A 576716-nucleotide genomic window follows, 5' to 3' on the forward strand; every position below is an offset into this window, starting at 1 on the left:
TGTTTTGAGAGTTATGGTCACTGCAATCATTATTTATTGTCTGCTATATAATCTGCAAGAGCCTGCTTTACAGTTTGCACACGCAAACACCATGCTGAACATTGATGACTCATTGGTAAAGAAGATGCAGAGCGTGTCAACAAGGAAACTATTGCAGGCAGTGAAAGCCCTGGAGTTGGGAATGTTCAATGCAATCACTTTCTGATTAAGTAAAGTACTTTGTTGGCCTATAAGTCTCAATATCACAAAAACTGTTGTGCCAAGAATCTAAATGGAACGCTATGCCCAATTATTTAAACAATTGTTTTGATAAAGTCAATAATGTAGAATTTAATGAGCACCAAATTAGTTATTAAGTAGCTAAAAAAATACCTGCCAGCAAGTTCAACAGATTCCAAGCCAGTTATACAATTAAATTAATTTAGACTCTTATAGCTCCACACAATTTAAAACTGCTAAGAGTACCTTAAAGTAAAAATTTGATCATCAAAATTGCTGAGTCCCTTTGTAGATTTAATTTTGATTGTTTATGTTCCTTTTATTAATCTTCTTAAGTTGTCAGTACTTTGTCCATTCAAGTAAATTGTAATAGAAGCTTGAGGCAGAATTTTACCAAAAATCAGCTAAGTGTCTCTTTCAGGGAGGATTTGTCTTTGTAAACACGAGTGTGTTTTCTCACTCAATTCTACACTGTCCACCTCATGATATAGGCACCATATCTATATGGCATAACACTTGTGCTATCATGTGCTCACTAATGACAAACATACTTGCCCCCACTAGGCCTCTGCAGGATTTCCAATACTGACATCATATTTAAAGCTCAGCTGTGCACCAGATCTAGCTCTGCCAGCCAGGAACTGTCATTTACACTATCCATATGGGAGTGAAATGAAAAAGAAAATGCTGCTGAAGGCATAGAGATAGCACAGATGATATTTCATTGCAAATAGAAGCTCACATTCATAAATGTGTTGCTATATTAAATTATCAACTGTCTGATCAACAGTCATTTTAACTACAGCTACAAGAACAAGCGACACATGCTACCTGACCTGAGAGGTATGCAATGTTAGAAATCTGTCTAAGTGAGTGGTGTTCTTATCCTAACACCCAGTGTGGCATAACATCTTGTCATTGTTCAATGTGTGAATATTGTATGATTCAATTCATTGAAAATGTTTGTTTTTGCTGTCAGTCAATAAAAGTTAAGGAAAAAAAATTAAAAACTGCATTTTGGGTTCTGATTGATAAAGCTGGTTCTGATAGATGTGAGCTGTGTGCAATGATCATTTATTTATTGTAAATTTATTGTTGCTGAAAAGGAAAGGAGCCCTTGTACTCCTGATTGATCTTTGTGCAGTTTCCTGATTGAATTGCCACAAATCCCTGAACTTGTTGCACTGGATGTGCTGTATTGACCATTGTCCAGACTTGAGACTGCATTGGTATTTAACTCCTGATTGTTACTAATCCTTACTGTTCCTAAGGGTAGACTAAACATTCCCAATTCCCTGGACTGACAAAATCCTGAATGACAAAATCTCCCTAGACTTGACTGAGATTACACTCCTTAGACTTTGGGAAATTGCCATTTGGTTGAAGCACATGTAGTGTGTTTGCCATGTAAGCTACTGGCACATATTGTAGATGTGACATTGATATTGCAAGGTGACAGCCAGCAATGTGTCCACCCCTTGGCTGATCACCATGTTAAGTTGCCTGGCTTTTTAGTCTATGCTAACTGGCAAGATAACACAGAAGTACTGAGAGCTTTCAAGCTATGAATGAGGCTGCAAAGAGCGAAAAGGCAAAGCAAGGCAAGCCACCATTGCTGCATCCAAATAGAAACAAAGTGAATGAATACTGGGAAAACAAGTAAAAGTACACCTTGCTCTGATGCATGAGAAGGGTGCCTATCCCTGCATGCAAAGTGGCCTGGTGGTAACAATGCAATACACGGCGTGCTCCAAAGTGCAAAGTTTTTTGAAGTGTAGAACTGAGTTGTGTATTGGTTGGACATGTGCCATGATGATGTGGTGAGGTTGGTGTGTGTCTGATGCCAGCCTTTTTGGATGAAGTTGCTGCCCATGGAGCAAACGCTTAGACTTTGGCCACAGCTGTCCATGGTGGAGACTTGGAGGAACAAGCAGTGAGCTGGAGCTACGAGGTACCCACTCCAACTTTAAAGTCAGGAATGAAACTGCACATAAATGAGGTGAGATTAGGGATTAATGAATTGCAAAAAATGCTAATACACTTCTTACCACATTTTAGCGAGATTCTCATCTCACTGTTCAAACGTTCAGTGTAAAATTGAACCTTCTCTTGGTGCCAAATATCTAATATGTCCAATCTAGGCAAATTTTCTCAATGGGTTCACCATTGTCCATGACATTCAAGGGCTGGGAAAATTTAGGTCTTAATAACATGATATTTTGGGCATAATATTGTTAGGCTTCAGCTCTGTGGGATGGTGTCCCAGCTGGAAGTTTCTCCTTACAAGACAGTTGGGGAAAATCTTAGAAAAAGCAAGGTTTACATGAAGCTCCAATGAAATATTCACATTATGTTTATACAACAGATAACATTGTCCAGGCTATTTTCACAGTGATTAAATGCAAGAAAACATTTTAAATTAAGAAGGAATTAATAGTAAATCCCCACAAAATTAGATTCACATGAATATTCTTAAAGCATCATAGCCAAATAGAATGAATCCAGAAGCACTGAAAGAGATGACAGAAGTAGTAAGGGAGCTCTGGTAATTTTTTTTTTGCTTTTCCTCAAACGTATCAGAAGATTACTCACTTTTCAGTAAAAAAAGTATGATTAATTAATCATAGACTTGCTTTCTTGACAGTTATTGAAAAAATTGAAATAAAACAAAACAATACAATTGTAGTTAATTGAATTAAGAATAATAATATTGAGGACAGTTTATTTGCAACAAATTTACTGGCATGATTTTACCATGATGGGCACCATATCTTGATTTTTGTGAACCAGTTCTTATTGTGCCTTATGTTGACAGATGCAATGAAATACCTTGGGATAAAATAGAAAGTTGTGAATTGAATACCAATTGGCTATATTTTAGGCATTGGCTAAACCTAGAAGTTAACTTTGAGGTGTTACAAATGAAACATGTCAATTCAGTTCTTAGAAACATCTGCAGCTTTACAGAAAATATTGCAAGTAGAATATATAAGTTCCAAAAAGCAGCAATTAGGCTGGTCATGGTATTTACATCCAAAATGGTGAGGTTTCATTGATTCCACAGAATCCTCAGGGAGGTGAGTGCAGATTACAAAGTTGAATATGCAGACGAACATTTGTGCTTTGCAATGCACCGTAGTTGTAATGAAGAAAAATATCCAGATAATTGAAGTTGGTCTGACAATTATTGCAAATTTCACTATATGTAAACTTATTTAAATCTATTCCATTCTGTATTTGTGTTTTCTTTTCATCCACTTTGAGATTCCCTCATTTGAAGTGGATGCAGGGATGAACCGTAAGATTAGGTTATTAAAATGCAGTGGCCTTCTTTAATTTTTGGAAATTTTTTTTAGTTCGTTACATTTGTTAGGTGCAAGTTAAGATAGACAGATGTGTCCTCAGCTGGTACCTGGTTCTGCTAAGATCTTATTCAGGGAGATATTCTGCCACAATTGTTCTTGTAATGTTAGCCTATGACCTTACTAGTATTAAGTGGTGAGGAATTAACCACCAGTAAGTTGTGAGCAGAAGAGACATGTACTTGAGTAACAAGAAGTAATTTATTACATATTAACTAATGTGACAGATTATATTAACTTTTGACTGATAAACTATATCACACTTGGTAAGTGACATTTGTCGCTCCTAAAAGACACCAGGCTAACCCATCTTACATGGTTAGGGTTAGGATTAGTCTAGTTAGTACAATATGGATTAAATTAAATAATTGAAACAACTATAAATAGACAACTAGAGATGAAAGGCTCCTCCAAGAGACTGTTATTTATATTTCTTTACATGTAAGCTACAAAAAGATCAGAGTTAATCCTTTCAGGCCAATTGTTTTACACATTATTCTTATTTAAACTATATACCATGTAATTAGCAAGGTAATCCCTTCTCCTCTCATGCCCACTTGGATAAATGACACTTGTATTTTAAGAAACCTACTCTTACAAGTCAAGACGTTCATTCTTGTGTCTATTTCAAAGAAAGGATGAGAATAAATGGGTGGCAGCCAGTAACCAATGGGGTACTGCAGGGATCAATCCAGTTATGAGGAAACTGAATTTAATATTTCCACATTTGAAGGTAACCCAAAGCTGGGTGGGATGGTTAACTGTGAGTAGGACACATAGATTCTTCAGTGTGATTTGAACAAGCTGAATGAGTGGCAAATACATGGCAATTGAAGCATGATGTGGGTTTCATCAAAACATTTGAATGCTCTTTGCATTGGTTTGTTTTGTAATTATCGGGAAGGTTCATACCTTATGAAGTTGATAGGTTCTGATGGTCTTTTTCAGCATGGGCCTTCTCTTTCCCAGATGTTTCTGTGATATTAGCTTCGAACAAAATATGGATAGTCCTTTCCAATGTGAGATCTTCCTTGAATTGTAAAAGATCTGACAGAGATGAATCAGAAATTCTGATGACAATTTTTTTTTCTAATTAGATGCAATGATACATTTTCCCAAAATTTAATTAATAAATACAGACTACATCATCATAGTCTGATGCTTCTAAATCATGTCAAATATTAACATTTTCTTTAACTTTTTGCCTGTAAATAATGTGGTGTGCCATTGGTTCCACAGAATAAAGCCGTTAGCTTGTTCTGATTGTGATTTGGTGCCTAAGCCTGAAGAACCTCTGCATCTCATTAACAGTTTCAGCCTTGGCGACCAATTTAATTTCCTGTTTGGAGTATTTGTAACCTTGACTTGTGGCACGATAATTTTGTTTAACTAAAATGGCTTACTTCAAATTCTCAAATGATTTTTAGAATTCTTTAAATTCTGCTATATCTTTTGTCCTTTATGTTTGTGTTGTGGTTTCAGAATTTTGATTGAATTTGTAACTCAGTTTTGCTTGCCAGCAAATTTAGAGGGGCCTGCTCGTAGTCCCTTAAAATTTAATGAGTTGTTAATTGAATATAAATTGAAAGTTTCTCTCTTCAATTATTTTTTGATTTTTTAATGAATTTTAATTCATTTAAATGTTAAAAATTTTTGAATTTTAAAGATATTTTTATAATAAACATTTTGAGATTGTTTTTAATACTAACTCATCACTTTAAAATCTAGAATGGGGTGGGGGGAGGTTAGCTCAAACTTGCCCTTCATTTTGGTCATTCATCTGCTCTCTGCAAAAATATGTATGATCTGTGCCATTTCTGCTTTTTACCAATTAATTTGCATCATTTTTAACTGACGGAAACTGTGCCACAGAATTACTGTGCACATCAATTTTCAGTCCTACATTATTCTCTTGTAAATGAGTAAATGATTGCTTTTAATAAAGTCTTCTCCCATTAACTTTTACACCCTAATAGAATGAATTATATTGCAAGTTTAGCAAATTTCTTAAAAGTAAAGATATTTAACAATTTTCCTGCAGCTTAAAACAAATGAATGTGCAAATTAGGGGCTGGCACTGGCCATTCAAACCTGTAAGACTCCTCCACCATTCTGATGTAACTTCAAAACTACGCTCCCTCCTACCCTTCACTCAACAATAATCTATTTACCTCTGTCTTAAAAATATTTAGGGATGTGATTTCTGTAACCTTTTCAGGAAGAAAATTTCTTATGAATCTCTGAGAAATGAAAATTAATCTCATTTGTTTTTAATGGCTGATCTTTAAACAGTGACCCCTAGATTAAATAAGGCAACCAATACTGTGCACTGAAATCTGGATGCAGTCACACCGGTGTCTTATGTAACTGAAGCCAACCTCGCTACTTTAGTGTTTGCATCCCACAATGATAACATTCTATTAGTTTTCCTAATTACTTGCTATGTCTGCATGTTTAACTTTTATGATTCATGCACAAAGACACCCAGAATCCTCTGCACCTTGGAACTCTACAATCCATCACAATTCAGATAATATGCTGCATCTTATTCTTCCTGCCAAAATGGACAATTCTAGATATTTATACCATTTGCCACATTTTTGCCCATTCACTTAATCTATCAGTATCTTTTTGTAACTTCTTTACTTTCCTGCCTGTCTTTGTGTCACTAGCAATTTAGCAACCAAGCTTTTGATTCCTTCTTCTAAATAATTTATATCATGATAAACAATTGAGGTCCCAGCACTGATTCCTATGGCACACCACTAGCTTCATCTCAGCAACCTGAAAAAGTCCCTTTATTCCTCACCCTTTGTTTCCTGGTAGACAGTCAATTTTCTATCCATACCAACACTCTACCCCTTACTTCAAGCTGTCGTATTCGAGATTAAAAGCAGAAATAGCACACAGATTTTAAATTGTGAAGCCCGGTCTCTTTAATAAATAAGTGAACTTTGTTTTTACCGGTACCTTATCAACCTGCATTCATAATAACCTGAAAAAAATTATATACCTCAAATCAGCCATCTACCACAATGTTTGAGTATTTATGCTGTAAGGTATAGCAGTGATGTATATAGACCCTGCATTATGTTACTGCAACTTACTGTGTGTTTTTGCATTGAGTTTAGGAGGCGTGTTGATGTTTTTATATAGATTTTTTGAAAGATGTTAATGTCTGAAAGCTTCACTTGGTCACGGCTTATTGCGGTTACACGTACTTCTTGATTATCTAGGATATTTGAATAACTGGCACACTTCTGGTCTCATAGGTGGCATTTAGAAAAAGGGTTCATTGATTCTTAAGCGTCTATCATCTTTTTGGCTCAGGTTGATGCCATAAATGTAAATATTTTCACCCTTCCTCTGAAAGTCGGACCTTCATTTAGGGAGTCTGATTTTGTCTGCTTTTTGCCCTGTTTGCAGCCTGGATTTTCTCCTTCCAGCTTTAGTTAGATTCCTTCTAATTGGAATATGTTTCTTTTTCCAGACTTTGTTTGATTTAAGATGATACTGGAAGCCTTGCTTCTGCGGCAGCTTTTCTAGCTCTAATCTATCAGCTGCTCGTAGCTGCTCTGCTGCTTCTGGAGCTGTGATGTGGAGGAGCCGGCGTCGGGCTGGGGTGGATGAAGTCAGAAATCACACGACACCGAGTTATAGTCCAGCAGATTTATTTGAAAACAAACGCCTTCAGAGCCTCAAACCTTCTTCAGGTGTTAGTGAGAGCATAGTATCAGACACAGAATTCGTAAGTAAAAGATCAAAAGTTCACACAATTGATGAGGATGTACTGAACAAACCCAAGATGCTGTTAAATCATTAATCAGTTGGAATGTTTTAATTGATTAATATGTATATGGAAATGAGCTGAATTCCAGAGGTGAGGTGAGAGCAATAGCCCTTGATATCAAGACTGCATTTAACTGAGTGTGGCATCAAGGAGCTCTGGCAAAACTGGAATCAATGGATATCTGAGCAAATACTCCAGGGGTTGGAGTCATACCTGACACATAGGAAGATGGTCATGGTTGTGGGAGATCAATCATCTCAGCTCCAGGACACCTCTACAGGAGTTCCTCAGGGTAGTGTCCGAGGCCTAACCATTTTCAGCTGCTTCATCAATGACCTTCCCTCCATCATAAGGTCAGAAGTGGGGATGTTCGCAGATGATTGCACAATGTTCAGTATTATTCCTGACTCCTCAGATACTGAAGCAGTCCATGTTCACATGCAACAAGATCTAGACAATATCCAGGCTTGGGCTGACAGTGGCAAGTGACATTCACACCACACAAATGCCAGGTAATGACCATCACCAATAAGAGACAATCTAACCATCACTGAATCCCCCACTATCAACATGCTGCAGTTATCATTGACCAGAATCTCAACTGGATTCACACTCTCTCCCTAAACCCACTACCCCCACACACCCTCTCTCTCTCCCCCCTCACACACACATATGCACACGCAGACTTTCTACGCCCACCCCCGAAACACTGTCTCCCCTCCTCACTCACACACACTCTCTCCCCCGTCACACACACACTTTCTTTCCCCCCTCACTCTCTCTCTCTCTCACACACACACACACACACACGCGCGCACGCACGAATGTATGAGGTGAATTTGTATTTGTAGATACATTTTATTTTGTCCAGAAAGCAAAAAAATTATAGACAGTCAGTTAATATGGCATTTTATAAATTCTAACTTCACAAATAAAACCAGTCTGATTCCAAACCAAAACACAAACAGATTCTAAACAACATCTCACACCTAATAAGCATTGTCAGACTTAAAACATCACCTCTTCTTTACACTGATAAAACGTTTAGTTCTCCCAGGACCGTCACTTGAAAGGAATTCAGGGATTTACATATACATATTAATCAATTAAAAACTTCTAAGTGATTAAAGATTTAACTGTATCTTAAGTTTGCTTAGCACATCGTCATCAATGATGTGAACCTTTGGTCTCTTAGCTATAACTTCTGGGTCTGACACTACTCTCTCACAAACACTCGAAGAAGGGCTGAGGCTCCGAAACCTTTTACTTTCAAATAAACCTGTTGCACTATAAAAAATAAAAACCAAAAGAACTGTGGATACTGTAAATCAGGACCAAATGTTCTGAGGACAGGTCACCGGACCCGAAACATTAACTCTGTTGTTTCCTTCACAGATGCTGCCAGACCTGCTGAGCTTTTCCAGCAACTTTGTTCTTGTACTATAACCAGGTATCGTGTGATTTCTGGCTTCAGGAGGTGACTGGGTCTGTGCTGCTTTTTAAAATTTGCTCAATGCTTAAAGAGAGACTCACTTCTCCATAGGATTTTTTTTCTTCTTTCTTCCTTTTGGGTAGCAATGGATTATTGCACTGCCATGAGATATTGGGAACTGCAGATGCTGGAGAATCCAAGATAACAAAGTGTGGAGCTGGTTGAACACAGCAGGCCAAACAGCATGTTAAGAGCACAAAAGCTGACTTTTCGGACCTAGACTCTTCTGTTGATTCTGTCAGTCTAGAAGAAGCTCACGCTACATTGCTACCATGTTGCAAGAGATGTCCTCAGTTTGTCGGCTTGTTCTGCTGGATTTCTGCTGGGTAGATATGCTACCACCAATTCTTCTTTTAAAAATAGTCTATGGGCTTACTAGTATTAAGTGGTAAAATATTATCCACTAGTAAGCCTTTGTCAGAAAAGGTAGGCACTGAGTTACGGAAGTAATTTACTATGTACTAATTAAGATAACTGATTACATTAGTTTAAAGCTGGTTAATTATGTTATATTGTGGAAGATACATTGTTATTTCCTAAGAGATACCAAGCTCACCGAAGTTACCTGGTTATTGAGATAAATGTAAGGCTAGCAGATTGGAACGACCACAACAGGTGACTAGCTCCTCCCAGAAACTGTCATACATCACTCAGTGGACAGACTTATACAAAGGTTTCAGTTAGAGCGTATATAATTCAGTGTCAGAAATAAGTCAACTCAGTTACTTTAGTTGAAAAAAAGAAATTTGTTTTGTTATAAAGAAAATCTTACTCAGGCAAAAATGCAAGAAACATTAGAAGGTTTAAATTGTGTAAATCTGGCCTGAAACTGAAGTCACTTTACACATTGGTGGGGTCAATTATGGCTGTTTAAATTCTATTTTTCTGGAGATAGTAGTGTAGATTGCATCTTCTCCTTTCAGAACACTCCACTTGCACAGATGAGGTCCTACAGTGGATTTTCAACAAACCAACTTTAATGAGATGTGCTTCACATTTTAGATTGCATAATTGTGCAGCAAAGTGCTTTGGTTGCATTTTTATTGGTGGAGTACATTTTTGTTGCGAGTTCGACCTGACATTTTGCATTACAAGATTCATATGCAAAATAGTTTCTTAAAAACGTCTTCTATTCAGATGCTATTTGACTGGTAGCCTCCGACATACTACTACACCTGTCAGAAGATCTGAAGTTGTGGCATGTCATCATTGCCTACCTTGTGTCAATCTCACACGATTGTTGTATCACATTTGCAACCACTCTTGATATTGATCAGTCAACTGTGCTTAGGCCAATGCTTTTTCTGTTCCCTTCCACTTTTCTTTCTAAACGAGATCTCTGTAACTTTTCAGCACTGATCAAAATGGCCAATATACTGACATTTTCTTGTCTGGACATTGTTCTTTCATTTCTTTTTTGTTCTTGAAATTTCAAGCATCTCTTCATTTGCCTTGGAGTCTGTATATGGATTTTTTTTCTGCATGTGTGATAGCATCCTCATTTCTAAGACTTTTTTTTCCAATAGATCTTGACTCATTGTCCAGGGTTCTAAGGCATACAGGGAAGTGGATAAAATATAGCATCTTATGAGACTTTCCCTTGTTACAAACTTGAATTTTCTTGCTGTTAACACATTCTTCATCTTCTCAAAATTACTTCTGGCTGTTGCTATCCTCTTAATTTCTGCATCATGTCTGCCATATTCTGGTGTCATTTGGCCAAATAGGCAAATTCATTAACTTGTTCCAATGTGACACCATCCACTTCCAACTTCATTTAAGTTCTTTCTAAAGTATTTCTTCTAACTACCATTGCTTTTGTCTTCTAATTGTTTATAAACCATATTCTAAATTTTTGCAGGATACTACAAGTTTGCTATATTCTTGCCTCCAGTTCTTTTTTTCCCATGGATGTGCATCTAATTATCTGTTCTGTGTACTGAATGATGATTTTGCTGGTAATACTTGCTGTACTGCTGTCCTCATTTGTAATGTGTGTCATTGTCCTTCAAGTCTGATATTCATTATAATGGACCAGTGCGAACTCTGAAAATCTTTACTGTCAATGTCACATTTAGCCACACATCTATTGACTGTTGGTGATTAATTCAATCAAAAGCTTTTCATACTCTTTGAAATGACTGAAAAGTGACAGTATAGAAGCTTCTAACGATGTTCCTCAGATCGGGAATGAGTCCTTGAGCGAACTAGAAAAGCAAATTGTGTATAGCTTATGCATTATTTGTGCAATTACCTTTACCCAAGGCTGATATATTCTGTTCCATGATATAGAGGATCTTGCTTCAACATCTCAGTTTGCTGAGAATGCGAAATGTGTTGATGTTGAATACTAGAAAGTAAAGGTAATTTTTTTAAAAAATTAAGCAATGAAGGATTTTTCATTTGTTTGGATTGCTGGCACTGATCTCAGATAAATAACTGCTGAGTATGCCGTGGAACTGGTGTATCCTGATTACATTGCTGACTCCAAACAGCACTCTTCAAATTTCAGTTCATAACAATGGTCAAAAAAATGCATGAGCCAGCTGCTCTGTATTACACTTAATGTTGAAAGTATTCAAAATTAAACAAGTCATCCAAAGATCCAGTCATGCTTCAGGTTTTGCATTGATGAATCTTATTCAGGCAAGCAGAGGAAGCCTTGGGAATAATTCACCAAATATTGACAATGTAAGGAAAGGATTGCAAAAGCTAATAGCATATTGGGAATATAAAAACAAAGTTGCTGGAAAAGCTCAGCAGGTCGGGCAGGTCTCTGAGCTGTTCCAGCAACTTTGTTTTTGTTCCTGATTTATAGCATCCACAGTTCTTTTGCTTTTTATATTGGGAAGATAAGTGGGTTAATAGAGTGCAAATGGAGGATTACTTATGATACAAAACTCGATGCAACCATCAATAGGTATACAGCTGGAAACCCCACTGCACTATCTCTGATGGGCAACACTTCAATTTGCCAATGAACTGAATCGTTGAGACAAACATTTGGAGGGAGTCAGGGGAGAGTTGATCATGGTGCACATGGAGATCAGGCCATTGAGCAGGAGAGAGAAGGGAAGGAAAACAAGGTTACAATTAGCAGAAGAGGGGCAAAATATTTGCTTAAGGGGCAAGAGGAGTATGATAAAATGTAATGGATTTATAACCCCTAAGGATTAGTAGGTGTGGGTGGGAGGGAAATGAACAAATCTAAATTTAAAGCCCAATCCCAACCCGCGCAATTCCGGTTTTAATGGAGGTGGCTCTGAGCAGCCTGCCAATTCACTCTCAAGAGTTGAGTCAGTCACTGAGATATTTCACAAGGCTGTGTGCCTTCACTTTCACAAAACTTGTTTTTTCATTTTTAACTCATGGTATTCAGATTTTCTAAGGCTCAGGAAACCCAACATGGAAAAGAACACAAGAGGACATTGATCATTAAGGTGAGTATATCTAATAACCTTGTCTGTTGAAATAACTGCAAGAGGGTTGGTATCTCGTTGCCATGTCACACTTTATTTACAAGTGCACAATACACAGATTCTGACTAGCTAGCACACAGCCAGCCCCTAAATAGTGAGAATCTCTGAGATTTCTGTTTGTATCTATCAGATACATGAGGGACATTTAAGTGACTCTTGGACAGGCACATGGATGATAGTAAAATGTAGGGTATGCAGGATAGTTTGATCTTAGAATAGGATAATAGGTCAGCACAACATCATGGGCTAAAGGGCCTGTACTGTGCTGTGCTATGTTATATGTTCTTATATCTGTCAGCCTGGGCTCCCTGATTGGCCTTGGTTAACAACCCCAAACAGGGAACTCCTACTCAATGAAATCCACCTGGACCCCATTCTAAACACATCTGTGAAACTTAACGAGCAGAAATGTTTCTCCTGGCCCACCAAATAATCCTTTTTATACACCTTACAACTTTTCAATCTCTTCTTCTAACCCTCTACCTCCAGCGTGCAGCTACCATGGTTTACAAGTGCTCACTACTCCTACAACGTCTGCATTTCACACCTCAAACTGAGCCAAAACAATCAACCTGTGATCCCCTTCAGATCTGAACTTCATTGCTCAGTTTATTTCCCACTCAAAAGGTAGGCAGATCATTAGACTAATTGATTGATAGAGGGCAATTTGGAGGAAGAAATCTTAAAGCATCATCTGTAACACATTTTAGTGGAACGCCTGGAAAATTTGTAATTCAGATTCAATCTGGATATACTTCGCTCTTGCGCTCATTTAACAAATGTTTATCCAACTGATTCCTGGAATGACACCTCTGAAGTATGAACGGAGAATAGATGAGTTTGGACAATATTTATTGAAGTTGAGAAGAAAGAGGGAAATCTCATGAAACCTTATAAAAATATAACAGTTCTAGACAGTATCAATGGATGTTCCTCATGACTACAGAGTCCAGAACCCGGGGGGGTGGGGGGGGGGGGGAGGTGGGTGGTGGGGTGAGGGTGGAGCAAGCACAGTCTAAGGATTCAAGGCAGGCCATTTATAACTAAGTTGATGTGCAATTTCTTCATCCAGACAGTGGTGAGCCTGTGGAATTGTCTTTCATAGAAGTGGTTGAGGTGAGCCCTGCCAAGTCTTCACCATCCCCCCAGACCTCCCCATTACTGAAGATGAATGGTCAGTCCTCAGTGAAGGGCTCACCTTTGTCCCCCTCCACCACACATCAATGAATACCAGTCATGCATGGATGTTGAGCTGTTTTTCTGCCCCCTCCGCCTCCATGCCTACTTCTTTAACTGTCCCGCTACTGACCCCTTCTCTCACCTCCAATGCACCCCTTCCTCCTGGACACCACTCCAAGGCCTCCTACCATCCCTCGACCTCTTCATTTTCAACTGCGTCGTGACATCAATCGCCTCAAACTCTCCACCCCTCTCATCCACTCCAACCTCTCCCTTGCAGAACGTGCAGACCTCCGCTCCAATCCTAACCTCACCATAAAACCTGCAGACAAAGGAGGTGCAGTTGTAATATGGCGCACTGACCTCTACATTGCCGAGGCCAGACGTCAGCTCTCTGACACCTCCTCCGATCGCCCCCTTGATCATGACCCCACCCCTGAACACCAAGCCATCATCTCCCAAACCATCCGCAACTTCATCACTTCAGGTGACCTCCCACCCACAGACTCCAACCTCATGGTTCCCAAACTCTACATCGCCTGCTCCTATCTCCTTCCCAAAATCCACAAACCTGACTGTCCTGGTCGACCCATTGTCTCCGCCTGCTCCTGCCCCACCGAACACATCTCCACTTACCTGGACATTTTCTCCCCTGTAGTCCAGGAACTCCCTACCTACTTCTGTGACACCACCCACGCCCTCCACCTCCTCCAGATCTTCCAATTCCCCGGTCCCCAAAACCTCATTTTCACCATGGGCGTCCAGTCCCTAACCACCTGCATTCCCCATACAGAGGGCCTAAAGGACCTCCGCTTCTTCTGGTCCCGCAGGCCCGACCAGTCCCCCTCCACCGAAACCCTCATCCGCTTAGCCAAACTTATCCTCACCCTCAACAATTTCTCTTTCAATTCCTCCGACTTCCTACGGACGAAGGGGGTGGCCATGGGTACCCGCATAGGCCCAAGCTATGCCTGCCTCTTTATAGGTTACGTGGAACAGTCCCTCTTCCGTACCTACACTGGCCCTAATCCCCACCTCTTCCTCCGTTATATTGATGACTGTATTAATACCGCCTCTTGCTCCCCAGAGGGGCTCGAACAGTTCATCCACTTCACCAACACCTTCCACCCCAACCTTAAAGTTCACCTGGGCCAGCTCTAATACATTTCTCTCCTCTCTGGACCTCTCTGTCTCCATCTCCGGCAACAACCTCGAAACAGATGTCCATTTCAAGCCCACCAACTCCCACAGCTACCTAGAATACACCTCCTCCCACCATTGTTCCTGCAAAAATGCCATCCCCTGTTCCCAATTCCTTCACCTCCACTGCATCTATTCCCAGGATGAGGCATTCCACTTCCATACATCTCAGATGTCCTTGTTTTTCAAAGACTTCAACTCCCCCCCGACCCCCACAGTGATCAAGAATGCCCATGACCGTGTCTCCCGCATTTCCCACAACTCATCCCTCACACCTGCTCCCTGCAATAATAAAAAGAAACAAAACAGAAACCCCCTCGTCCTCACGTACGACCCCACCAACCTCCAGATCCAAAGCATCATCCTCCGACAATTCCGCCATCTGCAATCCGACCCCATTACCAAAGACATTTTGCCCTTCCCACCCTTATCTACTTTCCGGAGGGACCACTCTCTCTGTGACTCCCTTGTCTGCTCCACATTCCCCTCCAGTGCCAACACACCCAGCACTTTTCTCTGCAAACGCAGGAAGCGCTACACCTGCCCCTACACCCCCTCCCCACCCCCATCCCAGGCCCCAAGACGACATTCCCCATCAAGCAGATGTTCACCTGCGCATCCCCTACATCGGGGAAACCAAGCGGAGGCTTGGGGACTGCTTTGCAGAACACCTACACTCGGTTCGCAATAAACAACTGCACCTCCCAGTCGCAAACCATTTCAAGTCCCCCTCCCATTCTGCAGATGGCGTGTCCATCCTGGGCCTCCTGCATTGCCACAATAATACTACCCAAAGGTTGCAGGAACAGCAACTCATATTCCGCTTGGGAACCCTGCAGCTAAATGGCATCAATGAGGACTTCACAAGCTTCAAAATCTCCCCTTCCCCCTACACATCTCAAAACCAGCCCAGCTTGTCCCCACCTCCCTAACCTGTCCTCCCACCTATCCCCTCCTCCCACCTCAAGCCCCACCCCCAAGTCCTACCTACCAATGTCATCCCGCTCCCTTGACCTGTCCATCCTCCCCGGACTGACCTATTCCTTCCCTACCTCCCCACCGACACTCACCTTTACTGGCTCCATCCCTGTCTTTTTGACCTGAGTGTCTCCTCTCCACCTACCTTCTCCTCTATTCATCTTCTATCCACTTTCCCCTCTCTCCCTATTTATTTCAGAACCTCCTCCCCCTCCACCATTTCTGAAGAAGGGCCTAGGCCCAAAACATCAGCTTTCCTGCTCCTCTGATGCTGCTTGGCCTGCTGTGTTCATCCAGCTCTACACCTTGTTATCTGAGGTGAAAATATTCAATGTTTTCAAGAAGATATATAATTTTTAAATGATCGATGTATATGGGGTGAAAGCAAGAGCAGAGCACTGAGTTGAATGGTCAGCCACAAGAATGTGAATGGTGCAGGAGGTTTGAAGGAATAAATGGCCTGCTCCTTTCTTTCTATGTTTCTATTATAATAACAATATTATTATTCAAGACTGTAGTCACATTTCACTTAGTTTCATAAACAGTTGTCAGAAAAGGAGAAAAATGCAAAGGGAAAGTAATCAAGAGGAGATGGCTTCAAAAATGAGTTGGACACTTCTTGCTTCTCCACACGACACCACTCTGACCTGAACCCCAGAAAATAACCTACTCACCCTGCAACTGGGGTGGGTACAAGCCCATTGTAATAATATTGAGGAGGTGGACAAATATCTTGATCCCAGCTGGTAGAATGCACCGTCTTTTGTAGTAACTGAAAAAGCCCCACTCATACACCAGCATGGCCTGCAGCTGTGCCCCTGTACAGTTTCCACCAATATAGCGACATGGCAAACTTTTTGAGGCTCCTACACAATTCAACCCATCCTCCCAGTGCTCCATGCCCTTCTAGGTTACTCCAGGTAACTTCCCATATTGCCAATATTCCCTCATGTCCTAATCCTAGCATGGAGATCCAGCTCCTTCCCATTATCTACACCCTGGTACATCTTCATTAGTTCAACCTTTATGCCCTAAAGTTCTTTTCCAAAACCATTCCTCCTCTCCACTTTTTTTCCCTCATTAAGGTGCTTATTAAAATCTTTCTTTGACAAGGCTATTAGTCACCTGCTTTATTGTCTCCTTCTATGAATTGATAAATGATAAATATTTACAAAGATTCAGATCATGTCAAAGTTTGGTGTGAGCAGGTCTACCCATTCAAACGTAAGGTGATAAATTTGTTTCGTACTTCTGCTATCAGTAAAAAAAAACATAAAAAGAAGACCCAATTCTGCTTCAGAGTTGTACAAATTCTCCCAGTACAACAACACACCTCATTGGGTACAAATAAAAGAACTGTCTGGTTCTAAAAATACAAGCAATAGTTTGCCAAGTGTTTTCTTACACCAATAATCTGCATTTTAAAGCAAAGTGATTTTCTTCTTTAAATTCAGAAACAGATTAGGATGCAAATCATGTTGCCATAGTTTCAGCAGCTATGTGGAGATCTCATGAAGATTTTACACTGTCTTCAATGCAATGCTAACACAGATGTGGCACTGGCTTTGCAAGAAGGGGAAATTGAAAGGAGAAATAAAATTGAAAAACTAAATAATAAAGCCTTTCACCACGCATTTTTGTCACAACAAAGAAATTGATCTGCTTCAGTGTATTCTACAATTGACACTAGTTCCTGGATTGGAAATATTTAGCTCTCCATTCATGCCCACGCCAGTCACCATGGTAATACAGATTTTTTAAAAAAATGTCAGTTGACCAGAGTGTGAGTGGTTTTTAAATGGATGTCTCACTTTATTGTCAAATGTTTTATTTGCTGATTATCAGATGAATAAAGAACTGATAAACAGGATTGGCTAGATTATTCCATTCTGTTGAAATGGAAGAGAGAACAATTAGAAAAATTGGCTGGTATTAGACACTTATTACTGCTATCACTTGTCAGCTATTAGGAATTATTTACTCACAAGCAACTAAGTGAATGTACGTTTTAATTGAACTTACTCACTCAAATATTCAATATACAAATATCCTAAATTGTGTGCAAATTAGTACAGATACAAAATAACAAAACCATCTGTCAACTTTAACTGACGTATATGTCTGTATATAAACATATGGGTTGAAATTTCTCTTTAGTTATTTTAAGAGAAAAGCCTGGTCAAGTCAGATACAAAAAGTAAATCCACATCTCTGCAGTTGGAAAAAAAAACATTGCATTTTACACCTTATTTCAAATGTCTGCTTCATGGCTTTAGAATCCAAAATGGATACCTGCAATTATATCTCTTTATTGCTTGGGGGAAAATAACACAATACGGTCTGCGTTTATTGATGCATTCTGGGTCACTGGGTAAGTTATTTAATTAGATATCGTCCAAAGAATAATATTCACAGAAAACTTCAATTACTAGCCTGAAAAAGCCTGAACTTGTGTGATCTCAGAAGCTAAGTAGACTCAGTCCTGGTTCGTACCTGGATAGGAGACTTCCTGGGAATACCAGCTGCAGTAGGGTTTTAGGGTGGCACCAAGGCTCAGTGGTTAGCATTGCTACCTCACAGCTCCAGGGACTCAGTTTCAATTGAGTGACTGGCTGTCTGTGGAGTTTGCATATTCTCCCCATGTCTTCATGGGTTTCCTCCAGGTACTCTGGTTTCCTCCCACAATCTAAAGATGTGCAGGCTAGGTGGATTGGCCATGCTAAATTGCCCTCAGAGTACAGAGATGTGTAGATTAGGTGGGTTATAGCACTGGTTCTAGGTGGGATTCTGTGAAGGTCGTTGTGGACTTGTTGGGCTGAAGGGCCTGTTTCCACACTGTAGGGATTCTATGAACAACAACAAGACTAAAGATGACTAACAGCTTCAATGACATAGCACCTGTGTCAAAAGTGTTCCTCAAAAAAAATCACATGATATGAAAATATATAATTGCACTGAAATTGGTTTGGTATAAGTGGCACAGAAGTTTGGATCAGTAAATAGAACATAGAACATAGAATATTACAGCACAGTACAGTCCCTTTGTCCCTCGATGTTGTGCCGACCTGTCATACCGATCTCAAGCCCATCTAACCTACGCTATTCCATGTACATCCATATGCTTGTCCAATGACGACTTAAATGTACCCAAAGTTGGCAAATCTACTACCGTTGCAGGCAAAGCGTTCCATTCCCTTACTACTCTCTGAGTAAAGAAACCACCTCTGACATCTGTCCTATATCTTTCACCCCTCAATTTAAAGCTATACCCCCTGGTGTTCGTTGTCACTATCCTAGGAAAAAGGCTCTCCCTATCCACCCTATCTAACCCTCAAGTTACTTGAAAGTCTCAGGCAACGTTACAGACAAGCTGGTAGCTCACAGTTGCAGAGGAACTAATGTACACAATTTTAGTCAAGTTTGCTGCAGCATGAACTTCTTGTTGTTGCTGGTCATGTGGTGGCATTGTAGTCCTTGGCTTATTTGCATTCTTAGCTTGTAACATTATAATGAAACATCTGCTTTTCTTCCTCCCACCCCACCCTCAAAATAAAATTGCAGAAACTCGGAGTAAAATATAGGTATGCATTAACGAGTCACAAATCTATTGACAAAAATTGCAAAATTTATGTGTTTAAGAAACTAGTGTCTATATAACATGCCGGTGATCTGCCAATTCTGTACATCACCTGATGATGCAGTCTTCCAGAGATATAGATTCACACTTGATTGTTTTTGGCATGTATGGGCTTTGGTCTCTTGCTTAGGCATTTTGACTGCTGTAATGATGGCTTTTCACACCTTTATCATCCAAATGTATCTTGGTGTGCTCAGTTCTCTGAGTTGGCTTCTCCCTAATATTGCTTCATTAGGCATTGTGACTTTGTAGGATCTCTGCTCACTGCATTCTTTGGATACCTCTGTGGGTAGCTAGGTTCCTTGGTAGCAAGACTGTGACTTCTTTGCTGCATGTGCACATTATAAATTTCTGCACCTGCATGCCAGTCTTGCACTATCTTTAGTTTCCCTTGCTTTTCAAGATGTTTGTCCTATACTTCTGAGAATATTGAAGGTGTTGGTTTGGCAGGGTTTTCCTAACTTGCATTCCAAACATGATATCAGCTGGCGGTAAGCTCAATTCCAGAAGCATAGATCTTATGTGCTTCTATATTGTCATCCTGCACTCATGATAAGTGCTTGAACAATGTAAACCATTTGCTCAGTGAGACCGCTGGATCTGGGATAACGTGGTGTGGTCGTCACATGGTTTATGCACCATTTGACACATGTCTCTAATGCTGCCTGCATGACGCAGCCATTGTCAGCAATAATATCTTCTGGTGTGCTAAATAGACTTAATTTTGTTTAGCACTTCCATGCTTTGAGTATAATAATTGGGACATCAAGTTGAAGTTGTACAGGATATTGGTAACGCCTCTTCTGGAGTGCTGTGGGCAGTTCCGGTCACCCTGCTATAGGACAGATATTATTAAATTGGTGAGGATTCAGAAAAGATTCACTAGGACGTTGCTAGGAATGGAGAGTTTGAGTGACAAAAATGGGCTGGGACTTTTTTCACCGGAGCATTGGAGGTTGTGCGGTGACTTAGAGATTTATATAATCATGAGGGGCGTAGATAAGGGGAATAGTAAGGGTCATTTCCCTCAGCTGGTGAGTTCCCCTAGGGGACATATTTTTAAGATGAGAGGAGAAAGTTTTACAGAGGACACGGGGGAGCAACTTCTTTAACAGAGAGTGGTTCATGTATAGAATGAACGGCCAGAGGAAATGGTGGATGCAGGTACAGTTATAATATTTAAAAGACATTTGGATAAGTCCATGAATAGGCAAGGTTTGGAGGGATATTAACCAAATGCAGGCACGTGGGACTAGTTTAGTTTGGGAACATGATCCTCATGGACTTGTTGGACTGAAGAGTCTGCTTCCGTGCTGTATGACTCTATGACTATGACTCTACGTGATTTGATCATTACTGGTCAATATTTGTTGTGCCTAATTGTCCTTGAATTGAGTGGCTTTCTCAGCCACTTCAGAAAGTAATTAAGAGGCACTCACATAGCTGTGGCAGCAGAGTCATATGTACCCAGACCAGATAAGAACAGCAGACTTCTTTCCCAAAACAGCATGAGTGAACTGAATAGGTTTTTATGACAATTAATGTTAGTTTGACTCAGTCTAGCTTTACGTTCAGATTTATTAAGCTGCTGTGGTGCAGTCTGCTTTCCCATGCCACTAGAGTACTAGTCAGTGCCTCTGGAATACTAATCCCATCACAATCCCACTAAATCAACATCCCCCTCTACTGTTGCATTCTTTGGACAGAAACTTTTCAGTCCAAGTGCCACAGGCTATCGCAAAATGTACGGCAGAATCAGATGCAAGGACTGGTGAAACCCATTTCAACATCAAGATCAGAGATAATGGGAACTGCAGATGCTGGAGAATTCCAAGATAATAAAATGTGAGGCTGGATGATCACAGCAGGCCAAGCAGCATCTCAGGAGCACAAAAGCTGATGTTTCGGGCCTAGACCCTTCATCAGAGAGGGGGATAGGGAGAGGGAACTGGAATAAATAGGGAGAGGGGGAGGTGGACCGAAGATAGAGAGTACAAGAGAGTTGCAATGGGAGAGAGATTCCCTGAGGTTGGTCCGGTGGGAGGAGGGTAACTTCTTCAGGTTAGGCATCCCTGGAAGGGGCTTCGCAGTGAGGTTAAAATAGTATCAGAGATAATAGGAACTGCAGATGCTGGAGAATTCCAAGATAATAAAATGTGAGGCTGGATGAACACAGCAGGCCGAGCAGCATCTCAGGAGCACAAAAGCTGACGTTTCGGGCCTAGGCCCTTCATCAGAGAGGGGGATGGGGAGAGGGAACTGGAATAAATAGGGAGAGAGGGGGAGGAGGACCGAAGATGGAAAGTACAAGAGAGTTGCAATGGGAGAGAGATTCCCTGAGGTTGGTCCAGAGGGAGGAGGGTAACTTCTTCAGGTTAGGCATCCCTGGAAGAGGCTTCGCAGTGAGGTTAAAATAGTATCAGAGATAATGGGAACTGCAGACGCTGGAGAATTCTACGATAATCAACATCAAGATCATCTCACTTGATGAGATTCTCCCTGGGCAATTGCAAGATGCTGAATGATGGGAATTAATACTAGTTAAACACACCTCACTAATATTTAGCTTCCCATCTTACCGATCTCAGTAAACAAGTCGGACATGAGGAAAACGCAACAAGGAACCCACAGCAAGCACCTGGTGGGTTCAGCTCGCCACTTGCTCCGTACAGTCTCAATGGTGCCCACAATCAAATTACAGTCCAGAGCATAATCAATGGGCATATGAAGAATGCATCCTCCTGCATGGACATTAGCATCTGATACGTCAGAACCCATCATTATCACCTTGGTACAGTCTTGAATTACAATGTGCACCAACAACTAACATTGAAATGCTATAGCAGGGGCTCTTTGTGACAAGAGACAGGGGCCCAAATCACAGAATGGACTAGGCTGCATCTCACAGTGTTCGCGTGCTCTGTTAGCACTTGCTGATTTGGCACTTACTGACATGTTCATAGCATCCCTGTCTTGCCTTGCCATGCTGTGCCAATGAGCTTGGTCACAAAACCAGGCAGCTTGCCTTGCTAGACAGCAGCCCTCACTCTAAAGACAGCATGTCTTGCTGTGTGGCACTTTGCTACATCAACCTCACATCTGCACCATTTACTAGCAGCCTATGCAGCAACCTTTCTTTTTACACAGGTGAACTTAGATCAAATTAACATTATATGCTTTATCTATTCAAGCTATTGGATCCTGACCCAGGCAGTGTTGAAGATGGATGAAACTCCCAAGAATGGAAGACCCATAGAGATGTCTTGCATTTCCTTTTAACGTTCTGGTACCATGCGTACCAAATATTTCATGAAAAGCATAGCCATTAAAAAAAAAGAACTCTTAAGGAAAGCTGTACCATATGTGTGGCAGAAGGTCCATTGACACATGTTAAAAAGGTTCAAACTAGCATTGTCAGCAGATACTTGTATCCTACAGTACTGCAACCCAGGAAGAAAGACCATTCTAGAAGTTAGTGCATTTCAGAAAGGACTAGGAATGTGCATTAGACAACAGAGCATACCAATGTCATCTGGATCGAAAAGTCTGCCATATGCACTATTCCAATGTAGAGTGGGAAGCCCTTGGTATTTAGTATCACAAAATTCCAAACATAATTATTCTGCAAGGATTTCTTTGCATGAACCAATCACGAACCATTGGAAATGATTTGACACAAACCACAGAAAAGTGTGTCACTTAGACCATAATGATTTCCTGTAAAAGTATAAAGATAAAACATCAACATCTGCTACAAAGCCAGAACCAAAATGGTTGACGAAGTTACCTCTGCAACTTCACAGATATCTTTTCAGGTGAAGTGGAATATCTTTCAACTTTTGTAAATATAAGCACTAAACAAAGATTTCCACTTACAACAAATCCTTTGTTACAATTCTTCCGTGAACTTTAAGCCCAATTATCTGATTTCCCTTTCTCTTTCAAGGTTGAACTTTTAAAATTCCATTTCTGTTCCATTGCTCTTGCTTTTCCTTCCTCTTCTTATTCCAATGCAAGCTTTCTTACTTCCAACTTTCTTTCAATTTCTTTTCTCTCATTCTTGACCCTTTCCATGTCATTTATCTTCTCTTTTTCATTCAATTTTTTTTTCATCTTTCAGTTCTAAATATTTGAAAAGCACTTTGACTATAGAATCCTCATGAGATTGTGCTTTTATATTTACTTGCAATTCATCTGCTAGCCTTAATCAAGATTTCAAATCAAAGTGCTAAATCTCCATGTGGCAGAGAAGGGTGGAAATAAACCGGCATAGTAGGGTATGGTAAAGGGAGGCACAGTGGTCAGGAGGTGCAGATGTTACTTGATCACCATGTGGAATTTGGTGCTGATAGTCTTTTCCATAAACTCTGTTCCTTGCCAGCATTTGTCATTCTTTAGATGTGAAATGCAAGCTGAAAATGGCCTGGGCAAAGACCTTGATAGGGAGAGTCTTACTTACTGTTACTTTGAGTGAAAGCATGGGATCCACATCTGCTGGACACTAGGATATTGAAGGGGCAAAATCAAACTGTTAAAAACTCACACCACATTTCATTTGCAATCATTTCTTCATTAATTTTTAATGCGTGCAGGATGGACGTGTCTATGTTTCAAATGCTGGTCAAGGGCAAATTGCACAATGCCACTTGAATTTCCAAATTTCTGATTGTCTTCTCAGTAATGTGGAGAATGCTGACCAAAAGAGCCCTATTAGTCATCAATTTTCATGAATGCTCAGGAGGAGGGGGCAATGCTTCGTCATATGTCATGTAATTATAATGATGGATTCTACTGAACACAAAGTAAAGTTGAATAATTGATGCGGGTCTTGGATGGGAAAAGGATCAAAGTGCGGCAGGCACTGCCTTTTTGTTATAATCTGTTGTTTCCTCAGCCTTCACCAGGTTGGTGCATGTGATGAAACTAGGGCTGTGGTTGAGCAGGCGATAGGACTGCTAAAGATAAGGGTCCACTGCCCTTCACTTTTTGACGGACCTCTACTACGATCATAGAACATAGAATATAGAACAGTACAGCACAGTACAGCCCATTCGGCCCATGATGTTGTGCCGAACTTTTACCCTAAACCTAAGGTCTATCTAACCCCCACCCCTACCTTATACTATCATCCATATGCCAATCTAATAGTCGCTTAAATGCCCCTAATGAGGCAGACTCCACTACCCTCTCCGGCAATGCATTCCACACCCCTACCACTCTCTGAGTAAAGAACCTACTTCTGACTTCTTCCCTATACGTACCTCCACTCACTTTAAAACTATGCCCCCTCATAATAGTACCTCCACCCTAGGAAAAAGTCTCTGGCTGTCCACTCTATCTATACCTCTGATCATTTTGTACACCTCTATCAAGTCACCTGTCATCCTTCATCATTCTAAATAGAAAAGCCCTAGCTCTCTCAAACTTTCCTTGTAAGACCTTCCGTCCATTCCAGGCACAAGCTTGGTAAATCTCCTCTGCACCTTTTCCAACACTTCCACAACTTTCCTGTAATGAGGCGTCCAGAACTGGACAATCAGGACAGAAGGTACTACATCATCCTGGCATGCTGTGCTCTGTGTAATTGGAGCTGACAATGAGGTGATGTGATAGATACTTTGGAATTGGGAGAATGGAAGCAGTCTTCTAACGAGGAGGTTGAGGATATTGTGCATGAGAGCTGCATTGTGTCCTACAAGCCAGACATGACCTGATTGACACCTAATTCCAAGAGATGAGACCTGCGAGCAGCTATCATCATAGAGTGTAATATAGTCATTGGTCATGATGCCAGTACCTGGTTTGCATTGTGGGGATGAACTATTTGTTTGTGTATGTTTACTTCTGCTGACTGTAAATTACAGTTGATGTTTGGAATTGTCTCATTGCTTACCTGTATGTGATTATCTCCGACTGGTCAATGACAAGACAGGCTTTCCAGTGAGCATTGGGATCAGAGTAGTGGCTACTTAGAGATGGTGTTTAAATGGAATGTAGTTTTGGACAGGCAAACTATGTGCCCTGGTTGTTTATCAGTTAGGAGGAGAGAATTGGGTTGTATGTGCTAGGGGGAGTTGGTGATGATAGTTATGTGTCATTAACAGTGTTGCTTCGTGGCTGCCGTGTCATTCTGTTAAAATGGCAGTTTGCTGATGTTTGCCTGGATGCATGGTGACCTTTTAAATATATGACACTAGAACATGAGACATTGGTCTTTCAGCAGATATCCATTGAATGGAAGTTCCTCGTGGAATGGTCCATAGCAAGATGGAGTTAAAATTAGATGAGAAGGATGCTATAGGGTGAGCAATTTTATTGGGTCTTATGGGACTTAGTAAAAAACATATGATTCAGCCCAATGTATAGCAAGACCACAAGGTGTCCTGAATTTGTTATGATATCGGCTATAGTAATACTGGACAAGTCAGACACTACAATGACACCTGACTTGATAAGTTTTATTTTTCTTTTTGTTTATTGTCAAGTTCAGTTACAGCAAACCCACAGAGATTAGTTTGAAGAAATTAGCATAAATGCTCATTATACAGAAGAAAACCATGGACTATATTACACTATGCAACAACCATTTGGAATGACTTCATTACATATGGCATAAAGAAAGATTCAAACATTTTACTCAAACAAAAACCTTACAGGCACCTAAGCCTCAGTGAAGAGTCTCTCTTGTCTCTATGCTAAAGCTCCTCCTCAGCTCACTTGGTTGTATTTAATTGTTTTTGGCAATTATCTGTATTCACTTTGTACTGATTTATGTAGTTAATGACTCTTTTCATACTCTTAAACAAGCTGTGAACTCAGTCCATTATTAATTAGACACTTCATTAACAGGGTGGCACAGTGGGTCAGTGGTTAGCGCTTCTGCCACACTGCACCAGGGACTTGGGTTTGATTCTAGCCTCAGCTGACTGTCCATATGGAGTTTGCGCATTCTCCCCTTGATGCCTAGATTTCCTTCCCTAGGAGAAAGATGTGCAGGTTGAGTGGATTGACCATGATAAATTATCCATAATGTTCATGGATGTACAGGCTAGGTAGATTAGCCATGGGAAATGCAGGGTTACAGTGATAGGATGGATCTGGCTAGGATACACTTCGGAGAGCTAGTGTGGACTTGATGGGATGAAAGGCCTGCTTCCACACTGTAGGGACTCGATGATGATTAACCATGCCTGCTTTATAATATGCCTTCCTGTCTAAACCCTCGGCAGTTTATGCTACTGGCTTTGTTCGAAGCAACTAACTCACTAGTCCTGACCATAAGGATCACTAAGAACAGCACTGTTGTTGTTCAGGACCTATTCTGTCTGAAACAACCTGCTTCTGTCTGAATGAACCACTTTCTCTGTCTCTCCGATTTGTAAAATATAAGCCACCAAATACAATAATCATCTCAGCTGATGATTCGTTAAGCATGTATCAAAAGTCACATGATTTCTCAGAAGTGCTGTTTTTCAAACTCATGGATCAAAATGATTTTCTGATCTTGTTAAAACAAAACAAACCTTACAGAGTCAATACTTTCTCCACTTCAGAACTTCAGCGTTCAAGTAATAATAACAATAATAAAATTTGAACCTCCATCTCATTTTTCTGAGGTTTTTCCTGAGGAATTTAAGTTCACATTGTTGCCTTTGTTTTTTTTTTGTGGATAATCACTGCTGATTATCATGTGGTTTTCTCGAGTTGTGTTCTTTAACACTGAATCATCAGTCCTATATTGGAATAGTCAGTTGTGTCAGTTTATTTTTCTTGAAAATCCAAAACAGGTTTCTTTAACAAGAAAACTGATAATTTAGTTGTAGAGCAATGTATGTGCACATCCTTTAATTAGCATGTTGCTTATTGGAATACTGTTTTTAGGGAAGAAATCTATTTACATATTGAACTCTTTTTTCTCAATAACAATAACACTGTGTTTTTGACTGGCGTGCATGTGTGTGTGTGTGTGTGTGTGTGTGTGCGCGCGCCGCAAAGAGCAAGAAAAACATTATTTGCTGCACTGATCTTCACATTTGAGATATCAACAGCAAATTTGCAATTGTTAAAATCCTTCCAGATATTTCTGCCTCAACATTCAACTGGTACTGCCTTCCCAAGGCAACCTGTGAAAGTCCTTTTCTGAAAAAAAAATCAATTTTGTCATCAGAGATAATGGGAACTGCAGATGCTGGAGAATTCCAAGATAATAAAATGTGAGGCTGGATGAACACAGCAGGCCAAGCAGCATCTCAGGAGCACAAAAGCTGACGTTTCGGGCCCCTCTCTCCCTATTTATTCCAGTTCCCTGTCCCCATCCCCTTCTCTGATGAAGGGTCTAGGCCCGAAACGTCAGCTTTTGTGCTCCTGAGATGCTGCTTGGCCTGCTGTGTTCATCCAGCCTCACATTTTATTATCTATCAATTTTTTCATCACCACTTTTATGCATTTCCTCCTTTAAATGATTTTTAGTTTCAAAATTGATAAATGTTTCATCTGAAACAAAACAAACCATTAGGTGGCAGATCTTTGGATGCTCCACTTCCTAATACTGAAAACTCTCTCTAAGATAATATTTCTGATGAACAGTTAATTAAGCTTCTTGAGGAAGCTGCAAGGGAGTAGCCCATGATTTGTGCCAAACTATTAGCCTATTAAGATCAAATTATTCTGCCTACCCTACATTATACTATCATCCATGTGCCTGTCCAAGAGAATCTTAAAAGCCTCTAAAGTATCTGAGTCCATTACCATTGCTGGCAGCACGTTCTACAAACCTACCACTCTCTGTGTAAAGAATCTACCTCTGACATCTCCCCCATACTTTCCTCCAATCACCTTAAAATTATATCTCCTCATAATAGTCATTTCCACTCTGGGAAAAGGTCTCTGACTATCCACTCTATGCCTCTCATCATCTTGTAAATCTCTATCAAGTCACCTCTCAACCTTCTTTGCTCCAATGAAAAAAGCCCTAGCTCCCTCAACCTTTCCTCATAAGACCTACCCTCCAGTCCAGGCAGCATCGTGGTAAATCTCCTCTGTACTCTCTCTAAAGCTTCTACATCTTCCCTGTAATGAGGTAACCGGAACTGAATACAATATACCAAGTGTGGTCTGACCAGAGTTTTATAGAGCTGCAGCATAACCTCATGCCTCTTCAACTCAATTCCCCTGTCAATGAAAGCCAGCACACCATGCACCTTCTTAACAACCCTATCAATTTGGGTAGTGACTTTAAGGGATCTATGGACTTGGACACCGTGTTCCCTCTGTTCCTCCACATTGCCAAGAATACTGCCATTAATCCTGTATTCTGCATTCAAATTTGAGCTTCCAGAATGAATCACTTCACACTTTTCTGGGTTGAATTCCATCTGCCACTTCTTTACCCAGCTCTACATCTTGTCAATATCCCATTGCAATCTACAACAGCCCTCCACGCTATTCACTACTCCATCAATGTTCATGTCATCAGGACTTTAGTCGTCAGTTAGTGCTTATGAAAGAAAACCCAGGGTTTCACAAATCAGAGAGACAAATAAAGAGGTTCATTCAGTCAGGAGCAGGTGGTTTCAGGTTGTTCAGGGTGATGCAGTGGCTCAGTGGTTAGCACTGCTGCATTACAGCACCAGGGACCCAGGTTCGATTCTAACCTTGGGTGGCCGTCTGTGTGGAGTTTGCACATTCTCCCTGTTCTGTGTGGGTTCCCACTGGGTGCTCTGATTTCCTCCCACAGTACAAAAAAATGCAGGCTAGTTGGATTGACCATGCGAAATTGACCTTAGTTTTCAGGGATGTGTTGACTAGGTGAGTTATCAGGGGATGGATCTGGGCACCTTGCACTATGGGTGGGCGTGGATTTGTTGGGCCAAAAGCTCTGTTTCCACACGGTAGGGATTCCATGAAAGAGTCACTACCTGTTGTATGATATTTAAGCATTTTAAAAAATGAGCTTCATCTATTGCCAAAAATAATCTGTCCATCTGAAATGGGCATAAAATGGCACTGGCCAGTGGGCCTGCTGGCCAATACCAAAGAAAGGCTCCTTGGTAAAGAGTTAAGTACTGTGCAAGATACTGGGAACTTCAGGAGGGAAAGTGCGTCGAGGGAAAAAACTAGACAAATAGCAAATGACATCAACAATTCTGACTTATTTGTATAAATAAAAATGAAGATCTAGTACGATCAGCACATTTGTTTTCAAATATGTCTTTTTTATTGTTCTTTTTCCCTGCAGGGAGGGCAATGTATAACATGGCAGCAGAGTCGTAGTCCAACGTGTGGCCCCCTTCGTCCAGGACCCAAGAGTTGGAGTACTTCTCCTGCTTTACATTTTTTCCCCCATTCCATGCTTTTTTTAATGCTTCCATTTATTATGGTACCTTACCTTCCTTTAACAAGTTTAGCAGAAGGAGGCTTCCCCCAGCCCAGTCACAGCAACAAGGTGACTTCCAATGGCCCAGAATGGGCTATACTGTTGGAGGGGTGGGGGTCTCCCTGTGTGACAGTCTCCTGGTGTGACAGTCTCTCGGTGTAACAGGGAGGATTAGGGAGAACCCAAAGGTATTTTACTCATATGTGAGGGAGAAGAGAATGATCAGGAAGAAGGTAGGGCCGATCAGGGATAGCGTAGGGAACTTGTGCGTGGAGTCTGAGCAGATAGGGGAAGCCCTAAATGAGTTTTTTGCTTCGGTTTTCATGAAGGAAAGGGACCTTGTTGTGAATGAGAACTTTGAGGAGCAGGAAAACTGGCTTGAACAGATTGAGATTGAGGAAGTTGATGTGCTGGAAATTTTAGCGAACATTAAGTTTGATAAGTCCCCAGGGCCAGACCAGATTTACCTTATGTTGCTCCGGGAAGCGAGAAAGGAGGTTGCTAAGCCACTGGCGAAGATCTTTGCTTCCTCACTCTCCACGGGAGTCGTACCGGAAGATTGGAGGGAGGCAAATGTTGTTCCTCTTTTCAAGAAAGGGAATAGAGAAATTCCTGGAAATTACAGACCAGTCAGTCTTACATCTGTGGTCAGCAAGGTTTTGGAAAGAATTCTGAGGGATAGGGTTTATGGCTATTTGGAAAAGCATAGCATGATTAAAGAGAGTCAGCATGGCTTGGTGAGGGGCAGGTCATGCCTCACAAATCTTATTGAGTTCTTTGAGGAGGTCACGAGACAGGTTGACGAGGGTCGAGCAGTGGATGTGGTGTATATGGACTTCAGCAAGGCATTTGATAAGGTTCCCCACGGCAGGCTCATTCATAATGTCAGGAATTATGGGATGCAGGGTGATTTGGCTGTCTGGATTCAGAATTGGTTGGCTGACAGGAGGCAGAGAGAGGTTGTAGATGGTAAGTATTCTGCCTGGAGGTCAGTGCTGAGTGGTGTCCCGCAGGGCTCTGTCCTTGGGCCTCTGCTCTTTGTAGTTTTTATAAATGACTTGGATGAGGAGGTTGAGGGGTGGGTTAGTATGTTTGCTAATGACACAAAGTTTGGAGGTGCCGTTGATAGTATCGAGGGCTATTGCAGGCTTCAGTGAGACATTGACAGAATGCAGAGCTGGGCTGAGAAATGCCAGATGGAGTTCAACCTGGATAAATGTGAGGTGATGCATTTTGGAAGGTCAAACTTAAATTCTGAATATAGGATTAAAGGCAGGATTCTCGGCAGTGTGCAGGAACAGCGGGATCTTGGTGTTCAAGTGCATAGCTTCCTCAAAGTTGCCACCCAAGTGGATAAAATTGTTAAGAAAGCATATAGTGTTTTGGCTTTCATTAACAGGGGGATCGAGTTTAAGAGCCGCGAAGTTATGCTGCAGCTCTACAAAACCCTGGTGAGACCACACTTGGAATATTGTGTCCAGTTCTGGTTGCCCTATTATAGGAAAGATGTGGAGGCTTTGGAGAGGGTGCAAAAGAGGTTTACCAGGATACTGCCTGGACTGGAGGGCTTGTCTTGTGAAGAGAGGTTGACTGACCTCGGACTTTTCTCTCTGGAGAGAAGGAGGAAGAGAGGTGACCTGATCGAGGTGTACAAGGTAATGAGAGGCATGGATAGAGTCGATAACCGCAGGGCAGGATTGACTGCCACGAGGGGGTCATAGTTTTAAGGTGTTAGGAGGAAGGTATAGAGGAGACGTCAGAGGGAGGTTCTTCACCCAGAGAATTGTGAGCGCATGGAATAGTTTGCCAGTGGTAGTCGTGGAAGCGGAGTCATTAGTGACATTTAAGCGACTGCTGGACATGCACATGGACAGCAGTGAATTGAGGAGAATGTAGGTTAGGTTATTTTACTTTTGGATTAGGATTATTCCACGGTACAACATCATGGGCCAAAGGGCCTGACTGGGCTGTACTTTTCTATGTTCCATGTTCTAACAGTCTCCCGGTATGCCAGTCTCTTGGTAAGGCAGTCTCCTGGTGTGACAGTCTCCTGGTGTGACAGTCTCTCGGTATAGCAGTCTCACGCTGTGACAGTCTCTTGGTGTGACCATCTCCCGGTGTGACAGTATCTCAGTATGGGAGTCTCCCAGTGAGACATTCTCTCGTTGTGACAGTCTTCCGGTGTGACCATCCCCCGGTGAGACAGTCTCTCAGTGTGACAGTTTCCCGGTGAGACCGTCTCTCAGTATTCAGTCTCTTGGTGTAGCGGTCTTTTCCAGGTGTTGTATCAGTTTATGGATATACCATGGACTAAAACCGCCTGAAAATATAGGTTTGTGGAAATGATATTTGACCTAAAATTCACTGAATTTTTGCCCTCAAGAAACCATGGCACTCAGGTGAACCAGGAAAAGGCTAGTTGGGACACATTGGGCAATATGCAAGCCCCAGGAAAAAACTCGCAAAAAAATGACCGGCAAAACTTAAGGAAGCTCCCCAGTCATGTCCCAGTTTGAAACAATGTAAGCCAGACTGCAGGAAACAAATAACTTCAGAGTTTCTGGAGCTGACACAGGTACGAAGCATTTCAATTTCCAACCGGGGTCAGGCACAGAAATATCAAATATTCTACACCATTGTGTTACACGTATACCTGTTTCACGTTTGAATGCAAGAACATTCACACTACTATTCAAAACCCAACAAATACCCATCCAAGGGAAATATGAACATTTCAAACCAATCACCTTAATCAAAAATAAGAGACAACAAGGTGCAGAGCTGGATGATCACAGCAGGCCAAGCTGCATCAGAGGAGCTGGAAAGCTAACGTTTCGGACCCAGACCCTTCGTCAGAAACCTTTATCAAAAAGCCATTCACACCTCCTCCACTAATCAGGAAGCTCATTCAGCCCTGAGAGGAAGAACAATAGCTCGACAGCCAAAACCAGATCTGGCAAGAGATAAGGGGGTCCACATTTGGGCACAACTGGAGGCCCTGATCCCAGCAGTATGCATTGTGACACTAGCAACCCGCTCCAATTCCAATAGATGTGTGCTATGAGGTGGGGTCTGTGCATGCCTGGTGCGAGAGGCTTGTCAGAGGAGTTTGAGAGTCTTACAAGGAAGCAGGCCCTGTACATGAAGGAGTCCTTGAGCCAAGGCCGTGGGGAAGTGAAAAGGAAATCAGTCAGACTTACTGAGAGAAATGTTCCCGCAGACATCACTGAGTCAAGGACTACACAAACCCTCCACACCGAGAGAAAACCTTGCAACTCCTAAACACCACCAACCAAGCATGAACCTTCACTTGACATCTGGAGGTGACTAAAAGCATCCGGAGCCACAAGATACCGACCGGGGGAACACCAGCAACATCCACTGCCATCCAAGACAACAACCGACTTGCAAGGACCACTATGAAAGGAAAGAAACCCAAGGTACTCACTATCAGGTCCAACATGCCCAACTGCATCGGCAGACACCAGACGGACAGCTATCAGCACTTGTGGCCATCCACACAGCCCAGCTATAGCAAGAGACTACGGACAAGAGCAAGTGAAAATCGCGTTCCATTCCAGGGGTGAGCCTAAGGTCTTCCATCAGCCCAGCTTGGAGGGCTTGTCCCAGTCTGGTAGAGCAGTCTCAGCCCGGTCCTACATGATGGTTTTGGCCTGGCTTTCCTGTGTATCCCAAACCCAGGAACCGCTAATTGAATTGTGATGATCTTTTACCTTTTTCTTCTAATTTATGACTTCTTTCATTAACTTAGGTGATATGTATGGAAACTTATAAAACATATCAGGGGCAGCACGGTGGCTCAGTGGTTAGCACTGCAGCCTCATGGCACCATCGGCCTGGGTTCGATTCCCCCTCAGGCAACTGTCTGTGTGGAGTTTGCACATTCTCCCCTTGTCTGCGTGGGCTTCCTCCCGGTGTTCCAGTTTCCTTCCATGGTCAAAAGATGTGCAGGGTAAGTGGATTGGCCATGCTAAATTGCCCATAGTGTTCAGGGGTGTGTAGATTAGGTGGGTTATAGGGGTTGGGTCTGAGTAGGATGCTCTGAGGATCCCTGTAAACTTGTTAGGCCGAAGGGCCCGTCTCCACACCATAGGGATTCTGTGAATAGCACTATATTTGTTTTGTAAAAATACACATGACAATAAATTGTTATTCTTTTCTAAGTTGTGTTCTGGAATCGGACAAACTCTCCTACACCTACTGACCATCCAAGAACATTGAGTTTACCTGAGAGACCCTGCTTATCCTTTTTTGAGCTACAGAGCTGCCTCCATCTGGTTACTTCCATGTTCAGGATGGAGATGTGTCATTCACACACTGTCTTTAATCCTTTAGTCATTTCACAGTTTATGCTATGTTAGGGGAAATTCACACCTCTCTATGATGCACAAAATGTTTGTTCTTATTTATTGCATGTATCAGACTCACAATTATGAAGCTCATTGTACCTGTGAACTATTTCTATTTATAGGAAAGTTAGGGTGATTCCATTTCAAAAAAAAAAGCTGCTTAAAAGTTTGTTTGTGTAAAGTATGTGACATTCAGGAAATGCATTTGCAGGTGGCAGACACAATTAAATTTGTGAAGAACATTATAAGTTCCAATAAGGAAGATGACTCATTGGAAGGGGGAACTACCGTCTCCTGAATCATGGTACTTCCAAACTGCAACTCTGCACTTGCTGATAGTAAATTGATTTGACCACATAAATTAATATTTTATAAATGTTAAAATATAATGACATAGAAAATAAATCTCTTGATTGGGACTGAAGATCGCACTTGGAACAATTGGTTGCATTGTTTGCATTTTAATTTATATAAGGCATTGAACTAGTAATTTGATCATTTTTGTCCTAGTGCAATGCTGAAAAATGTGTCGCACAGTCAGAGGTGTCTGAACAGAACTCCTACCTGTCCTTTTCCCCATACACTTTCTCAATTTGTGGTAATAATTTCAAAAGACCACATATGCTACATTAAATAGACTTACTGAATATACATTTCATCACTGTTTCTGGAATGTCACTCTCACAAAATAAATGCTGCATTTGTCTATATGACAAGTGTTGCTGTTTCGCAAAAGTAATTTTTTGAAGCATTACGTTTTAGCATGATAAGTCAAAACATTGCTGGAGCCGGTAGACTCGGGTGATTAAGAATCTGGTACTTAATAGAACCAACAACAAGTGTTCAGTTTCTGTTTCAGCTGAAGTAGTTGTGAAGTCTATCTCTTCTAGTTGCCCAAATGATAGCAATGTATGGATGCAAATATATTGCTTCTTTCATTTTAAAACATCATATATGATTTTTATACTGCTGCTCTGTGTTGCATTCAAATCCATGAAATGGAGGGTACAAGACAGTATGTTAATTAACTAAATGAAAAAAAGCGTACATTCTTCTGTGACATGATCCAGATAACATATAATTTGCATATTGATGGAAAAGCAGCTCTATATTCACATGCACACGTATTAAATATAGAATGTGTTAATATGATTGTGCCCATATTTTAGAAAAATCATCAATTTGTAACAAAAAAACTGTTGCTACATTTGTGTTCCAGTTGGGTATTTTCAGATTTGACTGACCACTACATTTTTAATATCATCCATTTTTTAAAGTGAAAGATGGATTTTACCTGATATCTAGGGCTGTAGGACTTGCCAGGAGTTCTGATGGAGTCCTGTACAGTTACACCACTGGCAATTAGCTAACAAAATGGAAAATTGTCAAGTAACATTCTATCCACAAAAAAAAGCATCCCAAATCTCATCTGCCAAATTACCTCCCTATCTGTCTGCTCCTGATTGTAAAAACATAGAAAATAGGAGAAGAATTAGTCCATTTAGCCCTTTGGGCCTGCTCTGCCACTTAACATGTCCATGGTTGATCATCTAACTCAGTACCTTGTTCCAACTTTCTACCCATAACCTTTTATCCATTTACCTCAAAGAAATATTTCTAACTCTTTCTTAAAGATACTCAATGTTTCAAAACATTCAATGTTATCAGGGGAGTGATGATACATGTTATTAACATTGTTGTCACTTACTAATAATTTGTTTATTGATGTTGGATTTGTGTTTTGGAAAACCAATCACCTTCAAACTTTATTACAGGCCAAGCCCTACCAAGGATCAGGAAGTGAGCTCAGAATGATTGCCGATCACATCACTGCATCATTTGACTCTTATGTCATCAAAAAACCTTAATAATATTGGTCAATGTGAATCAAGTAAACTGTTTCCAATCATTTCCAGAACAATGATAGATGATTGTGGTTTTCAGAGACTAAACATCTCAGCTCCCGGGCATCATTGCAGCAGTTCTTCAGGGGAGCATCCAAGGTTCAACCATTTTAAGTTTTTCATGAATGAACTGCAATCCATCATAAATTTAGAAGTGGGACTGCTCACATTTGAGAGTACAGTCTTCAACATCATGAGCAACTCTTCAGTTAATGATGTTGAACAATATTCAGAGTCGGACTGCCAAGTAGCAGGTAAGCTTTATGCTACTCAACTGGCCATCTTCAGGAAGAGAGAGTCTGACCATTGATTTTCACTGTATTGGTATTGCTAAATCTGCTCTTAAGAAATCAAGCTGATCACCATTAAAGTATCATGACCAAATTTAATGTGATAATGGGAACTGCAGGTGCTGGAGAATCCAAGATAATAAAATGTGAGGCTGGATGAACACAGCAGGCCCAGCAGCATCTCAGGAGCACAAAAGCTGATGTTTCGGGCCTAGACCCTTCATCAGAGAGGGGGATGGGGTGAAGGTTCTGGAATAAATAGGGAGAGAGGGGGAAGGCAGACCGAAGATGGAGAGAAAAGAAGATAGGTGGAGAGGAGCAGTTTCAAGGCTGAAGAGATTACAAGAGAGTTTCAGTGGGAGGGAGATTCCCTAAGGTTGGTCCGGAGGGAGGAGGGTAACTTCTTCAGGTTAGGCATCCCTGGAAGAGGCTTCACAGTGAGGTTAAAATTGTATCAGTGATAATGGGAACTGCAGATGCTGGAGAATCCAAGATAATAAAATGTGAGGCTGGATGAACACAACAGGCCCAACAGCATCTCAGGAGCACAAAAGTCGATTTAAAATGCTTTTGACTGATGCGGACTATATTATCACAAACAAATGTACATTTATTTATTACTCACACTATTTACAAAGACAAGGTTCAGCACAACAACCTTAGAGTTTCCTTCTTTAAGGTCCCAATTCTGTGTTGTCTGATTCACTCTAACCATTCTGCTATAAGAATCATGCAGAAACTGAACTAGACCAATCACATAAATAATTCACCTGATGATGGGGCTACACTCTGAAAGCTTGTGTTTCCAAATAAACCTGTTGGACCATAACCTGGTGTCGTGTAATTTCCGAACTTGTCCGCCCCAGCCCCCCATCAGCAACTCCACAACATAAATACTTTGACTGCAACACAAGGTCAGGAGGTGGGTACTTCAGTGACAAATAACTCATCTCCTGATTCCCCCAGAATTTATCCATCATCTACAAGTGAATGAATAAACAAATAATGTTATTGTTAGGTCGATATTATACTGAGAAAAGCAGTAAAATTCATTGAAAAGCTTTTCCACAGTCACCATGATCCATTGCTATTTTGAATAGTGTAACATTTAGAAAAATAATAGAAAGATATAGTGTACAGAGAGTCCATCAGTCTTGAGCCAGCTCATCATCAATGATGCCTCCCATTTATCCCTAATTGCCTCACTGCCTTCTATACCAGACACAGCCGAAATTGAAGTTGCCCTCACACTGCTTCAGGCACCATCTTTCGTCTCTGGGCCGATTCTCCTCTGCCATCGCCTTGTCGCCGCCTTTGCTGGACCCACCAACATAAGAGTCACTTCTCTCGCCACTGTGCCCATCTCATCAATGTTGCCTTGGCCAATATTGCAGCTGTCCATTCCGATGCCAGGTCCCGTGCTTGCTCCAGAAAAGTAAGCAAAGGTCCACTCAAGTCTGCTCTGGGCTCACTCGCCACCTTCAAGCTGCCCACACTGGGCTCATTCGAGCCCGTGCTAGGATCCCTCACTGCCACCAATGCCATTTAAGCCCAGGACAAGAGGAAAGTAAAATTAAAAAGAAGAGAAAAATGAAACAACAAAAGAGAAAAAAATGGACAAAAAAGCAGTTGGAGCTGACAAACCCTCGTTCAGGAGCCCTACTCTGCTGCCATCTTGTTGGAGCAAGATCTTCACTGTCAGAAGTGTGATGGAATATTCTCCACTTACCAGGTTGAATGAAGCTCCAACAACATTTAAAAGCTTGACACCATCCAGGAGAAAGCAGCCCACTTGATTAGCATCCCATTAAGCATGTCAAACATTCATTCTTTCCACCAGTTAGGTCAACCTACAAGTTGTGTGTGCCAACTACGATATGCCCTACAGCAATCTGCTCAGGCTTCTTCAAGAACAATTTCCAAAACCAGAATCTCTACAGCCTTGCATAAAAAGAGCTGTAGATCCATAGAAACCAAGGTTCATCAACTGTATATTCCCCTCCAAGATACACAATATCCTCACATGGAACTTTATCACCATTTCTTTGTTGTTACTAAAAACCTGGAACTGCTGACTAAGCAACATGAGGCCTACCTATAGAGTAGACCTCGGTATTTCAAGAAGCAACACACCACCAGCTTTGTAAGGGAAATCATGGATGGACAATAAATACTAACCTTGCCTAAGAAATGAACATCTGATGAATTAATAAAAAAGAATTCAAAATATCTTTGGACTTTTTCTCTGCTCACTGCAGCAAAGCAAAACACGTATGAGAGAAACAATGAATGCCCAAATGCAAGGCATTAACAGCCCATAGAGGGCTGTCTAGCCTGGGTCGTTAAGTACATTCAAAACTGAGATAGACATATTTTTAATTAAGAAAGGAATAAAGGTGATATAGGGAAAAGTCAGAAAAACAGAGTTCAAGGTTATCAGATTATCCATGATCTCATTGAATGGCAGAGCAAACTTGATGGGCTGAATGGCCTACACCTGGTCCTATGCCTTATGCTCTAATAAGTGACAAATGTCCGTTCTAGGTCATAGTTTGGTGCAATTAATGGCTCCTTCAACCGGTCATGGAACCATTATTTTTCTCCTGGATGTTGTTATTCCTATACTCTATCAGTGTTTGTTACTTCCCCATCTGTAGATCTCTCCTGACTCCAAGGTCCCTCGAATATTTTTGTTAATGTTAACTTCAATTTTTACAAGCTTGCTCACAGATTTCTGCTGACACTAACCTCCAGGCTTGATAAAGTTAATCTGGTACCAGGCTCATTAATCAAAATCTGCTCATTGCTTTTACGGTAAAAATATCTGTTTAACCCATGCCACCTCAAATTACAGCAAGCAAACAGGCCAGAGATGTAGGTTGATCCAATTAATGAGCTGGAAATATGTCTTTGAACACAAAGTCTAATATTGTAGCATTACCACGATAGTTTCTATTGAATCTCACAGTGTAGCATTGAAGTATAAAAGTGTCACGTAAGTGGATCATCAACACACCAATTCTTAGAGGCTGTAACATGTCAGATACCAATGTCTGGGCTCATTGCTGTGTCTGGGTGCTTATGGCACAGCCCTGAGATGTTGTTGCTCGGTATCCAACAGGAAAGTCCTTTTGGCAGAGCAGCAATCTGAAGTCACCAGGTGCCTGCTCTGAATTCCATGTCAAGATCTCTCAGCATCTGATTTGTTTCGCAATTTTACAAGATAAGAAACTGCAAGAGACAAAATCCCTCTTCGTGCAATTTACTGATCACTAGCCAGAATCTCATCTTGACATCTGGCTACATAATGATGCAGTGAGCTGCTCTCAATGTAATGAAAGGCCTGTGATCTTGCCATTCTTTCATAATAACCCATGTTGTCCAGGCCCCCTCTAAATTCTATCTAAAGTAATCATTGAGTTTCTCTGCTATTTCTCTATTCTTCATTACAAATTGTCCTGACTCTGCCCTAATGAACTCACATTCATTGTCACCAAACAGTTCCTTTTAAAATACCTGGAGAAGCTTGTACAGTCCAGTTTTATTATGTTGCTAGGCTGAATTCATATTTTATTCATCCTTTTCTTATCACTTTCTTAATCGGCCTTTTCTGTATTCTAAAATCCTCCAAATCCTCAGATTTGCTGCTTTCCAGCGACTTTATAAGGTCTTTCTTTCAATCTTATACAATTGTCAGCCATGATTTTTTGAGGTTTTTCCCTTTAAAGGGATGTACGGTTGTTGTAAGCCATGTAATAGTTCTTTAAAGACTATCCACTTCCTATGTATAGTCATGCCTTTTAAAATATTTTCCAAATCCACCTCAAACAATTTGTGCCTCATGCTTTCATAATCTCCCTTATTCAAATCTATCACACTTGCTACAAGTTGAACTGCTTCACTTTCCAACATAATATAATATTCTACTGTTATGTGGTCTCTTTCTCTAAATGTGCTTTTATAACTTGCTTAATGTTGCAGGTAAAATAATACCAAATAAAATTTGGTAGTGAGTCAAACCCAGTTTTATTTCGCAAAAGCTATTGGGAGAAGCAGGGACGTCAAAGGGTCCTCACCAAACTTCTCGACTGCTACAAACAGTTTCGAGACTTATATACACCCACTGTCACGTGTGCAGTTCTTCGGACACCTGTGGTTTGTTTTGTGCAGACTCCAAACTGTTGTGGTCTTGCTCGCAGCTTGTCTTCATGCTGTCAGTCACATATGCAGATCTCCTGCCGCTGATCTACCATCCAAGGCGTCGGCAAACTTTGTCATTAACTCTTTACTTACTCCTTCAGTCGCCCCTTGTGGTCAAACTCATGAGCACTCATGGTCTGTTGACTACATAGAGCCATACTTTCAGTGTGTCCATGACACACATCAAGGGGCGCTCAGCAGTCTTGTCCGTGTGCACACTTGCACTCGACATAATTCTTGCAGTCAAAATTTTACAGCATGAATTAAAAATGGCCATAACAACACAGCACAAAATTACAATTATGATAAGCATAATGAAAGCATGAAGCAAATATGACCCCCATGTGCCACCCAGAAACCAGCTGAGACACCTGTCCCCATTCTTGGGGCCTTGCCTGAAGTTATCAAGCTGTTTTTGTATATCGCTAATGACTTGGGAGGTGTTATAGGATTCATCCGTGACATGTGTGATGCATTTGTCCCCCACGATTGCGCATACTCTGCCCTGCTGGGCTGACTGGTAATCGACAGCATACTGGGCCTGCTGTGCGTAGAGTCTTAAGTCGGCAAGCTCCCGATTTATAGCGTCTAACCCCTTTGTCGTGCTGTTTCCCAGGATGGTCAATCCACAGACAAGAGAGTTCCTATTTTTGGCAGTAATGACCCTGGTTGCTCACCCCAGAGACAGGGCCCCGAGGAACCTGTAGCCAAGCGAGGACCCCAGTGTTACCGGGCCTGTCCAGTCAGCACGGAATTCTGCGCTAATGGCTTGGGTCACTATCATCCTATAGGTGCGTCCTCTCTGTGGGCACGGAATGATAAGCGGTCCTATTGTCCCCACTGCAAAGAGGGCTGGGAGGGTCAGTGTAGCAGTTGTGAAGGTTCCATTGAGGAGGAATACAAAGCCACTCTTGGCTCGATAACATTTGACCTCCTGATTATTTTTCTGCATGAACTGTTAGTACCACCAGCTCCTTGGCTGGCTAGAGTTCTCGCCTGACCCCATCAATTGGTAGGTGTCAAATGGATATGTCCAGGTGGCTGAACTAACATGTGTCCTGTTGCACTGTCCACAAGTAAACTGTCTTCTTGCAGTTATATAAACATTTTTGCTCATCACAAGTGCTCGTAAACAGGCCGTTGTTCACTTGGCAATGCTGGCGGGAGCACTGTGTCTGCACACAGGAGGTGTCCTTAGGGACTAAAGTGTATACACACCCCGATCCGTGTCCTGAGAAGCAAAGTGGGTAACTTAGCGGGTTTGAACATATTGTGCCGTTCTTTCCCCGAGTTCCTGTACAATTGGGGGAGTGTACCCTGTTAAGTTTATTAGTTTGACACATCTCCCTTATATACCTCATCAGTATGTACCAGCTTGGCCCACACAGGGTGCATCTGAGGTGTCTGCTGTATAAGGGTTAAAGGGCTCCTCCCAGGGGTGGCTAGGATCAATGCCTCGACTGACTGGGCGGGTGGGTAGCACACGGTCCGATTACGGTGTAGTCGAATGTGGGTCTCGTAAAACAAGTTATCCTCCAGACCCAAAACCGGTGTAAACACAATGAGACAGAGCACTGTGACACAGTGCGTGACAGAGAATGGCAGATTAGTCATTGTCAACTGACACAAAGTCTTATAACTCTAAGTTAACAATGTTCCAAAGGCGATACCGCCCACGCGTGGCTTCTGCGGTCCCAATCAATTTGCTTGGAGGTCTAGTAAAGAGTTGCTCTGAGAAGCAAATATATCAGGTAAGATCTTAAGTGACGTTCACACAGTCTTTAAGTTGGGACCAATGTTTCCAGACACCCTTCCCCCCATATGTATGCAGGAGCAAGTGTCTCCACTCATGATAACTTCATAGGGACCATTCCATTTAGGGGCAAACCCAGGTTTACTGGGTAAGGTCTTTACCACGACGTTGCAACCTGCTGGCAGGACCTCCGGACAAACCTCCAAATCCCTTTGCTCATCTTGAGCTTCCTGTCTGTCCTGCACGGCTTGGCGCGAGGATTTCAACTGGATGCCCAGCTCGAGCACATAGCGTTGCACTCTATCCTGGAGTGGGCTGACGTTGGAACCCCCGTTACGATAGGCACGGGCAGCTGCATTGCTCTGCTGGTCATCAATTCATATGGGGTTAGTCCAGTTGTGTGGCTCGTAGTAGCCCTGAGTTTCTCTAGTAACGTAGGTAGGACTTCTGTCCATCTTTTACTAGAGTCTTGCACAGCTTTCGCCAGGCAAGTTTTAAGGGTTCTATTCATGCGCTCTACCATGCCCGAACTTTGGGGTGATAGGGTATGTGGAATTGCATTGAAGTGAGGTGGACCAGAATCCATTGGCAAATGTCCAGTACAATAAAGATTTTGTGGGTCGGGGAGAGCCCGTTCAAAATTGTGGATGGGCTGGCCACAATGGGGTGCAATTTCGATGTGACTTTATTTAGGGCGGTGTAGTCAATTGTGAGCCGGTAACGACCATCCAGTTTTCTCACTTGACAGGTAGGGGAGTTGGTGGTATTTATAGTTTCTTGGAGAATTCCCGTTTCCAATAGCCCTTCAATGATTTCCACAACTGCCCACTTAGCCTCCGGTTTAATGGAATACTGACAGTGTGGTTTATGCTCCAGACCTTCTACCACTGTGGGGTCAATTTTAATTAGCGCAGTATCTACTTTAGTTTCTGCCCATACCCCTGGGACGGAGGTGCAAATGGTGCCAAACCATTGCCCTCCAATTACCAGTCACATCCAGTGGCTGATGCAGCTTTGACAATTTCCAAATGATTTGTATAGACTACCACTTTCTCCTTCCTCCCATCGGGACGGGGCCAAATTAATTTGCCTTTCCCGCAATCGATTAGTACTTTGTACCCTTTCATCAAATCATTTCCCATGATAGGTCCTTCATTACTTTTACACACATAAAGGCGCATCGGTACGTACAAGCTATTAATATCTACCAAAGCCGTTTCGCTCAAGTACACGGGGGTCTTTTGCCCACTAACACGGGACATTAGATGCTTTCAAGGCAGAGATCGACAAATTCTTGATCTCACAAGGAATCAAGGGCTACAGGGAGAGTGCAGGGAAGTGGAGTTGAAATGCCCATAAGCCATGATTTAAATGGCGGAGTGGACTTGATGGACCGAATGGTCTTACTTCCACTCCTACGTCTTATGGTCTTAGGGTCTAATGCCTTTTACATAAATCATTTTGTTGGTTGTGGGCAGGGATAGGTCAGTGATGGATATGGAGGCTCCTGTGTCCACCAGCATCTCACATTGTCTGCCCCATACTAGTGCAGACACGTAAATCCTACCTTCCTTATTACCCGTACCCATGGGGGTTACCGGATGTCAGTCCATTTCTTTTTTAGGAGTGGCAGTTGTTGGCTTGCCATCTTTTTCCCAACAGCTGCTCTCTGTGTGGCCCTGTTTGCCACAATATTGGCAGATGCCCCCAGGTCTCCCTTTGTTCTGTCTGGGGGTTCTACATTCTCTACCACAGTAATGACAAATGACTTTCAGTTTTATCTATGTCGTGGCACACACATTTTCCTGTCTGATACAGTCAGATGGTTTTCCTCCCATCCCTTCTGCTATCCTAGGTGCCTATTCTACCTATTCTTCATAATCTCTTGTGGCAATTACACCCATTTTCAGAATTGCCTGGTGGGCGGGTGATAACCCATCTTTGAAAGCCTGTATAAAAGCCATATCTGTACGGCTTGTCTCTGGCACCCCTGAACATTCTTAGTATACCTTATACAATCATTGTCTGTACTCAGAAGCCCCTTCTCCCTTCTGGTGTTTTGTGTTTGTAATCTTAGACCAATTAGTAGGGGAATTACCCAAAGCCCTTTGGACATCAGCTTTGAAAAGATAGAAGGTTTCCTCCTGTGCCTCTCTCTCTGCTGTTAACTCTACGGTATACGTCCACCATCCGCCTCAGTAATCAAGTCTGGCCTGGTCTTCAGCATTAGCCTGACCAGAACCATCCCCCATCAAGTGCCACTTATCTTGTGGACATGCTGCCCGAACGAGTTGATGTGTATCTCATAAGTGTAGTTGGTGCCCCACCCAGATGATGTCTAATTCCACCCAGAACTTAGCATTTGCACTTCTGGTTTGTAATCTTCCCAGGGACGCCAATATCTGCTGCCTTTCCCTGGGTGTAAAGGCATGATATCTCCCAGTAGCGTTTGCCCAGGTCCTACCCCAGGTTACTGGGGCGAGGTTTGCTTCCTCATTTCGACTCCTTTCTGGAGCATTAGGCCCCTCCCTTGGATAATATGGGGGCGGAGGGCCCCACTGGCCTTATGCTGAAACCTTGTTCCTTTTTCCTAGTTCTCTGATTCGTGATTCTAGGATCGTCTTTTCCTCTGTCCACCCTTTGGTGACTCTAATGTTTCTCTTATAAGGCCAGCCAACTGATGTATTAGCCATTATCGCTGTTGTTCCAGGGCCTGGGACGGATCCCACCCCCCTTTTTTCATCTGCTTAATGAGTCTGTCTGCCATATATCGATCAATAAGATACCCAGGGGGTCCCCACTGACCTTCTTTTCCCGCCAAAATAAATAATAGATTTATACTCACAATCTTCCTCCGATCTCTTGACCGACCGCATTACCCACCGGCTGCGCCTCACCCAGGGTCTACCGATCTATCGACCGCTCTTACTCATTTGGTCACCTATTCGTCTTGGGCCAGTAGCATCTCACTCGGGATCGATTCTGCTTGAGTCCGGCGATAACTAGTGTGGGAGTGATCAAGTCCCGTATCCCGCTTATTTCACTGACCCGTGCTGGTTCCACATATCACATCCTTGTCTCCCATTTGAGCATCACACTCCTGGTACATCTTCCCCAGTCTTCACACGCTTAGAAAGGTCCTGATGTTCGCGTAGAGGATTTCCCTTCTTAACCGGTTCAAGAAGCGTGTTAGAGATGAGAATTTCCTACCCGACTTGCTCAAATCAAACGGCAGCCAGTCACACATTCAATCTCAGCAGGTAAGTCATACATTCACTCTCAGCAGCAGATTATTGTAAAATGTAGTTTGACTCACTGAACTTTGTGCCTGGGCCGTGGCCACGTTGTCCGGATCGTAGACAGGATCCTGCCGACTATACCAATTTGTTGCAGGTAAAATAATACCAAATAAAATTTAGTAGTGAGTCAAACACAGTTTTTTTTTAACTAAAGCTTTTGGGAGAAGCAGGGACCTCAAAGGGGCCTCACCAAACTCCTCGACCGCTACAAACAGTTTTGACACTTATATACACCTGTTGTCACATGCACAGTTCTTCGGACACCTGTGGTCTGTTTTGTGCAGACTCCAAACAGTTGTGGTCTTGCTCGCAGCTTGTCTTCTTGCTGTCAGTCATGTACGCAGATCTCCTGCCGCTGACCTGCCGTCCGAGGTGTCAGCAAACTTCATCGTTAACTCTTTACTTACTCCTTCACTTACTAATTAGCTCTTACTTGTTAGATAATATGAGATGGAAACATAGCCTGTCCTTAAGTTGGTTCCTCAACACACTATTCTAGACAACCTGGACTCCAGAAACTCGACCTCTCTAGATTTATTGCTCAGTTAGTTACCCAGTCTAAATACAGACTGAAGTCACCCATAATTACTGTGACACCCAGCTAATGTTTGTCTCTTCTTTTGCTTAATACCATGCTCAACAACACCACTACTATTTGGTGACCTGTAAATAACTCCAACCAATAAGTGCTGCCCCTTGTTCCTTCCTCTCACCTCAGTAGATTTTGTATATTGTTTTCCTGAATTGAGATCTTCTTTCACTAAAGTATTCCCACCTCTCATTGCCAGTGCAATTCTATCTCATTTTCATTTTGTCTGTCCTATTAAAACATTGAATATTCACGTCCTAACAGCAGATTTTCAACAAGCAATGCACTGACAATTTGCTTATGATTTGACTCTTGGATTTTTTTGTTCATACTCAGTTCAGCTGCCGAGATGCCCTGAGTTGTAGTGTTGATCATAAATCTGGCTGTCTCCATTCCCAGAAGGTGAGATAAAGCCCTGAACTTCACCTGTTCTTAATGGGTCATATAAATAGAAGTGTCTCTGGCAGATCTGACTGTCTCTGCTTCTGGAAGGTTCCTGGTCTTCGTTTGATCCTCTCTCCCATACTTCACGACAGTGTTATGAGCCTGGCACCCTGCGATCTTGAGTTGCATGGATAAAGGATCCAGAAAGATCATGGTCATTGACCGTGGGGACATCTTGTGCAGAACAAGAATTTCCGTTTAAAGCAGAACTATTGGGTATTCTGCAAGTTGCAATGAATATGAATTAGACAGGTCACCATATACCTACTTGTTTTACTGAGACTGTTCATCATTGAGTTTCTCAGATGTGATAAGGAAGATTGGAAGCACAACGCTAACTGGCAAGTTGGACTAATGATGAGATGCAAATGCATGGAAATAAACTTCTCGCCACCCGATGGTGCATTATTAATCTCTACATTTATGGCACCAGGATTTAATAAAGGGAGTTTGTCTTAACGTTGAGAATCTAATTTTTTGGTTTTGCCTGAGGAAATCATCTCATCTGCCATAATTTTCAACATCACAGATAGTGGAAAATTTCACCCTTTGTTACAGGAGCAAAATAATTCAAACAAAAAGTTGGTTGATCGCGAAATTGAACTTAAAACATATTAAAACTGGTTAATTGATCTAATCTCACTTTGCATTTACTTAATTGGAATAGTACTTTGAGACCTTAACTGAACACAGCCCTGCCTTACACATTACATTGAATCACTCCGCTACCACTGTAATCAAGCCATCATCCAGCTTGTAACGACTAACATCTTGGAAGATCTGTTATTTTAGTCCCAGCATGAATATCGACAAATTCTAATATACACAATTATTTTGGTGCTTTTCAGGCCTTGTGATAACCCTCAGCTGTTAACCCAGTTCTAACAATAGACATAATTAAACGTTAATTAAACTCTGGATTTGTTTATTTAGGCCTTTTCCCCACTTGAACAACAGCCTCAAGGGGACAATCTCAATTAGGGGCTGACAATTTTGGGGACATGATTTGGGGGTGGCACAGTGACTCAGTGGTTAGCATTGCTGCACATAGCGCGAGGGACTTGGGTTTGCTTCCAGCCTCAGGTGACTGTGTTGAGTTTGTAAATTCACCTTGTGTCTGTATGGGTTTCTACCAGGTGCTCTGGTTTCCTCCCACAATCCAAAGATATGTAGGTTAGGTGGATTGGCCATGAGCAGTGCATGGCTACAAGGATGGGGCTGGGTCTGTGTAGAATGAACTTCACAGTATTGTGCTGACTTAATGGGCCTAATGGCCTGCTTCCACATTGCAGTGATTCTGTGAATGTAACCATGTTCCAGACTACATACGATCTCGAACCAATTTTTTTTAAAAATAATGCTACACTTAGAAGTAAAAAAAGTCAAAACTTATATTTTCAATTATTTTTAATGTCACCAAAAGCAGAATATACATCAAGTAACCATAACTGAAATAGATACTCATTGCTAACTGACATTTCTACTGCTAACAAGCAGGCAATATATCAGAACAACTTAACGATATTGCAAAGTACGCCTGTAGACAACATCCAACATCTCATATTTTCAGAGCATAATGATCCCAATCAGAAAAGGACATGCATGTTCATCTGTAGGTGTTAGCACAATGAATCTCTAATGTAAAATGAAACTACTTGTGTTTAATGTCCAAACCAAGTAAAGATCCATTTTGTTTGTGTTATCTATCTACTTAGTGAAAATCCTTGTACCTATTTCCACTTGGGGAAAACAAGAGAGCTCTGGCACTTTGCCAGCAGTGACTCATTAGAGCTGGAATATAATTTACTGTTCCCTATACTTTGCAATGTACTCATCGAAATCAGAAATGGCAATGCTGGGAATGAACCATTTTTCCAGTTAAACCATCAGTGATGATTGTTTTAATTTCATTAAAAACACCGGCAAGATTATACAGTATATCCTACTCTAAACATCATCATAAATTATCTCCACAAGCATTCCCACGCATGTTAATCTGTAGCATCTTTTCAAACCTCCATCCTGCACTAATGACTTGAGCTGCACAATATAAACTCACCACCACATGTAATCACAGACTACGGATGTTATTAAAGGCAGCTGTACATCCATGGTATTTTTATTAACATATAATTCAATTCATACAATTCAGCCTTTGCCCCCTCAGCTAGAACTAAAAACCTCACCAGGCTTCTGTCTTGTAATGCCTTTCAGCATAGACACAATGCCAGGCTCCCACCTTGTCATGGTTGTCAGCAGTCATCAGTCAAGTTGCCAACATGATGGTGTCTGGCATTGCGCCATCTCAAATCTGAATCATGTGCAAGCTACATTTACATGAAATATACTGCATGCACTTTAACCAAATAACCATGCCTCAACATCTATGTGGATTTAACCTCAGCTGAGATACCTTTAGTCGGAGAGTCCTGGCACAGAAAGTCAACAACATCATCCAATATTAGCCGAGAGGCATGACCATAGACACACAGACACTCAGAGCAGCCACAGTTAGGACCCTCTCACTGTAGGGAATGAGGAACTGAATATCTAGCACCATAATGCAAGTTTGGCTGTGTAAGCCTAGTGATAAGTTAGTTTCTCCTGCAATGACACAAAGTATATAGCACATCTGCTAGTGCAGGTGAAAATGGGGGAAAGGTCATGCAGTGTCTTGAATGAGTAAGTAGGAAGCACAGAGGCCATGCAACATTATTGTTCTGGGGCATTCAGGATGTGTGAGTAAATGACGATTTTGCACATAATTGTGAGAGTGATAGAGCTGAGATGTAGAGAGAGGTGAGCACTCCGGCAAAAAAAAATGAGTAAAAGTAGAAAAGAAACCTATGAAATCCAGAACAATGATCATTCATTTTGAACAAGACTGAGTCAATACAGTCAAATGGCAGATGGAAGATGATGGCACCTACCTTGGCAGAGCGGAGAAGTTATTGATATTCTTACAGCATTGTTCGGTATTCCTCCAGATGTTTGAGACTGTACTGACAATGCCAGACTGCTGCGGCAGTATCTGGTGCCTTGGCTTCATCTACCACCATGGGAGAAGAAGATAGCCCTCTTGTGTATCACCTCATCCATTTGACCTCCACATCCCTGTCTGCAAAGTGAGACATCAATTTCTGCCATGTCCAGTGCAAATGTCACAAACTCTGCAGTGCTACTTTGGACTGTCAGTGCCTGACCAAGTGCATACTGCTCTTTATGTATTATACCAGTGCCAGGAATGCCAGGTAAAAATTGAAAGAACTGTGGTTGCTGTAAATCAGAAACGATAAAACAGAAGTTGAGTTGTGAGGAAGGGTCACCGGATCCGAAACACTAACTCTGATATTTTCCTTCACAGATGCTGCCAGGCCTGCCGAGATTTTCCAGCAACTTCTGTTTTTGTTCCAGAAATGCCAGGGTCTGCTGGCAATAGCTAATACATCCACCCATCGTGAGTGGGAAATTTGGGCTAACATTGGATAAGTGCAACAGGGCATCGTACATAGTTAATAAGACAAGTTTGGGGATGATAACACAAGAAAGCTCATTAGGGTCTGTGGAGAGCCATTTCATAAGATTCAGCCCAAAGTCCTGAATTCTTTATTAGCCAACAGAATAGTTAGCTGACTCGGCCCTGTTCAAAAAGGCTGATCATTATTCTGAACTTCCCAATGCTTTCTGTTCTGCTTTTTAGGACATCAGATATCAAGCCAGAAACCAGATATCAATTGTCATGGTAACCTAACTAAAGAATATGGCTCATCCATGTAAATTTTGTCAGAGCATTCTCGAACACTCACTATCAATTAATTTTAAGTAAGTTAACTCCCTCTTATCTAGAAATACAGGAGTGGAGCAGTGATATGAGCACATGCAACACATGTATAAATGTACATAAAATTACTGTGAACTTTGCTTTGCTGCATTATAGTGGTAAAGGATTTATATTCTGGTTTGTATTAATTTATATCTTAATCATATTTTAAATAATCTTTCAAGGTTTCAATGCGATGAACTTTAAACTAAGTAATAATCCAGCTCCACGGGAGAGTTCATTTTGACTATGATTGTGTAGTACCAGGTAAGTTGGGTGGGCTATTTGTTACACATTTCTACTGACAGTTGTAACCATTGCTAACCTCTTAATCAAAACATTTGGAAAATACCTTGGAGCAACATCAATTTTCTTGCACATCATTTTTAGCAGCTTTCATGTCATGAAACATTCAAAAATGCCACAGCTATCTCCCCTCAACTCCCAAAGCACGTAAGGCAACTTTAGGGAAGATGGCCAAAGATTGTCAGAAAGTTAGGTTTTAATGATTGTCTTGAGACTTGGAAAAATTTTAAAGCTTAGGGTCTTAGTAAATCAAATCATGGCCAATAATGCCAGAGCCATTAAAAGCAGGGATGTTCAAGAAGGCCTGAATTAGACAAGAACTGATAGTTCAGATTTGGAAGTGATTAAGAAGATACAGAAAACTGGATGAATAGGATTTGTTATGAGTAAAGACATGAAAATCAGATTTTGGATGTCCTAAAGTTAATGGAGAATGAGTCTGGCCACGAGTACATTGGAATTGTCAAATCCAGAGATTAATAATGGAATGAATGAAAAATTAATCTGCAGGTGAACAATGCCGGGCAGATTTGAGCACTGTGACAAAGCTCGAAATAAATCAACTTTGTGAATACAGTGTTCCAGGTGGTTTAGACACTTCGACCAGTTTATATATTAAAAAGACTTTACCAAATGCTCCTGACAGTAAGTTGGACAATGGGGCAGAGAATTAGGTTTGTGGTTCAACTTGACTTTACTAACTAGTAATTCCTTATTAAAAACACCATGTGAGCATTTCCCAAATTCTGACAAATATTGATGCTTTGTGCAGCTCTATCTGTCTGAGAAAGAATGTTACCTGCAATGCAATGGTTGAGCTGGGCCATTGCCTGACTGACTCTCTCTTTGGCATGCCTTGGTTCATAGCATCCAATGTGCTAACACAATTGACTGTTCCAATGACTGGGGAGGTGTAAAGTGCACATCATCAGGCGTTGGCTTGAAGTCAAGATCTGATCAACTTTTCGGCAATGGACACCCACAGGCTGATTGTAACTGGTTCCCCTGAATTTTGTCACCTTTTTGGTCTTGGTTTCCACTGTTCTCTGTCGCTGATAGCTGCTGCTGCTGCTGCTTATTTTAGTTTGGATAACTTTTTACCAGGCCTGATTTCTCCAAAGTATGGGGAAATTTAGAATGCCTTATTTTGGGACTGCAGTCATCTGACTGTAACACTGGTTGAATGAGGAGTGAAGAACAACATGATGTAAACAGCACCTGGTGATTCCAAAACTTAAGTGCTGACTGTCATGTAGTACTGTTTGATATCTGCCAGCAGTAGTTTGAGGCTGGGGTACCATATAACGATCATCCTCCATCCTCTTCCATGTTTAAGGGGCCCTCTTATTATTCGTGGCAGGTGATGGGTCATTACTGAGTGCTAGCGAGAATAAACATGCCTTACATAGAGAATAGAATCCCTACAGTGTGGAAACAGGCCCTTTGGCCCAACAAGTCCACACCGAAGCTCAAAGCATCCCACCCAGGCCCACCTCACTATAACCCACTTAATCTACACATTCCTGAACACTGTGGGCAATTTAGCAAGGCCAATCCACCTAGCATGCACATCTTTGGACTGTGGGAGGAAACTGGAGCACCAGAGGAAACTCATGCAGACACAGGGAGAATGTGCAAACTCCACACAGACAGTGCCCGAGGGTGGAATGAAACCCAGTTCCCTGGTGCTGTGAGACAGCAGTGCTAAACACTGAGCCACCCTGCTGCCCTATATATGAAGAGACATTTTATTGCGTAACAGTCAGTACAAGCAACAATATCAACCTAAGCATAATTTCTTAATTCAATCAGGAGCCAGAGATGATAAGTTTGTCTCTATCAGGACATCATGTTGAACTGCCTGACTGTCCATACAAAGTGTGTACAGGACTATACATAACTCAATTTGGGCTCCACTGGAATCACTCAGCATCAAATGACATTTACAGGTTTGGCCCATACATAAACAATGAGTGAAATTTCACACATGAGTTTACAGTGACTGCTCTCAATATTAAATAGAATTTGGCTAAGTGCAGCATCAAAGAGATCTAGCCAAAAATGAATTCAATAAGAAACTTGGGTTAAGCTTCCCACTGGCTAGTGTCATGCATTCTGACCTGCAACCATTGTGTGGGCTTTGCATCCAGCAGGGTATTTTGTACTTAATGGGTCAATATTAGATCTTATAACATAAGAACTAGACATGGATTATGTGACATTGAAAGATTCAACAGATATTTATTACAGCTCCTGGTATGTACATATATTACAATCAGAGGCACTTCAATGTCTAATGGCTAATATTGAACTAGTTGGTTACAAACAGTAGCACACTTAAATCGGTGTGTCATGAATCAAGTAGCCCCTGTTAAAATGAACTATATGAATTTTAGATCCTCAGGTCTCATGTTATGATATGATGATATCATGAGCATGTGCCTTTAAGTTATATGGCATAGATGCTACGATATATGACACAATGCATCTTACAATGGAAAATTCTCTCAGCCAGTTCCCAGGAATCAAAATTATACACTTGGCCCAATTATTGCTCAAAGTGTCAAAAGTGGGGATGTTTACTAATCATTCTACTGTGTACAATTATTTTCACATGCTTAAAAAATTGAGCAAGCTGTGCTGGCCTGTTCCAAGATCTGGACAGCATACAGACTTGACTTCAGGGTCGGGTTTATGGGTGAAGCAAAAGGCATCATAGTCAGGGCATGGGGTGAGGAGCTTTGACCAAGAAGGAAGAAGAAAGTGTCAGAGATGCTGGACAGGAAACGGAAAGCTTAGTTAACATCTGTCATAAGTGGGATGGAAATTCACTTGAAATCCATTAATCACATTTCCTAACCATCCCGAAAAGGCAGCTATTCAAAACAATTTTGCAATCAATTCTAGAAGATGATAGTTTTCAGTATACGAAAATCAGGTTCCATTATAGATAAACCAGAACATTTTAGAGTTAGTTGAGGGCTGGTGGACTTGTGGTTAAGAGTGGGGTTCTTGCATCCACATCCAGGTATCCTTGAAGAGGAAGTATGCAATGTCCAAAGCTCTCACAGAACATTTCAGAGGGGTTGACACTTTGGGGGCTGGAGTGATCTTTTCTCTCTCAGATAGAAGTTTGAATTGATAACCTTTTCCTTTGATTTAAATTAATTAAGTTATAGTGCCCCAAAATACTTGTTTTATTTTCTTAGTTTGGTTTAATTTAGTTATCATGTTTCATTGGAAAAAAAATGATCTGGGTTCTTCCGCAGTGGGGAATTGACTTCTGGATAAGGAAAGGCTTCAGGTGACAGAAAGGGAAACCAATATCTGTCTGAAACTATCAATTTACAATGAGAACCTTGTAAATCTCTGAAAGACAAATGCAAACTAATTCAACATATGGATATTGGTCTATTAAACAATAGACTGTCTTTACTCACCATCTTGCGTACCAATTATGTTGCAGATCATAATATCATACTTGTCTTGAACAATGTAATAATCAAGGCTTGTAATAGAAAAAAACCCTGCAAATTCACCTTCTAAAGCCTCAGACTTTTGGTGTCCAAATGTTTTAGTTGTTATTTGTTACATTTGTTTAATTATGTGTGCACTGCCAGAAGGCAGGTCCCAAATAATTGTCTGCTAAAGTTTAAAACAGACCATTACCCTTATTGTTATTTTACTAGTGATGACATATTATTTGTTTTTACTCTCATGGGCAGAATGGAGATTCAAGTCCCAAGATGGCCTCAAATGGAAAGGGATTCCAGTCAATGCAGTTGGCCCTGTCCTGAACCACACCCTCAGCATCTAGTTTAACTGTAACTTGGATATAATGGGTGGAATCTTATATTTTCCAATCCTGGAAATCATAAGTCACGAGTATGATGGAATGCACTTCAAATGCCTGGCTGAGTGCATCTCCAAGTGCATGAACAAGCTTGCAGGACAAATCATACTTGATCAACATTCCATCCAACACTTTAAACGTTCTCTCTGTCCATACTGGCATACTGTGACAGCAGTGTGCACAATTTAGACACTTATAAAAAGAGTATAAAAATAAATAGGAGCTGGAGTAGGTCGTTTGGCCTCAAGTAGGATTGATATTCAATAAAGTCATGGCTAATTTGATAATAACCTCAATTTTACTTACAGATGGTTTTCCATCTATGCCCTGCAATGGAAACTCACATTGGAAAAAATGTGTTGCAAGTGGCTATGTGAATTTCGTCTATTTTACACACTCATAAAAATGATCTCCCATTTAAACCAGCACTACACAATTTCTTATGCAAACTAACCTATTGAGTAAACGTCCCTGACAGGTATGGTATAATTTGCTGTTGCAATAATGACACATTAAATACGAAAAAAAATTCAGGACCAATACAAAACCTAAGTGTCACCATGTCTCAGTTGCACTTTTGACTTTGAGTTACAGATTCTGGGTTCATTTTCTGCTCCAGGACTTAAATACACAAACATCAAGATTGAAATTCCAGTGCAGCACTAAGGAAAGACCTCATCTTGGAGGGTGATTTATTTCAGATGTGACATTGAATTGATAGCATTGTTTGCGCTTTAGGTGGATATAAAGAATCAATCACACAGCTTTGTAGAAGAGTAAAGACATGATCCATGATGTTCTGGCCAATATTTCCCCCTCAATTTACATTATAGAAATAGCTTATCTGATCACTGTCACATTGCTGCTGGTAGGACCTTGCTGTGCTCAAATTCGCTCCTGTGTCTCTTGCATTACAACACTGCATACATTTCAGAACTACTTAAATGACTGTAAACATATCTGGTGGTTGTGAAAAGTGCTAAATAAACGGAAGTATTTATTTTGCTCTTCTACATTCAGTGACTGGTTTCACCATATTATTTTTTGGTGACAGCCACATTTGAATGTATACATTTACTGTGAAAATATCAGTGAGGATAACAGCACTCTGTTCCTTGTTACTTAAACTGAAATTAGAAAGCAACTTCTGTCAAGCTCACAATTGCAATTAAATGTCAAAATGCAGAAATTGCTGTGCGTCGTTTGCGGCTCCTGTGTAAGCTGCAGAGAAATTACTCGTTAATATCTGGTTCTCTATTCAAACGTGTGGAACCAAACTCCTATCCTGATTTCATAGATACATGTCAGACGTTAAGTAAAGTCATTCCTGTCTAAGTACCTAGTCATGGTAAGACTTAATTATAACTAAAATAAACCGTGTCTATACATATGAACGTATACTTTTATAAGTGTGAAATGTCATTTCTTTAGATTTCAGCTATTGTTAGAAAGTCATGACCAAATGCAAATATAATGAATGATGAATGATATTTAAGTACTATTTACTGCAATTTTTTTTTAATAAAAGCAAATGCCAAATCTAGTGAAACAATAGAAAGATATTTCTCAGTCAGTCTATGTGATTTAAAGTAAGTCTGTAATGTTTGATTTTATCTGTAGTTTAAAACAGTTAGTGTCAGATTGTCCACCAGTTGTCAACTTTGATTTTCATTTCCCTTGGAATCAAAGAAATAAAAACCAGAAACATCTCCAAAGCTGAGGAATGAGAATTTCATCACTTGTTCAACAATCTTGCAGAAATTACTCGAGTCAAAATATTCAGATGAAAGGCAAGTAAAATGAAAGAGAATCTGGAATCATGGAAAACAGCTTATTAAACATTTCTTCTCTTGGGAAATTAGGTGCTGGAGTTTTCTTCTTTCAGACTGATCCTAGAATCAGGATGAAAAATGTGAAAGGAACTCAGAAATATTAATGGCTGCACCTCAAAGAGATTTGGACCGTAAGACATAGGCGCAGAAGCAGGACATTCAGCCCATTGAGTCTGCTCTGCCATCCAATGAGATCAGGCTGAGTCAAATTATCCTTAACTCTACTTTCCTGTCTTTGCCTGATAACCATTGATTCCCCTACTGATCTTAGATCTATCTTAGCTTTGAACGTATTTAATGACCCAGCCTCTACAGATCTCTGTGGTGAAGAATTTCACACAGTTACTACCCATTGAGAAAAGAAATTCCTCCTGACATCTATCCTAATTGGGCAATCCATAACTTTATACTGGGAGTGGCCACAACACATCCCTCCTTCTAGACAACTGGTTTAACCAGTGAAGCCACATCTTCAGCACTCCTAGCATCTGCTTCACCAGGGTTCTGGTCAAAGTCTGGCAAGATTGTGTTGCCTTGCACAATGATGTCAAAAATCATGGTTGCAGAGGGTAGCCCTAGTCCCTTGAGAATTAATCATGTTCAACATCTTGGCCCTCAAATCACGAGGCCCATGACAACATACCAAGATGTGGAAGTTGTGCCAGCTGCCAGGATTGTGGGCATACATTTCTAAGAAGTAGAAACAATGATTACAGATCACATGGATATTAATTGAATGGAACTCCTTTCTATTTTTGAATTCTGCATTGTAGTGATATGGCCATCTCAATATCATGTGTCAATCATAGGAACATAGAAATACGGAAACTACAAACAAGAGTAAACCACCCAGCCCTCTATTATTCAATATGTCCATGGCTAATCCTTCTTTTCAACACCATATTCCTGCTTTCTACCTCATGATGTCTTTAAAATGTGAACATTTATCTATCTTGTTCATGAATATATTCAATGACTTGATCTCCACGGTCTTCTGTGGTAGAGAATTTCACAGGTTCACTACCTTTTATGTGAAAATCATATTTCCTTATCTTAGTCCTAAATGGTCTACAGTTTCCTGAGGTGATGTTACTTGCATCCAGAATCCCCAACCAGGGGAAATATCCTGTATGCATCTAGTCTGTCCAGCCCTATTAAAAAGTTAACATTTCATCTAAATCCCCTTTCATCTCTCTAAGTTCTCATGATTAAAGGCACTGTTGCCTAACCTTTCCTCATAGGCAGCTCTGCAATAACAGCTTAGTGAACCTCTGATGCATTATGGCAAGTGTATCCCTTCTTGGATAGTGAGACCAAATTTGCATGCAATCATCCAGGTGTGTTCTCATCTAGGCCCTGTACAAGAGCAGCAAGTCTTGTCTACTTCTGAATTCCAATCCTTTTGCAATGAATGTCAATATACTATTTTCTAACTTAATTGCTTGCTGCACTTGCCTGTCTATTTTTACTGATTAGTGTATAAGTACAGCCAGGCACTTTCAGGCTCACATTGCCCAACATATTACAGTTTAACTAATACACCACTTTTCTATTTTTCAGATTGAAGTATATAACTTCATATTTAGCCACATGGTATGTCATCCGCCACGTATTTGCCCACTCACTGAACTTGTGAAAATCACCTTGAATCCTCCTTACGTCCTCCTCATGCCTCACAATCCCACACAGTGTTGTATCATTAGCAAACCTGAAAAGGTTGCATTTGGTTCCCTCGTGCAGGTCATATGTGTAATGAATAGCTAGGGCCTGAGTACTGATCTTTGTACCTCATTAGTCATTTCCTGTCAACCAGATAAAGACCCATTTATTCATACTCTATGTTTCATGTCCGTCAACAAATTCAAAATCCATGCCAATATATTGATCCCAATCCCAGAGGCTTTAATTTTGCCCATTTATCACTTATGAAGGACCTGGTCGCAAGCCTTCTAAAAACCAAAATACACTGCATACATTGGTTCTCCCTTATCTAGTCTATAAGCAAAACCTCACAGAATCACTAATTTGTTTGATAGAGAAGGAGTCCATTTTACTATTGTGCCTGCAACAGTTCTAATACCAAATGCTAATCTTCTGCCTTTTTCCATATCTTTAAACACTATTTCTACCCAAATAATCATCCAATGTCCTCTTGATGCCACAATTGAACCTGTCTTCACCACATTTTTCTATGCAGTGAACACATGCCATTGAACTTGTTAAGCATGATTTTTCTTTCATAAACCCATGCTGTTTTTGTCCAATGCACTCCAAACATTCTGTTATTGCATCAATTTTAATAGTCCCTCGCATTTTCCCCATGGATGCTATCAGATTATTCGGTTCGCAATTTTCTGTTCTTCTTTTCTCTCTTTTTAAATAGTATGTTTACATTTGAAACCTATCAATCTATAAGAACTGTTCCAGGGTCTGTAGAATTTTGGAAGATAACTCCTAATACATCCAATATTTCTAAGAACACTCCTTTTAATACTCTGGGGGTGTCGACAATCAGGCCTGGTGATTTTTTTAGCATTTAACCCCATTAAATTCCCGAGCACTATCTTCATATTAATACTGCTATGTTTTACACAACCACACATGAGTTTCAATTCAGAGGAGACCATTCAACCCAACATACCTTTAAATCAAAATTGTCCTGAAGATGAGTTATTTCCCTATTTCTTGTCCAACCTCAGTAAAATCCAAAAGTGATGGACCAGCCTCTTGACATTTTTCCACTTCTCATACATTCACTTGAGGCAAGACATGGCTGACATCTTTGAACAAATCTTCCATTTTTATCAAATCTTCTGTGTTACAACAAATGGCAAAACTACATGTGTCCAATACCTCTGAGACAGCAATATTGGTAACTTGGGGCTGTGACTGTTATTCTTATATACAATCAATAACAAATTGGTTGAACATTACAATTCCTTACTAATGCTATTACTATCTTCTCGGAAACAAAGTACCAATTAGCTTAGAGTAGCTAATCTTCAGATTCCAATTATAACGTTCCCTTTTAAATGCTAAAGTCATTGAAACAAAATGTATTAGTCAGTCTAAATAGTGCTGAGATTATGATATAAGTGCTTCACACATACATGTTGGAATAATTTCAATTACCAAAATTTGTGAATTGCTAATGGTTCCTAATTCTTACAATGTGTATATCATTCTGAAATTGTGATGGAGTAGGTGGAGAGCAGTGGGGGAGCTAAACATTGATTAGGATTTAGAGGGTTAATCAGTCTGAAGCAGGAGCCAATACATTTGATGTGCAATCAGCTCCTGTTGCTTTTAATTATATCAGAACATTCCATGCCTTTATGTGTTATCTTCCATTTCCTTGATAACTCGTAGCTTCTTCCTGTTGTGAGACAGAAGTAAGATAAAGGCTTTCCTTTTTTAAAAAAAGTCAGTACATGATAAAAATATAAATGCCTTGTATCAGACTGCATTTGGCTTCATTCCATTAGCTCCACCAGCTCCATTACCCACAATTCATAGTGTCTGCGCTTGGCAACTGCTCCAGTGGGAGATTTGAAGGCTCTTCTCTAATTTGATTCTTTGCAGATTGCTGCTTTCCTTCTTTATGTTGTGCTTTTCACAATATTTAGAATAACGTCCTTTTTTATCAACATAACTTGTGAGTTGATGTTCTAAAAAACTAATTTTGTTTTCATGGTCTTTATGTGCAAAATGTCAGTGCTCAGAAGGTTTTAAGAGCTGTTATTTGTCTTATGTTCATAGTCTTGCTACCTTCATCTTCCGACTCTTGGCTGTCATAGCAGCAGCTGCTCTCTTTTCTAGTTGCCATGGCAATACCAGTATGATGTACGGTGTAGCCATGCAAAGTCAACATACTGAGCACTGAAGCAACATTTTTGCACTGAGGATATGAGTATAAAAAAATATTGGCTGTGTTCCCTTATAAAGAAATAATTTCTAAAATCGGCAGCGACAGGAACCCATAAAATTATCACACAGTTCACAGTAATTAAGTATTTCTGTATCTTCCCAAGCAGATATTTCATTATCAGATATATAGCTGACAATAGAGCTTCAATGTTCATCCAACATCCCTTACTTGGAAAAAAGACACTGATCAAAATATTCTGCATTAAGATGGCCAGAATCATCCTAATACAAACTACAGGAGCTCAGCTACAAGGATAATACTTAAAATGACAAATGTTTGAATAATTTAAAAAATCTGTGCTGAATAGCATGTTTAACAAAATAGCATGATTACAAAATAGCTATTGTCTTAAGAAGCGCCATTCTCACCAGGTAGGCTGAAATAAAGTGTGTGCAGTCCAAAATAATTTGTTCAATTTTAACATTATTTATTACATAATTTTCTCTTTTGATTAAGTACTATGCGCACCACCCATCATTGCTAAAACAAAAGTATGGGTAATCTATTCTAAGCCTTTGGCAATGGTGCAATTAAAGGAGGCATTAGAAAATGCAGAAGTGTGGTGTATGCTGACTAATTTTCCATCTTTTTCTCCTGAGACACTGCCTCACTGCTGTTCAGCTCCTCCCCCAGTGCCATAGTATTTAGAGCCTGCTTTTGTGTGTAACGTTTGTTCTTTAGCCCATCATGGATAATTAATAAGAAGGGTTAAAATTCACAAAAGTGGCATGAAATACATATTGTATTTAAATACAGTGCAGCAAGGTAATTTGAGTTTTCAGGGCACAGGCATTTGTCACAGACTTTGAAGATGGGGCTGAGGTGTTTGTCTTTGCATTTTTTAAATCATCTCAAACAGAAGTAATGGGCCCATGCGCAGTATTTCAAGTCATGGACAATGGTGGTCCATTGAATTTTAATGGGAGATGGCAGAGGAGTTGAAATCTTGAGAGATAATGGCTTTTCTTAGATGGAGGATCCTTTGGGGACAGGGCTTGTGTTTCCTTCAAGCACGCATGTGGGAGGCAGTAGGAAATTGTCTCTTCCACAGTCATTTTGCTCATTGTTCATTGAAATTGAAAAAGTGAGACTCTTAAGAGCAACTGAAGAGTGAAATATGAGACCATGAGGAATAGAGAAATGAGCAAAGGATATGCCCTTAGAGTCATCACAACTACAATTTAAATTTAATCAACTTACATTGAAGTATGATGCCAATTTTCAAAGTTAAGATTAGCATGCATTTTCTCAGGGTGATAAGTAACTTCTTGAAAATGCTTGGTGTTACAGTCTCAATTGTTGATCTTTCCTTAGTTAACTAATGTAAACCTGATCGGTGGTAATGGCAACACAACTAGAATTCATGCTCTTGATATCAGAAGGTGAAAAATTTCAAAACCAAGAGCTTCCTTTTTGGACAAAATCATTGACCTGCATAGAAATTGCACTGAAATTGATGCTAATTTTCCAAACAATTTATTTTCCGCAACGCCTGTTTATGCTCACTTACATATTAGTGCACAGGCAGCAAGTCCCGGAACAGTGGGGGAACGAGTCCTGGAACATCAATGATAGCAAGTCATGGGTGGAGACTGGCGTGTGGGAGGCAGTCTTGGAACTTACATTGGAGCACCTGAATACCAATACAGAGCAGTCTGGAGGTTTGGAGCAGAGGGGTAATGGCTTTTGGACTGAGGTCTGGTGCAGGTGGTCCTGCACTGAACTGCTGCAATATGTTTAATTGAATTTTTTTTATCTGACTGTAATGTCAATCCTTTAACAATGTCTTATTGCTTGCATACTTTTAAACTCTGTAAAGCAATGCAACTACTTTTTATTCATCGTTTGTATTCATGATTTGTACCTAGGTACTTGTATATACTTGGATAAGCATATGGACGTACATGGAATAGTGTAGGTTAGATGGGCTTGAGATCGGTATGACAGGTCGGCACAACATCAAGGGCCGAAGGGCCTGTACTGTGCTGTAATGTTCTATGCTCTATATACGATGGCACCATAAGAGACAGACATTGTAAAAGCCTTTCGCTGTACTTCTACAATGGAGTACATGTGACTGTAAAGGGTATTCTATTCTATAAAATCTGCCATACATCAGAAGAATTCATCAACATTTTTAGAATGCAATTTTAATTGTTATGTTAAAATATATTCCTTAATATATTTAAGGATATATATGCAGTTTTATTCATATATCTGTGGCAGTACTGTATCTATTAATACAGTTTATCACAAAAAAATGATTTTAATCGAACTGGTCCATCATCTACAAATAGTCCAGTTGTAAATACATGAAAATTACTTCTGTTGCATATGTCAACCACTATCTGCTTGTGGTGCAGTTAGTTTGCTGCTACCAAGTGAGTCTTAATGAGAAGAGGCTCTTGTCTAAAACGAGATGTTGTTTAGTGATGTGAAAGCTGTTGAGCACAAAACACATCAGTAAGGTAGAAACAAAAACAGAATTTGCTTGGGAAACTGTTAGAAATTGTTCTGTGAGGACACAATCCCAGCTGTACATTTCCACCTGTGGTTGATGCATTACCTTATCTGGAGGATCCTTGATTCCATAAACTTGTTTCAAGTAGAACTCTTCCTTTCTGAATCAGGTGAATACTAAATCATCTTGAGAATCTTTAATTTCAGGTATTCACCTTAAGGAAGATAAAATTGCTCTTGAAATGAGAATTTTAGTTTTTGTTGTACCCTGAATTGCAGACCAAGAAATTATTTCTTGATAGTATTCTGGATTTCTGTTCCAGGTAGTTCCCTCTCAATTGTGTCTTTAAATCTGTGAAAATTAGTTATTTAACCCTAGCATTGGCACTTTTGGAATTGTATGAAGCTCATCTTCAACTTGTGTAAAATGATTCAGCTTGTTGATCCGCTGATACATCTGTGTTCAAGTCCATAAACTTGTTGGTTAGATTAAACATCGTCATCTACTCTCTGAAATTGTATCACTGGTGATTCCAGGATGTTCACATTCTTAGTTGTATTATTTGAAGATTACTGCTGACTTAACAACTTAGTGCTCACTAGAATCCAACATTTTTAACAGATTCTGAAAATGACAAGTTTTTTTACAGTAGGTCAGTCAGACCAAAATTTTTTAAAAAGCCTATAAATGATTGAAGTTTGTATATCCAATAAATCTGACAATCTTCAATATTTCTGTTGAAGGATCACGGTGAAAGCATAAGGCAATCTTTCTCTCACAAATGTTGATTGATGTTTATAAGTGCCTAGCATTTTCTTTGTAATAAAAGATACAATAGCTCCTTTTACCTTCTATTATATTTTAACTTGTGTCCTTTACGATCCTGAGTCAGAATAGATTAACTCATTATCAAATAACTCTGATAAATTTGTTGTCGTCAATGTTTATTTGGATAAAAAAGAAAAATCGGGTGTATATTCACAGTGAAAATCCTGACATGACTTTATTGTTTTAATTCTAATTGAAAACTTGTGAATAGATAAGCATTGACTATTTTTAACAAAATGTTTGTGAGTTAAAATGAAATAACTATTATTTTTCTGAAAATGACAGAAAACTGCAATTCAACTAATTTTGTACTCTGCTGGGATATGGCCTATAGAATGTAACAAAATAGGAAAATGATTTCTAAACTGTTAGATTTTTAAAAATTGCCTAATAACTGATTTGTTGATGTTAAGCAATGATTTGGCATTTTGCCCTGAGTTGGTTGCAAAGTCATTTTGTTTCATCACCTTTTCCAAACTTTAAAATTCTGCATTATTGGAGCTTGCTTCAAAATTAAACTTGTGCCACAATCTAGTACAAGTATCAGTGAATGAATCAAGGTCTAAATGCAAAATTTCTGTTCTGCTGAAAGGACCATGAGATGATTAAATCTGCATAGTCTTTGCAAATCAGGCTATCTAGCCATATTAATTGACAATAAATTTTTCAGTATTTACTATCCATTAGGGCTGGCACAATACAACTAATTTAATTTGAGTGAATGTTTGCTAATTGAATTAACATATTATCCCCATTAGAATAATTTATATTAACCCTGAAGCTGATGATTAAGCAGATCTTAATATGGTAAGCATGACAAATGGTGTGACTGTGACTTTAAAGACTATGACAAGTCATGTTTTACTAGGTATTTGTGAAGAAATGATTTACTTTCCACCAGATTACATGCTCTGAACCAATGTCTTTTAAATGTATTCATCTTTAATCTTACCAAACTTGAGTTATTTATTGATTATAAGTAACCCGGTAATCTTCTGACATATGGACATTATTTTCCCAAAATCACGTTTGTTTTCTTTCAATCAGCAATACATAATTCCATCCTTTTTTCAACTATTCAGGCATGAATAGGGGAAGATAGTAATTCAGAAGTTGTTTTTTTTCTCTCTTAATTGGCTGTCACTGTAAAATTCATTGATAATGTTGCAACCACAATACTGGATTGCTGGATTTGAACAGCAAGTTAAGATGCATTTAAACACACTTAAAAACAACTTTTAATAAATTTAAAAACTAAAATAGATCAAATGGCAGGGTGAGTTGGTCTTCCAATCAAAAATCCTTCAGTCCATACAATGCCATTTAATTCTCAATGATATTTCCCGGTTTGGGGTCTGCTCACTAAGCGCACATGGCAAAATTTCTCACAATTCAGCCTGGTATAAGTCAGTACACAACAAACCTCAGTGCTCCAGGGTAGGGGAGAGAAGTATTCAGTAGGATGCCATTGCTGATGACTCTCCAATGACTCTGGCTAAACATGCAGATGTTTGCATATGGACTGCAACAAATCAGGCTTGATTGTGGTGTCACTGAATGTTGAAATTATCTGCCAGCTCTTGCGGTCCAACTTCATACATGACAAAATCACATGAAATAGAAACTGCTGGACCACCTCGAATCTTGAAACTGTACCAAGTAAAATTCATGAAAAGAAACTCAAGGCAAAAAGTAAAATAACTTGGCAAGCTTATTATATTCAGTGTGATCAGTGAAAGTCATCAATAGCCTTTAATTTTCATTCACTGACTTTTCACTTTTGCTTTTAAACAATCTTCAATTCTATGTTTTTAGATGGGGCATAAACCTTATCCAATTCACATTTATATTGTTAATTTAGATCAAAATCATTCTTGATTAGATACATTGAATGTTATAATAAACAATATGTGTTACCAGTCCAATTTGTAATGGCTATGCACATCAGTGTTTGATAAAATAAAGCCAATGTAATTAATGGACATTTCATGTAAATGTAGGAAGTTCTAAATGGATTCCTGGGTGAAAGGGCTTATTATGAAATACACTGTGTATGTTTCATTAGGGCTACCTGGCTTCTCACCCCATTACAGCCTGATCCAAAAAGCACTACACTCCAGAGCTGAAGTGGTTGACTGTCCTTGGCATCAAGACACTATATGACTGAATGCGATATCAGGTATCCCTTGCAAAATAGAAGTCATTGGGAAAGAAGCTCAAGCACTTTACTAGTTGGAACCATAACCAGTAGAAGGGAAAATGGTTCTGATCATTGGAGGCCAATCATCTGAATTACATAGCATCACTGTCAGAATTCCTTAAGGTGGTGTCTGTGGCAGAACCATCTTCAGTGGGTTCATTAATGACCTTCCTCAGATGTAAAACAGAGGTGGTGTGTTTACTAGAGATAACACCGTGTGGAGCTGGAGGAGCACAGCAGACCAGGCAGCATCAGAGGAGTAGGAAAGTTGACGTTTCAGGTTGCTTCTTCAGAAATGACCCGACCCGAAACATCAACTTTCCTTCTCCTCTGATGCTGCCCAGTCTGCTGTGTTCTTCCAGCTCCACACTGTGTTATCTCTGATACCAGCATTGGCAGCTCTTTCTATCTTTGGTGTTGTTTACTGATGACTTCTCAATATTCAATATCATATGCACCTCATAAGATGCTGAGGTAGTTCAGCAAGATGTAGTCAACCTTCAAGATTGGACTGATTAGTGGCAAATGACATTCATGCCATACGAGAGTCTAGCAATAAACAGCAACAACAGAATTGAATCTAACCACCTGCATTGACATTCAGTTGAATTCCATTCTCAAATCCCCGAATATCAGAATCCAGGGAACTCTCGTTGGTTAGCTCCTGAACAGGATCAGCAGAATAAACACTGTAGCTACAAGAAGAGGTCAGAGGCAAGGAATTCTGAAGTGGGCAGAAGGAGTCAGAGGCTAGGAATTCTGAAGTGAATAATTCAACTCCTGGCTTCTCAAAGCCTGATCAGGTATGCACGCAGGGAGACTGACTGAATAGTTTTAAGACTGAAATAGATAGGCCGTAGCTCTTCATTCATGTGTTTGGACATGAAGGTTTCTACATCAGGACTGGAATATTCTCAACTGGCCTACACAACAATACCTCCACCAATGACCTAAAAGGTCAACATCACCCAGGGTAAAGTATCCTGAATGATTGGTGCTTAATCCACTAACATAAACATTCATTGACTCCACATCTGGCACATGATGGTAACAGTAAATACTGCACATTCAAATGCACTGCAGCAACTCACTAACGTTCCTTCATCAGCACCTTCTAAACATACGATCTCTACCAACACAATGGATAAGAGCAGCAGATGTATGGGAAGCCACTGTCTGGCAAGATGTCAGCAGGATAAGATGCTCCAGTCAGAGCTCTTCTGCTCACCAGCTCCTTTTTCTTTTCTTATTTTTTTTTCTCTCTCCCTCTCCTCTTTGCAGTATTCACCAACAACCCCATCCCTCCAAATCCCCAACTTTTAACAATATTTAACTTCAACTATTTAACCTTAATGGAAAGGATTAATTTCCAGTGATGGGCACGAGCTATGCATGCAGGCTATTTCTTGCAGTGGGGCAGTGGAGTGAGCGCGGGCCAGAGCGACATTGGTGCATTGGACATGGGTCGGAGTGAATCCCGTAAGGGCAGTGTCCCTGGACCGACGGAAGGCAGTGTACTTGGAGTGATGGTGAAGCTGTGTGCTGGAGCATCATGGGTGCCAAATCCCAGGGCAATGGGTGGACAAAAGAGCTCTTGGGCGGGAAGTGGCTTCAATGGGCTCCAGAGTGGCAATGGTATTTTCGGAGGTGACTGCTGAATCAGTCAACTGACCTATGAGGATTGAAGCGGGCCTTTCGTTTTCCACATCGGGTAGGCCGCCAACAGTGGCATGGCACAGACTGGTGCAACCCGGAGCAGGCAATCTTGGTGGCACAGCGTGGACTTGAAAGCCCGGAGCGGGACGCTGGTGGTGCGAAAGCAGCAAAGTAGGAAAGTTAGGCTCTCTTTAAGTTATCTTTATTCATTTTGTTCTGTGAATGCCGCCAGTGTATGAGCAACAGTGCACACTTTTCACTGCATTTTGTTTTCAATGTACGTGATAATAAAGGATATTCAATGAAGAATATCAAAGCTATGCACCATCCTGACTTGAAACTAAAGTTCTATTCCTTCACTATATTGGAAACATATGTTTGTCTTCAGGGATTATGTGAAAACCTGGAAAATTTGGAACTGTTTGGACATTTTCTGGACTGAAACGTACTTTCACCATATGGTTTCTTTGAATGTAAGTGAATGGTTTAATGCATGCTCTGGTTTATCTGCTATTAATAAAACATTAAGTGACTTTGGAGATAACAAAACAAGGAATGTTTTTAAGGAGAAAGGAGATGGGGTTTATTGTGGAAAAACCTGGAATAAAAGACAACAGGAGCTTCCATGTTAATCTTACCTAGTAACACTTTCTGGATTTACTTTTCTGTTTTACAATTTAAGTAGTCAATATAGAAGAAACACACAGAGCTACAATTGTTTCTTCCTCCCTCAGCAGAGTTTTCTGGGAACATAATAAAGTTTGCAAATCCCAGTACTTCCGTCTATGTTCTGAACTCTAAAATGTTGACTGTGGCCACTTTACAAAGGAGTCAGATGCAGCTTGATTTCAATCCAACCTGAATATCTATGTTTAGCCTATAACTGTCCATATTTGAATTTTGTTAATTAGAAGCCTGATGGACTATAAGAAATCTTCACATTCTCGGCTTTGCTTTCAAGCCCTTGCCCAACAGTGGAATCTGGTTTTTTTGCTCTTCATCAAAACATCATCTCTGTGGAGACAATTGTCATTTGTGCTGGGTGAGTAGTGTGTCTGTATTTGGAATTAATGGGATCCAGTTTTAATTCTAGATTGTAGTTTAGATGTTGATCACAGTTTGTCACTTGTTTCAAGAATAAATTTTGTTCTGTAACAAATGGAATGTTTTAAAATTCATTTATGAAACCTGGTGGAAGTCATTTTTTATTCTGAGCCAAAGGAAATCAATTGCTCAATCTGGTAATTGAATGAGGTTTGGCTACCAGTGCATTCCTCCCATCATTGTCATGACAGTGGCACTGACTAAAAATGCTAGAACTCCTACCTTCATAGCACTGTGGCTGTACCAATGCCATGTGGTTCAACAGGGTGGCTCACTACCACCTTCTCAAGGGAAATGAATGCTGGAATCAGAAATCCCCACAGCTCATGAAAAAAATTGTTCAAAGGTCACTTCACTTTTCATGAACCCATTAAGATGTTATCAGTTCTGAAATAGAACAAATGAAAATAATAAGTACTGGATTGATGAACACAGCAGGACCAAAATGGCACAACATTACCTGTGGCTGTTTTTGACATTTTTTAAAATTTGCTGTTTGTTTCATATGTTCACTAAAGTGAAGAAATAAAAGTGTTAAAGATTGAAAGAATCTTGGAGACAAAGATGGAAATGGCTCAGAACGATTTGAATTAGAATTATTAACCAGGAAACGTTCAACTGATTCCCGAACATTTGGCCCTCAGCTTACCTCATGCAGTCCCACCCGTACTCCCCCAAAACCTTTATCTCATTCGCGCCCAAATCTGACACTTTTCTGTATGCTTTGGAACTCAGGCTGAATTTGTTCAGCATTGACTGGATGCAGAGCTGGGTACAGAAGTGGCAAATGGAATTCAACATAAAAAAGTGAGAAGTGATTCATTTTGAAAGGTCAAATTCGAATGCAGGATATAGGATTAAAGGCAGGATTCTCGGCAGTGTAGATGATCAGAGGGATTTTGGGGTCCACGTCCATAAATTCTTAGAGGACTTAACAGGGTACATGTGGAGAAGTAATTTTCCTGTTGTGGGAGAGTTTAGGACCAGAGGTCATAATCTCAGAGTAAGAAATTACTTCTTTAAGAAGAGGAGGAATTTCTCCTCTCACAGGATAGTCAATCTGTGGAATTCTTTGCTGTAGAGAACTGTAGAGGCTGGGTCATTATGTACTTGCAAGGCTAATATTGACAGCTTTAGAATCAATGAGTGAATCAAGGGTCATGGGGAAAAAGCCAGGAAAGAGTTGTTGATGATTATCAGATCAGCTATGACATCATTGAATGGCAGATCAGATTTGACAGCTTCTGAGTTTTATGGTTTCATGAATGACGAATGCAGTACCTGCTGGAGTGTGTGTCTCATTTTGTGTAACTATGATGTATATTCCACAACCAGATCACAGAAGGGTCCAAACATTTTTACCAGGGATAGAATAAGCAGCAATTCAGGATGCAGATAAGGATGGGCAAGTAGAGGAATAGTTGAAGGATTAAGGGAACTGGAAAGGGCAACAGGACTCAGAGAAGTAAGGGAGATGGCAGCTGGCATGCCCAACTTCCAGCTAGTGTCCATAATCTTTCACACACAAACACCACAGCTAGTCTTGATGTAAATCATCCACATCTTACCTTCCCTCTATGGCAACTGCTCTTCCTGAGACTGAAAGAAACAAGAGAGTCGTGAACACAGCACAGTCCATCATGCAAACCTCCGAACTATTGACTTAATCAAAATTCCCTTTGCATCAGGTAAGCAACCAACATAATTTAAGATCCCTACCTATCACACTATCTCAGGGAGGTGGTTGTGGTTGAAAGGAAGCCAGTTATCTCAGCTCCAGGACATCTCTGCAGGCGTTTCTCAGAATAGTGTCCTAGGCCTATCTTTAGTTGCTTCATTGATGGTCATCCCTCCATGATAACAAAAACGAAAGATTCTGGATTCCGGGAATCAGAAACAAAGTTAGAAATTGCAGGATAAAAGTCAGCAGGTCATGCAGCATCTGTAGAGAGAAAGTTGTTTCAAGTGGTTTTCTGCAGGTCTTGGTTTTGGGACTGCTGCAGAAATGATTTAGACTTGAACATTGCCGGGAAGGGGTGGGGGCTGGTGATGCACAAATGGGAAATTTACAGATGATACAAAAATTGGCTGACATGAAGGCATATGGAATTCTATCCTCATTAGTAGGTATATGAAATACAAAAGTAGGGATATTTCGAAGAAACTGTATAAAGACACAGGTGAGGCCACAACTAGAGTATTGTGTGCATTTCTGGTCACCACGTTACAAGAAAGACATAACTGCTCTGGAGAGAATGTAAAGATTTCTACAATGTTGCTAGGGCTGAAGAATTGCAGTTACAAGGAGAGAATGGAAAGTTTGGAATTGTTTTCCTTGAAACATAGAAGGCTGAGGGATTACATGACTGAAGCATATAAAAAATTGTGAGAGATAGAGTAGACAGGAGAAACCTATTTCCTTGACAGAGAGTTCAAAACCCAGGGTTATTGTTTCAAGCTAAGTGGCAGAAGGGTTAGAGAGGTCAGAAGAAAATTATTTTTATGCAGATAGTGCTGGGCATTGTTGCCTGAGTTTGGGGTTGAGGCAGAGATCCCAAACTCTTTTAAAAACTCCTTGGGTCCGCACCTTAAGAGTTATAAGATGCAGGTTTATGGGCCATATGCAGGAAGATGGGATTAAAAAGGACATCTGGGTGTTTCTGTGTTGGCTTCAACAAGATAGGCTAAATAGCTCAGTTTGTGCTTTATCAATGCTGTGATTCTGTGGTTCTAAACCAACTCACTACCACCTTTGCAAGATCAGCTAGGAACAGACAATAAATGCTGGTCCAGCCAGAGACACTGCCAATGCCTGAGTGTCCACTTCTCTGACCCCAGTGCTGACTGCACCCCAGTATCTTGTCGTCTAGTTGAAGACCGTCACAGGCAGGCCAGCATTCCGGAAATTCCTAGGTTGAGCTTTTAATTACAGTCATGGAAAACAAATAGAGACTACAGTTTGCCTCAGTACAAAATGCGAAATACTGGCATGATAACTAGTGACTATTTTATTGTGCAACAAATGTCTACTGTATCCAGCTTTCATCTGCTGGAAACAAATGTCAATCAAATCCTGTCTGACTTGCAGCACCCAATGCAACCAAGTACTATCATACACAAATAGAGCTTTCCCTTCCTCCATATCCTCCAGCAGCCTGCTTTATCTCCACAGATGCAGCCAGATCTGCTGAGTTTCTCCAGCAATTTTTGTTTTGTTTCTATTTCTCCACCTCGTAGCACTGCTCCCATGCCTCCAGCTCCTCAGTATGTGGCACATCACCTCACCACCTGGTCCAATTGTGCAGAGCACAGCACATTAGAATAATGTAGAGCACTCTGTCTAGAATATAATGCGGGACAACACAACTCAGACAGATCCAAGCACCAGAATCACATCTTTGGCTGCCCTATAAACTGCTTCACCATGGCTTCAGCTGAAGCATTGTGGCATTGTGTATGTGATCCCCATCATCTGGCGGATTTTGAAATAGTGTCATTAGCCATGGTTGTAGTGGATAGTTCTTGTATCCCAGTAACCAGCCTTATATGGCACTTGGACCCTGAAATGCTGCAGGTACATGAAAGTACTCCAGTGGCCCTACTGGACTGGTCATAGATTAATCTCCAGGCTATATCTGTTGGATCTGCTGACAATGACCACCCCATATAGAAGACTGGCTGAGGCCAAATCCTGGACTGTGTGCAGACTCATCCTTGACTGATGGTACTGAGTGCCCCCGAGTGACTGCAGCCCACCTTGACTTGATGAATGAATGCCCCCCACATTTGAGTGTAAGAGTTGGGATGGTATGTTGAGGTTGTACAGGACAGTAGCAAAGCCTCTTCTAGAATACTGTATCCAGTTCTGGATGCCTAGTTATAGGAAGGATATTATCAAGCTGGAGTGGGTTCAGAAGAGGTTTGCCAGGATGTTGCCGGGGAATGTTTGAGTCTTAGGGAAAGGCTGGATAGGCTGGGATATGTTTCACTGGACCGTAGCAAAGGTGACCTGATAGAAGTTGATAAAATAATGAGAACTATAGATAGAGTTGATGGTAGTTGTCTTTTCCTTAAAATGGGGAATTTCAAGACAATGGGATGCATTTTTAAGTTAATAGGCAAGACATTTATAAAAGACATGAGTCAAATTTTTTACAGAGGGTGATTTGCGTGTGGAACAAAATTCTTGATGATGTCATGGATGCGGGTACAATTATAACATTTAAAAGATGATTGGATTGATCCATTAATAGCAAAGGTTTGGAGGGATATGGGCCAGGAGTATGCAAGTGGGGCTAATTTGGTTTGAGATTATGTTTTCCATAGCCTGGTTGGACCAAGGGGTCTGTTTCCATGCTGTATGACTCTATGATTAAATCATCATGCAGTGTGTGTGCCATGCAGGCATATAGCACATGCTGTGTCTCATAGATTGATGTCTCACTGTGCCATGTAGCAAAGTGCCTGCCTCTTAAACTGATCATAACTGATGAACATGACAACTAGCCTAGCCCTATGTGTGGACTAAAGAGCAAGTCAACATGGCAGTACTGTGCGTATGTTAATATGGCTGAAGAGCCATTGTGTTAAAAGGCATGGCACAGCATGGTAGGAACGTATGAATATCCAGGTGTGCTTTAAGTGAGTGAGCACTATGAGCTCAAGCAACGAGCTCTGAGATGCAGCCTGGGCCAATCCATGGGCTGGCTATCTCTCCTTATGTGCAGAGTGTCTTTGCAGCACCTTGCAGTCTGAAGTGCCAGTGCACCCTGAAATGCAACTTTAAATTGTAGAAGCATCCTCCAAGCTGTTTGGAGAGGTGATCTGAAAGATGTGAGAGACTGTCAGATGTCAAAAGCCAGCTTCCATGGAGGAGGGTGCATGCAGCTGGTGCATTGGAGTGTGCACAGAGCTGTTGGGCATCCAAGATAGCAGCCCAAAGGAGCAAATGATGAGTTAAAGTCATTAGGTATCTGCTCTGACTTTCATGTTGGGAATTGTTAGTGTCTAATTTCCTTTTGTCATGTGGTAGAATGGGAAACTCCACATAAATGAGGCAAGGGATCAAATAGGAGGCAAATGCAGGAACAGCGTACTGAGTAAGTTGATCAACCATGAGCAGGTTTGAAGGGCCGACTGACCTACTCCTGCTCCTATTTTCTATGTTTCAATAATAGCAATAATTCCCAATCAAAACTTTGCTGACATAAAATCTTTGACCCTCATCTACGACCAAAAATTGAAAGAGTGAGATCAAATTTCTAGGTGCTGGTGTAAATCACAAATAGCAAAACTGGTGAATGGATTTGCAAGAAATAGTTTGATTATTTACTTCTGAAACAAGAAATGTTAGGAATCAGATGAGCCTTGGCTTGGAAGTATTTAAAAATCACACAGAAGTTGCAGTGAGGTGGTTTTGACTTCTTTGAACTTCGAAAATGTTAGTGGAAAAACTGTGATGAGTTGTTGGAGGAGTCTGAAGGTTTCTGTTAACTACAAAAAAGACAATATTGCCAAACATACAAATAGAAGCAGTAATTGTGGTGTCAGATGCTCTATAATATAACAGGTGAGGTAAAGAGGAACATCTGCAAGAAAGGACAAAAAGCAGGCTCAGAATCAAAGTTTGTATTACAAAAGGGTCTTTCAGAAGCACTGGGCTATACAGGAATAACTAAAGATCAATACCTTAAGAGACTCCTCTCTAGTAAGAATGACAATGTTGTGTCATCTCCTTCGCAAAGATGTAAATCCTCAAACTAGATTGAGAATGGCCCTTCTAATGACTGTGATAAGCTTGGTGCCCTTTTATTCTCTGTTGTTGCTCTTCACTCATCCACGTCAACCTGACATTCCAATCTCACCTAATCCCATTTGCAAGCATTTGGCCCATATTCCTCCAAACTCTTCCTATTTCTATACCCTTCCAGATGTCTTTTAAAGTTGTAAATGTACCTGCCTCCATCACTTACTCTGGCAGCTTATTCTATACACACACCTCTTCCTACATGAAAAAATTACGCCTCTGGTCTTTTTAAAATTTTTCCCCACTTATTTTTAACCTGTGCCCTCTACTTTGGGATGAATTCTGGTTGGCGTGGATGAGTTGGACCGAAGGGTTTGTTTCCTTGCAGTATGACTCTATGATTCTACAACTAGTCCTGTTCCTGAGAGAACTGATGACATTAATAATGTGTCCAGAGAAGGATCCAAGAGTTGGAAGAGGTGTTTTATGGGATTCATTGATGATTCGTTCTCTTTTGCACGAGGCGACAAGACTAGGGTTCAATGTCAGCTAGTTTCCCAATGGTGCAGGGACCTTCTACTACAGACATTACTCTGTGGACCTCCAGATTAACAGGCAGTGATAACACAAGGGCTACCATTTTATCAATTGGTGTGTGACCACCCAATTGGATTCCTTTTCAATGAATGTCCTCAGCCTAATAGATTTGTAGCATTTTCTTCCTGCAGCACTCAGCAATTTTCACCAACTTTGGGTCTCTAAGATACAATTTGAATACTGCTCAAAGATGAGGGAAACTCTTTCACAATGGCTTGTCACTCCTTGACCATGTGAGGTCAGAGGATCTACAATGAGAACCGTGGAGCCACACATAACATAGTAAGTTGTTGAGATTCTAAAATAGAATTTTCCTTGCTAAGTTTATTTAGAGGGAAATTCTGCAGTTGACACTTGATAGGATCTCCACGTTTCGGATGACAAGTGTGTCCTCCGCAACGTCACAATATTCAAGGTCAATCATGACCTCCATTAATCCAAAGGCAAATTTTGAGGATGTGAGAAGAACAAGGTATTGAGACAACATGTATCATATGTATCTCAGCGGAGGGAGAGAAACCACATGAACTAAGACTTTGTTTCAGCTAAAAGAAACTTTGTCACCCTTCTATATTCCTCCCAGCACAAACCCTATCTGGTCCTTACAGTGTATTTATTTCCTACTCTCCATCACAGAGTCCTCTATACCCACATCGCTCAATGAAAACATTAGTTTTGCCTTTAAATTACGAAGAGTAACATAAACTATTTCCAAGCATTCAAACACAGCAGCAACAAAACTAATTAGATGAGATGATACCAAAAGTAAAGCAAATGGCTAGTGATAAGTAAATGTCTGATTTAATGGGAACCTCATCAAATATGTGAGATTTAAGCCATGAGCTCAAGGATGTTAATCATGGAGTCCTAACTGTGAATGCCTCTCTTTCTCTTTAATAAAAAGGAAAAGAACATTTCAAACTGCCCTTTCATTTTGGTAAAAGCTCCTAAAGCAACAGTAGCAGGTTTCAATCAAAAGGCCCGACCCATAGATAACTGACAACTTAAGGAACCATTCAGGAGCCACTGGAAGATGACATCTGTTAATGTTCATTATTCTTAAAAGCTAATTAGAGATTGATCTTGCAACCATTAAATCAAGTAGCAATATGTCTTGCTAAGCCTAAGCCAATCTGAATGTAATGGTATGGTAACTCATGATGTCAGTTGTGCCTTGGAAACAGTTAAAAAGCAATTATTTTGAGGGCCCTTTTGTGGTGCAATGACAGTTTCCCTTACCCTAGACCAGGAGGCCTGGGTTCAAGTCCCACCTGGTCCAGAGGTGCGTAATAATGTCTCTGAATAGGTTGATTAGAAAAATAAGTTAAAACAAAAAAATCAAATAAGCAATAGTTGTCAGTGAGCAAGGCTTGTGAGAGATTTGAAGTTATCCTGCTTCTATTTAGAAATCGAAGGGCCTTAAGGCATTAGAAAAAGGCAAAAATCTGAGTGTTAACCTGCACCCTGGCTGAAGCAAGGGCCATAATACAAATGTAAAGTTGCTGTCCCTGCTTTAATAGGTTACTGCACTAGATTCCTTCCTATTGCCTTATTGGTTAAAGTCTCAATTGAACAAATTATTATTATGAACAAAATTAGCAGTTGATGGAAAGACTCAACAGGTGACCCTTCCTGAACCCAAATTATTAACTCTGATTTCTCTCCACAGATGCTGCCAACCCTGCTGAGCCATCCCAGCAACTTCTGTTTTTGTTTCTGATTTCCAGCCACCCACAGTTCTTTCAGTTTAAATTATTGTTAGGATTTGATTTTAAATTACATAAGACCTAAAACTTACAAGTTTCACTCCCTGTTCCATCCCCATCATGAGGCAGATGGGGTCTTAGCCTCAACCGTTCCTGATTATCTGAAAGCTCAGAAACAGAAAATGAGGGTACGAATGAGGGCTGAGGAGGAAGGCCTGGATCACTCTACCAATCTTTCCCATTCCTTTGTCATGGCAGCTTTCAAGAAGTCTGTGAGGAGTCGAATAATTCAGCTACTTACTATCATCCAGGATGGCCTCATCAGATGCCCCTAATCTTCAAGATGTTGTTTTTTCAGAATGCTGCAAGGATGTATTTTTGAAGTTCTGCACTCACCATTCACCTTAGCTGTCTGTTGCAGGCCATCTTCTTCATTAACAGAGAGAGGTAAATGGTTGAATGCAGTTATGTGGATCTTGGGATTAGCTTTAAGTGTCCTGATATCTGTTGCATGGATTATGGGAAAACATTGAGCAGTGTGAGAGATGCATCATGTACTGGCTGACATATGTGAGGATCAGATGTATTCACTCAGCTTTATCACCAGAGTAAGATTGTTAAACTTTTCGAAGCATTGCTGTCAAGTTTGTTGTATAGCACTCTGAGTGCTCAGGATCTATGCCAGCTGTTTCCATTCTTTTCATGGGGTACATCTGGAAGGACTTCCTGTCCTGTGCTCAAAACGAGGCATCCTTCTCTTTCTGATCATCTCGAGAGTGCATATGAGGTCACATCTCAATGCCTGAGAAATCGCCCCATCCCTTGTTTTCCATTGTTTCTGTCTCTGAGGCAAATATCAAGAATTCAGCAGGTTGTGGTACATTGCTGGATCTTCCCTTTTATAGGGACTGTTCTCTTTAAAAAGGAAAGGTTGCTGGGAACACGTGATTTCTCCCCAATGCTGCTTGGTCCCCTGGAGACTGCAGAAGATGTCTGCATTAAAAAGGAAACCAGGCTGCGTGGGAGTTGCTCATGGCTACATTCTAATACTGGAAATGAGCAAGATGGATTAATTTTGTGTTACCACCTTGCTTCTAATAGTGTGGGTATGTCATGAATCATGGCTCAAAAGTTCAAATATTACCTTCTTCCATATTCGTGCTCTATTGTTCTACAATATTAGCTCTGTTACCAATTGTACATTAAGATGCCAGATTATGCTTCAGGTCAATATTATGGTAAACTACACATTACCATCCTGCACCCTTTTGTTTTTGGCTTCTATAGACTTCACATATTATAATTTCCAGCACAATTTGCCAGTTTATCTGGGGCAGTTGTATAGTCACTTGCTTCAAGGTTCACTGTTTTATTTGGGACAATTTTATTCCATTTGAAACATTTCATTTTATCTATTTCAAATTCAGAAATGATTACTCTGATCATTTGAGGTCAATGCTGTCTCATGTTATACAATCCCAAATCTTGCCCTATCCCTTGTTCATTGTGATTTGCCAAAAGCTTCAAGAACGCAGCATTTCCCTTTTGTACAAATCATGCTAATTAATATAAAATGATTGCCACTTCATTCACAAAGTATTCTAAATATGTAATATTCCATGAATCATAATGTATTTCTATTAGACATTGACTATCACTTCAGACACCTAGCTAAAATAAATTATTATACTTTAATACTAAGTTATCATGTTCACTTCAGTTGAAAATTTCCATAATTTCAAATCTTCTATGTTTACCATTTTATTATGATTATTTTGTATCAGAAAGTAATTAATAAACTTATAGCTTGATTGATTTTAAAATAATTTGTTGTAAACATGCAGTGCTGGCAATGGAGTACAGTGAAACTTTCTCCTTAACCAAAGATGAAAAGCTCCCGTTTAATTTCTATGATCTCACTAACATGGAGTTGGACTAACGAGTGGATGCAGGAGATTCAATTTTGGAATGCTATGATTTTTAGAAGTTGTATTGTGAAACATTACAGCAGATATGTATAAATCAATCTGTATAAAACAGTAGAGGGTCCTTTTTGTAAGGAATGATTTTGAGGGATATCTGTTGCATTCTTATTTTCAGTCTTTGTCGAATGCTTTGTTGGACGCTTAAAAACCTGCAGCGTTACAAGGGTTAATGTATGGTGACGTTCCTGGATCCAATCGTATTCTGTTCTTCTGGAGCTGGGTCAAAAAATGCATTCAAGAAGCAGAGTGCTCAGAAATGCCCCAATCCCTGCCATTTACTTTATTCAATAGAGAGGTAAAATCAATTTAATTTGTCAAAACAGGCAGCCCTGTACAGCATCAGAGTTTGGGCGTGGCAGATCGCTTCATTAATTATGAGATGCTCTGGTACCATTTGGCACCATATCAAAAGATATATTGAAAATGAAATATTTCATTTATTTTATGGGGATATAATTAATAAAGAAATGTTCTCAGCGAATGCATTACCATTTATTCCTTTAATATGGTATTCTGACTGTGCAGAATATCCTTATTATAGATAGCAGGTAAGATATTTGAATGTGTTCTACAAATGTTGAAAGAAAGTCAGTACCTAAATTGTTAATACTCCAGAAACGTGCACACTTAGACAGTGGCTACTGAGGGTAGGGAAGAGACGCTTAATATTTAATGAGCTGTCTGGGAGTGGTGGCACGGATGGGTGGGGAAGGAGTGTGCGGGGTGGGGGGTGTATCTGGTAGGAGAGTATGCTGATCAGCAGCAGCAGTTGACTGTGCAGCTGTCGGCAGTGCCTGTGTGAGCAAGAGAGGGAGTGAGAAAGAAAGACAGGGAAAGAAGGAGTGAGGAAGGAGCAAGAAAGAATAGGAAGAGAGAGAAAAGAAAAGGGATACAGGAATCATGTTGTGCTGCATTAGAAGAACTAAACAGGTACAAAATGTTTGTCTTTTCTATTCTTGAAATAACATTCTGCAGTGATCTGCCTTTTCACAAGTTGAAATTTAAATACTTTGAGCAATATAGATGCTTGAAATGGAGAATTTTTGTTCAAAAAAATACAATTTTGGGGCTGCAATATATGAGAGATCTGCATGAAAATGTGAGGGATTGGCCATTACTAGACTGAAGAATAAAATATGAATTGCAAGATAATATTTGTATGTTAATGATATTTTAAAATGTGATTAAAATATATTCCAGATGCAATTTCATATTTTAGTGATTACAGTGAATTTGAAGATTATTATAATTCAGGTTTGGCTCTGAATTTTTAACTGAATTTTAAGATTTTTTTTCTACAGCAAAGAGTTAAAATACCTGAAAGCATCAGGTTCTGCAAAGCAATTGGATTCAGCCAGTACTTCATTTGAGGATTGTTTCTCATTTGATATTCAACAAGCTTAATACAAAATCTGTGGGATTTAAGCCAGAACCTAGTTTGAGGTTTTCTTTTGTTGAAACAACTATGAATTAGAACAAATTTACCTTAAGCATTCACAATGTTATGCACAAAGGTCACATTTATAAAAATTATAGTAACAGTTACTACAACAGTGAGCTAGAGTGTTGATAAGAATGAATAGCCATTTAAAAAAAATTATGGCCAGTTTATCAGTTAATTAATCGAATCTTGTAGTGGAATTTCAGCTTGTGATAATCGAATGGTTGGGTTGCAGAGGTACAGCTTTGGGAGTGGCACCTAATGTGCAAGGCTAGCTAACACAGAACACTGGTCCTTGTGGTGGAGTCTTTCCTAACTCTCCTTTGTGTGCTGAATGCATTTTGGAAGATAGGGTAGTTTTCAGTTGTTAATGTCTAAAAGAAAAATGTTCTTAAATTTGAACACAAAGTCTAAATCGAGTATTGAAAAGGACATTGAGATTTGAAAAGATATTCAAACCTTGATATGTTTTAGACATGAGGGATAATAAAACATTTTTATGTTTTTTTAATGCAGTAAGATTTTGGAAAATGCATCTGGCGGGTAGGTGACCAATGCCAACTTTATAATGGGGATTTCAATGGCTAATCTCAGCATGAGCAACAACCTTATATGTCTCTGTCTAGTTATTGGATAGGTGCAGATAATGGCCACATATGACAACCAATTGCTGTATCTTGTTTACAGTAATTGTACTGAAACTGAAGGGAAATATTCCTGAAAAGATCAACTTGCAAATGGCATGGATATTCTGATTTCAGTCTGGTTAAGATTAGAATTAATATTTGCTAAAAAAATTCAAGTGCATTTATTAGAAACTACAATGGAAGTTTTATTAATCAATTTAGTGATGATGGTTTAGTTGAGTTACAGTACAATTTATTTTAAGCTAATGGATAAAATAAAATTGCATTTATCTAAGGCTTTCAGTGTAGTTTAAGGTATATCTGTCACCTCACCCCTAAATTTGGACATTACCACCTTTTGAAATCAGATTTTCTGAAAGAGATGTATTATTGTACAAATATCAGACCTTCATAAATCTTTCAAAACTTGAATTGTAAATTGCTAGAAGACCCTTCTCAAGAAAATGGAAATTTAAAACTACATGACATACATTAAAAAAAATCCATAATACCATATAACAATAAATGGGTCTTCCTTGAAGTGGAAGCATAAACATTTGATTGTGCATTGACTCTCCATTCTGTACAGGATAATGAATAGAAATGATTTGAAATTATTGCATTTTTATAATTTATAGAGTACTGTCCGGTTTTAAAAAGTGTAATAAAAGAATGTACACTGAGTGACTGGCCTTTGCTTTATGCCTGAATTAATCCCAGTATTTATTAATCATTAATAATGCACAGTAGCATGTTCATTAGTTCCTAATTCAATTCATCCCCTGTGATTCGACCTGGACTCAGCTCAGGTGGCTGAGATGTCCAACCAACATTTAACTGAACTAAGCATTTCCAATCCATCTTCACAGGAAAGCTTTATTCTGTGCTCTAAAATTCCTTTTGATTGCTTTTATTTAAATAGTAGAGAAAATGTTAGGTGAGGAGCAGTAAAATTCAGTATACCGAAATAAAGTGATGACTAATAAATTTTAAATATCCCTGATATCTGCAGTCATCGATGAACAACTAGCTAATAATTTTTGATTAACCAAGAAAAGGTTGAACAATCAGTTATTACAGTGAAGCAGAAGGCGAGCCCAACTAAACAATAAAAGCCTGACTTCTGGGCAATCTTAATTGTACTACAGGGTAATTGTTATTCCTGTAAGACTGAAAATATAGGGAGTGCTCTCTGTATCTGAAGAAAGTGGGTTGCCAGTCCTCTGGAGAATTTACATCATCATTTCTGAATCATGCTGATGATGTCAGCCTTTGTGCTATATGATGAGCTTTTGTTACACAATAGACCGAATGTGTTATTTGTAGGTGAACTTGTTCAAAACCAAAATGCAAGCACTCCTTTATTTTTAAAGAGTGTGGGGTATATACCATCTCAGTGACAATGGAATCATCTAGATTCCATTTCCACTTGGTGTATTATCCTGCATGATATTTTTAATTTGTCAGGATGAAATGGATTCGATATTTGTCATTGAAATCTGTACCTAAAGGCATTCCGTTGTTTAAAGTTCAACAACGATTGTGATCATTAAATATTTGCAATGCTATATGCTCAGTGTTGATCCTAATTAGCAGCTTTCTAGGAAGCCCTGGTCCACAGACAGACAGAAGTAATTGTGCTTCATTTTGTTGCCATTCAGCTGAATGGGTAGGTATTCTGATAACTCTTGGACCTTGGATTGGGTCAGACCTTTTGACAATTTTGAAATAATTTTTTCAATTTTATTTCCTTTTGGTTACTTTGTGTGTGTGTGTGTGTGTGAACATGTGAGAACTATTGTATTCTTGCATTTGTAATGAACGATGATCAGTGTTTACGTTTTTGGAAGGTATTTCATCTGTGTCATCTCAAATTATGTGTGAGGCTATCAAGACTGTTACAAAATTTACGCATTTATACATATGGTACCATCCATCATTGGTTGATCATGACCAAGAGTCAAGCTTTCACTAAAAATGTAGTCATAAAATGGAAATGGTACCACTGCAATAAACTCTATTCCATGTCTCTGATTTCTAATTATATTAGAAGGCACATCTCAGTTGAGGGCAGACGCCTCCCTGTGGGAGGGCAAGCAAAGTTGGTTGTGTGCCTTCTGGCAGACAGCCAAGACGTACATTTATTGGAGATCTGGAAGCATATTGCTGTTGTAGGTGTGGCCCCCAGGCAGTGCTAGTAAAGAGAGACTATTAGGAGGACAAAGACAGTGGTAAAGCTTCATAACATGGTGCATACAGTTAATGGAGAAAATGTATTTCTTAATAATTCAATATTTGCTGTTATTTTTCTGATATGACTGCTATTAATTAGAAAATCCAATCAATAAAATTGTCTTTAGATGATTTGTGTTTTTATACCGTTCAATAAATAGATTATTTGAAATCTTAAGTAATATTGTAAAACATCATCCTTCAGATTTCTACCTGACCTCATAACTCTTCTTGGTTCTCTTTGGGAACTTCTGAATAAAAGTTGTTTCAAATGATATGTAAATATTGAAAAACACAAATGTAATTAAAATTGTTGTATGATTTATTTGAAAGAATGCATAAATGTGACATTTGAATGTTTAACAAGAGTCACTTTAGCTCGCTCAAGATCAGGGTTTACTAAATAAAGTAATGGCTGTGACAGATTTGAAGATTTAGCTGTACTTCTGTGCATTCAAGACTGTGTACCAGTTTGTCCTGAATATTCTAAACTATTTCCTTACCTAAGAATTTGATACCAAGTGCAAAAGATTCAATTTCTGCAAAATTTAATAGAAGCAAATTACATATTGCTCACAATAGATCCCACAGCTATTATTGTTTTTCATTATTGTGAGCGACCATGATCTTAAAAACTTTTTAAAGCATCAAATCACTGCATGATGTCACAAATACCTTGTGAATGCTTGGTATCTTCTGACTGTTAATTTTACTGTCTAGAACAGTGTTATGTAAAATCCCACCATAGGCCTATGCCAACTGAACACCACTCTGTCCAACTGTTGTTTCAGAGATAGCAGGAACTGCAGATGCTGGAGAATCTGAGATAACAAGGTGCAGAGCTGGATGAACACAGCAGGCCAAGCAGCATGGCCTGCTGTGTTCATCCAGCTCAGCACCTTGTTATCTCTGTCCAACTCTGCGCTTGTTTTCTCATTTATGTTGTCCTTATTGTCAAAACGGTAGTACTTTTTTCTGCTTTCTTTAGTTGCAAGGAGCTTCAAATCTACTTTACACCTGCCCAGCAGAAAATAGGAAAGAAGAACAACAATGTCTACCTGCCCCTAATATTTTCAATCTATAAACAGGGGCAAAACAAGCATTTCTAGTCAGGAAATGCTCGTTAGTGTTCCAGGAGTATCTCTTCCTTCTATGTGTTGGTACAATGTAGAAGCTTCTCCCTGTCATTTTGTCGGCGTTCTATTTTGGTGAAAGTATCTTCCTTTGTAACAGATTTTCACTATAAATAAATTATTGTATTTTATGTTGAACTATAATTAATTTTCTTAATTTTTTATCTCTAAGTGGGAAAGAAATTAATACATTGCACTTGTTGCTTTAATCCATGTTTCGAGAATGGTGATAGAGGCACAAAAAAATTATAGTGCCTTTAACATCACATAATATAGTAGCTGAAAACTGTGATGACATTTGACACCTGCATCTTATTTTGCAGCCAGATCACCCGCTCGCTGCTAAACAGTGAGTGATTTTGGTATTGAAAATTATGGATAAAGTTATGATCCATTAACATTTTGTTAGTGAAAAGTAGATATATGAAGCAACATTGTAATATGCAAGGTAGGACACAACTATGATGAAAATTATTAAAAGAAACTATAGAAGAAAAAGCAAATTTGGATTCAATTTGAACTGGAGTCTAGGTTTCAATAAATGAACAGAAACAGAAATTGGGAACACAGCCACAGCTTTAGTAGTAATTCCCAAATCATCATTAGCTTTAGGCCTCAATTAAATTCAATTCCTGACAGAAAATCCAGAGTAACCCACAAGCTATTTCTCAGCAAGAGGCAATTGGCTAGATTGCTGGTAGGTCATCCTGTACGGTACCCATGATCGACGAGGGGTGGGGTGGCGGGGAGGGGGGGGGGGCGAAATTGCTGCAAATTCTGATTAAACATTCCAGTGGCTCACCTCACCTAAAAGGAACATGGACTAAATAATTTATTAAAATGTTCTTCCAGCCCAATCCATTATGCTGCTTGGTTGACACTGTCATCTTCCATGCAGGCCACACTTTAGAATTTCTGTCAGGTTCTTGACTATGTTCAACAAGCAATTGTGTTTCACTGGTTTTGGATGACTACTCATCCTGCCAACTCGGGAGACTTGGTGAAAATGTGAATCCATCAGCTCCTGGCAGCCTCAGCTTGGGTAAGTGATGTGTTCCTATTCGAACTCAGTTTCCATCAGGTGGGTAGAGTAAAAATCACTCCTTTTTTTGACCCACTAGAAACTTAATATTCATGAATAATAAAGTTTAAGCATCATTTTTCTTTGCAATACTCCTCCTATCCTGTATTGATTGGAGCTACATTTCCCAAGCGATCAGTTATCACGATATTCTAGACTTACCTGTTGTGTTGTCCTCACACATTCACTGAAGCTTGTCTACATCATTCTGTGTCTAGCATTCAATTGCCTAGCTCAAATTCTCCATTTTGCCCATAAAAAAGACCTCTAACTTTTCAGCACTCATCAAATAGCTAAAATACTGACATTTTCTTTTCTGGGCATCATTTTAATGTACTTTTGCTTTTGAATTTTGAACTCCTCCTCATTTGTCTTATGGCCTGTATTTGGAATTTTAAAATTTAGCAATAAAATGTAGGTTTCAGACACCTTTCTGGATGCAACTGTATTTGTCTTATTTAACACGAGAATGAGAAAGGTCTGTTCGCTTTCAGAACAATCTGACATGAGCAAGCTCACACCATTAATTCAGTGTCATGGATATGTAATGGGTGAGATCAATAATGATCATCGGCTGTTCCCTCATCAGGTAGATAACAGTAGCAAGCATTAAAATTGGCCAATCATCAAAATAAAGGAATAATTAAGATGCACTCTGTGTCAAAGCTACTAAATTTGCATTCTTCCTCATGGACAGTGAGCACTGAGAGCTCCACATTTGTAGGAAATCTACAGTTCTGGCATCATTTGACTGCAGCCATAAACATTGTGCCGTCCAGTGGAAGCGTCTGAACCTTATGTTTTCAACCACTGAGTGACCAGCTGGTGTGCTGAGATTACTGTGCAACATGCAAGTCTGTACCAGCTTTCCTGGCAGTTGACGTGATGCTTTCAACCTGTTTCTGTCTTCAATTCTCCCTCTGTTTGTTTGGCCTGAGTAATTTGGTGAGAACCTGGCAGCTTAGGAACAAAGGTTATCTTTGTGAGATGTGGCCAGTGAAGCTTCTCAACCCAAATATAAGTGAAGAGATGAGGTATATCAATACAATGTCACCATTACCCAATGCCAATCTCTCTAAATTACTGGATTGAGATTGCATGACAATGCATTGCTCGACTTCCAATGGACTTTTTGACTTTGTCCAGACATGGAAAGAGAAAATTGTTAGAAGCTAGACATAATTTCATATTATTGTAAAAGAGAATTTGCCAAATGAAGAAAAAACAATCTTTATTTGTATATTGTGAGATGACCATTTAAGTGATAGATGTCACAAGCATTGTAATTATTTCACCTCATTGTTCCATCCATTGCAACAGCTAATGCAGTCTCAGGGTGTAATATTATTCTGGATGATATTGTGTAAAATACCAATAACACAAAGTGTTAACTTTAACTGACAATCAGCCCGATATGTAATGTTGCCATTGTGCCTCAGCAGCTTGGGAGTGTTTGAAGACATGAAGTCTCTCTTTCCATTTGTAGGTCTTCTCAATGGCATAGTTTGTCCTATAAAAGGGAGGGAGTCTTTGTTTACTATATGGAATATACGATTAATGACTGGGTCTGCCAGTGAAGGTAATGGTGGGCTACAGTCCATGTGTTGTGAAGCTACTTAGAGTACTTTTAGGAAGGAAGGTCCTGGATTTTGATCTAATTACAGTGAAGGAATACAGCTAGAGAAAGTGGGGCGGGAGAGAGTGAGCTCCAAGTCAGGTACGTAGTTTGGGTTAATTTGCAGGTGGTTGTGTTCTCATGAATTGGCTGCTCTTGTCCTTCTAGGTGGTAAAGTGCCTTGGAGAGTCAGGGGTAGGTTACATGCTACTGAATTCCCAGTCTCTGGCCTCTTGTTGTCAAGGCATTTTTCGAGTTCAATTTTTGCTTACTGTGTGGCATATGGCAGAGGTCTGAACGTCTGTATGTGAGGCTAGAAGAGCTGTACAGTTCAAAGATTCATAAGGCATGTGCAAGAGAGGACTGTAATAATTAAAACTGTGAGAGGGTTTAGAAGAAGAGGCAGCAGTTCTGGGCATTGCTGAAGGGTCCTCCATTGATTGGATGAGGAGAGCATTAAAGGGAGCAGATCAAGATTTATGAAGAAGTAATGGCATACACTCCTCCGATATTCTGGAAATAGACAATTCTTCTCCTTTTTATTTCCATCTCCTGAAGTATGTTCCTGAACTTCATGAACTTCTGTGTATTGGTGGAGAATCCAGACAGTCTCCCAGTAGAGATTTTGCCTTCTGCAGTACTGAAGCCTGTCTCAATTGAGCTGTGCTATGAATACTTTTTTTACCCCCTTTTAAGAGAAAGCCGTGGAAATAGACATCAGGACGCCCAAAACTCTCTTCTTCAATGGGAAAGTTATCCAATAACCAATGCAATTTGTGTTGGCACCTTGCCCATCAAATGTATATAGGACAGACTTGATAAAAGGTATCACCATGTCGACGTTGTAAGGCAGGAATAAAATCCATTGAATGTGCCCTCTTTAAAAACATCTTAAAGTTTTGGACTTGTTTTACTTTTTGTTACTCTATGGACTTTCACTTATATGAATCTATTGTAATATCTGTAAGATCATTGCATTACGACAGTACGATCATGCCATCTAAATTACATACAGTAACATTTTATTTACCTGGAGATTGCTTTTAACAATAAGGCAGCTACATGAATCATTCTTATTTAACTTGAATGATTGGCAAGCAATAATGGTTCCTATACATGCAACTATTAGATTCTTGGCAGTAATACATATTGGACTGAATGCTGTTTGAACAGACATGGAATTGACCAATTTGAATCACTTTGTACAAATAACTAATTGTGTGACATTCCCACTCAAATTTTTCTTGAGTGCTAGTTGGTAACATGCTCACCTCTGAATCAAAATATTGTGATTATAAATCCCTATCTGGAATTGAGCCATAATCGTAGCTTGCACTTCGGTTCAGTCCTGAAGTGACATTTTACAGATCTTAAACTGGGATCCTATCTGCTTGTAAAGAATAGGGACATGTCCCAGAACTCCAGGTGGACCTGATATCAATTCCTGCTGGTATTTCTGGGACCTGGAGTGTTCACGATGGAGTTCAGCTAGAACTGTTTTCTGTATATTAGAAGACAGAATGTCTACTGGGAGATTGCCCAACTTCTCCAACATGCTGGTAACATCAGTAGGAGAAATAAGAAGAAAGAGGAATGTTTTATTTGTCGCAAAATAAATATTATTCAAAAACAAGGGTAGGTTGATCATCCATGTTACAGACTGTGGGACTGTTCTGTGCGTAAACCAGAAGGTATGAATGTTGGTCACTATGTATTTAACGCATTAGATTTGTCTACAGGGCAACTTGGTATGACAATTGATATTTATTTAATTGGCTGCAAAATGCATTAGAACATGAAAAGGACTATGTAAATCTTCCTTTCTTATTACATTGACAAAACCCTTCCTTGTGTTGCTGCGGTGCTCTCGCAATTTCCAAGGAAACCATTTTTGCTTTAACTTGGCAAGAGGCCATTTACCTTGTAAAGCATTAAAAATGAAAACTAAATGAGTTAATTTTAGAAGATATCATACTTCTAGTTTGTTTCATACAGCTTTCTTCTGTGGTTTCAGATGGATTTGTCAGATTACTCAAGGTCTTCTGTCACCATGTATGCACGTAGTCTTATTTGGTGACAACATTAAAGATGTGAACGTAATGTGATTGCATCATTTTAACACACTACATGGATTTTCAATAAAAGAAAAATGCAATGGATCTCCTATTTATAAAAGCACAAAACCAAACATCATTTCCAAATAACAAGAAAAGGGCTGTTGTTGGAGAATTTTTCAGTGAAATATGTCAAAGGAGTGTGTTTGGGATCTCCTGTATGATTCAAGAGGATTAAAGGTTTTATTTCATGTGGTATTTCCCAGGGAGGGGAGGTTATTGATTTCACCTGAATGAAGGGTAACATGAACTGACCAGAACATTCATGCTATCTATCTGTTAGTAGCAATTCCCAAATCCAAAAACATGTGCGACTTTCAAGTGCTCCACTACCTAATGGTAGCATCCCTACCTTTTGGGCCATTAGGCTCGCATTCAACTTCTACCTGTTCCAGATACGAGTAATAAAAAATATAGGGAATTGCAATTAGCCCAGAATGGGCCAAGTTGTGATGGGGTCTGTTTCTTCTTGGGGCAGCATGAGAGTTGAGTTGTCATCGTGATTGCAAGGGGTATGTGATTGTCTAGTGAAAAAAAAATAAACGTAGTAGAGTTCCATAGAAAACATAATATCTATGTAAACTGTTGTGTGTTTGTAAATGCAATTGTGAGTGGTTGCTTGCAACAGATTTTTCTAGGAACAGAAAGTGCATCGTGTTTCATCTGTATGACCACAGGTAAAAGGACCACAGTCAGTTAAGATGTTACCATGGAGGCGACATGATTGTTGGAAAACATTCATTCATAGATAGTTTGAAATATCAGGCTATGCTGTCAATAGTGTCAAGAATCCGCTTGTAAGTTATTTGACAAAAAGCATAGCCACAATCACAGGATTGTTACACAGCAGGAGGCTATTCAGCCCATAGTACCTTCACCTGTCCTTCAAACTAGCTCAGTACTTCCACAAATAAACGTATACTTTTAGCAATAGTTTCGATTAAATTATGATGGCATCAGTGCATGTTATCTTGATCGTCTGCAGTCTGAATCTACACTGAAGTAGTATATGATTAAAGCTCATTTTTTGATCTGCAGTTTGGACACAAAACTAATACAGGCATCCATGTGATATCAGGATTGTATTGTATTCAACTGCAATCTTTAACTGCCATATCCCTCACTGTACCATTACCATTGAGCTAAGAGTCCAGTGAGCAGTATAGAAGATGCAAAAGTCATTGTCTTGTTCCAACCTACTGAAGCTACACTGAAAGCATAAACTTAAGATGTATAAATTAACATTTAATAGACAGTTTTAATTTTTTATAGAATAAAAATGACGCTTCACACAAGTCTGAAGCAATCATTTGGCACAGAGCCATAAAAACAATATTTGGGTTGAAGAGACAGTCCTTCAAACTGACTATATTAAAGAAGGAAAGAGGGAGAGAGAAAACAACAGTTTTCAGGGAGGAAATTTCAGATGTTGAGGCCTAGATAGAAGGTACAGCCACTAAATGGTGGAGTTCGTAAAATGATCGAGAGGCAAAAACTAGATGAGACATCTTTGAGTTGTGGAGCAGGACGAGATTATGGAGATGCAGGTTTGTCAAGGCTGTGGAAGAATTTGAAAACAGGGATGAGAGTCTTGAAACTGAGGCATTCCTGAACTATGAGGTAAATTGAATCAGTGAGCACAGGGTGATTTTAAAGAAGTGTGACATGAGTCTTGGATGACCCGTTTACAAAGCATAGAATTGGTGAGACCAGAAGTACATTGGATTAATTAAATCCAAATCCAACAAAGAGACAGATTAATATTTCAACAGCTCATGACCTTGGGCAGGTTGAAGTCGGATGTTGATACTGGGTTAATTAGTAATTAAAAGAAAAAGTCACTTAGGATAAAGTAAGAAGAATCCAACTGAGTTCTGTATTAAATGAGAGAGAGTCCAAAACAAATTGTAAATTTAAATGAGAGTTAGTCACATATGATCCAACTGAGATTGATTAGGCAATTAGTCTAAAACGTACGCTGTGAAATAGAGGAGGAAACATTTAGAGATGTATTTTAACATGGTCAATAAAAGTGCTTTCTATGGTAATGCAAAATCTTAGTATGGAAAATACAGCTGTGGTTTACTAGAATGTATATGATTGGCCCATGATCAAAGTGTATTTATGTGCAAGGTGATCAGAGATAATGGGAACTGCAGATGCTGGAGAATCCAAGATAACGAAGTGTGAAGCTGGATGAACACAGCAGGCCAAGCAGCATCTTAGGAGCACAAAAGCTGACGTTCGGGCCTGGACCCTTCTTCAGAGAGCCCCGAAACATCAGTTTTTGTGCTCCTGAGATGCTGCTTGGCCTGCTGTGTTCATCCAGCTTCACACTTTGTTATCTTATGTGCAAGGTGCATGTGTTTTCTTGAGTATGATTTGTTCCATTTTTTTTAAAGCAGAGGTCTTGTGAATTTAACAAATTATTTACAATAACACAACATGCCTGAGGGAGGTTTTATAAACCCATCACGAACTCAAAGCTGTGTATGGATTGGTTGGAGAAACAAGATAAGCTTGTTGTGGCAATGTGACTCTACCTCTGCCGAAGTGTGCTGCCTCTGGCAACCACTAAAAACATCACGTGAAACATGGTGTCAGACATGGTGCCTCTGAGATTGGAAATCCACTCACTTTATACGATAAGATAACAGCTGTAATGAAAAGGCAGCAAGGAGTATGCAGCTAAAATGTGTGGATTTTAATGATTATAAATTTACTGGTTGAGTCAAAATGTTTCTGAATTTTCTTGCCTCTGCTACTATGGGAATGAAAGAACATATGAGGCAGAGTTGATTTTTCTTGATGATAAAACTAATCTTATAATCTACCTAAATTTATAAACTACAGAATTACTTTTTTGAAAACCTGAGAAAATGAGCAGTTCTACCACCGGTGCTCGGGAAAGAGCACTTATGAACTTTTATTGCAGCCTAGATTTCACTGAGGAACAGAAAAGCTAAATGAGAGAATTTTTTTTGCGAGGTTTTGCAGTTTGAACCTGTACTAACGTTATTTGTGAATGGAACTTGTCCAACGTCAGAGCTCCAGAGAAGAGGGAGACTATTGAGACATGCCACTGCAGTATAAATCTATCTGAATCCTGTCAGTTTGATCAACTGGAAGATTATCTCATCAGAGATGGAATTATTTTAACACCAACAGAGAGACAATGACAGCACATGTGCTGAGATAAGAAACATATACATCCAGAAGCTCTGAAACTGTCAATCATTAGCATATTCATGGAGAATTATGAAATTTTGCATTGTGATGAAAGGCTGTCTATGCTGCGTGATAACAACATATGAAAAATGGAAGAAATATTAGCAAAAGAGCCAGCAGAAAACTCAAGGCAGAGGACTAAATGTAAATTTGCAGACAGCAAAGGAAAAGCAGCATGTTCGGGTTGGGGAAAGCGAGACTCGACCTGGATAAGATGAACTTTTTATATGCATGTTTCTAGTCAAAAAGAAACAAAATAAGCTTTTGGAGATGGCTATTGGGAAATATCAATCACGATTCTGACAAACCAGTCCACACTATACAACAGGTTAGTAATATTAGCTGTAAAGGTGATAAATGGTTTGTGATTGGTAGAATGATGACTGGAGAAGATTCATATCGTGTGAATGTAAAATGTCAGATAGTCACTGCTTAGTGTAACTTGATGAGCTTTGCAAATCTGTGCAACATGGCTCAATGTGCTGATTCAAGAAAAAAACAGTGAGAGTAAATTTAGGCCAAAATTATGTAAGATCCTCATGCCAAAAAGACAAATGAAACTGAGAGCATAATATCATGAGAAGAATGAAAACCTGGAATCACAGAATCAATACAGTATGGAAGCAGACCATCCAGCCCAGCAAGTTTACACTGATCCTCCGAACATCCCACCCAGACCCACCTTCCTACCTTTATCCTTGCAACCCTGCTTTTCCAATGGCGAATCTACCTAGCCTTCACATCCATTGACACTATGACACTATGGGCAATTCAGCATGGCCAATCCACCTAAGGTGCATGTTTCCGGACTGTGGGAGGAAGCCAAACACCTGAAGGAAAGCCAAACATTCACAGGGTGAAAGTCACCCAAAACTGGAATCAAACCCAGGACCTTGGTGCTGTAAGGCAGCATTGCTAACCACTGAGCTGCCGTACTTAAAATTTCACGTATTAACCTTATACAAAATCCATTCATCCTAGCTGAAGCAAGTGGAGGCTTGGATTAATAACCCTAAACATTCCAGAAGAGATTTCCAATATTTCACGAACCACATTAACCGCTGAACAGATCATAGGAGATTACAAAGACACTTTTACTGGTTGTGGATGTAGTATTAGTGAATATCATCTTCAAGTGGATAAGAGTTTGAAATCAACCAAGCATTTTCGGAGGAGAGTTCTGGGTGCTGTCAAATCCAGCCTGAAAGATAAATCAGAGCTGGAGGGAAAAAAAGAGTCCTGAAGAAAGTCACAACATCTGCAGGTTGTATTACCAGCATGACAGCAATGATGAAACTGAAGAACTGAGAACATGCATAGATCCAAATGATTTCATTGAAAATATCTCCCTATCGCATGCCAGTTACAGAGGTCAGGGTGGGGGGGTTGGTGAGCAGGGAATGTTCCCACAACATGCCGCTACCTTCCACGCGCAGGTGAGTAAAACCAGATTAAAGCAACTTTTTATATCCAGCGATGACAACAATAGTCCTGGGGGTTACACCATGGCTACACCATTAATGATGAAGTAATTGCACAATGTGCTGCAAGATGGAGTATTAAGCAATGCAAATGCAGCAAGGACAACCAGTTGAATTCACATCTAAGGCATTCAAACCGGCAGTATGCTCAGAAAGGGTACCTGTTGTCTTTGCTTGTGAACATTTTTATCAGTACCTGTTTGTGTGAGAAAATTTGATCGTGGAGTCTGATGACAAACCACTTGAAAGCAGATATCTCAAATCAATTACTGTGTGCTCCAGTGCATCTTCAAAAATGGTTGCTCCATTTGCCCATGTATCATCTCTGCATGATATACAAGCAATGAAAACAGACGTACATTGCTAACGTGCTGTTAAGAGAAATACCTCCTTGGAGAAAGTGAGATATTTCCTCAATTTTGAGTGGCAACAGCTCAATGTAAAAGGCATCAACCTAGTAGAGACGTGAAATCTGAAATGTAAGCGTCTTGCTCAAAGTAAATTAGCTATGCAACTCTAATTTGGTGTAGGAAGCCATGAGGAAAGACACATACTTCATTCCTATAGGAAACTATTGGGCATATGGAGATGTGATAGCAAGAGTTGGCATTTGTACAAAGGAAATAGAGTAATTATCACTGAGGAGGTTAGGGAAAGAAAATATGAAGCATAGACATGAAAGCCATCCGGGCAAGAGAAATGCTCTTTTGGTCATATGTGAGCTATGGAATTAAGGAGCACATCAACCAGTCCAGTGTTTGTAACAAATACAAAGCTAAAGAGCTGTATATGACAGATGACGTTGCAGATAGACAATGAATGAAGTTTGGAGTAGATGCCTTCACTGTCTCGTAGGAACTTATCTGTCTTAGACCCATTGATTTCTATACTGACTACTTTTGGAGTTATACCAACTGACAATAATAAATAATAGCGAGGTTGTCAAATTTATAAAGTACACATCAGTCATTACAGACATTGCATTGAATGTTAATTGCACGTCGATTCACAAGTGACAAATTCAGGCATTTCGTAAAGGATTGGGAAAATCAACACCAAACATCATCGCCACACAATTCCCATTCAACTGGTAGGACAGGGTTGATAGTGAGGATCCCCAAAGGGATCAGTTAGGTAATACAACAAATCCAGCACAGTCTACTGCAAGGCAATTTTTGAGTGGAAATGTACACCAGCTGAGCACTTAATCCAAAGGCTAATGTGCATCAAACTACTCTTGCAATAACAAGGAAGTACTAACATCAAAAGCAGTAACAGGTGTCAGTGACAAAGTTGTGAAATAAGAGAGAAGCAAGTTTTGTTTTAATAGGACTACCAAGTCATTTCTGAAGCTCAGCATTGAAGAGGCAGTCAGAGTGCAAACATTCAGCACTCTCAACATGAGGCAACCTATGTGGCAACTTGGAACCTATCTCACCTTAATTATATGCTGAGATTTTGAATGACCAGATATATTGTCACAGAGTAGTATGTAGAACTAGAGAAGACTTTATTTCACTACAGGTAGCTGAACAGGGTCACCTGTAGCAGAGACTACAGCATGGCCATAAGGCTCAAGAGGTCCACCATTTCCCTAGCAACAGAAACTGATCAGCAACAATGATTACCATAACAATAGCACTTACCACAGGTGAGACACACCCTGGAGAAGAAACACCTCCTGAATGAGCAGATGACCGATGAATGGACAATTAAAAACACGAATGCTCACATATGCATATAAGGGACCTGTACAATTGAGAGATTGTGTGACATGCATTTGCCGAGTGTGATCAGAATGGAACTGACTAAAGTCAACAAAGATTTGTTATTAAATCATATTTTTCCTCTGTAATTGTGTATTGTATCATTCGGTAATTTGTAACTGCAAATAAATAGTGCGTGTCATTTTGGTTTTTTTAATGAAAAGGGAGATATTTGGCGATATACATTTGTACTTTGCATACTGGGTGGTTTGTTATTGCCATCACTTTTGAAGTAAGCACTTTTGTGTCAAGCAGCCACAAAACACATCACCTTGAAACACAGTCAAAACAATGAAAAAAACATTATTCAAGGTTTAAGGATTCTGATCATTTTCCAAGTAAACAGTAGTTTCTCAGCTGAATTGATGCTTTAACTGGAAGCTTATTATACGTGAAGGTTTCTCAGTAACCTGTGGGATTTCTTGTAGTTGAATTTCCAGGAGGTTAGCTGAAGTGATTGGAACGAGGTGGACCATATTAACTGTGAGTTTTTTTTTGATTGGGGTTGTTAACCTGCGCCAATCAAGAAAGCCTTGTCTGACCAGGAAATTAGAATCTCCTCATTTGAGGACTGTCTTTGACTGTGATCATCTAGCTCAATGTACAATGAACTGACAAAGGGTAATTTGGTGACAGGACACCAACCTCTGTGCAATTATTTCATTGGAGACAGAAGAAAACAGGATGCACCTGAAGAACATTTGCTTGCAACCGTCATCTTGGAGCTGGGGTAAGCATTTCTGGTGTCATGTCTGAATTTGGAGACCATGATTCATTTGACGCTTTTGTTGAAGATTGGGCGCATTATGTGGAAAGAATGCAATAACCTTTCCAAGGCAAATGACATTGGGGCAGATGAAAATCCAATCTGTGTGTGTGTGTGTGTGTGTGGATCCACAGCACTTTTGGTTATAAGGGGCCTAATATTCCCAGAGGCATCAGGCAATAAAACCTTCCTAGAGTGGACAGAGCTGGTTAAGGAATATTATAACCCAAACTCCTCTAATCCTGAGCAGCTATTGCTTTCATTTGGCGGTTAGAGAACTATGGAATACTTATTGGGATTTTTGAGTTTAAGACAAATGGCTGAGGCGTGTGATTTTTGTGTTAACCCTGAATAAGATACTGAGACACCACTTGGTATGTAGAATTAATGATGTAATCATGCAGAAATGCCTACCAGCTGAAGCCCAAATAGATTTGAGCAGATGGCCTTTTCATTTTAAAACATGGCAAGTGGAACATGGGAGCTACAGGGCCTCCCAATGGAAGTGGACGCCCTCAACTGTCCAACTAAGCTTGGGAACACCACTCGAGTGTAGGTAATTGCAGAGTCTGACATAGAATGTCCTGTGAAGAGGGACCCTAGGATAGCCCACAGCAGAACTGCACAACAAGGCCGAAACTTAGTCAAATGGCTAAACTGTTCTTCAGGATCTGGGCTGGTGAGCCATGGTAGCTGCTGTCGGTATGCAAACATGAGACAACAAAGGAGTCCTACATAGGCTGGAGCAGAGTAGGAAAACTCGTAGGCCAGCACACTTTGGAAATTTCCTCTCCATTTGGTTTGGAACATTTAATTTGCTTAGTGACACCAAATTGGAGCCAATTAAAATTAATGTTTAGTAAAATGGTCATCCAGTTCCCATGGAGGTCAATTTTACTGGTGCAGCTGTAGCTTTGTAGCTTTGGTTGCAGAATCCGTCTTTGACACAATTCGCTCAGGACTCCAGTCTTTAAGCTTGTATAGACTTCACCTAACTGAGAACGTTGACTGGGGAACCATTGCAGATTGAGGGTATGACTTTGGTTCCTGTCTCCCACGAGGAGTAATTGGTGCAGTTCCAACAGATGGTAGTAAAAGGTTCAGGCCCAAACCTATTGGTTGAGAAAGATTCACCTGGGATTGGCTCAACATTTTTCAATTAAAAAATGACTGCCTCAGTGAAGGCCTTAGTGAAATACCCAGGAGATTTTGATAAGGGCTTGGAACTGTCAAAGGTGCCAAATTCACACACAAACGTTGACCAGGAAGCAATTCCGAGATTGTGCGATGCCCACCCAGTGCCGTTTGCCTTGCAGACAAAAGTAGAGGAGGACATCAGGAGGGTGGAAAGCAAATGGACCATCAAACCAGTGCAGTTTGCAGAACGGGCTACGCTGATCGTACTGATTTGTGAAGCCTCGTGGCTGAGTTCACCTTTTGTGGGGATTTGAAGGGAATGTTGAATCGCTTCCCACAGCTGGATAAATACCCGATCTGTTGCAAAGTTGGTGGGTGGGGGCTGTCCTTTATGAAGCTGCAAATACGACAGGATGAGGAGTCCCAGAAATTTGCTACAATTAGTACCCATGAGAGTTTATGCCCATATATAAATCTGCCATTTTGGATATCATCAGCCTGCAACCCTTTCCTAGCGGACTACGGAGAACACATTACAAGGGCTACCCCAGGTTCCTATTTATCTGTATGATGTACCAATAACAGGGAAGCCCACTAAAGAGCACTTGGAGAACTTCGCCATGGTACTTAAACATTTTCCCCAGGCGAGCATATAACTTAGACTGGAAACATGCGTATGCTAGATGTCCCAAGTGACCTACTTTGCATTAGAGTTTATAGAACCAGGTTATACCCATTGGAAGAGAAAGTGAGGGTGATCAAAGAAGCCCTGGCTCCCATATCTGTACTGAAGCTTAGGTCGTTCCTTGGTTAGTGATTTATTACAGAAAGTTCATACGTAACCTGGCTTCCATCTTAAACCCTTACACCTGCAGTTTTTTTTAACCAAAAAAAAAGGTTCAGCCTTGGAGATGGCCACATCTCCAAGAATCAGCCTTTAGGCAGCTTTTGTCATCCAAAGTGTTGGCACAATTTGATCCGAAGTGACATGCAATGCCTTCCAGTACATGACAGGGTAGTGTTGGCTCATGGGTGGCCAATCGGAGAGGAACACCCAGTAACATGCGCTTCCTGGACTTAGTGTCTGGGCATACCTGTGTTCAGCAGAGGGAAGGTTCAGCAGTCATCTTTGGTGTGAGGATGTTCCACCAGTACCTTTTTATATGGACAAGAATTTGTCATAGTAACAGATCACAGACCCTTGCTAAGGCTACTGAAGGAAAACAAGGCAGTGCTGCTCATGGTTTCCAGTAGAATTCAGCGTTGGGTTCTTCTATTCTCAATACATATAATTATGTGTTAGAACACTGTTAAGAAACCAAGTGTTTAGTGAGAATCCCTTTAGCCACCTCCCACTGGCAGATACTCCTCCACTAGTGGCACGTTCTTTGGAAGAGTCCATTTTGGTTTGAAACTTCCTGGACATCCTTCTAGTCATCGCAGACAACATCTAACTGAATACAAGAAGATCCTGTCTAGCAAAACTGAAACAGCTGGTGGTTTTGGGGGTAACAGAAGGGCCATCACAACCAGGACTGAAGCTTTTCTGGACATAGCGAGACCAGGTCATTGTAGAGGACAGAAGATTACTGTGGGGGAGTAAGGGTTATTGTCCCGAGTAAAGATTGCCACCAGGTACTGGCCAAGCTCTTCCAGGGTCTACCAGGGGTTTCTAAGATGAAGAAGCTACATCAGGTTGGATGTAAACATAGCTGCATTGGTGGGGCAATGCCCAGAGTGCCAATAAGGACAAAAATTGCCATCAGCAACACCCAACATTCATGGGAACAGCCGGGTAAGTGCTGGACTTGGTTGCATATCAGCTATGTCAATGTTTCTGGCCATTGTGGATGCCTATTCGAAGTGGTTAGATGTGCATAAAGTTTGCTCAGCAAACCCTGATGATGATGATTGGGAAGCTGCAAGCATCATTTGTGATACATGAACTCCTGGAAGTATTAGTCGTGGAAAATCAGACAACATTTACCAGCCAGGAATTTGGATATTTCCTAGAGTCCATTGGCAGTTGATACTGAAATGGATGCAGCTTCAATACCGTTGCTCCTGGAAGAAGAGGAGGAGACTGTTCTGAGATATACCAGATGCAAGAGACAGACCATTGTCCGGTACACACTGCCTACGTCTGACTCCAAGTTGGATGCACTAGACCTTGGGCAAAAGTGTCACAAGAAAAGCTACAAGTGAGAAACCAGGGCTATATCTCTGGAATTTGGGGAGGCATGGGGGTGTGGTGGAGGAGGGTGTAATAATAGGAACCAGATGGTTCATAATCAACTATGACGTTCTTCATTGGGCTTGTTAACTTGGGCCAATAAGGAAAGCCCTGGCTGACAAAAATCTCAGGAGATTGAGGACTGACTTCTGAGCTGTTTGACTGGCTAGTGCCCTGTGAAGAACAAGTTCCCTTTCTGAAGGTGTCTCTTTCTTTAAAAAAAAATGATCAGGAGATCAGAATCGCCTTGGTTTGAGAATTGAGCTGTGTGTACTGTGCACCAGTAGATAAAGGGTGACTTGTTGATGGGAACTGACCTCCTGTGCAGTTATTTCACTGGCTTTTGTGTAAACTTGCATTTGAAGCAGGTGGGTAGAGATTCCTGCTCCTCATCTTTTCAAGGTATAGTTCTTTGTCTGCAATATCTTACAGTGCCTTCAAAGTAAATGGCTTTCAGATGGTATCTAACTATGTTTCTTTCTGAAATTCAATAGCCCCTGCTGTTATTTCTCACATCAGGTATAAATATGGCTGTTTTAACCATGTGACCCATTGAGTCCAAACTCCTCCTTATAATGCACATAGCCAGATGGGTCAATTCGTAGCCTGTGCTGTTAGTACTCAAACTATATGAAAGACTGAGAAAGACAGGGCCTCCTTAATTGAGATTCCATGCAATTTGGTTTCCCCATTTTTTTTTTGAATGCCTTTCATGTAGCGTAGGTAGGTTTTGATGGGCCTGAAGCCCAGGATAATGTATCAGCCATTATAATCTTGGTCTGTTTTACTATTCTTCCTTCACAAAAGGATTTGTACCACAGGTGGCAGGGATTGTCTATGTTTCTTTGTATTTCAAGTATGATTGGAGCCTGTTGTCAAAGTCAACTTTGCTGACATCCAACTTTTTCAAAAAGAAATCTACCATCCACTTAAGTTGGGAGATTTTCATGCCTACTGTGAGCACGCCAAAAGATTTATCATGTTGTGAAAAGTGGTGTGAAGCCTGAAGATTAGAAAATTTTAAGCAGGTCACAACCAGCTTTTTTTTTTGGTGGGGTGGGGGTGGTAAAAAAAAAGAAAAAAATAACAAGTTAAAGTAGTCAACCATTTTAAAAAATAGGAATTCTTGCACATAAAAATATGAAGGAAATATTTGCTAGGAGAGAGACAGAAATCGTCAAGGGGAATGAATAAATAGCAAATGCATTGAATTCATATTTTGTGCCTGAACTGAATACAGAAGGCAGCCTGAGACAGGTGGGAGTGACAAACTCAGTAATTGTGATCGTCAGGGAAATGTATGACAGCAACATGAGGACCGATGGAAAATAAATAGACCCCAGGACTTGTTGGCCTTTATCCTCGGGTTCCTAAAGATATAAAGAGAGAGTTCATGTACTAGTTATGAATCTCCTACATTATCTTGATTTCAACAATTACAGCAGTTTGGAATTTAGGAATTGTAATGCTACTTTTCAAGAAAGGGATTAAAGATGAAAACAGCCTGACATTGTGAAAATGCTGGATTTTTAAAATTTGTTCATGAAATGCAGATATTGCTGATTATGTAGCATGCATTAGTCTCATTGGAATAGTTAAAATTCTGAAGGAACTTGGAGCCTACAACTGAGAAATTGGCTAACCTCAAATTAGCTTTTCTTTTATCCAATAAAATGTAGAGCTGGAGGAGTGTGACGGGTCAGACAGCATTAGAGGAGCAGGAAAGTCAATGTTTTTCGTCTGCACCCTTCATCAGGACTCAATGTTTTATCGACTGACTTCTAGCGTCTGCAGTCCTGACCACCTCTGTCTCTTCTGGCCAAGATGTTCAATAGGATTGAAACTGACATCCACTAGTTTTTAAAAAAAGAACTATTCCTGTTTACCCTGGCTAGAAAAATGAAGATTGTTCTCGTCTGTATAACTGCCACCTCATCAGCATATTTTATATAATCAGTAAAGAGATGGAAGTTGTTGTCAACAGTGCTAACAATCAACACTTGCTCACTAATAACTGCTCATTGATCCTCGCTTTGAAGTCAGTTGGTGCCGATGGAATCCAAACTTCATTACATTCTTTGCTGAAACATGGAAAAAAGAACTAAGTTCCAGCAATGAGCTAACTGCCTGTGATATCAAGGCAGCATTTGATCAAGTGTGGCATTAAGGAATCCTAGTAAAATTTGAAATCATTGAAAGAACTGTCTAGAATCATACCAGCACTGAGGAGGTTTGTTGTGGCTATTAGATCAGTCATCTTAGCTCCAGGACATTGCTGCAGGAGTGCATCAGGCTAGTGTCCTTGGCCTAGCTAGCTTCATTTATTTCACTAATTATCTTCTTTCCGCCCACCCCCGAGGTCAGAGTTGGAAATGCTTGCTCTACAATCACAGAAGGTGGAAACTTCTCAGCATCTTAATGCCAGGGGCAATGGTTAGGAATTTTGAAAATCAGGTGAGATGCTCAGGGAGGCATTTCCCAACATAGAGACCAAAAGGTTGCAATCTCCAACCACGTCCTGGATGCCAAGATGAGATTTTCACTAATGAGCAGTGAAAGGCATATTAACATGAATTAACAACTCATCATCACCCTTGTTACTTAATTTAATCTCTTATGCATCCCCATTCTTCCACTTGTTGGATAGAAACTAGACCGTAACATGTCGGAGCAGAATTAAGGCATTTGGTCCATTCGGTCTGCTGTGCTTCACCGCTCAATCATGGCTGATTATGTTTCTCAGCCCCTTTTCTCCTGCATTCTCCCCATCAACCTTGATTCCCTTACAAATCAAGAACCTACCTATCTCTCTCTGTCTTAGAAGCTCAGTGACTTGACCTCTACAGTCCTCTGCAGCAATGTGTCTCCCAGATTAACTGCCTTCTGGCTAAAGAAATTCTTCTTCCACCTCCGTTCTGAAGCTATGCCCTCAGCTCTTGTTCTCTCCTACTAATGGAAAACCACTTTATTCTATAAGTTTCAATGAGATGCCCTCTATTACTCTCAACTCCTTTGAGTACAGACCCAGTATCATACCGCACGTAAGTCCTTAACAGCTCCTCATATGGCAATCCCTTAATGCCCCAGGATCATACTTGTAAACCTCCTCTGGATTCCCTCTAAGGCCAACACATCCTCCCTTAGAAATGGAGCCCAAAACTGCACTCAGTGTTCCAAAGATGGTCTGATCAGAGCCTTATACGGTTTCAGCAGTACGTCTCTGGTCTTATATTCTAACTCTTGAAATGAATGGAAGGCAAATGCAATGTTAGCAAACTGTGAAATGAACATGTGTGTTAACCTTAAAGGAATGCTGAACTAGGGCTCCCTAGTCACTGTGCTTCAGATTTCTGAAGGCTTTCTCTGTTTAGAAAATAGTCTACTCCTCTGTTCTTCCTAGCAAAGTGCTTAACTTCATGCTTCCCCACATTTTGTATTCCATTTGTCTCTGCTTTGCCAACTCTCTTAGCTTGTCCAAATCTTCTTGCAGTCTCCCTACTTCCTCAGCATTACCTGTCCCACCACCTATCTTTGTGTCATCTGCAAACTTAGCAACAATGCCCTCAGTTTCTTCATCTAGATCCTTAACAATAACGCGAATACTTATCCCTGCACCAGAGCCCTGTGAAACTCCACTAGTAACTGGCTGCCATCTTGGAAAAAGTCCCATTTATCCCCACTCTCTGCCTTCTGTCAGTCAGCCAATCCTTGATCCATGCCAGTGTCTTTCCCCTAATACCAAGCCTTCTTGAAATCAGAGACACCGATAATTCCTCATATGGAAAGTCAGAGCAGGTTACCTGGTGGCTTCAGCTCATCGATTGTTGCTGTTTGATATTCAACATCAAAATCTCTTCTGACCTCTTGGCAGCAACTGCACCTTCTGCTTATCTATTGACGTTGTCATTTGGCATATGCATCATCGTATCACATTTCTGATCCACATAGAGTATACCTCTGTACTTCAATGCTGCACTTTGGGGCACACTTTTCATTGCAATGTTGTTGCAAGGACACTGTGTATAAGGGCAGGTAGTGCATGAGATGTGGGCTGCCCTTGGAGGGGACAGTTACAGGCTGTAAGCAATAGCTTGGCCTCAGTAGGGGAGCGTGCATCATTGTCGTGGGAGGATTAAACTGTGCAGTGACAGGGAATAGGCAGTTAGGGCAAGTGATGTCATTGTGGAAAGTGGGAATCTGTCAGGGATCTGTAGTGTTGGGCTATCCAGGGAGTGCCAGGTAAGAAAGAGTTGGGAAGGTACCTCATGACCAGGCTGAGCCTGGGACTCATAGTGCCTGGTCCATGAGTTACCGCATTTCCTTCATGGCCTGCTGGTTCCTGAATGTGACCTACAAGTGGAAAATGGCTGCAGCCCCACCTGGAATGGGAAAACTCAGTGGTTTTTGTTCTGGTCCCAAAACTTGGACTCTGCTTTCAAGTGACAGGAGGCACATCAAAAGGCAATTACATTAATCATGTACTTGCAGAGCACAGTTTGAAGTCCTTTGCAATTGTATCATTGTACATGTGAAATGATGCTGCATACAACAGTGTCGGGGCAAGTGCTGGTCACAGGAATCTCAACCATGGCATTAAGCATCACAGATTGAAGTCGGACATCCCTAGAGCAAAAGTGATGCAGGTGACCTTAAAAGAGGCAGCTGTGGGCCACAAATTACAAAGCTAATGCAAAACTTTATAGGATGGAAAGTGCATAGAACTGATTCCCAATGGAATTATAAGTATTCTGCAATCATGCCTTTCTAGTTCAAAGGTTTATGCAACACTTATAATCTACTAGTTTCACTCTGCGACATGAATGCTGGTGCATTTATTTAAATGAAATTTCATGCAGAGTGATTTGCAAGGTCCTTGTTGTCAGAGTGCTTCATGTCCCGCTGCATGGAGGAGTATGCAAAACCAGCATTTGTGAGTCATGAGAATGCTGCCTGCTCATATTACTAAGACCTGTCCTGCTTATTATATTCCCCACACAGGCTTACTGAAAGTGTGACTGATAGATCCACCCACAGCAGGCATTATCTTGACTGTTGCTGTGATGCCACAGTGCACAGAGAAATGGAAGACAAACAAATGCACCAGAAGACCAGTACTGACAGCAATTACAGTGAATGTCAGATAATAAAATGTGAGGCTGGATGAACACAGCAGCATCTCAGGAGCACAAAAGCTGACGTTTCGGGCCTAGACCCTTCATCAGAGAGGGGGATGGGGGGAGGGAACTGGAATAAATAGGGAGAGAGGGGGAGGCGGACTGAAGATGGAGAGAAAAGAAGATAGGTGGAGAGAGTGTAGGTGGGGAGGTAGGGAGGGGATAGGTCAGTCCAGGGAAGACGGACAGGTCAAGGAGGTGGGATGAGGTTAGTAGGTAGCTGGGGGTGCGGCTTGGGGTGGGAGGAAGGGATGGGTGAGAGGAAGAACCGGTTAGGGAGGCAGAGACAGGTTGGACTGGTTTTGGGATGGGGGGGGGGGGGAAGAGCTGGGCTGGTTGTGTGGTGCAGTGGGGGGAGGGGACGAACTGGGCTGGTTTAGGGATGCAGTTGGGGAAGGGGAGATTTTGAAACTGGTGAAGTCCACATTGATACCATTAGGCAGCAGGGTTCCCAGGCGGAATATGAGTTGCTGTTCCTGCAACCTTCGGGTGACATCATTGTGGCACTGCAGGAGGCCCATGATGGACATGTCATCAAGAGAATGGGAGGGGAAGTGGAAATGGTTTGCGACTGGGAGGTGCAGTTGTTTGTTGCGAACTGAGCGGAGGTGTTCTGCAAAGCGGTCTCCAAGCCTCCGCTTGGTTTCCCCAATGTAGAGGAAGCCACACCGTGTACAGTGGATGCAGTATGCCACATTGGCAGATGTGCAGGTGAACCTCTGCTTAATGTGGAATGTCATCTTGGGGCCTGGGATAGGGGTGAGGGAGGAGGTGTGGGGGCAAGTGTAGCATTTCCTGCGGTTTCAGGGGAAGGTGCCGGGTGTGGTGGGGTTGGAGGGCAGTGTGGAGTGAACAAGGGAGTCACGGAGAGAGTGGTCTCTCCGGAAAGCAGACAGGGGTGGGGATGGAAAAATGTCTTGGGTGGTGGGGTCGGATTGTACATGGCGGAAGTGTCGGAGGATAATGCGTTGTATCCGGAGGTTGGTGGGGTGGTGTGTGAGAACGAGGGGGATCCTCTTTGGGCGGTTGTGGCGGGGCGGGGTGTGAGGGATGTGTTGCGGGAAATGCGGGAGACGCGGTCAAGGGCGTTCTCGATCACTGGGGGGGGGGAAAGTGCGATCCTTGAAGAACTTGGACATCTGGGATGTGCGGGAGTGGAATGTCTTATCGTGGGAGCAGATGCGGTGGAGGTGGAGGAATTGAGAATAGGGGATGGAATTTTTGCAGGAGGTTGGGTGGGAGGAGGTGTATTCTAGGTAGCTGTGGGAGTCGGTGGGCTTGAAATGGACATCAGTTACAAGCTGGTTGACTGAGATGGAGACTGAGAGGTCCAGGAAGGTGAGGGATGTGCTGGAGATGGCCCAGGTGAACTGAAGGCTGGGGTGGAAGGTGTTGGTGAAGTGGATGAACTGTTCGAGCTCCTCTGGGGAGCAAGAGGCGGCGCCGATACAGTCATCAGTGTACTGGAGGAAGAGGTGGGGTTTGGGGCCTGTGTAGGTGTGGAAGAGGGACTGTTGCACGTAACCTACAAAGAGGCAGGCATAGCTGGGGCCCATGCGGATGCCCATGGCCACCCCCTTAGTCTGTAGGAAGTGGGAGGAGTCAAAAGAGAAGTTGTTGAGGGTGAGGACGAGTTCGGCTAGGCGGATGAGAGTGTCGGTGGAGGGGGACTGGTCGGGCCTGCGGGACAGGAAGAAGCGGAGGGCCTTGAGGCCGTCTGCATGCGGAATGCAGGTGTATAGGGACTGGACGTCCATGGTGAAGATGAGGTGTTGGGGGCCAGGGAATTGGAAATCCTGGAGGAGGTGGAGGGCGTGGGTGGTGTCACAGACGTAGGTGGGGAGTTCCTGGACCAAAGGGGAGAAAATGGGAGTGAATGTCAAGCAGCTTTTGCATGAAGTAATTGCTGCTGATGGTCCCCTCAGGATGTGGAGGAGATATAGCAGGCTCCCATCTATCATTCCCAATGTCATCTCCTCCTCCAGATAAGTGAGGTGCAGTGTTGGCACATACTGAGGATATGCCAGGACATTGCCAACTGCTGAAGAAGGATCTTAGTTCTGTGACAATGATCTAAAGTGCTGGTGGCCTTCCCAGCATGGCCCAACGTAGTGTGTTGTACAATTTCTAGTATGCACAACTGGAGCAGGCAAAGAGCATATGTGATGAAGATTGACGAGCTGGGAGAGTGGGAGTAGCATGCTGTGGAGGAAGGCCAGGAATAACATCACCTCTTACATTTATAGTGCACAGCACTTCAGGCCCAACAAACCAGTTGGATCTTAATTGAAACTTGGGTCTAGAAGATGAGAGCTGTGTACAGTGATCACTCATTGCCTGTAAAAGTGTTGTTGATAATGCAAGTAGGTAGTTTTGTTCCAAGAGGCAAATACAGCTTCTGTTGCCAAACACGGAATGCAGGAGAAACACAGCAAGTCTGGTAGCTGCAGTGGAGAGAAATATTGAATGCTTTGAATCTAGTACAGTTGCTCTTCAGAACTGGAACCAGAACAGTTCTGTAGAGGTAACAAAGTGTGAAGCTGGATGAACACAGCAGGCCAAGCAGCATCTCGGGAGCACAAAAACTGACGTTTCGGGCCCAGACCCTTCTTCAGAGAGGGGGATGGGGAGAGGGTTCTGAAATAAATAGGGAGAGAGGGGGAGGCAGACCGAAGATGGAGAAGATAGGTAGGGAGGGGATAGGTCAGTTCAGGGAGGACGGACAGGTCAAGGAGGTGGGATGAGGTTAGGAGGTAGGAAATGGAGGTGTGGCTTGAGGTGGGAGGCAGGGATGGGTGAGAGGAAGAATAGGTTAGGGAGGCGGAGACAGGCTGGGCTGGTTTTGGGATGCAGTGGGGGGGGAGGACAAGCTGGGCTGGTTTTATGATGCAGTAGGGGGAGGGGAGATTTTGAAGCTTGTGAAGTCTACATTGATACCATTGGGCTGCAGGGTTCCCAAGCGGAATATGAGTTGCTGTTCCTGCAACCTTCGGGTGGCATAATTGTGGCACTGCAGGAGACCCCTACCACCCCCTTGATCATGACCCCACCCCCTGAGCACCAAACTATAATCTCCAATACCATCCATGACCTCATCATCTCAGGGGACCTCCCACCTACAGCCTCCAACCTTATTGTTCCCAAACCCCGCACAGCCCGTTTCTGTCTCCTTCCCAAAATCCACAAACCTGCCTGCCCTGGTCGACCCATTGTCTCGGCCTGTTCCTGCCCCACCGAACTCATCTCCACCTATCTGGACTCCATTTTCTCCCCTTTGGTCCAGGAACTCCCTACCTATGTCCGTGACACCACCCACGCCCACGGGTGCATGGGAAAACCAACATATGCCAGACTTCTTCCAAGCCATGAACCACCCTAACTTGGATATCAGTGAATCAGCAATGAAGAAGGAAGAAAGTTCTAGAAAATGTCCCTACCTAGCGGTATTGTAGACATACTATTACCAGATGGATTGCAACTGTTTATGAAGACATCCCCTCACTATATTTCCAAGGGTAAATAAGAATAGCAATAAATGTCGACTTTATCAGCAGTGATCATATTTGAGGATCAAGGAAGAGGTGTATTCTGGGCACTAGAATTGAATGTCTCTCTTTGAACACAAATTATTACCATAATACAAAATGTATTGATATACCACCATGAGCTCAAGTCATTCCCAAAGTGTTGCAGTCAAACATGTAAAATAGACTATCTTATGCACCACAACTTCGTAAGTGCTTCACTGACTCGAGAGTATTTGAATGAGCACTCTTATGTTTGTATTTCCGCTGGGTAGATGTTTCATGCATAATGAATTATATAATTGGCAACAATGAAAGTCAATAAAATGATCATTGTTTTAGTACAGTTTATGGATGATATTGAAATAGACAATGATGTTGCATGTTTATTTACGATGCTGTCATCCAGGTGATGTGGAATATTCTTTGTGCAAGACAGACAGATGGACTTTTAGTCACAATGGAACTGAATAAATTAAAGAACCATGGATGCCGACACTTAAGTGGTGATCTTTTAATGTGAGCTATGCTAATTTATTATCCTAAAGATCTGCTCTTTTAAATTTGACTTTCAATTCATTACAGTTAGCCCTCTTAAAAAATAAATCATATTGAGAACGTATTTTTGTAGCTGTTGGATGAATTGAACAAGTAGGCAGGTTGAAATATGATTCTTAAACGTTTTTCTAGAGGGGAAACAGTGGTTTCGTGGATTATTTTGAATATTTGAAGTTTGATTGTGTACTGTGTTTGTGTGTACGTTATCAAATGTGTTTTGTAAGGAGGCTTTATGTTTGCAATTGGTAACAATTCTGCCATTTTAAAAAAAAATGGACGTGGAGTGAATTAGCAAATTATCCTATATCTTAGACTACTAATGCTGTGATTATAGATGGCTTGAGTCAGATAGCAGATCAGGGAGCCCAGTTTTAAGTGCTAGTGGTTGAAAGGCAGGAAGGAAGCTGGAGATATCCCAAGAGCACCAGGAACAACCACTCGCACGTTGTAAGATGCTACCCCAACGGTTTTCCTCCAGCCTGGTCTCGAGGGACTTGTAGCTCTTGAGAATGAGTCTTACTCCTCTGAGGGGTGGAAGGCCCCTTCTGAGCTTGTTTAGCCTGTTAGAAGTGTATTATTGCTGCAACATGGGCTTTTAAAAAAAATTTGGTTGACTGGTACCCAACCTTTGCAGTAGGGATTATGAACCAAACTGTTCCCTGTTGAATTCAGCCCTCTGTTTCTAAGGCATGCATGTTTTATTTATGGTGTGCATGTATACACAAGGTGTCTGTGTTTTGTGCATGGCATGTGTGTGTTCGTCTGTAGGGTACATAAATATGTTGTGTGTCTCTGATTTATTGTACATGTGCAATTATGAATATGTTTGATATTGTTTAAATGCGTGTGGGTGCTATAACTTTGATTATGCATGACCATGTGGTGGGGCCAGATTTTCACCATGTCAAAAATACTAAAACCTGCCTGTGAAAGCAGCATTCCCCATTGTTGTGGGAGCAGCAATGGAGTTGGCGTGGAATTCTCACTTGAGCATATACATAGTTCATGGAGGCAGCTGCGTTATTTTGCTAAGGTAAGCGTCAGAAAACCAAGTATGCAGATTAAATCAGGTAAGAGCTGAAAATTTAACTTGAGTATCCAGATTACCATTTAATGGTGGTAGTTTTCACTTTATAAATAGTAGCATAGCACCAGAATGCAGAGACATTCGGATCATGTTTGCAGGTAACAAACTCGGCTCTTTCCAGCATCATCCAGTCTACCTAAAGAACATCACTAACATGGAACAAAAATTTAATCTTCCATGTTGCTTTTTTAATGTCAGGTTTGTGGACGCAGAATATGTCCTGCCTCTGCTTTTTGAACTTGAGTAAATTTGTGTGTATGTATTGAATAATGCCCCAATTGGTGTTGTATTTTTGAGAACAGTTGTTAGGTAATCTGTTTAACCTGCCCGAGCTCCTAGATTGGACTGTACATGGATTGCAGAGGGAGGGGTTTTGCTTTGAAGATCAAAATGGTGCATTCAGTATTTTATAGTCAGGAAGGGATGGTATACTGAAAAGATACTTTAGTCTTGGCAATGTATTTTAATGGCAGAAGTCATCTATTAAATATTTCATGGCAGGAAAATTAAAATGTAAAAGGGACTCTTTGGAATACATTAAGGGAAAATCCCAAGGCCACGTCAGACATCTGCCTGCTAAAGGAAGCATTTTTTAAAATTATTTTGTGTACCACTAACAGGCATAATTCTCATTTTATTGTTGAGCCCTCCAATTCAACTTGCACTATACCACCAAATGGAAACAGTCCTATTCTCAATCTAGAAGTGTAACAACTGAGAACACTTCTCCAGAATCTCTAAGCCTGGAATAATTTTTCGTTTTGACAAATTTGTCAATGTGGTGATTATGTAGTATCTTTATAGTGAAATCTAACTTTTGAAATTTCCATGTTTAATTTCATTGCTCATGAACCATTTTTTAAGATATTTTAGATTTCAAAATAAAAAAAAATGTGTAGTTTCTACATTTTGAGGACTGCATGGTTAATTTTAACTCCCAAAAATGTGTAATGGTCATATTCTGATCTTAAAAGTCACAAAATGCCAAAATATGGAACCTGACCACAGACTGACTTAAGTAGGTCAGTTTCCAGCTTTGGCAGACTAAATTTCAATTTCAATAGATGATATTTGGGGAGGGTAGGTAATTTAACCCCACACATGATGGATCTCCCCGACAATTAAAACATCTTGATTCTCTTGGACTGAACTTTTGCTGTCTAATAATTTTCTCTTCCTCTTGCTCTGTCCCATTATCTTTATGCTACTTTTTTTGAGATTTTTAATGGCTATTGACCTATCCCATTTGTCTTGACCCTTTTCTGATACTATTGGTCTGATTTTTGACCATGTTTCAATTAAGTGACTCTCCTTAAGTCACTACAACGTGTTACAGTCCCCATCATGTTTCTGAACCTTATTTAGCTCCCAAGCTTTCTGGCTGTCACCTAACTGCCCAGTCTCTCTGGACTGTCCTTTTCTGCTTAAGGGAGATATCCTACTGTCAGCCAAATTATTCAATGATAAAATATTTATTACTGGAATTGGTAAGCATTGGACTATCACAATGTTAACACACTGACCCCTCACTCCTAAATGTAAGCTTTGCCCAGTGGCATCTGTATTGTCTTTCCTATGAACCTTTTTCTTTCCCACTCGCAAGATCTGTGGACGCTGTATATCTTGGAGAATGGCTTTTGTTCATTTTGTTTGTTTTAAACAGCCAGAGAGAAATTAAGAGAAGTGATAGCAGTTTCTTTGGACACAACTTTCTGACACCTACCTCCATCAACAGTCATACCTGAGCAGACATGGACCACCTTTTATTGCTACAGACACCAGCCTTGCAATCGGACACTGGCTGGGATACCAGAACCCACAATTTTCTTTTCTATGCCATTGCTCACTGCAGCAGAGCAGTGGGCCAGTTTCCCATCTTGATACCTTCTTTCAATATTAGGCTTGACTCGAACTCCTCTGGCTGATTTCTCTTTTCTCTTCAGCTTACCTCAAGGATATTTAGCTCACCTTCACTTTTCTCTGATCAGTGAAAATTTCCTGACCTCAGCCAATCTGATTTGGGACTGTGTGTTAACCCATTGTGCAGAATCTGAACATGCTTCTTGAGATCTGCCTGTGGCAGATACCAAGTGACCAATAGAGGGGGGTGAAAAGTTCATGATGATGGTGGTGAGGGTCTGGGTTGGCATGAGGATCGTACTAGGGCTGTAAAGAGGATTTGAACATGATTTGGCATGAGCTGATACTAATTTGGCACAGCAGCTGGTAAGGGAACCTAGTGATAATGGATTTGAATGAGTTGGCATTTTGATACGGCATCCCTACTGTTTCAGCAAATAACCCCGGAATAATGATCTGACTATCTGGGGCACTTTTCCCTTTTGCGAGGCAGATACAGAAAGCCAGTACATATCTGGTTCAGTATTCTGCCTTGGGAGCACCATTTCACATTTCCCAGTGGAGTTGCTGACTTGTCAGAGCAGCCAACTCTCTGATTTGGCCGACAGCATCAGAAGCTTGGTTACCATCATAATTGGACAATGTGTAGGAGGGCGCCTGCCATAAAACTGCCAAATTGCAACAATTGCTAACTTTCAACCTGTTCTTGACCCCAAACTTGAGATATCAAAACCCCTCATAAAATTCAGTCTCTTTCAATATGAGATCAGATGAGTCTTCAGAGAGAAAAGAAAATCAGAGGTAGGCTTCACACCAGCCTGTTATCCTCTGTTCCCATTGTCTAGCTTAAGTGTGGTGAAGATCTGTGAGAAAAGTGGAAGTGCAAAAATAAAATTCGGGACAGGAGGAAATTGGTTTCAGCTGAATGTGGGACAAGAAAAGCCCCCCCATCATACACCCTCCAAACTCCATCACCAGAAAAAAATTCTTTTATAAATTACCATTTTGTAATACATAATTATACAAATAAATCTATATTTAAAAGCCATTCTTATGTTCACTTAATAACTCGGAGTAGTAAAAGTCCTGTACTTTCGAACTTTTATTGTTGTGGTAAAACCTTTAAGCATTATAATATAAAAATTGAAGTTTGTGTCTACTTTATTCCAGATAAAGAAACATCCTTCAAAAAAACATTGTTGTTCAACAAGGTTTACTAACTGATGGCCAACAGCTACTGCGGTCTTACTTTGAAAAGAAAAATGTAAAATCGATATATTAGGCTTGAATTACAGCCTTAGTCCTTCGTCAAAAGGCAAGCATAGGGAAACTGCCTTCATTTTAGAATACTTATGCCAAGAAAACGAATATCAACAATGCTGTTGTGACCCTGAAGTAGTGGAAATAAACATCATTTTGGATACGTTATCCTTCTGAGAGTGGGCATTGTAATTAATTGCTTGGTCCCTTGTGTATTTAAGAAACACACTTTAGATGTCTGGAACATTGGCCTGACTTCCAGCTCAAAGTTGCGTTCCAAATGAAAAGGCTGATCTGAGGTTAGCAGGAATGGTTTATAATTATAGGGCTGTTTTAATTTTTTTTTCTCTCTGCCAATTTCTGTCTATTTAGGCAACCTGATTTGGCAGGCATGAGACCTGTCGAAAGGGCGGCCTGTAGCACAATGATGCCATAATGTAAGCCAGGTGGATTAGTTGGGATGCTGTTGAAAGAATGTAGATGGTAGTCCCAATTGGGGTCTGAAAGAAATACCTTCAGTTGTAGTAGGGGGTCCAATGGAATTTGCAGGATATTTGATCCTAGCTAAGAGTTCCGATCGTATCAGGGAGACAATGGTCATCAGGAGGTCTGATGCTGTTTTTTGTCTGACCATCTAACGGTAGTCAAAACAGGTCCAACGATCAAGGGGAGCAGATAATTGTGAAATTGGATGTAGATGACAATGGAAGGAAGCAGTTGAAATACAATTAACTGGAGGCCATGTTCGGCCAATAGGAAACATTGCTGTTCCTTACTGTTCACAGGAAGTGGTGTGAAAGCACTTGCTATATTAAAAAATAACAAGAACAGGGGTATGCCTTGAGCCTGCTCCGCCATTCCATTCAATGAGAATTAAGTTTATTGTCATATTACGCCAGTTACAAAAGAACAGGAGTGCAGTGAAAAGTGTATTCTGTTGCTGACACATGATGCCATCACCACTTCACTACTTTCCACCACTTGTTGCTGTGCAGAAGCTCCTTAGTTGATTGCAGAAGAGACCAAGGCTACTCATCTGTAGCAGTTAATACCTTTGATCCCCAATTGTGTATGTAACAACAATGAAAAACAAGACAGGAAGATTTCCATCAGTGTTTCTGGTAAAATCAGGTTGTACTCATTTTGAAAGTGGACAGTTACTGGTTATTGGAAATCTCGCCTTATTGATTTTTAAGGTGCTTTACCACACAGACAAAGAATTTGCTGAGTTCCCTTCATTCTGCCACTGTAACGTTGTCAAAAATGCGGCCAAAAAGTTTAAGTAAAATATAGTGATTTCCACAGCAGTTCCAGCAAAGTTGCAATGCTGCAGCATGCCAGAAGGATTCACACTTATCAGAGAAAATCACTTCCATTGACATTAAAGAAAATGTCCTTATCTATGATTTTGAAATTGTACAGTATTTTATTTCCTATGACATTGGAAAAAATAACGTGTTAATTAAGATTACTTGGTGAGCAGCTAATAACATATTGTTGCCCATTTACTGAGTAATATTCCTGATTTTGTTTTACATTTAGTAGATGAGATAGGAATTGATTTTCAATTTATCCATTTTATATCAGTTTTATTAAGTGAAACGTAATTTAAATGTCAATATTCTGACCCCCAACAACCATACTACAATTGGATCTGGCCATTCTTAGCCCAATTACTGCCTGCCATAAGCTGGCAGTAGAATCTTTATTAGATTAATGAGAGACACAACTCTTGTTTCAGAATCCCATTGCTGAAGTGGTCCGTAGTGAATATTAACAGTTTTGAACATGCTTTGGACCCTTGCCATCTACGCGAGGGTATAGTTTTTGATGCTTGTGTGGAGCTCTGAGGAAAAAAGTGTCCCTCCCAGATAAACAGGCTTTTAGAGATGCTGCTATCTATCAGTCAGCACCTTACCCTTTCTCTTGAGGGCACTGGATAGTGAAGAACAAAAGCCCAAGATCTGATTCTCTAGCTGACTGAACTGCTTGTGAGACCAGACAGACAACAACATTCAACTCTGGTTATTTAGCTGAGGAACAATTCCTCAAATTCTTTTACTTTTTTTTGTATACTGTATACAATTTTGGCATCTGAAAATGGGCATAAATGGCTTTGTCGGATGACTATTTTTCTGTTTGTTTACAAATAAACCAGTGAACATAATAATCTTCTAAATGTTTACTTGGTACTTTTCTTCACCACTTGGTAAAGGCAGTGTATAACTGAAGTTCAACAAAAGTTCCAGATTTGATTTCCATCCTACACTGAACTAGTGCTTGTATGTTAAGATCAAAGTACTTTTTGATTTCCATAAAGGGGTAAGCAACATTATCAGTGACAGTTCTCACCCTTCATCAGCATCATGCTCGTGGATAAACAGTGAAGATGTGATTGGTCTTGGTTTGATGCCATTCACAGTTGAATAAACTGCTGACATTCACACTTTGAACTACCATGTGAAGAATTGATATGTTAAGCAGGATAGCCAAGGCTGCTTTGCACTGTGGAAGTTTTCCCAAAACAGGAATCAATGTCAGCAGAAGATGAAAGTAATGTCTATTGAACATTAACACTGTACTGAAGCAACAGAGAACACTAGTTAAGATACCAGGTACTAACCATGGAATGAGCACAGTTTAGAATATCAATAAACTGGATGACCTTGGTATCTAATATACATGTTGTAACATGAGGAACTGAGGCTACATGAGTATTTTCTTTCCACATGTGCAACATTGTTCTGTTTTTGTCACTTAATTTCAAATCACATTGATCCAAATAATCTACCTTTGAGTCATAAAAACAAATTTTAAATGTTTCAACTTAACCCACATCTGGTTTACAATTCAATCTGTTGCGTATTCTTTTTCAATTGTTCTCTTATCTATTGCATTGCAAGAATTTTTTTCAAAATGTAGCTAGTATTGTAGATCCTTCAATATCCTATGTTGAGGATCAAGGAGCTAAACAGCTCTTGAAATCAGACACATAACAAAGAAATAAAAACAATGATCTAAAAGTTTTTCTTTTTGATTCTATTGTGTCTGTGGGTGAAATTCAACCTGTGATCAAATCCAGATTTAACAAGGTGACATAGGGCAGTACAAATGAGAGGAGTGAGAAACCAAGTCAAACTTTGTGAATGAAAGAGAAAAGCATTTATATTATTATAACCTCTTAAACACTACACTTCATTTCCAAGTGAACATTTGATGAACCAGATGGCTTCCTTCAATGATTCTCAGTGTAGTCAATGGTGTTGAAGGTAATTGCACCAGAACATCATGATCCACACATCATAGATTTACCCATCTCAAGAAGTGGTGAACTACACCCTGGCAGTCATTTCAGGATTGAGGTTCGTCTGTCATTGCCTTGGAGATTGACTCATGAGTGGCACTCTCTTCTGCAGCTGACACCGAAAAGTTCAGCTGGTCCAAGGTTGACTGACATCTTTTTTTCCCTTCGGACTCTCTCTTTTCAATAAACTTGTTTTCTTCTTCTGTTCTTTGATTTTTCATGCCCTTCTTGACTACTTATCTCCAGGCACTCTGTCAGCAGTAAGGATAGTCCTGCATCACTTCTGATCCCAGTCAACTTGAGCTCTCACTTTTACATATTACCGTGTATTTCAATTGTGGGTAACCTATTAGTCCTGTGCTAACAGTAGGCACACAGCATAGCTTTGGATAGGGAGCCGTCAGTCATGCAGCTCTTATGACCGAACCAATAATGTTTCAGCTAGCTTAAGAGAGCTGAGGATCATTGTATGCTTATGTACTTCTGTCTTTAGCACTCTGTCTTGCCAAGAGGTGCCCAATATTTATCTGAGGAAGCAGAGGTAGAATCTGTTCAACTTTTCTCGGCTTGCATACACTATCCATGTTTCAGTATAGTAAAAGAGGGTGCTGAGTATGCAGGCGGAGTATACATGGGACCTTGTATTTTTGGTTAATTTACTGTAGGCCTGCACTTAACTCCACAGCTTTTGACTTGACAGCTGAGGGCTTGGCAAACTCATTGCTGATTTTGACATAAAGGGATAGCTTGTTGATATTTGTTCATCCAGGTTATGTAGCAGCATTGACAAGCTTCAGTATATTTTCATTTTTGATGTAAAGTGGAGTCTCTATGTCCTGATCCATAACTTTAGCCTTCTTGACACAGGCTGTCAGTCTAAACACCTTGGGTCTCCCCGTCCAATCTACAAGTTGCAGCGAGTCATCTTCAGATCGGGATGCCAGTGTAGCAACACCATTAAATGACAACTCACCAAACTAGGACTTTACACACTTTGTTCTAGGCGGATGGTCTTGCTAAATTGAACAACTCTGGCATGCAGGTCTCCCCTCACTAATGTGACTCAAATATCGTGTAGTATCTATGACTTGTTTTCACTGGTGTTTGAAGGATACATGTTGGTCCAGGATGTTGGAAGAATGCCTTGTGCTTTTTCGAATATTTTTGGTTACTTAACATTTACCTGGAATGGCAGACATTTGCACAATTTAATGTCATATGCAAGATAGCGTTCAGTATCTCTTTGGATACTGTGGGGTTCTTTCTGAGACTGCCAAACAGGAGTGAGACAGAGACCGGGTAGAATTCTTTAAAGGTTGTCTTTATTGAAAGCACTTTTGACTGTATCTTTGAGCTTAAGCCGCTTAGAGCGAGTAGACATGGCTTTTTATACAGTATTGCAACAGCTACTTCCATGCAGAGCTTGTTTATACAGCATTCTTATGGTTGTCTGTCCATTCTATGATAAACATACATTTTCTTTACAGAGAATTCACTTATTGTATCTCTCTAACGCAGTTAGCATGACTCTCACAGGCCTGACAGCATTTGCTGTCGTGCAACACTTTTAGTTGTTCACTTTAACCCAATCATATTTGTTGTCAGGCACCACTTTAATCATCCTAACTACTTTCAGATGCCACCCTCCACAGGTACTAATCTATCATAAAATGTATTTTAAAAATATTTGGTTTAGCAACTATGTCTTGGGTTTATTACAGGCAGATTTAATCAGCTAATCTACTTTTTATCCGAGGATGGAACTCTCAAAAAATAATCTGTAGAATGCTTTTTCGTGTTGCCACTAATTTGAATTGAGGTAATTTCTTGCTGTTAGGAGAGGTAAGTATCAAACCGGCAGTTCTTGGTGAACCTCTGAAGTAAGGATGGGACCCTGTTGTATAGATGTGTAAATATCCCAACTGTATGTGGTATGATAAATGATGGTCACATTCATTACAAGAAATATAGACTAAGAAGAGAACCAGCTAAAATTTTACAAAATTCACCTTTGGACCTCAATGATTTGCTTGGATATCCTCTTCACTTAATCAGCACTTGTTTATCCCTGTTGGCCAGTGAAGTGCTGGAAGGAATTCCTTCACTGCAACTTTGAGTATTCAGCTGCTGAAAATTAATCAATGTTGTGAAAAATTAAGTGTGTTCTTTCTACCAGCTGCACTGACATGAGTGAAGGGACCAATTAGCTAACTCAGGTTGCCAATTTAAAAGGGATGTATCACCAGGAGATCTTGACTAGCAGTGAGAAACTTCTGTTTACATATACACTCACACTGTGATGTTGATCACACTATGACATCCAGTGGGGGCAGTTCAAAGACAAAGCAGCAATGGTGAGAATCCAAACTACCTGACAAGAACTATCTAAAGATATTATTCCAATCACTTGCTAGCATGCCACCTTTACATGCCCCACAGGGTAACATGCTTGCCTAGTTATTGTTGTTTTGTCAAGAATGAGCTAGTTTTCTCCTCCAACCAAGTACTTACAGGAAGCACAATTATAATACTGCACCATCAAGTAGCGTAGAATTGAGATTGTGTCCCTCCCTAGTCGCAACATGATTATGAACTGAGTTGTTCAGCTACAGCCCCTCATATTCGACTCTAACTTTTTTTTTTCTTTCATGGGATGTAAGTACGCCCAGGCAGATCAACAATTGTTTCTCACCTCGAATTGGCCTTGAGAAGATGAGCCATCTATTTGAACTGCTCCTGAACATTGTGACGAAGGCTGACCTCAAAATCCTAATGCAGGTTGTGCATAGGCGCTGATCCAAATCCGAAGGAATACTTCACACCCTTTAACATGAATGTTGCCATTGTTTTAATTTGTATGACAAAGTAGCATCTTCAGTTCAAAGTGGCTTGAATTGTGAGAAATCTGATATTCATCTTTGCTCATTTCAGGGGCCATTCCAAAATCATTGATGTATATTCTGAACAGCTCGGTGCTGATCCTTGTGGTATCCCACTACTTGTGGGCTTCCAGAATGATCCATTGCTTATGACGAATTGCGCTTTGGTTAAGGATTCACAAAGTTCATAATTTTTAAATGTCTTTAACACATTTTCTTTATAAAACATATGGTCAATCTGTGCTATTGAGTGTAATTTTTTCAGAATAGTTTATGTTTTTGTACCTAGAATAAAGTTAGCTAAGTATAAGTACTACAAGAGCAGCTGAAGCGCTCCCAGTAAGTGTATGTCTTGCCCCCCCCCCAACCTCAGTTTTCAGAAAATTGCTAAGAAATCTGACAATCTGCTAACAAATGGAACTTTTGACCAAGTCTAGCTTTTTGCAAAGAGATCAGTCAGTGGGCTTGAAGATATGCAGGTGTCTTGTTCTGGCATTTTGCCTGTTTGATTTTCTGTAAGTTGATTCTGTTCTGAAATTTTGGATCCTTGACCAAAGGTAATCAATCAACATCTGCAATTTAAGCACTTGTCCTCAATCTTTATTTTAAAATGCTATGGGGAATCAGTCAAAGTTCTCTTCTTATAGGTCAGATTTTATTCACGTCACACATTGATTTTCTTTAAATCCATGAGTGCATGACATTTTAAAATATCACAGTTCATACTATAAGTCTCTTTAAAGGTTTTGATCACAAATATGTGGATGCTTTAACCACATGTTTATAGGATGCAGTTTTAAATTAGTTTAAATTGCAGTGTCATTATTTTATAGGACAGCGTGGTCTGTGCACAATAGAATTTTATCTTGCTTTGAAGCTATGTTTTGCTCAACATTTTCAAATTTACGCTTTTGCTAAGATCAATTAAAATGCAATTTATTTCTTCAAGATTTTTGAGTTCTACTGTCAGTAGCCTTAGTTATTTTTTTTTGTCTGTAAAATATGAAATACTTGTAGATTTAACACATCCGTGATCAAGTTTTAGGCTTACAAACTTGCCCAATGTATTGGTGCACTTGATACAGACCATGAAACAAGATTCCCTCTTATGCTATTGTGCTGATTGATATTTTCTGAGAAACAACTTATCATGCACTTGGTACTTCAGAGTAAAATCGTGTTATAAGCATCAATTGGAAAAGAAGTTATTTTTCTACTTCATGGTGTTGTACAACACTTTACTGTGAAATTACAGATATTGACAATGCTTTTTGTACAATTTTAAAGTAACAAATACCTTTACAAAAGAAGCATTTTTTTTGAGGAAGTGAAACAAAATCTTTTTAGGTACACACAGGTGATGCTGAAATTCATGGTCACAGCTCAATTAATCCAGGAAGAAGCCTGGAAATCTCACATGTAGTTTGTAACATGCTGCGCGTCTTTGTCATGATGAAGGGACAGCCATTGCAACCAGCTACATGGTGAGTTGTTAATGAGCATGAAATAGATAAGAACAAGAAGTAAAAAGAATAAGGAATGCCCGTCTGATCTGGGTATTCCTAAATAGATTGGAGAGCGATGTAGATAATGAGGTGGATTTGGGATGCTTGTGCAAGAAAACTCACTTGGCCTCATGGAGAGAAACTCTCCAGGAAATTCAATGGAAATGACACAGTCAAAATATGGTATGATTCGGCCCCTTATTTCTTTCACAACTTGGGAAATATTCCTAACTCCGCTGCAGTCATCGATTCGTGACAGTATGTTTGCTGTCTGAGTAGATTAGCCTGAACAAATAACATGAGATTCATGAATAAAGTGAAACAAGTATAATATGAAATATTTACAAGTAAAATTTAATTTTGAAAAAGATCAATTCTGTCTTTTGTGCTACTAAGGCTTATGTTAATAGCAATGGAGTTGGGTATGAAAGCTTTGATGATGAAGCAGGAGTTTCTAATTTGTCCAGCAGGCTTTTGATAGCTCACCTCTAGGTGCAGCATTGATAGTTTACAGAGATAATAGGAATTGCAGATACTGGAGAATCTGAGATAACAAAGTGTAGAGCTAGATGAACACAGCAGGCCAAGCAATATCTTAGGAGCAGGAAAGCTGACGTTTCAGGCTGAGACCCTTCATCAGAAATGATAGTTTACAGTTTACTTCACCAGTGAAAGAGTTTTGTCATTAAATCAAATGTGTTTTCCATGCACACTACTCGCATTCAGAATTTTAACTGTAATTATATGGAAAGTGAGAAAAAGAGATGGGGAGAGAGAGAGAGAGCACAGTTCCTGTCATGACATTAAGGATGAAACACAGTTGAAACGTTTCTCCCCCTGTTCTTGGAGGATTTCTTATGGTTAAAGGATATCTCTCCATGTAACAAACTACCCCAAAAGAAGGACATTGAACATTAATTTTAACTGGAGTTAGCAAGTTACAGAATTCACTGACCTTGCACCCCACCCCCAACATTCTCACCTCTCCTTCAAATCTTAGCCAACCCTGACATAGGCACTAAATGGATAAAGGAGGTAATGCCAGAAATACTTCTCAACAATTTGAGTGAGCAAGTAGAACAAAGTTGCCACATGGCTTATGTTAAAGAGTTGTGGGCTAATGAAACATGAATATTTTTGTTTGCTGTTTAGCTTCCCCTAAGTAGTATGACTCTTATAAAAAAGATCAAGGCTGAATATTTCTGGTGTGATACTTTAAAATTTTTTGTAATTTAGTAGCGTAGTAAAATTAGATGACCAAATCAAATACATATGAAAAACAGGACATTTTTCATCAACCTGATTCCTTGTAGTTGGATGAATGTTCTCATTACTATAACTTATTCCTTTATCCTTGAAATACTAATTGATCCTTGGGTCCTGTGAATGGTTGTGATCTCCTGCCCTATCTTCCCATCTACTGCCCCCAGTCCTCATTCTCTCTAGGAAAAGTAATCATCATTTTCAATGAGAAGTAAGCAATCGATAAGAACAGTTGTATGCAACACTCTGCTTCTGGATAACAAAGTGTGAAGCTGGATGAACACAGCAGGCCAAGCAGCATCTCAGGAGCACAAAAGCTGACGTTTCGGGCCTAGACCCTTCATCAGAGAATCCTCCCTGATGAAGGGTCTAGGCCCGAAACGTCAGCTTTTGTGCTCCTGAGATGTTGCTTGGCCTGCTGTGTTCATCCAGCTCCACACTTTGTTATCTTGGATTCTCCAGTGTCTGTAGTTCCCATTATCACTCGCTTCTGGAACTATGTTTGATGTGTCTGCCTTTAATCAGGCTTTAGATCCTAGCTCCTGAAGAGTACACAAGATGCCAAAGGGGAATTGAGTGAATTGCCATCAAATAATTCCTTTAAATTTATAAGAGGTTGTGTTACACATGTCAGGTCATTTATTGTCAGAATAATGATAATTTGAATGAATTTAAACTTCTGTATATCTGTAGGTAGCTTAGTACAACATTCCCAATGGCAGCCATGTGTTGAACAATAATTGAAGCCCTTTATCCTGTAGTTATCCTATGTTTATGGCTGTTATGGGCAACCTATAGATCAAGCAGAAAGCAATCATTTTAATCGACTCCATGTGTTCTCTTTGGGTACATTTCTTTCCCGTGTCTGTTCTGATTGGGGTGTGCTTTTAGTACTGCACTGGAATTTAACATTTACCTGACCCATTGATCATAAAGCAACCATTTGGACATTTGATTGTACATGCCTCTTAAATGAAATTGGAACATACAATGCATGTTACGGTAGATAAAAGTAGCCATGCATAATTCTCATTGTTCTGCCCCAGGATTTTAAAACCATCCAAAACCAAATTCTTCATATTGTCAATTTATAGCACACAGTGAAATTCACTTCAGGTCACAATTGTTTGTTGACTTAAGATCGCTACTGATCCAGCACTCAGATCCGAGGATAAATAATAGGATAAAATTGCTGACATTCATAAATAGTACCATCTAATACATAAGAGGATAAACATAACAATTTAGAAATGTGAAAGCACTCTACCATTTTCATGTCTAGCTCATAGCAGGTTAAGAGGGTTGGATGCTGTTGCATTGCTTTACCAGACTTGTTATCCAGAGTGCTGTTCCTTAATAGACCGCCCGACGCTATAGTTGCTGCAATGATGTGATATGCATGACAATTCCTACAAGCATTAGCCTAGTTAGAAGACCAACGTGTTATTAAAGCTGTGTAGGTTGATAAATACGGGGCAGGAAGACAAAGGTGAGAAAAATAGAAATAATCAAAGAAAGTGTCTCTCATTGCTGTGATCTTCAACATTCCAGAGTTTAATAGATCAATAATACAGTAATGCCAGGAATTTATACGGGTTGTCGATTTTAACATGACTAATTAAGGACCTATAGGAAACAATTAATTCCAAAGTGCTTAATGATGATTCATGCCAAGAAGATCTTTCCCCTGCTTGGGAGTTGAGAATGAGGTGACCGGCTCACAATAAGGGATCTGCCTCTTGTAATTGAGATGTGCAGAAACTTTTTCACTCAAAATACTGTGAATCTTTAGAATCCCCTGCCCTAAGGAATCGAGGATGTTCAGTAATTAGACAAGAAAGTTTAGAAATAGGATCAGTTCATACAGACCATCAAGTTTGTTCTGCCATTTCGATCATATTTCTCAACCTCATCCTCCTGCATTCTCACTGTTAAATCTTCCTTGACTAAGCAAGAACCTATCTATCTTTGACTTAAAAACACTCAATGGCATGGCCTCCACAGGCTTCTGCAGCAATGAGTTCCACAGATTCACCATCCTCTGGCTGAAGAAATTCCTCCTCATCTCAGTTCTCAGGAAATACCTACCAATTACCTATTTCCTGTGGTGTCTGGGGTAGTAAAATAGGGCAGAATCAGTACAGCTTCATCAAGTGGGCGTCATGCCTGACAAATCTGTTAAACTCCTTTGAGGAGGAAGATAGACAAAGGAAAGCCATCGGAATGTGATCTATTTAAATGTCCAGAAGGCCTCACACATGGTGCCATGCAGGAAGTTGCAAAATTTGATCAGAATTCATGATGTTACGAGCAAGATACTGGCATGGAAGAGGATAGGCTGACTGGCAGAAGGCAGATAGTGGGGGGAAGAAAGGGGTCTTTTTTCAGGATGGCAGCGAGGAACTTGCGCTGTTCCGTAGGAGTCAATGTTAGGACCACAAATATTCACACTATACATAAGCGATCTGGATGAAAGAACTGAGAGCTTTGTTGATAAATTTGCAGATGATGCAAGGTAGGTGGAAGGAAAGGTAGTGTTGAAAAAGTGGGTATGCTGCAGAAGGATTTGAACATACCGGGAGAGAGGGCGAAGGAGTGGCAGATGGAATACAATGTGGGCAAGTGTGAGGTTGTCCACTTTGGTAAAAAGAGTAGAAGCATACACAATTTTCCTAATGGGCAAATGCTTTGGAAATCTGAAGTTGGTAGTTAGGAAGGCAAATGCAATGTTGGCGTAATTTCAATATGACTTGAGTACAAGAGCAGGGATATACAGCCAACAGTACAAGGCTCTGATCAGACTGCACTTAGAATGTTGTGAGCAGTTTTAAACCCTGTATGTAAAGAAGAATATGGTGGCCTTAGAGGCTGTCCAGAGGATGTTTACCACAATGATCTCAGGGATAATGGGCTGGTTGGTTGATGACTCTGGGACTGTACTCTAGCTTTTAGAAGTGTGAGGGGCGACCTGATTGAAACTTATGGAATACTGAGAGGCTGGGATAGAGAGGATGTGGAGATGATGTTTCTTGGCAGGAGAGGCGTAGACTCCGAGTGAAGGGACTACACTTTAGAACTGAGATAAGGAGGAACTTTAACAGCTAGAGGGTGGCAAATCTGTGGAACTCGTTACTGCAGAAGGCTGTGGAGACCAAGCCATTGAGTGTGTCTTAGACAGAGGTAGGTTTTTGATTATTAAGGGGATCCAGGGTCGCTGTGAGAAGGCAGGAGAATGGGGTTGAGAAACATATTAGCCATGATCAAATGGTGGAGCAAACCTGAGGGGCTGAATGATCTAATTCTGCTCCTATATCGTTTGGTCTCATATGAATGTTGGAGCAGACTGAAAGGACTATTTGCTACTCTGGTACCAATATAAATGTTTGAACATTCTTACGACTAGGATCAGATGAACAAAGCTATGATACGAGGGCACAATGATTTGATTTGCTTTCCAATGTTAGAAAGTAGATTATTTCAATGTAATTGTCCATTCCAAAGTGATTTTTTTTCCCTAAAACGTTTTAGCAAACTTTTTTTATGGGTACCAATCAACTAAAAGTTTTTTGCAGGCAGGTGTCCTGGAAAATTCTGTAGTCGACCCGAGACCTGATAACAGTGATTTTACTGACCAGACCAAGTGTGTCCCACCTTCCCATGCCCCCTCTGGGGCCCTTAAGTGGCCAACTAAGTACCAGTTTCCAGATGACCACAATGTTAAGGCCAGTAGGAAAAGACAGCAGAAGTCAAACAAGGGATGAATAATATGAGTAAAAGATGCCTGCTGATGTTTGAGTCATTCTCTGTGTAAAGTTTTCCATTTCCTTTCATTTTCTTTATCCATTTTGTTCTTATTTCCTTTATTTATTGTTTTTCTAATTAAACTTTCCAACTTGCAATAGCCATATTAACTATTCAATTACAATTTTTTGTTTCTGAAATTTAATAAATTATTTTGCTTTATCTAATGATCCATTGTTTCCTCCCTTATCCCAAAACACTAAGTTTTAACCCCCCAAGGGACTCATTAATCCCTATTTGATGGATGCAGCTCCCACAACACTGAAGAGTCTTGACACCTTTCAGGACAAAGCAGCCTGCTTGATTGTCACAACATCCTTAAACATTCTCTCCCTCCGCCACCAGTGCTCAATAGCAGCAGTGTGTACCATCACTAAAGCTCTTCAAACAGTACCATCCAAACACATAACCTGTAGAAGGAAAAGGGCAGCAAATGCATAGGAACACCAGGACCTGCAAGCTCTCCTCTAAGCCACTGACTACCCAGACTATGAAATATATCAACATTGCATCAGTGTCTTTGAATCAAAATCCTGGAACACACTCTTTATCAGCATTGTGGGCCAACCTATACCAAATGGAGGGCAGCACTTTAAGAAGGCAGCTCACCACCATCTCAAAGGCAGTTAGGGGATGGGCAATAAATGCTGACGCCAGCCAGCAATGTTTGCATTCCCTGAATAAATGAGAGAAAAATTCTCCCTGCCATGACATTCATCTTAATTCTATTTTGAGGTTTCTCTATTAGGAGTGAGTTGTCCTAACTTATAGCAGGTCTTAATGTCCCAGGAATCTAAACTCCTCCCAACTTTGCCTTCTTAACATGACTATTTTCTGTAGTGACAACAAATGGCAGCAGTAGTAATCTTGAGATTGTTACAATTTAGGTCATGCCTATTAATCTATTTTCTAAACCCAGATCTTTCTTTATGAGCAGGTAGTCCCATTCTACTCTATGTAAGCATGAACGTTTGATGATATGCCTTGTTTTCAATGAGCTATATCAGCAGCACTCAAAAAACAATGGTGGTGGGCAAATCACCTGGGACAATGAATCAGAAAGTTGCCCTGATAGCTGGAACTAAAAAAGTTTAAGAATTTGCTCCTCCAGTTAGATGCTACTTCTCCCTACATTTCAGCATGGTTCATGAGTGAGCCAGTCTGCAGTACGTGGAGGAGGGAAACAGTCTATGGTGAGCGCAACAATGAGAAGCTGGGTGGTAGTTTCAAACAAGGCTGGGAGAAGAGGGAGGAGGATTGAGTCTGCTAGGTGAGAACTCGTGCTGGAGTAGTCAGTTTGCCATGCAAGGTTGATAGAACTGAGAGTGTGCTTAGCACATGAGAAATGAGTGACTTAGAAAGGTTGGGGGAAGCGTGGTTGCAAAGGGGAGAGTGTCAGCAAAGAAAATCTTTAGTCAAATGGGATCCAAGAAAGTTAGAAATCACAATTCATGAATTCCTTGCAAATTAGTGAATGTTTTATGAAGTGTTTGTCAGTTATTGAACAAGAGACTTGTCGCTAAATTATCTTGTGTCAATCTAAATATTGTGGCATCTAGGAATTTTAAGCTTTCCTTGTGTGCTGTTGCTTTAATTGCAATTTTTTAATTAATCAGGAAGTTGATGAATTCTTCTAATTCTGCTTCTGAGTCCAAATACCCCATACATCAAAAAAAAGGAAGATAATGTTAGAACATCAATGCATGTCACCTTCGGAAGGAGATGATGAAAATTAAAAAAAAAGTAACTTTCGGGAACTCTCAAGAAGGGCCCTGAGAAAAATATATACTTTTACGGTCTTATTGTCCTTCCCTCCCTTAGATCCCAGCCAACAGATTAACCTACATTTGGAGAGGAAAAAATGCCTCCTTCTGGCACATCTCTTGCTAGGATTACATTTTCCAGTTCACCTTTTAACAATGTTGAGACCCCAAACCAAAAGCAGAAACAGGGAGTTACTTCAAGAATAGAACTGCTAAAGCAATTGATTGTCACAACATCCTTAAACATTCTCTACCTCCACCACCAATACTTAGTAGCAACAGTGTATGCCATCACTAAAGCTTCTTAGGCAGCATCATCCAAACACACAACCTCGCCAAGGAAAAGGGCAGCAAACACATAAGAACACCAGGACCTGCAAGTTCTCCTCTAAGCCGGTGGCTACCCAGACAATGAAAGCTATCAACATACATCACATATACACATACATCATTGAAATACAGCAATATGATTAACTCTCTTGAATGAGGAATGTCTTTTGAATTTTGTGTATTTTTCAGCGGAAAAAAACATGATTTTCTTGAGTTTTATCTGGCCCGGTGCAACAACCTGTGGAAATCCTGTTTACCCTGAGAGGGCTTCTGGCAAAGTTACAAAAGCCTAGCAGGAGAGATCCTGAGAAAATTCCCACTGAAAGAATTGTGTTGTCTTGCTTAGTGCAGTTGTCTCCGGTGTATACCATATGTTATGTACACTTGGCAATGCCTGTCTTTAAAATTCTCATCCTTGTTTCCAAACCCATCTGTGGCTTCACGTTTTCCCATTTCTCAAACCACTTCCTGCTCTACAGTTATCCAAGAGCTTGATGCTCCTTGACTTCTGACCTCACCACAGGTTGTTGCACTGGGCCAGATAAAACTCAAGAAAATCATGTTTTTTTCCGCTGAAAAATACACAAAATTGAAAAGACATTCCTCATTCAAGAGAGTTAATCATATTGCTGTATTTCAATGATGTTTGTGTATATGTGATGTATGTTGATAGCTTTCATTGGGTAGTCACTGGCTTAGAGGAGAACTTGCAGGTCCTGGTGTTCTTATGTGTTTGCTGCCCTTTTCCTTGTAGAGGTTGTGTGTTTGGATGGTGCTGCCTAAGAAGCTTTAGTGATGGCATACACTGTTGCTACTGAGTATTGGTGGTGGAGGGAGAGAATGTTTAAGGATGTTGTGACAATCAACTGCTTTAGCAGTTCTATTCTTGAAGTAACTCCCTGTTTCTGCTTTTGGTTTGGGGTCTCAACATTGTTAAAAGGTGAACTGGAAAATGTAATCCTAGCAAGAGATGTGCCAGAAGGAGGCAATCTTGATTTAGAGTGTACTATCCTTTACAGCCTTCAGCTGCCATGGCTGTTAACTCTGGAAATCTCTTCCTAAACTTCTCCATCTCTTCCTCAAATCTCTTGAAAGCCAATGTTTGTTCTTTGCGATGTGTCTTGACAAATATGACTATATATTAAAAGTGTTCTATAAATGCAATCATTGTTACTTTCTGTCAGATAATGCAGTGATGAAATGTACCTAATTATTATACACAGATAATATCAATATCACTGGAACCTAACATACACCAAGCAAAAAAAAAGCTCTTAATCACACATCGTTTAATCATGAATTTGACAGATAGATAGGTAGAATACTCTTTCTGTTCCCAGCCTTCTTAATGTAAGCAGTGAGATTTAAAACTTGTCTATTTTAGCTTCCATTTTCCACCATTGACATTCCCTTTCCTGTTATATTTGAAGATTAAACAAATTTTGTATTTATTCTAGTTCTCCCCATGTAAAAAAAAAAGTTTCAACAAAGTAGAACATTTTTACATGTCTGATCACAAGTTTGCATGTAGATAGGTGAAAGATGTAGTTTGCCTTGTTTTGAGTTGTTAACATTTTCTATGCACAAATGATACAGCAATACCCTTTTAAAATTTTAAAATATTGCCAAGATGCTTACTAGAATTCTATTGCATTTGGGAGTTTGAAGCAGCATATCTTGATATGCTTCGATGCTAGAGGGATGTGGCTATACGTACCAAAGAGGCATAAATCAATATTCCCTTCCTCAAATCTATGAGCTTCTGAAATAAAAATTATGTTTCAAAAGGCATAATAACCCCCATCATAGAAACTATTTCACTTTTGTTATACATTATGCCCCAGTGGGTATCTCACAGGAAAGCTCCGCTAGTCCTGGAAATATTTAAAGATTTTATAAAGGTGCACAAAATTCCTCAATTTCCCTATCTTTTCGACTTAGGTTGACAGAAGGCACGGAGCTTTTTGATTTTGCCCTGAACTCAAATTACTATGTAATACAAATAAATAGATTCTAGCTGCACATAGACAATATTGAACGATCAGCATATAACTTTGATAGTTAAAACTTTGACCGCCTTATGAAGCTCTCCCTTCAGAGTCACACTAACAAAAACAAAAACAGAATTGTGTTCTAGGAAGGTAGTTCAATGGCCCCTGTCCACTGGGCTTGCTGAAAGAACACTTTTGACTTGTCAGGACTTGCTGTTCAGCAGTCTTTCTCTTCTATGGGGACTTTCAGCTGCTTTCAGGAGGCAGAGAGCAACTGGTTCAAAACTTACAAAGTCCCTGATGTATTGGTGAAAAGCAATAGCTTGCGGCAACAGATGAGAGAAAATAAACTGAATTTCTTTAGATTTAAAGTGTTTTTTTTAATTACAAGGACAAAAACAGCACTTTTTGTTTTCAGGAGTTCTGAAGGCTTCTCTCCATCTTTTTCACACATTTGGATGGTGCGTTGGCACAGTGGTTAACACTGCTATCTCACAGCGCCAGGGACCTGGGTTCAATTCCACCCTCGGGCAACTGTCTGTGTGGAGTTTGCACATTCTCCCTGTGTCTGTGTGGGTTTCCTCCGGGTGCTCCGGTTTCCTCCCATAGTCCAAAGATGTGCAGATTAGGTGGATCGGCCATGCTAAATTCTCCGCAGTGTTCAGGGATGTGTAGATTAGGTGGGTTATAGGGGGATGGGTTTGGGTGAGTGTTCTGAGGGTTGGTGTGGACTTGTTGGGCTGAAGGGCCTGTTCCCACACTGTAGGGATTCTATGATTATGCCTAAATAGTTGCTTGTTGATGTCCAAATCCTGTTTTGTACCCTACTGAGGAAGGGGCACCAGACCTGAAACATTGACTCTGATTTTTTCCTTCACGGATGCTGCCAGACGTGCTGAGGTAATCCACCAACTTCTGTTTTTGTTCTCATTGTGGACAGATTCCTCGGCTCCAGTTTCTTTGCAATTAAGCTTCTACCATTGGCTGAATAATGAAATCCATTTACAATATGTGCTGGTGATTTGCTTTTAAAAAGAGCATGAAATCCTTCCACAGTCTTTGGTCTTTTAAAAAAGTCATTTGACCATTTCAGCTCACAATTAAAAATACAGGAAAATGAAAATATATAGTTTTTACATATGCTGGCTTGAGTTCCTTGTGGTTGCAGTTATATGAAAAGAAATACTTTGACTAAATTTGTTGTATTTTCGGAAATACTTCCCTAAAATGTGGCATGGAAATTTACTGACGGGGAAAATTGTAGTCATAAGCTTACAGGCAACAAAATAATGTTGACATTTATGTTGGAACACAAATATTATTTAATACAACTGCTTCCTTTCCCCATGTCAGCTTTCCCATAGATTTCATTGAATAAAATTGCCAATTTAGTATCAAATTATTTGTTATTTTATGAACTTGTAGTCTCCAGGATTGGACTTTACTTTGCCAAACCCATTTTCTATCGAAGTCTAACAGCTGGCAGTAAGTCACACTTTTATCCAAACTTCCCAGCTGGATTTGAATCTCAGTTTCAGAGATGAAAGAACAGTAGTGAAAATAACTGCATCACAGCTACATATCTTCCCTGTTAAACTGCTTTTAGCTTCTGAAACGAAAATAGTCTATCCACTTACTGTCACTGTCAAATATCGTTTTGAACTGCCAATTTAAAAGTGTAATAATATGTTTAATGACCTGGATGTGCAGTCAGTGGCAAACTGATGTCACTTGCCATCATGCCTCAAAGGAAGTTGCTTACAAAGATCTTACAATCTGTCTGCTGTGAAATTTGACTTCCCATGTTACATTTGTTCTATCATCCAGCAGTAGGGATTGCTGGTGTCCATCATAAATGGTGCTGTTAAGCCGGCGATGCAGCCAATTAAATTCAATAAATCTTTTAGGTAACAAACATGGAAATTTATCCTTATATTTTAAATTATTTTACAAAAGTCAAAATAAAAATTGAGACTTTCCCAGAGGACTAAGAAAGAAGCTGAAATATTAAGTTACATAAAGAATATGTTATACATCCGTGGATACTTTTTAATCACAACGAAAAAACATATCCACAACTGTAAATCTTTTTTCAGGAATAGTGAGGTAGTTCAACAGTAATTATAACTTTAAAAATAAACCCAAAGACTCTAGGTGCTGGAAAACTTAAACAAAAACAGAAATTGCTGGAGAAACTCAGCCGGTCTGGCAGCAGCTGTAGGGAGAAAGCAGAGTTAACATTTTCAGGTGCAGTGACCCTTCTTCAGAATAGTAATTACAACTAAGTATGCTGTTATTAGTAGCACTTAATTTGTCAGTGTGGAACACTTTCAGGGATTTTTACATTTAAGTTAAAGATGAAATGCACAGCAATTCAAGTGACTTCTAAGATTTTACTTTACAGGTACTTAAACAGGTACTCCTGTGAAGCTGCACTGAGTCACCGACAGCCGTGTTTGGTTTTCTTTGTATAGACACCAAACCTTGCTGCCCATTTCACAACATCATTAAAACCACACTATCTGTTCCATGGAATGTAATTACCACAAATTATATAGCATACAGTTTGATTTTTGAAGGAAAATAGCCATTTCTAATGAAAACTGTAGTATTTATTTCTCTTTATTGGAAGTGTTTAGAGCATAGAGCTTTCAGCATGAAGTATGAAGGGGTAATGATGCATAATCAGTTGTCAGAAATGTGCAGTTAAAATATTATACCATTTATAAAGAATGTTAATCTGCCTTTAAAATGGACACATTGCACCTGAGAAAGTGTGGAGTTACCTAACCAAACTTGTGGATTCAACTCCTATTAGTTCCAGTTGAATTAGTTTGAGGAAGACATCACAGAATGTTTGAAATTCAATTAACATTTACAGGCATAAGCAAAAATTCTGTGGCAACAGTTCCCCTGGAGATGTGAATATGCTGCTTATCTGAAAACCTGACAGATTGAGAACTATCCCAACTGATGGAGTGTTTTTAAAGACACACAGCTAATTACCTCAACAAAAAGTCAATGGTTAGGCCTACTCCCAGAATTTAGATTTAGATTATATTGTCACATGTACTCAAGTGCAGGAGTACAGTGAAAAGTATATAATGGTGACATCTTGGGTACAAAGGTACCTACATACAAAAAAAGTGGTAAAAGAAACAAAGTGAAAACGTTAAGCATTATCTTCGTAAAATAACTAGAATAATAAAGAAATAAGATAATAGTTAACATTAATGTTCGTCTTAATAGAAGCTGGAACAATAAAGGACTGAGGTTAAAAGTTAATCAGTCTTTGCTCAGTCTCTGGGAGACCTTAGATGCCTTTTCTTGGATAAGACCTAGGATAATCAAATACCTAGTATGGAAGCATATTCAACAAGTTTGGGATAGCAGCAACATTACATTTGGATCTACATTTTAAAAAGTTTGGCATTCATCATTTAACTAGTCATTTTGTGCAGACATAATGAGAAAGACATCTTGAACCAGTAGTTACATCACAACAGGGAGACAAAGAAGGATTCCAAATTTGTTGTACTGAACTAGGCTACCGTGAAACACCACCCGTACTACTGTAAAAGTGAAATAAAGGGATCCTTATTTACTCCCAGAACCTGTTCTGCTTAGTATGCTGGTGTTGGCAACCTCTAGCTATCCAGTGACGGAAGCCATTCCAGTTGCCCAGTTTTCAGTCCATTCACTTCAGGAGAAAAAAAAATGACACACACGCTACGTCCTCACCTAACTGCTTCTGGATGTCCACCATCCTAACCATTAGTGGGTCACAGTGAGAAACATCACAAGATTCATCTCTCCCCAGTCTTTCCCAAAGGCACTGAGCCCAACAAATAAAACACTAGGCATCAGATAGGGCTCTGATGTTCTCTTGCTGGCCTTATTCCTGGAAGTGGATAGAACGAGAATCACCTCTGTTCTATAGGGAAGCCCTAGGAACTGAAGGGAAAGGAGTAGCTGGACAGATCAATGCAAGGAGTATGTCTTCAAGGATCTGATGGCAATGCCACAAGAGGTTCAATAACCTCAGGCAGATGCCCAAGATCAGTGAATGCATGTTGACACAAAATCTCCTATCCACATCACCAATATATCATGCTGTTCTATGCAGAACACTATCGCACATCAGTAGTGCTCCTTGGCACTTAGTGCTCATCTTTAACATACAGGTATTCTACCTCACCTCACCTCAACTTCCAATGCTGCCAGCATCACAGCCACCTCTTGCCACCAGCATATACTTCCAGCTTCACAGCAGGTGCATCACACAAACATAGTATTACATGCCATGGGAAGGCGCAATAATGTTTGCATGCCCGTAGGAATAGCCTTCTGCATCATGGAGGCGGTTGCAACCAAGGTTATGGTATTCAGTGTAATTTACTATGTCAGTAGGTTTCCTCTTTATTTCCTGTCTCAACACCAAGCTCACATTCTTCCTGCTTTCCTGTGTAATGAACAAGCAGCTGATGGTGGGACCATCTCCATCCTGTCAAGCACCCACCTCCCTCAAACAAGGGAGCTGTTGCTAATAAGGGACAGTTTATAATATGGAGTTAAAGCAATAAACAGGTCAGTCATTATCTTATTGAATGGTGGAGCAGGACCAAAATATCCAAATGGCTGCCTCCTGATCATTTTTATGATCCATGTAAATAATCATATTTATTGCCAGGTAGCTGCTAGTATTTATAAAAATTAAAAGAGTCTTCCATCTGTGACAAGATTTGTAAAAAAGCACAATTTAGATAGAAATGTCTAAAAATGTTTGTACTATGAATAAGAGACTTATACTAACAGTATTTAGTGATTGATGAGCATATTTAAGCATATATAAGCATTGTTAGCTTATATATTTCATCTGATATTCATTAAATATAAGATGGGCAAAGTCCAGAGAGCCAGTAGCTACATTCTGCTTAATATTAATAAACTGTGAGGGGAATTATTTGTTTTTGAAGTGCTGCAAGTTTCAGAATTTTTGTATTCATTGCAGTACACCGCATGATGTGTTTTGCTTTAAGTGTGTGTGCTGAGAAGACAATCAGGAAATTTGTCATTGTTATTAATTTAAGGTGTGATAATGCGAACAGGTGAGGAGGGATGAATGTATGGGCGAGCCCCCAATTTAGTTACATCGTGCGGACGACATATCAGCTTTCCTCTTTTTTTAATGTCCTAAATTCATTGCAACAAATATTCAGTTCCTTATCAGCATGAGGCCATAACCATATCAATTAAAATGTCCAGCATTTCAAAGTTAAGGAGCTAATTGCTATGATTTTTTTTCAGTGAAAGAAAGAAGAGTTTCAGGACTTATAACTCCAAGAAAAGTAATACAATGTAACTCAAAACAAATGCACAGACAGATAAAATTTTAAAAGTGTGTGGTGTCTTTTGCAAAAATATAAATAAAAGAATATGCATTTTAAAATCCTTTTGAGTCTTTGAAGTATTAGGTTTGGACCTGAAGTTATAATTATTATCTACTTCTCAAAGCATTCAATATTTTGGCCTCAACTGCTTTCTGTAGCAGAGAAATCCACAAGTGCATTACTCTTCAGGCGAAGAAATTTCTCCTCATCTCAGTCCTGATGGCCCTCAGTCCTGAATCCTTAGACTGTGACCCCTGGTTCAGGACTCCCAGTCATCTAGAACATTTGTCCTGTGTTTACAATGTCTTGTCATGAGAATTTTATAGATTTAATGAGATCACCCCTTATTTTGCTAAATTCTAGTGAACGTCATCCTAACTCATCAAATCTCTTTTCATTCATCAGTTTCACAATTGTAGAAATCAGTTTGTTAAATCACAGTTACACTGCTTCCATGGCCTGAACATCTTTCCTCCAGATAAGGAGACCAAATACTGCATGCAATTTGGCATGGTCTTATCAAGGCCATGCACAATTGCAGCTAAACATCCCTGCACCTCTACTCAAATCCTTTCGCTATTAAATCCAGTGTACCATTTGCCGCTTTCACTATCTGGGCACATACATGCTTACTTTCTGTGATTGGTGTACAAGGATACCCAGGTCCTGTTGCACCCTACCTGAGCAGACAATGCTATAGACACTTGGTTGCAGTCTGAGTTTTTGCGGGATACCGGAAGCAACAATTTTGTTTAGTCTGCCTTAGCTTTCTGCACTATAAGCAATTATGGTATTTTCCCACTGTCTCCTATCTAGATGCCTTCTTCTAACTTCAGTGACAGTTCTACTTTTGTCCGCAAGGATTCCGTTTTCTCAGTAGCTTGTCACAGGCATTTTTACCTTGCCTTTTGTTCATTTTATGATAGTTTCCAGACCTCAACAAACCTGAGTTTATAAATCTGTATATTAAATCATAGTTGTCATGCCTTATTCAAAAGTAAGCTGCTTAGGTGGGTGAGATTCCAGTTATGGTGTCATTATGCTGTTTCTTAAGGAGTGGAAGTTTTAATTGGCCCACCTTTGGCACTAACTGGTATGCAGTTGAAGCATTCACTATAAATGTGTTCACATTAAGATAGCTTTTAAAAGTTTCATGGTATTGCCCTTGAATAAATTAACTGCCTTAATGTAAAAGCATTAACATTAAATGTGGATATATTAGCACCTAAGCATTCGTCTTTTTAGAATGAACCGGTTGAGTACGCAACTTTGTTATAACCATGTGAGGAAGGAATCTCTCTTTTTAAAAGCTCTCTGCTGACTTAAATAAGTTTTGGCCCAGGTATTCTGCTGAACAGACAGTCATTAGAGCAGAAAAGGACTTGTGTGTTAGAATTCTATAGAATTCCTGACACCATTAATGCTACGGAAATTATCAGGGAAGTTGGATTTTCTAATGAGAATTTCCTGGCATGTCGAAGCCTCCTAAAGAGTCTATAGAAGTCAGTGAATTTAGAGAGTTGTGACGCACTTAAGATTAATAGTTACTCAGACGAGTTAAAAGTTTATAAACCTAGCCTACCTCCTGGGTAGCTATTAACGAGATCACTTAATTCCCCACAACTCCAAAAAATTATATCACCCAAATCCTTTTAACCCCTGGACCCCTAACAACCACTTTCTGGACTAGATCACCTCACCACCCACTAACCTAATGCTGATGGACCAATGGACGGATATTTGACCTGGGGACATTTGACCCCACACCCCCATCCTAAGCAATGAATCTGGACCTAACACCCATAGTAAAAGTGGCTGGCTCTACTGTTAAGCATTTAAATCACAGGAAATTGTGCACTGGCTGCCACAAAAGTAGTTGTGTTTTCTATGAAGTTTGGCTTCACTGCTGGATTTGTGGAATACTGGACACGTTTATAACATGATGCCCTCAACCTGGAATCTCCAATGCAGTGGATGTCTTAAGGGAAGTGAGTAATTTTTAATCTGATAGGTCAGGAATGGGATCAATTTGGTTTTTTTTGCAACGTTATATCACACGTCAATTAAAGTGTAGTTCACCATGTCAAAATTAACACTTATACGCCCCCTATGTCATATGCCCATCCAATCAGACAAACACTTGCCTTTTCACCACCACCCTCCTCAGTGTCCAAGGCTCCAAACCCGTATTCCAGATGAAGCAGTGTTTTACTTCATTCAATCTACTGTGTTTACGGCTCACAGTACAGTCTCCTTTACATTGGTGAGACCAAACACAGATTGGGTGATATTTGCTGAACATTTCTACTCTGTCCATTGGCATAATCCTGATTTCTCAATTGTTTGCCATTTAAATAAACCATCTTGCTGATGGTAATATTTCTGCCCTGGGTGCACTACAATGCTTCAATGAAAGACAATGCAAACTCAAGGAACCTCATTTTCTACTTGGACAGTTCCAAAACCTTGAGTACCCAATATTGAATGCCACATCTTCAGAGCTTACCTGGATGATATGTGTTCTTCATTTTTCTCACATTCTCCAACTCCCACGCCCAATACTTTGTCTTTTTTAAATTTGCCCTCAGTAGAGAGGACCTATTCTCTTCCCTTCACAAGTAAGGTTATATACCCATTTTACTTCTCTGTCTCCTCATTTACCACCATTAACAACCCATTTTATCTTTTCCACTGGGTCTCCTCACTAATTGTTCCATTCCCTCTCCACTGCCTCAGGGAAAGTATATTAAACAAAGTTTTTCCAACCCCTTTAACTTCTGACAGTGTCTTGCCAGATTTGAAATATTTTCTCTCTTCACAGCAATTGCAGAGATACACACCTAATTTCTTCAGAATTCTCTTGTGATTGTGTTAATGGCTTTAACCGTAGAATCATACTGCGCGGAAATAGGCCTTTCAGCCCAACTTGTCCATGTTGACAAGTTTATTGTTGAAATAAAGCCTTATCTTAGAAAGAGGAGTTCAGACTGCAAGACAGTTTGTTATAAAATAAAAGGACCAAACAGGAAAATATTTATCCATTTATATTCAAAATGCCTATTCAAAAAAAAAGGAATATTTGCTTGGCCTTTCATTAAATGTTAAGTTTAACAGCACTTTATTGGCTTTTGTTATTGAGCCATATAAATTCAAAGTAAAGTAGCATGAAGCATTTATGAAAAATGTGATAATTCTTCACCATAAACAAAATATGTGGTGAATTAAATTCAAATGAAAGTAAGAGAGTGTGAAGGAAAGCTTTTGAAGCTTTTAAAAATGGTTCTAAGATGTATGTTTCATTGGTTACGAATGGAATTGGATAAAGAGTAGCTTGTATGAATTAAACTTTAGGAGTAGGCTGAGCATTCACTGTGTGTATTTCTGGCAGAAGAAGCTTTAGCCTTGTCATTTGCAATCATGTAGCAGACTCCATCATTGTTTGAAATTGTGACAATTCAAGATTTCTCCTTTTATTAGTTGCTGAACAGTCCACTATTGCAACTGGATGTAGCAGGATTGCAAAGCTTTGAAATTATCTTTTGGCTGTAGCATTGCTCAGCTTTGCCTGTAAAATGCTCCTTCTGCAGTTTGGTATACTGTATAGCTACAGATAATCTTTCAGTATGCCTGTTGTTGCACTTTGCATGTTTTTCTACACTCCTTATTGAACCAGGGCTGGCTCCTTGGCTTGATAGTATTGAGGTGGTGTATTACAGAATACTCAGTGTCAGTCCACATAACTCAGGTTTCAGTGGCAATGTCTATTTTTACATGATACATGAATAATAGTGATAGAGGCTCCAATTCCTTCCATCACATGGCTGGCCACAAAACATTTATCGCTTGTCATTGGCATATTTTTGGAACAGTTTGAAAGTTGATAATCAGCTTGTTTGGTCATGTTATTAACACATCTGCCATGGCCCCTGAGTCTTGGATTGGAAATCCAGCCTGGCTCAGAGGCAGGATATTGTATCGGCAGAGCAAGTTCAAAAATTTGTAAAGACTGTGGTTGAATACAGTGCTGCTGTTGATGGCTAACAGCACTTCATGCATACACAGTTTGATCTGTTCCTAAATGTATCCTACCTACCATGGTGATAGGGCAGTACAAGGGTTTGTTTAGCTCAATTGGCTGGTGTGCAATGCAGAATGATGCCGATCAGCGTTGGTTCAATTCTCGTAATGGCTGAGGACCACGATAGACTCTCCTCTCGATTGTTCTCCTCACCTGATGCATGGTAATCGTCAAGTTAAACACCACCACATTCTAATGAGAGAGCAACCCCTTAGCCTGGTAAGTGTAAGGCAACAAAAAAATGTAATGTGCCCTCAGAATGCAGCCAGGTCATCATTCCCATAAGGACTGTGTGTAGGTCACTCCTACCAGTATTTTCATGGGGAAATATATCTGTGACAAGTAAACTGATGAGGACAAGGTCAAGGAAGTTTTTCTAGCCTATTGATTCTCTCATACCTCTGCTTTCCCAGTCTGACAGTCACGTACTTCAGGACTCAGCCAGCTTTGTTCGCTACGATGCTGCAAAACCACTGTCTTTACCACCCAGAGTAAATTAAGTCACCTTGTTACCTTCTTCCAAGTGCTCAACATGGAGGCGTACTAATTCATCAGTTGAGGGTGAGGATTGATGTCAATCAGCAAGAGGTTATCTTATCAATGTTCGACCTGATGGTATGAGACTCGATGGGCTCCAGATTGAATGTTAAGGACTTTCAATGGCTCTCTGTATTGATTTTATACCCTCTTTGAAAAGACGTATTCTGGTCACTATAAGACGTGAATCAGTGTGTGTGACTGCCAGGTATTTTGAGTATTCTGTAGAACAGTTCCCAATTTAGCTAATGTTATTTTGCTGGGTTAATGGGATTTTGTCATCTGAATCCAAAGTCCAGATACAAACAGTTTTGATTTTATTTACTGTAATTATTATGTGGCCACAGCTGTTGGGTACCACTAAGTGGTTTTCTAGGCCATTAGGTCAAGAATCAACCAATTACTGTGAATATGGAGACACATATAGGTCGTTAGTGAATTAGTGAACCAGATAGGATTTTATGACAGTCAGGTGGTTAGATATATAGTTTTAAATCCAAATTTATTTAATTAACTGAATTGAAATTCTTCAGCTGTTGTAGTTTCGATTTGAATTTGTACCTTCAGACAACTGGATTGCCAGTCCAGTAACACAATCTACTATTCCCAATATAGCAGTGGGAAGCCAGTTATGGTAAAGGCAAGGAGATGAGTGATTGTTGGTGGCATTAGCTCTCTGAAAGGATGCTTCTTATGAAATATGTCAAAGCAAAGTAAAATCAAGACAAAGGCATGAAAACAATAAGTATCAGTGAACATTATTGTTTTCTCATGTAGTTGATATAGTTTCCTGTCAATCTGATTCACTGAAATAATCTGTGCTGTTAATCGTTTATTTAAGGTAATACTTTTCAGGTTGGTTTCTTCGAATAATTTAATTCATTTTGTTTTATTTTGATTCAGTACCTTTTCCCTGAAGGCCGTTCCTAACAAAAGCCAGACTGGATGCTTTTACTGCTGATTCGGAATTCTGAAGTGACTTCCAAGAAAGAAGTTGTTCAATCAGTTTAGAATTACCTAATCACTATATGGTGATGATATATAGAAGAAGAACACATTATTTTGACCTGTGCTCCTCTTTGATGTCCAATTTGACGAGATATATTTAGCCACAGACAGTTCTGTGTTCCTTTTCCTGCTGCTGGTGACGGATAAATACCTAACATGTGATTTTGTGATAAATACAAATAATCATCATTATCAATTACTGGACCCATTGTAATATCAACAATCTGAGTGACTGGCAATACTCCTTTATTCCTATTTCCAGATTTGCTGAAGGGTAGCATTATTGTAGTAAACTGAAATCTTTATTTTATTGCACAACAGTCATTTCTCAAAATTGAATCTAGTATCGTTCTTGAAGTGCTGAAGTTCGGCAACCCCACTCCACACAAACAATAATGTAGAGTTCTCAGTAAGAAACAGTGGCTTGGAGCTGTGACACTGAAGTTTTATCATAAATATCGAAGTTGTTGTTTAGGTCTCTGGTGTATTTTGGGAGTGCACAAGCTTGTTTCTCACAAAGCTATTCTGTTAGACTTTACCAGTGACATTATAATATAATTTAAGCAGGATTTTCTCAGGTCTAAAGATGGTACTCTATTCTAAACCAGTCAAAAATGTTTTGAAATAAATGCCTAACTGAATCATTCTGTCAGGCAGCTCCATGTGAATAAAATGCCCATAGTGTCCAGGGATGTATGGATTAGGTGTGTATGCTATGGAAAGTGTTGGGTTACAGAGGAAAGGGTAGGGAGACAGGGCCAAATGGCCTGTTTCCATACTGTAGTGATTCTGTGAACTGTAGCACCTTGTCTTTGATTATTATTCGTGGATATATAATCATTAATTAAAATAGTACTTTGTCAGTGAACTCATACACATTTGTTAATTCAAGAGTAGTAAAAAGTATTTGAGACATTTTATTTTCCAAAAAGTTTATTGTCTCAGTATACTAAGTGTATTGGTAATTAACATGAGGAAATATCCAGCTCATGATTCAAGATAGTGCTGTCATTCAGCATCAGTTATTTAGTAGCACAAGTGCAATCAATCTCCATAAAATAGTATACTTGAAGCAACCACTGCCAACAAAATATCGTGATCTTTATCATGACACACAAAAATAAAAATCTACTCAGCCATTTCTTAGATGAATCCAGCCCTTTACCTTTACCTTTTTTTTAAATTTTCTCTTCCTCATAATGTCTATTTTTGAAATGTATGGTTCAATTAAACTTAAATTTACAGTGAGTCAATTCAAGAACTAAATTGAGTTTGAATTGTTTTGCATAAAGGGGCAAGGGTTTTCTTTTTCCCTGTTGGCTACAGGACCTTGCTGTTATTCTCAAATGGTGTTCGTTGTGTGAAAACAATCTGTGCTTTACCCTGAATTAGTCGAATAATGATCAGCTCGGTCAGGCTAGCTGACAAATCAGGGATGAAGGGGAGGGTGTTTTAAGCTGGAGAGACTTAAGAGACCGTTTAGTTTTGAAAGCATTTACTGGATGCCTGCACAGTTATGGGAGGGGAGGGTGATCCCAAAAGTAGACACACTTTTAAAAGCATCAAGTGTTTATTTAAAAATGCCTTTACTGCTGATAGGATGAAGGGGCCCCCTCCACATGGTGGAGCAGGTAACTGTGGAACCCAGCTGGACTTGAGGGAGGCCATGGCCTTGTGGTGTTGTTGCTGGATTCATAATCTAGAAGTTTCTGGGGACCTCGATTTGAATCCCACCGTAGCAGATGGTGGAATTTAAATTCAATAAAAATCTGGAATTAAAAGTTTAAAAAGTGGCCATGTAACCAATGTCGATTGTCGTAAAAATCTATCTGGTTCATTGATGTCCTTTTAGGAAGGAAATTGTCATTTTTATCCAGCCTGACCTACATGTATTATGCATCGACAGCAATGTGAGTGAATCTTAACATTCCTTAATTAGAATGGATAAAAAAAAAACAGTAGCCTAACCGGAGAAGCCTACATTCCATGAATGAGTTTTTTTTACATAACCCTGCCCACACTGCCCTACCTCCACACACCTGCCATTGTGAAGCTTTTTCCATGCAGCCTTAGTATCTCCCTTGTCCTAATCACCACCCCCATCCCATTTCCAGGAATAAACAAAAACAAAACAACTTTCACACCCAGGCGTCTCTGTTCCCAAATGCATCAGGATCTAAAAATCCAGCCCAAGAAATCTGAAACTCCCTGTCACTACCCTTCAAAATGCTTTAGATACATGTAGGGACTGTAATAAATATACTTCCCTTAGGTAAGGATATTGAAGAATATGGAGTAAACGTAGGTAGATGGAGTGAGGCATTTTACTATTTTAAAGCTGCTTTCTCAGAGTAAGCTGCTGTTGTTGAAGTATAGATCAACCAGGATCTAACTGAATGATGGAGCAAGCTCAAGGCACTGAATAATCTTGTTCGGTTGTTTCTGTTCCCCTGTTTTTAGGGGAACACATTAATATGTGATTCAATGACAATACTGTCATATAGAATGACAGCAAATCATAGACATTTAAGTAGGCTCTCTATTAACTTTTTGACCTCACTTTAAGCCCATAAACCTGGCTAAATGTAAGATGTAGATTTCTGCTGATCACTTTATATTGTCTCGTCAAAGGGCATTAAGCATGATCTTATAAGTAAGATAGCCATGTAATACATGATATTGTTAGCTGACTATTCGATTAATGGCTAATATTGCATAAAATGTCACACCACTGTGATATGCGATTATTGGGTTACTCTTATTGCTGTCGGGTTACTTCAGCATTTGTTATAATTTGGAAAATATTTTGGAAAAGCAAAACTGTACAGTGGGTTAGTAAATCTACTAAAGTATATCATCCGATAACCAAAAATTGCTGGTTATTTTCTTGATTCTTTCTAGTTACCAAATACTTCGTTGGCTATCAATAGCGTATGGGTAGAGTTTCATTTATATGTATCATTGTTGCCACTTTTAGTGCATGCAGCTCCAAATGTATTATTTTTATAGAGATTGGTTCTACTTGTGCTATTATATAACTACTGCATAACAGTACTATCTTGAAAGCTGAACTGGATAGTTACTAATTCTAATAGCTAATATATAAAAAATAATATGTACTATGCTGAGACAATGACTGACTTTTTTGGAAAATAGAATATTTAATTTGTCCTCCTGAGTCAACAAATGTGCATGGGTCACTGACAGAGTATTATTTGGGCTAAATGATTATTCTCACTCAATGATTATATACCCATTAATTATCATCAAAGGCAAGGTAGCTCAGTCATCATAGAATTAAACGGAAACATAATGACCAGATTTTGCTGCCTTAAAATCACTCACCACTATGCACAAATAAAATGGTCCAACAACTTCAGTTGAATTGTCCCTGTGTTGTAAAATATGAAGAGCCAAAATTTGCTGCACCATTCCATTAGCTTTATAAAAGTTACATCATGCTATTTGGCTTACCATGAGAGTGCATTTGAAAATTGTTCATTTGCTGCATTTGTTTGGTGCAACTTAAGGGAACGTCACGACTCACTGTGGTGATGTGCTGTAAATCAAACCCTGCTATTCTCAGAATCATATCAAATGTGTTGCAAAGTTGGGTAGAGTACTTGTGAATTGGAAGGCAGGATGTTAGAATTTGATGAAAAATTGATGGGGTGGGGTAGAGTGCATGGTCCCTTTGACAGTTGATGTGCTTTTCTAAGCTTGGAGATTTAAAAAAAATGTCTGCAAGCAGCTGCAGATGCACAGACAGTTCTGAAACTGAATCGTAAGTATCGTATGGCAGTGTGGACTTATTTTGATGTTAGACAGCCAGATTGAATATCAGCGAATTAATATAAACCAGGCACTTAGAGACTGAAAACCAATTGAATTTAAATTGATGGTGTTGTCAACCTAGGACCAATCCTTTTATAAGGAAATTATCAGGTCCTCAAGGGTATATAAGAAGAGGGTTTTTGAAAATTGGGGTGGGATTAAACTGCCATCGGAAGTGGAAAACTGTGGCTCTCACAGAAATCTTAAGATCTGTGATTAAACGCCACCTAAAAGGAACTACAGCGCCTTTAGCTAATATTCCTGATAGAACAATTCGACAAAGAAAAATTCCTGACTGAAGAATATTGGAAAAGGCACAGAGTATTTTGGAAAATATATCTTGACCGTAGCTTTGAGAATCTAAGTTTTTAATTTTTTTTTTCTTATTATTTGGTTTATAAATGGGGTACTTGTATTTATTGGAACAGCATACCCATTAGGATTTTGTTTTTTTTTCCAGAATAGTTAGCAGTTGGAGGGAATTATTTGATTTGTTAGTTGTTCTGTTAATTTGATCACTGTTAGAGTTAGATAAATAAATTATTACTAGTTATTTATAAAGTGAGTATCAGGGAGTTCATTTCATTTAACAACAAATATTAAAGTTTTTTTTAAAAGAAATGTATATAGAATGGCCTGATTTACCTGATTTCAGACCAAATTTGATAGAAAATATATTCCAGGTTTCTATACTAATTAAGGTTTCGTGTTTATTACAAGTAATTAGACTTCTGCTACAGGTAAACAAATATAATACAAACTAAATCTCTAATCACCCAAAAAAACTCCCCCTTGTATATATGCAGGCACACAAATAGGGGAATAGATTATTGGTGGAGGTAGAAAAACTGGAAAGTCTGTTCAGGCATCTTTACTTTGCAGTTCTGATGTTAAGATGATCTTTATTCAACTAGCCAGGTCCCGTGTTCAGATATTTTTCTCTGGATACTTCTACTGGTTTGTGAGATGGACAGAGTGAATGATTCACTTGAAATATGCCTCTGATTTAGCAATTCAAATGCCACAGCTCACAGCATCTGCTGTAAGAAAAGTAGTTGCTTACTTGTGATTTAAACTTTTCAATTGTGGTACCATGTAGCTTCCGGACCGGGAGAGGATCTGTACATTTCTCTCTCCCTCTCTCTCTCTCTCTCTCTCTCTCTCTGCAACTTGTTTCCAGTTCCAAACTGCTGAACCATCCAAGAACCAATCACACCATTCTTAGCAAGCAAAACATTTCCTGTCATTGATTACTGTCATCAGAGCACAGACCAAATAATCTCTTGTTGTTAACAAAGGTTGTTTTAGAACACAGCTTTGCTCCAGATGGCCTGCAATTCACTGCTTGACAAACACTTGTTTATAATTGCTGCCTTGGATATCAGGTCATTTGCTTTCAAAACAGCAGTCACTCTTTCAAACACTAGTTATTTTTAAAAAAAAGTTATTTCTCATTTTAGTCTGTAGTTTCTAAGAACACAAAATACAGAGACATAATCATTACAATAGGAAAAGATATTTTAGATTGGTCATTAGTATTGTATGTACAGTTTAAACAATATGATAATTATTAATTACTGGTAAGCAACCTTTCCAATAATGAAAATTGGAAGAAGTGTGGAGTCTTTTTTCATGCACTCTCTTAACAAAAACTTATGTTTCTCTGTTTATTTTTCATATGTGATTTTCCATTGAATTTACCTTCTTTAATTCTCTTATTTAATCCTCCAGCTGCTGCTTTAAATCTCATTGGTCATTTGTTTAATTGCGCTCTGTGCTTGCATTTTTGGAACATTTGTGGACAAAACTGTCTTACATTGTATAGTGCAGGTGCACATGTATTAAAGATCCTTGAAGCACCCTCTCGTTTTGGAGAAATTAGTCACAATTTAAAACTTGATGCAACAACCAGAATATACAATCAAACCACAGAATACTTCTGTTCAGAAGAGAGGTAATTGAAGTTTCAGCAGAAATATTTCTCTGTTGATTGTGAGGAGATTTTAAAATGAAGTATTTTATCTCTTAGCTATTTTTCATTTTGCTTATTTCACATGTAGGTATTCAGAAATGTACTGAAGGACTGAAGTTTGCTGATTCAAATTTTTGTTTGATATTAAGATGGAAATAATTATTTTTGAGTCCAAAGCAATAATGAAATTTGTGGTGATTAGCGCACAACAGTCAATGGTGTATCTATCGGCCCTCATTTAATGAGTTGTAATAGAGACAAACAATTGAAATAAGCTGAGAAAATGATACAAGCAATAACTGCGATGGAAAATAAATGCAGAATAGGAAGTTTGGGAGAAATAAATGGCAGCTATTCTGATATTTCATGAGGATTAATGGTTTGCATGTTAATGAAGTGTTTCTCTTATGTATATGGATTTCGTGAAATTATAAGTTAGATATTTTAAAGGAATTTTGGAACCAAGCATGTTCCTATTTCCCATTACATGCAATTTTTAAGCTTGATTGTGGTTTTGGGTCCTTTCTAATTTGACCCGAAGATTAATCTCAGAAAAGTAAACTTTACTGCATCAACGTGGCATTTTGAAAACTGACTTTCTTGTTGTATAAATTTATTAGACAATCAAGTGAATACCAAGCCCATTGATGCTGAAGAATTGTAGAAACTTAGGAAGAGGAGTAGATCATTCACCTTTTTGTGACTCTTCTACCGTTTTAGATTATGAGTGATCATCTACCTAAACACCATCATCCTGTACTATTTTCACTCATTTATCCTGCAACTGCTGGGACCTCTGAGGTCCTCTTACAGCAGCAGCTTCTGGATCTGAATGTCATTGCATATGCACAATGATTGGAGTGAGCAGAATCTCAGGCTTAAAGGGATCATTGCTTTCAACTCTGGGCTGGATCCAAAATTGGCTAAAAAGCAGGAAACGGAGCATAATGGTAGTGGGAACTTTTTGTGACTGGATCTCTATACCCAGTAGGATGTGCACAGCTTGTTGTTTAGACCCTTCCTTATTGTGATGTAAGTTAACTTATTTGGACATGACTGTAGAATGCTTGATCAAGAAGTTCACAGATGACATGAAATAATCAGTTGGTAAATGGTGCGGAGAATAGCTATAAACAGCAGGAAGATGCCGCAGGACTGGTCAGATGGGCAAAACAATGGCAAATGGAATTCATTCCAGAAATATGTGAGGTAAAGCACTTAGAGAGAGTTAACAGGGCAAGGTATTACACTATAAACAACAAGACCATGGAAAGTAGTGAAGATCAGACGGATCTTGATGTGCAAACCCTCTATCCCTGAAGCACAAGTATGTGGTTAAGAAGGATATGGGAAATTTGCCTTTATTAGTTGTGGCACAGTATACAAGACCAAGTAAGGCAATTTGGAACTCTATGAAATATAGACCAGGATGGGAGTGTTATATGCAGTTCTGGTCATTACATTATAGGAAGGACAGGAGTACACTAGCGAGAATACAGGGAGATTTAGTGTCATTAGTTCATTGACCTATGCACACGCAGTGGGCAAAATACCTTTGTCCCTGTCACAAATTAATTTATGAATCTCTGTCTGAATAATTACTGCAATAGTTCAGTTAGAAAATGAACATGTTAGCTTGTTAAAAGCACAAAGCTGTGTTACTGTTTATTCTTCGAATTGAAACACTCAAAATGTAAAAGTAGTCTATTAATGAGCTATATAAATTCATAGTTTACTGACTACTGAGGATACCTAATTTGTGAGTCCTTTCTGGGGCTCTTGCTAGTTGACAATCAAATTCAATTCTCGTTTAATTTATATTGGCTTCTTGGTTCTCTTTGTGAAGTTTAATTTGCTCCCAATCCTTGGGTTTACTGCTTTTATGTTAAATCTATCGGCCTCCCCGGTTAGCCTTGTACAATCGCTAACTTCTGTTGCTAGCCAAGTTGACTCATTTCTTTTCGGTTGAGTTCTTGTCAGAGTCATAGAGCTGTATGGCACAGAGACAGACCCTTCAGTCCTGCATGTCCATGTCGACCCAATATCCTAAATAAATCTAGCCCCATTTACCGGCATTGGGCCCATATCCCTCTAAACCATTCCTACTCTTTATACGAAACCAGATGCCTTGTAAATGTTGTAATTGTAACCCCTACCACTTCCTCTGGCAGTTCATTCCGTACATTCACCACCTTCTGCATGAACGTGTTGCCCCTTAGGTCCCTTTTAAACCTTTCCCCTCTCACCTTAAACCTATGCCCTCTAGTTTTAGACTCCCCCACCCCAGGGAAAAGGCCTTGATTATTCACCCTATTCATGCCCTTCATGATTTTATAAACCTCAATGAGGTCACTCCTCAGCCTCCAATATTCCAAGGAAAATAGCCCCAACCTATTCAGCCTCTCCCTATAGTTCAAACCCTCCAAACCTGGTAACATCCTTATAAAATAACAAGGTGTAGAGTTGGATGAACACAGCAGGCCAAGCAACAGCAGAGGACCAAGAAAGCTGATGTTTTGGGCCTAGACCCTTCCTCAGAAAAAACAAAAACATCCTTGTAAATCTTTTCTGAACCGTTTCAAGTTTCACAAAATCCTTCCTACAGCAGTGAGACCAGAATTACACACAGTTTTCCAGAAGTGGTCTAACCACTGTCCTGTACAGCTGCAACATGACATCCTAACTCCTTTACTCAATGCACTGACCAGTAAACGCAAGTGTACCAAATGCCTTCTTCACTATCCTGTCTACCTGTGACTCCACTTTCAAGGACCAATGAACCTGCACTGAAAGGTCTCTTAAAAGAATGTTGGTTTGTTGTAAAACACATAATGTCTTTAGATACTAGTCATTGACTATCTAATGTCATACCTTTCATTCGATTTTCTCCGTCCAACACAACCAAATTGCCCCTCATATCTGTAGCTCCCTTTTATTTGGTCTAAGACACTAATTTTGGTTTGAACTATGTAACTTCCAAATTTAATGAAAAACTTCAGCATATTATGCTCGTACCTCCCTAAAAGATCTTTTACAATGTTTATTAGTTAGCCCTTTAATGCTATATTTAAAGTAGCCTCTTTCCTGGTTGATTCGTCAACATTTAACAATTCAATACATTCAACAATTTCATTCAACATCTCATAGACATTCGAAAAATTTGTCCTTTCCAGCATTGGTACTCTTTAAATTACAACAGATTGTCAACTATGATTACTGTATTACCCTTATTACATGTATTTCTAATTTCCTGATTTATACCAGTTTGATTCACACCATTTTTTCGTGGTTATAAACGTTTTTTCCAATGTTTGCTGCAACGTGAAGAACACTGGCAAACAACGTTGATAACACAGAAAGAGATGGGTGGTTCGGTGGCTGCAGACATGAATTCACAATGGTATGTTGCCATCCTTATACCGAGGGAAAGGATGTAACTGATTGATTGGCTGAATGGCACCATGAGAGGGGTGGTTTAACAGCCATCAGCCTTTGCCCAAATTGGTACCGATGATATAGACAGAAAGAGGGACATGATCCTGCAATCAGAATTAAGGAACTGCTGAAGTTTTCAGCTGTGGATTATTCCCCGTATCATTCACATGTGAGTTTAGCAATAGGAAGATATAGCAGATAAGTCTTTGACTGGGAAAATGGTACAGGAGGAAAGATTTTAAATTTCTGTGACAATAGGGCGTTATGGTGGAGATATGAACGGGATGGCCCGGATGGATTAGATCTAAATAGAACTAGGACCAATTTCCTTGCAGGATGATTTGTGAATTCTAATGGGTGGGTTAAACTGACTTGGCAGTGATGCAGGAATCATGATAGAAAGCTAGAGAGGAATTACCAAGGCGTAAAGAATATTACAAAAGACAAGTGGGAACAGAGTAGGAAGTTGGAAGGTAACTGACGTGTTCACAGTAAAAGAGAAAGTAATAAAATCTAAATTAAGGTTACTGTGCATTTAAGTGAATGCAGAGTATGATAAATAAGTTTACTGTGTTACAGGCACTGATAGTTAAGTGAAAACATGATGTAGCAATAACACAGATCTAATGCAGAGAAGAGTAGCCTGGTTTTTAAATCTATATAGACATGAAATATTTCAAAACATCTAAGAAAGAGAGAAGGGTGGCTGAATTTTATCTTTGTTTTGTTTTAATTTCTATTATTCATTCATGGGATATAGACATCATTGTCTTTATCAGCATTTATTGCCCATCCCTAATTGTCCTGTAGCTGTTCTTGGTGAGATGCAGTCTTGGGGTGTAAGGATGCACATGAAGAAACAATGTTCTAACACAGGATTTTCACCCAGAAACTGTGGAAAAAACGGCAATAAAATTCCAAATGTAGGGAGGTGTGTGACTTGGAGGGTAACTTGCAGATTGTGATGTTTCAAAGCATCTGCTGCCCTTGTCCCTTCAAACTATAGTGCCTTGCAAAGCTATGATCTCTAGCAAAGGAGACTTGATGTGTAAGAAAGGACAGTCACTCTCTGAAATTCAGTTCTTTTGTCCATATTTGAATCAGAGCTGAATTAAGTTCTGGAGCTGGGTGGCCCATTGGAATGCAAACTGAGACGATGAGCAGTTATTCCTTTACAGGTGCTTCTTGATAGCATTGCAAGGGAATGATAGCTTGCAAGGGGGGGGCGGGGGGGAAAGAGCTATTGATTAAGGAGAATGTGACCGTACTGGAGAGAGAACATGTCTCAAAGATCAATGACAGAATATTTTCAGTTTGATGAACAAAAAAAAAGCGTATTTACCAAAACCTAGGAAGGATGCGGAGGAACAAATCTGCAGGAATTATACAGTAGTTGTATTGTCAAACATTAATTTGGATAGTTCTTGAATAAAGAGCAAAGAGTGAAATAAATAATTCTGAGATTGTGTTTGGAAAGTTTTCTACAGTGATATGTTTCTACCGAAACATGAGAAAGGATGCCTTGCTTGACTTGGTTCTTGGGAATAAGTGTAGACCATGTAAATCAAGTGCTAATCTGAAAACATGTTGGGAACAATGATCATTGTCTCATAAGGTTTGATTACACGGTATAGAGTTGGATGAACACAGCAGGCCAAGCAGCATTAGAGGAGCAGGAAGGCTGACGTTTTGGGCCTAGACCCTTCTTCAGAAATGGGGGAGGGGAAGGGGGTTCTGAATTAAATAGGGAGAGAGAGGGAGATGGATAGAGGAGAAGATAGATGGAGAGGAGATAGACAGGTCAAAGAGGCATGGATGGAGTCAGTAAAGGTGAGTGTAGGTGGGGAGTTAGGGAGGGGATAGGTCAGTCCAGGGAGGACGGGCAGGTCAAGGGGGTTGAATGAGATTAGCAGGTAGGAGATGGGGGTGGGGCTTAACGTGGGAGAAGGGGATAAGTGGGAGGAATGACAGATTAGAGAGGCAGGGACGAGCTGGACTGGTTTAGGGATGCGGTGGGGGGGGTATATTTTGAAGCTTGTGAAGTCCACATTAATACCATTGGGCTGCACGGTTCCCAAGTGGAATATAAGTTCTGTTCCTGCAACTTTCGGGAGGCATCGATGTGGCACTGCAGGAGGCCAGTGATGGACATGTCATCTAAGGAATGGGAGGGGGAGTTGAAATGGTTCGCGACTGGGAAGTGCAGTTGTTTGTTGCGAACCGAGCGTAGGTGTTCTGCAAAGCGGTCCCAAGTCTCTGCTTGGTTTCCCCAATGTAGAGGAAGCCACAATGGGTACAACTGATGCAATATACCACGTTGGCAGATGCGCAGGTGAACATTTGCTTGATGTGGAAAGTCATCTTGGGGCCTGGCATGTGGGTGAGGGAGGTGGTGTAGGGGCAAGTGTAGCACTTCCTGTGGTTGCAGGGGAAGGTGCCGGGTGTGGTGGGGTTGGAGGGGAGCATGGAGCGGACAAGGGAGTCACAGAGAGAGTGGTCTCTCCAGAAGGCAGACAAGGGTGGGAATGGAAAAATGTCTTTAGTGTTGGGTTCAGATTGTAGATGGCAGAAGTGTCAAAGGACGATGCGTTGTATCCGGAGGTTGGTGGAGTGGTATGTGAGGATGTCGGGGATTCTCTTTTAGTGGTAATTGCGGGGATGGGGTGTGAGGGATGAGTTATGGGAAATGCGGGAGACACGGTTGAGGGTGTTCTTGACCACTGCAGGGAGGATCTTGCAGTCTTTGAAGAACGAGGACATCTGGGATGTGCGGGAGTGGAATGCCTCATCCTGGGAGCAGATGCAGCAGAGGCGAAGGAATTGGGAATAGGGGATGGAATTTTTGCAGGAAGGTGGGTGGGAGGAGGTGTATTCCAGGTAGCTGTGGAAGTCGGTGGGCTTGAAATGGACATCGGTTGCTAGGTGGTTGCCTGAGATGGAGACAGAGAGGTCCAGGAAGGTGAGGGATGTGTTGGAGATGGCCCAGGTGAACTTGAGGTTGGGTTGGAAGGTGTTGGTCGATGAACTGTTTAAGTTCCTCTTGGGAGCATGAGGTGGCACCGATACAGTCATCGATGTAACGGAGGAGGAGGTGAGGTTTAGGGCCAGTCTAGGTGCGGAAGACACCTATGCTCGGTTCGCAACAAACAACTGCACCTCCCAGTTGCGAACCATTTCAACTCCCCCTCGCATTCCTTAGATGACATGTCCATCCTGGACCTCCTGCAGTGCCACAATGATGCCATCCACAGGTTGCAGGAACAGTAACTCCTATTCCACTTGGGAACCCTGCAGCCCAATGGTATCACTGTGGATTTCACAAGCTTCAAAATTTTCCCTCCCCCTACTGCATCCCAAAACCAACCCAGCTCATCCCTGCCTCCCTAACCTGTTCTTCCTCTCACCTATTCCCTCTTCCCACCTCAAGCCGCACCTCCATTCCCTACCTCCTAAACTCATCCCGCCCCCTCGACCTGTCCGTCCTCCCCGGACTGACCTATCCCCTCCCTACCTCCCCACCTATACTCATCTCAACAGGCTCCATCCCTGCCCCTTTAACTTGTCTGTCTCCTCTCCATCTATCTTCTCCTCTATCCACCTTCGATCCGCTTCCCCCCTCTCCCTATTTATTTCAGAATCCTCTCCCTATCCCCCTTTTGCTGATGAAGGGTCTGGGCCGGAAATGTCAGCTTTTGTGCTCCTGAGATGCTGCTTGGCCTGCTGTGTTCATCCAGCTCCACACTTTGTTATCTCGGATTCTCCAGCATCTGCAGTTCCCATTATCTCTCACTGATTTATATATTCCTTGTTTGACCCCACTTGGAGTACTGTGAGCAGATATGGCATTGGAGGATATATTGACCTGGGAAGGAGTACAATGTCAGTTTACGAGAATGATGCCTGGATTTCAGGGGTTTAGCTATGAGGAAAAAATATACAAATCAAGCCTGTTTTCGTTAAATTTTAGAATATTCAAGGTGGTCTAATCAAAGTCTTCAAGATGTTCTCAGGAAAACACAGGAAAGATAAACTATTTGCGCTGGTTGTGGATTGTAGAAGTACGGGGCACAGTCTGACAATTAGTACCATACTGTTCAGGAGAGATGTTAGGGTCCAATGTTTAGAGTTTCAAGGACACCTGAAAAGTGGCTGGCATGAAATTGCATTGAGCCATGTTTAATAAGCAGAAATGTTAAACCAGCATTAGGCCTGTTGCATAAACTAATGGAGGGGTTAGTGCCAGTTTTGGAATCTTCCTTTCAAGTTGGGCAGTCCTGATCAGAAAGGTTTTGAGATTTGATCCTTTAAGATTGACTGACGAGATTGACTGCAGAGCAATGGTTCTCGCTGAAAGGGTGAATGCGATTTTTAAAACTTCATCAAAGCCAAAGAAACAGAAGTGCTTCTCCTGGTTCCAGAATGCTGGCAATAGCTGCTGCCAGCTAAGATCAGACAATCTCCTGCTGTCTTCTCACTCCTCCTCCTCCTCCTCTGGGTCTTGGCTAATAGTTACTGATAGTAAGGCATGCAGGCTAGAAACTGTAACATTCAGTGTGTAAGCGTTCTCTGGAGGCACAACAATGCCAGAAACTCGACACGATTATTTATATAAGGCAAGAGGATTAATTTGAAAGTACTTGATCCTCCATCATCCAGCCTAAGAATGTTCCATACACTCAGTTCTTCACTTGCTTGTTAAGCAAGATACTTAGAAAAGTAAAACCTCTGACTTTGAGTAAGATGTTTGATTATATTTAATGTATTTTACATCAGAGAAACCTTTCTATATTAGCCTAATTAAGATTCGAAGGGATCTAACTGTGCCTTTATAACTAAAGTTATCATAGAATCCCTAACTATGATAGAAGGTGGATGACGAGCTGTTTGGATGTTGCAAATATATGTACTGAAGTTGGTAAAATATGTATCTTGCAGCACATTTGGTACCTCTTGGCTTTACTGCTTTAGATAGTCTTCTAAATTTCCCACCACTGTTCATCGATGCTGATTGAAAATTGCATTGTATTGTGAAAATGACAGTACGTACGCAACCATTTTTTTTTTCTGTTGGCATTCTAGGCACTCTGCTTCTTTGTGCCTGTTAAACAAAATTGGTGCTAAATTAAACCATCTAGATGGGGTTTAAAATAGGATAAACAATGGCTTTAGAAATCTCAAATATACAAAGCTTAGAGCATTAAATGTGTGTCAGGAACAATGATAAGGCAATGTAAAGTGACTCACGTTTTTTGTACTTGACTGAACAATTGTATTTTCTTGTGACTCTGATTCTAGGCTGAAAAGAATGATGATGCTAATGCGAAAGCTGAGCAAGAGACTACCAAACCTGAAGACAAGGCTCACAAGGCTGCCACCAAAATCCAGGCTAGCTTCCGTGGCCACATAACACGGAAAAAGCTGAAGGGGGAGAAGAAAGGAGAGTCAGCTGTGGCAATAAAAGTTGAGGACGCAGAGAAAAAAGATGACGGTAAAAAAACAGAGCCCATTAAGGAGGAAGAGGCAACAGCAACGGAACCAGCTACATCTGGTTCTGAAGGGAAAACAGAAGAGGTAGAAAAGCCAACAAGCAATCCTGAGGCAACCCCCTCTGATGCTGAGAAGGCATCAGAGGCTAAAGAAGCTCCCACGGAAAACTTGGAAAAAGCAACGGCAGCAGTGACAGAACAAAAGACCACGAATGGTGAAAAGGATGTCAAGGAAACAGGAAGCGACGCAAGTACGGCCACTGAAAGTACTCCACCTTCAAATGTTACCTCCAGCCAGGAAAAGGAGAAGAAACCAGTAGAAGTGCCTGCCACTGAGGCCAGTGAAGAAGCAACAAAGGCTCAAACTGAGACAGCTGCTAGTAGCACAGCACCAGAGAAAACAGGTAAGAAATTCAAAACTTTTTTTTAATGAAAACACCTTAAGCTATAAACCATGTACAAAAATAAAAAAAACAAACTACTTTTTTATGATCAACATTAAAACAATAAATAACACAGCCATTTTAGATAACTTTCCCAATTGTCAATGCAGAAACATTCTCTAACATCATCTTTTGTTGACAGCACTGTTATGCTTTCATTAATAGCTTTTCTTCAAGATGCCAATAATTACTACCAAATTAATGATAAATTTGTGTATGAAAATGATTGATCATTGAAAGTTAGAAATTTCCTCTTAAAATCACATTACATCCAGAATAGTTAGTCAGCACTTTAATATGATAAATATATCCATGCAACAGCTGAATTTTTGAGTCAGGCTTAACTGTGGAGCTGAGAAAATATATGTAATGTATTAATTTATACATGAGCACATTTGAAAGATATATGTATATGTACATACATATACATTTCCCATGTAACTGTAGCAACACTGCCAGTTTGATTCAAGGATTTGCAGTTCTGTACTTTATTGTCTGTGAAATAAAACAATCGGGTATGAATGATTGCAGTGGTAATTTGACCCAGTCCAAATTATTTTCATAAGATCTCCGAGACTAGTAAAAACATTGCAAAGTCAGGTAAGAGATAAGCATTGGTATGTAACTATCATGACAACTGAATTGTTTTAAACAGAATTATATTTTCAATGTGGTCCATTAATCATCTATAACTACTTTTCCCTTGTTAACCTATTGCACTTCAGAAGCTGATCTAAATATACTTGTATGAGAATATGAAATTAGCCTTAAAGCTGCCTGTGATCTCTGACGTTACCCACTGTGATGTCCCTATTTCAACTGGCTGTTACTATTCACTGTAACCTATGTTCCCATTTTCTTAGGAAATCTCTCATATAATCAGCCATATTACGTACAGTCCACCAGCTGAAACATGGAAAACAAATGCATGTATGCAGTATTACATGAGTAACAAGGAGTCAAGGTGATTTATCACCCTCAATCTGAGCTCTGTAACCGATTGAATTTTCTTCATATGCATGTGTATATACAGTAGAATAAATCCAATGAGCAGAGTAGATATTTGTAATTCATCCTGCCCAGTAGATATTTGGTTTCAATGAACTCAAAAACCTCCTCTGAGAAGATCATAGCCAATACTTGAGATACTTATAATGATGTGTGGTTTGCAATAAGAGTCTCAAATTCCCAAACAGCCAATAAAATTTATTTATACTGACCATTAAGTTTGATTCAAATTCCTAGAACATTTCGAGAACAATCAATTACTAAAATTGACAAGTGACTGAGACTTTTATTTATTCTCACTTTGGAATCAGATACAATCAGTGGAAGCATATCATTTTTAGTGGGTAATTTATTGCCTGAATAACCATCCTCAATTTTTTTTGAGAAATTCTAAAATGCTGATTTGCATTAAGGAGATGGACAAATCTAAACAGGACATTTCTGGCAGAAGACTGTAATCTGTTCTGATCTGATGTCAGTATCCATCTAGCTCCCAGGTTGAGACCATAAATCCCTGCCAAGGCAAAACATATTTTGCCAGCTGTTCGACAGAGATGTGCACTCGCACATGTTTAAACAAAACATTTCCATGTATATGAGCAGGGAAGGAGATAGTGGTGGGACTTGGTAGGATTTTTGATTTTGTTCAAATTGGGCTTAATTTGGAAAATTTCGGCAGTGGCACTTCAGGAAAGCACATTTAAGCATTTTGCCACATGGCTGAACAGTACCATTAGGGGGGCATTTTGTCATAACAGATTCTGTGCAGCTGGCTTTCTCAGTTAAGCATAATTGACCACCTGTTTTTTTTTAAGGCTGTTGTTACCAGCTGTCGCTAAGCAATAGGTACTCTTGTTTTCTTATTTTTTACAACAGTATACAGCATAATCATATTGAGAGCTACAGTTCTAATTTATAGCTAAAGCTGTATAATTTTTCAAAGATATTTTGAGTGATCAGAATGTCCTCACAATATTGTTCCTCGCTTTTAAAATTATTTAGTACTATAATTAGAATTAAATAGCAAAAAGAACTGTCACAGTCCTTCATGCAGCTAGAAAACTGTTACATGTTGGCTGAAGCTAGAACTAATATACCTGGCTTCTCAGAATGCCACGTCTACCATTTGTTTTAATACTGTACAGTTTGCAAAAATATATGTTTCCAGTCCCTGACTAATCTGTGACATTTATTTATAGTGAACCTGAAGTTTGACTGAAAAAACCCAGCAAGTTTATAGGGGTCAATTAATTATACACAACTGTGAGCTGTAAAGCCAGTGTTTTGATGTACAGATATTGCTTGCAAGACTCATTATGTATTCTCTAGCTTTTTAAAATGAGCAATTATTGAAAGTCCCATCTGAGACAAACGTGAGTTATTTGAGCACATCCAAAGGTGCATACCCTTACACAGGTTTTGTAAGCCATTTGAGCCAAGAACCAAGGAACTCAACTTAAGAGACATTAAAATCTTAGCCTGGTAAGAAGCATCTATAACAGCATTTGGGCCACGTGTTTTGAAGCTGTTACAAACAGATTGTGGAGTGGATAGTGTTTAGAGTACACTTAATGCCTATTAATTTTTAACAATCAGTTTATAAATCTGCAAATTGAGTGCAAACCAAAATGAACGATAAAAATTCTGTTCCTTCATTCGTGTGCAACCATTTCAACTCAAATTCTGGTTTCAAACTGTGGCATAATATTATGAAAATATGTTGGTTAAAGTAAAATACTAAGAAAAAGTTGACAGCATTTTAAAATGTATGTGAAGCTTTGTTTGTTTTGTGCATTCTGTTTTCTAATAAATAAAATCAATTCTTATTATCCGGTCTGTCTCAGTAACATAATTTGGCATGTATGTAACTGATATACAGTTTTTAACAAACTTATCACTGACCAATGTGACAACATTAAATTGAATCTTTTTGCATTATATTAGTAATATGGAGTAAAAGGTACCTTTAAGGAAAAATTATGCAAAATTATACTTCTGGTATGTTATCCTTAACATATGGTAACATACACAATGAAGGTGGTGAAATTCTAATGTCTGAGATGTTATTTCATGATGTTGTAAGAGATGTCTTTGCTTACCAGTTGTTAAGGTTAACAGATTAAACATTTAACATGCATAGGAATGTCAGATTTTAACCAACATGTTATAGCAGTCAAAAGTCTGAATTACAATAGTTAATGTAATTTATTCAACTGGAATTTCTGTTTTCTTTTTCAAAATTATAAGAAATTATCACATTAAAAATGCACAAAATAAATCATTTAAGGTGCTAGCTTTGGAAAGATTTGTCCTCATAGGTATCACCAGAAGTAGTACTATTCCACGAATAGCCAAGCACCTTGGCTCATACATAATTAAGGCGGAGATAATTGAAGGACTTTGTTTAATTACCTCCTGAAGCATATATTTAAGTACTTATATTTCAGGGAGGGTATTAGCATAATATACAATTCTCTGAGGTGAGAATTAACACTAGCTTCCCCAAAGCTTTTTACAATTATAAAAATCAAAATCCAACTTTTTATATAAAAGAGAATAAATAGGCATCCTTTTGTTAGCTGCACCCCAGAGATACATGACTAATTAATCTGTTTTGAAGCTCTTGGTTGAGGAATCAATGGGACAAAGAAATCTTTTATGTTAACGTGAACAGGAATACAGAGCCTCTGATTCATTCAAACCTTCCAGCTCCAAAATTGCAGCATCCTACAGTGAGGAATTGCTCAAGTTTATTAAGACTGCATCAAATTCACACTCATGAGTTACACATTGTTTTGTTGCATTTTAGCCAATTTCCTTTGACAGTATTCCCTCCCTCTTCACTTGCATCATGCGAAGAATATTTAAAAATAAACCTATTGTTTATTCTGTCTAATGCATGTTGATGTTTATTCTCCAATTGTGCAGTGTTAATCCCATGTGCCCACACTGTTCCCTTGCCACTTGCTCCCTTTCCTAAATATTGACAATCTCACCTTCAAACACTAACTCTCAAAGTGCCCACTACAACTATATGCATTAAATTGTTGCTTTTCTGTTTCATTTATGTTTTTTGTCAATTTAATACAACCATCTTCATTGCCAAGATTCCATATTGCACAGATGAGTGCCTTCCATGTTGAACTTATGGAGCCATTTATGACTGGATCTGGATAGACAAATCGAGCCTTTGTTTTCCTAGGGGGAAATTCAGATTCACTCTAGATAGCAAAGATACCACATGTTTCAAAAAAAAAGTTTTAAAAAATGCACACTTGACTCCTCTCACCTGTGAAACTATGCCTGCGTTAAAAGTGATTTTTTTTTTCCTTGAGATATGGCGATCGTCCCAAATTGTAGTAATATTTCTTGCGTTCTGCTTGAATGTTTAATCGGTTTTGTGCCCCTGCAGCATCACTGAAATGTCCCCCCCCCCGCCCTATCCTGCCATGAACCACCCTTTGATCTGGCATGGGCGATAGCAAGAAAGGTGGGAAAATACAGTGAGAATGAAAACATCACAATGTTGAGAAGAGTTTTTCTGACTTTCCTGTCAATATGCTTCAGAACCTTGCTGTTAAAGATTTGACTTTGTGCTTACTTGGAAGCCATCAGACTCCATGTGTTGCATTGCTTTTTAGTGTAGAAAGAGAGACAGGCAATTTTTCATGGTGGGGAACACTGAATAGTCAAGGATGTGGACCTGACACTGTGTGACTCTGGCCTACATCAGTGTCATTGTTGCAGCATGTGCCAGCAGCTTCCATGGCAATTACACTGCACGTGCGTCACACACATGGCCATGGGTGAATGTCAAAAGGAAGCAGTGTTTAGTGGGGTGAATGGGAACTACTGTCAGTCAGGGGATACCAACACTGTCAGTCAACTGGCTTATTCAGTTCCAGTTCAGGTGTTGGTCATGGTCAGTCAGCCATGCATTTCATCCAGCCAGAGCCTTAGGTCCGTGCCCTTGCAGTCTGGGGACTGGTCCACAGTCAGTCCTGCTGTTCCACGACAACCACCCCAGGAGTTATCGGTAGGCTAGGCAGGTTGCTGCAGTGACATCAGGCAAGGTGAGGTTTGGGGCCTGGGGATCAGTCGTATGGTGATTTGTGCTTTTTCCTTGCAATGAAACAAATCTTGTGGTTCAGCATGGTACAAGTGAATGGAAGAGAAGGGAATAGTGAAGCAAGAGCAGGAGAGGTGATGAAGTGTGCATCTGGGCTTTAAGTAAGGCACTTGAAGATGATGTCCCAGCAGTAATTAGCACTTACACCTCTCCTGCAATGTGATTTCACCAGTTGGAAATTGAAGACCCTGGTTGCATAATTATTGAAGTGGAGAGTAGAAGATTGCATGAGATAAGTTGCGTGAGCCACAGAGGACCAAGCACTTTGAATCTTATTGGACAAAACACTTTGCACTGAAAATGGTACAAACAATCATATCTTTGATATCACCCTTTTTCACAGTTTGGTTCATAACACAAAATATTTGCGAGCAATCACTTTCTAAAAAAAAATATAAACATAATCTGAAGCAATTTGCCTTAGTCTGCCTTAGTGCAGTCTTTTTTTAAAATGTATCTTTTATGGCTTATGCTATCACTCTGACTTTTTGCAAATGTCTGTTGCACACCAAGTTTCTTAGCACTAGTTTCATCTCATTTAAGTAGTTCCACTTATCAGATTGGAAAGATTTTCTTTTGTTGGATTCAGGCCTTGGTACTAAATGTTGACAAGCGTTATTCTTGTTGTTCTGTCCTCAAAGTTACATGCAGATAAACACATTCCACCCACAACATCTGTTTGTGCTGTGTGTTTCAATATTATCATCTCAGTATTACAACTTACGTCTGTTATTATATTCGAAATGGTCAGTCTATTACCCAGTTGATCATGGATGCTGTTTCTAAATTGAGATGAGTGTTGATGTTTTGCTTTAATTCATCCATGTGATTTAGAATTAGTTTTGCAACACAACACAAGCTGTTAAATCATCCTGCTGATTTTACATTTAAACTTGGGAAATGTTATTAATTCTGGTTGATGGGCTGATAATGATACAGTGGCAGCAACAGTAATGGTCAAGTTGTTTTGTTTAACTTTGTATATGGCTGTGAATGTTTAAATAGCTGTGATTGTTTAATAAATATAAGTAAATCAATGACAGACGGGAACTGACGATGCTGGAGAATCTGAGATAATACGGTGTAGAGCTGGATGAACACAGTAGGCCAAGCAGCATCAGAGGAGCAGGAAAGTTTGACGTTTCGGGTTGAGACTTCAGAACTGTTCTGAATTTCAATTCTGAAGAGGAGCCCTGACCAGAAACATCAACTTTCCTGCTCCTCCTCTGATGCTGCCTGGTCTGCTGTGTTCCTCCAGATCCACACTGTATTGACAATTGTTCTTTTACAGTTGAGGTGTGAATCGGATTTTCAGGTTGAACAATGGTTCAAAGCAGCTATCTCTGTCTGTGGAATTTTCCCAGAGCGTAGCCCAGCTACCTTAACTTCAAACTTTTGAAAGTTATTTGCAGAGTCCAGGATTTTGATCTAGTATTTCAGAATGAGAATTTTTTGTTCAGCCTTACATTTTCCAATCCTTTCCACTTCCTTTCCTTTCTTTAAGACTCAACTTAAAACCCATTGCTTCAAACAACCTTATAGTGACCTCTACCAATCCTTTTGATGTAGCATCTCACCCTTCCCCATTCCTATCACATTTCTCTGCAATGCGTGACAACATTTGTTCGACTAAAGCATTATATCAATGCTTGTTTGGGATTATTTGATGAGTGGAAACTAAAACAGCTAACTGGAGGGTCTAAGGTGAATTCAGATCATTTAACTTTGAATGTATATGTAAATTAATAGAGTAGATGTCTGTTAGAAAAGAGAGGAAAGGTTTGGTTCTGGTTAAAAACTAATGAATTCATCCAGTAAATGCAAACCTACAAATCAACAGGGCTAACCATGGATTGTGATTGTTTCTTAGAATCCCTACAGAGTGGAAACAGGCCCTTCGGCCCAACAAGTTCACACTGACCCTGAAAGCATTCCACCCAGATCCATCCCCCGTAACTCACCTAATCAACTCATCCGTGAACACTATGAACAATTTAGCATGGCCAATCTGCCTAGCCTGCATGTCCTTAGACTGTGGGAGGAAACCAGAGCACCCGGAGGAAACCCACGCAGATGTGGGGACAATGTGCAATCTCCACACAGACAGTTGGCTGAAGGTGGAATTGAACCCAGGCCCCTGATGCTTTGAGGCAGCAATGCTGACCATTGAGCAACAGTGCCATGTTATAAAAGTTATTTGGCGATAAGAGAATTATTTTCAATCAAGTAACGTCTTCAGGCTGATTTGCATTGCTGAGCCCCACATATGAGGAATTATTGCGCATGTTAAGTAAATAATAGCAATGCTATTTGTAGCAATTTCCTACAAACAACAATTAGATAAACAACTAATTAATCTCATTTGTATGTTGGTGAGGAATTAATATTGACCTATGAGGCAATAATAAACACAGGCCATTATCCATGATTCTTAGAATGCTATAAACAAGTTTGAGCACACTATTTGAAAGGAATGGTGGATAAAGGTTTCAGGTGGTGTAATCAAACGTTTACTGGGTAGAAGATCCTAAAGGAATAGTGGAAGGTCATGGGAGAGCATTATGGGGAATTGGGAAACAAGAGGTTAAACCCAAAACCTTCTAGTAAGAGAAGCAGAAAAAAAAGGATATTGCACTTATTAGTACTACATAATTCTTGCTGCTGAAGCACATGGATTTGGATGTGATGAAACTGACACCAGACACCAGAGTTTAAATAACAGGTCGGAAAACACAACGGCGCTTCATCAGCAGCTGCATTGATGATGTCACCCAGCAGGGTAATGAAATGTCTGCGGAACTAACAAACCAGCTTAGCAAGCGAACCAACCACAACAAGAAATGGATATATTCTGAAATACTTGCCTGAATAACTTGTTCATAAGTATCATTGAGGTACACCCATGAAGGACAATTAGATGGGCTTGCTGCCAAATGACTTGTCAGTGCTCATGAACTCTTACAGTAGTAGAGAAAGGTAAAAATGCAGAAAAGACACTGACATACTAGTTATTGTGATGGGTCATACTCTAGGTCATGAAAAGAGTCCCATTGACAATAACTTTTATTCATAAGATGGCAGGATGTTGGAAAGAGATGATGTTCTTTTTTTTTCAAATTTGGAATCCTGTCAGGCAGCCCTTCTTATCAAGAGCATAATTCAGTCATATGATCCAAGCTTTTAAATGAAGGAGCAATGTTAGCTCAGATATTTCATAAGCAGATTTGCACACTGTCATATTGAGGCATTTTACTAGTCATAATGAGAAAAGGCAGCAACAGTGCATGCAGAGTACAAAGTAGCAGTCACCTTCACTGAAAAGAAAAGAATGATGTAGATTAAAAACAAATTATTTGCTTATCACTGTCAAAACAAAACTAACGGCGATAAGTATAACATTAAACATGACTCAATGAAGACAGGATTAGGACAAATCAATTTTAATACATTTAAAGTTTGAATAACCACTGAATCTCCTGTGACATTGCTCATGGTGATATGCTGCTGTATAATGACAGAAGCATTGTACCAACTAGCAAACATGTCAAATTCAGTTGATTTTATGCAACATTGTAAATGGACCGAAAGTAAACCTGTTTTTTTCTATCAATGTCTCTACTTGTTCCTCAGTGTAGTTGTTTTTGTGCCATTCAGTCTTTGTCTCTTTTTTTTGTTCTTAGTAGCTGCCTTCTCCAGAGAATGATAGGGACAAGTTTGTTGAATAAGACCATAAGATATAAGAACTGTGTTAGTCCATTCGACCTATCAAATATTTTAAGGCACAGATATATTGATATGCAGAGGGATCTGGGTGTATGGATGCACAGATCAATAAACGCGGCAGTGCATGTAGATAAGGTAGTAAAAATGGCTTTTGACATGCTTCCCTTCATTGGAAGGGCATTGAGTATAAGGATGGACAAGTTACACTGCAACTTTATAGAACAAGGCCACACTTGGACTGTTGCATACAGTTCAAGTTACCACACCACCAGAAGGATGTGGATGCTTTGGAGAGGGTACAGAAAAGGTTTGCCAGCATGTTGCCTGGTATGTGGGATTTTAGCTATGAGCAAACGTTGGATAGACTGGGTTTGTTTTCACTGGAATGCAAGAAGGTGAGGGCGACCTGATAAAAGTTTATAAGATTGTGAATAGTATGGAGAGAGTGGCAAAAGACGTTTTTCCCAGGGTCAATTACTCGGGGACAAAGGTTCAAGGTGCGAGGAGGGAAATTTAAGAGACGTGTGGAGCACAGTTTTCACACAAAGGGTGGGGAGTGCCTGGAGTGCGCTGCCAGAGGAGGTGATGGAAACAGACACAATAGCAGCATTCAAGAAGCTCCTGGATGAATACATGAGTTGGAAAGGAATAGAGGGATACGGATCCTGTAAGTGAAGACAGTTTTAGTATGGAAGGGCAGAATGTGTCGGTACAGGCTTGGAGGGCTGTTCATGTGCTATACTGTTCTTTGATCTGTTATTTTATTTCTCATTTTTGGTAACTAAGATTCCTTCTGATTCTTTTCTTGTGTTTCTGAAAATCAAATATTGTAATTTATGGTTGGGGAATGGAATATGAAGGGAGGGATAATTTCCACGGTTGTATAGGGGGCATTGGTGAAATCTGGAGTCTTGTGCGCAGCTTTTGCCTCCTGACTTATGAAAGGATATCATTGCATTCGTAGCAATGCAAAGAAGGTTTAGTGAGCTAAATCATGCTCTAGACTGTACAGCTTGAACCTGAGAAGAATAAGGAATGATCTTTTTGAGACATAACATCCAGCGTGGCCTTCGCAGTGTGGGTGCTAGAAGGATGTCTCCTTTAATAGGAGATGACAAAACTAGGAGACACCCTTGAAAAGTAAGGGATCTCATACTTAAGATTGAGGTGAGGGGAAATTCTCTGAGGGTTTTCTGAGTCTGTGGAACTCTTCTTTCCCAGAGAATGATAGAGACAAGTCCATGAAATAAGACCTCAAGATAGAAGGACAGTATTCAGCCCATCAAATATTTTAAGGCACAGGTATATTCTTGACTAACATTAGAGTTAAAGGGAATCTGGGACAGGCAGGAAGTGGAGTTAAGAACAAACTCAGATCAGTGAAGATCTTATTGGATTGACGGTGCAGGGTGAAGGAGCCTGTTCCTGCTCTGGACTCTGATGTTCTGTCCTATTATCTGTGTGCTTTTTCCCTACTCTAATTATTTTGCATTCTTGTAGTTACTCCCATACACAATTACAGATATTTTCAGTGCCTTCACATGGTTGGTAGCTACCTACAGTTTTTAAAATGTACAAAATGCAGCCAAACAGAAGGAAGAGACAAAGACAGGATGGGTGAGAGGCATTTGGGGAGGTGCTGTATTATGATGATGCTCAGGCCTTAATTTAGAGGGAGAAGGTACGCTTTGGTGAATCAAGAGAAGTGAGGTTTTGAACTAATCATGCAGATTGGGAATGCAGAAATCTGAAAGAAGGGAGGAAAGTCCCATGTTTATTGCACTTTATGATGTCAGAACAACCCAAAGCAATTGACAGCCAATGAGGTATTTTTGGAGTACAGTCCCCCATAACCATCTGAGGTAGCTCCTGAGCCTGCCACTTCTCCTTTTCCCCCATTTTAGTGCATTATGGCTACAATGTGCAATCCTTAGACAACAGGAATGCAACACAAAATGTGAGATAACAAAGTGTGGAGCTGGATGAACACAGCAGGCTCTGCAACACAGAATGTGTTAACATAAGAAATGTGGCATCCAAATTGTACATAGAAACCTTAATCTCTTTCATGATCATTACTATTTTAATGTGATAAGTTGTAGCTCCCCGCTGCCAGGCTTTGGAAAGGATAGATATAATAAAATGACACTTGTAGTATTTTTCATTTGGGTTGACGAGCATGACTTTTGATCAAAATTGAAGAAAACATCAGGTTTATGAACTGGAATGTTGGACTTGAATGACCAGTGATGACCCACTACGCTGACCACTTCTGCTATGTTAGGTTGATGGAAGAACAGATTGCTGCAGTATTGCAGAATGTGCAAATGATTGTAAGACTAATGTCAAAATTGGTGACTCAGAAGGTTAGCTCTTTGATTTTAGCAGTGTTAACTAAATTAACAGAAATAATACTGAAAGCTGGAAAGGTTAAAGTAACCTTGTGTCAGTTCTGAGATCCAGTGCTTTTTGAGGTTTTTTAGAAGATAATGCACAATAATGCAGACATTCCTTTGAAGTGCTCCCATATATACAAATCTGAAAATTGCAGATGTGCTAAGTGTAATATATTTATTAAAGTTCACTTAAGGATATAAGCCGAGGAGTTCAGCCACACAGTGCAGGCTTTCAGTGCTAAATGGTCTTCTAAGCCTCCAGTATAATGTGCAGGAAAGAATTACTGGATCAGCGTTGTTTATACTTATATATGCCAAGTAACCTATAATGTGGTAAATGTCAGAAGCCAGCATGTTGAGATTTTAACCTGTTCACCTGAGCAGGCAGCAGACACCTGCCCACAACAATGGAATATTTTATAAAAGTGCATCTTGAGTCCCAGTGATGTAACTGATCACTATAATTTTTACAATGCAGCCTAAGTGCGAAGAGGAAGAGATTTTCCTATTAGAAAGCTCCAGTAGCAAAATGAAAAGTAACGAGAAAAGTTCCAACATTTGAAATGTTTGGTATGATTTTCTCGTAGAACTAGGATAGCTCCTACTCCTACAAAGAAAATTTAGACCTCCCAAGTATAATCTCACCATCTATCTCTTCCTCTCCAACATTCACTGAGCACCCATGCAACAGCAAAACGGCCAATTGCACCTGCTGTCAGAGAGAAGATTTTAGGGCTTTGTCATATTCCATTAATTCCACTGGAGGGAGGTTAGCTGATCGGATTTCATTGAGGACAGAGGTTCTTGCTTATCTTGAACATCAATATCTAGCCAATACTAATAGAGGAACTTCTACCATAATTTATTGTCTACTAGGAAGTTCAGAACTCCAGTTATGAGAAGAATGAAAGTTGAGCTTAGAACTCAAGTGACATTAAATGATTGTGCACATTGAGAGTGATTGTAGGGTAACTGCTTGAAGTCAGTTTCTATACCACCATTCACTTCAAGAATTTTCATCCCTTTCAAAAGTGTAGTCAGCTGTGCATTTTGTGCACTCTTTAATGTCCCGGGGTTGGGGGGGGGGGGTTTGAGGGAAGAGAAGTTAAATTAAAAACAATCATAACTGCATATAAACCTACTGTTCATCCATTTTGAATTATGCACCACGAGTTGAACCAGCAAGAGTCAGTTGCAAGTTTACCTGATTCCTTTTCAGATTCTAGGTAATTCTGCAACTGTTCAAAACTGCAGCAAGTAGGTGAAGATTCCACTCTAGACTGCACCTGGATCAAAAAAAGATTTTGAAAAATTCCAATAGTCGCTCAGTCATTCCAGTAGCAACTCAGTTTTGATGGAATATAAACTTTACTTCGGTGAAGTACTTTTTTCTGAATGGTATCCACTTGTTCTTCAAAATTATTTTCAGAAAAGTTTCTGAACTCTGTTCTAGGAGCTGGCCAAACAGTGCTGATGAATCCTGGAAAATATGGTATAAGTTCAGCCGCATGGTCAGACTGCACCGTTCAAATTCAGATTAGGGCAAAAATATCAAGTTGAAGCTAAAGTGTCTGGCATGACAGTGACCTTCTCGTGAATTCTTAATAAAGACACAACTGAAAGATGCAAAAGTAGAATTATTTAATCAACATAGCTGACAGACTCTGTGACTCAGGAATATTTACAACAGACCGTCCCAAACTGATAAGTAGTCTCTGAAAGGTATTTCAAAACAAGCTTCCTTACCATATGCATGTGTTGTTTAGCCCTCTTTTTAAAATAATGCAGTCTAAGCTCAGATCAAATGTTTTGAGTTTATTGCAACAACATCCAAAAGGACATTTTCTCTTTCTCTGTGGCTGTCTGACCAGAAGTCAAAATTCAAACTGAGTTCAACATATGCATAGATATTCCTCCAGCAAGAAAGCTGATGTATAGCTGATTGCCTAAAGCAAAAAAAAACTGTTGTAGAAGCATTCAAAAGTAAAATTGTTGTCAAAATCCAGAAAATATACTTTAGCTCATAAAAGGAGTGCAGGATGTCAATTTTATTGCAATTTTGCAACTCAGCCTTTGATTCTCCTCCTACTGATACAAATTGGAGCCTATTTGAAAGAGCCTAACGATATTCCTCTGCCCTCTTACTCCTGTTGCAGGCTGGAATTATTGTGAATAAGTTGACTGTCACATTTTACATCTTCCATGGAATACTCTGAAGGGCACAAAGTCATTATTGAAACCAACAAACCCAACTACCTGCATCCTTCTCCCATTCTTGTTGATGTTCCTATCCAGCATTTCTGCTCGGGCTAATCCTAATACTCTCGTATTTGCACTTAACCCATTCATCACTACATCCTTGAAGGGCACGGTTAGAATGAAGATCTTGCTGCCTGTATGACGACATTGTAGTAATAAAATAAAACAGAGAACTGTGAATGATGGAAATCTGAAATAAACAGAAACAGAAATAGCTGGAAAAACTGAGCAGGTCTGCCAGCATCTGTGAAGAACAAACAATTAACCTTTTGAGATAATGGGAACTGCAGATGCTGGAGATTCCAAGATAATAAAATGTGGGGCTGGATGAACACAGCAGGCCAAGCAGCATCTCAGGAGCACAAAAGCTGACGTTTCGGGCCTAGACCCTTCATCAGAGAGGGGGATGGGGGGAGTTTAGTGACCCTTCTTGCAGTAATTTTCATTTTTGTTTTTAATTTCCAGCATCTGGAGTTCATTTTTTCATTTACTTTAGCGTTTGGTGCTACGTTGATTTGCTGCAGTCTTAGACCTGTACAGAGGAGTTCCTTCTACCTTAACTGCTCCCCATCCCCACTTAATCTGATCTTTCAGATTTAGTAAAGGTTGCGAGAAGATTAACATTCCAATGTCTCTGTGCTGTTAGACTGCTGGGCTTCAACATCCAATAACAAACTTGTTTTGACCCATGCCTCTGACGCTGGTTCTAATCCCTCCTTGGCCATTGTCAGGTTAATTCAGAGGTTGCCTTCATCCTCCTATCCTTTCCAAATTCCACTTCTGTACTGACAACCATTTGGTTGCAATCCCTTCTGAGTTAGACTGTTGATTGAAGTTCCCCTTCAGGATTTGCAGAGAACCATCCAGGCTGACACTCCAGTGCGGACGAGGGAATGCTGCATTTTCGGGGGTGCTAAGCAGTACTCGATGAAATGCTTAGTCAGGGTGCTACCTGTCGCTTTAATTTATGTCAAAAATTCAGTTCTCTTCTCCAAAGAACAGTAGAGTTATACCTGGAATTCTGAATAATATTTATCCTTCAATCAGCTTGACAATAAAAAAGATTATCTGATGATTATTATATTTTCATGTGGCTTGATGATTGGTACTTGAGTGTAAGTGGGAGTTGGGCATCTGGACCCTGCAAAATCTCTCTCTCATAGTAGTCTCCAAAGGAATTGCCTCAGAAATTGAAAATTCCTCTGAGCAGCTCATCAACACCCAGAACACTCTGAAAGTTTCCATTTTAAAGTTAGAGAATTCTGAGGATTCAATGAAATTATTGAGAAAAGTTACTCAGGAAAAGATAGACTGTAAAATGCAGAAGCAAACTCCTGAGTAACTTTTCAACTGAGTCTATACTTACTTACCCTCCCCCACTCTCAACTACACTTCCTGCAACTCACTTACAACCCAAAGACTCTGATCTGAAATGCCGCATGATCCAATATCTACCTCCTCCACTCCACACCCAACTCGTACCACCACTGCCAGAACCGATGTGCCCTTCCCCACCCCGATTCCAGCTTGACAGCTGATCCAATTCCCTCCTCCAGACCCAATACCCTGAACTCCCATTCCACATCTGTCCCCCATTTCTTCTATTGGTGACTGCAATCTCCCCTGTTGCTACCAGATCTAAAACCCCCTCTCTGCAGATCTGATTTCTCCCATCCACCTTGACCCGGTCTAAATGCAGTATCACTTACCTAGCACCCTATGTACCTTTAAATGCCAGAATACGATAGCTGACTACTGTGAAGAGGTTGAATCGTTTGCTTTCCGCTGGTAATTTTATGCTACAAAAGAACTGTTGGAATGGAAGTATGGCTCCAGATTTCTGAAGGAACCTTAATCAAGATCTCCTGCAGGATGGGTAGCATCCTCCTTTTGTTAAAACGGAAGGGACACATGCAGTCTCGGGGGAAAGATTTTGAAAAATTCCAATAGTCGCTCAGTCATTCCAGTAGCAACTCAGTTTTGATGGAATATAAACTTTACTTCGGTGAAGTACTTTTTTCTGAATGGTATCCACTTGTTTGCTTTTCCTGGTCTGTTTCTTATGTTTTAAAATCATCTACCAAGTGGAAAAATTGGGAAGCCTTTTTGAATGTAACTTAAAACATTTCTTGAACTGTTTGAGTGGTTACCAAGTGAAAGCAATAGAGTTACGTATTAATTTATTGAATAAAGCATTTTAACAATGTTTAATCTGTGAATAATATTGTTTTAATTAACTAGAAATTACTAAAAACTGTACAAAACCATTTGCTAACTTACAATATTTAATTTCTTAATCAACAAAATATTTGATATTAAAGTTTAAAAATGTGCCTATTCATAAACTCGCACCAAAAAACACTTAAATTTAAGAACCTCGTCACAGCCCTACAATAGTACCATTAGTGGAAACTCTTGGTGGTAATTCCTCCAGCGTGGAAGTGTGGTTAGCTTTGTGGCAGGTCTAGTTTTCAGCACACACAGTTTTTGTGCAAAAAAAGCAAAAATACGGGACAATCTAGCAGAAATTGCAAGGTTTATCAAAATGCAAAATGTGTTTTTTTAAATTCTGAACACATTCACTTATACTCAACTTTACTTTCATTAGCTGGTATTCTCCCTATACCTGCCTAAATCTGCTGCCTGATCTGTGACTGAGTATGCAAATGAACCAAGTGATAAACCATGAGAGCTATGGTCGCAGTACCATGGTGATGGGAGTTGCAACTTCTCTCAACCATTGTAGATGAGTTACATTAATCAAAAAAAATCATGCTATCATCACCAGAAGTGTGTATTGGTTTCAATAGAAGTCATTTGAACCCAGCAACAATCAATAACAAATTCCTTTCACCTGTTCTTGTTTGTGTTGTTTCTTCTGTGCCCTTGGGCTATATCACCTTATATATCAAGTTCTGTGCATAAATATTATGAACAGGTGACCACAGCCATCATAAGTCTGTTATTCTTGTTCAGTCTCTGGCAGTAATGGAAAGCCTCTGTTACTGAATATAAACAAATACAAGAACAAAAGAATAACCACAGTACATTCATATTAATTTGTAACAAAATGTAAAACTTGAACCAAGATAGGTGATCTTCTACATTAGAGAACAATGGAACAAATGACTTTGGGCACTAGGTTGGAAGATTTTTTTCCATAAATGTATTCTGTTAAAACTGACATATTTTAAATGCTGCTTTGGGAAGGCTTGTTTTTATAATGGAACATTTTTTGGGTATGTTAAGTTCTATGAACCTTTTTGTCATATTTTCCATAGCATAAAATGCAATTAATAATTATTCCATTTAAACAGATACATTACAAATAAATCTTTTATTCAATTTAAGGAGTTCTCAAGCAGAACATGAACATTTTAGTGTCATTTACTTCATGTTAGTTTGGCATCCCTGAAAATTAAGACTTTATGTATAGTCTGAAAACTGAACTTTTAACTCTCAGATGGAACATGAGTGTTGATGAATGATGCGATTTGTGGTCCATTTACCACCCCAGACCCTTCCTAAGCTCATGACCCAGGAGATGCTTACCCTGAGATACTCAGTTTAAATTTTCCAAACCCCTGTCTGAAACTAGTGAAAGTCCCAGGGAGGACATCAGGCAGAAGTGGAAAACACTCAAGTTGCAAGCCATCGTTGGCTATGGAGCGAGCAAAGTTAATGATCAAGGGAGCTTGAGATGATTGTGGGATCTGTAAGGAGAAACTCAGATTATGCAGACCTCATACATTCATTCTTGTGCCCGAAAGAAGAGAAAGTGGGTAATGTACAAATTTAGAGGTCTGGAAGTAATTTTAACATTTCTCCAGGTGGAATGGTTTACCTGGCCATCAGAGAAAACACCTATTTTTTATCTAGTTGAATGCAACAAATGAGTTATCCACTTCACCACATTTCCACAAAGGTGAAAATTTACTCAGAGTAAATGATCTTTTCTTCCATAGTGCATGGCCGATTTAAGTATGTGAACCTTTACATTTTTTGCTGCAGTCGTGCATATGCAGTTTGCAGGGCCTTTTACAGGACATCCTATAGGGAAGTGTAGAATTATGACATAAACGTCTGAAATTTCCGGTCCCACAAATTTCAACCAATTAGATATAAATGGACTGACATACACTCATAACTTCTTACTGTAAGGACTCATGAAGAAGTCATGCTTTGATTAAGATGTAACAGGATTTTTCACAGCTACTGGCATTAACTTTGAATGTGTGGACTCCAAAGCTACTGCCAGTTTCAAAGGAGTAATGACAACTGGCAGTTACACAATCATTCCTAAGGCAAAGTCTAGACCCATGTCTTTATGGTGCCCATTGACACCAGATGAAATTGTTATCATGCGCTGTATAGATTAATCATTTGAACTTTCATTGAAATGTCAAAATAGACTTATTTTGTTTGCAGTGGTTGGATGGGAGATGCTATTGGGGTGATATAAACTTCCTAATGTTTCAAGGATTGTTGCATGCTTAATGCTATTGTTTCATTTTATTTCAACATGTATCATGTCAGGCAAATAACAACAGGAGCAGCTGGAGTTGGGAAAGTTTGGAGATTAGAATATATTTCAGTTTATTAGAATTTCAAAATATTGTCGATAGGGCACCTGGCCCTTCCTCTTGAAAATATAGGCAGGTTATGAAAACCCTCGTCACCAGATTCTATCAGCTGAAAAATAAAAAATAAACCTGTAATGTCTTCAGTCAAGATGCACTGTAGAAATTCACCAAAGATCCTTAGACAGCAACTTCCAAACCCATGACCACTTAAATCTATAAGGATGAGGGTAGCAGACGCTTGGAAATACTACCACCTGTAAGCTCCCCTTCAGACCACCCACCAACCTGACTTGGAAATATGCTGTCATTCCTTCAGTATCATTGGGTCAAATTCTCGGAATCCCTTCTGTAATGGCATTGTGGGTCAACGTGGACTGCAGCGGTTTACAAAAGTAGCTCACCAGCACCTTCTCCAGGGCAACTAGTGATGGCAAAAATGCTGCTGCACCCAGCGATACCCAGTCCCATGAGTGAATTAAAACTAAGTAAACATTTTAAATGATATGATACTAGACTTTAAAATAGCTTGCTCTCTAATTGATTCCTGAATGTACTGCTTAAGGAAAACAAATTCCAGAAACTCACCCTCCACTGCTTCAGTGTTTTTTCGCAGTTTACCACACGCTTTTTGGTTTTAACACTCTTGGGCCATCAAAATGACACAGGAGTTGAGGTCGTTGATCAACTTAGTGCCCAGCTCCCTCCCTCAATAATCCACATTTAAAACCTGGTGTCCCCATTCCTAACCCTGATGAGAACGAGAAGCGTTGTGTTGCAGCATGGGTCTCGTGATTTCCATACTCACATCACCTGCCATTTTCACCAGAGGCTCATCATTGTAGCAAAAAAACACGCTATGTTGTCTCTGTCTGTCCAGAAACCACTGTAGGAAGTCACCTTATTTTCTGAAGAACACGTTACAATTTTGTTTTTGCGGTTTTACAATTTCTATTTTGTGTGTTCACTTCTAAATTAGCTTTCTCGGCATGACGTACCCTTCATGCCTCCAAGATGTAGTAGCAGTGTGACTCATCGACAAATTGTGTCTTCCTGCTATGGAATTTTCTCCTCCTTTGATACCTCTTGCGTCTCATTTAAATGGTCATTCTTTGTCACTCACCCAAGTGTCATAAACATTTTTCAACAACGTATCTTCACTACTTTCCTCCCTCAGTCTCTGTACCAACTGACTTTTCATCCTTTGCCTTGATTCATCATGATGTCTCTCCTGCGAGTTGACTCCCTAACTGTCTCCCCCCATGTGAACTGACTGCCCTCTGACCATACAAAGCCACCAACATCTCTAACCAAACCCTTGTATCATACACTACTCGAATTCTCTTTTCCATTCCTGACCTACTTCATTATATCTTCCCACCAAGAGTTGGGGGGAGGGGGAGATCTCTCCCAGTTCAGTTTCAAAATTGCAAATCTCTAGCCCCTCATTCACCAGCATATTTTTGACCCAATATATTTGCTCAACTACACTCTATCTTCCACCATTGATTCCTAGTTCCTACTCTAACAATTATACTCTCTCTATACCCTGTACATTCTTCCTGGTATGGCTCACTTTCCTACTCCATTAAGATCAAGGGATGCAGATAGGTAGATTCAAACAAGTGTGGTGGATCGCTGGCTATTGCTGATTCTGGTTGGACCGCGTTAAACACTATTATGTCTTGTTCTCATCTGTCAAGACTACCCACTAAGGATCATCTTGAATGCAAAGATAACCTGTGGTGTCTTTTCAATGCATTAAGTAGTTTCCTTAAACTTATTTTTCTTGACTCGTTCACCCTCCCCTTCAATAAGTATAGACATCATGGATTTGTTTTTGATTCTAATTGAGATCATCCAGTCAGCACTTCCATCTCTTCCCTTTGACGACTGGACTGAGATTCCTCTGAGGTTTCTACTTTACAACCTCTGAACATGCATTGTTCTCCAGTTTCACTCCTTTCTGCCATAATGCTGCCCCTGATCTCAGCTTGCCTGACACTCATGTTATGCTTCCTCAATCTCCCTTCCAATTGAATTTCTGAACACCAACTTTCCTTCCGAGTTCCAACATTAGCTGATGTTATGGGCTGTATTATTTTTCAGGTACTGTCAAACCACCTTTCAAAACTGCTGCCTTCACCATATTCGACATTCCTTTCGTAAATTACCATTTCATTTCCAAACTCCAATTTCCTCTCAAGTCCTTGAACATGCCATCTCCATCCAAGATAACAAAATGTGGAGCTGGATGAACACTGCAGGCCAAGCAGCATCTCAGGAGCACAAAAGCTCATGTTTCGAGCCTAGACCCTTCATCAGAGAGGGGGATGGGGAGAGGGTTCTGGAATAAATAGGGAGAGAGGGGAAGGCGGACCGAAGATGGAGAGAAAAGAAGATAGGCAGAGAGGAGAGTATAGGTAGGGAGGGGATAGGTCAGTTCAGGGAAGACGGACAGGTCAAGGAGGTAGGATGAGGTTAGTAGGTAGGAAATGGAGGGGTGGCTGGAGGTGGGAGGAAGGGATGGGTGAGAGGAAGAACAGGTTAGGGAGGCAGAGACAGGCTGGGCTAGTTTTGGGATGCAGTTGGGGGAGGGGATGAGCTGGGCTGGTTGTGTGATGCAGTGGGGGGGGGGACGAACTGGGCTGTTTTTGGGATGCGGTGGGGGAAGGGGAGATTTTGAAGCTGGTGAAGTCCACATTGATACCATTGGGCTGCAGGGTTCCCAAGCGGAATATGGGTTGCTGTTCCTGCAACCTTCGGGTGGCATCCTTGTGGCACTGCAGGAAGCCCATTGATGGACATGTCATCTAAAGAATGGGAAGGGGAGTTAAAATGGTTCGCGACTGGGAGGTGCAGTTGTTTGTTGTGAACCGAGCGGAGGTGTTCTGCAGAGCGGTCCCCAAGCCTCCACTTGTTTTCCCCAATGTAGAGGAATCCACACCGGGTACAATGGATACAGTTTACCACATTGGCAGATGTGCAGGTGAACCTCTGCTTAATATGGAAAGTCATCTTGGGGCCTGGGATGGGTGTGAGGGAGGAGGTGTGGAGGCAAGTGTAGCACTTCCTGCGGTTTCAGGGGAAGGTGCCGGGTGTGGTGGGGTTGGAGGGCAGTGTGGAGCAAACAAGAGAGTCACGGAGAGAGTGGTCTCTCTGGAAAGCAGACAGGGGTGGGGATGGAAAAATGTCTTGGGTGGTGGGGTCGGATTGTGGATGGCGGAAGTGTCAGAGGATGATGCGTTGTATCCGGAGGTTGGTGGGGTGGTATGTGAGAACGAGGGGGATCCTCTTTGGGCGGTTGTGGCAGGGGCGGGGTGTGAGGGATGTGTTGCGGGAAATGCGGGAGACATGGTCAAGGGCATTCTCGGCCACTGTGAGGGGAAAGTTGCGGTCCTTGAAGAACTTGGACATCTGGGATGTGCGGATTTCCATCCAAGTCTGGCCAACCCTGAATCAGTTTACTAAGATTGTCTCAACCCTGGTGCTGCACTGAAATGGCACTGGCAAAGATAAACTAATCTTCTTTTGTTTGCTTCTTAATCTGATTGTAACCTTTGACATAATTGACCATATTATCTTTCTCCTATGCCTTTCTACTGTCATCCATCTGGGTAGAACAGTATTCATATGGCTCTGTTCTTGTCTATTCATTTATAATCAGAAAACCAATACATAAACATGCAAATTGGGAGCTCAGTTGGAGCCAAATGTGGCCATTTGGCTCCTTATGCCTCTTCTACCATGCATAAGGTCACATTCCTACTTTTATTGATTCTAGACTATTACAGTACAGTCCTGGTTTGTCACCCACATTCTGCCCTTTGAGAACTTGAGTCCCTCAGAATTCTGCTGTCTGTATCCTAACTCTGACCAAGTTTTGTTTACTCACCACCTCTGCGCTTGTAGAAAAGCAATAACATCCAATGAAAGAGGCTCCGGATTTACAAAGTCCCCTCAATGACTTTGCTCCCCACTACTTTTATAATCTACTTCAGCCCCAGGACCTCTCGAGATGATTGCACTCTGTTAATTTGGGTTCTTGCACATCTAGGTTTTTAGTTGCTCCTCCCTTTGGTGTTCATGCTTCTTCTATTTGGCATTCACTGAGTTGCTCACTTTCAGGAATCATTACAGATACACAGGGATGAAAGTCTCCTTCTGTGTTGCCGCAGTTCTGTGATCCTGCTACCTTTGGTGGGCAGGATTTTACCACCATGGACCTCAATCATGGGAAATGCAATAGGGTGGCACCTACGTGCTTGAAGGGCACTTGATTCTATTGGGTATGTCCCCACAGAACTGATGAGGGTTCCCCATTGGTTTCTTCTGAGACTGCTGTTGTCTTGACAAATTCCCAACAATGATATGTCCCACTGGTAGATGCACAAAGTGAGGGTGTTCTATTCTGACCTCTTGGTCTTTACATGTACTTGGAAAATCACCCCACAAAGTCTTAGATTCTTTAACCAATATTAAGATTTGATTTCACTGAAAATAGCCAGAAGAAATCTGTCTTTGTCCTAGATAATGGCTTCTTATGCTACTTTTAGTATTCAGTCGACTAAAACAATGCTAAATAAATTACCAAGGTAATGCGGGCCTTGTTAATTTGATGACTTTACAGACTCTACTTTTAAGCTAATTCTTTTATGTGATGAGTCCATGATGCAGAGCAGATATTTGTGGCAAAAAATACATTGTGCACATCTGGTTTGCTGTCCTAATCTTGTCAGTTAATCTGACAATGATAAATCTTCACTTACATTCTTGAATATTTAGTGTGAATTTGTTCCTTTCTCTGCTATGGCAAGGGGAAGAGAAATTTAATAGTCCTCAAGCTCAGGGTGCTGTTTCCATGAGTTTTCCAAATTTTCCATGATTTGTACCGAGTATTACCGAATTAGTTGGAGCAATGGCAAAGGTGCAGTGGATAGCTTTCTAAACTCACTGTGGCTGCATAACTTAATCTAGAAAGGCACCTTATCATCCTCTCTCCTTTCCCACATAAAGACAATATATGCATGTAGATTATTTCTCTCTCTCTGTGCCAAGGACTAGTGTCAACTTGCAAACTTTCTTATTAGTAAGTTTTTAATTGACAGGCCTGCGGGCCATTTCTTCCTGGAACAAGAAGTACATGAACACAGAAGTCCTTCTGCAGCTGTTGTGAAACAGTGATAGTGTTCCTACCTCTGGGCCTGAAGCCTGGCTTCAAGTACCACTTATACCTGACATGATTCATTCCTGAACATGTTGATTTGTTTTAAAGTCGTCATGTCAGAGTGAGAAATTGAAATGAGACTTCCACTTTGAAACCACACTTGAGATTGCTGCAATTCTATTTCTCTTGCATTACTATCATTGCTTCTGTCTCTGTTACACCCTCAGTATGCTGTTTTGCCTCTTAATATTCAGAGTGGCACTTTTAGTGTATCATGGAAATTGATCTTTATTTGTTTGTTTTGGCCTATTCACCGATCTATGTAATTGTACTCAATTGCTTAAACCTGTGGAGCTAAAGAGCAAAGTGATTGATATCATACACATAGATATATTAGAGAAGGGTTAGGACACATGACAAAGATTATATCTTCCAAGATCTGAGATGTTTCAGAGTTCTGAAAGTAAACAGCTTAGACTTATAACCAGAGTTCTCTTTGCATTTCATTTATACAGCAACCAAGCAAATACCCAAAAAATAATGAATAAAACATAGACTACACCACCATCTGTTCACAGGTTTTGATGCTGTATGTCTCAATTACTCTTTCCACAACTGACCAAGCCTTAACCCTTGAATTCAGAATTTATAAGCTCATTCAGAATGCAGTAACACATTTGAAAGTGTATTGCATGAATGTTCTCCAGTTATTCATATGAATGAAGATTGTCAAATTATTGACTTACAACTGCACATTAACAAAATGGAAACAGTGTAAATGTGTGCTGTTTTTGACAAGATGGAATTTCTATCAGTTGAATACAATAGTTTACTTGTCAGTCAAGCAAGATTGTGAAGAAATTGCGGCTTTCAACAAGAAAACTAAATGGGTTACTTGCAATCCATGGCTGCTGTTAAAGCAATAGAGAGGCGCTAACAATTGCTTCTGCAAACCCTCCAGTGCCTTTCTTTCCAATATAAATTATAGTAAGCTAATTACTTGTTTTCTATGTTATTATTAAGCAAATAGCGACAGGAGCAATAATTCTGATTTATACGGTCTCTTTAATAAAAATTTTGGTTCTAGTAATGCAGCATGAGACAGGTTTAATAAATTATCTCAGAGTAAATGATACCCTAGGAATCAGAGATTGTAACACGGTCGAATTTGACATTCCATTTCAGAGTGAGAAACTTGAATCAGATACAAATGTGCTAAACTTAAATAAGGATAAATATGAAGAAATGAGGTCATAATTATCTGGATTGCCCTGGAAAAGAAATTTAGCAGAAAAGGCAGTTGATGAACAAGGGCAAGATAACAAAGTGTGAAGCTGGATGAACACAGCAGGCCAAGCAAGCATATGCTGCTTGGCCTGCTGTGTTCATCCAGCTTCACACTTTGTTATCTTGGATTCACCAGCATCTGCCGTTCCCATTATCTCTGATGAATAAGGGCAGATGTTGAAGAAAATAGTTTATGACTCACAACAAAGATGTATCGCAGTGATAAGGAAGAATTCTGGCAAAGGGTTAAACCAACAGTGGTTAACCGAGGAAGTTGAGAATTGTATGTTTTTTTTTCAGTTTTTTCCCAATGTGGCAAAGCCAAAGGATTGGGAAAGTTTGAAAAACCAATAAAAGATGACCAGAAAAGGCAGTTAAGATAAAAGAGGCACTTTAAAGATAGCAACCTGTGACTGAGTGCTGTGGGGATCAGTGCTGGGTGCATAATTACTTACCATATATATTGACTTGGATGAGACAAGTGAATGCACTATTGATAAATTTACAGATGACTCAAGAATAGGTGGGAAAGCAAGAGCTGAGGATGACACCGTCTACAGAGGGATATGGACAGGTTATGTCAGTGGAGAAAAACTTGACAGATGGACCATAATGTGGAAAGATATGAGGCTATGCACTTTGGCAAGATGAATAGAGAAGCTTGATATTGTTTACATGGAGAAAGAGGAATTTGTGGTCCTCATGCATGAATCATAAAAAATTAGCTTTGTGGTTCAGCAGGTATTAGGAAGTCTTTCTCTTGAAGTGAAGAAGTATAAAAGTAGAGAAGTCTTGCTGAAACTGTACAAGTTACAACAATGCCGGGAATTGTCTTGGTTCCTTTATCTAAATAAAGATAAACTGGAATTGGATCCACTCCATAGAAGATTCACAAAGCTGATCCCAAGAGTGGAAGGTTTTTGGTGTGTGGAGAGTTGAGTAGATTGGGTCTATATTCATTGGAATTTTGAGGAATGGGAGATGAACTGACTGAAATACAGAAGATTCTTAGAAGGCTTAACAGAGTAGATATAGAAAAGTTGTTTCCACTTGATAGTCCAGCACAAAAGGGCATAATCTCTGAATAAGAAGTCTCATAGTTAGGAGGCAGATGAAGAGGAATATCTTCTGAGAGTAGTGAAGCTGTGGAAATTTTTACTACAGAGAGCTGAAAATGCTGGGTTATTAAGTATATTCAGGGCTGAGGTGGACAGTTTTGGAGGGAGGAAGGTAGAGTTGAGGATGATCAGATTAACCATGACCTTATTGAGTGTGGTTCTGCCATTCAGTAGGCTAAATGGCCTACTTCTGCTCCTCCATCTTGTGGTCTGAAATGTCCCATGTCAATCTAAATCCGATATAAAATCATCTAAGGAAGAAGTAGTGATTGGATCCAAGTTGACCTCGTTGACTGTGAGGTTCTTGATGGGTGTTGTAACCTGGGCCAATCAGGAAAGCCTTGGCTGACCAATATAACCAGGGTATTGAGAATCTCCTCAGTTGAGGATTGACTCTGAGCTGGCTGGCTGGCCGGCCATGGTCAGTGTACTGTGCACGAGTAGATAAAGGATGACTTGGTGACGGGACAATTGCCTCTGTACAGTTATTTCAGTGGCAATGGGAAAAAACAGGATGTGTCTGAAGAACATACACTTGCAACTGTCATCTTGGAGTTGGGGTAAACATTTCTGACATCATTCCTCTATTTAGGAAGCTGGATTCATTTGACCCTGCTGTCAAAGACTGGGCCCAGTATGTGGAAAGAAAATGATTTTTTTTTGGGCAAATGACATTGGGGCAGATGAAAAGTGATTGTGTGTGGACCAGGGGAATCTGTAATGTGATTTTTGACCAATTTACGATGACTGGCAGAGACATGTGATTTTGTGTTAACCCTGAATGAGGTGCTGAGACACTGTTAGAAATGTTACATTGATAACATAGCCATGCAGAAGTGCCTACTACCTAAAACCCACCTGGACTTCAAACAGGCACTGCAGCTACCTTTATTAAAAATGCAGCAAGTAGGGTATGGGAACCGCAGGGTATCCCAAAGGAAGTTGATGCCTTCACCTGAACAACTTTGCTTGGAGATTACCATTTGAGTGCAGGCAATCACAGAGCATGTCCTGCGGAGAGGGACCCTAGGGCTGCCCACAACAAGCTCAGCCTTGGTCAAATGGCTAAACTGTCCTTCAGGATCTGGGCTGGCGAGCCAGTGTAGTTGCTGCCGGTATGCAAACATGAGACAGCAAAGGTAGGACTGACTTGAATAAGAAACCTGGTAGGCCAGAACCCAGATGAGTGCACACCCTGGAAAGTTTCCCCTCCATTTGGGTTGGAATAATTAAATTGCCTAGCGATACCCAAATCGGAACCTATTTAAAATTAATGTTTGGTTAAATGGTCAACCAGTTCCCATGGAGGTCAATACTGGTGCATCTGTACCTGTAGTTCCAGAATCTGTCTTTAACAAAATTCGTTCAGGACTCCAAACTGTTAAGCTTACACAAAACCTCAACCAAACTGAGAACGTTGACTGGGGAACCATTGCAGATTAAGAGTATGACTTTGGTTCCTTTCTCCCACGAGGAGTAATTGGTGCAGTTCCAACTGATGGTAGTAAAAGGCTCAGGCCCAAACCTATTGAGGTGGAATTTGTTGAGAAAGATTCACCTGGGATTGGCTCAACATTTTTCAATTAGAAAATGGCTGCCTCAGTGAAGTTCTAGTTAAATACCCAGGAGACTTTGATAAGGGCTTGGAACTGTCAAAGGTACCAAAGTCACACACACATGTTGACCAGGAAGCAATTTCAAGATTGTGCGAGGCCCGCCCAGTGCAGTTTGCCTTGCAGACAAAAGTAGAGGAGGACATCAGGAGGGTGGATAGCAAATGGACCATCAAACCAGTGCAGTTTGCAGAACGGGCTGCGCTGATCGTACTGATTGTGAAGACTCGTGGCTCAGTTCGCCTTTGTGGGGATTTGAAGGAAACAGTGAACTGCTTCCCACAGCTGGATAAATACCCGATCTGTTGCAAAGTTGGTGGCTGGGGGCTGTCCTTTACGAAGCTGCAAATACGACAGGATGAGGAGTCCCAGAAGTTTGCTACAATTAGTACCCATAAGGGTTTATACTCATATACAAATCTGCCATTTTGGATATCATCAGCCTGCAACCCTTTCCTAGCGGACCATGGAGAACACAATACAAGGGCTACCCCAGGTAGCCCTGGATGATGCTGCAATAACAAGGAAGCCCAATAAAGAGCACTTGGAGAATTTCGACACGGTATTTAAACATTTCTCCCAGGCCGGCCTATACCTTAGACTGGAAACATGCAGGTTACAGGCACCCCAAGTGACCTACTTGAGTTACAGAGCCGATAAGATTGAGTTATCCCTGTCGGAAGAGAAAATGAGGATGATCAAAGGACCCTGTCTCCCACATTTAATGGAGCTCAGATCCCTCTTTGGTTACTGAATTAGTACAGAAAATTCATACATCGCCTGTCCTCCATCTTAAACCTGCAGTTTTTTTTTTCTACAAAAAGGGGTCAGCCTTGGAAATGGTCGCTTAGCCAAGAATCAGCCTTCAGGGAAGTGAGAAAGTAGCTATTGTCGTCCACAGAGTTGGCCCACAACGATCCGAAGTGAGAGGTGGTGCTGACATGTGATGTCTCCCTGTACATTATTGGGATAATGTTGGCTCACCAGTGGCCAAATGGTAGAAAATCCCCTGATCAAATATGTTCCCTGGATTCGGGCTGAAGCCGAACGCAAGTATGCCGAGACAGAGGGCAGGTTTAGCAGTCATCTTTGGTGTGAGGAAGTTCCACCAGTGCCATTATATGGTCAGGAATTTGTCATCAAAACAAATCACAAATTCCTGCCAGGGCGACTGAAGAAAAACCCATGGCTTCTGGTAGAATTCAGATTCGGGCCCCTACTCTCAGTATGCACAAGTATGCATTAGGATATTGTCCAGGAAGCCAAGTATCTGATGCAGATCCCTTAAGCACCTGCTAGCAGACACTCCACTGGTGGTGCCTCCCCTAGAGATGTCCATTTTGGTTTAAAACTTCCTGGACATCCTTCCAGTCACCGTGGCCAATATCTGACAGTGGACACAGAAGATCCTGTCCTGGCAAAGCCAAAACCATTGATGGTAATAGCGAAACAGAAGAGCCATTGCAACCAGCATTGAAACCTTTGTGAACCCAGCAAGACCAGATCACTGTAGAGGACAGTATATTACTGTGTGGGGTGCAAGGTTGATTGTCCCGAGTAAAGGTCACTGCCAAAAACTGGCCAAACTCCACCAGGGTCATCCAGGATGAAGATGCTGGCAAGAAGCTATGTCTAGTGGCTAGGGTTAGATACTGACATAGGTGCATTGGGGCAGTGCCCAGAGTGCCAACAACAACAAAAATTGTCACCAGCAGCACTCCCACAAATGGCCGGGTAAACCCTGGACTCAGTTGTATTGTGGCTTTGCTGGTCCTTTCAAAAGCTCAATGTTCCTGGTCATTGTGGAAGCATTGGATGTGCATAAAGTCTGTTCAGCAAACTCAGCGATGATAATTGAGAAGCTGTGAGCATCATTCATGATACACAAACTCCAGGAAGTATTGGCCATGGACAATGGGATGTCATTTACCAGCAGGAAGTTCAAATCATTTCCTAAAGTCTAATGGCATTTAGCACATAAGGACAGCTCCATACCATCCATTGTCCAGTAGTCTAGTGGAAAGAGCAGCCAAAGCATTGAAGGCAGATGCAAACAAGCAGCCTGTAGTGTCAATTGAGACCAAACTGTCCTGGTTCTTGTTGCATGTAGGCTGGTCCTATAATTGAACAACAGGGATATCTCCAGTAGAGTTCGCTGATGAGAAGCCTTCTGATATTTCCAGGCATGGGGTGGGGGGGCATTGGAGAAGGGTGAGACAGCAGCAAGAATGCCAATGCCAGCCATCCTCCAAGCAAGAGACAGTTTTATTCGCTGGATAAAGCTTGGTGCTGGAACCATCAAAATGGCCCTGCATCAGTACAGGGCGAGGTTGACGCGAGGTCAGGCCCTGTGATTTTTAAAGTTCGGTCAAGTGATGCAGTCCTAAACAAACATAGAGGATTACCTGAAAGCTGTTATCTCACAAACAGGGTAGGAGCAAAACATTGCTGACCTGGCAGAAACCGCAGCGGCTCCCCCTCTGTCTATTGTCAAGGAAACCTCAGTCCACAGTGAATGCAGCCTCAATACCATTACTGACAGAAGAAGAGGGGGAGACTCTCCCGGACTCTCCTGAGATGTTCTGGATGCAAGAGAGGCGCCATGGTCAGGTACGCGTCACCTGTGTCTCAGTCTGAGTCAGAGGAACCAGACCAAGGCCGAAAACATTGCAAATGAAAGGCTAGGCCCACATCTCCAGACTTGGTAGGAGAGGGGGTGCAGTGATTGGAACCAGGTGGACCTCATTGACAATGAGGTTATTGATTGGTGTTGTTGACCTGGACCAGTCAGGAAAACCTTAACTGACCCATATAGCCAGTAGAGGATGCTGCTTGATAGATGTCCTGGCCACATGGGTGACTTTCCAGGTGATGATTTGTTAATAGTTATTTGCATACCTAGTGTTTTTTTTACTGTGTATCAGGCCTGCACATGCACAATGAGGGTGCTGGGGAAGATAAGGGTGCTTGGATAAGTATATGGATAATGATGGGATAGTGTAGGGGGAGGGGCTGAGATTAGTTCACAGGTCGGCGCAACATCGAGGGCCGAAGGCCTGTTCTGCGCTGCATTGTTCTATGTTCTATAAACGCTATTGCCGGATAGTAGAGAGCAAAAAAAGAAACCAGGAGATTAGAGTTTCCTCAGTTGAGGACTGACTCTGAGCTGGCTGGCCACTGACAGCGTACTTTGCACAAGTAAATGAAGGATGACTTGGTTATGGGACAGTGGCCTCTATGCAGTTATTTCAGAATCCCATGCTAGCTAACCTAAAGCTTAAACAAAAAAGTCCCTTTCAAGAAATGTGTCTGAGGAAGAAGGAGAGAATAGGAAGGTTTTAGAGAGAATTCCAGAGCTTAGGTCCTGGCAGATAAAGCCAGCTCTGTGAGCCATAGAATAAATAACATTTTTAATGGTCAAGAGGGTAGAATTTGATAAACACCTATGTTGAGAAGGGCCTGGAGAATGCAATATATTGAATGAGACTGTAGAATTGAAAACAATGATGAGAATTTCACAGTCGAAGCATCATTTAAAGCCTGAGTCTGTGTGTCGGTTAGCAAGGACTGAATTGGTGATTGAATATGATAGGCATGAGTTAGGTCACAGGCAACAGAGATTTAGGTCAGAGATAATGGGAACTGCAGATGCTGGAGAATCCAAGATAACAAAGTGTGGAGCTGGATGAACACAGACAGCCAAGCAGCATCTCAGGAGCACAAAAGCTGACGTTTCGGGCCTAGACCCTTCATCAGAGAGGGGGATGGGGAGAGGGCTCTGAAATAAATAGGGAGAGAGGGGGAGGTGGACCGAAGATGGATAGAGGAGACGATAGGTGGAGAGGCGAGTATAGGTGGGCAGGTAGGAAGGGGATAGGTCAGTCCAGAGAGGACGGACAGGTCAAGGAGGCAGGATGAGGTTAGTAGGTGGGAAATGGAGGAGCAGCTTGAGGTGGGAAGAGGGGATAGGTGAGAGGAAGAACAGGTTAGGGAGGCAGGGATGAGCTGGGCTGGTTTTGTGATGTAGTGGGGGATGGGGAGATTTTGAAGCTTGTGAAGCCCACATTGATACCATTGGGCTACAGGGTTCCCAAGCGGAATATGAGTTGCTGTTCTTGCAACCTTCGGGTTGCATCATTGTGGCACTGCAGGAGGCCCACGATGGACATGTCATCTGAGGAATGGGAGGGGGAGTTAAAATGGTTCACGACTGGGAGGTGCAGTTGTTTATTGCGAGTCGAGCGGAGGTGTTCTGCAAAGCGGTCCCCGAGCCTCTGCTTGGTTTCCCCAATGTAGAGGAAGCCACACCGGGTACAGTGCATACAGTATACTACATTGGGAGATGTGCAGGTGAATATCTGCTTAATATGGAAAGTCATCTTGGGGCTTGGGATGGGTGTGAGGGAGGAGACGAGGGGGCAAGTGCAGCACTTCCTGCGGTTGCAGGGGAAGGTGCCGGGTGTGGTGGGGTTGGAGGGGAGCGTGGAGTGGACAAGGGAATCTCGGAGAGAATGGTCTCTCCAGAAGGAGGACAAAGGTGGGGATGGAAAATGTCTTGGGTGGTGGGGTCGGATTGTAGATGGCAGAAGTGTCGGAGGATGATGCGTTGTATCCGGAGGTTGGTGGGGTGATATGTGAGGAAGAGGGGGATTCTTTCAGAGTGGTGATTGCGGGGGTGGGGTGTGAGGGATGTGTTGCGGGAAATGCTTGAGACATGGTCAAGGGCGTTCTGGACTGTTGCGGTCCTTGAAGAACGCTGACCTCTGGGATGTGAGGGAGTGGAATGCCTCATCCTGCGAGCAGATGTGGTGGAGGTGAAGGAATCAGGAATAGGGGATGGGGACACATCCCTCACACCTGGCCCGCAACCACCGCCCTAAAATAATCCCCCTCGTCCTCACATACCACCCCACCAAACTCGCATCATCCTCCGAAACTTCCGCCATCTACAATCCGACCCCACCACCCAAGACATTTTTCCATCCCCACCCTTGTCCTCTTTCTGGAGAGACCATTCTCTCCGAGACTCCCGTGTCCACTCCACACTCCCCTCCAACCCCACCACACCTGGCACCTTCCCCTGCAACCACAGGAAGTGCTACACTTGCCCCCACACCTCCTCCCTCACCCCCATCCCAGGTCCTAAGATGACTTTCCATATTAATCAGAGGTTCACCTGCACATCTGCCAATGTGGTATACTGTATCCACTGTACCCGGTGTGGCTTCCTCTACAGTGGGGAAACCAAGCGGAGGCTCGGGGACCACTTTGCAGAACACCTCCACTCGGTTCGCAATAAACAACTGCACCTCCCAGTCGCAAACCATTTTAACTCCCCCTCCCATTCCTCAGATGACATGTCCATCATGGGCCTCCTGCAGTGCCACAATGATGCCACCCGAAGGTTGCAGGAACAGCAACTCATATTCCGCTTGGGAACCCTCCTGCCCAATGGTATCAATGTGGACTTCACAAGCTTCATAATCTCCCCCTCCCCCACTGCATCCCAAAACCAGCCTAGCTTGTCCCCGCCTCCCTAACCTGTTCTTCCTCTCACCCATCCCTTCCTCTCACCCCAAGCCGCACCTCCATCTCCTACCTACTAACCTCATCCCACCTCCTTGGCCTGTCCGTCTTCCCTGGACTGACCTATCCCCTCCCTACCTGCCCACCTTTACTCTCCTCTCCACCTATCTTCTTTTCTCTCCATCTACGGTCCACCTCCCCCTCTCTCCCTATTTATTCCAGTTCCCTCTCCCCATCCCCCTCTCTGATGAAGGGTCTAGGCCCGAAACGTCAGCTTTTGTGCTCCTGAGATGCTGTTTGGCCTGCTGCGTTCATCCAGCCTCACACTTTGTTGTCAGAGATTTAGGTCAGTCAGTTTTATGCAGGGTGGAATGTGAGAAACTGACCAAGACTGCTTTGAAATAATAATGGTTCACCTGAGCTGTGCATGGTTAGCTTTAGTTGCTTTTTTTTACACTTTTGTTTAACCATGGCCATTATATATTAATAAGGCTTCACTTCCTCACCCAGCATTCTTACACCTCGAGTCCCCTGGGATTTATTCTTGCTTCCCTGCCCCCACTACCACCTTCTATCACCCATACACTGCCTTTTTGTGATATGGTTCTCAGATAGGAGATCACTCTAAAATAATGACTCAGAATGCTGGCTGTCTTTTATTTCCCAAACTTTTCACCACCTTCTAGTTGTCAGATTGCTTGCATTGCATCCAGTGAATGAAACTGCATTCTGTTCTGATTCAGCTACAAACTCTGTCCTGTGGCTATTTTAATTTCAACATCTACCATCCATGCCCTCCCCCACCTCGTTCTCTCAATTTCAAATCAGGCTGTTCAATATTTGGCTGTCTAATTTTGCCCTGAGCTCCAAAATCCGATATCTCACGATGACATTGACCAGCTATTTCTACCTTCAGAGTGTTATCCATTTAAGTGCTGTTTAAAAAAACATTAACCTGCATCTTTGTCATCCCAAGACTAAATTGTTCCAGTAGCCACCATTGTCCACTGTCCATAACATTGAATTCACCCAAATCCCTAATGTCTATTTCCCAGCCCTCACTAGATCTTTTTCTGTTTTTGTTCACTGATGTGAACTTGTGGTCCCTAATGTATTCAATTTAAATTCCTTTGCTGTTTTAAACTAATTTATGGCGTCAAGTTCCTGAATTGTCATAACCTCCTCCAGTCTTACACTTTCCTTGCTGATTCACCAATATCGTTATTCCCACCCTGACCTTTTTTGTGCACCCTTCACTTCATTTGACCAATCACATGCTTTCATGAGCCTATTTCCTAAATTCTGGAATCTCCTTCCACCTCTCCTCCTCCTCTACAGCCCCCTCCAATTAACAGATAGGTTTTAAAACCTATCTCTTTGAGAAACCTTTGTAATAACACTTGCTTTGATTCGGCGTTCATTCTCCATCAACATTCTGAAATTTTTCAATCTCGTCCATTAAAGGCAATACATAAATTCAGATTGAGGTTACTTATCGGGAAATTTATGAACCATCACTATTGCCAGTGATGACTGCATGTCAATAAGTTGATACTGTCTGGTGAGTATTTGTGTCTTTCCTCTTATCCATATTTCAAAAATTCCCTCAATTCACCTCCATGTAGCTACCCTCCTTTTAAGACACTCCATTCAACCTACCTGTTTGACAAAGATTTTGGTCATCTGGCTTGATACTTCCTGAAGAGATTTTGTGACATCTTTTATCCCTGTCAAGTGCTTTGGGGCACTTTACATTAAAGGTGTACTCACTATTGTTGTAAGCCATTACAAGCTTCTATTAGCAACATTTTCTGTTTAGGAAATAATAATATAAACTGTTTTTAAATCTCTTAAATTGTTTCCCGTCTAGTTGTGTACAATACAATTAAAGTTGAAGAGATGTTGCTGCATGAGATTGGATGAGATGTTGTTAAAGCCTTCTGAACAATACATGTCTTTATTAATGTGCAAATTGGCCATTAATCTGTCGCAAGTAAGAGATTCTATGAATTTTAAATCTGTACAAATTGTTGACTGACTGGTGACATTCCACAATTAACTTCTCTCTTTCTCAAAAAGAAAACAATTCAGCTTGGAGTCTCAATCCTTTAAATTGTGGATTGATTTGGGAGGTACCTCTCGCGCTCTCTCTCTCTCTCTCGCTCGCTCTCTCGCGCTCTCGCTCTCGCCCCCACCCACTAATCCAATCTTCCTAGTTTGATTTCAGTCCTTCTGCTTTCTTTCTCAATCCTTAAATCTTTACCGATTTAAGGAAAAACACTATCCCGTTGTGTGCCAATGTTCCAGCTGTTTGATAGACAGTAGGTGCTGGAGTAGGCCATTCGGCCCTTCGAGTCAGAACCACCATTCATTATGATCATGGTTGATCATCCACAGTCAGTATCCTGTTCCTGCCTTATCCCCATAACCCTTGATTCCACTATCTTTAAGAGCTCTGTCTATCTCTTTCTTAAAAGCATCCAGAGAGTTGGCCTCGACTGCCTTCTGGGGCAGAGCATTCCATATATCCACCATTCTCTGGGTGAAGAAGTTTTTCCTCAACTCTGTTCTAAATGGCGTACCCCTTATTTTTAAACTGTGTCCTCTGGTCCTGGACTCACCCAACAGCGGAAACATGCTTCCTGCCTCCACAGTGTCCAATCCCTTAATAATCTTATACGTCTCAATCAGATCCCCTCTCATCATTCTAAACTCAAGAGTATACAAGCCCAGTCACTCCAATCTTTCAACATATGATAGTCCCACCATTCCGGGAATTGACCTTGTGAACCTACGCTGCACTCCCTCAATAGCAAGAATGTCCTTCCTCAAATTTGGAGACCAAAACTGCACACAGTACTCCAGGTGCGGTCTCACCAGGGCCCTGTACAGCTGTAGAAGGACTTCTTTGCTCCTATACTCAATTCCTCTTGTGATGAAGGCCAGCATGCTATTAGCTTTCTTCACTACCTGCTGTACCTGCATGCTTGCTTTCATTGACTGATGTACAAGAACACCTACCCTTGTTACCCTCATCATTCTGTTATCAGCCTGTACTTGTAGCGACATTGTGGGTACAACGTGTTTACCTTACAGGGCACACTACAAGAAGCAAAATCAGGCTCACTATTTTATTTCCTCTATTTTAATTGTAAAATATCATTAGTTTAATGATCTGCATCATATTTTTGTTTCCTTTTTTTTAAATCGGTCAGCCACCTATATAAGTTTCATTAAGCGTTTGTACTGTCTGGACAATAAGGAACAGATAGGCAGCAGATTTGCATTTCACATAGCCTTGCTGCTGATCATTTTTTTTTTGTTCAATTAATTTGACCCTTGACTTTTTAGGTACTTGATTGTGGCTCAAAAATTACATACTTTAAAAATAAATAATTTAAATATGTTTAGTCAGTGATTGAAAGAACTTTTAACTGTTATAGTATGAGTATTTGCTTAAGAAGTTGCACACATGAAGCCATCAGCCTCATCAGTTACAGTGGCAAGCAAGAAAAAACAGCGACCTCGTTTACACAACTGACATTTGCAACAAGCATGTATCTTTTATATCCATTAGAACAAAGAGCAAAGAAAATTACAGCACAGGAACAGGCCCTTCGGCCTGCCAAGTTTGCGCCGATCTTGATCCTCTATCTAAGCCTGTCACCTATTTTCCAAGGATCTGTATCCCTCTGCTCCTTGCCCATTCATGTATCTGTCTAGATACATCTTAAATGACACTATCATGCCCGCCTCTACCACCTCCACTGGCAATGTGTTCCCATCACCCTCTGCGTAAAGAACTTTCCCCGCACATCTCCCTTAAACCTTTCCCCTCTCAACTTGAAATCGTGACCCCTAGTAATTGAGTCCTCCAACTCTGGGGGAAAAAGCTTCTTGCTATCCACCCTATCCGTATCTCTCATGATTTTGTAGACCTCAATCAGGTCCCCCCTCAACCTCCGTCTTTATAACATAAATAATCCTAACCTACACAAACTTTCTTCATAGCTAGCACCCTCCATACCAGGCAACATCCTGGTGAACTCCCTCTCCAAAGCATCCATATCCTTGAGGTAATGTGGCAACCAGAACTGTACGCAGTACTCCAAATGTGGTTGAATCAAAGCCCTATACAACTGTAACATGACCTGCCAAGTCTTGTACTCAATACCCCGCCCAATGAATGAAAGCATGCCGTATGCTTTCTTGATCACTCTATCAACCTGTGTTGCCGCTTTATGGCAAGAAGATTTTTATATCCTTTGTTACAAAAATACTGGGCCATTCAGTGACTTTCAATAACACATTCATAGAGTCACGCAGGCCCTCTAGCCGATTTCATCTGCACCAGTTTTTAAAAACAACCATCTATCTATTCGAATCCCTTTGTCAGGCACTTGGCCCATAGCCTTCTCTGACACCACATGAGCACATAAGTAGTACTTTTAGATGTTATGAGGGTTTCTTCCTCTACCAGAAGTAGCAAGAACTGTAGATGCTGGAGTTATAGACTTAAGTGTGGAGCTGGAGGAGCACAGCAGGCCAGGCAGTATCAGAGGAGCAGGAAATTTAACACTTCGAATCGGGACCCTTCTTCAGAAATGGAGTGGGGGAAGGGAGTTGGGAAATGAATAGAGAGACGATATGGGCCTAGGTGAGTGTAGGTACAAAGTGGTGGGGATTGATCAGTGGGATGGGTGGGGAAGATAGGTAGGAGAGAAGGCGTACAGGTTGTGTCAGATCAAGAAGACCAGGATGAGAGGGAGGATTGGACATGGGATGAGGCTGGGGTTGGGGAGATCTTAAAACTGGTGAATTCCATGTTTAGGAACTCGCCCAGTTTTTAAATTTCCCCACCCCTGGCCTCATCCCATGTCTCATCCTCCCTCTCATCCCTGTCGCCTTGATCTGACACAACCTGTACGTCGCCTTTCCCACTTACCTGCCCTACCCATCCCACTGATCAATCCTCACCACTCCCTACCTGCCCTCACCTATCACCATCTGAGCTCCCTTCTCCCTCCCCATTTCTGAAGAAGGGTCCTGACTTTAAAAGAAAGTCAACTTTTCTGTTCATCTGATGTTCCCTGGTCTGCTGTGTTCCTCCAGCTCCACACTGTGACTTTTCTTCCTCTACCACTCTTAGAGGCACATGTTTCAGTCTCCTCTGCTGTAAGAAAAATTACCCCATATTGTTCAAACTGAAAACCATAAATGTTAGAGATCACAGTGCGTCAGACAGTATCCATGGAGAGACAGCAAGCTGACATTTCAAATCTAGATGATTCTTCATCACAGTATCTAGACTCAAAATGTTAGCTTGCTGTCTCTCCATGGATGCTGCCTGATCCACTGATCTCTAGCATTTGTTTTCAGTACAGATTCCAGCCTCTACAGTAATGTGTTCCTACTCCCTGTCTGTTCAGTCTCCTCACAACTGAAGCTGTTCAGCCCAGGAAACATCCTGGCAAATCTCCTGTGTACCCTCTCCAGAGCTACCACATCTCTCACTTAATGTCCATCACAGAACTGCACGCAATGACACACCACCATAGAGAACTATTTTATACGGCATAGTTGTCAATAGCCCTGCTATACAAAGTTTGCCATTGATGAAACTACAAAGTTGTCCTAATGAAAATACAACATTCAGACTGTGAGGGTCGAGTCTTAGGACTTTTGTTTTAAATAGATTTCTCAAAATAGTTAAAACATTTTTTAATATCCATTGCTATTTGTGTACACTTTACCATCTACCCTTTAGAGGTATTCTCATTTGGTAAATTAAAGCAATTTACCGGGACAGTTAAAAGAAGAGAACATGATAACAGTATAACCTGCAACACAACAAATGTTCTATTGTCACCTTAATTTCAAATGTAACAATGTACAATATATCAAAAAGCGTGTAGCGCTGATAGAGAGTTTCCAACAGCACTGTTCGCTGATCAAGTGAAAGTATGATAAATTAAATGTTACAGAAGGCACGTCAAAGAGATAAGCCAGCCCCCATAAAGCTCAGTGTGGAAATTGGATCATGCGTATTTGGGTACAAGGATTGATCTGTATTCTTCGATGGCAGGTTTGAGCCCCACCTGACATTGGGCTTCACGCATTATAGAACAAACAAAACTACAGAGAAGTAGAGACTGTATTTCCCCTGTATCTGTCTTTATAACTAATACACAGTATTTTCCTTTGCTGTTCACTGCAGTAGCTGTTTGTCTCAGTCCTTCTGTGAAGCTTTGAGAGCAGCTGCCCCAGATGTGAAACCTGTCACTTGAATTTCACAATGTTTTCATTATGGGCCTGTCTCTGGGCAGAGTTAATATTGATCATCATTCCCCTATTCAGGGCATCCAATTTCAATATAAATGAAAAGAGACATTTTAGAATATAACTGCCTTGTTGCTCCCACATTCATAAATTTTGTCAAGGAGAGACAATTAGGTGAGAGTTTATATCAGTGATAACGGAAACTGCAGATGCTGGAGAATCTCTGATGAAGGGTCTAGGCCCGAAACGTCAGCTTTTGTGCTCTTGAGATGCTGCTTGGCCTGCTGTGTTCATCCAGCTCCACACTTTGTTATCTAGGAGAGAGTTTATGACTGCTAGTGAAAAATTGGTTGAAAGACGGCTGACATTGGAGCATGGCTTTAATGTGAAACCAGGAGGCAAATTGTTTATGATCTGATTCCATGCTGTGATAAACAGTTGGAACTTTTCAATTACATTTGGCAACCCATTTAAGGTTGGATAAGTAGGGCCAGGAGCAGGCAGGTGGGACTGGTTTAGTTTGGGATTATGTTTGGCATGGACTGGTTCGACTGAAGGCTGTTCCATGCTGTATGACTGTAGAACTCTATGACTTCTGATCAGGATGCATGAAGTATTCATTTTTCCAGAATGTAGCCTCCTGATGCTGGATAAAAATAGAGCAGCTGTTTCAGGTGTGAGCCCTGAGTATATCTTTTGATAGCCATAGATATTGACAATTCCTACTTTGAACACTTTTTGTAGTTGCTTTAAAATTAATATAGTATTATCCAGTTTTGAGACCAGTATTGCCACAGGTTTAAGCTAGCTTTAATGAACAGTTGCACTACTATAGTAGACAGTACAGGCAGTTCTGCTATAACACATGTTTCCTTCCAGCCAATTTTCATTACTGTGATTGAATAGTGGACACTGTTTGGATAATGCAAACTTTCTGCTGTACAGGTATAGCGACTTCCCTATAAAACAATTTTCTGTGGCGATTTTCCATAGTGCGAGTTTCATGTACACTACTATCATGTTATAGGAGAACTACTTGTACATATAATCAAACAATTTTTTCAAATGTCAAGTATTGTAAAAAAAAAAATCAGGGTACAATTCACTAATTGCCTTGTGCTACAGTGATAGCATTTCTACCCGTTGATCAGAAACTTGTGTTCAAGTCAAACCTCAGGGCTGGGTGACCATGGAACGCATGTCATAGCACAGCCAAAAAGGTTGATTGTTAATCTGTATGTTCCTCTGATTCACCCATGGCAGGTATGTAAGGGAGGGAGAGTTTACTGCTCAGCTAGAACCATGCAGTGCTAGCAGTGTACAGCCTACACATACTGAGACTGCACTGATAGCCTCTTGCCCTGAGCAAACATCATGTTCACTCTGAGGGATACCACAAGAGGGAAACACACTTGTTGCTTTGCAATTGGTGAAAAGTAGTTTAAATCTTCAGTAAAGTTATGCAGATGTATTTGTACTTTTCCAAATTCAGATGCGACTGAATGTAACATTGACAATACAACAAACCCAAACAAACAGACAAAATGGGCTCAGAAACCATAACCACTCTCCCCTACATCAAAGACATTTCCGAAATGACTGCCAGGCTACTCGGACCTCTTGGCGTCAGGGTAGCCCACAAACCCACCAACACACTAAAACAGCAGCTAATGAACTTAAAAGACCCTATACAGACAACAAATAAAACGAACGTCATCTACAAAATAACTTGCAAGAACTGTGACAAACACTACATTGGACAAACTGACAGAAAGCTAGCCACCGGGATACATGAACATCAACTAGCCACAAAACGACATGACACACTATCACTCGTATCCTTACATACAGATGAGGAAGGACACCACTTTGATTGGGACAACACATCCATCCTAGGACAAGCCAAACAGAGACATGCACGAGAATTCCTAGAAGCATGGCATTCCAACCGGAACTCCATCAACAAACACATTGATTTGGAGCCAATCTACCATCCCCTGAGAAAAAGAACAGGAAATGACATCACCAACCCAAGGAAACCTAACCAGATAAATATAAAGTGGGACATAACACCAGCGCTTCGTCGGAGGCTCACTGATGATGTTACCTGGAATGGTGACGAAACGTCTGAAAACTAACCTTGCAGCTCAGCGAGCAAAATCACATCCAGAACCTCAACCTGAGCTACAAATCTTCTCAAAACTCACATTGACAATACAGTTTTGAAGTAAACAATGTTTTCCTAAGAAATGCTGTAACTTTGCACAAATTCAGTAAATGTTATATGCAACAGAGTAGTCTGGTACTCCACCGTGTATTTACACAGGATGTTTTTGGAGAGGTGTCAAAATCCAGGCACATCAGAAAGAACTGCGGATGCTGTAAATCAGGAACAAAAACAAAGTTACTGGAAAAGCTGAGGAAGGGTCACCAGACCCGAAATGTTAACTCTGTTTTCTCCTCCACACATGCACTGGTCACACACGTTCAATGAGTCAATCCTGTCTTATTTTGTAACCATTGCTGACAGTGTTCAAATACATTGTTCACTTTGCATCTAATTCCTTGGTTTATTTTGTTTTTGCATTTTGTGAATTCATGAAAGGTTGACACAAAAGTGGTTCTATTAAAAAAAATGAAAGCAATTAACAATCACTTGAGATATAAGTTTTCCCTTAACCTCCCTTCTACCTTTTGTGTGTCAGCAACAATTGCATTGAATGAGATTTGTCTACATTACCTTGGCAATTTCAAATATACTGCATGCATTCATCTAACAAACCTTGCAGTGTGCTCTGGATAGCTTTTGTTTTGTTAAATATTGATATTGTAAAAGTTACAGTCTGAAAGACTCACATGAAAATAGGCCAATTGTTTTTAATGTATGGAAAATAAGTAAAATAGTGAATTAATGGATTACAGATTTTTAGAATCTGAATCATAAGATCAGTATAGTAGCCTCATTTGTATTATAAGTTTCATTCCATACTGAACAGACAGCCTCTGTACTTGCATTGACATGGTAAGAAGTCAAAATCTAAATGTTATTGTATTGCTATTTGTGTTTGTATTTTTTTGCAATATAATCACATTTTTCTCAAGCATATACAAACCAGCAATGATTCATGTGTGGCCTTTTTATCATTTTGAAATGATACATAAGATGCATTGTAAATAAATAATTTCCTTTAGATGGCCCAGTTTGTTCAATACCCACTTTGTAGTCTTGCAAATTGTTTTACCTCTCCATTAATTTACATACTTCAATACATTATTTTTGTTTCAAAAAATGTTGATTAAAATATGTGCTTTTGAAATCACTGACTTAACGACAATGAAGCTAGCTCAGGAGTAATGCAGAGTGTGGCTGCAAGTTTTTGCAAATTTCATTCTGCAATGTTATCATAACTGAATTTTTAAGCATTTTTTCATTTAAATCTGTGCTTAATGTTATTTAAAGTCATTTTTACCAAAATGTAATCAGAGCTGGGCTTAGGATTTAAATGTGCTGCTTCTGTGGTCCTGTGATGTAATCTGATGTTGGTGAGGTAGCTGTACAGTACCTACAAATAGCTGCTCTTCCTATGATTATGCACCAGCTTATGCTGGTGCAGACTGTTTTCAAATGGGTCCTGCTGGAAGCTGCTCATAAAGTAAAGATAGGAATGGGCTCAGATGTGTAAGCTTAAAACTCAGACATAAACAAGTAGATTAACTCCTTGATTTGTATAGAAGGTCATAAGCACCTAAAAAAAAACCTGACCTCAGTGGACCATATCCTCGGGGACAGAACAAGAAAAATAGCTGACAAAGAAAAATAAACATCTGATGGCAGTGACTTGTCACAAGAAATTTCATCAATTCCATTCTTATGTATGAACTACTTATTTATGTCAATTATTGACCCTTATGTTGATACCTCCCTGCTGTTTGCCATGTTTCAACAAATTTAGGTCTCCTTATGCAACTTGGTATCAGTGAAAATTCCTGCTGGTATGGCAGACTGCACAACAGAACCCTATTCTGTCAAATTTGAATGTCAAAGAGGCAATAGTCAATTGGAATTTTTTTAAACTTTATTGTATTACATTCTGTGACATTTGTATCAATTCGAGGTTCTTGGTTTTGAAAGAGGTTTTTTAATTTTACAACTTCGATCCACAGCCCACAAATGTACAGCCATTCAAAACAGAAACCCTTTAACCTCCCTGACTTGGAAAAATGTATAGGGAAGTATTGGGAACCTGACCTTAAAGCCCATCATTCTGTTATCAACACCAACACCATCTTTATCTATGATCGCAATTTAATGAAAATGAAAATGTGTGATTGTTTGTGTGATCCTTCCTGTAGCCATCTAATGTGGGTTCCTGATGGTAGGATTCCTTCCCTGTTTAGAAAATATGAGCGAGAGTTACATCTGCGACAGCACCAATGAGTGGTATGACGGTACTGGTTTCTGAGTACTGGCATGCAAGAAAGAGCTGCTTGGTTATTTTCAGTAGGACCACAGAAAACCACATTCCCAGCAAGCATCTCTGGATCTAGAAACCTTCAGGATGTGCTCCTGTTTTCAAAGGCATGGATGGGTGGTAGGAGGAGGGTGCCCAGTAAATAGCTTGACCTTGTTAAAGTGCTGTGGAGGGCAAAAATGCAATTTTCAGTTGTGCTTGTGACAACCTAAACCATGTGACCACCTCCGGCTCAAAAATAAGAGAAGTGAAAGTTGTTTTTATGTAGTGAAAGGTCTCCAGACCGTTCACATTCTCTCTCAATTGACCTAAGGGCCACTTTCATGAGCTTATGCCACTAGCACTTGAGAAGCTGGCTATCTGTGCAGCAAAGTCTGCGATGGTTGCTGTTTGCCTTTGCTCCTCATGCTCTGCAGGCAGCTCTTGTCTCTTTGAGATGCTCAGCACCACTAATTGAACAGTATTTTTAAATAACAACATTAGTGTAATTGTGTGAAGTTGAAATCCAGACATTGTCCAGGCAATGGATTCCTGATCCCACTTTGATCAGGTAGTGCCTTGTTTCTGATGGCACTGAGATGATAACCCCCTCTTTCATCCAGCTTGTTTTTCTCGTAGGTTGACAGAGTGTTGACTTAACCACACAGTAAGGTTATTTGTACTCTGGGTCATTTCCCTAACAATCAGATGTGAAGCAATAGAAGAAATAAATTACAAACACAGAAATGTGGTAGAAATTCAGCAGGCCTGCTACCATCTGGGGAGGGACAAAGAGTTAATATTTCAAGACTGGCATGGGCCTTCTTCAGAACATAGAAATAAAGTACCTTGTGTACTCAGGCACAGAATTAGTAGATTTGATGTGCATTGGGACATAGGCAGCAGAGTTTTGGATGATCTCCAGTTTGTGAAGGGTATAATTTGGGAGGCCAGCCAGGTCTCTGTCAGAATAGGCAAACCTCCAGAAAACAAAAGCATGAATGAAGGTTTCAGCAATAGATGGCCTCAGGGCATCAGGTGGGGGTGAAGTCAGGCAATATGCTCAAAGTGGAAATAAACAGTTTTAGTGATGATATACTTAAATAGCTGGAAAATAACCTGAGTCAAGTTTGACACAAAAGTTCTAATCCACCTGGTTCAGCCTCAGCTCATTACAGGGAGGAGGGCTGAAGTTGTTGACGAGTGAACAGGGCCGGTTTGAGACTCAATGGCTTCAATCTCCCAGCATTTAAATAGAGGATATAATTTATTATTCAACATTATATATTAGGCAAGATTTTTGCCTTTTTCAATGTCTTTAAATTGTCAATCTGTCAATGATGAAGCACTTGTGGAAGGTGATGCTGCGTTTTCAGGTGATATCACTAAAAGACAGCATAAAGGTGAGAGTAAGAAGGACTGTGGATTGAATGGTTCCTTGAGGTCACCAAAGGTGACTGTGTAAGACCAGCAAGTGAAACCATTGCAGGGATTCACTAGCTTACTTTAGATAAATGAAAATGGGACCAAGTGAGAGCAGTCTGAATGATGTTGGGGAGAAGAATGATCTCAATATTGTAGTGAGGCCTAGAGGAGTGCTCTGGAGTTTAGGGAAAGACGAGTAGAGATTTGGGAGACCATTTCAAGGATTTTGGACAGAAAAGTGAGATTAAAAATTGTATAGCTGTTTGCAAAAACAGGGAGTCAAGTATTTGGTTTTCTAAGGAGAAGATGATGGCAAAGTTGAAAGAACTATTTAGCAAGAATCATAAGCAGGATAAGTCAACGTCAGTGCGGGAAAGACTGGCTACCCACAGTGTTGCTACAGCAGAAGTCAATAATATATGTCAGAATTGTTCCTTTTTTAACTTTAAATCACTGCTCTTGGGAGAAGAAGGCAATTTTTCTTTCTGGATGGCTACTGGTGCGTTTTGCTTTTGCTGGTAAATTGGGAAAAGAAACCCCTGCTTACTCGTTATCTAAACTGTTAGCAGCCACTTTCCCTTGCTTATACCTAAGAAATTCTGAAGAGATGCAGACATTAATTCTGCCAAAAAAACTATCAAGGTGTTAGGATTAACATGAAAGACTAGCAAAGCCAAATCTTAACAACATGAAATTGTTCTGATGAACTTGAATTTCTACCAGTTCTTATCCCTACTGAAACATGTAAACTAAAACTCAAACATAACTTCCCAGTATTAAAACTGTGTTCTACCAGCAGAAATTGTAGCCCATGGCAAATTAGATGGAAGAAAAGAAAACAGCATGCTTTCTTCAACCCCACTGATGCCATGCTATAAATGGGTGCTTAGTTAGACTGCTAGTCTGCAGCAGGTCACCAGGCTCTTTCAGTACACTAGTAGGGGACCTATGATATACATAGGACCCAGACTGTGATGTTGAGGACACCATGGGAGTTCACACATCTCCACTTCATTTTATTTAGCAGTATAGCTGAAGGTATCAAACACAGGAAGTTTAAAAATAAATTCATACCTATGAGGAACAGTTTCTAATATAACGTAAAAAAAGCTGCAAATACTCAGCAAGTCTGGCTGTATCTGTGAAGGGGAAAATATTTTCTCTCCGGAATTTTTCATGAGAACTGAGAAAAGCAAGATATAACAGGGTGTGGAGCTGGAGGAACACAGCAGGCCAGGCAGCATCAGAGGAGCAGGAAAGCTGATGTTTTGGGTCTGGATCCCTTTCCTGAAGAAGGTTCCAGACCCGAGATGTCAGCTTTTCTGCTCCAGTTATGCTGCCTGGCGGGCTGTGTTCATCCACCTCCACGCCTCGTTCTCTCAGATTCTCCAGCATCGGCACTTCCTACTACCCCAAAGGAAGATATAATCTGCCTTAAGCAAATTAAGAGGAAATGTGGGAAAAAGAACAAAGACAAGAACCTGTGATTGTGCAGTTAGCGGTAAACAATAACGGGCAGATGGTGCAAGTCCCTAAGAAGTGAAAATGAGAGAAGTTAAACAAAAAAAAATGTCTAGAGAAGGGTTCCTAAGTTCAAGTCCACCCTCAGGCAACTGCCTGAGTGAAGTTTGCACATCGTTCCCATGTCTGTGTGGGTTTCCTCCGGATGCTCTAGTTTTCTCCTAAAGCCAAAAGACGTGCAGGCTAGATGGATTGGCCATGCTAAATCACCCGTAGTGTCCAGGGAGGTTCAGGCTACTAGAGTTCGCCATGGCAAATGCAAGATTATAGGGATAGGGTAGGGGTGTGTCTGGGTAGGATGCTCTTTGGAGGGTGGGTATGGACTCAATGGGCCAAATAGCCTATTTCCACACTGTAGGCGTTCAATGATTCCAGGAGGTATAAATCGCAGGATCCTGAATAGCTGCTGTTGAAAAGCAAATAAGAAAGAAACAATTGGAACATTGCAGTAGACCAATGACAGAAAGCTTAGTGAAAGCAAAATACAAATCTAAAATAGCATACATCTGCAAGAATGAGAAGAAACTAGTAGTTAACATAAAGATATGTTAGCTCGTAAAAGGAGCCCTGAGGAAGGGTCACTGGACACGAAACATTAACTCTGATTTTTTTTTCTTCACAAATGCTGCTAGACCAGCTGAGTTTTTCCAGCAACTTCTGTTTTTGTACTAGAAAAAGTTTTATGCATGGAGACAGGATGAATGATTAAGATACTAAATGAGTACATTGCATCTGCCTCTAAGATTGTTGATTTTGTCAAAATGATCGATAGTGAATGAGGAGGTAGTTGACAACTGGATGAGCCAACAGTTGATAAATAAAAAGTTATTAGAAAAGCTGACTATGTTGTCTAATGATTTAAGACTGAATCAGATTTGTTTAGGAATATTGAGTAAAGCAAGGCTGGAAATTATGGTGGTACGAACCGTGATCATCCAAACCCACTTGGATACCCAAGTGGTATCAGTGAACTGGAGAGTTGCAAATATTACATTCTTCTTCAAAAGAGGTTGTACGAATGAACACATACCTGTACAGTAGTCAGTTTAAAATCAGTTTAAAGTTGTGTTGAACTAACATGACTAAGATTTTGACAACTTTTGTTATGACTGAGGCTGGAGGACTGCACTAGTCTCTACTCCCAACACTCCATGTACAAAGATTTGGCAGGATCTGAGGAATGTAGATTGGGAGAAACTGTTTGAAGGTAAATCCACATTTGATATGTAGAAGGCTTTTAAGGAGAGGTTGATTTGTGTGCAGGAGAGACATGTTCCTGTGAAAATGAGGAATAGAAATGGCAAGATTAGGGAACCATGGATGACAGGTGAAATTGTGAGACTAGCCAAGAGGAAAAAGGAAGCATACATGAGGTCTAGGCGGCTGAAGACAAACGAAGCTTTGCAAGAATATCGGGAATGTAGAGCGAATCTGAAACGAGGGATTAAGAGGGCTAAGAGAGGACATGAAATATTGCTGACAAACATGGTTAAGGAAAATCCCAAAGCCTTTTATTCATATATAAAGAGCAAGAGGGTAACTAGAGAAAGGATTGGCCCACTTAAGGACAAAGAAGGAAAGTTATGCGCTGAGTCAGAGAAAATGGGTGACATACTTAATGAGTACTTTGCATCAGTATTCACCAAGGAGAGGGACATGACAGATGTTGAAGTTAGGAATAGATGTTTGCTTACTCCAGGTCAAGTTGACATAAGGGAGGAGGAAGTGTTGGGTATACTAAAAGACATTAAGATGAATAAGTCCCTAGGTCCAGATGGGATCTATCCCAGGTTACAAGGGGAAGCGAGACAGGAAATAGCCGGGGCCTTAACAGATATCTTTGTAGCATCCTTAGACATGGGTGAGGTCCCGGAGGACTGGAGACTTGCTGATGTTGTCCCCTTGTTTAAGAAGGGCAGCAAGGATAATCCAGGTAATTATCGACCGGTGAGCCTGATGTCAGTGGTGGGGAAGCTACTGGAGAAGATACTGAGGGATTGGATCTATTCCCGTTTGGAAGAAAATGGGCTTATCAGTGATAGGCAACATGGTTTTGTGCAGGGAAGGTCATGTCTTACCAACTTAATGGAATTCTTTGAGGACGTGACAAAGTTGATTGATGAGGGAAAGGCTATAGATGTCATATACATGGATGTCAGTAAGGCATTTGATAAGGTTCCCCATGGCAGGCTGAGGAAAAAGTGAAGTCACATGGGGTCCAGGGTGTGCTAGCTAGATGGATAAAACCTGGCTAGGCAACAGGAGACAGACAGTAGTGGTAGAAGGGAGTTTCTTAAATTGGAGACCTGTGACGAGTGGTGTTCCACAGGGATCTGTGCTAGGACCACTTGTTTGTGATATATGTAAATGATTTGGAGGAAGGTGCAGGTGGTCTGATCAGCAAGTTGGCAGATGACACTAAAATTGGTGGAGTAGCTGATAGTGAAGGGGACTGTCAGAGATTACAGCAGAATATAGATAGACTGGAAAGTTGGGCAGATAAATGGCAGATGGAGTTCAATCCATGCAAATGCGAGGTGATGCATTTTGGACAATCAAATTCAAGGGCGAACTATACAGTAAATGGAAAAGTCCTCGGGAAAATTGATGAACAGAGAGACCTGGGTGTTCAGGTCCATTGTTCCCTGAAGGTGACAGCGCAGGTCAATAAGGGTGGTCAAGAAGGCATATGGCATGCTTTCATCATTGGACAGGGTATTGAATACAAGAGTTGGCAGGTCATGTTGCAGTTGTATAGGACTTTGGTTCGGCCACATTTGGAGTACTGTGTACAGTTCTGGTCGCCACATTACCAAAAGGATGTGGATGCTCTGGAGAGGGTGCAGAGGAGGTTCACCAGGATGTTGCCTTGTATGGAGGGTGCTAGCTATGAAGAGAGCTTGAGTAGATTAGGATTATTTTCATTAGAAAGATGGAGATTGAGTGGGGACCTGATTGAGGTCTACAAAATCATGAGGGGTATAGACAGGGTGGATAGCAAAAAGGTTTTTCCCAGATTGGGGGACTCAATTACTCTGGGTCATGAGTTCAAAGTGAGAGGAGGAAAGTTTAAGGGAGATATGCGTAGAAAGTTCTTTACGCAGAGGGTAGTGGGTGCCTGGAATGCGTTGCCAGTGGAGGTGGTAGACGCAGACACGTTAGTGTCTTTTAAGATATATTTGGACAGGTACATGGATGGGCAGGGAGCAAATGGACACCAGACCGTTAGAAAATAGATGACAGGTTAGATAGAGGATCTTGATCAGTGCAGGCTTGAAGGGCCAAAGGGCCTGTTCCTGTGCTGTAATTTTCTTTGTTTTTTTTGTTCTTTGTGTTGCAACATAACTGAAAAATAATTATTTTACCAAGCTGACCAAATAAGTACTTTACCACACATTATCTTCAAAACAAAAAGATCTGTCAACAACATTTCTCCATAATTGAGTTTATCATCAAAATAAAACTTATTCAACACAGATATAATAATCAGTTAACATAGTCAGCAATCTAGAAGTATATTCAAGACATACGCACACACACACTCTTCAGGGGAAAAAGAAAAGAAAATTAGATTTTAATGCAGAGATTGGCTTTCTGAAAAAGAAAATTTTAGCCAAGAGGTTACTTTTGAAGGCAGCAAAGATAAAGCATAGGTTGCTCTTCTGCTGTTGCTCAGATATTCTGGCAGGTATGGTGAAGTTACTAATCATGCATAACTGTCTCAAGTCTTGAAGTCACAGCTTGTTCAAGAGATACAACATTTGAGAGATGACTCCAATCACTTTTTGAAATGAACAATTAGGATTCCACCTGAACTGATGTAGAGGGTTTTCTTTTATGAAACAGCAGAGATCAGCTGGACAGTTGTTCATACCAAGCTTTCCTCCAACTGAACCAGATAAAACCAAACCTCTCCAGTCACCAATCCGAATAGACTTGCAAAGTATACAGCAAAGCAAGCAGTTATCGCCAGTCATGTGATTCCTAAGAAGACTGTTTAAAAAGAAAACTCTCTAATGTTAGTGGTAAACTTTCAATACCTCTTTAAAAGAAACCACTCCAGGTATGTTGACAGTCTTGAAATGAAATGTTGTTTTGGCGGGGTGGTGGTGGGATTCAATATTAGCGATGCCTTTGAATATCATGGGGAGATAGGCAGATTCTCTCCTGTTGAGGATTGTCATTCATTACCTGGCACTTTTATGGGGTGTGAAAGCCACTTGCCAGTTGTCAGCCAAACCAGGTCATTGAGCACTTCTGAAGCAAGGCACAATTCCAAAATCTAGTGATAATACAAAATTTGTAATTATTATGAATTGAGGAAGATAGCAATAAAGTTCAAGAAAATAAAAACAATTGGCAGAATGGGCATGATACATGGCAGATGAAACTCAAGACAGAATAATATGAAATCCTACAATTTAGGAAGAAAAGTGAGGGGAGGATTCATTATATAAGGATACAATTCTTATTCTGTGATATCTACTCGAGACTCAGGCCTGGCAACTCCTTTGCCCCCTTCTCTGAATGTCTTTTTCTGAATGTTCATGCACTCAATTGCCATGACTTTTCCACCATCACTTTTCGCTGGCTGACTTTTGATCCCTTAAGAGACACTGGGGAACATACTGTTATACTGGTGAGCACTGCAAGTCCACTTTGTTATTTCACTGAATGATGTTTCATATTCAGACCATGTTCTTTAGTTTGTGTGTTCTCTGATGTAGGAAGTAGAGGACACAACAAGCACCAGTTCAGAACTGACAGTGAGACTGTCAGGGACAAACCCACAGTTCTGAACAATTTACATTGGCAGCGATGTTTCTTTCTATTTTTGAGAATATACTTCTTCATCAATCCTGTTCCTCAGGGATCAGCTTGTAAAATCTCACTGAGTGCAGTTCACCTCAAGATTGACCCCATGGTATCTTTAACAGAGTAAAATACAACAAGGTGCTTCACAGAACTGTGACCAAACAAGATCTGAATCTGAGTCACATCAGATTGAATTAGAACTGCAGTCTAAGAATAAGGGGATAAGCCATTCAGGACTGAGATGAGGAAGAATTTGTTCACTCTGAGAGTTGTGAACCCCTGGAATTCTCTCCCACAGGAAGCTGCTGGGGCCAGTTTGTTAGATATATTCGAGAGGGAGCTGAATGTGGTCCTTGAGGCTAAAGGGATCGAGGGGACTGGGGAGAGGGCAGGAATGGGATACTGTGATTGCATCATCAACCATGATCATGTTGAGTGGTGGTGCAGGCTCGAGGGACTGAATGGCCTACTCCTGCATGCTTCTATCCAAAACCTTTATTCAAATGTTTGGTTATGAAGAGAGTTAGAAAAGACTGGTGAGAAGCAGGGGCATTCAGGAATTTCCAACAACTTGAACCAAAGTGGCTGAAGATAAAGTCACCAATGGTGGAGTGAAAAAAAGAAAGAAGGGTTAGTATTGGGTGAGTGCAGATAGCTTGGAGGGTTGTTCAGCTGGTCAGATCTCAGAGGGATAGGATTCTATAAATAAGGATTGAAAACAAGTCACTGCCAAATCAGGGGAGAATGTAAAGAAGCATATAATCATATCATGCACCAAAAGCGCTTTATGTTTACACTAATCCCACTTTCCTGCACTTGGCTCCTAACCTTGAAATTAATGACACTTTTAAGTGTTCATGCAAGTATGTTTTAAAGTTTCTGAGGTTTCCCACTTCAACTACCCTGTCAGGCAGTGCTTTCCACATGCCACCAACCTCTGGGTGAGAAAAGCTCTTCCCTCAATCCCCGCTAAACCTCCTGCCTTTCCTTTTAAAATTACATCCCCCTCGTCACTGACCCTTCAATTAAGGGGAACAGCTGTTTTCTATTCATCCTGTCCATGCCCCTAATCTTAAACACCTCTGCTCCATCCCTCCTCTCAACCTTTGCTCCAGCCTGTCTTTGTAGCTGAAATGCTCCATCCCAGGCAACATCCTGGTGAATCTCCTCTGCACCCGCTCCAGTGTAATCACATCCTTGTTAGAGTGTGGGGACCTGAACCGCGCACAGTGCTCCAGCTGTGGCCTCACCAAAGTGCTGTACAGTCCTGTTCGTTGCCTGTACAGGTGTGACGGGTATCCAGGACTTTGTGCATATTAGGATATCAGCACATGTGCTTATAAATATATAAACAAGAAACGATTAAGTAAATTTGCCCCTCGAGCCTATTCTGCCTATTAATCAGATTGTTATCACAAAACCCAACGTTCAACCAGCCTGATAACTTTTCGTCCCCATGCTTACCACAGATATAGGTGAGATCCGAAATGAATGAATGGAAGGAGTAACAGGAATGCAGAGTACTGGGCTAATGGTAAGATTCTTGGTAGTGTGGATGAGCAGAAAGATCTTAGTGCCCATGTACATAGATCCCTGAAAGTTGCCACCCAGGTTGATAGGGTTGTTAGGAAGGCATACAGTGTGTTATGTTTTATTGGTAGAGGGATTGTGTTTTGGAGCCATGAGGTCATGTTGAAGCTGTACAAATCTCTAGTGCAGCCACACTTGGAGTATTGCGTACAGTTCTGGTCTGCCACATTAAGGAAGAATATGGAAGCATTGGAAAGAGTGCAGAGGAGATTTACCAGGATGTTGCCTGGTATGGAAGGAAGGCCTTATGAGGAAAGGCTGAGGGACTTGAGGCTGTTTTCATTAGACAGAAGAAGGTTAAGAGGTGATTTAATAGAGACATACAAGATGATCAGAGGATTAGATAGGATGGACAGTGAGAGCCTTTTTCCTCAGATAGTGATGGCTAGCACGAGGGGACATAGCTTTAAATTGAGGGGTGATAGATATAGGACAGAAGTCAGAGGTAGATTCTTGACTCAGAGTAGTAACAGCATGGAATGCCCTGCCTGCAACAGTCGTAGACTTGCCAAGTTTCAGGGCATTTAAATGGTCATTGGATAAACAAATGGATGCTAACAGAATAGTGTAGGTTAGATGGGCTTCAGGGTAGTTTCACAGGTCGGTGCAACATCGAGGGCTGAAGGGCCTGTATTGCGCTGTAGTGTTCTATGTTCTATCTATGTTCTAATTCTTAAAGGGTTTTTAGGAGTACAAAGATCTTGGATCACATGTTTAAAAGTCATTGAAGATGGTAAAGCAAGTGAAAAATTCTTTCTTAAGAAATGCATTGGCTTAGGCATTGTAAATGAGGACACAAAATGCAAAAGCAATGACATAATAATTACATTGGGTACCACACTTGGGTGGGTGCAGTGGAGATCTATGAGAATGGTTCCTGGAATGAGGAACTTCAGTAACGTGAATAGATTGAGGAATGCAGCTGGAGCTCTTCTTAGAGAAGAGAAAGTTGAGGGGCTGTTTGATAGAGGTGTTCAAAATAATGAGAGGTCTAAACAGAGCTGATATTGAGAAACTGTTCTCAACACTGAAAAGGTCAAAAACCAGATCTTCTTTCATTTGCCATTCACCTTTATATACAGTAATTTTGACATGAACAACATTTTCTTGCAGTATGAGGTTAGCACCTTGAATGCATTGCTTGAGAGTGTGGTGGAGAGAGATTTACTTGTGGCTTTTAAAAGGGAATTGTATTATTATTTAGAGATAGCACTGAAAGCTTTCCGGAGAGGCATTTGACAGTCTCTTCAAGACAGAGATGATGGCTGAAAGGCCTCCTGTGTTGTAACCAATTTATACCATTAGATCACAGAATCCCTCCAGGGCAGATAGAGGTCAATGGCCCATTGAGCCTGCATTGATCCTCCAAAGAGCATCCCACTCTATCTCTATAACCCTGCACTTCGCGTGGGTAACCCACTTAGCCTACACATCCTTGAACATGACAGGGCAATTTAACTTGACCAATCCCCCTAAATTGTATACCTTTTTAGACTGTGGAAGGAATCCAGAGCAGCTGAAAGAAACCCACATGGATGCAGGGAAACTGTGCAAACTCCACAACGATGGTCAACCAAGGCTGGAATCTAAATTGGGTCCCACTGTGAAGCAGCAGTACTAGCCACTGTGCTACCATGTCACCCCATGTCGAGGAGACCAAATTGTGAGCAGTGAATATAGTATCCCAAATTAGAAGAAGAATACGTGAATTGATATTTTAACTGGTTAGTTTTTGGAATCTTGGATGATGAGAAGGGAGAAACTAAAAGGAGGTATAGCATCTCCTGGGTTTCTTCTTTCACTTCTTTATTTCGGGGATAGCTGTGAGTACTGATATCCATTATAAGTCCACTGACTCCTGCAGTGACCTCAAATAGACTGCCTAACAACTTACTTCCTGTGAGTATCCATTCCATTCTCCCAGATTTTCCATCTCCATCATGTGTGTTCCAATGATGCCACTTTCTACTAGGTTATCTCCAACATGGCCTCCTTTTATCCTCAACCGAGCATTTTACCCCACCTCTCCTCTACTGTAGTTGATGCTGCCCTTAGCCATGTACGACCCATATCTTACACTTTTTTTTTTGTCTTTGCTCCTTTCCCTTCTTTCAGAACAATAATAGTGTTCTTCTTATCCTTACTTTCCACCTCACTAGTCTCCACTTTTTGAAGGATCGTCTTCCAGCATGATACTGCTATCAAACATTTTGTTTCCTTCTCTCCACTGTCAGCATTCTGGAGGGACCATTCTCTTTGTGACACCTTGGCCCACTGCACTATTAGTCTTGGCACTTCCTCACTCCCCCATGACACCTCCCTGTACAATTGCAGGAGGTGTAACATTTGCCCATTTACTACCTCCCTCCTCACTTTTCCCGAACATACCTTCCAGGTGAAGCACCATTTTGCTTTTACTTCTTTCAAACTAGTCTGCTGTATTTTCCACTCACAATGCAGTATTGTTTACATTTGGAGAGACCAAATGGGAGATCATTTTCTTAAACACCTCCACTGTGCCCATACAGATGGTTTTGAACTCCCAATTGCTTGCCACTTCAATAAAGCTGACTCTCATTGTAACGTTTCTGACCTGGGCCTGCTACAATATTCCAACAATACACAACACGACCTCGAGAAACACCATCCCATCTTCTGCTCAGGCAATTTAAAACCTGAAGGACTCAATATCGAGCTCCAGAACCTGAGCGTATGACATGGGTTCTTCACTTTTCTGACATTCTTCCCCTCTCCCTGCCATGGCTGTGTCTCGTTTATTTAACTTCCAGCAGAAATAAACCAAGTTCTGCCTTTCACAACTTACTTTATACAGTGATGATTATTATTGGTGTATCTTTTGATCTTTCCGAAGTAGAAAATTTCATCAACTTTGCATTCAATTTCTATCCTTCTCTCAGATATGCATTGCCCATTTCCAGTTTTTCTCTCTTCCTCAATTTCTCTGTCTTCATTTCTGAGGATAAGTTACCAACCAATTTTCATTTCTCTTTCAATACAATTAGTATACTTAATCCATCTGTACCCCTCACCACCTCCCTTCAAAAGTTTAGAAACCATTTTCCAAACCCTTTCATTTCAGAAGAAGAGGCAGATCATAGCCAAAATATTAACTTTGTTTCTAGCTTTCCAGATGCTGTCAGTTTTTCTAGCATTTTTCTTCATTTGTTTCAGATTTCCAACATCCGCAATATTTTATTCGAGGTATTTCATGTCCTGTCTCCCATGGAAAAGTGCTGCTAGAAAATGAGGTCCTTTGGTCTTGTATGATGAGTAGACCACAGTGTCAGGAATGATCTGTGTAGTATACTACAAGAGAAAATCTGCTTGGTAGAATAAAAACTAGGTGACAGAAATGGCAAAGGATGATTATAGAGAGCACAAACTGGTTGAGGGGAAGATGAGGACAAAAAGGTTAGAGTTTGTGAAAGAAAGGAAATAGCTGAGAGTCCTGTCAACTTCATTTGTAATGGGAATAGAGAAGGGAGTCAAAAATCTTTGTTAAAGATAAACAAAAATATATTGGAAAGTTGAGTTTGAAGGTTGCAGCATTTGAATGTATGTGATGACAATTGAAAAGACTGGAAAAATGGATTGGATTTCTGGACCAGTCAAGCTGTGAGCATAATCAGTAGGCTTGGAATCAATATTGAGAGCATGGTTAGTGGGTTTATAATGAATATTGATTGATAACCTATTCTCAGGTATGAAGACAACAATTGAGGAAAGAAATTGAGAGAAGGATGGAAATTGGAAAATAAAACTGATGAAATTTTCCGTTCAAGGTGATCACAGAATGCAGCACCAGTGATGGCCAGCAAAGTATTGAGGGGAGAAAAACACTTGAAGGAGGAGTTCTGAACAGGATCAGTACCAAAAATGTTTTGCATCTCTGAAGAATGCATGTGGGAACGCACAGCATCACCTTTTTGTGTGAAAGAAGTAAAAAGATTTGAAACATGAAAAAAAAACTGAACTAGATGGAGAAAGGTGGTAGTGGATTGAGATTAGTCAGGTGTCCATTTTTGTTTGTTTCCATTGGCTGAATTTTACCAGAAATTGGCTGTTTAAGGTTTAGCAAGGTTCATGGATAGTTCCTTTCTGTTAACCCTAGTGAATTTTCTCTCGCTATTCTCCACAGCCTGCCACTGTAGCTATGCACTATGTCTCTATGGTGTCCCACTGTCACTATCATATCCTCAGCAATAGTGGACAACTGCACGGACCTCTTTGGAAGTTCCAAGCTAGTACCACATTTAAAGCTCAGCCATATACCAGGTTAAATATTTCCAGCCAGGATCTGCCCATCACAGTGCATGTAGTGGGAGGGGATCAAGGAAGAGGGCACATAAGTGGCATGAGTGATACTTCATTGCAAATACTAGCTCATATTCTTAAATGTGTTGGACTTTACACCATCAGCTGTCTGATTTCCAGTGATTGTAACTACAACTATAAGGACCAAGGCTACACCGATTACTTCGCTTACACAGCAGACTGTCTTAGACTCCTCACATAATGGAAAGCCTTCAAACGGTTTGCAAATTTCACTTTTTAGCAATAGCAAAGGGAAAAACAAACAAACAAAAACTACATATGCTTCTGGGATCAAACAGAAACAGCTTGCCTTTTGATCAACAACAAAGTTACAATTCATGAGCGATCACTGCTCCCAGCTCACATCTAATGGAAGTGGGCGTCAATTAAATCTTGTCTAGCTTCTTGTGCCTGATGCTGTAGCGCTCCATCATGCAGAAAATGATGTTCCTCTTGCTCAATATCCACATCTTCTTCCTCTTTGGAAGTCTGCTGTCACTTTCCCAGTTCTTTAGCATCCATCGCACCTTTTTTTGGCTCAGTAGTACACAGCAGAGCTTGCTATCCTAGTGCATCACCCCCTCCCCCCAAGTCTGGTGCGTACTGCAAGACCCCTGACTGAACGAAGCTTTGGAATCTCCTCTTCAGTAGGCCTTTGTCAGCTCTACAATGGCCCTAGTTGAATACTGGGCTGCATAGTATCAATGCTTGGTCCCAGATTGGGATAGTCTCACCTGAGTCATCAGACCTCATTGGTAGCCTTTGTCTCCCAGTAGCTGTCCTTGTAAGGTAGCTGTTCCTTGACACATAGCATGAATGAGAGTTATCAAGGATATAAGCATTATGGCAGCTTCTAATGTAACTGGTGCAGACCTGTAAGATGCTGTACCAATGATCAAAGATAACTTGAATATTGATGAAGTGGACCCCTTTCCTGTTGAAGAAGTCAACCCAGTCACAATATAGGTCCCTCAATGTGACTTATGTACAACTCATAGCACCTTGCTCATGAAGGAAACCAGCTATGATGCTAAAGCCTAGGCTGCAGCAGTGACCTTGTCACTGGGAAATGAGGTGCAACAGTCAGATCTGGTACAAACTACATCAGTAATGTAGTTGATACATTTATATGTTGAGATCTGGTTTTGATATCCCAAACAAGTCCTTAGTGGATCCTTGGAAGCCAGTTGTATGGAAGTTAGTGAAGCTTTCGCCTTGATGACCACAGGGAAAGGATAGACCTCTGCCCCTTTAGGCCTCATACCCCTCTCCAGCCATCCCATAATCTGCAGTCTGTGGGGACTATATGCCATGCTCATCTGGAGGAATCACATCATGGGTGATAGGTTCTGGTCATTGTTCCAATGAACATGTATGGGGAATATCAGAAACTGAACGGATTACAATAATATGAGCAGTCAGCATTCACATCACACAACAATGACGGTTTAGCACAGTTCTCCATACAGTGGTACATGGAGGGCTGTGACAAAATAAAAAGGGCCATGGAATGCCTCTGCACGGACTCTATGGCACAGGGACGTCTGATGAATGCAGCAAAAGCTATATGGTGCAAATAGAATAAAATGAACATTCTTTATTGTCAATTAAAACCAAAACTGCAGATGCTATAAATCAGGAACAAAACCAGAAGCTGTTGGAAAAGCTCAGCAGGTCTGGCAGGATCTGTGAAGAAAAATCAAAGTTAATGTTTCGGATCCGGTGACCATTCCTCAAAACTGGAACCGAAACATTAACTCTGATATTTTTTTTCCACAGATGCTATCAGACCTGCCGAGCTGTTCCAGCAACTTCTGTTTTCAATCCTTTATTGTCACTTATACTCAAATACAAAAGTGCAGGAATGCAGTGAAAAGTTTACAATATTGCATCTTATGCTGCTGTCTTAAGTACAAATCTTAGATACAAAAAGAGGAATAAAAAATAGTTGCATTTCCTTACAGTAATTCATGGTGTAAGTTAGAAATAAAACTGAGTTAAAAGGATAAATATTGCAGTCAGATAAACAAATTACAGATCAACGTTAAATTGCAGTGGCTCAGCACGGGAGCTCCCAGATGTGGTTCGACTGACCTCTCAAGCCATTGACTGCCCACACCAGACCCCTGTCAAACAATTGCCCCTGCTCTGCTCTGGCTCTCAGCCTGTCTGCACTACACCAGGCCTCCAGCCTGCTCTGCTCCGGCTCTCCGCCTGTCTGCACTACACCAGGCCTCCAGCCTGCTCTGCTCCGGCTCTCCGCCTGTCTGCACTACACCAGGCCTCCAGCCCACTCCCCTCTTGGCTCTCTGCTGCTGCAAGGTATGTTTGCTTATCAGGAGAAAAAGAGAGAGGAAGAAAAGGGGTGAAAATTGATGGATGGATTGACATGTCCTGTGCTGAGGAGTCTGGATGCTGCCTACTCTGCCGCTGCCATGCGTGAAATGTTATAAATACTCTGAGATTACTGAAACATTTTCCTCCTACACCCACCCCTGATTTCACCCAACAAAAACAACATTGCATTTCCAAGCAGGTTGCTGAGTATTAGCCTCATGGTGAGAGGAAATCAGCTCCGTGTTCTGATCTTGGACTGTCTTTGTAAATAGTGGTCTTATGTACCAAGTTTAACTTTGCAAGTGATTACTTCTGCTTCAAAAGAGATGACAGCCATCAAACTGTAATGAATAATGATGTGGTCAAGATTACTTGTGACCAGGATTTGTATCCCACACAGCTGCATACTGCATACATTTCATATTCTAAGTGCTGCAATTTACAGATGTCTTTAACCCATGCTGTGTAAGTCCCTGATCAATGCCCCTTGAAGGGCTTTATGTTGTTCACAAGTAAAGACCATATCTCAGAGAGACATAAAACATTTACTCCACCCTTTATGCTTCAAAACCAGGGTGATTCTGATCATTGATAAATTGCCCCCTCCCTGCTACACTAATGCATGTCATCCGATACACCATTGTCTCCCCACTATTGCCATGTTGATTTACCTCTCTTAACAATTATTGTGCTGTCTACATCTCAGATGTTGCCTTCAATCCCCACAAGTGCCTCAACCCAGTTTTCCTTCCATAGCAGAGACCCCAGCAAATACGACTCGATTTGATTAAGCTGACTCCCAGCACTGAGTGTGTCTGCCTCCTCGCTGAGTTGGGTGGACATCTCTAATTGATGGGTAACCAGGGCCCTGACCAATCTCAGTGCAGCTCCAACTGACGGGTAATCAGGGCCCTGACCATTCTCGATGCAGGCCCCTGACTGACTGAAAATTCCTGAACTGGTTGAACTGGATTTGCAGGATTTACCATTGTCCACTATCCAGGTCACCAAGGAGGTGATAGCCTAGTGGTATTATCACTGAACAATTAATACAGAGACCTATGTAATGGTCTGGAGACCTGGGTTCGAATCCTGCCATGGCAAATGGTGGTACTTGAATTCAATAAAAATCTGGATTTGAGTCTGATGACCACAAAACCATTGCTGATTTTCAGGAAAAAACCCATCGTTTAGGCAAGGAGACCATCATTGCTACCTGATCTGGACTACATATGACTCCAGACTGACAGCAAGGTGATTGACTTCCAACTACCTGTGGCCAATTAGGAATGGACAAGAAATGCTGGCCCAGCCCATGACCCTTCCATCCGATGAATGAATTTTAAAAAAAGTATCAGAGCCCTGACTGTGACCACCAGAAGTAACAGACTGGTCGTACTTATGCTTCTGGATTGATATTGGGCATGGTCCTTGACTAACTGTTCAAGGCCTACCTTCAACTTGACCAAGTATTGTTCCCTGAGACTTGAGACATGGCTGTTTTGTTGAAACATATGCAGTGTGCATCTTGACTGAGCTACTGTCGCATGCAGCAAGTTTGAAATTGATATAGCATGTTTGCCATACAGCAACATGTCCAGTCTCTTGGCTGATCACTGGTGACAATAATAACAAGTTGCCCAGCTTTTTGTCTGCACTAAACAGCAAGGTGGCGTGAATCTTCAAAGTACTGAATAAGACAGTAAGTTGCAGCAAGGCAAGGCAGAGATGTTCTGAGCAACCAAGTAGGTGCAAAGAGCCCCGAGATGCAGTTTTGTTAGTGAGCCACTGGATGGGGAGGGTGGGGAAGCAGGCAACTGGTTACTGTTCATAGAATGTGCCCTAAGAGGCTGGGGACTGGTGGCCAAGATAGAAGTCTGGAAGAAGCAAGCAGCGAGCAGGGGGTGCCAGGTACCTGTTTTGACATTGATAATCTGGAATTATCACTATTTCTGTTTTTTTTTAACACATGAAAAAATATGAACATGTATTTCGGAGAGGTGACATTAAGTACTTTCGGCCTGTAAGAATGCTTCTCATTGCTCACTAGTGAGATTCTCATGTTGCAGTTTAAAACTTGGCTGCAGAATTGAATCTTTTTGGTCTGTACATTTAAAAGTCTAATTTTTCACAATGCTACCAACTGACTCATTACTGCCTACGTCATTTAGAGGCTAAGAGGATTCTGAGCCACTTTCCCAATTCATTTGGGCATTTTACACTTGTAACAATTAATTTTAAGTTCATGCTCTGCCATGATCATTTTCCTGCAGGCTGAATGGATGCCGTCCTTCGGTAAAAGCGCAATAGTCCTACAGAACCATAGGATCTGACTATTGGTGGATAAAATGGGGGTCACCATGCCTCAGGCAAGGACAGAAGTTAAGAAGGAGAGCCCTTCATGGCAATGTTAAGCAGTGTGGCAATTGTACTCGTTACATTGCATCTTAAACCAGCTATCTAACTGACCTGGCTAACCTACCCTCTCAAGACCAACAAATACTGCAGTCTGGACTGTAAATTATTTAGCCAATCACCTTATGAGAACATAAGGAAAGGGAAGAGAGACTTAGCTCATCCGTCCAGTTCAAGCAGATCATTCACAATCTGTCCAGATACAACTCGATTTACTGTTCCAGGCTATTTTGTAAAAGGGCCACTACCATCTGACCTGGTTATTGACTTTCAACAGACGTTAACGTAGCACAGGAACTGCCACATTTCATTTTACAGTATTCAAATTAACTGCTAATTGCATTTATAGACTTTGAATTGAACTGTGAAACTTGTGACTTAATGTGCAAGCAATCAACAAAGTACAAGTGTGTATTTTTGACATAATTAGTAAGACACCTCCAAAGCTAGATTTGAAGCACATTTTGGTGTGGAAAATATTAAACTAATGCTGAATGAAATGTTACTGAAATTTCGTGATTTTCTGCATGTATTATGTTTTACAGCTATCTTGTTTTAGGTGATTCATTGAAAAAAAAACTATGCATTAAAATTCATAGTGTCCCAAGTGAGAAATTCTGATACATTAGGGTCACTTAATTTATTCTGCAGTCCCAGTTCGAGCCTATACCTCAAAAATAATATAGGCCAGATAATTGCGTTACAGTTGTGCAAACCTCTGTCTCTTCCATGCTCTTTAAAGCTGTGTTCCCCTCTCCCCAAGATGGACAGGATCCTGTTTCTAGATTAGAAAATATTTTTTTGTTTCAACTTTACTGCAAGAAGCCAACTTTTTAAGCTAGTGTGCCAGTGCACTATTAAGGAACTGTGGTATTTTTTTTAAAAAAAGTCTTTTCAATGAACTTATGAAACGGAGTACCAGGTCATCCATTAAGGTGGACATAAAATAATAGTCATCATTATTTAGAAGTTATCTTTGGTGTTCTTGCAAAATTTTATACTTCCCTGAATATTACCAAAACAGGATATTTGTTTTTGGTGCAACCTTGTTCAAAAATAGACTTTTCTGTTTGCCTGTAAAACTGGTCACCTGAATTTCACAGTCTTGATCTTAAGTAGATGCAGGAGCGACAATTTTGTATCAAGAGAATACCTGCACTTTTTTTATTAAGCCTGAACACCATGTGGGTTGGGTACGCCCACTGTCTTTCTGAATACGTTATTTTTGTGCTTGATTTACACTGTAAAATAGCCACAATGAGAGTACAATTAGATTCCATGCAACTAATACTTCTTTATTCCATTGTAATCAGCTTTAGGTGATAGATGAAAATTATCCACCTAGATATAAATAAATATCAAAAGGGTATTGCACGATCCAAGAAAGATTAATTTAGCATCTTGTATTGCATCAGATACAATTTAATAGTCTCATTAATCAGAAAAGACCTGATATAAAATGAATGCACATCCCTAAAAGGTAGACTTGATGAGTATGGTTAAGAAGTCAATCAACAAATGTGTTTAAAAACAAAGAAGGTGTGAAAGAGGTAGAGATAATTGTGAAAATCAATGAACAGAGTACAACCAAAGTAAGTCATGTAAATGGGGAAATAAAAATACTTGAAATTAATTTCAAAATGAGTCAATAGATTTTAAGATTACTAAGACAAAATGATAGAAAGGGAGTAGGCCAACTGAAGATCATAGATGAGGCTATATTGGATAACAAGAAAATTAGAGACTTAACAAATGATTAACTGTTTTAACATTGGAGAAAAAGCATGCTCACAACCCAATACAGCCAAGGGATTGAACTTAATTTATTTACAATGATAAATAAAACTTAAAATGGTAACAGGCCATAATGGAAATATAATATGACTTAAGACAGACAAATCCCAAAGGCATGATGATTTCCAAGCCATGCTATTAAAAGAAATGAATGAACCTGTCTTAGCTATAAGTTTCCATAGCTCTTTAAAATGTTGAATTGCATGGTTTTAATTAGAAAACTACCGACGTCACTCTATTAACAAGGGAGAAACCAGGTAGTTACAGACTTGTCAGTTACATGGAAATAACCAACACTTATCAACAACAATGACATGACTAAGTATTTGATAAAGCATTAACCGAATGTGCTGCCTCACTAATGCCCTGTACAAGTGCAACAAGATATCTTTATTCATATACTGAAATCCCCTTGTATGAAGGCCAACATACCATTTGCCTTCCTAATTGTTTGGCTCACCTGCATGCTTGCTTTTCATGACTCATGAACAAAGTCATGCAGGTGCCTTTGGACATAAACCCTTCCCAACTATAATTACTTCGGGAAAAAACTCTGGATGGAATTTTCCTGGGCGCTGAAAGTTGTGGGTATTGGAGATAAAGTTGGGAGATTTGTGTGAGATCAGCAGTGGGGAGTTTCTTGCCATTTAGACCAAAAGATCCCATTTATTAGCTAAGTTTTTGGTTGAACGGAGAGATAAGATTCTTGCAGGTAAGTGGCAGGAGTTGTGCCTTGGCATGTGTTATGTCAGTATTACAATATCTGTCCAGTATTGAAACCAGATGATGATCATGCCCAACATGAAAGTCAAAGCAGAAGAACTGCAGGTGCTGTAAATCAGAAACAAAAAAGACAGAAGTTACTGGAAAAGTGCAGCAGATCCAACGGCACCTGTGAAGAGAAATCAGAGTTAACATTTCGGGTCCGGTGACCCTCCCTCATGAAAGTCAAAGTGATTGACTGGTGGTTCAGGCTCACTAGATCTAAAGGCTAGAGCTAAATGCATATGTGCATATGATATGTGCAACTGACCTGATAGGATGTGCCCTAGGATTCTAAAGAATAACCTACAGTGATAGTGGATGTGCTGTTAGCATCCTTCTTAAAGTCTCAGAAGATAGGAAAATTGGCTTTTTTTTGGTGGGGGGGGGCGTCCTTTTTCAAAAAAGGTGGGAGACAAAATGTCAGGTAATGGTAGGTCTGTTTATTTAACATTTGACATTAGAAACATGTTACAGATAGTCGGAACTGCTCATGCTGGAGAATCTGAGACAACAAGGTGTAAAGCTGGATGAACACAGCAGACCCAGCAGCATCGAAGGAGCAGAAAATCTGACGTTTCAGGTCTAAACCCTTTCTGAAGAAGGGTCAAGACTCGAAACGTCAGCTTTCCTGCTCCTCTGATGCTGCTTGGCCTGCTGTGTTCACCCAGCTCTACACTTTGTTATCTCAGAAACATGTTAGGTCTGTTTATAAAGGGTGTAACAGCAGAGTAATTATGAATACACAATATAACTGAGCAGAGTCAGCTTATCTTCATGAAGAGGGATCTCACATTTATTAGAATTCTTTAAGGGGATAACAAGCAGGATAGTTAAAGGGAAACCAGTAAATTAAATCTATCTGGATTTCCAAAAGCCATTCAATTTAGGTACCATACATGAGGCTATTTTAATAATGAAAGAAAATTTAAACTTGTCTGCATTTAGCATTTAAATGGAAAAGACTAGATTTTTAGAAATGCATTGACATGTAAGATTCCTCACTTACCAAATTTCTAGCTTCTTACATAGTTTAACATGCGCTTCTTAAGAGTGTCAATGTTTGATTACTCTAGTTGAGTTGTTGAGAGATTACTCTCAGGATGAAGAATGGTGTGTTTGTGAATATTGTTTGTATGGACTCTAGAAGGTACTTGATGAGATTTTTGCAGAAGACATCAGCAGAGATTGGAATGCATGAAATTGAAAGTCACCTTTTAATTTAGGCCAGTAATTTGTTGAGGTAGAAGGTAGTGAGTATGGCTGTAGAATCTATTCTCTGATTGGCATGTTTGACAAGTGGAGATCCTTAACAATTTGCAGTGGTGTCTTAGCTTTTCACCATTTAAGCTGGTGTACCTGCCCACAAATGAATGTGACAAAATGGCTGCCTGTGGGTTTTTTTTAAACTGACACAAAATAGTTGAAGAAAATTCTAGCTGATGCAGCATTTTATGTAGCTCAAATCATGGCCCTCAGAGACAGATAACAAAATGCTTCTTGGTAAGCTGGAGCTAGAATGCAGACAAATTATAACCATCTGATTTAAGTTCCTATTTTGTTATGAAATGGAAAGGAAAAGCTTGACCCATTTTAAATGAGCCCTTTTAAATAATTATAATTCCATATTCGAGTAGACACACACATTTGTACGATAATAATTTAAATGTATTAGACACAAGGAAGTTTAATTAGATTTCTGTAGGCAGTCAGCCTTGGACTCTGAGTCTGGTCTCGATTAACACCCTTGGAGAAGCTTTTACGCAGTCAGTGGAAAGATTAGAACAAAAAAGGATGAACAAGATAACCATGTAACAGGACCAAGAGACCGTGGTGGGGTGCTGAAATAATTGTGAAACCCGGTCACTATGATCTCAAGAGAATAAACAACCACCACTTCACAACCTAATGAACAGCCTAAAAAACAAGGGAGGAATGGCAGGGATAAATGATATAACAAGAGAGAGAACGAGGTTGTGTACCCTTGAATCTTAAATAGTCTAAATAAGCTATTTTTTTAATGACTTGGTAAAGCTGTAAAAGTAATTCAATTTCATTCCTATCAATGGGATTTGATTGGTGCTATCTTATTAGTGAAGAGAGTTGTATGAAAAGCATTTAAAGTCCATCCTCGTGTCAGACTCCTGTTTTAAACCATTTTACAGCATCCAAGTAGAAGAAGCTGTCAGATGACATCAGCTCAACAAGTTTTATCTCAGAATCATAGTATTAGGTGTAACTATGTATAACTTTGAGTAACTTGATATTACAGTTGATATTACAAATATGATAACAATTCAGAGAAGTTACTATCCTTTTTAATCTTCTACATTAAAGTTAGCAAGGAAATTGCATGACAGTACTTGAAAAACCAGTAGCAATAAACAAGTATAAGTAGCAGCTGGCAAATGTCAGGGAAGTGATATAACAGTCATTGTTGTAATGTGGTCAATAAGGTGTACTGTAAGAGTCTGAGAACAGTTGATAAAGGGTTTGACAAAGATTATGAGATGATAGGAAGACTTAGGATTGACAATGAAGTTGTCCATCATTGGGCATACATACACATAATAGGACGTATCAGTTAGAGGCGGTGTGGCCAGCACTAATGTCAATGTTTCGTGTAATTGTTGCAATGTGATATGTATAAATATCCTGTGATAATGGGAACTGCAGATGCTGGAAAATCCAAGACAATGAAATGTGAGGCTGGATGAACACAGCAGGTCCAGCAGCATCTCAGGAGCACAAAAGCTGACGTTTCGGGCCTAGACCCTTCATCAGAGAGGGGGATGGGGCGATGGTTCTGGAATAAATAGGGAGAGAGGGGGAGGCGGACCGAAGATGGAGAGAAAAGAAGATAGGTGGAGAGGAGAGTATAGGTGGGGAGGTAGGGAGGGGATAGGTCAGTCCAGGGAAGACGGACAGGCCAAGGAGGTGGGATGAGGTTAGTAGGGAGGAAATGGAGGTGCGGCTTGAGGTGGGAGGAAGGGATGGGTGAGAGGAAGAACAAGTTAGGGAGATAGAGACAGGTTGGACTGGTTTTGGGATGCAGTGGGTGGAGGGGACGAACTGGGCTGGTTTTGGGATGTGGTGGGGGAAGGGGAGATCTTGAAGCTGCTGAAGTCCACATTGATACCATTGGACTGCAGGATTCCCAAGCGGAATATGAGTTGCTGTTCCTGCAACCTTCGGGTGGCATCATTGTGGCACTGCAGGAGGCGCATGATGGACATGTCATCTAAAGAATGGGAGGGGGAGTGGAAATGGTTTGCGACTGGGAGGTGCAGTTGTTTATTGCGAACCGAGCGGAGGTGTTCTGCAAAGCGGTCCCCAAGCCTCCGCTTGGTTTCCCCAATGTAGAGGAAGCCACACTGGGTACAGTGGATGCAGTATACCACATTGGTAGATGTGCAGGTGAACCTCTGCTTAATGTGGAAAGTCATCTTGGGGCCTGGGATAGGGGTGAGGGAGGAGGTGTGGGGGCAAGTGTAGCATTTCCTGCGGTTGCAGGGGAAGGTGCCGGGTGTGGTGGGGTTGGAGGGCAGTGTGGAGCGAACAAGGGAGTCACGGAGAGAGTGGTCTCTCCGGAAAGCAGACAAGGGTGGGGATGGAAAAATGTCTCGGGTGGTGGGGTCGGATTGTAGATTGCGGAAGTGTCGGAGGATGATGCGTTGTATCGGAGGTTGGTGGGGTGGTGTGTGAGAACGAGGGGGATCCTCTTCCCCTGCAACCGCAGGAAATGCTACACTTGCCCCCACACCTCCTCCCTCACCCCTATCCCAGGCCTCAAGATGACTTTCCACATTAAGCAGAGGTTCACCTGCACATCTGCCAATGTGGTATACTGCATCCACTGTACCCAGTGTGGCTCCCTCTACATTGGGGAAACCAAGCAGAGGCTTGGGGACCGCTTTGCAGAACACCTCCACTCGGTTCGCAATAAACAACTGCACCTCCCAGTCGCGAACCATTTCAACTCCCCCTCCCATTCTTTAGATGACATGTCCATCATGGGCCTCCTGCACTGCCACAATGATGCCACCCGAAGGTTGCAGGAACAGCAACTCATATTCCACTTGGGAACCCTCCTGCCCAATGGTATCAATGTGGACTTCACCATCTTCAAGATCTCCCCTTCCCCCACCGTATCCCAAAACCAGCCCAGTTCGTCCCCTCCCCCCACTGCACCACACAACCAGCCCAGCTCTTCCCCTCCACCCACTGCATCCCAAAACCAGTCCAACCTGTCTCTGCCTCCCTAACCGGTTCTTCCTCTCACCCATCCCTTCCTCCCACCCCAAGCCGCACCTCCATCTCCTACCTACTAACCTCATCCCACCTCCTTGACCTGTCCGTCTTCACTGGACTGACCTATCCCCTCCCCACCTCCCCACCTATACTCTCCTCTCCACCTATCTTCTTTTCTCTCCATTGTCAGTCCGCCTCCCCCCTCTCTCCCTATTTATTCCAGAACCCTCACCTCATCCCCCTCTCTGATGAAGGGTCTAGGCCCGAAACGTCAGCTTTTGTGCTCTTGAGATGCTGCTGGGCCTGCTGTGTTCATCCAGCCTCACATTTCATTATCTTGTATAAATATCCTGTTCTTTACAAGGAGAATGTCCTGGAGACCTCTCCCATGCTGCATTGGTAAGGAGCTCTGAATAAAGATTGATTTTGAGCTGCTGAACACTGGGACAGATTCTTCTTTAAATTCTCTCTTCAGGATCATTAATGGATATGATGAAGGAAGAAAGAGTTATGTATCCAAGTTTGCAGATGATACTAAGTTGGGTGATTTGGTATAAATTGTATGGGTAAAAATATCTTGCAATTTTTAATATCTTTCATGATTGAGCTTGTCATAAAGAGTTTTCTAACCAATTATGTACTTCACTGTCTCTTGTAGGAAGTATGGCAAGCTAGCAAGAGATAGCAAGATGTGACAATGATCAGATCATTGATGTTGATGAGATTTGAAGAATTGGTCAGGAGTATGGAAAATGACCATGCTGTTCTTTGAAAGTATATCGTGGAATATTGCCTGTCTGAAAGGGGGAGAAATTGTCTAAATAAGACATCTAAAATATAACAACTTTGACTATTCAAATCTTCAAGAGGCAGTGGAGTGTTCATTGTGATTTGGAGCAGTTTATTAATGCAAAGGACTGTAGCTTACACACTAAGAATGGAAACAAATGTAACGAATGGAGTTCAATGTAGGCAAATTTGATGACGAGCACTTTGATTCTGAGAATGATAAATCAGAATATTTTCTTCATGGTGAAAGGTTAGAAGCTGTGGAGGAGCAAACCACAAAAACCCAATTCAGAAGTACAGAAAAAAGTCTACTGGAATGTTGGCTTTTATCTGAAATTTGAAAGTGGGGAATTGATGCATCTTTAGTAGAGAGCCAAATTAAATACCATCTGTAGACTTCAACTCAGGTTTGTGTTTTGATCCTCAGTAAAGATATATTGGAAGGAGTATAGTTTAGTTCCATTTGAGTTCAGATTTTGAGGGGTGATCTAATTGAACTTTAAAATGATCAAGGGATTTTATAGGCTCAGAGAGAGGAATTCCTGTTCAAACAGATATTCACATAGAAGATTCAAAAGCACTTCCAGTTGAAAAACAATGGCAATCTGGAATTGACTCAGAATTGGCTCTCCCATCATGTTTAAGACAAAGCTCAATAGAATTTTAATTCTGTGTATTCAGGTGAATGAGACAAATGTGAACAGATGAAGTTGACGTACTGATTAATCACAGGGAGGGTCGAACAGGGCTGGGAGAGAATCCGACTGGGATAGCTATGAAAAGCAACAAAAAAAAGCAAAAAAAGTTAAAGATAGAATAGGCTTAACGAGCTAAATAGCCCACTCCCTACACCATGCTTTGATCTTCATTAAAGTAGTTGAACTGAACAGAGTATGGCAATCAAACATGCTGGAACAACTTGGCCAGCAGCTCCTTATCAGTTCCACTTTACTCGATGGCTTGTTAGGAAGTGGGGAAAGAGCAAGGTTCAACTGGTAATTGTTTGTAGGACCAAGAGAGGCAGTCTTGCTTCCACTTGCGCAACATACAAACATGAAATATTTTGTGCATTTATGGAGCAGCCTCTGGTGACCTGTCAGTTTGGGCCATTGGTTAGGCTGTTTAAGACCTGAAAGCAAAATGCATATTATCCTTGGCTAGCCACTTACAATGTATCAGCTCAGCTCAGAAGTGGGCTTTATTCAAAATTAAAATGGGGCTCCTTATATCAGGTGGCGATGAACAAATAGACCCCATCCATTTTAACAGTAACCAAATCTTCATGCAGATCAGGTGAGGGCCTCTGTCCCATTACAATGGTCACATGAATTTTCATCTCATAAAGTGGGTGAGCAATTTTCACTTCGGATGTCTATGATCATAAACAGGTCAGCAGGAGAATGTTAGAGAAGGCAATCCCTTGAGTTGAAGAAAGCACTGTTAAGGCTTCAGTGACATATTGGACAGGAGTCGTACCTTTTCACCTGGGGCTAACGGAGGTGTTGAAGTTACTGCCTGCAAAGATAGAGGCAGAAACTCTAAGTGTGCTTTAAAGTACGTGGATGAGATCTTCAAATGCCACACCTGTTTAGGCTATGGACTAAGTGCTGAGAAATGAGATTAGGCCGAATAGCTCATTTTCAGCCAACACAGACGCTATGGGACAAATAGTTTCCTTGTTCGCTGATATTTGTCCATTGAGAATGAAGTGAGACGTAGGTGGGTTACACATTGGATGAGATCAGAGAAATCATAGCCTGTTATTTTTCACTTTCCTTAAATACATCAAATGTTTTACTATTCAAATAACGGAATATATTATTTTATGTTAGATCTACTGTCAAATTACAGCACAAACCTAGTAAAAATCTTTTATGCAAGCCAATTAAAACTATATTTGGAAAATAGTACGGGTTATGTCTTTTACTGCATTTCAAGAAAAAGATGATTCTACTGCATCAATGTGGTAATAAATCTGATGTCAGGACTAACTATGGAGGCTGAGGACTGTGTGTTGCTGACTAACTGCCAACTATCATGCTTCATGGGGATGTTCCAGTTTTATCCACAGCCTACAAGATCTGGAATTACTCCAGACGGAGATGTAATATGGAACAATATAGTCTATCATTAACTGGCGGTGCTTAAGGCTTTCCCCAGTTCATCACAGTTCATTTCCAACCACAGTAATCAGCTGATTAATCAGCTAATGGAGACTCAATGAAGTTGTTAGAAAATTAACACAGTATGATAGCACATCATAGCAGAGCTCATATCCAATGTCACAAAACAGTGGGACATCTATTCAACTCCTTTGCCAAGTACCTGATGTCAGCTTGCTTGCATAGAATCATAGAATAGAATTTTATAATGTGGGCGTTTGGCCCATTGAGTCTGTGCAGACAATCTGCATGTCAGATTTAGTTTATCACATTCCCCAACCCTTTCCTCATAGGGCTATTTTCTTTTCCCCACTTCAGTTACTTTTACATTTGTTTGTTGAATGTCAGGAATAAATCTGATTATACTATCAAACAGTGCATCCCAGAGCCTATCCAACCCCAATGTTTAAACAAAAGGTTTTTCTACATGTTATCATTGGTTCTTTTGCTAACCACCTTTTAAATATATATCCTCTAGTACACTTGATCCTGTCTCCAATGGGGATAGTCTATCTCTATGTATCCTGTTTTAAACCCTCATGATTTTGATCACTGTATTTTCTTCACAACCATCTCTCGCTTTTTTGAGCATAACTCCAATAACCTCAGCTTTCCAAACTATGCAAGTAACTGAAATTCTTCATCCCCGAATCATTCTTGTGAATATTTTCCTCATCACTCTAAAGATTTTTCTGTCTTTCCTAAATGGTATGCTAGAATTGGACATACTATTCCTGTCTCCGTTGGAATACTGTTATTAAGGTTCTTGAGAATTTCCTTGCTTTTGTACCTGTAAAATTCAGAAGCCCAGGTGCCTTTTTAACCATGTGCTGAATCTGCCCTTCAATTATTTCTGACTCCCTGTTCCTGCTTCCCTTTGAAATTGTACTTTTAGTTTTTATTGCTTATCCCCTTCTATCCACATATCTTTGTCAGTCCACACTTTTCTGTATCAAGATTAATCTGTTTCCAAATTTCACTACCTTATTTACATACTCTTCACATCTGTCACTCTCCTCCGCACAGTGCGGATATTGTGTCAACAGCAAATTCTGCAACTATAGTTCTGGACACTGAAATCTGAATTGTGATTATCTCAAAACATGTAGTGTGTTTAGTACAGCCCAACTGTATACTAGCCATGCTCTAAAAACCATCATCTTCCCTACTTTGTTTCCTGTGACTTAGTCAGTCCTGTCCGTGTTGGCTCTTCACTTTATTTCCAGGTGCTTCAGCTTTTCCGCAAGGTGGCAGCTTATAGAGTGCATTTTAGAAGGCCATGTACATATCATCAACCGCTATTCTCATCAGATCTTGCTGTCAGTTGTGGTATTGTGGCAGCGATCCAGGTCATTCAGGACCTGAACCTTTTAAGTTGTACAGCATCATGATATTCTAGCCTTCAGCCACACTGTCTGTATAACAGAGTCAGTGGAGTGAGTCAGTGATATGCATGTGTGATATACAACAACGTCAGTAGGCAAAAAACAGACTATATGTGTAAGTTTGTGATATCTTAGTCTTGTCAAAGGTTAAATGTCACAAATAAATGACAGATAGCTGGGTTCTTCACATCACATACCTGTGGTATATGTTATACGTAGCAAAACACAACATGACTTTATGGTGGCAGCACGTGTGGATGAGAAAATGGTGAGAGAGAGCATACAATAAAAGTTGGGTGGCTGCAAATGGGCATGAGTAGCTTCTAGTAACAGCAAATGGATACTAACAGCTGGAAAGTTCATAGCAGTTCTGAACAGTCATCCATCAATGTGTCTGAGTATAGACTGAAGTTAGCAAATACAACTAAAGCAGAAGGCCACAGAATGTTCAGTGAGTACTCTACCTCTGTCCCTCAAAAGGGAGAAAAAATAAGAGCCTATTCATAAAATTTAGAAACAAAAATCTTTTACACAAGCTGGAAATGACAACACCAAAAGTTCCTGAAAAAAACAGAACTTAAAAACACAAAATTTTTTTTCAACATTAGAAAAACTCACGTGCGTACAGACGCCAGTCAGTTCCACCATTGTTACTTTGCAAATTGGCAAAAAAAATGCTTACGTGATAGTGTCACACTTTTTCTTTTGTTGTAAACACTACCTACAAATCATGTTAATGACCCACCCTGTTTGTACAACCTCATAATTCTTAAAGGGGAGCCACATATTACAACAAAAAAATGTAGAGAAGCCAACAAAAATAGAAAAGCAATGCAGATTCTTAAAGTGGAATTTTAAAGAGCAGAAAGATAGATTGTAAGCATACAACCATGGATTGGCAAATCTTTGAAACTTTATCAGAACCTCAGTTATTCGAACCAAAGAAACAAATCTTTATTTGATGTAACACGGTGTAGAGCTGGATGAACACAGCAGGCCAAGCAGCATCAGAGGAGCAGAAAAGCTGACGTTTCAGGTCAGGATCCTTCTTCAGAAATGGGGGAGGGGAAGGGGATTCTGAAATAAATAGGGAGACAGGGGGAGGTGGATAGAAGATGGGCGGCATGGTGGCTCGGGGACCAGGGTTCAATTCCAGCTTCGGGCGACTGTCTGTGCGAAGTTTGCACGTTCTCCCTGTGTCTGTGTGGGCTTCCTCCGGATGCTGTGGTTTCCTCCCACAGTCCAAAGATGTGCAGGCTAGGTGGATTGGCCATGCTAAATTGCCTATAGTGTTCAGGGTTGTGTGGGTTATAGGGGGATGGGTCTGGGTGGGATGCTCCAAGGGGCGGTGTGAACTTGTTGGGCCAAAGGACCAGTTCCCACACTGTAGGGATTCAAAATCTAAAGATGGATGAGGATAAGATAGACCTTTTCTTCTCCTCTATCCATCTTCTATCCGCCTCCCCCGTCTCCCTATTTATTTCAGAATCCCCTTCCCCTGCCCCATTTCAGAAGAAGGGTCCCAACCCAAAACGTCAAGCTTTCCTGCTCCCCTGCTGCTTGACCTGCTGTATTCATCCAGCTTCACACCAATTTATCTCAGATTCTCCAGTATCGGCAGTTCCTGCTATCTCTTTATTTGATGGATCAGTTAACTGACAAATAATGACAGGCATTCAAATATCCCCTAGCTTTCAGTACCAATGGCTTAAGAAAACTAAAATCCTCCAGAGTTTCTGATAATGACTGCAAAGAACTTTGAAAAATGTTTTCAGATTTTAGAATATCACTTTTTAAAGTTGAAGTGAATTTCAGAATTCACAGGCTGGATAAAAGCCAGCTGAAACGACTGACTGATTCCTCGGTAGATGGTGACACAGCAATGCTTAATGTGATTTCAGCAAGCTAACCTTAGCAGAAATATTACAGAAATCATCATTGCCTCTTTGCCCATCAAATCTTTCTGTTAGGCATTTCTGAATAAACATTAGAAATATACTATTGATGCCAAAGAAAGACACCACTTCAAACAGTCTGATTCAGTGAAACATCCAAATCTTGGATGAGATGTGACTTGATTCACCCATCAAGATAGCTTGAGTGTGTCACTAAGATTGGGCACTATGTTCCACAAGACAGTAGAGAGCTAAGTGTGCAGGGGAACCCAAAGTACAGTACAGTGCTTCTCAGCAGCATATGTAAAAGCACCAGCCAAGAAACAATGTTAAAGACTTAAAAGAAGACTGGAATTTGAAACTTCTTGTCTTTTACTCATGAGAAATAAGATGCAAGAATCAGACTTGGGGAAAAAAGCATAAATTGTTTTCCAGCACAAGACAGGTGGCAGAGATAATGGGAACTATAGATGCTGGAGAATCCGAGATAACAAAGTGAGCAGCTAGATGAACACAGCAGGCCAAGCAGCATCTTAGGAGCACAAAAGCTGACGTTTCGGGCAGATGGCTGATTGGTTCAACCATCATTGACATGGAAATGCAGTGAGAACAGTTAACAATCAACCTTAATTCTCAGACCAGCCAGGTAGCAAGTGATTGGTCAGTGCATTGTCATTGGAATGTAGCAGGGTTGATCACCCTTTTTATTTCTTGAAAAGTGTCTACTCAATCTTGGAATGATAAGGTATCTCAAAAGGCTGAGCAACAGGGGAAACTAGCTATTTCATGCTGCTGCTATGGAGTAACAACACAAGTGGTACTGGTTTTACCAGTTGGAGGAATGGACCAGCTGATGCTGCCTGCTGCTCTGCAAAGTAGTTCTGCTCAATACTGAGTTTTTAACATATGTTTGCAGCAAATACCTGTCAAGAATGATCAGATAATGTTTAAAGTTTCCACATCGCTGGATTGCAGGATTCATGTAGTCTCATAGAAGAACCCATGTATATAGTCTGCATTGTGCCTATCACATTAATTATCTAGATGTCCCAGTTTGCCTGTATGCTAAATTTACTCAGCAACAATTGCTTAAGCAAATTCCTCACATCAGAGACTTGGACAAAAAATGTGTAGGTCCATCTGGGTCCTCAGAGTTCACTGTAGAACTGAACCCTTTCTCCGTGCACTGTTTTACGCTTTGTCACCAATCTACATAAGATCAGTCCTTGATTCCACCTCTGACCTAGCACTTACTTGTGTCCTATAAACAATACCTAGCATCTCACCTATTGTGCCATGCAAATTGATAATATCATACCTGTGGTATTGTTTAAGACGGTGGATAAAAGTTGCTGTATCCTAACAGGATGGGTCATAGTGTACAACTCTGCTTCACTGTCTTCAGAGAGAGATGAATTGAGTGAACATGCTCCCTTCACTGTCTCAGATTTTGGTGCTTACATATACAAGTATAAAATTTGCTTTGCTGATAAGGATTTTTAGTACTCTGTTAGAACTCAAATTTTATTCCGGCAGGTGTCACAATTTTTGAGTGTTTGCCTTGAGGCTAAGAGTGTTAGTGTTGAAGTCCTCATTAGTTCAATGATTTCCAATTGATTGCATTAGTGGAGAACCGCAACAGCTTTTCTCCGGAGAAGCCTACAATCGGTGACAGAAATGACTGAATTTCCACACAAGGACACCAGAAGTTGCTAGATAACAAAGTGTGAAGCTGGATGAACACAGCAGGCCAAGCAGCATCTTAGGAGCACAAAAGCTGACGTTTCGGGCCTAGACCCTTCATCAGAAAAGGAGAGTGGGGAAAGGATTCTGAAATAAATAGGGAGAAGGGGAGGCGGACCAAAGATGGATAGAGGAGAAGATAGGTGGAGAGAAGGGTATGGGTGGGCAGATAGGGAGGGGATAGGTCAGTCCGGGGAGGACGGACAGGTCAAGGGGGCAGGATGAGGTTGGTAGGTAGGAAATGGAGGTGCGGCTTGAGGTGGGAAGAGGGGATAGGTGAGAGGAAGAACAGATTAAGGAGGCGGAGACGAGCTGGGCTGGTTTTGGGATGCACTGGGGAGAGGGGAGATTCTAAAGCTGGTAAAATTCACGTTGATACCATTGGGCTGCAGAGTTCCCAAGCGGAATATGAGTTGCTGTTCCTGCAACCTACGGTTGGCATCATTATGGCCCTGCAGGAGGCCCAGGATGGACATGTTATCATAGGAATGGGAGGGGGAGTTGAAATGGTTTGTAACTGGGAGGTGCAGTTGTGTATTGCGAACCGAGCGTAGGTGTTCTGCAAAGCGGTCTCCAAGCCTCCGCTTGGTTTCCCCAATGTAGAGGAAGCCACACCGGGTATAGCGGATGCAGGATACCACATTGGCGGATGTGCAGGTAAACATCTACTTGATGTGGAAGGTCATCTTGGGGCTTGGGATGGGGGTGAGGGAGGAGGTGTGGGGACAGGCACCAGAAGTTGCTGTCAGTTTCAGAAGACTAATGATGTTGAGTGCTGACAGATACACTTCCATTATCACCACAAAATCCATTATGTTATGTTATTTCTAGAGTACCGTTTTCTCCTCTTTCCTATAATGGAAACAATTGTATACTTTGGCTGTGTGATCACAATGAGGATAATAGCTTTTGACTGATATTTCTTTTACTGCTCGGTGTGAAAGTTCTTAACGCAATTAAAGTAAGTGAAATAATGCCAAAAATAAGTTGAGACAGGATTTCAGATCTAGTTAAGTGTCTCATTGTATGATTTCCATCCTAATGTTTCCAATGTCACTTAATATAATGTGTTAGTTAATAGAACATTTAGGATATCTGAAAATATTCACTGAAAATGCTTTTGTTACAGCTCATGTTAGGAATTGAGATATGAGTATCAGATCTTACGTGAGAACATCAGGTACCCAGTGCACAAAGCAATAAATGTGAACTGAGTGTGTAAACTATCGGTAATAACATATTTGTTTGTATATGTGTTGCTTTATGATTGACGTTTTGAATTTATTGAAATTGCTTGACTTAACTCGGCTATTCAAAGCAGAAGATTGCAACATTAGCGTTAAATCTTATGAAGAGAACACCATTTACTTTTGAGATATTTACAGCAAAGCTTTTACTTGCTGATGCCAAAAGAATGACGTGGAAGACGTTCACCTCAGGAAGACAGTGCACATTCATAAATGTATTACTCTTTCTTACCATCAGCTACTTGATTCACAATAAAGCATGCCCTATCTGGAGTGTATCACAAAGCCAGTGCAAACAGATTGAAGCAATTAAACTTCATCTTCAGGTGGTCTGTAGTCTGCTCCACACTGGCCTCAGTTGAAGAATGGGCAGCATTGTAACTGCACTCAAATTCAGTCAGGGATTTGCATAATGTAGAACTGTGGTCACATTGACAATGGATTCAGCCACTGCAGGGATCATTGGTTATGGTTCTAAGGAACTGTTGTGGGGAATATCAGAAACAGCCTATACATAGACGTTTGATGTCAGGGTCTTATTCTGATGAATGCAGCACAAGTCTTACTACAGAAAAATAGTAGGAGATTGTAGCTACTGCGTGACTTACTGAAACCTTGATCTGACTTCCAGCCATCATGTCACTCAAGAAAGGCAACATTGCATGTAAATGATGTGACAAATACTTAAAGTTCAAGCTGAGACAAAATCAGTTGCAGGTGCATGTGCAGCCCATGATATCTTCCATTGAAAAGAACAAAAAAACTGGAAATCTGAAACAAAAACAGAAATTGCCAGAGAGACACCCAGGAGGTCTGGCAACATCTGTGGAGGGAAAGCAGAGTTGATATTTCAGGAACTCCGTTAGGCTCACTGCATGCAAAATATGAACGCTGATTTCTCTCCACAGATGCTGCCAGGCTTGCTGAGTTTCTCCAGCGAGTTCTGTTTTAGTTCCTTGCAATCTTGCATTGTCTTTGTGAATTGTTACCTGCACCTGTCACTTTTAAAGTCACATATGATCACTTCTGCCGCGCAATGAGGGTGATAAACAATCTGCTGTAACTGATGATATAATCAAGAATTGCTTGATTGAATGATTTATTGTCACGTGTACCAAAGTACAGTGAATAGTTTTTTTTTATTTGCGTGGTATAAGCAGATCACGGCAAGCAAAGGAAAAACAGATTTAAAAAAAGACCTAGAGGCATACAGGTTACATTATTTGAGGCTAGAGTTCATTCAACTGTCTGATAATGGCTGGAAAGAAGCTGTTCCTGAAACTGCTTGTGTGTGTGTTCAGGCTTCTGTATCTTCTGCCTGATGGAAGAGGCTGTAGGAGGTCATTACCAGGGCATGATGGGCCTTTGATTTTGGCTGCCTTTCCACAGCAGCGAGCCATGTAAATAGAGTCCATGGATGGAAGTTGGCGTCTGTGATGGTCTGGGCTATGCACACCAGCTTTTGTAGTTTCTTACAGTTCTGGGCAGAGCAGTTGCATACCACGCTGTTATGCACCAGGACAGTATGCGTTCAATGGTGCATCTGCAGAGGTTTGCGAGGGTCCCGATGGAAATGCCATATTTCCTGAGATGCCTGAGGAAGAAGAGGTATTGCTGTGTCTCCTTTACTGTCACATTTACATGGGAAGTCCTATGGAAAATAAAATGGAACATACAAAGCAATAAGATAATTGACATAGGGCTACATAGAACAAATTAAGTTGAACAAATTAAGTATATATGAATGGACGACAGTAAGAGTAAGTTAGTCAAGTCAAATCATGTGACATAAACGTAAAGAGGCTGAGGGCCATTATGACATAATGTAATAGATTAGGTGGTATTAGCTGGTACTGCATTAGGTGGTACTAGGTGTAGTGGAACAATAAGCGTACAGTGTGATTAGGATAGTAACATCATGAGACATGTAAGCAAATATTGAAGGCCATGATGACACTAATTAGGTGCGGAGTGGGAGACCAATGCGGCAGAAAATCATAGTCTAATAAGTTGAGAAATAATTGTCGCAGAGATGATTCAGCAGATGAATAGCTTGGAGAGATAACGCTAATTAACACAATTGGTTAAGCTGACAACCTGAGAAAGAGCATGATAACTGAAAAGGTATAAAAGATAACAAGCCCCAAGGATCGGGAGCAATCAGAAAACCACTTTCTGATTGTCACAGCCTTTGTCTGCAAATAAAGGTTTACTTTCTTGAAGAACTCTCTACATCTCCTGGCCATTCTCCACGACAGTCTAGGACAGGTTATCAGTTACCATCACTCCGAGGCACTTGATGCTCTTCACCCTCTCAACCACGGCTCCATTGATGTAGATGGGAGTGTGTTCTTTCTGAAGTCACGGGTCAGTTCTTTAATTTGGCCAACATTGAGAGATGGATTGTTTTCATTGCACCGTGTCACCAACCCCTCTGTCTCCCTTCTGTATTTTGCCTCGTCATTGTTAGATATCTGCCCCATTTACAGTGATGTTGTCAGTGAGCTTGTAGGTGGTGTTCATTCGGAACTTGTTGGTGTGCAGGAAGTACATTAGGGGGCTGAGGATGGATCCTTAACTGGGGGGGTGTTGGTGGTGGGGGGCGATCCAATATTGAGTGTTACTGTGGAGGAGGTGCAGTTACCTATCCTCACTGATTGCAGTCTGTGGGTCAGAAAGCTGAAGATCCAATGGATGTGAGGGTGCTCGCTGAGCTGGAAGGTTAGTTTTCAGACGTTTTGTCACCAAGCTTCATCGGAGGCTCACTGATGTTACCTAGAATGGTGACGAAACGTCTGAAAACTAACCTTCCAGCTCAGCGAGCAAACTCACACCCAGAACCTCAACCTGTGCTACAAATCTTCTCAAAACTCACTGAAGATCCAATTGCAGAGGGCGAAGCAAAGATCAATCTGGAGGGGTTATTGTTGTTGAAGGTGGAGATGTAGTCAACCAGCAGGAGCCTGATGTAGGTGTATTTATTGACCACATGTTCCAGGGATAAATGCAGCGCTAGGGATATGGCATCCACTGTGGACCGATTATGTCAGTAGGCAAATTGTAGGGGATCGAGGCAGTTTGGGAATCTGGAGTTGATGTGGGCCATGACCACCCTATCAAAGCACTTCATGATTATTGAAGTCAGGGCTATTGGGTAGTAGTCATTAAGGCACACTGCGTACATTTTATTGGATACGGGGATGAAGGTGGTCTTCTTGAAGCAGGTGGGGTTGTCACCTTGTAAGAAGGAAACGTTGAAGATGTAGGTGAATACTTCTGCCAGTTGGTCTGCACAGGATCTGAGTGCTCGGTCAGGGACACTGTCAGGGTCTGTTGTGTTCCCTGCATTGACTCCTAGGAAGACAGATCTGACGTCTGAAGCAGTGACAGAGGGAACGGGTGTGTCTGGGGCTGTCAGGGTACGTGTCACCATGCGTTGGTATTCTGCTCAAATTGAGCATAGAAATCATTGAGCATGTCAGGGAGGGATGTTCAATTATCCGCTCTCTTCACTGTTTCATTTTGTATCCTATAATGTCATTTAGGCCTTGCCATGGGTGGGGGGAGTCTGGTAGGTTTGGGCCTCTAACTTGGTCTGGTACTGCCTCTTGGCCTCCCTGATGGCTTTGCAGAGGCCATATCTGGATTTCCTGTCTTGGTCCAGGTCACTTGACTTGAATGCTGCACGTCTGGTCTTCAGTAGGGAATGGATTTCCTGGTTCATCCAAGGTTTATGATTGGGGAACACTCAGATTGACTTCTTTGGTACACAGCCCTGCATGTATTTGCTATTGGGGTTCATGACAGTGGTGGCGTACTCGTCTAGCTTTTCCACTAAACTCTTGAACACGACCCAGTCCACTGAGCCCAAGCAGTCCCAGAGATGGTCTTCCCCTCGGACCATCACTGTACTTCTTTTCCTGAAGAATTTTCCTGTTTCAACTTCTGCTTATAAGCTGGAAGGAGGAACACAGCACTGGTCGGATTTGCCGGAGTGTGGGCAGGGGATTGAGTGGTAGGCAACTTTGGTTGTTGTGCAGCAGTGGTCCACAATGTTTAGTTTTCTATTGGGACAGGAGATGTGTTGGTGGCATTTTGGCACCACTTGTTTGTGGTTAGTTTGGTTGAGGTTGCCAGCCACAGTGAATAGGGACTGAGGAAATTTTGTCTCCAGAGTGTTTGTGCTGGTGTAAATCGGATCTAGGGCATTCTTCACATCCACATGGGCAAGGACAGCATTTCACTGTTAGGTATTCTAGGTCTGGGCGGCAGTGAATTGGCAGGGTTGCTACGTCTGAGCACCAGGATGTGTTGATCAGGAAGCATGTCCTATTACCCTTCACCTTATCCAAGGATGCCGTGTCTTCCATGTGGTGTATGGAGAACCTGTCAGCTTGAAGGGCACAGTCAGGAATGACAGTGGTGAGCCAAGTCTCTGTGAAGCGGAGAACACAACAGTCTCTCAGCTCCCTCTGGTAGATGACTCCCACCTGCACTGTGAAGGTCCCTGATTAATTAAATTATCCATAGAAGGTCCTCATATTGTTCAAATGTAAAGCCTGCATGCTCAGAAGAAAGAAAGTGTGTCTGTTCCATGTGTGGTCACAGCTATTTTCAATTTCCATTATGTTTTTACAATCCATGTGAGTATGGAAGGCACATAGGTTGCACTGTGCAGAGTGAGTCGTGGGCTCAGTCTGGTTAATTGAACTTCCTCAACTCTACAATCCTCCATCTTCCTTTCCTTTCACTTGACCCTATCAGTACTGAGCTTTCACATACCTCTTTGATTTTCACTTCACCTAACATTATCCCCTGAGCCTCATCCCGACAACTTAGTCACACCAAGCACTGTGCTGCACTCCCTCTCCCTCCTCCCTCAACATCCAATTGAAGCCAGGGTGATAGTGACCATCAATGCTCCACCCTCCTGCATAACCCAGTGCATTATTGCCTATGCCCCTTCGCAGAACGGAAGGTGAACACTGAGTGGAATGATCACCAGACTATTAATCTAGCAATGCAGCTCATGCCTGGGGATCCGAGTTCAAATCCCACAATGGCAGATGGTGGAATTTGAATTAAATAATATTTTAAAAAGTCTAGAGTTAAGAATCTGCTGATCACCATTAAATCATTGCTGATTGTTGGAAACACCCATCAGGTTCACTAATGTCCTTCAGGGGAGGAAATCTGCCACCCTCACCTGGTCTGGCCGACATGTGACTCCAGGTCCACAGCAATGTGGTTAATTCTCAATTGCTCTTTAAAATGGCGTAGCAAGCAACTCGGTTGTACCAATCGTAACAAAGTCTCGAAGAAATGAAACCAGACGGATCACCTGGCATCGACCTAGGCACTGGAAAAGACAATAGCAAAAACAGCCCTGTCGACCATGTAAATTCCTCCTCATTAACATCTGGGGGCCAGTGCCAAAATTGGGAGAGCAGTCTCACAGACTAGTTAAGGAACAGCCTGACATTGTCCGTGAGGTATGATTCTGCGAGTATGACTATGTCTCAGACACCGCCATCACCGTCCCTGGATATGCCCAGTCCCACCAGCAGGACAGACCTAGCAGAGGTGGCAGTACAAGAGTATACAATTGGGAGGGAGATACTGTGGTAATCCTTAACATAGATCCCATGAAATCTCATGGCTTCAGGTTAAACATGAGCAAGGAAACCTCCTGTTGATTACCACATACCATCCTCCCTCAGCTGATGAATCAGTACTCCTCCACGTTGAGCACCACTTGGAGGAAATACTAAGGATGGCAAGGCCACAAAATGTACTCTGGGTGGGGGATTTCAATGCCCATCACCACGAGCGGCTCAGCAGCAGTACTCCTGATCAGGCTGGTCGGGTCCTAAAGGACACAGCTGCTAGACTGGGTCTGCGGCAGGTGGTGAGGGAACCAATAAGAGAGAAAAACATACTTGCTCTCATCCTTACCAATCTGCCAGCTGCAGTTGCATCTGTCCGTGACAGTATCGGTAAGAGTGACTATCACATAGTCCTTGTGGAGTCGCAGTCCTGCCTTCACATTGAGAACAACCTCCATCATGTTGTGTGGCACTATTACTGTGCTAAGTCGGACAGACTTTGCCCAGATCTAGCAACTCAAGACTGGGCATCCATGAGGCACTGTGGGTCACTAACAGCAGCAGAATTGTACTGTAGCACAATCTGTAACCTCATGGCCCAACATATTCCCCACTCAACCATTACCATCGAGTCAGCGGGTTGACCCTGGTTCAATGGAGAGTGCAGGAGGGCATGCCGGGACCAGCACCAGGCATACCTGAAGATGAGGTGTCAACCTGGCAAAGCCACCAAACAGGACTATTTGCACACCAAACAGCAAAAGCACCAAGTGATAGAGCTAAGCAATCCCACAAGCAACGGATCAGACCCAAGCTCTGCAGTCCTGCCACATCCAGTCGTGAATGGTGGTGGACAATTAAACAACTTGCTGGATGAGGAGGCTCCACAAATATCCCCATCCTCAATGATGGAAGAGCCCAGCACATCAGTGCAAAAGAAAAGGCTGAAGCATTTACAGCATTCCTCAGTCAGCAGTGCAAAGTGGATGATCCATCTCGGCCTCCTCCAGTGGCCCCCAACATTACAGATACAAGTCTTCAGCCAATTTGATTTGTTCTGTGTGATGTTAAGAAACGGTTGGAGACACTGGATATGGCAAAGGCTACGGACTCTGACAACATTCTGGCTATAGTACTGAAAATTTGGGTTCCAGGACTTGCTGCTCCCCTAGCCAAACTGTTCCAGTTACAGTTAAAGCACTGGTATCTACCCAGTAATGTGGAGAATTGCCAATGTATGTCCTGTACGCATAAACCAGGAAATTACTACCCCGTCAGCCTACTCCCAATCATTAGTAAAGTGATGGAAGGTGTCATCAACAGTGCTATCAAGCAGCACCTGCTCAGTAATAACCTGCTCAATGACAGCTAGTTTGGTTCTGCCAGGGCCACTCAGATCCTGACCTCCATAGCCTTGGTTCAAACATGGACAAAGGAGCTGAATTCCAGAGGTGAGGCGAGAGTGACAGCCCTTGATATCAAGGCTGCATTTGACCAAGTGTGGCATCAAGGATCCCTAGCAAAACTGGAATCCTTGGATAACAGTAGCAAACTCTCCAGTGGTTGGAATCATACCTAATACATAGGAAGATGGTTGTGGTTATTGGAGGACAATCATCTCAGCTCCAAGACATCCCTGAGGTACTCCTGCAGAGTAGTGCCATTGGCCCAACCATCTTCAGCTGCTCCATCAATGACCTTCCCTCTGTCATAACATCAAAAGTGGGGATGTTCGTCAATGTTCAGCGCCATTTGTGACTCCTCAGATATGGAAGCAGTCTATGTTCAATTGCAACAAAATCTGGACAATATCCAGGCTTGGGTTGACAAGTGGCAAGTGACATTTGCACTGCACAAATGCCAGGCTATAACCATCACCAATAAGAGCAATCTAACTACCACCCCATGATATTCAATGGTGTTATCAATATTGAATCCCCCACTATCAACATCCTGGGAGTTATCATTGGCCAGAAACTCAACTGGATTCACCACATAAACGCAATGGCTACGAGTGCCGGTCAGAGGCTAGGAAGACTGTGGCAAGTAACTCATCTCCTGACTCCTCAAAACCCGTCCACCATAGACAAGGCACAAGTGAGGAGTGTGATGGAATACTCCCCGCTTGCCTGGATAAGTGCAGCCCAACAACACTGAAGAAGCTTAACACTATCCAGGGCAAAGCAGCCGATTTGGTTGACACTTCATCCTCAAGCGTCCACTCCCTCCACCACTGACACTCTGTATCAACGGTGTGTACTATTTACAAGATGCACTGCAGAAATTCTCCGAAGATCGTCAGACAGCATCTTTCAAACCTACAACCCCTTCCATCTAGAAAGACAAGGGCAGCAGACATATGGGAACAGCACTATCTTCAAGTTCCCCTCCAAGCCATTTCTCATCCTAACTTGGAAATATATTGCCATTTCTTCATGCTCACTCAGTCAAAAGCTTGGAATTCCCTCCCTAATGGCATTGTGAGTCAACCCAGAGGAGGTGGATTGCAGCAGTTCAAGAAGGCCGCTCACCCCCACCTTCTCAGGGGCAACTGGAACCAGCCAGTGATGCCCACCTCCCACAAATGAAAAGAAAAAAAAAAATAATTGTCACCAAAGTGTTCCACTATGCTTCGTGCAATCCCCTGCAATAGCTTTCTTACCATAACAGTGACCCTTAGAACCCCCTTGACTTTTCATTGAGCTTACTGCCAGGAATGACCCTGCCCGTCACCCCCCTACGTCCAACATGGATACATAGCCCTGACTGGGGGGCTGCAACATACCTGACCTGTTTCTGCAATTCCCCAAATAGTTTGCTACCAGTCCCCAAAGGTTTGCACTGGTTTTGCAGAAGTGACTGCAGTCTAACCCAAGACAAGCAATATGGACACCTTAATCCTGACCACCCAATTGATATTGCACATGGCTGACTGTGCTGTGGCACTCTGACTGCAAACTCTTTGACTTGACCAAAGACTGCTTCCCTTGGGCTTTGAAACACAGCCATTTGATTAAAATGCATGTAGTGCATTTGCCACATAAGCTTCTGGCAAGTATTGCAGGTATAACATCGATATGCAGCAACATGTCCATTCCCTTGAATAATAACTGCTGACAATCATGATAAGTTGTATGGATTTGTGTTTACAAAGTTCGAACATTTGTAGAACTCTAGCTGAGAGGGCATGATAAAAAAAATGCAAGGCAGACTTGCTATGAGCATCCAAGTAGGTGCAAAATGAGTGAATGAGCACTAAGGGAGCAAGCAGGGAGCCTTGAGATGCACCTTGATTGAATCCATAGGATAGATGCTTGTCCCTACATACAGACTGCCCTGGCACTGGCATTACAATACAAGGTGCCAGTGTGCTCCACAGTGCAGGACTGAAGTGAAGATCTGTATTGTAAGAGGGTCAGAGATGTGCCATGAGAAAGCAGAGAGGATTGCCCGTGCTCAATTTCCAACCTCCACGGGCAGGGGCTGTGGGTGATCGCTGCCCATGGAACACACCTAGGGATGGTGGGGACTGCCAGCCAAGATGAAGGCCTGGAGGAGCAAATAACAAGCTGGAGTTATCAGGTGTAATCTCTGACTTTCATGTTGGGAATCATCAACATATAGTTTCTCTCCAGCATTTCAAAGAGGTGAGACAAGTCACTATTGGCATACAAATAGGTCTTCTGATGTTCACTAGCAAGGTTATCATTTTACCATTCTAATCTGCATTGTGAATCTGACATTTTCTTGACAAGTCTCTCATTTTGGCAATCTTGCCATATTTTCTCAACTGACTGACCATTGCCTGTGCACTCAGGAGCTGGAAAGTTTCTCTCTAATATTTCACTGCACATGATGCCAAGATACTGAAAATAATCTTGTCAAAGTCTGATTTTTCTTTATAATTCCTTCAGGACTATGATCATGCATCAAGTTTCTGCAGTATAATTCCTTTTCCATTATACAGAACGCAAAATGAGATTGTCAGTCAGGCACATCTTTTCAAGAGATTCAGCATAATATCACACATCGGAGAACCAGAAAATTCTATTCTTCTGTTTTTAAGAGACTGAGGAGCCTTGAAATGATGTGGTAAATAACAACATGTGCACATTTAATTGACTCATACAAAGTATTTTTGTTTGCCAATCTATGAGAGGCATTCGTATATTTGAATTTCAAGGCTGGAGAGGCCCTGCAGTCTTCACAAAATTATGGACAATAAGATTAACACCAATGTTAATGAAGTAGCTTTTAAAACAGCCACTCAAGCAACTGTTTTGAAGGATAAAATTGTTAAGCTAATCAGAAGTCAATTCATCAAGCTCAGACAGGTTTCATATTTAATTGCCAGCCTGACCAAGTTGATTGCAGCCAGGGTACATTGGAGTTCTAAAATTAGCTTCACCATGTTCGTTAACTTTAGCAATAATCCATCAACTATTGGTGTAAAAGATGGTTTGTCTATCACATAAGTATGAACTTGAGTTAAATATGTTGCTTATGAAAGTTCTGACAAAAGGCTTAAGGAAAGAAGGAAAAGGGTGAGAACATTGGAATGGAGTGAGAAAAAGAACAGGCACAATGTTTGGAGGTATGCAATTTTACCGGGGGTGTCAGAAAATTTAACACCTACTTCCAGAATACTAAAAATGAAGTAAAAAGTATCAAAACTACTGACTATGTTACACATTTTAAAATATTTTCACATTTCATCCAATCCATTGTGAATTTTGCTGGCTTGGAAATATTTCTTATGAAACCACATAAATAAGATTACCAATATGTGTTGCCTTTGTCTTTGACCAGGAGAATTCCCCTTCCACACTACATCTTTTTGCCTTTTCTCAGAATTCTGGTTCTACATTGATCGCTCCGTCTAACTTTGTACACTCTCCCTAGATCTCTTCATTGAGAACATTGTCTCATTTATTTCTGCTACCCAACCTCAATCCAACCCATGGACTTCTGAACTTTCGGTCTTCACTCTTTCAGCTTCAGTTCTAATATTGTCTTTAAACCTGCTGTCGCAGATGACTCTATTGTTTGGCAAAATGACCTCCACCATGTGAAAGCTGAACACTTAGTTTCTATGACCATCTCCTATATCTTCTCTGCAGCTGCCATCCTACCCTCTGCTGACCTGTTCCCCTTTTTTGTTGGGGGCTGGGGGTTGGAGGCAGGGAGGGTGAAGGCATCAGGCAGCCCACATATTGTTGGGCCTATTGAGACCTATGTTGCCACTTAAGTAGCCCATTTCACCCTTTTACTAATTAATCCATGGCAAAGGGAGGAGCCAGGGTAATATATAACTCAGCACCTTTTTAGGTTCTGTCTGTAGTCTGAGCAGTGGCCATCACAATCAAACGTGATGCTGTCTGGACTGCATCGGATCATCGGAGTACTCTTTAAGGCAGGAGCTCATCCAGAGATAGACAGAAGTCTCACTCTGAGCTAATTAAGCTAATTACTGAGTGTAAAATGGTAGCTGGTCACCTGATATTTTGGTAACCAGATTCCTGACTGATTTACTAATTTGGGTGATGGATTGTTGAAGAACATGGTCCCCTATAAATACAGCTAATGTATTATCTAGAAATGGTTTGTTCTTATCAATCCAAAGATACATTTCCCTACTGCACAATTGAGCAACATTGTGCATAAATTTCAGTACCTGCACAATATCAGATAATTTATTAATACATTGCAACAATAGGCTGATTGAATCAAACAGAATGTTGCTTCAGTTATTTGTAATAAGCAGACTACAGCCTTTATTCAAATAGCCCGTCCAGGCTAACAAAACCCAAACGAAACATCTACTGTTTCTGCAATTGGAGAACATTTACTAAGAAATCCTGTTGGAATAATAGCTAGAGTAAGAACTGATATAAGATAATCAAGTTCATGACTGATTATTTATGTTGCTTCCAGCAAATATAAACATATACACAGGGATCCAATCTCTGCAAATAAAAGGCATAAGTTCAAGTCTTGCATCATTTTGAATTACTGCAAGAGTATAGGAGGCCTTTTGTTCCATGTTGATTTTTCCTGTTCAGTACTTTAGGAATCAGAATAAACCTGATAACGAATCTGTTCTTCCTAAACCCAGATGAACATTTGGCTCAGGATTTGTTCCTAATGCATTGTCATTTGCAGAAGGTATCCATTTTCAGGTAGCATTGTGTTCTGCCATTCAAAATTAGGGGGAAATTCCTTGGGGTTTCTCCCCCATGCTGTTATTGTTCTATATATTGTAAATGGAATTTCCACTATATTTCTGTAATGCAGCCTTGGTAGAGTAGAAGCATGTTGAAAATTTTCTCGGTCTATGATTAAGAATTTTATTCTATTCTACCACAATATCCACTTAATTTGGTTTCTTTAACTTAAGACCATATGACATAGGAACAGAATTAGGCTATTAGCCCATCAAATCTGCTGTGCCATTTGAATGTGGCTGACATGTTTCTCAACCCCATTCTTCTCCCTGTAACCCTTGATCCCCTCACTAAACAAGACCTTATTTATCCCTGTCTTAAGTACACTCAATTACTGAAGAAGATAACATATTGTTCAAATCGCCATAAAGTTTTGAAAAATATCATTCTTGAAGTGAAGTCCTTTTAGTAAGATTGTGTCAAAATATGCTGTGAAATCATTTTAGCAGCGCTTTACAAATGTTGATGGGTTTATACCACCCAATTGACCAATTCTTCCTTCGTGGGCATTGCAGACTTTGAGAAAGTTAGTGCAGTTGGTGCTATTGATGCGCATTTTCAAAAGACATTTGATAAGTTATTACATAATACATCTCTGTAAAATTGAAGAATAAGTTTTTAAGGGGATTTAAAGAACCTGCAACTTTGTGGACACAGAGTAGTCATTACCTGTTATATTTCCAGCTAGTTGGAAGTATTCAATGACATTCTTCAGGGGTTGATATTTAAAAGTAGCACTGTTATGAATATGTTTAATGATCTTAACAGGGTGTGCAGAACATATTTGCACAGTTTACACAAAGGTAGTTAACTGAAATGAACAAATTTAAACTGATAATGCAAAGAACATGAGGTAATATGAGGAGAACAGAATCTCACATGGAGTTGTTGTAAGCTGGAATGCATTGCCTGAGAGAATTGTTGATACAAATTGAATGACAGTTTTCAAAAAGAAATTAGATATATCTGTGAAGAGAAATGCTTCACTGTTTGAAGGACCATCTTGTGGTGTGGATCATGAGAGGCAACTGATAGAATCCCACCAGGATGCAATTCACCCAACAGTGTTCTCACCTAGACAACAAAGTGTAGAGCTGAATGAATACAGCAGGCCAAGCAACATCTCCGGAGCACAAAAGCAGATGTCTCGGGCCTAGACTTTTCTGATGAAGGGTCTAGGCCTGAAATGTCAGCTTTTGCACTCCTAAGATGCTGCTTGGTCTGCTGTGTTCATCCAGCTCCACACTTTGTTATCTCGGATTCTCCAGCATCTGCAGTTCCCATTATCTCTGATACAATGTTCTCATCTTTCTGTTTATAAACTAGGAATGGTCCTCACAATGTGCTTCCAGGAGGTGCTGTTTTATTTTAGATTGACCAAGATTTCAATGTTCCTTCTTACAATCAGAGCACTAAAAATGGCTTCATTATAGGAATCATTGTGGCTAATCAAGATTATTCCTGATCTGCTTAAAGTCATTTTCATAGGTTTGTAAATTCATATTGTTTGAACACTTAAAATTAACCCTAATATTCCAATGGGGAGATGATTGTTGCAACAATGAAGACAGCACTATGCACAAGTCCTGACATTGCCGATTCCGCAGCCATTACCTCAGCTGTTGATATCATCTTTGGACAATTACTCAGTGTGTGGAAGTGTCCAATAAAATCCCCTGCTCTAAGATAGAGTGGAAACTTCGGAGAGTTCAGACTGTCTTAAGTTTAAGAGTTACCCAGAAAATGTTGGAGGATTAAATCTAACACCCAAATCTATCACTGATTCCCGAGCACACACCCCCAACCCATGATACCCCTGGATGCGATATAGTCCCTCTCCCTCCTGACTTAACAGCCCCCACCCTATCTCTGTCCCAACCACCTGGCCAGTTCCCATTTGCCCAACCCCACCACTCTGGCTGGACATGAATGTATCTGATCAGATTAATTTGCATAGTCCCAAATTTGCCTTCCATAAAGCAGCTAACTCCTTGACCTTCCCTAAACATTAATCTGCAAAACTGGTACCTATATCCCTCATTAACTTGTACCCTACTCTCTCGCCCACCTGCTACTCTGACCACCAACCCACATACCTGCTGCACATTAGCGATTTGAAATGCAAGGACCTTCATAATTCACTCCCGATTTGAATATTCACCAGTCTGTCGCCATTGAAAAAATATTTAACTTTTACAAATTCCTACTAAAGTGAATAATTTTATAATTCCTAATATGATTCTCAATTTTCCACCTCTTTATCAGATTATATAACCAGTCCACATAACAACAGTTTGTACCTTTGCAGTGCTTTTGGGAAAGATTAATTAAGGTTGGAGAGAAAGGTAGAATTATCAAAATAAGACCCAGATTCCAAGATTAAATTACAAGGAAAAATTAGCCAAACTCAGATTATATTCACTGGAATTTACCAGATTAAAAGTGATTGGATTGAATGTTTCCAGATATTAAAGGAAACTAATAGGATAGAGAGAAGCAATGTTCACTTGTTGGGGAACGCAAAGTTTGGAGAAGTATAGTCTAATGATTAGAGTCAGACATTTTGGGAGTTTAATTAGACAAACAAAAGATGGTACCAGTTCGAAACTGTTGGTGCTAAATTAATTTTAAGTTTAAATCAGAGGTTCATTGATTTTTCTTTGGAAAAATTGCTATGTGTTTGCCTTTGCCCAGTATTCTTCACATTTTGTTAAATTGAATACATCGTGAGCTCATTGATGGTAAAGTAGTATTAACGGGTTAAATGGCCGACAGTTTTGTTCCTTCTTTATACGCATTCCCACCAGGCAAAGATCTAAACCAGGACTACAAATTTGTTAGATTTATTCCATGTTAAAAGGAATGTCAATGTGGACCTTCTTAAAAATATGATTGAGCAACAAAGGTCAAATCTATGGGCACCAATTTGCTAATTTGAAGACCAGCTGCTATATTGATAGACTTGACCTTTGTTCTTTTCTTTGAGGTACGGAATGCACATTGTATTTGTCAAGACATTGCACAACTATTCTTGCTTAAGGGGGATAAAATTTTGACCTGCTTTGTGATGCTGATTGATTCAGTTCAAGATAATTAAGAATTAACCAAGGCATTTCTTTTTAATTACAGAAAAAAAAGTGTCCGGGGCCTGCTGCAGTTTAAAATCTGCTGTGAATGCAGTTATGATAACACACTAATGCATTATGTATGAACAATAAGAGTGCTCAGCAATGAACAGGATTTTTGAAAACCTTCCCTAGAGTATAGCTTTAGAAATGTAGACTCTGCTCCTTTCAAAAGCAAGTGTGGTGATAAGTGAAACTCAACATTAGTGATCTGTGACTCAAGTAATAGACATTTTGTAAAGATAGGCTTGTTCCTAAATTTTGGTCACACCCAAAGGTGAAGAATGTATGGATTTATTGTTCCCAGTGATATTTTACGGGATTTCCATTTGTTTTACTTTTAGCATCATATAGGCAGTTACAAGGCATGACTATTGATGTTCCGGGTAACCTGAGAAAATTTGTCAAAACACACTGTGATACGACTTCAACAAAACATACCAGCTAATTGTTGGTGTGAATCCTAATGTGACTTTCTGATGACTGCTAAAACCTTACAAGTAAATTTTGGATACGAGGGATTCCAATTGGGATTTATAGCAGCTATGAAAGATAAAAATGCTTTTTTTTTAGTTGGGCTGTTCCTTGGTCTTGCAATTTTCCAAGTTTCCCTCAGTTTTGACAATGCACATGAGACTATTTCATCGATTTGCATCTGAAAGGTTTGGGGTTCCATCCTTTTGCTGTCAGCCACTTGATTGCTTTATGTCTCCTGATCGTTACTTCCATTGAAGTTTTGCACCATCCTTCAAAGCTGAAGGAATGACCTGCAGATGCTATTATGTAGTGTCAATGTGTGCTTTTTAGTGAATGAGAGTCCAATATGTATCCTGGTGGCATTAAGATAATAACATAAATTATGTTTTTAAACATTTGTCTGAGATTCTGAATCCTCAGTTCAATGAATATTGTACAGTACGACCATAACCTGCTGATCTCAGCATGACCGTGGTTTTGTCCAGTCAAGATTGCATATGGTGTACTTCATCTGAGCAGGAATCTGGTATACTTCCTTTTACCCAGAATACCAGCTGCCTGCTGAGTCTCCTAACATAGAAGGTCATGTTTACAATTTGCCAAACAGGCCTGCTGGAAAACTCCCAGAAGAATGCGAGCCCAAGGCAGAATTTTGAGTTGCTAGAACTGGGAAGGCAGCTTAAGTATTTGGATGGGGACATACCAGAACCCCACTGCCTTCCTGCCTCCACCAGCAATAACTTATGAGTGGGAAACTACATGCTGAGTCTTCCTGTCCTGGTGCCAGTTGAAATCTTTGAGTGGCCAATTAATGACCACTTTTAAGGGCCTCTTGCCAGTACTGCTGGGATTAATCCACCTTTGGTTGGACTCACCAATCAGTGACCTGAATGACTGACCATTGTGCAAGGCAGACATTAGCTGTGGAGAGTGGACTGGCCCTCGACCAAGGGCACATAATACCTGTTTGAAGGGATGGGCATTAGGGAGGGAGTTGTCCATTGAGAATCTTCCTCTGAATCCCTTACCTCACAACCCCATTATCAGAAACTATGTCTGAACCTTCACCCCACTATCTTACACTTCAGAGCTCATGTTCTTGATTGTCCTTGCAGCAACATTAATGGAGTCTTCTATGGCACTCTTACATGGCAGAGATGCAAGCCTTGGCAAACCTTTGAGCCAGTGTCCGAACCACCTGACAACACCAGAAGCTTCTGCCCTCAGTCCAAATGTATTTGGCTCCCAGTCAGATTGGTGTGGATGGTTGTTGGGAGGGGTTAGTAACTGGGGACAGGCAGTGATGACAAAGCAGACAGGTATAGGTTTTCATTTAAAACTTGAGTCACTGCTGTGTGTAATGTTGAAAGGAAATGCCTACAACATAGGAGTAATACTGCGTGCTTTGGAATCACTTGTGCTCCCTTGTATTAGGTCAGAACAATCCAACTTGTCTGATTTGGATGTTGGCAAATTACACGTAACAAAGTTAAAGGCAGATTATGTATTCCTTCTGCTTTCATTTGCTACTGTAAATGAAATATGATCTTGAAATGCAAGAAAACATTTTCAGATTTTCCATGTTGTTCTGAGATAGAAGTAAGACTCATGCCCTTTGCTCTTAGAATAAATTCTGCCAGTTTTGTTGCCTCATTAGAGAGGAAAGAAATGGCTGATCAGCAATAACTTATGTACAAGGCTTGATTCAAAGGGAAACAATATATTCAAATTAATTTGCATTCTTGCTGCACAAATTAGAGGTATCTCAAGAACTGATACTAAATCAGACACAAACTAATGTCTGTGTCTATCTCTCTTTTGTTAAATTTACAATTTATCATGTGCATTCCTGCAAAATAAGCTCCATATTATTTCAAACATTGAAGAAAGAGCCTTCTATTTTTTAACATAGCAAAGGAACACTGAATTGAAAGATCATCCAGCTAATAAGATTAAGAACGTGAGATATGAATATCAGCTGGAAAAAAACATTGTGGAAATTCAAGGAACTAAGGGATGATAAACCCAGAACTAAATGGTCTGCATCGTAGGGTTCTAAAAGATGGTGTTGCACTAGTTAAGATTATCCAGAGTCACGTAGGTTCTAGAATGGCCTCAGTAAATTTTACATTAGAGACTTAAAGGTCTTTTAGCCTCCTATCAGTCGTCCGGAATCTCTTATTGAGGAGCTTTAACAATATGCTTTGAAAATCATAATACGATTGGAGAAAATCAACATGATTTCACGAAAAGGAAATTACATGTATGACGTACTTTTTGAGCAAGTGGTAGTTTGGATAAAGGGGTCAAGTGGATGTGGTATTCTTGGGTTTCCAAAAGGTATTTGATAAAGATGAATTTGCAAACTAAAAAATCATGGAGTTGACGAGGAGGTGGGTAGAAGGTGGCAGCGACTCAAGAGACCATAGGGCTGCTGTCTCATTAGAGAGAGAGAGACACACACACAAATCCATTGGTTGTTTAACTTGAGGGTCAGCGTGCCTCCAGCAAGGGGAAAGATTGAGAAGGAGAATCTTCAATGGTAACCTCAGCCACTGCAGGGATTGAACTAATGTCATTAGTGTCACTCTGCGTCACAAACCTGCCATGTAACCAACTGAACTATATAGAGGGTTTTTCTTTAATAGATAGAAAGGCATTTTCTAGCTGGCAAGCTATAACCAGTGGTGTATTGCAGGGATCATTGCTAGGCCTCAAGTATTTGCATCTTCTTTTATCGTCTTAGACAAAGAGATCTAGACAAATAAATGAATGGTTGTTGACAATACAAAGCTATGATGGAATGTTAGCATTGAGAAGGTTACAAAGAGATTGTAAATAGATCTAAACAGTTTGTGTTTGATTTATTATAATCACGTACCAAGAAACAGTGAGAACTGTTGTCCTGCATGCTGTGCAGGCAGATTGTACCACACAATATGCACCAGGGTGGCAGAACAGAGTACAGTGTTGCAGCCACAAAGAAGGTGCAGAGAGAGAGAGAGGGAAAGAGATCATAATTAATATGTAAAAGGCTTGTTGAAAAATCTGATAATAGGAGGGAAGAAGCTGTTCTTGAATCTGTTTGTACATGTGTCCAAATCTGTATAATTTCTGTTTGACAGAAAATGGTGGAAGAGAGTATAACTGAGGCGGGAAAGGTCTTTGATTATGTTGATAGATTAACTGAGTTTGCCAATGATGTGTCAAATGGAGTACAGTTTTGTAATAATAGTAAATATGAAGTTATTCACATTTATATGATGGATAATAAAGATTATCTTTTGAATTATAATGTTAAGAAAGACTTGAGTATAGTTATACATGGGACATACAAAGTTGGCATGTAGATACAGCAAGCTCTCTGAAGGCAAATAAATGCTGGATTTTATTGCAAGATGATTGGAAGCCATGAATAGGGATAACTTGCTACATTTTTACAGGTGTTTAGTGACACCACACCTAGAGGACTGTGCCCTGTTTTGGTCTCCATATTCGAAGGAAGGATAAATATTGTCATAGAGTCATCGAGGTGTACAGCACGGAAACAGACTCTTCAGCCCAATTCGTCCATGCCAACCAGATATCCCAAATTAATCTAGTCCCATTTGCCAACATTTGGCCCATATCCTTCTAAACCCTTCCTGTTTACATACCTATCCAGATGCTTTTAAATATTGTAATTGTACCCACTTCCTCTGGTAGTTCATTCTATACATGCACAACACTCTATGTGGAGGAAGAAAAAATTATCCCTTAGGACCCTTTTAATTCTTTTCACTCTCACCTTAAACCTATGCCTCCTGTTTTTGCACTCCCCATCCCGAGGGAAAAGACTTTGTCTATTCACCCTATCTCCTTCATAATTTATAAACCTCTATAAGGTCACCCCTCGGCCTCCAACATTCCAGGGAAATTAGCACCAGTTTATCCAGCTTCTCCTTATAGTTCAAACCCTCCAATCCTGGCAATATCCTTGTATGTCTTTTCCTGAACCCTTTCACGTTTCACAACATCCTTCATATAGCAGGGAGACCAGAATTGAATGTAGTATTCTAAAAGAAGTCTGACCAATGTGCTATACAGCTGCAACATGACTTCCCAACTCCTATACTCAGTTCACTGACCAACAAAGGTAGGCATACCAAACGCCCTCTCCTGTCTACCTGTGACTCCACTTTCAAGGAATTATGAACCTGAACTCCTGGGTCTCTTTGTTCAGCAATACTTCCCAGGACTTTACTATTATATATTAAGTCCTGCCCTGAATTGCCTTTCCAAAGCAACACTTCACATTTATTTAAATTAAAGTCCATCTGGCAGTCCTCAGCCTTGTATTGGAGACAAAGTAGTGAATGCACACCATGGGATGAATGGGTTATCCTATGATTAGAAGCTGATGAAATGGAATTGCTTCTCAAGCTGAGAAGGAAGAGAGGTGATCTAGTTGAAATGTGCAAGATTCTAAAGGGGGTTGATAGGGTGGACCACTGACGGATTATTTCCCCAGGCTGAGGAACATGGAACATGGTGACATAATAAAGGATTAATAATGAGACAGCTTCAGGTTGTGCATCTTTGGAATTCTCTACCCCAGAATGCTGTGGACATGCCATCTCTTAGTGAATCTAAGACTAAGATTGATCCACATTCTTTCTGTCCAGGATATAGGAAGTGGATGGGAATGTGCAGTTGAGGTAAAAGATCAGCCATGATATTTTGTGGTGGAACAGGCTTGGGGAGACAACTAATTCATTTTATCCCTATTTCTTATTTTCTTATATACTCTGAGTTTAACATTTAACTGTAACAGTGAAACTTCTGAACAAATCCATCGGGCCTCGTCATTGACCCAAATCAATCCTACACTTTAAGCCTGGATAAATTTGAGGATCAGATTTGAAGCAGAACATTAAATTTCAGCAAATTAATTGTTTATTTTACATTTACATTTCCATTGTGTTCAACAGGAAGGAAAATAAGGTGTAAAATGAGTAGTTCTGCTACCAAGGGAGGGATATAAATCACAGGTCCCTGTGTTACTCCTGGTCTGGGTCCCTGATCCAAGCGCAGCAGACCCTGATATATCCCCTTGATTTGGGCCTTGTCTGCTACAAACCATTTACATCCTTGCTAATTTTAACAGTAACATCTTAAGAGACAATACTGACAATTATAGCTTGTTACTTAATTTGGTGTACTTCAGAAAGTATCTACTGCATTTCATCTGACTGCTCCGATCATCAACAAACCAACTTATTTTTCACTAAGTGATTTTTTTTAACCCTTCTTTGGGGTTTGTTTTCTGCTAAACTCAAAGTAATTTTAAAATCTGCACTTTCAGTAGAGAGGTCAATCCATAGGAAATACTGCCTAAGCTTCTGCAAAATACAGCTAAATTGACCTCTCTAAGTGTCTGCATTTTAGGTATTGTGTGACAATATAATGGTCAGAAATGGAGTGAGATGCACATGTACCTGGCATTGGGAGACTTGTCCATCACTTCCTCTTCAGACAAACTATTCATGCCTAGTAAAAATCTATTATACCTTCTCTGAACTGCATAAAATAAAGTTATTTTTAACAGGGTCGCAGTGATAGGGATTCCGCTAAAGGGTCTGTAGGTTTGAGGTGTGGTGTGGAGGAGATGGAAAGGCTTCATTTCAGGAATCTCAAGACATGGAGTCCCATTCTACAAGCTCAGGCAACAAGTTTGTTGCTGTTAGGGCTGCTGTGCCTACTGAATATGATCACCTGCCTCAGGGGTTGCTCGCTGGCTACTAAGAAGTGCCATTTGAAGATTTGGTCACCACTTCTGGGGCTGCACCTGGATAAAGTGGATGTTTTTAAAGAACAGTGAAGTAATTGGATTCTAGGTGTGCTGAGGTCAGTCAGGCAAGACCCAGAAAAAGGTGGTGTTGGTATGGGTAGGCAGACCTATTACCATAGTGAGTTTGGGGAGCAACTATTGTATCTGGTGGTAGGGGAGGGGTTTGTCGAGGCCTCCCTTCCAAAGACCATTGGCAGTCTGCCAGAGTTCATCTGTCCATCACTTCATTTGACAGAGGACCCCAATGCTGACTGTAAAATACCATTGGCAGTGGGAAATGACCATTGGATGACACTTCAGTGGCTCAATTGGTCCTTTCCCACAGGTGATAAAATGGTATTGTGCTACAATTATGATTCACACCAAAGTTCCAACTACCATCAGCATTTTTTAGGTTTCCTCAGTTTCTCAGCCTGTCCCTGGAGAGTTAGTAAAATTCAGCACATTTTTTTTGGAGCTATTTCAGCAGTCCCTGCTCTCTCCTCTGCGAGAGGTTGTTGCAGACATTGTCTTTCTTCAATGCTACACCTCAGTTTTATCGTCTAATGTTCCCAGCACATGTTGGCATGTTCCTCTGCTGTAAAATATACTAGGTACTGTTTTTTCTGTCTCTCATTTTAATTTCACATTGTTCATCTCCACCTATCCAGTTCATGCTCCAGGTCATGCAACCACTAGTTTTGCTTTCACTTTCATTGTAAGCTGGTATATTTCCTCCCTCTTTCTCTTAGCACAGGATTCATCTTTTGCTGTCCCAGATTCTGGATTCCACCTAATATGTTTTTGCGTTTCTATTTATTGAGCATATTGCATGTTGAGAATTTTGGTATGCATTTAAAAAAAACAAAACGTTTTCAATGTAAGTCAAGCCATTATTGTTACTGAATGAGGTGTCATAAGATTTTCAGCAATAGAAACAGAGTCATTTTTGGTTTAGACACTAACAAAGAGGACAGTACCAAGGGGTGAATGTTTTCCCTTCCTAGAGATGGTGAGAAGGGACAGGTTGGGCCAGAGAAGGAACCTCTCCCCTAACCCGACCTACCTTCTCACCATCTCACCAACTAAGTGCTAGGTAAGAAGGTCCAGGAGGGACTTAGTTGACTTACCACCAATTAAAATCCTTAAGTGATCAATTAATGGCTAATATCCCTTAGGACCCACTAGCTGCAAGCAGTAGCCTCTGATTGTTCTGCCAGTGAATTGCAGTTGAAGACTGTGATAGGCCAAGACCTTTATTAAAGCTCAGCAGTCACTTCTTAACAAATCGATCGGTATTTAACCAGCAAGTCTTCTCATTGTTGAGAGTTGAGTTGCTTAAAACCTAACATGTCTCCTCCTATACATTGCCTAAAAGAGGGAAAATTTTAGCCAAGATTACTGGCATCTAAATTGCATTTATGGACCATTTCAAAATCTGGGCTAGCACATTTGGTGCTTTTTCTTGTCTTTTATTGTCAATTCTTTACGTAGAAATGTGCTGCATGTCTTTGAGTTCCTCATTATTGCCTTCTCCTGTTCTCAACCATGAGGTTGGGCCATTCCAGGCCAAAGACAATTTCCATCAGTAGCAATGTATAATCACTTGATATAAATTGTGTTTTTGTGATTAGTTTCTCTGTATATCCTCTTCAATGTGAGTTTCTTGTGGTTCATAGAACATAGAACATTACAGCACAGTACAGGCCCTTCGGTCTTCAATGTTGTGCCGACCTGTCGTACCGATCTCAAGCCTATCTAACCTACACTATTCCATGTACATCCATATGCTTATCCAATGACGACACAAATGTACCTAAAGTTGGCGAATCTACTACCATTGCAGGCAAAGCGTTCCATTACCTTACTACTCTCTGAGTAAAGAAACTACCTCTGACATCTGTCCTATATCTTTCACCCCTCAATTTAAAGCTATGCCCCCTCTTGCTCGCTGTCACCATCCTAGGAAAAAGGCTCTCCCTATCCACCCTATCTAACCCTCTGATTATTTTATATGTTTCAATTAAGTCACCTCTCAACCTTCTTCTCTCTAATGAAAACAGCCTCAAGTCCCTCAGCCTTTCCTCATAAGACCTTCCCTCCATACCAGGCAACATCCCAGTAAATCTCCTCTGCACCCTTTCCAAAGCTTCCACATCCTTCTTATAATGCGGTGACCAGAACTGTACACAATACTCCAAGTGTGGCCGCACCAGAGCTTTGTACAGCTTCACCATAACCTCTTGGTTCTGGAACTTGATCCCTCTATTAATAAAAGCTAAAACACTGTATGCCTTCTTAACAGCCCTGTCAACCTCGGTGGCAACTTTCAAGGATCTGTGTACATGGACACCGAGATCTCTCTGCTCATCTACACTACTAAGAATCTTACCATTAGCCCTGTACTTTGCCTTCTGGTTACTCCTACCAAAGTGCATCACCTCACACTTGTCTGCATTAAACTCCATTTGCCACCCCTCAACCTAGCTCTGCAGCTTATCTGTGTCTCTCTGCAACCTACAGCATCCTTCGTCACTATCCACAACTCCACCGACCTTAGTGTCGTCTGCAAATTTACTAACCCATCCTTCTACGCCCTCATCCAGGTCATTTATAAAAATGACGAACAGCAGTGGACCCAACACCGACCCTTGCGGAACACCACTAGTAACTGGTCTCCAGGATGAACATTTCCCATCAACTACCACCCTCTGTCTTCTTTCAGCAAGCCAATTTCTGATCCAAACTGCTATATCTCCCACAATCCCATTCCTCCGCATTTTGTACAATAGCCTATTGTGGGGAACCTTATCGAACGCCTTGCTGAAATCCATATACACCACATCAACCGGTTTACTCTCATCCACCTGTTTGGTCACCTTCTCGAAGAACTCAATAAGGTTTGTGAGGCACGACCTTCCCTTCACAAAACCGTGCTGACTATCCCTAATCAATTTATTATTTTCTAGATGATTATAAATCCTATCCCTTATGACCTTTTCCAACACTTTACCAACAACTGAGGTAAGACTCACTGGTCTATAATTACCAGGGTTGTCTCTACTCCCCTTCTTGAACAGGGGAACCACATTTGCTATCCTCCAGTCATCTGGCACTATTCCGGTAGACAATGACGAGTTAAAGATCAATGCCAAAGGCTCGGCAATCTCCTCCCTGGCTTCCCAGAGGATCTGAGGATAAATCTCATCCAGCCCAGGGGACTTATCTATCTGCACCCTCTGAAGAATTTCTCATACCTCTTCCTTGTGAACCTCAATCCCACCTAGTCTAGTAGCCTGTATCTCAGTATTCTCCTTGACAACATTGTCGTTTTCTAGAGTGAATACTGTTGAAAAATATTCATTTAGCGCTTCCCCTATCTCATCTGACTCCACACACAACTTACCACTACTGTCCTTGATTGGGCCTAATCTTACTTTCATCATTCTTTTATTCCTTAAATACCTATAGAAAGCCTTAGGGTTTACCCTGATCCTATCCGCAGTGGATTCAGTGGCAGCTTTGAATCAAAAATCTTGCTGAAAACAGTTAAAGCTTACCTCAAAAGTAAAATAGCATGATTCCCAAGATTAAGGTGAGATTACTTTAGAAGTAAAACTCAGTCTTTTAATTTAACCTTGTCTCTATCATGAGTACTTTCCCTGCAGACTGTGGTGCAAATATTGAATGATTTTCTTCACAGAGAGGATAAAATTCAACATAGGTTTAAGGTTAATGCAATCCTTGAGGCAATGAGCAAATCCGATTTTACTTTTATGTTAGTCATGATGATTAACAGGACAGCAACAAGATCCAAGATATATTTGCTCACATTATAAGAAAAGCTTCTTGGTTCTAATTGCTTGCAAGGTATTCCCCAGTGTTCTTTTCTCAAATTTAGAAATAGAGCCACAAACTCAGAATGTGGTAAATTTGAGAAATCAATACGGAAGAATAGTGCAGATCGTAGACCTCATTTTTTGTTTGGGAGCAGCAATTCAGTTTCTGATGCTCTCAGAAACATGCTTGTGTTGATATTTGATGTTTTAACTCTGAAGCTTCAAGTTACAATGAATGCAGTTTTGGTTATCCAGTTTGGTTAAGGATATTAACCTCTTCATCATTATTTTGAGTATCCAGATGATTCAAAATAGAGGCGTTCCCCAGTGCATATTTGGATACGAACCATGAAATGCTAATGTAATCAGATGTTGTCATTATCAAATGAAATATATTCAAATGAAGATTTAAAAAATGAGCCTTACTACTCGACTTAATAAATTTAATTTTAGAATAGCTGCAGGTCAAGAATTCTAAATGCTCAATCTGGCAGATGAACTTAGATAACAAGACTATTGCATTGCAATTTTGACCTGGATCTCTGCTGTGTCTGGAGACAGACCACCTGAAAAATAGTTGGGTTGTTCCATAGGCAGCAGCCATTGTTGTCGTGTGATACGGATATATGTTGATGTGCTGGAGGAATGTTTTGTGTTAGAAATTAGACTTTGAGCAGATGTACTTGTTACTCTTTGCCAATCAAGTCCAACTTTAGAGAAATTGGAGAAATTGCCTGAAATGTTGTCTGTTTGCAATAATTCTTTCAGCTGTTCAATTAAATGTCTTATTACTGTACTGCTTTTGAATAAAATGTATCACAGCTTTCTCACCATTCCACTGATACCCAGGCAAGCATATGCATTCACAGGTTCTGTTCCTCTGGAATTAATTATTGTGGCATACAATGAGCTGCCAAACTACTGCAATTGAAACAGAAGGCTGGTTGCTCCAAGCCATTGACCTTGTGAGGGTGTCTTCTCCATCTGGCCACCACTGATATTGGTGTCCAAGCCACTATAGAAGTACACACATCAGCCAGTCTTGTTCTTACTTAGTCAGGATCGTTCAGGCCTCTACATGGTGCATGTAGGCCCCATCTGTGGGTGCTAGCAGAGATAAATGGCCTTGGCTACCAAATATTCTCATTTTCCTTCAGGATCAGTCTGTTTGCTCAGGGGTCTATGGGGAAGATGTCCAAGATCTAGTGATTGCCTGATTCCTAATGACAGGCATTAAGGTTTTTAGGTGTATTGAGCAGATAAACATTCGTTTATCTCCCATTGCTTAAAGGCTTCCTGCCGTTTATGAACTATGCTGGCATTAACACTAAAAACGCAAACCTTGTGGAACTGCTAAGGTCACATACCAAGGACATGCACTTCTGTGGCATCTAAAAACAGAACCCTCATTCATAAATTAAGTAGGGTTAACTGGCCAAAATAATCTTAATTCCTGTCAAAGTCTGATGCAAGGAAATTATTGCCAATTCTAAATGTTCCCATTTCCGTTGTAAATTTTGAAACAATTAAGCCTATTTTAAGGGATTTCACTGAATACCTTGAATATCAAACTAAAGTACCAAGCCTGATAAACTTTTATCAGTATAGTTGTGCTTATTTTGCTGTTGTGATCAGCTGTTATGTGCTGCAACTTATAACTGCTCGTAACCTTCCAAATTGGGATAAATGGAAAGCATTGCACGCCTACTGACAGCATCAAAATTCATGTGAGTTGTAGACAGAAGTACTTATAACACAGATAAATATCTCATGAAGTTGGAAGTACATTTTACAGAGGCATAACAGCAAAAGTGTACCAATTAAAGGGTTGCAAGAGCTACTGAAAAAATCACTATTAGATGTAAAAGCATAAACAAATGATCCAAATGGAAATGCTAGGATCAAGAGTGTAATATGAAAAACACCTCCTCATTTGTTTTGTTAGCTGACATATCAAAATACAGTAGAAAGTAACAGAGAAATTCACAGAATCCTCTACAGTGTGGAAGCAGGCCATTTGGCCCATCGAGTTCACACTCACCCTCTGAACAGCATCCCACCCAGACCCACACTCCCACCCTAACCCTGCAACCATGCATTTCCCATGGCTAATCAGCATAGTGGATACTATGGGCAATTTAGCAAAGTCAATCCACATAACCTATATGTTTTTGGACTGTGGGTGGAAACCGGAGGAAACTGACACAGACACAGGTGAATGTGTACACGGTTGCCTGAAGGTGGAATCCAAGCTGGATGCTGGCACTGTGAGGTAACAGTGCTAACCATTGAGCCACTATACTGCTCTGATTTTAACAAAGGTAAGGATATCAAGAGTATAAAGACTTTTGTAATAGTTGCTAGGAGCTTTAAAGGAGTTGAACAATTATACAGCAGAATCAAGGACTAACCAAAGATATCTTTATTAAAGTTTTTAAAATATACACCTGGACACCTATTCAGCAAGTGATCATTTACTCTGCAACAAAACTGAGGTTAGTGTAGCATAACACAGACACAAGAGATGTAATTGATGCAAGTTGATTGCTATTATATTGCACATAGAATCATAGAATCCCTACACTATGGAAAAAGGCCATTTGGCCCAACAAGTTCACACTGACTTTCCAAAGAGCATCCCACCTAGAATTATCACCCTACCCTATCCTGGTAACTCTGTGTTTCCCATAGCTAATCCACCTAACCTACACATCTCGGAACACTAGAGCAATTTTAGCATGGCCAATTCGCCTAACATACACATCTTTGGACTCTGAGGAAACTGGAGCACCCAGAGGAAACCCATGCAGACACGGAGAGAATATGCAAACTCCACACATACAGTCACCCAAGGCTGGAAATGAACCTGGAATTCAAGGACTAAGAGATGGATTTCTGGAGGCTTCTGTAAGAGTCCATCTTTTGGCAAGAAGAAATTAGAATATGCACTTTTTCTATTTTTGAACCTGTAGCGGAGGTGGGAGTGTGGAATTGCACCTTCTGTCTTTTTATAGCATTGAATTAGGCAGTGGTGACTAGAACAACTGAAATTCCGGAAAACTTCTTTTTTCTAGCACTTTTCACAACAATGTTGAATTTGCATCTGCTCCAATATAAATCAGCTTTCATAACAAACCTCAGTGCTATCATTGCTTAGGATAAACAAGTCCTTCCTTTCCATAAAACTATCAGAAAAATCTATTTCATGGAGGTTTCTGAGTAGTCTGATTTTCCTGGACTTGGATTTCTAGGTTCATCAGGCTCTAGTTGACCAAACAATAAGCTGGAAAATCAGCAGAAATTATTAAAACCATATTCAAATGGAATACGTCATTAACTTCACAAGAGCCACACCAACAAAGAATAATAATCATTGCAAACAAAAATGGTCTCACCTATTTTTATAGTCATTCCTTGGCCCATGAAACAAACATTTATGATGGTAAAAATGACACCTTCCATTTTCCTCAAGCATATAATATATGATCAGAGGTATAGATAGGGTAGACAGCCGGAGACTTTTTCCTAGGGTGGAGGTAACTATTACGAGGGGGCATAGCTTTAAAGTGTGTGGAGATAAATACGAGGGAGATGTCAGAGGCATGTTCTTTACTCAGAGAATGGTAGGGGCATGCAATGCATTGCCGGAGAGTGTAGTGAAGTCAGCCTCTTTAGGGGCATTTAAGCGGCAATTAAATAGGCATATGGATGATAGTATAAGGTAGGGGTGGAGGTTAGATAGACCTTAGGTTTAGGTAAAAGTTCGGCACAACTTTGTGGGCTGAAGGTCCTGTACTGTGCTCTACTGTTATATGTTCTATATTTCCTTATGGTTTTGAAGGATCAGATTGTATAGGTTTGCTGCTGCTGTGCTCATGTTGACATCACGGACTAGTATTGGTATTCAGCCAACATTTTCTATGAGCTAAACCAGAAGTTCTACTGAGATAATAGATCTCTAATTAAAACTTTGAATTTGAAGTAATCTTAAGTTTGCTCTCAAAAATTTTGAACCATTTGGCAACTTTATAAAACGGTATATTTTTCCCCCAGGATGTGGCCATCACTGGCTAAGCCAGCCCTTATTTTGCATTCCTATTTGCCATCGAGAAGATAGTGATGAGCTGCCTTCTTGAATTACAACTGTCTCATGGAGTAAACACACCCATTGTGCTTCTAGGAAGGGAGTTCTGGGATTTTTACAGTGAAGTAGACAGTGATAAGCACCAGGGACCCTGGTTCAATTCTACCTTCAAACAACTGATTGTGTGGAGCTTCCACATTCTCGCCGTGTCTGCATAGGTTTCCTCTGAGTGCTTTGGTTTCCTCCCACTGTCCGAAGATGAGCAGGATAGATTAATTAGCCATGCTAAATTACCCACAGTATCCAGGGATATGCAGGCTAGGTGGGTTAGCCATGGCAAATGCAGGGACAGCATAGGGGGTGGATCTGGGTGGCTGGCTCTTCAAAGTTTTGGTGTGGACATGATGGGCTGAATAGCCTGCTGCCACACTGTAGGGATTCCAAGACAGATCAAGAGATAACAAGGTGTAGAGCTGGATGAACATAGCAGGCCAAGCAGCAGCAGAGGAGCAGGAAGGTTGACGTTTCGGGCCTAGACCCTCCTTCAGACATTTCTGAAGAAATTCTGCAGAAAGCTCTACACCTTGTTATCTCAGATTCTCCAGCATCTGCAGTTCCTACTATCTCTAAGACAGATCAAATCAGGATTACGAGTAGCCTGGATGATAACTTGAAGGTTGTTGGCTCCATTGCACCTGTTGCTGTCGAGTTCCCATTCATCTACCCTGTAGCTGGAAGGTGTTGTCCAAGGAGTCTTTGGTGAGCTGCTGCAGTGCACCTTGTAATAAACACTGCTTCCTTGGTTTCAGGAGTGAAGGAAGGGAAAGTTAATGGTGGTGGATGTAGTGCCGATCAAGCAGGCTGCTTTGCCCTGGATGGTGTCACTCTTTTTGGGTGTTGCTATATCTGCAGTCATCCAAACAGTTTGTGTACCATTGTATTTCCTAACTAGTACCTTATGTTTGGTGGAGAAGCAGTGCAGAGCTGGGAGGTGAGTTGTCTGCTGCAGAATTCACGGACTCTGATCGGTTTTTATAGCCACAGCGTTCATATGGCTGCTCTAGCACTCTTTTTGATCAATAGTAACACCAGGATGTTGATATGGAGGATTCAGTGATGGTAATGCTGTTACATATCAAGTGGAGAAGGTGAGTTTCTCTTTTGTTGGAGAAGTCATTGCCTTGCACTTACGTGGTGTGGATATCAATTGCTAGTTAATCAGCTGAAGCTGAATGGCATTCAGATCTTACTGCATATGGACACAGGCTGTTTCAGTCTCTGAGAGGGAAATTGTGTCTCACTAACTCACTTGAGTGTTTTTGAAGAAGTGACAAAGAAAATCAATGAAGACAGAGTGGTGGGTGTTGTCGATATGGACTTCAGCAAGGTGTTCAACAAAGTTCAGCATGACAGACTGGTTAGCAAGATTAGGTCATGTGGAATCCAGGGACAGCTAGCCATTTGGTTATAAATTTGGTTTGAAGGTAGGAGGTAGAGCATAGTGTTGAAGGGTTGTTTTTCGGACCGGTGGCCTGTGACCCGCAGTATGCTGCATGGATCGGTGCTGGGTCCACTGCTTTTTGTCATTTATATAAAAATAATCTGGATGTGAACATAAGAGGAATAGATAATAAGTTTGCAGATGACACCAAAATTGGGGAGTAGTGAACGGTGAAGAAACTTATCTCAGAGTACAATGGGAACTTGATCAGATGGGCCGATTAAGCCAAGGAATGGCAGATGGAATTTAAATTGGATAAAAGTGACATACTGCGTTTTGATAAGGCAAATCAGGGCTGGTCTTATACACTCAGTGATAAGGTCCTTGTGAGTGTTACCGAACAAAGAGACCTTGGGATGCAGATTGGTAACTCCTTGAAACTGGAGTTACCCAAGTAGACAGGATAGTGAAGGTGGTGTTCAGCACACTTGCCTTAATTGGTCAGTGCATTGAGCTTAGGAGTTAGGATGTCATGCTGCAGCTGGATAGGAATCAATTAAGCCACTTTGAAATACTGCGTTCAATTCTCATCTCCCTGCTACAAGAAAGATGTTGTGAAACTTGAAAGGGTGCAGAAAAGATTTACAAGGTTGTTGCTGGGGTTGGAGGGCTTGAGCTATAGGGAGAGGCTGAATAGGATGGGGCTAACTTCCCTGGAGCATCAGGAGCTGAGAAAGAACCTTACGAGGGGCATGGATAGGGTGAATAGTCAAGATTGTTTTTCCAGGGTAAGAGAGTCCAAAACTGGAGGGCAGAGGTTTAAAGTGAGAGTGGAAAGATTTTAATAAAATCTGAAGGGCAACTACTTCAGGCAGAGGGTGGTTTGTTAATGGAATGAGCTGCGAGATGAAGTGGTGGAGGCTGATACAATTACACCATTTAAAAAGGAGTTTGGATAAGTACATGAATAGGAAGGGTTTAGAGGGATATTGGGTGAAATGCCGGCGAATAGGACTAAATTAAATTAGGATATCTGGTCGGTATGGATGAGTTGCACCAAAGGGTCTGTTTCTTTGCTGTACAACTCTATGACCGTATGAGTCATGGCTGGTGCTTGGCATTATGAAACCATCACCAAGTATCCACACTGCTGACTTTATGATGATTCATTGCATTCACTCCATAGTGTCTGCCTACAGCACACGAACTACAACAATTCAAAAGGAAAGCTTACCACCAGTATATCAAGAGAAAATAAGGATGGGCAATAAAGGTTAGCCCAGCCTGTAACACCCACATCCCATCAGTGAGTAAAAACAACCACAGATGAACCTTGGGTCACTATCAAAACTTCACTAGCACATACAGCCAGGTGTTGTAGTCAGTTTATAACCCTTTATATCTTTCTGGAAATGCAAAGCATACAATGTTTGAAAGAGGTGAGTCATTAGCTTTTCATTTCCTCACTCACACCTCTTTAACTTTTCCAGTGAAATCTCTTTCTCTGTTTGAGATTTCCCTGACACACCTACAAGTGCAACATTCCATTGGTCCCCAACAAGACCTTGCCAGATAGCACTGAATTTATATCTGTAGTCTTTGTCTGTAGCAACTGTCTTTTAAAGCAAAAATATTTTGGAATTAAAAGTTTGAAAAAGAACTCTCTGTACTATTTTGAGGCTCTGAAGTGCCATCCTAATCCTTGATGTACTGATTTGGGGGAAAAAAATAGTTTCTGCAGCTTGTGTGATGGCTGTCTCATGTTTTGTCATTGCTGGAGGGCACAACTACTTCATTCTGTCAATTCTTACCCTACTTCTTGTGTGCAGTACTGCAATCTGCTGCTTACTTCCTTCAGCAACACTTCTGTTAATCTTGCTGTCAGTTTCGAGCTCCCTTTGGAAACAGTCTGTGTCATAAATTTTTAAGGTCAGAGATGGAGATGATTAGTACTCATTTGTATGTTTTAAAAGTGGCATTTGTTTTGGGGTACAATGTCCATGGCTTTTGTATGTGCTTTGCGGGGGTAGTCATATGGGGTACCAGACTGCTGAGGCATTTGCTACGATTTGTTAATACTTACTGGAAGTGTATAGATGCTGACATTAATCAATGCACAGCGCTGATTTGACATTTGTGGTGCTCCATTGAAACTCAGTACTTTAGTTGGGTCTTATGTTTAGGTTCATACAACTGAATTATGTAATTAGCCAAAGGAGCCATCACTGCTAACAGACTTTTCAGTTGATTCTATTCTGGAAACTTGTGTAGTTATTTAAAGCTATAAACATTTACAGGAGTGGTGTGGCACGTGTTGAAGGACATTATACTTCTGCACAAACCAGTTTCTCCCAGAAATGCGATAATGGGAACTGCAGATGCTGGACAATCCAAGATAACAAAGTGTGAAGCTGGATGAACACAGCAGGCCAAGCAGCATCTCAGGAGCACAAAAGCTGACGTTTCGGGCCTAGACTTCCTCTCACCTATCCCCTCCTCCCACCTTAAGCCGCGCCTCCATTTCCAACCTACCAACCTTATCCCGCCTCCTTGACCTGTCTGTCCTCCCTGGACTGACCTATCCCCTCCCCACCTCCGCACCTATACTCTCCTCTCCACCTATCTTCTCCTCTATCCATCTTCGGTCCGCCTCCCCCTCTATCCATCTTCGGTCCGCCTCCCCCTCTCTCCCTATTTATTTCAGAACCCTCTCCCCATCCCCCTCTCTGACGAAGGGCCTAGGCCCGAAATGTCAGCTTTTGTGCTCCTGAGATGCTGCTTGGCCTGCTGTGTTCATCCAGCTACACACTTTGTTACCTTGGATTCTCCCAGATATGGTTGACTGGCAAGTATTCCACCTGGAAATTAGCATCTCTTGCGGAATTAAAGATAGCCACACGCAGCAGAACAATTGGATATAAGAGCAGGAAGCGAAGGTCTCCCATGAGGTCTAGTATGTACAGGGACCAATTTGCCTGTCAGCCATAATATAGTGCAGTGTATGAGACCTGGATCCTTTAAATAAGGACTGGAATCTTCCACTGGAGCAGCCACAACCATCTCTTCACACCTGGGTGAAGACAGAATTGCTGTGGCTGTGAATGTGCCTCTGTTATGGACCTTTATGTGACTAGCTTCTTGCAGGTGGAATCTTAAGAAATTCGCAACATCTTGCAGTTATGCTTTTATTGTTAGGTAAGGAAGGTCATGGAGTCTGAAAAACACAAGAAACAGGAGCAGGCATAGACCATATGGTCTATAAAGTTCGGTCTGATATTTAACATGTTCATACTTTGGGCTTCAATTCCACCTTCAAGCCCGCCCTTCATGTCGGTTGATTACCCGAGAGACCAAAAATCTGTCTTCCCCAGCCTTAAAAGCATGTATAGAACATCTATAGTCCTCTCGGGTGGAGAGGGCTCAACAAAACCCTGCACAATTTTATCATGAGATAGTAAGAACTGCTGATGCTGCAGTCAGAGATAACACAGCGTGGAAATGGAGGAGCATAGCAGGCCAGGAAGTGATCAAGGAGTAGGAAAGTTGACATTTCAGGCCAGGACCCTTCTTCAGACCCATTTCTGAAGAAGGGTCCTGATCTGAAACATTAACTCTCCTGCTCCTCTGATGCTGCCTGGCCTGCCGTGCTCCTCCAGCTCTATACAATTTTAGCCAGATTCTTTATTCTTCATCAAATTGCTTTGCAATAAAAGTCAATGTGCCATTTGTCTTCCAAATTGCTTGCTGCGTGTTGACTTACTGCAGCTGAGTCTCTTTGAACATCAACACTTCTAAATTTCCCATGTTCTTAAAAAAAATGTATTCTGCTTTACTTTGCTTTTGACTAGAATGAATAACTTCGCTCATCCCCATGTTATACCTCTGCACAAACCAATTTCTCCCAGACATGGTTTACTGGCAGGTATTCCTCCAGGACATCAGCATCTCTTGCAGAATAGCCACAGAAGAACAATTGAATATAAGAGCAGGAAGAGAAGGGCTGCCATTATGTCTAGTGTGTACACGGATCAATTTGCCTATCTTATCCACCCGTACTGCTAGTAAGAGCTGTGCACCCACTTTTATCACCCGTAATATTTGACTCTAATTCCAAGAGCAAAACAGCTCACAATAGCACCAACAAAGTCAAGATGAGGGGTATGCTGCATGCTTGGTTCCTCAACCGTTATGGACAAGAATTCAGCATCCTAGAAGTCTTTTGAAGAACAAATATTATGGCTGCATTCTAAGTTTGTATGTCACCAATTTAACATCTCATGACAACAAACTGACCTTCCACTGCACAGCACAGATGCTAGATAGCTGATGCTTGTGATGCAATGATTTTTTAAAAATTCATAAGAAATACAAATATAGTCACCAAACCAGTTCAGTTCTGTACATTTTTAGCATACGGAGAATAAATGAACATTAGAGTTTGACTTTCCTGACAGTTCCAACAAACCTAAGGAATTTCTTATTTATACAAGATTCTATTTGTATAGATTTGAGGATACAGGAGGGCCTGATAACTGAATGGACCCCTATTGTACTTTTCACACCAGCTGCCACCCTGTTGTTCATTCGCTTAACCTGTCTATATCTCTTTGTAGCTTCTCTGTGCACTCTCCACAGTTTAGCATTTGCTGATTATACAAATCTAGGTGAAAACTACTTCCCTTTTCTTCATCCAGGTTATTTATGTAGATTGTAAGTAGCTGAGACCTCTGTGCTGATTATCACAACACTCACTATTCATGTCTCCCAACTAGCAAATCCTTTGTTTTTTCCCTCCCAGTTGTCATGTCCATTCTGCAATCTTTTTATACTCATATATTACCGACAGCTCATGGACTCCTCTCTTGCCTATTAACCTTTTGTATGAACATCACCTAGTACCCCTGCTACATTGTTTATTTGTTACATCTTGGGAGAACCTTAAGGAAGTTGTGAAACAAAATTTTCCTACTGAGATAGCAAGAACTGCAGATGCTGGAGTCAGATATAACAAAGTGTGGAGTTGGAGAAACACAGCAGGCCAGGCAGCATCAGAGGAACAGGAAAGTTTAAATTTTGGGAAAAATTTTCTGAAGAAGGGTCCCAACCCAAAACGTCAATTTTCCTGCTCCTCTGATGCTGCCTGGCCTGCTGTGTTCCTCCAATTCCACACTTGGTTTTCAACTGAAATTGTGTTTTGTTATAATTATGGAAAGCTTTTCCAAGAACATTTTAAAGACATCCTCAAGAAAAGAGTTCAGAATTTTTCCAAATGTTCCAAAGGTTTCTTCAAGCCATTTCTCTGCTTTTAACTTCCTTAATTTCATCCCTCTTTCTAGCTCATGTGCAACTGTCTTTTTCTGTATGAATCTTATATCTTGTATGCTGACAGACATAAAATATTTGCTCCATGTCCCCATTATTTTCACACTACCCATTATAATTTCTCCTGCTTCTGTTTCTAAGGGACCAGTGTTTAATTTAGCTACTCTCTTCCTTTTCATATATTTCTGGGAATTTTTTTTTAACATTTCTGACCAGTTTGCTCTCACGTTCTACCTTTTTTCACTTCCTAACTTTATTCTGGCCCTTTGCTAATTCTAAAACTCTTTTAATTCTCTGACCTGAATCTTAGAGTTTTTATGACCAAGTTTGAATTCCTTTTGAGTTTTTTTTTGTAGGTTTTATTGCCGCAAGTTCTCTCACCGTATCTGATCACACTCACCTCATTGCCAGCCATGCCCCATAGCATCACACATGTCTAATTTCCACCAGTCTTACTACAAAGTCTTCTCAAGCTAAGTTGTCACTTGGGATATCCTGGAGTTTATTGGCATCATTGTACCCTGTTTACAAGTCTATTGTTCACTTGCGTATACACTGCCAGCCCTGCATAGTTCATGACATTTGCCCCAGGCCTGACAAGAACATCTTAAAGACATCCTCAAGAAAAGAGTTCAGAATTGGTCTCTCACTTTGCTAGCAAGGTCCCAGAAATATTGCTCACTGATGTGGTGCCAACGCAAGCCCTCCTCTTCCCACAAAACCAGCAGTGGAGGCAACAATGCCATGCCAGACTATGCCAGCCTTGTCCAAGATCACCATCCAGATTAAAGCAGTCATACCCTACTGGAAGAATGCCCAGTACTTTCGGAAGAAAGTCATTGTACCAGGGTAATTTCTACCATCTTCTCTCTAATACCTCACACTAACTTTATCCCTGATTCTAGACATCTATTCAGCAAGGCTTAAGCTCTCACCCTTTCAGTATCGCCTGCAACATCTTTTTCAGTCACCCATAAGAAACCCAATACCAATACCAATACCAATACTACTAAGCCTACTCACTCACTCAGGGTACCCCCTCACTAGCACCACTAGTAAGAGCTGTGCACCCGCTTTTGCCTCCCACTATATTTGACTCTAGTTCTGAAAGCAAAACAGTTCACAATAGCAGCAACAAAGTCAAGATGAGTGGTATGCTGCATGCTTGGCTCCTCACCCCTTATGGACAAGAGTTCAGCATCCTAGAAGTCTTTTGGGGATAAATATTTGACTTTTTGTAAGCAACAACAATTATGGCTGCATTCCAGGTTTGTACATCACCAATTTAACATTTCATGACAACAATCTGATCTTCCAGTGCTCAGCACAGATGTTAGATAGCTGATGCTTGTGATGTACAAACAAATTTTCATTTACAAACATAGTCAATAAACCAGTTCAGTTCTGTGCATTTTTAGTACATGGAGAATAAGGAAACATTAAATTTTGACTTTCCGACAGTTTCAACAAACGTTAGGGATTTTTTATTTATGCAAGATACTATTTACATATATTTGAGGTTCTGGGAGGGTCTGAAAACTGAATGGACTCCTATTGTACTTCTGCCAAAAGACATTAGATGGTGGTCTTTCCCCTGTGTGCTTTGGTAGCAGGTGCCCATAAGTTCATGTGCATCCCTCAGCACACAGTGCTGGACCTTGGAATGTACCTTGGAATGGACTTGGAATCTGCAACACTTGGTTGAGCTTGCCCCCTTGCTCTGGAAGACTAATAAGTTTCAGGCAAGTCAAAGAGCATCTTTCGCCAAGTTGATGGTTCTCCAGGTGCAGTCAGTGTTTATCACGGCGTGCAACCTGGGGAACAGACTGTAGAGCACAGTGTCCTGCATTACGGAGCCGTTTGGGCTGAACCTTGACAAAAACGATTGCATCGTTCTCCAGATTTCCTTTTGCAAAGGCATGTTCCAGCAGGAAATGTGTGACAATCTCCACCTCCCACAGCTGTGTTGAGGGCACTGTGCAGTGGCACAGAGTCTGGGTGTACATGAAGGATCTGACAGGCAGTGCCCTTCTCACTACCAACCAAGCTATGTTTTCCTGCATGTTGGAAAGTCATAGCAGCGAGGCATTCTGCCAGTTGTCTTTTCCAGTCTGTCAGGGAACCACGGGATCCACCCTGTCCTTTTCCCGCAGGGTCTCAAGGATGCAACATTCTGACCACTTCCTAATGGACTTGTGGTCAAAGGTGGTTTCAGATTTCTCCATGAAGGACAGATGATATGGAGTGGTCCAACCACTTGGAGCATACCATGATAATGAGGCCAGTTCCATCCTTCACAACACCAGGGACAGGCAGAAACTCAGTACATAGTGACACTTGGTGTTTATGCACTGAGGAATGAGGTTTTTACCTGTAACGGAAAGGGAATGGTGCTTCCGAAAGACCAGTTTTCTGACTCACCTTGGTGATGTGCTTCTCCCAAGATTTTATGCACACTCCGGCCCCTCCAAACTCCTAGCACATTCACACAATCTATCCTGACAGTGAAGAGGATAAAGGATCGGTGGGCCCTTTCCCAAAGACACTTATACCTCAGTTTACCTTAGATCCTGAGACCAGTTTGAACTGGTTGCAGATGCTTATGAGTCTGTGCACTGACAGCAGTTTCGAGCAGAAATTGGTGACATCATCCATGTACAAGGAGGAAGGTTTCTGATTCCCATCTGCTGATTGAGATTCTGTTACTGTAGTTGGTGTAGAGCAGTCAGATCCAATTGTGGATTTTCTCCCCAAAGCCCATTTTGAAAGCACATCCCACATGTAGGTGTGCGATATTCTGTCCAAGGTCTTCTCCTGGTCCACGCTGATGAGGCAGACATCTACCCCCCTGTCCTGCATGTGGGCAAGTCATCTCCTTGAGGAGCCCTTGTCTGATACAGCGCTGGTTTAGTTAGGGTGAATCACCAATCCCAGAGCAGACTAGGCCTGGTTGGTGATGATGTAATAGACGACTTTGTAATCTGTGTTCAGCAATGAAATTGGTTGCTAGTTTCTAACTTCCTCCTCCTTTCCCCCTTTCTGTTTGTAGATGAGGGTGATGACACCTTTTCTCATGGATCCATACGTGCTGCTTGCTACTTCTGAGAGTTTTATTCTTTTGCAATGACTTGAGGGCCTTGGTTAGTTCATTCAGAGATAATGACGAGTCTAGCCTCTCCCACATGCTGTCGTCTAAGTCCTCCGTAATAGTGTACAGGAACGACTGGGAAGCTAATTTGCCAGTGGGCGTTGTGCCCTGCAGGCTGGCATTTAAGGATTTGCTGATCCTCAGGACTGAGATGATGTTACCTTCAGCCTGCTGATCATAGAACTCTTCCTGTGCACAGTTTGAAAGGAGAAATGTGAACACGTCTCATCCTGGCCAATGGTGCAGATCCTGGATTTGAAGATGGAGCCCTCCAAGGCAAAGACCGAGGCTTGCTGACTCTTCACCTCTTCAAGGCCCAGGAGATCCAATGTTGGCTATCAGGTGTCATTGAAGTTCAATCAATATGTGTTTAAATGGAGTCAGCTAGCCCTCCTGTGCCAGTTCTAATGTGTACATCATTGTTTCAATGTGATGCTTCACTTCTCTATGTTATTTCAGATTCACTGCAAAATTTCCAGAAATTTTCTCTTTACACAAAACATTTCATTGTGTAAATCCATCAGCCCTGTTCTAAAGACTGCCTCGTTGAAATGCACATGTAAATATTCTACAACAGAATTGTCACGCAACTGCGCCCTACCTTAAACTGGCTCCTGATTTGTTCTCGCCACATACTTTGGTTACAGTGCGCTCATACCTGGTGTTGTACTGAGCACAGCTCCTGCCTCAGTGCTTTTTCATGGTGTCATTACCTGAGCCAATATCTATGAGTGTGCAAGTTTGATATTTCATCTTCACTGTGCATGGTCTGGCCAGGTACCTTTTGGGTACCTGAAAGGCGAAAGGCTCAAGGTAACTTGGTGTTAAAAGGAGTGGTTAAATATAAAAAAAGGGTGTGCTTGCAAATTTGAAGCTTGTTAATTCAAGAAGTATTTGAGATTGAGGCACAGGTAAGATGTGGGAAAGATTGGGTGTAAGCATAACATCAACTTACAAAAGTTTCTTGCGTACTGTTGATCATGGTCTCAACAATACGCCATTCTAATAACAACCAACTCATTGTAAGTATGTCATTTTACCTCCAGTTATAAGCTTTTACTTATGGATGTTTACCTCCTTTGGATTCATATTGACCAATGCAAATGCTTCCAGGAAATCAACAGCAGGGTTCATGTTGGCTGAGTGTTGAAACTATTGAATTGACAGGGTACATGATGTTAGCCTCTCTCTCTGAATAATCTCTCAAAGCAATCCCTTCCTTTTGCATGTTAAGGAACTCAGCGCTATATTCTGAACTCAAACAGTAATATTATCACGTTAACTTGTCATGATAGTGGGAAAATATCAATTTTCATTATCAGTCTGAGGAGGTGACGGCCTAATGGTATTAGTGCTAGACTAATTATCCAGACACCCAGGTCATATCACCTGGTGACAGAATCAATCTTGGTCAGCATGGCTTCACTAAAGGGAAATTATATTTGACAAGTCTTCTGGAAATTTTTGAGAATGTGACCAGCACAGTAGACAATGGTGACTATGTAGATGTTGTGTTTCTGGACTTTCAAAAGGCAAGGTTCTACACAAGAGATTATTAAGGAAAATTAAAGCATAAATCATAGAATCCCGACAGTGTAGAAACAGGCCCTTCAGCCCAACAAGCCCACACTGACCCTCAGAGCATCCCACTCAGACCCATTCCCCCTATAGCCCACCTAATCTACACACCCATGAACACTGTGGGCAATTTAGCATGGCCAATCTACCTAACCTGCGTTTCTTTGGACTGTGGGAGGAAACCGGACCACCTGGAGAAAACCCATGCAGACTTGGAGAGAACGTGCAAATTCCACACAGAGAGTTGCCCGAGGGTGGAATTGAACCCGGGTCACTGGCGCTGTGAGGCAGCAGTGCTAACCACTGAGCCACCAACTGGTTGGCAGAGGGTTGGAATAAAAGTGTCCTTTTCAGAGTATCAGGGGGTGACAAGTTGGGTGCCACAGCGATCGTTGCTGGCTCCCTGGCTGTTCACAATATACATTAATGATTTGGAGGAATGAATTGAATGCTATATCTCCAGATTTGCAGATGACACTAAGCTGGGTGGCAGTGTGTGCTGTGAGGAGGATGCTGAGAGGTTGCAGGGTGACTTGGACAGACAGGCTGAGTGGGCATATACTTGGCAAATGCAATATATGTAGATAACTGAGAGGTTATCCACTTTGGTCACAAAAATGGACATGCAGATTATTACCTGAATGGTGGCACTTTAGGAAAAGGTGAGGTGCGGTGAGACCTAGGTGCCATGGATGTGAGTTTGCTCACTGAGCTGGAAGGTTAGTTTTCAGACGTTTCGTCACCATTCTAGGTAACATCATCAGCGAGCCTCCGACGAAGCGCTGGTGTTATGTCCCGCTTTCTACTTATCTGTTTAGGTTTCCTTGGGTTGGTGATGTCATTTCCTGTGTTGGTGATGTCATTGCCTGTTTCTTTTCTCAAAGGATGGTAGATGGGCTCCAAATCAATGTGTTTGTTGATGGAGTTCCGGTTGGAATGCCATGCTTCTAGGAATTCTCGTGCGTGTCTCTGTTTGGCTTGTCCTAGGATGGATGTGTTGTCCCAATCAAAGTGGTGTCCTTCCTCATCTGTATGTAAGGATACCAGTGATAGTGGGTCATGTCGTTTTGTGGCTAGTTGATGTTCATGTATCCTGGTGGCTAGCTTTCTGCCTGTTTATCCAATGTAGTGTTTGTCACAGTTCTTGCAAGGTATTTTGTAGATGACCTTCGTTTTATTTGTTGTCTGTACAGGGTCTTTTAAGTTCATTAGCTGCTGTTTTAGTGTGTTGGTGGGTTTGTGGGCTACCATGATGCCAAGAGGTCCGAGTAGTCTGGTAGACATTTCTGAAATGTCTTTGATGTAGGGGAGAGTGGTTATGGTTTCTGGGCCCGTTTTGTCTGTTTGTTTGGGTTTGTTGCTGAGAAATCGGCGGACTGTGTTCATAGGGTACCCATTCTTTTTGAATACGCTGTGCAGGTGATTTTTCTTCTGCTCTTCGTAGTTCCTCTGTGCTGCAGTGTGTGGTGGCTCGTTGGAATAACGTTCTAATGCAGCTTCGTTTGTGGGTGTTGGGATGGTTGCTCCTGTAGTTCAGTATTTGACCTAGGTGCCATGGTGGAACAGTTGCCGAAGGTTGGGATGCAGGTCCAGCAGGCAGTGAGGAAAGCTAACGGCATGCTGGCCTTCATAGCGAGAAGATTTGAGTATCAGAGTAGGGATGTTTTGCTGAAGTTATACGGGACCTTGGTGAGGCCACACTTTAAGTATTGCTGCAGTTTTAGTCTCCTGGTGTGAGGAAGGGCATTTGTGCTATTGAGGGAGCCCAGTGAAGGGTTGCCAGACTGATTCCATGGTAGGACTGACCAACGAGAAAGGACTGGATTAATTGGGCTTGTGTTCACTGGAAATTAGAAGATTGGGGGGATGGGGGATCCAATAGAAATATATAAAATCCTGATGGAACTGGACAGGTTAGATGTGGGAAGAATGTTCCCAATGTTGGGGAAGTCCAGAATAAGGGGCCACAGTGTAAGAATAAGGGATAAGCCATTCAGGACTGAGATGTGAAAGAATTACTTCACTCACAGAATTGCGAACCTATGGAAGTGCCTCCCGCAGGAAGCTGTTGGGGCAAGTTCATTAGATCTGTTCAAGAGGGAGCTGAACATAGCCCTTACAGCAAAAGGGATCAGGAGCTATGGGAAGCGGGTGAGAATGGGATACTGAGGTTGCATGATCAGTCATGATTGTATTGTAAGATGATACAGGTTTGAGGGGCCAAATGGTCTATTCCAGTACCTACTGTCTACGTGCTAGGGTCCTGTGTTTGAATACTGCCATGGCAGATTGTGAAGTTTGAATTCAGCAAAAATCTGGAATTAAGTGTTGAATGATGACCATGAATCCTTTGTCAATTGTTAGAAAAACCTGTCTGGTTCATTAATGTCTGGAAAGAAGAAAAATAAACATGTAATATTCTTATCTAGTCTGACCTAATTGTGACTTCTGACCCACAGCAATGTGGTTGACTCTTAACTGCCCTCTGGATGATTAAGGATGGCAGTAAATGCTGGCCTGGCCAGTGATATCTGTATCCTGTAAATGGATAAAAATCAAGTTTGACAGCTAACACTGACTTTAATTTCTGGGACCTTTGTGAACTAGAATGGTTTCTAATGGGAAAACACTAAGTTAAAGTAGCTGCAGCAACTAGCTGACCAAAGGCTAGCCCAGATTTGTGAAACTAATGTGAAATAAAGATAGAAAATCTGAACCAAAAATAACAGTTTTAAAAGGCAGTGAAAAATTGATCTGAATCCTGTATTTTAATTCATTCATGGTCCTGTTTGTTTTATGCCTTTTACGAACAAGTTTCATATGTTGGAGATGAATTAGTAATTGCTGTAAAGACATTGGGCCAATGACACAGGAACACACAAATGAGAATATTTCAAATAGTTGCTTGAAATTCCTTGGCTGCCACCACTTTCCCCATCTGCAATATTTGCTACTGTTAGGGTTACAATACCTCAATTAAACAACCACGGTATCAGATTAAAACATAACATCTTAATAACAATCTTACGGCTTTTAAATTGCATGTTCTTTTATTTTCCTTTTTGTACTGTGCATGCCTTGCTTTCTAATCTTTGTATTTGTGTTTGTTTATGTGTTTGTTGTGTCTTTATTGCTTTCTTCGGGGTTAGCAAGTTTTAAAATTGAATCTCCTTTCATGAAGACACTATTGTTGCATGTTTGTTTTATTCTGGAGAGCTGGAAAACTACATTTCACTTTTCATTTCACATGTTTGTGTGATAGCAGTTACATGTGTTTTGTAACTTCTGTCTCACGGTGGTGGTTCCTTTGGAGAGGGGCAGATTGCCTTTAAGAAAAATAGACTGGTTTCATCATAAGCCCAGCACAATGATGCTAGGTTCCCGATGGGTGAGGAGGCATCTAACATTGTGGAACCTCTTGGCCCAGTGCTACAACCCTATAAATAAAGTGGGAATCATCAAATTAGTGTGCTGCCCTCCTACACTAAAAGTAATGTGGGCAGGTAGGAGATGGTGATTTCTGTATACAAGTAAAGGTATAAACCAGTTTTTTTAACCCCTATTTGCTCTGCAGTGAGTGTTTGGGTGCTTATCTTAAAATTAGAACTAGGCCTTTAAAGGATGATGTCAAGAAGTATTTCATAGAAATCTGTAATTCATTCTCTGAAGCAAAGATGATGAAAATGAAATTGATTGTTTTTAATAGCTACCCGACCCTAGCAGATTGGTTCATTTCATATCTTCACACATACTTTTCATCCCCCTTTGGGAATAGTGTTGTAAAAATGAGCAGTCTGTTTATCAACTGTTCGAAGTATGCTTTGAATGCTTCTTCTACGGCCAACAAGCCAGCAGGGACTTCAGTCTGGCGCTCCTGGCTTAGTGGGATAGGTGTTACAGACTGTATTTTATGATCAGATAAATTAAATTAGCAGTTATACCAGCTTTGATTTAAATGAATGGTACAGTATGTAATGGCCATCGTCCTGAACTTAATCATAGTCAAAACAGTATATAAAAAAACTTGGTGTTACATGTGACTTCCAGTCCTCTGAAATCATACATTGCAGACAGCATTTCAGACCTTGAGAGGGAACACCACATGAATTGCACTGATCCAGGCACAGAATTCTGCATTACAATTATTTGAAAGTTAGACTTCTATCTTTTGTTTTCTGAGCAATGGCTTTCTTTAGTGACTGGAAAAGATCTGTACAACGTCAGCAGTAGGAACATATTGCTGGCTGTATGAGTGACCAGCTGATTGTGACAGAAAAACATGACATTCACCACTAGCCAATAACACTGGCAGCTTTTATGTTTATTGTTAATAATGCTGTGCTTCCAATAATACTAGAAAATATTTTTTTTTGTTGGCATTTTGTGTTGCCCAAGGCAACACTTCCTCACTTACATTTCAATATTACTGTTGCTATTGTTGAGTCGTGTCAGTGCGATATTGTCTTGTTATTTCCAAAGTAATACTGGAGCCTCCTTCACGTTTTTACCTTGATTTACAAAAATAGTTGTGCAATAAATCTTTTCATGAATGTAATGAATTGATGTAATTTTTAAAAAATATTCTAGATAAAAATTAAGTAGTTATTTTATATGGCTTACTTACTATGTTTTTAAACATACACTGTTCTATACCATTAATATTATTTATTTCCATGTTTAGTTACCATCAGCTATTTTACGTATATTAGATCCTTATTAATTTGGTTATAGTTATGAAAAATAAATGTCACAGTTATGTTCCAATGACATAGCTGAACCTAATGAATACATGTATGATGAATGTTCAAACAATAAACAGTAAAAATACGTAGTGTCATCTGTATTATGCTTGGATTAGCACTTGCATGTTATGGGAAATAAATGACAACAGTACCTTGGAATTTGGATTAGATACATGCTTAATATTAGATACTGTCACCTGCCAGTGAACAGCAGCCCAGTGTAAGCTTTGCTGTTAAGTATCTAGAATATTTGTACTGCAGGTTTGTAGAAGTTCATTCTGTTAATCCAGCGATTTGAACTGCAAAGATAATACAGTGTGGAGCTGGAGGAGCACAGCAGGCCAGGCAGCATCAGAGGAGCAGGAAAGTCGATGTTTTGACTCAGGACCCTTCTTCAGAAATGGGGGTAGGGGAAGGGAGCTCCGAAATAAATAGAGGAGGGCTGGGGCTTGGGAATTAGTTGGAATGGTGACAGGTGAGTGCAAATAGGCAGTGGTGAGGATTGGTCAGTGAGGTGGGAGGAACAGATATTTGGGAGAGAAGATGGACAGGTTGTGTCAGGTCAAGAAGGCGGGATGAGAGGGAGGGTTGGTCATGGGATGAGGCCGGGGATGGGGAGATTTTAAAACTGGTGAATTCCATGTTTAAGCCTTCAGGCTGTATGCTCATGAGGCAGAATACAAGGTGCTGCTCCTCCAGTTCCTGGGTGGAATCATTGTGACACTGGAGGAGGCCCAGGATGGACATGTTGTCCAGGGAGTGGGAGGGGGAGTTCGCGACCAGAAGGTGTCATCATTGGTCCCGGACAGAGTGCAGGTGCTCTGCAAAGCAGTATCGGAGCCTCCACTTGGTCTCACCGATGTACAGGAGGCCAAATCCGGAGCAGCGGATGCAATAGACCAAACTGAAGGGTGTGCAGGTGAACCTCTATCTGATGTCAAAGGTTTGTTTGGTGCCTTGAATGAAGGTGAGGAGAGTGATGTAGGGGCAGGTGTAGCACCTACTGTGGTTCAAGGCAATGTGCTAGGCGTGGTGGGGCTAGTGGGGAGTGTGGAGGGGATGACGGCGTCGTGGAGAGTGCGGTGCCTACGAAAGGCGGATAGAGGTGTGGAGAAGAATATATCTTTGGTTGTGGAAGTAGCAGAGAATGATGCATTGGACACAGAAGTTAGTGGGGTAATATGTGTGGACAAGAGGGATTTTATGATTTTGTTGGGGGAAGGAGATGTGAAGGCAAATCAAAAACCAATGACAGCTTTTAGAAAGGTGGCACAGTAATTGTAGGTGGTTCTAATCTTCATTGTAGTTTGGACAAAACTAAATATCAAATATAGCCTGGAGGATCCACTCATAATTGCAGGAAACACAAGAGATGCAGTCAAGAAAATTTTTGACCAATGAAGGGGTGAAGTTGTAGTCCTTGGAATAAGACAACATCTCAGATGTTCAGGAGTGGAACGCCCCATCCTGGGAGCAGACGCGGCGGAGGTGGAGGAATTGGGTGTACGGGATTGCATTCTTGCAGGAAGGTGGGTGAGAGGAGGTGTAGTCTAGGTAGCTGTGGGAGTCGGTGGGCTTGAAGTAGATGTCAGTTTCAAGGCGGTCACCAGAGATGAAGTGAGAGAGGCCCAGGAAGGAGAGAGAGGTATCAGAGATGGTCCTGGTGAATTTGAGGTTGGAATGGAAGGTGTCAGTAGAGTTGATGAACTGTTCAATTTCCTTGAACTGCAAAGCCATTTCTGCCTGATGTGAAACAGCAGTCAGCAGATTTACATTTCTGGGTCTAATATCTCACTGTATATCATGTTCATCCATCAAAGCTTTTGAGACTTTTGAATTTCTTGACCTGATAGACTATTCAACCATAGATCCAGTATTAATCAGTGATATTTCTGTATCTTGCCTTTGTAAAGACCTGAAAACAATTAATGACGTAGACTTGGAAATCAGGAATATTATTTCTGAATTTAATAAAAATGCAGAACTTTAGCTTCACACCAAGATCTGGCACTAAGGTTTGGCAACCAATTAGGATGAAATATTTTACCAGAATGGGCAGAGAGATACTGATGCACTTTGATATAGATGTGAAGAGCAACACTGTGAGGGGGAAAAAGAACTAAGGAATTAAAGATATTGAGAATGTGGATTAACTGAAAATAATGAAATCAAATACATCTTGAATTTTCAAGTAGAGGAGATAAAGCCATTAAAAAGCACTTTGAATCACACAAACTGGATCAAAGAATGTACACGTAGAAAATTAATGATTCCCATAATCCAAAAGACATTGAAGCCAATCAAGTACATTACCATGAACAACTACTCCTTGTCATTTCAATTTTCCTACATGCTCCCACTCTGACCTCTCTGTCTGTGGCCTACTACAATACGCAAAAGAGGTTCAGCATAAGCTCAAGGAATGGTGCCTCTTTTTCTTTGCTTTGTGCACTACAGCCTGTGGGACTAATCATTTGGATTTAACCATTTTGGATCATAACCTCTGATTCCATTTTGGTTCTCCTACTGGTTCAGCTTTGTCGAGTTTACCCCTTATTCACATTACATTTGGATGGCTAATGTGCGCCTATTTATGCATATCTCATCTGGATATATTATCAATTTTTAAAATTGCTTTACGACACTCCATCCTCTCCTTTCAACTTTTCTACCCGTGAATAAATAGAGTTGAAAGTGTATGATATTATATCCATTATAGACACATAGTTGCAAATTGACATTGCTAGAGACCTGAATATTTAAGGGTATTTAACATTTTTCAACGACAAGGAGAAGAAGGTGGAGGAACTCTGTTAATAAAGACTGAGAGTAGCACAATATTGAGAAATGAGTTTGTTTCAGAGGATCAAACTATGGAATCAGTTGGCAAGGGAAAGAATCACTGGTGGGAGTGATTTATAAGCTCCCTGACAGTAGCTACACTTTAGGACAGACTCTATATCAAGAAGCAATGACAACTTTTAGAAAGGTGTTGCACCAATTGTAGGTGGTCCTCGTCTTCATTGTAGATTGGACAAATCTAAATACCAAATATAGCCCAGAGGATGCGCTCATAATGTTTATGAGGCAGTTCCTTAAAATACTGCATTGTGGAACCAACCAGGGAACAGACTACTTTACACTTGTCATTTATGATGAGACAAAATTGATAAATACATTCATAGTAGAGGATGCTCTAGAAATGATTGATCACAACATAAGAAAATTTCACACATTGTTTGACAGGGTTGTCCTGTGATGAGAGACTAAGTAAATTGGGTCTGTATTCTCTGGAATTTAGAACAATGAGAGGTGATACCAGGGAAACATCCAAGATTATGAAAGTTCTCAACAGGGTAGGTATTGAGGTTTTTGCCCTGGTAGGAAACTGAAAGCCATCAGTATAATGGGTTGCAGATTGAGGTATCGAACATAGCCGAGGTGAGGAGAAATTTCTTTACTCAAATAGTTGTGATCTTTGGAATTTGTTATCTCAGATGGTTATGGATGTACTATCATTGTAAATAGTAAAGAGTGAGATGGACAGATTTTTGGTGCCTTCAGAAACAAGGGCTCTGGGGAGCAAATAGTAAAGTTGAAATAAAACCCAAGGTCAGCTATGATCATATTGAATGTACCATTCAGTCTTCGTCTGCTCATATTTATGTTCTTATGTATTTCCAGCTTTTCTGTATTTATTTCAAATTTCCACTGTGTATTTTTAAAAATTCTTTCAGGGAATGTGAGCATCACTGACTAGATCAGCTTATTACTCACCCCTAATTGCCCAGAGAGCAGTTAACAGTCAGTTAACATAACTGGTTCTGGAGTCACAAGTAGGCCAGATCAGACAAGGATGGTGGATTTCCTCTCCCAAAGGCTATTAGTGAATCGATTAGGATTTCTTGACAATCAACATTAGTTTCAGTGTCATCATTAGCCTCTTAATTTCATATTCTTTCTCATTGAATTCAAATTCCACCACCTGTTATGGGAGGATTTAAACCTGGGTCGCCAGAACACTACCTGTGTCTCTGGATTAATAGTCTCATGAAAATACCACCACCTTCTCACTTTAATAGTATTATTTATGAGCAGATAAAGGTAAGATAAGTTTTGATAGGAGTTTGAACAGTGTGAAGGATTTTGAAAATAAATGTGGAAAAATACTTCCTTTGTTTCTAAGGCCTTGATGAGAGGTTATCAATTTAATATTGTCAGTGTGTGATTGAGAAGAGATTAGGAGAACATGTTCATTCAGAGAACTGTTGGAAACCTGGTTAAACTGCAGCTGGAGTACTATGTGCAGCCTTGGTCTCATAATCCTGGGAAAGATGTAATTTCGAGAGAGTGAAACAAAAGTTCAGCACTCTTATGTTGTCCTATAAAGAGAGATTAGGCAAACTGCACCTATATTCTCTAGCATTTAGAAGAAGGAGAAGTAATCTCTTTTTGAAACATGGAAAATTGCAGAAGGGGAGAGACAGGTTGGATGCAGACAAGATGCTTCCCTTAGTTTGGGAATCAAGACATGGGGCACTAATTAAAAACAAGGGGCGTAGATGAAACAAAATTGTTGTCATTCGGAGGGTTGTGAACCTTTGGAATTCTCTACCACAAAGGGCAGTGGTCCTTTGGTCCTTTAAGCCTGCTCTGCTATTTGATGAGATCATTGATGAATGTTTTGTAGTTTCAACTCCACTTGCCTGTCTGCTCCCCTCCCAACCCTTAAGCTTTAATTTTTTTGTCTATTAAATATCTTTTCACCTCAAACCTAAATTCAGTGATCTCACTTCTATCCATTGTTCCTGAGGAAGAAAATAAATCTAAAATATCCTCCCTTTCACTCCCCTCAAGATTTTATACATTTCAATAGTATTACCTTTTATTCTTCTAAATGTCAATATGTACAAGCTCAACCAGTTCAGCTTTTCGTCATTAAGCCCTGGAATGGAATCTGTGAACAGTTTCTAAGATAATTAAATAGTTTTTTCCAAAGAAAGAGAAGAAAGCAATGTGTAGTATTCAGAATGAAGTCTCACCAAGTTCCTGCACAGCTGCATTAGAACTTGTGTTATGATTGAGTAAGGAGAGATGAACCGACTCCATTCATCCATTGGCTACTATGAAGTTTGTATTTAAGAAGGGAGTTGATATATATCAGATTCTACATTGCTCAGTATCAGAAACATTTCTGATAGGCCCTTAAGTAACTCATAAAGAACCACTTTATTGCAAATAAAAGCATACTGAAGTAAAGATGTAAAGGTTATAAACAAAAGTTATAACTTGTGATAGTTTCTCTCTCTCTCTCTCTCTCTCTCTTTCTCTTTCTCTCCCCTCTCTTTCTCTCTCTCTCGCCCCTCTCTTTCTCTCTCTTCCCCCCCCTCTCATACTCACTCACTGTCTCTCACACACACACGCGCACACACGCACGCACACAGATCCTCACACGTTTGCAGAAAAGAAACATTAAACTGACAATAACAGGCAAATTCACCATCTGATTCTTTGTGCCCTATTGTAGGCTCTTTTGTTTTAGGAATGAGAGAGGGATAGTATAGAAGATGAAATTGGGTGGCAACGCTATCACTGTTGGTACAGGTAAAGTGGTTTCCTGGGCAAGTGAGTAGGCAGCATAGGGGACATGAAGGATTAGTGGTGTTGCAGGTTGGAGTAGGTAGGGAAGATGTTGCATGCATTAGTGAGAGTGGTAGATCATGAGCCTTGTTGGGAAGTGGACCCATTAGCAGAGATAGAGTGTGAGTGTGATGTATCAGAAAGAAGAGGGCTGAGATTGCTCAAACCTGAGGGCAGCTTTAGGCCAGGGTGAAATGGTGTTGTGATATAGCCCCCCACTTCTTCTGCTGAGGAAAGAAAAAGTCATACATGTGCATCATCCACATCCAGCAGGAGGTTTAAGACCATGCCTGCAAAACAGAATTCTGATATTCCCATCTACCATGTTGGGCTAATGTCAGGAACCATGCAGGGCAGCTCCGGACTGGTAATGTACAATTGTCTTTTAAATATAGTTTTGTCACCAGCGATGCTGGTCAATTTGTGGATCTTTGGTGAGTACAGTTCAGTTCTGGTAATGGTGCATGTAAGATGCTGTAGAAATTAGATGTGACGCTCACTATAAGGGCTGAAACATATCACCAATTGATGTTGCGCATTTGGTAAGATCGGTGAGAAACAGCCTCATTGCAAGAATCGCTCTATCAAACTTGACACTCAGCCAAAATAAAGTCTGTAAGATTCAACACAATAGACTTAGTTCAACTATGACTTCAACTGACAGTCTGGAAAATCTAGCAGCCTCTGGAGTTTTCATACCTGAATTTAAACTTTCTCCACTTTAAATAACACAATAGCAATTTACTCAAGCAGTTCTGGCCTGGAGCTATTACTAAATTCTCTTTTCTTAGGTTATCAATTTTTTTGACAAATCTCCATTTTCAAAATCAATAAGGAACGGGTATTTGTCCAGTCATTGTTGTTCTAAATGGCACACCTTCATGACAGTTACATAATTCTATATTCCATTCCCCTTGCAATAAACGCCAACATTTCATTTGCCTTCCTGACCACTTACGCACTAACTTTTTTTTTGAGATGCTTATACCACCTCACCCAAAATCCTTCTATGACACCAAGTTCTGAAGTTTCTCTCTAATCAAGCAGTATACTTCTTTTTGACATTTCCAGCAAAAGTGGATAATTTCACACTTTCTCTCAGTTGACTTCACCAGCCATATTTCTGCCCACTATCGATACCCCTTGGTAAATTCTCTTGCCAACTGGCTTTCTGATCTGTTTTTTTGTCATGAGCAAGCTGGTACCTTCACCCAAGTCACTATTGACAAGTGAGGCTGCTGTACTGACTCCTGTGGAACTCCACTAGTTGAGCTTGTTACCCTGAAAAAAATGCCCATTTTTCCTTTAGTCTTTTCCTTTAGTTCTTGTTAGCTCAGTAATCCTTTATCCACAATATTACATAATCCCTTACACTGCAAGCTCTTATTCTGCACTGTACCTCTGTCTAAACTCATTATGATCTTCTACGTATCCTGCCCACCCACCTCAATAATGAATTCGAGAGGTTTTATTTTGACTGGGATCAGGCCTAATGGCCAAAAGTTTCCTGCTTTCCAAATTTCAACTCCTCCTTGTGTGTTGAGGTACTTTCTAATATCTCTCCCAAATGGCCTAGCCCTAATTCCTAGATAATGCCACCTCCACCCCACACCCACGGTTCTAGAATCTTCAACCAGTGGAATTAGTTTATCTTTATCTACCCTGTTTTTCTCTGTTAATATCACTCTTTAGCCTACTAAAGTCTGGAGAATAAAAGCATAATTTGTCTAATCCTTCCTCATAACTTAACCTCTAAAGTCCAGGTATCATTCTTGTAGCCCTACATTGAACTTCCTCCAGAGGGAAAACATTTTTTACAAGGTGTGGTCCACAAATCTGCTGTCAGTACTCTAAATAAGGCCTAACTAGGGTTTTCTGCTGTTGTCAACACTGTCTACAATGCTGTCCAATTTTTGTGTCATCAGTAAAATAGGATATTTGACTTTTTAATGCCATTATCCAATATGAGTATCTGAAGCTCGAACACATCCCTGTAGATGCCACTAATCACATCCTGCCAATGTGAGTACTTTACACATTATTCCAACTGTCCATTTACTGCCACTCAACCAATTTCCCATCCACGTCAGAGATAGCAAGAACTGCAGATGCTGGAATCGGAATCAATACGATGTGAAGCTGGAGAAACACAGGAGGTCAGGCAGCATCCGAAGAACAGGACAGTCAACATTTCGAGCCTGGACCCTTCATCAGGACTCCTACCAATGTCAGTAATAAAAACAACATCCATCAAATTATCTTTGTCCATTCTTCAAAAAACTGAGGTTTGCCAGGCAATGACCTACCTTGCTGACTCTCCCTGATTAAATGGAAATCTTCAACGTGACCAGGTATCCTATCCTTGATTGTAGACTCCAACAATTTCCCTACCACAGATGTTAGGCTAACTGGATTGTAATTCCCAGGCTGTTTCTGTCTCCTTTCTTAGAGAGCAAAGTGACTTTAGCAAATTTCCAATCTAGAGACCCAACTCCTGAGTCCAAGGAACTCTGAAAGACTGTGTTTAGGGCATCAACAATGCGCTGTCCTCCCTCCTCTAACACATTTGGATTGATAGTTCTGAGATAACAACTAGCATTGACTAGTGATCACATCTTGGGGAGTTACTTTTCCATTCACAATTAGTTGTTGAGCTTTTGAGAGGTGCCAGCTTAATCTCTATCTGACATATTAAAATAATTATGCTTGAATGCATAAAATTGGATACATTTCTGTCCACATTGGAACAAATATCAAGTGTGTCTTAAACAATCCCTCAATGAGTAAATGTATCCATTCAGACTAAAGCCATTTGAGGCAAATCTAAATCTTTTCAGTGCGAGCACTCTCAGCTTTCTCATTGCAAAGTGAAATGAGAAACTGTGGTCTTCTGTTCCATTTCGTGGACTAACACATGTTCCCTCTGGTCGTCTATGATGTAACATTAATGCCACTATCAGAAATTCATATTACCACAATAATAAAGGCTTTGGGTGTGTTAACATTGTGTATTTCTGATATGTAGGCAGTGCTGATACTGTGCTGTGAATGAAATGTGGGTCGTTTTATTTCCAGGCATTGTCTATACTCACGAATTGTGCCTGCAGTGCTACTTTACGTTAATAACTAACTATCTCAGTGGTATCAAGCAGGGCTTGAAGGCTGCATTGCCAGCCACTGGCCCATTTGACATTGACTGAAGTAAATTATATATTCCTGGCAGAATACTGGGTGATTGATGTCCAATTACACCTTCCAATTCCTCAAGTTTTCTGTATTGCTGTACACTTGAGGAACCATACCGCCCAGGGAAGCATTCCTTTTCAAATAGATCTTATCATGGCAAATGTGAAAAGGCTGTTTATTTTCAAAATCAACCAAACGTCTTGGTCCAAGATAGCTTGAAGCTGTCACGTTTCATGACCTTCTTGTGTCTTCGTGATAAATGAAAATTATCTTTCCTCTGCTTCCGGTTTATCTTTGCTTTTAATCCTTTCATGGAACATACAGGTTGCTATCTAGGCCAGAATTTATTACTTATCCCCAATTGCTCATAAGGCAGCTAAGAGTCAACCAGAGATAGCAAGAAATGCAGATTCTGGAGTCAGAATCAATACAGTGTCGAGAAACACTGCTGGTCAGGAAGCATTAGAGGAGCTGGAAAGTCAATGTTTTGGTTCAGGACCCTTCATCAGGACTGATCCATCCTGGGCCTCATCCAGTAAAGGAGGCCACATCGGGACCAATGGATACAGTAGACCAGGTTGGAGGATGTACACGTGAACCTCTGTCAGATTTGGGAAGTTTGCCTTGGGTCTTGGATGTGAGGAAGTGTAGGAGCAGGTCCTGCACTTCCTGCAGTTGCATTGGTCACTTACCACCCCACCAACCTTGGCACTCAGCACATCATCCTCCGCCACTTCCAGCATCTACAATCCAACCCCACCACCAAAGACATATTTCCCTCCCCACCCCATCTGACTTTCATAGGCACCACTCGCTCTGCGACTCCTTCATCAGCTCCACACTCCCCACCCGCACCCCCCCCAGCACCTTTCCCAACAACCGCAGGAGATGCAACACCTGCTCATCCAAGGCCCAAGACAAACTTTCTAAATCTGACAGAGGTTCATCTGTACATCATCCAACCTGTTCTGCTGTATCCCTTGCTCCCAGTGTGATCTCCTCTACATCATTGAGACCAAGCGCACAGTCAGTGACCGATTCGTGGAGCACCTTCGCTCTGTATGCTCTCACTAACGATACCTTCCCATTGCTAACCATTATAACTTCCCCTCCAACTCCCTGGGTGACATGCCCATCCTAGACCTCCTCCAGTGCCACAATGACACCACATGCAAACTGGAGGAACAACACATCATATTCCACCTGGGGAGCCTACAGCCTTATGGCCCGAGCATGGAATTCACCAGTTTCAAAATTTCCCCACCCCATAGCATCATCCCATGCCCAAACCTCCCTCTCATCCCTGCCTCTTTGACTTGACACAACCTGTCAATCTTCTCTGCCAACAATTCGGCTCACCCTTCCCACTGACCAATCCCCAGCAACCCCTACCTGTACCCACCTATCACCACCCTATCTACCCTTCCCCCAGCCCCATCCCTCATCCCTCTATTTATTTCCCAGATCCCTTCCCCCTCCTAAGTCCTGATGAATGGTCCCGACGCAAAACATTGACCTTCCTGCTCCTCTGATGTTGCCTGACCTTCAGCTCCACACTGTATCAACGAAGAGTCAACCACATTGTTATTGGGCTAGAGTCCAGACCAGTTACAGACAGCAGATTTCTCTCCTTAAAGGACATCAGAGAACCAGATGGGTATTTACAACATTCAACAATAGCTACATGGTAGCAATTAGTCTAGCTTTCAATTCCTGATTTTTTTTTGCATTGAATTAACATTCACACATCATCTGCTAAAGAGAGGTACCAACCTGTGTTACCATAATAGTAACCTGGTGTTCTGGATTACTCATGCAGTGATATTACCACTAAAGCACTGTCCCCCTCCACTATTAAATCTTTAGACATAGTGAGAGCGATCTTGTCATGACAAAATAGTTAAAGTATTTTTTTTAAAATGTAACCATTGGTTCTACTCCCTACAGTTCTGCACTGCATTATCACTAATTGTTATCCCTCCAATCATTGATCCCATTCCCTGACCCTATTTTTGTCTTGAACCGTCTTTGAGCCCCTGCAGTCACACCTCATGAACCAAACTGTTTGGTACACAGCCTTTTTGTGATCTTTATCACAAACAACAGGAAACCTGCTTTCCATAGGAATGCAGTCTCTGCTGCAGCACTCCCTATCCAACAGGAAGGTAAATCAATCACGCTGGCTATGAGATGGAAATCTCGGTGAGAAAACAGCTCACATACAATGGTGTTAAAATACTACAGTGCAACCAGAACTCTTCCCTGTTGCTTGATCATCCCACACCAACAAAAACTCTATCTAACGTTTTATACTGAAGAGGACCCTCATCAATTCGAGGTGGTGCTTCCATCCAACACTAATCATCCTGTTTAGCCAATTAAAGTGAGCAGTGAGGGGACAGTTTCAATCAGATCTGGGCCTGGCGAAGGTGTTCATCACAGATCACATTGGATGTATTTTGGATACTTGTCTGTTCTTCATGGCTGTGCAGCATCTAGGTACTCCTGGACAAGGAGCACACAGCATCCTTCAATAAACCTGAGACTTTCGAAGGCTAATGTGCACTGCTCAGGCTAAGTGAATCAAAAACACAATGAATAATACTTTGATTTAATTTGATTGATTTGGTTATATTTACAATTGCGGCTTTTATCGTTTCCCATTCAGAAAGAGGACATTTTTGATTTAAGTTGATGACACTCTTACAAGCAGGTGCCATCCTAACTGACAATTAAGGTCTGTAGATGCAATGTATGGGCTATTGGGAAAGAATTCCCTTTCAGGAAATAATCACTGACAAAAATAAATGTCAAATAACCATAAATAAAGCAAATATAAAGGATATATATATATGTGTATTAAAATACTGATCTGGGCTGTATGATATAAAGAGGCAACATCGATTCTAAGTAAACTGACAACCAAATGACTGGTATTTAGTATCCTTGGTAACAGAGCCTATGAATATGTCACCAACCCCTCATGGCAGATGCTCCAACTGTATCTTTAAGATTAAATTTGAAAACTAAATGAAGCACCCAGTCTCTAGAGACTCCTTAGCTACCAACCAGTGGTATTGTGTCACTATGGCAACTGCACTGTCTCGCCAGTACGCGACATAGACTGCAATTAAACTACAGTTTCATTCCCTTGCTGCCTTGCTGTCTGATTTATTGCTAAGATGAGCAGTATAATGTTGCCTGACGGCAATATAGAATACTACATATCAGTTCACAAATTACACCTCAGGGTTTCCTCAAAATCAGACTGGTTTCTAAAAATAAACTTGGGAATTATGTTGTGTAATTTGAAAATTCTCTAAATATGCATTTAAATATCGATAACTTAACATTATGTTTGTAGTCAGACATACATTTCTTAATGGGTATGGCAGGATGATGGTAGCATTTATCAAGAGACATGACAAGCTTCCATTTCCTGATGTAATTAGCTTGCAGTCTGATTAATGGCATGATCTTTGAGATTTGAATTTCATACTGCTAAATTATCAGCTTCACCTTCACATTTTAACTGACTGTTGTTTCCAATATGATCACAAAGGATTGCTTGGTCTTTAAAGATTTAGGATCACGAAGGTTCAATCAAAATAAATGGTACCGAACAGCAACAAGTCAAAATAATGAAAGCAAATTTAATCTGGAAATACCATCAAGATGATAATGATTAATTAGAAGAAAACCAAATAAAATTACTCATTTAGACTAATATTAATTAAAGATTAAATTTTAAAAGCACATTTTACAAAGATGTTTAGGTGAGGTAGTCTCGCTTTTCAAAGCACTCATCTTGACTAATTCCTAGACTTTAACCATTTTCTAATCACTAAATTCTTTTGTTTCAATTGTCCAAGTGTGCCAGGCTCACTGCTGCAAGCTTGTGTCTTCTGCTGTCTTATCCATAACAGCAAGATCATCTTGATTCAAAGTCACCAATAATGTCCGTTCTGGATGTGGTCAAGGCACTTTGTTCCTCCTTGACCCGTCTGCAACATTCAATATGATTGATCATGCAATCTTCCACTTCCAAATAAGATAACAATGGAAAAATAGAGTAGCTCTATTAGTTAAAGAGACTATAATATCTGTTGAAGAAAAGGCTGGAAGGCAAAATCCATGTAGAATGAAACAGAGGATTAAAAGAGATCAATTAAGTTCATAGGGATAATTTAGAAATCACAATAGTGGAGTAGAAGTGGAGGAAAAATATGCAGAGAAATTTATGCAATAAGTAAAATGTGTTGTAATTATGGGAGATTTCAGTTATCTCAAATTAACTGGCAAGACAATGCAGGGAAAGAAAAAAATTAGATAAAACTTTCAATGTGTCTTCCAGACTCATTTCTTATTCAATATGTAAGAATCCTGATAAAAGATTTCTGCATCTAGTAACAGCAAAGAAGTAAAACCTAGCACATGCACTTTTACATTCCATGTATGGTACAAGGGAATAGTACCACAAGACTTAGGTACAGATAATGCTTATCCCATATTTTTAAAAGGAGATAGAACCAGTTTGGGAACTATGAGCCTATTAGCAGAGCTTGGAAATTTGTTTGTGCTGTTTACTCAAAGGTTTAATAAGAAAAACTTCTGAAACGACACATGAACAGTAATGGAATTCCAAAGAGAAATTTAGACTTGACAAGCATGAATCAATTCAATGAACAAGTGATGGTAGACAGTGGTAACATAGAAGATATAACATATTAAAGTGTTTGCAAGCTTTGATAAGGTATCACATCAAAGTTTGTTGTGTACTTTGGAATTAGCAACAGGGAATAAAATGGAGAGCAAAGCACAAAATGGAGTTTAGGGATGAAGGATAAGTATTCAAACTAGTAAAAAGAGAGAAGTAGTTTTCCTGGAAGTATGCTTGAGCTAATGTTTATTCACCATTTACGTCAATGATTTCAATGGTAGGATTGAAAGTATGATCTCAAAGTTTTTGGACAATGCCAAATTCGGAGAGAAGGGGCAGCATTGAATAATCCCCTGATGACAGGACTAAAGCTAGTGAGCTCATAAAAAAGCATGTGACCTGCCCTATTTTCTCCCTGGCGGGAAGAGGCTCACATGAAGCAGGTTGGCCCAGTAACTCAAGCTACAGAGTGGCCTAGGGAAAGGAATACCACTTTGCTGTTACCAGTATGAATACTTACCTTTTATCCCTGAAATCTCTTTTATTTTGAAATAACAGAGTTTGTTCCCCATTTTGCTCTCTGTCCATTGATACCAAATTATTCCTGAAAATCTGATGTGATACCTTACCGAAGCAATTCAAAAGCCCAAATAATACATCCAGTATTTTACCAATATCTGCTATTATTCCTTCACTGAATTGAATCATGCTTGTCAAATCTGATTTAGAAATCTTAGAGCATAGAACATAGAAAAGTACAGCACAGTACAGGCCCTTCGGCCCACGATGTTGTGCCGTGGAATATTCCTAATCCAAAAATAAAATAACCTAACCTACATTCCCCTCAATTCACTGAAATTGTGCATGTCCAGCAGTCACTTAAATGTCACTAATGACTCTGCTTCCACGACTACCACTGGTAAACTATTCCATGCGCTCACAACTCTCTGGGTGAAGAACCTCCCTCTGACGTCTCCTCTATACCTTCCTCCTAACACCTTAAAACTATGACCCCTCGTGGCAGTCAGTCCTGCCCTGGGGAAAAGTCTCTGGCTATCGACTCTATCCATGCCTGTCATTACCTTGTACACCTCGATCAGGTCACCTCTCTTCCTCCTTCTCTCCAGAGAGAAAAGTCCGAGCTCAGTCAGCCTCTCCTCATAAGACAAGCCCTCCAGTCCAGGCAGTATCCTGGTAAACCTCCTTTGCACCCTCTCCAAAGCCTCCACATCTTTACTATAATAGGGTGACCAGAACTGGACACAATATTCCAAGTGTGGTCTCACCAGGGTTTTGTAGAGCTGCAGCATAACCTCATGGCTCTTAAACTTGATCCCCCTGTTAATGAAAGCCAAAACATATGCTTTCTTAACCACCTTATCCACCTGGGTGGCAACTTTGAGGGAACTATGCACTTGAACACCAAGATCCCGCTGTTCCTCCACACTGCCGAGAATCCTGCCTTTAATCCTATATTCAGCATTTAAGTTCGACCTTCCAAAATGCATCACTTCACATTTATCCAGGTTGGACTCCATCTGTCATTTCTCAGCCCAGCTCTGCATTCTGTCAATGTCTCGCTGAAGCCTGCAATAGCCCTCTATACTATCAACGGCACCTCCAACCTTTGTGTCATTAGCAAACATACTAATCCACCCCTCAACCTCCTCATCCAAGTCATTTATAAAAACTACAAAGAGCAGAGGCCCAAGAAAAGATCCCTGTGGGACACGACTCAGCACTGACATCCAGGCAGAATACTTACCATCTACAACCACTCTCTGCCTCCTGTCAGCCAACCAATTCTGAATCCAGACAGCCAAATCACCCTGTATCCCATACCTCCTGACTTTATGAATGAGCCTGCCGTGGGGAACCTTATCAAATGCCTTGCTGAAGTCCACGTACACCACATCCACTGCTCGACCCTCATCAACCTGTCTCGTGACTTCCTCAAAGAACTCAATAAGATTTGTAAGGCATGACCTGCCCCTCTCAAAGCCATGCTGACTCTCTTTAATCACGCTATGCTTTTCCAAATAGCCATAAATCCTATCCCTCAGAATTCTTTCCAAAACCTTGCTGACCACAGACGTAAGACTGACTGGTCTGTAATTTCCAGGGATTTCCCTATTCCCTTTCTTGAAAAGAGGAACAACATTTGCCTCCTTCCAAACTTCCGGTACGACTCCCGTGGAGAGTGAGGAAGCAAAGATCTTCGCCAGTGGCTTAGCAACCTCCTTTCTCGCTTCCTGGAGCAACCTAGGATAAATCTGGTCTGGTCCTGGGGGCTTATCAATCTTAATGTTTGCCAAAATTTCCAGCACATCAACTTCCTCAATCTGGATGTGTTCAAGCCTGTTCTCCTGCTCCTCAAAGTTCTCATTCACAACAAGGTCCCTTTCCTTAGTGAAAACCGAAGCAAAAAACTCATTTAGGGCTCTCCCTATCTGCTCAGACTCCACACACAAGTTCCCTACGCTATCCCTGATCGACCCTACCTTCTCCCTGATCATTCTCTTATTCCTCACGTATGAGTAAAATGCCTTTGGGTTCTCCCTAATCCTTCCTGCCAACCCTTTTTCATGCCCCCTCCTGGCCCTCCTCAGTCCACTTTTGAGCTCCTTCTGAGCAAGCCTGTAATCTTCTAAAGCTGTGCTTTACCCTTGCTTCGTCTACCTTACGTACGCTGCCTTTTTCTTTTTGACAAGAAGCACCTCAGTACCCGTCATCCAATGCTCCTTAGTCTTACCCCTTCTTACCTGTCTCAGAGGAACAAATTTATACATCACTCGCAACAACTGCTCCTTAAACAGCCTCCACATGTCTGCTGTGCCCTTTCTGTGGAACAATTGCTCCCAATCTGTACTTCCCAACTCCTGTCTGATAGCATCATAGGTTCCTTTACCCCAGTTAAATATCTTCCCCTGGTAACTGCTGCTTTCCCTTTCCATGGCTATGGTAAATGTGATGCTGTTATGGTCACTGTCGCCAAAGTGTTTTCCCACCACGAGATCTGACACCTGTCCTGGCTCATTGCCGACCACCAAATCCAAAATGGCCTCCCCCCTCATCAGCCTGTCCACATACTGAGTAAGGAAACCCTCCTGAACACACCTGACATAAACGGCTCCATCCAAACCGTCTGCACTAAGGAGGTTCCAATCTATATTGGGAAAGTTGAAATCACCCATAACAACAACCCTGCTACGTTTGCACTTTTCAACAATCTGCTGGTCAATGAGTTCTTCGATCTCCCTACTGCTACTTGGGGGTCTGTAGAAAACCCCCAGTGAGGTGACTGCTCCCTTGCTGTTCCTAAATTCCACCCATACTGACTCAGTTGACAAACCTTCCTCGGCAACCTCAGCCCATACCACCTCAGTAGACGAGTCCTCAAGGGTTCTTTCAGCCGCCGTTATACTGTCCTTGACCAGCAAAGCCACACCTCCCCCTCTTTTACCACCTTCCCTGACCTTAATCAAAGATCTAAACCCTGGAAGCTGCAACATCCATTCCTGACCCTGCTCTATCCGTGTCTCCGAAATGACCACAACATGGAAGTCCCAGGTACCTATCCAAGCTGCAAGCTCACCTACCTTATTCCGGATACTTCTGGCATTAAAGTAGACACACTTCAATCCAGCTTGCTGTCTGCCAGCACACTCCTGTGACAGTGAGGTCCTGACCATGTTCTCCCTACGCTCATCCTCCTGTGTACTAGGACTACACCTCAGTTTCCCATCCCCCTTCTGAGCTAGTTAAGAACTGTTAGATCTTAGAACTTTTTTTATTGTTTCAGGAAGCTTTTCTATGACAGCTTTGAGTAAAGACACAATTAAATTTTTTCAGACCAATGGCCAAGCTGAATAATATTTCTTTGCCCATCAGTGATGCCCACCACTTAAAAAGTCATACTCTCTTTAAGCCTTCTCTCCAGCCTCTCAAACACATCCGTTTCCACCCCTCAACCATTTTCACAACTATCTCTGTCTGGCCCTTCCTGCCAAACATCAGATCCCTGCATTCCAACATCCATTAGCTTCTCTTGTTTGAGGACTGACTCTAATCCTATTGCTTGAACCCAGCACTGTTGACACGAAGCAGCTGCCCACCAGCCTATCCAAATGATACTCCACCAAATATGATGTGGCTGCAGGGCAGCTGCTATTCTCCATTCAATTCCTTTCCAAAGTTGTTTTGATGGAAAAGTTATCAAAATACAGGAAGAGATGAAGAAGTTTCCAAAATGGAAATGTAATCAACAAAATTATTTTAGTAGTGTTAAGTATGAGGTAAAGAGTAAGGATATCACACAGAACTTGGGTAAATTGTCGAAATGTAAGTTAATATCTGGAATTCTTCAAGGATTCATGCATGATTCCTCTTTGTCCCCGTGGTAGAAATAGCCGTAGGCACTAATTTGATTCCCACAAAAATGTTAACTAGTATAGAAGCAAGGTTCATCCTTTAAATAGAAAGAGTTGCTCATTTAAGATAGAGATAGGGAAGCATTTTTTTTCTGAGGGTTGGGAGCCTCTGAAATTACCTCCTTTGAATGACTGTGGATGCAGAATCTTCAAATGTAAGGCAGAGGTAGTTAGATTCTTAATTGTCAAAGGGATGAAAGATTATCAGTGATATGCAAGAATGTGAAGTTGAGGGTAAAATCAGATCAACCCTCGACCTCTTCATCTCCAACTGCTGTCGAGACATTAACCGCCTCAACCTCTCCACCCCACTCACCCACTCCAACCTCTCCCCCGCAGAACGGGCAGCCCTCTGCTCCCTCCGCTCCAACCCCAACCTCACCATCAAACCCGCAGACAAGGGTGGCGCAGTGGTAGTATGGCGCACTGACCACTACATCGCCGAGGCTAAACGCCAACTCTCCGACACCTCCTCCTACTGCCCTCTCGATCATGACCCCACCCCCGAGCACCAAACCATCATCTCCAACACCATTCACGACCTCATCACCTCAGGGAACCTCCCACCCACAGCCTCCAACCTCATTGTTCCCCAACCCTGCACGGCCCGTTTCTATCTCCTTCCCAAAATCCACAAACCTGCCTGCCCTGGTCGACCCATCATCTCAGCCTGCTCCTGCCCCACCGAACTCATCTCCACCTATCTGGACTCCATTTTCTCCCCTTTGGTCCAGGAACTCCCCACCTACGTCCGTGACACTGCCCACGCCCTCCACCTCCTCCAGGACTTCCAATTCCCTGGCCCCCAACACCTCATTTTCACCATGGACATCCAGTCCCTATACACCTGCATTCCGCATGCAGATGGCCTCAAGGCCCTCCGCTTCTTCCTGTCCCGCAGGCCCGACCAGTCCCCCTCCACCGACACTCTCATCCGCCTAGCTGAACTCGTCCTCACCCTCAACAACTTCTCTTTCGATTCCTCCCACTTCCTACAGACTAAGGGGGTGGCCATGGGCACCCGCATGGGCCCCAGCTATGCCTGCCTCTTTGTAGGTTACGTGGAACAGTCCCTCTTCCGCACCTACACAGGCCTCAAACCCCACCTCTTCCTCCGTTACATTGATGACTGTATCGGCGCTGCTTCTTGCTCCCCAGAGGAGCTCGAACAGTTCATCCACTTCACCAACACCTTCCACCCCAACCTTCAGTTCACTTGGGCCATCTCCAGCACATCCCTCACCTTCCTGGATCTCTCAGTCTCCGTCTCAGGCAACCAGCTTGTAACTGATGTCCATTTCAACCCATCGACTCCCACAGCTACCTAAAATACACCTCCTCCCACCCACCCTCCTGCAAAAATTCCATCCCCTATTCCCAATTCCTCCACCTCCGCCACATCTGCTCCCACGATGAGGCATTCCACTCCCGCACATCCCAGATGTCCAAGTTCTTCAAGGACTGCAACTTTCCCCCCACAGTGGTCGAGAATGCCCTTGACCGCGTCTCCCGCAACACACCCCTCACACCCCGCCCCCGCTACAACCGCCTAAAGAAGATCCCCCTCGTTCTCGCGCACCACCCCACTAACCTCCGGATACAACGCATCATCCTCCAACACTTCCGCCATCTACAATCCGACCCCACCACCCAAGACATTTTTCCATCCCCACCCCTGTCTGCTTTCCGGAGAGACCACTCTCTCTGTGACTCCCTTGTTCGCTCCACACTGCCCTCCAACCCCACCACACCCGGCACCTTCCCCTGCAACCGCAGGAAATGCCACACTTGCCCCCACACCTCCTCCCTCACCCCTATCCCAGGCCCCAAGATGACATTCACATTAAGCAGAGGTTCACCTGCACATCTGCCAATGTGGTATACTGCATCCACTGTACCCGGTGTGGCTACTTCTACATTGGGGAAACCAAGCGGAGGCTTGGGGACCGCTTTGCAGAACATCTCCGCTCGGTTTGCAATAAACAACTGCACCTCCCAGTCACAAACCATTTCCACTCCCCCTCCCATTCTTTAGATGACATGTCCATCATGCGCCTCCTGCATTGCCACAGTGATGCCACCCGAAGGTTGCAGGAACAGCAACTCATATTCCACTTGGGAACCCTGCAGCCCAATGGTATCAATGTGGACTTCATCAGCTTCAAAATCTCTTCTTCCCCCACCGCATCCCAAAACCAGCCCAGTTTGTCCCCTCCCCCCACTGCACCACACAACCAGCCCAGCTCTTCCCCCCCGCATCCACTGCATCCCAAAACCAGCCCAACCTGTCTCTACCTCCCTAACCTGTTCTTCCTCTCACCCATCCTTTCCTCCCACCCCAAGCCGCACCTCCATCTCCTACCTACTAACCTCATCCCACCTCCTTGACCTGTCCGTCTTCCCTGGACTGACCTATCCCCTACCTCCCCACCTATACTCTCCTCTCCACCTACCTTCTTTACTCTCCATCTTTGGTCCGCCTCCCCCTCTCTCCCTATTTATTCCAGAACCCTCACCCCATCCCCCTCTCTGATGAAGGGTCTAGGCTCGAAACGTCAGCTTTTGTGCTCCTGAGATGCTGCTGGGCCTGCTGTGTTCATCCAGCCTCACAGTTCGTTATCAACTGTGATTGTGTTGAGAAGCAGAGCAGGCTCAAAGGGCCACATGGCCTCCTGTTATTCCTTTCTGTTATTTTGTATATTCATCTCTAATGCTTTGCCACATCCCCGTTCATTTTCAGGATTGCCTGACTGACCTTAGGTTTTATATGACCCAATGTTTATTGGAACATAGAACATAGAACATAGAAAAGTACTGTCTGCTTTCACGTTTGCCTCTGTCAAGAGCCCTGCATTTTTTCCATCAATTCCATCTCCTCCAAGTCTGTTCAATTAAATTGAACTAGCCAATAGGCAACTTGATCTATTTACTGAACTTGTCCAAACTAGAATGAAGATTCAGTTCTTATTGTTTGTACCATACCAAGATTAATTATTTCATTTTCTGCAATTTTGCTGACCTCCACTTCTACCATACATCCATTGATTTAACATGTTTCCAACCTCCACATAATTCAAATCTCTCAAAACATAATCATCTACATCCACCCCCACAATAAGTCCCACTCATTTTCCAAGTGCTCCATAACCTACAACAAATTTACACCCAGAAGATGAGGAACTAAAATTCTGATGCTCAGTGAAAAATAACACTGTCAGGCATCACCTTGTCGATTTGCAATATTGTCTATCAGTCCATCTCTACACTCTGCTGTTCTCTTTCCAGGACTTTCTATATATATGTTGGCCTCTGCTTTTGGAGGTGAGGTTTTCGCCTCTTTTGTTGCTTCTCTTGAGAAAACTTTGGTAAACTTCTCTATCTACCTCCCTGTCTTTCATTACAAAACACAGGACTTTAATTGTGCTGTAGACATTGGCCCTGACCTCACCATTCTAATGGGTACTGGATCCTCCCCAAGTTAAGTATGGTGGGACATTTTTCAATGTTAAAGGCATTAGAAAATTATAGGAATTTGTTTCCTTTTTAGGGTTGTAGTTACATATTTAAGTAAAAACTCAAGTTCAATTTCATTCATTGTTAGAATGTGGATTTCATTAGCGGCATCAGCGTTTACTGCGCATTCCTGTTTGTTCTGAGGACGTGATGGTGAGCTGCATACTTGAACCGCTGTAGTCTATTTGGTGTTGGTGAACAACAGTCTGTTTGGGAGTTCCAGGATTTTGGCCCAGTGACATTTGAAGGAATGTTGATATATTTCCAGGTCAGGATGGTGCGTGGCTTGGAGGGGAAATTGCAGGTTGTTGTAATCCCATGTATGAGCTGGCCTTGTCCTTATCAAGGGTAATGGTTGAGATCCTTGAAGCTGCTAACTAAAAGCAATTGTAATTTTTTGCTTTATTCTGGATGCTGTCAAACCTCTTGCCAGACAGTGCACTCAGCCAGACAGTGAGAACTATTCACTACATTCTTAACTTCTGCCTTTTAGGAGGTAGACAGGCACTGGGGAGTCAGGAGGTCAGTTATTTTTTTGAAGATTCCTAGATTCTCAGGTTTTGTGAATCAATGTCCAACACGTTGACTACAGTGGTTCAAGAAAGTAGTTCACTCCTACCTTCTCCAGGGCAACTAGGAATGGGCAATAGAACGCCGGGCAGCCAGAAATGTCCACATCTCATGGGTGAATAAAACCACAAATTGCTCAGAAAGCTCAGCATGTGTGAAGAAAAAATCAAAGTTAATGTTTCGGGTCCCGTGATCCATCCTCAGAACTGATGATAGAGGGGAAACGTCGGTTTATATGCAGAAAATAGGGAGGGGAGTAGGGTGGGGAATAAACAGTAGGGTAAAAGATAGAGCTTAAGAAGAGAGAGAAGAGCAGTTAGATAGACAAAGGAGTTGATAACGATCTGGCTGGGAGGGTGAATAGCTGTTAATGGGGACTGCTAGTGGCTAACAATAGGTAGTGTGTAATGGCAGACTATGTGATAACAAGGCATGGTGTGTGGGGTAGGGGGCTAGACCATGGAAAAGTTTAGGCTCTAACATTAGTGAACTCGATATTGAGCCCACAGAGCTGCAGGGTCCCAAATAGAAAATGAGGTATTGCCCTTCCAGCTTGTGCTGAGCTTTGCTCGAACATTGCAGTAAGCCAGAGACAGTGATATTGGCCAGGGAACAGGGTGGGGGTGGCAGGATGTGTCTTAAAGTGGTGGGCAACTGGAAGCTCAGGGTCTTTTTTGTGAGCAAAACGCAGATGTTCTGCAAAGCGGTCACCCAGTCTACACTTCATTTCACCAGTGTAGAGGAGACTATACTGTGAGCAGCGAATGCAGTAGACTAGCTTCCCATGAGTGAATTCTGACTTTCCATTAAAGGTACAGTATTTCTGTGGCCATGCCAGTTCAGTTTCTGGTCACTGGTAACCTGATGATGTTGGTAGTAAGGGATTCAGTGGTGGTATTGCCACTGAATGTTAATTGCCAATGATTAGGCTCACTTTTATTGGAGATGGTCATTGCCTGGGATTTGTGGTAGAAAAATTAGTTGCCGCTTGTCAGCCTAAACCCAGATGTTGTCCAAATCTTGCATTTGGCCATGGGCTATTTTACTGTCTAAGCATTTACAAATGGTGCTGAACATTGCATACTCATCAGCAAACATCTCCACTTCTGACCTTTTATGGTAACTCACTCCAAATAAAATAATTTATTTCTCACAGATAAATATGTTTCCCATATAGTCTATTTAATGATCCACAAACCTCAAGTTATAGAGACATACAAGATGGAAATAGACCCTCCATCCCTACTAGTCCAGACTGACTAAGTTTCCCAAACTAAACTAGTCCCACTTGCTTGCATTTGGCCCATATCCCTCTAAACCTTTCATTTACTTGTTCAAATGTATTTTAAGTTTTGGAACTGTACTGCATGTACCCCTTCTTCTGGCAGCTCGTTCCACGTACAGATCACCCTTTGTGTGGAAAATATTGCCCCTCAGGTTCCTTTTTAAATCTTCTCCTCTCCCCCGAAAAATATGTCTCTTAGTTTTAAACACCCCACCCTAGGGAAAAAAACCTTTTCCATTCACCTTATCTGTATCCCTTATGATTTTATAAACTGCTATAAAGTTAACCCTCAACCTCCTCTGCTCCAGTGAAAAATGTCCCAACCTGTCCTTATAACTCAAATCCTCCAATCCTGGTAAATCTTCCCTGAGCCCTGTCAAGTTTAATAACATTCGTACTTTAGCAGGGCACTCAGAAATATACAAAATATTACAAAAGTGGCCGCAGTGACATCCCCACTCCTATACTCACGGTCTGATTATTGAATGGACACATGCCAAATGCTTTCTTAAGCACTTCATAACCTATGATGCAAATTTCAAAGAACTATGTACCCGAACCAATAGGTCTCTTTGTTCGGCAACCCTACCCAGAGCCCTCCCGTTAACTGTAAAGTCCGGTATAAGTTCTGCATGCATTGACAATAATTGATGTAAATGGGTATTTTTTGGCTCTTTGGAGCTAAAACAAAGAAATTAGTATATTATTCTCTGATAACTGAGTAATTTTTACCCTGTTGCTAACTAACACATATTCAGTTTATGAATGATTTGACATTGATCACAGATTCCACCCAACATGACAACTGGCCTGGGTTGTGCAGACAACAAAATGCATTGACTATTATGTGCACAATGTTAAAGAGAAAATGCATTATAATTTTAATCCATAAAGGAATTTTAATTAACACTCAAACACCATTCTTTCATCATTTTCTGTTTTTATAAAGCTTATGTTTTTTTGAAATGAAGTATACTGCAGGGTCATTCTTCTCCTTAAAAGTCTGTGCAGTCATCAAGCACTTCTGTATGTGGCATAGTATGAGTCAAAAGCAGCGTAAAACCACACTAGAACACCAAAAAATCTCAGCAAAGCACTCCTACACCACTAGTAAGTTAATTATATTTCCCACAGTATTGAGTTTGATTGTGTCCAAGAGAAATTACCAATTAATGCTAAATGATTGGCATACATCTACAATGCAGAATTACTAATGAGGAGGTGGGTTTGACACCCAAACTCAATCAATAGTTATTGCTTTCAAGTGAAGAGAATTTCATCCCATCAGACTTGGCGAGATTCAAACTCTCATCTCAGGATTAGTAAAAAGATTGTATCATCAACTGTATAAAGATGATATTCTATCATCATCTTAGAACACAAGCACAACATTGGGGTGGGATGACAGCTGGTTTTTGGATTGTACAGCAGGTAAGATCATCATGAAAGAGGTTATTCAAGAAGCAGTGTTCCATGACTTCTACCATCACAAACCCTTGAAGCCATCATACCAAAATTCTTCCTCTCCTGTCTGTCTATATATACGCTGATCCACTGATAAATCTAGCAGAAAGAATGAAGAACAGCCTGAAGCCAAATTTGGAGATGGGGGAATTAAGGCTTCATTATTACGGCCAGGGTAAGAATCTTGCTTAGGTAGTGGTATTGGTTGTAAACTTGCTTTAGCATGAGACTGCTCCTCTGCGGATAAGCACATCTCCAGAACCCTAACAGAAATTAGAATAGTATCAACAAAGAAATAAAATTCTCAACCAGGATCCATCCAAATTTTTTGGATAGTACTGTGATCTGCAGGCTAGTTTAAGAAGTTGGATAACAACAGGACATTCAAGATTCGTTGCCTGCCTATTCATCTTAATCTCAACAAAATGTGCAAACTGGTCAGATGAAGACAGGTTATTTTCTGGAATTCCTTTTCCATTAATTTCTAACCCATGCCTGAAAAGATGATCATTATTCTTCAAGGAGATCTCTTTTATTGCCAAGGGTTGTTCCATGATAGTCTTCTGCAAACTTGAATGAAGATTTGTGTTCTCCTTCTCAGGGAGAACTTTTCAAATGCAAGATTATTTTGCTTTGATTGTGGCAGAATGAATTTTTACCTGAGGAAATCAGTGTTCTTCAATTTTAGAATATTTTAGTAGAAGAAAGATATTATCCCTCATCAAGGTATCTCTGTTGTGTCAATTGCATGGAAACACTTGTCTTCGTATAGGACTTTTGGAAATCTTCTGTAATCTTTTATTTCTCAGTATCCACATCTTGATAGTTCTTCTGGCGGCTCCATTGCTAAGATCTTGGTTCAGTAGTCTATTTCTAGTAGTAAGACTTCTCCAACTCTTATTTAATTTTGATATGCCTGACCTTGTGCTTCTCCAAGCTACTCTTCATCTCTATATAGGCCAGTGTGATCCAATTTAGACTCGAGCGTACCTTCTACTGGATTGCTTTTTGTTAGCTTTTCCACTTGTTGAAAGACTACTTAATGGGCTGTTCTTGATGTTTGAAGTTTCTCCTGACTATGTCACATTTATACTGAGGTTCTTTGCACAAGATTGTAAAGATATGTCATTCTACCCAGACTGCCTAAGGTTTTGATGCCTATGAATCTGAATCAGATCTCTTCCACACATGATTGAAATCCCTTTCTGGCATCTTTATCCAATAATTCTCAGATTACGTTGCCACTCTTCCAGCTGTGGAAAATGTTGAAGTCTCCTTTGCATTAACTTTTGGTCAAAACTCTTCTTCAGTTGCTGATCTTTTAAATGTTAGGGCATCTACCATTTTGCCTATATATTGCACTTCGCCTGCAACGCTGGCAAGTCTTCCATCTGAGCTGTGTTTGCAACAACTTTTCCAATCTCCTGTTGATCACTAATGCAGATGAAGCTAGGACTTCAGGACTTCCTCTTTCTCTGCTACCCTGTCATGCTCAGTCCATCATCACAGGATTCAATTTTGATACAACCGTGGTTGGCAAATTTGCTCTTTGTTACCTTTTTGAATAAAAGGAGAAGTCTTCTTAAAAGTGAGACAGCAGTATGCCAGAGACTTCAAGAATAATCCCAACCAACTTGGAGTTAGGCAAAACTTCTGCTTTCACCAGATCATCCTGTACCTCTGAGTCCTGAAAGAACCAACTATGATCTAAAATGCTCTCTTCTGAATATTCACCTGTCTCCTGGGTGTCATTTTATTTCCTTGCCGTTTGAAGCCTCTGTTCTGAGAAAGATGAAGAAAGTGTTATGGTCTTATAATGCCAGAGGTGAAATTTTGATACTGGAGAGTGATTCCTGGTATACTAAATCAACTTCAGTGTCATCTTTGGCTGCTTAGTGTAGACTATTCAGAGCCACAAAAGAATCATCACTTAATAAAGAGTAATGATTGGGGATTACTTACAAGGTTCGTTTGATCTCTTTTCCATCAGAATGATACACAGCATGCATCTGCCCTCTGACTTTGATTTTAATAATTCCTGTGCCCCAAGAGTTAATTTAAAATACTGTTTGAGGTTTTTGTTTAGTTTCAAGTGTGGCTTTGCATCCGCAGGAATAGATACATGTGCCCTTGTGTCCAGTTTAAATATAACTTTTCCTTTGCTATCAACGATGATATCCACATTCCAGAATTTGAAAAACCAGGGGAGCCAGAAGACTGTCTTTTTCTGGCCCCAAAGTATAGTTTATCATACTCCTAAGTATCCTCAGATTGGTGCCATTAGCTTTGAAGTTTTCATTCTGCTGATTCAGCTCTGAACTTTCTCTTGGCATTCATGACATCGTGCTAGGGTCCTTTAGTAGTACCAACTATATCCTGCCTCATCCCAGCTTTCTGCTGGTGGACGCCGAGTGCCCTTTGTTTCCCCAGCTCTGTAAGACTTCACATTTACAACAATATATTACTCTCCATAGTCGTCTTTTTTTGCAGCCTGCTGTGTCCCCTGCTGTGGGGTTTTATTCACATCTTGCCAACATTGTGTGGGTTTTACCTCTTTATAGACTGGGACTTAGATGGGCCCTGAAGTCCATGTGCAGACTCCCCATCACTGCTGAGCTCCTCTCCTGGTCTCCCACATCCCCCTGCAATTGGCTGTGTGTCACCTATATCATTGTATGCTTTTGGGCTTTACTTCATGTGGTCCCTGCCACTTGTCTCTGTTTTTGGGGGTCTGGTTGCCAGTGCTACCATGCATTCAGATCAATCTGCACTCAGGTGAAAGAACATTAACAAGTTCTATCAAATATAATTCCGTACAAAGAAAAGTAGGAGAGAACAACATCTTGGACTGTTACAAGCCCAAGTTCTAGTTCCATGTCATCTGGTGACATTACAATATAGCTCCTTATTTGCACACTCAGAAACTCAGTAAGTTGTCCCTAATCATTACTGTTTATTAAGTGATGATGATTTCTTAGATTAAAGATATAGTGAATCCTTTACTGCACATGTACCACTTAATCGCATTAGCACCATAAATGTTTTATTCCATTATTTCTAAATTAAACTACGGGAACAAGGCAACTTTGAGATCTGTGCTTGTACAATTAGAATCCTGAAATGTGAGTCCCACATAGTTAGCTTCAAACCACATGTGAAGTACGCAGTAATCACCAAATTAGGAGTAAAATTCTTTTATTATAAACATAGTGCCTGTTCTGCTGAAACATGTAATGAAACGGCTCCATGAGGCTATTAACAGGATGACAATTGCCCAGAGCAGATCAGATACCCGCTTTGTGGGAAATTGTGCATGGAAACCTAATGTCTTCAGCAAGGCTTGAAGCATTCATCATGCTTCAATGAAGGCAGAAAACTTAGACATCTGAGAATTTGCACACCAGTTGTACACAAGGCTCATTAGGCAGTCAGCAGCCCTTGACTGACTGCTAGGATCCAAAATGCCTCAGTTCGTTAAAGTTCATAAAAAGGAATTTCCCAATCATTGTTTTCCAATGATATGATTGGACTTTTTCATAGAACAAGGAAATGTAAGGCAGCAGAATTAAAGCTGCTGAAATGGTAAAACTGCTGAAGTTTTCTTTGCTATCAGCGGTATCTGCACAAATATTTATTTTGCAAGAATAATATTACTCAGAAAATGGAGGATGCTTAGAAGGATAGTGATTCAGCTCAGTGAACCCCAAACCATGCTAATAATTGATATATTTCAAGTTGTCGAAAAAAGTTGTAAGGTAGTCAGGGGGTGGGGTGTGGGGGAGGAATACACATGAAAGATACACAAAATATTACTTCAGTTGACTAAATACAAACTGACTTGGGAAGGTGTGCTCAAAAGTTAATTTTACTTTTTTTAAAAGGTTTTATTCAGCATTTGAGAGATTCGTCAGAATCAGGTGTAGGCCGTTCAGACTGCTTTTGTCAGTGGCCTAAACAGCTGAAATTTCAGAGATAGATACTTGTTTTACTGAAAAAAGTTGAAAAGCTTCATTCACAAGTGGTATAGACGGACACAGCAAGCAAAGGAGGTAGAGATCAAAAAGACTTACAGGTATACAGGTTACATCGCAGGTCACATTAGAGTGAATGGTCTCCCACATTAGGCTAGAGTCTATTCAACAGTCTGATAACGTCCAGAAAGAAGCTGTTCCTGAACCTGCTCGTGTGTGTGTTCAGCTTGTAGGCATCACATACAACCTGTCATGGGAAGATTATTTTATGGTCATTAAATTTTGACAATGTTTGCATATTTCTCTGCTTTATGTTTCAGAAAATATAATGGATTTTTGAATTAGAAAGAACTTCGAACCTCTTTTGGGCAGAATAATATGAATCACACAGCTTAATATTAGTATTATACCGATATTGATAAGTCAAATAAAGTTAACATATTCTATTTGATATCAACTCTATTTTTTACTTGGACTGTAAACAAATTTCTGCTTTCACAAAAAGGAGATCCTATCAGAACATGCAGGCCAAATATAAACTGCAAAAGGAAATCTTTATAAAATTGCAAGCAATGTACTTCATGATCACAGGAAAATGAGGCAGTAATCTAGGTTATAATATATTCCACTAAAATAGTTTTTGAAAAATAAAAACAAAAAATATCATTAATGAAAGCTGGCATTCCAGTTAAAATCAATTCACAATAAGAGATTATACCATTGATGTAGGACACAGGCATTTTGAATCGTTGTCAGTAGCTAACGTAAAACTCTGAGGCTCAATTTTATGGCTCCAGGCACGAGGCATCACTTGACAGGAGTTGAGAGAGCCAGGCATGAAGACAAGTGTGTCAGATTGGTAGTGCTGTAGATTTTACAGTCGTGAAAATTAATCACTGGAGAATTCAGGAGCAGTGAGTATCATAAGCATTGATGTTTGTCCTTGATTGTCTAGTATGTGGTCACATCAAGAAAGACATTAAGCTAGAAGCAGATTATGTGTTTTTTAACTCTTAATATATCAAATGAAGCTCTCACATATAACCTATTAAATACCTTATTATTTGGGACCTGAAATTGTGATAGTAATTAACATACAATGGTAGTTGCATGAAATTCTTCCCTCCACTTTTTTAATAAGTGACACTAACCTACCTGTTTCAAGTGCATTCATACATTTATTGCAATAGCAGAGAAAAATTTAAACTGGAAAATATTAAATATTCATGCAGTGTTCTTTTCTGCTGCGGTTTCAGGCATTGAAGTTAACAAAGCCTGAAAAATTGTGCTTGTTTGAACAAGACAGGAACATACATTTAGGGAAAGATGTTTCTATTGAAAGCTAACTTTAATTATCATGCCATCTATGTGATTATGCAACATCCTGTTGTATTCAGAGATAGTAGGAACTGCCGATGCTGGAAAACCTGAGACAACACGGTATCGAGCTAAATGAACACAGCAGGTCAAGCAACATCAGAGGATCAGGAAGGCTGATGTTTTGGGTCGAGACAATGTTATCCTGTTGCATTTAATTACTTACTCAAACAATACAGGTGTTCCAATAAAATGGCACCATTGTGTTATGCAAAGTGATTTGGTTTCCAAAAAAATCAGTAAAACAAGGCATACTAACCAAGTTTGTATTTGTATTACACAATACAATAAATATTTTAAATATATATTTGTATATAGTCAATACATATCACAAAACAGCTTGCTAACATTGTTGTCCTATGCTGGATCCTTGCCCTGACACTCGAGAAACTACTTGTATTTCGTGGAGGCCTTACATTATTCAAGGGTGAAGAGGTGGCTGGAAATGAGCACAGTATTACTGATTGTTAATGTGATTTGTTCATTTTTTAGAATTTCTTTTCTAGTGGCTGAGAGAAATCCATTACAGGCATTGACAGAGATAACAAGGTGTAGAGTTGGATGAACACAGCAGGCCAAACAGCACCAGAGGAGCGGGAAAGCTGACATTTTGAAGCCCCTTCTTCAAAAATGGGGGAGTGAAAGGGGATTCTGAAATAAATAGAGAAAGAGGGGGAGGCGGATAGAAGATGGATAAAGGAGAAGATAGGTGGAGAGGACACAGACAGGTCAAAGAGGCGGTGTTGGAGCCAGTAAAGGTGAATGTAGGTGGAGAGTTAGGGAGGGGATAGGTCAGTCCAGGGAGGACAGATCAGGTCAAGGAGGCTGGATGAGGCTAGTGGGTAGAAGATGGGGTGGGGGGGGGCTTGAGGTGGGAAGAATGGTTAGGGAGGCGGGGACAAGCTGGCCTGGTTTTGGGATGCGTCGGGGGAGGGGAAATTTTGAAGCTTGTGATGTCTACATTGATACCATTGGGCTGCAGGGTTCCCAAGTAGAATATGAGTTGCTGTCCCTGCAACCTTTGGGTGGCATTGTTGTGGCACCTCAGGAGGCCCAGATTGGACATTTCATCCAAGGAGTGGGAGGGGTAGTTGAAATGGTTCAAAACTGGGAGTTGCAGTTGTTTGTTGCGAACTGAGTGTTGGTGTTCCACAAAAGTTGTCCTCAAGCCTCCATTTGGTTTCCCTGATGTAAAGGAGGCCACCACGGGAACAGCAGATGCAATATACCACATTGGCAGATGTGCAGGTGAACAAAGAGCCTGGGATGTGGGTGAGGGAGGAGCTGTGGGGGCAGGTGTAGCACTTCCTGCGGTTGCAGGGAAAAGTGCCGGGGCTGGTGGGGCTGATGGGGAGTTGGAGCGGTCAAGGGAGTCACTGAGTGGTCCCTCCGGTAAGCAGATAAAGATGGGAAGTGGGGTCAGATTGTAGATGGCGAAAGAGTTGGAGAATGATGCATTGGATCCGGAGGATGGTGGGGTGGTACTTGAGGATGAGGGGGATTCCGTTTTGGTTGTTATTGCGGGGAGGGAATGTGAGGGATGAGTTGCAAGAAGTGCAAGAGACACAGTCGAGGGCATTTTTGACCACTGTGGAGAGGAAGTTGCGGTCCTTGAAAAGCGAGAACATCTGCGATGTCCGGGAGTAGAAAGTCCTCATCTTGGGAGCAGATGTGGCGGAGGCAAAGGAATTGGGAATATGGGGTGGCTTTTTTGCAGGAAGGTGAGTGAGAGGAGGTGTACCTTAGGTAGCAGTGGGTGTTGGTAGGCTTGAAATGGATATCGGTTTCCAGGTAGATGCCCGAGATGGAGGCAGAGAAGTCCAGGAAGGAGAGAGAGGTATCAGAGATGGTCCAGGTGAACCTATGGTTGGGGTGGAAGGTGTTAATGAAGTGGATGAACTGCATGAGCTCCTCGTGGGAGCACGAGACACCGCCGATACAGTCTTCAATGTAACGGAGGAAGAGGTGGGGGATAGGGCCAGTGTAACTTTAGAAGAGGGATTGTTCCACATACCCTACAAAGAGGCAGGCATAGCTTGGGCCCATGCGGGTACCCATGGCCACGCCCTTTGTCTGTAGGAAGTAGGAGGAATTGAAGCAGAAGTTGTTAAGGGTGAGGACGAGTTTGGCTAAGCGGATGAGGGTGTCAGTGGAGGGGAATGGTTGTGCCTGCAGGACAGGAATAAGCGGAGGGCCTTTAGGCCATCTGCATGGGGAATGCAGGTGTATAGGGACTGGATGTCCATGGCAAAGATGACAAATAGTTGACAAATAGTTTTTGAGTATATGAGCATTTGAACCTGTTTATATCTATATGACTTTTGTTTTGTGTACTTGTATTGCAAGCAATGCTAGCAGTAACACTTCTGCATTTAAATTAGGATTTGACTTTACAAATAACAATACTATTGGCATTTACCCATTAACATGAGATCACATTCCATTTTTATTGACTTTTATTGTTATAAACAAATTTAAAAGCAGCTCTGACTGACCAATTTTGTAGAAAAAATAAATTTGCACAAACTTGAGCTTTTCAATTTTAGCATGAGCTCCCACTAACCTAACTGGTGAACAAAATAGCGTGACTGCCTTCTATCTATCTCTCACTCTCACTCTCTTTCTCACAGAGCACTTATCTCTCTGCTTTGCAGAGATGTCTTTGCATAACCCTGTAACTTAAGGTAAAAATGACTTGCTATGGATTCTCAAGGCCATCACCGTGGCAACGTGAATCACATGGACCTCGTATCTTAGTAGAAATGCTACATAGTTATTTTCTTGATCCACAAGCTTCATTCTATCTTGGAATTAGACAATTTAACCCATAATCATTTATAAAGGGTAGTATATAACCCTTCCTTCTGAGACTTGGAAACCATTCATCTATCCACAATCATCAAGGATGCTCTTGTCACATAACAAGTATGAACGCTGTGTTGCATCTTCCCAGAAAAACAACTTGGACATCCTGTTATCTTTAATAAACAATCCACCTAACTAATTAAAAACTAAAAGAACTGTGGATGCTGTAAATCAGGAACAAAAAGAGAAGTTTTGTCGAAAAATGTTTTGTTAACTCTGATGTTTTCTTCACAGATGCTGCCAGCCCTGCTGAATTTTACCAGCAACACTTGTTTTTGCTCCACCTAGCTATTTGTCAAGCAGCTTAGAACAGGTCACATGACCCTCTTCATTACTCCAACTTATGCTAAATTTTAAAGGGAAATTCTGAAATCATAATCTTATTAACTGTGCAATTTTAACACCTCCATAATTTTGATTCAGTTCCTCCTCAGTTTGATGACTCATATCTGAAGCCTGATGGCAAAATAATTATGACCAGCCTTCACTGTTCACTAGTGAACACATTGCTGCTTCTACCTCATTTACCAGATTATATGATGTGGAGGTGCCATCATTGGACAGAGATGGATAAACTCAAAATTCACACAACACCTTTTCGTCTAACAGGTTTACTTGAAATCACAAGTTTTCAGACTGCACCCCCTTCGCCAGATGCAGTGGGAGAAGAACACATGGACTCTGATTTAATAGGCAGAGAGATCAAAGGATCACACAACTGTTGTGAATGGAGTGAAGAAAGCTAAAATGGTTGACTGACTGTTGAATCTCAATTATTCATATGGAGGTGTGTGTGTGTGTGTGTGTGCACGCTCGCTTAAGATCATAGTTTAGGCATCTTCATGGATACGAAACTTGGCTATCAGTTTCTGCTCGGTGATGCTGCATTGTTGTGTATCTCGAAGTCTGCTTTGGAGGGCACTTAGCTGAAGATTTAAGGCTGAAGTGTTCCCCGGCTGGGAGGGAATACTTCTATTTGGCAATTGTTGCATGTTGTCCATTCATCCATTGTCATCTGCATGGTTTTGCAAATATACCATGCACCAGGGCATCCTTGCCTTCAGTGTATGAGATAGACAACATTGGCTGAGTCACATAAGTATCTGCCATGTGCACGGTGGGTGGTGCCCCACGTGTGATGGTAGTGTCCATGTCGATGATCTGACATGTCTTGCAGAGGTTGCCATGACAGGATTGTGTAATGTTGTGGTCAATGTTGTCCTGAAGGCTGGGTAGTTTGCTGCAAACAAATGGTCTGTTTAAGGTTTGGCAGTTGTTTGAAGTCGAGAAGTGGGAGGCATAGGGAAGATCTTGGTGAGATGCTCATCGTCATTGATGACATGTTGAAAGCTGCAGAAAATATGGTGTAGTTTCTCTGCTCCTGGGTACTCATGACAGTGGCCTCAACTATGATTTTGGGTTCATGTCGCACTACAGGTGACCTCATCACACTCTTCTGTATCAGTAAAATCTCCCTAACTGTCCTGTTTTGACAGCATCAGCTTGATAAATTGTTACAATTGCTCTAACTTTAATTAGTTTGTACAGCTTTGGATTACTTATTACACTCTCAAACACACATTCTCTCACATGCACACATGCTCACTTGCTCAATCGTACATACAAACCTGTTTGCTGAATCATTTCATCCAAGATGTTTCTTTATTTGCAGATACATTCTGTTTTGTTCATGAAACACACAATTTGTAGTCACAGACAGTGTGACATGTTACAAATTCCTGCTTTTGGAACAAAACCAGCCTGATGCCAACTTAAAACTGAGTCAGACTCTGAACAGGGCCTCAAGCCTACAATTCAGTGTCAATCTCCAATACCACCTATTGTATATTCTTTTTGCTTTGCCTGTTTGAGGTTTGGAAGGTTAGGCAGACACTGATGAAACCTTTAATTATCTCAGGGCAGTAACTTGAAACAGATTCTGGAATTTTCCTCTTACTCAGTTTAGACGAACAGAGTTCTCCATATCTTGCTTCTGCAATTTCTGCAATGCAGGAATGTATGAATGACTAAAGGCTCAACAAGAGGCAGTCAGTCAGCCATTTTGGGTTTGTTCACTCCACTCACACCACTTGTACGATCTTTTGATCTCTCTGCCTATAAACTCCGTGCCTGTGTGTTCTCCTATCCCTGCATCTGACAAAAGGGCTGCGCTCTGAAAGCTTGTGATTTCAAATTAACTGGTTGGACTATAAAGTGGTGTTTGAGATTTTTGACTTTACCAGATTATAGATTCAGGCTAAATGGTATCCACACTGCTGGCTACCTGAGAATGCAGCAGGAGCCAAGCAATGTGTGCAAACAGGGCAGCAGCCATTCTGCTCTAAAGGTATTCCATGCTCTCAAAGGAAATTTTCAAAGCTGAACTGAGTTGAAATTATTTTAGATTTTCCTGAAGAAGAGTCACTAGACTCGAAATGTTAACATTCCTTTCTCTCCGCAGATGCTGTCCAACATGCCATGTTTCTCAAGTAATTTCGGATTTTGTTTCAGATCTTCCACATCTACATTTCCTTATTTTACATTAGATTGCATAATTTTGAAAGAAGAATCATCACTTAAAGAAAATGACTAATAAACGCCAAATGTTTTAAAAGGTAGTAAATAAAGCATTTCAAATATACAACATCCTTTTCTCTTTCCTTAAACCACATAGTGTTCCAGCTGCAAGATAGGCCTTAAACATTTAAAAAAATGTTCATTTTAAATGATAATGGAACAGGCAATAATTGTAATTCACCTCATGTGTCTCTCACCTATGATTCAGAAACTAGTAAATCAGAAACTTGTAATTCACCTCATGTGTCTCTCACCTATGATTCAGAAACTAGTAAATCGAGCTACTGCTTTAACATTCCTAGCAAGTAGGCTGACATCTCAATAGCAAAACAGTGCTGCATTGTCAGAGCTGCTGTCATTCTAACCAAATCTAAACCAAGTCTCCCCTTGTCTGTTCAAGTCCCTACACTGCACCAACATTCATCACTCAATTAAAATTGAATCATGAGAATATATAGAATTCATCTAGTCCCTTCTAAATCAGGAAAACAAGGCCCTGAGAAAATGTATTGGACAAATATCAACACAGAGTCAAAGAAGGGAAGATGATAGACTTTTATTTCCACAGTAAAATTTGTTGTCTCAGGATGTTTCAAAGTGTTTTACGGCCAGTGAGGAACTTCTGATGTGTAGTCATGTTTTACTACATGAAATCTGCCTCACAATTTGTGCACAGCAATTCCTACAAAAAACAATGAGTTGATGACCCAGATAATCCATTTTTTGTGTGTGCGTGATATTGTTTGAAGCATAACCGGAACACGGGGGATAATTTCCTCGCTGTTCTTAAAAACAATGTCATACAATCTTTAATGTCCACTTGAGATGACAGACAAGACCTTTGTTTGACTCCTAAAAATTATGTCTCCAACAATGAGGCACTCCATCAGGGAAATTTTGGTTTGTCAAACCTAGATTCTTGTGCTCAAGTCTCTGCAATGGCTTTTGATTCCCACAATCAACTGAATCAGAGAATTGAGTAAGAGAGGTGAGGGTGGTTGATAAAGTGCTTAACAGCTAACATGAGAAATTGAAGTTATGATTGTATTGAGGAAATAGGCATGTGATATTGCCAAAATAAAGGTACAAGGATCGTAAAGATCTTAAGCAATAAAAAAAATCAAGAAATTAATCAAAGGAGAAAATGAACAATATGTATTATAAGCAATTTGTGAAAAAAAATGATTTTATTAAAATTAAAAATAATAGATCAGCAAAAGTAAGTGGGGTCTTCCTTAGAGGCAAGGACAAGAGAAATTATAATGAAGAGTAGGAGAACTTCAAAGACTTTAAACAAATGTTCTGCACTTGTCTTCACACAAGAAGACACAGACAAAGTTTTAGAAATAGTCGAGAATGGAAGGTCTAATGAGAATGAGATAGAGTTAATGGATCAATACTGCTAATAAATTTCCTAAACCTGATGACTTACATAAACCCACCGACTCCCACAGCTATCTAGCAAACACCTCCTCCCACCCACCCTCCTGCAAAAATTCCATCCCCTATTCCATCCCTCCACCTCCGCCGCATCTGCTCCCACAATGAGGCATTCTACTCCCGCACATCCCAGATGTCCAAGTTCTTCAAGGACCGCAACTTTCCCCCCACAGCGGTTGAGAACGCCCTTGACCGTGTCTCCCGCATTTCCCGCAACACATTCCTCACACCCCGCCCCCGCCACAACCGCCCAAAGAGGATCCCCCTCATTCTCACACACCACCCCACCAACCTTTGGACACAACGCATCATCCTCCGACACTTCCGCCATCTACAATCCAACCCCACCATCCAAGACATTTTTCCATCCCCACCCTTGTCTGCTTTCCGGAGAGACCACTCTCTCCGTGACTCCCTTGTTCGTTCCACACTGCCCTCCAACCCCACCACACCTGGCACCTTCCCCTGCAACCGCAGGAAATGCTACACTTGCCCCCACACCTCCTCCCTCACCCCTATCCCAGGCCCCAAGATGACTTTCCATATTAAGCAGAGGTTCACCTGCACATCTCCCAATGTGGTATACTGTATCCATTGTACCCGGTGTGGCTTCCTCTACATTGGGGAAACCAAGCGGAGGCTTGGGGACCGCTTTGCAGAACACCTCCGCTCGGTTTGCAATAAACAACTGCACCTCCCAGTCGCAAACCATTTCCACTCCCCCTTCCATTCTTTAGATGATATGTCCATCATGGGCCTCCTGCAGTGCCACAGTGATGCCACCCGAAGGTTGCAGGAACAGCAACTCATATTCCGCTTGGGAACCCTGCAGCCCAATGGTATCAATGTGGACTTCACCAGCTTCAAAATCTCCCCTTCCCCCACCACATCGCAAAACCAGCCCAGTTTGTCCCCTCCCCCCACTGCACCACACAACCAGCCCAGCTCTTCCCCTCCCCCCACTGCATCCCAAAACCAGTCCAACCTGTCTCTTCCTCCCTAACCTGTTCTTCCTCTCACCCGTCCCTTCCTCCCACCCCAAGCCGCACCTCCATTTCCCACCTCCTTGACCTGTCCGTCTTCCCTGGACTGACCTATCCCCTCCCTATCTCTCCTCTCCACCTATCTTCTTTTCTCTCCATCTTCGGTCCGCCTCCCCCTCGCTGCCTATTTATTCCAGAACCCTCACCCCATCCCCCTCTCTGATGAAGGGTCTAGGCTCGAAACGTCAGCTTTTGTGCTCCTGAGATGCTGCTTGGCCTGCTGTGTTCATCCAGCTTTACACTTTATTATCTTGACTTACATTAAAGAGGTAGCCACAGATGTAGCAATTGCATTTTTTTGTGGTATAAGCTGAGAGGCTCTGAGACACTAATGTTTTTGCTTTACTAAGTTCTGCACAGTTTGATTTTACACAGCTTCTGCGTAGAGAATAATTTCACTGGTTCAGAAAAGTTTCATGATATGCTCCATGGGCACAGACCACACACACTCCATATTCACTGACAGTGGCATCCAACATGTGCCAGCCTCTAAGAACGCTCATGGAATCCACTCACAGAATGTATTTGCACTTCGATGCCGCACATTGGGTCAAAATAACAACTGTCACTGTCAGGTTGTATCAAGGTAATGGAACCAGTTCATGGACTGGACCAAGCTGCATCCTTGGTCTCATAATGCTCACTCACTTTGAGCCGACCTGTCTTGCTTTTTTGGGCTTTCCTGCTTCACCCAGAGACCAGGCTCACAGCACAGCTGTAAAGCCAAGCAGTTTAGTACAGACGCAAAGCCTGGATGTGAACCAGATCAGTTTTTGCGACATTCAACATTGTGTACATGGTCATCATTAGTCATTTATTTTCCAGGCTTCCAAAAATTCTACTTCAACAATATGGCACAGTGGGATTCAAATTCAGGTCCTCAGAGCATCATTTGGGTCTCTTGCTTGCTTACTGGTCCATTAACAGTACCCCCTCATTATGATTGTGGTTTTGATTTAATCTCCCCCAATTATAATGTCTGCTTCTGAGATGTCACTGTTGTCTTCTTTAGTGATGATCAACACGTGTTCAATTCATTTGCCATTCCCTTATTTTCCATGATTAATTTTCCTGCCTCATTCTGTTTAGAAACAATGCTTACTTTGTTAACTCTTTTATATAAGTACTTATGGAAGTTTCCACTATCTGCTTTTTATATTTCTGTCTAGCTTTCTCTCATGTTCTGATTTGTCCCATGTTAATTTTTTTGCACATTCTTTGGTGTTTATATATTCTGTCCAATCTTCTAACTTGTCGCCTTTCTTTGTAAAGTCGTATTTTTTCATTTATTTGATAGTATTGTTGACATTTCTAGTTCACCATGACGGTGGGTTCATCCGTTCAATTTTGGAATCTGCCTATTCTGGAATGTCCTATAAACATCTACCATTGCATCTTTCTTCGCATATCCTTTAACCTTACATGCCTATTCACTTTAACCAGCTCTGCATCATGCACTCAATTTTCCTTCTTTAAATTTGGAAAAATAATCTGAGACCCACTCCCCTATCCCTGAAACCAAATGTGAGATATAATCATATAGCGACTGCTACTTAGAGGCACCTTCGCTATGAAAACTTTAATAAACACATAGATTTCTGTCAGTCTCCTATATATGTCACATGTCTGACATGACAGCACCTTCCAGTCGCTTGCTCTTTCAACTAACTATCTTTGTCCAGTGCTGACATTTCTGCCATGGAAATGCTACAATATTCCAATGCTCAACCCAAGCTAGAGGAATAACACTTCATTTTCTGCTAAAGTAGCTTGTAGTGTCTAGGATTCAATGTTGAGTTTAACAACTTCAGAACAAGATCTCTTTCCTCCATATACACCACAACACCTCCATCTTGTTTGTGATTTGTTCTCAGTTCTCTGCAGAGCTGACCCATTTTCTCCTGTCACATCTAACATTTACACCTATTTAACATATCCACTGCTCCATTATCACCATTTGTGCAGCCTGTCTTTTGGTCTGGGCTCCTTCACCATCTGTTCCAGTTATCCACTTCCCTTTCATCAATACATAAACACCAGCATCAATCAGTTTTGAATGCATCATATTAGACTCAAAATATTAAATGTTTCCCTCACCACAGATGTTGTGTTTCTCCAGTATTTCATCTTGTTATTTACTCTGAATAAGAGGCTGAATACAGGAACTCCTTGAATACTAAATAAGAGGGCAGCTCTAAAATATATGGCAAGTCTCCAATTTTCAGTGTGTGGGAATGCAAAAGCTTGCACTGCATTAATCCGGCCCCTCCAGTAGTACAAAAATGTCCTCGCATATTTTGCATTTGATAGATTTATTTATTTATTGTCACATGAAGTACAATGAAAAGCTTTGTTTATGGGCAGTACAGGCCGATCATGGTAAGCAAGTTTGTACAGATCAAAAACATTTTGACAGAGGCAGACAGATGACATTGTATAGGGCCTGCACTAGATGAGATCAACATTAACAAGATCAGCATTATTTGAGGCTAGAGAGTCCATTCATCAGTCTATAAATGGCTGGGAAGAAGCTGTTCCTGAACCTGCTGGTGTGTGTGTTCAGGCTTCTGTATCTTCTGCCTGATGGAAGAGGTTGTAGGGGAGCATTTACCGGGGTGTGATGGGTCTTTGATGATAGTCGCCTTTCCCTGGCAGCAAGCTATGTAAGTAGAGGCCATGGATGGAAGGTTGTCTTCCGTGATGGTCTGGGCTGTGCACAGCACCTTCTGTAGTTTCTTACAGTTCTAGGCAGGGCAGTTGCTGTACCAGGCTGTTATGCACCAGGACAGTACGCTTTCAATTGTGCATCTGTAGAAGTTGTTATGGGTCCTTATGGACATGTCAAACTTCATGAGAAAGAAGAGGTCTTGTTGTGCTTTCTTGACTGTCATATGAATGTGGTAAGTCCAAGACAGGTTGTTGGTTATCATCACTCTGAGGAACTTATCACTCTCCATCCTCTCGACCTCAGCTCTGTTGATGTAGATAGGGGAGTCTTCTCTGCCTTATTTTCTGAAGTCAGTGAGCAGTTTAGTTTAGCTGACATTGAGAGAGAGATTGTTCTCATTTCACCATGTCACCAGGCCGTCTACCTTTCTGTATTTTGACTTATCATTGTTAGATATCCATCCCATTGTAGTGATGTCATCAGCGAACTTGTCGATGGTGTTCATTCAGAACATGGCAACACATTCTTAGGTGTACAGGGAGTAGTGTAGAGGGCTGGGCACACATCGTTGTGGGGGGCGCCAGTCTTGGGTGGTATTGTGGAGGAGGTGCAGTTACCTATCCTTGCTGTTTGTGGCCTGTGGGGCAGAAAGCTGGGGATCCAGTTGCAGAGGGTGGAGCCGAGACCAAAGTCTCGGAGCTTTGAGATCAGTCTGGAGCGGATAATGGTGTTGAAGGTGGAGCTGTAATCAATGATGAGTCTGATGTAGGTCTGATGTAGTCTGTGGGCCATGACCAGCCTCTCAAAGCACTTCATGATTATTGCAGTCAGAGTCACTGGGTGATATTCCTTGAAGCACATTGCATGTGCTTTCTTTGGCACGGTGATGATGATGGTCTTCTTGAAGCAGGTGGGTGACTTCAGCTTGTAGAAGTGAAAAGTTGAAGATGTCAGTGAACATGTCCGCCAGTTGGCTCACACAGGATTGGAGTGCTCAGCCAGGGACACTGTGCAAGCCCGTTGCTTTTCCTGGGTGACTCCCACAAAGACTGATCTGACGCCTGAAGCGGTGACAGAGGGAACAGGTGTGCCTGGGGCTGTCAGGGCAGGTACTGCCACACCATTGATATTCTGCTCAAATCAAGCATAGAAAGTATTGAGCATGTCAAGGAGGGTTGTGCCATTGTCCGCTATCTTACAATGTTTCATCTTTATCCCTTATTGTTGTTTAGACTTCGCCATAGACTGCAGGTTTCTGTTTGGTGGGTCTGGGCCTCTAACTTGGTCCGGTACTGCCTTTTTGCCTCTGATGTCTTTGTAGAGGTCATATCTGGATTTACTGTATTAGTCTGGGTCACCTGACTTAAAGGTTGCATGTTTGGTCTTTAGTAGGGAGTGGATTTCCTGGTTCATCCAAGGTTTGCAGTTGGGAACACTCAGATTGACCTCTTTGGTAAGCAATCCTCCAAGCATTTGGTAATGAAGTGCGTAATAGTTGTGGCTTATTCATCTAGGTTTACCACTGAACACTGGAACACCATCCAGTCCATTGATTCCAAGTAGTCTTAGAGATGGTCTTCTATAGCCTCAGACCATCACTGTACTTCCTTTTGTGAGTGGTCCTCCCATTCCAGCTTCTGCTTGTAAACTGGGAGGAGGAACACAGCGCTGTGATCTGATATTCCAAAATGTGTACGGGGGATGGAGCGGTCGGTGTCAACTAAGGCTAACCTTAACCCTCTTAAATTTAGCTTGATTGAAGCCACCGGCCACAATGAATAGGGCTTCAGGGAATTTCGTCTGTGGAGTGTTTGTGTCAGTGTAAATCATGTCTCGGGAATTCTTCACATTCGCGTGGAGTGGTGTGTGGACTGCTGTCAGGATGGTGGAAGTAAAGTGGTGGCACTTTACTGTACAATATTCTAAATCTGGAGAGCAGTCGTTTGCCAGGGTCGCTACATCCAAGCACCAGGGAATATTGATCAGGAAGCACACCCCATCACCTTTTGCCTTACCAAAGGATGCATTTGAGAAAAGGTATTCAAAATAATTCTTCGGAACGCTTAACTAATATTAATTAACACCTCAATATGTGTAATATTGAAATCGCTTGCATAGAACCAAAGTATAGTTAGTTCATGAACAAAACATCATGACAATCTGTGTTGAATATTCTTTTTTATGGTTGGATAAAGTAGGCACTTCCAGGGTTTTAAATTTAAATTTAATTATTTGAGGGATTGAATAGTTTAATTTATTTTAGGCATAAGATTTGTTTCTGTACTTCAATCAGACTGGCATGGTTGACATTTTACAGGCACAGTACATTACCAATTAGAAGCTTTTTAATATGCAAGTATTCTGAAACCCAAATCCTGCATCATGCAAATATGAAAGAAATGCACCATCTTCTTTCTATCAAGTATACAATTGTTTGCTGTTCATGTGACTTTTTAAAGAAAACATTTCAATGAACATGCCAGTATAACTGTACGATTATCGAAGTATTGAATAATCTCTTGTGAAATATCCCAATGGTAGCTGCTTCTTGGATTAATAACATAAGCAATCTTAGTAGAATTAATCAATTTAAATGGCCAAAGAAACTAGAGTACAAATATATGTAACAAAATTTGATAGTAGCAGGGTAAAGGATTTTAAAAAATCCATTGACTTTCATTTCCCCACTCCCACCGTTTTACTTACTCTTGCAAGTTATCTTCATAAATATGTTTTGCAGCATTACTGGTGTGATTAGTTGCCAAGTGTTGCAGTTCCTGTGAAATACTATTTATGTAATCCATCTCTCTCCCACCACTTGTGCTGAGGTTTGCTGAAAAAGTAATTAATCCTCATATGTTTTGCTATTGACCAAATTCCCCTTACATTAGATTCTGCGCAAAATATGTATGCAACCTAAATTCAGTGATCTAGTTCTTGATACATTATCAAACAGGGAGTAAGTCACAAGGACATAGCTATACAACTTCATAATTAGAGGCATTTCGGCCTCTAAAGACTATTAAAATAATATATATATGGCCAAGGAGCTCTTGCTTTTATCATTCAATGTCATGAGGATAAATCTTTTTGCAATAGTTAGGATACTGCTTCAGAACAATTCTATTGTGGAGATTCTTGCAGCACTTAGTGTCACAGAAGTTTAAAACATAGAATACGGCCCTTCAGTCCAACTTGTCCTGGCTTTCCAGTTTTCACAATTAATCTAGTCTCATTTGCCTGCATTGCTTTGTGTTCTTCCATACCTATGCCATCCACGTACCAATAATTTTATATCAAACATACAAGAGTATCACCTACTGCATTCATTTTCACTAACGGTAAATCACATGTGTAAATCCATGTGACTGAAGGGATAGCACTGGTGAGTTGGGATGTATTATGTTTGTCAAGGGTTGTCACTCTCACCTCACCTCTTGAATTCAGCTCTTTATTCCATGGTTAGACCAAGGCGACATTAAGGTCAAGAGCTAGGCTGCTCTGGCAACACCCAAGCTGAGCATCAGTGATCAGGTTGTTGGAAAGTTAGCATACTTAGTCGAACTGTTGACCGTGCCTTCCGTCGTTTCGCTAATGATTGATTGCAGACCAGTGAGGTAATAATTGCCTGGATAATAAAATGTGAGGCTGGATGAACACAGCAGGCCAAGCAGCATCTCAGGAGCACAAAAGCTGATGTTTCGGGCCTAGACCCTTCATCAGAGAGGGGGATGGGGTGAGGGTTCTGGAATAAATAGGGAGAGAGTGGGAGGCGGACCGAAGATGGAGAGAGTATAGGTGGGGAGGTAGGGAGGGGATAGGTCAGCCCAGGGAAGACTGACAGGTCAAGGAGATGGGATGAGGTTAGTAGGTAGATGGGGGTGCGGCTTGGGCTGGGAGGAAGGGATGGGTGAGAGGAAGAACAGGTTAGGGAGGCAGAGACAGGTTGGACTGGTTTTGGGATGCAGTGAGTGGAGGGGAAGAGCTGGGCTGGTTGTGTGGTGCAGTGGGGGGAGGGGACGAACTGGGCTGGTTTAGGGATGCGGTGGGGGAAGGGGAGATTTTGAAACTGGTGAAGTCAATCAGTGTTGACTTCACCAGTTTGAAAATCTCCCCTTCCCCCACCGCATCCCTAAACCAGCCTTTTCGTCCCCTCCCCCCACTGCACCACACAACCAGCCCAGCTCTTCCCCTCCACTCACTGCATCCCAAAACCAGTCCAACCTGTCTCTGCCTCCCTAACCTGTGCTTCCTCTCACCCATCCCTTCCTCCCACCCCAAGCCGCACCCCCATCTACCTACTAACCTCATCCCACCTCCTTGACCTGTCCGACTTCCCTGGACTGACCTATCCCCTCCCTACGTCCCCACCTATCTTCTTTTTTCTCCATCTTCGGTCCGCCTCCCCCTCTCTCCCTATTTATTCCAGAACCCTCACCCCATCTCCCTCTCTGATGAAGGATCTAGGCCCGAAACATCAGCTTTTGTGCTCCTGAGATGCTGCTTGGCCTGCTGTGTTCATCCAGCCTCACATTTTATTATCTTGGATTCTCCAGCATCTGCAGTTCCCATTATCTCAGGTAATAATTGCCTCGTTGGTTTTGTCCTGGGTTGACAGGGTGAGGTTCACTATTGTGGTTTCCAGTGTTGGCTAATCTGTCCTATTTGTAGCTGGTTGATACAACTGAGTTTCATGCTTATGCATTTCAGGGCCATTTACAAGTTAATCACACTGCTGTGAATCTGGAATCCAGTAAACCAGACCAGGACATGACAGCTGATTTTCTTCCCACAAAGGACGTTTGTGAACTAGATAAAGTTTTACAATTATCAAAAATGTCTCATGCTCACCGTTGTGAGACTAAATGTTAATTCTAAACTTAGAATTGAAATTCATTTATCAGCTGGTAAGGTGCAATTTGAACCCATAACCCCAGAACACTGATGTGGGCCTTTGCGTACTGTTCCAGTGACATTACCATTATGCCACTGACTCGCCCTTTAAGTAAGAGCTCCCTTCTCATAGAAAATGCTTTCAGTCATTGAACATTCAATGACTTATTCTGAAAACTCTTGCTCACATTTTGATAGCTCTAAGAAATTCATCAGCAAAAATGGTACACGATCTTCTAAATGATTCAATGATACTCTAAATAAAACAACCACATTTTTTAACTTGAGCTCAACCTGTCTCTCATCATTAATGGATTATTTTAATAATTCCAGGATCTGAATCGGCACCCCCACCAAAACCTAAAGTGTTATTTTAAAAGCAAACTACTGCACATACAGGAATTTTAAAATAAAAACAAATGCTGGAGAATCTCAACAGGTCTGGCATCTGTAGAGAGAAGAGCATAATTGATATTTCAAGTCCAGTATGACTTTTCATTGGAACTAAGAAGAACTGGAAATTTGCTTGTGTTGTTTTAATTTTACTTACGTTTTTCATTGGGCTAATCCTCACCTGTGTGCCACATGGCATTGAAATCTGTCCATTAGCTTTCAAGACATAATACTCATGCACAAACCTACAGACTAACAGGGATTAAAACTTTATGTCTTTCCATATTCAGTGTGGGAGTTAATTATTCAGGTTGCATTATTTAATGATGAAGATTCTAGTTGTGTTTCCCAAACTTGAACAAAGTTCCTGAAGCCAGAAGTAGAGCTTACATCGATGTCTCTGTAATAATAATTTTAGCATATACCTAATCTGGTCACACCTGAAAACATGTTTTTCAACAGCAGACTGACATAAACTGTGTAATTGTACGGAGTACATCAAAAATGGTATTGATAGCTTGGTATTTTTTATAAATCACTCTTTTACCGTTATAAAAGGGAGCCCACACAGCAGAAAGCATTTATTAAAATTCATTCAGGGGATGAGCATTGCTGGCTGGGACAACGTTTGTTACTCAAACCTGGTTGCCTTTGAGAAGATGGAGGTGATCTAACCTCTTGAGTTCCTGCAGTCTGAAGCAGTTATACCCATAGTGCTGATAGGAAGGGAGTTCATGATTTTCATCCAGCTATACTGAAGTGGTGAGGATATATTTCCGAGTCAGGAAGGGAAGTGTCTTGGAGGACAACTTGCGAGCATTGGTATTACTACATAACCTGCTGCTCTCATCCTTTTAGATGGTAGTAGTCATGGGTTTGGAAGCTGCTGTCTAAGGATCCTTGGTGAATTGCTGCAGTGCGTTTTGTAGATGGTACACACTGCTGATACCAAGTATCAGTAACAGAGAGAGTGAATGTTTGACGATGTAGTGTCAATCAAGTGGGCTGTTTTGTCCTGGCTGATGCCAAGCTTCTTTGTGTGTTGTTGGGGCTGCACATATTCAAGCAAATGGGGTGTATTCTGTCACACTCTCAACTTGTGTCTTGTAGATGTCAGACGGACTGAGGTTTCAGAAGTTTTCCTACCCGCTGATCTGCTCTTGTAGCCAGAGTATTGATATTGCTAGTCTAGCTCAGTTTTTGATCAATGGTAATCCCCAGGATGTTGACAGTAGGGATCTCATTGATGGTAATGCCATTGAATGTCAAAGGAGCTAAAGTTAGTTTCGCTATTGGTGATGGTCATTGCCTGGGACTTGTTTGGGGAAAATGTCATGTTAGTCCAAACCTAGACATTGTCCAAGACGTTGATACTGAAAATACAGACATTCTTTAAAAATGTAAAACACAGCATGTATATTGGGAATTCTCATAAATTTATGACAGTAAATGTAATAACATATGCCTTCACCTTTGAATGCAATCCACGGTTTGGGTGCAAACTGTATTAGCTTTTTTAGAATTTATTAGAAAAGCTCAATTTGCATGTTGTCTGATTGTGCTGATTCATACAAGATTTTCATTCGGAGTTAGGGTTAGCTTGGTAGGTTGTAGAGTGTTGACTTGCTAACATTTAATTAGCAGTATTTAATCAGAGTTTAATCTTTTAAACTTAGCATTGGTGCTGTTGTGGTGCAGTGGTAAAATCTTTGCCTCCAGATTAGGAGGCTCAGGCTCAAGGCCTAACTGCTCCAGGGGTGTGAGATGATATGTCCGAATAAATTGATTTATGAAATACTTATATAACAAAGTGTGTAGCTGGATGAACACAGCAGGCCAAGCAGCATCCCAGGAGCACAAAAGGTCCGCCTCCCCGTCTCTCCCTATTTATTCCAGATCCCTCTCCCCATCCCCCTCTCTGATGAAGGGTCTAGGCCCAAAACGTCAGCTTTTGTGCTCCTGAGATGCTGCTTGGCCTGCTGTGTTCATCCAGCTCCACACTTTGTTATCTTGGATTCTCCAGCATCTGCAGTTCCCATTATCTATGAAATACTTATGTTGCTCATTGTTGTACCGTGGTAGTGTCCCTACCTCTGAGTCAGGTGGCCCAAATTTAAGTTCCACCTACTTCAGAGATGTGCAGTAACACTTCTAAGCCATCGGATTAGAAAATTTCTAAAATTAAGCCTGAGAGCTCATGTCAACGTGCTAATATCCCTACTCGCACACCTGGAGGGCTGGGTTCCACTTGCTTGCTCCAGGGGAGTGTACTGACATCTCTCAACAAGTTGATTGGGGAAGTATTCTAAAATGAAGCATTTCAAATCACTGTTAATTCTTCATCTATGAGTAATAATAGTTTAGGTGACTTGCGAAAGTATTGTTAACTTTTTTCAAGTTAGACTGGGGCACCGTAGTCAGTCAAATAATAATCTTCTTTATTTCATAAAAAAAGACATTCAAAATGAACGCAAGATCCTTGCACCTGCAATCTGCTTCATTTTTATCCTGAGAAAACCTGTAATTAAAAAAATGGGGTCTCCTCATTATACATATTCACCAGGGCCATTATCTTTCATGGGACTTATTCCAAGCACAATCGTTTCAAAACTGGCAGTTCTTTGAGGTATAAGTCCTGCTGAATCCAAGTCGTGCTTAAAAATCCATTAACTTTTGCCCTGGTTCCACCAGCATAAGTGGAACTATGACAAATGTATAATATTTGAGTAGAATTATGTCCAGTTATCAGACAGAAAAAAGAATTCTTGTGACGATTAGGCTGAACTTTTGAATTTAAATATATGTACAGCAATCTAGGCGGGTTTGAATCAGAAAATGAAGTAGAAATCAAAACTCTCCAGAGGTGTGTAGTAATGTCTTTGAACAGGTTGATTAGAAAGATAGGTTAAATATTTAAAAAAAGTTAGGTGCTTTGTAGGCCAGATTTTAAAAGGTGTTGTCATCTCTGTCCCCTTTCCCAACTAAAAGTTCAGTTGGGTAGATATTTTCCAATCACCATGATCAGAGACACTAGCATGCATCTCTGTAACAGGATGTACTTGAACCCATACTTCCTGATTCAGAAATAGAGACACTTCTATGTGGGTCAAAAGCTCCAGAAGTTCAGTTGTGAGATCTCACAGCAAAGTTGATTCTCATAGAGCTATTTTCTTACTTTTTAAACCCATATTTCTAAATAACCAGCTCAGAGATGTTATTACACACCTCTCAGGTTCCAATCAGGTGGGAATTGAACCCAGGCTTTCCAGTCTCGGGGTAGAGACACTGCCACTAGACCATGAGAGACCTGGAGCTGTTTTGACCTATTCTACTCATCAGTCTGTTCAGAGATGTCATTACATACCTGTGAAGCAGCTGAAATTTGAATTCAGGCTCTCTGTTCAGGGATCCAGACACTACCACTCCTCAATATTGGGCCACAGATCTGTTTTACACTCCGAGGAGCATTAATTGGATCGTTAAGACTTCTGCCAGTTTGGACCAAAGCTCTGTCTCAAGTGGGGTGGTAGCTGTGGATGTCCCAGCTGCACCAGATTTGAGGGTAATGCCCTGGGCTAGGTGTGTAGTGCCCCCAGTGGGCTCATGGAATCCACAGATGAAATTTCCTCCTTTCTTGCGTGACACCAGCTCACTTAACAGCGTACGCTGGGCTACATATTTGGCCGTGGCCTGCTCTATTACGGGCAAAAATGTGGCATGTCCTGGATGAGAGGCACTTTAAGAGACTCAGATGAGCCGAACAACTTGATGCCTCTACAGGCTTCCATAAAAATGAGTAATGTTCACACCCCCGCCATTTTTGTGATGTCAGGACTGTTAGGAATTGTGGTTCATGGCAACTCCAATAGAGTTGTGAATTATGTGGCAACTGAGTCTTGAGATAGTAAGTGCAAAAGATGTTGATAACTTCACATGCTAGAATTGACTAGTGTATGGTAAGTGAAATATAGAGTTAATGATAGGACTTTGTTTTAAAAGGTAATAGACTGTTAAAGTGGACAATATTGTGAAATTCAGATGCAGTTAAATAATTAATTGATAGAATATGTCGCTGTATCTGAGAGTTTTGAGAGCAAACTTTACAAAAATTAGTTTCCAGCTATGATTTGTTTAATCTTATTGTAATTCTAAGTATTCCCAATCTAATCTTCTCTTTGATTGACAGTCCAATCATTTTCTGAGTCTGAAGCTAAGAAAAAAGGGACCATCTGCGACACGACTTCAAAAGATTTTAATGTGTTTAGCTGTAGAAGCATGTTGACATAAGTGGTTTGGAATTCCATTATGAATGCCACACTGAGTTCCAAACACTACTAATGGACTCAGTTCAATAGGGCATTTTTGATCCAGCAGTCAAGGGAACTGCAATTTTATTTTGATTGACAGTTTTATGAACAGTTAATAGGATGAAAGTTCTTTTCAACAATAATTTATAGAACTGTCAAAATGAGCAATTAAATTATTGACCTTTTATCAAGTCATGTTTGAATGGCTGCTCGTTTGACAGGTCTGAAGGCTATTAATGCATTTTGTAAAGAGACTATTGATTAACTGTTTATTCAACTTGACACTTGCCATGATAACATTGGAAAGACTTTGAGATGCTCATGAATCATAAGATCTCTCCATAGTGAATGCTGAGCGAGTGAGAATGGTGAAGTGGAGACAGTATGGAGCAAGTTGAGAGAGAAGAGAGATGAGGGCTAGTATTCCTAACTTCTAAATTATGAAATTGGGCAGGTGTGCCAGTGAATGTGACTTTTAACCTACCTCTATCAGCATCTCATGCCTCCGTCTCCATCTTTTACCTGTTTCAAGGGGCAACAACTTTGACACTTCTTATTTGTGAGGTTTAAAGATAGGTTAGTGTTGCCATTTACAGAGCAGGAGACACAATCATAATGTTGGAAATGATCAGTCTCATGGCTCCCACCTCACAAATGAAAATCTGAAGCAAAGTGTTTTTTGTGACAAAAAATACCTCAAATTTCTTGGATGATATTGAATTTATACTGAATAACTACTGATTGCGAAACTAACAAAATCAGGTAGAACATGTACTTTGCATGTCATCAGAAAAATGTGTGGAGGATGCACATGATTTTGTTACAGAGATAGTAGGAACTGCCGATGCTGGAGAGTCTGAGATAAAATGGTGAGAAGCTGGATGAACACAGCAGGCCAAGCAGCATCAGAGGAGGAGGAAGGCTGACATTTCAGGTTGAGACCCTTCTTCAGAAATGGGGGAGGGGAAGAGGAGTCTGAAATAAATAGGGAGAGAGGGGAGGTGGATAGAAGATGGATATAGGAGAAGATAGGTGGAGAGGAGACAGACAGGTCAAAGGGGGAGTGGAGGCAGTTAGAGCCAGTGAGGTTGAATGTAGGTGGGGAGTTAGGGAGAGAATAGGTTGGTCCAGGGAGGACAGACAGGTCAAGGAGGCGGGATGAGGTGAGAGGGTAGGAGATGGGGGTGGACACACAATCAGAAGAGCCTTCCGGAACCAGCAATGTTCTATAAACTCTGCCTGTGCCCTTCAAGAACTGGAGATGTTTTGTCTTTCCCCAATTGAGTCCTTACATTGTTATCTATAAAGCTTCACCCAGTTTGATGATAAAGTGTAGGGCTGGATGAACACAGCAGGCCAAGCAGCATCTCAGGAGCACAAAAGCTGACGTTTCGGGCCTAGACCCTTCATCAGAGAGTTTTATGCAGGCTTCAGCATTATCCCTTTCCCAAACCATTACTTTATACCAGTCACTCCCAACCTTTTCATTATCAAGGAACACTTCAATGAGACAAATAATCCCACAACAGACCCACTTTCTTCAGGTGACTTATTGGTCATAAACACCACGAGTATTGATATTTACTAAATCATAGTAAGAATGGGGACACTGGGTGATCAGTGAGTCGTCCCCACAGCTGCCTCACTCCTCACCATTCATCCAGCCACTGTTTACAATGTGCACCAATCTTGCAGATGCCCAATTATGGAGAAGAAGCCCAATCATCGGTGGCAGCAGCCACTCAAGCCCAGCATGGCAGGAGTAAAGTGGTAAACCTCGTCCCTCTCCCACTAGACTCAGCGCAAGGCTCTGGCTCTATGTGCTGCAGCTCCTGAAATCACCCATACTCTTGGCTTTGCTCTGGCACAGCTTTGACAACCTGCTGTAGCATGTGATCTGACTGGCTGAGCCCAGCAAAAAGGCAGAGGCTAAAGGTGACGGACTCAGCCACTGATTGACAACACCCATGAGATGCTTCCAACTGGCCCCTACCTCGGCCTACTGATTCAGGAAGCAGTGCTGATTGAAAACCACTGGCTTCTATAACAAGCACAGTCTATAAAATAGTGCAATTTTGATCAGTGTGGCTAATTTTGAGAGAGGGATCAAATTAGAAAAACTTCAAACTTTAACCAGTGGTAAAATTTGCAGAAAATACACTTCTGAAGGGCAGCAACAGATGGGCAGTAAATTTTGGCCCACCCAGCAATGCTCACATTCCATGAGTGACTAAGAAAAATACAACAAAAAGCAATTTGGTTTGGGATGTAACACAGTTAGATTTAAAATTGTTTGATCTTTTGCACTGGTTTGATAATTGTACTGGAAAGTATGCACAAAACCCAGTGAAAAAGGAAGCAAAATATTCTGCTACATAAACAGTTGCACAAATTGAGAGGCTTCAAATGCAAAGTCAAGCTTTGAGAATATAATTATATTCAAAACCTGTGAAATTAAAGTCACCTTTTTAAAACCAATTAAATTTGCATTATCCAGCATTTTAAGTCACTTAAATAGCTTGGCACAGGTAGTGATTCTGCATGATTTAAACTTTAATTAACAGGTAATTTAAAGTTGCTTAGTTTGAACTAAGATTATTGAAGTATGAGTCTAGTCTTACTTATGCAAAAAAGTTGATCATATTTCAAATCATACTCCATTTTTAGTAAAAGTTTTCAGATGAATTAATTATTTATACTTTAAGTTCCAATAATAGAAAATGTAAACTATTGTAGCAAAGTAGAGAGATAGCAATACTTAAATTCACAAAATTTCAAAATGACAGGAGGAAATTTTCTGAATGACCAGGGTAGTTTGTTAAATTATAAATTATACTGGATATGATGATTCAGGAAATCCATCAGCTACTCTAAACTCAGACAAGGTTATACTATTGACACTGAATCAAAAATATAGAGACAATAAGTACAATAACCAAAATCTGGTCTTTTAGATAAGTGATAAGAAGTATATTAAAAGATGGAGAGAGGAAGGGGGTGAGAAACTTCAGTGTTCTAAAAAAACACTGGAGCTTAATAGGCCTAGACAGATGGAACAATGGTTGTCAATAGTGGGCTAAAGAAGTGGCAGATGTGCGTAAAGCCAGTGTGTTCTGGGATGGTGAGATTGTAGGGATTAGGAGGACTTTGAAATTGAAGCATTTTCGGATTGAATTATTGATCAACAAAATCAGGGGTGATAGGTGAAAGGGCTTTGATGTAAGTTAGGAAATGGACAGTAGTACTTTGCAGGGTTGAAGTTTCCAAAATGTTGTGAATATGTAAGTGGAGTGATGCTTTGACAATGGAATTTCGAGTTTTCAAAGTGAGAATTCGAACAGAAATGCATGAATGAGATTATAGATTTTAAAATGAAGTTATTTTATATTCTGTTACAGTTAAAATTCTGAGACTGAGGACATGGAGGTCATTGATTAAATTTAGTTTGGCACAGAATACAAACTTCAGAGATCTGAACAAGTTTGTGTTAAAATTGGTTAATGTGTAACTTCAGTCGAGAGAGCACTTTGGAATAATTGTGCCTAGAGTTCAAAAGCGTGAATGAGGATTTCAGTAACAGATCAAAAGACAGTGTTATGTAAGAATCAACACCAGATTGTTTTCATGGAGAGGAAATGGAAATCAGAGGTTCAGCCTGAGTCAAATAAGACTGGAAAAATCATTGGGAAAATTCAACAGTAGATTGTGATGGGAAGAGAAAATTCGGGCCTTCAGTAGTTTCAATATTCAGCTATAGAAAGTTTATCATATAGTGATTAATTTTTAATTGGGGCTCAGTCATTCAGTTGGCTGGTTGTCTGGTTTGTGATGCAGAATGATGCCAACAACCACACTTTCCACACCAGCAGATTCAATCTTCACACCAGCTGTGAGTAACATGCAGGTCCCTTGTCTCAAACTCCCCCTTCACCTGGAGTTGTGGTAACACTCTGGTTAAATGAGGGTGCCGACGTTCGTCTGGGACTATGGTGACTTTACTCATTTTTAATCAATTAATGATTCTACACATCCACTCTAATATTAGATAGCATTAAAATACAAATGGATTCTATATTTACCTGCTACTGTTAACTGTTGTGTGTGAAACAAGTCTTCTGCAATCATTGAATCATTTGGACCCTCATCAAAATAGACCAGGGTCCTTTTTTACTTCCATTTTCAATAATGACATCAAATATGGAGACATCTTTAAATGGAAATTGAGTTTTTTCACAATATATTTCTCCTTTTCTAGATTCTGCAGATGAAAGTAAACCTTCTGAAAGTGCCCAAAATGAAGACGTTAAAGATGATGAAAAGAAGGCCACCGAGGAAAATGCCTGAAGATGCAAGGTCCCCAGCCCCAGCTACTCTCTCCCCTTTGATGTGTGGACCATTCCCCATATGGCTAAAGGCGGGAAAGTTTTCCAGTCAAACAGTGTGGCTTAATTTAAATGTTCTTGGTGTTGTTCTGGCAGTTTGATGACCATCATTTGGAATTCTTGCACTGTACAAATTTTCTCTGGCTCTCTGTTTCACTGTATGCAATGTTATTTTAAGAAGTAAAAATGTAAGTGAAAATGGTATCCTTTAAATGTGATGGGAATGAATATACATTTGTTTTGAGAATAAAGCAAAGTGCCAATTATTGGTGGGTAAGGCCTCATTGAGACCCTAACTTTGGGGTCATTTATCTTAAATACAACCTCCATTGAATTAATTCAAATAACAAATCTTTAATTGCAATCAAAACTAATTAAACCTCATTTCAGTTTATCCAATGAATCATGTATATTTAATGATTATGTCACTGCCTCATAACATTATACAGAATTGTGCTGATGACATGTTTGTTGCATGACCTTTGGCAGAATGACATTATGCATTGATCATTTAATTGATATCAAACAATAGTCTGCAACTATAAGGTTTTGTGATTAACTGACTTGAATATTCGTCTTTCTGTCCTATCTTCTGTGCTGTTCTACATTCTGCTGCGATCTTTTTGTCGGTTAAGAACACATCTGCAGATGACTTTCACTATTTAGCTATGAATTGCAACAAACATTTAATGTTAATGGCAAAGGCTAACATTCCCACTCCATTTGTATTTAAAGAAAGGAAATAATACACAAAAATTAAAAGGTTGTGTGAAAATTGTGGGGCTAGATAGAAATAATCAGAAAAGGAGAAATGACAGCTAATAGGTCAGGGCAGAATTCAATGCATTGGATGAGTTGACTGTTTTGAATTGGGCTTGATGTATTTTCAGATTTTTACATGGGTTGTACCTCATTATGCATAAACCTTTTGCCTCTGTGCATCAAATACCAAATAATTTCAGAGTAGCACATTTTATTTATCGACAAGGATTCACAACTTAAAAAGGACTAAATTTTCTGTGACACTTGAATTCAAGTGTCATCAAGCACATAAATGCATGGGAGGATTGTTCTCTGCCATTAAATTTCAATTGAATCTGAAAGAGATTTCTAATTCTGGAAATCCAACTCTTCAATTTAGTACACATTCAGGAGGAGAAAATGGACATTTTACTTACAACAGTGCTAACTTGTCTGAAAACTGTCAAGGAATATATTGCGAGGAAACTGATTCACTTGCTGCCTTAACTTCAGGTCCTGATGCCATTCCAAAGACACATTCATCATTCCATGCAGCATGCATGAAGGAACTAGCAGGAGTACTAGACTGAACAGTGGGCAGCTAGAGAAAGGGAGGGAGCTGTTCTTCCTTTTACAAACATTATATTCATTTAATGAGTGAGGTGCATTCCTCTAACAAACTTTGCATTCCTCTAACAAACTGCCATAGGTCACTGCAAGGCCTGAAATCTAAAATTATGTCAGCATTGAAGACAAAGCTAGTCACAAGTCTTTCCATTTTGTTTGACCCGTTAAACCACCCATACTTACAAAAGTATAAGATTGGAATTGCCTGACAGGGCTGTTGATGATGGATAAACTGGTGGATGTAGCCACCATACAATTCATTGTAACACTTTACAATAATAGTCACTAAATTATAAAAATGGTGTTGTACAGACTTCATTCATATCTCATAGCAAAATGTTATGCACAAATTTTATCTACACTGCTATCTGCAAACCTTGACAATTTTGTTCCGTAACTCAGAATTGCTGACAACAACTTAAATAGAATCATACATTTCTGCCAGGTAGAATGTCGCTATTGATGTTGATTCTTTTTAACAAAGGGTTATATTAGCAGTTTATAACAATTTGGAAAAGTGTACTATAGCAGTTATGTATCACATGGCAGATCATCATTATTTGCATATTTTATGGCATCAGCATTAAAAGTAATTCCTTTTACATTAAGCTAATTATTTGGAATTGATCCAAAAGTGTCCTGTAAAAATAGATAAACAAATGAAATTTAAGCTATTAATGCTAAACAATTCAGATTTCCTGAGGATTTGATCTATTAAATTATGAGAAAGACGTATTAATTACATTCAGGATGAAAACGTATTCCCATTTGAAAGTTAACTTCAAAGACAATTTTCTACTAAAAAATAGTTTAGTTTAACTACAATACCTTTGCATAGATCTTACTATACAATTCTGTACGCAACTGTGACATTAATCTGGCTGCAGTTTCACTTGAGCATTAAGTGCAATTTTAAAAAAATGGTGCAGGACGATGATGCCATTTAGCAAATGTGTGCCGCTTCTGGAGTAATGCTTGCTCTTAGTTACAGCGTGTGTATGAAAAAAAAATTAGAGATTCCTTTGTTATTTAAATAATGTGAATCTTTGTAGAATGTGCTTTTCCATTTCACTGAAATAGGCCTGACCACTTGTGTGCAATTCTCTGACAGTTGTTGGCACAACCTGAGAGTTCAGTGGCAAAGTGGGATGGGAAAAACTACCATGTCACTTTCGCAATTTACACTCGTTGCAGATGATAAAATGAAAATTTGACTTATTTACATTTTAAAATACAAACTAAACACCACTTATTAAGAAAGAAAGTAATTTTGTTAATTGACAACCCATAGTGTATAAATATAGATTTTGATGATCATTCATCTTTAAGTAACCGTTACAGATTTAGTGGTTTCCTGATTACATTTTCATATCCTGGAAATGTAAATGTTCTGTATTACAATAGACAACAACTAGCAGGGCATTTTAAATCCTGCCTTATTCACTGACTTCAATGCAAAAAATTCAATTGTCTGGATTGAATATTTTCCTGGAAGTACTTAAGATGAAAGCAACAATAATTCCAGCTTGTTTAATGATAGGATTAAAACTGTTAATGAATTGGAAATGGAAAAATCGAAGTACAACTTATTTAAAGGAACTTGATTAACAACATGATGGTTGCTGCCATGAATCTGCAACAAAAAAAACGTGTTTTCGAAAATCTAATTTTTCATAATATTTGAAAATACACTCCAAAATATTTCAAATTGGCTGGTAGGGAAAATTTTAAAAAAATACTTTTGTTTTGCACTGAACTTGTTGCACAATTAGGTGCCCCAATCCAATTGCAATATGTGTGCCAATGCTCTTTGCATTCAATTACAAGTCTATAACACAAGCAGTTCCAGAAGTCACCAGCCCCTCAGTACACAAGGATCAGAACATGGTCCTTGGCCTTGGAATGTGCCAGTTTACAACAATTGGTCAGCAACCTTCAGGCAAACCAGAGAGCATCCTTCATTCAGTCATGGGCCTTTTGGTTGCAATTGGTGTTTGTTTTGGTATATGCCCTGGTGACAACTTGTAGGCTGCTTAGGATGAATTTTGATAGAGAGAATGGCAACTCTATCCAGACTTCCTATGCAAAGATACATTTCCAGAATGCATATCTTCTTTCGAAATGTTCCTTTGCAACGAAGGTCTTGATGCTCTAGATGCAGCTTGGCTGTTGGAGAGAGAGCTGTCCCAACTATATCGATCATGTATGAAATCTCTGTACCACTGCAGAAAAGAAACTTAGTAAAGACATTCCCATTTCTTCTTACATTTTCTGTTGGTATTTTACTTTAAGTTGAATTCTAAATCTATTTACTTGGAAGGTGACAAACTGATCTAACTGTCCTATCATGAATGAAGTTCTGAAGCAAAATGTTTGATGATGAGATTATTTTCATCGAATTGTTCCTTCTCTGGGGAGTGCCATGATAATAGTGAAGTTTTTACAAAGCTGTGTCAAGTACCTTCATGTCTAAGTTTCCAATTTTCAGCTGAATCATTTAATTTATTTGTTTCAGATTTACATAGAACCCTGTTTGTTTATTTTCAGTTAAGTATGACTCAGACAGAAAAGAAGCCGCACTGAGCAGCATGAATTTGGTTAGCAGTGAGCAGATGTTAAGTTATTGTATTAAGCACAAAAAGATCAGTTTATGTTTGGCTTTGTTAATAATGGGAGGGAGATAACATGAGTTGAACACTTCACAAAGTAGTACTAAATTGGAAACTAATTGCAAACAATGCCAATAATAAAACTAGACATTTAATTGGAACATTAAAAATCTCTTCATCCAGTTTCTCCATAGACGCAATTTGACTAAATAAATTATTAAATTTTGTGACTTTTCATATTGTTAAAATCACACTCTGGAATCATTATTGATGATGCACATTGGCAACTAATAGCTGTTATCTGACATAATAGTTGTTCCTGTTCTTAGTTGCATGTTTTTAAATACGTACTGACAAAAACTCATGGTTTTTTTTGCTACTGGCCCATTCTTTAATTTATGCAAATTTGAACATAGGTAAATTTTAGTTAGTGTTTTCTACATTGATGGTAATTATGTGCCGTGAATGAAAGCTATATCCATATTGTCCAGTTGTAAAGCTAGTATTCTTTTCTGGAATAACTAGCCTGTCACTACGATCATATTGTCAAATATTTTGAAACAGTTCCATTTTTCTGTTACACCAGTTCCTAAACAAATTGTTTTATGCAGCAATTGTACCACTTAAAATATTCATTAAAAATCGTGAGCCCCTGGAAAAGAAAAGCCTATTTAGACCAACAAATGGATATTGTCTACTTAACTTGCTATGAAAGGTACAGAAACTAAAATGAAAAGGTCTTGAAGGCACAAAACAGTCTACTTTTCTTATCTTGGTAACATTGGTAAGTATTAAACACATTGTTAATCTTAGCACAGATTTTTTGATATAGTATCAAGTTTACTGTACCGCAGCACATAGGCAGATCACACTAAATCATTATATCTGTTTTGTACATACCACCAAAAGCTTTCATCGTAAGCCATCAGTTTTACTTCAGTATATGTCAGACCTTTAGCAGAATGGTATTTGTTTTATTGTGTCCTTGGGCAAAATAATGTCAACCACTTGGATATTTTCAGTGCTCACTATTACTCAGGCTTATAGCTGCCTCAGAGAAGATGGTTGTTCATAATACCAGAACTGAATAGCCTTCTGCTTCATTGTCCTGCAAGGTTACTTGTTGAAGTCTGTTGTCAGTAATTGGAGTTAATAGGGATTGAATGAAGAAGAAATTCAGCATGTTTTGATAATGATTCTTGGCCCCAAAGTAAAAGCAGTTAACATATACACAAATAGAATGTGAATTCATATGTCGCACCAAGCAACAATGTTGTTATTTAAAAAGGATGTTTTTAATCTACCATTTTTAAGATAAACACAAATCACAGGAAACATTTAATAACGTTCTTGAAGTGTCTTTTTATAATGCTGTATCTATGTATTCGTAATTATCAATGTGAGCATGTTATGCCTTGCCATCTGGATAGTTCACAAAGCTTTTGCCAGACCAAAAACTATTGCATTTTATGTCTTCTTAGAATGATATAGTTACAGAGCTAGCAAGAACTAAACAAAAGAAACCTGTAATTATTAAGTGACTACCTTCTAATTTTAATCAGGTGGTCTCTTAATCCTCACCAAGATTGAATCTTTTCCATGGTTAGATGACTAGAAGTGGGTGTATTTTGTAGCACATATATTTCCTATTAGTCTAAGTAGCAATTTGCAGGTTTACTCATCAAAACAGAGCAAGGGGGACCACTGCAGTTATTAGTATGCAACCATTAACCATATTAGTATGTAATTGCTTAGTAAAGGCTCTACTTGCTATCCGACATGTGGCAAGAGTCGTGAGATTGGTGAAACAGGCCATTGAATGCAGGTGACTGCTGAACAAAAATAACTGCTTGTTGGGGAGGGATTTTTTTTAAACAATGGGGACACATGCAGGCCTGTTTTAATTGGTTTAGAACTCTCGGTCACTATCTTTTTTCAACTGTGCTAAGGGAGTGTCCAGATTCTTTATGCATGCTGGTCATAGGTTTCAAGCTGTACTAATGTTGTATTTGCTAGAGCTGTACTTTTGACTTGGAACTAACTGATGCTTAGGCTAAAAAGTTTTTAAAAAGGCTTGCATGTATATTTCCAACTATCTTATCAGAAAACAAAATTCCAATAGATAAACCTATTGCTGGCAATTGTAATGATCATTTTTTGTTATGTTGCCCTCCTTTTTCGTACATTGGGTCTAAAGTAATGAAATGAGAGGTGGAAGCCATCAGTAGCCACTTTATATGTTGTGTTGTCAAATTTTATCTTTTGTCTCTTTAATTGTATATTATAGAATATGATTATACTACATTGGAACCCTTCCATCCATTGGTTGGTATTTAGAATCCACAAATGGTGATAATTGGAATTCAAGAATATGCAAATTAAATTAGTTAAAAATTGGTAATTAATGAATATAGTAAAGTGAAAGTCCAGGTGCACAGATTTTGGTAAATCTAGTTGACCGTAATGAATTCCAATGCTAGTCATTTTTGAAAATGAAATCTCAGAGAAAGTCAAATTCTTGTAGTGTTAAATGTTACCCATCCTCTGAGCATGAAGTTTGTAGTTGGAAGCATACATTTCTTTCAGCCTTACAATGCATTTTTTTTAAATTGCCTTCCTGCCTACTTGATTGGCCACTGCCTTACGCAATCCTGATCTACTTGCTTGGTGCTGTTGAGTCCTTGTGATGTTCCGTAGTGCTTGATTGCTGGTATTTTTGTACTGGTAAATTATTTTTACTCAGCAGTAATAATATTCTGAATTTGTGAGTGTGTGTAATTGGTGTGGCATCTAAGATGGCTGATGCAGAATGTGGCCTGCCTTTTTTCACAAAATGTCAGAGAGACAGTGGGGAGAATGAAAAAAATAAAAGTCACCAGTCTTCACAAAATTTGAGTCTTTGGTGTTTCCTTTTCATGTGTAGACACTTAAAATGTTAAAATGCATGGCACAAGAGTGCTGGATTGCCACAGAATACTGTGGTATGGTCAGTAAATTGTATAACGTTAATTATCAAAGGACTTCTTTAGACAGGAGAAAAAAAAGGGAGTTGATTGTGAAAGTATTAGCATTTATTGATTGGAATACAACATGTTAATGTTAATAAAAGATTAACAACATCTTGGATTTCCAAGCTTATTTCTCCCACACTATATTTCTAAGCTGGTCAACAACTTGCCAGAATCACTGACATAACTGTGCAACAGAAGGAGCTTCTTCACTGAAACCTGATAACTTGGAAAGGCTTTGAGCAATTATGCTTAAGTGCTTCATGCATGGCCATCGAGAGATTGCTGTGCTAACCACCCCTTCTCTGAGTGAGTGTTTTCATGACTTGATAGGTCATTGGAAACTGCTACACTTCTCTGCAGGCAGTCTTCACCACAGCTTGGCAATAGGGCATGCAGGTCTAATCCAACTTCAACTGAGAGTCAAGAACAAGAGCCATGCCACAATCAACCAATAGCAGATCTTTTTTGATGGAGTGTAGTATAAAGAGGTTGTTTAACTAGTAATCTTAAAGCAAAAGATCATCAAGGGAAAAGTGAATTATAAATAAGTCAAATTCCATACCATGTCAAGCAATCATACAGCACAGAAACAAGTCCTTCAGCCCACCATGTCTCTGCTGACCACCAGGCCTGCACTTGGCCCATAGCTAATGCTACTCTGGTGCTTTAAGTGTTTGTCCAGGTCCTTAAAATGTTGCAAGAATACTTGACTCGGCTACCCTCTCAGGCAGCAAATTCCATGTTTGTATCAATCTCTGGGTGGAAAAAAACATTCCTCAGAACACCTCTACTTCTCACCTTAAACTTATGTCCCCGGTTTTAGAAAAATCTGCGATGAAGGAAAGATTGTCACAACTTAGATAACAAAGTGTGGAGCTGGATGAACACAGCAGGCGAAGCAGCATCTCAGGAGCACAAAAGCTGACGTTTCGGGCCGAGACCCTTCATCATTCTCACAACTTACCGTGTCTATGCCCTTCATAACTTTGCACACCTTAATCAGATTCTACCCCAGCTTCCTCTGGTCCTGGGAAAACAAACCCAGTATATTCAGTCAGTTGTCATAACTGAGGCTTTGCATCCCAAGCAACATTCCAGTGAATCTCCTGTGCACTGTCTCCAGTACAGACACATCCTTCCAATAGTACGTGTCCAGAACTGCACACACAGTCTCCCATCTGTGGTGGAGCCAATGTTTTATAAAGTTGTACAGGATTTCCCTGCACCAAGATTCTGTGCCCCTAGCTAACGAAGGTAAGCATCTTATAGGTCTCCTTCATCTCCCGGTCTACCTGTGCTGATGACTGGAGGGATTTATTGACTTATATCCAAAGTACCTGTGTTGCTCAAAGATGGTAAGAGCTGCCAATGCTGGAGTCTGGGATAACAGTATGGAGCTGAAGGAACACAGCAGGCCAGGCAGCATCAGAGGAGCAGGAAAGCTGATGTTTTGCACACCATGTTATCCCCACATTCCTCTGTACTTCCAAGGTATTTAACAGTTATTGTGTAAATTTCCATTATTGGACCTTACAAAATGCATGTCCTCATACTTAGCAGGATTAACTCCATCTGCCGTTGCTTTTCCCAATTTACCAGTTGGTCAAGATCAGTCTATAACCTATGGCCATCCTCCTACCAATCAACAACAACAACAAATTTTTGTGTCATCTGCAAACTTACTATTTATGCCTTCTGCATTCACACCAAAGTCGTTCATGTACATAATAAACAGCAACAGTCCCAGGACTGATCACTGTAGTACATCACGAACAAAAACAAAGTTGCTGGAAAAGCTCAGCAGGTCTGGCAGCATCTGTGGAGGAGAAAACAGAGTTAATGTTTTGGGTCCGGTGACCCTTCCTCAGGACTGATGATGGCTGGGAAAACGTCAGTTTATATGCAGGAAAATAGGGAGGTGGTTGGGGTAGGGAGTAAACGATAATATAGAGCCCAAAGAGAGAGAAAGTTGGACAGACAAAGGAGTTGCTAACGATCAGGCTGGGGGGGTGAATAGTTGTTAATAGGGACTGTTAGTGACTAACAACAGGGGGTGTGTAATGGCAGGCTATGTGGTAACAAGGCCTGATGTGTGGGGTGGGGGCTGGGACATGGGAGGGTTCAGGGCCTAAAATTATTGAACCTGGAGGGCTGTAGGGTCTGCAAACGGTAAGTGAGGTGTTGTTCCTCCAGCTTGCACTGGCCTTCACTGGCACACTGTAGCAAACCGGAAACAGAGTTGGCCAGGGACTCTAAACCTAACCCTAACCCTAACCCAATCACATTCAAGTGGCAGGCAACAGGTAGTTCAGTCTTTTTTGTGAGCAGAACGTAGATGTTCTGCAAAGCGTTCGCCAAGTATACACTTCATTTCCTCCAATGTAGAGAAGACCACATTGTGAGCAGCGAATGCAGTAGACTAGATTCTTGGAAGTGCGGGTGAAGTGTTGCTTCACCTGGAAAGTATGTTTGGGCCCTTGGATACTGGGCAGGGAGGAGGTAAATGCGCAGGTGTTGCACCTTTGCCTGTTACAGGGAAGGTGCCAGAGGGCTGTGGGGAGGTGTTGGGCGTAAAAGAAATATGGACCAGGGTGTCCTGAAGAGAACTGTCCCTGTGGAAGGTGGACAAGGGAGGGGAGGGGAATATGTGTCTGGTGGTGGCATCTTGCTGGAGATGGCAGAAATGGCATCTGATGATCTTCTGGATGTGGATGCTCATGGGATGGTAGGCAAGGATAAGAGGAACCCTATCGCTGTTGCAGGAGGGAAGAAAAGAGGTGAGGGCAGAAGTGTGGGAGATGGGCCAGACCCAATTTGAGGGCCCTGTCGACAACAGAGTTGGGGAATCTTCAGTTGAGAAAGAAGGTGGACATTTCGGAGGCTACCTTGTCGGAGTTGGCCTCACCTGAACATATGCGATGGAGACAGAGGAACTGAGAGAATTGGATGCAGTCTTTCTAGGAAGTGAGGTGTGAGGATGTATAGTCCAGGTAGCTGTTCGAGTTGATGGGTTTGTAATGGATATTAATGGTCAGTCTATCCCAGAAATGGAAACAGGAATGTCAAGGAAGGGAGGGGAGGAGTCAGAGATAGACCAGATGAAAGTGAGGGCTGGGTGGGAATTGGGGGGTGAAATTAATGAAGTTCTCCAATTCTCAAATGAGAGAGGGAAGCAGCACTGATGATATCATTGATGTATCGGAGAAAGAGTTGTGGGTGGGGTCTGGAATAGGACTGGAACAAGGAATATCCCACATACCCAACGAAGAAACAGGTATAACTAGGGCCCATGTGGGTACCCATGACAACCCCTCTTTCCTGAAGAAAATGAGAGGAGCTGAAAGAGAAGTTGAGGGTGAGGACAAGTTCGGCCAGGCGGAGGAGGGTGGTGGTGGGAGGGGATGGTTCACGTCTTCGCTCCAGGAAGAAGCAGAGAGCACTGAGACCCTCGTGGTGGGGAATGGATGCGTAAAGGGATTGCACATCCATGGTAAAGAGGTGGCTGGAGCTGGTAAACTGGAAGCTTTGAAACTGGCATAAGGCGTCAGATGAATCATGGATGTATGTGGGTAGGGATTGGACAAGTGGGGGGGAGAATGAAAAGACTGAGTCAAGGGAGGAAGAGAGGAGTTCTCTGGGGCATAAGCAGGCTGAAACAATGGGTCTACCTGGACAGTCCTGTTTGTGGATTTTTGGCAGGAGATAGAAACGAGCTGTGTACGGGTTAGGAACTATTAGCTTGGAAGCAGAGTGGGGGTGCAGTGGAGAGATCATTGAATGAAATGAGATCCATAACCATCGTGGATGCAATGGCCTGAAGTGCCACGGTGGGACCATGGACCAGGGGAAGGTATCTGAGAGCTGGCGCCCGGCCTCTGCAAGGTAGAGGTTAGTACGTCAGACTACAACAGCACCACCCTTATCGGCAGGCTTGATGACAAAGTTAGGGTTAGATCTGAGTGCAGTCAGTTTGGAGGGAGATAGGTTGGATTGGTTGAGAGGGGCAGTGAAATTGAGGCAACTGATGTCATGTCGACTGTTCTCAATAAAAAGGTAGATTGCAGGTAAAAGGCTAGAGGGAGGGGCCCAGGTGGAGGGGAGTGCTGGAGTTCGGCAAAGGGATCTGTGGGACGGGGAGTGGACTCTTCTGCAAAGAAATGAGCGCGGAGGCGAAGACAGTGGAAGAACAGGTCAGCGTCATCATGTGCCAAAATTTGTTAAGGTGGGGGCACAGAGGGATAAAGCTGAGGCCTTTGCTGAGTACAGAGCATTCAGCATCAGAGAGCGGAAGGTTAGGAGGGATGGTGAATACCCAATAGGAGGTGGGGACGTTTGGGGGAGGAGATAGAGTCAGAGGAGAGGGGAGGGGAGGTAGGTTCCAGAGAGCCAAGGGTATTTTTGTGTTGCTGCATCTTATGGACCTTGATGCCTGTGGATTCCAACTGAAGTTTCATCAACTCATGTTATGAATCCTCCCAGGATCACAGATACCTCCATGTTACTCAACATTCCACAGACAGCTGCTCTCGCCACATCCTGAGTTCCACACTCAGCGCCATGCAGCGTCACAACCGGACTCTCAACCTTTCTCTCCAACAGCATTGTCACACACTTTTCATGCATCAAGACCCACAAGATGCACCAACACAAATAGCTACGGCCCTCTAGGACATTCCTCTCCTCTCCTCTCCTCCCCTTCCCTCTGACTGAATCCCCTCCCCCAAACCCCCCACCTCCTATCCTACATTCACCATTCGTCCTAACCTACCGCTCTCCGATGCTGAATGCTCTGTACTCAGCAAAGGCCCCAGCTTTATCCCTCTGCGCCCCCACCTTAACGAATTTCGGGCACGAAATGGCACCAAACTGTTCTTCTGCCGTCTTCACCTCCGTGCTCATTTCTTTGGACAAAATTCCATTCCCCATCCCACAAACCCTTTGCCCCACTCCAACACTCTCCATCCACCTGGACCCGTCTCTCCGGCCTTTGACCTGCACTAGATCTTTTCATCGAGAACTGTCGACGTGACATCAGCCGCCTCAATTTCTCTGACCCTGTCAACAAATCCAACCTAACTTTCTCCAAACTGACTGCACTCCATGCACTCAGATCTAATTCTAGCTTTATCATCAAGCCTGCCGATGAGGGTGGTGCTGTTGTAATCTGGCGTACTGACCTCTACCTTGCAAAGGTTGAGCGTCAGCTCTCAGATACCTCTCCTACCTTCCCCTGGACCATGGTCCCACCACGGCACATCAGGCCATTGCATCCACCACGGTAACGGATCTCGTTTCAATCAGTGATCTCCCCCCACTTCCAAGCAAATAGTCCCTTAACCCCCGCACTGCTCGTTTCTATCTCATGCCAAAAATCCACAAACAGGACTGTCCAGGTCGACCCATTGTTTCAACCTGCTCATGCCCCACAAAACTCATCTCTTGCTACCTTGACTCCCCCCTTGTCCAATCCCTACCCACATACATCCATGATTCATCTGACGCCTTACACCAGTTTCAAAGCTTACAGTTTACCAGCTCCAACCACCTCCTCTTTACCATGGATGTGCAACCCCTTTACACATCCATTCCCCACCAGGAGGGCCTTAGTGCTCTCTGCTTCTTCCTGGAGCAAAGATGTGAATCATCCCCACACACCACCATCCTCCTCTGCTTGGCTGAGCTTGTCCTCACCCTCAACAACTTCTCTTTCAACTCCTCTCATTTTCTTCAGGTAAGAGAGAGGTCATGTGTACCCGCGTGGGCCCTAGTTATGCCTGTCTCTTCGTGGGGTATGTAGAACATTCCTTGTTCCAGTCCTATTCTGGCCCTCACCCACAACTCTTTCTCCAATACATCGATGATATCTTTGGTGCTGCTTCCCTCTCTTTGAGAATTGGAAAACTCCATTAATTTCACCTTTAATTCCCTGCTCACAATGTAGTCTCCTCTACACTGGGGAAACAAAGTTTAGACTTGGCAACTGCTTTATAGAACATCTATGTTTGCTCACAAAAAAGACCCTTAACTACCTGTTGCCTGCCACTTCAATGCACCACCTTGCTCCCCGGCCAACATCTCTGTCTCTGGCTTGCTACAGTGTTCTAGTGAAGTCCAGTGCAAGCTGGAGGAACAACATCTCATTTTTCATTTGGGGACGCCACAGCCCTCCAGATTCAATAATTTTAAGGTCTAAACTCTCCCACATCCCAGCCTCCACCCCACACACCAGGCCTTGTTACCACATAGTCACTAACAGTCCCCATTAACAACTATTCACCCTCCCAGCCTGATCGTTAGCAACTCCTTTGTCTGTCCAACTGTCTTTCTCTCTCTTTGGGCTCTATCCTGTAGTTTACTCCCTACCCCACCCACCTCCCTATTTTCTGCATATAAGCTGGCAATTTCCCAGCCATTAATTGGATAGCAAGAAACTTTTTCCCAGAGCGGGGTCTCAGTTAGTAGGGGTCATGAGTTCAAAGTGAGAGGAGGAAAGTTTAAGGCAGATATGCGTGGAAAGTTCTTTACGCAGAGGCTGGTGGGTGCCTGGAATGCGTTGCTAGCAGAGGTCGTAGACGCAGACACATTAGGGTCTTTTAAGATACATCTAGACAGGTACATGGATGGGCAGGGAGCAAATGGACACAGACCCTTAGAAAATAGATGCCAGGTTAGACAGAGGATCTCGATCGGCGCAGGCTTGGAGGGCTGAAGGGCCTGTTCCTGTGCTGTAATTTTCTTTGTTCTTTGTTATCAGTCCTGAGGAAGGATCACTGGACCCAAAACATTATCTCGGTTTTCTCCTCTACAGAAGCTGCCAGGCCTGTTGAGCTTTTCCAGCAACTTTGTTTTTCCTGATTTACAGCATCTGCAGTTCTTTTGGTTTTTACACTGTTCACAGCTTCCAAATCACAAAAATAAGCCTCCAACATTACCCTTTGCCTCCCTTTTGCAAGCCAGTCTTGGATTCCGTTCACCTCATGCCTTGGATCCTATGGGCTGACAACTTTGGAACCAGCATTCTATGTGGAACCTTGTCAAAATCTTTACAGAAGTCCATGTGAACCACATGAATGGTACTACCCTCATTCATAGTTTTAATCAACTCTTCAAAGAGCTCAATTCAATTAGATGGGATGGCCCTCCAACAAATCTATGCTGACGATCCATGAACAATTCTTACTTTGCAAGTGTTTAATAATCCTCACCCACTAAATTTTCCAATAATTTCCTTACCACTGATGTCAGATTAATTGGTCTGTAATTACTTGGCCCATCCCTGCTGCCGTTCTTGAACTAAGGAATAACATTAGCTATCCTTCAGTTATCTGGCACTTTACTGATGGCAAGTGAAGTATGAAAGATCTCTGCTGGGGCGATGATCATACAATGGCTTTAGAAGGTAAATTTTATCTTTTTTTGTGAAGAAAGGTTGTAACAAATGGTCTGCTCAAACCCAAAAATGTAAACAGCTCATGAGTTCTTGGCCTTTTCTAAAAAAAAGGCTGGAACAACAAAAGCAGCCTGAATGGGTGGTGTCAAACACACACTGAACTAGAATTTTTAGTTTTAGTTTTCAGCAGTTGCTGACAACCTTTGAACCAGCATTCTATGTGGAACCTTATCAATGGCTTTACAGAAGTCCATGTGAACCACATCAATGGTACTACCCTCATTCAGCAGTTGCTGTGGTCTTCAAGCTGGATGTGGAAGCTTTTATTCCTCTTGCAGTTGCAGCTGAAATCTGGGGTTATCTTCTTGGTGCTAGACTTGTATGCGAGACAATCTATTTCACTCAATTTGCCATTGCCAAGGATGTGTTTATGGAATGTTCCTCTACTGGAACAGAGAATTAGCAGTAATTAAAATACATTTTTTTGTTAAGCATTTCAACAGAGTTACATTTAAGCCAATTTTTTAATTCATTTTTTCTGTATTATAAAAATAAAGTGGTCACTGCTTAAAGTTGAGTCGTTTAACTAATCAAATTCCATCTGGAATGCAACGCCTTATAATTACCACTAAAATAAGAAAAAGTTAGAATCTAGATTTTTTCTTAATTTTTGTTTTTAAGGCATTTGGTCTGGCCCATAACAGGGCCCTAGCAATCTCCTTCATTACCTCTCATAGCAACCTAGGATACATCTCATCTGGCCCTGGGAATTCATACACCTTTATGCCCACTGAATAGCTAATATCTCCCCCTTATTAATCCTAACATGTTCTAGAACCTCACCATCCCACATGAGATCTCCAGTTAGAATATTCTTCTCCTCTGTGAATGCAGATTTTAAAAAAAAACATATCAAATTGCATCTATGTGCTTTGGCTTGACGCACAGATTGCCCCTTCCGCGTCTATTAGGCCTCACTTTTACCCTTGTAATCTTACTTGACACTTTGTACTTAGGAAGTGCCTTGGGGCTTTCCTTAATTCTCTCTGTCAATGATACTTCATGGCCACTCTTTGATCCCCAAATTTACTTTTTAAGCACCCCTGACAGTTTCTACCATCCTGAAGAGCCTCCTGCTTTCGATGCTCTGTACCTAACATATTCTTTCTCTTCTTCCTCATTAAAAATCTCAGTACCCCTTGACATTCAGGGTTCCCTGGATCTGTCGGCCTTGCCCTTCACCCTTAGAGGGACATGCTAGTCCTGAATTCTCACCATTTAAAGACTTTTAAAGGACTCTTACCTTCCAAATGTAGACTTACCTGCAAGTAGTTTTTTTTCCAAGCCTATGTTTGCCAAATAAAACCCAAAAGAACTGCAGATGCTGTAAGTCAGGAACAGAAACAAAGTTGCTGGAAAAACCCAGGTCTAGCAGCATCTGTGAAGGCAAAATACAGAGTTAATGTTTTGGGTCTGGTGACCCAATTCTGAGGAAGGATCACTGCACCCGAAACATTAACTCTGCTTTTTTGCCATCACAGATGCTGCCTGCTGAGCTTTTCCACCAGTTTTGTTTTTGTTCTATGTTTACTAGACTCTCTTGAACGATATTGAAATTGGCCTTCTCCCAGTTTAGACACTTAACTTTGCATTATTGTTCCTCTCAATAATGACTTTGAAACAGAGTTATGGTCACTATCCTCAAAGTTTTCACTCACTGACACGTTAACCACTTGTCTGGCTTCATTCCTTTAGATTAGGCCTAGCACTGCCCCAACTCTAGTAGGACTTCAATGTACTGACAATAAAAGGCTCTCCTGGATATACTTCACCCCATCCAACCCTTTCACACTAAGGCAATCATAGTTAATGCTAGCAAATTGAAATCTCCTTGTATTTTATACCTTGCGCACCCTCTGTGAATTGCCGAGATATCCATTTCTTTTTCTCCCTCTGACTTGGGAGTCAATCCCAGCAAAGCGATTGCCCCTTTTTCATTTCTAAGATCTACCCAGATGGCCTCGTTTGGAAAGCCTAAGAATTTTTCCCTTATTACTACAGTGATGGTTTCCTTTATCAATAGTGCAATGCCTTGTCTCTCTTCCATCCTCCCCATCATGCCTGAAAGTTCTAAACTCTAAAATGTTGAGCCGCCAATCCTTCCCTTCCTCCAACCATGTTTCAGAGATTGCAATAATATCATATTCCCACATGCTGATCAACACTAAGTTCATCCACCATATCAATCAGCCTCCTTGCATTAAAATAGACAGTATAGATTTCCAGTCCACCCATGTGCCATATCATGTCCATGCCTTCTCTACCTGCTGAACTCACCAAGTATTCCAAGCTAATAAAGTGTGAAGCTGGATGAACACAGCAGGCCAAGCAGCATCTCAGGAGCACAAAAGCTGACATTTTGGGCCTAGACCCTTCATCAGAGAGAGCTCCACACTTTGTTATCTTGGATTCTCCAGCATCTGCAGTTCCCATTGTCACTAACCAAGTATTCCTTCTACATCTGACTGAAACTTGCTCCTGACTTGACAGCTACTCTGTGCCCAAATCACTTTGTCAAATAGTTTAAAACTTGCCCCACAGCATGAGCAAACTTTCCAGCAAGCATATTGGACTCACTCCAGTTCAGGTACAACCAGTGCAGTCTGCACAGATCCCAGCAACACCAAAAAAAAATGCCTTAATGATCCAAAAATCTAAAGCTCCCCTGCATACTCCATCCCTTTAGCCACACACTCATCGAGTGTAAAGAATGAATCCCAACTGTGAATAAACTCCGTTAGCTGGTAAGAACTGGATAAGGCTGGCTTTGTAAATCAAATGAAATGTATGATGGTGAAAAACAGTGGGACAACTTAAGTCCTATGACCCACCGATATATTGACAGTGGGACATTCAATAATGACAGTGCAATTGAATGTAAAGTAGAGATGGTTATATTTTCTCCAGTTGGAGATAAGACACTGCCTGGCAATTATATAGCTGAGACTATTTGTGGCACATGAGATCAAAAATGCCTATTGATCACTAATGTCTTTAGGAAAGGAAAATTGCTGTCTTTCCCTAGTCTGGCCCACATGTGACTCTCAGACCCGCATTGGGTTGACTCTAAACTGCACTCAAATGGTTGAGCAAGCCACTGAGTTTAACAAGCACTAGAAAGTCTTGAAAAAGGAATAAAATTGGTTGGATAACCTATCGGCAACTTAGGCGCCAGAAGTGACCACAGCAAACCCTGCTATGTCCACCTGACTAACATCTGGGGGTGATGCCAAAATTGTTTGAGCTGCCTCACATTCTAGAAAAGCAATATCCTAAATACAGTCATACTCACAGATTTGCAACTTGAATACAACATCCTGGCAACACCACTACCATCCTTGGGTGCATCCCATTCTGCTGCAGGCAGACCCAGCAGAGTTCTGGAAACTTTAATAATCTCAGCTGAGCTCTCCTCCATCCTTTTCCATGCAACTGAACACCAACCCCTCCTTTTAAACTGTTTAGTTTAAAACATTATGCACTGCCTATAAACAATTCACATAACCAAGGCTAAGTGCTACAATTATATGCCATTGCACTGAGTCTAAAATAGGTGGAAGCGGCAGAGATACTGGAAATAACTTTTCAATATTCCTTAGCTTCAGGGCTGTATGATGTGCTGGAGAACTACAAAGGACACACATTTGCTCAAAAAAAAGATAAACACAGCAACTATAGGCCTGTCAGGTTAACCTCAGTAACAGGAAACAATTTAGAGACAATAATCTCGGACAACAACAAAAAAGTTCTCACTTGGAGAAGTATGAATTGATTAGGGAAAACCAGCATGGATTTGTAACAGAGAAATCTTGTTTAACCAACTTGATTTGAGCTTTTGATGAGGTGACAGCAATATTTTTTATGGGTCATGCTTTTGATACAGTGTATGTGATCTTCCAAAAGATGTTTCTAAAAGTGCACATATTCGACCTGCCAGCAATTTAAAGTCCAATAAAAGGGATAGTGGCAGCATGGACAAGAAATGAGCGAAGCAGCAGGAAATAACAATGGTCAATGCTTGTCTTTCTCTGAAAATATACAGCGAGGTTTCATATAGGTTTGAACTGAGGCCTTTGCTATATGTATTGATGAACAAGACTTGGACGTGCAGGGCAATTACAAAATTTGCAGATGACACAGAATTTGAAAGATATCAAACTGAGGAAGATAGCAATAGACTTCAAAATGATATAGCTAGGCTGATGGATAAGTGGCACATAAAAGTTGATGTGGAGAACCACAAGGCAGTGCATTTTAAAAAGAAAACTGCGCATAAGCAATTCTAAAAACTGCAATTCTAAAAAGGAGGGCATGTAAAATTAGACATCATATCGGATGTACGTAAATTTTTGAGGGTGAGAGGATGGGTAAAGTAAAAGGTTAAAATGTCACAGGGGTTATGGGGTGTTATAAATGGAAACTTTGATCAGAATCTTCCCAGCCACTGACCGATGAGTATTTTCAAGAGAATGATGAGAATCATGTGAGATCGGTCCAACCACATGCAGCTCCCATCCAACTGCACTGCCAGATTTCAGTCAGCAAAGAAATTATCCTCTCTGTAACATGTCTCGGGCAAACAAAACTAACCAAAGTACGGCAGCTAGAGATGGCCAGCACTTGGCCCGATGTACAGTTGGTATTTATAGATGACACCAGTGCCAGAATATGAAGCTGCCAATTTCTCTGCCTATGGTAAAGTCAAAGAATATAGCACACAGGGCACCATATAGTGTTGTGCAGAGGGATTGAGCTGAGTTTGGGAAGATGGAGTGAGAAAACATACTTGTGCTCAGAAGGAGAAACCCTCCATGAAACTCACCAAAAAAAAAGACACTTTTTTCAATCTCTGGTAAGATTTAGTCCACAGAATATAAAGACGTGAATGTTGTAACAAACTTTAATAAAACTTCAGTTTAGCTTCAGCTGGAATATGGGGTGAAATTTACATCTCTAAGGGGCAGATGGACAATGGTAGAATTGGTGTGAAATTAAAATGCAATGCCATGGGCTCTGTTATGGAGCTTACCTGCCATGACGGTTGAGGCATTAGACTTTGATCTGATATGTATCAAATGAGAAGTTGTAGTAACCAACTTAGGGGAGGCCAAGGCCCAGTGGTATTATCGCTGGACTGTTAATCTCGTAACCAAGATAACATTCTGGGGACCTGGGTTCAAATTCCGCCACAGCAGATGGTGGAATTTGAATTCAACAAATATCTGGAATTAAGGGGCTAATAATGACTGTGAATCCATTGCTGATTGTTGGGAGACCCCATCTGGCTCACTAATGCCCTTTAGGGAAGGAAATTGTCATCCTTACCTGCTCTGGCCTACATGTGATTGCAGACTCACAGCAGTGTGGTTGACTCTTAACTGCCCTCTGGACAATTAGCCAGCAACACCCTCATATCGTGAAGGAATAAAAAAGTTAATGGCAACTTAAGTTCTCTTCCAGCCCCCCTGAAATTTAGGTACCTAATGTGAAATCCAGCAGATTTCATAGGCAAGCAGAAGAGTAGTTACCCCATTCAAGGACACCTTCCCCAATCGGAACACCCCCTCCATCCAGGTCTTTTCTGCATGCTGTCTTCCCTTCTCTCCTTGGTTTTGTTACCCACCACTCCTGTCTTGCCTGCCAAGCTGGCTGAGGTTAGATCCCCCCTACGAATTACTTTCACATCCAGCTCGATCAACAACTTCCTTTGTGGACTCGTTGGCATCCTAACAGTGCCCACCATTCCTGGATGGGGATAGAAGGTCAACCCTGAGAAAACTCGTGGTCCACCCTCAACACAATAGCCTTAATATAAAGTTCCTGCTGTTGAGTCAAATTATTGATAACTTCCTGGAGGAATGAACTGATAGAGAATAATCCCAGGGTTAAGAAATTACTGTTACATGGGAACATTGGAGAGCTGAGGTTGTTCTCCTTACACAATGATAGGTGAAGAGGAGATTTGATAGGGGTGTTGAAAATCATGAAAGATCTTGATAGAGAAAGGGCAACAGCCAGGTAATACCAGATAACAAAGTGTGAAGCTGGAAGAACACAGCAGGCCAAGCAGCATCTCAGGAGCACAAAAGCTGACGTTTTGGGCCTAGACCCTTCAGGTAATACCACTTCAGCATAATTAGAAAAATAAACCAACAACCACAAGGAAAACCTTTTTAATTACTGAGTGATTCAGACATGAAATGCACTATCTCAGTGTAATGGAGGCAGATACAATCAGGGCTTTCAAAAGGGAGTTGGAAAAACACCTCAAAGTAGGTGCTACAAGAAAGGATCAGGACGTGGGTCAATAGCTGAGTTGGTGATACAGAGAGTTGGCATGGACACCTCCTTCTGTACTGTGACCATGTTTTAATTCTAACAATTTTCTAGACAACTGGTCATCTTGCATATCTATGGAAGAAAGGATCATTACGGCTACAACCTCTGCAAATTACACCCCTATTTGCCTTGTATCTTATCTGGATCTAGTGATCTAACTATTTTACAAATAGAGAAGGTATAGCCAGTCTAATCCAGATTTTCTTTTGTTTTATCAAGGTTTAGCACACTCAGAATCTCAACAATTTCCTCTTTAATGTCAAATTGGCATCATCTTCCTCCTTGATAATAAAAGATGTGAAGCACTTGTTTAATCCATCATCTCCAATCACTGTCTTTCATTGCATGGTTATTATTTAGACCTACTTGTTCTGACTACTTGTCAACTATTTATGTGTCTATGGAAGACCTTTGCCAATATGGAACTGTACCCAGACTGTAAACCAATCACCTTCTCTTTGAAGGCAGTCAGTCAGTCAATGCTCGGTTACAGGTTTGGCTACCAATCTTTGAATGAAGTTTAACTAGGACAGAAACTATTTTCAATCTTCTGAAATGTGTCCTTTGCCAATTAAGACTTTTAAAAAAAACTATAGGTCGGTCTATTACCACAGCTGTTCTAAGCTTCTTTAATGATCAATTTTCTGGATCTGTTTCCCGACTGACATTTTTCTTCCTAACCCCAGCATAAGATCCATCAACGCCTCCTTCTTCATTGAGTCAGAGATATATGGGTAAAGAAAATTCTCCTGAACACAATTCAGCTATCAGCCTCATGAATTCACTGCAGTTGTTCTAACTCGGAGTTCATTCTCCTCCAGCTGTTCTGTGAATATAACATATCCGGTTCTGTGGATACCCGGAACATAAATACTGGAGTGTCCCATGTGACAGAATGTGTATTTGACGGCTCTGAGGTACCTTGCCATGTCTCATTACATGTAACACCTAAATAGCAAATAACTCTTTAACACAAATAAGCTAAAGATTCAGAAAAGAAATTTGTTGCTCACCAGTCAGCACAGTCTCTCCTGCTAACATGACTTCACCCTTTTTTAACCTCATTCCTTGACATTAGTTCTCCATCTAGATTTTGGTTCATCCACTATCTGTCCTCAAATGCCTTAAGGTTCACACTCATTACCACCAGATTCTTCAATCTCCTTTCAATAAAAGCTACTACACCATTTATTTTTACAAATATTGGTGGCAGCCTGTGTCAAGTGGAAATCTTCACTGTTGATCACCACAATGATGTGGTGGATTGGCTACATCCTCTGACAATCCATTTTGTGCAACATTGTCATGACTTCCTTCCTCCTGGCAGGACCACAAGTCATCTCAGGGCAGAGGTGTCAAACAAAATTGTCAATGGCAAAACAAGCAAAAGAAGATTGTAAATCTCACTGGCTGCAAAAACAGAATAAGGCTGCTGCAGAAAGGTGGTCATCATGGTTTGACACATCACTACAATCTGATAATCAATTCATCCTGATCATGCAGACAATGGCCATGCCCCAAGCCCCCACATTAAATAAAGTCATGCAAAAGCTTCTACCAGGATCATGATGATGACTAGATAGAAACTGAACAACTGGGCACTAAGTTACTGCTTCTATTGTAGATTATTTAATACTTTCTAGCCTCTTCTGGAATTATGAATTCTTAGATTTAACTGCCAACTAAGCCAAAAAGCTGGAGTGTTTCTCCAATGCAAAGTTGCAAATTTTGGCTGTTACAGGCGGGATAGGAAATAAACTAAAAGCTTAAATGAACATAGAACATAACAGCACAGTACAGGCCCTTCGGCCTTCGATGTTGTGCCGACCTGTCATACCAATCTGAAGCCTGTCTAACCTACACTATTCCATGTACGTCCATATGCTTGTCCAATGATGACTTAAATGTACTTAAAGTTGGTGAATCTACTACCATTGCAGGCAAAGTGTTCCATTCCCTTACTACTCTCTGAGTAAAGAAACTACCTCTGACATCTGTCCTATATCTTTCACCCCTCAATTTAAAGCTATGCGCTCCTCGTGCTCGCCATCACCATCCTAGGAAAAAGGCTCTCCCTATTCCCTATCTAACCCTCTGATTATCTTATACGTCTCAATTAAGTCACCTCTCAACCTCCTTCTCTCTAACAAAAACAGCCTCAAGTCCCTCAGCCTTTCCTCATAAGACCTTCCCTCCATACCAGGCAACATCCTAGTAAATCTCCTCTGCACCCTTTCCAAAGCTTCCACATCCTTCTTATAATGCGGCGACCAGAACTGTACGCAATACTCCAAGTGCGGCCGCACTCTGTACAAAACCAGAGTTTTGTACAGCTTCACATTAACCTCTTGGTTCCGGAACTTGATCCCTCTATTAATAAAAGCTAAAACACTGCATGCCTTCTTAACAGCCCTGTCAACCTGGGTGGAAACTTTCAAGGATCTGTGTACATGGACAACGAGATCTCTCTGCTCATCGACACTGCCAAGAATCTTATCATTAGCCCAGTATGATATATGACATGCTCAGTTTTTAGTTCAATTTAAATAATCAGATGTTTAAATGCAAAGCTCAAAGTCTGAGAAACATTCCAGATTGCAAAAAAAAGAGCTGTTCCAACAGAGGCATTTATTTGAAAATTCAAAAGCGGGAGCCAACTTGTTCCATCTTCTGAAGAAAATTTGGCCTGAATTCCAAGAAATGATATTGATTAATTCGGCTTCCACTCTGGTAACTCATTCCAGGAAAAGTAATGGATGATTTAACAGGGGACAGAAAGGATTTAGCTTTATTCTCAGAATAGAATTTTGGATTTTTTGTTCACTTGAACAATGTATAATCAAAGAATGTCTAACGTAAATATAGAACTATGATGTTATTCAAGGTCGCTTATTAAATGAGAAAGAGACTTGGTAAAACTCTAAGCTACAGATAAAGTTTGATGTGATGTTCAATCAATTTTGAGTTGGGGATTAAATTTTATAAAAACGAAGGATAATTTCAGTGCCTACATGTAATGGCCAGATAGTTATTGTTGCTTGTTTCTTGACAGGGCCAAAGCCCCATCTAGATCACAAGGTTAGAATACAAATTCTGAATAAGATGGACAAGCTGAGCACTTTTTATACGAAAGTGATGCAGGATATAAAATTTAAAAATAATGTGGAGTATCACAGATTCTTTATAGTACAGAAGAAATCTGGTTGACAGGTGTCACGCCAGACTAATCCCATGTTTTACCCCCAAAGCTTTTCAAGGGGTATAGTTCCAATTTAGATCTGAGAAGGAATGACTCTTTATACCAAGAGTTCTACTCCCACAAACCTGACTACCCATGGTTTAGGCATCAGAAAAAAAGACTCCATTCACTTACCACTAGAGTTGTAGGGAAATACTTTGATTTGTTGCAATATACACTGCAGCTATTTAAAGGATAGCACAACTTGCCAGTGGAAAGGCAGTAGGAACAATCGTTTCTGAGATCAGTGACGGGGGTGGGGGGGGGGGGGGGATTTTCCAGTGCAATATTGTCCATCAGACTATTCCCTCTGTCTCCTACTCGTGCTTCCTGTGCTCAGGTATGTTTGGAGTTGTCTGAATGGAAGTACAAATAGTGCATTCACCTCAAAGTCTATCACACAATGCAGAAAAAGACTATTCACAATACAAAGGTCAAAGGAATTCAAGTCTATGCTACCAACACACATCTATGCTGTCACTCAGGCAGCTTCACTCAACACTTCTCTGTCATCATCTGTGTTGGATGGAAACTCCTTTTTTCTGTTTGGTATCTCCCTAAACACACAAACCACTGTGCCTTAAATGGTATAACAGGCAAATAAATAGGAGAACAAGGTTTGAACACAGCTGGAGATGAACTAGGAACCCAACTTAATAAAGGCTCATACAATCCCTCCAGTGTGGAAACAGGCCATTCATCTCATTGAGTCCACCAAACCTCCAAAAACCATATCACTCAGAACCACCATATCCTTGTAACCCTGCATTCCCCAGTTAACCCACCTAACTTACACATCCCTGGGCACTATGGGCAATTTAGCATATGCCAGTCCATCGCACATGCACGTCTTTGGACTGTGGGAGGAAACTGTACCACCCCGAGGAAACCCAGGCAGGCACGTGCAAATTCCACACAGACCGTCACCCAAGGGCAGAATTGAACCGTGGTTCCTGTTGCCATGAGGCAACAGTTCCATCCATTGAGTGTCTGTGCTGCCCACTCATCATATGTATTTTTGTGCCTTCTCAAAACGATGCATTTCCTTTAGATGCAGTGTCAATATGTACCCTAAACAAGCTCTTCTTCTATCATATTGTAGGAAAGGCTTGGAGGAAGAGGTTGGCCATTTCACGGATTATGTAGAATCTTCTAGGAAAATAGTTACAGGTTTTTTATTTTAAATTTAAAACAGAGCTCTGACCTGGCACTTAACCTGCCAAATACCAGTGCAGAGAAGCAAGTCAGATGGTTAAGAAGTATTGACATCATAGGAGCCACTGGTCTTTGTCACTGAGGAGATAAATAAAAACTCAAGCCAAACATCTGGTCTTTGGCTACTTTGAGATGAGCAAATTGTGAACTAAATGCATACAGAACATAGGTAACACATGATTAACCTTTGATCATACAAGTACAACTTGCTTAGATGTCACTGAAATCTATGCTTCTTTGTAAGATCATTGTTGGTCTGGTTGCAATATATAATGGTATCAGTCATTACATGTCGAATTTTGAGAGAGAGTCCTTCACTACCCTATTTGAACTTTTATGAGGTAGACTGCTGTCACAGTTTGCTTTTAATGAAGTGGATCCCTGTTGATGTATTTGTTCAGTGAAACTACTCCCGCTGCCAGATTGTCACTGTGGCGCATCTCCACTGTTTAATTATAATCTGTTTAATTCCTGTCAGCTTGTACACATAATTCGACTAAGGTTTTTTGAAACATTGTTTGTTTAAAGTTGAGAGAAGTTTTAATACTGTATCTACAACCTCTGTTGCTTAGAGTTAAACATATAAAATTAAAATGTACCAATGAAACATTTCAAGCTCTTTGCTTAAGCTATCAAATGACCACTTGAACATTTACGTAAGGCTTTGCCATACCTTATCCAAATAAGACTAACTCTCTCAAACATTGCTGCAGTTCATTACTTCCAGGAATTATAAATTTGATAATACTTACATATTATATTGCAATACAAAAAATATGTTAATTTAGTAACAAACGATGAAGTCTATGCTATATTGGCTAAATGTTAGTTTTGCTGAGTTTCACTGAGGGTTTCTCACAGTAATGCCGAGCAGGATATCTCACTATATCTTACCAAGCATTCCTAACAAACTACCTACCCTACATCTGTGGTAGACTTCCTTGTGCTGAATTCTGCCATATTGTTATACAGCCCTCTCAATGTGAAAAATGTACAGTCAACGGCACCTTCTAAATTGGGGAAGCTAGCTATGTTCCTGAATCCTACTGCCCAGGCAGCAGCGCTGAGCTCATCTCTGGGAAATTAAATGAACTGGTGTGACCTTATACAGATGACACTGGTCGCTGTCCTGATACTTGACTGGGAGAATGCATACAGGTCACCCATCACTTGTGAGAAAAAAACAGTTGCATAGATGTTCAAAGCAGCTGTTGAGTCGAACCACAAACCAAATTCTGTTTTTTCTTTTTCGAAGGATAGCAAGGAATGAGACAGAGAGGCAAGGGAGAAGATTGCTGGGGCTTTGACAAAGGTCTTTGCGTCCTCTTTAGCTACAGGTAATGTTGCAGAAGACTGGAGAATAGCCAATGTCATCATTTTTTTGTTTAAGAAGGATACGAGGTAATCCAGGAAATTATAGGCCAGTTTTAGGGATTGACCTGGATATATTTTGGAGAAGATTCTTTGGGACAGTTTTTCCATGCATTTGGAAAAGGATAGAGTTATTAGGGACTAGCGAGTTTTGAGATTTGTAGCTCAGGTTGAGGTTCTGGATGTGAGTTTGCTCACTGAGCTGGAAGGTTAGTTTTCAGACGTTTCATCACCATTCGAGCTAACATCATCAGTGAGCCTCCGACGAAGCGCTGGTGTTAGAAAGCGGGACATAACACCAGTGCTTCGTCGGAGGCTCACTGATGATGTTACCTAGAATGGTGACGAAACGTCTGAAAACTAACCTTATTAGGGACTGTTAGCATGGCTTTTTTGCTGAGGAGGCCTTGTCAAATTTTACTGAGTTTTTTTTGATGAACTAACAAAGGTGATTGATGAGGGTATGATAATGGATGCTGTCTACATGGACTTTATAGAAGCATTTGACAAGGTTTCTCATGGTAGACTGGTCCAGAGGATGAATTCGCATGGGATCTACGTTTATTTCGTAAGTTTAATACAAAATTAGCTTGGTCATAGAAGACAGAAGATTGTTGTTGCTGGGCATTGTTCTGACTGGAGATCTATAACCACTGGTGTTCCAAGCCCCTGGGCTGTATGTCAAGTGTGATCACGACTGACAGTAATACGATCCCTTGGCTGGGAGGGAGAGCAGCCCCAAGTTGTAGTCCACATGGGCACCAATGACATAGGTAGGAAAAGGGATGGGGATGTGAGGCAGAAATTCAGGGAGCAAAGGTGGAAGCTTAGAGCTAGAACAAACAGTTATCTCTGGTTTGTTACCCTTGCCGCGTGCTAGAGAGGTGAGGAATAAGGAGCAAGAGCAGTTGAACATGTGGCTGCAGGCATGGTGCAGGAGGGAGGTGTTCAGATACCTGGATAATTGAGGCTCATTCTGGGATAGGTGGGACCTCTACAAAAGGGATGGTCTGCACCTGAGTCAGAGGGGTACCAATACCCTGGGGGGGGGGGGGGGGTGTGGGGGCAGAATTTGCTATTGCTCTTCAGGAGGGTTTAAACTAATTCAGCAGGGGGATGGGAACCAGAATTGAAGCTCCAGTGTCCAGGAGGTTGACAGTAGTGAGGTCATAAATAAGGTTTCAATGTCCTTGGAGTGTACCAGCAGGCAGAAAGGTGGTTTGAAGTGCGTCTATTTCAACGCCAGGAGCATCTGGAATAAAGTGGTTGAACTTGCAGCATGGATTGGTACCTGGGACTTTGATGTTGTGGCCATCTCGGAGACATGGATAGAGCAAGGACAGGAATGGTTGTTGCAGGTTCCAGGGTTTAGATGTTTCAGTAAGATCAGGGAAGGTGGTAAAAGACGGGGAGGTGTGGCATTATTGGTCAAGGACAGTATTGTGGTGGCAGAAAGGACGTTTGATGAGGACTCATCTACTGAGATAATATAGGCAGAGGTTAGAAACAGGAAAGGAGAAGTCAGCCTGCTGGGAGTTTTCTATAGGCTCCGAGAAGTTCCAGCGATGTAGAGGAAAGGATTGCCAAGATGATTCTGGATGGGAGCAAAGGTAACAGGGTAGTTGTTATGGGGGACTTTAACATTCCAAATATTGACTAGAAATGGAATAGGTCAAATTCGTTAGATGGGTCAGTTTTAGTCCAATGTGTGTAGGAGAGTTTCCTGACACAGTATGTGGAAAGGCCAACAAGAGGTGAGGCCACTTTGGATTTGGTTCTGGGTAATGAACCAGGCCAGGTGTTAGATTTGGAGGTAGGTGTGCACTTCGGTGATAGTGACCATGATTTGGTTATGTTTACCTTAGAAAGGGATGGGTATATACTGCAGGGCAAGAGTTATAGAAGGGGGGGAAAAGGCAATTATGAGACAATTAGGCAAGATTTAGGATGCATAGGGTGGAGAAGGGAACTGCAGGTGTTGGGCATAATTGAAGTGAGGAGCTTGTTCAAGGAATAGCTAATGTGTGTCCTTGATAAGCATATACCTTTCAAGCAGGGAAGAAGTGGTCAAGAGAGGGAACCGTAGTTCAATAAAGAAGTTGAAACTCTTGTCAAGAGGAAGAGGGAGGCTTATGTAAAGATGAGGCGTGAAGGCTCAGTTAGTGTGCTTGAGAATTACAAGTTAGCAAGAAAGGACCTAAAGATAGAGCAAAGAAGAGCCAGGAGGGGACATGACAAGTCTTTGGCAGGTAGGATCAAGGAAGACCTGAAATCTTTCCATAGATATGTCAGGAACAAAAGAATAACTAGAGTAAGATTAGGACCAGTCAAGGACAATAGTGGGAAGTTGTGCATGGAGTCTGAAGAGATAGGAGAGGCACTAAATGAATATTTTTCATCAGTATTCACACAGGAAGAAGACAATGTTGTTGACGAGAATACTGAGATACAGGCTATTAGACTAGATAGGATTGAGGTTCATAAGGAGGTGGTGTTAGCAGTTCTGGAAGGTGTGAAAATAGATAAATCCCCTGGGCTGGATGGTATTCCAGGATTCTCTGGAAAGCTAAGGAGGAGATTGCAGAGCCTTTGGCTTTAATCTTTATGTCGTCATTATGTTCAGGAATAGTACCAGAAGACTGGAGGATAACAAATGTTGTCCCCTTGTTTAAGAAAGGGAGGAGGGACAATTCTGGTAATTACAGAGGAGTGAGCCTTACTTTGGTTTTAGGTAAATGGTTAGAAAGGATTATAAGAGTTAGGATTTATAATCATCCAGAAAGGAATAATTTGAATAGGGATAGTCAACACGGTTTTGTGAAGGGTAGGTCATGCCTCACAAAGCTTATTGAGTTCTTTGAGATGGTGACCAGACAGGTGGGTGAGAGTAAGGTGGTTGATGTGGTGTATATGGATTTTAGTAAAGCGTTTGATAAGGTTCCCCACGGCAGGCAATTGCATAAAATACGGAGGCATGGGATTTAGAGTAATTCAGCAGTTTGGATCAAAAATTGGCTAGTTGGAAGAAAACAGAGGGTAGTGGTTGATGGGAAATTTTTATCCTGGAGTTCAGTTACTAGTAGTATACTGCAAGGATCTGTTTGGGGGCCACGGCTGTTTGTCATTTTTATAAATGACCTGGATGAGGGCGTAGAAGGATGAGTTAGTAAATTTACAGATAACACTAAAGTTGGAGGAGTTGTGGATAGTGCGGAAGGATGTTGCAGGTTACACAGGGACATATATAAGATGCAGACATGGGCTAAGAAGTGGCAAATGGAGTTTAATGCAGAAAAGTGTGAGGTGATTCACTTTGGAAGGGGTAATAGGAATGCAGACTACTGGGCTAATGATAAGATTCTTGGTAGTGTGGGCGAGCAGAGAGATCTCAGTGTCCATGTACATAGATCCCTGAAAGTTGCCACCCAGGTTGATAGGGTTGTTAAGGCATACGATGTGTTAGATTTTATTGGTAGAGGGATTGAATTTCGGAGCCATGAGATCATGTTGCAGCTGTACAAGACTCTGGTGCGGCCACACTTGGAGTATTACGTACAGTTCTGGTCGCCGCATTATAGGAAGGGTGTGGAAGCATAGGAAAGGGCGCAGGAGATTTACCAGGATGTTGCCTGGTCTGGTGGGAAGGCCTCATGAGGAAAGGCTGAGGGACTTGAGGCTGTTTTTGTTCGAGAGAAGAAGGTTAACAGTTGACCTAACAGGGGCATTCAAGATGATCAGAGGATTAGATAGGGTGGACAGTGAGATCCTTTTTCCTCAGATGGAGATGGCTAGCATGAGGGGACATAGCTTTAAATTGAGGGGTGAGATCGATATAGGACAGATAGCAGAAGTAGGTTCTTTACTCAGAGAGTAGTAAGGGCATGGAATGCCCTGCAACAGCAGTAGACTTGCCAAGTTTAACGGCATTTAAATGGTCATTGAATAAACGTATGGATAATAATGGAACAGTGTAGGTTAGATGGGCTTCAGCTTGGTTTCACAGATCGGCGCGACATCGAGGGCTGAAGGGCCTGTACTGCGCAGCAAGTTGCTCCCAGCATCAAGATAGGCCTTGCTGTATTTCTCAGCATATATTCATACATTGCTCAGGCCCTGATAAGATCCCACCCAGAGAAACTAACAGCAAACATGCACAATGGACTTGCAGGTCTTTCCAAGACGCATTGCGCATGTTTGCAAAGAATTTGGAGAAATCCACCTCAAAGGATGAGCAATATGATATTAGCTGTGGGATGACCTATGGAAAGATTAGCCATCAACACCGCATATAAGAAGCAGCAATCGAATAAGTTTCTGCTAGTACTTATCAGTAGTTTGGAAACTATGTTGCTGTCTCAAATAGAATTCAAGAAATCCTAACCTTGGACATTTTTCATCCCACTAATCTCCAATCAAATTCTTCCCATTGAATTCCTAACTAGGATGTTTGGATGGCCATCATATAGTTATTTTTCCATGACTTGACCTATCAAGATTGGAGTTGTGGTGTAGCTTCAGAGTCTTATAAGGGATGACTAATAAATATATGCACTGGTATTAAGTTTCTAAAATTCCCTAAATTTTTGGAAACGTTCCATTAGACGGGAAAGGATCTAACATTACTCTTACATTCCAGAAGACAGGGAAGCAGAAAAAAGAAAACTATAATGAATTTTTATACTTATATCATTGAAAGCATCCTATCTGAATCCACCACAGCATAGTGCAGCAACTGCTCTTCCTTAGACTGCAGGAAACTACAGAGTTGTGAACACAGCCCAGCCCATTATGCAAGCCAGCCTTTCATTTATTGAGACCATCTATATTTCCTACTGCCTCAGGAAAGTGACTAACATAATCAAAAGAGCTCTCCCACCCCAGTTATACTCTCTTCCATCTGGCAGAAGATACCAAAGTTTGAATACACGTTCAAACAAATTCTTCCCCAGTTATTGGACTTTTGAATTGACTTCTAAAATATTCATGTTGATCTCTCTCTCTGCAGCCATTCGACTTTCTCCTGCACTCTCTACCATACAAAGTGCATCAGGATAACAGAACAGTCTCCCAGTATAGCACACAAAACAACACTTTTCACTGTACCTCAGTACATGTGACAAGAATAAATTCAAACTCAAACTCAACCTAGCTTGCTGTTTGACATTGGAAGGTATTGGAACAATCATTCAAGTAGTCTTAACTCGGCACTTAGAGAAACACAAGGCAACAAAGAAGTGTCAGCCTAGTTCTATGCTAAGAAATAATGTTAACTAATTTATCAGACTTCTTTGAAGGTATAAACAGGAGCTTTGGATAAAGCGACCCTGCTGATGTATTTTAGTTGGATTTCCTGAAGACATTTGATAAGGTATCACATCAAAGGTTATTGCAGAAAATAAATGGTCATGATACAGGGACAATACATACCACGAATAGGAGATTAGGTGGCTAGCTAGCAGAAAACAGAATATATGCATAAAGAGGTCTTTGACTGATCAGCAAAATGTGACAAATGGAACTGTGCAGGGGTCTGTGCTGGGCCTTGAACTTCTCACAATTTGCAATAAAAATACTTTGATAAGAGGAGCAAAAGCATAGTAGCTAAATTCATTGTGAAGGAGGATTTTGCAGATAAATACACACAGGTTAAGTGAAAAAAGGCAAGAATCTGGTATGTAGATTATAAAGTGTAAATATATGAAGCTGTTTACTTTGGCAGGAGAAATCTTAAAAAAAATGGAGAATGACTGCAGAATTTTGAAGTCAAGAGGTATTTCAATATTCTAGAGTACGAGGCACAGATTTTATTATGTAGTTACAGCACATAATAAAGAAGATTAATTGGAAGAAATTCTTTATCACCAGAATATAAAAGTAAATGCCAAATTTCAACAATACAGGGCATTATTGAGACCACATTTCAAATACAGTGTGAAATTTTGGGCTCTGCTGTCATGACTCACTGGGTAGTGCACTGGAAATCAAGGCCCACGATTACCAAAGTCATCATAAAGATTAAAACTTGAATAAAGCACTGAATCGTCCAATTTTACCTCAATCTCTAATTCAGGTTAGAAAGTTAAGTGTACCAAATGTTTACAAAATGTTTCTGGGACTGGGTATTTGAGTTTTAGAGAGAGACTGAATAGTTTGGGGCTTTTCTCCCTAGAGCATTAGAGACTGAAGGGTGACCTTACTGGCGTTTGTAAAATCATGAGGGGTATGGATAGAGTGAATAACCAAAGTCTTCTCTCTAGGCTTGGGTGGGGGGGGGGGATGGATGGTAGAAAGGATTTAGTGAGCTATGGGCCAAATGCTGGCAAACAGAACTAGGTCAGATTGGAATGTCTCGTTGGCATGGACAAATTGCACTGAAGGGTCTGTTTCCATACTATATGACACTATGACTCCAAGTTAACTATTGGTTGTAATTAAATTCTTGTTAATCAATGGTCAATGAAAACCATGAATTGCTAACTTATAACTCCATAACTTTAAGCATGATATTAAAGGGAGAGGGAGTTTGATGCTATCAATATCCAGATAACAGGAGTTGATAAATTGGAGTCATAGTCAAAAATCTTACAGCATGGAAATAGACCCTTAGGCTCAAAGTATCCATGCTGACCAGGTTTCCTAAACTGAAATAGTCACATTTCCCGGTGTTTTGCCCATACCCCTCTAAACATTTTCTTATTGTGTAACTGTCCAAATGTCATTTAAATATTGTAACTTTACCTACCTCTGCTACTTCCTCTGGCAGCTTGTTCCATGCATATGCCACCCTCTGGATGAAAAGTTGCTCCTCAGGTAACTTTTAAATTTTTTCCCCCTCTCACCTTAACCCTATGCGCCCTCAAGTTTTGATTTTACTTTGTTTTTGTTTTGGTTTCCATTTGGTTCTTTGCTGATGGGCCAGGGCTGTTTGCATACCAATGATATGTTTCATTCACTTAATGAAGACTTACCATTTTAGTGTCTCTGAAATAATGGGAACTGCAGATGCTGGAGAATTCAAGACAACAAAAAGTGTGGGGCAGCATCTTAGGAGCACACAAGCTGATGTTTCAGAAAAGACCATTTTCTGATGAAGGGTCTAAGCCCGAAACATCGGCTTGTGTTCTCCTAAGATGCTGCTTGGCGTGCTGTGTTCTTCCAGCCCCACACTTTTTGTTATCTTGGTGTCTCTGAAGGTGTATTTTTTCCCCCCTCACTTTGTGCCGTTCACAAGAAGTTTGCAGAGAATACAGTTTACAAGGAAGAAGTAGCAAGGGGTGGCATGGTATCTCGTAGTACTAGGGACCTGGGTTTGATTCCACCCTTGGGCAATTATCTACGTGGAGTTTGTATATTATCCCTGTGTCTGCGTGGGTTTCTTCCTGGTGCTCCGGTTTCCTCCCACAGTCCAAACATGTGCAGGTTAGATGGATTGGCCATGCTAAATTGTCCATTGTGTCCAGGGATGTGTAGGCTAGGGGTTTAGCTGTGGGAAATGCAGGGTTACGTAATGCTCTTTGGAGGGGCAATGTGGGCTCGATGGGCCAAATGGCTTATTTCCACACAAAGGATTCTATGACTCTACTCTGAGAACAGCTGCTGAGACAATTTCTGTTGCTTCTCCACCCAGGAGGGAGAGATGGAAATTTATTTATTAATATCAGACAATAAATTCTATTGTCAGCCCCAGGATGTATGCTGATTTTTTTTCCAAAGCCTATATAGTCACCTGTGCTTCTTTCTCAATTATGGCATACCTTATCTATATTTCTTTCAATGACCTGGATGCATCGTACCCTGCTCACTGTTTTCTCTCTTTCTGTATTTGAAATAGCACTGTCTCTTGTCCAGCTGATGATCTATATGTTAGGACTAGTGTTGGTAAATCTGGTCATAAAGGTAGAATTGCTCATGAAGTGAGCACATGCTTTGTTTTATTTTCTAAGGATTTCCTTGCCTTTTTGTTGCAACACCATACTCCATTTTGTCTTAGAAACTGTTGCATTTTTTCAGTTATCTGTGCAAAATTTAGTGAAAAAAAGCCAAACTTGTCAACCAGTCCCACAAATGTCTGCATTGATAGTTGTTATTTACTTATTCTACCCCAAAAACCTAATGGCAGGCTGTAGGACAGATACATTTTATGTTTAATTCCACTTCCTGTGAATTTTACAGAACTCTTTATCACGCTCACAAATTGCACGTTATCTGTAAGACAGAGAAATATTTTTACTCTATTAGGATGTTTGTCATTATTCCTTGGAGGATTTCGGGTACAGGAGTAATGCCACAAGGTAAACACTGACAGCATCTTCCTCTGAATGATGTGATGAGTATCATTGATAATAAAATGTGAGGCTGGATGAACACAGCAGGCCCAGCAGCACAAAAGCTGATGTTTCGGGCCTAGACCCTTCATCAGATGAAGGGTCTAGGCCCGAAACGTCAGCTTTTGTGCTCCTGAGATGCTGCTGGGCCTGCTGTGTTCATCCAGCCTCACATTTTATTATCTTGGATTCTCCAGCATCTGCAGTTTCCATTATCACTGATGAGTATCATTGATCATTTAAATTCATCTGATGACTGGAAACTGCTAGTGGACTTTTGTTTGCTTTTCATTAACTTTGCCAAACTTTCATCTGCTGATACCACGAGGTCAACTTTCTCTCCACTGCATTAGCTAGTTATGTAAGAGCCACACAAATTCTTAGTTAGCCATTTGGGATTGACGCCAGTGTCAGAATATCCTTTCATGAGCTCGGTCACCAGTGAGCTTGTTCTTAAATTTGAGGCAATGCCAAAGCTAAGTTGCACTTTTTTTTCCACCCCAAACGTTCATGTGGAACTTTTCTAACTTATAAAATAGACAAATTGTTTTTTAAATGCTCTCAGTCTTACACAGTAACCTGTCTTTAGATTCCTCAAACTGCTGAACACCTTTGCGAATTCAACTCTGAAACCCATTCTATTTTTCCTGGCTGTCCACTTCACCGGTCTTGAAAATAAATCTTTATCTGTTCAAAGCTTGCTGCTCAGAAAACAACATTCTGATTTTGAATGAGATGTGAATTCACAATGACTGCTCTGTCATTACATTGCAACCGCAGAGCCAACTGACCTTTCACTTTTGGTTAGATTCCTCCTGGTCTGTGGAGTTGAATAGTGAATGGTTGGAGTATAACTTGATTGGAGCATCACTTTAATTTATGTGAGGACAGATGTACCCTGACCTGGTCAGAGATAATGAGAACTGCAGATGCTGGCGAATCCAAGATAAAGTGTGGGGCTGGATGAGGGGGTCTAGGCCCGAAACGTCAGCTTTTGTGCTCCTAAGATGCTGCTTGGCCTGCTGTGTTCGTCCAGCCCCACACTTGGTACCTGACCTGGTGACACATTTAAAATTTGTTTTGTGCCCAATTACATTTATGCCAGCACTTAAATATTTTTGATTCTTTTATTTCTTCCAATAATAATATTTCATTTCTTTCTGGCTTCTCAATCTGTTGTACATTGTATTTTTTTTAAATGGATTTTCTCTTATGTTTAAAGGCTAAATATTTTTATTATGATAAACTATTGTAAAATACTCAGTATTCCCCCAAGACTGGTGCTCTTTGTTCTCATTTGAACAATCATCATGTCAAAGCAGCTTCTTCCATTCAAGATGAAAACACTGCTATCCCTTCTCTACGCCTTCACTGCCTTATCCTTGGCACACTTTCACATTTGTGCCTGACAGTTTTTCCATAAAAGATCCGTATCACATCAAATAAAAACTGTTATGATTCCTTATTTCAAGTTGTTTTGCTGATTCAATCACCCTTGCTAATTCTAATCTTCCCTGGAGTGTAAGAAATCCAGTCAGGCTTCTTCTACAAGTCTGGGCACCATCCAATTCCCAGTTAATATTTAAGGCCCTGTATTCACAGTTAACTAAGTGATATATGTATGATAAATGAATCTTTGCTGACCTTGATCAAATTTTGCTGACTCTGACTAAATTTCACTGAAGGCTGACGTATGCAACAGGGGTTCAGTTAACACCATAACGGACTTTTCTTCATTTACCCCTGCCTTGCTAAATCATCCCAATGCTGACACTTTTGAATAGAGAAGAATAGTGACCTAGTACGTAGTGTAATTGGCTGCTAAACCCAAATTGCACCTGTATCTCATGAATTGATGCCTCCAGTTCTCCAAATTAGTGACTCTGTGGGCCTTCTACCATCTTAAAACGTTCTGGTTGCAGTGGAGTCTGATTGATAGCTTCGCCTCATTGGAACGGTTTGCACTGATTCATTTTCACAGTCGCTGTGCTTTCAGCTGAATTTTAGTCACAAGACTGTTCCTTCGATGCTTTTGTCACTGCTCTGTCCTGTTTGTGGATATATTACTTACCGTCATGGTTTGTTATTCTGGTGGTGAGTCCTGGAAGAGTTTACTTCACTTATGAGAAGGTTCTGAAGTTTAAGAGATCTTTTTAAGATTCCTATTCATTCAACATTCTACAAATGATTTCCACTCTGACTTAGTATGAAGGGTACACATCTCTTCAAAGAATCTCCATCAGGTGGTGTCTTATGTACTGTTGGCATGACTTGTTGTTATTTACATATTTGAATATTCACCATTTACTCCACGCTTAACTACTGATCACTTTACCTCCTCTCCAGGCTCCATGTTTAATCATATTTGAAACCGTTCTCTCTAGATTTTCCATATTTGTACCATCACAAATATTACATGTCCACCTTCCTAGCATCACTCAATTTCACCCCATCTCAGCAATAATTAAGACCCTCATTTGTTATTTTGTTTCATGTAAGCTTGACTGTAAATGTGCCAATAGACAATAGGTGCTAGAGTAGGCCATTCATTATGATCATGGCTGATCATCCACCATCAGTATCCTGTTCCTGCCTTATCCCCATAACCCTTGATTCCTCTATCTTTAGGAGCTCTGTCTATCTCTTTCTTAAAAGCATCCAGAGAGTTGGCCTCCACTGCCTTCTGGGGCAGAGCATTCCATGTATCCACCACTCTCTGGTTGAAGAAGTTTATCCTCAACTCTGTTCTAAAGGCCTACACTTTTTTTTTACACTGTGTCCTCTGGTCCTGGACTTACCCAACTGCGGAAACATGCTTCCTGCCTCCACAGTGTCCAATCCCTTAATAATCTTATATGCCACAATCAGATCCCCTCTCATCCTTCTAAACTCAAGTGTATACAAGCCCAGCCACTGCGATCTTTCAACATATGATAGTTCCACCATTCCGGGAATTGACCTTGTGAACATAAGCTGCACTCCCTCAATAGCAAGAATGTCCTTCCTCAAAGTTGGAGGCCAAAACTGCACACAGTACTCCAGGTACGGTCTCACCAGGACCCTGTACAGCTGCAGAAGGACCTCTTTGCTCCTATACTCAATTCCTCTTGTGATGAAGGCCAGCATGCTATTAGCTTTCTTCACCATCCTTAAAAACTGCCATCTTATCTCCGCTTCACTTTATTTTCTTGAATATCCAATTACCGTCTTCCTCAACACATCTTTGACATGTTTTAACGCATCATCATCCCACAACTCTACTTCACTGCCATAAAACTGGGCGAGTCTAGTGTCGCATGATTCTACTATTATCTAACAATTCATAGAATGGCGTTCCTTTCTGCCACAAGTTGTTATTTCTGGCATACCTCAAAGATCAGTTCTTTGATGCCCCCTGTTTTTCAGCCACATGTTTTGTTCCATGTAGACTTGATTGTTCCAATGCACTCCTGGAATGCCACATTCAACCCTCCTTAAACTGGAGATCATCCAAAACTCTTCTGCCTGCATCGCGACTCTCTGTAAGTCTCAGCCCTCTATTACCCCTGTGATACCCCTTCTTTGGCTCTGAGTCGAAGAAAATCCAGGATATTAAAATTATCAGTTGCCTCCCTGGCCTTGCCTCTTCCTCTATCTGTAACCTCTTCCAGCTCTCCGATACTTCAAGATATCTGCATTCAGCTAATTCTGCCGCTGTGATACCCCCAATATAAATTGCTCACACCTTCACTTGCCTTTTAAATAAAAACAAACATTCTCAGTTTGTGAGCGTTACTGATAGGCCTCGTTGTATCCAGAGAAGTGTCGGTTAGATTGATTACTTGTGGTAAAATGTAGTATTAAGGGTAGGCTGGATCTGGATGGGGTGATCTGCAGAAGGTTGGTGCAAACGCAATGGGCCAGATGGCCTCCTTCTTCATAGTCAGTTTTCTATGATTCTATGAATGTCACTGATGACATTTTCTCCAGATCCCAGCTGTACATATTCCTCCCCTGTGATAAGGAAACTCAAAGAGCTCAGGAAGTGTGCTTATTTCTCCAAGGGACAGGGCTCTACAGACTCCAACCACATTTCTTTCTGCATCCTATCAACTATACACAATTTGTCAACAGAAATAGTTTCCGCTCTATCAATGTTCAATTTACCTACGGCCACCAATGCCAGACTTGGGAGGTCTCGTCCAGATATGTTGGATGCTGCCACGATGTTTATTCACCTCAAAACTCTCAGGTTCACTTCTCCTTCCAAGCTCTTTGGGTCTTATAGGGGTGACTGTTAGGAAGCATGGGCTTACCCCTCCAAACATGATGCCTTTACGGAAACCTAATCCAGAATCAGAATAAAGATAGTTCTGCTTATGCTGCCACTTGACCCACAGTGGATTAGACCATAGGTTGCAGTAAGATGGGATTTTATTGTCTGGACCAATCCAGCATAGTCTTATTGTTTAGTCCAGAAAGGGGTAGGCTATGTGATTGGGGTAAACTGTACTCTTCACAACATACGCTATCAAAAGAGAAGATGAACTGGATGCAGGAAGAAATGGGAGGTCAAAACCAGCTGAGAATAAGATGCAGATGAAGACCTGGGAGGGAAATCAAAGTCACAGACAGAATAATACATTGTCTCCGGCTTCTCGAGCTTGGCAATCTGATTAAAATCCAATTGTAGGATGAAAGAGATAACAAGGTGTAGAGTTTGATGAGCACAGCAGGCCAAGCGGCATCAGTGGAACAGGAAAGCTAATGTTTCAGGCCTAGATCCTTCTTCAGAAATTTGCCCTTATTATTGTTCTAGTCCTGAACATTTCCTGTTGCTGAAGAAGAAGAAACATGGAAACCAGGCATAGGAGTAAGTGACACGACCATTCAAGTCTGCCCCGTAATTCAATTTAATCACGGATAATCCTCCATTTCAATGCGATATGCCCACCTTCTCCTCATCTCCTTCGATGCCTTTAAAATCAAAAAATATTCCTGTTTTGAATATATTCAGTGACTGGCCTCCACAGCCTTCTTCGGCAGTAAATCATAGGTTCACTATCTTTGGAATGACAACTTATTTTCTCATCTCAGTCGTAATTGATCTGCCTCATTTCCTGAGAGCGTGCCCCCTGGTTCTAGAATGCCCAGCCAGGGGAGGAAAAAATTCTGCCCAGTTAGAAGTGTATACAATTCCATCAGATCTCCTCTCTTCCTTCTAGACTTTCAGAAATACAGGCTCAGTAGAACCGACCTCTCCTCATAGGACAGTCCTGTGATCCTCAATTTCAATCTAAAGAATGTCTGCATTCCCTCTGTGACATGTACATCCTTTCTAAGGATAAAAGTTAGATGACACCAGGTTATAGGCCAACAGAAGCACTGCCCTTTTATCAGGTGGAGGGCAGAGAGCACCCAGGCACAGACTCAATCAAAAGATCGTACAAGATGACTGAATGGAATGTCAACAGACCAAACAATAGGTCTCTGCAAGTGATCAAGAGTGTCTGACACAGAGGTTTACTCGCATCATTTGTCATGAATGATCACTTGCAGAAAAATTTACTCACACCATCCGATGCTCTTGATCATATTCTGTTTATACAAGTCGAATTGTTTATAGGTCAGCTCCCAAATCTGAAATGAGTTCAGGGAATGCTCCCCGATTCTGAAGGTCGAGGCTAGAGGATACAATAAATTCATTGTTGAATGTCAACTGAATAAGCAAAGCAAGTTGCTGGCTCCTGTCCTGTCTAGAAAAGCAACTGGACTGATTAGGGAGTGAAAATCAATCCATCTTCCTCACTGGCATCTGTCATCAACAAAGTAAGCCCAGAGCAGACCCTTGGCAGCAGCATATGTGGAAGCAAAATAGTGTTAGACAGTGCAGCAAGGGGACTCAGGGCTGGTCACTCCAGGACCTTGGCTGAGCATATAACAAGAAGGACTGTAAAGTTAAACTTAATTTCTTCTCAACTATAACTATGATGCCTACATTAAATATCAACTTACGTCATTCAAAAGTTGGATCTGATCCATTTGCAGTTTGTCATCTTACAGGTCCTTTGGAACAATGAAAATATGACACTAACATTAGGCCTCATTATGCTTGTTCTTTCCCCATAAAATAATGCCAATGTATTGCATTGCTAATATAAATTAATTTCCCAATTCCCCATGGAATCATTAGAAAACAAAATACAACACAGTACAAATATATCAGACAATATTAGTTATAATTAAAAACTTGTTCAAATAAGTTTTAAGCAGTCTTTAAAGAAGGAAAGAGAACTCAGAGTTCTGAGGAAAGATCACCCGACCCGAAAAATTAACTCTTCTTCCTTCACAGTTGCTGCCAGACCTGCTGAGCTTTTCCAGCAACTTTACTTTTGTTCTGGCCTATAAACTGATGTGTGACTTCTGACTTTGCCTACCCCAGTCCAACCCTAGTATGTCCATAATCTCTCTTCATGGAATCCCTACAGTGTGGAAACAGGCCCCTTCGGCCCAACAAGTCCACTCCAAACTTCGGTACATCCCACCCGGACCCATCCCCCATAACCCACGATGGGCAATTTAGCATGGCCAATCCACCAAACCTCCACATCTTTGAACTGTGGGAGGAAACCGGAGAACCCAAAAGGAAACCCACACAGACACAGGGAGAACATGCAAACTCCACACAAACAGACAGCTGAGGACCCGAACCTGGATCCCTGGTGTTGTGAGGCAGCAGTGCTAACCACTGTGCCACCATGCCACCCCCAGCATTTGCTTCAGCACTATTCTATGAGAACTGAGGCTCAGGAAGATTGTAATTTCTTTGGTCTGACTGGCACTGCTGCTATAGACACTACAATATTTAAATTAAATTAGTCTCCATTATGTTTTACTTGGCTGCTGAACATATAGGTCAGCACTTAAAGCAAATGTAGAACCCTTTATAAATCTTAGTGCAGTTAATTTTCCCCATAAGCTCACTGAAAATGTATTGATTCCAAAGACCAACAAATTAAACCGTCAAACCATAGCTTCTGTAAAGACAAAGATGGATGTGAATAACACAGACAGATGAATGCATTATTCTCTTACATATTAATTTGAACATGAAGCAATATGAGATAAGTATAAATACAGATTCTTGTTTCTAAATACTTCAGTATTGCATTGAAGGAATTCTTGGGGGAATCTTGTGGAGTGTGCCATTAGTGAAACCAGAATGGCACAGGGATTTCTCTCAGGATGAGCTATTTAGCCACAAGCAATCAAATACCTGCTAGACAATTAGCTATGTATAATTAAAGGGTCCAGCTAATCCTATGCTGTAATAGGCAAGATATCAATATCCCTTCACTAATTGATGCAATCAGAGTCCAGACACCATATTTACATTCAGAGTCATACAGCATAAATGCAGGCCCTCAGTCCATCATGTACATGCCAACTTTCAAACATCAAAACCTATTTACTTGCATTTGGTCCATAGCCTACTAAGCTCTGCTATTTTAAGTACTAATCCAGATGCTTCTTAAATGTCACATAAGTACTTGCCTCCACTAACCTCTCAGGCAGCATGTTCCATATTTCTACCATCCTCTGGGTGAAAAAATACATTTCCTTAGGATCTCCTCTAAACCATTACTCCTCATGTTGAGCTTATGCCCTTTTGTCTTACAATTGTTGCCATTGGGAAAGATTCTCATGATCTACCCTGTCAATGCCTCTCATTATTTTGTATACCTCAATCAGATTCCCCCCTCGTATTTCTTTGTCCCAGGGTAGACTAACCCAACCCATCCAGCTTGTCCTCATAACTGAGACTTTCCATCCCAGGCCAACATCCTGGTGAATGGTCTCTCCATCCTCTATAATGTAATCACATGCTTCCGATAGTGTGGTGACCAGAACTGCATACAGCATTCCATCTGTGGCCTAACCAATGTTTTATAAAGCTGTACAAGACTTCCTTGCTTCTATGTTATATGCCCCAGCTAATGAAGGCAAGCTTTCCATATGCCTTCTTCATCTCCCTATCTACCTGTGCTGACACCTGGAGGGATCAATACACTTGTACACCAAGGTTCATGTGATCCTCAGTACTCCTTAGGGAGCTAACATTCACTGTGTAAATCCTTCCTTGATTACACGTTCCAGTGCATCACCTCAGGATTAAATTCCGTCTGGCACAGCTCTTTTCAATTTACCAGCTGATCAGTATCAGATTGTAGCCTGAGACCACCGTCTTCACCATCATTAACAACATCAAATTTCATGTCCTTTACAACACTTACTAATTATACCTTCTACATTCACATCCAAGTCATTAACGTACATAACAATCAGCAAGGGTCCCGCCACAGATCCCTGGGTATACCGCTTGACACAAGCTTCCAATCACAGGAAAAAATCCTGCATAAGTACCATCTGACTTCCTGTTTGCAAGCCAGTTTTAGATCCAGTTTGCCAACATGCCTTGGATCCCATTGGTCCTTACCTTTTGGACCAACTTTCCATGAGAGATCTTGTCAATGCCTTTACAGGAGTCCATGTGAACTTCATCAATATATTTAGTCATATTATCAAGCAACTTCATTCAAATAGTTATACAGGATCATCCTCACCAAGTCCATGCTGAAAATCCCTGATAAATTTCTGACTTTACAAAATTTGATGAATGCAGGCAAAAAGTTATGTTGCTGTAAAACAGGGAAACAAATCTTCAGTCCAACACACCAATGCCAATCAGGTATCCTAAGTTAATCTAGTCCTATTTGCCAACATTTGGCCCATATCCCTTTTGACCATTCCTATTTGAAACCCATCCAGATGCCTTTTAAATGTTATAATTGTTTCTGCCTCCACCACTTTCTCTGGAAGCTCATTCCTTATGTGCACCACCCTCTATGTGAAAAAGTTGGCTTTCGGTCCCTCCCAAATTTTTTCCGATCTCCCCTTAAACTTGAGTTCTCTTGTTTTAGACTCCCTTACTCTAGGGAGAAAGATCTTGGCTATTTATGCCCCTCTAATGCTCCAGGGAAAATAACCCCAGTCAATTCATCCTCTCCCCAGAGATCAAGACTTCCAACCCTGGCAACATCCTTGTAAAGCTTTTCTGAACGCTTCTAAGTTTCACAACATCCTTCCCTGCGCAGCGAGACCAGAACTGCACACAATATTCCAAAAGTGACCTAAACAATGTCCTGTACAACTACAGCATGACCTTCCAACTCCTACACCCAATACACTGACCAATAAAGCATATCAAATGCCTTCTTCACTATTTTTTCTACCAGTGATTTCACTTCCAAGGAATTATGAACTTGTACTCCAAGGTCTCTTTTGTTCAGCAATACTCCTCTAAAACCTTACCATTAAGTGTGCAAGCCCTGCCCTGATTTGCCTTTCCAAAAATGCAACACCCCACATTTATCCAAATTAAGTTCCATCTGTCACTCCTCGACCCATTGACCCATCTGATCAAGATCTCGTTGTACTCTGAGGTAGACTTCATCATTGTCCACTACATCACCAATTTTGGTGTCATCTCCAAACCTACTAACCATATCTCCTATGTTCAGCCTATCAGAACATTTTCCAAAAAATTCCTGACCACTAACGTCAGACTAACTGGTCTATAATTACCTAACTTGTCCCTGCTGCAAAGTCAAACAATGGGCAAAGGCAGTAGACGTGCATGTACTCCCTGAATTTCTGCAGTAAGGTGACCATGTGAATGGATATTTTGATCATAAAACTGCTGCTGCAAACCGCTGACCTGATGCCCACAACCCAGTACCTGTTGCTACTACCACCTGTTGTGCCTGAGTAACATTTCAGTGCAGAGAATGAGTAGCACAATTGTTTAGCTATGCTTCACCGCAGGTTCCCCACTGGACAATAGTGGAGTGGTGGGAGATCCTGTTTCCTGCCCCTCTTGTTTGGCCACAGCAGCTGGGATTGAGATTGCCGTGAAGCCAAGCAACTGTGGGGTTCACATACAAATTATATTTTATTCATTCATGGAAAATCCTGTGAAGTGTTTGACAAATTTTAATTAGATTAAAATAGTAGTGTCTGATTAATATTGTTTCTTCTTAATAAAATGTTCAATAAAAATGTGCTGGACCTTCTCCCAGCTCTTATCCCCTTTGTCTACCTTGCCGCATAATGTGCCGGAGTTAAAGAGGGTTGCTGCAAACTGGCCAGGGTTAGTCAGGGTATGTTCACTTAACTTTCACTTTAAAACAGTTGCACCATCGCACCATTCTTCTGTACTTTCCACTATCACAGAGATAGTCCCTTGATGTGAATGTATTCATGACTATGTTTAGGGTCACAACCTGGGTGAACACATCTGAGATACATTGCCAATGGAGGATGACTGGAATTCCAGTAGACGGTAGAAGGATAACTGGAGCCTCGGCCAATGCTGATCATGGGCCTCACCACAAGAGATCTGCTGGAGGTGCAGGGGCAGACAGGGCAACATCTGGCACACATCTGCTTCCAGGGTGAATGGTGTAGAAGTCCATTCCAGCTATCAATTCTGTCACTTCTCCAGAATGTGAGTGTATGGCTTCTTCCATAGAGAGATTGGCAACTGCCATAAAAAAAACAACGTCCAGCACTTCAGTGACTGCTGTTTACGTACTTGTAATTGCATCCCATCACTCTGACCATGGGTAATTGTAGACAGTTGGCTAAGTGAGTGGAAGTACTTTGAAATCTCTTCAGGTACTCATTCTCCTCCTGGAGTCAGGAAGTGACCATTGCACACTGACAGGAAGGAGGAGTAACAGCAATCTGCCTCAGGAACATCACATCAAGAACTCTAAGAATAAGCTGGTGTCCAGTCTCTCATTTGCCAGTGCCCTGTACTGCCTGCCATTACCACTTTGGACCTGCACAATCCTTCTTTATCCTTTCCATTCCCACTCTGTAAAATTGGTGATGGTGATGGTGGCTTTCAGTGCCTAACCCCTTGCCTCTTATTTGTGCCTCCAATTTCCCTTTAAATGGGCAAAAGGAGACTCTGTCTTACTAACTTTGCAGACAGATCATGCTGGCTTTCCACTTAAGAGACTAACTGAATTTCATACCTGTCTGGTAAACAGATGTTTGGGAAGGTGGTAAATTGAGGCCCTTAACTAGCCATTATTCATCCATTTAAAGTCCTTAATTGATGGCAGGTCAAAATGTCATTGATGGAGCCTTTTGTCTATTACTTGTGAGGAGGTGAGTTTCACTCTAGCATCATCTATTAATTCCCCTCATCCTCATCTCAAGGGAGAGCAAAGTGATGCCCTAAATTCTGCCCAATGTGCAAGTTATATTGGAAAGAGTTTGTATGCAGATAAGATTTTAAGAAAAATGAGAATGTATAAATGGTGGAAAAAAGTTCCATTTTTCAGAACTCTCATGTTTGATTCCTATAATCCTTGCAAATTAGCATTGTTTGATATTGCTGGATAATATTGTTCAATGTGCTCATTCAGATTAGTTGGTGGAGGGGAAAACTGTCAAGTTGCATTGCAGGCAATGAGGGCCTCGCTTCATTTCACTATACACACCATGCTTCACTAATGGGAGTGTCATTAACAAGTGTTTTACATTGTGTCATTTCCACTCAGGATTTTGAAAGTCTCCTGCTATATTGGTCTCTGGAGTCATTTAGAAGAAACTTGTCTTGTACAGCATATGCTGGCCTAGATAACACATGCCTTCTCTGGCTACTTACTGCAATGCCAACAGACACTAATCCTAAAGCCATGAACTGTACCAAGTGATGTTTGCCAGCCCCCCAGTGCAGTATAGAATGATAGACAAGAGAATGCCATTTGAATGATTTTCATTGAAATTTTGATAGCATACTCTATGCTTTATGGAAATCCATTGGGTGTACAAAATCAGTTTTATGTTTGTTTTTTTTAAACTGCAAAGCATATTTTTTCAAATTAGACAACACATAAACCACACCTTCATTGTTCAGTATTGGTTAATAGGTGACTTTTAAAAAAAATACAATTGATCTTCCCATGAAGCAAACATTAATTTGCTTTTCTGTCTGACATTTCTGGAATTGGTTCAAGTCTAAAAATGTGACCTTGTGACTTCTGGCTTTAATGTCACCTTGTGCTTTAGTTGGCTCTGCACCACAATCTAATCAAAATGTTGCTGGATCATTCATCACAGTTTCATTAATGGCCCTTGATAAATCCTACTTACTATTTTTGCTGCTCATACATTTATTTGTGTTGTTGAAGTGCAATCATTTCCACTTACCTTGGACCAATATCATTGATCTTCATCAGCTGTAGTAAAATGTCACTATCAGGGCAATTGTAATCAGTTTTTTTTCATTGCTTTGTTGCATTCCTGGCAATGTGGAGTTAATCCCTTGACTGAAAGGCAGAGGTAACTTATTTGTCTGAGGTTTTATGCAATTTATGTCTCAAATTTGAAGCATGCTTTTAAGTCGATAGAACTTTCTCTGTTCAATGACAGAAAAAAAGGATTATTGTTAAGACTAACTTTTGTGCTTCAATTAAAAATAGAAACCAATTTGAGTCCAAATTACTAATGCAACATTTGCTGCTATTTACACCTGTTCTGTCTTGTCATTCCTATACTGTGTGAGTTTATTTTCCACACATTGATGTAAATAATTAGAAATCTAGTCAGTCAGGAAAAGAGTGATTATTAGAAATTTTTTAAAAAGTATTTTGGTAGTATTCTGAGCACTGTCTTCAATAAGAAGGTTATGAAACCAGGAAATTAAACTACCAATAGTAAGGAGGAGAAATAACAAAAGAAATGTTCAATAGGTCATCAAAAGCAAGAAAGATTTAAAGAAAAACCTTTATTAGTTTACAAAACTCGATGAATGTTAATATATCAGCTGAAATACCATTAAAATTTACCACCATCAGGAAATCATAGCCCCTACGGTGTGGAAGCAGGAAATTAAGCCGACACCAATCCTCCAAAGAACATCCTAACCAGACCCACACCATCCCTTTAATTCTGCATTTCCCATGGCTAATCCAGCTAACCTGCGCATGTTTGGACTGTGGGATGAAATCCACACAAACAAACGCAGGGAGAATGTGAAAACTCCACATTGACAGTCACCCAATTCTGCGATCAAACCTGGGACCCTGGTACTGTGAGGAAGCAGTGCTAACCATTGAGCCACCATGCCATTCCAAAGAACGTGGAGAAGCTGAATGCTTCCTTTTTTAAAAAAAAACCTAAATATATAGGAAACAGAAGCATGAATATCCCAAATTGGGAAAAGATAGTTTAACGTTAGGATAGAGACACTTTCCAATAAGTTCCACAAGCTATCTATTGATCTCTGCTTTAAGCAAAGTGTAAACTTTGGAGAAACAACTGCTCTTTATGCTGTGTTCCTGTAACTTCAGCCACTCGTTTTCTCAAGTGTTAGCTGGAGGTCAGGAAACCCCTGTAAACATTCAACTGTCCAAAGGTCAATGAAGGGGCTCAATGCAAGGGTCTCAGAACGTTGAGAATAATTTTTTTTTAAGATCCTATTTACTTGCTATATCTTCCCAACACTTTTTTATTTTTAAATGTTCTCAGTGCTGTCTGCTGTAGTTCAGCGGTTGTACTCTCATTACTCGCAGGAAATGTTCTCCTGAGACTTGGAGCAAGACTTTTAACTCCTACTCCTGCCTGGATTAAGGGTGGATAGTAAGTGAAAGTAGCCCCACCACTTTACGTGCTGGTTTCCTGACTCCATCCCAGCTCCAAGTCATTTATAGGGAGGTGGGACTGCAGGCCAACAGAGCTACCTTCCTGTATGGTGCATGAGTTAATTTATCTGCATCAGACCCAAGGCTCCCAACAAGTTTAGAAAGCCCCTCTGCCTGCCTCCGTGCGCAGGAGCAGCCATAGACTCTCTGGTGAGCAAATGAATGGTTTTTCTGTTAATTATAGGCTTAAAAAGACATGGAGGAAGTGATTTTTTTTTAGTTACATGGGGCACGTGGACATCACAGGCTGGCTAGCATTTTATTTTACGTCTCTAGTTGCCCTTGAGAAGGTGGTGGTGAGCTGCCTTCTTGAACCACTTCAGTCCTCCTGCTGTGGGTTGACCCACAATGCCATTAGGAAGGAAATTCCAGGATTTTAACTCAGCGACAGTAAAGGAGCAGCAATGTATTTCTAAGTCAGGGTGGTGAGTGACTTGGAGGAGATCTTGAAGGAATTCCCATATATCTGCTGCCCTTTATCTTCTAGATGACAATGGTAATTGTTTTGGAAGGTCTGAGGATCTTAGGTGAATTTCTCCAATACATCTTGTTGATAGTACACACTGAACATTGGCAGTAGAGAGTGTGAATGTTTGTTGTTGTGATGTCAATCAGTGGGCTGTTTTGTTCTGGTTATTGCCAAGTTTCTTGAGTATTGTTGGAGCTGCAGCCATTCAGGTAAGTGTAGGATATTCCATCATACTCCTGACTTGTGCCTTTGTAGGTGGCTTCTGGGGAGTCAGGAGGTGAGTTACTAGCCACAGTATTCTTAGTCACTGACCTACTCTTGCAGCCATTGCCTTTCAATATGCTTCCATTTCTTTTCCTTACGGTCCATTACAGTCTGCAGCTCCATTCAAACATGAGTTTTTACAGCCCACCTGCCTACCTTATTTGAATGACAGAGCTGCCCTCTGGCCAACAGTTGATTGCCCTGGGGAAAATCAGTCATGAGGCCATCTTCAGGACCTGTTGACTGCTGCTTCCTGCCCTCAGAGGGAGGAGCCACACTGAGCAAAGCATTGAAATTGACTAATCCATGCAGTAGTGAAAGGGTACTGCATTGTCAGAGATCCTATCCTTCAATGCAATGTTAAACAGAAACATCATTTGCCCATTTAAGATAAAGGATTCTGTAGCATTTCTGAAGAGCAGCAGGGATTCTTTATGTCAATGTTTGCCCTTCAGGCAATATTGATTCCATGGTCATATATCTAGCACATGTTTGCTGTGCACAGGAGGGCTACTGTTTTCCCCAACCTAACAACAGTAACTGCCCTTCAAAGGGACTCATTAGTTGCAATGCGCAGCAGGACATCCTGTGATTACAAAAGGTATTTCATCGGTGAAAGTGCTTTCCTTTTGCTGATTTTTGTTTTCATATCACAAAGGTGAGGAACGTCACTACAAAAGAATATAGTGTTTCCTCCCATTGTATTACAATTCCACATTCACTTTTAATCCAATCGTTGATACCAATTTTAGAACGTGGGCTCACAGGCTTATCCATATTGTGAGAAATATAATGTTAAGTAGATTGTCCAACAGTGGGGAGCTCTCTACACTAAATTGTAACACATTTTTGGTGAACAGGGATCACTCCTCCATCCCCTCAAGGTAAAAGTAAAGGTGGAAGAGTGGCCTTGTAATACTAGTCATGCCAAAAGTGTAGGGTATTCTGTAGGGTTATAAAGTTGAAAATAAACAAAATCTGTAGAGAATGAGACAAGTCGACTCCAAAAGTACAAAATGGAATAGTGCTGAACAGGAAGCCAAATTTTCATGGCATCAGTTTTTACTTTCCAATGGAAAAAGTTGCCAAGATGCTTTATTTGAAACCACGTAAACACAATTGTGAGATGAGAAAACAAGTCTCCAAAAAGAGTTTGGGTTATCACTTGTGAACTTGAGTGGAAAAAGAAAATGGATACAACTCAAAATTGGTTTTTGATTCATGATGAACCCAAGACATTCCAATATCAGAGACCAATTTTACCATCTAGATTACATTAAGGGAAAAAAAATGTGAATTCATTGAGCTCAATATTTGTTCATCTGAACTGCAGACTGGGATATGGTTACATCCCAACTTATTCATGCTGCACAATATGCTGCCTTTCCAATATAGGCTTCCATCCCAGTAATATAGGAAAGCGTGAATTCTGGCCAATTTCCTGAATGTGGCAGGTAAACAATTAAACTGCCTGAGAAGCTAACAAAGAGTAATTACCTGTTAGCCTCGGAGTATCTCGTGCCTCAGATGTGCTAAGAGGCTGTCAGTGATAGGCAGGTAGCCATCAAAGCTGGTGGTGTCAGATGGGGCTTTTCCCTCGATGACTAAAGTCCCAAAACATCCTAGCCATCAGAATTACCAAATTTGTGGCTGAAAGCTACAATTGGAGGCATCTCGAGTTGTCCATATCTATTTCAGCAGCTTCCACCTTTGACAGTGAGGAAAACCAAGCTGCTAATGCTTTCCTTGGGGTCTCCAAACTCAGGGGTCCATTTGTCACCCTTTATTGGACAAGGATTGCTCCTTCAAAATTCCCCATATTTCACAATATGACGTGGCCAACCCCTCAATTACTTGTAAATTTTGCTAGGCTAAAGATATTAAAGGTTATCTACATTACTCTGGTATCATCCATTCATTACACAAGGGTTCAGTTGGTGTTATCTTGGGCTATGTGTGTTAAAATAAACTAGAGGTGTAGAGCTAGCAGGAACTGCAGATTCTGGAGAATTGTCCCGCAGGCCCGACCAGTTCCCCCTCCACTATACCCTCATCTGTTTAGCTGAACCCGTCCTCTCCCTCAACAACTTCTTTTTCAATTCCTCCCACTTCCTACAGACAAAGGGGGTGGCTGTGGGTACCCGAATGAGCCAAAGCTATCCCTGCCTCTTTGTAGGTTACGTGGAACAATCTCTCTTCCACACCCACACTGGCCCTAAACCCCACCTCTTCCTCCATTACATTGATGATTATATCGGTGTTGCCTCATGCTCCTACGAGGAGCTCGAACAGTTCATCCACTTCACCAAAACCTTCCACCCCAACCTTAAGTTCACCTGGACCATCTCCAACACATCCCTCACCTTCCTGGACCTCTGTCTCCATCTCTGGCAACCACCTAGAAACCGATATCCATTTCAAGACCACTGACTCCCACAGCTACCTAGAATACACCTCCTCCCACCTACCTTCCTGCAAAAATGCCATCCCCTATTCCCAGTTCCTTCATATCTGCCACATCTGCTCCCAGGATGAGGCATTCCACTCCCGTACATCTCGATGTCCTCATTTTTCAAGGACCACAACTTGCCCCCCTCAGTGGTGGAGAACGCCATCAAACGTGTCTCCCGCATTTCCCGTAACTCATCCCTCACACCCCGTCCCCACAATAATAACCAAAACAAAATGCCCCTCCCCCTCATGTACCACCCCACAAACCTCCGGATACAATGTCTCATCCTCTGACACTTCCGCCATCTGCAATTTGGCCCGACTACCAAAGACATTTTTCCCTCCCCACCCTTATCTGCTTTCTGGAGGGACCATCTCTCTGGGACTCGCTTGCCCGCTCCACTCTCCCATCCAGCCCCAACACACCCGGCACTTTTGACTGCAACCGCAGTAAGTGCTACACTTGCCCTCACACCACCTCCCTCACACCCATCCCAGGCCCCAAGAAGACTTTCCACATCAAGCAGATGTTCACCCGCACGTCAGCTAATGTGGTATACTGCATCCGCTGTTCCCATTGCAGCCTCCTCAATATTGGGGTAACTAAGCGAAGGTTTGGGGACCGCTTTGCAGAACACCTACACTCGGTTTCCACTAAACTTCACCTCCTAGTCACGAACCATTTCAATTCCCCCTCCCATTCCTCACATGGCATATTGATCCTGGGCCTCCTGCAGTGCCACAATGATGCCACCCGAAGGTTGCAGGAACAGCAACTCATATTCCACTTGGGAACCCTGCAGTCCAATGGTATCAATGCGGACTTCACAAGCTTCAAAATCTCCCCTCTCCCTACCGCATCCCAAAACCAACCCAGCTCATCCTCGCCTCCCTAACCTGTCCTTCCTCCCATCCCAAGCCTCACCCCCATCTCCAACCTACTGAACTCATTCCACCCCCTGGACCTGTCCGTCCTTCCTGGACTGACCTATCTCCTCCCTAATTGCCCATCAACACTCACCTTTACTGACTCCAACCCCAGCTGTTTAACCACTCTGTCTCCGCTCCACCTATCTTCTTTTCTAACCATCTTCTATCTGCCTTCCCCCTCTCCATATTTATTTCAGATCCCCCTTCCCCTCCCCCATTTCTGAAGAGGGGTCTCGGCGTGAAATGTCAGCATTTCTGCTCCTCTGATTCTGCTTGGCCTGCTGTGTTCGCCCAACTCTGCACCTTACTATCTCAGAGGCGTAGAGCAATTGTTTTAATGCCATGTTTTCAAGACACAGATTGCACGGAGTTACTGAGTAAAATGTTTTATGTTGAACTAATGGGAATAAGTAACAATCCAGGCAGAGAGCATGCCACCTGGCAGATTGTTTGATTTGTCCTCTAATTACATGTAATGTTTCCTGTGAGGTTAAAACTAGTATTGTGGGTCTTTATGTGTGACCTGCTATTAGATAGAAATCCATTCATCAGCCTTTCTTAAGCACAGGAGATTACCTTTATGGAAATGAGCAGCGTTCTGTTTTTCTTCCTTTTAACATTGTGGGAATTTTAGATTATCCCCTGAGATTATGACTGTTGAAGTAAACTGAAAATTGCTTTGCAGATGAAGTCTTATCTGGAGTTAAAAATCTACTATGACTATGAAATCATTATCGATTATTGGAAAATCCCATCTGTTTCACTAATGTCCTTCAGGGAAGGAAACTGCCACCTTCACCTGATAAGGTGTACATGTGACTCCAGACCCACAGCAGTGGGGTTGACTCAGGTGCCCTCTGACATGGCCTAGCAAGCCATTCAGTTGTACCAATCACTACAAAATCTCAAGGAAATGAAACCGGACGGATCACCTGGCATTGGCCTAGGTACTAGAAAAGACAACAGCTGAAACAGCCCTGCAAAGTCGTCAGCACTAACATCTGGGGGCTGATGCCAAAATTGGGAGAGCTGTCTCACAGACGAGTCAAGCAACAGCCTGGCACAGCCACATTCTCGGAAACATACCTTACAAACAATGTCCCAGACACCACCATCACCATCCCTGGACATGCCCTGCCCCACTGGCAGGACAGACCTAGCAGAGTGGGCGGCACAGTGGTATATAGTTGAGAGGGTGTTGCTCTGGGAGCCCTCATTGACTCCGGACCCCATGAAGTCCCATGGCTTCAGGTTAAACATGGGCAAGGAGACCTCCTGCTGATTACCACTTACCGTCCTCCCTCAGCTGATGAACCAGTACTCCTCCATGTTGAACAACACTGAAAGGAAACACTGAGGATGGCAAGGGCACAAAATGTACCCTGGGTGGGGAATTTCAGTTACCACCACCACAAGTGGCTCAGCAGCAGTACGATTGATCAAGCTGGTTGGGTCATAAAAAGCAACCCTATCTATTGCCATCCACCAGTCTACTGTTAATTGTCAGTAAAGTGATGGAAGGTGTCTTTGACAGTGCTATCAAGCAGCACCTGCTCAGTAATAACATGATCAGTGACACCCAGTTTAAGTTCCGCCAGGGCCAGTCAGCTCCTGATCTCATTGCAGCCTTGGTTCAAACATGGAAAAAACAGCCAAATTCCAGAGGTGAGGCGAGAGTGGTAGCCCTTGATGTTAAGGCTGCATTTGACCAAGTGTGGCATCAAGGAGCCCTAGCAAACCTGGAATCAATGCGTATCGGGGCAAACTTTCCAGTGGTTGGAGTCATACCTGACATACAGGATGATGGTCGTGGTTAATGGAGGTCAGTTATCTCATCTCTGCAGGAGTTCCTCAGGGTAGTATCCTAGACCCAAGCATGCTCAGCTGTTTTATCAATGACCATCCCTCAATCTTAAGGTCAGAAGTGAGATGTTCACTCTTGATTGCACAATATTCAACACTTTGCAACTCCTCAGCCACTGAAGCAGTCTGTGTCCAAATGCAATAAGATCTGGACAATATCCAGGCTTGAGCTGGCAAGTGGCAAGTAACATTCATGCCACACAAATGCCAGGCTATGACCATCACCAATAAGAGACAATCTAACCCCACCCACACCCCCCTTGCTATTCAATGGTGTTAACATTACTGAATCCTCACTATCAACATCCTGGGGGTTCTTATTGATCAGAAGTACAACTGGATTCACCACATAAATGCAGTGGCTATAAGAGCAGGTCAGAGGCTAGGAATACTGCAGCAAGTAACTCATCTCCTGAATCCCTAAATCTTGTCCACCATCTATAATCCACAAGTCAGGAGAGTGATGGAATACTCCCCACTTGCCTGGATGAGTGCAGCTCCAACAACACTGAAGAAGCTTGACACTATCCAGTACAAAGCAGACTCCCTGATTAGCACCACATCCACAACATCACTCCATCCACCGCTGATGCCCAGTGGCAGCAGTATATATTATCAACAAGATGCACTGCAAAAATTCACCTAAAATCCTCAGACCTTCCAAACCCATGACCAATTCCTTCTAGAAGGACAAGGGCTGCAGATATATGGGAGCACCACCACATTCAAGTTCCCCTCCAAGCCACTCACCATCCTGACTTAGAAGTGTATCACCATTCTTTCACTGCTGGGTCAAAATCCTGGGATTCTTTCCCTGAAGGCATTGTGGGTCAACCCACCGCAGATGGACTGCAGAGGTTCAAGAAGGCAGCTCACCACCACCTTCTCAAGGACAACTAGGGACATGCAATAAATTCTGGCCACCCTGCAGCTCCCACATCCCACAAAATGAATAAATAAAACAAAAGTCACTTGAGACATAAATTCCTCACATAGCTTGTGCTGATGTTCAGCAAGGTGTTGAACCTGTTCCTTTGAAATCTGCTCCAAATATGGCTATTGTCCGGACCCACTACTGACTCTAAATACCCAGTAGTCTTCTTGCAGATTTCCTGTTGACAAAACACAGGGCACTGTTTGAAGCGAGAAAGACCCCATTGTTGCATGGAATATTAATTGTCACTGCAGGACCAGAAATGGTAGTGAAAAATTCTAATATGGCAGATGCTTACTGGTGGTAAGTCACCCACTGAAGGTTTTCTGGCCTTCAGTTGACTGCTTCATCCAACTTAGAAAGGGAAGACACCATTTCAAGAGCATTTCCTTCCACTGAAGCACTGCAGATTCATTACCATTTGCCTCACAGATGACCCCAGGAAGTGACAGTAACTTAGGACAGGAGGGAAATTGGTTAATGACCTTGGCCGTGTCCAATGGTTAGTAGCATACTATTTGAGGAGGTGGGGGCAGAAGAGGCAGTGTTGTTGGCAAGTAATGAAACGGCAATAGATCTTACTACCTGGAATTCTTCCTAATATTTCCACAACAGTATTGCCTTCATTTAGACATCAGTTTCCTCCTAAAGTTTATGTACCATAAAGCTTTTAAGTGGCCGAACTTGCGCTGCACTTTTCTCAAATTGCATTGCAGCGTGGTCTATTTTCTCTATCTTTATCAGTTTCATAATAATCATTTACTGACTTCTAAAATACTGCCAATACTCAGAATTTTTTTGGCAACTTTATTGAACACATCCTTTGATCTAATCCGATGCTTAACTTTCCATATTTGCCAGTTGGACTACTTTTTCCATTATGTTGTTGGTCCTTCGAGGAATGTGTATTTGTGGTAAATCAAGTATTAATTTTTAAAATGTTAGATATTGGCTGACTACTGGCAAAGTTGTAATCCAGTTTCTCAATCTCACGTAACATTCTCCTCATACCTTAATAGTTTCTTTTGTTAGAATTAAGATCCTAGTTTTGGATTGAAATACATTGCTTTGAAGTTTCATGTAAAGTTTTATCATACATGGGTCACTTTTTTTTTAACCACAGCCTCCTGTACAGTACAGTGGATGTATCTACAAAAATGTGAACTGATGTACTTGGGCGGAACAAACAAATCAAAGGAATACATGATGAATTGAAAAACCCAGGGAAGCATCAAGGATCAGAGGTACCTTGCGTGCGTGTCCACAAGTTCCTTAAGGTAGTGGGGCAGGTGGATGAATTGGATAAGATATATGGAATACTTGCCTTTATTAATAAAATTATAAAGTTTAAAAATGGGGAGGTAATGCTTAAGCTGTATAGGTTACTAGTTAGGCCAGAGCTAAAGTATTGCATGCAGTCCTGGAATCCATGTTGTAGGAGGTGATGTGCTGTGTAGAGGAGGTTTATCAGGATGTTGCTTGGGCTAGAGAGTTTTTTTGTACAAGGTAAAACTGAATAGTCTATATGGTTGTTTTACTTGGAGCAGAGGGGATTGTGATTGAAACATATAAAATTACAATAGACATATACTGGGTAGACAAAAACATATTTTCCCTTGGTGGAGAGATCAATGACCAGAGGCATATTCTCAAGGGCAATTGGGGATGGACAATGAGCGATGGCCTAGCTCACAGTGCTCATAACTTAAGAATTGTGTTTTTTCAAATGTACTCACCTAATGACTTTAGTGGCGGCTTGGTGGCACGGTGGCTCAGTGGTTGGCACTGCAGCCTCACAGCACCAGGGGCCCGAGTTCAACTCCAGCCTCGGGTAACTGTCTGTACAGAGTTTGCACATTCTCTCTGTGTCTGCTTGGGTTTCCTCCGGGTGCTATGGTTTCCTCCCACAGTCCAAAGATCTGCAGCTAGGTGGATCAGCCATGCTAAATTGCCCGTAGTGTTCAGGGGTGTGTGGGTTATAGGGGGATGGTGTGCTCCAAAGGTCAGTGTGGACTTGTTGGGCCGAAGGGCCCGTTTCCAAACTGTAGGGAATCTAATCTAATCTTTAGTTGATTTACATCATGCCTACAGCCTAATTTTCTGTCATTATAAATTTAGGCACACAACATAGGTTTTAGAATTAAGAACTTTCAGAAAAGTGACCTTATTTTTCGTGCAGCATATTAAGAGGCTTTGGCTACATCCAACACATGACAAAAAGAACCACAGCGATTAAGCAACTACTTTGATAGTCATTACTAAACTAAAAATCCCAAAATACTCTTCACAATAATTATAAAACAAAATATTGCCTTGATAAAGGCTCACAGTTGAACAAAACTTTTAAATTTCTTATTTTAAATTTTAAAGTCTCTGATGTGACGTATTTTGTTTGCATCAATCTGACTTTACTTTAACCAAATCCAGGTTAATGTCTGTCAATGTAATTCAGCGTAGTATACAGATCAGCCATGATTGCATTGAAGGTTGCAAAAGGCTCAAAAATAAATGAATTACTCCTGTTCCTGTTTTGTTGCTGCTTCTGTTTTCTTCCAAATAATCAGAGAAATTTTCTTAACCTGCTTAGGCCTAATTTGTAAGTTGGCTTCTGAAAGTGCTTCCAAAAGTTTGAAATACCGTCTTTTTATTTCTACTCCAACAATAAAAGTTAAATTTATAGCTAAAATTTACAACTTAATTATAACTTCATGTCCTTCAGTCCAATTTATGAGAAGTAGATTGAATTTTATATCCCGATTGGGATATATAATAGAAAAGTTGTGAATTATTTTCAAATTACATAATACAAGCAATATGCCTAGAAACTGTATTGTCTATTTGTTTCTGTCTTTCTGGGCGTGATAGTGCCCTTGCCCTTAAAACCCACAAGTCATACAATTGAAAGATCCCATGCTGCCATCCAAATGAGCTGAAGCTGAATAAATGCCAAAAATGACCAACTGGCAGCAAGATTGTGTTCATACCTTAATTATACAGCAATTTGCCTTGCTTAGACAGGATAAAGAAAAATCCAACAAAAGCTAATATGGATTGGTTCCGCATGCAATTAACATGTCCAATCCTGTCATGTTTAGTCTAGTCTGCTGAATTCTGTAAGACTGTAAAAATAGGAGAGAGTGAATGAATAACATAATAGATATTTGCAACAAGTTTCACGAGTTGCTAGGCTACATAATCATAATACAGCCATTACTTGGAACAGCAGAGACACATTTCCAACATATGTACGTCAGAATTTCAATTTAATCTCTACTTTCTCTGTATACTTGATGTAATTTAAAAATGATATTTTGCTAAATGGGATACTGCAAATAAAAATCAATGAATAGACAAACAATCAATGCATATCTCTGGCAGTGCCATTCAATGGAATGGTGTGCTGATGTATTAGCATGTGCTCTAGTATACAAGAAATGGTGACAAATTATCAACAGGACATTTTCTTCACTGCACCAATGAACATTATTAGCTCTGTAACAGCTTGCGATCACTGATTTATTGCTGGTCAGCTAAGGTTGCAGCAATGCCCATAGCTGTTCATTATTTTAGTGTTGCAGGATCCCTTTTCCAGAAGGTGGAATAAAAAGACCAACTCACTTCACAATTTTATGACCACAATTATCAGAAATTGAATTAAAAGCACATTTACTTCTAATTGAGATAACAAGGTGTAGGGCTGGATGAACACAGCAGGCCAAGCAGCATCAGAGGAGCAGGAAAGCTGACATTTCGGGCCTAGACCCCTCTTCAGAATCCCCTTCCCCTCCACCATTTCTGAAATAAATAGGGAGACAGGGGGAGGCGGATAGAAGATGGATAGAGGGGAAGATGGGTGGAGAGGAGACAGACAGGTCAAATAGGTGGGGGTGGAGCCAGTAAAGGTGAGTGTAGGTGGGGAGTTGGAGATGGGATAGGGCAGTCCAGGGAGGATGGACAGGTCAAGGGGGCAAGATGAGGCTAGTAGGTAGGAGATGGGTGTGAGGCTTGAGGTGGGAGGAGTGGATAGATGGGAGGAAGGATGGGTTAGGGAGGCGGGGATGAGCTGAGCTGGCTTTGGGATGCATAGGTGGAGGGGGAGATTTTGAAGCTTGTGAAGTCCACATTGCCACTTTTAATTAAACATGTTTAAACATATATATTCAGTCTGATCTATATTTATTTACACATTAGTTTAGCTTTCTTACATTCGGCATTAGTATTCATGTTTAATCCCACTGTGGATTGCCACTTTAACCCAATGGAGAGATTTACCTTCTCCAATGAACTTCTAAGCAGTAATGCCATCTGTAGCTCTTAGCTCCTGTTAGATCCACCTGGAGGGGATGGGAGGGAAGGGGTATGTGTGTGCCAAAGTGCAGTCAAAAATGTCCTCAGGAGCATACTGCCTGAAAAAAACACTGAACATCCCGCCAGATGTATATGTGGAAGAAGACTGCAGGACCTCAGTGTTTCCAATCATCATTATTTAGCGTATCAGAAAAACTGACGAACAACCTATCAAAATTATGGGGTGAATGATGTAGCCCTGGTACCAAAAGTCAAATCTGGAAAGTTTTAAAAAAAAATGAGTGAAGAATGCCCAAGAAATGTAATAGTGTTTCAATTGTTACAACAAGTGAAGGACTTAGAAGTAGGGAAGCGATGGCCTAGTGGTATTATCGCTGGACTGTGAATCCCAGAGACCCAGATAATGTTCTGGGGACCTGGGTTCAAATCCTGCCATGGCAGATAGTGGAATTTGAATTCAATAATTATCTGGAATTAATAATCTAATGATGACCAAGAATCCATTGTCGATTTATTGGAAAAACCCATCTGGTTCACTAATGTCCTTTAGGGAAGGAAACTGCTATCCATACCTAGTCTGGCCTACATGTGACTCCAGATGCACAACAATGTGACTTTTAACTGCCCCCTGGGCAATTAGGGTGGGTAATAAATGCTGTCTAGCCAGCGATGCCTTCATTCTGTGAATGAATAAAGAAGAAAAAAAAGAAGCCTCCAGGACCATCTACAACCAAGGTGAAACAACAAATCCCCCTTAGTTCACAGGATGATGTTTCTCTTCTTTATAGAGGGCGATGCCATTAGTCAACCATGGAAAGAACATATTCAAAAACCCTGCTACTCTGAATCCACAGTGGCACCTGCTACTGTCTGACTATCCTCCAATGCCCTGAAGTTGAGTGAACCACCATCAATGGGAGAACTGTAACATCAAACAGAAGTAAAACATCTAGCCCTCTAGTTCTGAAGCTATTTCAGCTTTGGTCATCAGAGCCAGTGGACTTCTGCTCACACAAAGACTTGTAAATTTGGGAGGAAAAATAATTCCCCCGAATTTCAGGAACGTGATATTTGTAACAATCTTCAAGAAGGGAAATGAAGCATGATATGGAAAGTACTGAAGGTGTCCATGGTAGAGAAAATCCTAATATACATTGTCATGTATCATTCACATCCTCTGACTGGAGAAATCCTATCTGAGCCATTAAGTAGCTTTAAACCTTGCAGCGAGACTACTGACATAGCCTTCACTGCCAGAAAAATCCGAAGGAAATGTCAAGAAAAACCCAGGAACTCTTCTCCTCCAAAAAAAAATTATTAAAGAAACTCAGCGAGTCTGGCAGCATCTATGTAGAGAGGAACAGAGTTAATTTCTGGAGTCCCATGACCCTTTTGCATGTTTGAACATTGCTCACTTTGCACCAGTTTACCAAGCCACTTTGTTTCTCTTCAACTCTGCATACAAGAAACTCTGCCTTTCCCTGAATGTTACCAAAACAAAACTCGTAAGTCAAACTAGATTTGGTCAGTCAAATACTCCACCCTCCCATATATGTTGAAGGAGAAACACTAGAATATATTGAACAATTCCCATAGCTTGACAGCTGCACCTCTCAGAAGACTACTGTTAACAAGGACATCCAACACTGGATCAGCTGCACCAGTTTAGCAATCTACAAACAAACACTGACAACAAAAACCTCCTCAAGTCAACAGGAAACCTAGAGTTCAGAGCAATTATCATCATCATACTCTGAGTTCAAGAGAAATTCCAACAGGAATATTTTCCCAGTTCATTCCTCAGATTCAACAGAAAGACCACTGACTAAACGTATACAGCAAAATCTGCAAAATGAACTATGGTGGATGGGCCACAATGTCCACATTATTGCCCACCAGATCTTGTTTCTTTCAATTCTTAAAGTACCAGCTCTCCAGAAGAAGACATATAACATTACAAAGTTACTCTGAAGGTCTGCTTAAAGTTTAGCAGCAGTGACAATAATGACTTTGAAGAGCTTGCTACCAAACATTCAAAATTTAATTACTTTCCATCAAGTAAATACTTTTGAGGAACTTTTATCATTGGTTTGAGGGATACCATTGATGATGAGTTGTGTGTCCTTGCATTTGCTACTAGTATTAATGTTTAATATCATTTGATTCTTTTTAAACTGGACGGGAAAAAGTACAGTAGCGTTACTCACAAAACAAAATATGGTAGACTTGTTGCCATGATTCATCCTTTTCAAATATAGCAAATGTTCTTGCAAGATGAGGAAAAATACAATACAAATGGTAAAAGTAGAGACAGAAGAGATTAGATTGAATAGGAGTGCAAAATGGGCATCCATGCACATGGTAGAGGGCATGGCTGAGATATTAAATGAATACTTTGCATTTGACTTGCTCATTGAAGCGATGGGTGGTACCTGGAGACAAAAGAACTTCAAACATTGATTATAAAAAGGCTGTAAGGATAAACTGAGCAATTCCAGGACAGTCACTTTAACGTCAGTGATGGAGAAATGTTTAGGAATGATCATTTTTTTCCTAAATTAACAGTCATTTGGAAAAATACTGGTTGTTTCACCTTCTGATTGGGGTGATGGGGGATGGTTATCTTTCAAATGACCCTACTGCCTTCCATGTTCATTCAACATGAGGATTTTAATTACAAACTTTCCAATTTACACAGATAGAATTCAAGATAAGTTCAGAGACTGTTTCCCCATGAGATCTCTCTCCAGACATTCCCTCCTCTTCCTCATGTGGTGATATATTAACATTGTATCATGATCTCTTGGACTCATGCTGTTAACTCAAGACTCCATACTAATTAGTTTCTTGACTAATTAGCAAAACCTGGAAACAAGCACCTCACATATTTAGATTTTGCCACAGATTTGCTAACGGCAAAACATATATCCATAACAATAAATATATAAAACGTGGCATGGTGGTTCAGTGATTAGTGCTGCCTCACAATACCAGGGACCCAGGTTCCATTCCAGCCTTGGGTAACTGTGCAGAATTTGCACATTCTCCTTGTGTCTATTTGGGTTTCTTCTGTGTGCTCCAGCTTCCTGCCACAGTCCAAAGATGTACAGATTTGATAAATTGGCCATTGTGTTCAGGGATGTGCAGACTAGGTAAACATGCGGTTACAAGCATAGTGTCGGGGAGGTGGGTCTGGGTGGGATGCTCTTCAGGGGAGTCAGTGCAGACTCAATGGGCCAAAAGGCCTCTTTCCACATGAGTGATTTGCTACTTAAATGAGGTAGCTGAGAGTATTGGGGGCGGCGAAGATGATGTGGCATATATGGAGCTCCAAAAGTCCATACAGTAACTTTTAATGGCAAGCTGAAGCCAATGGAATAAAAAGAACAATGGTAGCAAGAATGCAATGCAGGCTGAGAGACAGGAATCTGAAGATGGTAGTGAATGATCATCTTATAGACGTTCAGGAGTAAAGTATACACTAGTGTTCTCTCAAGGTCAATACTGAGACCACTGTGTCCCCTGATCAATATCGGCAGTGCTGCCCCAATTTTTCCCTCAACAACGGGTAAGTTGAGTAAATGTTGAAATGTTATGGCATGAGAACTTCATCTTGCTATTTAGAGAAACAAAAAAAAAGTTCTTCAAATAAGCCTGATTTATTTGCTTAATGTCTTGATTCTTATTGAACACTGATTTAGTGAGGTTATCTGGCATAACTAGATGTGGAGCTGGATAAACACAGCAGGCCAAGCAGTATCTTAGGAGCAGGAAAGCTGATGTTTTGGGCCTAGACCCTTCATTACGAGAACGTCTAGCCATTGTCCGGCTGCATATTTAATGTGGAGTGTTCTAATATAAATCAAAGAACCATGTATGCTGCCAATCTGAAACAAAAATAGAAATTGCCAGAACAGCTTATCAGAACTGGCAGCATCTGTGGAGAAAAGGCAAAGTTAATGTTTCGAGTCCGATGACATTGCTTCTGAAGAAGGTCTCTTGTACCCTGGCAAGAAACAAAGCTGCAGATTGAAAGGGAGTTTGATAAATTTAGACTGCGTTGTCAAATTTTTGGTTATGCACTTTCAATGAGAAACAGCTGTCATTAACAAAAAACATCATATATTGAAATCATGTCTTTTCAAACAGCGCTTAAACACCAAAGCTTCTTCCTGAAAATAATATTTTGCTGATCAGGGTGTGGCACTTGACCAAGCAGTGAGATTTGGGTGTAGGTGAGAGGTATTGATTTTAGTCAATGCTGTGACGAATCTAGAATTGACAAAAGATGTAAAGGTACAACTCGGTTCAAACAGCTGATACACATAGAAAAAACAGTAGGATAAGTACAAATGATATATGCCAGAAAGGCAGAAAGGGTTGGCACAAGTACTTGATTGCTAGCTGACTTGTATTTTAGATTTAGGATTGGTCTTCATTCCTGTTCTCATTGAGGGAAAGAACCTTGAAACTATCCTGAGGGATGGTGATGATTGAGATTACTGGTGTATTCAGATCAGGAGTCCAGATAAAACAAAAATTATTTATGGCTGGTATAGTTTGATAACACTGATAAAGATAAAGCAAGGCGATTTGGTGAAATCAATGACACTGCACAATTTATTTTACAAGATGACTTGTGACTTATAGACAGTTATAGTCAAACAGCATGGACAAAGACCCACTGTCCCACTCATCTGTGCTGATCAGTCATCCCAATCAAACCTTGTCTTATTTGCCAGAATTTGATTCCTATCTGTCTAAACCCTTTCTATTCATATTCGCATCAGACCCCCTTTTTAAAGTTGTAATTGTACCAGTCTCCAACACTTCCTGTCTCAGCTCATTCCATACACGCAGCACCCTTTACTTGAAAAAGTTACCGCTTAGATCCCTTTTTACATCTTTCCCCTCTCCCGTTAAAGTTATGCCCTCTAGTTTTGGACTCGCCCACCCTAGGAAAAAGACCTTGGCTATTCACCCTTTCTATGCCTCATGATTTTATAAACCTCTATAAGGTCACTCCTGAGCTCTTGTCACTCAAAGGGAAATAAAGTCCCAGCCTTTACAGCCTCTCCCAGTAACTCAAGCCATCTTGTCTGGCAACATCTTTGTGAATTTTTTTTCTGCACCCTCTCAAATTTAACAACATCGTTGCTATAGAAGACTGACCAGAATTGAAAGCATAATTCTAAAAGTGACCTCACCAATTTCCTGCAGAACTACATGACTTCCCAGCTCCTCTACTCAATATTCTGACCAATGAAGGCAAGCACACAAATACCTTCTTCACCACCCTGTGTATCTGTGACTCTACTTTCGAGGAAGATTGCACATGCATCCCAAGGCTCCTTTGTTTGGCAACACTCCCAAGAGACCATTAGTTGTATAAGTCCTGCCCTGGTTTGCTTTACCAAAATGTAACACCTTACATTTATCTAAATTAAACTGCATCCGCCACTCCTCAGCCCATCATCCAATTTGATCGAGATCTCATTATCCTCTGAGATAATCTTCTTCACTATCGACCATACCACCTGTTTTGGAGGCATCTGCAAACATACTAATCATATCTCCCGTATTAACAACCAAATAAGTTGAATGAATGATGAAAAGCAGTGGATCCAGCGTCAATCCTTGTGGCGCACTGTTGGTTACAGGCCTCTGGGCTGAAAATCAACCCTCCACCATCACCTCTGTCTCCTTCCTTCAAGCCAATTTTGTATCCAGTTGGGTAGCTACCCCAGATTCCATGTGATCTACCTTACTAACCAGTCTACCATGTGGAACCTTATTGAAAACTGTTTAAATTGAGCAAGGCTCCAAAAGCTTGTGTTTTCAAATAAACCTGTTCGACTATACCCTGGTGTTGTATGGTTTCTGACCTGTCCATATAGACAACATCTACCACTCTGCTTTCATCAATCTTCTTTGTCACCTCTTCAAAAACTGAATCAAGTTAGCGTGACATGACTTCCCAAGCACAATGTCATGTTAGCTATCCCAATTGGATGTAAATCCAGTCCTTTAGAATCCCCTCCAACAACTAGTCCCTTCTGCAAACTTCTGGCTCATATCTCTCCGAATATAATTTGGATAAGAAATAGAAGTCATGGTTAGTAAGTTTGTGGACAACACCAACATTTGTGGCATGATAGACGGTGAAGAAGGTTTTCAAAGATTACGAAGGGATTTTGGTCAGATTGGTCAATAGGCTGAGAAATGGTCGATAGAGTTCAATTTGGATAAATGTGATGTATTGCATTTTGGTACAACAAACAAGGGTAGGGCTTATATAATTAATGGTAGGGCCGTGGGTAGTGTTGTTGAACAGAGGGACCTAGGATTGCAGGTACGTAATTCTTTGAAATTTGAATCACAGAGAGAGAGTAGTTAAAAAGGTGTTTGGCACATTTACCTTCATTGTTCAGTTCTTTGAATATAGGAGTTGCAACATTATTTTGAAGTTGAACAGGACATTGGTGAGGCCTCTGCTGGAATACTGTGTCCAGTTCTGGTCGCCCAGTTACAGGAAAGATATTGTTAAACTGGAGAGGGTTCAGAAGAGATTTACCAGCATATTGCTGGGTATGGAATGTCTAGTTATAAAGAAATGTAGGATCGGCTGAGACTTTAACTGGAGTGTAGGAGGTTAAGGTGGGACCTTATCAAAGTTTATGAAATAATACAGGGTACAGATAGTGTTAATGGTAGTTATCTTTACCCTTGGATGGGGAATTTCGAGATTAATGGGCACCTCTTTTAGAGTAAGAGGAGAAAGATTTTTCGAAAAAACCTGAGGGTGGTTTGTGCATGGAATGGACTTCCTGAAGAAGTGATGGTTATAGGTACAATTACAATGTTCACAAGATATTGGAAAAGTACATGGATAGGAACGGTTTAGAGGGATATGGACCAGAAGCAGGCAGGTGAGATTAGTTTAGTTTGGGATTATGATCAGCATAGAGAAGCCAACAAACCTTGACTCTATTTGCCAAAGTTATCTCATGTCATCTTTTTGCCCTCCTGATTTCTCTCTCCGGTATATGCCTTTTATAACCCTAGGGATTCAATTGATACCAGGCTGTCTATACCTGAAATGTGCCCCCTTATTTTTCTTGACTAGAACCTTAATTTCTCTAGTCACCCAGCATTACCTAACTACCAGCCTTGCCCTTCACACTATTGGAACATACTGTCTCAAACTCTCAGTTTTAAGGTCTCCCACATCCCAACTATCCTTTACCTGAGAATATCCTTTCAGTCAACTTTTGAACATTACAAATACCATCAATATTGGCCTTTCTTCAATTTTAGAATTTTAATTTTTTCATCAATTCTATTCTTTTCCTAACTACTTTAAAACTAATAGAATTATTGTCACTATAATCTGCCTTATTTCCCAAATGAAAGTCAAGTATTGCTCCCTCTCTAGTAGGTACATCTGCATATTGAATAAGAGTTTTTTATTGCACACATTTAACAAACTCCTCCTCACCCAAGTCCTTAACAGTGCAACAGTCCCAGTCCATGTTAGGAAAGTTGAAATCCTCTACCATTAACACCCTATTATTCTTACAGATATCTGAGGTCTCCTCACACATTTGCTTCTCACATTTGCCCATTGATTGTTGGGGTATAGAACATAGAACATAGAACATAGAACAGTACAGCACAGAACAGGCCCTTCAGCCCACGATGTTGTGCCGACCATTGATCCTCATGTATGCACCCTCAAATTTCTGTGACTATATGCATGTCCAGCAGTCTCTTAAATGTCCCCAATGACCTTGCTTCCACAACTGCTGCTGGCAACACATTCCATGCTCTCTCAACTCTCTGTGTAAAGAACCCGCCTCTGACATCCCCTCTATACTTTCCTCCAACCAGCTTAAAACTATGACCCCTCGTGTTAGCCATTTCTGCCCTGGGAAATAGTCTCTGGCTATCAACTCTATCTATGCCTCTCATTATCTTGTATACCTCAATTAGGTCCCCTCTCCTCCTCCTTTTCTCCAATGAAAAGAGTCCAAGCTCAGTCAAACTCTCTTCATAAGATAAGCCCTCCAGTCCAGGCAGCATCCTGGTAAACCTCCTCTGAACCTTCTCCAAAGCATCCACATCTTTCCTATAATAGGGCGCCCAGAACTGGACGCAGTATTCCAAGTGCAGTCTAACCAAAGTTTTATAGAGCTGCAACAAGATCTCACGACTCTTAAACTCAATCCCCCTGTTAATGAAAGCCAAAACACCATATGCTTTCTTAACAACCCTGTCCACTTGGGTGGCCATTTTAAGGGATCTATGTATCTGCACACCAAGATCCCTCTGTTCCTCCACACTGTCAAGAATCCCATCCTTAATCCTGTACTCAGCATTCAAATTCGACCTTCCAAAATGCAACACCTCGCATTTATCCAGGTTGAACTCCATCTGCCACCTCTCAGCCCATCTCTGCATCCTGTCAATTGTATCTAGGTTACAATCCCAATAAGGTGATTACCCCTTACTTATTTCTCAGTTCAACCCATATAATACACAGGACTATCTCCCAGGAATATCCTAAGTACAACCATAATGTTATCCCTAACCAAAAATACAATGCCCTCCTATTTTGCTTCCATTTATCCTTCCTATAGCATCTCTACCCTGGGACATTAAGGTGCCAATTCTGGTCAGCCCTGAGTTTTTCAGTAATGGCAATAACATCCCAATTTCCTGTTCCCAACGAAGCCCTAAATTCATCTGCCTCACCTGTCAGGCTTCTTGTTTTGAAGTAAACTTAATTTATCAGTCTCACATCATTCTCTGTCGAGGTTTTGACTGACTTGTCTTTTTGACTTACTTCCCCCTTATCTACTATACCAGCATCAACTTTTTCTCTCTTCTCACTGTTGCTTTGGTTAACCGCCAGCCTCACCACAACTTCTCCAACCTCCACAACCCCTTACTAGTTTAAAGCCTCCTGAGTAGCACTAGCAAATCTCCTTACAAGGATGTTGATTTCCTTCCATTGCAGGTGGAACCTGACCCTTTTATACAAGTCGTTCATACACCTGAAAAGTTCCAATGGCCAGAAAAGTGAATCCTTGCTCCCTGCGCCAGCTCCCCTGCCATGCACTCACCTGCTCTATCCTGTTCCTGCTCTCATTCACGTGGCACTTGTAGTAGCCCAGATATTACAAACCTGAGGACCTACTTTTTAACCTCTTGTCTTGAGGTTCTATTCTGTGCATTGAACAAAAGGCTGCAAGTGTATTTTTGGATGTTTGTGGCCTATAATGGTTTCGCTTACTGGAGTGTGCTGCCTGAATCTAGTAGGTTGTTGAAACACTTTTATTTACACCATCATACATAATACCATCTCCCAATACTATTAATTATACCAACCTTCATCACAGTCTCTGGAACATGGTTGCCAATGCCATCGTAAAATGTGTCACCATCTCATTATCGTATTCATTTACATCATTATACTACACTGTAGGTTGGTGTAACCCTAAATGGCTGTAGCAGCAAACATACCTCACTAACAGATTCCCTTCTGAATCGAAGGTGTCATAATCATTGCTTCCTAAATACCAGCTGTAGTGCTGGCTTCTTCCACTTCTGTCTTGTGATAGCTGCTCCTGTTCTGTTTGATCTTCTGTGCTGCTCTCCTCTTTCTTCAGCTCTAAAGGCAGCCTTTACTGGACCACCAATGGCAACAGACAAATTATTCCCAAGGCAGCCAACAATAGATAAAGTCAAATTGTGATGTGTCAAATCACAAGGAATCTACCTAAAGTGTAGAATCTACTTAAGTGTAGCTTTGCAGTAGCCCTGAAGGCCCCTATGTAACTCAATTTGTGCTTTGTCAAATATGATCCCAAAGGAAAAAAGAATCAAAGTTGTAAATATATGAAAAATGCCTTTACTTTTCAACATATTCAGACTTTACAGTGGCTTTACCTTGTTCAGTAAAAGACATTGAAAATTGGTGGGTGTTAGCTTTGGTCAAATTCAATAATCTTTTTCAGCTTAAATTGCCATCTTCAGATGTGTGGTACAGCCGGCCATGTCATCAACATAATCAAATTTCCTTTTCATGTTTTCATGCTGCAGTGTGAAATACCAGAGTATCTCTACTGTCTTTCAGTGAGGGAAATAGGCAAATGACTGGGTGGGAATTCATAGTCTTCATGATCATTGGCCTCTTTGAACTCCTTGGTTTAAAGAGTGCACTGTATCTACAATTGTGTCCTTTGTAAGTTTCTCTGGGCAGTGACTTTTGTGTAAATTCCCATGATTGCAGCTGGTCAAATTTCTATGCTGTCTTCAATGGAATCAGAGCAACTTCATCATTGAGAGATAGTAGGATACTGGAGTCTGAGATAACAAGATGTAGAGCTGGATGAAAACAGCTGGCCAGGCAGCACCAGACCCGAAACGTCAGCTTTCCTGCTCTTCTGATGCTGCCTGGCCTGCTATGTTCATCCAGCTCTACACCTTGTTATCTCAGTTTCATCATTGAGCTGGTTGACCTCACCCTTGGCACCTTGCAACTGGTGACTGTGGCTTCCATCGCTATCTTTCACACATTCTTCATTGTGAACTTGGTCTTGAATACAGCTGGATTGTACTCCTCCTTCTTGTTGATGTCTCAATACTATAAGAGGTCAGTTTTCAGATTCCTAATCACTCACTTATTCATTGGTCACAACCTGGTCACTTATCTGGGAACAAAAACATCAGTTTGATGCTCTCAGGACAATGATGTCAGGGTACAGAAGGCGTTTGTTTGTAATGATGATAATCTTCCTTTTCTTTAATTAATAAGTTTTATCCACTTCTCTGATCCATGTCTGAAAAATGTTGGATGTCATTCAGATGTTTTAGTCGCATTCAATATGGGAAATATCTTAACATTCTCAAAGTAACATAGTAACTTAGGCTCTCCTATCAAAAGAAATAACAGCTTTTCAATGCAATCCATATTGCTGCAGAATATAGCAGTGACACGTTCCTTTCTCCACTTTCCATCATTACATAGCTCATCCTTAAAGATCAAGAAGTTTGGAAGAAGGGGAACTTAGTCAAGTTTCATCCATGTTGAAAATAGCTCTTGATGGATACCCCTTTCAGGATGCAGGAAAACAATTTTCCAGTCAATTATGTATCATTTTTTCTGTAACTGCTACATTTTTAACACTTACCCGCAGAAGATGACACTGTGCCTCACCTTGAATCGACCTAGCTGTGAGTGAACTCCGTGTGGCTCAGCCCTTTTGCCAGAGCAATTCCCCTCTACTGCAAACATTCTGGGAACTTTTATCAGCTTGAACTGTCTTGAACCACATTAGCAGGGCCTCTTCAATGTCCAGGCAGGCAGCTTTTCTGGGTTATTGGCTTTATGCTTCAGACTAGTTGACAAACTCGACGATGGAATCTTGCACTGTAACAATGTTGCTTTTCACTTTGTGTCACAATTTCCCTCTTTTGAATTAACTTCACTTTGTCTTCAATCAACAGCGTTTTTAATTTCACTGGTTTAGTTACACCTCCAGGGTTTGGGCATCCTTTCACATGGAGATATCCACATCAAATAATGGTTTACAAATAACTCCATGATTTTCCACTGTAATGTTGCCTAACTCCAACCCTATGACAAGACTGCATAAGTTCGGCTCATCCTGAGCTACCAGTCCAGAACTCCAGCTTATTACAAATGTTCTTCTATGGGCAGAACAGAAAATCCAATAGAAATGACTGACAACTTTGTCACAAATAGAGTTTCTCCTTTTCTGAATTTGACACATTACAATTTCACGGTAAGCACCAGCAAAATCTTGCCCCGAGCAGACAAACCGCATTTTCCAGCCTGAAAAGAGACAATAGTAGTACTAGTGGAAGGTTCCGACTAATTGGCACCACATGCTGCTTGGCCATTTCAACAAATGGTAAGTCAGTTGGTCAGCCATTCAGAAATCACTAGGAGCTGAGGACTCCAATTTAAATAGGCTATTTACTATTTCAAGATTTTCCCCTGTGCTCATTTACTAACACCAGAGAAGTCTGATCCAATATGACGTGTTCTATATTTCCAGTTCTTATTTCTCACCTGACATACAAGATATTTGGAGGTTATTTAGTGACCAAAAATTGAACATTGCACCAGCGATAATGGGAACTGCAGATGCTGGAGAATCCAAGATAACAAAGTGTGGAGCTGGATGAACACAGCAGGCCAAGCAGCATCTCAGGAGCACAAAAGCTGACGTTTCGGGCCTAAGCCCTTCATCAGATCCTCTCTGATGAAGGGTCTAGCCCGAAACGTCAGCTTTTGTGCTCCTGAGATGCTGCTTGGCCTGCTGTGTTCATCCAGCTCCACACTTTGTTATCTTGAACATTGCACCATCTAGTTTCTAGAGCTGGTGTTCTTTTCAACCATGTGGCACGTACTGACAATCTATTAGCAATTCATTTGTGTACTTTAATAAGAAGTGCTCTACTGACATCTACTGACAATATTATGCCATAATTCTTTAGCTGATGCAGATACTATAATGTAACAGTCATACATGCATAGAACGTGTAATTTATAAGGCTTGACTTATAAGCATAATTTTAGCCTTTTACCACCTTGTATAATTTGTACATCTTATTATTTTTAGTGAATTAACTACAGCACTTCATACATTATGATTTAATCCAATGCATTGAAATGCCATTAAAAACAGGTGTCCGTTACATATTGAAAAATTATTTTCCAAAAATGGACACAACATATAATTAAGATTTTGAGAGATAATTAAACCAATGTAACTCCCATCTTTTTGTACTACACTAGCAAATAAGATTTCAAAATGGGGTCTGAGATCTGTGAGCCCACATTTGAAGGAAATTGCCCTGAACTCTAGATTGGAAAATTAGATTTTGCAACATCTAACACCAGTAGCAGCATATGGTGAAGGACAATGTAACTATGAATTAGTGCACAAAATGGATTTGAAGCTGCCACTATCATTTTGGAATGGTACACTCCAGGCAAAGACCTGTTTTAACCTCATATAGTTGAACGCACATTAAACAAAATGAAAGAATTCCCACCAGAGCTATTTAAAGGGATCATAAACTACTCATAATTTCATTGCTGTATTATTTCTTCTGACTCCTGGTGCAACTGCATGCATTTTTGAAGGTTTTCTGTGCTTGGCCAAAGTTTGAGTACTCCACAGTTGGCTTTCTTCCCGTTTTCCATATGGTACTGTCTCTCCTAATGTTCCTATGAGGTTCCAGCCCTTCTGCCTTACTGTACATCAGTAAAAAGCAGCTGATCTTTAATGAGCAGGCTACAAATAGTTTAGAAATCCAGCTTGAGCAGCTCTTGGCTTCAAGGATCTAGTTGCAGACAATATAATCTAGCAAAACTGGTTTCTGCTATCAGTTGTTTGTTATATAAAATGTAGAGCTAACAAGCATTTCTTCTGAACAAAGGTGGCCTGGCAGGACTTCCTCTGGGATCTACTCCTGGCAGGGATAATGAAGAAAGGTCATCCCGAGCCGGATAAGCTGCTCAGCAACAGGGAGAAAGGTACACAGCATGAGTTCTTGTATGAAGAAAAACATATGCATCTTATCCTCTCTAGACAAAGTTGCAGACGAAGAATGAGCTTGAAGTTCTTCATGGATTGGAGTCTTGCCCATTGCACAGAAAACTATTGATGGCAATATTCATAATGTGGCTCATGACTCCAGTGCGGAACCCGGAACACGTGCATACCAGGCTTACAGCAGGAGCCATACTCTTTTATTGGAACGTTTATAGAGCTAATCATTGGTGATCCCAAGTAATACTCGGGCTAGCAGGATTGCAATGGACGAATTTTGCAGTACTGAATTGAATCTGTGTTAGGGTTTGTGGTTACATGTTGCATGCAGTGGCAAAACAGTTGTTTCCACCACCAGGAGACTGGAGTCAAATCACAATGAAATGGAGGAAGAAATGGATACACCACAGGGAGTGAAGGACGAAAAAGAAACAACAAGATTAGCCATCTTCTGCCCAGATTCAATGTGATCAGTTTATTTATGAGCAATGCAAGAAATCTCAACCTTCCATTCATCTACTGCCCTACAATCATTAGCTTTCCCCTATCATTGGCCCCTGTACTTCTGTCTTTCCAGTAACACAAACACAACTAACTAAAAATGTATATTCCAATCCAATTGCATCGAATTACTTGCTAAACAGTGCACTAAAATTAAACAAACAATCCTTCAGCAGTCCCTTAAGTCTATTTTCCATGTGTCATTACCTCTCCTAGTACTCATGAGGTGCTAACAATATGCTTTCGCTATGGTCAGTGGCTAATTAACAGGCAACAGCAAGGCCACTGACAATGACTGTGGTAGGACCAGGATAGCTGCTTAACTAAGGTACCAACGCTCCCCATTGGTGATGATTCAGCAACCCTCCTGATCTGTTGGAGAACAGATTAATGGACGGCTGTGATGTGTTGGAAGTCACTTTGAGGGGTAGTATCCAGAGCCTATGAAGACAGCAGTTTGAGCTTGGAATGAAGCCCAGTAATTAACTACAGTAGCCATACAAATAATGAATGTTGTTTAGTGCTGCAATGGAGAATATTTCTACTGCAACGGAAGCTGAGACTCCAGCCATCAAATGTTGCACCATGCTGGATTTCAAATGTGTTGCTGGAAGTGATCAATGTTTCCATGTTTCCAATAGAGATGCTCTAATCTCTATGTAAAATGCTGCTGAAATTCTCCATGCTCCTTAACATTGAGTACCGGCTTTCTGGATGGCTTTCTGTTTTATCAAGCAATTTCTTTGGTGTACGTCCATCAGGTTTTCTTGGAAAAAGAAAAAACGGCCTTCCAAAACCCTTTATCTAACTTCTCTGCCGCAGAACTAGTGTGTGAGTTCACTATCTGGCCAACTCTCTCTTTCACTTTTTATTCCCTTGTCCAGAGCCCATTGACATACTCCAATTGACACTGACCTCCTCTGAGACACCCAGACACCCATCAAACCTTTAACTTCCCCTGAAGCGACTGGTACTCTGACACTGATTCAACCTCACCCTCTAATTTCCCCCAAACCTCCAATTCCCCTGATACTCCATTGGTCCAGCCCTCTTAATCTTACTAATTCTCCAACCATACCCTAGATTTTTTTAACATTGCCTTGAGCATCTGACTTCACCCAACTTTCTAATTCTCCTAATCTCTAAAAATCCTTTTGTTTTTTTGACACTTCCAATGCCAGTTTATGTTTCGAGTCATCCGTTGCCATCAAGTGAATTTTGACAAGAAGAGACTCTTATCTTAAAACAGCATACTGTCTTCCATATTACTAATCAGCCACATGTTATATTAGTGAAATAAATATTGTTACTTAGACCTCAGAGGAAACCTATGTTCTTCATAATATTACAAGCTCTTCTACCTTAGCCTCACTTAAGCCACTATAACTCATCAGATTGGGTGGCACTTAGTGGTGTCTCCAAAATTAATCCGTCCAGAACTATTATTTTGTGCGAAATATTCCCCCAAGATTTTTCCCACAGTCAACACATATATTCATAATTACTATATGTAATTACACTTACCATTACTTCATCATGATATGTTTGTATAGCCAATTATTAACAACCTGTAGTTGGGATGGAGTGCACTTATCAATCCACTTTTCTGTACTGAATAAAAGACCAGCAAAACTCTCAATTGAGACATCTGGTCTGAACAATGCACAATTCTTCCAGAGTGCATTCACTTCAGAATTAGAAGATTGATAGGTCTTTGCCTTGACAACTGCTGACCTTGACTCTGATATTCTGTGAAATATTTCTCCACTGGCGCATCTTTGGACGTTCTTTGTGGAAGATGTCATTCTTGCTAAACACCAATAGTTTTCCTATTACCTTTTCTTGCTACCCTTAGATCTTCCAAATTGCCCTTGCAGAGGAACTCTTCTCTACTAACACTGCAGTTTCCCCAGGACTTAATCTTGAGGACCTTCATTTTTCTTTAAAGTTTTCTTGTGTAGATACATGATGGAAAAGAGGTTGTTCTATTGAAGTGAGTAATTTTTTCTGTCTCGTGCCCAAGATTTTCATACCATGCTCCATCTTGTTATGTCCTGAATTGGTGAACATTTGTCCTGCTTCCATGGGATTAAATGCGATCCGTTTCATTGAAACAGACATATAGGTTCAGTTTACATGTACATCTGTGTTGATATATGTAAATTCTACTTTAACTTGTTCAGTAGGTTGAACGTATTCATTCATTCTCATTGAATGTGTCCATGGTGAGTGAGACATTTCCCACCTCCTTTTGTTTTTGTACTATAAGATTACTCCCTATATAAATGTATTTCTGTGACAGGAACTGATTTATTGAAAGACAAAGCATTGGAATGTTGCTCTTGAACCTGTATTTCTTATTTATCATTTGGCATTAAATTCAACTCCACTGTGTCAAATTTCTCAACAGGTGCTTCGCTATCTGATCAGCTGCAGTGAAAGATTAATCAATGAGCTTGAACATATTGCTCATTCATCTTTTAAGCATCCGCTTCTTCCAGAAAACTTTACTGCTTTTTGCCAAGTGAATTTCCTTTGGTGATGATGCAGATGGAATACCTTCCAAACTTGTCTTCTCTCCTGTTGACAGTATAAAACAATTCTCTTATGCCAACCTAACAAAAGGCTTAATCAATTCCTTCTTTTTGGGGTTCTGCCCAGAGTGAAGGAAGCACACAAGAAAATCTGTGTAGCCACTTTACCATTTGTCTAGAACACTTTGTTTCTGAGCCAGTTGTTCTTTTGGATCTCATTCTGCCCCCACAAAAAATGTTGAGGTCAAAACATGTCAGCAGGTTCAAAAGTGAGAAGCATATTTGTAAATTATAAATATATTTCTGCATTATTTGTACTCCGAGGAGTTTTTCCACCTGGATCATGTAGTTTCATCTCCATAAGCTGTAAAGTCTGCTTCTTCAGCCACAGTATTTGATCTAAAAGACAGTGACACTCGTTCACGTAACAAGGTTAGCATTAATAAGGTGTCTAGTGGCATGAACCAGTTCTGTCAAACTTGAATTGATTGAATCATCAGTTTTTCCCTCGGAAGGCTTTGTGTGTCTTTCGTAATGGTTTTGTTTTGCATTACTTTTTGAGTACGTAATATTTTTTGGCTTTTTGTTGCTTTGAAAATGCATTCTATTTCTACATATCTCCCACTTTTATCAGAGCTTTAATCATCTCCTTCATAACTTTTGTTGAACTGCCAATCTAGGGTTTTTTAAATGCCTCTCTGTTGTCATAAACCTGTCTTTGAAATTTTACTTATGCTGCATTCTTTGTCTGCTTAGCTGTAGCAGCTACTGACTGGCAGAATGGGTAGTTCTTCAAGCCACAATATCTTTAAAGCTGTAAACATCTGCAACTAATGCTGGGTGTCTTGGGATTCTCACTAGTATTACTTTGTCGCATGGTGCATCCAAACCAAATGTCAATCCTCCCTGCTGATCACCAGGGTGGTGGGCTGAATCAGGTCTAATAGAAGGGGAGTGTCAGATCTAACGAAGGGAGGTGGCAGGCATGGTGATAGGTGCTGTCCGGTCCTGTGCAGAGTCTTGAGGGAAATTGAACATCACGTCCCAATGGGAGAAATGGGATGTAAAAATTCTTGGGGTTAGGGAGGCAAAAGGAGATGGCCTGGTGACCTGGGGTATATGGCATCCTTAGGGAAATGGGGCGGTTGGGTTCAATTGCGGGACCATATCAAATCCTGGAGAGGCAACAGGGAGCTGTTTGGCCCAGGCAGAGTGGCAGTGTCAGGTTCAATATCCATGTAGGATCCTGTATAAGGACATGTCAAAACCTGGAGGAAGAAATGAGAAAGGGAAATAGGTTATAATCTGTTTGGTCTCTATCAGAGAAGGGAATTCTAATACTGACCTAAAGATTTGGGTCAATGTCTAGGTGTTGAGTAAGAAACCTTTAAATGATATATCTGCAGATGTTACATTGAATTTAACAGGAAAAACACAAATACCTAAGTTACATAATTTATGATTTCAGATGATTCCCGTTGAAAATATAATTTATATCTTGAAAACACATCAACAATTTATTAATATTTTCCTTCATTAAGTTTAATTGATAGATAAAAATAAAAAAAACTTGGAAACAGAGAGGGTAAAAAATAATCAAAATTCAAGTCCTTACTTATATGCACAGCTCATGTAATTAGCAGTTTTGAAAGACACATTTCTACGAACATTTTCCATACTTGTAAAGAGGTGTGTGGGTGTTTCAAATGCCAACTATCTTTTCAAGCACTATATTGCCATACAAATTTCTTCATTGACTGATTCCTCTATTATTCAAAATGAATAACAGCATTACTTACATTACCCATATTTCTTAATTCATGGTCACATATCTGATACATGGAGTCAATATATTATTATCTTCTGGGCGGGTTTGAAATAATGAATGGGGGAATTCAAGGATGCTTCAAAGTGCAGGAATAATTATGTAAATGGATGGTAAAATAAAACTGGGAACTAACTGTACACTAAAATTATTCAAGTGCTTGATCTGTCATTTGATATTAATACCTCAGAGTTCCATGGACTAAAAAGCTGTGTCACCTGATTATGTTTGTGGTTCATGTTTTTTCTTTTATGATCAATTTCAGACAGTATGCAATTTCTAAGTAAGTTGACAAAAGCATCTAATGAACAACAAGTGACAGTGTGTCATGTCATCTGATGATTAATAAGCTTCCATTAAAAAGTTACGTTTGAAGATGAACAGGAATGATTGGTGTATCGCTTAGATTTCTTGCCAATTCTTTATTTATGTGAAACAGAGATGCCCAGCGGCCGTAGGTATCTTGTGGTGAGTTCTGATGTGTTCCTGATGTAGAGTAGTGTGATGAGTGTGTCAGGATGTGTAGAATCTATCTGATGCTGTCCCTGTAGGCATCTCCTGACCCAGTACTTTGGATATCCATTATCCTTGAAAACTTGGAAGAGGTATTCCTCCTCCTCTTGGAGTAGTTCCATGTTGCTGTAGTGTGTTGTTGCCCTTTTAAATAGCATTTGCATGCAGCTTCATTTGTGTGTGCTGGGATGGTTATTATTGAAGCTCAATACCTGGTCTGTGTGTGTGGCTTTTCGGTATAATTTAATTGTCAGTTCCTCATTTGTCTTGTGCTCCACCATGACACCCAGGAATTGGAGTTGTTTGTTCTTCTCCTCCCCTTTGGTGAATTTTATTCCAGTGAGGGTGTTGTTTATGAGTTTGTGTTTCTCTTCTAATGTGGTCCATTTAATGATGACAAAGAGTCATATATATAACATATCCATAGTTTAAGGTGGATTTGCGGAAGGGCAGCCCTTTCTAGTCTGTGCATCACTGCTTCTGCTATGAGTCTGGAGGTGGGCGATCCCACATGTGTTCTGTTGATTTGCTTGGATATTTGGCTGTTGAAGATGAAGTGGGTGGTCAGGAATGGGTCCAGTAGTTTAAGCATGTTGTCGTTGGAGATGGTTTCACTGGGGTTGTGTTCTTGTTCAAGTAGAGTTGTCATTGTTTCCCTTGCTCATGGTATGTCTATTGATGTGAATAGGGCGGTGACATCAAATGATATCATGGTCTCTTTGTCCTCTATCTTTATCTCTTTGATGGAGTTGAGGAATTCTTGGGCTGAGTGGATGGAGTGAGGTGATTTGTTGACGAGGTACTTGAGTCTTCTATGTAGTTCTCTGGCTAATCTGTGTGATGGAGTGCCCGGTAGGGAGACTATGGGTCTGAGGGGGACGTCCGGCTTCTGCACTTCTAGGGAAGCCACAGAATCGGGGTGTATTGGTTCCTTCAGGTTTCATTCTTGAGAAGTCTGTTTTGTTGATCTGTCCTGTTTATGTCTTTGTGCTGTGTGTAGGATTTTGTTGCCTAGTTGTGGTGTCGGGTCAGTTTGTGCTGGCCGGTATGTGTTCTCGTTGGCGAACAGTGCTTGTGCTTTGGGTATGTTGTATCTTTTATTCATTATCACTGTCATGTGCCCTTTCTCTGCAGGTAGTATAGTGATGTTCTTGTCCTTCTTTAATCTGTCCAGGGTTTGCCTTTCCTCTGTGTTGAGGGTGTTGAGTTCCCTCTTTCTATTTATTGTCAGGACTACTGTCTGTCTTATAGTTTGTTGTGTTTCTTCATTGATATTGTTCGTGTTGAGGGAGGCTTCCAGTGTAGCTAGCAATTCCATTTTGTTGGCGTCCCTGTAGTTGTAGTTCAGTCCACAGATGAGAATGGCCTCATCCGCATTTGTCAGTTTCCTGGTAGAGAGGTTCCTTAGCCATGTGTCAAGAAACACAACAAACTATAAGCCAACCAACCTGAACACCCACAACCTGTGCTACAGATCTACTCCAAAACCTTAGAATGGGCAAAGATATAGCAAATGGAGTACAATGTGAGAAAATTGTGAAGTTGTCCATTTTGGTAATCGTTCGACTAAAAGTCATAACTTTATGACACAAAACACATTTGTGAAAAGAAAAAGTAGGTCACGATAAAATACAATATCCAAAAGAACTGTGGGTGCTGTAAATTGGGAACAAAAAACAAGTTGCTAGAAACACTTAGCAGGTCCAGCTGCATCTGTGAACAAAGAAACAGAGTTAACGTTTCTGGTTTGGTGACCCGACCTCATAAGTAAAATATATTTTAAGAGATGCAAAAGATTCTGCCCTCGGATTGTTGCAGATTTGTTGTTTCATGAAGTTTCTATTCCTGAAGTGAAATGATTGGCTCAGTGTTCAGAACTGCTGCCACACAGCACCCGGCACAGGTTCAATTCTGGCTCTGGGCAACTGCCTGCATGGAATTTGCACATTCTCCCTGTGTCTGTGTGGGTTTTTTCTGGGTTCTCCAAGTTTCTTGCCACAGTCCAAAGATGTGCAGGTTAGGTGGATTAGCTAAATCGCCCTGTAGTGTCCAGGAATGTGCCAGCTAGGTGGATTCATCATGTAAAATGCAGGTTACAGGGATAGGGTATGGGGTTGGCCTGTGTAGGGTAGGGGAATGTTCTTCTGAGGATTGGTATGGATTTGATGGGCTGAATGGCATATTTCTGTTCTTTTCGGGATTCTATGGTTGAAACATAAAGTTAGATTCATCAGCTATGATGAATTCTGCAGTAAAATAGTCAGACTTTGACTTAAAGGTGAACTCCAGTAGGTACTGCAACTTCTTGGATTGAAAATGTTCCCTCTTCTTTGTTGGTTCTGACAGAACAACTCTTGAAATCTGCCTAAATTCTGTTTAGTAGAACAGGGATGATTTTTAGATAAAATCAGAGTTTGTCGGGGAAACGCAGCAAGTCTGACAGGAAACCAGTTTTAAGAAGTCCAGTGACCTTTATTTCTCTCTGCACATGCTGCCAAGCCTGCTGTGTTTCTCCAATACTCTGTTTCTGTTTCAGATTTCCAATATCCTCCATTCTTCATGTTTATGGTTTTTAGACACCTTGCTCCGTGACTCCTGGCAACAAAGGGAAACCACAGGTTCCCACAAACTGTTCAGTTAGTTCTGCTGAGAGCAATGGTAAGGGACTGTCTTCCAGAGATCTCATGAGCTATCTGCACAAAGTGGTTGTTCTAGTCAAACGTTATACAGTTCAAAACTGAAAAGGGCTGTTTATATAATTTTCAAACAAGGGCAGGAAGGTAGCTAGATAACAATCTTTGAGGAGATTATCCTGGTAACAGCAGAGACGCTGTATCTTCTCACACATGATGACTCAATTGTGTTGTCCATGGATCGATGGGCTAAGTACATTCAGGCTCATCTATTGAGCTAATAGCAGTTGAATGTATAAAAAAGTTGTGATTTTTGGGAGCCATTCATTTAAAGTTTCTTATGGCCATTTAAAGACATTTTAGCTTTTTACAAAATCTGTAATATCATTAGCCCATGTAACATATACCACAAAGAGTTGAGTTTTTGTTGTAAAGTAAGTTCATTTCATCACTAACTATTTGCAAGACTACACGTTCACAGATGTATGTCCATGGGTTTTGTGCTTCCTAATGTTACTGTATATAACATATACATAACTGACTGAATAAAATGATTGCTTTTCACAGAAAGTTTGACTGAAAGTGAGATGGATACATTTTACACTGGAACATCATATGTTGTGATGTCACGTAAATGGCTAATATTATAGGCCTGTTTGATCTGTAAGGAATTCTATAATGCGATACGTTCTTTTTTTCCCCTCTAAAGGGTTGGAACTCTTTTCTGATAATACTTACAATGATGAATATATATACACATACAATTATTGCTGTATATTCAGATAATGCCTTGAGTGGATATACGACATCACCAGATCTGGAATCAATGCAGTTATCATGACTTGGTCATGTAGCTTCACTGAATGCCCTGTCAGTCATCACAGATTGATGTCTATCATCTGTGCAGATATATGGATTGTTATCTGACATGGTCAGCATCCTACTCTTCATCCTGTGTGATGTGTGGTTAATAACGTGCAGTTTGGCCATTGGTTCAATTTGACTCAGGCATTTCTGTAGCCTTCCTGATTCCCTGTCTGTCATAAAGATGGCTGTAGGATTCAGCCCAGCTCTTGATGAGAATTTTATTTTTTACCTCAGAAGATGTGATTCATTATCTATAGTTGGGCCATACTTCATGAAATGTTTTGTGATTTTATAGATAAAGTCTTTCATAATATTATAGAACTGCACAATGGCATTGCTTTGAAAGCAGTACTGTTTGACCTACCATGCTGTACTAGTCCTTTGACAGATCTATTCAATTAGTCCCATTCCCCATCTCTTTCTTCATATCCCGAAAAAAAATTATGCTTCAAACATTTATATTTATTTGAGCTATTTTCACATCTCCTTGTGTCAACCTTTTCAGGCAGTACATTCCAGGTCGTAAGATAGTAGTATTGTGTAATTTCCCTTTTGTCTTTCTCTGTATTCTCTTGAAACTGACATTTCTGTCATGTGAAACAGTTTCATTTTATTTACTATATTAAAACTTTTCATAGTTTTGAACATTTCCATCAAACCTACCCTTAAACCTCTTTTCTCTCAGAAGTTCCATTGTAGTTTCTTTGGTCACATTAAACAACTGATGTCTTTCAGACCTGGTACTTTTTAGTAAATTTATCTGCATCCTCTCTCTTCCAAACTTAGCAACAAAAATGGAATTCCGACGGTGAGGAAGCAAGCCATTCAGTCAATCGAATCCACACCAACCCTCTGAAGTGATCCCATCCAGACCCACCCCCCAACACCCCTACTATCCTATACCTGCATTTCCCATGACTAATCCACATAGCCTGCACATCCCTGAGCACAATGGGCAATTCAGCGTCTCCAATGCACCTTACCTGCATGTCTTTGGACTATGGAAGGAAACCAGAGCAACCCGGGGGAAACCCCACGCAGACAGTGAATATGCAAACTCCACACAGACAGTTGCTCAAGACATAATTAAACCTGGGGCCCTGGAGTTGAAGCAGCAGTGCTAACTGAGCCACCATGCTATTTCTGAGAATTTCTAGCTCATCCTGCTACTTACAACCTTGGTTTATGACAATAAGGAGTAGGCCATTCAGCAACTTAAACATGCTGTGTAATTTTAATAAGATCATGACTGACCTCCGGCCTTAAACTAATTTCCTACCTTTCACTGTAACATTTGACACTTGTTAATCAAACATCTATCCATCTCAATTTATTTAATGACCCTGTAGCTACTGCTTATTTGGGGGGTGGGGGTGGGGCACAGAAAGAATTCCAAAAACTAACACCCCTTTATTAGAAGAAATCCTATCTCCATCTTAAATGGGAAGCTCCTTCTTTTTAAATTGTGTCCTCTGGTTTGAGGTTCCTTCATCAGAGAGAAATCATACAGCATTTATCCTGTCAAGAATCCTCAGAATCTCAGATGTTTTGAAGATCACCTCTCTTTCTTAAGCTTCAAGAAACCTGGAGCCAACCTGCTCAGCTTTTTAGACACAAGACAAACCCCTCATCCCAGAAATCAGCCTAGTCTGAATCTTCTCTGGAATGCTGCCAACATGAGTATATATGAGCAAACGTGTGCACACTACTGTAGATGTGATCTTACCTGTGACATGATATGAATAAAAATATTAAGGATAATAATCTTGCTGATGTAACTGACATCACCACTCACATGGTATTTAGATTCTAAGAAGAGAGAAACCTCCTGTAGGCAAGTGAATGTACCTGATTGAGGAGTAGGCAAACCAAAAGGATAATCTCAGTGAACCCAATGGGCTGACCACTGAACTGTTTTTACAGTCTTTCCCTCCAACCATTACACTCATTTGCATTGGTCAGTCTGTACCTGTGTGTAGGGGGAGGCTTATAAAAGAATTAGACTTTGAACTACCAGTGTTATATGTCAATGTTTATCTGTAACAAAGATACATTTATTTACCTTAACTCGTGATTCTTGTTAAATCCAAAAACCTATCTCATGCTTTCTGTCAGTTTGGCTAAAAGAGACATTTCAATTGGGGAATTATGCATATTTTAGTAAATTTTTTTTTAACTTTTCCAATGTTGCCAGTTATAGTGGGACTTAATTTCCAGCACTTATGCCAGTAAGGCACAACAGGCATATCATTGAATGCCTTTTGTGAATATACACGGCATCCACAGTTAGATTGTTGCCTATCTACCTGTTAGATTCCTCAAAAATAATTGCCTCTTTATGAACTCATGTTGACTGTGCCTGATGCTATTATAATTTTTTACATAAGAGATTTTAGCAATTTACCAGGCAAATATCAGGATAATCAACTTGTAGCTTTCTTCTTTCTACCAACCTTCTTTCTTGAACAAAGTTGTTATATTTGTGGTTTTCCATTCCACTGGAATTGTTACAAAATCTCATAGATTTTAGAAAATTATGGCCAATCCAGTCACTTTTTTGAAAAATCTAGCAATCAGCCCATCAGTTCCAAGGGACTTCTTAGCCTTCAGAAGAATGAGGGGAGTCTCATTGAAACCTATAAAATTCCAGCAGAATTGGACTCAGTAAATGCAGGAAGGATGTTCTTGATGACTGGCAAGTCCAGAACTGGGAAGCATCACAGTCTAAGGATACAGTGTGAATCATGTCAGATTGAGATTAAGAGAAATTTCTTCACCCAGGGAATGATAAGCCTCTGGAATTTGCTACCACATGAAGCAGTCAAGGCCAAAACATTGTCTGATTTCAAGAAGGAAATGGATAAAGCACTTGGAGATAAAAGAATGAAAGGATATGGTGAGAAAGCAGAAAATGTGTATTGAGTTAGACAATCAGCCATAATCATGATGAATAGTGGTGCAAGCTCATATTTTCTATTTTTTTACCATAGGAAGTTAGGAAAGGATGGAGGAATGGCTCTGTTAATTAAAAGTGAAATTAACATAAAAAAACAGATATGATGTATGTCAGAAAAACAGGATACAGTAACATTTCTGAGTAGACATGAGGAATATTAAAGGCAAGATATGATTTGTGGGAACTGAGTGCAGGCACCAACAGTAACCATATAGTAGGATAGGGTATCAAAGAATAACTATTTGGAGCTTGTCCTGTGGGTACAGTAATTATCATGGGAGAGTTTAACCTACATATAGACTAGAAAAATCAGATAGGAAGAAGTAATGGAGAGGAGGAAATAATTGAATGTTTATGGGACAATTTCTTACACCAACATGTTATAGCACCAACCAGACAGCAGGCTACCCACATCTGTTTTTGACAAATGAGATGGGATTAATTACTGGCCTCATTACACCAGCACTCCTGGGTATTAATGGTGATAATATGATTGAATTTTGCACACATTTTAAGGGAAAGAAGTATGGAATCAACATGACAGTTTTGCGGTAAAACAAAGGCATCAAAATGGATGCAGTGAAAGTGAGCTGGCAATTTAGTTTCAATTATAGGTCGGTAGAGATTCAGTGGTAAACATTTTAAGGTGGTATTCCAAAAACATGCAGAGTAGCTACATTCCAACAAATCAGAAAAATTCTAAGCAACGCCCTACCATCTGTGGTTAACTAAAAATGTTAACAATGGTGTCAAACTCAAATTAAGTATGTGTACTTCTGCAATAATAGGTGACAGGACAGGATATAAAAAAAGTAGCAAAGAATTTTTAAAAGAATAATTAATAATGAAGGAAAAATTAGCATATAAGATAAAATTAGCCAAAAATATTTTTAAAAAGCAGATGAGAAAAGTTTCTTCAGATATTTAAAAAAAAATAAGAGTTAACAAAAAGTGTATTGGTCTTCTGGACCATGAGACTGGGGAATTAGTAGTAGAGCATAAAGAGATGGCAGAAAAATTGAACAAAGCTTTTGTGTTAATCCTCACCAGAGAGGATATAAATTGTTTCCTGGAAATAGTTGTAAATCAAGACTTAAAAGGGATGGAGAAACTCAAGAAAATTAAAATTACCAGTGAAGTCGTACTGAGTAAATTGTTGGAACTGTGAGCTGACAAGCTCCTGCTCCTGATTGACTTCATCTAGTGTATTACAAGAACAGTCAGTGAAATCTTTGATGCATTGGTTTTAATTTTACAATATACATTCTATTCAGGGAAAGTTCATTCAGATTAGAAAATAGGTAAAATAACACTTTTTTATTTAAAAAGAGAGACAGAAAGCAGGAAAATCTAGATCAGTTAGCTGAACTACTTTCAAGGAAAATGTTCGAAAAGCAAAGCCAGCATGATCCAATCAGAGAAAAATCATGTTAAACTAATTCATTTGAGTTCTTTTGAATAAGTAAATTGAGGTAAGGATAAAAGGGAACTAGGGTATGCGTTGCATTTAGATTTCCAGAAGGCATTTCAGAAGTTCCACATCAAGGTTGTTGCAGAAATAAAATGTCATAGGGGATAACATATTAGCGCAGATAGAAAATTGGTTGGCTGTCAGGAAGCAAAGAGTAGAAATAGGTGAGTCTTTATCAGGTTAGCAGGATATCATAAGTTGGGCACCACAGGGTCAGTTTTGGAGCCTCAACTCTTTACAATTTATTGCAATGATTCAGATTAAAGGATCAAAGGTACAGTAGCTAAACTTTGCTGTTGACACAAAGGTTATCTCCTTTTCACCTTCTGGCCTATCTGTATACCTTTGTGGACTACTTAAGTGACCGAAATTGAAGACACAATTTCCTACCCTGCCAAAGTGGCTAACATTCCAGTTAAGTCCCTGGGATTGTAATAAAGTCTATAAAAAGCATCACCCTTACACACATTTAGATCCAAGCTGAAGTAAATACTATTCAAGTAAGATCCCAAATCAAAACGTGGTTGGAAAACTACTACCATTTTTAAAAAAACCCATGACCACACTTTCAAGTCTGCAAGTGTACTTTTAAACAAAGAATAATATTTTCATTACACCATGAAGAAAAAGTGAACGATGCATATTAAACAAATAAGGTTGGCGTGATTTATTTTGGTTTCAAACATAAAGGAAGAACTCAGACTTACCTATTTGTTTATTCCCAGTAACACCCTTACAAACTAAATCTCAGGTAAAGATTTACAACTACCTCTTGCCCATGATTTGCTGTTCATACAGATACAGAGCACAGAAACAGACCCTTCAGTCCAACTCGTCCATGGCCAACCAGATATCCTAAATTAATCTAGTCCTATTTGCCAGCATTTGGCCCATATCCCTCTAACCCCCACCTATGCAGATGCTTTTTTAAATGTTGTATTTGTACCAGCCATCACCACTTCATTTACCAGTTTTTTTCCATTTATGCACCACCCTCTGTATGAAAATGTTGCTTCCTGGGTCCCCTTTACACCTTTACCCTCTCATCTTAAACCTATGCCCTCCAGTTTTGGACTCTCCCTAACCCTGGGAATTGTAAGGTCACTCCTCAGCCTCAAACACCCTAGGTTAAATAGCGCCAGCCTCTCCTCATAGAACAGACCCCCACCCCTGGCAACATCCTTGTAAATCTCCTTGAAACCCACTGACACAGGGCTGTTCCATACTAGGGGAACCAATGGCAACCGACAACTTCCGAAAACAACTGACATGACTGGCAAGGCCTCAGATACGTCCTGAGGTCAAAACCAGCTCATAAAACCACCATAAAGTAAGGAAACCCAAGTTTTCAAACCAGACTGAACACTGTCCAAACTCTACAGCAAGTGGGAACGGTCAGCTGAATTTCAAAATTGTGTTTACGTGAAGTGGTGAGCCAGTTTCCTCGAGATCCACACTATCCAACCTAGCTAGCAGGGAGGGGAAGGTGGATTGGTGACAGTGCAGGGCAAGTCACAGTCAGCAATTCTGATTAAAGTGTCTGTGTTTGAAACTGCTGTTTAGTTTCTAATAGTAATTAGCCTGTGTCAAGTTAATAACTGCTTAGTGTCAGTTTTACACTTGAATTTGCCTTTTTATCTCTTGTATTTTACTCACCTTTTTGTATTATTTCCCTGTTTATTACTTTTGCCTTTTTTTTTATTTTTTGCGATATATTCACTTTTGCATTTAGTAATCACAGAGATCTTTCTTCCCTGAAACACCTGCCTCCTGCCTTCCTAACTTCACGTTCCTAAATTAAGTCCAGTGTCAGAATCTGGGATCTGGGAGTGATTTGAACCATTTAAAAATCACCACTTTACTGATCCCTACATGTGTCTATCGTGTATTGAATTGCCTCCCTTTTGGAAGGTCTCAACTTGCTGCCAATGTTTGTTTCTTATTCATCTTTGGGTAGATCACTTTTCAATCCACTGAAATTGAGCACCTTGCAGTCATGTATTTTCACATTTTATTTTCCCCCTTTTTGCCTCATTAACTAAATCTAATGATATTGAAGCTATCCTTTGTTTTCTATACACTAAAACTACTTTGTTGATGTTCCTTCTCTTTTCCTTGCTCCTGTGCAGGTATGCAATGCAGTTAAGTTGTTACTGTTGTGTCAGAAAGTTGGCTGAGAAGGTTAATTTGGAAGTCTTGGAAAAGTTCCATCACTTGATATCTAAAAAGCTGTACCTTGGAGAACTGGTCAGTTTTTCACTTTGTTGTTAGTTGTTAGTCACTTCTACACCGTACAGCTATGTAACATAGATCTATTTACTTACTCTTAGGTGGTAATAATATCTCCTAACTTGTGATCAGACTATAAATGAATCTTTGGATCATCTAATCCATTATCTTCGTATTACGTAGTTATGGAAGTAGCGTCTCTGTTCTCTAACTCTAACTCTAACCCTGTCACAGGTCACGTAGCTAGTTAAAGCGAGTTGTCACATCAAGTTGGGTCCTGGGAGTAGAGGAGGATATCATTGATATATCGAGGAAGATATTGTTCCTAAGTCATGCAGTGAAGTGTTAACCATAATAATAAGAAGGCCTAATGGCAAGCAATCTAGTGAAAGAATATCCTAGCAGCAGTAGGCGTCTCTTAGAACAGTCAAAGTGATTTCAGTGGATTTTTTTTGCAGTATATTTCAATTTTGAGTGCAATTTTGCATTGAGCTAAGTGCCACTATCCAATCGCTTGCTGTTGATTTCTGTTATTAGCTTACATTTCAATGTTTATTAACTTTATTCTTTTTCTGTAGTGAAGAATTTTTTAGACTGTCAAATGTTAAAATGCCCCCTTTTAATCTAGGGTGAAATAGAGGACTGGATTTTCAGATGGCCAGATCATCTTTTCTGAAGCATGGATCAAAGCTGTGCTTGGAGCTCCTGTGGAGTCCTTACTACAGCAGGATTGCTCAGGGAAATTTGAAGATTCCACTGAGCAATTCCCCATGCCTGGAATCTTTCAAAAGAATCCATTTGAATCAGAGAATTCAAAGGTTTCAACTGCAGTTAAGTAAATGATGATTCAGAAAAAGTTAATCTATTAAATACGAAATTTAACTCCTGATTAGTTATTCAACAGACCACCCCATTTCAGATCACATCTCCACAATTACACTAACATAAATTCCTTACACCTCCTCGACCCAATTTAATGCCCTCATCTACCCCCAGAACTGACCTGATGTGGCTACCCATCTGTCCTGATTTCCCCACTCTGAAACAGACCTATATTTCCCCAGAGATCTGACACCTCTGCTCCCATTCACAGCCCCAAACCAGATATCCCTGCTCCAGACACAAGTCCCCCAATCCTCCACCTCCTTCCTCATCGACCCTGCTCTAGCCCCTGCACACATCCATTCCCTTCTTCTGGGATCCAATGCCCCACCCCATCAGAAGATGACATCCTATCACCTCAGAACCACAACAATCCAATCCTCTTCCTCCCACTGGATGTTCCCCCTCCCACTGGATGTTCCCCCTCCCCCTCCCCCTCCCCCTCCCCCTCCCCCTCCCCCTCCCCCTCCCCCTCCCCCTCCCCCTCCCCCTCCCCCTCCCCCTCCCCCTCCCCCTCCCCCTCCCCCTCCCCCTCCCCCTCCCCCTCCCCCTCCCCCTCCCCCTCCCCCTCCCCCTCCCCCTCCCCCTCCCCCTCCCCCTCCCCCTCCCCCTCCCCCTCCCCCTCCCCACACTGTCTCTCCTAGACACAATATCTCCTACCAACGTTCAACCAAAGCATTTTATCAATCATTGCAACTCTGACCCCTTGTTGCCTTGTCACCGGGCCCCTACACACTTGGCACTCTAGTCTTTACACTGCTAGCAACCTATCCACCTGGCACCTTAACCTTACATATGTTTTATTTTACATACCCTTTGACATTAGTTGTAATGCAAATGACTGTGATGTTAGACTTAACATTTCAGATTATGGCAATTGACTGAAAAAGGGAGCATGATTAACCTTCCCTGACTATTCTATGCTATGAAGCACCTGCCAGAGTGGCAGTATGGCTCCACATTGCTGAAAGAGCCCTGACTGAAATCCTGTGTCAGAATAATGCAACTCTCCTGTTAAATAGCAAAATAGAAAATATGTGAGAGATAACCATTCTTAGAAATTCGGGTCCAGAATATCCTGACTGGGGGATGGTTATCGTAATGGAAAGCTTCCTAGAGACAGAGCTATGTGATCTGGTTTCAGGGGACAGAAACCCAAACTGTAGCCTTCAGAGAATCAAATACCTGTTCTCATTACTTGACACAAAGGCAGGGGCAGCTGCATTTTTGGACACTGACACACAAAGAGCCAAATGAACTACAGCTTAAAGAGCAGCAGTAGCTCCTGCTATGAATGGCAATTGTTTTCTTTAATGTTTCAAAGCTTTGTGAAGAGGAGAGGATAGAACTGATGGGGCTTGTAGAGTGTTTTAGGGGTTAGGAAGTAGCTGACACAAGCTATGCTAGACAGATGCAATACAGGAGAACTTCAGCAGAGGGAAATGATTTTCAAAGGGCATGAGAAGAATTAAGGGATCAAAGTTGGGAGAAAAGTAAGTCAACTAGAAAATTGAAGCATTTTGAGATTTAAACATTTATTGCTACCCACCTGCCAGAAATAAAGTGCACAGCAAAAGATACTGAGAAAGATTCTAAATTTAGTTAGTGCAGAAGTACCTTTTTCTTTTAATTGATATGTTAGTTCCATTCGATTAATGGTGATCTGTAACAAAAACAGAAATTGTTGGAAAAGCTCAGCAGGTCTGGCAGCATCTGTGGAGAGTAACTAAAGTTAATATTTTAGTCCAGTGGCCCTACCTCAGAACTGACAGCAGCTAGAAAATGTTGGTTTTTATGCAGAAAATTAGGGTGGGAGGAGTAAATGATAGGTGGAGATAGAGCCCAAAGAGAGAGAAGAACTATTAAACAGTTAAAAGAGTTGGTAAAGATCAATCTAAGAGAATGAATAGCTACTAATGGAGGCAATTAGTGGCTAACAATGGGTTGTATGCAGACTATGTGATAACAAGTGAATCGAAAACAAAAAATGCTGGAAATCACAGTGGGTCAGGCAGCATTCATTGAGAGAAAGCAGTTAATGTTTCGAGTTCAGATGACTTTTCATCACAGCTGAAGTGAAGTGGGCCTGGTGTGTTGGGGTAAGGACATGGGAGAAGGTGTCTCAAACTCTAAAATGTGGAACTCGATGTTGAGCCTGGAAGGCTGTTAAGAGCCCAAGTGGAAAATGAGAAATGTTCTTCCAACTCATGCTGAGCTTCACTGCAGCAAGCCTGAGACGGAGATGTTGGCCAGGAAATAGGGTGGTGTAGAAATGGCAGGCAACTGGAAGCTTCGGGTTATTTTTGTGGACTATGTTGTGCGATGTGGTCACCCAGTCTCTGCTTCATTTCCCTAATGTGCAGGACACCATACTGAGAACAGTGGATGTGGTAGGCAAGATTGAATGAACTTCTGGTAAAGTGCTGCTTCATCTGGAAGGTGTATTTGGGCCCTTGGATACTAAGGAGGGAGGAAATAAATGGATAGCTGTTACGTCTGTGATTGTAGGTGGTGCAATGGGGCTGTTGGGAGTGAAGGGGGGAAAAGACCAGGGTGTCCAGAGGGAATGGTACTTCTAGATGGCTGAGAGGGGAGGGGAATGTGTATCTGGCAGTGACATCCTGCTGGAAGTGGCAGAGATAGTGGCTAGTTATTCTTTGGATTTGCATGCTGATGGGATGGTAGGAGATCGACATTCTGTCTGCAAAAAAAAACCCTGAGCTTTCAGTTTTCTGCCTCTTCAACAAACTACTTTGTTCCCTGGCTAGCATTTCTGTCTTGGGCTTGCTGTTGTGCTCCAGCCCAACTCAGTGCAAGCTGCTTGGGAACTCTACAGCCTTCTAGAATCAATATGAGTTCAACAATTTTTAGGGCCTGAAGTACCTTCTCCCATATCTTTACATCAAAGCCTACACAGCACACCCTGCTGTCACATGGTCTGCTATTACACCCAAATCATTGTTAGCCACTGATTGTCATCATTAGTAGCTATTCATTCTCCTAAAGTGAGTTATCAATTCCTTTGCTCCTTTGTTTGTTGAACTGTCTTCTCTCTCTGGGCTCTCTTTCAACTATCATTTATTTGTTATTCCCTTCCCCCATCCTATTTTCTGCAAAAAAAACACTCTTTTCTAGCTACTATCAGTTCTGAGGAAGGATCACTGGCCCCACGATGTTAACTTTAATACCTCTGCACTGACCTGCAGAGTTGTTCTGGCAATTTCTGTTTGTGTTTCTGATTTCCAGCATCTTCAGTTCTTTCAGTTGTTAATGATTGATCAATATTGCTTTTTTGTTTGTTTAGTTGATACAGGAAGTTTTAAAACATGAAATCCTGCCATTAGTAATTTTCACTGGTAACTGTGATATTCATCTCTTTGTTAAAAGTTATCAGTCTCAACCGGATTGTGATAATTGATCCATCCCCTTCCTGTAAGAGAGGAAAAAAAATCATTCCCTTTAATTACCATTAGGGCAAATTCACAAATCACCTGAATACTCTAGCATGGATGATTACAGGTACCAAGATGCAGGAAGTTAGTATTTTGAATAGGTTTTTGTTTTGCAATGTTATATTGGATACATTAGCCAAGCACAGTGCTAATAATATAACTGAAGTATTGATGAAGCTAACAAAGTGGAATGTGATTCATATCAATACATTACTGATACAGAGGTTACTTTCAGAAACCAAGTTACAGGGAATCAAACTATAATGCATATATCTAAAATAATGCACTTTGTTCTGATTATAATCTCATAAAATATGTCCCAACAATTTTCTTTGAGACAAAGATATTTTCTGAGAATTGATTTTGGATTTCATGGATCGTTTATTTGCAATTATAACCAGTATGATTGAACACCATTAAGGTGAAGCAGCACCACTTTAAAAAATCAAATGTTATATTTTGTACTTGCTTATGCCCAGACAATATAGCATGAAGTGACTGGCAATAAGCTGCATGTAGGATTTTGCATGATCTCACTGTGCAGCCTATAAAGCTCTAATAAAAGCAGAAGTTGCTGGAAAAGCTCAGCAGGTCTGGCAGCACCTGTGAAAGCAAAAAAACAGAATTAACGTTTCGGGTTCAGTGACTGTGAAGGGTCACTGGACCCGAAACATTAATTCTGATTTTTTTTTTATTCACAGATGCTGCCAGGCCTGCTGAGCTTTTCCAGCAACTTCTGGTTTTGTTCCTGATTTATAGCATTCACAGTTTTTTTTTATTTTTATGAAGTTCTAATGACTTTTTGAATGTTTAGAATGTTCATGCCAATATGCATTTCATTCATTCCCAATGAGTTAGTTGTAGGAATAAAATGTGAGACAGCATCTTCACTTAAAACTGGTTTTATTCATGTTAGCAAATCCAAAGCAACACAAACTAGTGAAAAGCAGTAAAAGTAGAAAAAGTCACTCACTGGAATATGTTTATAATCACACACAAAATATACATAGGATTCATCAACACAATTTTACAAGTGGTGCAGCAGTACAGAGTGGGTCACAGCAACATAGAGCTAGGAGTAAGTTTGGCAGGAATTGGGTAAAACAGCAATAAGTTTATTTTTCTCATTGTTTATAATGAAAATAAGCCCATCATGAACCTGAACATGTAGCCAGAATTTATTTTTGTGTGCGCATCTGTACCTATGTGAGTATGTTCTTGCTTTCACAGTTACTGCTGCTGCTGTAACATGTTGGCCAGCTTGTCAAAGGGTAAAGGCAATCAATTAGGGATGGCACAACCCAATACATTTCAATTAATTTCATCCACAGTAACCTCCTTTATATTTTGCTTCATCTGCCAACAATAGGAATACACAAAGCTTTCAGTTTTCAGATTAGCTTCATCTACTTGATTCTCCTTATTAAATAGTGGGGCAGTTATAGAACATTTGACTAACTTTAAGACGAATGTTAAAAAAAATGCTATTTTCATTCATGTTCCTTCAATTGTACATTATTTAAAACATGAACATTTGGCAGAATTAATTACAGTTTCAAATAATGAATAGTATTAACTGCAAGTGTCCCTAAGAGTTTAGTGATCATAGCACATTTACAATGTAAATGATTGTGTTTGCAATATATTTCACACCTTGACTTTAAGTCTCAAACTGAACTTCTATATAGCATATGAGAACTTCAGTCAAGAGTGTTGCTTTAATTATTTCAGTGCACTTTCTGCCTGCCTTCCCATTTTCTGCCCTTATTAAACATGAGGTCATTAAAAATGCTACTGCCTTTGTTGTAATTTTCACCAAATCCTGTGCCTATGATCTAAGTGCTTGCGAATTAAATTAGATCCCAATTAAGCCACACTTCAATTTTAAATTTCTCATCACTGTTCCTAAATTCCTGCAATGGCCTTGTGCCTAACTCTGGAACCTGCTTCAGTCCTACAACCTTGCAAGGCATATATATATTCTTTCAATTCAGAGAAAATGAACATTTTTCATTTTAATTCCCTCCCTCCACTTCATGCCATTCCATCATGTGCCGAGGCTCTCAATAATAAATTCCCTTCACAAATCTCACTTTCTTTCTACCCTGTCTCTTGTTTTAAGACATTCCTTCAAACTTCTTCCTTTGAACAAGTTTTAGGTCATTTGGCTGTAATATCCCTATAAGAGGTACAGTGTTAAACTTCTTTTTGATGAAGAGCTCGGGACATATTACTCTATTAAAGATGCTTTATCAATGCAAGTTTTAAATGGAATATTCAAAATTAGAATGTTGTAATTAATGGTGAAAATATTGATTGTTTATTTGACAACTACTACTTGTTAGAATACATTTGTAAGCAGAAGCTGCACAGAAATCAAATGTTAGGCCCACACTATAATTTTGAACAACATATTGTCTCCTGCATCCTTTTACTTTGAATGCTTGCTTCATTGCAGTCCTCAGCAGAAATATAGAACTATAAACTTCAGACATTTTCCTGAAGAGGAGATGCTTTGCTCCATTAATACATGGTCAATTGATTATTGGTGATAGGTGCTTACTAAGTGACACTCATCTGCCCTTCATTTTCGGAACATTATCTATTATTTTTGTAGTAAACTAAATAGTGAGTGTAAAGAAATGCTTCCCTAAAAGCAGTTTCTTCAAAGCCTGCCATATTGTTTAATTTTGCTGCAACTCTTATTAGGAAAAAAAATCATTCTTGATGGTAAGTTCAGTAAAATTTGGGGGAAATTGTGTATTAATCAAAGACAGTCCAGGAGAAAAAAAGTTTATCAATCATTGAATTTTTTTAAAAAAAGTCAATTTGTGGAGCCGTTCTCACTGTCACTGTGGACTGCATTTTAGGGCTGGCTTAAATGTGGCACACTTAATTTCACTGTACTTTGCATTAGGAACCAAGAAATTGCATAATGGGTGGATTTACTAGCAACTCTGTTCCAAATGTGCTGTGATGATGTATATTTGCTGTAGTTTCTGACTGTCAGCCAGAAAACATGTACTTTCAAGCAGAATTGAATTGGCTACTAAGCTTTTTATTCAATGGTTTCTGATTATTTAAGGATTATTCTGAGAAGTTGGAGAGAAACTACATAAATAAGCTAGTCATTAACTTTGTAAATAGCCTTAGAATTTTTCGTTTAAGGCAAAGGGAAATTGTTCCAAGATATGAATTTGCATGTTTTAATCCCATTGTGAGTGTTTTTTTTTTGTTATATCCTACGTTAGCTCTTTGCAAGTGTTTTTCTAAACCAGCAAGGATTTAGGTTGGAACTTGAATGAAGTTGTTTGGGACATATTTAGAAATTGGATCCAGTTTTTATGTTTTCAACATTTCATCAATTGGCTCAAATTTACTTAACACAAATTACAACATCACAACTGATGTTGTCAGAAAAGAAAGTATGCGCCCACAATGTAACTGATACACCAGCTACTGTCCAGATTTTTTTAAATTGAGTTGAGAAGAAATATAAATGTTGACCGTAAGGTACAAAATTGGCAAACATACGATGGTTTCCAGAGGAATTACTTCCATTGAACATTAATGTCAACTGTCCACCTGCAGTTTTAACTTGGACATATGTAACATTCACTTTATTTTCATACTGTTGATAATATTTCCCGTAGTTCTATCACAAAATAGTGCAGCAGATCCATTGATTGTGAAATTTAAAGTGATATGCATTATGACATGCATTAATTATTCAAATATTCATACTTTACACTTGTATTTCAACAGAATAGAGGTGACATGGAGCTTACTTGTTGCATTTAACCTTATGGAACACTTTAAAGTTTCTTTTGATTTACATTTTGATGGTAAACAGTCAAGTATTCTTTAAGATGGTTTGGTTTAACAGACAAAATATGATTATTATGAGGTCTTTTACAAATGTTTCCAGGTAGTATCAGCACTGCAGTCAACATTTCTATCAGATTGTGTTTTTTTTGTATCTAATTCATTCATGGCATGAGGGTGTCACTGACCAGACAGCATTTATTGCCTATCCCTAATTGCCCAGAGGGCAGTTGAGAGCCAATCACATTGCTGTGGGTTGGGAGTCACATGTAGGCCAGACAAGTAAAGGATGACAGATTTCCTTCCCGAATAGACATTAGTGAAGATGGTGGGTTTTTCCTGACAATCGACAATGGGTCATCATTCAATTCTTAATTCCAGCTATTTTATTGAATTCAAATTCCACATTCTGTCATGGTGGGATTGGAAACTGGGTCCCCAGAACTTTATCTGGGTCTTGGGAATTAACAGTCCAGCCATAATACTATTAGGCCATTGCCTTCTCTATTCCTTCAAAATAACAAGTGAACACACTGTACTTTTTTTTTATTTAAGGGAAAACCATTGATAAATTCTAACAGACCTTTGCACCAATAACATAACTTTGCACTTACACTTATCACTTTTTTTATCTTGGTATTAAATATAAAGTAAATTAACTCCAAAGTTTAAACTTTCCTCACAGAAACAAATGAGAGGTGATAGTACATTTGAAGTCCTATATCCCTGTCCCGCAAGCACACTTCATGTATTAAAATTATAAGGGAGTATTGGGTATTACAGTCAGGGTATGATAACATCTATCTAATTAGAAATTCTTTGTCTCAAATGGACATTCATATAATTGCAAAACCTGGTCATCGCGTTAAGTATCATTTAAAGTGGAAAATGCCTGTGTCTAGTTTGTCTCAGAAGGAATTAAAGACAATGTGAAACAAAACAGAGCACCTTTCCTTCTGAACTCAAAGCACTGTTCGTAGTGAATTATTTCTTTGAAGTGTTGTGACTTGTGTCACATAAGAAATTTGATTGTAGCAATGAAAACAATTTTCCATGTTATGAGGCTTACTTTTTAGTAATTCATGTTGAACATCATGTGAAAGTGTCACAGCATGAAACATCATCAGTTAAAATGGATGCAATACATTCAAATGCGTTTTACCACAATTATGCCATTCCTAATATTATGGATTGATATCAATATAAAGGAAATAACTGTTATAATTATTTAAATGTTAGCACAGATGAATACAATGCATTTAAATGTATTTTCTTTACAGACTTTGAGGATATTTATTTGTTATATAGTATTCAACTGTTTAACATTGCAATGATTATTTTGATTGTAAATAAATAATACTGGGAGATATTTTGATTTTTAAAATAATTAGCATATATTGTATTGAAGTTTTGCTATTATTTCAATGTGCGTTACATTACAAAATGTGTATTCACCTATAATCTGGTCACTTAGAGGATGAAAAATAATATGGCTTTAGTATGAACGCAATAGATTTATATAGTATGCTCAACTACTGAAATCTACAGAATCTTTCTTCAACTGCCAAACACTATGAATAACAACGCTAGCTGCTCACAATGTTCTTATGCACAGCGCTTGTTTGCATTCCTGCAATACTGAAAGAGATACTAATTCTAGTGCTGCAACTGACGTCAGTTGTGGCCCATGAGTCTAATAAGTCAGTATGTTTTCATGTATATTTATTTTACTTACAATGTAATTGAATGACAGTAATAAAGAATAGTTATTTTCCACTTGCATCTGATGATAAGTGCTAAAGATTTTAGATACACTATGTTCCAGTCAGTAACTTATGCTCTCAAATTACTTTAACATCAGCTTTGGAGATCATATACAGAGCTACACTGTGCACACCAGTTATGATGAAACATTTTTAAATACATGTGATCTACCAATCAGGGAAGTATATTTTGAAATACTCCTCAGTGAGAGTGATAAAGACTTAAAAGGATATAAATAAGGGGATAAATAGGGAAAAAAAATGAAAGAAATCACCAAAAGAAAATAATAACAATTTTTTAAAAAATGCTTTGATAATGTTCTGGCATAGTAGAATTGGTTTTAAGGCTTTCAACCTGAAACAAGGTTACAGATGCTACTTGTGAAGAGCATTAACAGGTGGATAACCTGATATTCTAAATTTCTATGCCAGTGTTTCTGATGATTGCTGTAACAGTGAGTGCAAATATCTTTAAATAGTAAGCAGTGCAAAAGCAGGAAATCGATCAGTAAAGCGGTAGATTGTAGAAGCTATCATTACCATTAAGCAAAGTTCCACGGCGCATGATTAATTCTTAATGCAGGGAGCAATTGTAGACTTCAGATATGTATGCTTCATTATTACCCATTTGCACATAGCAAGAAAATAGCTTTAGATTTTGCCCTCCTTCAATTCCTAATTGGATTCTAAGTTGGCTCTCCATTTTTGAAGTACTCATTGCAGAGACAAATGTCGTGATTGAGCTTTCTTGTACATAAACAGAAGCAATGTGTAGGTGTGAATGTGAAATCATGCACTGCCAATTTGTCAAAACTGGGAAAAGGGGAAAAGCACAAAATAACAAAAATAATAGGGGCACACTAAGTAAACCTCAATATCACAGATAATAAAATGTGAGGCTGGACGAACACAGCAGGCCAAGCAGCATCTCAGGAGCACAAAAGCTGACGTTTCGGGCCTAGACCCTTCATCAGAGAGCCACATTTTACACCTTCATCTGGTAATTCTTCAACATTATTAATCAGATACACAGTTCATAAGGTATGACTGAATTGTTATTAAACAGTGTTTGCAGATCTGACAGAAACAGTTCAGATTCCCTAAACTATCAATATTTGATTATCAATTAGTGCTCACCTTCCTCTTTGTCTCTTGTTTATTTTAAGTGCTGCTCTCTTAATTGAGTTTGAAGTGCAATGACTGATTACAATGTCAGCTTTAACCTATGTGTCACAGACATGATGAATAGAGGATTGTTGCCCAGTGATTGTTGATGATGCCCAACATTTGTCCCAAATCATTCAATTTTCTTAGGCATTTCTAATACTGTCATCAGATGCAAGAGAAATTTTTACTGTCAACATTTACATTACAAAGGGCTTTGTACAAAGCAAATATACAAGTTTCAGTTGGTATTGTGCTGCTGGCAGAAATTTAATTCCTGTCCTCAAATCTCTCATTTGGTGAGAAAAAAGTTTCTTTTCAGAATTAAATCATTTTACCCAAAAATGAATTTAGCAAAACATGGCCCATTATGCATTTAAGTAGTTACAGCCCTATATTTTATTCATTAGTGTAAATAAATTTACATTTATTTCAATTAACATACAGTGCAAAAATCAACTTTTATTATGAATGTCACATAAATTGTATTAATAGATAATATCAAGAATTTGACAAGCACCACAATTCAACAAAAAATCATTTTAGTTAGAATTTGTTTAGCATATTATCATTCTCAAACTTTTCAAGCAGCCAGATAGTTGTGACAGCTTTTCTAAAAACTTAAGTAGTGATGTCGGTAATTGCTGAAAACAGTTGAGAAACTACCCATCCCTGCCAGCCTTACTGAATTCCTCAACATTAGCAGTATTCAATCAGCCATAGCATGCTTCAAACAACTTTCTGCATTTTACAGGCCTACTTATCCTTGTTGCACAGAATTTTTTTTACAATACAATCCTTCAATCACACTATTTTACAGAGACTCCACAGTTTAGGCAGAGCATCATGGGATTGCTGACCATGGAATCAACATTTCCACAACTCCATTATTGGGGAAAAAAGGCATATGATTCCACCAATGTACTATTACATTTCTTAATTCAGTAACTTCTGGTATAGTCTTGTCCAGAATCAGGGAGAAAAACTGGAAAACAAGATATTAAACAAACACAGGTAGGAGCTTCTGATTGTAATGTTGATAGATAATAACACAAATTCACCAGTGATCCACAGCACTGTCTGGTGGGTACTCACCATCCTTCTAGAAAAGTCTTTCCCACTTGTAATTGATAAAATACATATGGAATTTGGTGACTTGCCCTTAGCTCAAAGTAATAATAAAGAAATAAAGGTAAAACCGTTAAGCTTTGGGCTTAATACATTGTTAAACTTTGAATCAAGCCTGCAATGGTGAGCATTTTAGATTCAAGAGCAATGTGTATTTAGTTTTCAAAAGCAGTGATTAAAATACCATTCCTGAGGTACTGCTACCAATCACATTCATGTCTTTTTTATTCCGTTTTAATAAACGATCAGCAGGACAAAGTGATAAGTGAGCACTGGTATTTGTTCAAACTATTTGCCTACTTGACTGTGAGCATGGTAATAGTCAAGTAGGCAAATGTTCATAATCAGTCACTGGTATCTATGATTATTTTGTCCTTTTATCCAGCACATTCTAATATACTTAATGGTCAGGTTCTGGGGAGTGTTGGTGGGCAAAGAAACTTTTAGATGCAACTTCATAGTTCCTTGAAAGTGGAGTCACAGGATAGACAGGGTAGAGAAGGCGGCAATTACTACATTTGTCTTTTATTGGTCAGTGCATTGAGTATAGAAGTTGGAAGGTCATGTGGCTTTACAGGACAGTGGTTAGGTCAATTTTAGAATATTACATTCAATTCTAGCCTCCCTGTTATAGGGTGGATAGGAGAAAAGATTTACAAGGATATTGATGGAGTTGGAGGGTTTGAGCTACAGGGAGAGGCTGAGGGGTGGCCTAATAGAGGTTTATAAAATCATAAAAAGCTTGGATAGGGTGAATAGCTAAGGTCTTTTTCTAGTGTAGGGAGTCCAAAAAGAGAGGGCACAGGTTTAAGATGAGAGTGGAATTATATAAAATGGACCTAAGGGATAGCCTTTTCACACAAAATGGTACATGTTTGGAATGAGCTGACAGAAGAAGTGGTGGAGGCAGGTACAATTGTAACATTTAAAAGGCATCTGGTTGGATACATGAATCGGAAGGGTTTAAAGAGATGTGGGCTGCTGGTAAATGAAACTAGATTAATGTGGGATATCTGGTTGGCATGGATGAGTTGGACTGAAGGATCTGTTTCCATTCTGTACATCTGTACAACTCTATGACATTGCTTTATGTAATGTTTTAGGCTGACTATGCCAAGCTTTTTTGATAGATAATAAAGGGCCATTATTAGCTTACAAATACCCAAGTAGTAAATCATATAACATTCTACCATTTCTGAAGAAATAACTGTTGTGGGTGAAATTGAGTCCATACCAGTAGGGGAAAAAAAACCACTCCCTGTTTATGATATGACGAAGAAAAGTCAAATATTGCTCAACTTCACTACTTTTTTTAAGCAAAGTAAGGTTTCTTTTGTTTTCAATTGTACAACTGAGACTTGAAATAGTGTGGAATTTCCTAATTGGTAGTGTTATTAAACTAGAAGTTGTGATAATAGGTGGAAAGACTCCTGTCCATGTGCTCAAAGGGTCCCATTATTTCAAGTTTTTTTTTGCCTTTAGATACCATTTGTCAGTTGAGCTGCTAGTTCAGAATGAGATATTTCATTTTGGGGTGGATAGGAGAAAAAGTGGCAGATTCTGAGTCATCCTTCAGGCAACGTCAGTCCAGCAATGAGAAAAGCTACAGCTCTGTAGCCTGCTTGTAATAGGAACAAGAGGGCATAGATTTAAAGTGATCCGCAAAAGAAGCGAGGGTGAGGCAAGGAAAAAACTTTTCTGCTCAGCAAGTAGTTAGGGTATGGAATGCATTGCCCAGAATATGTGAAGTCAGGTCCAACTGAGGCATTCAAGAAATGGTCGGTTAAAAGTAATATGCAAAGTTATGGGGAGGAAATAGGAGACTGGCACTTGATAATAATGGTCATTTAATGAGCTGATACAGGATGGGCCATATAGACTCCTACTGCATTACAACACTTCTATGCTTCTGGAGTTGTAAACGCCTACTGCAAGTGATATTCAAGGAACAGAATGAGGAAAAAGAAAAGTTAGGTTTAAGTTAAAAAAAAACAATATTCAAGGGGCTTCTGTGGAGTTTCTGTGCTATTTCCATCCTAACTGACAGATGTACAAAACCAAGACACTTGCAAAATATTATATTTAACTGACTACCACAGCATTAAAAACAGGAAACACATTAGAATTAAATCAAACTATACAAATCAAATTAAAGCCACACACCATTTTAATTTTTTCAAAGCTTTTTTTTTGTACAGTTATGCCATATAAGTTATTTGCATCCAGTTTTGGGCAATCATCAAAGAAAAAAAGTTTCAAAATGCTTTTTCCATGTTTCATTGTGATATAAATCAGCTTCACAATAACAAATTGAACTGTATGAGAAATGTAAATTCGTTGCTTTCATAGCTGGTGACTCCTATTTGGAGTGCTCCTTCTTGATTTATGATTATGATATAGCAGTCGGTTATTGATCCAAACTTCATTAATACACATTTTGTGATTACCACTATACGTAATATTCATCTTATTTCAAGAAAGTAAACCTATTCTTTTCCAAACCACATTATTCCAGTAAAAACTGTTCTTGTTGAACACAGCAAAGAATTGCTTTTGCACTAGTAATGTGTACTGTAATTTCTTTCACCTTTTTTACTTTAGAAACATCCATCTATAGAACTGCAATGTCGCATATCAAGAAGATAAATGCAAAAAAAAAGTTACAGCGCATCACAGCATGTTATAGGACCATTGTTAACTGAGAAATCAATTAGAGCTTGATAAAGTGGAGCAAAGACCTACTCCTGTTCCCAGCCCCTCTTTTCTGTATGTACACAGCACTTAACTGTCACAAGGATTTTTAGCATAGTCTAAAGCTAGCAACAAAATGTAAATCCATTTATGGGCACTGGCCTCATATATACAACAACAGAAATGAGGAATACATTTTAGCGCCTGAAATGCAAACTTGCTTTACAATTCTTATAAGATAAACAACTATCATGACCCCCTGGAACTGGTGCCGCTTGGCCTTATTCTAAGAATTTGTCATAACTGGGTGAAGTTGAAGCGACATGAATCAATTGTGCCAGGGGCTGCTGTGGTTATTACAAAGTCTGGAGCGTTAGTTATGATCTATATCATCTCATGTATTACACTTTAAATTAATATGGCACACCAATAGCTTAATGAGCAGTGGTTTATGACCAATGACAGATCACTCCCTCGACACAAAGTTCAGGCCTAACATTCATATGATACCCATTCAAATTCAATTTAATGCTTCTGCATTCTCTCATGAAAATGTAGGGTTTTTGGAGAGCATCCTCACGTTAAAACCCGATATATTTGAAGCACTTGACCAGTTGAATTATCAGTAACGAAATGAAGAATTTACAGGGGAAATCTTGCACTGTCAAATGATACATCGTTAATAAGTAAACCAGAAATGTTCATTGTCAATACAATACATAATCAGTAAACATTGTGTAACAAAACATTTATAAATGACCCGGGCCATGTGCTTTGTAATCTTCTGGAGCGGCCATTATCAAAAACCACTGCATGCTGATATATCTTGTACTTTGCTGACAAATCTTCTCTTTAGTTTAACTAGAACTGCATAACAGGCCAGATCAGCTAACTCCTTTCGAGATCCTTGGTGGGGGGAGAAAAAGAGCAATTGGATGATCTACCTGTAATAAACAGAAATCAGGAGGTTTAAAAAAAAGTTACATTTTTCCCCCAATGTTTTAGCCTGTTCATGAATTTAGATAAAATATTATTCATTTAAAGAGTAATGTTCAGATACTTTTGTGATCTGATCAGAATATATTAGTATTATAATTGTATTTTTACTTTGACTACTAACACAAAAGAAATGTTTTGTACCTTGTACAATTTTAGTTCACAGTTTATTGAAGAACAGGGTGTCATCCAATTCACACTGATTTTGAGCAAATTGATTAAATTCATTGAGAATTTACCCTTTGATCCAGGCTGTTGTGCATCAATGCCTGCGCCTAAATATTGTGGGTGATTCATAATCAATATATTTAACAATGAGCTCCCATGCCATTCATCACCCTCAGTATTACTCCAGTTATTTATAATTTTGATATGGTGGATGGATCACTTGGCACCATCAAATACAGGGTTCTGTTTGCATTGATTAAATGTCATCATTCAGACCCAAAACAAAGGGTTAGACCTGCGTGAATGTAAACATTAGCAAATATGACAGCAGAAAGAATTTCTTTTTACACAATATTTGAAATTCATGAGCAAATGTTGATCATTTTGTATCTAATACATCCTCGACCTTTTTGTTTCTATTCTAAAAGCTTTTCTAGCAATACTTTTTTTTGTGCAGTGGAACGCACTGTGTTGAAATACAAATAGTCTCCTCTTTTCTTGCGGTCAGTTTTCATATTATTAACACTTGTAAATTAGACAGACTAGAGTTGCTGCTAGCAGCCACAGTGATATGGTGACGCCTGCTAATCCGGTGCCTGAGTCTCGCATGGAACCTGGCCCTAAACGAATAAGAAAGAGAAACATCATTAATACTTAATCAAAAATTACTGTTGAATATAAACAGCTTTGGCCTTCATTACTTTTGTTTATAAGTGATTCAAGTTATTTTCTCACAGCATTTGAATAAATTTAATAGAACTGAACCAATTTTCAATGAGCTGAGCTGCAAGATTATCTTCCTTTTGCTTCTGCAATGCATCTGAGCAGCATATGCCTTACCACAGATTTTCCCTTTAATGAAACATGCCTACAAAGTAAATCAAAATGAATGACTGATTATGCACCAATTGCTTGAGTTAACCATGTCAACTTCACAAAGTTTGCACACTTTAAGGAGGTTCTGTTTATGGAAGATAAGGATTTTCACTTACTTTATAAAATATATCAAACAAGTACCATTTTAGCTGGAGATTAAAAAAAAAACTGGATAAAATGCAGAATAAATCACGAACAGTGCCCACGGTGATTACATTGTCAAATGATTGTTAGATAAATGCTGTTTTGCAAATAATTTACAAAGAAAATTTGACATTTAAAATACTGAAACAACATTCAAATTATGGATATAAAATGTCTACTAAATATGTAGCTGGAAAATATCATTCCAATAGTCCACATTCAATGCAAGCTTTGATCTTAAATCATGTCTGGTAAAATTATGTTGCTCGAACTAAATAATAGTATCAATCTCTCTGCACAGTTAACGTGAGCACAATTGTATTTGGGGGCAACATTCTCCTCTGAGCTATGGGAGATTAGTTTTGTGAATGTCTTATGAAATGAAATAACAAAGTGCCAATTTGCTGCATACAAATACATATAACTACATATCACGTGAATTCACTGCAGCATTTTCAGTGTGTTTGCTTCTTCTATAATATAGCTGGAGTATGGATGGATTCAGATCACAGATTAAATAATGAGACTATAGTTCAAGGAGTGAATAAAAATTCTTTAACAGAAACACACATCGCTTTCTACTCTTTCAACAGTAAGTACAAAGCCAAAATTGAGCCTATCAATTTCACCTTGAGATTTCTGACATTGAAAAACCTTCTGTAGACAGTACCAAGCAGAATCATTGACTAATTCAAGATACGTCAATTTGAGTGCCATGACATCAAATCACTTGAACTACTGAGATTCTGTATTTTCTTATGAAATTTTCTTTGAGTGATAGTATGAAAGAGCAGACTTAGAGGTGTCGAAAAGATGTAAAATTAATATAAGATTGAAGTTAGAAAAATGTATTTTAGTGCAATTGCAGAACTCACTATCAGAGGGCATTAAAATGTGAACTGCTTTTTCCTCAGCTTTTCAATGTAAAAGTAAATTTATATAAATCAATTACATATAAATTTTATTATTTAAGAAACAAACACCAAAATATTTCATTACCACGGTGAGAAAACTGTCTACTCCACTTTGGAAAACAGTAAATATTGAAGCTAAACATGGCAAATCATAAACTTTCAAAGCTGACCTGGTTTGATGTGATGTATCCTTTCTGCTGCACAAATGTAGGTCATTCTGGACATGAGCAAGAAAGACTACAAGAATGAGAAGTTTCACATTGTCCTAGATTAATGAAAGATGAGCTTCTCCTACCCAAGTTCTCAATCTGTTGCCACTTTAAATTGAGATTCTATGTTTTCTAAGCATGGAATCTCAATATCTGCTCACTGAAACATCCTGATAATGTAAATGAGTGCCATCAGGGTCCTCAAGTGATTTAAGAAGTCAGCTTCTTTTTTACAATGGCGTGATGGATGTTTGAAATTACGTAATCAATGTCATACCTTGAATAATAGGAACAACAGTAGGCCATTCAGCTCCTCCAGCCTGTTCCACCATTCATTATGATCATTGCTGATCTGTGGCCTAACTCCATATGCCTGGCTTGGGCTCTATTCTTTGTTATCCTTGCTAATAAAAACCCCAGACTTAGATTTAACAATTGAATTAGCATCGAATGCTGTTTGGAAGACCTCCCCTTCTCTTTACATGTAGAAGTGCTTTCGAGCATCTCTCCTGAATACCCTGACCCTAATTACTATTATGGTTCCTGATTCTAGAATCTTTGGCCAGCAGAAATAAGTTTATTTCTATCTACCCTGTGCTTCCCAGTTAATATCCTGAAGACCAGATTAAATCACCTCTTAACCATTAAATTCTAGAGTATAAAGGCCTAATTTGTCTACTCCCTCCTCATAATTAAGTTCAGGTATCACACTCGTAAGCCTGTTTTGAGCTCGCACCAAACACCCTTCCTAATCTGCAGTGCCTAGATCTGCTAACAATACTCTTAAGTGTAGTTGAACTAGGGTATAACACTGCATAACTTCTGCATCCCTGTACTCCAGCCCTTTAGATATGAAGACCGGCATTCCGTTAACGCTCATGACTATTTTCTGCAGCTGTTTGTGGTACTTTAAATAGCTATGCAGCTGAACACCCATCCTAAGATGCTGCTTGGCCTGCTGTGTACATCCTGCTCCACATTTTGTTACCTCGAATTTAAATTGGTGCCTTCTTAAAAACTACGCCTGATCTATCGTTTTTCAGCCTGAAAAAGATAACCTCACACTTTCATATTAAAATCCATCCGCACAACTTTGCCCATTCACCTAATCTATCAGTACCCTGTTGTAATTTTATGCTGTCTTCAACACTGTCCACAATGCTGCCCAATTTTGTGTCATCAGTGAATGTTGTGAATAGTTGAAGACCCAACGCCGATCTTTGTGAGACATCACTAATCATGTCCTACCAATTTGGGAACTTACCAATTATTCCAAGTCACTGTTTTATGCTAATTTATTATTCACGTCAGTAATTTGCCCTCAGTTCCGAGGGCTTCCACCTCAGCTAACGATCTCTTGTGTGGAACTTCATCAAAAGCCTTCTGGAAGTCCATATAGACATAATTCCCTCACTTTCTGCTGTCCACTATCTTTCTCACCTCTTCAAAAAGCTCCATGAGTTTTGTCAGGCATGATCTACCTTTGTGAATCCATACTAACTCTCACTGTATCAGTGAAATTTTTCGAGATGATCAGTTACCCTATTCTTGGTTACAGGCTTCAACAATTTCTGCACCACATAATTGGTCTGTAATTCTCAGGTTTCCCATTGCCACCCTTCTTAAACAATGGAATGACCAATCCAGAGGTATAACTCCAGAAGCCAGGGAACTCTGAACAATTGCGCTTAGAGCATCAGCTTTGTGTGCTCCTATCTCCTTTCACACAATCTCTCAATGACAATTGATCATGCCACTTATCATTGTAGTTCATTTCAGAGCACAAAGAACAATATAGCACAGGAACAGGTCCGTTGGACCTCCAAGCATGCACTGACGCATTTTGCCCTTCTGTATTAAAACAGTTTTCACTTATTGGATCCATATCCCTCTAATTCCCTTTTTATTTGTCCAGGTGCTTCTTGAATGCTACCGTTGCGTCTGCTTCCAGCACCTCGTGCAGCAGCGTGTTCCATGCACTCCCCACCCTTTGTATGGAAAACATGCCTTGCACATCTCTTTCAAATTTGTTCCCTTGCACTTTGAACCTGTGTCCCCTAGTTGTTGACTCCTCCACCCTGGGAAAAGTCTCATACTTTCCACTCTGCCCTTGCCACTCATAATCTTATAAACTTCTAGCAGGTTGTCCCTCAACCTCCTGTGTTCCAGTGAAAATAAACCCAGTCTATCCAACCATTCTTCATTGGTAAAATCCCCCTCACCAGGCAACATCCTGGTAAACCTTTTTTGTACCCTCTTCAAAGCTTCCACATCTTCCGGTGGTGTCATGTCCAGAACTGTACACAATATTCCAAGCATGGCCTAACAAAACTTCTATAAAGCTGCAGCATAATTTGCTTATCCATATACTCAGTTCCCCTTTCAATGAAGGCAAGCATGCCATACGCCTTTTTTACTACCTTATCTACCTGTGCTGTCACCTTCAGTGAGCTGTGGACTTGCACACCCAGACCCCTCTGCATATCAATACTCCTAAGGATTCTGCCTTTCACTGTATAATTTCTACCTGTACTTCACCTTCTAAAATGCATCACCTCACAGATGTCTGGGTCAAACTCCATCTGCCACTTTTCTGCTCATGTCTCCAGATGATCTATATTCTGCTGTATTCTTTGAAAATCCTCATCATCATCTGCAAACTTACTAGGTAGACCAGCTACATTTTCCTCCAAATCATTTATGTAAATCATGAACAGTAGAGGTCCCAGCATGGATTCTTGTGGAACACACTAGTCACAGACCTCCATTCCGAAAAGCATCCTTCCACCACCACCATCTGTCTCCTCTGACTAAGCCAGTTCTGTATCCATCTTGCCAGCTCACTCCAGGCACCATGTGACTTCACCAGTACCAGTCTGCCATAAGAGACCTTGTCAAAGGCTTTACTGAAGCCCATCAAAATACCATAAACCGCTTTTCCCTCAATTATCTTCGTCACCTCCTCAAAAAACATGATCAATTTAGTGAGGGATGACCTCCTCCGGACTTTCATAATATTGACAAAAAATGCTGAAGCCAATCTTACAGAAAATAATACATTAAAACAAACAAGCTTATGAAGTACAAGCGAACTCAAATTTGACAGACGTTTTGCAAATCTGCATATATAATAACCAATTGCAAATGCTGCCAGAAAATATTACTTACCTTCATTAAATTTGATCAGAGAACTAATTATAGAGGTTGAAATATGTTGCACTTATTCATCTATCAATACTTAATAAAATTGGCCGAATTTTTCCAAAAATAGGTTGAGTCAATCCTGGGGAGTTTATTTTAGTATCTCACTCCATGAAGCCTAGTTGAGTTATCTAATGCAATTCTTATTGGTTGCCTTGTTATTGATGCACCATACCTCTCTGTCATCCTACTTGCACCGTGTCTACTCAGCAATGGCAAAGCACTCTCTACTTCTATGACTCACTAGGATTGCCCGAATGGCTCCATGTTTAACCCCCAGTTGTGTACCAGTTCAAGCATTGCTAGCCAGGAGTTGTCCTTCACAATGTACAAAGTGGGAAAGGAATGAAAAAGAGAAGCTTCTGAGGGCAAATACGTGGGACTTTATTGCAAATACAAGTTCACGTTTAGAGATGTATTTCTATTTTACATCATCACCTAACCGTACGAGTCAAGGTACATCGGTCACATGTCTTTAGCACTATACTATCTTAGAAGCCCACATAAAGGAGAAGTTCTGTTTCTCTAACACCCAGAATAAACTCTTGTCATTGTATAATATGGGAACATTAGCTATTGCAAAGTCTCCAAATGGTTAAAAATGTTCATTTTTATTCAACAATATAAAATGTGAAGAAAAATTACTAAAAAGAAAGCTGCATTAACTTTTGGGAACAGTCAGGGACTATTTGCCTTTTGAACAACAACATCTTTACAGTCAATGAAAGATCACTGCATCCAGCTCACATCTATTGGAACCAGCCAAAAATTAGTTTCTAGATAACAAGGTATAGAGCTGGATGAACACAGCAGGCTAAGCAGCATCACAGGAACAGGAAGGCTAACGTTTCGGGCCTAGACCCTTCTTCAGAAAACATAGAGCTAAATGGAGACTGTTGGCAGATTAATTGAGTTTAGAAGTAAAAGCAGAATCTTGTAACATTAAAATGCTTGAAGTGACTAAACAACATTGAGAATTTGAAGAAAGGAAACTTGATCATGGGATGCCACAGCTGCAATTAGCTCAGACAGAGTTAACAATGGAGAAACTGGACTTGGAGAAGAAATGAAGAGACCTGAAGTCAAAAGAAGATAACACAAAAATGGAGAGTAATGAACAGGGAGGAAAAAGAAGAGGAGAAGGAAATTGAATTAAAAAGACTTGAAATCCAAAGAGATAGGGAATTGGAAGATATCAGATGAAAAAAGAAAGTTTAGCATAAACAAGAGATCACTCATGAAATCATCAGCTACTATTGTCTGGACGTTTATAGAAACTCAATATGTTAGTCACCCTAGACATGAGGTTGACAAACTTAAAATCAAATAAAGAGGGACATGAAGCAACTACTTTATCATAGGAAGTTGCAAATGCCTGTCATTCATTTCCCGGTGTGGCCCATGTGTGTGTTGAAATGGACTCTGACTTGAAGATAGCTTTGGAGTATGGTCAGGCAAGGCAGCATGTTTATTTCTTATTCTTTCATGGGATGAGGGCATTGCTGGCTAGGCCAGCATTTATTGCCCATCCCTAATTGCTGAGACTGTCAACCACATTGCTGTGGGTCTGGATCCACATGTAGGCCAGACCAGGCAAGAATGGCAGAGTCCTTCCCTGAAGGACATTAATGAACCAGAGGGGGTTTTCCAACAATCGACAACGGATTCACAGTCATCATTAGACTCTTAATTCCAGATATGTGTTGAATTCAAATTCCACCATCTGCCATGGTGGGGTTCAAACTCAGGTCCCAGAACATTATCTGGCTCTCTGGATTAACAGTCCAGCTGTAATACCACTGGCCATCACTTCCCCCTGAGTAAGACGAATGGAGGACCAGGGTGTGCAGTGCAAGACATCATGGTAGGTTAAATACTTTGGATGGGTGGGCTTCCAAAGGGCATAGGTACCTCCAAATTGCTTGCCCACCAGTCTACCAGGTTTTTCTTGACAGGCTGGATAGTTGATGCCAGTTTAAGAGTCGTGAGATCTTGTTGCAGCTCTGTAAAACTTTGGTTAGACTGCACTTGGAATACTGCGTCCAGTTCTGGTCGCCCTATTATAGGAAAGATGTGGATGCTTTGGAGAGGGTTCAGAGGAGGTTTACCAGGATGCTGCCTGGACTGGAGGGCTTATCTTATGAAGAGAGGTTGACTGAGCTCGGACTTTTTTCATTGGAGAAAAGGAGGAGGAGAGGGGACCTAATTGAGGTATACAAGATAATGAGAGGCATAGATAGAGTTGATAGCCAGAGACTGTTTCCCAGGGCAGAAATGGCTAACACGAGGGGTCATAGTTTTAAGCTGGTTGGAGGAAAGTATAGAGGGGATGTCAGAGGCGGGTTCTTTACACAGAGAGTTGAGAGAGCATGGAATGCGTTGCCAGCAGCAGTTGTGGAAGCAAGGTCATTGGGGTCATTTAAGAGACTGCTGGACATGCATATGGTCACAGAAATTTGAGGGTGCATACATGAGGATCAATGGTCGGCACAACATCGTGGGCTGAAGGGCCTGTTCTGTTCTGTGCTGTACTGTTCTATGTTCTATGTTCTATGTTCTAACACAAAAATTGGTAGGCTAGTAAATAATGAGGATAGCCATAACTATAAGAGGATAGCAACAGACTGGTGAGCAAGACAAAGCAGTGGCAAATGGAAACCAGCAGACAATTGAGAGATACTGAACCTGGGTGGATTGACCAGGCAAGGGGTTAGACTATGATAGGAAGGACTCTGGAAAATACTGAAGGTCAGAGGAAGATTGATGTTCATACCAACAGATCCTTGAATTTAGCAGGGCAGACAGATAAGATAGAAGATTGATGTTCATACCAACAGATCCTTGAATTTAGCAGGGCAGACAGATGAGATAGTTAAGATGAGATTTAGCATGCTTTCCTTTATCAGCTAAGGCAAAAAAAACAGAAGACCAAGGATGTTATGCTGGAATTGTATAAATTGCTGGTTAGGCCAAAACTGGAGTACTGCATGCAGTTCTGGTCACAAAATTACAGGAAGGATGTGATTGTACGAGGGAAGGTACAGATGAGATTTGCCAGGGTGTTGCCTGGACTGGAGAGTCTGGGCTAAAAGGAAAGACTGACAGGTTGGGCTTGATTTTCTTGGAACACCAAAAAGTTGAGAAGGGGCTGACAGACTTGTAAAAGATCTGACGGGCACAGATAGGGCAGATAGAAAACCATTTTTTACTACTTGTGGAAGGTCATTAACTAGGGCACATAGATTTAAAATAAGAGTAGGAAGACTAAGAGGAAAGTTAAGGAGAATTTCTCTCACTCTGCCTTGAAGCAAGTATGATCACTCCTTCATCACATCAATAAGAATTTATGCAAAATCATGTCTCCAATTTTTTTTTAAAAGATGCACAATCACTGATTTTTAGTTCATTTAAAAACAACCAGTGCGATTCACTTAATAATAGTAATGGAGATGATATCTCAATATCATCAGGTTTCGATGAGATGTTTTGCAAAGAAACCATAAGCTTTTATCTTGTTGCATTAAAGGAATAACTGTGCCAAATCACTGAAATTAAATGACACTAACTAACAAGAAAATGGCGCATTTATTTTTTTCTTCTAAAATAAATGCATTGAGACATTAATTATCTCAGAATTTTTGTGGATAAAACTCCAGTAATAAATGGTGAGAAGTTCTAGCAAGAGTTTAGGTGTACCCCAAGGAAATGGAAGGCATTATTTGAATAGAGTAGCTAATGCTGCTTACTGATGCTTTGTTAAAACTAAAATGCAAAAGTCACAGCAAAATTAGGAAATCAGGCATAATTCTCATGGAGTAAGTACCTGAACAGTGAAATTCAACACACAAAAAATATTTTAAAAATTACCCCACCAGTTCAGCATGGTGAAAGAGCTGGAGCCAATTTCTATCCCACTTATTTCAATGCAACTGAACATCTGATCTACCACTATGAGAGAAAATGAAGAGGATAGATTAGAAATCCTAGAAAAGCTGTATAAATGAGTCTACTGTTGTTACGATGAGTGTTTGGGAGAGCCCTCACGAAAATTCCAGCAATCGTGCTTTCTGATTTTGGGCTGCATTCTAGCTTCTGTGTCCTGACCTCACCATCAGTTTGAAGAGCTAACTGGGAATCAGGAAACAGGAGCAGAGAAATCCTGACAGCCAATTAAGTGGACTGCCTACATATAAAGATAAAAGCACAAAGTATTCACAGCTGCTAGGTCATCATTGTGAAGGAGAAGCTCCTTCAAGAGGTGGCCTGCAGCCTGATAACTGCCATATAGATAGACAGGTTAATTGGTCTAGTTGGTGACCTATTTTAAGATGAGCTGAAACCCCTCACTACTGGCTAACTCCCTTCACTCTACTTTCTGAAGCAGTTGTCATGGAAATACACAGGCGATGAGTATAAACTGACAGCTTTGCATACTCACGGGTAAGAAGAAATTGCTGGAATGCACATTTCCACTATCACCACCTCAGTCCAACGAAAATTCAGTTTTTGAGTCTGATTTTTTTTAATAAAATCAACTTGCAGTTGCAAGTGACAAGCAATTCAACCAATAATATCACATGGCTTCTCAGAAACAAAGTTCATCATGTTCAATATTCTACGAGGGTTGGTAATGATTTTATGCGACCATAATTGCAATGCAAAACAAAGACAGAGTGTGCTAAGTAATACAGCAATTCCTAGAGGGCATGTTCAGAAAGCACCTGGGGTTAATCAAATTATGGGAGCACAGGACCAGGTCAATATTCCTGTCTCCAGTCACTGTTTGTTTGGCTTAGCATTTTATGATTTGTATACCCCAGTGGTCTGCAGTACGCTGTTTGTAATTATCAAGAAATCAAAATCGGCCCATTGCTCAAGTCAGTGAATCTGTTAGACCAAATCCAGCTGTTTGAATGAATGATTAATCCATATACTGCTAGTCCCAGAATTCAATTCACAGCAATGTTCTACATGAATATCATGGTCACAATATGATTCAATACAGATTTTCATTTCCTGAGTCATCTTCATCCTAAAGATACCACTACTATTAAAACACTTCTGCAAGAACAAGGGGTAAAGACTTCAATTGAAAAAAATGTCTTGCACAATTAAACTGTAAAATCTTGTGTTTCAGACTGAAAATACACCCCAGCAACTAACAGAGCACATGTGTGAAAGTTAGCTCACTGAAGAGACATGGCAGGAATTGAACAGGAACTCTCTTTGCCTATCACAAGGTAAGTATACTGCTGTGATTCTGTTATTACTACAACAACGAAAATGAATATTTCACAATGCTTACTTCCATCCCACTCCAGAAGATAATCAAGTCAGCTACCTCCATGTAAATAAGTCAGTACAGGATACCCATGTAGCACTACTCCCATTCAGCACTGCGGTAAGGAGAGGGCACGTATCCTGCCTTTCTGTGTGCACATATTAAATGCCTTAATGATGTGTTACACTGATTTAATGCATTAGGTATAATAATGCAGTAAGTTTGTATCTTCAAATAAATGTGCCAACTGCTGCCAAATGAACAGAGAAGTGGGGGATACTAACCTGTAACATTGTCTTTTTTTTCCCTTTGGGGAGATTGTGGGCAGAGAGCTTTCAATGTGTGACAGACTGTGAAAGCAGCAAACAAAAAACGTGCAACTATATTGTAACCATCCAATTCTACGTTTTACTGGATTGCTTTCTCAGCAAATGAGAAAATATAGTGGCATTAATGAGTTTTAGATATACAAAAGGTAATTCCAATGAAGCCTTAACTCTCTTTCAATGTAAGTGTATCAATTTGCTATCCTGTCTGAAACTCACCAAGTTCAACAAGGTAAGAAGAGGGAGGGATGATGGATCCAAGGCAATTGAACATGCTACTTGTTCTGAGAGTGTGCTTTCACTTCTTTAGGGGTTCTTTCCAAATTTTGAAGATTATTTTACCTACTTTGATGCTTTTTGCCTTTCAGTTTCATGGCCATCAGTCTTCTCAGTAACTTATGCAACTCTAATAAGGAGGATGATAAGCCACAGTAGCAAAAAGATCCCCAAAACCACAGGTCCATTTAGGTGATACAGTTTGCGGGTTTGGAAGGTGCTGAAGGAGATGAATAAAGAGCTCTAGCTCACAGAAGATGATTTGCCTAACGCAAGGTTTACAAGCAGTGTCTCATTTTCTGCACATGAGTAATAATGCCTCAGGAGGCTGAGAGTTCCAGTACAGATCATGCTCATAGCTGAGGCCTCCTGGTAGAAGACATCTTTCCAAATAGACCAGAAAGACGTCATTCCTAATAATAGTCAAGATCTCTACAGCACAAAAAGTTTTCACTTCTGGCATTGTCTGAAAAAATGTCACAATATGCTATGGAACAAGGTGAGGAATGTTGGCCTTTATTTCAAAGGGTTTGGGGTATAAAAATAGGGAAGATTTAGCACATCTAGAATAAAGCGAACAGCTTTAGTCCCATTGTTGAAGGAATGATGTACTGGCACTAAAGGCTATCCTGGGAAGCACCACTATGTTGATTCCAGGCATGGAAGATGTCCTAACTAGGAGAGATTGAGTAGGTTGGGCCTGTACTCATTGGAGTTTAGAAGAGCAAGAAATAATCTAATTGTACAATATAAGATTCTTTTGGGTTGTTCCCCCTTGTGGGACAGTCTTTTAGACCAGAGTGATTAATTTCAGAGTAAAGGGTGCCCAGCTAAGACAGAGTTGAGGAGGAATTCCTTCTCTCAGAGGGTAATGAATCTGTGGAACTTTTTGCCACAGATGGCTGGAAAGGCTGCCTTTTTAATTATATTCAAGGCTGAGGTAGAGAGATTTTTATCCTGTAGAGGAACCATGGCATACTGGAAAAGGTAGGAAAGTAAAGTTGAAGATTATCAGATTAGCCATGATCTCATTGAATAGTGATGAACAGTTGATGGGCTGAATGATCTACTGCTGTTCCTACATCTTTACTGACTTAAAAAGGCCTTACCAAGTGACTGATGCTATCTTTTTCAGGGTCACCAATTATATCCACTTCACCAATGATGTACCCAGTAAGTAGGAGAAGGCAAAAAAATTAATTACTTTTTAAAACATGTAGCTACCACATTTCACTGAAAACATTTGTGCTATTTTCCCCAAATATAACTCTTTACTATAATCCAAGTACCGCTTTCAGGTGTGTGTACAAATTTGAACTCAGACAGGTTGATGGATGGCTGATGGTCAGGCTCCTGCAAGATGTCTAGACGTGCAGCTGCCTATTCATCCTCCTTTATCTCTGCATCAGCCAGATTTGACTGGTTGAAGTTTCAAACTTGGTGCTGTTTGTTTGGTCTCCCAATGGGTTATCTCTGTGTTTAACTCACTAGGATGTCCCTGGCAGCCTCTGGCAGTGGTATCCAATGCTGGTAATATTTCTTTTATTCTCTTTTCCCATTCTGTAGGGAATCAATTTTCCCTTAACTTGTTTAGCTACTGCCATTGTCCCCTGTGGCTCTTCCACTAAATGAGGCCTCATCCTCAGTTTCTCCTGGAATATCTGAGAACCCCTCTGATTTGCTTGCAATTTTATCGTGACAGTCTATCTTAACTATGAAGTAATTCATCAGGAACCAATTGTATTTGTAAAATATATCTCTATATTTGTCAGTGTTCCAGGTGGGTAGATTCATAGATGCAACGGACGTTTAGGTTGAATCTGACTTTGGCCTGGCATTTTTTTTTGTCACACTTCCTAGATTTTTCGTGCATTATTTCATAGCTACTGGCCTAACTGTGGCCCTGAACGTTTCTAATCCTTAGCACTACTAGATTCAACCGACCACCTCAAACCTCACAGGCTTTACTGCTTCCATGAGCCTTGTGAAACTTTCTCAGCTATGAGTCTCGATGTCACCTTCTGCTAGGTTAACATAAGTGACCCATTTTATGACTTTGTGACTCTTTCCAATCACATGAAATATCTTTGCAAAATCTGACAGAATCTCATTCATGTCCTAGCACTGATTTCTAAGGCCCAGCTGAGGTTTCAACCCTCAATAGATCCCTCCACCACTGATCTCATCTCAAACCCACTCATTATGATGTGCAGTTGACCATGTGACAACCCAAACACCTGCCTTGGAGGCCCTGCTTGGTGCTTACATAGGGTATGCGTGATTAATGTGACTGTGTTTCCTCAGAGTGAATGACCTCCTCCGAGGAGTCTTCATCCACCCAGGGCCTGCATGATGTCTGAAGGATCTGAGGCAAAAGAAAACATGTATTAAAATTGTCAGGATGGAACAATTCAATGTCATTATTGTGCAAATGATGATAATTCAGTGACTGCTGACATCAAGTCAACTTGAGTGATTGTTGTTTGCCATAAGGGAATGTAAGATCCAGTTTTATCAATTGGTTTCTGGGAGATCTCCCATCTCTCCATCACCAATGGCCACTTGTTTGAATATATTATTCACTTTCAGAATGCTGTCTTCTGCAACAATCTGGTTGCCTAAACCAGGAAGGCCACCCCAATTCCCTGTTTCTCCTTGATATACCACATTCTCCATCCCTGCAATGACTGAGAATCGGCTATGAGTATCAGAAATATAATGCATTCAGAGGATGGAATGACAACATTTGTGTAGGGTGACTGTGGCTTTGAAATGGAAACATAGTGAGAGTGATAGTCAGTGGTGACTACCTGCTTGGAGATATGAGGAGATGCTCATTGAGAGGTTAAGTGGAGTAGCTATTCCATTGGTCTGAGGAATTCTGTGCTGGAGACTGGTAGCAAAGGGAGACAGAGGAGTTGGCACTGGAAGATGTCAAACACCTTGTCATTTTTTGCCTTTTTTGGGGCACTGGACTTCATAGAATCCCCACAGTATGGAAACAGGCCCTTTGGCTCAGCAAGTCCACACTGACCCATGGAACATCCCACTCAGACCCATCCCCCTATAACCCACACCCCTGAACACTGTGGCCAATTTAGCATGGCCAATCCACCTAGCCTGTACATCTTTGGACTATGGGAGGAAGCCTGAGCACCTGGAGGAAACTTGCACAGACACGGGAAAAATGTGCAAACTCCATACAGACAATCACCTGAGGGTGGAATCGAACCCAGGTTTGTGGCACTATATCCATTTACAGTGGTCAACTTTGCTAAAGTTCACATTCTCAACCCCGTTCTATCTTGCCTGATCTTAGAAGCTTACTGTTTCCTCCCATCTTCGAGAAATTATGTTTCTGTTCATGCTTATGTATGTACAGCTGTATTGTCTGTAAAGAACTAGGAAGTAATTAATCAGGAACCAATTGTATTGCAGGTGGAAAAATTCATGGATGCAATGGATGTTTAGGTTGAATGTTACAGGACATCAGCCTAAAGCGGTCTGCTAACTAGGCAGATGACAGGTTGGAATAACGGCAAAAAGTTGTACTATTTCCAACCCTCGGGTGTCAAAGGACAGCTGGAAATAACACCACCAAAGCTGAGTGAGACAGATTTACTTCTCACCCATGAGCCTTAGAAATGAGGGCAGCAAAGATGAACTGCTACAGATCCTCACTCAGCAAGTGATCAGGATAGCCTGATAAGATACAACAAACACAGCCAATAATATGGTGGTGTTGGTCCACCGACATGACATCTCACTGGAAGATGGTATTCCGCTGATCAGATCAAAAAACACCATGTGCTTAACAATGCAGGAAGAATATTTCTGTATGCATTGAGACTGTGTTGGGATGGAAAAGTGTAAAGTAGGAGAAGGATCATATGTCCATTTCTTGCCCTCTTACTCTGTTTGCTTCTGCAGCCATTCCATGGCCTGACATACCCCTTATGCCTATCTTTGCTCCTGTACCTATACACAAGACCTCTCACACATATAACACCACCCTCTGCTCATCTATCTACCCCCGAGGCCCCTCATATCTCTTGTGACATCCTACTTCCAAGTTTTATGTCTCACCCACTAGCCATTACCCTTCTGTCTCTATTTCAACTAACTTATTAACCAACTTTGGCTTTAATCAGAAGGAATCATGACACCGCCAGTCTACTGGTTATGTCATTACTGAAAAAAAACGCTTCCGTTAAAATGCAATGAAATAGCAAGAAAAAATTATGTATGAAAACTAACCTTTCATTTAAATAATCATTCAATACTGGAAGCAAACACGTCACTGAAATTGTTAAAGTCTTTTGTTCTTAAACATGTCACTCAAATCCTTAAAACTGTATGTCAGTAAACATTTCCAATCAGTGAGCAGGTGCAGCTGTCCAATAATTGACACTGCATTGTGAAAATTATAGTTTGGAAAATTAGTCATACAGCAACATTTTTTATTGTTTTTTTTATAACCAGGCACTCTCAAATCCCAAACATTTTTTTTTTTTAAGTGCACAGTTTTTGGACAGTTTTTTGACAACTTTGTATGTAAGTCTCAATGAGTTCATGTACATTTGAGGCATGCTTACTTCTCCCAGCAAGTACCTTTCCTCAACAAAAAGCATCATGAGACGAGGTTCAAAGAGATCCTTATCTCTCCAAAATGGAGAATTATAAAACATCCCTCTGGTACTTACCTCTCACACACATTTAACCTAATTCCCCCTGCAAGGATGCTCATACGTCTATGCCAGTTTAATGTCTATTACTACCCATCGCCTATTCCACACCCCTTTCAGCTGTTATGCCACCTTATCACGTATTATGGATGGGTACAGTTCCAAACCATTCAAGAAACTCAAAACCATCCAGGATAAAGTACCTGCTTAATTAGCAACCTCTCCAACCCTGTCAACATTCAGTTCCTCCATCGATGCACAGTTTGTGCCATCTATAAAAACTCACCAAGATGTTTTACACAGCACCTTCCAATTTCATTACCACCTAAAAGAGCAAGGTAGCACTTACATGGGTACAACACTGCTTCCAAGTTCCATTTCAAACCACACACCATGATAACTTGGAACTTTATCGCTACTCCTTCACTGGTGCTGTGTCAAAATCCTGAAACTGTTTTCCTAACAGCGCTGTGATGTCTCTACAGTGCAAAGATTGCTGCATTTTAAGAAGGCAGCACACTACCAACTTCTCAAAGCCAACTAAGAATGAGCCCAAATGACTTACCAGTCCCAATGGTTTTGCCACTACTGCAGAATTGTCAGCCTCTAGTTGGTTAAAAGCTGTATGAGGCATGCTCATTTTTGAAGAGTTTTCGAAGTCTTGCCTTGTAACAATTTAAGGCTCACTTTTCACTTGGCTGGCTCTGTCTTTCCATACATGGCAGGGCTACTGGAACTGTCAGCATATATATTAGCCCCCGGTTTCATTTATTTCAATATGTCTCTCTCTAAATATAAATGAGCACATTTAATGCCTTGAGGCTCATTTTTCAGAAGAAGGGGCATTGACAGTCAAGCTTATCCCCAATCTTTCCTTCCCAACATATTCCTCAGATCAGCTGGAAAACTGTTGTGGGAAATTCGAGGGTAAAGTGTGTCAGTAGGTAGCCAATATGTTGTGAACCTACCACTAGCTTGTAGTATTCTTTTACATCACTCTTAGCATGAAACATATTTTTGGGGGAGGCAGAGTCTAAGTAGTATTAATTCAGTGCCAAATTTGTTTTTTTTTATCATTTATACTAGCAAATGGATCATCTGCCAAATTCAGGACAAATTCAGCTTCTGCATTATAATTGCTGTATTTGACCTTTTTTATCACAACAGTTATTTTCAGAAAGCATAACATTTAAATATTTTAGTGTTTTGAAAATTAAAGTTGCATTTCCTCACTTCTTACAAAGAAGCTTAGTCTTCTATAACTGAGAATCATCGGAAAAAATGCATCTAAAACATAGAGTCTCAATCTATTATCAAGCTTCCTTTCCATTGATAATGGAGAGCTCTTTTAATAGTTTTGATATACAGCCTAAGCAAACTAAGAAAGGAAAGAGATTTTCGTCACTTTGGGTGAATTGAAATTCCAATCACTAAAATCTGTCTCTTGCAATCCAGACACCACTTCCCTCTGGGATCATTAATCACTACAACCAAATCAATAAAACACAAAACCAGTCACCATTCTGATCGTTCGCTCAAGGGATTAAACTAATCATGTATTCTGTAACAGAGGTCCTTGATATCTTGCCATTTAGTTAGCAAATCAGGAAATGTTTTCACATTGCAACATCTTTCAATAGCAGAAATCAGCACTGGGGAGACAGAAGCTAAACTCAAAATAAACTCACACACCTACATATATCATTTTATTTACGAGTGATTTTTTAAAAAAGATGAATTGAATGTAAAGTTTTGCAATAGAAGAGCTTTTTTTTGGAAAAGCAGAGCTTTAAAAGATATGTTTTGTATGTGTATTTTAATGAACACACATCACTGTGCTATCTATTTCTGGTGGACATTCTGTATTCATGTAAAATGTCTTTTGTAAAGAAATGCTCGAGTTCTACTATGGCCCAGCTGATCCCATTTTCAATGAAACAAGATTAAAATGTAGTTGAAAATTACATAAACAATTAAAATAATTGAAAGGTTCATACAGAAACAAAATTAATAATAAATGATGCCTCACAGATTGAAAAGTTTTATAAAGTGATGATCAAGAATCAACATTGCTATTTATTTCAAAATATACAAAATGGACTCCACTTCTGTCATGTGATAAAGCCCTGTGAACAAAGCTTCAAAAGAAATCCAACCCACATTCCTGGGCTGCTTCCTTGAGTAAAGAATAACAAATGCCGCCTCCTCTCTGTCATACTGATATGTGGTCAATATATTGCTGAGGGGGTAATGGAGTGTGCTGAGTTTCTACCTCTAGAACTGAAAGTTCTGTACCAGTGGGTTGAAAATTCAAGCTGAACTGAGCTGCAGTGTATGGGCAATCTTCAGGGCCTCAATACATCTGTTTGGGAGATGAGTGAGTGCTTAGGGATGCACTTTATCAAAGTGACAATCTCTTGAATGGAAGCATTTAGATAGAGTGAAAGTAAGGTGAGATTATTTATTCTTTTCTGATATTTTTGAAATTATTGCAGCTTTATCAGCCCATAATTGGCAACACTTTATTAAAGGCACAAATAAAGCTTTTTCAATGTTTTTGACTTTGCTCCCAAAGATATACAATAAAGCAGGGAATTTATATTGTCAGAATACAATGTGGATATAAAGCATGTTACTTGATGATAATATGTCTGCATCTGTGAATCTCCAGTCAATTAATTCTCAGTTTCATAGGAAGCGAGGGAATATTGCTAAGATTGGCATTTGTGTACCTTGGTGTACATATATTTATAAATATTCTCTTTTTCACTAACTTGTTTTCACCTCTTACTTTGCTATTTTTCTCTTTAATTTCTTCTACTGTTCTACTCTCTCAGTCTCTCACACTTCTGATTTCCCTGTTGCATCTAACATTTTTCTTCTACTTGCCTTCTGTACTTTACTCTACCCTTCTTGATCAGCTGACTATTTCTGATCTCACTGATGTTCGAAGGCAGCCTTCAATTTTCCTTCCTTTATCCAACCTCAAAATCTTCTCTTGCCTCTTTTTCTCCACTTCATCACCATGCATCCTCCGTGGCCTTCAGTCTTTCTGCACCGGTTCTTATTCCCACAGCTCACAATCCAACTTTATCATCTTCCTCTAGCCAGCTGTTAACCTTAGGTGCCTTCTTCCTTTTCTTAACCTCCTATCCAGCTTCAACATCCCTAACTATTTTCTTCCCTTGAATATTTCTCACCTTAATCCCAATATAACTTCAGGAAAAGGCTGCCTCCTGTGCCATGGTGGCACTATGAAATGAGCTTCATTTACTTTCAAGTGCTCTGCGATATGTATCTCCAACAACTTTGACTACCTCCTTGTTAAAGTATCTGGATAACCTTGTTCCTCTCAAAATTCCTCTAAATAATATATGTTGTAATGGGCTCCCAAATGGATCTTAGCAATGCACTCCTTTTCATTCCAAAACTTAGGTTATCTTGTCTTACCTGTTTTTCTCCAGTCTGGTGATGACCATATCAGTGCCATTTTCTTTCCAGCCCTAAACATTCATCAAACTTTGCTGTCATTTTTCACCCTTTCCTCACATTTACTTGATCTATCTCTGACTCTCCCCTTCACTTTCTCAATTCTATATTTCCGTTTCTTAAAATAAACTAACAACCAGCATGCACTAATAGGTCCATTCACTTTGAACGCTACATTGGCTACAATTCCTCTCACTCCACTTCATAGAAGGATTCTATTCCAGTCTCCTACTTTCATTATTTTCATCCAATCTTCTCTTTCTTCATTTGATTTTCAGTTGGATATCATTGCCTGGGCCAATATCTCCCCCATTCCTAACTGCCCTTGAAAAAGTAGCAGTGACCTTTTTTTTCCAACTCTTGCAGTCCAAGTATTGTGACCGCAATATGCTATATTCAATCAAAATGTCAGTATGCCTTGAAGTGACATTCTGATGATATCACCATAGTGTCATTGTATGTACCTTGAATCACTTGAAGATTGATATCCTATCAGAAGCATGCTCCTCTTAACATGAATTAACAATAACATTAGCCCGATAGCAGTGCTTCAGGAATGTAATATTTGTACACAATAGCAAGTTTCTGCTTGATTCTTCAATGCCAGGACATCGTTGCCTAGTTTCTTATATTAAGGCAAATAACAAAAATATTGCTGCATCAGATGAACACACTGATGGAGGTGATCTTACACCACAGCAGCAACAATGGCTATACATAAAAGACTCAGTAGCTTGGGGGCACAAATTTAAAGACCAACCACACAAAAGCATTGGACAATAGAGATTTCCAGATAAAGGTAGAGTTGCTCACCCTTAATCAGTATGAGTTCCTGTCAGGGCAGAAAGCTATTCAGAATGTTATATACAGCACTGACCACTGAGAAAAAGAGCCAACATTTTAAAATTCATTTGTGAGACGAGGGCATCACTGGCCATATTTATTGTCTGTCTCTATATGCCCTTGAGAAGGTGGTGGTGAGCTGCTTTCTTGAACTGCTGCAGTGTAGGAGCTATAGTAATCCACAATACCATTAGGGAGAGAATTCCACGTTTCTGATCCTGCAACAACAAGTGATGGTGAGTGGCTTCGAGGGGAACTTGCATGTGGTGGTGTTCCCGTGTATCCGCTGCCGTTGTCCTTCTAGATGAAAGTGCTTGTGGATTTGGTAGGTACTGTCTAAGGTTTTTTTTTAGTAATTTTCTGCAGTGCATCTTGCAGACAGTACATACTGCTGCTGCTGCTAAATATCAGTGGAGGAGACAGCGGATGCTTGTGGATGTGGTGCCAATCAAGTGGGTGGCTTTGTTCTGCATAGTGTCAAGTTCCTTTTGGAGCTGCATTCATCCAGGCAAGTGGGGAGTATTCCATCACATTCCTGATGTGTCTTGGAGATAGTGGACAGGCTTTGGGGTGTCAGGAGGTAGTTACTCACTGCAGTATTCAAAGCCTCTGACCTTCTCTTGTAGCCACTGTATTTATATGGAGAGTTCAGATGAAGTTCCGGTCAATGTTAACTCTGGGATGTTCAAAGTGGGGGATTCAGTGAGACCATTGAATGTCAAGGTATGGGGTGGTTAGATTGTCTCTTATTGAAAATGATCATTGCCTGGCATTTTTGTGGTTTGAACGTTACTTGCCACCTTTTAGCCCAAGCCTGAATATTGTCGAAGTTGCTGCAATTGAGCATGGACTGCTTCAGCATTTGACGATTCGTGAATGGTGCTGAACATTGGTGAACATCCCCACTTCTGATCTTATGATGGAGGGAAAGACATTGATAAAGCAGCTGAAGATGGTTGGGCCAAGGACATTACCCTAAGGAACTCCTGCAGAGATGTCCTGGAGCTGAGGTGACTGACCTCTAACTACTACAACCATCTTCCTATATGCCAGATATGGCTCTAGCCAGCAAGAGAGTTTGGCCTTATTCCCATTGATTCCAGTTTTATTAGGGCTCCTTCATCCCACATTCAATCAAATTTGAAGTGAACGTCAAGGGCTGTCACTCTCTCCTCTGGAATTCAGCTCATTTGTCCATACTTGAACCAACGCTATAAATGAGGTTGGGAGCTGAACGGCTCTTGCCGGACCCAGAGATAGTAGGAACTGCAGATGCTGGAGAATCTGAGATAACAAGGTGTCGAGCTGGATGAACACAGTCCAAGTAGCATCATAGGAGTAGGGTCTAGGCCCAAAACAACAGCTTTCCTGCTGCTATGATGCTGCTTGGCCTGCTGTGTTCATCCAGCTCTGCACCTTGTCATCTCTTGCAGAACCCACACTGGGAATCTGTGAATAGGTTGTTACAAAGCAGAAGCTGCTTGACAGCATCGTTGATACCTTCCTTCGTTTTACTGATGATTGAAAGTAGATTGATGGGGCAGTTATTGACTGGGTTGGATTTGTCTCTTTTTTGTGTAAAGGACATAGCTGGACAATTTTCTAATGGGCAGACAAATGCCAGTGTTATAGCTGTACTGGAATTGCTTGGCTAGGGATTTCATTAGTTTTTGATTACAATGTAAGCTCTTTCAAGAAAAAAAAATCATTTCTAAGATTTTTACGTTTGGAAAGACTTTTTAGCTAGAACATAAGCCAATGCAGTACAGTATAGGAAGCTGGAAGGCAAAATAAAAGGAAGCTAGAGGCTAGTACATTCTGTTCCCGACAGCTGATGCACAAGTATAACAGCAACTGCAAAGTCTTTATTGCAAATGAAGGAGCAGTTTGGAAATGTGACTGATGCAAAGTTAAGAACTTTGGTTTTAAGTGGTACAGGCTAAAGTTTTGAATTTTAATCGCAGAAACATCAGTATGGACAGGGTATCCAATGACATTCTTACTGAATTACAGCTGTTCAAAAAGCTGAAATAGTTCTATCTGACATGGATCAAGTTATAGATGATCCCAAGAAAAGATGTTTATAAATCTTGCTTGCCATTGGCAGGGAGGAGCTTTGTAGAATTGATACATCCTGTCTTTCAATCAGAAAGATTCAGCAATGGCCTGCAAGGTTCTTGACGGTCACCTCAATGCAAGAATTAACTTCAGAACTAACAGACTTCAGCTCATCTCTAACAGACAGCAACCCCATCTGTCCACTGCCCAGTTTGGCGAAAGATGCTGCAAAGAACAAGTGTGACATTTCCAAACAGGAAATATAAGGGAAGCTCATTGAGTCAGATAAGTTAAAGATAATTTTTCCCTCCCCACCCTTGTCTGCTTTCCGGAAGAACCACTCTCTCCATGACTTCCTTGGCTGCTCCACACTCTCCTCCAACCCCACCACACCCAGCACTTTCCCCTGCAACCACAGGCAGTCCTACACCTGCCCCCATACCTCCTCCTTCACCCCTATCCTGGGCCTCAAGAAGACTTTCCACATCAAGCAGATGTTCACCTGCACATTGCCAATGTGGTATACTGCATCCACTGTTCCCATTGTGGCCTCCTCTACATCGGGGAAACCAAGCAGAGGCTTGGGGACCGATTTGCAGAACACATATGCTTGGTTCGCAATAAACAACTGCACCTCCCAGTCGCAAAACATTTTAACACCCCTCCCATTCTTTAGATGACATGTCCATCCTGGGCCTCCTGCAGTACCACAACAATACTACCCGAAGGTTGCAGGAACAGCAAATCATGTTCCACTGGGGAACCCTGCAACCCTCTCACCTCTACTGGCTCTATCCCTACCTCTTGTCTGTTTCCTCTCCACCTATCTTCTCCTCTATCCATCTTCGATCCACCTCCCCCTCTCTCCCTATTTATTTCAGAACCCTCCCCTCTCCTCCTTTTCTGATGAAGGGCCTAGGCCCGAAACGTCAGCTTTTGTGCTCCTGAGATGCTGCTTGGCCTGCTGTGTTCATCCAGCTCCACACTTTGTTATCTTGGATTCTCCAGCATCTTCAGTTCCCATTATCACTGAGTCGGTTATTGTCTTCACACTAAGTAAAACCTTTAGGAAGGAGTTTTTGGGCAGGGGAATAGGTTATATCATCGATACAGTAACTAAGGTTGCAAGTATGAGGCCACAGTGGCAGTTTAATAATAATGTCATATTTTAGGTACAGACAACACTACTGCTAGATTCAGCAAAGTGAACCAAACCAACAAATTTTGCATCATGTAGTTTGTCACAATCATTCAAAAGCCATCCAAACTTTCTGGATAAATGTAAAATAATTGGCTCAGAGAAACATTGAGCATGCATTGGGAGGAAATCTCATTCCCAAGGCCTGGACAGACTTCAGAAAAAAATACAGGTGACATGAAAGATGGTACAACACCACAATATTGCCAGTGAGGAAAGTGAGAAAAGGTGCACAAAGGCAAACCCAAGCATGAGGTGCAGACTCAACCGAGCAAAAGAGAAATTTCAAAAGGTGAATAACATTCCATCCTGTTAAATCATGCTGTAAAGTGACCAAAAGCTTTTATAACTATTAATGTTGTATTTGCTAAAAGCTCAAATCAATTAAGGAGCTGGTTCCTGCATATTAACACATATCCTGAAGCATAAGTATCTTAGCAAACGGCACACCTTTGTATGCCCTACAAGATATTGTCTCATAGACTGTAACAGAACACTAATTCAATACATGAGATAATGGGAACTGCAGATGCTGGAGATTCCAAGATAATAAAATGTGAGACTGGATGAACACATCAGGCCAAGCAGCATCTCAGGAGCACAAAAGCTGACGTTTCGGGCCTAGACCCTTCATCAGAGCAAGGGTCTAGGCCCGAAACGTCAGCTTTTGTGCTCCTGAGATGCTGCTTGGCCTGCTGTGTTCATCCAGCCTCACATTTTATTAATTCAATACATGGTTGGAATCACGTAAACTTACCTTAGATTCCTGGATTCTTCTACCTTATAGCAAGACAATCCTGCAATGTCAGGTCTACCGGAATGCTCAGACCTTGGTATGGCCATAATTCATGAGACTGAAACCACACCCACTGTGGCAGAACACATTCCACTTGATGCAATCAAATCCGTAAACAAATTGCATGAATAGTACTTTGAAGTGAGATTTAAGGCTGGGACTAAAATGATTACATCTGCCAGATTTAGCAAACAAGACGTAGAGCTGGATGAACACAGCAGGCCATGCAGAATCAGAGGAGCAGGAAGGCTGACGTTTTGGGCCTGAATTCTTCTTCAGCAAATGTTTTTCTGACCCCTTTTCTGAAGAAGGGTCTAGGCCCAAAACATCAGCCTTCCTGCTCCTCTGATTCTGCATGGCCTGCTGTGTTCATCCAGCTCTACACCTTGTTATCTCAAATTCTCTGACACATTGAGCTAATGACTCGACTGTTGGATCAGTAGAAGATACAAGAATTGATAAGAAGCTTTACAATTGGCTATTATGTGAGTGGAGTTACGCCCAGTCATTCAGGTCTGCTGAGAACTAAGATTGCAGGAAATCACTAACTGCTGTTTCTATCATAAGAGGTCAAAACATTTAGGATCGGTCATGTGCACAGAAAATTCCAAATAAGGCACACATTTGGTACAGAGACCTGTACATTAAAAAAAAATCAACCTGTGGGATTTCTGATTTCAGCAGAACTCCAGAGACTAACAACCCTATATCAGGAGGCTTAGAAAAGGCACTGAGAAGACCTCAGCTGCCAACTCTCCCAGGAAATAATGTTTGGGGTTGTTTACAGAACCCAGGGTAGTTAAGGACAGTTGTTGAGCTATCTAGTAGTTAAAGGCTGGTATCATTCACTTAAGAACCAAATAAATTAATTGAGCTTTACGGAGCTATATCTTTGTTTATGCATATACTGTTGTCTCACAGAGATGGGCATTATAACTGACACAAAAAAAGATTTTCCTGTTGAATTGCACCTTGACGTTAAAATCTACAAAGTTGAAGATGTTATCAAGGTTGATTTGTAAAACTTTGGTCAGAGCCAGTGTGAAAAGTTACAATCAGCAACCCGTCGTAGATGAGCAACTACAAGAGTTACAAAACACCATAATCTGGGGAAGACCTGACAACTCCAGAGTACTACCTGAGAAATCGGTTCAGTGTGCAAACTTGGGATCTCCCAACAAATGATTTTCAAGGTCAAACAAGTCCTTATCTGAAAAACATTTTGCCAGGACATCATACACACTTCACACCAGTGCTGGTAAAATGCAGCTAGCACATGGAATCTGTATAATGGCCAGGGCTAATTCAAGATATTCAATGACTTGTGAATGCCAAGTGTACCAACCACAGCAGCACAACCAGCCTTTATATCCACACAATGTTCCATCCTGCAACAGACCTATTCACAATGAATAGGGAAGATTACATGCTTATGACAAACGTAAATTTCTCATTGTTTGACAATTTGCCAACACAACGACCATGACCATCATTGAAATGATGAGCGCTATTTTCAGTTTATTCAGTGTCCCAGACAGACTGTCTGAGAATGGACGGCAATAAACTGGAAAACCATTTCAAGTTATTACATAAGCGGAGAGTGACCCACATCACACTGACACTCCACTCTGCAGGTTTCAACAATCTTGTAAAGTGTATGGTACATTTTATAAACTCAATTATCATTAAGTACTGAACTAAAATGCAACTTGCCTAGGTCAGACAAAGTCAACACTCATCATTGTAAAGAAGTGGAAGCACACTCGAATTAATGTACAGCATGCCAATCATGCATAAGTAGTCAGAAAGAACTTTGATAGGGTTAACCCTAATAGCAGGACAATCGAGTTGTTGAATAGGTGAAACAGAAAACAACATGCGGCTTTCCAGACAGGTACAGAATCACCAGATGAGTTGTCAAATCTCCAAAACATTACAATAAAGTTTGAAATGTTAGTCTTTCAAACTCTGTTTTACTTGTTTGTATAATTATTAATTTGTTTATGTACAAACATGGACATCAGTTTGGGGTATGTTTCATCTTTGAAAAAGGTGTATTTTATGTTTGGTTTCAAGATTAGTTGCTGAGTATGCCTTTAACAGATGGATTTATGGTAAAGCCACTGTAACATGACATGTAACTTGAATGTATAGAGGTCTCATAATCCAATTTACCACAAGTCACTTTGAAATGCAACACTTTACTCACAGCCTTCTCCTCAGTTGTAAACTAACACCTTAATACAATCTGAGACATTCATGGATGAGGAATGTAATGGTTGTGGAGAATAGTAGTTGTCATTCTGTTGGATTCTTTAATGCCTTTCCCTGGTTTATTTTGTTGTAGAATATAACATAAGCATTGCCACATCAGGTAAAAGAACCTGTTGGAGGTAAACACACATCACTAGCCATTAGAATGTTAGATATCAAGTTGTTTCATTATTTCTATGCAATCTTGTACACATAGCACATGGAACTGTATAGAACCGGAATGTGCCCTTCAGCTCACAATGTTGTGATGAACATGATGCCAAATGAAACTAATCCCTTCTGCCTGTCATTGGTCCATATCCCTCCATTTCTTGCACATCCATGTGGTTAGCTAAAAGTCCCTATCATATCTGCCCCTACCACCATCCCTGAAAGCGCCTTCAACACTCCTATCACTCTCTATGTAAAAAAAAAAACTTGCCCCATACATCTCTGAACTTTTCCCCTCACCTTGAATGCATGCCCCTAGTTTTAAATATTTCAACTCTGGGAAAAAAAACTGACCATCAATCCTCCCTGTGCATCTCATAATTTTACAGACTACTATCAAGTCTCTTCTCAGCCTCTGCCACTCCAGAGAAAATAACCTGAATTTTTCTAGCCTCTCCATATAGCTCATACCCTCTAATCCAGACAGCATCCTGGTAACTTATTCTGTAACCTCTCCAAAGACTCCACATCTTTCCTGTAATTTGGCAATCAGAATTGAACACAGTGCTTAAGTGTTGCCGAACCAAAGTCCTATAAAGCTGCAATATGACATTGTGACTCTTATACTCAATTCCCTGACCAATAAAGGCAAGCATGCCATACACCTTCTTTACCACATTATGATATTCAGGGTCCTGCTGTTAACTGTACACTTTCTTCAACATTTGATGTCCCAAAGTGCAGTACCTCACGCTTACCCAGATTAAACTTCATCCACAATTTCTCCTCCCCTATCTGCAAATGATCTATATCCCACTGTATCCTTTGACAATTTTCTACACAACCCATAACTCCCCCGATCTTTGTATCATTTGCAAACTTACTAACCCACCCACCTATTTTTTTAATCCAAGTCATGTATATATATCACAAACAGCAGAGGTCCCAGTATGGATCATGCAGAACACCGCCAGTCACAGTCCTTAATGTTTACACAGGTTACTTTTTTGCCTTTAATGCAGAGTGGCCGCACTTTTAGGCTTGCTAGAGGCCATTAATGGAATCACACATACTTCTGAATCATTTCAAAGGATTTTGTGCAATTTTCCATTCCTTCTATCTCTGTGTTCTGTACACTAGTTCAAATCTGTACCCAATGTGATGTCGATCAGCTCATGTTCAGAACTGGGTGCAAATAACACATTTTCCTTCATGTTTGTCTGATACTCATTGCTCAATCTAAACAATTAAAAAAAATAGTCAATTTAATGTCCTAACATACGTGAGTGCAAGAGTAGTTCCACCAATATGATTGATTTAGTCAACTTGTGGTTGTTTTGAACCAATGTTCTTTCTATGTTGCTTTCTGGAGAGGGGATATACAATAACAAGCTGACCAACATCTTAAGTGAAATGATAATTACCCAGACTGTATGACTGAGTAAACCTGAAAGCACACTAAATGATTTATCAAGCTCACTTGAGTCACAGAACACAAGAAGATTAATTCCCTAGACTACAGGAAAATAATGGAACTGCTTGATGGTAAAGGTCATTTCATACAGAGACAGAATGGGTTACAGTTCACGAATGGTTCTTATTTATCACAGGTGCTTAATAAACACAATGTAGCCTTGTATGAGTTATACTGCAAGAGAATTTGTAGAAAAAAAGTCACATAATATAAAAGAAAATTCTACTAAAATCTTCAAAATGGATAAGGCAAAAATTCTGCTGTTCAATACAAATGAGCATTGAGGGGGAGAGAATATGGTTGCCATGATTTATGAAGGTACAAATGAAACAGACAGGAAAAAGTTAAGGACTGATTAGAGATAGTCAGCATGGGTTTGTGCGAGGGAAGTCAGGATTCATAAACTCAATTCTGTTTTTTCAGGATGGAACCAAAAATATTGATGAGGACAGAATGATAGATGTTGTCTACATGGACTTTAGTAAAGTCTTTGACATGTCTTCCGCATGCCAGACTAATTGATAAAGTTAGATCACACGGGATTTAGGGTGAACATGTCAATTGGATACACAATTCGTTCTATGGTGAGAGACAGGAGCCTGTTTTTTAGACAGGAGACCTGTGACCAGTGCTGTTTCATAAGGAGCAGTACTGGGTCCACTTTTATTTGTCACTTATATAAACAATTTGGTTGACAATTGAGGAAGCACATAGTCTTAGAACTGTACAGCATGGAAACAGATCTTTCAGTCCAACTCATCTATGCTGACCAGATATCCTAAATTAATCTAGTCCTATTTGTCAGCATTTGGTCCATATCCCTCTAAACCCTTCCTATTCATAATGTCCATCCTTAATGTCTTTTAATGTTGTAATTGTACCACCCTCCACCAATTTGTCCATACACACCCCACCCTCTACATGAAAACATTGCACCTTTGGCTCTTTTAAATCTTTCCTCTCTCACCTTAAACCTATGCCTCCTAGTTTCGGACTGTCTTACCCTGGGGAAAAGACTTTGGATAATCACACTGTCTATGCCCCTCATGATTTTATAAATCTCTACAAGGGTCACCCCCTCAGCCACTGAAGAATCCAGGGAGAAAGCCCCAGCTTAATCAGCCTCTGCCTGTAGCTCAAACTCTTCAACTCTGGCAACATCCTTGTAAATCTTTTCTGAACCCTTTCAAGTTTCACAATATCTTTCCTATGGCAGGGAGACCAGAATTGCACACAGTATTCCAAAAACTCCCCAGGGGCTTGCCATTGAGTGTATAAATCCTGCCCTGTATTCCAAAAGTGGCCTAACCAATATCCTGTACAACTACAACATGACCTCCCAACTCCTATACTGAATGTGCTGAACCAATAAAGGTAACCATACCAAATACCTTCTTCACTATCATGTCTACCTGTGACTCTACTTTCAAGGAAATATAAACATGCGCTTCCAGGTCTCCTTGTTCAGCAACACTCCCCAGCTTTTTAACACACAGGGTGGTTCGTATGTAGAATGAACTGCCTGAGGTAGTAGAAGATGCAGGCACAGTTACAACATGTAAAAGACATTTGGATAGGTACATGAATAGGAAAGGTTTAGAGGAATATGGGGCCACAAATAGGACTAGTTTAGTTTAGGAAACCTGGTCGGCACGGATGAGTTGGACCCAACGGTCCATGTTGTATAACTCTCTGACTCCATGAAAAATGAAAGGAAAACATCTGTGATTACCTAAGCCACTTGTAAATTGGCATTTGACAAATTAAAGGGATAAATGCATGGATCGAAGACCTGTGTGTGAGAAGTGGGTTCCAGTTAATGCGGCGCTAGCACTTCTACAGATGAAAGTCAAAACTCTACCAATAGACGATTTCTACTTGAAACATACTGAGACCATAGCTTTTGCCAACCATATAGCTCAGGAAGTAGAGAAGACTTTAAACTTTAGATCAAGGGAACAAATTTCAGAAGATTTGGTAAATCATAGCACGAATCAAGACCAAAAACAAAGCTTCAATATAGGAAATAAACAGATTTTAACAGTAAGGGATATGGAGTGTGACCTGCTTTCTCAAAAGCAAATAGGGATGAGCAATAAATGTTGGACCAGCCAGTAATGCCCACATCCCCCCATGAACTAATAAAGAAAACAGCAAAATAACAGATAAGACTAGAAGTTATGGAAAGAGTAAGAATATAAAACCAAAGCAATCTGTGTATGAATGTGCACAGCATTCAGAAATATCTGAAATGTCATACTGGTCTCAAAAATATTAATTTTGTTCCACTCTCCACAGATGCTGCCAAACCTGCTGAATTTCTCCAGCATTTTCTCTTTCTTAAACTTGCAGCATCTGCAGAAATCTGGTCTTTACATGTTATTAAGGATACAAGTAATGTATCCGCACCAGCAATAAATCAGGAGATGGACAGGAGGCTGGAAGTCAGGAAATTCAGTCACCAGAGAAGCAGTACTGAGTAAGTAGGGGAATCAGGGGGTTAGCAAGCACCCAGGTCATTACAGGCATCATCTTAAAGCCTAGAAACGAGTAGTCAGTAAGATTGTTGATATATACCCCCGTGATTTGGGGATGGCACGATCAGCCTAGAAACTATTGGCCAGTAAGCTTAACATCTGACATCTTAACATCTGAAAATACTAGAAGGTATTATTGAAGGCATTATAACAGGGCACTCAGGTAAGTCAAAAATAATCAGACAAAGTTAACATTGCTTTGTCAAATGAAGAATATGTTTTAATCAATGCAGTGGATTCTTTGAGGAGGTAATATACGTGGATATGAGGATCTACATGATTTAGATTTCTAGAAGGCATTTGCTAAAATGCCCAAACAAATATTATTGTGAAAAATAAAGCTCAAGGGGGTGTAGCATATTGGTCTAGATTAAAGTTGAGCTGGATGACAGGAAGTGGACAGTATGCATAAACAGGCCTTTATCAGGTTGACAAAATGAAATGAATGATGCACCACAGGGATTAGTGCTGGGACCTCAACTATTAAGCATTTATATAAATGATTTGGGTGAAGGGATGTAAGTGGTTGCTAAATGTGCTGGTTACATAAAGGCAGCTAGAAAATTAAGTTGAGAGAGGAATTAGGATACTACAGGGGGAAATAGACAGGTTAAGTGATCGGGCAAAGATCTGACAATTGGTGTATAATGTGGGAATGTAACATTGTCCATTTTGGCAGGAAGAATAAACAAAAGAAGTGTTTTATCTAAATAGTGTGAAATTATAGAGCTCTGAGTTGCAGAGGGATTTCCGTGAACTATTGCATGAATTGCAAAAGATTAGTTTCCAGGTCTAACAGATAATGAGGAAATCTAATACTATAGTATCACAGAGCACAAGAGGAAGCAAACATAAAACTAGGGAGATAACAAAGTGTGGAGCTGGATGAACACAGCAGGCCAAGCAGCAAGTTTAAGATGCTGTTTGACCTGCTGTGTTCATCCAGCTCCACACTTTGTTATCTCGGATTCTCCAGCATCTGCAGTTCCCATTATCTCTGATAACAAAACTAGGGAGGGCTTTGCTACAATTATATAGAGGACTGGTACGACCACACCTGCAGTACTGTGTACAACATTGTTCACATTATTTAAGGGTGTAAATGCACTAAAAGCAGTTCTGTGAAGGTTCACTATATTAATACCTGAAATTATTAATAAATATATTATATTTCACTATCTTCAAATAGACGGTCTTGTGAAGAAAGCTTGGGCATAGAAGATCCTGAACATTCTTGACAAGATGTTTCTTTTTGTGAAAGAGGGAGTGTTTACCAATTGGATGTCACCCATTGAAAACAGTGATTTTCTTTCCCCTCAGAGGTTGGATACTCTTTACAACTATCTTCCTGAAAAGTTGGAATCAGAATCTTTGAACATTTCAAGGCAGAGGTAGAAAGATTCTTTTTGATCATAGGAATGAATGGTTATCAAATGTAGGCAAGAATGATGAGATTTGAGGCTACTTTCAGCTCAGTCGTGATAGTTTTGAATGGCATAGGAGACATGAGGAGTTGACTGGTCAACTCCTGCTTCTTGATTGTAATGAAATGAGGTTTGTGTTAATCACCTCTAATAGCGGCCAAATAGCTCCTGTTTCTTAAGTCTCTCGAGTTATCCAGCATTCTCAGACAGGTGACAGGTTCTCATGTCTTTGCTCATCTTACACAGTAACTACCTGTTAAAAATACCCAAAGGAAGATTATTCAATTCAATGTGTCTACTACTCGTATTTAATTCATTTGAATTAGATAAGCAATTCACTCCTTAGGTATTGACAACCTGGATTCCACCACTCCCTAGTGAAGGGATTTATCACAATGCATGGTACTAAAATAAAAGAAAGCAAAATATAATACATGAATATCCATTTACCAAATGCCAAAAGCATTACCATTTCCTATTGTTTATCTCAAGTCTAGCTCAGGTGTAATTGGTCAGTAATTGCAGAAGTAAGATTCCAAGAGTGCACTAATGCAGACGATCTGTTTGGTGTTGAATGAACCAAACTGCATTGCCACCTGGCTCTCTTCAGTATTGCAATATAGAACATAGAACATAGAACAGTACAGCACAGAACAGGCCCTTCAGCCCACAATGTTGTGCCGACCATTGATCCTCATGTATGCACCCTCAAATTTCTGTGACCATATACATGTCCAGCAGTCTCTTAAATGACCCCAATGACCTTGCTTCCACAACTGCTGCTGGCAACGCATTCCATGCTCTCACAACTCTCTGCGTAAAGAACCTGCCTCTGACATCCCCTCTATACTTTCCACCAACCAGCTTAAAACTATGACCCCTCGTGCTAGCCATTTCTGCCCTGGGAACTATGACCCCTCGTGCTAGCCATTTCTGCCCTGGGAAAAAATATAATGAGGCAACAACACCGCTCAACTTGAGGGCCACTCCTTGCTCTCGCTGAGCTGAAGAGGAAATCTAAATCTCTGCAAACTTGGTCATAAGAGAGTTTCAACCATCACTGCACACACCACAAACTTACAGCCAGCAGGGAAAGTGCAGAATTTGGAACTAAAAGGTACAATCCACAGCTTTGAAACAAACGTATACACATGAAACTAACTGTAACATGGGGACACATGCAGCCTAAATGATTGAATTGTGGAAAATCAAAATTATAAATGGTATAAGGAGATTCCTACTGATTCAAAGCCCGAGAAATCCAATGGAGTATTTTGAGGTGTTCATTTTTTTGTCCGGTAGTGCACCGGTTAACATGTTGTAAGCTCATTTATATTAAACATTGGTTCAATGACTACACTAAAATGCCACAGTAATGTGTCTTACTTTAATGAAAACAGATAATATAGAATAAGTCACATTGTAGTTTTGAAAAGGAAACCACACACTCCAAAAATTCAAGCAGATACCTTTTCCCTCAACCAAAATACTGTTTCATATTTTTCACATGAACGATTGCATCATTCATGTGATTAGACTTTAAAGGGAAATTAAATGCAGAAACTTGCAGCACAAAGATAAATTAAATAAAATGGACAGCACAGAAGCACCCAAATCCAATTAACAGGCCTAGTGATCTGGCCTTGGGCCAACCTGCCGCTTTTTCTTATTGTAACATAAAGATGACACTGGGTCTGCACATCCCCCTTTGTTTTAAGGGATGCATAAACAATGAAAAAAAATTGCAGTATAGAACCCAATTTCAACAGGACCAACAACAAAACTTATGAAACAAAATCAAGATATCATTATGTGCATCAAAGACAATATTTCTGGCTGTATCGACTAGTCACAGTAATCCTGAAATGTAATGAACACACCAAATGCTCCTTCTCCACAGCCACCTGCATAATGTAAATCCAGTGGAATAGAAGCAGACAGGCATTCGCATTGATCTCTCTCACTCTCTGATGTGTGGGACTTATAAACTGGCATCCTGTCATGGCCTTGGGGCAGATCACAATTAAGCAGGCAATCGATTTTCACATCCCTTCCCTTACAGGAAACTTGAATTCTTAATTTGGTCTGTTGAATATTTCAATCAACATTTCTGGTGCTTTATTTTATTGAAAAATAATCATTTTAAAATTATGCATTAGCACTGGGAGAAACAGAAATATTATTTGCTTCCAGCTCAGTGATGCATGCTATCAAGTAACAATCAATCAATGGGCGTGCAGCCACAAAGGCTGTAATATCCACAGGAATCAGACACTGACCAGCTTGTGCACACAAGCATTTAAAATTATTCATATGCTCGGACTAGTTAAGAAGAAAACCTCAATGCTGCTCGATTCAATACAACTGGAGTTTATACAAGACGACCACTACACATTCATTGCTGCTCTCCTCACGTCAGTGAACAGCACTCCCAACTTAAGAAATGCATTTATGCTTCAAAGGCGCAAGTCCTTTGATGCAGCTCAGTTGCTAATCTTTCCAACCAGTTTCACCAAATTTGAAACACTGCAGTTTCCATGGACACAGCACTACTTCCTGAGATTTTCAATCGATTTCTTTGAATCACTTCACATCAGACCCTAGTGAAAAAAAAACGTTTCAATGGAACAGCCTTAAAGCAGCATTTTCCATTTCAAGTAGTGAGTTCATCCACACTGCTTATCATTTACATAAATAACATGACACCATGCAATCTGTACAGTCAGTACTCTCATTAAAATAGCATGAAGGACACTTGATTCTAAATATTCCCAAAAGGATATCTTGTTTGGCACAGAAAAGTGCCCAGATACTGACCTCTTTTTTCTGAGTGCATTGTGGTTTCTATTTGCTCTAAAGGAAGAAACATAAAGATTACATTTATATGGAAAATTTGTTTTCAGAATTAGTGGAAAGCTTGTGTTTGACCTTAAGTGGTAGGGATTTACTGCCATCTGCTGGGCAAGGCATGATACTAGCCAACATAAAACCCAACTAAAACTGAATACAAACCTGTCTTTAATCCCCTTATAATACATCATTTTCATATCAATGCCAAAAATATTAGATAAACAATTCTGAAATTATGGACCTAATTTATAATCCTAGCATATTCACATATACTTGTCTACAAATGGAAAATCACAAAATAAAAATGATGTGACTTCAAATAAAATTATAAATATAAACCAACATACAGGAAAAGAAAATGTGGTGCCGACCTACTCCGTTATGACTTTATTTTATCAATTAAGTTGAGTTTTTTTCAACTCCTTCCACTTGCCAACAATGTGTTTTTAGATTGTTCATTTATTTCACTATTTTCCTTTGTTCATTCCTTTTGTCAGATATTGTTTCCCATCACGTGGTCCTCAAAGTCCTTTCAGGAAGGAAACTGCCATCCTTATCCGGTCTGGCCTACATGTGACTCCAGGCCACGGCAATGTGGTTGGCTCTTAACTCTCCTCTGGGCAATTAGGGATGGGCAATAAATGCTGCCTAGCCAGCGACGCCCTCAGCCCATGAATGAATAAAGAAAAAAGACTCATCTGATATCCTTAATCTTTTTCCTGCCACCATTACAGTATCTCATCATCCCAAGAATTTTATTTCCCACTTCCATTATTAATACCACTCTTGTTAATCATTGTGTTCTTTGTTTAGCTCTTTTACGTAATCTCTTTCATTTACTTCCGATACTGTCATTTCCCTATATTTTCTGTTATGTTAGCTGACATCTTTGAAATTTTTTAAGCTTTATCTTTCTCCAGATAGACAATCAAGCCTTGGAATTTCCTGTTCTTGCCTTCTCTATCTTTCATCTCTGTGTCTGTGAACTGGCCAATATATATACACTGCTATCATGACAGGAACGTCACTTCCTAAAAAGAAGCAATCATTAAATTGAATGAGGAGGTGAAAAGTAGAGCAATGGAGAATTCGGAAAGTCTTAAAGATAAGGAAATGTTGGAGAAAGGAAAAAAAGGTTATATCATATTTAGTGATTAGCGAGACATGTCATTCCACAATTCTATCAGTTGATGCTCATAATCCAGTCAACAGCTCGTTCTGACAATGCAGCAACAGAGCTCAGCATAGAGAATTAACTAAAATGGAACTAGGGATTTGGTTTATAAATACTGGAATACATCATTATAAGGCAAACTGTGCTTTCATTAAGAAGTAGCCAAGGTAATGGACGTCCTTAACAAAGCCAGTTGTTAGCTATATTACAAATGCAGCTCAGGATTCCACTAGTGAAAATCTCCTATGGTGTACAATACTGTGCAAAGTTTAGAGATAAGCAGCAACCGGTGATAAGCAATAGCATGTAAAAAGAATGCAATGGCTGACTAAATCAGATTATTAGTGTATATCAGTGAAGTGACATTATCAATGCTACCATTCACCAAAGCATGTGAAAATAGAACGCTGTTCATTCTATCTTGCAATTGCTAAGGAGTATATCATGGTGTGATTGGAGATCACACCAGTTCAGAGAAGAGGGAGAACTTCAATGATCGTTTGATACAGATCTATTTATCTCCCAATAGTCAGATTCAGAGTTAATTTGGAAGAGAACAAGAAGCAGCTCCCTTGCCCAATTTCAGCTGAGAAATAGTGAGTGTTACAGAAGCTATTTATCACAAAGGCAAAAGGAACTAAATTAAAACAAAGTATAGCCTGTTCTAAATTCAGCAGAAGTATATTGGCCAATGATTCAGGGATAATGGGAACTGCAGATGCTGGAGAATCCAAGATAACAAAGTGTGAAGCTGGATGAACACAGCAGGCCAAGCAGCATCTCAGGAGCACAAAAGCTGACGTTTCAGGCCTAGACCCTTGATAAGAGGTTCGGGAAATTGTCAAGGCAACCATCATGATTTTCCTCCCTTGTTTTTGGCAATGACTGATTCATTGAAAGTCTGGCTACGGGTCAGCATCACAGCCTGTGTGCAGAGAGTACAAGGCAAAAGAAAATAAAAACAAAAATGCAATGAAGGGAAGTGTTGTACTGAAAGAGGGATCAATAATCAATATAAAGAAAGCAAATCAGATTTGTACAATGATTAGAAGTTTCAATCAGTGCTGCTTTCTCATACATCAAACCGCAATACTCCATTATTTTTTTCCTTAGATGGTTTCATAACTGAGTTACAGATGATATTGAATGAAAAACTTAACAGGACAAAGAAATGTGGAGGTACGGGGGCTATAATGAGTACATTGTGATTCTTGGAGTGCTATATTAATGATATAACTCAAAATTAGTTGGTGAGCAGCCCATCATTTTTTTTTCGAATGGGATCCCAGGAAAGAACTTCAGGGGTTCTCAGACTGATGTGTGATTAGAATTTTTAAATTATCTCAAGGGTGGTTGGGGTCACTAGTTATTCCAGCACTTGTTGCTCATCCCTAATTGACCTTGAAAAGTAAAAGGGTAAACCATCTACTCGAAATCCTGCAGTTCCTCTGGTGCAAATACTTCAAAGTGCTGTTCGGTAGGAATTTCCAGGATTGAAACCCAGTGACAGTGGAAGACCAGTGATATAGTTTCAAATCAGGATGGTGTGCGGTTTGGAGGGGAATTCGCAGATGGTGGTGTTTGCATGCACCTTGGCTTTGAGGGGTAGATATCACAGTTTAAGGAGGGGTTGTTAAAGTTACCCTGACAAAGTGCTGCAGGTCATCTTATCAATGATTGACATTACTGAGGCTGTACACCATCAGCTGAGGGCTTAAAGTGTTAGAGATAATGGGAACTGCAGATGCTGGAGAATCTGAGATAACAAAGTGTGGATCTGGATGAACACAGTGTCTTAGGAGTACAAAAGCTGACGTTTTGGTCCTAGGCTGTGTTCATCCAGATCCACACTTTGTTATCTTGGCTTAAAGAATTAGATTGGTACCGATGCTGCATTTTTCTCAGATCACAGAATCCCCACACTGTGGAAACAGGCCAGTTGACGCAACATCCACACTGTCCCTCCGAAGGGCATCCCACCACAACTCATTCCCCCACGTCTAACACACCTAACCTAAACATCCCTGGACACAATGGACAGTTTAGCATGGTCAGTCCACCGACCCTGCACATCTTTGGACTGTGGGAGGAACCCGGAGGACCCAGAGGAAAAAAACACAGACAACAGGGAGAATGTGCAAACTCTGCACAAGCAGTTGCCTGAGATTGGAATTGAACTCTGGTCCCTCACGCTGTGAGACAGCAGTGCTAACCACTGAGCCACCGTGCTGCCCTTTTCTACGCCAGTGCTGAGCTTGTCAAGTGTTGTTTGAATGATTGGAGAATAGTACAGTGTACTTGTTCTTAAAACTGACAAACTGCGGTCACAGATACAAATTAACATTTGGTCGAAGATTTTCCACAAAATTTTAACATTTTTTAACATTGACACATTCCCGATATGGATATTAAATTGGGGTACGGATTAAAGTATTAACATTTTACAACTATTAAACTTTGGAAATAATTAAAATCGGGCATTCATGTATTGAACATGTCAGTTTACTAAGTGACGAATCAAATAAGCAGAGCCACAAATCCATTCAAGTAGTTGGTTATTTCACATCTGGAATGGGAGCACTGGTTATTCAGGTAATACAAGAGAAAGACTGGGAGTGACTACCCTTGAGATCAAAGCAACTTTTCACCGAATAAGTCATCAAAGAGCCCAAACAAAACTGGAGTCAACAGAAATTGGGGGAAATTCTCATTAAGAATAAGTGGAGAGTATTCCATCACACTCCTGGCTTATGACACATGCCATCGTATATCAAAGGGAGATGGTTAAGTTTTCTTTTATGGGAAACATTTATTGCCTGATACTTGTTTCACATGAATGGTGCTTGTGATTTATCAGCCGATGGTTGGAAGTTGCCCAGATCTTCCTGCATTTGGATGTGGACTGCTTCAGTATCTGAGGAGTTGCAAATGATACAGAACACTGCAAAATCATCAGCAAACATCTCCATTTTAGTCAAGTAATAGAAGAAGTTACATTGAGGATGAGGCTGAATGTAGTTGTGCCTTGGAGTTTAATCTGAGGAACCCCTATAGTCTCGTTCTTGGATTAAGTGGATTGACATCACAACCATAACAACTTTTTGCTAGAAATGGCTGTGACCAGTGGAGAATTTCCCCACAAGGGCGGTCACTCCCCGTCTTTCTTTCACCAAAACATTGAATGCATTCAAAAGACAAGATTATAGCACTTGGACAAATCGGATCACATGGAGAGAAAGCAGGATTAGGCTGCTGAGTTGGACAATCAGCCATGATCGTGAAATATGGCAGAGCTGGCCCGAAGACCGAATGGCCCCCTCTTCTCCTATCTTCTCTGTTTCTGTGTTTGTCTGTTATCTGAACAAGCAGTGCTCTCATTTTAGACATAAAAATAACCAACCACTTGAATGGATTTGTGGCTCTGCTTATTTGATTGTTCAAATAATAAGTTGATACATTCAATTTGTGAATGCCCAATTTTAATTACTTGCTAAGTGTAATAGTTGCAAAATGTTCATATTTTAACCCACATTTCAATTTAATATCCATATCAGGAAGGTCCCAACACTAAAAAAATTAAAATTTTGTAGAACATCTTCGACTAAAAGTTAATCTCTACCTGTGGCCACAGATTGTCTGTCAGTTTTCAGAACAAATATACTGTACTATTCTCCAATGGTAAATGTCACTGTGCCTGAGGTCACAATATACTCTCAAATTCTGTGAAATGAGCTGAAGCAACTTAGGATGTCATGGTCGCTGTATGAGCATGGATGATGTTTTGTCTTCATACTACAGCCCATAGGTGCATGCTGCCAGCTCTCCATATGCTCCAAACAGGAGCGCATTGATCAGAAATAACAAGAAGTCAGAACATAACTTTCCAGTTTTTAGCAAGAAAAATATGTTGGCAAAAACCACTTAAGTTAAGGTGAAAGCATAAAAGAACTAAGCAATCTGTATTTACTTTTCATATCAATAAATTAGGAAAAGACCATCACTGTATGTTTATTTTACGATAACAACATAAAACCTGTACAGTGGGATGTCGCTGTGAATTAATTTTACATAATTTGTTTTCTCTGTAAAGGAGAGCATAGACCCAGAACTTTGGCTTTAACTGCACAATTACAGTTGGAAAAGAATCTGCAACACTCAGCCAGGTGTCAGAAATTTACTGCCTGTAGGGCTGCCTTGTATCATTTAGAACTACAAGTGGGATTGATGGCATGATTTGTGATTAGTGCCATTGCAATATTTGTTCTTGCACACTATTATTCATTTGAGATGAAGATTTCAGTGTTAAGCAAAATTGCTTACAGGCATGAGTGGATATAATGCCCCACAGTGGTACATTTGAAGGCAAGGGGTATTTGATCTGATAGTAGGGACACTGCCACCTTCCCACCTGTTCTTGAGAAGGCTTTTGTAAGGCTTTCCCCTCGCCGGATGCCAAACGAGGACCTTTAATGGCCAATTAAGCCAAAGGTGATGCAGGGCTTCCACCAGTTCTCCAAATGGTGGCCAGAACCTCTGTTGCAAACATTAATGTCCATCCCATTTGTCTGCCCGAATTCCACAGTTCAGCTGTAAATTATACAATTACGCATGGCTATATGAACCATCTCTCCTGGCACAATGAATATACCAACCCTCTCTCCTGGACCCTGCCACTGAACCACCTCTACCTTGATTAAGTCCATGAAGGGAAGGCCTGCAAATGGCTTTTCCAGCCTGCTACCAATTGTGGCCTTTAGGTGGGACATTAATGCCTCATCCTGCTGTACCTGCCATTAGATCATGGCAGGCAGGCCATTGCCACACCAGAGGAATGAGTGAGCTGGTTCTTGGTGATATGCGTATAGGTCTTTCCAGCTGGAATTCCTGTTGCTGAGATGCTTTTAGTCCATGCGACTTAGCTCAGTATCGTTTACAGAATTCTGACCGTGATTGTAGATCTGTGGATTACCTATTCATTCAATAGTTTCACATGAAGAGCACACAATTTTCAGTCAGTTCCAGGAATGATTTACTCTGTAGTTTTCTCTAAGTTCCTGCAAGTTATTACATCCATTCTATGTTGGACTGTACTGGTATCAATTTCCCTTATCTTTTTGATTTCAATCTGGAAATTTGACTTTACCATTGAGCTGGGTATGTTTTCTTAAAATTTATTTTCCCATTTGGATACAAAGTTAGCCGAGTGACAGGAAACAGAAAGGCGTACATTTGATTTTCAGATTAAAGACGTTAAACATTGATATTCCTCAGGATGTGGTACTGGGAACATTGAAATTGCTTTTACATTGTTGCTACATATTTAAGTCCTTGTTCTTCAAAGAAACAAGAAACAGAAAATCAATTCCTATCTCTCTGAAGACATTGTTTAATTTCGCATGGCTTCAGAAAATTGTGCCTTACCTTGTCTCTGAATTGCTGTGCTACAATTGCTTAATTTTGAGAAAATCTCTATTTAAGGTGCTTAGCTTGTGAATGATATCATCTGGGAATGGCAATTCCTCTGTTACCCCAATGTTCTTCCCTGACAGTATATCAATTTTACACCTCTATCTTCTCCAACAGTTTACTTATTCCTCAGACTCAGGAAAGCATTCAAGTACAAAGACCTATTAATTCCAGTTTTCAAATGTTTGTTAATTGATGACAACTCTTATTAATGTTTCTGAATACAAGAGGTAGAAAATCTCTGCATCATGCACGGCAAGAATAAGCACCTTGTCTTTCACAATTAACATTGAATTCTTGTTCATATTTATGAATAACTACATTCTAGAATTAAACTTCTATTTGAAACAAAATATTTTTACTGGCGCTTCTTAGTCAAGGCAGATGGCAGCCCTATTTCTTTGACAGTGTATCATCAGGTGGAGCACTCACTTGGAGTGGAAGGGTGCAAATAATCAAACTGGTATACATTAGCAGAGATTATTCCAATGAGATTGTACAAAGGCTTTATCTACGTAAAGATGACCATTTAAAATTCTTGATGTGGAACTCTTTTATGTCGATATAAAGGTGTGGACATGGTTAAAAATAAGAATAATATCAGAATGTGGATTATTTATTGTTTCGTAGGATATGGATGTCAGATACTATGTTCTAAGTGCAGTAAGTTAAAAAATGAGAAAAGGCTGTAACAAGTAGGTGATAAATTATAAGTGCAATTCCTGTCATCAAAAAGGCACTTACATGCCAAAAGCTGACTATCTGTAGAAGACAATGAGTAAATCTTCATTCATGTGGACTTCATTGTATGCCAATATGGATTTGTCTTTCCAGTATGAAGGTAAATGTATTATTTAATTCAGAACATTTGTATGACAAACTAAAATATGATCTGCCACAACAGTGATTAGCTCTGAATTTTCAACTATATTAGGGAAGCTCCTGTGAATATTCCTCATGAGCTGGTGAGTTACACAACCATTTGTGTCTCCTGAAAAGTGTTGAGGAAGCAGACAAGCATCTGCTGAGAGTGGCAAAAAATTTTTGCATGACAAATATAAGCAGTTTCCCCTTTTCTGGTTCAGGAACAAAGTTACCTATGGTCCACAACAGATTGTAATTAGCATTCAGATTTTTTGTGTGATTCCCATTTACCGTAACCATCTCAAAATCAATTCACTGGGACTGTGGCCAGTACAAGAACTTAATGTCAATCAACTCACAATTGTGCTTTTTGACTAGTTGTTTTGAAATTAAGTTAATTGTTTTGCCAGAAACCATGCAAATAGAATTTTCCAATTCAGGTGAAGGTGTTGAGTGATTTCTAACTGTTCTTTCTCTCCAAAGACATTGTGACAATTGTATGGCTTTAAGAGATGTATTTTGTCCTTTTTTGTTTTGAAGAGAGGTTTTGAGCCATAGGTGGTGAGCTATCTCTTGCAAGCCAATAAAGTAAACAGCTTTGAGACCTTGGGTATTTTGTTACTGTTGGAACAATAGATGCACCATGAATGGGTGGATTCAGGCTCTGACAGAACCAAGGTTTTAGTTTAGCTTTCAGTAGTTGTTGGAGTTTTGAAGGTGACTGTGAAGTAGCTACATCTCTCGGTGTTATAGGTATTAGCTTGGGTACTCTCTCTGCTGCAAGGACACATGTGAGAGGATGGGTCACTGGACCCGAAACGTTAACTCTGACTTTTTCGTCACAGATGCTGCTAGACCTGCAGAGCTTTTCCAGCAACTTCTATTTTTGTTGCAGGTGAGACAATCTGTTTTGCTGACTTTACCTTTGCCAAGGAGGTACTTATGGGGAGTTATCATATTGGAACAGTTGCTGTTTAGTAGTTAAATAACCTATTTTTTTTTAAAGTTTTCAAGCAGAGTTAAAGTTATACCAATTCTCCTTTCTCTTATTTGCATTTTAACTGTAGGGTAAGAATAAAGCGTGTTTTGCGTAGAGCCGAATAGTGTAATCGTTCGAAGTACATCTGAAACACAGCACCTTACACTTGCCTTTAAATAAGATAAATGTTATCTCCTTGATAGATTTGAACAGGCTTAAGTCTGTTCCATAAAACATCCTGATCATAACATCTTGGATTATGAGTTTTGACAGACCTTCCAAGATTCATTAGCAGAAGATGCACTTGCAGGATGATTTTAGTTCAATGCTGAAATTCTTATTTGTCTTGGTGATTTCAAAATGTTTTAATAGTCAGTTCCTTTATTTAGAATAAGAGGAGAAAGTAGGAATTTTAAAGCTCTTGGCCACTTGGACCCTCACATGTCCTAAACCTTTTCCTCTAACATTGATGCTTGAATGTAGCACCATTGCCAAGTTGAAAATAACTCCCTTCTTTTGGAGTACATCAAAGTATAGATTGTTGGCCTATTAGTCTTCAAACAGATTCAACATCTGAATTCTCATTCTGAAGGTCAGGAGAACGTCACTTTTGTATGCATCAATATTAGCTTTATCTGCTGCATGCAGGTAATGTTTGCCTTTGCAGTGGAACTTGTTACTTCGCCAAGAAATAATTCTTTCTCTGCGAATCTGCAACATTTGTCAACTTTGTTAAAAATTTTGATGGGCTGAAAAAAGCTGACTTTTAGTACTTTTAACATTATTTTATGAAATATTCTGCTGGAATTACAGTGAGAAATCTCCATAAACAGCACCATGTAGTAACTACAACTAAGTTCGGTAATATAGGCAACATTTTCAGAAGTAAATATGCTCAATACTGCGTAGACCTTGGAATTCTACATGGTATCAATCAACTAGCACTTGTGAATTTCCTTCACTACATTACTGATATAAACTTTGAATTCATTCTCAAAATAGTGGGAATGCGGAGCAATGAATTCCACCATGAGTATACTTGGCTGTTCACAGTTAATTAACTAACATCTTAATTAATTGAAAACAGCGTGAAATGGAGTCAATGATCTTTTATTTAAGATGGAAAGCTCTCTCGTGTCAACATTCATCGAACTGAAGGTTGATGAAATATATTTTTGTTGTCTCCCATGCTTGAAGTCCTCTCTCCATGCCTCAGAAGGAAAGTGCTGCTCAACTCAAAGCTTCTATCATGAAGGTTAGCAGATTAAGACTCCTTACAAATAGACAGTACATTTCTACTCTTGTCACAAAATAATGGAAAAATCAAAGTGTGTCATTAATTTGTAATGGGGACCTTGCCAGATTAGATCCATCATTGAAATCAAGCCCATGATATTTTATTGGAAAAATGGTGCAGGGAAGCATGAGATTTGGGAAAACGAATAACTTAATGTGACAAAAAAAAGTGCTGTTTTGTTCAAACTTTGCTTTAAGAAGTAATTAAAACCACTGAGCTGTGAAAAAATATTAATCCTTCTAAATCAAACAGAATGAATGTTTCAAAGAAACTGTTCGGTCCTGCATTTTCTGCCCAAAATCACACACAACACCATCAGGTAGCTAATTATTTTAAGATAACAAGATGTAGAGCTGGATGAACACAGCCAGCCAAGCAGCATCAGAGGAGCAGTAAGGCTGACGTTTCTGGCGTAGACCCTTCTTCTAACCTTGAAACATCAACCTTCCTGCTCCTCTGATGCTGCTTGGCCTGCTGTGTTCATCCAGCTCTACACCTTGTTATCTCAGATTCTCCAGCATCTGCAGTTCCTACTATTTCTAATTATTTTAAAGACTTTTTATGCTGAAAGAAACTTTTCAGACAGTAATTATGCGGCGTAATTTCTAGTACATAAGAAGTGATGAAAGAAAAAGTAGTAAGACAAAAATAACTGAAGAATAAATAACTAATCAATGACAACTAATGGTGTGGCACAGGAGGATTATGATGACAAAAATATTTATTTTAGGATGAGATTTACCAGTTAAGATGAATTTCCTTAAAAAGGGGGAAATGCAAAAATACTGGATGCTGCAAATCTGAAACAAAAATAGAAAATGCTGGAAGTGCTCAGCATATCTGGAAGCCTCCTTGCACAGAGAAACAGAGTTACCAAGACCTGGGAGGTTAAATCTGATTTTCTATCCCTCAGTAATGCCTGATTTGTGAATCATTTTCAGCATTTTCTGATTTTATTCTTTACAGATAGGTTTTAACTAATAATAATCAGAAAAATGAGTATTGCCTATTCTTGGTATTTGTAATTTAAAATATTATTTTACTGAAAAAGGTATCTGTTGCATCTATTTTTACAGATGTCAGATCAGACATTTTAAAGGTATTGATTTATTTGTTTGTAGAAGATTAAGTCAGAAGTTATATTTTAGAAATAGATAGTTCTGAAAGTAAACAGCAGGTTGATCATCATCAGTAAATACAAAATGTCGGTTAATATTTCAGAAAAAAGTCTTTATCTGAACTTGCATTTGCCGGTTATACGAACTGCTGTACATTTTCAAGTATCTATTGTTCCATTTTGTGTGTTTAGCAATTGTATCTCTTGTGCCTAGTGTTCTTAGATTTACAAAGACTGCCATCCAGTGATATCATCTTGTCACAACATGCTGCCTGTTTTGTATGACTTGGAAATTTGGAATTGCTGTAAACACTTCAATTGCCTATTTTAATTGGTGCAAGAAATCATCCGCTTTAGCATTCAATAAGTTAAAAGTCATTGGCAATAATGCACTGTCAGTTCTTCTTCCGATGTGATGAGATCCCTTATAAAATGAGTTTGACTGTCCCTCAGCTGTGCCACAGAGTCTTTGAAGCAAACCGCTCATATCCTGCTTCAACAGCTGAGCAGCTGTGGAATAGTAAATTGAGCACATTTTGAACAGCAATTTTTCTGGAGATGCAGTTATTTATTCTACCGATTGCATTTCAGATTACTTTAAGCAAACTCACCAATCTCATAGGTTTGGTAAACTAAAGGTCAATTTGACTTATTTAAATACTCCAATTGATTTTAAATACACATTACAGGAGGCTCAATTGATGAATCTACTTTAGGGATTCAGTAACCATTACAGCCAAGGCAACAGCTCCAACCCCGATGCCACAAATTGGTTGCTGGTTGCATACTGTCTTGTATCCTTGTTCATTGATTTTTTACATTTTCTTTTAAAGTGATATATATACATGCTTCTTTCAAAATGAAGATTATATTACATAGATTGAGTTAAAACTGCATGCACATTAATGTGGTTGAAAAAGCTAATACTATAAAAGATAAATTGTTGTTAAGAGTCTTTCTAAGGTATAAGAGGTTTACTATTACTCCAGGACTTGTGATGGTATTGTGTTCTGGAGATCTCAACTTATCACTTTGTCGTTCTAACTCCTGGGTACTTTGGCGTCCTGTATTTTACGGAGATTTTGATTGAAATCATGAAAATATATTCATTTCGGAACATGTCTGGATATAATTGGAATGCTGGTTGTTTAAATGCTCGTACAATTCCTGAGTTGGCTTCTCCTTATCTGTAAAATCCTTTTATTCAATGTTGTGACCTCATAGGATCCAGGCTCACTGCATACTTCAGATACTTCTGAAGAAAAACAAATTCCCTGAGTAGAATACCTCATCCAGAACTTTTATCCTATATTCATTCTAGGCAGTTCATCACCTACATGTCAGTAGTATTCCATCTTCATTCTCCTTTTTTTTTGAGAAGTTTTTTTGTACATTCCTGAGAATTTGGGCAGGTGGCAGCCTGACAAACATGTCAAATCTGTCTCCTGAATGTAATGTCTGCTGCTAGTAGTAAGTGCAATTCTAATAATGGCTCCATCAATTGGAGATAGCAATACAAAGATGTATGATGCAAAGAGATATTCTGTCTCAGAAGCCTACAGTCCAATGGCCTAAACATGGATTTCACCAGTTTTAAAATCTCCCCAGCCCCGGCCTCAACCCATGTCCAACACTCCCCCTCAGCCCACCTCCTTGACCTGACACAACCTGTCCATCTTCTCTCTCACCTGTCCGTTCCTCCCACCTCACTGACCAGTTCTCCCCACTCCATACCTGTACCCACCTGTCACCCTCCCATCTACCTTCCCTAGCCCCACTCCTCCTCTATTTGTTGCAGAGCTCCCTTCCCCTCCCCATTTCTGAAGAAGGGTCCTGCCCTGAAACTGCAATTTTCCTGCTCCTCTAACGCTGCCTGGCCTGCGGTCTGCCTCCAGCTCAACGCTGTGTTATCTCTGACTCCAGCATCTGCAGTTCTTGCTGTCTCTGTAGTGGTGAGGATTGATGGCTCAGAAGATTGAAACTGAGGTCTTCACTTTTCTGTAATAAAACTTTAATTGTTCATATGCCCTGCTTCTTAGACTTTCTATTTACTCAAAGATAGTAAGGCAAACTGGAACCATCCAACAAAGTCATAGTCATTTTCACATATCTGGAATTGGTAATTTGAAAATTGTGGCTCATTTTCTGGCATTATACTGTCCAGGATCCAATGTGTGGAAGAAGTTCTGTTGAAGGATTGATGATTGCTTTTGTTGTAATATTATGCGATAATACACTTCAATCCATCTTGATAAGTAATCAATAACAACACAAATTTTTCCCAAAATTCAAAGAATGTCATTCTCAGGTATTGATGACAAAGAGGTTTTAATGGCTGCTGTTGTGCTTGGTTATTGACAACACAAGGAATACGATTGGAAAACATTCCTTCTATAGAGTGAATGGTACCTTACCAACAGATTAACTATTGCATCCTTGGATGACACCTTGTAAATATCCTTGTTGAACTCTTTGAAGAATACCAAGTCAAAGGATTTGAGGTGATACTAATGTTTCATTGAAGACTACTAAATCAGCAACGATGGGGAGGTGGTGCATTGTTCAACATACTAGTCAGGTGTGCAGCCTGGTCATTCTTCCAGATATTATTTCTGGATTTGAAAACCTTCTGAAGCACATTTTTTTGGGCTTGCCTTGTCTCTTGCAATTTCCTTTTGGTAACTACTAAGTGCTGAACAATTAATGATTTGAATGCTCCAACCACTGCAGCGAAGGTGAAGTCTTCTTGTTCATTTTCATCTGATCGAATTCTTGAGAGTGCATCCACTGAGGTTTGGTATTTTTTCTGTACATAATTAGCAATAAATTCATATTTCATGAGTTCCAATCTGAACTGCTATATTCAGGACGACATCTTGGCAATATCTTTCATGTTCAGAATGGAGAACAATGCTTTTAAATATAATACAATAAAACAGAACATAATTCTGTGTTTTTATATGCTCATATCCCTGCCAATGCTTTGACCTCTTTCATCGTGTAGCATTATCCTGTCTCAGTTAGATATCTAGATTTAAAATGACCCTGCTCCCAGTCCTGTTAATGGAGTATATATTGTGACCTTTGCCAGTAAGTGAGAATAGTGTGCAGGTTATAGTTTGTTCAGATTTTTGAAGAGATTATAAATTGTTTAATATTTTTAGAAATGTTTAGCTGATCCAAATTCTAACATTATTATCAATCCTGTCTCAAAAGCTATCTCGACTGTCTTGGCCAAATTTAGTAGAGCGTTCCCACTTGTCTCACATACCAAGGAATTTCTGAAGTTTTGAGGTATCCTAAGGTGACAGAAACACACTCATAACTTTCATTTTTTGTGGTTTGACTGAAAGTCCTGTGCCTTGAACAATGAGTCCAATAAATGTAATTGTGCCTTTGTTGAACTCATTTTTTTTTATTAAGTGTCAAACCTGTGCCATTATAGTCCCAAAACTCCAGTACCTGCATTTTACAAATTCCCTCCTACCACTTCTAATTTAATATCCAAAAATATACATTTTCAAAGTCATTTATTTCACTTAGGAAGGGTCTGGTCTGGTCTTTTGATTCTCCAACTTCTTGTTATTCATGATGCTTTATGAATTTTTCCACTTTTGTGTCGGTCATCTGCACTCTTGAACAACTGATAGCTTTTGAGTGGCCGATTTTACCACAGGTGTAACACTATGCTACTACGCCGGACACTCCTCACTTGTGCGCAGCTTGTTACTGCAACACCAGAGACATTTAAAAACAGGGTTTGGCAGCTTTTCCCTGCTTTGATAAAGTATACCTTGGCCTTTGTGACCCGCAAACTGAGCTGCCTCATTCAATTTATTCTACACATATTTACATTACCCGAATATGAATGCCTGATTCTGAGCTCAGTTTGTCTCACAATTTGAACCTTTTCCTCTCATTTTCAACTGTCCCTAGCTTGGAAGAGGTTTGATAATGCCTTGTCTACAACTCTGGCAATGATCCATTATGGATCAACTCAGCTCTTTAAAGTGCCATTAATACAGTCCTCTGCTGGCCTGTAGGTTCCATTGAGAAACAAATCTATGCTTGCACCAAGCCTTTGTTTCTGTCCGATAAACTTAGCCTCCTTTACAATTGAATATCAACAAATTCTGAAGCTTGAGTCAAATGACTGCATTACATCTTAAGCATCTGCAATCTCCTCAATACACTGCTTTGTTAACATAACATGAGTCATCCATAGCTCTTTTTTCCCCAGGTTTGCTAACCTGTTCAGTGTGTCTCAAGTAACCATTTTGCTGCCTGGTTTGTAATGAATATCAAATCATATCCCTGTATTTTTTCCATGAGAAGTTATTATGGTCAGATAGTGCACTCATCAATGGCTTACATCTAATCATTGCAACTTTCACAATGAATTCTTTACTTGTGGAACCCTGTGATACCAAAAACTAAAAAGACCATTTTATTCTCTAAATCTAAATAAGGGGATTGCATTTAGAATCTACTTTTGGAACCAATTGCCATTTATGTTCTATCTTTTTAATGCAGCCCTGACCATTTTAGGGATATGTCACCTTCACATTGTGTCACTTTACTTAGGCCATAGTATTTTAAGACACAGATTTCGCTTGACAAAGCCTTTTCAAATGACTTGGACACATTTTGATGGCCCTCCAGCCTTATGTATGGGATGTCCTTCCTTAACAATTCTATGTGATTCTGTGGTAAATGATGAATATTTATTTCAGAAATACGAGTGAAGCATGGGTCTCTTGAGAGGGAGGAACAGTACTTATTAATAATATTAGTAAAAAATAGTGTGAGAGAAATTAATCAGACTGCAAGGTGATCAATCCCCGATGCCTGACAATCTCCATACAAGGGCATTAAAGGAAGTAGCAATGGAAATAATGAATGTGCTTGTTATCACCTTCCAAGCTCCGTAAATTCTGGAACAGTCCCAGTAGATTGGTGGGTATAAAATGTAACACCACTATTTCAAGAAGGAGGGTGGGAAAAGGGCAGGAATTATAGCCTGTTTAGCATTATTACAATTGTAGGAAAAAAAATGAAGCGGTATATCATAATGGATGTGATAACAAGACACAAGAAAATACCAACAAGATTACACAAGATCACCATGGATCTATGAGAGGGAAGTCATATTCAACAAAGCTCTTGGAGATTTTTGAGGGTATAATAAATAGAATAGGTAGGGGAGAACCAATGAATCTGGTGTATTTGGATTTTCAAAAAGCTTTTCATACAGTCTGAGATAAAACAATATTGTGCAAAATAAATGCACGTAAGTGTTAATATTCTGACATGGATTGAGAATTGGTGACCAGACAGGAAACAGGAAGAAGGAATAAATAGAAAATGAGTCATTGACAAGAGGGATATTACCTGAATTAGTGTTTGGACCCTGGCTATTCACAATATATATAGATGACTTGTATAAGGGAATTAATTGCAATATTTCCAAGTTTGCTGATGACATAAGAAAACTAGATGTAAGTATGAGTGCTCAGGGAGCTTCAGGGTGATTTAGATAAATTGACTGGGCAGACAAATACATGAAGAGATGTAAAATATTGTGATTAAATGTGAACTTGTCCACTTCAGCAGGAAAAACAGAAAAGTAGAATATTATTTAAATAGTAACAGATTGGTAAATGTTAATGTATAAAGAGACTTCGGCATCTGAAAAAAACTGGTCACTGAAAGCAAGCATGCAGATCCAGCAAGCATTTCATAAATGGTATATCAGCCCTCATTGCAAGACGGTTTGAGTGCAAGAGCAGGGAGGTCTCACTGCTGTGAGGGGCCTTGCTGAAACCACAGCTGGAATATCGTGTACCCTTTCAGTGTCCTTACTTATGAAAAGATATGCCTGCAGTAGACGGAGTTCAGGGAAGGTTCACCGGCCTGATTCCTGGGAAGGTAGGCTTGTCTTATGAAGACAGATTGAGTTAACTGGGCCCGTATTCCACAGAATTTAGAAGAATGAGATGAAACCTCATTGAATCATATAAACCTCTGATAAAGGCTGGACAGACTGGATGCAGGGTTGATGTTTCTCATGACCAAGGGGTCCATAACAAGGTGTCACAGGTTCAAGCATTGTGCATTGAGATGAGGAGAAATGCTTTCATTCAGAGGTTGACAAACCTGTGGAAATCTCCACCACAGAATGCTGTGGAGGCAAGCTGTTTAATTTCTTTAAGATGAGATAAAACTAGATTTCTCGGAGCAAAAGGTGTGAAGGGGCATGGAGAGAAAGTGTAAGTATGGACTTGAGATAGAGGATCAGACATAGTTGTGATGAATAGTAGAATGGGCCTGATGGACCACGTGGGTTACTCCTGCTCCTATGTTTCTAACCAGCGAAATTCGGTATCCGCGGTCTAAGAAGTTAAATGAATCCGAGGTGCATCCACAAACCTTCCTTGTCTCAGATAAAGTCACAGGTAAGTACATTTTTGAGTTTGCCTGAACAAACAGAGCCGAAAATAAGTTAATCTGGCCTATACTGACGTGACATTTCCTGCTACTGAAGGTAAGTCTTACATAACATGCTGCTACCATCACTGAATATAAAAAAAAATCTCTATGGTTTTTCCACGTGATCACCGCAACATCAATTGGTAAGACCTACTCAACCGGGAACATTTTCTGTAATTCTGTCCACACGTTTCTTGGACAAACCCTGATTCATGAGTAAAGCAAAGGTAATCTCTGGAATCAATATGTTCCGAATGGTAACCTGGAAATACTGATTTCTTAAGATTGGTCTGTTAAATTAGTCAATCAACACCCCACATTTGGGATTTAACTTGAGAAGACTCTGGCTGCTATGAAGTTGGAATTCAATTTCTCTCACATTGGTATTTCTCTCAAGTGAAATTTAGATATCATAGACCAAAGTACTACTAAATTTTGTGAGTTTTATTTCAGTATATGTGATAGAGTTGCCCCATTTCTTTGTGCTGTCACATACAACAAATAATTTCTCTTCTGTCTTCCAACTCATGTGTATTTGCACACTGCATTTTCTCAGAAGGCAGATTGATAAAATTGTACATATTCTACTGTAAATTGCATCTTCATAGCATCACATCTGAAATTTTCTCAATGCGTCCTTCCTTGGCTTCTTTTGGTGCACTGAGCAATTTCACGTGTCGTTACAATGTTGAATTCTGCACACTCTGGTAACTCGGCTATTGCTGATATAATCATATCCACTGCAGAACACGTGATTTCGATACATACTTGAGGTAAAATAAGTGACCATTATTTGCCGTTTGACTGCCAATGGTTATATCTCTGACTCCCCATAATCCAGACACTGCTGCTTTTGGATTTTGATTGTTAAGATTTCTTCAACTATCTTCACCCTGGTGCGTCCTGTCATTAACCTCGTAAGCATCCTTCTGTTTATATTACTTATGGAGCATGTCCTGTGGTCAGTAGCGATATGCTGCACACATAATAAGATACAACCACATGAAAGTAACTTAAAACCCCCTGTAATGGTGAGTTGAATGGCCTTTTACTCCAATGGTTTGCTAAGGTTTTGAAACACAGGATGGCTTCAAAGTAGGCATGCATGGTTATATTTCACCAAGAACTTGTTCACTGCATCAAATGCATTTCAGTGCAGTTTTCCAGCAATATTTCTGCCATTCTCAGCAAGATGTCAGTGGTGTGACATTTATTTTTCTTTAAAAGATCTCTTTGCGAGATTTCAATCAGCTTTGAGGTTATAACTAGCTCCATTATCGGTTCAGACAGCTCAGCTTCCACTAAGTCATAGTCGCCGTCTTCATCAGTGCACCAGGTGACAAACTGATCGATTGATTCATGTGATTGTTGTCTGTAGGCCATAAGCTCCAATTGGTGAACTTTCAATCTCCCGTTTACACAACGTTGATCTTCCAGCACGTTCCACAGCACAAGAAAATCCTTCTGATTCTCTCCAGACAGTCCTAAATGTTCAGTTTATGCAACTTGTTGTTCCCAGTTGCTAATTTTATTCTCACTTTTTGTTTATCCAGTCTTATGACAGATAAACCCAAAAAGCATAATTCCTTCCTGCGGTTGCAAAAACCTAAATTCATATTCAATTTCTTTAGACTTCAAAACTATGCTGGGCAATTTGGTAATCACCTTCAATATTCTGTGCCTTTCACACACACTTCTGACTTGCAGGAGGCTGCAACCTCTCTAATCAGTGTGCAGATTCTGCAGTGCTGTCGGATTTCATTTTCTTATTTAACCAATTTTTCTAATCAAACTGTTCAGAGATGTTATTACACACCTCTGGAGCAGGTCGGACTTGAACCCAGGTCTCCTGAACCAGGGGTTGGAACACTTAAACTGCGCCACAAGAGAGCACCACTCATGTCAGATTGAATCGATTTTTCAATCGTTTTCACCTGTTCTGGTAAATAGGAATTGAATTATATCTTGTTGAATCATGGCCAGAAAATACTGTGCTCTCACCACATTTAGCCTTTATACATTTCTGTTTTTTAAGTGCAAGATGCAATTTACACTCAGGTCAGATAGACAAATGTTAGAACTTGCAAGGTAAACTCAGGCTGACTTTTTTTTATTTCAAGACACAACTATTTTTTAAATTAGTTTACTTTTGTACCTCAAGTATGTCACATGCACATGTATATATTATGTATATCTCCATTACTTTGAGATCTACTTTTGTTAATAGTTTAATGTAATGATACTTTGAAGCAATCCATGTTGGACAGCTTCATTAAAGCCACAATTCTTGGTAATGCGTTTATTTCTTTTGGATAACAAAAGAAAGCAATTGTCTTTTCAAATTGATTTTCATCAGTTAACAAGTGTTTCTTTGAACCAAAAGGGCCTGAAGGAACTTGAAAATTTCAAGAACATTTTGATGCATCAGTGGAATATTTGGGATTATATTAATTATTATGAGGTGATATTACATATGTAGACACATAAATTACTCTGGTGGTTCATTATCTAAATAGAAAACTATAAAGTTCAATGAAGAGGATCAAATTGTAATGAAAAAGATGATCCCATAACTAACTGACATTCATTCAGGCGAAAACGGAGATTGTCAGGAGTTACTGAAGATAAAAGGTGATATCAGTAAGATGGCCATTTTTATAGACACCATCCCTAAATTGAGACACTCTGTCTGGCTAATTTGATTGATCATGTGCTGTCCATGCACTGGCAACTCATTAGCGTTCAGGATACCTGTGATCACCTTCAGTGGGTAGTGGTGAGCAAGGGTTAATAAGCTAGAACTCTTAGCAGCTCAAATTGCAGACATTGCAAGCTGGTGTTCAGATGCGATCCAACGGAAAACTATTGTTAATTTATACTTATTATGACAAATAAAAAAAGTTTCTGTGAAACTTGTAAAACAAACTTGCATCTGGAATGGACATATAGCTAATTGAAACTAATAAACTTACAGATTGGCGCTTTTAAACATTGTCAATAATTGTAATTGAGGATTCTTGTGGCCTTGTAGTTGTGTTGCCATCTCTGAGCCAGGATGCCATCGAGGTCCATCTGCTCCAGAAATGTATAAAACCATCTCTGAGCAGGTTGATCCTGAAAATATCTACATCTTGTTTCTTTCAAAATTTGCATATTCTCTTAAAGTGATACTTCAAAATTAACCTGCTATTTGAATGCACACTAAATATTAATTTTGTGCACTCAACAATCCTAGAAAGTCTACTGTATAAATGAAGTCAAGAATTTTTAAAATACCATTTTTAAAAATCCACAATTACTTAGTATAGATAATGGAAATAAGAATCCACCTTTCAACTTCACAGCTCTCCTTTGGTTTTGGAGCAAGTTGTTGTCAGTTCTCAGGTCACAGTCAACAGTACCATGTTAGTCATTTTGGAAGGCAGGTTCTCAATGGCAAACTGATAATGGCTTTGCTTCATATTTATTCTTCCTGTTGTCGACAGATAATTGGTGTCTGCTTTATGCCTTTGCGGTAAAGTGAAACTGTCATCAGAATATGGAGTCCAGCCAACGTGATGTTCGTACTAATTTTAAATAATGCTGCAGTGTGTTTTCCATTGCAATGGCTGCTATGTTTTACTTTGAAGATTCCTTATTAATTAATTAATTACCATACACGACCACTGCCTCACAGGACAGGGAACCACAGCAGTGCTCAGCCTTCTTGTTCCATTGCTTCTTTTTCCTTTAATTCTCAAGTTTTAGGAAATGCTTGAATGTAGCAGCATAAGCAAAACTTGTGATTAATTTGCACGTGGTGAAAAGTGCAGAAGCTTCTTAAATACTTGTACTTCATATAGGAAATGTAACTGACTAGAAAGCTCAGTTCAAAGTGTCAGCTTGAAAAACAAATGACTGCGACTTGTGAAACAGTGTGGGAAAAGCTGCAATGATAGAAGAGATTTCCCTGCTGAATTTTCTCTTGTTCCTTGTGGTGCATTGACTGATCTCTGTTCAGATCTATCCTTCCAGCTGCCACATGAAGCAGTGATGGTTGAGCACTCATGAGGTACGAAACTGCAGGGAAAAACTGGCACCTGCAGCACAGTCTATGAGAATCTATTACCAGTCTATGAGAATCATCTTGTTCAACGTAACTTTGAAAGCTGCTCAATTACTTTTCAGCTACAGAGCAGGACTGATAACAGCTTGCAACCTGAAAAAAATCATTGATTGTAGAATAAACACTGGTAAATGGACTGCTACAAGTAGGAGACAACTTGAAAATTAGAAGGGATGATAGATTTTATCTTTTCACATCTCACTAAAGTTAAAGTCAAATAACCCGTGAATGTCTCCAAGAGTCAGAATATGAAAATATGTAAAAAAGGATACTTGCTGGTTCAGAGCTTATAAAGCATGGAATGGGCACCAATCAGGAGTACTAATTTTCTCTGACTTTATGCATATATACTGAATCCTGAAACTTCAAAACAAAATGGTTCAGATTTTCTAAGTACTGGCAATCATACACAGATTGCCACTTTTTTTTCCAATAGAGACCTGGCTGCACTCTTTTGACAGGAGATTTTGATCAGCATTCCTTCAGAAATGCAGAGCTGCACAACTGTTCTGACAGGTCCCGCACAATGCAGAACAGTCAGAGGAAGACAAGCCATGCCTACCAAATGCTCCTCCCACTCCACCCCACACCCCCTCCTCCTCCCCCCAGGTGATGGGGTGTGTTTGGTCCTTGGGGCTCAGCAGGGCTGTGTGTGTGTGTGTGTGTGTATACGCGTGTATGCGTGTGTGGGCACATGGGCTCCCAGGTTGAGATGAAGTTGTCAGAGTAGAATATAGAAGGGGTAGCGGTGTCATTGAGGATGTGCATGTGAAGCTTGAGAATGCTAAGTTGTGAGTCTGTTAAACAGTCATTCGCCAGGTACACCTGTTACTTACTAGTCTAACTTTTCTTAACTGACAATTTACTTAGATGGAGCAGAACACTCCAAATTCTCACTTCACTACACTTCTCAAGTAACTCCTCTCATGTCTGTGATGATGGGGATTCCACGGGGCCCCTATGTGAACTCCCATCGTCATTTCAGAAAGATTTATCTGGTCATTGGAAAATCCAAGGTTTTTGTTCCATTTAACTTTCTATTGTTGGTAAATGTACTGCTAATGTTAGACTTTGTTTTCCATTTATTTGCATTGCTGATTTGCTCATCTGTAAGCACTACTTTTGAATCAGAGTGCTAGTCTAATTAATGAGCCCAGCTCATTCAACAGAGCTATATACAGAGTAATTATCATTTTCTTCATCAGTGAACCTTATTTTTTTATTTCGCTCCTTCTGGTGCCTGATGTTCCTGTTTTGCTTTATTTACTGTGTGGAAAATGCTGGGAAAAAATGCAACCTACAGCAAACACTAGGTCACTTGCAGAGGTGGTTTTCAGTCGGTGTAGTATTGTTGTACTCTTGATGCGCCAGTTACGGTTAACCCATAAATATTTCATCACTTATCACCAACATACTTGGTTTTATTTTTAAACTTCTGCAATAAATTTGATCATTCTCTTCCTTGTCCACTGCTTTCTGTCATATGATCGAGTGCTGGCTGCTCTATTGTGATGCAAGCATATGCTATAAATATTAATATCACATTAATCTATTATGAAAAACTGAAAGGATAATTAAAGAATGGTAAATTTATCTTGTACTCAGGTATTAGACTGCATTAGAGATGGTTAGTAAGTATTTAGCTTCTGATTTTAACCAGGAAGGGTAAAAATGGGACTGTCAAGTATCTGAGAAAAATGTTGAAAATTCCATTGTAAACTCAAAGGAATTTTTTAATGAAATTTGTAAATAGAGTCAAAATTAAAAACTATCACTGGACTATTGCATTTTGCAGTGAAGAGATAGTGGACCAAATAATTAGTTTTCCAAACAGTAAAGCAGGTTAGTAGATTGAGAAATGTCACATAATCCTGTTAGAAAGGGGATAACGGATATGCCAGGAAATTAGAAATCAATCAATTGCTGCGTGTCTGACATGGTAGCATGTAAACTTCTAAACGTGCATAACACATCACATGCATACATATTTCTTGTAGTGGATCCAGAAAACAAAAGAACACAGAATAATAATTATTTACTCCTTGACTACTGCACTGAGGTTCCACAGCTGCTTTTAGTTTCTCTTGTGAAGAACTGCTGTCCTAGTATGAAACACCCATCTATCTTGCACCATCCTCACAAATCCACTTGAAGCTCATCCATAACCACTCTGTGACATCCTTCTTCCAGCCACCACCTATCCATGTTTTGAAAATCACGTTCCCAACTAACTATATAACTTTGGATTACCTTGCCGAACAATAATCTTTCCACCACCTCCTTAAAGCTATTCAATGACTCTTCCTTCACCACTTTCTGAAGCATAACCCTGGAAAAAATAATTCCCATCATCCATGTACTAAAAGGGAGGCCCCTAATTTCGAAACAAAATCCCCACCTCTGGATTCATTCACAAAGGAAACATTCTTTCCACATCTACCTCATCAAGAACTTTCAGGGTCTTATATACTTCCACCACTCAAGAGAAGATGCTGGGGAAGCAGAAAGTTCTGAAGCTGAAAAAGTCACCTGGATCAGATGAATTACACCCAGAGTGCTGGAGGAAATAGCTGTAGAGATTGTAGAGGCATTCATGGTGATCTTTCAGGAATCACTGGAGTCAGGGAGGGTTCCAGTGGACTAGAAAATGTTTATTGTAACACCTCTACTGAAGAAGGGAGGGAAGCAGAAGGCAGGAAATCATAAGCCAGTGATAAGATTTGAAAGTCCATTATTAAAGACAAGATTGCAGAGTACTTGTGAGCGCATGGCAAAATAGGGCTTTATCAAGTGGAGGTAAATGGAAAAGCCCTGGGGAAAATTGACCCAGAGAGATCTGGGTGTTCAGGTCCATTGTACTCTGAAGGTGGCACCGCAGGTCGATATAGTGGTCTAGAAGGCATTCAGCATGCTTTCATTCATTGGACAGGGTATTGAGTACAAGAGTTGGCAGGTCATGCGACAGTTGTATAGGACTTTGGTTCGACCACATTTGGAATACTGCGTACAGTTCTGGTCGCCACATTACCACAAGGATGTGGATGCTTTGGAGAGGGTGCACAGGAGTTTCACTAGGATGTTGACCAGGATGTTGCCTGGTATGGAGGATGCTAGCTATGAAGGCAGAGTAGATTAGGATTATTTACATTAGAAAGACGGAGTTTGAGGGGGGTGGACCTGATTGAGGTCTACAAAATCACGAGGGGTACCGACAGGATGGATAGCAAGTATTTTTCCCCCCCAGAGTGGGGGACTCAACTACTAGGGTCATGATTTCAAGATGAGAGGGGGAAAGTTTAAGGGAGATATGTGTGGAATGTTCTTTATGCAAAGGGCGGTGGGGTGCCTGGAACGCGTTGCCGGTGAAGGTGGTAGAGGTGGGGTCAACAGCATCATTTAAGATGTATCTCGACAGATACATGAATGGGCAGGAAGCAGAGGGATACAGATCCTTGGAAAATAGGCAACAGGTTTAGATAGAAGATCTGGATCGGCGCAGGCTTGGCAGGCCAAAGGGCCTGTTCCTGTGCTGTAATTTTCTTTGTTCTTTGTTTGTTCTTTGACGTCATGCCTAACAAATCTGATAGAATACTTTGAAGAAGTTACAAGTAAATTATACAAAGCAGAGACGGCACATGTGATCTATTTGGACTTCCAGAAGGCCTTTGACAAGGTTCTGCACAGGGGACTGCTAAATAAGAAAAGAGCCCATGGTGTTAAGGACAAAGCATTGGCATAGATAAGAATTGACTGACTGGCAGAAGGCAGAAAGTGGGGTTAAAGGGACCATTTTCAGGAATGGCAGCTGATGATTATTGAATTTAATTAAGGGTTAGTGTTGGGATCACACCTATTCATGGTATATATTAATGAACTGTATGAAGGAACTGAGGGCATCATTTCTAAGTTTGCAGATGACACAAAAGATAGGTGGAAGGACAGACAGTGTTCAGAAAATGGGAGGCTGCAGAAGGACTTTGATGGGCTGGAAGAATGGGAAAAGAAGTGGCAGGTGTAGTACAATATGGGAAAGTGTGCCCTTACGCACTTTGGTAGAAAGAATAGAGGCGTAGACAATTTTATAACTAGGGAAGGACTTTGGAAATTTGAAGCACCAAGGACCTTGGGAGTCCTAGTTCAGGATTCCCTTAAAGTTCATGTGCACGTTCATTTGGCAGTTAGGAAGGCAAATACAGTGCAAATATTCATTTCGAGAGGGCTAGAACACAATAGCGGAGATGTACTGCTGAGTCTGCATTAGGTTCTGGCCAGACCATATTTAGAATATTGTGAGCAGTTTTGGGCTCCATTTCTAAGGAAGGATATGCTGACCTTGTAAGGAGTCCAGAAGAGTTTAAAAGAATGATCCAAGGGATAAGGGGTTTGTCATTAAGGAGCGGTTAAGGATTCTGAATCTCTAATAGATGGAGTTTAGAAGGAGGGATCTGATAGCAACTGATAGAATACTAAGAGGAGTATATAGAGTAAATATGGAGAAGATGTTTCCACCAGTAGGTGAGACTGGGGCTGAGGTCACAGCTTCAGTGTGAAGGGATGACCCTTTAGACTGAGATAAGGAAGAATTTCTTCAGCCAGAAGGTGGTGAATCTGTGGAACTTTTTGCCACCGAAGGCTGTAGCGGCCAAGTCATTGAGTGTATTCATGACAGAGTTTGATAGCGTCTTGAGTCATAAGGGGATCAAGCGTTACGAGGAGAAGGCAGGAGAATAGGGTTAACAAATACATCAGCTTGGGTCGAATAATTCAATGGGCTAAATGGCCTAATTCTGCTCCTATTTCTCATGGTCTACTTCTACCAAGACATCCATTAACCTTCTAAATTACAGTAAAATAAGCCCAGCCAGCCATTCTTCACATCTAAAGCCATCCATTCAGTCCAGGTGTCAATCTCTCCTCTGATCTGCTGCCAATGTGTTAACTTCCTTCCACATTCAATGCGACTAAAACTAGACACACTTTTTGAGGTGTCATCTCACGAATGCCCTGGATTGCCTCAGTATATTAGCCTTACTTTTTTATGTTTCGTTCTTCCTGTAATAAAGAAACATAATCTATATGCTTCTGAATTACTTCACGGTAACTTTTGTGACTCATGTACTATGATATCATTATCACCATTGAATTGCTGCAGTGTGGAAGCAGGCCATTCGACCTATTAAGTCCACACCAACGCTTTGAAGAGCACCCCACACAGACCCACCTCCCTATCCTATCCCTGTAATCCTGCAATTCCCCATGGCCAATCCACCTAAACTGCACAACTCTTAGAGTGTGGGAGCAAACCGGAGCACCTGGAGGAAACTCACGCAAACAAGGGGAGAATGTGCAAACTCCACGCAGACAGCCAATCATAGCTGGAATTGAACCAGTGTCCCTAGCACTGTAAGGCATCTAGACATTCTCCACTCGACTAATACTCTGCCTTTTCATTCTTCCTGACAAGGTGAAAAACTTCACATTTTTCCACTTTGCACTCCATCTGCCAGATTTTTGCCCATTAACCTGATCTTCTTGTGTCCAGTTGCAACCTCTTTAAGCATCCTTCTCAACATATTTTCCCACATACATTGATGTTACCTGTAAATTTAGTTACCATGCCTTCTCTCCACTCAGCTAAGTCATTGATATAAATTATAAAAGCTGACAACCCCAGCACAGACCCTTGCAGGACTCTGTCCATCACATTCCAAAAATAAGAAACAGACCACATATGCAGTTAGAGTAAGTTGTCACAGCTCCAGTTATAGAACTAACACTGACACCAGTGAGTCTAACAGTCATCTTCTTTGCAATAGTTTACTCCTATTATACAGGTATTGTACACATGTGACAAAGGTGAATTGGCAGTTTTTATTTTAACTACTTTCTAACGCAGTATGAGAGAGACTGTGTGTGCGTCAGTGATTCCCTTTTCTCAGGCAAATTAGCATCCTTTCCAAACAGAAGTGTTTGGTAATTTTTTCAGTTTATTTTGAAAAAGGAGAAACAGTGGTGTTGAACTGGTGACACAAAGATATTTTGGTGCAAAGAATACAATTGCAATATATGCTTGCAAACAAGCAAAATATATGTTAAAAATATGTGTGCATTGTCATGTAGGACACAAGATCCAGTGCCACATCTTTGTAAATGAAAGAGTTTTTTTTTCAACACCCACTGCTTGTGGATACTAACGGACAATGACTAGAAGTGTCATTGGAATTCATGAAGCTGTCATCTAGCACTTGTCAAGAACTTTGTGAAAAAGATGCATGAAGATAAAATATGTAATACTTTTTGTCTTTTTGAAACAGGTCAGTACATAAATGCTGAGATAACAAGGCGCAGATCTTCTCAGAAAGAAGGGTCTAGGCCTGAAACGTCAGCCTTCCTGCTCCTCTGATGCTGCTTGGTCTGCTGTGTTCATCCAGCTCTACACCTTGTTATCTCAGATTCTCCAGCATCTGCAGTTCCTGCTATTCTAGTACAGGAATGTTGCAGCAGGTGGCAGTGTTTGCCACCGCACAGCAAGTAAAAGGACTGTAAAGGGAAAATATGTTGAGAAGTTCAGACAGATTTTTAAACTAAGGAGCGAAAGAGTCCTAGGGGTAGCAGGTGAGTTTGTCAGAAGGGGAGATCAATTGAGTGACTTTTCGCCAAAGAGAAACTCAACCTCCAATTAAATGCTGAGAGTTGAGGAGGTCCACGGTCAACTTGCTCAACTCACAGCAATGAAGGCCATTAAGTGGCCCATCAGTGGAGTCAATTCACTATTTGTGGCATCACCCACCACCGTAAAGCTTGACAAAGGTTCCAAGTTTTCCAAAATCAGAATGACCTACCTGCGGTGTTTGGGTGTGGCAGAGCAGGGGGTATAGGGGGCATGGAGTTGGGTTGTTTTCCTACGATTTTCCCAATCTGGAACATAGAACATAGAACTATACAATACAGAACAGGCCCTTCAGCCCTCAATGTTGCGCCAACCTGTGAACTAATCTAAGCCCATCCCCCTACACTATCCCATCATCATCCATATGCTTATCCAAGGACTGTTTAAATGCCCCTAGTGTGGCTGAGTTAACTACATTGGCAGGCAAGGCGTTCCACACTCTTACCACTCTCTGAATAAAGAACCTGCCTCTGACATCTGTCTTAAATCTATCATCCCTCACTTTGTAGCTATGCCCCCTTGTACAAGCTGAAGTCATCATCCTCGGAAAAAGACTCTCACTGCCCACCCTATCTAATCCTCTGATCATCTTATATATCTCTATTAAATCCCCTCTTAGTCTTCTTCTCTCCAATAAGAGCAGACCCAAGTCCTGCAGCCTTTTGTCATAGGGCCTGTGCTCCAGACCAGGCAACATCCTGGTAAATCTCCTCTGCACCTTTTCCAATGCTTCCACATCCTTCCTGTAATGGGGCGACCAGAACCGCACGCAATATTCCAGGTGAGGCTGCATTAGTGTTTTGTACAGTTGCAGCATGACATCATGGCTCCAGAACTCAATCACTCGACCAATAAAACCTAACACACCGCAAGCCTTCTTAACAGCACTATCAACCTGGGTGGCAACTTTCAGGGATCTATGTACATGAACACCAAGATCCCTCTGCACATCCACACTACCAAGAATCTTTCCATTGACCCAGTATTCTGCCTTCCTATTATTCTTCCCAAAGTGAATCACCTCACATTTATCCGCATTGAACTCCATTTGCAACCGTTCGGCCCAATTCTGCAGTTGATCCAATTCTCCCTGCAACCTGCAACATTCTTCCACACTGTCCACCAATCTACTGACTTTACTGTCATCTGCAAACTTACTAACCCATCCACCTATGCCTGCGTCCAAGTCATTTATGAAAATGACCAACAGCAGTGATCCCAAAACAGATCCTTGAGGCACACCAGTAATAACTGGACTGCAGCTGAATATTTTCCATCAACCACTACTCGTTGCCATCTTACAGAAAGCCAGTTTCTAATCCAAACTGCTAAATCTCCCTCAATCCCATGCCTCCATATCTTCTCCAATAGCCTACCATGTAGAACCTTATCGTTTTATTGTTCTATGTTATTATTTGTTTGTTCTATGTTCTACGTTTTATTGTTCTATGTTTTATTGTTCTGTTCTTAATCTGGGAGACAAAGAGGTGTCCTCTGAATGCTAACATTCTGTCCTAGCCTCTGACCCCCATAACCTCTTTTTCCTCCTTTAAGATGCTTACTAAAACCCACCTCTTTGACCGACCTTCTAGTCCTCTGACCTACCAGCTCTTGATGTGGCTTCATGCCATACTTTGTTTCATAATGTTCCAACAAACAGTTCTGATGTTTCAGTCAGTAAAGATGTTATATAGGCTTTAGTTTTTTATTACTATGAAGTGTAATTTAGTGTAGGCAGTGGACTCGGAAAAGTAATACGAGCAATGTCTCTTTTTGTGCGATGGAACAGTAATTATCTGTGGAGAGATTTTACTTTCACTGCACCCAGAGTAGAAATAATTTAACAACCCTGAAGAGTTTCTGTTTCTCTGGGTCTGTATTGCTGAGAAAGTGCTATTGTCATATCACAGAGGTGCTTGGAACATGTTGTTCACTGATAATTGACCCTATGTAAATGAGTTAAGTGCCCCACCCTTAGCAGGAAGAGTCTCTGTTGACAGCAAGTATGTGAGGATCAAACTTGCTTGGGTGACTCAGTTTTGTTTACCAGTGCCAGTGGGACTTTGTCAATTACCTTATAACATGAACTGCATAGTCACATCTGATGGCAAGTGCATTACTCAGGTTAAACACAGTATTAGACTCAAAGATATTGCCGTCAGTTAATGTTGAATTTGTGACTGAAGGGCTGTTACCTGTGATACTATATGATTAGATGGACAATTGACATTATTACAGAAGGGAGCAGTGGTCACATAATTCCTACCTAAATCACCTATTCAACAGGCATTCACTACATGCCACCCAGCCTGTGAAACATGAGGACTCCAAGTAGTATATGGATTTGATGTTCTTTATAAAGATGTTCTGGGTTTAGAGTAACGACAGTTTGTTTTCTTCATTAAAGCCTTTGAAAGGTGTCATTGCAAAAGTAAATTAGTCTATCCTTAAGGTATAAAAGAATTACATAAAAATATTCATTGTTTGACATTTTTTTAAAAAAATGACACATGAAGTGTTATTTTGAGCACTGTTTAGACTATTTTGGTTATTGATCAAGCTATTGGCATGGGTTTCCACCAAGGAACAAGCACCTTCCTAAAACAGAGAAGTAAGCTTTTGTTTGAGCACTGGTGCATGCATAATTCCCTTCTGTTGCTAAGTCTTGAATTTGAGAAAGCAGACTTACTAACCTAAAAAGATAGAATTATCTAAATTGAGAATCAACTTAATTCAATAATAGCCCTAATTCGAGATATTTGACGTATTAAAGAATAAATACACTGAAAGCGCAGTTTCTGTGAATGCAGAGCATTTGTGTTATAGGCAAAATAAAGTATTCAAAAGTGTGTTAGTGATTGGTTAACTTGCACTGAAATATATCAGCCTGGAATTTCTACTTTTCATAATGGCAACTGTTGAGATCTCCAGCATTGCTATGTAAAGCTGATAGCAACTCCTAAGGGTCAGTTTTCAAATTCTCTATGGACGAGAATGAATGTGGGCATGCTTTGGAAATAATGCTCCCAGATGGCATGTCAATGTATCAACACCTCAGGGCCATCACGCTATTTTCAAAGTGAGAACTGTTGGGGGTGGTGTTGAGGCTCATGGATGGAGGACAGGGGTGTATTCAGGAACCTGGTTGCTCCCTGTTTGCTAATGGGCTGTGGAGGTCTAGAAGCTGACTTTCATACTGCACATTGGCAAAACCAAATAGTCTGGCACCATGAGTGCACAGCTGCTAGGTGCAAGCAGGAGCAATTAAGTCATGCTTATTTCAAAGAAAGAGTCAGATATTGTAGCTGTTTGTCTCTGCATCATAAAGCTGTTGGCTCTCTGGTGTCATCGTGGCTGCCAATTGTCTTTGAGGACTGTGCTCAGCCATCAGCTTCTGCCTCCTGACAACTTTTGGCATTTTCATCAGACATTAAGTTTGCTGCTGGCCCAACGAGGTTATCGAGCTCAGAATATAGCATCATGAGTGCAGCTTTGATGCAGTGTCCAGCTTGGGAAATCATATGGACATAGGGCTCACAGCCCCAGGCAACAAAATAATCAAACTCCTAGTGTCCTTACAGTCATAACTAAATGAGGAAATCTAAAGTTTCTGCTCGAGATACTCCACAAGAGTATACGGTCACAGGTATCACAAATGAAAATATTAACAGTCATTGATTTGTTGCAAACATAATATTCTGGCTGTAAAAAGAATTGAAAGGTTCAGCCATCTTCAATCAAAATTAAACAAGACTTTAACTGATGTACTATGTATCATTACTGCTGATTAATGTCTTTGGCCCAGAAATAAAATCTAATTTTACAAGTGTGGAATCTCAGTTCCTCAGAAGGACTTTCCATAATGTGATAAACCAATTTACAAAAATATTTCTGTTCTGATATCTAAGCATTTCCTTTAGTCCCATGTGTGGACCCAAATTTTATTTCACTTTTGGTCTGATGCTTGAAATTTAATTTACATTCGTTTCTCTATTTCTTGTTCTGCTGGTCTGTGACTTTTTCTTTTCCAATTTGATTAGATGATCAACTTACTTAAACTGTTGCTGGAAACAACAGATCACCTGTAGAAGGCCACAAATTGAAAATGGCATTAGAAAATAGGAAATCCATGCTCTTGAGCCTGCTAAATATTTGTGCATAGCTTTTGCAAGGGTAATGTTGCTGCTTTGCTGCTGACCACAAAATCTGCTCCAAATATCTATTTCTAGGAAATTTAACTTTATTTGATACTCTTCATACAGAGCATTTACTGACATGATCAATTCAATCAGGTTTAATGGACTGCTTTAATCAGAAAAGCATCAGCTGCAGTCTAAATCCAATTTAATTTCCCACCCCATTTGCCCTCACTACCAATGACTCATAAACAGTCATTGCTGACAGCCTGTGGCTCAATTGCAACAGTGCAGAAGAATGAAACAGAAGCTTCTGTAACATCAGAAAAACAATGGGATGTTCATGTTCATTTCTATTTGTAATGTGATCAAAGGACACTAGCTGTACTAAATTTGAATGAATGAGAACACCTTTCTGCAGGTTCCACCTTTTCCATCCACAAATACATTTGGCTGTATATCTAAACATTTGAACACCCTCTGAACTTTGCACCTGCAATTGGCGACCAAATATATTTTAGAGATTTCAGAAGTACAAAAATGAAACGTTAAATGATGGCAAAAAAGATTGATCGGTTTCATTTTAGTATTTGTGCATTATTGTATCCTTTGTGCCAATTTGTAATTTTCTTCTCCCTCCCACCTATCCACTCCAGCTCAAATTATGATACTTTGTAAAGAATTATGCAATATTTTACCTGTTTCAGTGGGTTGTTAGCAAATGTGTAGGTGTGGACCCAATAAAACTAGATTTAACAGTGTACACATTGAGCCTGGATCATGGCTATCAGGCTCCCATCATCCTGATTCCTCTTCCATACAATAGAAGGGAGCATGACAATTTCATTTCTGTTTTCCCTCTAAGTGTTGATTCAACAACATGTATCCCTGTGCACAAATGCTTTTGTTGTCATAAATGTCACACCAAGACAACATACTGGCCTCACATCTCACATAATATCCTGACACTGGAGGCAATTGCAACCCTCAAAAAGCAGGCATGCTTGGGTCAAGTCGGCATTTAGTTTCGACAATTTGAGTTTTGACCACGTTTTAAGTTTTAGCAAAGGTCGGATAGAGAGGAGGACCAACAACTGTTCCCCCGAAATGGGTTAGCAACTGAAATAATTATCATGAGGCTGCATGTCTCATTTCATTATAATTCCAAGCAACCATATCTCCCAAGTTTCAAGAAAACTTAAAGCTGCTAACAGATAACGGCTGCTGGATCCAGGAGGTAATTGCCTGCTCATCTGCATGCTCGATCGAAAGTAGGTGCCTTTCCAACAACCCCCACAACCCTCTCCTTGGGCACCATTTCTAGTTCTTCTGATCTCCCTTCAGTCCTGTCCCACCCCATGAGGTCTCCGAGTTCTTGCCTCACACCTATTCCCCATATCCTGCTCCTGTGGAATCTGAACCAGCCTCACAAGATATCCAATGCTCCCCTCACCCTGAAATTCTGTTCCCATTTTCTTTGCAATTAGCAAGAACATAAATAACTCACAGACTTCATAAATGCTAGGTTTCAGACTGAATTCCATTTCTTAACCATTTACTTGCATTGATTTTTTTCCCACGCGAGAAACTAGTATTTGATGATAGGTGAAATAATAATCTCTATGCAATGCAAATACACATAATCCCTCATCCAGATTTGTTTTTCCTCAAAGAATATAAGAAGCTAATAAATATCAAACATTGTGTCAAGAATAATTCAAGTAGAGAATTAATTTGAGATCCTACTGTTGGAGCTGTAAACCAACACAACCTAATTGTATTACAAAAAGAGAACAGCTTTGGTGAGGCGTTATCATATCTGACAGCAGTAATCAATCCTGTTATACTCAAATATTGGGAGACTCAGTGAGGCTGTTAACAGAGATGGAGTTACATTGTCTTCTTTTAAGCAGAGGCCCTTTAGATTTTGTGCAAATGCATTGTATTTTCTTGCTGTTATCAGTTGGCACCTTTGTGACTACTGTGTAAACTATTTCCACACATCCTAAGAAACCATACTAATAAATCGAGCAATGTGATTTTTCACCATCTTCATCAAAATACATCACTTTTTAGTGGAAAACAACTAGTGGGCAGATGTACGTGTGATAAATGTTCAACATTTAGAATTATACTTTGTTGGTAACACTGAGCTGAAAAGGCATCAGCAGGCAGAAGTAGTGGTGTACTTAGCTCCTGTTCAGAGGCCAGAGCAGCCCATCCACCTCAGTCTGGTGAATTGAAAGGCTGTTGTCCAGACTTGGTATGTGGAGCTTCTAATGGAAATGCAACATTCTATTAAAAGAGGAAAACAACAATTAACCACTGGTAAGAAGCATTAACTTGTCTGTAGGGCAGTCAAAGCCAGCTTCTTAACTAGAGGAGGTGATACTCTGGACAGTTGTTTGTGAGGAAAAGGAAAAGAGATAGAATAGCACGGTGATAAGTTGCACAGATAAAACTGTTTACTGGAAAAGCTCAGAGGGCAAGTAGAAGCTCTATCCTGTATTTTTATATCTGCTTCAGGTCTGAGGTTCTTTTCTGAGATCTTAAAGACTAAACTTTGGGTGTGTTGGAATCTTACCTGACTTTCCTTCTTGTTCTTGACCTTTAGAGATAAATCCTATAGAGTACATCTGTATTCACTTATGTGGCTGACTCCTGATACTGTTTCTACTCTTTGGTCTTATTCTCACCCTGTCAGCTCATTTCTCTTCAAAGTAGTTAAAAGCTCACTAATTCTGGCAGAAAAAAATCTTATTTACATAGTATTGTGGATTACAAGCAAAACCTCTGATAAATAAGCAATGTTGCAGCTTAAGGTGAAGAAATAGAAAATAAAACAAAATGCTGAAAATACTCAGCAGGTTAGGCAGCACTCAGGAATAGAGAAACAAAGCTAAGGTTTCATGTCAGTAAGTGATCATTATCACACATACTAAAGCTATTCACCTCTATGTAATGAAATCATGCGAATGATTGTGGGATGCATGGATGTCTGCTTTCATGTCCATCATGTTATAACAACATTTCATAATTATGGCAAATATTAAATAATAAATAAAATCTAAGAACTAAATAGCATTGACTGGAATAAATACATTTTTGTAACTTTTTTTCTGAGCTAAGGGAGTTATCTAAACAATAGACTAAAAGACATCCAAAGTAACCCACCTGTGAACAGACTACTAACAGTGGTTTCAGTAAACAGCCAAAATCTTTATTACACCCTTGGGCTAGAATTTCATTGAAAAACTGACTAAGTCAATCGCTACTAAAACATTCACAAGTACCTGCTCCAGGCATCAATTTTGGCTCAGTAGGGTTTGTAACTTATAACAGCAAACTATCACCATTCTAACATAATCTCTCCACTGACAGAGATCTACAGCTAGGTTAGAAAGATATCATATTTGGTTGATGACTTTGAACTATTGAGAACTGTGCTTGCGTTTTATAACAAATCTTCACACCTGTGTGCGAGGACAGGAATAAGGAAAGTGCAAAATTCTTCATTTGAATGAAAGCATTCAGTATATTGCTAATTGCCGTCTTAAGCTTTATAGAAATACTTAGCAGAATGACCGTACTTAATGGTATACTTTCTGTATAAAGTTTTAAATGTTTTGTGAAACAAGATCTAGAATCTGCCATTAATTATTTCATTGGCAACACCTACAAACAGCCAAAATGTGATGCCACTTACTTTGACCTACAAATGTTACATGGAGCAGAGATCCAAGTAAATTCTTGTGAATGTGAGTACCTTCGTAACACTCCTTTCTAATCTCCAGTGCCAGGGATGTAGGTGGGAGTGAATCAAGTTTAAAAAACAAGTTCCAAATTAATACATTCGTTTTTACAAAAAATCCTTCTAATGTTTAGGAAAGATGCAATGAGACTATAAATCATTATTTCTATTCTATATGCATTTCAAGTAAGATACAAGATAGGTGGGTGGATTCCTTACTTCTTTTCCTGACCTTGATAATCTAATGTCTCTTCAAGGATAAGGGGAGGAAACAGCCAATCATCACGTCAATGTACAGAAACACTGGCCAGCCATTGGTCCCAACTGACGTCAGACTATGGCTTTGAAACCTCTAGAATATTTTGATTGAGACATTTTCCAACAGGATCACAAATGGTATGAGCCAAAAGGCTATCTTGTATACTGAGCCTCATTGCAAAACTCCCGGGCCAAATTACACACAAGCAATATCACTAGAAACCAGTTAGTGCCTTATAATATTGGGGATAGAACAGATGGTATCATTATTGATACAGCAAGGAACAGCTGTGATGCACAGCAAGTAGTATCATAGTGTGGCTCATAGGGTTTATAAACGCAATAGTACATGATTTGTATGTACAAAACATCAAATTTATACTCCACTGAAAATGTGTTGGCAAATGTAAAATAACAGTGGAGATTTTCAATAGACTGCCCTGGATTAACCCTTCTTAATGTACAAGTACTTAATTTTAGCAGCCCAAGAGAGTAATAAATCAAATATTGATTGCTGTTAAAGAAAACAAGGTTAACACCATGCCCTTTAGTGTAAGAGCTCAAGATGTTGTAATTCATGAATGGTCCTCCTTGTGTTTCAAGAGCAATGCAATTGCTTCATTCCACCAACAGCAATCAGTATTTATCAAAACACATCTTCGGTATGTTAATATTCTATGATAAAAGTCCTCCTAAAAGATATTTCTTACTAGACTAGTAGTAATGACTACAATCGTGACTAATACATACTGACCTTGAATGGGGTTTGGAATAGTTGGCAGAATACTTTCTATGGAAGGAAATAATAAAAGAAAAAAATGGAAAAAGGACATTTATAATTATATCATGCTGTCAAAATATAACATTGACACAAATGAGCACTGAGGGCTTAAAATCATAGAATGATTTGAACTTAGTAATTTAAGACTTATTGTACTGAAGTCCCCTTGCTCCAGTTGCTAGCATTTTGTTGCCTTCTCATCTAAACTGGCACAAAGCAAACATGACAACAAAAACACTGGTGTCACTTCTGTTGGAGTTAAGTGCCGAAATCACTTTTGGTATGCCATACAGAATACGTAGCCTCTGTGCAATGGAGATATTAAATGTCTGTCCATGTAGTTTAATTTTTTAAGTTGCCATTTTCCTTTAAATTTAAAATATCTTCATGGAGGGAAAGTTAAACTACAAATTGGTGATGTTGAGCTTTGGCTCAGAAAGAGTCAAGAAAAACATTAATCAGAGTAAAAAGTTAAAACAAATGATATGATGCCATAGGTGCTAATTTATGAACAGTTTATGTTGCCTCTTACATTCCAAAGTAGCCAAAAACAAAATGAAGCCTTCCTTTAATTAATTATGAAGACCGGTTTATTTTGTGCTTTGCCAGTGAACTACACTTGTACCTCAGTCTGTCACTTAATACAGCTTTAAACATCATAAAGAATACAAATCAGGCCCACTTTTTTTTGGACCATAAGTCAGACTCTTCGGCCCATTTTGTTTTGGACTGTAAATCAGACTACTGATACCACAAACATATGAAATCTCTTGTTGTTGTCTCATACAGCATGTCAAATATTATGCAAATGACTGTATCAATCACAGCTTTGTTTCTAACTGCCAAAAATTCAACCCTATTTCCAACCCAATGAGTTGGCTACGATAGTCTGCAATGAAGCCATGAACCATTTGCAAAGTAATCAATTCCCATTTGGGAAAATGGAAAATGCAACATCTTCTTTTCAGCAATCATATTGCTGCTGCAAAATGGATCTAAGTATTTAAGCTTTCTGAAAAGCCACTCAGAAATCCAACTTGATTTATAAAGTGTTAGAGATTGCCTTGCACACAAGAGTTCAGGTATTTTAATGTGAAAGTCACCATAATCTTACTAGACCACACAGAGAGAGAACTGGAGGGTCAATGCCTCAGGCAAGGGGAATAGTTGAGAAGGGGAGTCCTTCATGGTAACCTGAGCAGCAATTGAACCCTCACTGTTGGCATCACTCTGCATCATAAATCAGCCATCCATCCAACAGAGCTAACTGATTCCATGTTCCTATTTTAATGTTACATTGATAGTTTACACCCGTTGAAGTTACTTGTTCAGCACCTTGATGATACCACCACAAAATAATAAAACATAACACGTTATGGACGGCCCTCTGGTAGAAAGTGGGTTTGAACAGATGCCTGGTGAATGAAGTATCAAGCTTAGTTGTAATGCCCCAACAGCTAAATAACTGGAACCACTCACTCTCTGAGGTTTCATTGAAAACAAGACATTGGGTAAGGTAAAGGAGGAGACCCAATGCCAATTGTCTTGAATCTCAATGTACATGTGCATCTGCAGTAGAAGAGATGTGAAATTAGGTGTTCTACATATAATCTATAGCTTTAACGTGCAGTGACTGCTTTTATGCAATTAAACATAAGTCTGATGTGCAAAGCGAGGTCTTAAATAGTACTTGATCAGTTGGCAGTGTTAATTGAGGAAAGAAAGTTGGCCAGGATACCAGGAGAACACCAGCTGTTTTTAGGATCATGAACTGGGACATTTTAATGCACATTGCTCAGTCCTTAGAGTATTGGAGTTGGGGCATTACATTATGGTTGTGCAAGACATTGGAAAGGCCTCTTCTGGAATAAGTTATAGGGAGGATTTTGTCAAGCTGGAGAGGGTTCAGAAGAGAATTACCACATGTTGCCGGGTATGAAAGGTTTGAATTATAAGGAAAGGTTGGATAGGCTGGGACTTCTTTCACTGCAGCACAGGAGATTGAGGCGTGACGTGATAGAAGTTTATAAAATAATGAGATGTATAGATAGAGTTGATGGTAGTTGTCTTTTCCTTAATATGGGGAATTTCATGACTAGGTGTCATATTTTTAAGGAGAGGACAGATTTTAAAAAAGACATCAAGTAAATTTTTTACACAGAAGGTGGTTTGCATGTGGAATGAATTTCACAGTGAAATGGTAGATGGGGGTACAGTTACAATGTTTCAAAGATACGTGGATGGATATATGAATAGGAAAGGTTTTGATAGATATGTGCCAGGAACAGGCAGGTGGAATTACTTTAGTTTGGGATTATGCTTGGCATGGGCTGCTTGGACCAAGGAGTCTGTTTCCGTGTTTTTTGACTCTATGAATCTTTAACTGCATTGGTCACTGGAATTTTACACTAACAGTCAATTTCAAACAGACCAATGGAACATTCATGCTCTCTTGCTCTTGTGATCCAAGCTAAATTGGGTGTCTGTATTGGATTTGGGTTGAACCCAAAACCTACTGAGAAACTCAGAGGAAATAGTGGTATCAACTGAGGAAAGCTGCCATTTCAATTACTTACTTAGCCATTCACAGTAAATGTAAGAAATTTTTGTGACAAATAAACTCATTCACTCATTCAGATTTAGTTAATCGGTTGTGCAATTTAAAGGTTAATCACAAGTACATTTTCATTAAAATGTCCTTTGAGCATTGTTAAAATATAACTTGAGAAGTGATTTTCTTTTCATTCACTCATGGGTTACAGGTGTTGCTAGCTAGGCCTGCATTTATTACTTATCCCTAGCTGCCCTTGAGAAGATGTTTGGGAGCTGCCTTCTTGAACCAGTGCAAATCAAGGAAAGGTGTAGAAACAGTGGAATGAATTTGATTCACATCCTTATACTGAAAGAAAAATAACAGCCGTGTATACAATGCCCCAGGGGTTCAACAGTTCAGGTCTCAGAGACAGCTCTCTGTGTGAAGTATGTGTGCAATAGTGGTGGTTATGTTGGGAAGATGGGGGAAATGAAAATATGGCAGGAATAACACATTACAATCTTCCCCAAGTCAGCACTGAAGAATCAGACAAACTAACATTCTTTGATTGTAGCACAATGATTGTAGCACAGAAGAAGGTTTTAAAATCCAATGGTTTCCATACAGTTATTTAACATGTATGATTCATTGAGAAATCTAGGACAACATGGTAGATGAAATCAAACATCAACACCATTTTCTGATCCTTGAAATTATAATATTTTGTTCCCAACCAGCATCAGCTAATCATATTCTCATTAACATTGATGCACAACTAAGGATATGTGTTTTAACCCGTGTCCATGACCAAATTTCAATGTTTCAGTTTTGAATCTTGAGCACTGTAGATTTTCCAGTTTCTAATTTTCAGCTCCCTTGATTGGAAAGAATCAGCAGTCTAGCATGCAAGCTGTCACAAACTGCAAACATGAACAAAATCCAAAACTACCATTCAATGAAAGAAACATTTTCACAACTTCTATATTTAATGGGTCAAGCCAATGGTTTACATCTGTTTTGTGAGATCTTGGCTTTTATAGGCACATCAAGTAATAATTAAGCTAAAGCTGATTACAATTGGCTATTAGCTCCCGAAAAATCACAAGCATTGGCATTTTTTTCCCCTTTACAGCTCTGCCTGAAGGTGTGGTATTAGAACAGTGTAGAATATATTTCATGAGCTGTCTAGGTCAAAACATTTCTCAGAAGTTATGAGAGAACATACGTCATGATTTTTCTGCTGCCATTTTCAAGAGGTAACGTAAATATAAATCATTTATATAATCCTCAACTTCAATTATCCTGGAGCACGCTGCAGAATTTGTAAATTTGCACAGTTTAAATGCCACTTTCAATACTTGTTGAAGTTACACCCATTGAATTCAGTCTGCAACTTGATTAGGATTGGAGTTATTTTCTGACAGTTAGCAGATGCTGTGCTTCAAGCGCATAACTAAATTAGAAGGCCTCATTTTCAACAGAAAGTAGACATTGGCTTTGGTGTAATCATTCCAGTGAAGTGCCAGTGCCAATCTCACTTCTCAAGGCAGGTTGCCAATTTGCTGTTCACCAATTTGAGTTACTACCTCACGTCAGAGACCTGCATTCAGGTCTGAGAGGACTGCAGAACATGGACTAGCAGAGACTCCATTAATGCAGAGGCAATCCCTGCAGTCCTTTTAATGGCTCTGACCTCACAAAAAGATCAGTGGAGTTTATGCAGCGCAACCATTGACTCGACTTGAAGAATTTCACAAATGGGTCATGAAACAAACACTCAGTATTGAAATGAGGCCTTGAGCTCCTTTTGGACGGCTGCCAGGTTCATTTAAAACAAAAGACACTGACTAGCTCCACTGTGGCCTGAATATGTTTGGACTAGACAGTTGTACTGCTAAACTACAACTGTAAAGCTAGTGCAGTTATGTTAATTTTGTCTTCTGAAATGCTGGGTCTTCCACAATTTATTCAGATGCATCTCCTTGAAATAGTGTGGAGCAATACTTTTGAAATAAAATGGATAATTAGAGCGAGGTTGATATTTCCACCTGTGCAAAACAAATTTGTTTCACAGCTTACTACAGCCTGATTAATAGAAGGGGAAGATCATCAGAAATAGGAGCTGGAGAAGATTATTTTGTCCCTTCAAGCCTGCTCTGCCATTCAAGTAAAATCCTGCCTGTTATTCTGCTTCAAATCTACACTTGCCCACAATCTTCATATCCCTCAGTATTCCTAGTACTTAAAATCCTATTGATCTTTACCTTGAACATAAACAAAGACTAAGTATTACAAGAGATAATGGTAACTGCAAGTGCTGGGGAATCTGAGATAACAAAGTGTGGAGCTGGATGACCACAGCAGGCCAAGCAGCATCTTAGGAGCACAAAAACTGACGTTTCGGGCCTAGACCCTTCATCAGAAAAGGGGAGGGGGAAGAGGGTTCTAAAATAAATAGGGAGAGAGGGGGAGGCGGATCAAAGATGGATAGCGGAAAAGCTAGGTGGAGCGGAGACAGACAAGTTAAAGAGGCGGGGATGGAGCCAGTAGACGTGAGTGAAGGCGGGGAGGTAGGGAGGGGATAGTTCAGTCTGGGGAGGACGGACAGGTCAAGGGGCGGGATGAGGTTAGTACATAGGCAATGGAGGTTTTATTGTTAAAAAAATTCAACAGCAGTATGTTTTTATGTTTCAGTGTGAGACAACATTGTTAAAACTAAAATCGTACAAAATGTGATCTATCAAGTCAAGTTTCAGTCTGGAATCTGACTTGTCCATTAATACTATCTGGTGGAATCACAACAGCTTGTAGAATCACCACTCTTTCCACTTAGCTATAATTATATATCTCTTTTACACAGTATATATCTTATATCAAACAGAATGTTTTTAAGAAAAATGGATAAAAGACTGGAGACCTGACTTCTACTTCAGTGGTTAGAAATACTCATGTGCCAGCTGTTTTCTTGAGGTAAAACCAAACAGAAACCTCTTTCTTGTCTTCTTGAGGCACTCAACTCCAGCAATTTGTTGTAAGTTGCATTCAAATGCTAAATCTCACCAAGTTGTCCACTCAGAGATGACTCTTACATCAAAATACCCTTGCGATATTTACCAATCTCATTTCTAAACCAAACCTTAATACAAAGCAAAGAAAGAAAAAAAGAAAAGAAACAAATCCAAACCAGAGCCTCGTATTAAAAATAAATATTTGTGTTATGTTCATTACAGAAATGAGTATGTTCTCTCTTCATAAAATGCACAGTACAGTTGTTCTAATATCTGCTCTGATTACATAGTCTAACATTCCAGGTTAAATAATGTAAATTGATTGTGAATCCTTCCACTGGAATCAACATAAATGAATTTGAACAATTCAGTAGTGAAATAATGCATATTAGAATCTGACTGAAGGAAGGATCAAAATTGATATTCCATTGATGAAGTTTTTCTGTTCTACTAACATCACCTCATGCTTTAACATGCATACTGCCGTAAAGCTCAACCTTGGCAGTGTCTGCCATTCAAATGCAATAATGCTGTGTGTTATGTTAAATATATGATTCCTGATCTATGATAGTGCTTGGAAAGAATTGGGATAATTGTAACTAAACAACTGAATTTGTTACCAAAGGGTATGGCACAGTGGATAAAACCCAAACATTTTTTTTAAAAAATCTTTAATACTAAGTGACATACACTTCAATTTCTACAGCATCAAAACCTACCAACGACAGAAATCCACACCACCAAGTTTGAGTCTCTTTCTCTCAGAAAATTAACTTTCTTTGGTGTGTCTATTTCTAATTGAGACACATCAATAATAGACATTGGAATTCCTTTCTGCTGCAAGCATCCAGAATCTCCTCCCAGCACCCAGTTTTTGAATGATCGTACTTATTTCCCAGCTTCTTGCTCTCAACTCCAAGAACATGTGTTATCCAAGCCTCAAGGGAATATCCTGTATTGTAGAAGTATCAATTCACCATTTCCAACAATAGCTATCCTGTAGCCTGTATGACTGCAACTTCAAATTTAGTATTAAACTGTCGTGTACCGGGGCCATTTTTTTCAAGAAATCATTCTTCCATTACTCTGTCTTTCCTGTCACACTGGTGTAATACTCATTTTCTTCCTTACTGTATCCCAGGATACTAAATGTGATTCAGAGAAGAGTTTAAGGTATTGACTCCAATTTTCTGACTGTAGTAACATGATGTCTACATTTACATTAAGGAACATTAATAGGCTATTTACAAGACATGGTAAAGACAGCATATGCTACCACAGACTTACAGGCTCAGGCGCCAGTTCCGTTTGTTCTGATAACACTATTACATTGCTCCTTTCGCATACACTCTGTTGCTATCCTGGGGAGTAAAGATATAATTTACCCTTTATTGTACACTAACTAATGCTCACAGCAACAAAAATACCTCAACGTCTGTAGATCCTTGTGAAATTACCCCCATACTATTTATCATTTAAGAAAACATTATAAAAAGTCATCATTAGGCAGAGAACCTGTTTCATGACGAGCAGATGGTGTGATTTAGTTTGGAGACAAATTAAATGTTTATGACATAAATGCCAGATGCTTATGGTATTATATAAATGTACTAGAGCATTATTCATGCACTTACTTTAGTAAAATACCAGAAAATACACAAAATTTTACAAAAATTAAATAAATGTTTTAATTCTTATAGTTTGGTCACATAATGCTGCAAAATTAGCACATGGTCAGATCATTTCTTGTTGACTGCCTAATAACCTCCTTTAATGAAATCAGCAGATCAATATGAGTTTGTCTATTCATACTGTCAACAGTAATTTCTGGGTCAGTGTCTCAGCTTCATAATTATTTCACTTAAAGCAAGTAGGGCATTACTTCAAATGCAATTTATTCTATCTAAAGCTATTCCACAACCTCAAGACACTTGTTCCTGTATAGTACATTAATTAAGACATAATTAAATAGGTTAGTCTTAAATCTCTGCCCAAACATGACAGCCAGTGCAAGGTTTGTATGCATCAGCACGTCCACTGCATGACAATACACAGTGCAAAATTAATAACAAACACTTTCCATCCTTGGTCCAGTTAAAATAAATGAATTACCTGAGATTTTCTGAAGAATTAGCAGAGGAATTTCACACAAATGCGTCTTGAGTTGCTGGATAGAATTTTAAATACCAACGCTAAGTAAGTTGTGGTAAGCGAGCTGTGAAATTTTTAAATTAATTCAACCTACCACCAATGTGCTCACTTCTGGAGGCAGCAACTAATATTGCAATTTGTAATTTTAATTTATTAACCTATTAGGCATGGTAAATGTGGGAAGAATGTTCTCAATGGCTGGGGAGTGCAGAACCAAGGGTCATGGTTTATGGATAGAGGGCAAGCCAATTAGGACTGAGATGAGGAGAAATTTCCTTACCGAGAGAATAGTGAGCCTTTTAAATTCCATGTCACAGAAAGTAAAATCCGAAAGAAATGCAGATGCTGTAAATCAGGAACAAAAAACAAAGTTGCTGGAAAACCTCAGCAGGTCTGACAGCATCTGTGAAGGAGAAAAACAGAGTTAACATTTTGGGTCCAGTGACGCTTCCTCAGAACGTAGAAGGTAGTTGAGGCCAAAACACTAAATGTTTTTAAGATGGAGATAGACATAGTTCTTCAGGCTAAAGGGATCAAAGGCTATGGGGAGAAAGTGAGAACCGGGTACTGAGTTGGATGATCAGGGATGACCATATTGAATGAAGGTGCAAGCTTGAAGGATTGAATGGTCTCCTCCTGCTTTCATTTTCTGTGTTTCACTGTTTAGAGGCCACGCTTCTGTTTCACAAATTCAGTGGAGGAAGTTGCTCCATCTGAATTTAACCAATTAAAATTACACAACTTTCACTGATCCCTATGATACCAAGAAAACTGAAGGACAGAAGTACACACATGCAAACAATTTGACTTACAGTTGGTCTGAATCCAGAGTAAATGAGATCAGATGTAGAATCCTGGACAGTATTTTACATAAAACATACAGACGTAGCCACTTAGCCAAACTGGTCTGGGAGAGTGTTTATGTCCTTTTCAGGCCTCATCCAATTCTACTTCTTCTCACCTGAACTGAACATTAGACCAAAGTGACTAAATCTCATTTGATCTGACTGTAACATGCAAACTAATACTGAAGTTATTTCAAACTTCTTCATTCTTGTCAGACAGGACAGGTGAAAAATTGAAACTTAAGCTTCATCCCATACAATGTTGAAATTGCAAAATTCAAGTGTGAAGAAACCCTGGTTTTCTGTCAAATCTTTTGCAGGTTGGGGAATAATTCAATGCATCTCATGGTATAAACAGAAATTATTTCAGGTATAGAAAAATAAGCAACAGAAGATTTGCACAGCATCATTGATCAAGTCTAATATACTTTCCAGGTCAAAACCTACCATCTGTAGTTCAAACATATACCAGCAAAGAGGAGAATGAATGTTTAAATGTGCTGTTTGCCTGTTAATCAAATAGACTGCTTTGACACAAATGATGTCAGGCTTCCTATGCATTGTTGCAGTATTATTTTTCTAGAGAAGTGGTAAGTATTCCATCACACACCTCACTTGTGCCATGTTGGTGTGGAGTGCCAGGGTCCCAGGTTCGATTTCACCCTTAGGCGACTGCCTGTGTGGACTATGCACATTCTCCCCGTATCTGTGTAGGTTTCCTCCCACAGTCCAAAGATGGGCAGGTTAGGTGGATTGGCCATACTAAATTACTCAGAGTCCAGGGATGTAGAGGCTAGGTGGGTTAGCCATGGGAAATTCAGGGCTATAGGTCTGGGTGGGATGCTCTTCAGAAGGTTGGTGGGGACTTGATGGGCCAAATGGCCTGTTTCTGCACTGAACGGATTCTATGGATAGGTTTCAGGGAATCAGGAGGTGACCCAGTTTCTTTATTCTTTCATGAGATGTGGATATCACTGGCTGGGCCAGAATTTGTTGCACATCCCTAATTGCCTTTGAATAAGTAGTTTGCTCAGCCATTTCAGAAGCAAGTTAAAAGTCAAATTCATTGCTAGGCATCTGGATACAGAAGTAGGCAAGACCTGATGAGGTGGCAGACTTTTCTTCCCTGAAGGTCATTTGAGAAGCAGATGGGCCTGGCATAATAACTTGTTTTCACACTGCATAGATGTTGCAAGAGCTATTGAGTTTCTCCAGCAGTTTGTTTCATTAATTTCAAATTTGTCCTGTTGTTCAGCTTACTTAATTTCAAAATTCCATGGGACACTGTCACCCAACGGTAAAAGAATCTAAGAGCAACTCTGACGCATGAGTCTGTGTAAGGGGAGGGATTAGGCAGATTCTCCTCTGCTTCAACACCAGTGGAGGTGGCCCATCTTATTTTTCACTTCTCAATGTCATCTTGCACTTCTCGGTAAGCTGAGAGTGTGCAATTTCACAAAGTGTGACCCCAGTGTAGACCAAGAATAATGCAGTGGAATTCTTACTGCACAACCAGATGTTTTGTTTGAAAGATGCAGCTTTAGTGGATTCCTTTTTTTTTTCATTGACCAAGAGCAGGTGTGGACCCTCAGCTGAGAACTCATGCTAGTTCTCAAGAGCTTGCCAGATATTATCAAGAAGTGATGCTCAGGTCTACACGGCATGGACATTTTGAACATGTCAACCAGAGGTACCAATGAGGATCAGCCAACTGCGATAATCAGTCCAGCACTCAGCATTTATCAATTCAATGTTGAACACCTCTCTAGAACAAAGTTTGAGGTCTTGTCTGATGACTATATAATGCAAATGATCAACATTTGTGCTCCACTCAAAACCCTCCGTTATGAATCTAAACATTTCTCTGAATACAAATGCTGCCAGAACAGCTGAGTTTCACCAGCACTTTGGGGTTTTCATTTCACATCTCCAGAATCCACAGTGTTTTGCTTACATCCAAAAATATTAATGTGACTTGTCAAACTCAGCTCCAAATTCCATGATACCAGGATAAATCTCAAATTCTGGTGCCATTCCAAAATTAATGAAATGGTAAAAGCTAAGAAAGCCAGCCAACAATTCCAAAAGCCATTGTTTTTGTTTTATCTGTGGTCTATGAGATGGTCAAGTCTCTTGTTCTTAACTGGATAAAACTAACCGTTCTATTAAATAAGGATTCAAATTCAAGAAGCTGCTTTGATAGTCATATTGGTAGACCATTTTTGACCTCTATTCATTTGGATTTGTTAGCCAGCTAGATATAGAACTATGGTCGCTCATTATGATCTTGGTGAGAATTTTAATTGTGCCTTCAATACATGCAGAGATGGTACACTTCGGGTTATATGTCTGGACCAGGATCAGACACTCCCAGGTCCTTGCACTCCCAATTAACATTGGAGATTGAGTTGAGAAAGAAATGAAGATTGGAGTTGCCTTCAAGACATGTCATCAGCACAGAGTGCTCTCTGGTATAAAGGCCTGCTACTGAAACTTTCAGAAATCATTCAATGCCACAAAGGTCTCAGATTTATTGTAAGTGTTAAATCATTGAGTGTTAAATTAGGTATGTCTGTTGTGTGGTTGAGATTACTTAAGCCTTGGTGTTGTTACCAAGGAGGAGAAACTAAACTGAATCAAGCAACAGAAAGCACGGCAGAGAACAATTTAAAACATTGGAACAGGATCTGTATTCTGACACATAACCTGATGTGCACTATCTCTGCATGTATTGAAGGCACAAATCAAAATGCGTACCAAGACCATAATGAGCGAATATAGTTCTATATCTAGCTGGCTCACAAAACCAAATGAACAGAGGCCAAAAATGGTCTACCAATACGATTGGAGCTTGTTAGAACATGGCCTTTTTCAACATATCTACAGTATCTAATATTTAGATAGCTGGAATCATTCACAGTAAGTAGACTGAATCACATGACTAACGCAGAATAAAAAAAATCAACACCCTATCAATAACCCAATAGCAGATGTCCCTGACTTTGACCTCCTTTGAAGATGATGAACAGCATCCAATCAAATTAACCTAAAGCTAGATGCCATAGAACATTACAGCACAGTACAGGCCCTTCGGCCCTCGATGTTGTGCCAATCTGTCATACCGATCTCAAGCCCATCTAACCTACACTATTCCATGTACGTCCATATGCTTGTCCAATGATGACTTAAATGTACTTAAAGTTGGCGAATCTACTACTGTTGCAGGCAAAGCATTCCATTCCCTTACTGCTCTCTGAGTAAAGAAACTACCTCTGACATCTGTCCTAGATCTTTCACCCCTCAATTTAAAGCTATGCCCCCTCATGCTCGCCGTCACCATCCTAGGAAAAAGGCTCTCCCTATCCACCTTATCTAAACCTCTGCTTATTTTATATGTTTCAATTAAGTCACCTCTCAATCTTCTTCTCTCTAATGAAAACAGCCTCAAGTCTCTCAGCCTTTCCTCATAAGGCCTTCCCTCCATACCAGGCAACATCCTAGTAAATCTCCTCTGCACCCTTTCCAAAGCTTTCACATCCTTCCTATAATGCGGTGACCAGAACTGTACACAATACCCCAAGTGCGGCCGCACCAGAGTTTTGTACAGCTGCAGCATAATCTCTTGGTTCCGGAACTCGATCTCTCTATTAATAAAAGCTAAAACACTGTATGCCTTCTTAACAGCCCTGTCAACCTGGGTGGCAACTTTCAAGAATCTGTGTACATGGACACCGAGATCTCTCTGCTCATCTACACCACCAAGAATCTTACCATTAGCCTAGTACTTGGCCTTCCGGTTACTCCTACCAAAGTGCATCACCTCACATTTTATGTCTGCATTAAACTCCATTTGCCACCGCTCAGCCCAGCTCTGCAGCTTATCTATGTCTCTCTGCAACCTACAGAATCCTTCATCACTATCCACAACTCCACCGACCTTAGTGTCGTCTGCAAATTTACAAACCCATCCTTCTACGCCCTCATCCGGGTTATTTATAAAAATGACAAACAGCAGTGGACCCAACACCAAACCTTGCGGTACACCACTAGTAATTGGTCTCCAGGATGAACATTTCCCATCAACTACTACTCTCTGTCTTCTTTCAGCAAGCCAATTTCTGATCCAAACTGCTATATCTCCCACAATTCCATTCCTCCATGAGAGATGGTGCAGCCAACTCTCTTATAAGTGGGAAATGAGAGAAAACCTAAAGAGCAATAGTTGCTCTGAATCCTAGATGCCAGACATATCACAGTATCTTCCCAATAAGATCTGTTTGTAACTGCATTTATACACATCACACTTCAGGAGATCATTTAATGGCTAGTCAAACTCAACATCTTTTATATGCTTTCCTCATCACTGAAAACAATAGTATTTTATAAATGTTTAATTACCCTTTGTAATTAAGCCTAATTGGTGTGGGGTTACAGTTTGTAGCAAGTGCTAATTGCCATTTAAATGAACCTGCCTGTCAAATTGAAGCTGAAAATAACCAGGCAAAAGCTCACTATACGGGAAGAAAGAGCATGTCATATAATCGTGCAACCACTTGAAATGGGCCCATCACACATGCAGCAGGCAAATCACATTCACACAAATGTGTCTGCTATAAGTAGGTGGTGTCGTCTGTGATGGAATAGAAAAAAGATCAGTGCTTTTAAGTTAAACAATTGCATGATTTACACACAGACATTTTAAACAGTACACTATGCATCAGATTTAGCTGAAGAAACCAAGCCTGGAAGGAACATGTGGAACACATTAAGCTTCACGATTGTTCATCCTTAATCCATAGATCTAACGCAAACTGAAAAGAGTAAAAATCTTCACTCCCTCTGTACTGTCAACGTTTCACAGCCAAACAAACGTGACTGTTCACCATACTGGGAGAAAAACGCCGTGATTCTGGAATAATTTGACAGAAAAAAACCCTCTCATTATTTCTGATTCCCTTTCATTTTTTTTGCTGAAACTGCTTTAATTGCTGCTTTGAACTTAAAGCAATCCATCCAATTAAAAGCACTTCCATCCCCATAAAACCAGAACTGGGAAGCTGATTGACAGAAATGTATAAAATGCTTTTGCTTCACAACAGGAGATATGAAAGGGGGGAAAAAAAATCTGTAATTCTACAAAAAAAGCATTTGTGCGAAATAGTTTAATTAAGAGCATTTTACACAGTGAGTCATAATTTACATATCTTTAGGTGGCAACAGTCAATCAAAGAGATTTTGAACTCAGTGTCAGATATATTATTATTAATGATGTTGCTTAGGTAACCGTGCACATCTGAAACATACACAACACACTGAGCACCACAATAAAATTGAAAATTACTGTGGTAGAATAGGAAGAGTGCAAATTGTATTGACTTCCTCATTTAAATGTTTAACATCTGGCTCATAGTTTTTGATTTTTGGGGCTATTTTATTTATTTCAAGATTTCTCTTCCTGTCTCATACTGACAGTAATTTCACAGCTACTTCACTCAAATGATCAACCATCATGTGTGACCTTCCGAGGACACATGAGGAAGGTAGAAGGAGATAGAAAGTTATCTTACACCTAATCCAAGCCTGTCCTCACTCAAAAATGGGACAGAGCTTTAATTTTCTAGTTCAAGAGCATAAAGAAATAAATATAGCACCACAATTGCTGCACCAAATCAGTCACACTAGCAAATGGTTTTGAGGCCTCCTGTCATTTCTTCAATTAGACAGTTTATAGTTGCTATGAATTGTGTTCTTGCCTTAGATATTCCTTTGTGGGTTTAGTAATTCTAATCACTCCCATAAAAAGTCTCTTCCAATTAGCACTGCACTTAAATATTCATTACCTTAGCCACATGACAGCATAACCCAGGGAGGTAACCCTTTAAATTTGAACATTTGTAATGGCACATTCTTCAACACGCCTGAAGTAGTCATATTTATATTAGAGAACAGCAATTTCTATTTTAAAAACAAGGGTGACTTACAACCTGAAACAATCAGGCCCTGATAATAAAATGTGAGGCTGGATGAACACAGCAGGCCAAGCAGCATCTCAGGAGCACAAAAGCTGATGCTTCGGGCCTAGACCCTTCATCAGAGACTCTCTGATGAAGGGTCTAGGCCCGAAACGTCAGCTTTTGTGCTCCTGAGATGCTGCTTGGCCTGCTGTGTTCATCCAGCCTCGCATCTTATTATCTTGGATTCTCCAGCATCTGCAGTTCCCATGATCTCTGATACAATCAGGCCCTGAGCTACCCAGCAATGGACCATAGCAGACCAACCAATAGGGTTAACACAGCAAAAAGGCAATTATGAATGTGTTAACATTCCTGTATCTCTTATTTCTGTTCTTATTCTGAATCAAATCTGATAGAATCTGAAACTGAGGAACTATCCTCTTACATTAAATGACACAGGTCATCATAAACTCTCAGGCCTTCACTTGTGAGCTACATCTTTTAAAGCTGACTAATCATTTCTTCATGACGGCTGCCTGGATTCTTTCTCAGTTATTCAGGTACTGCCAATATACTTCAGCCCTTTGAACATTAATCTTGAGAACCGCAAGCTCTGCAACATTAGACTCTATGTTACCAGAAGGATTGGCATGAAAACAAATCTGGCAGGGTTTCTTTGTCATAAAACTATCAATTTCATCTGCTTTAAAATTTGGAATAAGATTTGATTTAACAAAATGGTGGGTCCTTGGCTTCACAGTTGGAAAAAAAATAAAAATTGCAAATGACACATACTGGCCAGACTTGACTTGTAAACTTCAAAATGGACGTCCAGTACATTCATTTCTAAATACTGTTGAGTTTTTAAAACCGTTCTGTTTTGCACTGGGGTCATTGAGTTCGCTTATCAGACTTGAGGCTGCTGCATGCTCTCTACCAGTTCAATATCATGGAGATGCTTATTTGCCTTCTCATGGGTCTCAGTATTCATAATATTCCCTATGTTCTTCCTTCTTCCTGCTTTAAGATCCTCAAACTTTAGTTGAAATTCTCGTTCTTTTAATCAATCTCAAATTTTGCCTCTCTTCAGATGGTTGAAACTTTAAGATAATTTCTGTTTCATTCACTTCTGAATTTTAATGATGCTGTACCACAAGTTTTATTCAGTATCAATGCCATCTATTGATGGAGAAAGGGGTTACAAGATCTTGGGTACAGTGATGCAATCAATGCATGCAAGCAGCCTAAATACCCTATACTTATAAAAGAGCCCAGACTGCGCAACAACTAAATATTGGGATGCTCTAATTCAACAGTACTAATCAAAACTACTTAATTCAAGTCAAACTACACATGTAGCTTTCAAATCATGCCATGGCTTTGTGCCTCCCTATCTCTGTAATCTTCTTCAACTTTACAATCCTCCTCAGAATCTAACATCTAAATCTAGCTTCTCGTGCATCTTAATTATCATTGCATCATCACGAGTGATTGTACCTCCAGTTGTCTAGGACCCAAGTTCTGGAATTCCCTCACTACATAGCTTCACTCTCTTCACATTAATTTCCGGCTTTGCAAAACTTCTTTAAACCTACCTTTTCAATCAAGCCTTAGGTGGTCTGACTTACATCTCTTTAAATGACTCGCTGACATATTTGGTTTAATAATTCAGGTATGAAGCACCTCAGAATATTTCAGTGCATTATAAGTGCTATAAAAATTCTTGTTGTTATCCAATACAGCTATCATTTCTCACCCTAAAGAAGTTTGGTAACAGAACATGTACTAAACAAATATCACTGTGACAGGAGAAACTGTGCAATAAGTGGGTTACATCCCTGACCTACAATATTTACATTAAAATAAACTGTTCTGAGAAGCAAAAAGTGAGAACTTCAGGATTGAACAGCAAGATGCCATGTGGTGGGCAGATATAGAAATGAGGTGGTGAGTGCAGGCATAACGTATGTGTGCGTGCGTGCGTCCACACTCTGGGTCAGGGATGTAAAGCACTGAGCATGTGAGATGGTGAACAGGGAGCCAGGGGAGTAGACGTAGTGAGTGGGAGATGTGGTGAGCAGAATGGTCAACAACTGGGAATCTCAGTGAGTCAGAAAAGGTCACAATTCAGAGGAAGAAGCAAGCAGGATGGTTAGAGAGTAGACACAAGTGAACAGGAGAGATGATGAGCAGAGGTGTCATTAGCAGGAGGGCCAACAAGGAAGAAGAGGTGAGGATTTGGCAGAGACAAGAAACAAGAGGGTTAGGCATCTCATGAAGCACTGAGTCAGGAGGGTCGAAGAAAGAAGTGATGAAGCGATAGCTCATGTTTAAAAAAAGACTGAGCAAGCTCTGAATTAAAGTACAAGTGATAGCAGTGTATTTGGGGAACATCTTTAATTTTCTAACCATCCTAAGGCAAAGGGCTGTGTTTGGTGTCACACAAGTGAAAGGTACACAAGACCACACATACCAACCTTGCCATTGAAAGCTGATAAAAATGCATGTCTTGTGCTCAATTTCAATCAGACATATAGGGACACAACGTAAGATTATTAGATTGCTTATGTTGCAAAGGAAGTGTATAGGCTTCCCATGATTGAGTAAGCAGGGCAATGAAAAGAGTGGTGAGCAGGGCAGTAAAGGGTGAAGAAGATAAAGTGGTGAGCAAAGGGAGCAGTGAATGGGGTAGCAAGGGGAGCATTCATTCAAAACCTTACTAATGTTCTTCTATACAATATTTGAAGTCTAGAAAACCCTGAAAACATGCATTGCCGGCAGAGACTTTCAATGCTTATTGACTTAATTTAATTCTGGGGTCATGGAATCTTTCGTGAGTAGGGCCCACGTAAAATGCAATGTTTTCAAAACCAGCATGAAAGTTTACAGAAATCTAGTAAGCACAAAATTTGGGCTTAAAATTGTTCAATCCTTTGTGCCAGGTACCCTGATATCAGCTTAAGTACACTGAAAAATTGCATGCAATCGAGCAGAAAATCTACACCACAATTTTTACTGAGTGTGCTCCTTTCATACTAATCTTTCTGCAGAAACAATAAAATAATCAGCCACCCAAATCTGAAGAGCTTTGTCAAATCTAAAACCCTAAAACCTAAAACAAAGCAGTCATTTCCAAAGCATAGATGTAGAGATTCATCTTGGGTGGTAGTATAATAAAGACAGTGTTTCCTGGCTGCCTGTCGTATTCTCCTCCAGATAGTCACTGGTACAAAGTATTGCATGTCAGTGGGTATATCAGAGGCAGCCAATACACTAACACCAGTGTTAAGCTACAAGGTGAATTTTTATGCCATTGTGAGGAGGCATACTATTCGACTGATCATTTTTGACCAAAAGGACATTTCCAAATTCCAAACTACTACACATGACATTACCTGCCAGTGTCTCTGCAGCCAATATAATGCAGGCTCAAAAGGAATGCTTGGTAAAATATAAAACTATATGGTGGTCTAAGCAAAAAATTTTCATTAGGAAACTTGGTGCTCTTGTTCACACCGAACCCCCATCTTCCATTCATCTTCCTTACCCAATAATACATCAAATAATTTTCCCTTCATGGTCCCTCAAGCAGCAGGGACAAAGTGTACAGAATCACCGACTTCCACAGCAACACAGTCAAAATGGCTTTATTGATTCACCAACAGAGAGGTCGGCTTGCTGCAAGCAAAATGAAGTAAGTAAAAATGTTTTCCTGCCTGTTGGGTAGAGTAATCTGCCTTCATTTCTAGCAGGAAGAAAAAAAATGCAGGAGACAAAGTACTGTTTCAAATTGGCACTCAGACAACACTCGCCAATAAAAGGCAACAAACATTTTCAGTTTTTGATTGTTCAGGAGGGGCCTTACTGTATAGAAATATGCTTGCATTGGCGATCCCCAGCTTGTTGCCTGCCACACATGTGTAGTTGCCATAGTGATCCTCTGTGGCATTAGTGACAATGAGACTGGAGCGACTGTCCAAGTTCTGGATCTGGATGCCTTGCGAGCTGTTATATATCCTGACACAAGTAAAAAGAGTAAAAATAGGCACACGTTACTCATCCAAGTCTATTGTGAAAGGAGTAGCTCTTCTTGACAGCTTAGCCACTTTATATTCTACAGTCCTATGTCTAGTTGTCTGAAATATTGAGAATGCTACCATATTTTCAGACATAAATTGTCCGTGGAAAAAGTACAAAATACATATTTGTCTGTGACAAGGTTTCTGATGTGAATGGGTAAATTAGCGAGCGTATACATCTTGCAACAGTTTTTTCTCTAAAGTTGGTTCTTTCATTTTCAAACAACTCAGATCCTTTTAGCAGATTTAATTACTTTATGAAACATAATGACTCTTGCTATGGGGTCAGTATTCTCATACTGCAATATTTATAACATTAAGGCACAGCAGCTGAACAAATACAGTTGATATGGAGAATAAAAGCTGGCTGAGGCAGGAAACATGAATAATCTAGACATTAAAATAGGCAGTAAGGGCTTGTGGATTACAGTTCAAGTGCCAGTCTGACGCAAAGGGAAAAATTGGGAAAATAAACAAACACATCAGCATACATGGTCAATGAAGTAAATGCCTGACGACTCAGTAACCAAACACTTCTGAATTAAATTGAAGGCTTGAATGTCATGGTGGATAGTGACTATGATCTCATAAACATTGGTTCAAGAATAGTAAGGGCTGGGAAGATGATGAGAAACAAATTACTTTAGAGAGACACAATGCAAACAGAGAAACAGGTAATTTATTTATTGCTTATAATAGATACCGATCTTTTCTGTACATTTGAAAATATGGCATAAAATCTGTAAAAAGAAAGGGGAGGCATAAGAGATTTAAATAAAGGCATCTACTATTCGACAGATTAGGAGGAGACACTGAACTATGAACTTGACAGCCAAAGAAGGGAGCCATAATGCAATTGCTATGAATAATTTAGACGCATATCAGAGGTACAGTAAGAAATTTTTAGAAGATGCTGTAGGAGAAAAATATGTTCAGTGAAGAAAGAATGAGATTCAGGACATAATTTACCTCATGTGAAGTAAAATCAAGGAAATAGTGGACCAAGTTTTTGAAGTTATTTTTACTATAAATTTGGCAAACAGCAAAACAATACACCCTTGGCATTTTGTTTTCAATAGCTACTGAATCAGGATAATTTTCTCATTAAAATATTCAGTCACCGATGTCTGTCTTCTTGGCAGGTCCTCAAAGATCATTTCAAAGCATCAATAGACTTGGGACAATGTTTAACTCTAGTGTAAAGTATACATGAGGTTATCTTTGCTTCTTTAATTTTTATCAACTGTTGTGTGAAAATTCCCCAGTTGATCTTTAGATGTTATGTCTTGCTGCAACACTCACCGCTTATCTTCCTTGTACCACTCAAAAACTGCTGGTGGCACAGCTGAAACTTCACAGTGCAGCATCCCAGTACGGCCCACTGCAACATCTGCACTCTGAGCATACTTAATAGTGGGAGCATCTGAAAAACAACACAAATTCACATCAGGAAATCAGCACTGAAAAAAAATTGATTACCATTCTACAATGTAATTTTGCCATGCGTTGCCAAATAATGCAGTAATTCTAATCATTTGATTGCACAAATTCGGTGCAGGAAGAGAACAATCAGTTCCTAGAGTTTCTGGAGTTCAGTAAGGTGATAGCTGCTCATGGCAAGGGACTAGTATTGGTTGTGAATACTGCTGTCAGTGTTATAGAAAGTATTCAGTTAACATGACCCTCTCAAGGCAACTAGGAATGAACAATAAATGTTTGCCATGCCAACAATGCTCACAGATTCATAATAGTTTGCTAAAGATTATTGTATTCAGAAGCTCTTAATTTATACATTTTAATATTGGCCAACATTTTGAAATGTACCACCATTTCCAATAAATTGGCAGAAAAAAAACAGAATATCATATGAAAGTCTGAAACCTTGATCGTTCATGTTGTCAGAAGGAATTTCTCAGTTTAAGGGGAGAGATCTTACTCTTGTTTCCTAGCAGAGGAACACGTTCTTTTAAACACCTACACACACATTGGAAAAGCCCAGCAATGAATTTTTAAGGATGTGGGAAATGCTGGTCTAGTGGTAAAGTCTCTGGATTAATCTACGGGCCCTGCCAATGGTAGCCCGGTGGCTTAGTTTATAGCATGCTGGCTCACTGCGCCAGGGATCCAGGTTCACTTGCATATTTTCCCGTGTCTGTGTGGGTTTACTCCAGGTGCCTCAGTTTCCTCCTACAGTCCAAAGATTTACAGGTAGGTGGATTTGCCACGGTAAATGTGGGCTGTGTATATGGGGGTGTGTAGATGTGGGTGGGCTACTCTTTGGGAGTTCAGTGTCAACTCGATGGGCTGCATGGTCTGTTTCCACACTGTAGGAATTGTACGAAATGCTGTCGGAATTACGAATTCATCTCCCACCGCACAGCTGATGGGATAATTCTGATATGTAAAGCTAGTGTCACCAATGGTGACCATGGCAACTATCAATTATTGTAAAAATTCACCTGATTTACAAATGTCCTTCAGAGACGAAAACCTGCCAGTCTGCTCTTGCCTATGTGTCGCTACAACACATAACATTGTTGCTGACACTTAACTGCCCCCTGAAATGGCCCAACTCAGTTAATTTACTATCGGGGACGGTCAAGTCCTGCCAGCATGCCCATATCTCATTAACAAACAAGGAAAGCAGAAAACCACTGTCTGGAAGTACACTATTTCCTGATGTACATTCTTTTGCTGGTACATGTTCGGTGGGGAATGTGGAACTTGATATCTCCCCTGTAAACTTGAAATGGCACTGAAAGAAATTTCTTGACAATTACTCAGCATGCATTACTTATTCATTGAATTTAGCCTGGGATAGACTTGAAAATTTATTGTTAAAATTCTGTAAAGATCCAAATTCTGACAGTCTCAGTGCCAATGATGCTGCATTTTGAACATGGGAACTATACTTCCCACCTCCAATTTTTCACACAAAGAACAAGACGGAGTTAATTGTTAAGAAATTGATACTTGTTTTAATTTTTGATCCATGTGTTCATTCTACTTAAAATGCTTAATTTGTCTCATTGTCCTCATGAATCTGATTGCCTGTACAATGTTTTCATTAATCAGCTGGCTCAATGAGCTGCTCACCAGTCAGTGACATTTGTAACAACAACAACTTTCAATAATGTGGAAGCTTCTGGAAACAATTATTGTGGATTGAATTAGTAGTCAAATGAAAAAAAAAGTGCATTGATTAGGAAGAATCAGATAGATTGATGAAGAAGATTTCATGCCTGACTAACTTGCTGGATTTTTTGAAGAGATAAAAGAAAGACTTGATGAGGGTATTGCTGTTGACGTGGATTACACAAATTTTCAGAAGATGTTTGATACATTGCCACCAAACAGATTTGTGAGGAAAATTATTGACCATGAAATTAAAAAAAGGTCAGTTGCAACATGGATAGAAAATTCGCTGAATGATTGAAAACTAATAATAATGGTCAATGGGTACTTTTTGGGCTGGAGGAAGGATTGTAGTAGAGTTCCTCAGAGGTCAGTATTGGGATCCTTGCTTTTCCCTGAAATATAAATGATCTAGATTTTGGTGTGCAAGGAACGATTTCAGAGTTTGCATACGAGACAAAACTTGCGGCAATTCTAAACTTTGAGGACAGAAAAGAACTCCAAAAGTGGGTAGACAGATGGCAGATGAGGGACACAGCAGGGAAATGTGAGATAATGCAATGTGGGAGGAAGAACATTGAAAGACAAAATGAAACAGGACATCCAAATCTCAAGGAGGTGCAGGAGTAGAGGAACTTTGCTGCATAAGTGCACAGATAATTGAAAGTGGCAGGATAGGTGGGCAGAGTAGATAATGATGCATACAGAATCCATGGTTTTATTAAGAGGGTGTGGAGTACAAGAGCAGAAGGTGATGTCAACCTTGTGTAAGGCACTTGTTAGACCTCATCTGACGTACTGTGTGCTTATCTGAGAAAAACATTACAGGAAGGAACGTGAGCATGTTGAAGAGATCGCAGAAGCGACTTACAAAAATGGTTCTAGGGATGCAGAACTTCAGGCTGTAGACATGCTCACCCCACCAGTGGGTTTGATTGCAAACTTTTCGTCACCCTGCGAGATAACATCTTCAGTGCACATCCGATGAAGAGTCAGTGTTCTGTCCTGTTTGTTACTTATATGCGTCTGTTTGCTGGGGTTGTTGATATTACTTCTGGTTTTGTTTATCAGTGGATTGTGCACAGGGTCTAGTTCAATGTGTTTGTTGATGGAGTTCCGTTTGGAATACTAGGCCTCCAGGAATTCATTGGCATGTCTCTGTTTGGCTTGTGTGAATATCAATGTGTTGTCCCAGTCAAATTTATGTCCCTCATTGTCCGTGTGTAGTGAAACAAATGAGAATTGGTCGTGTGTCTTGGTGGCTAGTTGGTGTTCATGTATCCATATTGTTAATTTTCTTCTGCTTTGGCCTATGTAGAGTTTCTCACAGTCCTTGCATGGTATTTTGTACACTACCCCAGTTTTGTTGGTTTTGGGTGTGGGATCCCTTACATTCATTAGTACTTGTCAGAGGGTGGTTGTCGGTTTGTTGGCTACCCTGATACTACAGGGTCTGTGCAGTCTTGTGGTCATCGCTGAAATATCCTCGTTGTACGGTGGAGTGGTTAATGAGCCTGGATAATAAAACGTGAGGCTGGATGAACACAGCAGGCCAAGCAGCATCTCAGGAGCACAAAAGCTGACGTTTCGGGCCTGGACCCTTCATCAGAGAGGGGGATGGGGAGAGGGAACTGGAATAAATAGGGAGAGAGGGGGAGGCGGACCGAAGATGGAGAGTAAAGAAGATAGGTGGAGAGAGTATAGGTGGGGAGGTAGGGAGGGGATAGGTCAGTCCAGGGAAGATGGACAGGTCAAGGAGGTGGGATGAGGTTAGTAGGTAGATGGGGGTGCGGCTTGGGGTGGGAGGAAGGGATGGGTGAGAGGAAGAACCAGTTAGGGAGGCCGAGACAGGTTGGACTGGTATTGGGATGCAGTGGGTGGGGGGGAAGAGCTGGGCTGGTTGTGTGGTGCAGTGGGGGGAGGGGACGAACTGGGCTGGTTTAGGGATGCAGTAGGGGAAGGGGAGATTTTGAAACTGGTGAAGTCCACATTGATACCATTAGGCTGCAGCGTTCCCAGGCGGAATATGAGTTGCTGTTCCTGCAACCTTCGGGTGGCATCATTGTGGCAGTGCAGGAGGCCCATGATGGACATGTCATCTAGAGAATGGGAGGGGGAGTGGAAATAGTTTGCGACTGGGAGGTGCAGTTGTTTGTTGCGAACTGAGCGGAGGTGTTCTGCAAAGCGGTCTCCAAGCCTCCGCTTGGTTTTCCCAATGTAGAGGAATTCTACAGGTTAATGAGCCTGGTCATGTTGTGTCTTCCTGTTGTGGTCTGTCTCGGAGCTAATGGTGGATTATGTTTTTTAGGCATCCCTTTCTTTTGAAGACTCTGTATAAGTACTCCAATTCTACTTTGCGCCACTCCAGGTTGCTGCAACATGTTGTAGCTTGTTTAAATAGTGTCTTGATGCAGCTCCATTTGTGAATGTTGGGGGGGGGGGGGGGGCGGGTTTGCTAGTGTAATTGAGTATTTTGTCCTTATGTGTGGTCTTTCTATGTACACTAGTCTGGAGTTCCTCGTTGTTTTTGCGTTCTACCATTATTTCCAGGAAGGGTAGTTGGTTTTTGTTCTCTTCTTCTTTTATGAATTTTATCCCGGTAAGGATGTTTGTGTGTCAGTGGGTTTCTTCTAGTTTTGAGCGTTTAATAATCATGATGGTGTCATCTACATATCAAGCCCAACGTTTGGGTTGGATAGTGGGAAACACTGTCCTTCTAACCTTTGCATTGCTGCTTCACAGTCCTGATACTGGGGATCCCATTGGTGTTCCATTGATTGGTTCGTATATGTTTCGTTGAAGGTGGTGGGTTGTGAGGCACAGATCTATTAGCTTCGTGATGGTGTCCTTATTGATGTTGTTGGTGCCTGCTTACTTGACTCATCCAGCAGTGTCGCAATTGTCTCTTTGGCTATGTCGATGTTTCCGGATGTAAATAGTGCTGTTATGTCGAAGGATATTATCATCTTGTCCTCAAATATCCTGATGTCCTTGAGGATGTTGAGGAATTCTTGGGATGAGTGGATGGAGTAGCTAGTGTTGTTCACTAAGTATTTCAATTTCTTTTGTAGTTTTTTGGCAAGTCTACATGTTGGTGTGCCTGGCAGTGAGACAATAGGTCTGAGGGGGACCCCCAGCTTGTGTACCTTGAACAGTCCGTACAATCAGGGTGTGTTGGATCCCTTTGGATTCATGTTTTGGCAGTCAGTCTCGCTGATGTCTCCTGAATTGTGTAATTTCTTCAGGGCCGTTGTAATCTGTTTTCCTAACTACGGTTTTGGGTAGGTTGCTACTTATTGGTAGGTGTCGGTATCTGTCAGTAGTGCATTAGCTTTCTCGATGAATTGGGTTCTATTGAGGATGACTGTCATGCGGCCTTTGTTCATTGGTAAGATTACAATGTTCCTGTTTTTCTTGAGTCTTTCCAGGGCTTTCCTCTCTTCTGTGTTGAATATGTCCCACTTTCCTTTTTGGCTTAGTGTTGAGACTGTCATTTGTCTGATGGTCTTTAGTGTTGAGTCCAGTGCAGGCAGGAAGTCAGTCTTTATGGCGTCCCTGTAGTTATAATTCAGTCCACGTACTTGAACGGTCTTCTTAGTGTCTGGAAGTGGTCAGTCTGAGATGTTTTTAATCCATGAATCTGTGTGGTTTGTGTTGTTGATGTGGCTGATTTTGGACAGTTTTTTTTCTTGAAGGGCTATTCTTTTCTTTGTTCTGGTCTTTTGTTGTTGTATGCTGACAGCTTGTTCCAATGAAGATATCTATTCATGATCAGTTGTGTTAGGGTACAGAGTTTTTTGGTGTACAACTTTCTCCTCACATTTGTGGAGACAGTTGTGGGCATCATCGGTCATAACCCTGATCATTCTGAGTAGCCCACAAACCGACAACCACTCTATGACAACTACTGACAAACGTAAAGGATCCCATACCCAAAACCAGCAAAACTGGGGTGATATACAAAATACCATGCAAAGACTGTGAGAAACACTACGTAAGCCAAACAAGAGGAAAATTGATTAAACAGATATGTGAACACCAACTAGCCACCAAGAGACATGACCAATTCTCACTTGCCTCATGACACATGGGCAACAAGGGACACCCAGATCGATAATCGTACAAGCCAAACAGAGATATGCCAGGGAATTCCAGGAGGCATAGTATTCCAATTGGAACTCCATCAGAAAACACATTGAATTAGACCCTGTGTACAAACCACTGAGAAACAGAACCGGAAGTAATACTAACCACCCAAGCAAACTGAGGCATATAAATAGCAGACAGGACAGAACACTGACTCTTCACCGGAGGTGCACGGACGATGTTGCCTAACAGGTTGGTGAAACGTCTGCAACCAAACCCACCGGCTCGGTGATTATGTCTACTACCTCATCCCCAATCCAAGCGACTAATCTTCTCAAAAACTTATCAGGATCTTCAGTTACAAAGACAGATTGAAGAAGGTGGAATTGTTATGTTTGGAGACAATGCTAAGAGGAGATCAATGAGAGGTTTTCAAAATCATGAGTGGGCTGGATACGGTATATAGAAAGAACTGTTCCCACTCATAAAAGGAAGAGAACAAGAGGCCATGGATTTAAAGTGATTTGCAAAAGGATAAAGTGATGTGAGACAGAACAAAGAAAAACCACACAAGTAGACCGCACGGTGGCTCTGTGGTTGGCACAGCACCAGGACCTGGGTTTGACTCCAAACTATGATAAATGTCTGTGTGGAGTTTACACATTCTCCCCAGTGTCTGTTTGGGTTTCCTCTGGGTGCTCCAGTTTCCTCTCACAGTCTAAAGATGCACAGGCTAGGTGCATTGGCCGTGCTAAATTGCCCATAGTGTTCAGGGATGTGTAGATTAGGTGGGTTTATAGGGGAATGGGTCTGGGTGGGATGGTCTGAGAGTGGGTGTGGACTTGTTGGGCTGAAGGGCCTGCTTCCATGCTGTCAGGGTTCTATGAAGTAGTTAGGGTTCTGAAGAAGGGTCACTCAACCTGAAACATTAGCTCCGATTTGTCTCCATAGATCCTGCTAGACCTGCTGAGCTTTACCAGGTGTTTCTGTAGTTAGGGTATGGAATCCCCTGTTTTGAACTGTCATGGAAGCAGGGTCAACAGAGAATTGGATGATTACTTGAATAGGAATAATATGCAAGGATATGGAGAGAAAGCAGAAGATTGTCACTAGGTAATGATGCTCACCTGAAGATTTGGTTTAGACACTGCAGGCAGAATAGCCTCCTTCTGTTCTGTAATATTTCTGTGATTCTGTGACTATTACATTCACGTACAGTCCTGCACGAAATGCTCCATGGTGATTTTTGGCTAACCTTAAAGACTAATCTCAGTTTTATTACACTGAACACTGTCAACTAATTGATTCAACACATGATTCAACCAGATTTAAGGATGGATAGCAACCAGTCATGTGCTTGGTGCATTCAAGTACCAGATCCTTGAGTTAAACATTATATCTGATTCTTTGCAATCAAAGTAGAATAAAGGAAGGTAATGATGGAAAAGAGAGAGGAGAACAGGAATGGAGGTACGGCAATTGATGGAGACTAGGGTCTGAAATTAACATAAAAAACATAGATTACATAAAATCAGCAGAGGTTAATTCTAGCCAATAAATTTAGATTGGGAGAGCATGTAATCAGCTCAGTATTGGTAAAGCTTGTCGTAGACCTTGAGTGTTTGAAGGAGGAAATAGTAATTTGGTGTCTACAAGAAGATGAAGAGTGTCAAACTTTCTTTCTGGCTATATATTTATGGAGTCACAAATGACCTAGTATTTCCTTGACATAATGAGTTTGTAACCCCCACTAGTACTGGATTTAAAATACAGAACAAAACTAACTGCAACAAAACATCCCATTTTATTGCAGCCCCATGTTTGACTGTTAATGAGTCAACATTTGCTCTGCTGATAATTTCGTTGAAAAATCCAGTTTTGTCATCATGAAACTTTGGTCAAATTTGCTCAATGTTTGGCTAGTATGCTGACACTAGAAATTTCATCTGTTATAGTGGAGCAATGTTAATTCTTTGGAATGTCTAGGCACAGTTCCATTTTGTGCTGTAACGGGCAAAATATTATGAGATTTTAAAACAAAGTTTATCAGGGCGGTGCCAGGACTAGCAAACCATAATTAAGAAGAGACACTTAAGTTCCTAGACATACGTCAAATGGAGGTTCCCAAATTTATGATGGTTATGATACCATGACAAGAATTAAAAAAAACAAATTTAGAAAGTCATTGATGCAGGTTATCAATTTCAATTTGCAGTGAAAAGGGGTCAGAAAAACAAAAGCTCATGTGCAGGTTATTTTTGGATTGTGAAATGCTTTGCTACACTGATTGAATCAGAGACAAAAGTATCTTTGAAGGGCTCATGGACAAGATTCATATTTGATATATAGTGCTCACAGATGCCTTTTGGCTATATGTATCATGTATGCATGATGCTATAGGCTAAAATGAGGGGTTTAAGATTGTTTAAAAGTGAAGCCTCCTCCCTCATGGGACAAAACAATGAACTGCAGCCACTGCAGGGAGGGGTGGCAGCCATTTGACAGCTTCAGTGTGCACTTGCTATTTGCATCACAATGAAAGAAATAGTGGCCACATTTTACGCAATGAGTGTCAGGCTCACCTTCAGCCTCTTACCCTCATTTAATTCTCCAATGTACATTCCCATCTTGGCAGCTCTTCCTTTCAAACTCACTGGCTTTGCACTTCTCCATGAAGGTGTAGTGAGGGTGGCACATACCAACATCTGTGACAGCTGAAGTCACTGCCCTTTGAGTTTGCCCTGAGACGGCGGTGACCAATTCTTTGAGGAAGTGACAAAGTTGATTGATGAGGGAAAGGCTGTAGATGTCATATACTTGGACTTCAGTAAGGCATTTGATAAGGTTCCCCATGGCAGGCTGATGGAGAAAGTGAAGTCACATGGGGTCCAGGGTGTGCTAGATAGATGGATAAAAAAACTGGCTGGGCAACAGGAGACAGAGAGTAGTCGTAGAAGGGAGTTTCTCAAATTGGAGACCTGTAACCAGTGGTGTTCCACAGGGATCTGTGCTGGGACCACTGCTGTTTGTGATATATGTAAATGATTTGGAGGAAAGTGTAAGTGGTCTGATCAGCAAGTTTACAGATGACACTAAGATTGATGGAGTAGCAGATAGCGAAGGGGACTGTCAGAGATTACAGCAGAATATAGATAGACTGCAGAGTTGGGCAGATAAATGGCAGATGGAGTTCAATCCGGGCAAATGTGAGGTGATACATTTTGGATGATTAAATTCAAGGGCGAGCTACACAGTAAATGAAAAAGTCCTCGGGAAATTTGATGAACAGAGAGATCTGGGTGTTCAGGTCTATTGTTCCCTGAAGGTGACAACGCAGGTCAATAGGGTGGTCAAGAAGGCATATGGCATGCTTTCCTTCATTGGACAGAGTATTGAGTACAAGAGTTGGCAGGTCATGTTGCAGTTGTATAGGACTTTGGTTCGGCCACATTTGGAGTACTGTGTACAGTTCTGGTTGCCACATTACCAAAAGGATGCGGATGCTTTGTAGAGGGTGCAGAGGAGGTTCACCACGATGTTGCCTGGTATGGAGGGTGCTAGCTATGAAGAGAGGTTGAAAAGATTAGGATTATTTTCATTAGAAAGACGGAAATTGAGGGGTGACCTGATTGAGGTCTACAAAATCATGAGGGGTATAGACAGGGTGGATAGCAAAAAGTTTCTCCCCCCCCCCCCCCACCCAGAGTGGGGCACTCAATTACTCGGGGTCATGAGTTCAAAGTGAGAGGAGGAAAGTTTAAGGGAGACATGCATGGAAAGTTCTTTACACAGAAGGTGGTGCGTTGCCAGCGGAGGTGGTAGACGCAGACACATTAGCGTCTTTTAAGATATATTTGGACAGGTACATGGATGGGCAGGGAGCAAATGGACACAGACCATTAGAAAATAGATGGCAGGTTAGACAGAGGATCTTGATCGGCACAGGCTTGGAGGGCTGAAGGGCCTGTTCCTGTGCTGTAATTTTCTTTGTTCTTTGGTATCCAAAATGGAAGTCCTGATGAGCAAGCAGCACTTCGGAGCCACTAGGTAACCCCTTTGTTTCTTCATGTTGGGAACCTTTGCCACCAAGTTACTAACCAGTATATGGGATAATGGGAAACTGCATTCAACTAAAATGAGATTAACTAATAATGAGATGTTAATCGTACACGTAGGTTTCTCATTGCTCACTCATGATAACCTCATCTCGTTATCCAACACTTAGTTGGAAATGAGATTTTTTTTTCCTCTTGATTTAACAAAAGCTCCTCACCCATCTTACAAAATAGTCACAACGTTCACACCAACGTCCCTTCAATCTGTACCGAGAAAGGTGCCACTCTCCTGAACTGCTGGAGCATCCATTTTGAAAAGAGCAAAAAATCTTCAAACTCTGACGAGTGTTGATTCTGTCCATGTCTTTGAAGAAGGTCTTATCGGCATTGAATCAGTTGGTGTTAGCTCATGTGCTGAGGGTCAACAGTTTACTTCAATAAAAGGAGCGCGTGTCATTTATATCAGTGAGGCATTGAATTTCCTGAGCTTCTGCATTCATCATTTGTTCTGAAAATCATAGGTTCTTCAAAAAATGTGAATTTTGGATGCCTGTTAGGAGAGTTTCTTTACTGGGGTGCTTCACATGAATTCTCTCTTCTATTTTGATTATTCAATGTCTTGTCTGCATAACTCTCAGCAGACTGAACTATTTTCTACCATTAACACCTACTTCTCATTTACATCAGTTCTTTACTACCATTAGTAGTCCCTTTGCCTTTACCTCTGGAGCACCTTTTCCATTCGTTCTATTTGATGCTCCCCTCATCCCACCACTTTTATCTACAGCATAAAAAAAACATAATTTTATCAGTCCTTTCAGTTCCAAAGTGGATTCATTTTGGACTCAAAATATTAATTTAACTTCTCACTCTTCAGATGTATCCGGGCCTGGGAGATTTCCCCAACACTCTCTGATTTCATTTCTTTTCTGTGGCATTTGGGCATTATTACCAGTTTGGAATTCTGCCTGTTCATAGCGAATGAGTTTGCATATTTCTGTATCATTCTAACCAAACCAGTCTTGGCACTAGATACCTCTACATCGCCGAGGCCAGACGCCAACTCTCCAACACCACCTCCTACCGCCTCCTCGATCATGACCCCACACCCGAGCACCAAACCATCATCTCCAACACCATTCACGACCTCATCACCTCAGGGGACCTCCCACCCACAGCCTCCAACCTCATTGTTCCCCAACCCCGCACGGCCCGTTTCTATCTCCTTCCCAAAATCCACAAACCTGCCTGCCCTGGTCGACCCATCGTCTCAGCCTGCTCCTGCCCCACCGAACTCATCTCCACCTATCTGGACTCCATTTTCTCCCCTTTGGTCCAGGAACTCCCCACCTACGTCCGTGACACCACCCACGCCCTCCACCTCCTCCAGGACTTCCAATTCCCTGGCCCCCAACACCTCATATTCACCATGGACGTCCAGTCCCTGTACACCTGCATTCCGCATGGAGATGGCCTCAAGGCCCTCCGCTTCTTCCTGTCCCGCAGGCCCGACCAGGCCCCCTCCACCGACACTCTCATCCGCCTAGCTGAACTCGTCCTCACACTCAACAACTTCTCTTTTGACTCCTCCCACTTCCTACAGACTAACGGGGTGGCCATGGGCACCCGCATGGGCCCCAGCTATGCCTGCCTCTTTGTAGGTTACGTGGAACAGTCCCTCTTCCGCACCTACACAGGCCCCAAACCCCACCTCTTCCTCCGTTACATTGATGACTGTATCGGTGCCGCCTCTTGCTCCCCAGAGGAGCTCGAACAGTTCATCCACTTCACCAACACCTTCCACCCCAACCTTCAGTTCACCTGGGCCATCTCCAGCACATCCCTCACCTTCCTGGATCTCTCAGTCTCCATCTCAGGCAACCAGCTTGTAACTGATGTCCATTTCAAGCCCACCAACTCCCACAGCTACCTAGAATACACCTCCTCCCACCCACCCTCCTGCAAAAATTCCATCCCCTATTCCCAATTCCTCCGCCTCCGCAGCATCTGCTCCCACGATAAGACATTCCACTCCCGCACATCCCAGATGTCCAAGTTCTTCAAGGACCGCAACTTTCCCCCCACAGTGATCGAGAACACCCTTGACCGCGTCTCCCGCATTTCCCGCAACACATCCTTCACACCCCGCCCCCACCACAACCGCCCTAAGAGGATCCCCCTCGTTCTCACACACCACCCCACCAACCTCCGGATACAACGCATCATCCTCCGACACTTCCGCCATCTACAATCCGACCCCACCACCCAAGACATTTTTCCATCCCCACCCCTGTCTGCTTTCCGGAGAGACCACTCTCTCTGTGACTCCCTTGTTCGCTCCACACTGCCCTCCAACCCCACCACACCCGGCACCTTCCCCTGCAACCGCAGGAAATGCTACACTTGCCCCCACACCTCCTCCCTCACCCCTATCCCAGGCCCCAAGATGACATTCCACATCAAGCAGAGGTTCACCTGCACATCTGCCAATGTGGTATACTGCATCCACTGTACCCGGTATGGCTTCCTCTACATTGGGGAAACCAAGCGGAGGCTTGGGGACCGCTTTGCAGAACACCTCTGCTCGGTTCGCAACAAACAACTGCACCTCCCAGTCGCAAACCATTTCCACTCCCCCTCCCATTCTCTAGATGACATGTCCATGATGGGCCTCCTGCAGTGCCACAACGATGCCACCCGAAGGTTGCAGGAACAGCAACTCATATTCCACTTGGGAACCCTGCAGCCCAATGGTATCAATGTTGCCTTCACCAGCTTCAAACTCTCCCCTTCCCCCACCGCATCCCAAAACCAGCCCAGTTCGTCCCCTCCCCCCACTGCGCCACACAACCAGCTCAGCTCTTCCCCTCCACCCACTGCATCCCAAAACCAGTCCAACCTGTCTCTGCCTCCCTAACCTGTTCTTCCTCTCACCCATCCCTTCCTCCCACCCCAAGCCGCACCCCCATCTCCTACCTACTAACCTCATCCCACCTCCTTGACCTGTCCGTCTTCCCTGGACTGACCTATCCCCTCCCTACCTCCCCACCTATACTCTGTCCACCTATCTTCTTTTCTCTCCATCTTCGGTCCGCCTCCCCCTCTCTCCCTATTTATTCCAGAACCCTCACCCATCCCCCTCTCTGATGAAGGGTCTAGGCCCGAAACATCAGCTTTTGTGGTCCTGAGATGCTGCTTGACCTGCTGTGTTCATCCAGCCTCACATTTTTATTATCTTGCATTATATATCTCTTAGGTCTCCCTGAATAATCCATTAAAGACCTGATGTTCTAAGAATTAATTTTGACTGTATTTATGAGTTTTGATCACTGATGGACAGTTCTTCTGAACGTAGCATTCCAAGAGAGTTTTGAGTGGGACAAGTGTTTGAATACACTTTTTCTAACGTCTCTGCCTCGTGAGTGTATAGAGTTAATCCTGAAGAGGGATTCTCTCACAACTACGTCCACTTTTTACCTCAATTAAGCATTAAATTATTAACTGAGAACTGTGATCTTTGTACCAGGTTCTGAATAAAAGCTCCACATATCACAATTCTGACCTCAGTGCCACTTACAGGTTGCAAATTTCCATCTCACATCTTGAATTTTAGCTCTTTTTTTTCCACACTCAAACCAATACTGTACTGAGATTAGGAACCAAGGGATTCTGTCAGAACCTGAACTGAGCATCAGTGAACAGGTTATTGCTTCGTAAGTGCCATTTACCAAATCTGACAATGAGACCTTCCAATACTGAACTAGTATCTGCGAACAGACTGAAGGAGTAGTAAATAGCTGAGTTGGATTTATCCTTATTTCTAACAATTTACGTAAATGTCTTAGATGTAGAGACAGAAGGTATGGTTGCTAAATTTGACGACGACACAAAAATAGGTGGGAAAATAAATTGTGAAGGATACAAGGAGACTGCAAGTCGAGTGAGCAATAAGGAAAGCGAATGGCATGTTATCACTTCTTGAAAATGAATTTGAAGGGAGACTGTACTTCAGTTTAACAGAGTACAAGGATGCAGATGTATTGGAGGCAGTTCAGCAAAGGTTTACTGCAGGTAGTCCCTTAAGGAAAGACTGGACTGCCCAGGATGGTACTGAGTGGATTGATTGACTGATTTATTGTCACATTTACCAAAATACAGTGTACTTTGTGACAGTTTATGAATGGTTTATGATTGTGATACAGGCAGATCACAGCAAGCAAAGGATGTCCAGATCAAAAAGACTTAGAGGCAGACAGGTTACATTAATTGAAGCTAGAGTCCACACAACAGTCTGATAACAGCCAGAAAGAAGCTGTTCCCGAACTCGCTTGTGCGTGTGTTCAGACGTCTGTAGGAGAGTAAGAGGTGATCTGATTGAAATTTACAAAACCCTGAGGAGTCTTGATGGGGTTATATGGAGTAGATGTTTTAGGTGATAGGAAAATCAAGAACTAGAGGTCAGTGTTAAAGTTCAGGGGTCACCTGTTTAAAATAGAGATTAGGCAAATTTTTTTCAGAAGGGTGTTTGGAGCTCCCTCCCTGAAAGGGCAGAGAAGCAATGTCTTTAAATGTTTTGAGGACAGAGATAGATGGATTCTTGTTAAGTAAGCATATGACGAGTTATCAGTGACAGATAGGAATGTGAATTTAAGGTTCTAATCAGATTAGCCATAATCCTATTGAAGAGGGGAGTGGGGCTCAATGGATTAGATGGCCTACTTCTGTTCCTGACTCATACATCTATTTGACATAACAGGGCAATTTTCTGCATTGTTTGTTAAAGGTCAGTATTGAAGCTGTCTTGAATAGTTTGGCCAGGGACACAGATAGTTCTGAAACACAATTCTTTGGTGCTGCTGCTGAAATAACCATAACCTTTGCTGCATCCAGTACTTTCAGATATTTCTTGATATCATGTGGAGTGCATCGTGTTGACTCAAGACTGGATATTGGGAATCGCAGGAGGAGACTAAGTCGTTGACTTCCACAGCTATTGCTTGATCCACTTGTTATCATAGGTCTTACTGAGTAGGGGGCCTTGCTCATCGTGTCACAGGTTGCTGTAAAGTAGGTTCACGGAGGGATAATAAGACATAACCCCACACATTACAGCACCCTAAACACACCGCCAAAATAGTCAGCAACTGCCTATTCATCAGGTGCAGCTCTGCTTATTTTTGCATCCAACCTTCATGTTCTCTGGCTGCTCTGGCCATACGCCACCAATAGGTGAACTAAATGAAACACTGCTTTCCCCAACAACACACCACAGACAAACCTAGATTTCAGTTTTGTTAAAAATACTTCCACGTTATCATGTGTGAAAATAAAGTGTGAGGATCAGCTGAATGTGTACACAATTATATGCCTTAGGGCAGAACTTCCACTGACCTGACTCAGTGGGGATGCTTCTGTACATCAGTCATTCGTTCACATGTTGCCAGAAGTAGAATGCGCAGGGCTAGAGAACTGTAGCTACAAGGAGAGATTGCAATGGCTGGGATTGCTTTCCTTGGAACAGAGAAGACTGAGGGTGACATGGTTGTGGTATACAAAGTTGAGATGGAATGGACAGGAGAAACCTGTTTCCCATGGTGGAGAATACAAAAAGCAAGGGTCATAGATTCAAGCTAAGTTGCAGAAGGATTAGAAGGAATGTAAGGAAAAATTTTTCACACTAAGGATGATGGGTGTCTGGAATTCACTGCCTGAGTTGTTGTTGGAGGCAGAGACCCTAAACTCTTGAAAAAGTACCTGTATCTGCACCTTAAGTGCTGGAAGATGCAGGGCAATGGGTCAGATGCAGTAAAATGGGATTAGAAGGTGGCATTTGGGTGTCTTTGGGTCAGCATGGACAAGATTATCAGAATGGCCCCTTCTGTGCTGTAACACTTCTCTGGTTCTATGTAGACCCTGCTGAATTGACAGCTGAGCCTTGAAGTCAAACAGGAAGAAGCACAGCATACCAGGATAGGGAGCAAATTGGTTTGAAGGAAGCTTGGCCAGGAGGGGAGAAGGGTCAGATGGAAGCATATTAGAGTTTGGGATATTACAACCTGTTGAGGCTATGTTCTGAGCAACAGGAATCTCGCCCTGCTAGTGGCCTGAGTGCATTCAGACCCTGGTGGTGGCGACAGTGTTAGTGATCCAAGTCTGACTGGGGCCAGTGTAGGAGATGAAGGCCTCAGGATGAAGGCTGTTGGGGTATCCTGACAGTTACCCAGGCACACCCTTGTGTCTTGGAATAAATGTGATGGCACTCAGGTCCTGAATCCACAAAGGTCCTCTAAAACCTTGGTTTGAGAAATTTGCCTATTCCCAATGCTCAGGCGACCCATCTGGCAGCTGGTAAATTCTGCACACAGACTGTGTGAGAAAATCAGGCTCGCAGTCAGATCAGATTTAAAGTTCAAACATACTTAGCAATTTGTTCATCCGCTGACCTTCTGGCCTCAGTTTAAACCAAAAGAAGGTGTTTTGGAGATGGGTTTGGAAAAACCGATTACTGACTCTTCAACCCTCAGCTCACTGTGACCACCTCCGTTCCTTTCAGTTAAAAATTAGACAACTGTCATAATTTATATGAAATAATCCAAAAACCCAAGAGATCAGAAGCTTATGAATGACAGGGAAAATTCTATAAAGATTTCAAATACATTGTGAAAAAGACAGAAGCCGCATTCACAATTGGGCCCAACTCTAAGGTAGATAAATGTGTATCAAAGCAGAGAAGTAAAATAGCAGACAAGGATATCATAGGTTTGAAGCAAATATTAGTTGTTTTTACTGATAAAAAGTGACAATGAATGATATTTTTCACTAATAATATATTTTTGGAAATTATCATGTTGTATTATGCAGATAACAATGATGTATATAACAATACAGTGAAAAAATATATATTGTATCAATAAACGCTGTGATAACAAAAACATTTCTAGATAAATTGGTTTAAGTAGGAATATTAGATTCTATAATTTCAACTACAAATTTGTTTGATTGCCTTTTTACTCAAAGATTCTATTTTGTCAATTGCTGTGATTGTCAATGTATTGGACAGAAGTTATTTAAAGCTTCCTTGCAAAAATACCCTGTTAGTTCTGACTAAATTAATTCTAGTTTTAAAAAAAATTGAAACATTGTGTGCTGAATCATTTGACACCCATTTAAGTACAATACTTGGTCTTCTGGAGAACAAACAGAATGAAAGGTGAAGTGAACAACTTACAGTTAACAGTGATATGGACTTTCTTCTCATCGGCATTGGAAACCTCATTAGCGGCTTTGCACTGGTAAATGCCAGCTTGGTACTTGCTGATCATGAAGATTTCTAGGTATTCCTCTTCCTCTTCAAATTCCCTGGCTAAAATAGAAGTTATAGTGGTGATAATTAAAACAGTTGTATCACACATTCATCTTTACCCTTCTGTGAAATTGAACATAGCTGCAGTTGAACAGAAGCACAATTTAAATTTACAATAACAGTTTACGTTTTAATATATGGTGACTAAATGTGGCTCCAGAGTTGTTTTAATTTGTGCCAACTCATTTTAAAAGATACTATGTGAGTTCAGGCATCAGCATCACCAGTTGAATATTGCTTGAATACCATATACCCTTAGTTCACTTTTACAAGGCCTAAGATTGGGCAGCACTCAAATGAACTACATTTAATTCACTAGTTAGCAAGATTATAAGCTTCAGGTTCAATGATTACAATTAACAGCAATTATAAGACAACTTGCATAATATTAATAAGAGGATGGAAGTCATAAATTATGACAATGCAATATCTTGGTGGGACTTTAAGCTGAAATTGAGGGCATTAAGAATCTAATAAGAACTGGAACGATGGGTAAATTGGCCTTGGTGCAATTGAGTTTTTGTACTATGAGACCAGGGTTGTAGAGCTGTTGAGAGAACCATAAAGTTTTGCTTCCATTTGTTCATGTTGAGCTGGAGAAATTTAAAGTCCATCAAACTGTTCATGTCACAACAGAGAATATGGAAGAGTTGGGAGATGGATGCTACATATCTGAATGTTGATCTCATCTCGAGGACTTTACTAACATGTAAAAGATAAATAATGGTGGCAGTAATAAGACTGGGCCTCTTCCACAAAATACAGGTGATTGCGCTAGAATGAGCAGAGAGTCTATTTGAAAAATATAATGATATACCAATTTTACATAGTGACAGCAGTACCACAGGGGCACTCTTTGTGGAGAAAATGTTCTCAGATTATAACTCCAATGTCATGACTAAGTCTAAATGGGTGAGTGATAGTTCAGATTTTAGTCATTACATTAACATGCAGTGTTATCAGAGTTAATTCAAAGGAGTGTAACCGAATTACAGTGTTTTAAGCTTCTTTGTACACAACTTAAAAATGTGATATCAAAAAAAATTCAGGAAAAAAATTCAGTGCACTGAAATTCATCCTTATGGCTTAGCAAGTAATTGTAGCTTGAATGTCCTTAATATTGTAATGATATGGGCAGGTTTTATTTCTCTAGCTGCCAATTGATGGTAGAGTTCAACCTCATACTAAAGAATACTAATTGTTAGGTCCACTAATATCATTACTCATCTCTTTGATGCCACTTAAAACCAAAAAAGGTTATGCCATAATCAAGAGTATGAAAGCTGCATATATAAAATCCAGTTCAAAATGTGAGTTCGTCAAAAGGACGTATTTACATGTTATGAATACTGATTTCAGGACTTGATAAGTTCTCTCCCAATTAAAGGTCTGTGTCAGACATAACGGCTTCATCAGCAAATGCTCAAAAAATGTTATTTGACTGTGCCTCGGAAATTTATCAGTCAATAAGTAGAAAAGAAAATGGGGATAGAACGTTGTACTTTGTTTTTGTTAGGACACTACACCAACGATTATTAATACAGTATTGCAGCCATGATCTAAAGTCACTTGTTCCCTTCGAGAATAGATTTCATTATCAGAATATGATTTTGTACCAAGAACACAAATTTCAGCAACAGTTTCCTATACTTTATTTGCTTGTGGCAATAACAGAAATATTAACTTGCTTCCTAAATGCTTTCTGCAGTCTACTATTGAAGCAAACTAAGGGAACTGACTTTTTGCATTATTGGAAATAGGAAAACATTTAATAAAATTTGAACTGACATAGTGTACTGCATATTTTGTCTTACACATGGTACCTTGAGAGCTTCAGCACATTACACCAATGCCTTTAGGATGTGAAATGGTATCTGTAATTATAACAGTCAATCTGTGTTGTGCACAGTGTGTGTTACCCTCAACCCTTTTTTCCATGATGAAAATATTAATAATGACACAGTAGAATTGGGAATCGAACTTCATGTCCATTTACCAGAAAAATGAGACTGAAAAGGCAGATAAATCACTTAGGATTTAGAAGGTGTCCTGTTTTTATATTATGGTCTAATTTCAACTCGTCAGCAGCCAAGTGACTACATCTATGACCATAATCCAATCATTATACCTACATTTAATAATTAACATTTATGAAATAAGACAAAATTGTGATGCTCTAAACTCAATGAGATGTGACAAAAGACAAATACTGACACTAGTATTTGAATCACTTCTTCTGATGTGATATAATAGTGCCCTAATTTGCATATGATCAGCAAATGCCAAGTACTTAACTTGTAAAGTTAAATAATAAATACACCTACTGTATATGAATCAGAGGCAGGAACTTTGTTGAGTGGATTCACTTCTTGGACATCAACATTATTTTTCTTTTATAGATGTAGATTTCACTGGCAAGGCCAGCATTTGTTGCCCATTCCTAATAACCCTTCAACCTCATTCATGTGGGTCTGGAGTCACATTGATGTTATCAGATATGGATGGTAAACTTCCTTACCTGGAGGACATCAGTGAACCAGGTATGATTTTACAGCAATTACTCATAGTTGTCATGGTCACTAAAGCTAGCTTTATGATTCAGATTTAATCACTGAATTTAAATTCCTCCCGCTGCTGTTGTGGGATTTGAACTCATGGTCGCAGAGCACTTGTCTGGAGCCTCTGCATTACTAGTCTAGTGATGTTCCACCATGCTACAGTTTCCCGTTAATTTGGTAGTGTTAGCAGATCTTGCAGTATTTATTGCTGTGACAAAGCATTATTAACATGGTGACAATAAATCTGGCTATGATTCATCTTTGCTTATTATAATCTTATATGAATTGACTGGTTTGCTCATCCATACATAATGCAATCAAGTTCCCAGACTCCAATTGTCCCAAAAGTACACTCTGGCACAAGAGATTAACCCAAGTCCTGTCCTGGTCTATTTGTCTGCCTCCGTGACATTCAAACTAATTAACGGTCTGCCTTCAAAAGAAATCAGGTTATAGTTTTTATATTAAAACACAACCTCAGCCTGTGCTTCTGTATTAATCAGGTACAGTGATACAAAAAAAACAACAAAGAATTGTGAATGCTGTAATTCTGAAACAAAAACAGAAATTGCTGGAGAAAATCAGCAGATCCAGCAGCTTTTGTGGAGAGAAGGCAGAGATAGTCTTTTCACATCCAGTTACCCCTCTTCAGAACTGCAAGTCACAATTCCTGAAGCAGGGTCACTGGATTCAAAATATTAATTCTGCTTTCTCTCCATGGTAACTATTGTTGGCGTGTTTATCTTACGTTAAATTTTTAGTTGTTTACGCTTCTCCTACTAGCTTTGTTTCTTATATAGTTACTGTCCAAATCCAAATTTTGATCGGTTATTGGTTTGTATGAGGTAGTTTGGTACTCAGTTTCTTATCAGATTATAGGCTTTTTGTTCTCATCTTCTGTATTTTCATTTTCTTCCCTTATATTTCCAAACTGTCTGTTGTTTACACAGAGACAAGATTAGAATTTATTCAAATACGTTATCTTAAAGGAGTGCTGGGAAATCACATCAAAACATTTGAACTGGATGTATTTTATGTATATGCAAAGAGAATTACTTTCTTCATAATAACTAAGGATTCTTACTGATACAGTCCACACTATTTTATTTACTGTCTTCAGATCATGAAAGCTGTGGCACATTTCATAGGATTTAAACATATATCACAGGACCCAAAAGTATGTAGTCAGCATGCCTGAGCCTTTCTGCTGACATTCGTCTCACATGTCCTCAGTACTATTGGTGGAATGTTGCTAGACCCCACAGCCTCTGAGGTATCCAGTGCCACCAGCCATTTCTTGATAACATGTAGAGTAAATCAAATTAGTTGAAGATGGGTATTTGTCACGCTGGAGACCTCCAGAGCAGGCAGAGCTGGAATCGCAATTGAGCCTGAAGATGGATGAGATTTATTATCTTTGCCTTTTATAGCAGTCCATCGCAGAGCACTTGTCTGGTGAGGATGGGAAGAATTCTGGAACCACCACTGGCTGTTGTTTAATTGTCCATCGCTATTTGTGATTGGTTATGGCAGCATTGCAGAGTTTATGTCCAATACGTTGGTTGTGGGCTTTCTTAATTCTCTTTAGCACATGTTGCTTCTAATATTCGGCAAGAAATCTTTCACTGTAGCTTCAAAAAGTTGACTTTTAATAAAAAAAAATGCCTGGGGGCATTCCTGGCATACCTTCCTTCACTCTTCTTTGAGCCAGAGTTCATCTCCTGAGTGATGCCAATGGTACGGTGAAGGTATGACCAGCCATGGGAACAAGGATCACAGTTTGATATAGTTCTGCTGCTGTTGATGCCCAGGCTTCCTCCTGAATGTCCAGTTTTGAGTTGCTAGATCTGTTCCAAGCCTGTTGCATTCAGGACACTGGGAGTGTCACTCTGGAGGGTCTTCTCAATGTGAAGACAGGACTTAATCTCCGCAAAAACTACACAATGATCACTGCTACCAATATTGTTATACTCAGCTGATTCCCTTCTCAAAAGGAAATCAGTGTATCAGGTAGGTTTGTATGACAGTCAGCAATGGTTACTGTACTGTTGTCAGACCAGCTTCATAACTCAAGACCTTTATTTCACTGAATTCGGATTTTATTCATTTGACCAGGAAGTAATTTTTGTGTCAATACACCAGGCCAATCAGGCACTATAATTAAGTACACTTACAAAAAGATAGTGGCAGCAACTTTCCATTTGAGGACCAGCACATAAGGCACAGTGAGCTGACATACCCATCTAACAGTCAGAAAATTCAGCTTTACAACTTCATAGAAGGGGATGTGATTTTCTGACAGTGACCTCCTGGATTGTACATTTATACAGTTAGAATTGGATAATGCATACTCCAAGCACAAAGCTCTTGCAAGGAAATGCACAGTCAGAGCTCAGAGAGCAGAAGTCAGCTCATCATCTTTAATTTTATCCAGAATAGAATTTGTAAAATCAACCCCACAGTTACCTTAACTCAGGCAATTTCACTTCAGGAGCAATGGGAATTTGCAATGTACAGGCAAAAAATGTAACCCAGTATTTTAAATTGAAATATGTGGAAGACATATGATTGAATTTTTAGTTTGAAATACCACTGCATTCTTTTAAGTGGAAAAGGGAGATTTGTAGAGGGGTTCCAGGAACTGCTCCTAATGGCCAGGGAGATCACAATCTTGATGTTGATACTCGTGTTCAATCATAGTTTAATCCAAACTGCAAAGTGATGAAACTGAAGTAAAGCTACAATTGTGGCACATATACTGTTCAATACTTAAAAAAAAAACAGATCAACAAATACCATAGTACGTTCACAGATAAATGTTGACAAGGTGGATGACAATTATTGGCAATGGTAACCATCCAAAACATTACAGAGATTTATTAGAAAGGCATTCTTGCTACAAATGAAAAATTTCCATGTTCCTTACTTAAATGTATACTGTAGTTTTCAGATTTAGTTAAGTACAACAGTAGATAACATAGATAAGCTGCAGAGCTGGGCTGAGAGGTGCCAAATGGAGTTGAATGCAGACAAGTGTGAGGTGATGCACTTTGGTAGGAGTAACTGGAAGGCAAAGTACAGGGCTAATGGTAAAATTCTTAGCAGTGTCGATGAGCAGAGAGATCTCGGTGTCCATGTACACAGATCCTTGAAAGTTGCCACCCAGGTTGACAGGGCTGTTAAGAAGTGTTTTAGCTTTTATTAATAGAGGGATCGAGGTCCGGAACCAAGAGGTTATGGTGCGGCCGCACTTGGAGTATTGTGTACAGTTCTGGTCACCGCATTATAAGAAGGATGTGGAAGCTTTGGAAAGGGTGCAGAGGAGATTTACCAGGATGTTGCCTGGTATGGAGGGAAGGTCTTACAAGGAAAGGTTGAGGGACTTGAGGCTGTTTTCATTAGAGAGAAGAAGGTTGAGAGGTGACTTATTTGAAACATATAAAATAATCAGAGAGTTAGATAGGGTGGATAGGGAGAGCCTTTTTCCTAGGATGGTGACAGCGAGCACGAGTGGGCATAGCTTTAAATTGAGGGGTGAAATATATAGGTCAGATGTCAGAGGTAGTTTCTTTACTCAGAGTAGTGAGGGAATGGAACGCTTTGCCTGCAACCGTAGTAGATTCGCCAACTTTAGGTACATTTAAGTCGTCATTGGACACGCATATGGACGTACATGGAATAGTGTAGGTTAGAAGGGCTTGAGATTGGTATGACAGGTCGGCACAACATCGAGGGCCGAAGGGCCTGTACTGTGCTGTAATGTTCCATGTTCTATGTTAAACATTTGCCATCAGTACAGCAAAGTAACTGACAGCAACTATTGCCATTGCCACATGCACAATTATAAATCAAAATCTAGAAGTTGCTGTGATCCCTTGCTCTTTCGGAGGATCTGATGTTGAATCCTCGGCCGACGGAAATTTTCACAAAACACTTAAATTGATGTATACTTGCACTTCTATGCTATTAGTTTTACTGTTAAAAGCCCCTGAAGATGATACACTTTGTTGAAAGAAATGTGACAGGCTCTTTAACAGGATGCCTTGTTTATAATTATTACGCAGCAGCGTCCTTGGAAAACTAATTATAGGTTTTCTGAAATGTTAAATTCTTCTATTAGAAAAGCAGTTTGAGAAGTTTTAATATCATTTTCTTTGTAAGTTTATATTACATCTTCCTCCATAATCTCATGTGCACATCTCAAACTTTATTTTGCTTTCTGTAAAATGATTAACAAATGAAGGATATTAATGAATTTTACTTTCTAGTCTGTTGGCTATGAGAATTCTTCAATATGACTGTCTGCTTAGCATACTTAATGACAAAATGTTCCAAACCAGACAGCCCTTATATCTGCTTGCAGAATCAAAGAAACATTGATCAGGGTGAGCTACATGCCTGAGAGATGGTTCCATATTTATGTACAGCTTTCTTCAGAGAAGTGGTAAGTGCCACCACTTTGCCATTGACAAAAGTCGGTATTAACATGCAAATAAGATAGTTCATTACTGAATTTCAGTCAGATAAATGTGACAGTACATGGCCGTTAATTGGAGGTAGCTCGTTTACAAATGCTTGTATGATATGAAAGCCTAATGCTTTTGAAAAAGCCATTGGTTAGTCTCTTGACCAGTGTCTGTCATGGGCAACTTTTAAATCAAAGAAGCAATTTGTATAATCTTATTTCATAGCAATATTTCTTCAACCAGACCAGACTTTAGTCTAAACCTGAGCTTGAATCTTCATGAAAAGGCCTAATTGCAGAATTGCTTGGCATCATGTCGTCACACTGGAGTTGAGAAAAAGTTGCAAGATCCTTCTACCCCTACAATGAATTAGCACAATGAGATCCTAAAATGTAAATAATATTCCTTCTTACGTATTTCAAACAAAATACTGGATTAATCCAATATTGATTGGCTTCTACTTTTCCAGTATTCTATCATGCAATACTCATTGATCCAAAATTGAAGAAAGTTATTTTTTCTGGCAGTGTGGAGGAACAGAGGGATCTTGGTGTGCAGATACACAGATCCCTTAAAATGGCCACCCAAGTGGACAGGGTTGTTAAGAAAGCATATGGTGTTTTGGCTTTCATTAACAGGGGGATTGAGTTTAAGAGTCGTGAGATCTTGTTGCAGCTCTATAAAACTTTGGTTAGACCGCACTTGGAATACTGCGTCCAGTTCTGGTCACCCTATTATAGGAAAGATGTGGATGCTTTGGAGAGGGTTCAGAGGAGGTTTACCGGGATGCTGCCTGGACTGGAGGGCTTATCTTATGAAGAGAGGTTGACTGAGCTCGGACTCTTTTCATTGGAGAAAAGGAGGAGGAGAGGGGACCTAAGCGAGGTATACAAGATAATGAGAGGCATAGATAGAGTTGATAGCCAGAGACTATTTCCCAGGGCAGAAATGGCTAACACGAGGGGTCATAGTTTTAAGCTGGTTGGAGGAAAATATAGAGGGGATGTTAGAGGCGGGTTCTTTACACAGTGAGTTGAGAGAGCATGGAATGCTTTGCCAGCAGCAGTTGTGGAAGCAAGGTCATTGGGGTCATTTAAGAGACTGCTGGACATGCATATGGTCACAGAAATTTGAGGGTGCATACATGAGAATCAATGGTCAGCACAATATCGTGGGCTGATGGGCCTGTTCTGTGCTGTACTGTTCTATGTTCTATGTTCTAAAAGTTGGAGAAAACATTTGCAGGCACTGATGGCTGATAAGGCCATTGTATGGCAACAAGTTACGCAGAAATGCTGAGGAAACGCACTATCTTCAGAGGGAAATAGGGATAGAAACCTCAATGAGCACTGATTGCAACTCTTCATCTCCTGAGAGTTAACCATCTTGTTATACACTTTTTCTCTCTACATTGGAATTTTACGCATGGGTTTTGCATTAAGCAATGTTTGTATTCACGCTTTGCCTTCTTCACAGCAGCACATCTCAAATATTCTGGGAATAAAATCATTGGGAGAGGTATCATCCCAAACAACCTCATTTAGAATACACCATGGTCTGTGGTACACCACTGATTCTATTATCCCACTCACCATCAAGGGAAGCTCTCACCACTGGGAGGAATGCTGGGATCCCTGGCACTGGCCCATCTTTGAAACCTAGCCATACACCATGTCAAGCAATGACAGTCTGGAATTGCCTTCATTGTGCAAATTGCAAGTCAGCAACTACACACCAGTATTTCTCAGGATACGAAGGTGGCATGCTGGCATTGCACATGCAGCTGAACTGTCTTGCATCTGTCACTGTTTAAACATTAAGCCGCACAGATTACCTGTTGAAGCCAGTGCTGCTCCTACCTGCATTTTATCAATGTTAAATATGGGCCAACCATGTAAAGGAGTACATGGTTTCAAAGCAGTCACGTTTGCTCATCAACAGCAAACAAACAAACAGAAGCTGTATTTATTTTTCAGAACAGAAACAGACTGCACACCTGTCAAGCAACAACAAAATTTCACTCAATGAAAACGATCATTGCACCCATATCACATCCACTGTCACAGGGAATTAATGAAGTCTTGTGGGGTTTGTAGCACGTGCTCTATCTTATAGAAGACGAAGTTCCTCTTTTTCTATATTCTTATTTTCCTCAACAGAAAATTCTCCTACTCTCCCAGTTAAACAATTTCCATTACATACACTCTTTGCCTGCTCCAGCTGTGCAGAATACAGCACACTGGGATTATGTGATGTACTCTGTTTGGAGTATTCAGACCAGACCAGGCCAAACCAAGCAGCAGAATTTCATCTTCAGCAGGCCTATTCTAGTTTTACCATGGCCCTGGTTGATGAATAGGCAGAATATTGTACCCCTGCTCTGCCTCAGGTTGTAAAACAGATTATCAGCTACAGTCACAGTCTTTATTCTCTTCATCGCCCCCCGGCCTTTCAAGCATGGCAGGAACATGAGAGATCGCAACGATATAGCCATGACGGTATCATCCCAGTGTAGGTAGCGCAGATTTCTAAGATGCGGTACTGCTGATCACAGATGACATGTACATTAAAGGAATAGAACCCTTTTCTGCTGATGAAGTCAGCTGTGAGACGATACAGCCCTCTCAACACAACCAATGTCCAGTCTATAGCTCCCTTCATGTGGGGGTAGCCAGCTTTGTTGGCAATGTCTGCTGCCCAGGCTGAAGCACTGACATTGTCACAGGAACAGAGATGAAGCAGTGTGATCTGAGACAAATTGCATTGGTTACAGCCTTGATATTTTTGTGGATGGATAAGTGTGAGATCCCACACTGGTCCCCGGTGGCTCCTTGGAGGAGCTAGTTGCCATAAAGTTGAACATATCTGTTACCTTTCTGACCACTGGGATAGGATGGCCACCATCCCCTTTATGTTACAGGTCCTTCTCCAGCAGTTTCTATAACTCTGAGACGGTGACCCAGGACATCTTCCATCTGTGGTGACATTGCATCTCGCTCATCTGGAGGAAATAACATGGAGGGCAATCATCTCTGGCCCTCTTGTTCATCCTGAGGGAACCTTCAGCTGTAATGTCTTCATTGGGGCGTCTGTTCAGCATCCAATGGTAGATGCTGCTGCTCCTGGGCTTCCTGTTTCTCCTCCATTTCTCTGGACCGTCTCTGGTTCACAGCAACATCAATGGTAACTCCTGCTGTAATTGGATTCGTCAGTCACAATGAAAATGTGTGGGGAATAGTTGGCCTTGTCAATTGTCATCTTTCTCATCATTAATTTTTGCTGGCCTTGATTTTCAAGGTGCTGCTGACCAAGTGCAGTGATTTACTGGTTTCACATGCTGACGGTACAGTTTCATAACTAGAGTTTCTGCAGATGTAATCACCATATAATGTATTTTTTTAACCAAAAACTTAAGGAATATGGTGAATTTGACATGCCTTTCGTATTTAATGAAACAGTGAATCAGACAGGCAAACTCAACTGAAGTGAACATCTGTCCTAATTTGCACTGTTATGTTGCATCGACTATTTTAAAAGTCTTATTTAACTTACATTTCAAAGAATATTAAGCTGAATATTTTTACTGAATAGTCAGGGTTTGTAGACTCTCACCCATATACTTCCATGAATTATCTTATAGATTTGGGTTTTAAGGAAATGAATTTGAATTATGTAACAACAAAATCATTTTCTCTGTTGCTGTTTCCTGCACAGTCATACTATAAATGGGAGGATGAACTTGACTAATCATTTTCATCGGGGCACTTTATACTGTGGAGCACTGTGTAAATATGCTTGTATTGTGATGTACAATCAGAAAAGAAAGATCAAGAAACCTAATTAGAAAGATGAGATCCACAGCACAGTACACCATGAAGGTTCAATAGATAAAATGCAGAGTCAATAAAAAGTATGGCTAGATTTTGCTGTTTTATACCAAATATTTTCAGAAGTCAAATGAATTTCAAGAAATAGCACTATTCAGCATAACTAGTGTGAATAGACTTTATGTAGAAACTGTGGTAGAAATTGCATTTTTAATTCAGAGTATCAATTTTTACTCAAACGATGTGGCTCTGTCTTCCATATAAGTATGTGTAATGGAGGCTAGGAATTTTGATCTAAGTCCTGGGATCATTGCCATAGTACTGTAAAACTATCTACTGGGTGCAAAAGTAACATTTGATTACAATTTTTCTGATTTTTGGACACTCAGGTCCTCAGAATCCATCTCATTAAAGAAAACTCAAAGCCCATTAACTCAGAAATCATTAAAGTAAGAACAACATGACAGTTGTATCATGGTGGAGATAAGTCACGAGAAATTACTCCCACCCTGAGATATTTCTGAATTATGCCATACAATTTAACTTTTTCAACAAAAACACTGTCCATTGTACAAGAATTAAACAAATAGATACTACTAAATTAACAGTAGATTTTGTAAACACTTAAACTTTCACCTTGGGAATCTAAACAGACCACTTGTTCTACTTTTAATTCTAATCAAGTATTCCTCGTTACTTGAGAACTTAAAGGTTAATGCAGTAATCCTCGGATCAAATTAATGTGTGTCACAATCCTCAAGGCTTCACTATGAATCTCCTCAAAGTTTCTGCTTTTCTCTAAGGCATAAGATTTCTTGGGCTGCTTCCACAAGCATCCAGCTAAGCAACTCTCTAACTCCTTTCTTCAATACTTCGTAATTGTGAACTTCACAGCTCAAGCCTGGGTCTTACTGTATTCCTGTTAAGTGCCTCCAAGACAGAAAATACCAAAGGTTTCAACAACCCTTTGCCCTGGCCCACAGTTCCTGGCAGATTCTCTTTCTATCTGTCTCAAGGTAGCTACCAAGTTGACTGATTATTTCTTTGAGCAATCAGATAGCTAAAGCCCAAAACTTAAAAAAAATCCTCCTGCAATCTATCTCCATTGCAAAAGTGGATATTAGATGTATGGATTTAATCTAATTAATATTACCTTCAAAACATCTCTTTCATTCTGGTATCAACACAAATTATGTATATCTCGAGTGGGGATAATTGCAATCTTACCAGATATACTAACTTAATAATGGACGTAAGAAATTATCAGCTGTTGTCTATTCCTTTCTTCCCTCTCACTCTAACAACATCTCAACCGATAATGTTTAGTGTATATCATCTTAGATAATAAAAAAAAAATCAGAAAATCAGATATTTGTCACATGGTGTGGTAAAATTTTTGATACAGGTCGGTCTGACATTCCATTTCCAAATAATGCCGATAAGTTAATACTGTTTCAATCATGCTGCATTTTACAGAAACTATTTACCCACTACACCTGTATCTGAGTGTGTTTGTGCAGTTTAAATAATTTTATTTTTAACCTGACTACTTTCTGGAGCAAGAATAGATGGAAAATGAATCAAATGATTATTGTTTATGAGGCCAACTAAACTATCGACCTTCTTCTAATCCTAACTGAAATTTCATGCGGATTTACATAACCATTGTTGGAACCATTCTGTTCCCTAACAGATGCAACTGTTTTGACAGACTAATGGTTTTCTGTGAAATGAGCCAAGATTGTATAACTGAGACCAAGAAATGGAGGCTGATTTGGTTTTCCAATATTTCAGTAAGACTACTTTAGTTGCTTGGATCAGCTGCATTTATTAACATCAGCATAGTACTGCATGGAACATTTGCACATGTGCAGATCCAATTGGGGAAACAGTTGTCAATAACTTTCTAGGCTACTGCTTGCAACAAAAAAAATGGTTCTGTCTTCACAGAATCCTCTCAAATCAGCACATGGGAGTTGGGAGGACTAACAGGACACCTCACAACACAGTCTTTGTGTTAGATTTATAGTGGCTCTTCCACACCACCCATTGCTACATTATCCCTGCTGCTCCTACCCTATTTGCTCACTGCCTGTCATGAATAATGAGGTGGCAAGAGATCAGAATGGGGTGTCAGGAATGAGCGGTGAATTTCAGCATGGGAGCATGACCTTAGATGAAGAAAAATGTTAGGAATTAGTTATCTGCACAAAGGGTTGTAGGGGCATAACATTTATTGTTAAATAGGGCAGAAGCAGAGAAGAATGAATTTCATAAAAGCACATTGGAATAATATTTAAAGTAGCTAATGATAAAGAAGATGGAAAGAAGTGCAGGACACAGAAGAGGAATGGTCTTTTCTATGCTGCAAATCCAGGGGAACAATTAAAGTTTACTACCTTTCTGCATTCTGAATTTAGTTTTTTTTGTGAAAAGCAGTTTTGAAATTGTCAAAACAACATGACAAAGACGCCAACTCCTTTCACAGTTGTTCCTACTTATTTCAAATCATCTCATTTGAACTGCATTCATCTTTTCTGTGGTCAATCATCATCTCATATCCAAAGAAGCCATTCCTAAAACAACATGTAGTGGGTGACAATGCCAGAAAACAGTGGGACTTTGATTTGGCTGATTTCCCTGAGCTTGGTACAAACCTTTCTGATCCCATGCTTCTACCAAATCAACAAGGGAATTATTTGAGATAATGGGAACTGCAGATGCTGGAGATTCCAAGATAATAAAATGTGGGGCTGGATGAACACAGCAGGCCAAGCAGCATCTCAGGAGCACAAAAGCTGACGTTTCGGGCCTAGACCCTTCATCAGAGAGGGAATTATTTTCCTTCAATTCTTATCAATCTTGCAATTTACTTGGACCAGTAGGGAATTCAGAATAAAAGATAAATAAAAACTGCTATGCTAAAAACAGGTGTTGACATCACAGTGCATATTACTCAGCGCTGTACATCTGACATTAATTTAGGATATTTATAGTATTGCACAAATATGACTTTTGTTTCTTAAAACCATAAAGAATTCTTCAGAAGTGTGTACAATTGATTAATATTTGTTGAATAAACTACATTTTTGTCAGCCATGGCTTACAAATTCATCTGAGTCAGGAAATTGAAATTCCATTCTAAGGTTAAGCACAAAAATTAAAGCTGACAGTCAAACGCCTGTCTGTTCTTAAAACTAGCGAGTTTTGAGAAGATTGATAGCTCAGGTTGAGGTTCTGGGTGTGAGTTTGCTCACTGAGCTGGAAGGTTAGTTTTCAGACGTTTCATCACCTTTTTTTTTTATTTGAAAAAATATACTTTATTCGTAAGATGTACAAAAAAAAAATAAAACATATTTACACACCTACCCAGTCATGCAAGCCGCTCCGTTTTACCCAGGGGGTACATACACCAACTAAAGGAAAAAAAAACAAAACAGAAAAAAATAACAAAGCAAAGAAAATTCCCCAGCAGTCGTCACCCCGCACAGTCCCAGTTGGCCCCCTGACCAGTTGGGGAAGGCGCCAGCTGGGCCCAGTTACCAGATAGGATTCTTTTCCCTTTTCTGGACGAGGGGGCTCATACGGTGGTCTTTCCCCACCGCGCCTTGGCGGCGGCTGCCCCAAGCTTTAGCGCGTCCCTCAGCACGTAGCCCTGGACCTTGGAGTGCGCCAGTCTGCAACACTCGGTCGGGGTCAGTTCTTTCAGCTGGCAGACCAGCAAGTTGCGGGCAGACCAAAGAGCGTCTTTCACCGCATTGATGGTCCTCCAGGCGCAGTTGATGTTGGTCTCGGTGTGCGTCCCCGGAAACAGCCCGTAGAGCACGGAGTCCCGCGTCACGGAGCTGCTCGGGACGAACCTCGACAAATACCACTGCATCCCCCTCCAGACCTCCTGCGCATAGGCACACTCCAGAAGGAGGTGATCAACAGTCTCGTCCCCCCCGCAGCCACCTCGAGGGCAGCGTGCGGTGGTGCAGAGATTCCGGGCATGCATAAAGGATCTCACTGGCAGAGCCCCTCTCACCGCCAGCCAAGCAATATCCTTGTGCTTGTTTGAAAGTTCTGGCGATGAGGCATTCTGCCAAACGACTTTGGCAGTCTGCGTGGGGAACCACACGACGGGATCCACCCTCTCCTTTTCCCGAAGGGTCCTGAGGATACTACGTGCTGACCACTGCCTGACGGCCTTGTGGTCAAAGGTGTTTCCTTTCAAAAATTTCTCCACGAAGGACAGGTGGTACGGAACGGTCCAACTACTCGGAGCGTTCCGCGGCAACGAGGCCAGGCCCATCCTTCGCAACACCGGGGACAGGTAGAACCTCAGTAAGTAGTGACACTTGGTGTTTGCGTACTGAGGATCTACGCACAGCTTGATGCAGCCACACACAAAGGTAGCCGTCAGGGCGAGGGTGGCGTTCGGTACGCCCTTTCCCCCATTTCCCAGGTCTTTGTACATGGTATCTCTGCGGACCCGGTCCATCCTCGACCCCCAAATGAAGTGGAAGATGGCCCGGGTGACGGCAGCGGCGCAGATCCAGGTAATAGGCCAGGCCTGCGCCACATACAACAGTACCGAAAGCCCCTCGCACCTGACAACCAGGTTCTTACCCGCGATGGAGAGGGACCGGAGCGTCCACCTGCCCAGCTTCTGCTTAAATTTGGAGATACGCTCCTCCCAAGTCTTAGTGCATGCCCCAGCTCCACCAAACCAAACACCCAGCACCTTCAGGTAGTCTGTCCTGACGGTGAAGGGGATGAAGGAACGGTCGTCCCAGTTCCCGAAGAACATGACCTCGCTCTTACCCCTATTGACTTTGGCACCCGAGGCCAGTTCAAACTGGCCGCAGATGTCCAACAGCCTACTCACCGACCGACGATCGGTGCAGAAGACGGCGACATCATCCATGTACAGGGAGGTCTTGACCTGAAGGCCTCCGCTGCCCGGGATAGTCACGCCCCTCAGGCTCACGTCCTTCCTGATGGAGGCGGCGAAGGGCTCCACACAGCACACGAACAAGGCAGGAGAGAGCGGGCAGCCCTGCCTGACTCCAGATCTAACAGGAAAACTGTCTGATTCCCACCCGTTGATCGAGACTGCGCTAACGATGTTGGTGTAGAGCAGCCGGATCCAATTGCGGATGCCCTCCCCAAACCCCAATTTGGAGAGGACGTCCCTCATGTAAGCATGAGAGACCCTGTCGAAGGCCTTCTCCTGGTCCAGGCTGACGAGGCAGGTGTCCATCCGCCTGTCCTGTACGTAGGCGATCGTATCCCTGATGAGCGCGAGGCTCTCAGCGATCTTCCTGCCCGGCACAGCACAGGTTTGGTCAGGGTGAATCACCGACTCCAGGACAGACCTGACCCGGTTGGCAATGACCTTGGCCAGGATTTTGTAGTCCACGTTCAAAAGTGAAATGGGACGCCAATTCTTAATTTCTTCCCTCTCCCCCTTCCTCTTGTAAATGAGGGTGATGATGCCCTTCCTCATGGACTTGCACATTTCCCCTGCCCGAAGCGCACTATCGTACACCTCCAGCAGGTCCTGGCCGACCAGGCCCCACAGAGCAGAATACAGCTCGACCGGTAAGCCATCACTTCCGGGAGTCCTATTCCTCTGCAAGGACTTGAGGGCTCTGGCCAGCTCGTCCAGGGATATCGGCCGGTCCAGCCACTCCCTCGTGCCGTCGTCTAAGACCTCCGTGATAGACGACAGGAACGACTCGGAGGCCGTGTTGTCCGTGGGCTTCGTGTCGTACAGTCCGGCATAGAAGGATCTGCTGATCCTCAAAACGTCGGGCCGAGACGACGTCACCGAGCCGTCGTCCTCCTTCAGCCGGCTAAGCACAGAGCTCTCTTTGTGCACCTTCTGAAAGAAGAAACGCGAGCACGTCTCGTCCTGCTCCACGGAGCGGACCCTGGACCGGAAGATTATCCTGGAGGCCTCCGCGGCGAAGAGCGAGGCTTGCTGGCCCCTCACCTCGCGGAGGTCCTCCGTGACATCGACCCCCATCAACTGCAGAAGGAGCAGGTTCTGCACCCTTTTCTGGAGTCGCGACAGCTTTCCCCGCCTCTCTCTTGCCTTCTGAACACCCTTGAGGACAAAGAACCTCTTGATGTTCTCCTTCACCGTCTCCCACCAGTCGCCTGGAGACTCAAAGAGGGGTTTCACGGTTCTCCAACCGGTGTACTCCCTCTTAAGCTCCTCGACGTTCTCTGGGGTCAACAGAGTCGTGTTGAGCTTCCACGTCCCCTTGCCGGCCGGCCGGTCGTCCTGTAAGTGACAGTCGGCCAACAGGAGGCAGTGGTCAGAGAAGAACACCGGCTCGACACCAGTGGACCTGACCGAGAACGTCCGTGACACAAACAGGAAGTCTATCCTTGAGCGGATAGACCCGTCTGGCCGCGACCAGGTGTACCTCTGCTGCGCTCCGTCTGCAGGGGTGCTGAAGACGTCGAGCAGCTTGGCGTCCTTCACCGTGCCCATCAGGAATCTGGACGTGACGTCCAGTTGAATCCCCCCACCCGCTGTCCCCACGCCGGATCTTCCATCTGCATCAATGATGCAGTTGAAGTCTCCGCCTAGGATGACCGGCCTGGACGTAGCCAGCAGGGGTGGAAGCCGCTGCAGGACGGCCAACCGCTCACTCCGTACCACTGGGGCGTACACGTTGATCAGCCTCAGGGGAGCATTCCTGTAGGTGATGTCAGCCACTAGGAGGCGCCCCCCCACCACCTCCTGAACTTGAGAGATGGTGAAGTTGTGCCCCCGCAGCAGAATAGCCAGGCCCGAGGAGCGACAGTCGTTACCCCCCGACCAGATCGAAGGCCCACAGGTCCAGGCGCCGGACCATTTCCCGTACCTGCCGAGGTGCGGTATCCCGCACTCCTGCAGAAACAGGAGGTCCGCCTTGATGGTGGTCAGGTAGGCCAACGTGGACACACATCTCGCGGTTGACTTGACGCTGCGCACATTAATGCTCGCAATTCGTACCCCCATTGTGGGCAGTGACCGCAGTACCCTCCCCAAGTCCAAGGTCCAGCCCCTCCATCTGTCCCTTCATGCCCATTGCCCGGGCTAACTGCTGGACGCTCTCTGGGCTCAGGAAACCGTCTGTGCTGCCTTCCGGGTGGCATCCCCCCGTCAGGGGTGCGGAGGCAGGAGGGTCCGGCTCCGGATCAGGCTGGGGACGTGCTGTTTCCTCCTTCCCGCCTGGAAGTTCCGGGGGGCCCTCCAGTGCTCCAGCGGCACTTGACTGGGTGTCGGAGTGAGCCTCAGGACGCCTCCCGTCACCCGGAAGCGCGATGCTGCTTTCCTTCCCCCTCGAGACCTTTAACTTCTGCTTCGGGTGGGCCCTCTCCGAATCCTTCTCGTCAGAGGAGCTCTTATAGCCCCCCTGTAGCTGTCTCTTCCCTCCTGATTGTTGCGGTTCCTGGGCCCGTCGACGCACCTTCCTCCTCGCTTTCCGGACTGTAGTCCACTCCCCTGGGTCGCCTGTCGCCGCCTCCATTGGCTCCGGGTTGTCGGGGGGGATTGGAGCCTGCAGGGGTGCTTTGCTGGCCTCGTGGCCATCCTGCAGGGCTGGGCCCTCCTGCACGGCCTGGCCCTCCTGCACATTAGTGGGGTCCTTGCTGGGTCCTGGTGCCTTCCTCTCCTCCGGGGGGGCTGGCCCCGCATTTCCCCTGCCGGCGACCTGGGCATAGGTGGTACCCCGCCGCGGGCATGCCCTATAGAAGTGGCCCGCTTCCCCGCAAAGGTTGCAGCTTCTCTCTCGTGGGCAATCCTTTGCAAGGTGTCCCTCCTCCCTGCAGTTCCTGCAGATGGTGACTTTGCAGTCGGCCGCCATGTGACCTGACCTACCACAGGCATGGCAGGCTTTAGGTTGCCCTGCATAGGTCAGGTAGCCCCTGCTCCCGCCGATCGCGAAGCTGGACGGTGGGTGTGCGACATTCCCGTCTGCGCCCATCCTCAGCGTCACCTTGACCTGCCTCTTACTCGTCCAGATGCCAAAGGGGTCCACCATGTCAGTTAGGTCCCCTTCCACCTTCACATACCTTCCGAGGAAGGTCAGGATATCAACTGCTGGCACATGCGGGTTGTACATGTGTACAGTCACCATACGGCTCCTCTGTGCTGGCATCACAAACAGTGGGACAGCGGTCAATACAGAGAGGGGGCCCTCACCCCCTTTCTCCTTGAAAACCTCCAGGAAGCGCTCGCAAAGCTTGGCACTCCGGAAGGTCACATCGTAAAAACCCCCTCCGGGGAAATCCTGCAGGCAGTAAATGTCCGCAGCAGCGAACCCACAACAGTCCAACAGGACCCTCTTCACGAAGAAGGTGCGGTCCACAGGTGCACCTTCATCCACCTTCTTTACGGAAACACGGATGGTGTTCCGGACCCCCTGACCTGGGGCACGAGCACTTGCCGCAGCCATCGTTGCAGGTTGGCTGCTCCCCTGAACCAGCGTTAGGCCAAAGCCAGCATTAAGATCCACTGGTCGCAAGGGTGCACAGCCAACCCGACGTCCTCCTTTCACCTCCAAGACTGCACTCTCGTCCTCTCAGTCCACAAGAGAGTGGGTCTTTATTGTGTTCGAGATGTAAGCTGGTTCACTGAGCTGTAAGGTTTGTCCCCAGATGTTTCATCACCATTCTAGGTAACATCAACAGTGAGCCTCCGGTGAAGCGGTGGTGTTATGTCCCGCTTTCTATTTATCTAGTTAGGTTTCCTTGGGTTGGTGATGTCATTTCCTGTTCTTTTTCTCAGGGGATGGTAGATTGGCTCCAAATCAATGTGTTTGTTGATGGAGTTCCGGTTGGAATGCCATGCTTCTAGGAATTCTCGTGCGTGTCTCTGTTCGGCTTGTCTTAGGATGGATGTGTTGTCCCAATCAAAGTGGTGTCCTTCCTCATCTGTATGTAAGGACACGAGTGATAGTGGGTCATGTCGCTTTGTGGCTAGTTGATGTTCATGTACTCTGGTGGCTAGCTTTCTGCCAGTTTGTCCAATGTAGTGTTTATCACAGTTCTTGCAAGGTATTTTGTAGATGACGTTTGTTTTGTTTGTTGTCTGTATAGGGTCTTTTAAGTTCATTAGCTGCTGTTTTAGTGTGTTGGTGGGTTTGTGGGCTACCCTGATGCCAAGAGGTCCGAGTAGCCTGGCAGTCATTTCTTAAATGTCTTTGATGTAGGGGAGAGTGGTTATGGTTTCTGAGCCCGTTTTGTCTGTTTGTTTGGGTTTGTTGCTGAGGAATCGGCAGACTGTGCTCATAGGGTACCCATTCTTTTTTAATACGCTGTATAGGTGATTTTCCTCTGCTCTGCGTAGTTCCTCTGTGCTGCAGTGTGTGGTGGCTCGTTGGAATAATGTTCTAATGCAGCTTCGTTTGTGGGTGTTGGGATGGTTGCTCCTGTAGTTCAGTATTTGGTCCGTATGTGTTGTTTTCCTGTAGACGCTGGTTTGAAGTTCCCCATTGGCTGTTCGCTCTACTGTGACATCTAGGAATGGCAGTTTGTTATTGTTTTCCTCCTCTTTTGTGAATGTTATGCCAGTAAGGATATTATTGATGATCTTGAAGGTTTCCTCTAATTTGTTTTGTTTAGTGATGACAAAGGTGTCATCCACATAGCGGACCCAAAGTTTGGGTTGGATGATTGGCAGAGCTGTTTGTTCGAGTCTCTGCATTACTGCCTCTGCTAAGAGCCCTGATATCGGAGATCCCACGGGTGTACCGTTGGTTTGTCTGTAGGTTTTGTTATTGAAAGTGAAGTGGGTGGTGAGGCACAGGTCCACTAGCTTGATGATGTTGTCTTTGCTGATGAGGTTGGTGGTGTCTGGTGTATGTGTCTTCGGTTCTTCTAACAGTATAGTCAGTGTTTCTTTGGCCAGGTTGATGTTGATGGATGTGAACAGGGCTGTTACATCAAAGGAGACCATTATTTCATCCTCTTCTATCTTGGTGTCTTTGATGGTGTTCAGGAATTCTTGGGTGGAGCGAATGGAGTGGTGGGAGTCTTCTACTAGGTGTTTTAGTCTTTGGTGTAGTTCCTTGGCTAATCTGTAGGTTGGTGTTCCAGGTAGTGACACTATGGGTCTGAGGGGGGCTCCTGGTTTGTGAATTTTTGGTAGTCCGTAGAAGCGTGGTGTGTTGGATCCATCTGGTTTCATTTCTTGAAAGTCTCTCTTGTTTAATTCTCCAGATTTTTGAAGCTTTTTTGAGTAAGGCTGTGATTCGGTTCTCTAGTTGTGGGGTTGGGTCTATCGCCACCTGTTGGTCAGTGTTGGTATCTGTTTTTATAACTAAAAATAAACTTTAACAATTGTAGCAAAACAGCCCCTTTGAGCCTGCTCCACCATTCACTGTGGTCATAGCCCAACTGTGGTCTGAACAAAACCCAATGAAATGCAAAAGTTTTCTTTATCTATTTGTTTGTGGGAAATGGCTGTTGCTGTTATTGATCATTCCTAATTGCCTTTGAGATTGTCACAGTCAATGGTCTTTTTGAATGTGTCCATAGGGTTTAGATGATACACAGTGCTGTGGGTGAGGGAAGTCTAGGATTTTGACATGGATGCAGTGGAGGAATAGCAATGGAGTTCTATGTCAAGTTGATGAGTGGCTTGGAGTAGGTCTTAATGGTGGTGTTGTTACCAAGCATCTAACTCCCTTTATCAGTTTAGGTGGCAGAGGTCACAGGTTTGAGAGGGGCATGGAGGCATGGTGAGTTGCTGCAATGTGCATGCATAAATGTGGAGATTGTACACTGCTCTGATCAATGGCGGAAGGAGAGAATGTGGAAGATCAGGCAGGCTGCCTTCTCCTGACTAGTGACAAGCTTGAGGATTGTTTGAGCTATGCTCATCCAGCCAAGAACAAAGTATTTCATCACATCCCTGATTTATGTCTTGTAGGCGATGGACAGACTTTGGGATGCTAGGAAGGTAAGTTATTCCCCTCACCATTCTTAGATTCTGGCCTGCTCTAGTAGCCAACTTATTTTTATGGCTGGTATGATACAGTTTTTAGACAATACTAGCCCTCAGAATTCTGATCGTGTAAAAACTTGCATTTTATATTCATTATTTTTGATCACGGTTAAAATGGATAAACGACTGTTATAAAAACCAAAGATACTGAAGGGAATTACTATGTTTTTTTTTAAAAAGTAAATCTCTGAAATTCATCATGCATTGTTTTTACACTGCTGCTTTGTTCAAGCAGTGGGATGAGTTGGCATGGCACAGGGATATTTGCCGAGTGAGAGTTGGCTGGTAACATAGCTGACTGGTTTGTGCAATTGTGACCACATTATGGATGCCAAAGGCCATCAGCCTGGCTGTGCTCATAACATCAAACATTGAGAGACAATGGTTAAGTTATCTTTTGTTGGAGGTAGTTATTATCTAGCACTAGATCTCAGACACTATTTCAACAAAAAACAGCAATACATTATCCCCAATGTCCCAGATAATATTTATCCCTTAACCCACATTACAATAGTGATTACACTTCAAAAGTGTTTCATTTGACTCAAAGCACTTTGAAAGGCTGGTGGTTTTGAAGGAACTGTGTAATTGCAAGTCTACAGGTGAACAGCAGCTAGTGCAGACGAACTGGAGGAGCTACTGGTAATAAGACCCACTTGAGTCATCTGGGATTCGGTCCTTGCGTGCTTTCGTAGAAATTTTGGACAACATCAGCAGTCTGTTCAGTTAGTCAGGAGTGTTCAAAGCAACATGTGCAGTTCAAAAAGCAGTCATAGCAGAAGCCATAATGTGGCAGCTATCTGGTGTTGCATGACCAATTTGCAGACCGTTGTTGGAATGCGAAGTGTTTATTTTCCCACTTGTTTACAAACTGACATCACTATTCTTGCAGGTATGTCACATGGAAAGTATCAAGAGCAGTCAGCCAAAAAGAAAAAAAAATCAATCTCATCACAATAAGAGGCTTTTGTAAATTATTTTGTGTAATCACAGAAGCATACATATCTTTCCTTCAGGTGGGAATGTTACTTGGCGCAGGAAACTAAACAGTATTGAACACATGTTGAATAACTGTTTCAACTAGAAGTGATTCTTTTCACAATATTGATCCTAGGTACCCTGCCATTAATAGTTTGGGTTCCAGAGTATGAATGATAGATATTGTGTGGCTGACAACTGCAAATGTGGCCTTTTTCTTTTCTCAATGTGTAAATTGTTGGCTTGCACCGCTCAGTCCAACCAGGGCAACAAATGTACCAATAAATGGGAGTGTATCTCTTCATATGGATTCTGATACCAAATCCCAGATCAGGAGTACTTTGAAATTTTATGAAGGATTCGAAGGATTGGGTAAAGGATATCATTGTGTTGGATTTGAGATTACCCTTTACTCTTCTGCATTTCTAATCTGAATGTTTTGATGGTCTGTCCTACCCAAATCTTTCCCCTTAATCGCTTCATCCACTTCTCCCACCTATTTCATCAGTGCCAGATCAAAAAAATGTGTCTGGTGGTTGGGCTGAAAGTATAAGGACTTCTCATGAACACAATTCAGAAATTTCTCCCTTACTTAACTTTTAATTTAACTATCCTAATGTCAATTAATGTTTATTAGTATGGAAGTTAAATTTGGAACAAGTGAAGCAAGCACTCAGTACTGCATAAACATTTGTCATTTTGTCTTAATTCAACATTATTAGTTTGATGTCTCTGTAACCACAAAGACGAAAAGCTAAATATTGTTACCTAGAGCTTCTGTCTTAGAGATGAACCTTTAGGTCATTTGTTATCCAACATTCTGCTCACATTTTGATTTTGGTGACAAATTTCAACACAGCAGCAGAAAATCCTAAACTTCAACTTACACAACCTCTCATTATAAGAAACTCCATCAAGAATCAACTTTCTCTAGAACTAATTTATCTTTTGTTAGATAGGGGACTAAAACTACTCACAATATTCCAGATGCAATCTAGCTGGTGTCTTGCACAGCTTTAGTAAGACTTGTCTATTTTTGTACTCTATTCCCTTCAAATTAAGACCAACCAACCATTTACTTTTCTTATTACTTGCTGAATTTGTATTCTAACTTTCTTGACTTGCAGCTTTTTACAATCTTTCTAGATTTCTAAACAGTCAACTCCTCTATTAGAATCATAGAGTCATACAGCATGGAAACAAACACTTTGCTCCAACTTGTCCGCCCTCACCAAACATCCAAATCTGACCTAGTGTATTTGCCAGCATTTGGCCTATATCCCTCTAAACCCTTCCTATTCATATATCCATCCAGATACTTTTAAAATCTTGGAATGGTACCCACCTCTCCACTTCTTCAGGCAGCTTATTCCATGCACGTACCACCCTCTGAGTGAAAAAGTTATTCTCCCTGCCAAACAGCATAAACTCAAATTTTCTTGCATTATATTCCATCTGGTAAGTTTTGTTCATTTATTTAGCCTCATCTGAAGTCATGGATACATATTGCATAGCATTATTGTCCTAGTACTCATCTCTGTGACATTCTACTAGTTAGTGAGTGCCACTCTGAAAATGCCCCATTTGTCCAATCTCTCTGTCATCCAGTTAGCCAATCTTCTAACCATGTTAACATACTTCCCCCAACACCATGAGCTCTCATTAAGTAATCCAACGTGTTACCTTATCAAACATTTATTTTTTTTAAAAATCCAACACATTGCATTGTACATTTCCCTTGTTGCCTTCTCAAAGAATACTAATCAATTTGGCAGGCATGATTTCACCTCCATAAGGTCATGCTAACGGTCTTGTTATATTATGTATTTCTTAATGCTCTGCTATTAAATCCTTTATATTTTAATATTTTTACCAATGACATATTAAGCAAGCACACCTATAGTTACCGGTTTTTTATATCCTTCCATTTTTGAGTAATGGTGTTGCATTGGTAGTTTTCCAATCAAGGTGGAGTAGGTGAATGTGGATATTCATGTGTATTGGGATGACAGTGGTGCTGGTTGGTTGAAGGGGTGGGTGTCTGTGGTTGTCCAGCAAGTTTGCTCTTAAATACTTTTTGTGTAATAAAATTGGTCATCGCTACATAGGTTCCATGTAACATTCAGTTCCAAAATGTTAGTTCAGGGTCTAGTGAGAGCCAAGCAGATAGTTGAGTTGGGTTAGGTCTCGTGTCAGGGAGCTGAGTGTGATTGAGGGTGCAGGGATGATTGTTTGTGATTGTAGGGTTGAATTATACACAAGTATTCAGCAGGTTACCACTTCTGGGGTTAATATCTGGTTATGTGGCATGTATCCAACTAAATGTCCAACCTCGAGCAAGGAGACATGCATGGAGGATGCTGGGCACAGCAAATTTACATTTTACAGGTTGGAACATTTTGTGTCATTACACCATTTGCACACACTTCTGATATTTCTCTGTCATAGAGGGCTACAGAACAGAAAAAGGCCCTTTGGCCCACCAAATTTACACAAGTTGACAACAGCTACCAAACCATTCTCGTCCTGAATCACAACAGTAATCTCAGTTCAGTGCAATATCAGTCCTGCTACCAGACAATCCATTGGCCCAATATCATTTGGGGGCTACAGTGCTTAAGGAAGTGCAGCAGAGAATAATCAAAACTAATGATAATAGATTTGGTTTACAACAGCTCTGTTGACATTCTTGCAAACATGTGAAATTGTAAGCTATTTTGTGCTGTATCGCTGAATCTATCTGCCAGCTGTTCTGCGGCAGCAATAGTGAGTTTAATACCTCATTGTTAGAAAAGCTACAACTTATACCCAAGTAAAATAGCACAGCCATCTACCAACATAATCTTCAAATTCTGTCCTTCCTCTACAAAGATGGTAATTAACATTGCAATCATCTATAAGTAGGGAAAGGAAGTTTAATGACAACTGTTGAAAGCTAACTGAATTCTTTTAGACTGTCATCTTATTTATCATGATTTTGGTGCAAAACACAAGTTCTGACGAGGTGTTATAAGATTTTTAAAATCTGAGTTTAACACTGCGTATTATTCATTAATGCAATCAAGTATGAAACAAGTTACAATTATATAACCCTGTTCGTTACTGTGCTTCTGGATTATCTCCCTCCCCAGTCAATCCTGAAGCTCTTTATCCTCCCATGAATTTGCACAAGACATTTGTTAATCAGGATTTGATATTCATTTTTGTTTAGAAAATGTAACATGTTCTAAAAACATTTAATTCAGACTCAGCAAGCTTTTGATTTTATTTCAATTAGATTCTAATGAATTATATTCAATTTTAGTATCTGTCCCCATGCACTGTGCCATTGACCTGCAATGTTTCTGTATCTTCATCTTAAGCCTTCTCTTCTGACTGTTCCGTCTATCCATTAGGAGATGGCAAAAATGCATTCTCATTGTAAGACCCATTCACAGAAGTGGAAGGGTAATGACATTTCAGAGAATAATAAATTGTAGAAGTTATAGGTCTGCCATCATTTGGTAGTTCCCACTGGTTGAACTTCCCAAGGTATTGACTAATGAGGAAGAACATTTCTTCCACCTAGATCACCATGCAGAAAGAGCTGGCAATCCATCAATCATATACTGCTCCTTAAGTGATTCTAACACCTTCGCAGTTCTACCTTGAAATTTATTTGACATTTTTGATTATTCTTCATGTCAAGAAGAACTTGCTGCCATCATTGTGTCCTGAGGATTTTCTTTTACTTTAACATGTCATGTCATTTCATTTGAGTGAAGAAAGAACAAGGTATTTGTGAGAAATACTTTGCTAGGTTGTGGATATTGATATAAAACTGGGGCAATGGGTATAGTCCTTAGGTACAGACACTTTAATAAAGTTTAATTCTCTTTTTCATTTCTGTTCGAGTGTAATAAGGATAGTCCTTTGAAAAGCCTTCTCCATCAGATTTGTACATTATTGTTTCCAGTATTTCCTTGCCTGAATTGACATGGATCTCTGGGTATTCCACATAAATTCCTGATTGTATTTACAAAAAATGACAAAACCTTAACCTCATGTCAATGCAACCTAAGTTCACATTTTAATTCAGCTTCAGGGCTTTGACACATGGATCATTCACACTTCAAAATCCATTTTATGTCTGTGTTGCTTAACTTAACATTATTTTGCAGTCAAATCTTTCTATGAGTCTAGAGGCTAATTTGCCACCTAATTAGCGATGTTAGCTGCTGCAAAGAGATAAGGGCTGACTGCTGAACACAATACTAAAACGTAAATTGCAAGCATTACTAAGTATGTCATTGTCTCACAGAATAGATCAGGCAGAATATCAGAGTTAACAAGGTGTAGAGGTGGATGAACACAGCAGGCCAAGGAGCAGGAAAGTTGACATTTCAGACCAAGACCCTTCAATCAGAAATGCTGGCAGCCTCAAAGTGCAGACAAGAAGCCAAACAGTCAATGAACAAAAGGTAACAAGGTGCAGAACTGGATGAACACAGCAGGCCAAGCAGCACCAGAGGAGCAAGAAGGCTGACATTTCAGGCCTAGACCCTTCTCCAGAAAATGTTCATCCAGTTCTGCACCTTATCTCAGATTCTCCAGCATCTGCAGTTCCTGCTATCTCAATCAACGAACAAGTATTAGATTTGCTCTGTGTGCCTTAACTTGTTTTGCCAAAACTTCAGCAACAACACCACATTTCTCCTGAAAACTGTATTAATGTGCACCAGATTCTCTGCTTTTTCTGAGCTGCAATTTGAAAATCACCTTTTTGGCTTCCCCAGCTCATTAACAAGCTCTTCAAGGAGCTGAGCAGGCAGATAATTGGAGGCGAGCAGGATGCCAGTTTCAAACCCCCACTTCCCACCCCACCATGAAAAAAACAGCATCAAAAGACTGACATGCATCCAGGATTGATATTTTCAAAGTGTGTCAACACCTAAGTTTGCCTCAGGGTGATTGTAAATCAAGCCCTCGTACACCATGAACAAACTTGTGCTTGGAAAGTATAATGCACAACTGAAAAAGGAAAACAATCATAGAATCTCAACAATGTGAAAGTAGGCCATTCAGCCCACTGAGTTCACACCAACCCCTCTAAAGAGGATCCCACCCAGACTTACCCCCTACCCCATCCCTGTATCCCTGCATTTCCCATGGCTAACCCACTATATTGCACTTCCTTGGACACTTTGTGGGCAATATAACATGGCCAGTCCAACAAATGTGCACATCTTTGGACTGTACTAGGAAACTGAAACAATGGTAGTAATCCATGCAGACACAGACACAATGTGGAAATTCCACACAGGCTGTTGCTTGAGGATCGAATTGAACCTGGGAGGAGCGTAAACCACTGAGCCTTTGTGCCGCCCCAGCAAATTTTAAATGGAACAGGGGACTCACCTATTGGCTGGAAACACCACGTTCAAAAACAAGAGTGTGTCAATCATGCAATTAATGGGACACTAGCCTGCCTACACTGTGGGCAGAAATAACCCCACCTCCCACCTGCTCCTCCACCCAGCATTGCTGCCCA

At 40.6% G+C, this 576716-nt stretch overlaps 2 protein-coding genes across 7 annotated transcripts in view; one reads left to right on the top strand and one right to left on the bottom strand.

Moving 5' to 3' along the window:
• The first annotated feature begins 79310 nt into the window (after positions 1 to 79310).
• Positions 79311 to 340845, top strand: gap43 (growth associated protein 43). Its single transcript, XM_048540771.2, has 3 exons — positions 79311 to 79512; positions 155284 to 155878; positions 333852 to 340845. Exons 1-3 carry the CDS (start codon positions 79483 to 79485, stop codon positions 333938 to 333940), a joined length of 714 nt encoding a protein of 237 aa, XP_048396728.1. The 5' UTR covers positions 79311 to 79482; the 3' UTR covers positions 333941 to 340845.
• Positions 340846 to 428253: 87408 nt separating this feature from the next.
• The window catches only part of LOC125456875 (limbic system-associated membrane protein-like), a 1200329-nt gene continuing 1051866 nt past the window's right edge, over positions 428254 to 576716 (bottom strand). For 2 of the 6 annotated variants that reach the window (XM_048540373.2, XM_048540371.2), the window contains 6 exons: positions 548233 to 548367; positions 531031 to 531151; positions 529515 to 529666; positions 511132 to 511167; positions 474039 to 474074; positions 428254 to 439686 (listed from right to left, as the gene is read on the bottom strand). In XM_048540373.2, coding sequence (XP_048396330.1) covers positions 439586 to 439686; positions 474039 to 474074; positions 511132 to 511167; positions 529515 to 529666; positions 531031 to 531151; positions 548233 to 548367 — 581 coding nt within the window. In that variant the 3' untranslated portion in view covers positions 428254 to 439585. Of the gene's footprint in view, positions 439687 to 471366; positions 471475 to 474038; positions 474075 to 511131; positions 511168 to 529514; positions 529667 to 531030; positions 531152 to 548232; positions 548368 to 576716 lie in introns of all 6 variants that reach the window. The other 4 variants (XR_007248528.2, XM_059650328.1, XM_048540372.2 and 1 more) reach the window with 4 other exon arrangements.

This window comes from Stegostoma tigrinum, chromosome 12 (assembly GCF_030684315.1).
Source record: "Stegostoma tigrinum isolate sSteTig4 chromosome 12, sSteTig4.hap1, whole genome shotgun sequence".
Taxonomy (NCBI): Eukaryota; Metazoa; Chordata; class Chondrichthyes; order Orectolobiformes; family Stegostomatidae; genus Stegostoma; species Stegostoma tigrinum.

Coding starts and splice junctions, on each gene's coding strand:
- gap43 (XM_048540771.2), top strand. CDS start 79,483: ATGTTGTGCTGCATTAGAAGAACTAAACAG. Junction 79,513..155,283: donor GCATTAGAAGAACTAAACAG/GTACAAAATGTT, acceptor CTCTGATTCTAG/GCTGAAAAGAATGATGATGC. Junction 155,879..333,851: donor CACAGCACCAGAGAAAACAG/GTAAGAAATTCA, acceptor CTCCTTTTCTAG/ATTCTGCAGATGAAAGTAAA.